Source organism: Saimiri boliviensis, chromosome 16, assembly GCF_048565385.1.
Source record: "Saimiri boliviensis isolate mSaiBol1 chromosome 16, mSaiBol1.pri, whole genome shotgun sequence".
Classification (NCBI taxonomy): domain Eukaryota; kingdom Metazoa; phylum Chordata; class Mammalia; order Primates; family Cebidae; genus Saimiri; species Saimiri boliviensis.
In genome coordinates, this window is record NC_133464.1 from 60,452,500 (window position 1) to 61,027,113 (window position 574,614).

Here is a 574,614-nt window from a genome sequence, read left to right on the forward strand (position 1 = left end):
TATCCTCCCTTCTCTGCTGACTCAGCCCAAGGACAGCTGCAGGGACCGACTTACAAAGGCCTCTGACCCCACAGCTCCCATGGTCACATGAGGCCTACAGTCATCCTGGTGTGTCACTCCGTGTCCTGTCTCAGGATCCATCCCTAACCAGCAAGGAGGTTAGGTTCAACAGATGTTAAATGAATGAATAAATGAGTACTTGAACAAATATTTTGGCTGTTTTATAGCGTCAAGTATCAGACCTAAAACTGAAAGTGATCCTATTTTTCCAACCTTCCCTAAAGGATAAATAATTAACTTATATTGCAACATGTTCTCCCAGAGGGGCCCCATGATCACAGCATTTTAAGGTAATACAGATGGCTCTCAATGGAGTGATTAAATTACATCTACATTACATTAGTCGGTGATAAAGGTGTTGTGACTTTGTGTGTTTTGATGATGACTTTATTTTAGGGTATTGTAACTATATATTCTCCTCCCTGAGGACGAAGTGGGGAGGAAAGGCGGGGATGCTGGCAGGTATTGGATGTGCATCGACCATGAACTTCAGCCTCTGTGGCCCACGGGTGCTGGGCCACTGGGAAACGGTTGAATAGTTGGCTGAGTGGCAATTGCTCCTGTCAGGAAATCTAAGCTAATATTATGTCCAACTGAAAAAGGAAGCCAAGAAAACAAAAGCAGATGCAGAATGTCAATCTGAAAAAAAAAATGGTTTTATATTTTATTATTTAATGTTATTTTGTACAGATGAAGTCTCACTATGTTGCCTAGGCTTGTCTTGGACTCCTGGGCTCAGGCAATCCCAACCTGCCATACCTGTGCCCCCATCCCCTGCCTCCACCTCCCAAAGTGCCCTGGGATTAGAGGCATGAGCCACTGCCCCCTGCTGCAATCTGAAATTAATGCCTATGTCAAGTTGAGGGACTGCTCAAAATATTGGAGAAGTCCAAGACTGAATGCCCCTACGCTACACAGAGGTCTAATGAGATCTTCCAAACATCAACCAACCGAGTGAAGTTACTCCCTCGAATGAATCTAACTTTCAAAATCTTTACACCAAGTTATCCTTTAGCACTGGCATCCAGGATTCCTTTTCCTGTGGGGGCCATGAGGAGATGAATTTATCTGTCCTGGGGCGGAGAGCTGAAGAACAGGCAGAGGGGCCTGGATTTGCAGCCTGGTTTCCAAAGACGTGGACCTTGGGTCATCCCTGGCTCTAAGTCCTGGCTCTGTGGCCAGCTGTCTGATCTGGAGGGCATTACTCACCCTCTCTGTGGTCCAAGTTTCCCTCCGTCAGGTGGAGGCTTGAGTGAGATGTCTGTATGGGCTTAGTGCAGACCAGGCCAAACACTCGGCTTTGCTCTGCTTTCATTATGGCAGCTACATAACAGCAGTCCCCATGCTTCAAAAATGAAATCACACCTTGTTCACATCCATCTTCAGTCTTTTCAGTCTTTTTAGGTAGACTGAGTCTAGCCTTTCAGGGTCTCCCAAGAGTATATATCTCAGACCTTTATCCAACTATAAGCCCCTAATCAAATATCCAAAACCTTCCTGAAAGAACACCCACTTGGAGATGGTTCTTGTTCGTGCCACATGTATATTCTTTTGGATAAAATGGTAAACAAGTAAAAGAAATAAAATCTTAATCTCCTCTAATATAACAGACCAGCAAGATTTGTAAATCTATTTTGAAACAACTATCTTTTCACATTAAAAATGATTCCAGGAATGTGTGTTTCATTTTCCTTCACATTATTACAATCACTTTCAAGTCTTGGGTAATTTCTAGACTGTGCTGTGGCTCCAGCAGCTGTGTCTCACGGGAAATGCAGACACGCCAGTCTGGCTGGTGAAGGGGGATGTGGAAAGCTCACAGCCCCTCCTTGGACAGCCACATTGCTCCCCCAGAGCCATCAAAGTAGGCCCACCCATGAGGCTGAGGGTCTGGGACATTTCCAAGGGGAGGGTGCTCCTGAGCATTTTCTCCAGGAGCAACCCTAACTTCTGGGCAGACGCCTGGCTCCAGCCAAAAGCCTCGTCCAAGAACATCATGATCTCAGTCCCTGCTGGCCTCACGCTAGGACCCTCCCAGCTGGGGAGCCTCCTAGGCAGCAGTGGGGGAGAGTTCCACATGGTGTCTGACGCCCTGGGCTGTCCCTGGTTCACAGCCTTGATAATAAAGGTGAGAGAGAGAACAGGAATTTGGCCTCGGGCCACTGTGGGTTTGTATCTAGGGTATCCTACACTAAATCTGGGATTGTTCAACCACTCAGAACTTCAATGTCCTCAATTATAAAACAGGAAAGATTCCTGGGTATGGGAAGCGTCAACAGTGGGATGTGTAGATTTCATGATCGGTAGGTGCTGCCTGGTCAGTGGTGGTTAGTGTCGCTTGGACGATGGGACGGGAGCAGGGTCACTGGTTGGTGGGGCATACAGGAAGGTATGCTGGGGCCCTGGGGCAGCAGAAAGCTTTCCCTGCTTGTAATGGTGCCAAGAACAAACACAGCCACACAACATGCAATGGAATGAAACCAACCAAGGAGTGTGTGGTACCTTTTATTTAGTCCGTCTTTATTTAAACGTGTGCTTTTGAAATTGCTTAATATGACCTTTTCAGAATTCAATTCTCACAGTATTTACAGTGAACTTTGTGCAAACAAATCTGACTGTGAGCTTCCTGCTCTCCCTTTCACACTAATAACTTACAAATTCAGATCACAACAAAACCCCAGACTCTAGTTGTCTGTTTGAAAGGTACCGAGCTGGATAATAGGTTGCTAGGAAAGAGCTAAGTAAGGCAAGCCCAAAGGAAATAAAATGTTTTCTTTATCAGAAAAGAATAATAACAAGGCTTTGCTCTCCAAAGGAAAACATATGTCCCAAGATGTTGTGGAGCAGTATTCAGCAACCAAACACATTTCCAATGCTATTTATTTCCCCTTCATTTTTTTATACTTACACTCATCTCTTAATTAAATAAGCAAAACCAGAAAAGTGCAATTCGAAGGGACTCTGGACTGTCAGGGAGTATTATAAAAATAATCCGGGCCAGGTGCAGTGGCTCACACTTGTAATCCCAGCACTTTGGGAGGCCAAGGCGGGCAGATCACCTAAGGTCAGGAGTTCGAGACTAGCCTAACCAACATGGAGAAGCCCCATCTCTACTAAAAATGCAAAAATAAGCCAGGCTTGGTGGTGGGTGCCTGTAGTCCCAGCTACTCAGGAGGCCAAGGCAGGAGAATTGCTTGAACCTGGGAGGCAGAGGTTGCAGTGAGCCGAGATCGCACCACGGCACTCCAGCCTGGGCAGCAAGAGTGAGACTCTGTCTCAAAAAAAAAAAAAAAAAAAAAAAAAAAAGTAATCTGACTTCAATGACTAAAGAGTATGGGTCATCAAGCTGCCAGCTGCCTCCCACATGGGCACTGGTCAGAGAGGCCATAGCTGCCGGAACGGGAGGTGTGGCAGACCCCACATCACCTGCCTCAGGGCCCATGCCTGGCAAGGAGGAAACACACACCTAGGCCTAGCCAAGGGCGGTGCCCTGCCTGGTAATTCTTTAGGTATAAAATCTACAAAGGGGACCAGTCCTGGAGAACGTATTTCTCTTCCCCTCTCTGGCAGAGAAATATCTGGCTGAAGAGAAAGTACACAACACACAAGTATTGTAAAAAGGAGAGTTCCTGTGGAAGGCAGTGACTCATGATTTAGAAACTGAAGTATAAGGAATACAGCTCAACAATTGTGCCTTGAATGTCTTGTAAAATATTGCTTTAAAATCCCGTTTAGATGCTTGATATCTGAAATGAAACCATGGTCTTTTAAAATATTTTTGATTCCATGCCTTTTTATAAGGAAGATGAATTAACACCTCCATCATACTAGTTATAAGAGACTATTCAGGACCGCAATTGTATAGGTTTTCTATGTTTTCACTGAAGACTGTGATAAGCAATGATAGAATGACAGCTTATTAGAAAACAAATTGAAAAAAATGTATGGATTGATTTGAGAATTTTTTCATGCATGAATCATTTCTCCTTCCTATGGTTATATACTCCTACTGATAAAAGTTCCCCACTGAGACTCCTGGACCCATGGTTTTGTGCCTGCTGGGCATCCCACTATGGTGATTCCTGCTCTAAAACACACTCACCGCAGGAAGCACTCACCCAGGACAATTATGAAGGAACTATTCTGTCCCTCACTCAACCTCTGGACGTCAATATGGAACAGCTGTGACTCTCTCCAGAGCCATGTGTTTGCAGTTCTCCAGTGAGCGGGTCATACCCCATGGGTCCCCTATTCCTCGGGACCCTTGTTGATCTATCTGTTCCCATTCAGTTGCTCCTTTGCTCAGCTGAACGTGGGAGGTGCGGGGGCCAGGCTGAGGAGCTGGGATGGAATTTGGGACAGGGAGTGAGGAGAGATCGAGCTGAGAGGGACCACTGGATCCCGAGAGGTGTGGACGCGATTTCAGTCCAGAGACACTGGGCAGAAATGAAGGACACACAATGACTAAAAACATTAATGTTACTTTCTGGGACCTCTTGGTGCCTGGAGCCATCTGTGTGTCTACCTACAGATGGGCAAAGCACTTCCACACTCTGGCCCCATTCCCGATTCTCCCCTGAGAACTCAGTCCTCCTTGAGGAGTTGGTGATGCCTGTCATTTGAGCTCCCATTTAGTGGCTCATGGTGACCAGAGGCTCATGTCTGCAAGTTAAAATTGCTTTTATCAACATCTACTACAATGGCTCTGATTTCACATAAATAATCACAGACTTGAATAAAATGAATATATTATTCTAGGTTAATTTTTTTCCATTCAAATGTTTATATTCGGTCTACCCAGAACAATTAAAACAGAAAAAATAGGCACCTCCAAAGTCTTCCCAGGAATGATGACTTTGAAATGACATGTTGTACAAACTGGACAAATGAGACGAATGACTGTGACGGGCGCCGGGGAGCTCGTTAAGGGGCCGTTTTCTTCAAGTCTCGGATCTGCTTAATCAAGTAGTTCTTCTCGTCAGCGAACTGCTCATCATCCGTCCTTTCTTTTTGGAAGCTGCTCAGAAACTCAATGAGTTTGGGCTGATTTTTTAACAGAATCTCCACAATAGGCTGTGTTTTGTGAGGACTGGCTACAAACACCTGAAACAAAAAGAAACAAATACGTACTTAGGACAGGAGTGCTGGCTAGAGAACTCACCCACACTGCTATTCGTGCTTCATGTGTGACTGATATTATTAATGTAGAGAAGCCCCTCACTTTAATTCTCAGTGAGGGTGATCAATACGGTCATGCGCCATATAATGACGTTTCAGTCAACTATGGACCACGTATACAACCGTGGTTCCATAGACCATAATGGAAATGAAAAATTCCCATCGCCGTGTGATGGCATAGCTCCACGCATTTACTCGTGTGTCTGGGGTGATGCTGGTGTAAACAAACATGCTGCCTGGCCAGTCACATAAAATTCAAGCCCATACAAGTATGCACAGTGCATAATACTTGATAACGACTACGGTACTGGTTTATATATTTATTATACCTCTAATTGTTATTTTAGAGTATACTCCTACTTATTAAACAAAAATTTAGCTATAAAACAGCCTCAGGCAGATCCTTCAGGAGGTATCCAGAAGAAGGCATTGTTATCAGGAGGTGACTGCTCCATGGGCGTTATGGCCCCTGCAGACCTTCCAGGGGGACGAGATGTGGAGGTGGAAGCAGTGGAGGCCGAGACTAATGTGTTTGTGTCTTAGTTTTTGACAAAACAGTTTAAAAAGTAAAAAGTAAAGAACTTTAAACCTAGAAAAAAGCTTATAGAATAAGAATGTAAAGAAAGAAAATATTTTTGGACAGCTGTATGATGTGTTTGTTTTAAGCTAAATGTTATTGCAAAAGAGTCAAAACATTTTTAAAAATTAAAAAAGAAACTTTTTATAAAAGTAAAAAGTTACAATAAGCTAAGGTTATTTTTATGTATGTATTTATTTGAGACAGGTCTCGCTCTATGGCCCAGGCTGAAGTGCAGTGGCACCATCATAGCTCACTGCTGCCTGGGATGCCTGGGCTCAAGTGATCCTCCTGCCTCAGCCTCCCCAGTAGGAAGGACTACAAGTGTATGCCACTGCACGTGGCTAATTAATTTTTTTTTTTTGTAGAGATAGGGTCTCACTATGATTGCCAAGGCTGGTCTCAAACTCCTGGTCTCAAGCAATCCTTCCAACCTCGGCCTCCTAAAGCTGTGGGACTACAGGCCTGAGCCACCATGTCTGGCCCTAAGGTCAACTTATTATTATTAAAAAAAAGAAAAAAATTTAAGAAATCAAATTAGTGTAGTCTAAGCAGTGTTTATGAAGTCTATAGTAGTGTTCACTAATGTCCTAGGCCTTCACATTCACTCACCACCCACTCACTCACTCTCCCAGAGCAACTTCTAGTCCTGCAAGCTCCATGCATGGTAAATGCCCTATATACGTGTACCATTTTTTCTCTTTTATACCATATTTTTACTGTATTTTTTCTATGTTTAGATACCCAAATACCATTGTGTTACAATTGCCTGCAGTATTTAGTACAGTAACATGGGGGACAGGTGAGTGCTCTAGGTGCAATATCCTGTATTACATAGCGCATATTACATAGCCTGTATTACATAGCTCATATTACAAAGCCTGTATTACATAGCCTAGGTGTGTGGGAGGCTCCACCATCCAGGTCTGTGTAAATGCGCTCTGTGATGTTCCTGCAAGGACGACATCACCTAGAGAGCGCGGTTCTCAGAACAACTCCCCGCTGCTAAGTGCCGCAGGCCTGCACTTCACCTTTCCTATCGGTCTCTTTAGTTACTAGCTAGGAGTACGTGGGAACTATATATAAACATTCAAACTTTTACTTTGTTTTACTTTTAAATATTTGTTAACTATAAAATAACATAACAAATACCAGTACACTCACCTCACAAATTGAATACATTTTGCCATTGTGCTTCAAGTGTCTCTTTTTAAAGAAAGAAAACGTTTTACAAATGGAACCAAACCCTCACCTTCCACCTTTTCCCTCCCCCGCAGCAGTGTGCCACCATCGCTGGGCATGTTTTAATGCCTTTCCTCCTACTACAGAGATATGTAAACATAAACAACATATAGTATTTCAGTAAGCTTATGGTTTTTAAAGTTTTTTTTTTAGATGGTGTTTCACTCTTGTTGCCCAGGCTGGAGTGCAATGGTGCATTCTCAGCTCACTACAACCTCCACCTCCTGGGTTCAAGTGATTCTCCTGCCTCAGCCTCCCAAGTAGCTGGGATTACAGGCATGCGCCACCATACCCAGCTAATTTTGTGGTTTTAGTAGAGATGAGGTTTCTCTATGTTGGTCAGGCTGGTTTTGAACTGACCTCAGGTGATCTGCCCACCTCTGTCTCCCAAAGTGTTGGGATTATAGGTGTGAGCCACCTTGCCTGGCCCCATAATTTATTTTTTGAACACATAATATCATCACCTGGTTCAAAATTCAAAAAGGACTGATATGAATAGTCCTCCTCTCACCTTCCCTCCCTGTAAGCCACCAGTGTCACTGTTTGTCATGATGTAAAACTTTAAAAATTACAACTGCCCAGGTCCTACCTTCCAGAGATTCTAACTCAGACTCAGCAGGTCTGCAGTGGATGCCTGGCATTCTGTATTTCTATGAAGTTCCACAGAGATTCTTATGAGATCTCTTGGTGGCAGCCATGATCTGATACTGACTGGTGCACTATTCTGTAATAGACACACTCCTTAGTTACTGCTACATATATGACTAAATGACCAGAATGGAGAGCCCTACAGAGCTCTCTGGTGTGATGCTCTGGCCTTTTGCCTCTGCCTGGCACTCTCTCTGCCCACCCCAGCCCTGTCACATAGCTGCACAGTGCCCAACTCTACAGGGAACACATTACGAAAGGTCTTTATGGTGCAGTGGGGGTTACATGGCTAAGCCCTTAAGGTTCCTCCACCCTAGCAAGTGTGGGGAAGGAGAAAACTACACTAGGATGTTGAATACCAATGCAGGGAATACAAGGCTGCGGAGGATCCCATCCCAGGAGATGGTGATGAGATTACATTTCCAGGTTTGGAACAGGAAGGCTGGTGGTGTAGGCGGCATGAGAGCTAGTCCATGAGTCAGGCAGGGAATGTTTACATGTGGTGGTGAGAAGAGCAGCATTCCAGGAATACCGAATTGTCCCAGTGCACCTCTGAAGTGGGCGGGACAGGACGTGGGAGCAACAGTAAGAATGAGTAAGGGAACGTGGTAGCTAAGGCGGCACCGGCTCTTGGACCTGGGTTCAAATTCCACATCTCCTACATGTTAGCGGTATATTCACCAGCAAAGTTTTGTTATCTAGAAATAAAAGGACCTCTTCCTGTCTGAGTGGAGAGACTATGCTGGAGAACATCAGCACATGTAAGTCTCCTGAAAGTCTTCTGTTGCCACTGTGTGTGTGGACTTAGGCTTGCTGGAGGCAAAGTGCCCAACCTGAATTCAAGGCCTTACCACTGCCCCATCACCCTAATTCTGGTCAACTGTACACACGACCATGGGCTGCCAGTTCATAGCCCTCCAAGCTGGTTGTCTTCACTCACAGGGCTGTTTCACACTCATTGAACACTCGACCCTCACGACAGCCCTGAAGTGTAAGAGTTTTAGCCTCATCTGTTAATAAGGAGACAGGCTTAGTCATGTTAATAAACTTGACTGCATAGTATTATGGTTAACAGCACAGACTCAGAAGCACACAGCTTGGGCCCAAATCCTAGTACCACCTCTTAATAGCTATATGATCCTACAAAACTTGTTTATCTCTCTGTACCTCAGTTTATTCATCTGGAAAATGGGGATGATGACAATACCTGCATGCCATTAGATAACTCTAAGGCTTACTGAGAACAGGATACGTATTCTACTCCATGCATTCGAATGGTGCATCATTTCTATGATATAAATATGATATATAAATTCTTCATGTTTCTGTTCTTTCCATCAAAGATCATGAGCTCACTTTCCCAGCAAGCGCTAAGGAGTACAGAGCCCTCTCTGGGAACACTGCACGTCCCTGTGGTCATGAGTGGCTCATGATGAGACAGTCTCTTGGCAGCCCACATGGCTTACTTAGAGTGAGCCCACCTTTCAGCCAGGCCAAGGGACCCACAACAGGGAAGGAAGAGGGTCTCCTAAGCTTCCAGTTGGTGGGTCTACAGCTGTGAGTTGACAAGAAGGAACTGATCTTTGACCTTCGGGACTGTAAAGTATCCTAGGCTCCTTTTAAACAGCCAATGGGAAAAAGAAATCACAAAGAAAATTAGACAACACTTTGGGACAAATGAAAACAAAAACAAAACATATCAAAACTCACGAGATGCACTGGAAGCAGTGCTCAGGGGAGATAAATGCCTACATTAAAAAAAGAAAGATCTCAGATTAGGAAACTAACTTTATAGCTTAAGGAACCAGGAAGAGAACAAACTAAACCAAAGAAACATAAGAAAGGAAATCATAAAACTTAGAGAAGAGATAAACAAAACAGAGGACGGGAAAATAATAAAATCAATGAAACCAAAAGTTTGTTCTTTGAAAAAAATCAATAAAATTGATAAACCTTTAGCTAGATTAAGAAAACAAAGAGAAGACTCAAACGGTAAATGAAAGTAGGAACATTACTAATGGCCTTAATAGAAATAAAAGGGGATTATGAGAGACTGCTATGAACAATTATGTACCAACAAACTAGACAACCTAGATGATGACATGGCCAGATTCCTAGAAACATGCAGACTACCCAACTGACTCAAGAAGAAACAGAGCCTGCAGACCTCTGACAGGAGATTGAATCAGTAATCAGAAACTTCCAACAACAACAACAACAACAACAACAACAACAACAACAACAACAGACCAGAACCAGATGGCTTCACTAATAACTTCTACCTAACATTTAAAGAAGAATTAACACAAATATCTCTCAAATTCTTCTGAAAAATAGAAGATATGGGAATACTTCCTAACTTATTCTATGAGGACAGTATTACCCAAATACCAAAGCCAGAGAAAACAACACAAAAACTACATATCAGTATTCCTTATGAATAAAAATACAAAAAATCATTAACAAAATGCTAGCAAGCCAAGTCCAGCTGTATATTAAAAGGATTCTATACCATGACCAAGTGGGATTTATTCCAGAAACACAAGGGTGGTTCAACACAAGAAAATCAATCAATGTAACATACCACATGTACTGGGTTAAATTGTGTTCCCCAAAAAGGTATGTTCAAGTCCTAAATCTCAGTGTCTGTGAATGTGATTTTATTTGGAAATACAGACTCTCTTTACAGATATACTCAAGATGAGGTCAAAACTGGCTTAGGGTGAGCTCTAATCCAATGACTGGTAAATTTTGGACACAGAGACACTTAGGGATATAGAGGAGAACCCCATGTGAAGATGGAGATAGGGACGCTTCTATAAGCCAAGGAGCACCAAGGATTTCTGGCAACCACCCACCAGAAGCTGGGAGAGAAGCAAGGAAAGATTCTCCCTCAGAGCCTTCAAAAGGAACCAATGCTGCCAGCACCTTATTTTAGATTTCTGGCCTCCAGAACTGTGTTTTCTGTTGTTTTAAGCCACTTAGTCTGTGGTTACTTTGCTATTACAGCCCTAGAAAACAAGTGTACCACGTTAGCAGAATGTAGGGAAACCACATGATCTTCTCAATTGATATAGAAAAAGAGTTTGATAAAATTCAATACCTTTTCATGATAAAAACATTGAACACAGAGGCTGGGTGTGGTGGCTCATGCCTCTAAATGCTTTGGGAAGCTGAGGTGGGTGTATTGCTTGTGCCCAGATGTTTAAGATCAGCCTGGGCAACGTGGTGAAACTTAGTCTCTACAAAAAATACAAAAATTAGCCAGGTGCAGTAGTGCACACCTGTAATCCCCACTACTCAGGAAGCTGAGGTGGGAGGAGCTATTGAGCCTTGGAAGTTGAGGCTGCAGTGAGCTGTGATGGTGCCACCACACTCCCGCCTGGGCAACAGAGTGAGATGCTGTCTCAAAAAACAAACAAACAAACCACCACCAACAAAAAACTCAACATAGGACAACTGGATATTCATATGCAAAAGATGAAGCTGAGCCCTTATCTTACTCTAAATAAAAAAAACCAAAACTCAAAGTTGATCAAAGACCTAAGTATAAGAGCTAATAAAAACGTCACAGGAAAATGTAGGATACATTTTCATGTTGAATTTGACAATGGTTTCTTAGATATGACATTAAAAAATGCAAGCAACAAAAGAATAAATAGGTAAATTGAACGTTACCAAAATTGAAAACTTTTGTTTATCAAAGGATACTACCAAGATAGTGAAAAAAACACATAGAATGGGAGAAAATATCTGCAAATCATGTATCTGATCAGTGTCTTGTATCCAGGATATATAAAAAAAATCTTACAACTTACAAAAACAACAACAAAACCCATTCTAAAAAGGTGAAAAGAACTTGAACAGACATTTCTCCAAAAAAGATACAAAAATGGCCAATAAGCACATTTTTTTAAATCCTCAAAAATCATTAGTCATTATGGAAATGCAAGTCAAAATCACAATGAGATACCACTTGGCACCCACTAGGATGGTTGCAAAAACAAAACAAAACAAAAACTTGACATTAACAAGTGTTGCTAAGATGGATGGAGAGAAATTGGAACCCTGGGCCAGGAATGATGGCTCATGCCTGTATTCCCAACACTTTGGGAGGGTAATGTGGGAGGACCACTTGAGCATAGGAGTTCAAGTTCAGGACCAGCCAGAGCAACATAGCAAAATCCTGTCTCTACAAAAAATTAAAACATTAGTTGGGTATGGTGGTGCACATCATAGTTCCAGCTGCTCAGGGGGCTGATGCAGCAGGGTTGCTTGAGCCGGGGAAGCTGAGGCTGCAGTGAACCATGATCACACCACTGCACTCCAGCCTAGGTGATTGTTGCTGGTGGGAATATAAAATGACACAGCCTCTGTGGAAAATTGGCTGCTTCTCAGTAAGTTCAACAATGAATTACCACATTACTGAGCAACTCCTTTTCTAAAAATGGAACATGTTCAAATAAAAACTTGTGTACCGGTGATCACAGCAGCATGATTTATAATAGCCAAAAGGTGCAAACAATCCAAATATCCATCAACTGATGAATGTATGAACAAGTATACCCATGCAATGGAATATTATGTGGCCAGTTAAACGAATGAAGTACTGGGCCAGGCGCAGTGGCTCACACCTGTAATCCTAGCACTCTGGGAGGTGGAGGCAGGTAGATCACTTGAGATCAGGAGTTCATGACCAGCCTGGCCAACATAGTGAAATGCTGTCTCTACTGAAAATACAAAAATTGGCTGGTGTGGTGGCAGATGACTGTAATCCCAGATACTCGGGAGGCTGAGGTAGAAGAATCCCTTGAACCTGGGAGGTGGAGATTGCAGTGAGCCAAGATCACACCACTGCACTCTAGCCTGGTGACACAGCGAGAACCTGCCTTAGAAAAATAAAAAATAAATAAAAGGATGAAGTGCTGATGGATCATGCTACAACATAAATGAACCTTGAAAACAGTATATGAACAAGACACCACACAAAAGGCCACACACAGTATGATTCCATTTATATAAAATATCCAGGCTGGGTCTGGTGGCTCATGCCTGGAATCTCAGCACTTTGGAAGGCCGAGGTGGGCGAATTGCCTGAGGTTAGGAGTTTGAGACCAGCCTGGCCAACATGGTGAAACACTGTCTCTACTAAAAACACAAAAATTAGCCAGGCATAGTAGCAGGTGCCTGTAATCTCAGCTACTCAGGAGGCTGAGGCAGGAGAACCACTTGAACCTGGGAGAGGAAGTTTGCAGTCAGCCGAGACTGTGCCACTGCACTCCAGCCTGGGTGATACAGTGAGACCCTGTCTAAAAAAATAAAAAAATAAAAAAAATAAAAAATCCACAGTAGGCAGATCCATGGAGCCAGAAAGCAGACTAATGACTGCCAGGGGATGGGGATGAAGGGCAATGGGAGTGACTGCTTACTCAGTACAGGGTTTCCCTTTGGGATGATAAAATGTTCTGGAACTAGATATTGGCGACAGTTGTACAAGATCATAAATATATTAAATGTCACTAAATTGTACACTTTAAAATGGTTAATGCTGAATTTTATGTTATGTGAATTTTACCACAAAAAACTAAAATTGTTACTTATATTTGAAAAAGGGACTCCAGGTTTATACAAACTGCCTGACATTTATGTAATACCTATCTGAAATGTGTGACTTCTCTGGTTACCATTTGTTTACAAGGAAGTTGCTGTGAAGTTTTAGCTAAAAATTGCCTGGCATTTTGTGGTGACTACATAAATAACTCATGACAGTCTAAAAAAAAAGGATTAAACATAATAGACAAACTGAGCTTATGTTGCTAACCAAAATAAATGTAAAATTTACAGAAATTTGCAGACAGGCATCATTGGTTCAATTCCACTGAATTCAACCACTGTACCATAAACCTAAGGAAAATGCTAAGTTTGTTACGTTTTAAATTTTGGCTTGTTTTTGTTTTTTATAGCTTCTGAACTCTGCCACCTCTAAAGGTAGTTGCTAATCAGAATCAGCTAATGCAATAGTGCATGATTCCCTTGGGGCAGCAGGGACACTGGTCAATGCACTGATCTTAAGAAACACACTTCTAATTCAAGATATGGGGAACCAAGTCTTTTGAATATTATGTTCAGGATAGAAATCTTTTTGGTTGTCTCTGTTGTCCCTATTTTTTAAAGAATGTAATTTTCAAACCACCCCCAAACAAATGACACTACCCATGACTTCTCCTTTTAGAATAATCCTTTATTGCCTGTATCCCTGAGTTTATATAACATTCCTGAGAGCTGTGATTTATGGAGTTCTCAGGCATGGTGAGAGGAAGGCAAATATCATGACCACAACTCAAATATTTTTACTTTAGAAGACTGAAAATACTGTGCTCTCTATTTTAAAATGAAATCCATTTCACGGAAAATAAAATATGTCTTACATACATATCCATTAATTTCATTCAAATTCTATTTTTCCAACAGGGATTGAGCCAGACAAGGTATGGGGAGGTTAGTCGTCTGTATCACTGACCTCACTGCCTTTGATGCATGCTGCAAGCCTGGAATGTTTTGTATACGCTCCTGTTGCAGTTACATGGAAGTTATTCCAAGCAAAATCCCTCCCTGTTGAAGTGTCAAATAAGGCAGCCGTATCGTTATTCATATGACTACACATCTCAGTAATAATTAAGAATATTTTGACACAATACTTGCTAGTACTGATCAGAGGCAACTAACTTTTTACTGTTTAAGAAAAGACTTGATCCTTAAATCTGGAAGCTGGTTGGGTGTCTCTGAGCATCACTGGGCTCACAACAGGATTAGACCAGACCCCACTACACATCAATGGAGGAAGAAAAACCCTGGGAAGGAAGTGAGGGTGGTGGAGGCCAGCAGCCTGAAAGTACAGGATGCTCTACAAACCTCTAGAATCTCTTGAAATCTTCCTCCTCACTGCCAGCATTCCTACCATCACTCTACATAAGTGATACATGTGGAAAACTAGGGAAATAAAGAAAAGCACAAAGAATAAAGTAAAAACAAACAAACAAACAAAAAACCAAAAAAACTGACATAATTCCTCCACCCAGAGATAACCACTGTGAATAGCTGATATATGTACTTACAGCATTTTTTCTTGTGCACATATCTATTTGTAGAAAAATTTTAAACAAAACTGGGCTGACATTCTGTACATAATAATTTGTAACCTACTTTTTCCCTTAATAATATGTTTTTAAAATTTATTTTTATTTTATTTTTTATTGCATTTTAGGTTTTGGGGTACATGTGAAGAACCTGTAAGATTGTTGCATAGGTACACACATGGCAGTGTGGTTTGCTGCCTTCCTCCCCATCACCTATATCTGGCATTTCTCCCCATGTTATCCCTCCCCAACTCCCCACACCCTGTTGTCCCTCCCCTACTTCCCCCCAACAGACCCCAGTGTGTTTTTAATGCGTGTAGATTCTTCTTACATTACATAGGATGATCATCATTTAAAAAATATAGATATCACTCTAGATTCCTCCTCTCTAGGCAGGGCATCTCTGAAAGAAAGGCAGAAGCCCCAGTCAGGGGCTTATAGATAAAACCCCCATCTCCCTGAGACAGAGCACCTGAAGGAAGGGGCGGCTGTGGGCACAGCTTCAGCAGACTTAAACCTTCCTCCCTACTGGCTCTAAAGAGAGCAGCAGATCTCCCAGCACAGTGCTCAAGCTCTGCTAAGGGACAGACTGCCTCCTCAGGTGGGTTCTTGACTCCTGTGCCTCCTGACTGGAGACACCTACCATCAGGGGTTGACAGACAACTCATACAGGAGAGCTCTGGCTGGAATCTAGCAGGTGCCCCTCTAGGATCAAGCTTCCAGAGGAAGGAACAGGCAGCAATCTGCTGTCCTGCAATGTCTGCTGGTGATAACCAGCCAAACAGGGTCTGGAGTGGACCCCCGGCAAACTCCAGCAGACCTGCAGCAGAGGGGCCTGCTTGTTAGAAGGAAAACCAGCAAACAGAAAGGAATAGCATCAACATCAACAAAAGGATGTCTACACAGAAACCCCATCTGAAGGTCACCAACATCAAAGATCAAAGGTAAATAAATCCACGAAGATGAGGAAAAACCAATGCCAAAAGGCTGAAAATTCCAGGAACCAGAACGCCTCTTCTCTTCCAAAGGACCACAACTCCTCACCAGCAAGGAAACAAAACTGGATGGAGAATGAATTTGACAAATTGACAGAAGTAGGCTTCAGAAGGCAGGTAATAACAAACTCCTCCAAGCGGAAGGAGCATGTTCTAACCCAATGCAAGGAAGTGAAGAACCTTGAAAAAAGGTTAGACAAATTGCTAACTAAAATAACCAGTTTAGAGAAGAACATAAATGACCTGTTAGAGCTGAAAAACACAGCATGAGAACTTTGTGAAGCATACACATGTATCAATAGCTGAATCGGTCAAGCGGAAGAAAGGATATCAGAGATTGAAGATCAACTTACCGAAATAAAGCATGAAGACAAGATTAGAAAAAAAGAATGAAAAGTTAACAAACAAAACCTCGAAGAAATATGGGATTATGTGAAAAGACCAAACCTGTGTTTGATTGGTGTACCTGAAAATGACAGGGAGAATGGAACCAAGCTGGAAAACCCTCTTCAGGATATTATCCAGGAGAACTTCCCTGACCTAGCAAGAAAAGCCAATATTCAAATTCAGGAAATATGGAGATCACCACAAAGATAGTCCTTGAGAAGAGCATCCCCAAGACACATAATTGTGAGATAACCAAAGTTGAAATGAAGGAAAAAATGTTAAGGTCAGTCAGAGAGAAAGGCCGGGTTACCCACAAAGGGAAGCCCTTCAGACTAATAGTGGATCTCTTGGTGGAAACCCTACAAGCCAGAAGAGAGTGGGGGCAAATATTCAACATTCTTAAAGAAAAGGATTTTTGGCCAGGTGTGGTGGCTCATAACTGTAATCTCAGCACTTTGGGAGACTGAGGCAAGCAGATCACGAGGTCAGAAGTTTAAGGCCAGCCTGACCAACATGGTGAAACCCTGTCTCTACTAAAAATGCAAAAATTATAGCTGGGCATGGTGGTGCGTGCCTGTAATCCCAGCTACTGAGGGGGCTGAGGCAGGAGAATAACTTCAACCTGGAAGGCAGAGGTTGCAGTGAGCTGAGACCATGCCACTGCACTCCAGTCTGGGTGACAGAGTGAGACTTTGTCTCAAAAAAAAAAAAAAAGAAAAGAAAAGAAAAGGATTTTCAACCCAGAATTTTATATTCAGCCAAAATAAGTGTTATAAGCAAAGGAGAAATAAAATCCTTTACAGGAAAGCAAATGCTGAGAGATTTTGTACAACCAGGTCTGCCTTACAAGAGCTCCTGAAGGAAGCACTAAATATGGAAAGAAAAAAACCAGTACCAGTCACTGCAAAAACGTACCAAATTGTAATGACCATTGACACTATGAAGAAACTGCATCAACTAATGGGCAACATAACCAGCTAGCATTATAATCACAGAATCAAATTCACACAGAACAGTATTAATCTTAAATACAAATTGGCTAAATGCCCCAGTTAAAAGACATAGACTGGCAAATTGGATACAGAGTCAAGACCCATCAGTGTGCTGTATTCAGGAGACTCATCTCATGTGCAGACACACATAGGCTCAAAATAAAAGGGATGGAGGAAGATTTACCAAGCAAATGAAAAGAAAAAAAAAATAAATAAATAAATAAAAAGCAGGGTTGCAATCCTAGTCTTTGATAAAACACACTTTAAACCAACAAAGATAAAAAAAAGACAAAGAAGGGCATTACACAATGATAAATGGATCAATGCAACAAGAAGAGCTAACTATCCTCAATATATAGATGCACCCAATACAGAAGCACCCAGATTCATAAAGCAAGTTCTCAGAGACCTACAAAGAGACTTAGACTCCCACACAATAACAGTGGGAGACTTTAACACCCCACTGTCAATATTAGATCAACGAGACAGAAAATTAACAAGGATATTCAGGACTTGAACTCAGCTCTGGACCAAGTGGAACTAATAGACATCTACAGAACTTTCCACCTGAAATCAACAGAATATACGTTCTTCTCAGCACCAAACCACACCTATTCTAAAACTGACCACATAAGTAAAATACTCCTCAGCAAATGAAAAAGAACAGAAATCATAGCAAACAGTCTCTCAGACCACAGCATAATCAAATTAGAACTCAGGATTAAGAAACTCAAAACTGCAAAACTACATGGAAACTGAACAACCTACTCCTGAATGACTACTGGGTAAATAACAAAATGAAGGCAGAAATAAATAAAGTTCTTCGAAACCAATCAGAACAAAGACACAAAGTACCAGAATCTCTGGGACACAGCTAAAGCAGTGTTTAGAGGAAAAATTTATAGCACTAAATGCCCACAAGAGAAAGCAGGAAAGATCTAAAATCGACCCCCTAACATCACAATTAAACGAACTAGAGATGCAAGAGCAAACAAATTCAAAAGCTAGCAGATGACAAGAAATAACCAAGATCACAGCAGAACTGAAGGAGATAGAGACACACACACACACACACACACACACACACACACACACACACACACAAAATTAAAAAAAATCAATGAATCCAGGAGCTGTTTTTTTTTTTAAAAGATCAACAAAATATATAGGCCACTAGCCAGACTAATAAAGAACAAAAGAGAGAAGAATCAACAGACACAATAAAAAATGATAAAGGGATATCACCACTGATCCCACAGAAATATAAACTACCATCAGAGAATACTGTGGACATCTCTATGCAAATAAACTAGAAAATCTAGAAGAAATGGATAAATTCCTGGTCACATACACCCTCCCAAGACTAAATCAGGAAGAAGTTGAATCCCTGAATAGACGAATAACAAGTTCTGAAATTGAGGCAGCAAATAATAGCCTACCAACCGGCCGGGCGCGGTGGCTCAAGCCTGTAATCCCAGCACTTTGGGAGGCCGAGGCGGGTGGATCACGAGGTCAAGAGATCGAGACCATCCTGGTCAACATGGTGAAACCCTGTCCCTACTAAAAATACTGAAAATTAGCTGGGCATGGTGGCGTGTGCCTGTAATCCCAGCTACTTGGGAGGCTGAGGCAGGAGAATTGCCTGAATCCAGGAGGCGGAGGTTGCGGTGAGCCGAGATCGTGCCATTGCACTCCAGCCTGGGCAACAAGAGCGAAACTCCGTCTCAAAAAAAAAAAAAAAAAAAAAAAAAAAAAAAATAGCCTACCAACCAAAAAAAGTCCAGGACCAGATGGATTCACAGCCGAATTCTACCAGAGGTACAAAGAGGAGCTGATACCATTCCTTCTAAAACTATTCCAAACAACAGAAAAAGAGAAAATCCTCCCTAAACTCATTTTATGAGGCCAGCATCATCCTGATAACAAAACCTAGCAAAGACACAACAAAAAAAGAAAATTTCAGGCCAATATCCCTGATGAACATTGATGAATCCTCAATAAAATACTGGCAAACCGAATCCAGCAGACATCAAAAAGCTTATCCACCAATATCAAGTCAGCTTTATCCCTGGAATGCAAGACTTGTTCAACATATGCAAATCAATAAATGTAATCCATTTATTATTATGTAATCACATAAACAGAACCAATGGCAAAAATCACATGATTATCTCAACAGATGCAGAAAAGACCTTTGATAAAACTCAACACTCCTTCATGTTAAAAACTCTCAATAAACCAGGTATCGATGGAATGTATCTCAAAATAATAAGAACTACTTATGACAAACCCACAGCCAGTGTCATACTGAATGGACAAAAGCTGAAAGCATTCTCTTTGAAAACTGGTACAAGACAGGATGCCCTCTCTCACCACTCCTATTCAACATAGTATTGCAAGTTCTGGCCAGGGCAATTAGGCAACAGAAAGAAATAAAGGGTATTCATACAGAAAGAGAGGATGTCAAATTGTCTCTGCAGATGACATGATTGTATATTTAGAAAACCCCATCATCTCAGCCCAAAATCTCCTTAAGCATAAACAACTTCAGCAAAGTCTGAGGATACAAAATCAATGTGCAAAAATCACAAGCATTTCTATACACCAATAATAGACAGAGATACAAATAATGAGTGAATTCCCATTCACAATTGCTACAAAGAGGAAAAAATACCTAGGAACACAACTTACAAAGAATGGAAGGACCTCTTCAAGGAGAGCTACAAACCACTGCTCAAGGAAATAAGAGAGGACACAAACAAATGGAAAAATATCATGGATAGGAAGAATCAATAGTGTGCAAATGGCCATACTGCCCAAAGCTATGTAGAGATTCAATGCTACCCCCCTCAAACTACCACTGACTTTCTTCACAGAATTATAAAAAACTTCTTTAAATTTCATATGGAACCAAAAAAGAGCCTGTATAGCCAAGGCAATCTTAAACAAAAATAACAAAGCTGGAGGCATCATGCTATCTGACTTCAAAGTATACAGCAAGGCTACAGGAATCAAAACAGCATGGTACTGGTACCAAAACAGATGTATGACTAATGGAACAGAACAGAGGCCTCAGAAATAATGCCACATATCTACAACCATCTGATCTTTGACAAACCTGACAAAACAAGCAATGGGGAAAGGATTCCCTATTTAATAAATGGTGTTGGAAAAACTGGGTAGCCACATAAAGAAAACTGAAACTGGACCCCTTCCTTACACCTTATACAAGATGGATTAAAGACTTAAATGTAAGACCTAAAACCATAAAAACCCTAGAAGAAAACCTAGGCAATATCATTCAGAACATAGGCATGGGCAAAGACTTCATGATTAAAACACCAAAAGCAATGGCAACAAAAGCCAAAGTTGACAAATGGGATATAATTAAACTAAAGAGCTTCTGCACAGCAAAAGAAACTATCCTCAGAGTGAACAGTCAACCTACAGAAGGGGGGAAAATTTTTGCAATCTATCCATCTGACAAAAGGCTAATATCCAGAATCTACAACTAACTTAAATTTACAAGAAAAAGCAACCCCATCAAAAAGTTGGCAAAAGATATGAACAGACACTTCTGAAAAGAAGACATTTATGTGTCCAACAAACATATGCAAAAAAAGCTCATCATCACTGGTCATTAGAGAAATGCAAATCAAAACCACAATGAGATACCACCTCATGCCAGTTAGAATGGTGATCATTAAAAAGTCAGGAAAAAACAGATGTTGGAGAGGATGTGGAAAAATAAGAATGCTTTTACACTGTTGATGGGAGTGTAAATTAGTTCAACCATTGTGGAAGATAGTGTGGCAATTCCTCAAGGATCTAGGACCAGAAATACCATTTGACCCAGCAATCCCTGTACTGGGTATATGCCCAAAGGATTATAAATCATTATACTATAAAGACACATACACACATATGTTTATTGCAGCGCTGTTCACAATAGCAAAGACTTGGAACCAACCCAAATGCTCATCAAATGATAGAATGGATAAAGAAAATGTGGCACATATACAGCATGGAATACTATGCAGCCATAAAAAATGATGAGTTCATGTCTTCTGGAGGGACATGGATGAAGCTGGAAACCATCATTCTCAGCAAACTAACACAGGAACAGAAAACCAAACACCACGTGTTCTCACTCGTAAGTGGGAGCTGAGCAATGAGGACACATGGACACAGGCAGGAAAACATCACACAATGGGGCCTGCCAGGGGGTGGGGGGTCTAGGGGAGGGACAGCAGTAGGAGAAATACCTAATGTAAATGAGAGGTTGACAGGTGCAGCAAACCACCAAGACACATGTATACCTATGTAATAAACCTGCACGTTCTGCACATGTATCCCAGAACTTAAAGTATAATAAAATATATATATATATTTTAATATACACACACACACACACACACACACACACACACACACACATATATATATATATAGAGAGAGAGATAGATAGAGATGAGAGAGAGAGAGAGAGAGAGAGAGAGAGAGAGAGAGAGAGATCCTCTGCTGAATCCTTGCTATGCACTAAGCATTATCCTAAACAGTTTATATAAATTGTATTCATTCTTTTATCCTGACAACAGCTCTGGGAGGAAGATACAATTTTTCCCCAATCTCCAGGTGAGGCTGAAAGAAGTTAAAGCAGCATCCCTGACCACTAGGCTGTGTGTGCAGTGTGTGCCTTCCAGGCTGTGCTGGGTGCTTCTGCCAGTGACTGCAGCACAGTATGGCTGCCAGCTCTGCCCTCTCCATATGTGGCTTGGATGGACTATTTGGTTCAAATGTTCTTAACTACTTATCTAAAGGTAGGGTCAAGGAGGGGAAAAGGGGGCTGGGGTTAAGCTATAATCACATATTTCTCATCTCTAAAACTGTTAAGTAAACTAGTGGGCCAAAGAAATGGGAACCTGTTTTTTGCCTTCTTTCCAAAGTTTTTTCAGTATTTTCATGTTGCCTTTAGACAGCCAAATATAAGGTGGATGTCTGGACACTTCCTTAGAGACCCAGAACATGTTGATTTGAATTGAACAATTCAAGCCTGTAGGCAGTTTTGTAAAAGAAATATAGCATGCTGATTACATAGATCTCATTGGGTTTTTATAAAGTGTTTTTAAAGCAGCTTTTTGAGATAAATTTCACATACCATATAGTTGACACATTTAAAGTTAACATTTCAATGGTTTATAGTATATTCATAGTTTTGCAATCATCACTAGAATCGATTTTAGAACATTTTTATCATCCCCAAAAGAAATCCTATACCCATTAGCCGTCATCCCCTTGGCCCCATGTTCTCCCAGCTCTAGGCAACACTAATCTACTTTCTGCCCCTAGAGATTTGCCTTATTCTAGACATTCATATAAATAGAATCATAAAAGATGTGGCTTCTATCACTAGTTTCTTTCATGTAGCACAATGTTTTTAAGGATAATCCATGCTGTCGCATGTTGTGAGTGCTACGTCCTTTCTATGGCCAAAACTTCATTGGGTTTTGCAAGTATTCAATGAGTATGTCTTGCAAAGTCTCTGGCCCGCAGCAAGTGCTGATTACAGTTGCTACTTCCTTCAACATGAAATCACTGCGGTGTCACATATAGCAGTAGTTGCTTTCCCAAATATTTACTCTTATGCAGATGCAAGTTATTAATATTCATATTTAAACCCAATCGCTCATTTAACTATTTTGAGTAAATTATTTTATCCTCTATTCAAAGAGTGAGTATACTAGTATTTCTTCTAGTAAAACTGTTAAAAGAGGAATTCATACTCCTAATATACTTTGTCACAGTCAATTGTAGAAAGAATAGACTCTTCTAAGTGGGAAGGACCTCACGAACTTAGCTAACACATCCTACCACTTCAGACATAGCCCAGTGGTAATTCTGGGCAAACAGGAATGTATTCCTATTAGATCCCCTGAAAAGGTGATTATTCTCAATGACCTATTCCAGTGTCTACAACTCCCCTTCTCAGGAAATTGGTTTTTATCTATAGTCACTCTCCACAGCCTATTGAGATAGCTGCTGTTGTCTTGCATTATGATATTCTACGAAACGTGTGCTGTGTCCTCAAGTACTACTGTTAAATTTCTCTGTCAGTCTTCTTTTTTGGTGCATTAGTGTTTTTAAATCTTTCACATAGGTCTTGTTTTTCAAATAGCTCAATCATCTCTGTGGCTTCTCTCTGTTGAGCCTCTCTGTATTCTGTATACCGTCCTTCAGGTAAGCACCTCAGAGGAACTGTGGAATCTCTTTTCCTAGGATCCTTAAGGAAAAGACATTTACCTGATGACAGGGCCAACCTTAAGATTCCCAGAGCTGTCAATATAAACTTCATCACAGTGCAATCTGACTAGAGTTGAAGAGAATACTGGCTTTGTGCATCAGGAGCCTGCACTCTGCTATCACTTGCTCACCCTGGATTTTTCCACTCCTTGTGCCATCTGTTTCTCTATTCATTTTATTTCCTTCCCTGGTCTGTGATACTGTACTTTTCATCGCTGAGCTTTTAGCCACTTATTCCTGGTTTCATCTAGAATGGACAAATACTGAAGCCATTCAGAATCCTTCTTCTAGAGGCCTTCAATTCCATTGGCAGATTTACCAGTGAGTGTGATGAGCACACATGCTGCTGCCTCATTCCCCAAGCCTCGGATGGAAACGTGGACCAGGACTTCCCAGTGGAAGGAAGCCGCCTGCAGAAAACATAGATTCCAGACCCACACGTTCTCACTTTCTGAATGGAATATGCCAAGAAGGAAGGATCTATATATATTCTCAAGTCAGAATAGTTGTATTTAACATGATGATGCTTGTCAAACATTTTGTCAGAAACATTTTTTTAAAGACACTGTATCACTACCCAGGAACCTGTTCTTGTCTCGATATTTGAGGATTGATATGAGTCCCTCCAGTTTAGCATTACCAGATTTAGCAAACAGAAAGAGAGGATGCCCTGTTAAATTCAATTTCAAATGAACAATGAGTAATTTTTTTAAAATAAGTATGTCCCGTGCAGTGCTATACATTGTTCATCTCAAATTCAAATTGAATGGGGCATCTTGTATTTTATCTGGCAATCCTTATCTGGTTCAGAAGCACAGAGGGTCTCAGTTTTCTTCCTTTAAGAATGTACATATTGGCTGGGTGCAGTGGCTCATGTCTGTAATCCCAGCACTTCAGGAAGCCAAGGCGGCAGATCACTTGAGGCCAGGAGTTCAAGACCAGCTTGGCCAACCTGGTGAAACCCCATCTCTACTAAAAATACAAAAAAAAATTAGCCAGGCGTGGCGGTCGACACCTATAATCCCAACTACTTGGGAGCCTGAGGCAGGAGAATCACTTGAACCTGGGAAGCAGAGGTTGCAGTGAGCTGGGATTGCACCACTGCACTCCAGCCTGGGTGACAGAGTGAGATTCTGTCTCAAATAAAAAATAAATAAATAAAAATAATTATTAAAAAGAACATACAGGCCGGGCGCAGTGGCTCAAGCCTGTAATCCCAGCACTTTGGGAGGCCGAGGCGGGTGGATCACGAGGTCAAGAGATCGAGACCGTCCTGGTCAACATGGTGAAACCCCGTCTCTACTAAAAATACAAAGAATGAGCTGGGCATGGTGGCGCGTGCCTGTAGTCCTAGCTACTAGGGAGGCTGAGGCAGGAGAATTGCTTGAACCCAGGAGGCGGAGGTTGCGGTGAGCCGAGACCGCGCCATTGCACTCCAGCCTGGGTAACAAGAGCGAAACTCCGTCTCAAAAAAAAAAAAAGAACATACATACTAATTTACTTACTCAGACATTAAATATTTAAATAACCACTATGTGCCCAAAACTCTTCTAGCTGTTAGGAAATAGAACAGAGAAAGAACAAATCAGAGGAAAATTCCTGCTCGCAAAGTGCTTCTAAGAAATATAAAGGTCAAGCAAAGAGGCACTTTGCCATTTCTAATTTACCAGCCTCAGTCCCCAACATGTAAGTGGAGCTATGTAGAAGAAAGACACAGGATTTGGAAGCAGAAGATCACCAGGTCTGTGCGAGTTCAGGCTCATCACTTAATCTCTCAGAGAGGCAATTTCCTCCCCAATGAAACAGGGACACCACACCAGCCTGACTTTGCAGATGGGGTGAGGATCACACGAATTTTGTCAGGGAAAATGCTCTATAAGCTACAAAGTGTTAAAATGTTACTAACATTGTTGTCAATGCAGTTGTTTTGGCATTTTGGAATTCAAATTTTTGGAATCTATGGATTTCATACAATTGTGGAAGTTATATAGGAAACTAGACATTTATCCCAAAATTATATGGAAAAGCAACTTAAACAGTTTTTTATCCTAGGTAACATTCACAAACAATAACTATAGGCTTCATTTTCTTAATATATTACTGCAAAACTATTACGTAAAGTAGGTAACAACATTATAAATATTCAGCAGCAAGATTATCAAACAGAGCTATAAGTAATATTTGTTTGATAATGTTGCTAAAGTTTGCCAGAAACATTTTTATAAACACTTCTATAAACAAACATAGAGTTGATTGTCTTATGAATTTTTAAAGAAAGTATTTTTAAAAATGGAAAGGAGAGGTGAGGCCTTAATTATGGCTTTTCATATTTTCTCCTTGGCTTCTTTGTTAAATATGCAAAAGGACAAAATAAGATCAAATGAGGATATCATAAAGCTGAATGTTTGACACTATTTAAAAGTAGTTATGAAGCATTAAGTCAGAGTCAGAGTTGGCACATTTTTCAATATACTGTTGAAATGCTGTGGGAAATTATCATTATCAAATTAGCTCATAGCAATTCCTAAATTCCCTTGGTCTCAACTGTTTTCTCCATGAGTAGTGTTAGATTTGGTACACTATAAACATAGTAGTTTGGTGTGCTAGAAAGTGGGTCTTTAGGCCAGGCACGGTGGCTCACACCTGTAATCCCAACACTTTGAGAGGCCAAGGCAGGTGGATCACCTGAGGTCAGGAGTTTGAGACCAGCCTGGCCAACATGGCAAAACCCCACCTCTACAAAAAATACAAAAATTAGCCAGGCATGGTGGGGGTGGGGGGCCCTGTAATCCCAGCTACTTGGGAGGCTGAGACAAGAGAATCACTTGAACCTGGGAAGTGGATGTTGCAGTGAGCTGAGATCATGCCATGCCATTGCACTTCACTCTGGGCAACAAAAGTGAAACTCCGTCAAAAAAGAAAGAGAAAAGGAAAGGGAGAAAGGAAGGAAGGGAGAGAGAGAAAGAGAAAGGAAGATGGTCCTTAAGGAAGTGAGTAATTCATGGTTAGTCCTTCACTAAATTAATCTGTAATTTTGCTTATTTTCAGTAAGACCACGTGGAAACTATTCTCATTCTTGTTCTACAAACCTTTTTAGCTGAACTTTGAAGCTGACTTATATTCTGGAATAAGCTTGGGATAGAACTTTTTGTTTTCATGGGAATAGCTATTGCAGCCATCTGCTAGGATCTGAGTGACAGACTAGTGTGCCATATTTGGCACTGGCCGTGCCTGAGTTTCAGCAGCTCTGAGTGAGTAAATGACACAGACCACTTTCTTATACCTTCTTACATGGTTTGGTGGGAAGGGGCAACACGGCCCTTTGCTATCGAGGTTAACAGGGAAAGGAAAGGGAGAAGATCACCTCATAATGGGTCCCTCAGTCCATACTGGGCACATCTCTGGGAGAGCCAGGACCAGAGACTAAAGTCTCATGACCTAGTACCTTAGAATTAGACTTTAACACTTTCATTTTGCAAGTGAAAAAATGGATTCAGATGGATTTGCCCAAAGTGGCTGCTGGCAACTGAGACAGAACACAGACTCTGCTCTCTTGACTTCCACCTGGGTTTCTCACCACACTATCCTGCTCACTAATGGTAGGAAGCATGTGTTGTACCTATTAGCAAGCTAATGAGAGTCAGCCATTAATAATCCAGCAAAGACATTTTCAGGACATTACAGAAGGTGCTTTGGGGAAAAAAAACCTATTAATTAAGCAATGTAAAAATAATCCTAGGACTTAGCTGTTACTCTTTTCTAAATAACAAAATATTTTTGGCAAGTAAACAATGTAGTTCATACTTCAGTAGAAGGAATGTAGCTGGGTTACAGGGCAGGCCAAGTTACACACATACAAATAAACAAGTGGTCAACTATTTCTAAATGTACCTACCCTGTCCAGTGATTAGGTGACCCAAATTTTGATCTTCTTAGAGGATGGAAATAGGTTATTTTTATTTTACAACCCACTGATTCCTTCTATATATAATACTGCATTTTTGAACAAAATTATATGAAGTTTATTCTCATCTAGGATAATATTTAAAGTTCTGTGGGAGCTGAATGACATGACACACAGCCTTCTACAATTCCTTCAGTCCAAGGGTCTTGAGAGGGCCTACCGTTTTACAATGCGTAGGCATTTTCCAAGCCTACAGCACTCTATTTTGGCTTCATGTATTTTTTTTTACACTTTTTATGAAATAATTCTAATACACAGAAGAGTACAGAAATAACATATCAGATTTCATATGTTCACCACTGGCTCTATCAAAATCTAATATTGCTTGCCATACTTTTCAGATTTTTTAAAAATAAAATATTACAGATATAATTGAAAGCTCTTGGACACTCCTGTATGATATCACTTATTCTCTTCTCTACTCCTTCTCCTGAGGTGATCACTATCTTGAATTTGGTATTTGTCATTCCCATGCATTTTGTTTGTTTGTTTGTTTGTTTGTTTTGAGACAGAGTCTTGCTCAGTTGCCCAGGCTGGAGTGCAGTGGCACAATCTTGGTTCAGTGCAACCTCTGCCTCCCAGGTTTGAGCGATTCTCCTGCCCTAGCCCCCTGAGTAGCTGGGACTACAGGTATGTGCCACCACACCTGGCTAATCTTTGTGTTTTTAGTAGAAACTGGGTTTTGTCATGTTGGCCAGACTGGTCTTGAACTCTGGCCTCAAGTGATCCGCCCACCTCAGCCTCCCAGAGTTCCAGGATTCCGGGTGTTGAGCCACCATGCTTGGCCTCCATGCATGTTTTTGCACTTTAACTGCATATATACTAATCCACACTTAGCATTGTTCTGCATGTTTTCAAACTTTAAATAAATGACATCTTTAAATATTTGTTCATTCTACTCAACAAAATGTTTCTAAGATTAGGCAAAGTGATCCACACAACTCTATTTTAACCCATTATTATATGCTATTGTATGTGTGTAGCACAATTTATCTTCCCAGTCTCCCCTTGGTGTCCACGTATGGTTTTTCCCATTTTAAACAATGTTGTAATAAACATCTTTATACAGTTAAGTCCTTATTTAGGGCTGTGGATAAGTTCTTAGAAACTGTAACTTTAAGCAAAACAACAGATAAGGTAAACAATTTTTTTTCCCTCATCAAGCTTACAACTAAACATTGTTATTAGAGGACCTGCTGTAACGTGCATGTTTTTGAAAGTCCGCTTCCAAGAATCTACCAACGACTTTAAGAGAGGACTTACTGTCCCGTGAGTCCTTATGCACATGTCCACGAGTGTCTCTAAAAAACTACCTAGAAATGGATTTCAAAGTTGAAGGGTATCCACAGCTTCGAGTCTTTACGTTGCTAAACTGCTCTTCAAAGTGATTATAGCAATTTATACGGTATATGACAGTTCCCATTGCTGTCCAATCCTACAAAAATTTGATATTGTTGGCTTAAACATTTTTGCCAAAACGAAGAACATAAAGTGGAATCTCACTGATATTTTAATGGCCATTTCACAATTCAAGTTATTCTCTTCTCTACTCCTTCTCCTGAGGTGATCACTATCTTGAATTTGGTATTTGTCATTCCCATGCATTTTGTTTGTAATGAACACCTATTTACCGGCCCATTAGGTTTCGTCATCTGTAAACTACCAACTTGTATCTTTTGCCAGTTTTTCTGTTATTTGTCTTTTTCTAAGTGATCTGTCAGTTATATACGTCATATTCTACCCTGTGTTTTCATTTTGTTTATGATTTCTTTTTTGAACAGCGTTTCAAATTTTAGTGTGGTCACATTTTTAAGTATTTTCTATTAGGGCTGGGTATGGTGGCTTATGTCCATTATCCCAGCACTTGAGAGGCCAAGTCAGGAGGATCATTTGAGCCCAGGAGTTTGAGATCAGCCTGGGCAAAACAGTGAGACCTCATCTATACAAATAATAAAAATAGAATTAGTTGGGCATGGTAGGGGCAGACCTATAGTCCCAACTACTCAAGAGGCTGAGGCAGGAGAACTGCTTGAGCCTGAGAGGTCAGTGCTGCAGCAAGCCATGATCACACTACTGCATTCCAGCCTGGGCAACATAGTGAGACCCTGCCTCAAGAAAAATTTCTATTATGCTTTGTGATTTTTATTTCTTTTTAAAGAAATTCTTCCTACCCCAACATTATATAGACAGCCTCTTATTTTCCCTTCTAAAAGTTAAAAAACATTGCTTTTCAAGTGCAGATCTTCATCTAGAACTTATTTTTGTGTATGGTACAGGTTAAGATTCTCTACATGGACAATCCATCATCCAAGAAACATTTATTGAACGCTTAACTCTTTCTTCACTGATTTATAATCCCTCCATGATCAAGTATCAAGTTTCAGATTGACATAGGTTTATTTCTGGGCCCTCTACTCTGTTTTGCTGTTCTTTTGATCAATTTGTAAGCCAATACAAAGCTGTTTTCATTTACTTTAAATCCATAGTAAGTTGTAATATCTGGTAGAGTAGATTCCTCTACTTCATTCTTCAAAAGTGCCATAGAAAATTCTAGGCTATTGCTCTACCATACAAATTTTAGAATCAGCTTGTCAAGTTCCAGAGAAAGTCCAGTTGAGATTTTGAATGGAACTGAATAGAATTTATAAATTAGTTCAGGATTTCAATTGCTGTAATGGGTTTTTGGACAAGAAATATCTGAGCTGGAGCTTCCAGATAGCTGAAAACATGGAGGTTCCTGGAGAGTGGCGTGCTCAGGAAAGGCATGGAAGCTCCATGCCCCTTCCTCATACCTCGCTCTGTACATCTCTTCAATTTAAATATATATAATATATATTATATATAATATATTATTTATATAATATATATGTCATATAATATATATATAACATATATATTATATATTATATATAAACATATATATACATATATATTTAGTCACCATATATATAATGAATTAATAAATATATGGTGGCTGAATGATCAATTAAAATGTCTTACCTCTCAAAGCAACAATTAACTTATAAACTGCCATGCCTCCCATTTATGGACTTAGAAATTCTATCACTTAACATACATTATAAAAACCAAAGCCAGGTGCCATTGCTCACACCTGTAATCCTGTAACTAGACAGCTTAACTTCAAAATGCATTTAAAAAATTTTTTTTCCTTTCTCTTGGGTTTCAAGATGTAAGCTTGAAGCAAACCAAAGAAGCCTTTGCCCTTAGTCTTAAAATAGACTCCATGTCCCCGCCTTTCTCACTGTCTCACTGTTACACTCCCTTCACATTTATCTAAGTGCATGCTGGTATCTAATTATCTGCCTGCTTAGAAGTTCCAGGTGCTAAACTTGAATTTTCAGTCAGACAGACCAAGCTTGGAGATCCAGCTGCAAAATTCCAGAGATAACCTCAAGGTGGCTAGTCAACACCCCAGCCATTGTTGAGATGATGCCAGCCTGCTTCCACCAGGACTGGGACCCAAGACAGCCACCAGAACAAGAAACACAGACATCGTGCTCCGTATAATTTTTGCATGCACTCTAGCCTGGGCAACAGAACAAGACCTTGTCTCTGAATTTAAAAAAAATGAATAAAATTTTAGAAGACTGAGAAAAAAAACCATTGGAGCAATTAAAATCCTGAACTAATTTATAAATTCTATTCAGTTCCATTCAAAACACCAACTGGCCTTTCTCTGGAACTTGACAAGCTGATTCTAAAATTTGTAGGGCAGAGCAATAGCCTAGGATAGAATGAAGTAGAGGAATCTACTCTACCAGATATTATGACTTATTATGGATTTAAGGTAAATGAAAACAGCATTGTATTGGCTTACAAATTGATCAATAGAACAGCAAAACAGAGTAGAGGGCCCAGAAATAAACCTATGTCAATCTGAAACTTGATATTTGATCTTGGAGGAATTATAAATCAGTGAAGAAAGAGTTTAGTATTCAATAAATGCTTCTTGGATGTTCTTTTTAAAACCTTGCCTTGCCCCTAAAATGCAAAGTAGTTGCATTGGATGGGAATCTAGACACTTTCCTATTACTAGTTTTGGCTAATAAAGTCACTTTCTTTCTACTAGACCTGCCTCTTGTTAAATGGACTCTGCATGTGGTGAGCAATCCGACTTGTGTACAGTTACAATCCCTGCACTTTGAGAGGCTGAGGCAGGAAGATAACTTGAGCCTAGGATTTTGAGACCAGCCTGGGCAACATAGTGAGACCCTTTTTCTCCAAAAAATAAAAAACTCAGCTGGGTGTGGTGGCAGATGTCTATAGTCCCAGCTACTTAGGAGGCTGAGGTGGGAGAGTTGCTTCAGCCTAGGAATTTGAGGCTGCAGTAAGCCATGAACACACCACTGCACTCTAGCCTGGGCAACAGAACAAGACTCTGTCTCTGAATTTAAAAAATAAATAAAATTTAAAAATATTTAAAAAAAAGAACAAAAAATTTCTGGAACTCTCTATACCCTTATTTCCATTCTACATATCTTATCATAAGATAAGAATCTTAACTATGAAAAAAATTAGCTGGATGCATAAAATGATCATTGGAGCATTACTTACAGTAGGAAAAAATGAAAATAACCTAAATATCAATGACAAAGGACTAGTTAATTAAATTAGAAGAAATATACCCAGTGATACACTATGATAGTGAGAAAACTACTGGCTCTAAAAACCATTTACAGCAATAATGAAAATGGTTACTTATGAAATATTATTAAGTAATAAAATTAGGATATCGATTTGTGAGTACAACGTGAATACGACTGTAGAAAAAAACTCTGGAATGCATGCACATGAAAATAAAATGTACTAAACTATTTACAATAGGGGAATATGGAATCACAAATAGAATTCTCTCACCTATCCCACCTGTTAAAAAAATCTATTGTCTAAAGGAGATAGTTTTCTATCATAACAAAATACATCTTAAAAAAAAAACATTAATAAAGTGAGTAGGACCCAGCTGTGTCGTCAGGGTGTCATTTAAAGTTCAAGAAGACAGTGCTTGTTGGAAGCAAAGCATTTAAGGCTGACACTCAGGGTTTTGGATCTAGCTCAATCACTGATTGTTTTAGAAGTTTTGGGAAAGATTATCACTCATTTTCTCCGTGAAAAAAATAAAAATATTTAGATGTGTAGATTAGTCAGGAAACCTTTATGAATGGGCATTCAATAAGACAACTGAAATTTCATCTAAATCATACAAAACACAAAGACTGCCTATCTCATTTTCTTTCAAGTATGAATGAGAGTAAAGAGCAGGGAGTTTGCCATTTGGAACTGGGAAAAAAAAATGCCAACAGCATCGTTTTCAGAGTTTGTACTTTACCTTAAAAACGTGAAAGGCTTCGAACTGGATGTTGGGACTTTTATCCCGAAGGAGGTTCATCATGAGTTTCAGGTTCTCCGGCTTGCTGATGTACTTTGTCATGATGGCAAAGTTGTGACGGTCCAGGATCAGCTCCCCTAGCAGCTACAGGGAAACACAAAACCAAAGCTGTAATCTCAGAGCCACCTGATTCAAAATATAGCTCACATCTTCTCACTGACAAAACACAAACATGAGTAAGAATGGTGTCATGAAAAAAATTAGGGGGTCCTTAATTGCATCTCAAAGAACAGGCATAAAAGCAGTAGTTATTGAGTAAGTTTTTCACACTGTTCTGCTGATGTCAGTGCTTAGTACCTTTTTTTAGTCAGTCTTCGCTGCAGCTCACCTAGAGCTAGGCAGAAATATTTATGATTTTCAATACTTACTTACTTTAATCATCTTGCTTTCTACTAATGTATTGCTCTGTAGGCATTCAGGTAGAAGGAATAACAAAACTGGCACCATAATGGTACCTTCTCTACCTGAATAAACGTATGCTAGGAGTTCATTATTAAGTCAGTTTGTTAAATGACTCCTACATTTCCCGACTTTTATTATAAAATCTGATATAAAGCCAAGAAAAATAGTTGACCCCAAATCCTTATCAAATTTAGTAAGTGCAGCAAGTTTTAATTAAAAAGCAAAGCAAAGGCTGGGTGCGGTGGCTCAAGCCTGTAATCCCAGCACTTTGGGAGGCCGAGGTGGGTGGATCACGAGGTCAAGAGATCGAGACCATCCTGGTCAACATGGTGAAACCCCGTCTCTATTAAAAAATACAAAAAATTAGCTGGGCATGGTGGCGTGTGCCTGTAATCCCAGCTACTCGGGAGGCTAAGGCAGGGGAATTGCCTGAACCCAGGAGGCAGAGGTTGTGGTGAGCCGAGATCACACCATTGTGCTCCAGCCTGGATAACAAGAGCGAAACTCCATCTCAAAAAAAAAAAAAAAAAAAAACCAAACAAAAAACCAAAACATTTTTGGTGACAAATTAATAGTTTCCCAAATACAGCATTACCCTAAAACAAAATAAAAATACCAAAAGTAAGAAAAGTTGAAGACCTTCTAGCAACATAGCTGAATGTATTGTTGCTCTATCTCAGAAACTTTTTTTCTCACTGTAATTCTGGAGACAGACTGACAGCCCCTGGCTGCTGTAGCAATTCCTAAACCTTCAGCAGCCAGGGGGCTGAAACATACCATAACATAATTTTATATAGAAGATATATTTAGTGTTCAATTGTTCTATTTACTAGACTTTTTCTGAAGGCCTCAGGAGAATAAAACATTGTTACATGGTTACAAAAATCCTGGATGGGAAGAAAAGCACATCAAACTGAGGGCCAGCTGTCTGTCACAAAGGAGTCCCAGATGTGTACAAGTGTCCGGCTGCCAGTAAACCACCACATTGCCTGTGATGTATCTTTTGTCTGCTTAACAAGTAAGAAGTACACAACTTGAGGTTATTTTAGTACATGAAAATAAGGTTTATTGAACCTGAAAAAAGGATGACCACTGTTAGAGGCTGGCTGGTGACTAGTTATTCTCACATACACGGAACAGCAACCATGTAGTCAGATTGTTAGTCTGCATCCTCCTTAATCTTTCTGCAGCTTCTAAAACTAACCCAATACCTTTTGAAAACCTTCTTTGCTCCTGGTTTCTTACTTTGTGCAGCTTGTTCCTTTGCTACCTCTTCCATGGCTCCCTTACCTTTTGCACTACTTATGCAATAATTTTCCAAATTGTTTACATTGAACTGCTGTCTTTTATCTCCCAAAAGTCCCATCTATACCCATGGGTTCAACTGTAACATCTAGGAAGATGTCTCCCAAATCTACATTTCTAGTCTTAGCTTCTTTCCTAAACTCTAGACTCACATTTCTAACTGCCCACTGGGGAGGTCCACATGAACACTGCTGGTCCTTCACACTTCACATCTCTAAAACCAAGTCCCTTTCTGCTCTTTGCTAATGGCATCAGGAGCTGCCCTCCTTCAGCTGAAAAGAGAGCTAAAGTCTTCCTTAGCATCTTTCTTTTCTTTACTCCTCACATCAAATCTCCATCCAAGATCTACCAATTTTCTGCTTTTAAGTGTTTCTTGAACACCTTTCATTCAATGTTCACAGCCGGTAATCTCTTTCAAAACCTCACTACCTTTCAGCTGACCTACTGCCACAGCATGCAAAATGGTCTCTCCTTCAGTCTTCACCTAATCCAACCTATTCTGCACATTTTGGCAGAGAAATCTTCCCCAAAATCAGCTGTATTTGTTACCAATTCCACTTAGAAAGTGAATGCTTAAAGCAGCAAATTCCTAGATTCCCATAGATTTAGAAAAAAGGTAAACTCATTAAGATGGCATTCCCAGCCTCTGTGATGCGGAATCATTTCTCCGGCTTCCTCGCCTTGGCTCCCTTTCTCCGTCTTCATCAATCTCCTTTCTGTAGCTTTACCTCCCCAGCTCCAAAATCTTTCCCATTTTCACCTCTTCTCTGCCTGTCCAAACCTGGACAGAACTAGCTCAGAACTAGCTCAGACGTCACCTTTGGGAAAGCCTTTCCTCTTCTCTACAGTTGACTTTGCTTTGCCTTGCAGTACAGTTATTTGTGAGACTCCATAGGGGCTTATTCTCTAAACCAGGCGTCTCCAAACTACGGCCCGCGGGCCGCATGTGGCCCCTTGAGGCCATTTATCCGTCCCCCCGCCGCACTTCAGGAAGGGGCACCTCTTTCATTGGTGGTCAGTGAGAGGAGCACAGTATGTGGCAGCCCTCCAATGGTCTGAGGGACAGTGAACTGGCCCCCTGTGTAAAAAGTTTGGGGACGCCTGCTCTAAACAGTCTCAAATCCCCTTACAACCTGTGTGATGTGCATGGGTATTGCTGGGAAAATAGAAGTCCTACCCACATATCCAGAGCACAATACAGTTACTAATCTCTGAAAAAGAGACCGCATAACAGACAAAACTCTGCCTTATTACAGCCATGCAGCTACAATCCATTACATACATACATCTTCAAGATGCAGCGTAACCTGTCCACTAGAGGAGGACCTGACTACCATTTCTGTGCACTCTTTCATAGTTTGCCCTAATTCACCTAGCAATTGAGGTGACCATTTGTTTTAGCTATTTATCTGAATAATAAAACTTCCCTTATCTCTCTGACAAGCAAATAGTTGCAGCTTGGAAAAGGGCACATAGGTTAAACTCCCCTGGTGACAGGGAGATAGTATCATCTTCCTAGATGCTTATATTTCAAAAGTATGGCTTCCAGATCTTCCAAAAAGAAAAAACAAAAACTAAAAGACTTCCAGGTTGTAAAGCTGTTAAGAGGCTTACTTATCTTCTAAAGATATATACAGAAAAAAATCAAATACTGAATAGACATATACACACGTTAAAAGGCTTCAGCAAAAAGAAAATTTCATTTTTGAAAATTTACACACATATATTCAATAAACGTTTGTTGAAGGTATATTTATGAGTTAAGTTTGGACTAGATCACTTCAACTTTTATTACCTGGGGATACCTATATATAAATTCTATCCAATCTACCCTCTGCTAATAGGATTTCATAATTTTTCTGAAACGATTGTGTTAATTCAACACTAAATTTTTTAGCCATTAAATGTTAGTCTATTTTAATATTGACAATGACAAAAATACTACATTCCAGAATAATACAAAGTACTATAAAGCAATACTATACTAAGTAAATGGAAAACACACATATTTTACTTCTTTAAATTTTTTATTTTGTATGCTTCATAGTACATAGCTAAGCCATGCAGCAAGTGGAAATAAGTTTTTAGAAACTTAAGCGTTTTAATGAAATTGACCAGAGCCCCAAAAATTCCCCAGTTTCCACCAAGCTTCTTTTGAATTATAATCCTTCTTGCTAGTAATTAAATGCCAGGCCTCTCTGCAGAAGATAAGAAAGAAATTCCTGAGCTCTGTCACATGATGGAAAGAAATTTCTCTGTTAATTATTTTTTTATTGACACCGGGAATTAAGCACCCCAAGACAGTGCAGGCAAATTTAGAATATGATTAACAAAAGGCAGGAGGTAGCAACTTCTTTGGAATCAGAAAATAGCCTAGTACTTAAGACAGTTTATTACTTACAAAGTCACTATATAATAATCTGACCTCTCTTGTTTCCTGCAATTATGAAACATCGATGTAAAACATTATAGAATCCATCTACATAGAAGTACAGTAGTGTAAAAATAGAATATATTGCTACTACAGATCTAATTCCCAAAAGGAAAAGCCAAAATCGCATCAGTGGAGCTTCCAGGATGTTTTTCTAGTTAAAAAAAAAAAGAAGCAAACAATATTTATTTAATGAGTAAACAATAGCAATTTAATGATCTTGATGTTTACATATGAACTTATTTCATGTCTACCTTTTGTTTGCTTGAACAAAGTGATACAAAACCATTTTAGCAACATCTCTTCCTACAATCTAACATTTAAAAAAAGCCATCTCTCCAGTAACAATTATTTTAATACTTTCTGCATTCTTAGGTAATTTATCTGCATTTTTTAAAGTGTCCCATCAGTGCTTGGTTTTACCATGCTATAAATCAGACATCCATGAGACACCTAACTGTAAAGATTTTAGGCAGGAATCACAGGAACCACAACCAGGAAAGATGTCTCGTGAGTAGGCTGGGGCATTTGTAAATAAGTAGGAAAGATAAATAGCTTTCTTCCTCCTAATTTGGTTCAATCACCTTAGTTCATGCAAATCTCTCAATTTTGATCCAGTATCTGACAGACTCCCACTGAAAAACAGGAAGGATTTGGAGAATTTTTGAGCAACTTCCTATATGCTGGCCCTTCAGAGCATCATCACCTCTGTTTACTACTCCAATTACCATCTTCTTTTCAGGGCCACTACTTGTTGTACCATGGACGAGCTTACCTCATTGTGGCTATCCCTGTGGAGCCCTACAAATAAAGAATTCTATTCTTTATGTATGCAGCTGTATAAACAGTATACATCCATATCTTCATCTGCTCTTAGCAAGCTTTCTGGACATGGGAGAACATAGCACAGAGGTCACTGTCTCTGCCCAAAGGTCAATTCCACACATAGTTTGGTCTCATCACTACTGGCTCCAGCCCAGACAGCAGCATATCTGTGGGCTTTTTTTTCTAGATAGGTCTCCTGGTATGAGTTTCTACACAAAGGGGAAACTCAATAAAAAGTGATGGATGGATGGCTAAAAATGGCCGTCCCATTAATACACAGTGAGGGCACAAATCCAAAAGAAACCAAGTCATGGCTGATGCAGGACTGTGGGCAAAGTAAATTGACAAAAATGTGACACAAAACAGATTGACTTTATTATCTAAGCTTAAAATTAGACCCCAAATTTAGAAGCAAACACATTGTTCTATGAATGCCATCATCTTGGCATGTAAAAATAATACAAGTGTGTGCCACTATATCCAAATCTAGAAAAAAAAGGAAAAAATGATTAATACAAGTGCGATATTCAGCAAACTGGACCATCACACCAGTTGCCACACTAAAAATAGTTTTATCATCTGCTGAAAACATTGTTTTTGTGGGATTCTGAGTGGGATCTGCAAGGCAGAGATGCAGCTCTCGTCCACATCTCCCTCCTCTCAGAGGCTCTTCCACCTCCCATAGGCCACTCCAGGCACCTTTCCACTGAGGGAGGGAGGGCCACTCATGGATGGATGTGATCTTACTCTGTCATTTTCACAGCCAGTTAATAGGTGCATAACCTCAAGTAGCAGAGGTAATTTGGTTACACACACACACACACACACACACACACACACACACACACCCTTATCAGAGTCATCTTAATTTTTCACAAATTTAGCCCTCTGTTCAAAGATCAACTTATCAAAGAGATTTCACTGATAGTCTAGCTACTCTGGTACACACCTCCCCACCATCCTCCGAGTCACCACTTTCTGCCTCCTTTCCCTACTTTTCTTTTTAGTACTTAAAACCATCTGAAAATTATGTATTTATTTTTCTTATTATCTGTTTTCCTCCAATAGAATGTGAGGTCCAAAGCTGTTCTTAGCTGTCATCATCTATCTGGAGAATAAGCACATAAATATTTGTTGACCAAATGGAATGTCTTATTACCTCCCTCACACCTCCTTCTCCAATAATTCATCAAACTATGCTATTTATGGGTAATTGAGAATTGACTTTATTTTTGTTTCCAGCTAGCTGCATTGTCTTTTAATCTCTTGCCAGATTCTGTTTCAGTGTAATCCTAGCAGTATTTTAGAAAAGCAAAGTTTCGTATATGGGATCATGTATCTGTTTGTTAGTTGATTTTTAAAAAACATTTCTCGGCCGGGTGTGGTGGCTCAAGCCTGTAATCCCAGCACTTTGGGAGGTCGAGACGGGTGGATCACGAGGTCAAAAGATCGAGACCATCCTGGTCAACATGGTGAAACCCCGTCTCTACTAAAAATACAAAAATTAGCTGGGCATGGTGGCACGTGCCTGTAATCCCAGCTACTCAGGAGGCTGAGGCAGGAGAATTGCCTGAACCCAGGAGGCGGAGGTTGCGGTGAGCCGAGATCGCGCCATTGCACTCCAGCCTGGGTAACGAGAGCGAAACTCCGTCTCAAATTTCTGTTCTAATTCTTTTTTTTTTCCTTTTCAAAGCGCTGTTTAATTTTTTTCTTTTTCTTCTCTTCTAATTCTTAAGGAACAATCATGTTTCATGTTTCCATCTCTTCTGTAAATATAATGTGAACAGGTCATGTTAGGAGGTGGAAGTATTTTAATCAACCTAGGTTGTTTAAAACACCTAGGTCGGAAAACACTGACTGACCTAAATGCTCAGGGAATGGAACCTGGCGATGAAATGTAGTATACAAAATTATTTAAGAAAATATGCTACAAATCTGGGAGATAAACGTCTTCCATAAAACAGAAGCCCATAACACTTCAACTATCTAATTTGATAGTAAAAAGTTATTTTATACTAAAAAAAATAAAGATATTAAGAATTTATTGGCCAGGTGCAGTGGCTTACGCCTGTAATCTCAGCACTTTGGGAGGCTGAGGTGGGAGGATCACGAGGTCAAGAGATCGAGACTATCCTGGACAACATGGTGAAACCCCGTCTCTACTAAAAATACAAAACTTACCTGGATAAGTTCCAGGCACTCAGAAGGCTGAGGCAGGAGAATTGCTTGAACCCAGGAGGCAGAGGTTGCAGTGAGTGGAGATCAATTTATTTATTAATTGATAAACAAGAATTTATCAATTGCTATGCTTAAAACTTAGAGAAAAAGTTTAATTTTTGCATTTTATACTTTTTTTTTTGAGACAGAGCTTCACTCTTGTTGCTTAGGCTAGAAAGCAATGGTGCAGTCTTGGCTCACTGCAACCTCCACCCGCTGGGTTCAAGCGATTCTACTGCCTCTGCCTCCTGAGTAGCTGGGATTACAGGTGCCTGCCACCACGCCCAGCTAATTTTTGTATTTTTGGTAGAGATGGGGTTTTGCCATGTTGGCCAGGCTGGTCTCAAACTCCTGACCTCAGGTGATCTGCCTGCCTTCGCCTCCCAAAGTAAGTGATCTGCCTGTCTCAGTCAAACAGGCATGAGCCAAGATGCCTGGCCTCAGCAGAAATATTCTAAATTTTACTTATCATGTACTTATGTATATTGTTACTTCCAAAGGTAAGACAGGACACTTATATTATTTTGCTATAAAATACAGTCATAACATAAAACATAGTAAACACCTCTCAAGTTATAAAAAAAGATATTTTAATTGTTCTGTGTTTACTCAAATGCTAACAGACCCATCATTTGCTAATGAGATATCAACTTACAGGGACACTGACTTAAAGGAATTTAATATTACCTTTAAAGATTGTCTCTTAGTCACATAATTCTCAGACTGAAGCAATTTCTCATAGTCTTCAAAAATCTAATGAAAAGAAAAATACATTAGAGTGTAAAAGCAGCAGTGCATTCTCTGTATGAGGCTTGCTTGCTCTCTTATTCAGGAGCAAGTTCCCACCTAGCCATTTTGCCATCCTCCTTTAAGGTGAAGACACAGGGACAGGGAGTTCAAGAGTTACAAAAGACATCCTCCCCTATTTTGTTTTAGTTCTGCAAATTAGAAATTGAGTAGAAAAACTGAGTAATTCTGAGTTCTTCCAATAAATCACTTTGAATAAAACTAGTAAAAGTTGCAAGATAACTCATTTTGTGCCATTTTAAAGAAATCTTTATGGAGGTAGCCTTGTTGGTGGCTATGGGTCCGCAATCTGGGAAAATATTAAATACATTTAAGGCTTCACTTGGCAAGCCATAAAGAGTCAGACTGTCCAATTCACTGCATGAACAGATGAAGAACGAGGCAACCTTTGCTGCATGACAGCCACATTAAGCCCAACTGGTTCCTCTGGAGCACATCACTCTCATTGGAAGCTGGGGACACTGGTGCATGGAGTCCTGTTTCCTAACGTGGTCACCAACCATGGCCTAGGCCTTTCAGTTTAACATAGAGTGCTGGCCTCTGGGGAGGCTCAGCATTCGCTGCCACCATGTGTGGGTACACAGCTCAGAGAGCAATGAAGTGGAAGGAACAACCGCAGCCAGGATGGAGGGTAAGAGATCAGGAACTGAATGAAGAGGGTGACAAACTCCCAGCCCTCGGAGAGTCAACAGCGAGGGGAGTGTGTGTGCAGCTGTGTAATGAGTGCAAGCTGTGCCCATTGACAATCGCCAACAGAGAATTAATGAAGTGAAAAGTAAAAATATAAAGGTGTAGCTCACATTAAAATCACAGTAATTATGCTCTTTTATATGAATGACTTATTTATTTTATCCTGAAACACAAGGAAAATTTTGTGGATCATTAAATGCATCAGACAAGCCTTGTGATAAATTTGAATAGTAACAATAAAATGTAAATACGTGTATATAGTACGATCTGTCCTCAGTCTACCAGGTTTATTACTTTAGAGTCATGCATCATGTGCTCCAGTTTCATGGTGTACTGCTGAAGAAATAAAAACTAGGCCTTTGGGAGGCTGAGGCGGGCAGATCACAAGGTCAGGAGTTCAAGACCAGCTTGGCCAACATGGTGAAACTCCGTCTCTACTAAAAATACAAAAGTTAGCCCGGTGTGGTGGTGGATGTGTATAGTCCCAGCTACTTGGGAGGCCGAGGCAGGAGAATCACTTGAACCCTTGAAGGAGAAGTTGCAGTGAGCCGAGATCGCACCACTGCACTCCAGCCTGGGCAACAGAGCGAGACTGTCACAAAGAAAAAGAAAAGAAAAGAAAGGACAGAAAGGAAAGAAAGGAAAAGAGTTTGAAGAGGCACAAGTTTTCAGGGCTCATATTCAGGCCAGTGCAGGAGCCTCAGCAACTGTGAAATTGCTAAATTACACAAGAAGTGACATATGGATATAAAAACAAAATTAGGTAAATAAGGAGTCAAAAAGAATGAATTTCTTAGTCTCTCAAACTGTTGTGCATTATCCCTGAATGCATAGCGTTATTGCACAACACATTTACCTCATTCATTCTATAGGAGAGATTAGTAATTAGTTGATACTGTAGATTTTTCCATGTTATCTTAGCCTTTTAAAATTTTCATTTCTTATAAATGTGATATCTAATGCATCTTTCCTTAACATTCCATCTAGCACATACAGTTACTGAACAATCAAGCTATATATTAACAGTTTGTTTCCTAAATTCAAAAATATACAATTTCCTTTCAGTCTTTATGTTTTGGGATTCCTCTGGCAATAAAAATTATTCTCCTTGCAGTAGAATGAGGTTATCAGAGGCCGAGGAAGGTAGGAGGGAGGGGACAAGAAGAGAGGTGGGTTAACAGATATAAAAATACAGTTAGAAGAAATAAGTTTTAGCATTCAACAGCACAGTAGGGTGACTATAGTTAATAATTTACTGTATATTTCAAAATAGCTAGAAGAGAAGATTTGGGAAGTTACCAACACAAAGAAAGGATAACTATTTGAGGCAATGGGCATCCTGATCACCTGATGTTATCATTACAAATTGTATGCATATATCAACATATCCAGTGTACTCCATAAACACGTATAATTATTATGTATCAATTTAAAAAATCATTCTTCCCTCACATTTTACACTTAAATACTCTAGTTGATTCTATGGATTTTAAAAAAAATAACCTGAGGACATAAAAATCACTTTTGATTTTATCATATTGCTAATACTTAAATTGAAGGACAACTGAAAAAATAAAATTTATTTTATTTATAATTAAAAGAGAAATAGTTAAATTTTTGTGATTTGGACTGTGAAGATATACTACTGATAGTTAGAGTAGGCCACACCTTCCCAGCATTTGGGAGTATGTTGCAAGTTTGTCTAGGGTATACATGGTTCAGAGACTCCTTGAGGATTATTATTAATACTTGTTGGCTATCACTGGTCCATATGCCTAATATTAGTTGAGAAGGCATAAAGTCACAGTTATCATCAAAAATGTATTTCTCTTTGTAAGCACATATAATTTAATTCAATACTAAAGATTTCAATCAATAAAGATACTTCATCTTAATTTACTTACTACCATAAATATCATATACACATGAAATTGTTTTTTACTTTTAATAGAGGAAGACAAAAAATCCACTCATCATACCATATATACATATATACACACAAACCTTTAGAACTTCTTGGTTTGGGCATCAATAATCAATCATATAAACAGTTAAATGCTCCTTTAAGACAGCAGATAACATTGCTGCTGTTATGTGTCAGGCACTAGACTGGGTGATGGGGATAGAGTAGCAACATTAACTAACACATGTAAAAATGCCAAAAATCCCAGCAAAAAATAACTCTGGCTGTTGCTAGCATGAGGATCAGAGAGTTCCCCTTCCCTAAGTCTTAGTTTAGATGCATGCTCTCCAACATAGGGCCATATGTGGCTGCTGAGCACTTGAAATGCGGCTAGTCCAATCTAAGTGTCAAATACACATCAGATCTCAAAGACTCAGTATAAAAAAAGGATGTAAAATAGCTCGACCATTTTTCACTTCATCTTAGCCAAAAGACCGAGAGGCGATTATCATTTTCCATATTGATTATACATTAAAATAACATTTTTGATATATTGGGTTAAATAAATACATATTATTCAAATTAATTTTACCTGTTTCTTTTTACCTTTTTGTGTGGCTAACTAGAAAATTTTAAGTTACACAGTGGCTCTCATTTCTGGCTTACACTGTATTTCTACTGCACAGCACTGAGCTAGAGTATCTGAACCAACACTAGAACAAAACCTGTGAAGTTCTGCTTCTAGGTTTGTGCTATATTATACTTTAATCATGCTGTTTCTATTGCTTATACATTTAGTCAAAGCGTAGTTAGTTGCTCTTCGATGGAACCGTCACCACCAAATGTATGACACTGAATTAGGTATTAGGAAAACAAGTAATAATGATAAACACTAATACCGAGTACTTACTGTGGTACTGTGCTAAAAATTTTAAAACTTGGCAAATTCCCTCCACAACACTATGATGCAGGTATTATTGCTATCTTCATTTTGCAGTAGGTGTAGTAACTTGCCCAGGGCCGCACAGTTAGTAAGGAGGCAGGTCTTGAAGGCAAGCAAGCATGCAGACTCTAAAGTCCACACTGTGCTCTAAACCCTGTGTCCAGCACATAAGATTCCTGCCTCTTAGGGCCAGCCAGAAAGATACAGACACACCGTAATAATACAACGTAAAAAATAAGAAGGAGCCAGAGAGAGAGAGGAAAGACAGAAGGGGAGAGGAGGGAGAGGGAGAGGGAGAGAGGAGAGAGGGAGAGAGGGAGAAAAGGGGGGCGAGAGAGAGGGAGATAGGGGAAGAGAGAGAGAGAGAGAGAGACACACACACACACACACACACACACACACACACACACACACGTGGTGGGGGGAGGGGTAAGCGGAGTGGGGTGGGGAGGGGTAAATGGGGTGGGGGGTGCAGTGGAGGTAGGATGCATGTTTTGGGAGGGGAGGGATTAGGGAAAGCTTCCTAAAGAGTGACATTTCAACCGAATCTCAAAAGGGTGAGTTGGATTCACTGTTTAAAGCTTCCTAAAGAGTGACATTTCAACCGAATCTCAAAAGGGTGAGTTGGATTCACTGTTTATTGTCAGGGAAGAGAGTTGTAAGATAAAAATATTTTTCGTGTTTTTTGCTACTAAGTAAGAGTAATTATCAACCAAGTAGACAGGAAAGGTGGGATTCTCTTCCTCTGGAGTTACCTACTGCCTCCTAAGAGCAACATCAAAGCAGGCAGGTGCCAGTCATTTCTTGGAGCTTCAGAGCACTACAGCAAGAGATGTGAAAAAGGCGAAGCTCTGACTTCCCACCATCCTCAATTTTCCGTAAAATTTCCTGATGACCTGGTTTCTAGGTAAACAGACAAACCAGGAGTATGGCTGAATACGACTGATTTCTCTTGTGGATAATTCATAGGGGCAAGTGCTCATAGATCTAAGAAGGAGGGAAAGAGAAAGCAGTAAAGTCTTTAAAAATGATTTCTACTTACCGTGTCATAATTTTGTTCTAAGAAGTCTGCTACCAACACTTTATGTCTGGTTAGTAAATCCTAGGAAAAGAAAAACCAAGTGAAACAAAATTGTTATAGCTATTAATATTATAAATGTCTCTTTTCTAAGGTTTAAGAACATATAGAAGTTGCAGAAGAACATTTTCATTTACACCACAAAATTATTTCCATTCCTACCTTAGCTTAAGATGTGAAACACAAGTTTGTTTCATGTTAGAAAAGAAAACCCTAGTGTTAAACCTAGTATTTCAAATCCATATTGTTAGATTTATGATAGAATTTATTTAACTGGTGAAACAAATGGAACTAGAGATTAGTTCATATTTCTTTAAGCCATGAACTCTACATTGTGATTATATCATAAATATTCAAGTAAAGTATATGATGATTGTTTTCAAATGTCGTTAATAACTAATCTTTTTAAAAAAATGAACTCTGAATGGCCTAAAACAATATCTCACAAGATAACACGTTTTTAAAGAATTTAAACCTTTTTTTTTTTTTTCTTAACCACTTTAAAAATGAAGGCACTTCAGATACTGGAAGCATAGGACTGCCATTTAGCAGTGTCAAACCAGTATTGTCCCTGCCCTTGGGTTAATGAGGTGTGAGGTGTTGTGCAAGTTACCAAGTAGCACAATGCATCCTTTCAAAGTTGAAGATGAGTAGCTCTACCTTATGGCAGACATAAACTTGCAGAAAACTGAACAAAAGCATGAAAAAACATTTGTCTTCAACTCACACCTAAATTATATCCTTAATTCACCTTAACGTTGCAGGAAAATAAGCATCACTTAATCCCTTTGATATGCTTAGAGGCTAAATACCCTGTCTAGGTGCCATAAAAAATTTAATTAAAAACATAATAAGAATTTTAAAGTTTTCCAAAATAAATTCTTATTCTTTAATACATATTTAATTAAAATTTCTGAAAAGTATATAAAAGATACAGAACCCCTCACAAAGAAAAGGCAGATAGCAACAGATACCCACTCATTTCTACTTTAATTTTTAGAAAAGTAAAATATTTAAAGCATTGTGTGCTATAATTTTCAAGCGCAAAAACAATTAAGAGTGGCTCTTAGTTCCCTATTGCTTGTTATCACACAACTGGATCAACTACTGGGCCTATCAGTGGAAACGTGGTAGTGTCTTGTTTTGAGTTGGAGCAGAGCACTCAGTACTGTTCTGGAACTGGAGTTCTAAAATAGGAAAACCATTTACAGGGGTTCCATTCCTGGCCTGTAGGAGTAAAAGAGTAAGGTAGTTCCACAGGGTCCTTTGAGGTCCTTACTCTTTTTTTTAAAAGGATAATATTGGTGTCATGTATTCAAGCACCCCTCCCCTAACGTCATAGAAACCCACGAGCTGTAATAGGAATTTTCTGAGCTGTAGGCAGAGCTCTTTCTATGGGCTGCAGCAGACACTGTGGATCGTGGGAGTTCTTCACCTGCTACAACTATCATCAGCCTTGAAAGTGAGGTCTGGGTTTCCTACACTGCAGGCCCGGTGCACACAGCCCCAGTGGCAAAAGAGCAGTTTGCAGACCAGTGCTGCTTAGAAAGGTTGCATCATACATTAGTGTAATCCCAATGAAAAAGGGATCAAGAGGGAGTTAAGTTAAAACCAACACTTTCAAATTCCAAGGGCAAAAAAACCTTGAAAGAGCTTAAAAATCCAGTATTAGAAAACCATAATAGGGCGGGGCTCCTGCAGCATACATATATATCATGGATACAGCCAAAAACAATGCACATGTTCCCTTTCTCACGCCCCCCATTTCCACTTGAGTGTGTAATAGGATTGATACATGGATATACCCTCAAATTGATCTACATAATAAGTGTATGTACAAACCATATATACATATACACAGGCTTATGTACACCTAATACATAGGTAAATATAATCGCTGCATTATAGATCACGTGAGTAAAACACACACACACACACACACACACACACACACACACACACCCAGCTAAGATCCTACCCAAGAAGGAAAAGACAGAAAATTGTGAAGAAAATTAAAGTTCAAACGCTAAAGAATTTAGAATTTAAAAACCTTATTTCAAATAGTGTACTCTTTCATCCTACCTCCTAAACATTCTGTTTTTAAGGCCTAAGTTTTGCATGGTATAACTATAATGCCAAAAATCGGATAGCGATATTTTTAGTGAATTCTGCTTGGAGAAACTTGGGTGAGGGCAGGGACATAAAAGGCTGAGGAACCAGCCACAGTTGCTGTTGAGAGGGCTGACTATGTGCTGGGGAGTGTGCTGAGCACTTTACAAATGTGGTTTCTCATCTTCACAAGTCCGTGATTCTTCATTTCACAGATGTGAAAAATTAAAACCCAAAGGTTAACTAAATTGCTCAAGGCTATCCAGCTTATCAGGTGGCAGAGAAAGACGGAATTCAAATCACTCCTATTATGGGACTTTTTAGAGGGAGGGATGAAAGAGATCATGGTTGTAAGGAATCACTTTTTGAGAAAGGACTATTGGTAGACAAATCTATGCCGAAAACATAAATAATGTTACAATATTAATAACTAAACAGGGCAATAGTCCCTTTAATAGCTCAAAACCAAAACGACTAGAGTAGGAGGTTATAAAAACCCAAAGCCAATGCCCAAATCAAGTCAATCAACCGACCAAACAAAACCCTTTGAAACCAGCTAATTGGCCAGGTGTGGTGGCTCAGCCTGTAATCCCAGCACTTTGGGAGGCTGAGGCAGGTGGATCACAAGGTCAGGAGTTTGAGACCACTCTGGCCAACATAGTGAAACTCAGTCTCTACTAAAAATACAAAAAATTAGCCAGGTGTGGTAGTGTGCGCCTGTAATCCCAGCTACTTGGGAGGCTGAGGCAGGAGAAATTTGTGAACCCAGTAGGCGGAGGTTGCAGTGAGTGGAGATCATGCCATTGCACTCCAGCCCTGGCGACAGCACGAGACTCTGCCTCAAAAAAGAAAGAAAGGAAAGAAAGAAAGAAACCAACTACTTAAAAAAAAAGTGATTTATGGTCGTTGTTACATTATATTAACCATACACATTTGGTAAAATATAGAAAATTGGTGTTTCCAATACCGGCAGCATACTAGAAAACTTTTTATGATTATTTAGATTTTAAAGGATTGACTTAAACTCAATGGAAAATTGGCTTAAATACAAATTAAAACATCATCATTTATTTTTGTGATTCAATATTGTTTCTGAAAATTAAATTGGGCTTAATATATGACAGCAAGAAATTACTATCAAGTACATTTTATTGTATTAAATGTTTAAAAACCTTTGGGGAAATTTTCAGAAATACATTTTCATTAAGTATTTGCTTTTTCCCTCCATTAGTGTTTGTTCTATGTTTGTAATTATGTGAAGTATTACTTGGTTTTTTTAAAAATGCATTTACTTGTTTCCATGACAGTGAAGAGCCATCTGATAGGAAAGAAAAAAAAATGGGACTATAATGTCTATTATTAGCAAACACCTCCTTAGCAGTTTAGACACAGACATTTTGGTAGAAAGAAATGGAATCATCCTTTGTATTTAATGTCATTCTTCATGGTTGATGTAACCAAGGCCTATCTCACCACATGCTCTATATCCACCTTTTTGGGGGCTCATCTCTAGCCGCTGTACAATTTTTGTCTTCTGGGGTGAGACATGGCTGCTCCTGGCATTTCCAGCACTCTGAGCCCAGAGCCATGCTGTTGCCCTCACCGGCCCTCCCTCCACCCAGCAGTCATTTCTTGGAGTCTGTTCCCAAGCCTTCCCTCCCTCCTTTCCTTCCTTCCTTCCCTCACTCAGCTATTCTCCTGAGATTTTGCTTTCCTTACCCCAAGCCTCCTACTCTTTATACTTCATCTCTCCTTAACTCTCCTTCTTCCCTTCTCCAGCAGGCTGAATTGAGGCCTGTGGACACCTGAGCAGGCTGCGAACACTATCCTTTCAAACCCAGATGCTAGAGGCCTTGTGTTTGTTGCAGGTTTCCCTGAGACTTTGGGGAAATGATGGCATTTCCTCTGTTGTCTCAGGCAATTCAGTGCTGGCCCAAAACCCAACACCCTCCTGCTATTACAACAAAAATGCCACAGTGGCCGGGTCCAGTGGCTCACACCGGTAATCTCGGGCACTTTGGGAAGGGCCAAGGCAAGTGGATCACTTGAGGTCAGGAGTTCAAGACCAACCTGGCCAACATGGTAAAACCCTATCTCTACTAAAAATATAAAAATTAGCTGGGCGTAGTGGTATGTGCCCGTGGTCTCAGCTACCTGGGAAGCTGAGGTGCGAGGATCACCTGAGCCTGAGAGGTCAAGGCTGCAATGAGCTGAGATTGCACCACTGGACTCAAGCCTAAGTGATGAAGTGAGACTTTGTCTCAAAAACTGCTGCAGTTAACTGGGCTCACCGTGCTCCTTTGGCAGCTGTGAACAACCAGCTGCTGTTGCTTAAGCCTGCCCTGGAATCTACCCCCCAGCCCACCCCAAGTGGCTTCCAAATATTCCCATCATTCTCAAACAGTATTCTGCCTGCAGAATTTTTGTCAATTCGATTTTCCTTAGCTCGTTGTATTTCCAGAGATGGCCTGGTTGCTTTTATAGATCATGTCCCAGGCAGCTGCCAGGACTTGCCTCTCCTTTAACCACTCACCACTGTTTGATCTTCTTCATCACAGCAAATCCCTCTGATGGCTGAGACTGCAGGCTCCACCTCCGCAGAGACCATGCCCTGTCCCTCACCCTCCGCCAGGAGCCAGGCGTTCTTCTCCCTAAGTCCCAGCTTCCTTCGACTCCACTGACATCTCCCACCCTTTACCGACTCTGACACTCTCTCACACTCTCTGTGACCATGTGAGCTAATACACCTTTCAACAAAGTTATGGCACCTTCTCAGAACAGGCTGGGTAACTTCCTAGTCTGCGGATAATAGGTAGTTTGCAGTACAGCAAACTACTGCTTTCCCCTTTTCCCACCACTGGAGAGCTATTTAAAAAGAACTATTTAGTATCTAAGTGATAGGCAACTTTCAAACACTGTTCATAAAGTAATAAGATTGGAGTATGTATTAATACTAGTATATGAACTCTATCAATATTATTGAAATATGTATGTAAGATAAAATATAAAAATAATAATTCATATATAGATTACAAATTAAGTAAAACTTGTAAAAAAAGTTATATATGTATATCCTGAAAAAAGTATAAATTAATTTGGAATTATGTAAATAGAACATTTAAATTGTTAAAATTCTTTTAAAGAAATGAATCTGAATATGTGTGTGTGTGTTTATGTATATATATATATGTGTATATATATATGTGTATATATATATATATATATACATATACATACTTAAATGAGTCTTATCTACTTTTTCAACCTGAAAGCCTATTTTTTTCAATGCTGCTATTACATTGTCAGCTTATAATATTTTTGGAATTCCTCTTCTAAAATGGCCTTCAGAGCTGATTTGGTAGACACTGAAGAAAATCGTGTCTATTTTATTTATATCTTAAAATTTATTTTTATGATAACCATTATCCCCTTATCCCCCTAAATAATTCTAGCTAACCTGATCACCCACCTTACACACTAACCGAAATGTCAAATAGGTTTTTGTTTCCAAAATTTTTATCTGCCCTTGAAAGATAAAAGTTTGCCATTATTGAAAAATGAACATGTCATACACATTGATACCAACTTCAAAATATGTTAAATAATAGCAGGATCATAAGTCTAAGTAAATGGTTTTCTAAAATAGAAATCTTAAATGTATCATCACTCATCTGATGGATAAGTTTTGGTATGTTTGTCTGCAAAGTAGCTGCACTCTTTTCTGATATATTCTCTGAACATCTTTTTGATGATAAAACACAGAAACCAAAAGTAAAATGGTTGTCAGGGTCTGGAGGGAGGAGGAAATGGGGAGTTATTGTTTAATAAGTATAGAGGTAGAGGGCTGGGCACTGTGGCTCATGCCTGTAATCCCAGCTCTTAGGGAGGCAGAGGTGGGAGGTTAGCTTGAGCCAAGGAGTTCAAGACCTGGCTGAGCAATATAGTGAGACCGCATTCTCCACAAAAAGGAAAAAAAACCCCAAAAAACAAAATAAGTATAGAGGTAGAGTTTGAATTTTTCAAAGTAAAAAAGTTCTGGTAGTCAGTTACCTAACAATGTGAATATACTTCATCCTACAAGTTCCTACATAGTGACAAAGTAGATAACACATGATCAAACTGTAGATGATTATGAAAAACTACAATATACTTTATTACTATTTTGTTTTACCATGTGGACATTTAAAAATTACATTCATAAAATAACACGATGTCCTTCACATTCAAAGATGAAATTCTCCATCTCCCTTCACTACCTAGTTCCTTTCCCCAGAAGTAATCACTGTTGCTGTTTTCTATGCATTCTTGCAGAGGTATTCAGTGTACATGTATCTTAAGTGGAAGCTTATGCCCTTTAACCTGTTTTTAACATAAATGACAGCATACCACACACAGAGCACTACATATGCCTTTTGTTACTTAACTGTATATACTGGAATTCATTCCATTTGAGCCTGTGACAGATATTTTGAGTTGCTTTTCTGCAATAGGACAGACTGGCCTCATAGACTGCATTCTATTTACAGATGCCTCTTATGAGCCACATCATACATGGTTGTCTACTCTGAGGTCTAAGAAATAAAATTTCTTGCTTTTTAAAATTAAATTGCCCCTTCAGTGGCCAAGTGACTATAAATGACCTAGCTGATTTAGAAAAAAAAAATTACCTTAAAAGTAGCAAAGGCATCTGAAGCAATATCAAATGTTGACAACTCCACATACTTAAAGAAATCTCTGAATTGATTAGAAAAGAGGATGATTTTGGCAAGCGGTTCATGTCGAATACATTCTCTCAGCATAATCCCACAACGTAATGCAATCTGTGGGGCTTCGTATCTAAAGTGTAAACAAGACAGAAATAGAGAACTCTGTTATACTATTAAAATAATATTAATGGCATCAAAAGAACCATTTCAATACTGCTGTTAATGGAAACACACATACTATTTGTCACAGTTCATTCAAATACCACTCATTCAATACCCACCGAAGCTCTACTATGGGCCTGGCACTATTCCAGATGCTGGGGAGACAACAGTAAACATGAGGTCACTGCTGTCAGCATGTTCATATCTGAGTGTATCCGGTGGGGGGACAAGGCAGAATGTAAACAATGAAAAGATAATTTCATATACTGAGAAGTGCTGTGAAAACTGATGACAATAAAATACGCCACATTATAAAGGTGACTACTTAATTTTGTGGGTGTGTGCATGTGAGTGACTACTTAAGTTACTTTACTTTAGACTAATGGAAAGGACAAAATGTTCCAGGCAAAGGAAAGTAACTGTGCAAAGTCTCCATGGCAAGAACAGGCTTGGGGAAATGGAGGAGAAATAAGCCTGTGTGATTCGATTGTAGGGAAGAACCATGAGTGGTATAAAACTGGAGAGAAGGCAGGGGCCAGATCAGATACAGTTTTGTCAGCCAAGGTAAGCAGTGGGGTTTTTATTTTAAGTGTAATGGGAGCCTTTGGAGAGTTTAAAGCAAGAAATTGACAAAGCTAACTCATGGTTTAAAAAGATCACTCTGGCTTCTTGTTGAGATTGTATGTAAAACATCAGAAGGCAAGATAGGAACAGCAGCAAAAGCCCAGGAGAGGGAACTGGGGCTTGGCCTGGGGTGGCAGGAGCGGAACAGAGGACTGTGGGCAGGTGGTGGATACTGCTCGGAGGAAGAGTCACCAGGACTTGCTGATAATGTAGCTGGAGTGAGGGAATAAATTTGGAAACTGAGAATTCAAGAATGATTCCTATGTTTTTGGCTCAAATCATTGGGTGGATGGTGGTGCTACTTATTAAGAGGAATAAACTAGCAGAGGAACAAGTTAAGTGAAGAAACTAAGAGTTTGTGGTTGACCACGTTAGTTTTGAGATGGCTGATACCTAAGTAAAAATCTCTCCTTGGCAGGAGTATACACCATTTGGAGTTTAGGAAAAAGATAGGGGAGAACTATATAAATATACAATTTTCATGCAATAGGTGACTAATACATAGCTGTGGATTAAGCCACTTAAATCCTAAGTGAAATCATGGCTCACAGCAAAAACTACACTAGACAAATAAAACATCTACTGGGAAAACAATTTAGGACTGGCATACTAGATCGGTTCCATTTCTAATATAACAATAATCTCTCAAAGTCAAATTCAGTATCTAAATAAACCTAAGTCTAAGATACATTCCAGACTGGGTGTGGTGGCTCACGCCTGTAATACCAGCACTTTGGGAGGCTGAGGCAGGTGGATCACGAGGTCAAGAGATCAAGACCATCCTGGCCACCATGGTGAAACCCTGTCTTTATTAAAATTCCAAAAATTAGCTGGGTGTGGTGGTGTGTGCCTGTAGTCTCAGCTACTTGGGAGGCTGAGTCAGGAGAATCACTTGGACAGGGGAGGTAGAGGATGCGGTGAGCCAAGATCGCGCCACTGCACTACAGCCTGGCAACAGAGCAAGATTCTGTCTCAAAAAAAAAAAAAAAAGGACACATTCCAGTATGTGATAAGATTTTAAGACAATGAATAATGCTTAGCCCAAGTATAATAAGCCCTGTATTGAAATAATGTAGTTGAAAATTGTGTGCTAAATATGTGAAGAATAGAACAAAGAAAGATATAGTTGTGAAACACTAGGAAGTGGGCAGAATATAGGGGGAAAAAAAATCTGGAGGGGCATGCCTGCTCACTTCTGTAATCCCAGCACTTTGGGAGGCTAAGGTGGATGGACTACTTGAGCCCAGGAGTTTGAGACTAGCCTGGGCAACATAGTGAGACCCTGACTTTACAAAAAATAAAAAAAATTATCTGGGCATGGTGGCACACGCCTGTAGTCCCAGTTACTCAGGAGGCTGAGGTAGGAGGATTGCTTGAGCCTGGGAGGTTAAGCGAGACCCTGTCTCCAAAAATAAAAAGTAAAAATAAAATAAAATCTGATCAAATTTTTAAAGAAATATCGACCATTTCAACTAAATACTAGTTTTTATGATACTTGTATGATATTATAAACCTTTAAGATATTTTATTACTCATCAATTACTAGCAACAACATTTTTTGAACAATAAATAATGTACTATTCTTTATAAGATTATGGAATTTTCATGAAAGACAGATTCAAGAATAAAGATTCAGTTCAAGAAACAGACTACTCTGCAATATCAAATTTACAAATATTAGTAGAGGAATCAGCAAACAAAGATACCAGGGTAGTATTTATTCATTTCTGTCCTGTTTATGCTGAATGATATTCACAAATATTATTTGAGTATTCCTTGAATAACTTAGAGTAACATTAAATGCCAATATATTCAGACAGTTATGATTCTTTGTAGAATATAAGGAATGACAATTTAGAGTGCTAGCAATTTCTCTTATTAGAAACTTGAAAATCAGCCTCCTGGTTCACAAGGAACAAATCAGGTGGGGTCTTATTAAAGATGTTGTAAAGAAGGGCATATGTTCTGAAATGTGAAGGAGAAAAACACTGTTATTTATTGATGTAGTACTCAAGAGAGTATAAAATAAAGGCTATTGGCCTACAGAAAGAATCTAAAGGAAGGACAATTAAAATCCAGACTTATTGATTAGTATGATATGCGTGGAGTTTTATAATTTGGCCCTAACCTTAACTTTTCAGTTTCATCTCCCAACACATTGGCCATTTCCCAGGAGCACCTCATTCCTTCAATTGGAATGCCTTTCTCCTTACATTCCTACCACTGAGATGTTTCTTATCTTCCAAGGCTTAGTTCAAATGCCACCTCCTCCTTGAAGACTTTCCTAATCACTACAGTTCAGAATTATTCTCTCTTTCCTTCACATTCACACAACAGCTTGTCTGTAATTTCACCTTAACACTTTTTAAATTCTGTATTATGCTATAATGCAATAAATTGCTACAAGTCTATTTTCTTGACTTCATTACAATCAATTTAATTGTTGGGGATATGCTTTTCTCCTCCCCTATCCCCATCTCCATTTAGTGTCTTTGTCTTATTTATTGCTACTTTCTTCTGTTCCTACCCCTGTCTCCAAAGAGTGCCTAGCATAATGTTTTTCACAAAGCATGCATATAAAGAATGTAATAAACCTCAAACTGAAGAAATGTCATAATACTAGAGTACTCTAATGAGAGTCAAACTCTAACTTATACAAAATATGCATCATCTCTGGCCAACATTTTCTCATTTCTTAATTCAATTTCCAAACTAAGACCATCTATAAAAAGTTTCCACTCCAACTTTTGGGTATAATTAGTTCTCTTTTTCCTTTCATTTTGTGAGGCTTATTGAAACCATCTGTGATGCACTGACAGTTTATTCTTAAGAAATAAAAGAATGTTTTCTAAAAACCAAGACTCCCCTGGGTCAGTACCCTTGTCATTGCATCCCAGCAGTTTGACATCTGTCATTCTGAGATTACAATTTCTATAAGTTAGAAATATACAGGAATATACAGAGATATATGGAGAATCCTAATTATACTCAGTACTCTTTAAGGGGTTTATAATTCACATAGACCATTTCCACCCGGCTACCTTCTAGGCTATTGACTTTTGATAGGTTATTGCTTACTATATAAAGAAGTGTTCCATAAATTAAGCTTATGTTAAGTTTCAAATCCCACTACTATTAATATCCTTAGATCTGGTAAAGAATCAATATTTGTCTCACCTAATTTATTATACTCATAGATAAGCTTCCTGTTGGCAAAGATCATGCCTAATTACTGTTTCTCACAATGGCTAACCCATGGCAGGTCCCCAATAAAGGTGAATCTGATGAGTGTTGAATCACTATTTTATAGAATTGAATCATATCTTCCCTCTTAATTTGTAGTTTGGATCATATGGTCTGGACTGCAATGAACTGTGTCAGTATGGAGAAGGCACACCACTATTATAGGCCTGCCCATTGAATAATGAGAGTATAATGAAAGTTCTCTCTCAAATTTAATGAAAGCCAAAATGTAGGAGCAATTGTCTCAGCTAGCAGTAGCTACAGTAATCATTACACAGACAATGGTTAGAAGAATGATCTTGGGCAAGAATATTTCAATTTAAGAACAAAGATTACATTATGTAAGGGGGAAAATGACTTTTGTGATTATTGCTGGAAGTAAACAATGCCAAGCAATACTTGGAAAACTTTTGTAAAATGCCATTCAACAAACACTTGGTTGCCTCAATATAGTCAAGAAGGTATGTTTCTAATCTAGAAACATTTGCTGACTAAAAATGAGTTAGGCCAGGCATAGTGGCTCATAATCCCAGCACTTTGGGAGGCCAAGGCAGGAGGATCACTTGAGCCTAGGAGTTTGAGACCAGCCTGGACAACATAGTTGGACCCTGTCTCTACAAAAAAAATTTTTTTAATTAGCTGAGTGTAATATCATGCACTTGTAGTCCCAGCTACTTGGAAGGCTGAATCAAGAGGATCACTTGAGCCTAGGAGGTTGAGACTGTAGTGAGCTGTGATCACAGCACTACATTCTAGTATGGGCAACAGAGCAGGATCCTGTCTCAATAAATAAATAAAATAATGAGTTAATTCTGTCCACCAAAAAGGCCTAGAAGCAACAACAATCCAATGTCAAGGAGCACCCCTAGCATCCAGATTGTAGTCTCTAAGAACCATTCCTCTCTAAAAAGAACCAACATCCTTCGTAGAAATGTCAGGTCTTTGTTAGCAAGTGTACCAGTTGGGTGGCATATCTTGTTACACCAGAAAGCAAGGAAGCTCTCACAAACTATTTTAGTGATGTTAAGAGATATCACCCAGAAGGGGCCACAGATGGTCAGTTGAGCATTTTAAAAAAATGTATAGAACTAAATAAGACATATAGAAAACATTAAATCCATTAGTTTCTCAGATACTAGAAGAGTGTGTGTGTGTGTGTGTGTCTGTATACAAATGTAAACATATATATTTACACACACACATATGTAAAGGGGAGGAGGGAGGAAAATAACTCATTAGATACCATTGAAAGTTCCTAGGATATTTTATTTTTCTCTAAAATGATAATTAAAAGAATTAAGCATTTCTTCTGCCTCTGTGGTATGATTTGTACTTCAGAGTATTCTAACACCTGAAGCTGTGGTGAGTGAATGACAGTATGCTCTATAAAACTACTCCAGCCAATAAAAAATACGAAAGGAATGACAGAATTCAAAATCACCTTTTTGTCATCTCTAGTGAAATGACTGAATCAGGCAATGTTCATCAATGGATGGTAAAACAATTAAGTTTAAGGTCGATGGGAAACTCTATAGTGGATCAGACTGTCACCATCTGAACCCATTGCTCAGTCTTAGCATTACTAAAAGTACATCTCCTGATGTGATAGAATATGAACTACATAGTACTATCTATAAAATAATTGCCAAAATGAAACTGCTTAAACTTTTTTGCAATAAATTTTTAAAAACAGGGTAATTGGGAGAAATTGATGATTTTAACATCAGCTTTCTGGAACATAGTCCACTGGCCACAGTTCTTTATGGATCACTAAGAGCAGTTCAGTGACCTCATTCTCAAGTTCTCTCAGTACCCTGGAATGTCATTTGCCCAAGCCAGAAGACAAATTCATTTAGAGTGAGTAAGTCCTTATTTATAATCTTTTCAGAACATTTGGGCTCCAGATCCTTTCTACCATGTTTAACACCACATATCCAGATAATTCTCTTTGATAGACAAGTATCAATTGCTTTTTGTCTTATATTCTTTATGGTTAGACTTAGGTTCTATATAGAATGTTACTATCATACTCTTGTATAATATTATTGTTTGATGTATAAATGTACCAGTCAAGTTATGTCCTAGGTTTTCAAGGGACTTCACAAGAGATAATTCAGTACAAATCCTGACTTTTAAGAAGAGCAAAATCTCTAACCTTCTAATGATAAATTAGAAAATGGTAACAGGGGGCCGGGTGTGGTGGCTCAAGCCTGTAATCCCAGCACTTTGGGCAGATCACGAGGTCAGGAGATTGAGACTATCCTTGCTAACACAATGAAACACCATGTCTACTAAAAATACAAAAAATTAAATGGGCGTGGCAGCACGTGGCTGTAGTCCTAGCTACTTGGGAGGTTGAGGCAGGAGAATTGCTTGAACCCAGGAGGTGGAGGTTGCAGTGAGCTGAGATTAGGCCACTGTACTCCAGCCTGTGTAACAGAGCAAGATTCCATCTCAAAAAAAAAAAAAAAAAAAAAAGAAAGAAAGAAAAAGAAAAAGAAAATGGTAGCAGGTCAAACAGATTATGGTACAACTGTTCCAATTAAAGCTTCTTGTTGTCTACCCCGTCCTCAGGAACATCAACAATTCCCTCCCCCTTTACATTTGTATGGGACTCAAACCTTCTTAAAAGTATGTTAACGGAAAGGAACATGGTATTTAGTGTCAGATACGGATGGAAAACTAGGGTCTGTCATATTAGCTGTATAACCTTGAGCAATATCCTTACTGTCTCTGAGTTTCAGTTTCCTCATCTGTAAAACGGTAAAAATTAATACATAGTCCTCATAGTGTTTGAAAAGTAAATAATATAACATAAGTAAAGACATTACAATTGCTGGCACATAGCAAACAATGAGTAAATGGTTTATACAAAACCGGATGTGAAGGAATAGTTAAAAGTTTGGGCTGAAAAACAGAAGAATAATCATTGTAACAGAGAATTAAAACCAGAGGTGTAGTCCCAAATTGTCAATAATGATTTCTTTTGGAGAGATTATGAGATGCACTTTCTTTTTATATCATACATTTCTAAAATGTTTGAGTTTTTAAATAATAACCATGCATTACCTTTGAATTGGAAGGAAATCAAAATGTTTTCAAATACCCATTCTCTTCATTCTCAGTATCTCCATTAAAGTTCTGCTGTTAATCTCTTCCCTAGACTCTACCAAGCTGGAATCTCAGTCTCCCACCCTGAAGCCATTTGCTACATTGCCACCAGAACTCCTCATGTCTAGTCCCTGGATGATTCCATGCTGCTTACAGAATGACATTCAAATTCCCTAGCAGGACTTGGAAAGCTCTTCATAAACTGGTCTCAATCTTTGCAACTTCATACCGCACCCTTTCCTCTGACTCACACAGAGCTCTCATCACACCAGAATTCTTGTCAGTCTCCAAACACATAAAATCTCTTAGATACTCTCACCTTCCTGTGGGCTGAAATGGCAATGAACAAAGTGATCTTAGATAGCATGTGCTGAAGATGACAGAACCCTCTAACGACCTAGAAATCTGCTCTGCACTATTATGTGAGAAATATACTTATCTTGTTGTGGGGCCACTTCACTTTGGGATCTATGTGTTACGGAGGCTTCGCATACCCTAACTAATACATGATACAAGGATATTTCCCTTTCCAGAACTGAAAGAAACAATTCTCCAGTAAAACAATTATTTTGTACCCAAAACCAAAATCATCATAGCATATTACTTTGTTCACTAAGGAATAATAACTATACAATCATAATAATCTAAATATGATTATTAAAACTTAAAGTTATGATAAAATTTATTAAGAGGAAAAGGGAAAGGAAATAGAATGGTGGCAGTAAAAAGACTATCATTTAGTTTATCTTGTCAAAGATACTGCTTAAAATGAACACAGAAGTAAATATATGATGAAAACAATGATGAACAAATTAACAAATGAACAAATAAAAAAGATGAAACTGGTTGTCTTTGGGTGGTAGGTCTGAAAAATGGAGAAGAGGCAAAGGGGCTGGCCTGGTGGGTCCCGGCTATAATCCTAGCACTTTGGGAGGCAGAGGCGGGTGGATCACTTGAAGTCAGGAGTTCAAGACCAGCTTGGCCAAATAGTGAAACCCTGCCTCTACTAAAAATATAAAAATTTGCCATGTGTGGTGGTGGGTGCATGTAATCCCAGCTACCCGGAGGCTGAGGCAGGAGAATTGCTTGAATCTGGGAGGTGGAGGTTGCAGTGAGCCAAGGTCATGCCACTGCACTCCAGCCTGGGCAACAGAGTAACAGAGTGAGACTCCATCTCAAAAAAAAAAAAAAAAAAAAAAAAAAGCAAAGAACTGCTACATATTGATAAATCTGATTTTTAAATTATGTATTATTTTGATATACTTAAATATTTTAAAATGTACAAGAGAGAAAATGAACATCAGTGAGACAGACTAGGTATGAAACAGTAGAATCGAAAACAGGAATACAATAAAATAAAGAGACGTGCTGATTTGAGATGGTGGAGTAGAAAGACAGATGAAGGGAAGAAGACGGTCTGCTGTCCTCAAGCCTTGCTACACCCAGATCTTCAGTCTTTATGATTCAGAGTAGCCCCCAAATGTCCAAGAAACATTTAAAAATAAGTATAGGTAAAAATAATAATCAGGGATTCTATTAGCTAGCTGGACTTTGGTTTTATGGCTTCCCTATAGCCCCATATACATTCTCCTTGGCAGATGCTAGCTACCGGAAAAACTCTCATACCTGTATTTGAGTTCCCAGAACCAGAATATATATATGTGTGCATGTGTGTATAGTGAGGGCATTCAGTCTAATGCAGCAGGAAAAGGGTAAGTGGGCAGCTAGCAATAGGGCAGATACGGAAGCACAAGCAATACTGTAATAGGAAGACACAGAGATAGCAGAAATGTGGAGGAAAGAAAGGCAGTAAGTGGAAACGTAACATTTAGAAACATTAAGGCGCAAAGAAAGGATTTTACTGCATCCTAAGTCATCACAGAGACAGATCTGGAGGGCTGACCTCATGCATGACAGATACCTTTACTGCACTTCCAAAAGGGAACTGATCCTATCTCAAATGAGACTAATGCTATGTACTTTTAACAACTTTTATAAACTCAGCCCTACTTGAAAGCAAGTCATGTACCTACCCTTTGAGGAGCATAAACAGGATGTGAGGATGAGCACTAATATACTCCACAGTAGGACTCCGAGTGCCTATCTGTCTTCTCAGGATGTTGTTAAATATCTGGGTCACATCTTTTTTTCCCTGTTAAAGAAACAAACAGCAATTAAATTGTACACTCTAAATGGATGAACTGTATAATATGTATAATATATACATACATACACACATACACCAACAGAAATGATACCATCCTTTTTAAAATATTAACATACTTTTCCCATATACTCCTAACAAGCTGTGCTTGCAAACACAGTCTACAAAATGGATGCACCTCCTTGCAACAGGATTTGTGCTGGGGGAAATTTGACCAACTGGAAGTACATTTCCCACAGGGCACAGAAGGACATAAAGTGAATATGACAGAACTGAATTTTTTGTTTTTTCACTGTCTACCTTTATTCGAGAAAAAAAAATGATGATTAACATTTGTAAACCTTCATGAATAAGCAAGGAAAACAGATGAAGAAAATAAGTTAATATTTTAGTATAATGTAGGTTAGAATCAAATTCCTTTTTCTTAGATCTACTTCCTTTTTTTCCCTTCATGTTATCACTTCATTCACTATTCTTCACTCTAGTGCCTTGACTTAAAAAAAAGAAAGTGGTTTTCCATTAGGTGGAAATATTTGATCTAGGTGATCATAACAAATATATCTAGTCTGGAGGAATAGAAGACATCACCAAATCAGTGAGACAGAGGAACTAGATATGCAATCATTAATAGGGCTTCTTAGAGTCCTCATGGACAAGACCTGCATTCTCATACACCTTATAATCTGTCTAGTCTCGTTTTCCAAAAGAAAGCTTGGACTGGACCTGAGTATATAATATGAAAAATAAGTACAAGAATTACTGATATGGTTTGACTCTGTGTCCTCACCCAAATCTCATCTCAAATTGTAACCCCTATAATCCCTGTGTGTGGAGTGCAGGACCTGGTGGGAGGTGATTGGATCATGGGGGCAGTTTCCTCCATGATGTTCTCTTGACAGTGAATGAGTTCTCTTGAGATCTGGTGGTTTTATAAGGGGCTCTTTTCCCTTTGCTCATTCACTCTTCTTTCTCCTGCTGTCATGTGAAGAAGGTCTGTGCCTGCTTCCCCTTCTGCCATGATTGTAAATTTCCTGGGGCCTCCCCAGCACTGTGCAACTGTGAGTCAATTAAACCTCTTTACTTTAAAAACTACCCAGTCTCAGATATTTCCTTTTAGCAGTGTGAGAACATACTAATACAATGACATTGCATTCTCAATCAGTATGGCCCCACTTCTGGCCTTCATCTCTCAATTGAACTATGAAAGAGCTTACTTCAGTTACTGTCTCCACTTCTAAGCATCCTCACCCTGCAGAGTGAGCCAGAAGTGCAAATCTGACCATGCCATCTCTCTGCTTAAATTCTTCAATGTCTCCCTTTTGCTTAGAAAAAGGTGCAATACTTTCAAAGACTTGACAGCGGCCAACTTCTCCAGTCTCATCAGCTAACTATGATTTCCAATTCCTACATCAAATTCTATTAGTATCAAATTGCTACACCACATATACACAATATTTTATGCTTCTATACCTTTGTTGATGCTCTTCCTTTTTTCATAAACTCTGTCATTCTTTAAGATTCAGTTTAGGAGTATTCTCCCCTGGGATGAGTGCCCCTCTCTGTACTACAACCATGTCCTTTGCTATATCAATCAGTACTTCCTCTTCCCCATGACCTTCACCTCTACCTCCACAGAAGCAAATACTTATTGAGTGTTTACTCTGTTCCAGGCACTTATGCTAAGAGCTTTACAGGTATTACCAAATTTTCACACCAACCTTATTTTTTAAAATTTCATATTCTTTTTGTTAATTTTTTTCTGGCATGCATACAACAACCTTAGGCATATTATAAACAAGAAATTAAGAATTTATAATATATGTTTTATAAACATGTACAAATATAAATATGTATATAAACATATTATAAATAAGGAAATAAGGATTTGTGAGATTGCCTAGATCTCACCATCCTGTCAGATACTCTAAAATATCTACAAGCACTAACATCATCCAAGAAAACATGACCTCAACAATTGAACTAAATAAGACACCAGGGACCAATCCTGGGAGAATAGACATATATGACCTTTCAGACACAGGATTCAAAATCACTATTTTGAGGAAGCTCAAAGAAATTCAAGACAACACAGAGAAGGAATTCAGACTTCTATCAGATAAATTTAACAAAGAGATTGAAATAATTAAAAACAATCAAGTAGAAATTGTAGGGTTGAAAATGCAATTGACATGCTGAAGAATGCATCAGAACCTCTTTATAACAGAATTGATCAAGCAGAAGAAAGAATTAGTGAGCTTCCAGGTTGGCTATTTGAAAATAAGCAATTAGAGGAGACAAAAGAAAAAAGAATAAAAAACAATGAGGAATGTCTATGAGATCTAGGAAATAGTCTAAAAAGGGCAAGTCTAAGACTTAACTGACCTTAAAGAGGAGGTAGAAAAAGAGATAAGAATAGAAAAAATTTTTAAGAGATAATATCAGAGAACTTCCCAAACCTAGAGAAAGACATGAATATTCAAGCATAAGCAGGTTATAGAACACCAAGCAGATTTAAACCAAAGACGACTACCTCAAAGCATTTAGTAATCAAACTCCCAATGTCAACAGCAACATAAAAATCCTCAAAGAAGCAGGTGAAAAGAAAAAAATAACATACAATGGAGCTGCAATACATCTGGCAGCAGTGGAAACCTTATAGCTAGGGGAGAGTGGAATGACATATTTAATGTGCTAAAGGAAAAAATCTTTACCCTAGAATAGTATGTTTGGCAAAAATGCCCTTCAGGCATGAAGAAGAATTAAAAACTTTCCCAGACAAACAAAAACTGAGGGATTTGATCAATACCAGACCCGTCCTACAAGAAATGCTAAGGGGAGTTCTTCAATCTGAAAGAAAAGCATATTAATGAGCAAGAAGAAATCATCTGAAGGTAATCCACTGGAAATAGGAAGCACATAGAAAAACATAGAATAGTATAACCCTGTAAAGGTGGTGTGCAAATTATTGTTGTCTTAAGGAGAAAGACTAAATGATGAACCAACCAAAAATAATAACAGCTTTTCAAGACATAAACAGTACAATAAAATATAAAGAAAAACAACAAAAAGTTAAAAAGCAGGGGGACGAAGTTAAGGTGTAGAGTTCTTATTAGTTTCCCTTTCGTGTGTTTCTTTATGTAATCAGTGTTGTCATCAGTTTAAAATAATAGTTTATAAGATAGTATATGCATGCCTTATAGTAACCTCAAATTAAAAACAAATACAATGAATTCACAAAACATAAAAAAAAAACAAGAAATTAAAGCATACCACCAGAGAAAATCACCTTCACTAAAAGGAAGACAGGAAAGAAGAAAAGAAGGAAAAGAAGACTAAAAAACAATTGGAAAACAAATAACAAAATGGCAGGAGTAAGCCTTTACTTGTCAATAACAACACTGTACGTAAATGGACTAAAGTCTGCAATCAAAAGACTTGGAGTGGCTACTTGGGAGGCTGAGGTGTGATAATCACCTCAGCCCAGGAAGTAAAGGCTGCAGTGAGCTGTAACTGTGCTACTGTACTCCAGCCTGGATGACAGAGTAAGACCCTGTCTCAAAAACACAAAAAACAAAAAACATAGAGTAGGTGAACGGATTAAAAAAACAAGACCCAAATGATCTGTTGCCTACAAGAAAAATACTTCACCTATGAAGATACACATGGACTGAAAATAAAGACATGGAAAAAGATATTCCATGCTAATGAAAACAAACAAACAAAAAGAGCAAGAGTAGCTATATTTATATCAGACAAACAGATTTCAAGACAAAAACTTCAAGAAGAGACAAAGAAAGTCATTATATAATAAATAAAGGGGTCAATTCAGCAAAAGGATATAACAACTGTAAATATATATGCACTAACCACTGGAGTACCCAGATATATAAAGCAAATATTATGAGAGCTAAAGTGACGGATAGATCCCAATATAACAGTAGCAGATCTTAGATCTGGAACATGACAACTTTACCACTGTTATTCAACATAACGTTGGGAGTATTAGCCAGAGAAATCAAACAAGAGAATGAAATGAAGGGCAAATATCATTAGAGCTAAAGTGAGAGACAGATCCCAATACAACAGTAGCAGATCTTAGATCTGGAACATGACAACTTTTACCACTGTTATTCAACATAATATTAGAAGTCTTAGCCAGAGCAATCAAACAAGAGAATGAAATGAAGGGCATCCAAATTGGAAGAGAATAAGTCAAATTATCCTTGTTTGAAGATGATATGACCTTATATTTGGAAAAAACTAAAAAGTCCACAAAATAACTATTAGAATAGATGAACAAATTAAATAAAGTTGCAGGATACAAAAATTAACATACAAAAATCAGTAGCATTTCTAGATGCTAACAGTGAACAATCTGAAAAAGAAACCAAAAAAGAAATCCCATTTACAACAGCAACAAATAAAACACCTAGAAATTAACCAAAGAAGTAAAAAATCTCCAAAATGAAAACTATTAAAAAAACCGATGAAAGAAATTAAAGAGGATACACAAAAAAGGAAAGATATTCCATGTCCATGGATTGAAAGAATCAATATTGCTAAAATGTTTGTGATCTACAGATTCAATGCAATCCCTAACAAAATGCCAATGACATTCTTCATAGAAGTAGAAAAAACCATCATAAAACTTACATGGAACCTCAAAAAACTGAGAAGAACCAAAACTATCCCAAGTAAAAAGAACAAAACTGACAAAATCACATGACCTGACTTCAAATTATACTACAGAGCTGTGTAGTAACCAAAACAGCATGGTAATGGCCAGAAAATAGACACATAGACCAATGGAACAGAATAGAGAACTGAGAAACAAATTTACACACCTACAGTGAACTCATTTTTTACAAAGGTGCTGAGAACACACATTGAGGGAAAAAGAGTCTTCAATAAATGGTGCAGAGAAAACTGGATATCCATATACAGAAGAATAAAATTAGACCCCTATCTCTTGTCACATACAAAAATCAAATCAAAATGGATTAAAGACTTATATCTAAGATCTATGTTAACTATGAAACTACTAAAAGAAAACATTGGGAAAACTCTCCAGGACATTGGTCTGGGCAATAACTTCTTTAGTAAAACACAGGCAATCAAAGCGAAAATGGACAAATGGGACCACATCAAGTTTAAAAGCTTCTGCACAGTGAAGGATACAATCACAATCAACACAATCAACAAAGTGAAGAGACAACCTACAGAATACAGGCCTTCTATGAAAAGGGGTTCAACATCACTGATTATCAGAGAAATGAACATCAAAACTACAGTGAGATCATCTCACCCCAGTTAAAATGGCTTTTATTTAAATGTCAGGTAACAACTAATGCTGATGAGGACGTGGGGAAAAGGAAACCCTCATATGCTGTTGGTAGGAATATATATTAGTACAATCACTATGGAGAACAATTTCGAGGTTCCACAACAAACTGCAAATAAAGCTATCATATGATTTAGCAATCCTACTTCTAGGTATATGCCCAAAAGAAAGGAAATCAGTAAATTAAAGAGATATCTATACTCCCATATTTGTTGTAGTATTGTTCACAATAGCCAAGATTTGGAAACAACTTAAGTGTCCAAAAACAGATGAAAAAATGAGAATAAAGAAAATGTGATACATATACACAATAAAGTACTATTCAGCCATAAAAAGGAATGATATTCTGTCATTTGCAACAACATGGATGGAACTGGAGGCCATTATGTTAAGTGAAATAAATCAGGCACAGAAAGACAAACATCAGATATTCTCAGCTATTTGTGGGATCTAAAAATCAAAACAAGTGAACTCATGAAGATCGAGAAAAGAAGCATGGTTACCAGAGGCTAGGAAGGGTATTAGAGGGGGGATGGGGGAGGAATAGGGATGGTTAATGGGCACAAAAAACAATAGAAACAGTGAACAAGATCTAGTAACACCAAAGATAAATGTGTGAGAGGATGGATATCCAATTTTCTATGATGTGATTATTACACATTACATGCCTGTACCAACATATCTCATATACACTACATACTATGTACCCACAAAAGTTAAAAAGGAAAAAAATAAATAAAAACACATGCTCTCCAAATGCTCCCCTTCCAAAACCCAACCACCCCCTCTACCAGCCCAAAAAACTTAATAATACAAAAAACAAACAATCTGCCAGGTGTGGTGGCTCACACCTGTAATTCCAGCACTTTGGGAGGCTGAGGCAGGTGGATTACCTGAGGTCAGGCATTCGAGACCAGCCTGATCAACGTAAACCCTGTCTCTACTAAAAATAGCTGGGCGTGGTGGTGCATGTCTGTAATTCCAGCTACTCAGGAGGCTGAGGCACGAGAATCGCTTGAGCCCTGGAGGCAGAGGCTACAGTGAGCTGAGGTTGTACCACTGCATTCCAGCCTGGGCAACAGAGGGAGATCCTTTCTCAAGCAATCTAATTAGAACATGGACAAAAGGCTGGGTGGGGGCTCATGCCTATAATCCCAGGCATGAAATTACTTTGGAAAGCTGAAGCAGGAAGATTGCTTGAGCCAGGAGTTTGAGAGTAGCCTGGGCAACATAGCAAGAGCCCATCTCTATTTTTTACTGTAAAAAATAAAATTAAAATAAACAAAAAAGAGAAAATGGGTAAAAGACATGAAGAGACATTTCACTAAAGAGGATATACAGATGGCAATAAGCACATAGAAGTTGTTCTACAACGTTAGCCATTAGGGAAATGCAAATCAAAACCACAATGAAATATTACTACATAACTATTGGAATGGCTAACATAAAAAACAGCGATATCAAATGCTGGCAAGAATGAAGAGAAACTGTACTCATACATTGTGGTGGAAATGTAAAACAGTACAGCCAATCTAGAAACACTTCAGCAGTTCCTGAAACAGCCAAACATGCAGCTAACCATAACAGCAATTGCGCTCTTGGCATCTATCACAGAGAAATGAAAACTTACGTTCACACAAAAACCAATTAGGAGGTGAATCTTCAATTTAAAAGGATACTTCAAAATCAGTTGCTCTCATAATTTTAGAACACTAAAAAATGTTTATAGACCAGGCACGGTGGCTCATGCCTATAATTCTAGCACTTTGAGAGGCCAAGGCTGGAGGATCAGTCGAACCCAGGAATTTGAGACCAGTCTAGGCAATATGGTGAAACCCCATCTCTATTAAAACAATACAAAAATTAGCTGGGTATACTGGCATGCACCTACAGTCCCAGCTACTTGGGAGGTTGAGGTGGGAGGATCACTTGAGCCTGGGAGGTGTATATTGCAGTGAGCTGAGATCATGCCACTGTACTCTAGCTTTGGTGACAGAGTGATATCCTATCTCAAAAAAAAAAAGTTATATTTTATAAATCATATTTATACTGATGTTAAAGACTATTTGTTATATAAAAAAGATACAGCTGTAAGCATAAATTGATTTTAAAATGAAAGAAAGCATCTTTTTTATTCAAATCTTTCTAGACTCTACAGTGTAATATTGCAGAATAAGTATCAACCCTCTTTGAAATGTCATAGGAACATGTTTTTCATACTTCCCAGTGAAATGCCACCAAGAACATTCCATACAGCATTCCAGTGAACAGTAGAAATGAAGCTCCACAGAACTCTATCCAACTTTTACACAGAGGAAAACATTCTTCTAGTTCATTAGCAAATGTGTGCAAAGGCAAAGGAAGCCCCCTGTGGATAACAAAAACAAGTTCTGCAACCAGGGACCACTTCCCAAAACAGAGGAAAGGATTAGAATAGAAAGGATTATAGAACACTGAAACAGGTACAAGCTGGTGAATAATGATCTCTACATTACACGTTAATCTTTATAGCTGTCAATTTGTTATGCCAATCTAACTGGAGTGAAACCTTAACTATTTCAAAACCAGTTTTTTGCAACCCACAGGCTGCCAGATCTCAAGCTCTGGACTCAGAAGTCGCAAGAGAAAAAGAAGGCAAAACCCTTAAAGTATCTTTGATAATAAATAAGCAACAACCAGAAATGATCCAAAATGCCAAAAATTAGCTGGCAATTCTAAGGTTACATATAATATAACCAATAAGATCTCAAACCTGAAGAAGCTCTTGTGTTTGCTGGCAAATTCCAAAAAGGTCAGCCTTAACATGGAATGCTCCACAATTATTTGCTGAATGAATGAATGAATGATATATATGGAAGTATTAACTAAAATCAAACAAGAAAAGAGAAAAGGAGGGAAGAAAGAGTTTGTGAACAGCAGTCACAGCAACCAGAATAATTGCTGAAAAAGAGCATCCCTTGTGGATAGCATAGATGAGAAAAGGCAAACAAGACAAAAAAAGGCAAAGACTAGAAAACGCCCACTTGAAACCACAAGCCATTGACTTGTATACAGCCTATATATAAAGAATTCTCAAAATTCAGCAACCAAATTCAAAAGAGGCAAAAGATCTGAATAGACACTTCATAAAAGAAGAGATATGCTGGCAAAAATGTACATGAAAAGATGCTCAACATCATTAGTCATTAGGGAAATCCAAATTAAAACCACAATGACATGCCATGAATCCTTATTAGAATGGCTAAAATAAAACAATAAGAGAAGACAAAAAGTTGACATTCCCCAACAGTCTTACTCCTAGTTATTTGTCTAAGTGAAATGAAAACCTATGTTCACACTAAATACTATACATAAATTATTACCGCAGCTTTAGTTGTAATTGCTAGAAACTGGAAAGATGTAAAATATCCCTCAAGTGGGAAATGGATAAATGATCTGTGGTCCAACCTTGCAATGGACTGCTACTCAGCAATAAAAAGCGACAGACTCCTAATATGTGGCAATGACATGGATGAATCTCAAATGCATTATGCTGACCAAAGCCAGGCTCAAAAGGCTACATACATATGATTCTATTTACCCAATCCTTTTGCAATGGTGAAAATATAAGGACTGAAAACTGATCAATTCAATGGTTGCCAGAGGCCAGGGACAGGCAAAGGAGCTGATTACAAAGAGGCATAGGAGAATTTTTTTAGGGTGATGGAACTGTTCTTCATTACAGAACTGTGCACTAAAAAGGGTGAATGTTACCATTTATAAACTGTATCATAATTTTAAAAAATGAAAATTATAGCCACTGAAGTAATGGACTTCTCTATTCTTGCTGGTGTGTTGGGGGGCAGTTGAGGTGGGTGGGAGCAGATGGTTGTGCTGAATTTCAGTAGCAGAACTAGATAGGCAGAATGGTCTGCAGGGTGAGGGGTGGCCACTGAATGGATTAGTGAGGAGTCTTGCTGGGAACTAAAACTCAAATTGAATACAGATAGTGGGAAAGATTTAGGGAACCAAAATATAAGCTAGCTCAAAGTTGCTCTCAAAAATATTTAAATATAATTAAATTGACATATTACATGAAATCCATCTGTGGGAATTTATGTGGCAGCTATCTCCCCCACTGCCCCAATATCGTTGCCATTCTATTTTCTGTGCAGTCTGGCTTCTTCCGTTTCTTCAGTCTACATGGTGAAAAATATGGCCACTGATGGAAAAATATCTGGCTAGATACTGGGGTTCTGTCTCAATTCTAGTTCCAGAATTTCTGCTGAAAGCCTCTGGCCCTCTTTTGGTCAGATATCCACCAGCAGATCAGTCAGCTGTGTGTCGTCCAGGGTATCATGCCACCCAGATGATTGTTTCCATGGTAACCATGTGAGTGGAGAAGGAGGGAGCATTCCCCAGGAAACAGAGGAAGTGGGCAGACAGAAGACTTTATACACAGCACAAGTAGGTTTCATCCTTATGCAGACTACATTCCTTAAAATGTCTGGTATGATCAAACAAATGGTCACTGTCTTAATTTTATTACAAACAATTACAGGTTTCATATCTAATTAAGAGCCTGATGCCAAATGCTGTTTTTAATCACCCAGAAATTATGTGCCTTTATAGGATAAGGGGTTTCTAAAGCGGGTGTTCATTAATTTTAGGCTAATAGGGTAACAACAAAATAAAATTACATTTTCTATGACAGTATTTCCCTACCTGAGATTGTAAATTCTTTAATTTGTCCAATAATGGGCACAAAATATATAAACAATCAAATAAAATCAAGACCAAATATAATTAAATAAAATCAATGGCTAACACACATAGTAAGCATTTCAAATTGTTAAATGTATGAAGTACAGTCAAAGCTGGTATTTTAAGGCTTTACAATTTCTGTTATGTTTTCACAGTAATAAAACCAAAGGTAAAAGACCATTTTAATCAGGTCCAGGGAAGAGAAAAAGATTTTTAGAGGATAAAAATTTACAAAACGTAGGACTACAAAGTGGCTTAATGAAAAGTGAAAAAACTGATCCTGGAGTGTTTGTTTTGCTATTTTTTTTTCTTTTGAGACAGGGTCTCATTCTGCTACCCAGGCTGGAGTGCACTGGCACAATCTTTGCTCACTTAACCACCCACGCCCAGGTGATTCTTCCACCTCAGCCTCCTTGAGTAGCTGGGACCACAAGCAGGCACCCCCTGCTAATTTTTTTGTAGAGACGAGCTTTTGCCATGTTGTCCAGGCTGGTCTCAAACTCCCAGGTTCAAGCAATCCTCCCACCTCAGCCTCCCAAAGCGCTGGGATTATAGGCGGGAGCCACTGCACCAGGCCTGTTTCGATAACTTTTTCTTAATGTAGCAAGAAATAATCACTAGGGATTAAGTTACCATAGAAGACAATTTTCTGCTTCTTTGAGCTGCCTATTCAGCCCGAACAGTTCACTTTGCATCCACCCTAGTTTTGCAAGCCACACCTGCCTTTAAAATAAATATATCAGACCTTATAGGCAATAGATTTTCCCTCCTTTGATCTCTTATCATTGTATTTCAAAACATCAAAGAGTCTAAAGCTGTGTCTTGAATAGTAGCCAAACCTCAAAAAACACAGCTGAGTTTGATCTTAAGCCCACAAAATCAGAAGCCTTGCAAACTCAGCCACAACTCATTTTTTGAACCTGATAATGGTATGCTGAAATGGTTCTTTTCTGTCTGCAATTTTAAGGCTTAAAGGATTAGATAAAAATGTATAGCTGAATAATGAGATTTTTATATAACCCAAAGGCCGACCTCCTAACTAGCCATTATTCACATGATGATAGCAGGATCCTCCAGTATTGTCCCTACCCCAATGGGCCACTTTCCTCTAGATTATGGACAGAGAAGTGGGTTTGTCACAGATTCCTGAGTCAGTCCCTGCCACCCAATCTAAGTCACTGCTGCCAGACACCATCACTGCTGTCAGCTCAGGGTTCCAAACCTCTGCTCCCAGCGCCCTTCAACCCCTATTCATTGTCTTGTTTCCTGCAACTGCTTATTTTTTCAACACGCAGTTTACTCCAAGTGTAAGAAAACCACCCCTTCTTCACCCAACATGTATTATTAGTACACAGTTTCTTTACAAAGGTTTAAGGTGAACAAAGGATAATTACAGCACGGTGCAGAAACACCTTCAAGTTGAAGTCTACATATCACTTTTATGAAAGGTTCCTCAGTCTTCCTGATCATCTTTCTCCACAAACACCTTCCTTCTGTCATGGTTCTGGATCCCTCTCTCTCTCTCTCCAAACCATTCTTCTATTTTTCTTATATTTCCTACTGCTATCAACTTCAGCCAAAGAGAGCATTTCTCAAATTTCTGTTACTTTATTCTGCCAAGGAAATCTAAGCTTTTTATTTCACTCTTTTCCTTCCAGACATTGCCTAGAGACTTCAGCCTTTCAAACTAACAAAAAAAGCCAATCAAGGTATCTTCTAAGCAAAAATTCACTTTTTTTCTGTGTAAGGAATGTGCCATTCTCCTAGGTATCTGGCAAAAGCTGTATGCATCCTTAAAATAATAATTTTTCCTTTCTGTTATTAAAACATACCAGAAATTTTACAGTCAAATGACTGTTGTGCTCTCCAAAGAAGCACCATGAGAGGGTATTCACTTACTGAAATCATATGATCATCACTCCAAATAGCTTCAATTATCTTCTAAGCAATGTACTAATTCCTCCAGAAACATGGCTCACTGGTATGTTCCAAGACACCTTCTTTTGGTCCAATTCTTTTATCTCTGCTTTGAGTTCTCATTCTCATTACTACATTCATTCAATCAACTCACAAATTAACATGCCACTAGGTATTGCAGACACAGTCCTAGCACTCAAGTAATACAGAAGTGGCTATCCCAGTGCAAGCCATGAACCAAGGCTTGCAGGGTGGGGGGTTCTGTGTCACTGAAGTAAGTCTGAAGTCAGAAGGAATTTTATCAAGCTGTCACTAGCTTATATAGATACTTTAGGCTTGAGAAGGACAGTTGTCACCTGCAGGCTGATCATCTATGCCTCTAGTTCATAGAGATAGCATGGTACATTTCTACAAGTAGGCTATTAATGCTGCCTCCCTCCTGAAAATATTGTATGTAGTTGGAATGCTTAAAATTGAACTGTATTAAACTCTCACTCCTTTTCACTCATTCATTTATTCATTCAACCAAGAAGTATATATTTTTCTATGGGCTAGAGGAGGAGGACGGTTGCATCTCTGGAGTGTCACACTCATTTATAATTATGTTCTAGGCATGTGTCACATCAACTGAATAAACAAAGTTAAGAATTGCCTGCTATCTTATCATCACAATAACACATCTTCACAATAGTTTTGAATCATCAGTTTAAAAACTTATTATATTTGGTATATTATTCCAGACAGAAGGCAAGAATATAATGCATTTTATTTTAAAAAGTAAAGTAATCTGTAAAAGTAATTGATTTAACTCTGCATTTGAAGTCTTAATCTTCAGCTATATGGAAAATTCCAATGTTCAGAAAGATACTTTTCTCCAAGGATTCCAGAGAATAAAATTTACTTGATAATAATTTACAAGTCTATTTTAGGCAATTAAATGTCTTAATTCCAAAATAATTTTTAAATGAACTTCTTTTAAGATTTTTAAAATTATATTTCATATGACATGTAAAAGAAGGAAAACTTGCATAACTGTTTCTTACGTTCCACTTTTGTTATTTGAGCCACTGCCAAAGAAAGTTGTGAGGTATCCAAAGTTTTTCTTTGGTATACTCCTCCCTAACTCCTCAATTCTTGGACAGCACTTTGAAGCTATGAGGTTCTGTGGCTGCTCAAGGCTTCTCCAGATCACTGAACCTGAAGACATCTCATCCCTGACTCTCTTCAAAACATAACCGTCCTTAGTCATATTCTTTCCAGCACTCCACTGCAAATTGGGTTAACCTCATAAACTAACTAAAGTGTACTTATGAATTAATGATGACAGTAGGTTAACATGCTGCTGTTCTCAGAGAAATGAGCCAAACAATAGTAAATTTATATAACTAACATACTATAAGAATAGGAAATCGTTTTCCTATTTATGGTCACTGACCAACTAAATATTTAAAAAATCAAGGGTTATGACAAAAAACAAAAAACAAAAAACAAAAAAAAACAAAGGTTACAACAAAAGCAAACCAGCTTACATTAAACTTTAGTTCTTTAGTTTGAGAAAAAGAGGAAATGGAAAAATACTACTACTTGACATGTGTATATCATTTGCATTTGTATTTAATGTCCCTATATAATACAATATATATGTATATATTTTTATTTAGTTTAATATTTAAAACAATGCTGTAAGTTCATATTATTCCTATTTTATAGATGAGGAAACATAGGTTCAAAGAGGTTAACTTACTGACCATCAAATAGCAGAGCTGGGACTCTAAATAATTCTAATTCCAAGTCAAGTGTTTTTTCACTATGCCACAGCTTCTACAGGTGTTCATAATACCTACTTTTAAACTAAATAAAAGAAACAGAAAAGTATGCTACATACAGTAAGACTATACTCTGATTTCACATGTAGCTGGTTTTCAAAGGAAATGGGACCTAAGATGGAGAGGGAGAGTGAGAAAGCCAGCAAGAGAAAAAGAAAAAGATTAAGTTAGGAAATACCAAACACAGAGAAAGAGAATAAGGAAGGGAAAGAAAGAAAAAGACAGCTGTAACTGAAAGAAAGGATGAGCTGAAGTCCAGGCTGTTCCAGGTCCCCACTCGGTCTTGCTTCTAGCCACATGCAGACTTCACGTCTCCTGGCTCTGCACTCTTCCTCCTCTGTTTCGGCTGCTAAAACTCTTCCCTGGTCTAACTTGCACAGAGAGCTGTGGGCTCCTATTTCCACAGATCCCCAGAGCCCTGACCTTATCTTGGTCTAATCATGGCAATCACCGTTATTAGTTTTCCTTCCACTTATTCAGTGAACAAAACTAAAAGCAATTCACTTTAGAAATCTGCTTATCTCCTCTATCTCTGAGAATTAATGGAGACCCAAGCACCTGCCTGATACTAAGGAAAGTATTATGGCAGAAACAAAGCAACAAAGCCAGACCAGGACTTCTGTCACCTCAACAGTCATGCCCAAAGTTGCCTATGTATCCATTTTTCACTGAAAAATCACTATCTCTGAGTCACACAATAGATAATAAAATGACTACACACAGTCACCACTTACATTTCTAAGTTTTTGTTTTAGTTAGTCAATTTATTATTTAGGTAAATTAGGTATAATTGCTTTCAAAAGGAGATAAACATCCTATATTACTAGCATTTAACACATTTCTTAAATAATTGGCATAATATGTTAATTAAAAGAACTGTCTGAATTTGAAGCTCTTAGTGAGTGACTTTGGGCAAATTACTTAATATTTTGAACTTTAGGTTCTTCATCTGTAACATGGGGCTAGTCAAGCAGTATTAAACACAATGGTAGTTTTTAAATAAGTTGAGTGCTTGAAACTGTACCTGGCATATAGCAAGGATTCAACAAATATTATTACTTCTATTAGCCATTAGCTTTGCCACTTAGCTGCATGAAACTTAACTATAGTATACGTTTTTGCTTTTTTAAAAAATAGATTAATTGTAGAAGTTTTAGAAAAAACTTTAAACCCTATCTCTACTAATAATACAAAAATTAGCCAGGTGTGGTGGCGCATGCCTGTAGTCCCAGCTACTCGGGAGACTGAGGCAGGAGAATAGCTTGAACCAAGGAGGTGGAGGTTGCAGTGAACCAAGATTGTGTCACTGCACTCCAGACTGGGTGACAGAGTGAGATTCCATCTAAGAGAGAGAGAGGGAGAGAGAGAGAGAGAGAAAGAAACAGAAATAAAGAACAAACTTTAAAAAATAACATGGAAAGCAACAATGAAAAGTAAAAGTTGAATAGTGATAAATATATATTAAAATTGAAAAGCAGCACTGGCATCCTTTTACAACTGTTTTACCTCAAAGTCTATCAGCTGCAGGTCAGCTATCAGTGTCACCAGCAGGCCACTGTTGTAGAGCTCCTGTGCCAGCTGAGCCACTGCTTCTGTCGGGGGTTCCTTTTCATTTGTACCACACAGAATTTCTTTCATTGCTTGCAGTGATTTTGACACTTCTTCTGAAGCCTAGTGAGCAAAACATATGCTAACAGTTAAAAGAATAAAAATTTTTAGGCCATTAACAAACAAGTAATCAAAAAAAAAGCTACTTCTTGGGCCCTGTTTATTTATAATCAATGGTACAGTTACAAACAAGCCAAAATAGTAACCACTGCCTTTTTTATTTTGGAAAACATTACTAAAATTTATTTATATAAAAAAGTTCTCTTGCATTTCTACTTAGGCAACATAAATTAAATAATCTTTTAAACCACATTCATTGTCTAATTTTGCTAGCAATTCGATATAAATTTTACTCTTGAAAACTGATTCCATTTTGAAGATTTATCAGTGGCTACTAATCTTTATTTAAAGCACTGTGTTAAGGTTTTTCAGCAAATCCCTACTCTTCTGATTTTTGAACGGTCCAAGTACAAAATTGTAGGTTTTCAAAACTCATAAACTTCTTTGTCAATCCATTTATTCCTCATATGTAATCACTGTTTTCTTTGCTCTCTATGAAACTTAAAAAAAAACTCACTATATTTTAAAGAATACTAGGCAAATCCATAGAGGCAGAAAGTGCATAGATTAGTGGGTGTTAGGGCCTGGGAGACAGGAAAATAAGGAATGACTGCTAGTGGCTACAGGGTTTCTTTTGGGGGTGATGAAATGTTCTAGAATTAGATAGTGGAGATGGTTGCACAACCTTGTGAATGTACTGAAAACCAGCAAATTATACACTTTAAATAGTGAATTATATGGTATGTTAACTATATCTCAATTTAAAAATCTTTTAAACTAATGTAGGTAGGAAAGAAGAGCAGACTAGTTAATAATTTCTCTGAAATTTGAAAAGAAATATACTTTTATTACTTTTAAGTATAATACTATAATCATTATAAATGAAGAAGGAAATGAGTAGAATAAGGTAGCTTACATAAAAATAACTCATGGTAGCATGACACTACTTTTATTCTTAGTTTTTAATTTTTCTCTGGCTCTGCTTCTTGGGTGACGCTACTTTTATTTATTTATTTATTTTTGAGACAGTTTTGCTCCTGTCACTCCAGGCTGGAGTACAATGGCACAATCTCAGCTCACAGCAACCTCCGGCTCCTAGGTTCAAGTGATTTCTCCAGCCTCATTTTCCCTAGGAGGTGGGATTACAGGCACTCACCACCATGCCTGGCTAATTTTTGTTGTAGTAGAGATGGCTTTTCACCATGTTGGCTAGGCTGGTCTCAAGCTCCGGACCTTAGGTGATCCGCCCACCTCGGCCTCCCAAAGTGCTGGGATTACAGGCATGAGCCACTGGGTCTGGCTGACACTACTTTATAAAGTAATTTTTCATATAGTTTAATAGCCTGACTGAAGCAATCCTTAATGTACTAAAGACTTGAAGCATCTTAAATTGTGAGGTATATCCATAGAAGAGTGCTTTAAACATACACAGAGGGTATGTTTAAGAGAGAGTTAAGAATAATCATAAAGGAAACATCTTTGTGACCATCACTCAGTCAAGAAACAACATTTTCAGCACCTAGGAGTCACCTGAAGACCCTTTCAGGTTAGATGTAAATACTTTTATATCTATTGTGACAAACACGTCTTTACAGTTTTCGTACCTATGTATGCATCCCAAAACGATATAGCTTAGTTCCACTGATTTTGAACTTTATGAACCAGTACATTACCCTTTCATGATTTGCTTCTTTCATTCAACATTACATTTGAGAAATTCATCTATGCTGTGGCATGTAGGCAGAAGTTCTTTAATTTTTATTGCTTTCTAGTGTTCCACCCTAATGCCTATGCCACAACTTTTTTACTGGTTCTACGGTTCATGGACATTGGGTTGTTCCCATTGAAGGGTTTTTGTAAACTACAATGGTATAAAAATTTGTGTACATTTTTCCTGGTGTAGATGTACAAGAATATCTCTAGAGTTTATACCTAGGAGTGGCACTACAGGATTTTAGTTCGTGCATATTTTCATATTTCACAGATAATACTAAACTGGTTTCCAAAGCAGTTATATTAATGTACACATCATCATCCACAGTTAACGAAAGTCCTCATTGGTCTCCATTCTTGACAACACTTAACATCATCGCACCTTTTCAGTTTTGCCAAGACAGGAGTCGTGTAATGTGAATTTACTGTGTTTTTAGTTGGCCTTTTCCTATTTAGTAAAGAAAATGTATAAAAGATTTTTTTTTCTTTTTTCTCTCTTTTACCACTTAGATTTATACTTGTAAAAAGTCCATTTTTCTTCTATTTAGGCCAAGATTTGGCTCAATATTACGAAGTATAATGTAATTAAATAAGCTATTTCTATACCCCTTATAGAATTCAAGATTGTATCATTTACTGAAGAATACTATGAACTTGAGTATTTATTTTATAGATATCTTGAATCTTGCCATAAACTAATCACTTTAGAGAGAAATCGAATATACAGGATTCAATATCCCTTTGAAGGAATAACCAACATTCCTGTGAGGAAGCCCCACTTAATAAGACCTTAAAACTGTATGAAAATGAGATTTACTGTAACAGAAACTATCAGTCAATCTTTAAATTAAAAACTTTTTACCTTTCATGTCAATGTAACATTATACACCATTATAACCTTTTAGATTTTTAAGCTGTGTAGTCTAGAGGGACCCAGTGTTGATCAGAATCTCTAGAGAGTAAACCTAAAGTTCATCACAACAGACTAAACAATAATCAGTTGCATATGACCTGAAATCAACTTAAATCTATTTATAGAGACACCATGTGCCCTCACAGACCATATTTTGAATTCCTCATTAAGCTTTTACACTGATGTTTGGCATTGCAATGCATGTGCTTTAATCATAATGTTACTGTTTTAGCTCATACCTTGTCTGTCTTTTTGTCTTGCTTTTCCAAAATGGCCAAATTGTCTTTCAGGATTTTCACAATTTCTGCTGGATTTTTGTGTGATTTACTAAACAAAGGCATTCTTTTCATGTGTAGAAATCTCTTCTTCCAGTATGGAATGCTAAAAAATAAGCCAACAAAAATTACAACTTTAACTCTTAATATGTTTAAATTTGGAACCAATATGTCTTATAAATTTTTAACAACATGAATCAGGTAATCTGAAACATTAAAAATGATCAAATTAAAATGAGTTCCAAGTTTTATGCCAAATGTAAATACATATAAAGTATTTTTTAAAAAATATTTTTAAAGTTTTGCTTGAAACTTTTTATACAAAGTTTAAAATCTTTTCTGCAATAGAAACATAAGGATTATGCAATAAATAATTTTAGAGTCTAAGCTGATAGGGAAAACTAGATATTTTGACCAAAGGAATAATAATAAATATATTCTATAATATTAAGCTGTATGTATTCTATAATGTTTAGCTACTATTATTACGAGAAGGTCTATGACATAGTTAATGAATTATTTCACTAAAGAGAAAGGCACAGTAGTTGGGAGATGATTCTATCTTAAATGCCCTAGACATTTCTGGCTCTTTGAGTTAATTATACTTATTTCCATTATTTAAAAAAAAATCCTCTGAATGCATAATACTCAATATTCAATTATTTTGCATTAAAGTGGAATTTTAAAAAGAAGCCAAGTGCATTAATGTATAGACATACCAAGGAGATACTGTAAGTTCAGTTCCAGACCATTGCAATAAAGCAAATTTCTCAATAAAGTGAGTCACAAAATGTATTTGGTTTCCTAGTACCTATGAAAGTTATATTTATTCTACACTGCAGTCTATAAAGTATGCAATAGTATTATATCTAAGAAAACAATATATATGACTTAATTTATAAAAATATTTATTGCTAAAAATGCAAATGATCATCTGACCCTTCCTTCAGTGAGTCCTAATATTTTTGCTGGTTGGAGAGTCTTGCATGAATGTTGATGGCTGCTGACTGATCAGGGTGTTGGTTGCTGAAGGCTGGAGTAGCTGTGGCGATTTCTTAAAAGAAGACAATGAAGTTTGCTACTTTTACTGACTCTTCCTTTCATGAAAGATTTCTCTGTATCATGTGATAGTTTGTTAGCATTTTACTCACAGTAGAACTGTTTTCAAAATTGAAGTCAATCCTCTCAAACCCTGCCACTGCTTTAAAAGCTACGTAATACGCTAAATCCATTGTTGTTATTTCATCTTCACCAGGAGTAGATTCCATCTCAAGAAAACACTTTGCTCATCCATAGAAGAAACACTCCTCACCTGTTGAAGTTTTATCGTGAAATTGCAGCAATTCAGTCACATCTTCAGGCTCTACTCCTAATTCTTGTTCTTTTGTTATTTCCACTACATTGGCAGTTACTTCCATCATTAAAGTCTTGAGCCCCTCAAAGTTATCCATGAGGGTAAGAATCAACTTCTTCTGAACTCCTGAAAATGTTGATATTTTGACCTCCTCCCATAAATCACATGTGTTCTTAATGGCATCTAGAATGGTGCATCTTTTACAGCAGGTTTTTCTCTTTAGTTTGCCCAGACTCATTAGAGGAATCACGATCTGTGGCAGCTTTCACCTTATGAAATGTAATTCTTCAGGGTTTTTAAAAAACTTTTATTAGAACAATATGAACATAAGAAATGTATTTAACAAGTCTGAAAAGTCAAAGTTACTCCTTTGTCCATGGGCTGCAGAATGGATGTGAACAGGCATGAAAACAACATTAATGTCCTTGTACACCTCCACCAGAGCTCCTGGATATAAGCAGTAATATTTTCAAAGGAATCTTTTATTCCGAGCAGTGGGTCTCAACAGAGAGCTTAAAATATTCAGAAAACCATGCTGTAAATAGATGTGCTGTCATTCAGGCTTTGTTAGTCCATTCATAGAGCACAGGCCGAATAGATTTAGCATAATTCTTAAGAGTCCTAGGGTTTGGGGGATGGGAAATGAGCATTAGCCTCTACTTCAAGTAACCAGCTGCATTAGCCCCTAACAAGGCAGTCATCAGCTTTTCCTTTAAAGCCAAGCACTGACTCCTCCTTTCTAGCTATGAAAGTCCTAGATGGCATCTTCTTCCAATACAAAGGTGTTCCATCTACGTTGAAAATCTGTTGTTTTGTGTGGCTACCCTCACCAATGATCTCCGCTAGCTCTTCTGGATAACTTGCTGCAGCTTCTACAACAGCATTTGCTGCTTTCCCTAGCACTTTTATGTTCTAGAGATGGCTTCTTTCCTTAAACCTCATGAAGTGAACCTCTTTTAGCTTCAAACTTTTCTTTTACATCTTCCTTACCTCTCTCAGTCTTCATAGAACTGAAGAGAGTTGGGGCCTTGCCCTGGACTAGGCTTAAGAGAATGTGTCTGGCTTGATCTTCTATCCAGAACACTTAAACTTTCTTCATATTAACAATTAGCTGTTTCGTTTTCTTATTATTAGTGTTTTCATTGGAGTAGCACTTTTCATTTTCTTCAAGAACATTTCCTTTGCATCCACAGCTTGGCGAACTTACTGGTGCAAAAGCCCTAGCTTTCAGCCTGTACCAGCTCTGGATACGCCTTCCTCACTAAGATTAATTATTTCCACCTTTTGATTTAAAGTGAGAGATATGTTACTCTTCCTTTTACTTGAACACTTAGAGGCCACTATAGGATTATGAGTCGGCCTAATTTCACTATTGTTGCATCTCAGGGAACAGGGAGGCCTGAGGACAGTTAAGACAGGGTAATGGCCAGTTGATGGAACAGTCATAATACAAGCAACATTTATTGATTACGGGCACAGTTTGTGGTGTCCTGAAACAATTACAATAGTAACATCAGAGATCACTGATCACAGATCACCCTAACAGATGTACTAATAAATGAAAACGTTTGAAATATTGTGAGAATTAACAAAATGTATCAAGAGATACAAAGTGAGCACATGCTGTTGAAAAAAATGGCACCAATAGACTTCCTTTATACAGGGTTGCCATAAACCTTCCATTTTTCAAAAACACAGTGTCTTCAAAGCACAATAAAGGTGAAACACAATAAAATAAGGTATACCTGTAATTGCTTTCTTTCTCCCTGTAGTTCTACAGCACTAAGGGAAAGATATATAATTGTAGGAATTTTAAATACTCCCCGACATCAAAACAGAGTACAAATTATTACATAGTATCACAGAGATAATATGATATGATTTTTGTCCATTATTAACTCTGCTTGGTTCTCACTATAACAAGCTAATGCTAATTTTCTTAAATTAAAAAATTTTCAGGGCTTCCCTGTCAATCTGGTGGTTAGCTAGCATTTTCTGATTCATTATCTCCCCTTTTCATCTGATGGTGGGTTTGTTTATTTATTCATTGAATAAATAATCTGAGTAATTACTGAGCAGAAGCACTTTGCTAAATATTAGGGATAGAGCCACGAACAAAAAAAAAATACAATCCCTGCTCTTTGGAGCTTATTATTAAGTGGCAAAAGCAAACACTTTAGGGGCAATGGTGTCACACAATGGGGAAATAACACATAGCAAACTGCCTCAATACAATTGCCTTTCAAAAATTATTTTCATATTTTACTACACCTACTTATGTAATAAATATAATACTAGTTTAACAATGTTTTAAAATTTCATCTAATCATTATTCTCCAATTTTGGGATCCATATTTTGAAAGAAATCAAAATTCATACACTTAAACTATACTTGAGTTCCAGCACCCAGACCTCCTGCAAATTCAGGCAGAACTCTCCTGCCTGCCCCAGTTCTTCTTAGACCATGGCCAGCCCCACTCCACTCCCAGACCAAATACCTCCCCCATCACCTGGAAACTTGGGGCTGTCCTTCTCACACCCTGAGCAACCATGCTGGTCACTGTATATGCATCTTCTCCAATCACATCATTTACCTCACTGGTGGTCATTTAAGCATTGAGCCAAGCAGCACTCAAACCTTCTACACAAACACAAGACATCTAAACTCCCTCTAGTTGATTGACAACTGATCTACTGTACTGTAGTTAGTCACTCCCATCTAGGTGTCATTTATTCTCTCTGTAAAATGAAGCTGTTCTTAGAGTAAGATTGTGTATCAGGGCTCTAGGTTATTCATCACTGTTCCACATCCATTCTGAGTTAACTCCCAATATCTTATCATGGCCAAAGATAAAGTGCTTAAGGTGGGAAAAAAAGAAATGAGAGGCCTAACAATGGTGCTTTGTGGGGATAAGGTAGTAGTAATTTTTTTCATAAAGTCTAGCTTGGAGTTTTAAGAACATACATTATATTTCAGCAAAGCAGGCACTGGGGACAGGAAAAGATGCATGTTAGTCCAAAAAACTGACACTAGATAAATGCATTGAAAAGTCCATTAGGCATTGAAAACTGTGTTGAGACCATGCACATCAACCTGCCTTCCGCGTTAATGCTGACAGCAGGCCATGCAGCACAGAAATGTTAGTGGCCTGACAATGGCCCTCTTATACTTTTCCTCTTCCAGGAGTTGGTAAGCAGAATAAACAAATAGTAGTTTGTTCTTTTTTAAATTATTATTAAATGAACACAAGAAAAGGAAATAAATGCCCTGCAGACTTGGGCAAGAAAGGTTGCTTCTGAAATTCTCTATAAAGCTAGAACAGATATAAATTTCAGAAAAAAAGACAAAAAGCTCTTTTAGACAAAAAGAGAGCTGGTCAAGGTAAAAGACTGAAAATACATACATACATGCACACATAAACACACACATGCCAGAAATGCAGACTGGGAATCCCAAACCACATAGAGCAGATGGACAATACAGAAAATGGATCTGGGGCAACTTCAAGGTACAAAATCAGTTCGTCTGCATGTATTCATTCAAAACATATTTACTGAGCACTTACAATATGCAAGGCACTGAACAAGGAAATACAAAACAAAGAAGCCTCAAAGGGCTCACAATGTTGTGAGAGGCACAGATACATCCAGAATTTTCCCAGGAGGCAAAAAAGGTCAAAAAAACAAAAATGAGAAAGAAAAGATATCTAAGTTGTTAGATACATACATTTATATCTATACAGGTATTTCATAGCAATATGAAGAAAATATAGTGTTATCCCTTAACAGAGAGATATTACAACAAGGGAGAGGGCAGGATAGGAAGCAAAAAACAATAAAGGAATTAAAAATGGAGCAGAATCAAAGATATAACAGCTTAAACAGAAAAACAATGTAAACTTCATCGTTTGAAAAGTTTTTCTAGTTGAGATTCATATTAAGACCCAACATTCAGTGTCTTGTGGCTTTTAAAATAAATAAACGTTTCTTTCTCAAACGACATTCCAACAAAATGACCTCAAAAAACAAACAAATGAAGGCATAAAAATCAGGTTGGTTTTGGACTTCCATGAACCAGATGCCCTAAGACCATGGAGAAAATCTAGAGTTCTGAGAAGAAAAATCTATAACCCCATAACTTATCTTTAGCCAATATATCATTTATGTGTGAACAGATAGTGTATACTTACTAAAAGTGGAACAAAAAGATGAGATGGAATGAGGCCCACAAAGAGCTCAACAAAATTAATGCTAAAAAATCAGAAATAGTTCTTGAAAAGGAGCCTTTATATTGTTAGCAGAACATGTGGGAGGGTGAGAATCTACAATTATAACTCATTCATATAGGAATAAAAATAAATAAGGATTCAACTAAAGAAGTTAAAAAGAAAACTGCCCCAAAAATCTTCAAGAAAAGATGGATGGGAATGATGGTAGAAGCAGAAATAATTGAGTCAGAGAAGTGAAAGAAAAGGAAGAAAACCTCTGGTAGCTGTTTGGTCTGGGTTTCTAATGATAGATCTCTCTTCCCTACTTCCCACCTCACCTCACCCCACCAAAAAGATGGGAACATGACCCAGATTGGGCCAGAGTCTTCCCTGTCCTGGATGCAGCAACTGGCTAGCAAATAGATTGTGACACAGCCAATCAAAATAAAAAAGAAGAAAGGAAAGTGTTGATGAGAATGCTAAGAAAAGGGAACTCTTGTATGTTGCTGGTGGGAAGGTGAATTAGTACAGCCACTATAAGAAACAGTATGAAGGATATGCAAAAAAATAAAAATAGAACTACCATATGATCTAGTAATCCCACTTCTGGGTATATATTCAAAGGAACTGAAATGAATATGTCAAGGAAATACCTGTTCTTCCATGTTCATTGCAGCCTTATTCACAATAGCCAAGACATGGAAGCAAACTAAGTGTCCATTAAAATATAAATGGATTAAAAAATGTAATGCAGCCTGGACACAGTGGCTCACACCTGTAATCCCAGCACTTTGGGAGGCCAAGGTGGGTGGATTACTTGAGTCCAGGAGTTCAAGACCAGCCTGGCCAACATGGGGAAACACCATCTCTACAAAAAATACAAAAATTAGCTGGGTGTGGTGGCAGGCGCCTATAATCCCAGCTACTCAGGAGACCGAGGCACAAGAATTGCTTGAAATGGGTTTGGGGGCAGAGGTTGCAGTGAGCCAAGATCACGACACTGCACTCCAGCCTGGGTGACAGAACAAGACTCTGTCTCAAAAAGCAAAATGTTGCTTTAAAACAGATTCCAAGCAGGGACAAAAGGTATGGTCATCTTCACTAGATATGGCCAAATTGCTTTCTCAAGTTTTTATGCCAGCGTATACTCTCACAGCTGTGTAGTGTGAGTCGCAGTTATTATCGCCCATCCTTCCCAACATTTGGGCCTGTCAGAATTTAAAAATTTTGCCAACATGACGGCTATAAAAGGTTGTTCCATTATGGCTGGAGTGCAGTGGTGCGATAACGGCTTGCTGCAGTCTTGACCTCTTGGATTCAAGCAGTCTTCCCACCTCAGCCTCCTGAGTAGCTGGGACCACAGACATATGCCACCACGTCCAGGTAACTTTTGTATTTTTAGTAGAGTTGAGGTTTTGCCATGTTACCCAGACTGGCCTTGAACTCCTGGCTGATTTTAGTTTTATGTAGAGAGAGGGTCTCTATATGTTGCCCAGGCTGGTCTCAAACTCCTGGGCTCAAGTGATCCTCTCACCTTGGCCTCCCAAAGTGTTGGGGTTAGAAGTGTAAGCCACCATACCTGGCCCATACTAGCTTAACTTTCTTATTCTGTACAATTCCTAATTCTACACTTTGCCCATTTCATATTAAAAAAAAAATTTTAGAGACAAGTTCTCGCTCTGTTACCCAGGTTGGAGTGCAGTGGGACAGGCACAGCTTACTGGAGCCTCAAACTCCTGGGCTTAAGTGATCCCCCTGCCTTAGCCTTCCAAAGTGCTGGGATAAGAGGCATGAGTCACTGTATCCAGGTACTTTGCCCAATTCTTTAAGGTGGCTGAAGAAAGTCATACCAGCTGCCAATACCAACTAATATAGTCCTTCACTATTAAATATAAATCACATGCAAGAATCATGAGGTGTTTGATGAAAATCAAGAATGTAAAAGAGAAATATAAAAATAAATAGAGCAAACCCTGGGGGGATGGTAAAAATTATATTTATAGCCCAAAAAGATATGCTATGCTATCACACCATAAAATAAGAATAGACTGCTATCAGTGAATGAGAAAACATTCTTGGAACTAAGAGCATGCAATGCAATAGAATAGCTGATTGGTAGAAGGGTATAGAATTGAAAAACAAATCTGCAATTTAAAGACCAAGCCATGGAAATCAGGAATGAAGAGTAAAATACAAGGGAAAGCAAAGAACTAATTCAGAGAAAAGTTGGAAATATACAGGATAGAGCTGGAGAGCCAATATTGATTGAATATAAATTCTTAAAGGAAAAGAAAAAAACAGAGATAACAGACAGGGGTGAGTAAAAAATACATCAACAAGTAAAAAGGAAGAAAAATTCCTAGAGCTGAACATGTCTTCAGATTTAATTAATGGTTATCATACAGAGGGAATGCAAAAAGGCCTACTCCAAGATACACTGTGAAATTTCTGAACTCTAAAGAGAAATCCCACAAATTTCCATAAAGGGGAAGAATCTACAGTGGCACCTAAGAACCAGACTGTCAGAACGGAATCAGGATTAGTAACTTGACACCAAATGATAGGAGGCAGTGAAACACGGTTTACATAGTTTCTAGGGAAAAAGATTTTTAACCTAGAATTCTATATTTAACCAATTATGCAGATGTGAAGGCAAAGTAAAATTACCTAAGAATGAAGACGGTAAAGGAGTAGGAGGAACAGAAAAGAAGATGGAGAAGAAACAGAAAAATGAGGAAACAGCTGAAAAGTAGGCAGTTGAGCAAAGAAACCAATAAAATGTACGGTTAAATCTAAGTAAAGGTGGATAATGTGTCTGTGATGCTTAATATGACTGCTAAAAACTTACTCCTGAAGTATTCTGATAGAGGCAAAATGTGTTTTAAAAAATCCAACAATCTGGAAAAATACAACTAAAATTCTTTTATAACTTTATTCAAGGAAAATGATAGAAATAATGATTAAATCATCATAAAATTTAAATGTTTTTGTCATGTCAAACTCATTTAAGTCTCTGGGTTTTCTAAAATCACATCACACACAAATTAAGATAAACCTGTCTCTTGTATTATTTATTAAACATTTAATGATGAATATTAGAATAATGGGAGTAGGATACAACCACTAGAAGGAGACAAAACAGGAACAACAATAATTTGACCAAATCAGCAAGAACCAGGAATGAAAAGGAAAGTATAAACTAGTAAACAGAAAATATAAAACAATATAGAAGGAATAAGAGCAACTAATGATTACAATATGTACAAATGTGTTAAATTTTATTACTAAAAAACCCAAGACTCTCAAATTGGGTACACACACACACACACACACACACACACACACACACACACTTCTCCTCTAAATTCTGCAAGAGCCATAATAAAAACAAAATGACATATGTTCAGAATAAAAGGATGCAAAAATATATATCAAGCAGTATTACAACATGAATATAAGAAATATGAGTTCAAGACAAATCATACACACATACACACATAGAGCATTTATGTATTTAGTTGTCACAAACAGAATATATGGAGGTTATTATACTACATATACACTGTATGTAACAGATATAATACATAGTCAATTACCTTTATAAATATAATACTATTTTATATGTATATTAGGTACAATAAAGGCTATATTAAATAATTTAATTTGGTGACCTTAATATTCTCTAGGTAGAACAAAGAAGTCATTGCTTGAAAGAGAAAACAGTGAAGTCTGGTAGGGAAAGAGATAAAAGATAGCTACTGACAGAAATGAGGACTGGAGCTACTAGGAAAGTAATCTAAATTATTTTCAGTTCAAATATGTTCAGTGTAGACCCTAAGTAAAATTCTGGCTAATAAAAATCAAAGGTTGTATTTATAAAATAATTTAGCAAATCAGATTTTTAATAATAGAAAACTGATGAAAATAAATTGTATCAGTAAGTCAAATAAAAATGACCTCAGTGGCCTATGAAAAAGGTATCCAATAAAATTAAAAGCAAGAGAGATATAAATCTTAGCTCAATTTATAAAATCATGGTTAGTGGAGGCATTCTTACTAAGAAAAGGTATAAAACAAAGATCATCATAATCATTATCATTACCATATGTTGTGGTCAATGCATTAAAATATAAAACATAAATGATAAAAAAGTTGGGAAGGATGTGACAAAATGGTAATTAACAGACAATATGATCATATACATAAAAATATGAACAACTGAAATTAGTAGATGTTAGGCAAAGTAGTTAAATACATGATAAATATACATATAGCTTTCACATATAAGCAATTGCCAGTCAGAAAACATAATGAAAAGCATATTCTGTTTATACTGGCAATTACCTATGTACAAAATCTATACCAGATGTGTATTTAAAAAAAATATAAAACCTTAATTTCAAAAATAGTATAATTATTATTCCTGAAATAGAAAACTAACAAAACAGAGAAACAGAGATGTAGAAATAGAAGATGTCTTTATCTATTCATCCCTTCAGCTAGCTATCTTTCTAATGTTATATTCACAGAATGATTCTAGAATGTGGCTTAGCTAATCTTAAGGATATTATCTAAATTATGAGATTTGTGATGGTTTAATTTTTTCATGTATGTACTTTTCTGCATTGCTATAATGAGCAAATTTCTTTTTTCTGAAATAATAGATTTGTGGAGAAAACCTACATAATTAAGATAGGAAAGATCTGAGGTTAAAAAAAAACCCTATTTTGTCTTGAATAGGCAGAATAAATTTTTAAATGTCAGTTATTCCTAAAGTCCATAGTTTGATACAGTACCAATCAAATGTGCAAAAACATTTTTTGGCATCTAAATTTAGTCAAGAATACTAAATAAGCAAGAATAACAAATTTTAACAATGAAGATGACTTAAGAGGAAACTGTAACACAGTAGTAGCACAAGAAACAAACACATCAATGAACAATACAGCCCAGATATAGATGCTAACATAAGTGACTTTCAGATTTCTGGATGTAAAATGATTTCTTTAATTTTAGAAGTGATGAAATAAATTTCAAAGTAAAAGACTAACAAATCAAAGTTAATACAAATATGCCACGAATATAAAAATTTGAATTTCTATAGATAAAACAATTAAAAATTACAGGAAAACAACAAACTAGAGAATTCTGTGATATGAATCTGAAAGCTGGAGGGCTAATATCACCACAACAGATCTCTTTAAGACAATTAAGATAACCATTAAGGAAATATACAGATAAGGGAAAACCATAAAAGAGGAATTATAGTTAATAAACTTAGTAAATGTTTAACCATTCTCTATAATAAAAAAAATGCAAACTCAAAGTGAAAGACTATTTAGTCCATTATGTTACAAAGTTTTTTGTTGTTTTGACAACTCAGTTCTAATGATGGTATTGTGTAACAGGCTCTCATTTCTTACTGGTGGAAATATAAATTGGGCAATAATTTGGCAGATATGAATCTAGAACCTTAAGATGTTCACAACCTCTGGCTTTGTAGTAATTCCACTTTTGGTAATCTGTCCTAGGAAAATAAACCAAAATAAGGGATTATCTTTATATGCAAAAACATTTACTGCAATGTTTATTATTATCATAAAAAACTGAGAAATATCTAATCTAACAGAGAGGAATAAACAAATTGTGATATACCCAGTTAATGGAACATCAGCATATTGCATAGATATTTTAAACTTTTAAACTTTAAAATTTTTTTCACATTTTAACATCTTCAAAGCTTAGGTGTGTCTTACAATGGTTGGTGCCTTACACTAATAGGCAAGTTCTTTTCTTTCTTGGTTGCACTAAAGTAACCATATGTCTTACAGCCAGAGACTTCTTAAATTTGATGAAATACCATCTTTGAAAATATTTCCAAAGAATGTGAAATAGAATGAAAATGTTAATGTTAAAAACAGCATTCCATATTACAGAGCATAACTACAACTATGTAAAGCAAACAAAAACACAAACACACAAAACCTATATATAGAAAAAATATTTTTGAAATGTTAACAGTGATTGCCTCTGAGTGGTATAGTTTGCTTGTGGATGCTTAATTTTCTTCTTCCTTCAAATGTTCTTGTTTTTTCCCAAGTTTGTATCATAGATTATGCAAATGCTTTTATAGTAGAAATGCCTCTCTTAAATGGTATTTTGAATGAATAAACAACCATTTTTTTAAAAGTTCAAACTGTGGAATATCTGATTGTCATGTCTTTTCAAAGCATTGTTCGAACATGATTCCTTTGGCTATAAAGTTTCATAAAGAGTAGTTGGCTCAGATTCTAGAGAGAAAGCCAAAAAAGATCATCTAACTCTGCTCCCAGGGAACTCATGCCCTGTAGATTTTGCAGTAGATTTTGGCAGCATTCTCTTTCCTGATACACAGTAAAATATTTCATATTTCTAACTTGTGTGTGAGCACCATTGAAGATGGTCCAAAGTCAACCACTCGAGTGAGTCATCTGAATATGTTCAGTGACATAAATGGAAAGAAGAGTTGGCAGTGAGGCAGTGGGAAAGGACCTAGGGCAAGAGCCACTGGGAGTATTAAACGCCCTTGCTGTTATCCTACTTAAAGGATTTCAAAGGGAATAAACATCTGTAGGTGGCTAATGAGTATTTCCAGGCCTTTATATCTAATCTCCAACTATGCTATTCAATAATAATTTGAGACCAGGTGCAGTAGCTCACACCTGTAATCCTAACACTTTGGGAGGTCAAGGCTGCAGTGAGCCATATTTGTGCCACTGCACTCCAGCCTGGGCAACACAGTGAGACTCTGTCTCAAAAAATATCTTTTTTTTTTTTTAAATAACGTTTTGAATGTCAAAGGTTTCCTAGCAAAACTGAAGGGAGTGAGAAATTTATCTCTGAAGCCAAAAGAGAAGTCTCAACATTTCCAGAGGTATAACCAAACTGCTAACTCATTTTAAGAAAAGCAACTTAAAAATGAACCTTCACATAAGTTTATTTTACAATCAACAATGAGTTAGAGAGGAACATTTCCAGATTTATTTCTGAGAGCTTGTTAATGTAACTTAAAGCATAGGAACCTTCTGTTAAACTAAAATAATTAAAATAAATCTACCACCACATTAAACAAAAATGTCAGGGCTGGGCGCAGTGGGTCACACCTGTAATCCCAGCACTTTGGGAGACTGAGGTGGGCAGATCACACTAGGTCAGGAGTTCGAGACCAGCCTGGCCAACATGTGAAACCTTGCCTCTACTAAAAATGCAAAAAGTAGCTAGGCATGGTGGTGCGCTTCTCTAATTCCAGCTACCCAGGAGTCTGAGGCAGGAACATCACTTAAACCAGGGAGGCGGAGGTTGTGCCACTGCACTCCAGCCTGGGTGAAAGAGAAGGTGGCCAAGATTGTGCCACTGCACTCGAGCCAGGGCGACAAGAGTAAGATTCTGTCTCAAAAAAAAAAAAAAAAAAAAAAAAATTCAGAAAAGTTCAAGGATACCATTATTTTATCTGTATTCCAAATAGGATTCACAGACAGAAGGAAATGAAATCAAATGTACATGGCAAATAATTGTGCCTGTAATATTCATTTTTGAAAACTCAGTGGGATGGAGGTTCCAGAGTACATACATATGTCAATGCTAAATGAACTGTTCTCTTAAAATGGGTGCATTTGATTATATGAAAAATTTAAAACAAAAATGTGCACCTTAAAGTTCTACTGTATTTGCTGTATCCAAGAAGACTCTCCCCAAAAAAGGTAATTTAGAATTGCCTTCACAAAGATGATTAAGTCACAAAGCATATCATTATATATGTAATAATACCATATCCATTTTGAAGTATATTACATATGTCAAAGGATCTTCCAACAGTATCTCTATGCTTCAATTTTTCCATTTGAAAATATATATCCTAAATGTAATTAGAAAGCACAACTGAATTTTGTGCTTGAAAACCTATAGACATGAAATAAAGTATAAATACTTTCACTGATAATCCTCTTCCTCAGTTCAAAATAACTAAGAATGACTTGTTTGTTTTTATAAGTTTCATTAACAGAATTTGAGGGAGAGGCATTATCTAAAAATGGGCAATTTACGCAGAAATGGAAAAAAGTTGTGAGGAGCTTTTTATGAGTCCCATTTATCTGGAAGCCTCACTCAGACTTACATCAGAATAAAAACTCTTTTATAAGAAAACTCATGTCCCTTGTTAATCACTCCTTATTTCTAATGAACAGTAACACTAAAATAAATTTTAAAAAAGAATTAACATATAAAGTTAGGAATATATATAACTACCAATACATTTATTATCTAAGGATCCTACTAGACTACTGTAATTCCAGAATAAAAAACCAATAACCTTATTTACTAGGTTCATACTAATATTTCTATTGACAGCTCCAGTCATTTCTACCTTCCAAAATTTTCTACCTTTATTAGCTATTAATAATTGTCAATGATGGATAATTTTATATTAGATTTTTACAATCTCAATTAATAGCAGAGATCTGAACCTAAGCCAGTATTTTCAAAAACTGGTAACTATCATTAAAGCATTAGATCTCACTGAAATTCACAAATGGTTACTCTTTAAAATATAGAATTATCAAGGGAAACTCATAATTCATTTTTCAGTCTTTCTTGTAAGCACATACATATTACACATAACAAATTCTGGTTAGATACTGTTATTGATATTAAGACATGGTTTACAAGAATAGTGTGAAATACAATGATTTCATGGCCACAGTAAGCCCTGTGTCTATTACGTGTCAATCTACAAAAACATGAGAGAGTAGAGATGAAAGTGAGTTTGCTGAAGTTATCTGTTATCCCAGAGCTGTTCAAAGTTGGTTTGGTTTTTCTGGCTGAGTAATTTAAAATAATCTTTCATCCTTCCGGAGTTGGAAGGGACTATATGAGTTTCTCCTAGAAATTTAAGACATTTAATTTACAAAACAGCAAAGTATATTATCTCATTATAAGCAGGAAAGATCTCTGCTTAATTAATTAGTGAAATACTTTGACTATAATTAATAGACATGCTAATATAGTTTTAATAGAATTTTTGGTTATGTGAATATCAGTTGAATATAATCTTTAAGCCACATTATAAATACATATGTGCATGTAAACGCAGACACATATATCCCAGAAATGGAAAATTGTGCAAATCTACCTTCATCCATTCAGTAAATATTTATTAAGAACCTATTATATACCATTTAAGACTACTCAAAATCTACTACATAAGATTTAAAATAGAGTAAAGAAAGTATTTCTTGATCAAATGGAAGAGTTTTTCTGCCACTACAAATCATCCAAGATAACTGAAACCTGCATCTACTATAGGGTTTAATTTCATTATTATTTCATACATATGCATATTGCATTACTGACTTTTAAATTTCATATACTGGCACTTCAGAGAGACTTTCAGGACCAATAAAGTTAATTTGCACAGATCCAATACGAGTTTTCCAAATAAGCCACATTTCTTCATATGGGGCTTAGTAAACATTTGCAAATATATAATCCTCTGAGTTAAAGTTGACATCTGACTTTAGAATGTCCCACGTACTCAAGATACCCACCTTGTAAATTGCCTCCCCTGGTCACCATTCCTACTCATTCAAGACAGCCACCAAATTATGCTATGGTCTTTTCTTGTTCTCTTGAGTCAGACCTATTCTGTCTTACTTTTGTCTTGTTCACATCTCACAATTCAATCAATTCTTGTCAGTCCATCTCTTTCTCATAATGAAAAACATATGCCCCTCTCTTTCCTTTCTTGGATATCTTGAAAAAATAACTCATTTCCATTTTTGTGAGCCAAAGAAATGGTTTAGTCCTCATGCAATAACTATTATCAGGTACCTATTATGTGCCACACACTGGGCTAGACCTTAGGAATGGCTAAGTATGAACTCAATGGCCAGAAATATTCTTGTAGCAAGAAAAACAGAAATCTGATTTCAATGTCAGATTAGGTCCCCAAAACAGTGCAATCAACCTTGAAAGCTCATGAAAGTACCCAAAAAAACCCATAAGCATCCTTCCAAATAACTATCCACCTATTAACCTTGCTTTTCTTCAAGCATTAACATTTAGAATAAAAAATAATATCTTATCCAACATCATTATTTTATACTTAGTTTCACCATTGGAATTGACTTTCTTATATTTTTCAAGGTAGCAATGGTTTTTCTATAGTGTGAGTAAAATATATTCTTAGACTGTAATAAACACCCAACAGTCACTTGATAAACTGTTTCCCAGGGAACATTGGTTCTAAATTTCCAACAATCCACTCACAAGTAAACTTCTGAAATACAAAGCATTTGTAAATTGGGAATGCATTATTCTTTATTTCTATATCTACATTCCTTTGAGCTTAGGAAATGGTACATCACTAAGGTAACACCAGTGAATGACTAGTTTAAAATAAAAAAAATTATTCTGCAAAGTGTAAAGCTGTAGGCAAGTAATTTTCCACCAGTCTAAGAAGGACTGAGCATGGGAAAATCTATTTAAAAAGTAAAAGTAAGTTTGTGATATTATCTCTCTGATATTTACTTTTAAGTGCAAGATACTCACTAGCCCAGAAAAGGTTTCCAAAGACCAGCTGAGCTGCTTCTTATACATAGGTCAACATTCTAAAAATAAATAAATAAATAAACAAAACCCCACAAAATCCCACAAAACAAAACCTGTTCTACAGGCTTCTGTACACATAGAGGAAATGTTAGAGAAAGTACAGCCATTTTATAGTCTATCTAGGGTACAAACCCCTTTAATATGCTTACTAATACTCTGCAGAAGTTTTCATTTCTGTTGTTTTGCCTTAAAGGACTCACTTGAGTTGATAACTAAAGACATATATATTTCTTGAGGCTAGCAGAGGGTAGATTAGAAACTCTGCTTAGAGTGGTGCATCTTCATGCAGTGACTCAGTTTCACAGTTAACAACATACACTTCCTTCCTCCTACAGAAGAATGATTACATGCCTCCATCCATTCCTTTAAAAAGATGTATATAATTAGTATACACTCTCCTGTTTTAAGATTATACAAAGAAGGTTTTATTGGAATGTGAACGGATATTTTAAGAGTTTATTTTTCCTTGCTTTATTGCTTATACATACACACACACACACACCAGGTTACAATTGCTCTTCAACAGAATAAGATTATATGAGAGGAAAGCTTAGTATAAACTGTGAGAGCAAAATAACTGCTTTACTCCTTACTTAGAAATCCAAATGCATTCATTCATTTTACATAAAGTAGGAAAACTCAGGTGTCACTTATTGGGTCTAACAGAAGCAGTCAACATTTAAATTATATATCCTTTTAATTAATAGTATCAACATTTTTATTTAAATTATAAGAGAATCCTATAATTTATAATACAAAACATCACAGTGATAATTTAAAATTTATTAACAAGAGACAGAAAGAGGTAACTTTTGAATTTTCATGCAGTTGAAAGAGAAACATGAGAAATGGTATACTGTACTGCCACTATTTTTGGAAACTCTTTGTAAATAAAAACCCATTTCCAAAATAAGATATTCCACGGACACAGAACAGTTGATAATGGTTCAAGTGCCTTAGGCAACAGAGAAGTATTGTTTTGTAGTTTTTTTAAACCTCTCCTAGTAACAGCAATTCATTATGCACAAAGAAACAAGGTAACAGTATGGTTTATAATGAATATACTGTATAAGTAATAACTACAGAACCTCAATTAAAACTAAAGTTTACCATATTCGTTCCATTTCTATAAACCAGTATGGATAACCTTGTTCATACTTACCAAATGTTACAGAAATGCCTTGGCTTGTCTAAGCAACAAAACGTAGACACATGGTGAGGTGCTGAAGACAGCTCTTTCTTGAGCTCAAAGCACTTTAGATGAAGTAGCCTTTATTGTCCATTTAATAGAGGTTGCCTCCTATTACCAAGTGTGGCAGAGAAAAGAGTTTCCACAATTCTGTCTTGACTTTCTGTCTCTCTCTTTGAAGAGTAACAGTTACCACCGGAAAACGTTACCAGAAAATGATCACTTGAACACTCACATAGAGCAGCTGTAAATTTCCACTCTCTTTGCTTGCTCTCAGATTCCAAGCCTTGCTTGTCTCTTAATCTGTCACAGGCAGTTCTGTTTCTGGTCAAACCAGCTTGCTTATGCGTCCTCCTCTCCCTCTTTAACACTTGCTTTCAGATACGTACCACAGTCACAGCTCCCTCTTTTACTTCCTCCCTCCCCAGTCCTGTAACGTCACAAGAATGCGTGTAAAGCTGAGGCCAAATAAACTCTTGAGCCAAAAAAGAAAAAAATCTAGAGATAAACACAATTTTTTCTCATTACTTTTTTCTGCCTTTAGTCTTATATTTGTTCGTGCATGGGTTTTTGTCAACTGATTAAACTGGCTTGACTATCTTGTTTAAAAATGCAAATAAAGGTTCTTTAAAAAAAAAGCTTGTTGATAGTAATAACAACAGATTCACCTGCTAATATGCTAGCTCCTCAGGGAAGATGCTATTCCCAATTATAAGAAAGTGGAGCAAGTAAACACATAAGTACCTGTATTAGAAATTTAATCTTAAGATTTAAAAAGCAAGGAAGATTTTAGAGTACTAATAATTTAATTTTAATAGTGTGATTTTATGAAAACCTAATGTATTTCTTAATATGGTATATTTTAAAACTTGGACCAAAATTTGCAGTTATAAAAGGGAAAGTTATAAAGAATACAGAAAAGTATTGACACCAAAAACAATAGATAGAGCAGCTTAATCACATATGTGCAAATCAAATGTAATTATTGCAGTTGGAAAGAAGGTTTTTCCCCCCTAAGCTTTATTGGTCAGAATGCATAATACCTCTTATAAGAATTACAAAGGCTAAAGGCAACAAAAAATTATTAAAGTTATTATACATATATAATTATAGAGTAAAATAACTTAAAATTATGAAACTCTCTTTAAGGTTTGGGGATGAGGAATTAGGTGGAAAGCTGAGTGGGCTGGTTGTTGGCAGGCTTAGATAGCATTTGTAGGATTCTTTGGAATTAGGAGGCAATGTATGCAGCTTGGAATACATGCTGGCTCTGTATGAATGCTAGTCAGATCCTGCTTTGGAGTTCTGTTCCAGCTTCCTAGCCCAAACCACTTTAGGTTCTCCATCTCCCACTATGTTCCCAATCAAAAGTCTTGGGCCCTTCTTCTACTGATGGATCTCCCAAGTACAGAAGGAACAAAGGTAGTTATTAGACCTGTTATTAAGTAACACATTCTTATTCTCCACAGAATTAAAATCTCTCTAATATAAGCTTACGTAAGGTGAAAGGTAAATATCTATAAATAGTTGTTTATACACCTTAAGAAAAATAAGTCAGTAAAACTCAGCCTTAAAATATAGATGGCTTGATCTGGTTCATTTAAAGTAGACTTAAAATTTAACTATATGGTACAGTTATTTGGTTATGTCTTAGCACCTATGAAATAGGTATCAAAGATGACTAGAGATTAGTCTTTCAATTAGTAGTTTTACACTTTTTAAAGTTTTATTCATGTTTTTAAAGAGATGTTAGATGGAAATAATTCTAAATCACTCAGGGTATGAAGTGCCTAGTATCTTGAGTTATACTCCAAAAGCTGCAGTATAATTTTAAAAATTTATATATAAAGGTGGTTCTTAGGGTAACTGCAAGGTTAATTTAAAATTGGGAGACTCTGTATCAATCTACAATTGATTCAAAGGTACAAAGTCAAGTCAAGAAATTTAAAACATAAAATTACTAAGATTATTTATGATTGTATATCTAATTCCTACTAAATATCATTCCATGTTTCCAACAGCAGGAGTGAAGAAATCTTACAATATACAGTAAATTGTGTTGAGTATTCAGAAGGATATTGCCTCAGTAGCAGAACCAAATTAGTTTTACATTAAAGGTCGTTCTGGTTCCTCCTCATAGAGATCAAAAGCAAGCCTTGAAAGGATCAAATTATTTCCAAATAACTGCAAGCCAGAGTAAAATTTAAAAATATTTATATAATTTTAAAAAAATCTAGCACACAATAATGTAAAATTCACAATGTGTGGCATCCAGTCAAAAATCACCAGGCATGCAAAGAAACAGAGGAAAATATAATATATAATAAGGAGATAATCAATCATTAGAAACAGACTCAGAAATGACACAAATAATAGAATTAGTACACAAACGCATCAAAACAACTATTAAAAATATCTTTCGGGCCGGGCGCGGTGGTTCATGCCTGTAATCCCAGCACTTTGGGAGGCTGAGGAGGGTGGATCACGAGATGAAGAGATCGAGACCATCCTGGTCAACGTGGTGAAACCCTGTCTCTACTAAAAATACAAACAAGTAGCTGGGCATGGTGGCACATGCCTGTAATCCGAGCTACTCAGGAGGCTGAGGCAGGAGAATTGCCTGCACCCAGGAGGCGGAGGTTGCGGTGAGCCGAGATCACGCCATTGCACTCCAGCCTGGGTAACAAGAGCGAAACTCCATCTCAAAAAAAAAAAAAAAATCTTTCATAGGTTAAAGAAGGTATTAGAAAGATAAGAATGCTAAGGAGAGACATGGCAGATATAAAAAAGACCCAGATCAAATTTCTAAAAATTAATACTACAATTTCTGAGAAAATGCTTATTCTGTTTTATGGAATGAAGTGTTGCCCAACTCTAGAATCACAAATAAGGCCAACTAAGATCTTTAAACAAAAAACAAATGAACAAAAAAAGCTCTATAAACTCTGGAATGAAAATTGCATCAAATGATATGAATGGCAGACTGCACAGTGCAGAAAAAATGATTAGTAAACTTGAAGACACAGTGACAGAACTTACTAAAATAAAGCATTGAGAGAAAAAAAGTTAAAAAAAACCTGTAAATTAACTCCAGATGGATTAAAGACTTAAACATAAGACCTAACACCATAAAAACCCTCAAAGAAAACCTAGGCAGAATCATTCAGGACACAGGCATAGGCAAGGACTTCATGACTAAAACACCCAAAGCATTGGCAACAAAAGCCAAAATAGACAAATGGGATCTAATTAAACTCTAGAGGTTCTGTACAGCAAAAGAAACAATTATTAGAGTGAACCGGCAACCAACACATTGGGAAAAAAGTTTTGCAATCTAACCATCTGACAAAGGGCTAATATCCAGAATCTACAAAGAACTAAAACAAATTTACAAGAAAAAAAACAAACCCATTCACAAGTGGGCAAAGAATATGAACAGACACTTTTCAGAAGAAGACATATATGAGGCCAAGAAACATATAAAAAAGTGCTCATCATCACTGGTCATTAGAACAATGCAAATCAAAACCACACTGAGTTACCACCTCACACCAGTTAGAATGGCAAGCATTAAAAAATCTGGAGACAACAGATGCTGGAGAGGATGTGGAGAAATAGGAACACTTTTACACTGTTGGTGGGAGGATAAATTAGTTCAACCATTGTAGAAGACAGTGTGGTGATTCTTCAAGGACAATTAGAAATTCCATTTGACCCAGCAATCCCATTACTGGGTATAGACCCAAAGGATTATAAATAATTCTATTATGAGGACACATGTACACCTATGCTCATTGCAGCACTGTTTACAAGAGCAAAGACCTAGAACCAACCCAGATGACCAGCAATGATAGACTGGGCAAGGAAAATGTGGCACATATATATCATGGAATGCTATGCAGCCATAAAAAATGATGAGTTTGGGTTCTTTGTAAGGACATGGATGAATCTGGAAACCATCATTCTCAGCAAACTGACATAAGAACAGAAAACAAAACACCACGTTTTCACTCATAGGCAGTTGTTGAACAATGAGGACATATGGACACAGGGAGGGGAACATCACACACTGGAGTCAGTTGGGGGGGCGTAGGGGAGGGACAGTGAGGGGTGGGGAGGTTGGGGAGAGACAACATGGGGAGAGATGCCAGATATATGTGATGGGGGGTTGGAGGCAGCAAATCACCTTGCCATGTACGTACCTATGCAACAATCCTGCATGATCTGCACATGTATCCCAGAACCTAAAGTACAATAAAAAATAAATTAAATTAAAAATAAAACAAAAAATGAACAGAGAATCCTTTAACTATGGGGAAACTTAAAAGAACCTAATGTATACTATATATACTATACATAGTCTTTGGGCCTTGAATAAACAATAGCAGCAGCCAAGAAATAGTTCTTACAGGCCTTGGGCATAACCCAGGACTGTGCTGGCTTCAGGTGTAACCCAGTATTGACCCAGCATAGTCCTAGCAACTGTGGTCACAAGAGGGCTTGCACCAGCCCTCCCCTAACCGTATGCAGCTCAGCAAGGAGAAAACTCTCTTTGTTTGAGGGAAAGTAAAGGAAGAGAATAAGAGACTGTCTGGTAATCCAGGAAATTCTCCTGGATCTTACCCAAGACCACCAAGGCAATATCTCCTCAAGTCTGCAAGTCACAACATTACTGGGTTCTGAGTGACCAAAGACTTAGATCACAAAACTTAATTAATTCCCTTTGAGTATTTGGAAACCCTTCTCAAGAAGGACAGATCCATTCATCCTTGAGAGGTCTAAGAAAAAAAAACAAAAAAAAGGACAAGTACAAAAAAGCCCAGAGTGTGAAGATTAGAATAAATACCTAACTCGTCAATGCCTAGGTACTGACAAACATCCAGAAGCATCAAGACCATCCAGGAAACCATGACCTCACCAAACCAACTACATAAGGAATCAGTGACCATTTCTGGAATGACAGAGATATGCAACCTTTCAGATAATTCAAAATAGCTGTTTTAAGGAAGCTCAAAGAAATTCAAGATAACACATAGAAGGAATTCAGAATGCTATCAGATAATATAACAAACAGACTGAAATATTTAAGAATCAAGCAGAAATTCTAAAGCAGAAAAATTTAATTGAAAAACTAAAAAATGCAACAGAGTTTCTCAAAAGCAGAATTGAACAAGCAGCAGAAAGAGTGAGCTTGAAGATAGGCTATCTAAAATACACAGAGCCATCAAAAGAAAAAAGAATAACACTAATGTAGCCTGCCCACTCTAGAAAAGAGCCTCAAGGGGACTCTCCAAGATGGCCGAATAGACACAACTCTGGTGCACAACACCCAGTGAAGAGAGACGCAGAAATCCAGAGATCTGGATTACAGATCCAAGATGGCCGATTAGACATTAGACACAACTCCAGCGCACAACACCCAGTGAGAGAGATGCAGAAATCCGGAGATATCCTAGCCCCAACTGAGGTCCCAGGTGCATTTCAACGGGTCTGGTCCAATGGTGAGCAAACAGGGCAGACTGAGGTGGGGAGGGGTGCTGCTTCACCCAGAAAGTGCATCTGACAGGGGAGTTGGAGGCTCCCTCTCTGGCACTCTGGTCCAGATACAGCACTTCCCCCAAAGCCTCAGCAATACACAGAACAGGGGATCTTTGCCAGTCAAGCACCGGGAATTATAAGTGCAGAGTTGAATAAGAGCCTGCAGACTGAGCTATTGCCACCTCCCCCCACCCGGAGAGAGAGGGAGCTGTAAGCGGGAGCAGCTGGGCGGGCCCCTACCCCATGACCGGAGAGAGAGGAAGTTGAAAGGGGGAGACAGCTGGGTGCAGCTGGGTGGGTCCCTGCCCTCCCCCACAAACCCCAGAGGGCTGAAGCTCTGACTCTAGTGGGTTGCGTAGCTGAGATCAAGCCCAGTGGAGAAAGGGCATGACCCACCACTAGAGGGGTGAGACTGGGCTGCATGTTTTAACAAAAAACACAGGAAGCCTCCATAGGAACGGGATAGTGTTCTTGACAACCCAGCAGTGCCTACAGGTCATCGGAAGAGGCTGGCCTAATCTCCCAGTATAAACAAAAAAGACACAGAGCTGGGCGCGGTGGCTCAAGCCTGTAATCCCAGCACTTTGGGAGGCCGAGGTGGGTGGATCATGAGGTCAAGAGATTGAGACCATCCTGGTCAACATGGTGAAACCCCGTCTCTACTAAAAATACAAAAAATTAGCTGGGCATGGTGGCACGTGCCTGTAATCTCAGCTACTCAGGAGGCTGAGGCAGGAGAATTGCCTGAACTCAGGAGGCGGAGGTTGCGGTGAGCCGAGATCGCGCCATTGCACTCCAGCCTGGGTAACGAGAGTGAAACTCCATCTCAAAAAAAAAAAAAGACACAGAAAGCTTCTCTAGTAACCTCAAAGAGTCCCTAGAAACCCAGTAGCGCCTCTACAGGCAGACAAGCGACCTCATCAAGCAGCTCCCTGACACCACAGCCAGGTAAATCCACAAAGATGGGGAAAAAACAGCGCAAAAAAGATGAAACCATCAAAGAAAAGAACACTGCTTCTCCTTCAAGGGATCACAACTCCTCAACAACACAGGATCACAGCTTAACCAAGGAGTGCGATGAATTGACAGAAACAGGCTTCAGCAGGTAGATAATAACAAACTTTTCTGAGCTAAAGGAACACGTTCTAACTCAATTCAAAGAAACCAAAAACCTTGAAAAAAGGTTAGACAATGCTAACTAGAATAACCAGCTTAGAGAAGAACATAAACGATTTGATGGAGTTGAAAAACACAGCATGAGAACTACACGAAGCAAATACACATTTTAATAGCTGAATTGATCAAGCAGAAGAAAGGATATCAGAGATTGAAGATCAACTTAATGAAATAAAAAGAGAAGGCAAGACAAGAGAAAAAAGAGTGAAAAGAAGTGAACAAAGCCTCCAAGAAATATGGTGTTATGTGAAAAGACCTAATCTAAGCTTGATTGGTGTACCTGAATATGATGGGAGAATGAATCCAAGCTGGAAAATATGCTCCAGGATATTATCCAGGAGAACTTCCCAAGCCTAGCAAGGCAGTCCAACATTCAAATTAAAGAAATACAGAGAACATCACAAAGACATTCCTCAAGAAGAACAACCCCAAAGCACATAATTGTCAGATTCACCAGGGTTGAAATGAAGGAAAAAATGCTACGGGCAGCCAGAGAGAAAGGTCAGGTCACCCACAGAGGGAAGCCAATCAGATTCACAGCAGATCTCTTGGCAGAAACCCTAAAAGCCAGAAGAGAGTGGGGGCCAATATTCAACATCCTTAAAGAAAAGAACTTTCAACCCAGAATCTCATTTCCAGCCAAACTAAGCTTTGTAAGTGAAGGAGAAATAAAATCCTTTACAGACAAGCAATTATTGAGACCTGCCCTACAAGAGCTCCTGAAAGAAACACTAAGCACAGAAAGGAACAAGTACCACTCACTGCAAAAGCAAACCAGTTGGCAAAGACCAAAAATGCAATGAAGAAAATGAGTCAACTAACAGGAAAGAAAACCAGCCAGTAACAAAATGGCAGGATCAAATTCACATATAACAATATTAACATTGAATGTAAACGGCCTAAACATCCCAATCAAAAGACACAGACTGGCAAACTGGATAAAAAGTCAGAACCTATCGGTGTCCTGTATTCAGGAAGCCCATCTCACATACAAAGACACACATAGACTCAAAATAAAAGGATGGAAGAAGATTTACCAAGCAAATGGAGAACACAAAAAAAGCAGGGGTTGCAATCCTAGTCTGATAAAACGGACTTCAAACCAACAAAGATCAAAAGAGACAAAGAAGGACACTACATAATGGTAAAAGGATCAATCCAACAGGAAGAGTTAACTATCCTAAATATATATGCCCCCAACACAGGAGCACCCAGATACGCAAAGCAAGTTCTTAACAATCTAAAATGAGATTTAGACTTCCACACAATAATACTGGGAGACTTCAACATTCCACTGTCAATATTAGACAGATCAATGGACAGAAAATTAACAAGGATATCCAGGACTTGAATGCAGAGCTTGACCAAGCAGATGTAATAGACATATACAGAACACTCCACCTCAAATCCACAGAATATACATTTTTCTCAGCACCACATTGTACTTACTCTAAAATTGAACACATCATTGGAAGCAAATCACTCCTCAGCAAATACAAAAGAACAGAAATCATAATAAACAGTCTATCAGACCATTGCGCAATCAGACTAGAACTAAGATCAAGAAACACACTCAAACCCGCACAACCACTTGGAAACTGAACAACTTGCTTCTGAGTGTCGACTGGATAAACAATGAAATGAAGGCAGAAATAAAGATGTTCTTCAAAACCAACCAGAATGAAGACACAACTTACCAGAATCTCTGGGGCACCTTTAAAGCAGTGCTGAGAGGGAAATTTATAGCAATAAATGCCCACCAGAGAAGAGAGGAAAGATCTAAAATCGACACCCTATCATCAAAATTTAAAGAGATAGAGGAGCAAGATTAAAAAAACTCAAAAGCTAGCAGAAGACAAGAAATAACTAAGATCAGAGCAGAACTGAAAGAGAGAGAGACACAAAAAACTCTTCAAAAAATCAATAAATCCAGGAGCTGGTTTTTTGAAAAGATCAACAAAATAGACAGACCACTTGCCAGATTAATAAAAAAGAAAAGGGAAAAGAATCAAATAGATTCAACAAAAAACGATAAAGGGGATATCGCCACTGATCCCACAGAAATCCAAACTACCATCAGACTTTACTACAAACAGCTCTACTCACATAAACCAGTAAACCAGGAAGAAATGGATAAATTCCTAGACACTTGTACTCTACCAAGACTAAACCAGGAGGAAGTTGAAACCCTGAAGAGACCAATAACAAGGGCTGAAGTAGAGGCAGCAATCAATAGACTACCAATCAAAAAAAGTCCAGGTCCAGATGGGTTCACAGCCAAATTCTACCCGATGTACAAAGAGGAACTGGTTCCATTCCTTCTGAAATGGTATCAAACAATACAAAAGGAGGGAATCCTCCCTAAGTCACTTTATGAAACCAATATCATCCTGATACCAAACCAGGCAGAGACTCAACTATAAAAGAAAACTTCAGGCCAATATCCATGATGAACATTGATGCAAAAATCTTCAATAAAACACTGGCAAACAGATTGCAACAGCACATCAAGAAGCTTATCCATCACGATCAAGTAGGCTTCATCCCAGGGATGCAAGGCTGGTTCAACATATGCAAATCCATAACTGCAATCCATCACATAAACAGAACCAAAGACAAAAACCGCATGATTATCTCAATAGATGCAGAGAAGGCCTTTGAAAAAATTAAACAGTTCTTCATGCTAAAAACTCTCCATAAACTAGGTATTGACAGAATGGATCATAAAATGATAAAAGCTATATATGAAAAACCTACAGCCAATATCATACTGAACGGGCAAAAGCTGGAAGAATTCCCTTTGAAATCAGGCACTAGACAAGGATGCCCTCTCCCACCACTCCTATTCAACATAGTATTGGAACATAGTTCTAGCCAGAGCAATCAGGCAAGAGAAAGAAATAAAGAGTATTCAATTAGGAAAGGAGGAATTCAAATTGTCTCTATTTGCAAAACAGAGACACAGACCAACGGAACAGAACAGAGGCTCCAGAAGCAACACCACACATCTACAACCAACTGATCTTTGACAAACGTGACAAAAACAAGCAATGGTGAAAGGACTCCATATTTGATAAATGATGTTGGGAAAAATGGCTAGCAATGTGCAGAAAGCAGAAACTGGACCCCTTCCTGTCATCTTACACTAAAATTTACTCCAGATGGATTAAAGATTTAAACATAAAACCTAACACCATAAAAACACTAGAAGAAAATGTAGGCAAAACCATCCAGGATGTAGGCATAGGCAAGGACTTCATGATTAAAACACCAAAAGCAATGGCAATAAAATCCAAGATAGACAAATGGGATCTAATTAAAATTCAGAGCTTCTGTACAGCAAAAGAAACCATCATTAGAGCAAACTGGCAACCAACAGAATGGAAAAAAAAATTTTGCAATCTACCAATCTGACAAAGGGCTAATATCCTGAATCTACAAAAAACTAAAACAGATATACAAGAAAAAAACAAACAACCCCATTCAAAAGTGGGCAAAGGATATGAACAGACAGTTTTCAAAAGAAGACGTATATGAGGTCAGTAAAGATAGGAAAAAATGCTCATCATCACTGTTCATTAGAGAGATGCAAATCAAAACCACATTGGGATACCATCTCAGGCCAGTTAGAATGGCGAGCATTAAAAAATCTGAAGACAACAGATGCTGGAAAGGATGTAGAGAAATAGGAACACTGTTACACAGTTGGTGGGAGTGTAAATTAGTTCAACCATTGTGGAAGACAGTGTGGCGATTTCTCAAGGATCTAGAAGTAGAAGTTCCATTTGACTTAGCAATCCCAATACTGGGTATATACCCAAAGAACTATAAATCGTTCTACTATAAAGACACATGCACATGTATGTTCACTGCAGCCCTGTGTACAATAGCAAAGACCTGGAACAAACCCAAATGCCCATCAATGTTAGACTGGACAAAGAATATGTGGTACACATATACCACGGAATACTATGCAGCCATAAAAAACAATGAGTTCATGTCCTTTGTAGGGACTTGGATGAATCTGGAAACCATCATTCTCAGTAAACTGACCAAGAACAGAAAACCAAACACCATATGTTCTCACTCATAGGTAGGTGTTGAACAATGAGAACATGCAGACTCAGGGAAAGCAGCATCACACACTGGGGGCAGTTGACAGGGGGTAGGAGACAGTAGGGGGTGGGGACAGTGGGGAGGGATAACATGGGGCGAAATGCCAGATATAGTATGCACCTAAAGTAAAATAAAATGAATAAATAAGTGAAAGAAAAGAATAAGAAAATAGCCTCAAAATGGCAAATCTAAAAGTTATTGTCCTTAAAGAGGAGGTAGAGAGAGAGATCAGGGTAGAGAGTTTATTCAAAGAGATAGCAGAGAACTTCCCAAACCTAGAGAAAGATATCAATATTCAAGTACAAGAAAGTTACAGAACACTAAGCAGATTTAACCCCCCAAAAAACTACCTTGGGACATTTAATATTCAAATAATGAAAGGTCAAGGATAAAGAAAGAATCCTAAAATCAGCAAAAGAAAAGAAAAGAATGATATATAAAGGAGCTCCAACATATCCAGCAACAGATTTCTCAGTGGAAATATTACAGGCCAGGAAAGAGAAGCAAGACATATTTAAAGGCCATAAAGAAAAAAAAACCCTTTTATCCTGAAATATTGTATCAGTGAAAATATCCTTCAGACATGAAGGAGCAATAAAGACATTCCCAGACAAACAAAAGCTGTGGGATTTCATCAACCCAGACCTGTCCTACAAGAAATGCTAAAGGGAGTTCTTCAGTCTGAAAGAAAAGGACATTAAGTTATAAGAATCATCTGGTTATCTGGGCCAGGCATGTTGGCTCACACCTGTAATCTAGCACTTTGGGAGGCTGAGGTAGGAGGACTGCTTGAGCAGATATTCAAGACCAGCCTGAATAACATGGCAAGACCTCATCTCTACAAAACATCAAAATTAGCCAGACTTGGTGGCGCATGATAGTACCACTGCACTGCAGCCTGGGTGACAGAGCAAGACCCTGTAAAAAAGAAAGGAGAGAGAAAGAGAGAGAGAGAGAGAAAGAGAGAGAGAGAGAGAGAGAGAGAGAGAGAGAGAGAGAGAGAGAAAATGTTGTACATGTACTCAGTGGAATACTATTCATCTTTAAAAAACAGTGAAATCCTGTCATTTGAAACACCATGGATAGAACTGGAGGACATTATGTTAAGTGAAATAAGCCAAACACAGAAAGACAAATTTCACATGTTCATTTGTGGGAGGTAAAAACTTAAACAATTGAACTCACAGAGATAGAGAGGAGAATGATGGTGGCAGGAAGCAGGGAAATGGGGATGGTTAATCCACTAATGGGGATGAGTATAAAAATATAGTTTGATACAATGAATAAGATCTAGTATTTGATGGCACAACAGGGTGACCACAGTTAGAAATAATTTGTTGTACATTTTAGAATAACTGAGGGAGTACAATTGGAATGTTCTAAACACAGATTGATGAATGCTTGAGGTGACGGATATCCTATTTACCCTGGGGTGATTATTATACATTGCATGCCTATATCAAAATATCTCATGTATCTCATAAATATATACACCTATTATGTACCCTAAAAGTTAAAAATTTGAAAATTAAAAAGACAACAGCTTAATTGAAAAAAATGTCATTCTGAAAATAGTTTGCATTTGATTTTAAATTCTAATCTATCATTATAGAATTTTAACTCTACTTCTTTGATCTTATATTCACTTTCACTTAAACCACAAATCTTTGTTCTAATAACACAGTAACATAATGATATATTTGCCTAATTTTTCAATATAACTAATATAGATTCAAAATAACAGCACCAAAATTACTAACAATTAAATCACTGAATGAAGTTTAAAAAATTCTTTGCCATTCACTAATGTATTGGTCAGCATATGACTGTCATTAAGGAGTCCTAATGTTAAAATGTAATTATTTTACCTGTTACAAAAACAAAACTTCTATTTTATATTGTTAGTTCACAATTGAAAGAATTTCACAAAATGAGACTTCAATTTTTTTAAATAGAGACTTAACTTATAAATGATGTAGTTCAACAGAGTTGTCTCAACTATTAAGAAAATCACAGAGGAAATAAAATGTAAATGATGTATATATCTCAAGTTACAGTCAAATGGCATCATGGCATGCTAAACAGGCAATCATTCTACAGTTATTTGAATACAAAAAATGGTAGGAAAATTATCTATCACTTATATTTGGTAGCTTAACTATACAGAATTCCAAGTTACTTCCTCCACCTAAGCAGTCGTATTTACATTATTGAGTGTTATAAGGCTTTGAATCCATCTTGGCATACTTGTACTATAACAATCACTAGCAAAAAGTATTACAGATAATGAATTTTTTAAGGCACATTATTGAATTGACTAGTCCACTAAATTAAAACATTAGTGGTTAAAAAAGAGTTAACTGTCAACAATAAAAAAAAATGACACAAAACCTGGTTTGTCATGATCCCCCTCCCAAAAAAAGTCAAGACTCTAATATGTAAAATACTAAGTATGCAAATATATAATTCTATGATTAAGTGCTACCTCTGCAATTTAGTGCTATATGTTGAATTAAATTAATATTAATTTTACTTTATTGGTTTTAGAGTTGTTTAATTAACACATTTATTTTTATTTAAATATATAACAGTTGCAAGAAAACGTGTATTAAGGCCAGGTCCAGTAGGTCATGTCTGTATTCCTAGGCCCTTATGGGAGGCTGAGGCAGGTGGATTGCTTGAGCCCAGGAGTTCCAGACCAGCCTGGGCAATATAGCAAGACCCCATCTCAAAAAAAATAGAAGAAACAAAAATTTAGTATGCCAGAAGCAAATGCTATGTGAATGATAATAGTACAAAAAACTAGAAATGCAGGTTGGGGTCAGATTATGGAGAGACTGAGTGCTAGGCTAATGAGCTAATTAATTTGTGGACAAAAGGGAGCCATGATGTGATCAGAACTTTCTGTAATGAATGTGAATTTAGCAGTGTATTAAGAAGAATCAAAAGGGCAGAGAAACAGTAGGTGATGAAATTAAAGGTAACTCAGTAGTCTAGGATGACAGTGAGAGTAACCAGGCAGTGGGAATAAAAGGCCTATAAGAGTATAAGAAGGAGTAGGTTTGGCAACTGAAAACATGTGGATAGTAATTGATAGACAAGTCAAGAACACAATGCATTTCCATGCCTATGTGAGAGTAAGCAGGTTATACCTTGAAAACATATAAGAACCACGGGAAGAAAAATAAATTTTATGAAATAGCCAGTTGCTTGATACATAACAAGTCTGAGATGCCAGCAAGACTTCTGGATATAAATGCCCACAGGCAGCTGAACTAGAACTTTGAGAGAAGACAGACTGGAGCAATATATCTGGGGGTCACCCATCCTGCCACTGCAGTATGAGGGAGTCCAAAAAGAGAGCCAAGGACAAAACTTCAGGAAACATCTACAGGTGTTGGTAGAAAATGGCGACTGGCTGGGTGTGGCAGCTCATCCCTATAATCTCAGCACTCTGGGAGGCGGATCACTTGAGCCCAGAAGTCCAAGACCAGCCTGGACAACATGGTAAGATCCCCATCTCTACCAAAAAATACATACAAAAATTATTTGGGTATGGTGGTGCACTACTGTGGTCCCAGCTACTTGGGAGGCTGAGGTCGGAGGATCATTTGAGCCCTGGAGCAGAGGTTGCAGTGAACTGAGAGAGATCACACCACCCCACTCCAGCCTTGGCAACAGAGAGAGACCCTGTCTCAAAAAAAAAAAAAAAAAAAAAAAAAGGCAGCTAATGAGACAGTGGTTAGAGAGGGAGAGGAGAAACTGAAAAGTATGCTATTGTATGACCAAAAAAAGAGACCTTCAAGAAAAAGAAGCACTGAAAAGTACTTACTACCTAACCCTGTAGTCTAATTTCTAAGTCCCACTTTCAAGTCTTACAAAGGTACTAGCAGGAAAGGGGCCTTCAGAGAACCGCTTGGTGCAGAGAAAGGGACTTTTAAGAATCTATATTCCCTAAATTCCTAAAGACATAGGCTGGTAGTTGGTGAGACCAAAGACAGGCAGGGATCAACAGAGTATACAGCGGAATAGCAAAGCATGAAGCAGGCAAGGATTCCAGGCCAGCTCTTCAGGGAAACTGGTTGCACTGCCTCTGATCCATGTAGCATACACAGCCCAATTGCCATGCCATGCCTAGAACAGTGTATGGAAGATTGGAGACTTAGTAGTACCTGATACAACAATGGCTAGGGCTAAATTAGGATTACAAGAGGTTAGGGATGAGGTCACAGAAAACTGAACATATATTACTGTTTCCAAGTGTTGGATGTAAAGAATAGAAGGACAGCTTGAAAGCATCAATAAAAAAGGTTTTCGTTTCCCTTTAAAAAACAAAAAAAACAAACAAAAAAAACCTTTGAACTCTTGGTAGATTGAGTGATGGAAGGTAAAAGATGAGAAAGGGATAATTAATGGGGCATGATTTTTGAGCTCACAATTGAAAGAATCAAGAACATAAGTGGAATAATACATAGTTTTCTAAAATGAGAAGGAAGAGAAAGCATGAGTAGAGATGTAGAAAAATGAATGAAGTTAGGAAGCACATGTTTACTTCAATTTTCTCAGAAAAGCAGGACTCACCATCATCTGAAGAGAACAAAGGTAGAATAAGAGAATGTGTGAGAAGAGTAAAAATTGGTCTTATCAGAAAACCCACATGTGGCCAGGCATGGTGGCTCATGCCTGTAATCCTAAGCACTTTGGCAGGAAGCATGATTCCTTGAGCCCAGGAGTTTGAGACCAGCCTAGGCAACATAAAGAGACCCTCTCTCTGTTTAAATTAAAACACACATACACCACCACACACACACACACACACACACACACACACACACACACACACACACACAATTAATACAGAAGAAAAGCTAAAAGGTGTGACTCATGTACACCAAATCCTAAGTTTAACAGTTAAAATTCCACTTATATTCACACAATTCCACTTATATCTAAACAATATAACAAGACTAAGTGAAACGCTGTACATGCTATGGTTTTCCACCAACTGCCCAATTTAAGGAATAACAAAGAATGAGGTTAAGAAACATCTTGGAGTCCCAAGATCCAATATATAGGTAGAATCATAACAACAAAATGGGCTTAGTGCCATAACCACAGGCAGATGGTGATACTAATAATTCTCATATTTCCCCGTCCTTCTTTGCTGGATATATGTTCTACTTTCTCCACAATTGGTACTTTTATGAAAAGTTCTTGCTTGAGTCAATTAAGAACACAAGATATCTTTCAGTAAAAGAACAATTTCCACACTGTTGAGAACTGACGCACATTCTCTTTTTATGAGGTGTGTCATACTCCAGTTTTCCAAGTTTTTACAAATTTTCACTTTTCTACAAATTATTGTAATCAGAACTATACAAGAATTTTATGTTGGAAAATCATATTGTTTCTGTTATAAATCTTTAAAGGTACAACTTGTAAGCTGGTGCTCTGGAGCCAAGAAGAAAAATAGGATCTGAAGAGAACACAGAAAGAAGGGACAAAGAAAGAAGCAGGCTGAGTGAAGGGACAGAAAACCTTGAGTTATAAATAACTTGGTTTAAAATGTCAAGAGAAACTAGTCTCAAAGCATCTCTCTCTACAGGGTTATAAAGCTTGTTAATAATGAAAGTACTTCAGATGACAATTTTCAGAGTCAAACAAAGCCATTTACGGCAAACAAACATACAAGCATTTGCAAAATAACATGTTCAGGTAATTTACTGAATGGAAAATCTCTATGGAATTCATCCAGTAATTACAGTGGATTCCATTTATAAAACATATTTTATCACAAATCTGAAGACTTACAAAACATGATCTAGCATAGAAGGATTGATTATAATCCTTTAATAACTAATTAATCATGGAAAAATATCTTTAATAACTGTAACCACAGAATGGCATCTTATTTTACAAATAACATACAAACCAGCATACTGTTCTAGCTATACTGATTATAAAAATGTCTTTTTACCTTTTAATTTTAAATTGTATCCATTAAAAGTATTTTTTATTTTCTATGCCTCCCTAATGTTTTAAAATCCCAGCCTGGTGTAGTGACTTGTGTCTGTAATCCCAGCACTTTGGGAGGCTGAGGCTGGAGGACTGCTTGAGTCCAGGAGTTTGAGACCAGCCTGGGCAACATAGTGAGACCCTGTCTCTACCAAAAATACAAAAAATTAGCCGGGCATGGTGACACATGCCTGTAATCCCAGATACTCAGGAGGTTGAGGCGGGAGAATTGCTTGAGCTTGGGAGGCTGAGGTTGCAATGAGCCAAGATCGCACCACTGCACTCCAGCCTGGGCAACAGAGAAAGACTATCTCAAGAAAAAAAAAAAAAAAAGAAAATCCCCTGCCTCCCTGTTCTCTAATTCCAGTCCCCAGGGTTAAGCACTATTCAAAAGTTAGTGCTATCCTTCTAGACCCTTTTTCCAGGCATACCTAGATATACGTATTTGTTTGAATACACATCAAGATAATTTTTAAAATGAGATTTTACACACTGTGTAATTATTATACACACTGTGTTATAATTTATTTTATTTATTTATAGATCTTGAATTTATCTACATTTGGTAGCTCTATTTCCTCTTTTTAAAGTGCTACATGGTTGCATAGTAGATGCACTTGGCAGCAATAACTTGACGTAAGCATATCCTGAGGATGACCCTGAATGTGGTTCACAGTTCTGAGCTAATGAATCCGGGATAATCCAGAGATCCATTCCTTATCTATGAGGAACATTTGAGCCTCCAGCATGGCTCATGGAACACAAGGTGTACAGGAGAACAAGGTCTTTTGTTTTGGGTTAAATGAAGGTTACCAGGTGGAGGTTGTTAGGGAGAAGGCGTTAAGTGAAAATGCTGTATAAACTGCATGCCTGTTGCAAGCAGTTAGTTCTCTTGCCCAGCCCACCGCCACCAGACTCTCTCCCCTGTATGTAAATCTCTCCAAAAACCATCTGTCTCCTTTGCTGGCTCTGGGTCTCTTGACCTCTAGAAACTTGTGCGATTCCCACTGGAGTTGAGAGGGGTTCAGCACAAATTGGAGTTCCTTAATATTGCTGTACACGTTTGTTTAGGTAGGTGAGGGTATTGGTTTTAGTGTTTTTTTTTTTTTTTTGCTTTTTGCTGTCTTATAATTTATTTTAAAATTAGTCACTGATAACATAAAAAATCAGAACTTAAAAACACAATGTTAATTCTCCTTGGAAAAAAGCTATGAAGTGATTATTTGATATTATTCTAATAATACAGATAAATAAAATGTACTTCTGTCATTTTAAAAAATGGCAAAAACCACAATTACTTTTGTACCAGCCTAATAATAAGCATGTTTTTCATTTTAAATAATTTGGTTTCTCACAGTTGGTAAACATGCAAAAGCTGCCAGTTTTCAATATAATGTTATCAATAATTCTGAAAATTTACACATGCAACTAATTTTCAAATTAACTGCACATTATGGCCTTTGGCTATGCACTGGATACCCAGTGTGATTTGAGGGCCGAATCTCACTAATTCTCCACCATTTCTCAATTACATTAGGTCAGGAGTCCCCAACCTTTTTAGCACCAGAGGCTGGTTTCGTGGAAAGCAATTCTTCTACGGACCTGGAGGTGCAGGGCTGGGATGGAGGAGACGGTTTCAGGATGAAACTGTTGCACATCAGATCATCAGACATTAGATTCTCATAAGGAGCCTGTAGCCTAGATCCCTCACATGCATGGTTCACAGCAGGGTTTGTGTTCTCTATGAGACTCCAGTCACACCAATGACTCCAGTGATCTGACAGGAGGCGGAATTCAAGTGGTAATGTTCACAGGCCAGCCGCTCACCTCCTGCTGTGCTGCCCTGTTCCTAACAGGCCACAGACAGGTACAGGTCTGCAGCTCAGGGGTTAGGGACCCCTGCATTAAGCAACTCTTGACTGGTGTTTTCAGAAGCCTAGTGTGGTATCAGGTTCTCTAAGGAACCCAAAAGAAGTCAGTAATAAAAGATTTGTCTTCAAGGAGCTTGTACAACTTTTGTGAAACAAACAAACAAACAAAAACCTTAGTTATGTAGATAAAATAGTTATACATGAATACAAAATTTAGACGAAAGTACAGAAGGAAGAAGGAATAAGCAAGGGACCAAGTATCATAACATAAAATATAGAGATTACCTAAGTGAGGAAAAAAAAGGAGTAAGTGAAAGAAATGAGACTTTTTTATGGTACAAAAATCATAGACTTTATAAATTCTTCTAACAACGTATTTCCTGAAGACTTGTTAGCAAATACCTGAGAAATGGGAATTTAAATGCATTTTGAAAAAGTACTATGATTTGGATATAGTGAGACAGAAAAAGGAACAATATTCCAATACAGGAAAATACTTCTATCGAAAATTCACAGACAAGAATGAAAGTAGAAAAGGGATAAGAAAGAGAGGTAGGAAAATGGGAGAAAAGAAAATTGTGGCTAAAAGGGAAACCCATAGGGAAGTTTTTAGGTAGAGTGGTGGACAGGGAGGACACATGTATTTGTTGTCAAAGGAAGAAGACTGGAGAGAGGTAAAAAGCTGTTCCTTGTACACCTGGCCCAACATGTGTTGGTCCCATTTCAACCAATACTCAGCCTCTTCACTGGCTTCTATAAGAAATCCGATACACCAACTATTTTCTGGCTTTCGTAAGTTTTTATTTGTGAGATTGTAGTGAAGTGTCACAATACACAACATAGCATTTCTCCAGAGTTCCTATTCCCTGGATTTTTCCTGTGCCTTTCAAATTTTTCTTCCCTTTTATAAACAGAAAATTTAAACTCTATCTCAGCTTCTAATTCCAAATGTGTATTCTGAACTCATCCTAAACCACAACAAAAGAGACTTCCAATGGCCAGGACGTACCTCCTTAAAAGGCAATTTAACAACTGTTTCCCAATACTTGAACAAATCCTTTGTGGATTCAACATTTATCACAAATGAATTATCCATGCATTTCTTCCAAACAAATTCTGCATTTTCTATACAATTCTTAATGCTAACTACTAAAAGATTAACATTTTCTCCATCGGGATAGAGTCAAAACTGCAGATGAAAGATTTGCCTTAGTAAAAAGAAGCATAACTGTTATAACAAACAGAATCATTATTTTCAAGAAATAGAGACAGCAACAGTTTTTAAAATTAAATAAGAACTAGAAGAATGTAATGAGACAGAATCTCACACACCATTGAGTAGAACAAAATCCCCAGGAACCTTTCTAGAAAATAATTTGCCAGAGTATTCATGCTTTTTAACATACTAATTCTACTAGAAAGCTATCCTAAGAAAATAGTCAGAGATGGCTAGATATTTAATGATGTTATTGCAATGTTATTTACAAAGGAAAGCCAAGAATATCTACAAAAGGGAAATAGTTGAATAAACTGTTATGCCATCATCTTAGAATATTATAGAGATATAAAAATACTTTAAGTGCCATATTCATATAATAAAATATGTTAGACAAAAATCAAGAAATAGGACTAATATACTTCAAATCCATTTTAAAAATACAAAAATATATATCTACAACGGTGTGTGTGTGTGTGTGTGTGTGTGTATGTGTACAGAGACATGCATAATTTTATATAGATAAAAGACTAGAAGGAAATACAACAAAATTTTAACAGTAATTTTCTCTGAGTAGTAAGATTACAGGTTACTTTTTTCTTTAACATTTTCTGTAACAAGTTTTCTACAACAGCATTTATAAGTGGAAAATTTGTTTTTTAAAAAGAAGCAGCTTTGTTTCTCTGTAAGTAGGCATTTTAAAAAAATGTGGGCTTGCTGGGCATGGTGGCTCATGTCTTTAATCCCAGCACTTTGGGAGACCAAGGTGGGTGGATTGCTTGAGGTTGGGAGTTCGAGACCAGCCTGGCCAACACAGCAAAACCCCGTCTCTACTAAAAATACAAAAATTTAGCTGGATGTGGTGGTCCCAGCTACTCAGAAGGCTGAGTTTGGAGGATCACTGAAGTGCATTCATCCCCCTTGAGCATGAACTAATAACCTCCTTCCCCATCTGTGCTAGTGAAGACCACCTTAGGAGCTCGGACTTGCACCCCATGCATCAGTCACAGGTGCTCCTCCCCCCACCTGCAGGAGTGGTGCCAGAGCGGACTTGCTGAGTGCAGGACTTTCACTGCCACTCAGCAGTACCAAGGCCTCCCCACCATATGGTGTCAGTGGAGGTGGGGCCGTTCTCCACTTCTTCCCTAAGGAGGAAAAGGAGGAGGATAGGAGGAGAAGTAGAGGAGAAGATGAAGGCAAAGAAGGAGGAGGAGGAGGAGGAGGAGAAGAAGGTGAAGAAGGCAAAGAAGAGAAGAAAGAAGAAGAAGAAGAAGAAGAAGAAGAAGAAGAAGAAGAAGAAGAAGAAGAAGAAGAAGAAGAAGAAGAAGAAGAAAAGTAATGAAATTCAAAATGTAAAATCTACAGTGTTTGAATCACAATTTTCAGATTCAGCTTTTGTACTGTCAATTGGCAAAACAACAACAACTTCTGTGAATTCTACTAGAAAGCTATCCTAAGAAAACAGTCAGAGATGGCTAGATATTTAATGATGTTATTGCAACGTTATTTACAAAGGAAAGCCAAGTATATCTACAAAAGGGAAATAGTTGAATAAACTTTGTTTTATTCGAATTGGTTCATACTTTGCAAGAGATGGTGAATCTAGAAAACTCGGGATTTTATGACCTTCCCCTCCTCAACCCCAACCAAATCTGAACAAAGAGCTCAAAACTACTTTTTTTTCCTTCTTTTATTCCACATCATATAGAAGAATGCCACCATTGCAAAAGAGCAAGCTATCTCTTAAATCCAGGGCCAAGGAGAGCAATACCAGCACTAAAGCCAAAAGAATCAATAAACATAAATAAAATTAATTAAATCCATTCTATGTTTCAATTTGCCCAGTTTTTAAATATATTATTCAATCACAACCATCATAAAATAAGAAATATTAAACACATTAACTTTAGATTAGAGGATGACAACTTTAAGGAAGCTGCAGGCATCCATTTAGATACCTGTGAAAGGTCAATTATTTTAATACTCTTTAATGTACAATATTTTATTAATATTTCTATAGCATTGTCAAGAAGAAAAGGAGGCCCCAATGAACTGACAAGTAGGGTAGCATATAGATTTAAGTATCTTGCCATATTTCTCTATGTAAATAAATTCAGTTCTGAAAAATATACTTTAATGATACAACTCCATTTATCCTCACGTTGTTGACTTTTTCATCTTATATTTCCCAAATCAAATCCTCTACTGGTTTATTAGCATTTTGCAGTTTCAGTTACATATTTTGTCAAAATAACTAAGCTGAGTAAAAGAAGCAAAACAAAAACATGAGTATTTATTTCTTGCCAATTCTTTTTTTAATGACCTAGTCATGGTTATAGCCTCTTACCCTTTACTTATTTTTTTTATAATCCCTATTTTATTTATTGAAACACATTAAACTATGTACATATGTATGTATTTATATATACATACAAACAAGGTCTCGATCTGTTGCCCAGACTGTAGTACAGTGGCATGGTGATGGCTCACTGCAGCCTTGACCCCTGAGGCTCCAGTGATACTCCCACCTTAGCCTCCTGAATAGCTGAGACTACAGGTGTGCACCACCACACCTAGATAATTCTATTTATTGTAGAAACAGGGTTTCGCTATATTGCCCAGGCTGGTCTTGAACTCCTGCGCTCAAGCAATCCTCTTGCCTCAGTCTCCCAAAGTGCTGAGATTATAACTGTGAGCTACTCCACCTGGCCATAAACATATTTATTTCATGTACTGTATATTTCTAATAGTTGAAATATCTACAGATCTCTTTCAGTTGTTTGCTGTTTCTGCTGACTCTTGCTTTTAGTGCTTTGAATTTGTCCCCCCTTGCTACATTTTGTAGTTTTAAAAAATGTGTATGAGCTTATTTGTTAGAATTTTAACTATAATTATTTGATGAACACATTGATAGTGCATTCCTCCATGGAGGATTTTCTATTGTTTTTATCAGGTAACCTAAGAGTATTACAGACTTAGGTCCATTTTGAATTAAAATCCTCCACTTGTGGAGTTTTAGAAACTATAAAAATTGTATAAATTAAGGCCTCAAATTCAAGCGAATGTGAGCTGATAACCAGGAATTATTAGGGAAGATTTTAAGTCTACCCAGAGCTGAATATTTCTGCAAGATGGTCTCTAATCAGGCTTCTTACCTTTATATTTGACCCAGGGATCTTTTTCTCTAGTCCTCATTCTGCTCCTTACACAAAGCTTCTATGCCAACAGAAATCTATGGATGTTCCCAAAGTATTCAGTGACTTCAGCACCTATTATCTCACAGGCTATATTAGACTTGTTTTGTTTCTAGCCCGAGAAAGTTTACCTTATTTTCTTAATAGGCTCATCCATTCATGTTAAAGGATATTTTTTATACTGAATCCAGTACTTTAAATGTTTGGTGGAGGGAGGAATTTAGGCTCTCTTGTCTATCATATTGCTACAAATCAGTCTATTATTTCTGCAACTGCTTTATAAAATTTAAATAGAATATTATATTTATTCCTGATACATTTTATTTTGGTATGTTGAGTATAGTCTACAAGTCTGCCAAGAACACTTAAAATCTTGATTGAGTCATCATAGTAGCTTACCTTAGAAGTTGTACATCATTTGCAAATTTGTTTCAACGTTCTTAGCCTTCACCAAAGTTACGGATCACCACGGCTTCTGACAAAAAGAAAAGCTTTAATAATAATCTTTAAAATCTTTATAGCAAATCCAACATAATTACTTATTGCTCTCAGGTATACAGAATCACAAAGTAAATTTCCATCATAATCACATACTAATAAATCAAATTAAAACAGGTAAATCTTCACATCCCAATTACTTCAAGAGGCAGACCTTTCTAACAGTAGTATTGAACTGAATGAAAAATATATTTATCATCAAGGGAAACCATTATAAGTATAAAGGGTTGGCTTGGGTAAAGGGGGCTCTAGTACCTCTGAAATCTCCAAAAGCCCCCATCTTCAAAAGGAAGAAACACAGTTTATTTAAACCAGTACCTTAAAGATCAGTGTTTACAAAAAGGCTGTGTGAGGCTTTCCTGAATGAAGCATGCTTTCTTCCCCTTAAACGTTCAGTAAAGTTTTAGTTCTTCTCATATTTCTATTGTTTCATAGTACAAAACATAGAAGAGCACTGAAGGACCATAAAGGGAAGCTTCGAAGGGTTTCTTGCTTTTAACAACATCATGAAAACCCATGCCTGCTAGATTTTTTTCTTTTCTACTTCACCACTTTTAGTTCATACCTTTTACTAATTTCAGTCACCGTGGCAACTTCTGTAAGATCTATCTCCAACATAAGAGCATGTATATGTGTGTGCTTATTTTCCCATCAGAAATAAGAGAAAACTTACACTTCTCTCCTTTAGTGCATTGCATGAAGAATGAATAAACCACTGATTTGTGGTCTGCATCTTCACATTCCGAGTAGCAACTTAACAGCCTCAAATAGAAAACTTTGCTCTTGATATTCTTTCTTCTCAATATTTGATGGATATCCTGCAATAAAGTAGGGGAAAAGAGCACAGGCTTTGGATTCACATCAATCTGGGTTTAAATCTCAATCTTCTACTTAGTTACTGGCTAATCTGAAGCAAATTTTTAATCTCTCTCAGCCTAGGGAAAATAAGATGGGTCTTAATATACATCTGCAAGAATCAAATGATACAGAGTATATATAGTGTCAGCAAAGTGCCTAACATATAACATACACTCTATTATGTTAGCTTTCCCGTGTAATTTTATGTTTCATTTTCACTTTACTAAATCTGTCAAAGGAATTTCCAGGCTAAATTTTCTTACGTTATAGCCTTGATTAATTCTGTAGTTCTGTCCAACAATTATCAACATTACAGGCCAGGTGTACGTGGCTCACAACTGTAATCCGAGCACTTTGGGAGGCTGAGGCAGGAGGATCGCTTGAGCCTGGGAGTTTGAGATCAGCCTGAGCAATACAGTGAGACCTCATCTCTACAAAAATAAAATAAAATAAATAAAAATAAAAAATAAAAAGATTTTGCAACACTTAATACTTTCAAAATAGCAGAATATCAATACTACTACTACTGAATATATCCCACCAAGAAAGTACATTTCAAAAGCTATATTCTAAAGTCACTAGAATTTGTTCCTTTTTGGGTGTGGTTATGTCACCAAAATGTGATATAGTTGTGTAAACTTGTTTCAGCTCCTTTTCAGATTTTTTTTTCATTCTACCTTTTTATCTAATCCCACTTTTGAATATGTGGAAATACATGACGATTCTAGGATCAAAACTATAGAAACAACTTCTATTGTTGTTTCTTATCTCTTCCATTGTTGGCACCTTTACCCTGCTCCTTCCTTCTGCAGATAGATCACGTAGTATTCCATGCCTTTGTTTTTTCCACTCCCTAATATATTCTGCAGATCATTCTTTATTGGTACATAGAGACTTTCTCCATTCTCTATTATGACCTCTATAGAAAGAGAGTGACTTGGAAGGGGCACCATCTATCTACCTGGAGAATGTTGCACTGTCTGGACACACTTAGTTTATGCAACCAGTTATCTATTAAGGGGCATTTTGGTTAATTTCCAACCTTTTGCAAATGCAAGAAATACGCTGCTGTGACTAACCTCCCTTTGACTATTCCCTCCCAGGCAATTTATGCTTTTGTAACTCTACCGGCAATGTATCAAAGTGCAAAGTGCCTGTTTCCCCAGTCTACACAGGGTATATTGTATAACTTTTGGGTTTTGTTGAGAAATGATTATCATAGCTTTAATTTGTGTTTTTCTTTGTATGATTGAAGGTGGAACATACATTTTATTTATCTTTTTGAGATGGAGTCTTGCTGTGTTGCCCAGGCTGGAGTGCAGTGGCACGATCTAGGCTCACTGCAATTGCTGCCTTCTGGGTTCAAGCAATTCTCCTGCCTCAGCCTCCTGAGTAGCTGGGATTATAGCCATCCACCACCATATCAGGCTAATTTTTGTATTTTTAGTAGAGATAGAGTTTCACCATGTTGGCCAGGCTGGTCTTGAAATCCTGACCTCAAGTGATCTATCCCCCTTGGCCTCCCAAAGTGCTGGGGTTACAGGTGTGAGCCACTGCACCCAGTCTGGAACATCTTTTATATGTCTGTGATGTGTATTTATTTTTTATATCTTTGGCCCATTTTCCTACTGGGTTGATGGTCTTATTTGCCTGGAATTTTAGGAAGTTGTTTTCACCAAGGAGGTTAGCTCTTTGTGATATAAGTCCAAATATTTTTCCTCGCTTTGTTGCTTGACTTTTGACTTTGCTCATGGCATTTTTCATCATTTAAATACTTCTTTTTATCAGTATAGTAGGGTTTATCATGGTTTTTATTTTTAGAATGAGTCATAGTTATAAAATCCTTGGCTCACACTTTCATAGACTTTAAACATGCTGTTCCATGGCTGTTTTGCTTTGTATGTTGCTGTTTAGAAGTCTGTTGCTAACCTCTCCTTTCTGTCAGGAAGCCCAGAGGAATTCTCCATCATTTTGAAAGTCCAATTGTTTTACTAGGACATGACTTGGAGCTGACCATTCTGGATCAATTTTCCCAGTACACAATGAGCCTTTTCAACATGTAAATTGGAGTCAGCTCTTATTTCCAGAACGTTTTCATGGATTGAAGCTTAAATACTAGCTTTGCTATTGTTTTTTCTTCTCTACTTTTATTTATCTTCTATATTAATCACTTTCTATTACTTTTTAACCTGTCTTCATTTAACCTTTTTTCATTCCCTTGGTTACTTGCATACCTTTTCTCAATGCTCCTTATATTCAGTCCAATATTGTATGTACCCTAGAATTCAGTTTCATTTCTTCTTTATGACTTCTTTTTTTGAGACAAGACTCTCTATATTGCCCAGACTGGCCTCAAACTACTGAGCTCAAGCCTCTCAAGTAGCTGAAACTACAGGCATGTACCACCTCACCTGGCTTTAACTTAATTTTAAAAGCTGACTTTTCTTTTGATTCCTTTTATTTCCTAAGTTCCGTAAATTCACTTTTCATATCTTCCTCTTTTTGTCCATTTGTTTTGCAGTTCTGAATTTGGATTTGAGAGTTTTTATCTCTACAAATGCTAGTTTAAGGATATTTTAAATTCTGGTAGTATTGTGTTGTAGTTTTCTTTAGTGCTATATAGCTGGATGTTTCAGGAAGAGTTTTCATCAGCTAAAGTTTTTTAAAATATTTTTTTCTTATTTTTTGTAGCGAATAGGTCTCACTATATTGCCCAGGCTGGTCTCAAACTCCTGGACTCAAGTGATCCACCCATCTTGGCCTCTCAAAGTGCTGGGATTATAGCTGTGAGCCACTATGCCTGGCCCTGTTGAAATGTTTTGACTATTATTTTGTTTTCTAGCTAAAGTAACTTTATATGGATGTTGCCTGCCATCTTCTGTTCATCTTGAAGTATTTTATTTTTCCTAAACCAGATATAGTTGTGTACAAGCAGGAGCAAAGAATTTAGGTAACTTAACTGGATTTCTTAGTTCAACAGTACCTAATAAAGTGTTGTTTTTTTTTTTTCCCAAAAAAATTAATGACTCCTTTTTGGGTCGGAGAAATGATTATCTATTTTCTATTCTGTTTCACCAAGATCCTTAATTTCTACTACCTCTTCTCTTTCTCACCATGCCTCCAGGTAGATGGTGACCCTTCCAAGGCAGCCTCTTTCCTTTCCCCAGAAGCAGTACTTTCCTGAGACTGCCTCTTTGGTCTCATTTTCTTTCAAGTCTCTTATTTTGTCTAATGAATCTCATACCTCTTCTCACTTCCCTATTCAGGGTGGGGCTTTCTCTCTCTGGGAATTATCCATATTCTGCTACCCTTAGGTCCTGCAACCTCTCCTCTTTTACAGTCTCCACCTCACTTGCCACCTCTCAATGGGTTCCAGTATTCTGCTAAACTGCAGTGTTGATTTCCCTGCATGCCCATAATTTGACATCGTGCTACCTATTAATGTATGCTTACATGTCAATAGATTTGTATGCTTTTTCTCTTGTTAATCTGTTAGTTTATTTCAGCCAGCTCGGTTATCAAACCTTCAGAAGGGAAATTTAAACTTCCTTGAAAATTGCTGGTTATTATTTAATATTGTTATTATTTCACCCAGGCTGGAGTGCAGTGGCACAATTACAGCTCACTGCAGCCTTGGCCTCCTGGGCTCAAGAGATCCTCTGACCTCTGAGCCTCTTGAGTAGCTGGGATTACAGGTGTGTGCCATTATGCCCAGCTTATTTTTTGCATTTATTTTTATTTTTTAGAGACAGGGTTCTGCCATGTTGCCCAAGCTAGTCTCGAACTTCTGGGCTCAAGCAATCCTCCCACCTCAGCTCCCCAAAGTGCTGGGATTACAGGCGTAAGCCACCACACCCAGTTGGTATTATTTTTATTAGTGTTTTATCTTGTACTTCTGAGTATAAGTTTCTATCGGTCAGCTTCAAGGGCTATCTTTTCGCTCCCAGCTAATTCCTAAGAGGCAAACAATCTTATTCTACTTATCCATCCTCTTCTCCTCCCATTTTTTGTGGGTTTTATTATTTCTACAATGTTGGACCATGTAATATTTACATACTATTCTATCATCATTATACCCATCTTTTAATCTTGATGCTACACACAACATATATTCAATTTACTCACCCCCGACCTTATGTTGAAGACTTTCCAATCATTTCTTGGTTGTCTGAATTTGTTCTCTAGTATACTCTTCAGAAGGATTCATGGGAACAATTATAGCCCTTTTCCTTGAATTATTTCATGTTTACAAAGGTTTGTCAATGCCCTGAATTCTTGAAGGGTAGTTTGGTGAGATAGGAATTATTTTATTTCTTTGAATAAATACTTTCTTAATATCTGGCATAAAATGCTGCTGGCCAGGCGTGGTGGCTCACACCTGTAATCCCAGCACTTTGGGAGACCGAGGCAGGCAGATCACGAGGTCAAGAGATCGAGACCATCCTAGCCAACATGGTGAAAACCTGTCTCTACTAAAAGTGCAAAAAATTAGCTGGGCGTGGTGGTGCGTGCCTGTTGTCCCAGCTACTCGGGAAGCTGAGGCAGGAGAATTGCTTGAAATCGGAAAACAGAAGTTGCAGTGAGCCAGGATCACGCCACAGCACTCCAGCCTGGTGATAGAGCAAGACTCTGTCTCAAAAAAAAAAAAAAAAAAATGTTGCTGCCAAAAAGTCTAATCCAATCTGATTTTCTTTCCAAGTGACCTGGTCTATTTCCCCCATCAATGCAAAAAAGGTTTTTATATTTTTAAAAATCCACCAATTTTACAAGATCACATCTCAGTATTTATTGTTGTGGGTTGATTTCTCCAGATTTACAGTGTGCCTTTCAACATATGTAGATTTGAACCTACTTTAATGTTAAGTATTCTTGAATTATAGACCTAATAGTTGCTCTGTTCCACTGCTTTGGATTACTTTTTTTTATTGTAGTAAAATAAGTAACATAAAATTTACCGTTTTCAATCCAGTGGCATTAAGTATATTCAGTGTTAACAAAAATGTCATCATTATCCTTTGGCTTACATTTGGGGAACTCATTTATATTTATTCTGACTCTTTGCCAGTCTTGTCGCCTCTTGACTCCTTTTTAAAAATCTTTTTGGCCAGGCGCAGTGGCTCATGTCTGTAATCCTAGCACTTTGGGAGGCAGAGGCGGGTGGATCACCCAAGGTCAGGAGTTCGAGACCAGCCTGGCCAACATGGTAAAACTCCATCTCTACTAAAAATACAGACATTAGCCAGGAGTCATGGCACATGCCTGTAATCCCAGCTACTGAGGAGGCTGAGCAGGAGAATCGCTTGAACCTGGGAGGTGGAGGTTGCAGTGAGCTGAGATCATGAGATTGCTCCATTGCACTCCAGCCTAGGCATCACAGTGAGACTCTGTCTCAAAAAAAAAAAAAAAAAAAAAAAAAAAAAAAAAAAAAAAAAACTTTTTGATTTTCTTCAATGCTCCTCCTTCTATGGTCTAGCCATTTCATTTCCGCCCCCCGAATACGTGGAAAAAGGTGAATTTTATTTACTTTTTTATAATTTCAAGCTTTCTTTTAGATTTGAGGGTATACTTACAAGTTTGTTACATGGATATACTGTGTAATGCTGAAGTCTGGAGTATGATGGATCCTGTCATCCAGGTAATGGACATTGTACTCAACAGTTTTTCAACCCTTATTGCATTCCTTCCCTGCATAGTATTTCACGGCTTATATGTAACCAGTCCACCCCTGATGGACATGTAGGTTGACTCCACATCTTTGCTATTGTAACGAGCACTATGATGAACATATGAGTGTATGTATCTTTTTGGTAGAACAATTTCTTTTGGATATACACCCAGTAATGGGATTGCTGGTCAAATGGTAGTTCTGAGTTTTTGAGAAATCTTCAAACTGATTTCCACAGTGGCTGAACTAATTTACATTCCCACCAACAGTTTATAAGGTTTCCCTTTTCTCCACCTCACCCACATCTGTTGTTTTTTGACTTTGTAATAAGAGCCATTCTGACTACTGTGAGATGATGTCTCATTGTGGTTTTGATTTGCATGTCTTTGATGATGAATGATGTGGAATATTTTTTCATCTGTTTACTGGCCACTTGTTCTGTTGAGAAGTGTGTCTGTTGATGTCTTTTGACAACTTTTTAATGGGGCTGATTTTTTTGCTTGATGAATTAACTTCCTTATGGATTCTGGATATTAGACCTTTGTCAGATGGATAGTTTGCAAATAATTTCTCCTATTCTGTAGGTTGTCTGTTTGCTCTGTTAAAAGTTTCTTTTGCTGTGCATAAGCTTTTTAGTTTAATTAGGTCCCACTTGTCAATTTTTGTTTATGTTGCAATTGCTTTCGGGAACTTGGTCATAAATTCTTTCCTAAGGCTGATGTCCAGAATGTTTCCTAGATTTTTTCCTAGGATTCTTACAGTTTGAATTTTTACATTTAAATATTTAATCCATCTTAAATTGATTTTTGTGTGTAATGTAAGGTAGAAGTCCAGTTTTAGTCTTCCACACATGGCTAGCTAGTTATCCCAGCACCATTTATTGAATAGGAAGTCCCGTCTCCATTGCTTACTTTTGTCAACTTTGTTGAAGATCAGATGACTGTGGGTGTACAGTTTTATTTCTGGGTTCTCTATTCTGTTCCATTGGCATATGTGTTTGTTTTTGTACCAGTACCGTGCTGTTTTGGTTAATGTAGCCTCATAGCATAGTTTGAAGCAATTTACACATTCAATAGCACTGAATATGTGATTGTTTTGGGCAGATTCTTCCAACCCACGAGCATGGAATGGAATGGTTTTCCATTTGTTTGTGTCATCAATGACTTCTTTCAGCAGTGTCTTGTAGTTCTTGTAGAGATCTTTCACCTCCTTGGTTAGATGTATTCCTAGGCATTGTATGTGTGTCTGTTGTAAATAGGATTGCATTCTTGATTTGGCTCTCAGCTTCAACATTATTGTAGAAATGCTACTGATTTTTGTAGAGTTTGCATCCTGAAATTTACTAAAGTTGTTTATCAGTTTCAAGAGCCTTTAGTGGAGTCTTTAGGGCTTTCCAGATATTCAATCAGATCATCAGCTAAGAGAGATAGTTTGACTTCTTTTCCTATGTGGATGCCTTTTGTTTCTCTTGTCTGATTACTTTGGCTAGAACTTCCTATCTCATGTCTGAGCTCTTATTTCTGATTTATGTGGTTCTTTCAAAGATTTCGACTTTTCCTTAAATTCTCTTAGCTTATTCTGAAATATTTAGATTGTCATTTTCACCTGCTTTGTGGCCACATTTTTGGGGTATGTTTTCATAATCTAAGGTAACGTTTTATGGCTTATTTTTAGGATTTTCTTACAATAATTTAGTATAGATTTATAATCCCCTTTCCCATATATTTATATGTTTTTGTGGACATACAAATATGTGGGGAAAGGGAATATAACTATATACTAAAAGGAGGTTCCAGGCTGGGTACAGTGGCTCATGTCTATAATGCTAGCACTTCGGGAGGCCAAGGCAGGAGGATCACTTGAGTCCAGGAGTTTGAGACCGGACTGGGCAACATAGCAAGACGCTATCTCTACAAAAAATTAAAAATTAGGTTGGGTGCAGTGGCTCATGCCTGTAATCCCAGCATTTTGGGAGGCCGAGGTGGGTGGATCACCTGAGGTCAGGAGTTCAAGACCAGCTTGGTCAACATGGTGAAACCCTGTCTCTACTAAATATACAAAAATTATCCAGGTGTGGGGGTGGGTGCCTATAATCTCAGCTACTTGGGAAGCTGAGGCAGGAGAATCCCTTGAACCCAGGATGGAGAGGTTGCAGTGAACTGAGATCGTGCCACTGCACTCCAGCCTAGGCAACAGTGCGAAATTCCATCTCAAAAAAAACAAAAACAAAAACAAAAAAAACAAACAGCCAGGGCATGGTGGCGCATGTCCATAGTTCCAGCTAATCTTGAGGCTGAGGTGGATCACTTGAGCCTGGGAGGTCAAGGCTGCAGCAAGCTGTGATCGTGCCACTATACTCCAGCCTGGGCAACATAGCAAGATCCCATCTCTAAAGAAAATAAAAAGGAGGTTCCTAGATTATACTGTACGGATATACTGGAGTTTTAAAACATCTATTTCCTAGTGGAATCTGGTTGTTTCCAGTTTGGGGCAACTGCAAATAAAATTGCTACAAATATTTGTGGAGCAGCCAGTATAGGTTTTCATTTCACTTTTCATCAGAGAAGCATACACTCATCAAAGGGGAAATTAAAACCACAATGAGATACTCATCCATACCTCATATAATGGCTAAAAATGTTTTAAACTGATAATGCCAAGTGCTGACAAGGATGAAAAACTACTGGAACTCTCATATCTTACTGATAAATTTCAGTCTGGAGTGGGCTTGCTAGATCATGTGATAAGAATATGTTTAATTCAGCCGGGCGCGGTGGCTCAAGCCTGTAATCCCAGCACTTTGGGAGGCCGAGGCGGGTGGATCACGAGGTCAAGAGATCGAGACCAGCCTGGTCAACATGGTGAAACCCCGTCTCTACTAAAAATACAAAAAATTAGCTGGGCATGGTGGTGTGTGCCTGTAATCCCAGCTACTCAGGAGGCTGAGGCAGGAGAATTGCCTGAACCCAGGAGGCGGAGGTTGCGGTGAGCCGAGATCGTGCCATTGCACTCCAGCCTGGGTTAACAAGAGCGAAACTCCATCTCAAAAAAAAAAAAAAAAAAAAAGAATATGTTTAATTTTATAACAAACTGTCATATTGTCTTCTAAGTGGTTATACTATTTGCAGTCTCACCAGCAAGACTAAGGTTTCTCCTTGTTGTGCATCCTCGCCAGGAAATGTACTGTTTGTTTCGACATTCTGAGTAAGAAGTTATGTAGTAGTATCTCACTGTGGTTTTAATTTGCATTTTCCCACTATTCTATACTTTTTTCATTTAACACAAAATGGTAACCACTTTCCTGTCATTCAATAGCCTATGCCACTAACTACCCTTTGAAAATATTCCTTTTAAAAGGTTGAAAATTTGTAATAATGGGATGTATCATAATTTATAAAACCATTCTACTGGTATCTGTTATTACCAATTTTTCACCAGTATAAAATTACACTGTGATTATAAAGCATTGATTCTATCTCTATTTCCTTAGAAGTTTCTTAAAAAAGGTCAAAAGCCATATGAACTTTTGTTTCTTGAGGCACAAGCTGTTTTGACAAACTGTTTTCTAAAAAAGTTATAGAAGTGTACTTTTGTACAAACAGTGACTAAGGATTTCTTCCTCCCTATATCACATACTATGTTATTTTGTAGAGGTTTAAACAATAATTTCATTATCTATTTCTTTAATTACAATTATTTTTCATGTAAGCCATTTGTTCTTGTTCTGTTATTATGAGCTTATTTATTAGTTTGCTCATTTTCTATCAGGGTATTGATGTTTTTATTTGTTGATTTATAAGAGCTGAGCACATTCTCCAAAGCTATAGATTATACTTTTCATGTAAAGCCTAATAGGCCTACTCTGGGATCTTCTCACTCAATTCTTTATTCAACTTGAAATATACTTCAAATGAGCAAACATTTATCAAATGTTATTTGCATACAAAATACTTTGCTAGAATCCAACAGAATGTGAGCCAGGCACAGTGGCTCACACCTGTAATCCCAGCACTTTGGGAAATCGGGTGGATGAATCACCTGAGGTCAGGAGTAGAGACCAGCCTGGCCAAGATGGTAAAACGCTGTCTCTACTAAAAATACAAAAATTAGCTGGGCGTAGTGGTGGGCATCTGAAATCCCAGTGACTTAGGAGGCAGAGGCAGGAGAATCGCTTGAACCTGGGAGGCAGAGGCTGCAGTGAGCTAAGATTACAGGGTTGCACTCCAGCCTGGGTGACAGAGTGAGACTCCATTTCCAAAAAAAAGAAAAAAAACAAAAGAATGTGATTTTTGGTGGTGTGAACCACTCCTACAGAGAGAAATGCAAAGTAAAAAGCAGGCCCCCCAGGTCTGCAAGGAAAAATATAGGCCACAAGCATAGTATCTGAAAGGCACAAGTTACCCTACACTCTCCCCAATACAACTGTCAGGAACCTGATAGAACAACCAAAAGTTCATGAAATCCTAACAGCAGTGATATAACTGTAACTTAAAATTTTTTCCTGTGACAACGCAAAAATGATGTTTAAAAAATTAAGGTAGTGAAATAAAATCCTACTCCTACTACCACTTGCAAACATAGTGTCCCCTTCCACAACACATTTTACCCTTCAACTTTAAGCATATAGTACATGGCTTTCCCTAGCACGTTGAAGATGAATCTTTAAACTTTCAGAATACCCACGTTTGTGCAGCAAACAGTTACCCAGAACCTCTCAGACCTGCCAACTGAAGTCTAAGATTGCAGGGTTGTGGATTTGGACAAATGCAACTTCTTTTTTTTTTTTTTTTTTTGAGACAGAGTCTCTCTCTGTTGCCCAGGCTGGAGTGCAATGGCACAATGTTTGCTCGCTGCAACCTCCAACTACCGGGTTCAAGCAATTCCCTGCCTCAGCCTTCAGAGTAGCTGAGATTACAGGCACCTGCCACCACAACTGGCCAGTTTTTGTAATTTTAGTAGAGACGGGGTTTCACCATGTTGGCCAGGCTGGTCTCAAACACCCAAAGTGATCCTCCCGCCTCAGCCACCCAAAGTGCTGGGATTACAGGCGTGAGCCATTGTGCCTGGCTAGACTGCAGCTTTTTAGGAAACACCATGAGCACTTCAATTTGAAGGTTCTCAGAATTGTCTGCAGTGACTGCTAGCATTGCCGTAATTGTGAGTGAGGGAGGTGAAAAGTTCCATGAGAAGTAATGGTCTTGGGGACAGAACTCTGCTCAGGAGCCAGAACATTGGGCTCCATTCCCAGTGGCATTCCCTTCAGTGATCTGCTCCATTCCTGTGGTGAATGTTACTTTCATGGTTCCTTGGGAACTAGACCTCCTGGTTCCATGTCCTGTGCAGGCCTCCACATGGACTCTGGGTGTGGCCATGAAACTGGCCTTGGCCAATGAGCCATGAGCAAGCATGATGCAGGAGACATGCTGGGCTTGTCCTTGTGGAGCACACACTTTCAGAGCCCTGTGCTACCTCATAGAGGTCTGGCCACCCTGCTGGAGAGCCCTGGCCAGCACCTAGCTGTTTTGCCATTCAAGGTGAGGTGCCGGAAACCTGAAAGAAGCCCCATGGATGGTCTAGCAGCCTCACTGTCCCTGGGCCAGCTGAGCCCCCCTCTCAGCTGACCTACCAGGGGCACACAATCATGAGTGACCTCAGCCAGCGCCACAGGGAGTGGAGCTATCCTGCTGAATCTTGCCCAAATTCCTGGCTCATAGAATCATGCAAAATAAAATAGTGGTTTGGGCCACTAAGTTTTGGGGGTAGTCTGTCATACAGCAATAGATAACTGAAATACTCCCCCACTTTGCCCTCTGTGGAACTTGTGCTTTTTCTGCAAAATAAAACACTTTCTACCAATACTACAACCAGCATAGGAGTTCTTCGTCAGATTACACTAAAGCACATTCCGCTCAGCAGAAACGGTGTCCTTTCATAAGCATCAAAAAGAACCAGGAATGGTAAAACTCCTGGTCAACAGAAACACTCATATCTGAGAGTAGAGTACTACTTGCATTTTTTATTTTTTTGCTTTTTGAGACAGGGTCTCACTCTGTCACCCAGGCTGGAGTGCAGTGGTGTAAGCATAGCTTACTGCAGCCTTGAACTCCTGGGCTCAAGTGATTATTCCACCTCAGCCTCTCTAGCAGCTTGGGACTGCAGGTGTGCACCACCACACTTGGCTAATTTTTTAGGTTTTTTTTTTTTTTTTTTTTTTTGCACAGACAGGGTCTTGCTATGTTGCCCAAGCTGGTCTTGAACTCTTGGCTTCAAGTGGTCTCCCTACCTTGGCCTCTCAAACACTATAAAATCTTAATTACATCCATAAAAGGAATTTCTGGTTACTAAAAACAATACTTTTAAGGCTTGGTACAGTTTCTCTAAATTTCCCTGCTTGTTATTAAAACTTATTTAATCACATCTATACTTATTTACATCATCTTTTTCCACCCTGACAAGTCACGGAATCTTGAGGTTAAGGGTCCTGGTCGTATTCCTCTTTTTGGGGCGGGGAGGGGCGGGGGGCGGTGTCTTGCTCTGTCTCCCAGGCTGGAGTAGAGTGCAGTGGCACGATCTCAGCTCACTGCAACCTTTGCCTCCTGGGTTCACATGATTCTCATGCCTCAGCCTCTGGAGAAGCTGAGATTACAAGTCCACGTCACCATGAATAAGGGAGTTAATAGTAAAACAAAACCATACAATTTGTAGTTGTATATAAAGTAAATTTTGCTGTGTTGTGTGCTGTTTAACATAAAACCTAATCCCCAGCTCTGCTTAAAATTAACTAATTCCCTGTAAAACCTACATTATCTATTCTCCCACATTCTCAGCAAAGTTCCCAGGCATCTCAAAACTTCTGTTTTTCTTGCTAACCAGCTGCAAAGTCACAGGGCATGATAACACCCAAAGAATGTACAGTGCTGTACATTCTTACATGTTACAAATTAATTAACTGTTCTTTGTACAGTGCTGTACATTCTTACATGCTACAAATTACAAGACATGTTACAAATTAATTAACTTTTCTTTGTTATGGCTTCTGTAAACCTGTTAACTGCTAGGTCACCCTGGCTGTATAAAAAGTATCCCATTTTCTTTCTTCTTTGCTCAGCCTTGGGATGCTAATCTGCTGACCAATCACCTGTTGGTCTCTCCAGTCTCCTGAATATTCTGCAACAACCACATTGGGCTAGGTTTTTTTTTTTTTTTTTTTTTTTTAAAGTAGAGACAGGGTTTTACCATGTTGGCTAGGTTGGTCTCAAACTCCTGACCTCAAATGATCTACCTGCCTTAGCCTCCCAAAGTGCTGGGATTATTGGTGTGCACCAGCGTGCCCAGCCGTATTTACATGTTTAATGCATTTTTAAAAAGATGTGGAAAATCTTTTGGAAACCTTCCAGAGTTTTCCAAGAGTGTTACACTCACCCTCCAGAGGTTTCCAAAAGATGCCCTGCTTAAGCGTGTAGGATATCTTAAAAAATAAAAATAAAAACACCTAAACTAGTAGAACTTTCTGGATCCACTAAGTGCAGCCCCATGGTGCCAACATGATTATCATAATACCAATCTCTGTGAAGTGGAAGAACTGAAAAAACATGTGCCTGTTATTTGTTGGGAGGCCAGTTCTTTTCATCGTATCGTACCTTTCATTCATTTTCACGAATATTTGATGTACGTCCATCTCCCCAACTAGACTATAAACTCCACGAGGGAAGGGTTTGTGTCTGGTTTTGCTCACCACTTGTAACTGTACTCCTCATAGCGCCTGGCTCACAGTAAGCTAAGCCCTCGCAAATATTTGTTAATGAATTGTGGCATGTTCAAGAAAAGAATCTGGAGAACCTCCTCTGGTTATCACCATGGGTGAAACAAAGTTGGTCAGGAGTTAGGATCTGCTACACAGAAGCCTCCTGGCTCATAAGCTTCCCTTTCTTGCAACTCAACAGCATCATGCACCACAGTATTTCAAAACTTCTGGCTTAGCCCTTGCTTTTGTTTTTTTTCTAATGTTGTGAATACACGCACACACTACACAAGGTACTTCAAGCTGTTCAAACCACCCCAGCCCCCTCCACACACATTAGGTAGAGCCAGGCTGTTTCCATTCACTCCACAAGAAGTGAATCCCACCAGCCTCCTCCCTCTACCTTCTGCTCTTGGGATACATCCCCGGCCAGGGCCTCTCTGGGTGTGGGTGTCAGCACTGGGATGAACTGTGGTTTCTCCCTCATTCATCCTGGACTGGCCCCCAATTTCTGACACGCATGGGGTGGTGGGAAGTATTCCAGGAAAGTCTGGCTCATGTCATTCTGGAAAGACATGTACTTTCCATAACAAATCACTTTGTGCTACACTCACCAAGGAGCTCCTGTCCCAAGATGGGATCACTTCTTTCCTTCTCCTTCCCAAGTGTTGTGTGGGTTTAGTTATAAGACATTCCAGGAGCAATAAGCTCATTTATGTATCATAGTGTCACTAAAGACAGAGTTCATGTTTATAGAGTGTTGGTACCATTCATTGATCCAGAAATAAAGCTAACTTGGCCAGGCACAGTGGCTCATGCCTGTAATCACAGCACTTTGGGAGGCAGAGGCAGAATGATTGCTTGAGGTCAGGAGTTCAAGACTATTCTGGGCAACATAGTGAGACCCTCTATCTACAAAACAAAACAAACCAAACAAAAACTAGCTGGGCGTGGTGGCGCATTCCTGTAGTCCCAGCTACTTGGGATGCTGAGATGGGAAGACTGCTTGGGCACAGACTGTCAAGGCTGCAGTGAGCTATGAAAGCAGCACTGCACTGCAGCCTGGGCAACAGAGGGAGTCCCTGCCTCAAAAAAGGGAAAGAAAAAGTTTCAGCAGCAATACAATGAAAATACATACACTTGCGTATGCTCTGCATGACCAGGATGAAGGAAACCAGGTGAATGCTTATGCTTAGCTCCCCTCACAGCAGCATATTCTGTGGTCACTTAGGCAGTAAACAAATGGCAGAGTTATTTTCTACAAATTATGAACTTACCATTATCCTCCCATTCTTTGAAATTTAGGAAGACATTGTATTTTTTAAGTTCTAATTTCTCAGGCTAAGAGAATTTACAGATCTGGGTGTGTGAATGCTGGGAATTTATAGATCTGGGTCAACAGTGCCCACAGAACTTCTCCATAGCCTCTCCCACAGGTAGGCTCCTGGGCGGCTCAGCAGTCCCTCGAGTACACCACAGTCACTCTCCTACCCCACCGTCTGTCTCCATCACTTTTCAGACGTTTGTCTCATTCCCACTGTTTGCCTGGTAAATCCCTGGATCCCCTCAGGCCCCACCTCATCACCTCTGCCTCCACAGGCCCCTATCCATGACTCCCCAGAGTGCTGGTAAGTCCTTGTGTGCTCCCAATGTTCCTATAGTTATATCCACAGCGGCAGTTCTCAGTGTTAAAGGTCATCAGAATCACCCAGAGGGTAGTAAAACCACAGCTTGCTGGGCTCATCCCCAGAGGTTCTGATTCAGTAAGTCTAGGGTGCATCCTAAGAATATGCATTTCTAACAAGTAGTCTACTGGTCCAGGGACATTTCTTTCCTTTTTTTTTTTTTTAAGACTAGACTAAGTCTCATTCTGTCACCCAGGCTGGAGCGCAGTGGCACAATCTCAGCTCACTGCAACCTCCACCTCACAGGATCATGCGATTCTCCTGCTTCAGTCTCCTGAATAGCTGGGATTACAGGCGTGGACCACCACACATGGCTAGTGTGTGTGTGTGTGTGTGTGTGTGTGTGTGTGTGTTTAGTTCAGTAGAGACGGAGTTTTACCAGGCTGGTCTTGAACTCCTGACCTCAAGTGATCCACCCCTGTCAGCCTCCCAAAGTGCTGGGATTACAGGTGTGAGCCATGACACCTGACTACTTGATTCCATGCTTGTATCTTCCACTTGACTCTGAGTGTCTTGAGATCAGAAAGCATTTCTCACACATCTCATCCCCAGGTTCTAGCAATATTCAGCAGTCATTCAATCAACAAATATTTATGGAATGCTTACTGTATGCCAGGTACTGTTCTAGACACTGGGGTTCAGCGGACACACACACACACACACACACACACACACACACGCACCTCCCTGCCCTCATGGACTTCACCTGAAGCTACACAGTAAACTATCAATGATTATTTATTGAAATCTGACCAGTTGTACAGAAGAAAAAAAATGACATTATCAGGACTCTCTTAATAGTACTATGGAAATATCAAATTTTCCCTTTCTAAACACAGGTTTTTCCCATTTGTATGCTTCTTCCTCTCATATCCCATCTCAACAACCAACACACAAATCCACAGACCTGGCAGTACGCCAGGCTTTTGGGTCTTACAAATTATTTGCTGATTGATTTATAAAATGTTTGGTGTACTTGACATGTTAGTAAGAAATAACAAATTCAAGAGCTGAAGCACAAGAGTTAATATAATAAAGCAATTTTGAGGTAAGCAATCTCAGTGTGTTTATACTGATAAGAATATCTCAATTTGGTTTTCAAACTAGCTTTAGTTACCTCTAAGTTTACCTCGCTTCCTCTCCTGCCCTACCCTGTGGCCTCCATCTATGTAGTGTTTACGGCATGATGTTTAGTGCCTGGTATGATGACTGAACTCCCCATAGACCGACACAGGCTGCAGTCACAGCCCTGGCATGAAACATCTGGATGGTCTTGTGTGTAATTCTGAGAAACTGGTATGAAGCCCAGTGAGGCCATGTGATATCATGGAAAGGCAGGGAACAAAAGCAGAGGCAAACCTGACCACACAGAACCAGCGAGCCGTTTCTCATGAAGTACCCCAGGCCACTCCCTCTCTAACCTAGGAGAGAACAGAACATGTACCTTCATTTTTGGTATTGATTTTCTGAAAGTTTTTTAGCAAATAAGAATGTGAGAAATCACAGAGAGCAATCTGGAATAGCTGAAATGACCACATTTTCAAGACTTTCAGTATTTATTCTTGAGGTTTGCAAATGTTTTTAAAAGGCTCTTCCCTTTTAAGATCACAGCCATGAGACAATCTGTGCTAATTATATGAAGGGGAAGATTATATGGGAAGAAGCATTTATTAATGGAATTCTAGGAAGATTAGTTTCAACATCTCAGACTCAAATATTTCTTCTCTGTTAACATCATAACCAAATTTGAGGTTCACTGTTAGTGATTTGAAGAGTCAGTGATATCAAGCGGCAGCACTGTCTCAGATAACACTCTCTTTCTATTGCTACCCAAACTCTGATAAACAGGACCATAGTCCAACACATCATTGTAATTCTACATATGAAAATATTTAAGAAAAACTAACATTTATAAAATATATTTTAAAAATGGTGACCGAGTCCACTAACTTTATTTTTATGAGTCAATCCTAATTAAGTAAATTCTGATTACTAGAAAGCTTTGGGTATAAATGTGACCTTTTGGTCTGCTATACACTGACTCTTAAAAGATGACACTTTTATTTCCCTGGAACAGTTTACTAACTGTCACTCTTGTAATTGAAAAGAATTAATATTTCTCAAAAGGTGTGTGATTCCCTGCAGAGGCATGACCTCCTGTGAAGCAGACCCTTTCAAATTGGCTAATATAAAGTCAAGATAAATAGAAACCAGTCCCTACTTGTGATTACATTTGTTTAAGTTATTGCTCCTTCATTTTGTGTAATAAAATAACACACTGCTAAATTATGGAAAATCCACACATAAATCTAAAATACAAATATTCTGATTAACACCATTTGTATCCTAGAAATAAATTAGCTTCCTTAAAAAATCTTTTCGATTGTTCACAAAATCCATCCTTATTTTCTGAATGAACAAGGCTGAATTTTAGAAGTGCAATGAAAGTTCTTGAGGCTCCCCTGAAGTGTAGACAGGCCTTCTTAGCGGATTCCGAGGCGCAGCTTCTTGTCCTGGTGCTGCTCTTCCTTCTGTGGGACGGATCTCAACACACCGTCTAGCATTGAGAATAACGCTAGGTCAGGACAGCTTCATTTCAAACCCATGGGCACTTGTTTCAGCCTTATAGGTTGTAAGAGCAAAACAATGCTTAAGTTAAAGGAACTTTTACTTTATTTTATCTTTGGATTCTTAATTGCAGAGAATTGAATCTCTCAGGCAATATGGAATCTGGCTTTCAAAAACTGGATTCACATTGGGCGGGTGCAATGGCTCATATCTGTAATTCCAACACTTTTGGAAGCAGAGGAGGGAGGATAACTTGAGCTCAGGAGTTTAAGACCAGCCTGGGCAGCATAGAGAGACTCCATCTCTACAATTTTTTTTTTTTTTTTTAAAAAACAGGTGTGGTGGCTCATGCTTGTAGGCCAACTACTTGGAAGGCTGAGGTGGGAGGATTGTTTGAGCCCAGAGAGGTGAAGGCTCCAGTAAGCTGTGATTGTGCCACTGCACTCCAGCCTGGGTGACCCAGCAAGACCCTGTCTCAAAAAAACAAACACAAAAACAAAAACTGAAACTAAATTCACTCAACAGTGTATGGCAAATAATTCATAACACTTTTTGTTTTATGTTTTGGGTGGGTGGAAGTCCTATTACTAGGCTGGAAGAAACAAAATGTACCTCCTAAGGGAGGAAGGGACTGTGTGTGGGATGGGGAGAATCTGCGGATTAGAAGGAAGGTGAACTTACATCTGATGGGGCAGGCTGGGAGAAGAGTCTGGCTTCAACCTCCTCCTGGGTTTTGTTTTTAATATCTTAATTTGTACAATTAATGATGCATGTTTAAAGTATACAATAAACTAAATATATTTAAAGTGTGTAGTTTGATGAATTCTTTTTATTTGCTTTTTAATTTGTAACATTTGTACAGATGGGGCCTCAGTCTGTTACCCAAACTGGTCATGAACTCCTGGCCTCAAGCAATCCTCCCATCTCAGCCTTCCAAAATGATGGGATCATAGGCAGGAGCCATTTTGCTCAGTCCAGTTTCTTGATTTCTGACATAAGTACACATTCATGAAACCATCTCCACAGTCAAGACAATGAACATATCTACCACCTGCAAAAGCTTCCTTCTGCCCTTTCTTCCCATCTTTTGAAGGATTTCCAGCCCCAGGCCTGTGTGTTTTCCCCTGCTGTCTCCTTGTCCTAAGGACACCTGAGCCAGGGCTCTGACTTGCCTTCCAGAGGTAGATCTGGAAAGCCATCCCTTTCTTTCTCTCTCTCTTCATATTATGTAATATTTGAAACATTCTCTCTCTACATATATTATGTAATATATAACAATATATACATAGTACAGATGGGAATTCTCAAGGCTAACAATAAATGAACACTCATGAACTTACTGCCCCCAAAAAGTTAAATCTTGTTTAAAACCACATGATGTGTGTGTATGGGGGAATGGAAAAGAAAGAAAACATATTGCTCAATCCAACAACTAGAACATTACCAATTCCCATGCACTCCCTCTCTCATCCCATCCCTTTTCACCCCATTCAGAGGCAACTCCTATCTTGATTTTTGTGTTATCAATCCATTGCTTCTTAACAATAATTTTACTATATATACTATACAGTAAAATATATACTATATATTAAAGTGTGTGCGTGCGTGTGTATATATGTGTGTGTGTGTGTGTGTGTATATATAGTTTTTGTTTTGCTTTTTTTTTTGAACAGGGTCTGTCTGTGTCACCCAGGCTGGAGTGCAGGGGTGTGATCTCAGCTCACTTCAGCCTCAACCTCCTGGGCTCAGGTGATCCTCCTATATCAACCCTGGGGTGGCTGGGACTACAGACACAGGCCACCATGCCCAACTAATTTTTTGTGTTTTTGTAGAGATGAGATTTTGCTGTGATGCCCAGGCTGGTCTTAAACTCCTGGGCTCAAGCGATTAGCCCACTTTAGTCTCCCAAAGTGCTGGGATTATAGGTGTGAGCCACCATGCCTGGCCTACCACATTTAACCAATATATAATTTGTCTTTTTGAACGTTACACAGAAATTATATCAAAATTCTGTAACTTGCTTTTTTATTCAACATTTATATTTCTAGGACTCATCCATGTTGAATAATGTAGCTCTAGTTCATTTATTTTCACTGCTATACAGTAGTCCATTTGGGAATACACCATAATATTTTTTATCTAATCACCCAAAACAAGCATTTATTTCCAGTTTTTGCCTTTAAGAACAACATAGCAACAAATTATTTGTCTCTCTGACTCTTATACAATATGCGAGAGTTTCTCTAGGGCATATACTTATCAAAAATGCTACTTCAGGCCGGGTGTGGTGGCTCATGCCTGTAATCCCAGCACTTTGGGGAGCTGAGGGAGGAAGATCACCTGAGGTTAGGAGTTCAAGACCAGCCTGGCCAACGTGGTGAAACCCCATCTCTACTAAAAGTACAAAATTAGCTGGATGTGGTGGTGCACACCTGTAATCCCAGCTACTTGGGAGGCTGAGGCAAGAGAATTGCTTGAATCCAGGAGGTGGAGGTTGCAGTGAGCTGGAATTGCGCCACTGAACTCGATCCTGGGAAACAGAGTGAGACTCTTGTCTCAAAACAAACAACAAACAAACTAAAAGCTACTTCAATGTGATCTTAATTTGCATTTCTCTGACTACTAATAAGCTTAATCATCTTTTCATGTGTTGATTGGATGAACTAAGTTTAGTTCACCTACCTTGCAAGAGACCCAGACCTGCTCTTAGGTCCCAGCTTACATGGAAATTTGTCTCCAGGGTAGCTCTAGCTATTGTGTTCACTTACTATTGCTCCTCAGATTCCAGCAAAATGTCTTCTTACCTCTGTTTTGTTGTTAGGATATTACTTCCTTTATTTTCTTGAAAGCCCTGTGACTCTTTAAAAATAATGCTTGTTATGGGTTACCTGGGTTCCATTTGTACGGAGTGAAAGGGCACTTGAGAGTTGTCAGTCACACTGCCTGCCTCCCTTCTCTTTTTGTCCCTGCTACTGGCACTGAGAGGGTATTCAGAAGGAAGTCCCCCTCCGGAGTAGGACAGATTGATTTAGCCAAAGGTCAAGCCCTAGTCCAGCAACAAAGCTGGTGTTGTAACTTTCATCTGTTGATTCTGGTGTCTATTTCTCAACAGAATAAAAAATTGGCAAGGAATTACATACTGTATGATTCCATTTATATGAAATGGCCAGACTAGACTAATCCATAAAAACTGAAAGAGTGGGTTGGCTAGGGCTGGGGGGAGAGGAGAATGGGGAGTGACTGCAAATGGGCATGAGACTTCTTTCTCAGATAATGAAAATGTTCTGAAATATGTTGTAGATGAATGCACAACTCTGTGAATATGCTAAAGAGCAAATTTCTGATACATGAATTACATCTTAATACAACTATTACATAATTAAAAGGAGATAGGGATATTGTTTATTGAGATAAAACACTTGTTAAAAATGCATAAACACAAACAGTTCAGTTGAACTGCCACAAAGCAAACATATGCAACCATCATCTGGGTCAATAAATAAAACATTGCCAGCAAACCAGAAGCCTTCCTTTTGTCCCCTCCTTTCAATCTTGGGACTTTAACCACGGCAATGTCCTCCTTTTCCTTAGTGATCAAGAAATAATAAATCCTAGATACAAGCCCTTTGTTGATTATAAGTGGCAAATATCTTCTCATATTCTATGGTTTACCTTTGTCCTCTTTTAGTTATATCTTTTTTTTTTAAGGCAGGGTCTCACTCTGTTGCCCAGGTTGGAGTAAAGTGATGCAAGCATGAATCGCTGCGGCCTCAACCTCTCCATGCTCAAGAGATCCTTCTACCTCAGCCTCCTGAGTAACTGGGACCAAAGGCATTTGCTGCCACACTTGGCTAATTTTTGTATTTTTTGCAGAGAGAGTGTTTCACCACATTGCCCAGGCTGGTCTCAAACTCCTGGGCTCATGCAATTCACCCACCTCAGCCTTCCAAACTGCTGGGATTATAGGTGTAAGCCACCACAACTGGCCTAGTTACATCTTTTAATGAACAGATGTTCTTCCTTGTAACATAGATAAATTAACCTTTTTATGATTTGTGCTTTTTGTATCCTTTCCCCTAACATAGGAAAGGATTTATTGGCCCCTTCAAATACTGCCATTGGATATACATTATTTAATCAGATGGATAGATAGATAGATAGACAGACAGGTACCTACAGCCTTTTTTCCCCAATTAATTTTTAAAAAGAAAGATGCAGTGGATATTTACTTTTTCCAAATGGCAAACAATACATTTTCTATTTGAATAAAATAAAGCTAATTCAGAACACTTAAAATCAATATATTCAGAGAAATTATTCTGAGGCCTTTATATTTCTTGATTTTTCAAGGTTAAAAAATAGTTATCAAAAAATTACAGTAAACTTCCATTTACCTAGAATCCAAATAATTAGATAATACTGTTTTATTTTTAATTTTTGAAACAGAGTTTCACTCTGTTGCCCAGCCTGCAGTGCAGTGGCACTATCTTAGCTCACTGCAACCTCCACCTCCTGGGTTCCAGCAAGTCTCTTGCCTCAAACTTCCAAGTAGCTGGGATTATAGGCATGTGCCATGATGCCTGGCTATTTTTTGTATTTCTAGTAGAGATGGGGTTTCGCCATGTAGGCCAGGCTGGTCTCAAACTCTTGACTTCAAATGATCCGCCTGCCTTGGCCTCCCAAAGTCTGAGATTATAGGTGTGAGCCACTGTGCCTGGCCTATAGTTACTATTTTAAAATAATATTGTATAGCACTCATGTCCAAAATTACATGCTTAAGAAACTGTAAGAATTCTCAAAGATTATATTACATTCAAAATATCTGTAGTAGTATACAAATAATAAAGCTTTGAAGATTAGTAATTAATTATGGTAGCTGTGATGATTCTTAGTTACTCAGATTATTCAAGTAACCAGAACATTTCCAATCTAGGCAAATGGGGCTTGACTCTAGAAGAATGCATATATCCTCATCACTTGGTCCCAGATCCATCTGTACTAATTATACATATTTTTCCTTTCTCACTCCCCAGCAAGCTTTTGTTTTGTTATAGAAGAGCACTGTTGCATACTGTTTCATATACATTTAATTTATAAAGTCAATTTGTATGTAATTGTTTGTATTAACTTGTAGATTCTATAGGAGCAAGTATTAATCGGCACTTTCCATAGCGCCTAGCATATGGTAGACACACAAATGTTTATGAACAAACTGAATGGCAAAAATCTAATCTGCAAAAATAAAATGCTCCATCTGTTAACACAATTTTCATCACCTGATCATTAAAATTCACTATATCTCCTTTCTCCTCAGCAACAAAGTTCACCTCAATACATAAATACTTACTTTCTCTCCTTTCAGGCTCATTTTGTTCAAGACCATAAGCTCCTGATGGATTCAGCTGCCACTGTAAGAGTGCACAAACATTTTACCTACTTGTTTAAAAAGGATGAATACATAGCATTTCAGCACATTGATTTTAAATATCAAAACAACTTCTTAAAACTGGAAGAAAAATGTCTAGGCGAGGTGGCTCATGTAATACCAACACTTTGGGAGGCCAACGCAAGTAGATCACCTGAGATGAGGAGCTCAAGACCAGTCTGGCCAACATGGTGAAACCCTGTCTCTAATAAAAATACAAAAATTAGCAGGGCATGGTAGTGCAGGCCTGTAGTTCCAGCTACTCGGGAGACTAAGGCAGAAGAGCAGCTCAAACCTGGCAGGCAGAAGTTGCAGTGAGCCGAGATCGCACCATTGCATTTCAACCGGGGCGATTAGTGAAACTCCATCTCAAAATAAATAAATAAATAAATAGATTTATATTTTTTCCTGATCTTTCTCATGAGAAATGTGTGTGTGTTTGCGTGTATGTGCACCTCCCTTTTGGGGGTGACGGGGTAACCTTTAAACTACTGAAGATGTTCCCAACCCCCAGGCAGCAACCAGTACTGGTCCATGGCTTGTTAGGAACTGGCCGTACAGCAGCAGGTGAGTGCAGGGGAGTGAGCATTACCACCTGAGCTCCACCTCCTATCAGATGAGCGGTGGCATTAGATTCTCATAGGAGCAGAACCCTACTGTGAACTGTTCACTTGAGGGATTTACGTTGCGTGCTCCTTATGAGAATCTATTGCCTGATGATCTGAGATGGAACAGTTTCATCCCCAAACCATCACCCCATCTGTGGAAAAACTGTCTTCCACAAAACCAGTCTCTGGTGCCAAAAAGGTTGGGGAAGGCTGAGTTATTTTCACCTCTATCCACCACTGGAAGCCAGAAAGGAAAGGGAAGAGGTGGGTCAGAGATTTTTCTTTTATCAGCCACCAGATGGCACCAAAGAATCCACTGGCTCAGTTACCTACAGAGATGTAAATTCATAGGGCAGGAATTCTTAGCTGAATAGTTGCAGTTAGGTAAAAGCTCGCACACATAAATAAACTCAATAATAATAATTTGTTGAAACTTGGCTGGGCGTGGTAGCTCACATCTGTAATCCCAGCACTTTGGGAGACTGAGGCTGACCGATCATCTGAGGTCAGGAGTTTGAGACCAGCCTGGACAACATGGCGAAACCCCGTCTCTACTAAAAACACAAAAATTGGCCAAGCATGGTGGCAGGCACCTGTAATCCCACTACTCGGGAGGCTAAAACAGGAGAATCACTTGAACCCGGGAGGAGGAGGTTGCGGTAAGCCGAGATCAGCTACTGCACTCCAGCCTGGGTGACAGAGAGAGGCTCTGTCTCAAATAATAATAATAAATTTAATAATAAGAATTATTATTGGAAACTCTTTAAAAGGGTGGGAATAACTAACTTAAAATATGCAGCAGGGTACCTAATAACATAATACAAAATACATCTGAAAAAAAAATGTGTATCTACTTACCGTAAATTTGCTAACACCTTCAAGTTCCCCGAATCTCATGTAAGAGATATCTGCCTTCTTTTTTCCAACATCTACATCTCCTGCATATATTTGTTTTATGCCTGCACCTTTAATTAAAGGTACACACTCATCACATGGGCACTTTGTCACAAAAATCATGCTTCTTTCTTCTGGTTTTATTTCTTGACACCTATAAAAAAATTATAAAATATTAGAAAGCTTCCTTCTGAAAGGGTAAGTTATTTTTTAGAAAAATCTTTAACTACTAAAATTGAGCTGTACAGATTTATGCCATTATTAATAATAATCATCAAGCCTTAGACTTGCTGAATTACTGAATGTTCAAAATATGTAAACCCATAAAAATTTTTTTTTTCATATTTTATTTTTTTTAAATTTTTTTGGTCATTTTTTTATTGCATTTTAGGTTTTGGGGTACATGTGAAGAACATGCAAGATTGTTGCATTGGTACACACGTGGCAGTGTGATTTGCTGCCTTCCTCCCCATCACCTATATCTGGCATTTCTCCTCATGCTATCTCACCTCAACTCCCCAACCCCGGCTGTCCCTCCCCTATTTCCACCCGACAAACCCCAGTGTGTAGTGCTCCCCTCCCTGTGTCCATGTGTTCTCATTGTTCAACACCCGCCTATGAGTGAGAACATGCGGTGTTTGATTTTCTGCTCTTGTGTCAGTTTGTTGAGAATGGTGGTTTCCAGGTTCATCCATGTCCCTACAAAGGACACGAACTTATCGTTTTTGATGGCTGCATAATATTCCATGGTATATATGTGCCACATTTTCCCTGTCCAGTCTACCATCGATGGGCATTTGGGTTGGTTCCAGGTCTTTGCTATTGTAAACAGTGAGGCAATGAACATTCGTGTGCATGTGTCCTTATAGCAGAACAATTTATAATCCTTTGGATATATACCCAGAATGGGATTGCTGGGTCAAATGGAATTTCTATTTCTAGGTCCTTAAGGAATCGCCACACTGTCTTCCACAATGGTTGAACTAATTTACACTCCTACCAATGTGTAAAAGTGTTTCTATTTCTCCACATCCTCTCCAGCATCTGTTGTCTCTAGATTTTTTGATGATCGCCATTCTAACAGGTGTGAGATGGTATCTCAATGTAGTTTTGATTTGCATTTCTCTAATGACCAGTGATGATGAGCATTTTTTCATATGTTCGTTGGCCACATGTATGTCTTCTTTTGTAAAGTGTCTGTTCATATCCTTTGCCCACTTTTGAATGGGCTTGTTTGTTTTTTTTCTTGTAAATCCATTTCAGTTCTTTGTAAATTCTGGTTATCAGCCCTTTGTCAGATGGGTAGACTGCAAAAATTTTTTTCCCATTCTGTTGGTTGCTGATTCACTCTAATGACTGTTTCTTTTGCCATGCAGAAGCTGTGGAGTTTGATTAGGTCCCATTTTTCTATTTTGGCTTCTGTTGCCAATGCTTTTGGTGTTTTAGTTATGAAGTCCTTGCCTATGCCTATGTCCTGAATGGTTTTGCCAAGATTTTCTTCTAGGGTTTTTATGGTGTTAGGTCTTATGCTTAAGTCTTTAATCCATCTGGAGTTAATTTTAGTATAAGGTGTCAGGAAGGGGTCCAGTTTCTGCTTTCTGCACATGGCTAGACAGTTTTCCCAACAGCATTTATTAAACAGGGAATCCTTTCCCCGTTGCTTGTTTTTGTCAGGTTTGTCAAAGTGCGGATGGTTGTAGATATGTTGTGTTGCCTCCAAGGCCTCTGTTCTGTTCCACTGGTCTATATCTCTGTTTTGGTACCAGTACCATGCTGTTTTGATTACTGTAGCCTTGTAGTATAGTTTGAAGTCTGGTAGTGCGATGCCTCCCGCTTTGTTCTTTCTGCTTAGAATTGACTTGGCTACGTGGGCTCTCTTTTGGTTCCATATGAAATTTAGGGTGTTTTTTTTTCCAGTTCTGTGAAGAAGGTAATTGGTAGCTTGATGGGAATAGCGTTGAATCTGTAAATTACTTTGGGCAGTATGGCCCTTTTCGCGATATTGATTCTTCCTAACCATGAACATGGAATGCTTCTCCATCTGTTTGTGTCCTCTCTTATTTCGTTGAGCAGTGGCTTGTAGTTCCTCTTGAAGAGGTCCTTTACATTCCTTGTTAGTTGTATTCCTAGGTATTTTATTCTTTTTGTAGCAATTGTGAATGGCAGTTTGTTCTTGATTTGGCTCTCTTTAAGTCTGTTATTGGTGTATAGTAATGCTTGTGATTTTTGCACAATGATTTTGTATCCTGAGACTGCTGAAGTTGCTTATCAGTTTCAGGAGATTTTGGGCTGAGATGATGGGGTCTTCTGGATATACAATCATGTCATCTGCAAATAGAGACAATTTGACTTCCTCCTTTCCTATTTGAATACCCTTTATTTCTTTTTCTTGCCTGATTGCTCTGGCTAGATCTTCCAGTACTATATTGAATAGGAGTGGTGAGAGAGGGCATCCTTGTCTAGTGCCAGATTTCAAAGGGAATGCTTCCAGCTTTTGCCCATTCAGTATGATATTGGCTGTTGGTTTGTCGTAAATAGTGTTTATTATTTTGAGATACGTTCCAACAATACCTAGTTTACTGAGAGTTTTTAGCATAAAGGGCTGTTGAATTTTGTCAAAGGCCTTCTCTGCATCATTTGAAATAATCATGTGGTTTTTGTCTTTGGTTCTGTTTATGTGGTGAATTACGTTTATAGACTTGCGTATGTTGAACCAGCCTTGCATCCCTGGGATGAAGCCTACTTGACCATGGTGGACAAGGTTTTTGATGTGCTGTTGCAATCAGCTTGCCAGTATTTTATTGAAGATTTTTGCTTCTATGTTCACCATGGAGATTGGGCTGAAGTTTTCTTTTCTTGTTGAATCTCTGCCGGGTTTTGCTATCAGGATGATGTTGGTCTCATAAAATGATTGGGGAAGGATTCCCTCTTTTTGGATTATTTGGAATAGTTTCAGAAGGAATGGTACCAGCTCCTCTTTGTATGTCTGGTAGAATTCAGCTGTGAACCCGTCTGGACCTGGGCTTTTTTTGAGTGGTAGCCTCTTAATTGCTGCCTCAACTTCAGACCTTGTTATTCGTCTATTCAGGGTTTTGACTTCTTCCTGGTTTAGGCTTGGGAGGAGGCAAGTGTCCAGGAATTTATCCATTTCTTCCAGGTTTACTAGTTTATGTGCATAGAGTTGTTTGTAATAATGTCTGATAATGGTTTGGATTTCTGTGGAATCTGTGGTGATATCCCCTTTATCGTTTTTTATTGCATCCTTTTCTTTTTTATTAATCCGGCTAGTGGTCTGTCTATTTTGTTGATCTTTTCGAAAAACCAGCTCCTGGATTTATTGATTTTTGAAGGGTTTTTTGTGTCTCTATTTCCTTCAGTTCTGCTCTGATCTTAGTTATTTCTTGTCTTCTGCTAGGTTTTGAGTTTTTTTGATCTTGCTCCTCTAGCTCTTTCAATTTTGACGATAGGGTGTCGATTTTAGATCTCTCCTTGCTTCTCATGTGGGTACTTATTGCTATACATTTTCCTCTAGAGACTGCTTTAAATGTGTCCCAGAGATTCTGGTATGTTGTGTCTTCATTCTCGTTGGTTTCGAAGAACGTCTTTATTTCTGCCTTCATTTCATTGTTTATCCAGTCAACATTCAAGAGCAAGTTGTTCAGTTTTCATGTAGCTGTGCAGTTTTGAGTTAGTTTCTGCATTCTGAGTTCTAACTCTATTGCACTGTGGTCTGAGAGACTGTTTGTTATGATTTCCGTTCTTTTGCATTTGCTGAGGAATGATTTCCTTCCAATTATGTAGTCAGTTTTAGAGTAGGTGTGATGTAGTGCTGAGAAGAATGTATATTCTGTGGATTTGGGGTGGAGAGTTCTGTAAATGTTTATTAGGTTTGCTTGTTCCAGGTCTGAGTTCAAGTCCTAGATATCCTTGTTAATTTTCTGTCTGGTTGATCTGTCTAATATTGACAATGGGGTGTTAAAATCTCCCACTATTACTGTGTGGGAGTCCAAGTCTCTTTGTACGTCATTAAGAACTTGCCTTATGTATCTGGGTGCTCCCTGGTGAATCTGATGATTACGTGCCTTGGGGTTGCTCTTCTTGAGGAATATCTTTGTGGTGTTCTCTGTATTTCATGGACTTGAATATTGGCCTGCCTTGCTCGGTTGGGTAAGTTTTCCTGGATAATATCCTGAAGAGTATTTTCCAGCTTGGATTCATTCTCTTCGTCACATTCAGGTACACCTATCAAATGTAGATTAGGTCTTTTCACATAGTCCCACATTTCTTGGAGACTTTGTTCATTCCTTTTCACCCTTTTTTCTATATTCTTGCCTTCTCGTTTTATTTCATTGAGTTGATCTTCGACCTCTGATATCCTTTCTTCTGCTTGGTCAATTTGGCTGTTGAAACTTGTGCATCTTTCGTGACGTTCTCGTGTTGTGTTTTTCAGCTCCATCAATTCACTTATATTCCCCTCTATGTTGTCCATTCTCGTTAGCATTTCGTCAAATCTTTTTTCAAGGTTCTTAGTTTATTTGCATTGGGTTAGAACATGTTCTTTTAGCTCACAGAAGTTTCTTATTATCCACCTTCTGAAGTCTGATTCTGTCATTTCATCACACTCATTCTCCATCCATCCTTGTTCCCTTGCTGGTGAGGAGTTGCGATCCCTTGCAGTAGGAGGGGCATTCTGGTTTTAGGTGTTTTCATTCTTTTTGCACTGGTTTCTTCCCATCTTTGTGGATTTATCCACCTGTTGTCTTTGTAGTTGCTAACTTTCAGATTGGGTCTCTGAGTGAACTTCCAGTTTGTGGATGATGAAGTTATTTCTGTTTCTTAGTTTTCCTTCTAACAGTCTGGCCCCTCTGCTTTAGGACTGCTGAGGTCCACTCCAGGCCTGCTTGCCTGGGGATCACCTGCAGCAGCTGCAGAACAGTAAGGGTTGCTACCAGTTTCTTCTTCTGCTATCTTTGTCCCAGAAGGATACCTGCCAAATGTCAGTCTGTTGTCTCCTTTATGAAGTGACTCTTTGGATATATGGGGGTCAGGGAGCTGCTTGAGGAGACAGTCTGTCCTTTATAGGAGCTCAAGTGCTGAGCTGTGAGCTCCATTGTTCATTCAGAGTTGCTGGGCAGGTACGTTTAGGTCTGCTGCAGCAGAACTCATAAACTCCCCCTTTTTTTTTTTTTTCCAGATGCTCTGTCCCAGAGAGTTAGGGCTTTATTTACGAGTTTCCATTGTGCTGTTGCCTTTTTTTTTCAGGGCTGCCCTGCCCAACAAGGAGGCAGCCTGTCACTGTCTGCCTGCAGAGGCTTTACTGAGCTGCTGTGGACTCCACCCAGCTGCCGTGTGATCTTCCTTGCACTCCTGTTTATATGGGTGTAGTTAGAACTGCCTCAGCAATGGTGGCCCACCTCTGTAATGGCGGAATCTCTCTGTAGTGGCAGGTTGCCTCGGCAACAGTGGGCTGCCTCGGCAACAGCAGGCTGCCTCAGCGATGGCAGATTGCCTGCGTAGTGGTGGAGTGTCTCAGTAATGGCGGAAGCCCCTCCCCCACAGAGCTGGACAGTCCTGGGTTCAGCTGTGTTTCCTGTGAAACTCTCAACCCAGAGCGTTTTCAATTACTGTTTGTGTGTGTGTGTGGGTTGGTGGGGGTGGGACCAGCCAAGCCTGATCACCTAGCTCCTTGACTCAGAGTGTTTTTTGTTTTTGTTTTTTTAGTTGAATGGTCGACTCTCTCCCAGGTGTTCCGGTCGCCTATTGAAAAGGCGCCGGGATCTGTGTGATTTCCCATGCGGTGACTCACCGCGCCAGCTGAAACAGCGACGCTCAGATTCCTGGTAGTTTTTTTGCCCAGGAATCTCCTGGCCTGGCTCCCTGTTCAGTCCCCTTTTAAATCAGATGAATGGGTTATCTGCCTTCCCAGGGCTCCAATCGCCAGCTAAGAGGGCACCCAGACCTATTTTGTATGGAGAACCGCCGTGCTAGGGTGCCAGCAAGCAGCCGAGCAGGCCAAAACAGCCGTGCTGGCAACCAGTGGGGCTCCTCCGCCTGGGAATCTCCTGGTCTGTGGGCAATAAAAATCCATCTGGAAATGTAGCAGCCACTCACCCTCTGCGCTTTCACTGGGAGCTGCAATCCTGAGCTGTTCCTAGTCGGCCACCTTTCCCCCCAAATCCCTAGCAACCCTTTAAAGCTCAGCTCAGATGCCAGTTCTTCCATAAAGCCTTTCCCTTGCACTCTCCCACTCGTCCACAGCAGCGCCTGAATGTCCACAGTGCTTTACATTTGCCCCTCTCACAGAATCCACAGTATGAGGTGGATGCTGTCTCATATCCCCTGCTGCATTAGAAGCTCTCCAAGGACAGGAGCCATGTCTTACACAGCTTTTTAATCCCTTAACCTTAATAGTAAAGGCTGAGAAGTGTCTGTAAATTAACAGCTATAACTTTTTTTTTTTTTTTTTTTTTTTTTTGAGATGGAGTTTCGCTCTTGTTGCCCAGGCTGAAGTGCAATGGCGCGATCTCGGCTCACCGCAACCTCTGCCTCCTGGGTGCAGGCAATTCTCCTGTCTCAGCCTCCTGAGTAGCTGGGATTACAGGCAGGTGCCACCATGCCCAGCTAATTTTTTGTATTTTTAGTAGAGACGGGGTTTCACCATGTTGACCAGGATGGTCTTGATCTCTTGGCCTCGTGATCCACCCGCCTCAGCCTCCCAAAGTGCTGGGATTACAGGCTTGAGCCACCGCGCCCGGCCAACAGCTATAACTTTAACAAAAGCCCTTTTAAAGCAATTTGGTTTATTATAAAGTCAATAGACAGTTCTATACTGAATACTGCAGGCCATTGTAATAAATGGTAAGTATCTATGTATCTAAACATAAAAAAGGTAATGTGTGATGTTATAATGGCTACTTCACTCAGTAACAGGAATTTTTCAGCTCCATTTTAATCTTGTGGGAACACTGTTGTGCATGTAGTCCATTGTTGGTCAAAATGTCTTTATGTGGCACGCAACTGTATTAACAAATATGTACTCCAGATTTAGAAAACAAAGGAGGTCTTAACATCTAGAGAAATATGAGAGCCTGAACAAAATCCCAAAGGACAAACTTCAAGCAGTTTCATATTGGAGAGAGGGAAGGAAAAAAAAAAAAACATGCTCAATAAATGGGAAGGCCTGCAGAGGCAATGATCTCAGGTCAGGATATAGCTTCAGGTCTCGCAGTGAAGACCAAGCTTTACCAAAGTTATACTTCTGAAAGGAAACTTTCTTGGAATTTGAAAAAGGAAATAAATTACAATTATAAGAAAATAAATTTCAACCAACCCTTGCTACATTTTAAAGAAAAGTACACCTAGAAGAATTTCATACCTAAACGTCAAGGCATTCTGTTCTGCATGTATGATGTATCTGAATTTTCTTATTTCTCTGTCTTTCTGCTTGTCATCCATGTGTGGGAAGTCAGCATACTCAGATCCAACAGGAAAAGCATTGTAACCACATCCTACGAAGTACATGGCACCTGTTCCATCACAACTTCTCTAGAGAGTGAGCAAACCAATGGTTAGTCTCAACATTCTGAAAAGGCACTTTGCAATGTATTTTTGAAGCTTGCTATCATACTTTGCATAATAAATACTTATTTAATTTTCTACAATAAACTGAGCTATCAAAAATACAATATCAGATCCTCCTACTGCAGTATGATCTTGTTAAAGCTAAGTTCCAAGAAGGCTGACCACCCACCTCTAATCTGTAATCTCAAGGAAGTCTTTGGTTTTTGCAATTCATTAAATACTATCTTAATTAACTCACAAATTATGTCACTTGATTCAGATATTACTTTCCAAATAAATTATAAGATTCTGGAGAGCAGAAACCATGTTTTATTTGTGCTCTGTGTGGTGCTACTGGTTAATAAGTCAAAAATTTTTAAATACTTTAAACAGAAAATTTCTGTTGTTAGGCTAAAAATGTGCCATTGTGATTTAGTTGAAAAATAAAAAAAGCACTTTCATCTTCAGTATTTATTAAGCCTCTATTATATGCATATTATTATAGAACTTCTTACTTCAGTGGCTCTTTCTTCTTTCTCTTGGTCAATGGCATAGTAGTTGTTAATATGAATGCTTTATCAATTATTAGCATGAAGTATTTTATCAATAATGTGTTTGTAATAGTTTGGAATATGCTATAAACCTTATTAAATTTCAATACATTATAATTACTCAAGTGATAATAACAGATTCAGTACTGTAGCAGCTTCATAAAAATCATGTAATAGCCAACAAAAGCCTGCAAACAAAATATTATCTCATTAATAAATCTGTTTGAACATTTACTGTCAAACATCATGCTGAGTTTTTAATTTATTTTTTTTATTTTTTGAGACAGGGTCTCACTCTATTGCCCAGGTTTGACTTCCTGGGCTCAAGTGATCCTCCCACCTCAACTTCCCAAGTAGCTGGCACCGCAGGTCCACATAACTATGTCTGGCTAATTTTTTCATTTTTTGTAGCGAGGGCGTTGTACCATGATGCTCAGGATTGTCTCGGACTCCTGGGCTCAAGCAATCCCCCCTCCCCAGTCTCCTGAAATGCTGGGATTACAGGTATGAGCCACTGCGCACGGTCATGTTGAGTTTTACAGTCATCATTTCATTTAATCAAATCTTAAAACAACCTAAAGAGTGATATTATTAATATTACTGTTTTACAGATAAGGAAACAGAGGACAGGAGTGATTCGTTAACTTGTCTAGGGTCACAAAACCAGTAAGTAACATAGCCAGAATTCAAGCCCAGGTTACTTGACTCTAAGCCATGTGTCTTTCCACTTCACGTGCTGCCTGCCAGCCTACTCCAGAGATAACTAGAAACTACATTCTCCACAAAGTCATTAAGAACCAGATGTTAAGCCAAAAGGCTACTTAGCATTCGCATAAACACAAATGAGAGTTCCAACCACCAGCTGGACCCGTGCTAGGTGCTGGAATACAGCTGCAAACAAGACACAGAGTCCCTACCCTCATGAGCTCTCTAGTCTGGGGGTAAGAAATTGGACAGATAACTTTAACTGTGATAAATGTCACAGACAAGTTGTACGAAGTGCTATGGAATTTCTGGCAGAGGAGACTAGTATTCTAGGAGGACTTAACAGTTTAAGTAGAAGTAAGTAGAGTCAAGAGGTATTTTGAAGGTGGAATCCATTGTGCTAGGTGATTGTATGTGTACAGTAACAGACAAGATGGTGACCACTGACAAAGGAGCAGGTTAGCAGGGAAGATACTGGATGGGTTGAACTTGAGGGTTTATGAGACATCAAAGCAAATTGTTGGATTAATTTCTGTGAAGTCATTGAGGCAAAAATGTAGGCTTACGTTTCAGTCAGCTATATAGTTACTAAATATCTCTTGATTCTAGCCCACCTAATCCATCCCCATAACTCCAAGTCATCTCTTTTTTATTAATCTCTCTTTCCTGTCTAGCTCTACTTCATTCTATTTATAATACAAATCTGATCAAATCATTTCCCCACCTACAATGTTCTTGGATTGCACTGTCCAATACAGTCACCACTAGCCACATGTGGTTAGTCTAGATTGAGAGGTGCTGCAGGTGTAAAATACACATAAAATTTTGAAGATTTAACAGCTTAAAATTTCAGGATATTTCATTAATAACTTTTTACTGATTATATGATTAAATAAAATATTTTCTTAAAATTAATTCATCTGTTTTACTTTAAAAATATGGCTCTTAGAAAATTTAAAATTTGGTTTGAGGCTTGCCTTTTCTCTCTACTAGTTAGTGCTGTGCTACAGTATGTCATTGTCAGGATAAAGTCCAGAATCTTTACATGGGATATAAAGTTCTTGGTAGTCCAGTCCAATTTGTTGCTTACTCTATGTGCCACATCAAATACATTTTCCCATATTCTCTCTCTCACCCCCATCTCTGCATGTTATCCTCCTGGTCCCATTAAATTGCTCTGTCTGATGATATCTTCCTAATCTTTAAGAATATTAACATTATTAAGAATATTCAGGTCAGGCATGGTGGCTCACACCTGTAATCACAGCACTTTGGGAGGCCGAGGAGGGTGGATTGCTTGAGGCCAGGAGTTCAAGACCAGCCTGGCCAACATGGCAAAATCCCATCTCTACTAAAAATCCAAAAATTAGCCAGGTGTAGTAGTACATGCCTGTAGTTCCAGCTATTCAAGAGGTTGAGGCATAAGAATTGCTTGAACCCAGGAGGCAGAGGTTGTAGTGAGCCAGGACTGCACCACTGTGCTCTAGCTTGGTTGACAGAGGGAGACTCTGTCTCAAAAAAAAAAAAAAAAAAAGAATATTCACCAAAAACAATCATGTTATCCTCCTGGTCCTATTAAATTGCTCTGTCTGATGAAATTTTCTTATTCTGCAAAAATATTATTAACATTAATAATATTCATCAAGAATATTTACTCATTTCTCTAAGGAGAATAAAGGTTCCTCCTCTATGTTCTCATGGTATCAGTTATAATTACACTTACGTATCAGTTATTTTTTACTTCTCTGTCTCTATCACTAAACTATGACGCCATAAAATATGATCTTTAATCCCCAACGTTCACTGTGGCACGGTGCCTAACCTGTAGAAAGTGTTTTAACAAATGTTTGCTGAATGAATGCGTCTATCTAGAAAATCGTTGAAGAAATCAGCAAATGTTTAAAAAACTTAATAAATACACCATTACAAAAAAATGTGTCTCAATGGGTCAATAACATGTAATGCACTGAAGACTAAACTATGCTTAAACAATCCAGGTTAAATATTTAAAGAATTGTTGTCATACTTACAGATTTTCCTTCTGCCCAAATGACTGCCCCAACTCCTGTTTTATGATCCTCTGAAAGATATATGGCATTTAACTCAGTAAAAATTATGTTAGTTTTAGAAATATTTTTTCCAAAAATAAAAACTTGTATTGAAACATACTTCATAAATGTAGGAGCAATTCTGGATATCTTCACTAATTATAGATAATTATTAAAATAAACCCTTTTATGTATGGAATATGGGAGCTAGGTACCAAATAACTAGAGAGTCACTACCAACCCAGTCACATGTGATACACGTGTGGAGGCCACTAAATGGCCGTGTCCACAGTCAGGTGTCTCAAAGCTGTAGCCAGAACTAAGTGCAACTTCGTTGATTCTCCATTAGCAAGCCGATTTCTAAATGACTACTTCTGATAGATGATAAAATTGAATAAAGGTTTCAGAACTAATGGATTTTGTGTAGTAACTGTTCACAACAACCAAATTTGTCTTTCCCCAGCATTATTTATACTCTAATCATGGAAAATACATCTTATAAAACTGTTCTTGCTAAGAAAAAAGTTCAAATTTCTCATATAAACATAAACAAATCTTTATGGATCTATCTATCTATCACTAGGAAGTAAATGAAGAGAATTCTGATTTAAACAAAATGTTGTCCTTTCCCTGACCTTCAGTTTACCTTGAGGGAAAAAGAATGCAAGTTAATGACATCTTGCCCATGTCTAAATCAAATAGCAGAAGTTATAAACAAACATAAGATTATAATTTCCCTGTTGAACTAAAATCTTTGCAACAAGCAAAGCTGTACTTCTTAAAACCATTAATCTGAAACAGAAAATAAAAAACCAAAATAGAAATTCTACATATTAAAGATTTAATTTTTCCCTGTATACAATGTTGAGTTTGAAATTTCCAAGACAAATCACACTAATTATGAAAACCACAGTATTTATCAAAATCTTAAGGTAGTTAAGTGGCACATTTACACAGAGAAAATAACAATTATCTGTGAACTTACCCTAGGGCATTTTCATTTTGGGGAGGATGAAGTGAAACTGTGGTTTCACCCTACAATTTCCTAAAAGAGAATCCTTCCAATGACAACATTTTAAAATACCTACTTTCCAGTAAAGGTACAAAGAAAATTTGTGCCACAATTGATTAGAATAAATGCCTTATTAAGAAGTTAACTTTAAAATAGTTGATACTCTAAAAAAATTTCCCATCTCAAATTCTAGCAAACGCTGGGTTTCAAAAATTACACCACAAAGCATTTGTATAATTTATATCAAACATCTCATTTTTACCCTTAAGGTAAAGCAGATAAAATTTCCATTTCTAGATGCAGAAACAGACAGAGAAGTAGACTAAAACTTAGCCCCCCAGAGCCAACGTGTTTCGCCTTTCCTCCACCTTGTCCTGTAACATAAAAAATTCCTTGACACAGCCTGGCCAATGTGGTGAAACCCCGTCTCTACTGAAAATACAAAAATTAGCTGGGTGTGGTGGCAGATGCCTGTAATCTCAGCTACTTAGGAAGCTGAGGCAAGAGAATTGCTTGAATCTGGGAGGTGGAGGTTGCAGTGAGTTGAGATGGTACCACTGCATTCTAGCCTGGGGGACAGAGAAGGACTCCTTGACAAAAATTTCCATTTATTGAATGCCTCTTATGTGCCAAGTACTGTGAGAACTGAGGATGCAGTTGTGAGGGAAACTGTAGTCCCTTCCTCTTACAACTTACGGTTGGATGGTGAAGGAGAACAGCAACAAGGAAATAAACAGTACTTTATGTGCTGTGCTCCAAAGGAAATGAACGAGGCTGAATGGCAGAGTGCATAGGATGACTTCCTTCTACAGAATAGAGGGAAAAGGGATGTTAGTGTAAACAAAATTGAGTCCTTCCCAGGCCAATAGAGTTTAACATGAGTGGGCAAGAATCAATAGCTTTATGCTCATTTCTAAGGTAAGTGGCAGAGGTTATAAACATAAGATTATATTTGCCTGCAAAACCAAAATCTTTAAAGTTTTACTTAGTTTATGCATAACTCTAAAATAATTAAAAACCAGAATAAAAATTCTCCATATTAAGAGCCCCCTTTTCTACCATCTATGCTGCGTATTTTTAATGTTATGTTTCTTGATCTCAGAAGCCACTTTTTCTGTTTCAGCCTGGGGACAGACTAAACCTTGTTAGGAGGGAAAAAAATGTGCTTTTTCCACCAGCATGCAGCTCTACTGCCTACCTAAGTTTGGTTACATCAATAGAACATTCTTTACTATTTTTCTTTTCAAATACGAATAAATTTTCATCGACATAAAACAAATTTGATATCATCCAGCACCAAAGCTGGTGATAGATGAGGAACTTTCTCAAAAATCTTTTCATATCTGTAATTTTTGCAGAAATTGCTCCCCATGATCTGGTCATTCACAGGGTTTTCTCTGCACAATTTTGAAGGAAAGGTCAAGTTACAATCACTGAGTCAAATTCCTGGGGCTCTTTGATCACTGAAACTCAAATGGAACTCTTTGTTCTGGAACACAGGTGTGGTTATTTTAGTTCCCAATCCTTGTGGTCAACTACTCTGAGAGAGGCAGGCAAGGCTTAGGAATCTGCATTTCTCCTGATCTCCCTGTTGATTCTCAGGCACATTCAAATCTGAGAACCACTGGTTCTGTTTTAAAAGGTAACTTTCTTGATTACGCCATCCTGCTTTTATCATTACTGTGGTCCAGGAGGAAGGCATAATCCTTAGCTTTGGAAAACACCTAATCTGATGAGAAAATAAGACACGAAAAGATCACAGCTCAGTACTTAAACCAGATAGATGTGACGCCTTCCTGCTCTTTTTCCCCCAAGAATCTAAACACATTTCTTTTTTTCACTTTTTTTGCTACCTCCAGGGATTTTAGAAACATACTTTTGGAACTCCTGGCCTCAAGCAGTCCTCCTGCCTCAGTCTCCCTGTCCTGGTGTTACAGGTAGGAGCCATCGCACCTGTCTAGAAACATACTTTTCATGACACCTCTATAGATCCTTTTTATTCATCATTCAAAAAGCAATTATAAGCAACTACTTCCATTTTAGAACTGCTGTTAGAAGTTTTGGAATTCATTTTAATCATATGTACATTTTTAAATGAAATGGTATCTTCATCTATTAATTATAGAGAAATGATGTCATTAAACCAAACTGAAAAATGTGAAATTAAAAGCTTGAATAATTGAAAGCACACTGCATCACAGGGATACTCACCTTGCTGGAGTACCCTCAGTGTTAAACGAGATACATATATAAATCACCAAGCTCAGTACCTGACACATAGTAGTGTTCCATAAACTGTCATTGTTATTATTTAGCAACAACGAAGAATTACAGGTCCAGAGTCTCTGATCCGAAATCTCTTACATCAAGTTTTTTTGAAGTTTGCTGCCCTTATTTATTGCCAAATCTGACTCAAATTTAGTTATAGACCAATTATTCTGCTTAGTGCAAATATTTCTACTTTTTTCACTCTGTATGTATTAATGTGTTTGATTACAGGGAACTGTCCTAGACCCCAGTGGGAATGCTATTTAACAGTATATGTACCATATTACCTTTTTAAAATCTGGATTGGGCATGGTGGCTCACGCCTGTAATCCCAGCACTTTGGGAGGCTGAGGCAGAAAGATTGCTTAAGCCAAGGAGTTTGAGATCAGCCTGGGCAACACAGTGAGACACCTCTACAAAAAATAAACTGACTGGACATGGTGGCCTTTGCCTGTAGGACCAACTACTCAGGAGGCCGATGTGGGAGGATTGCTTGAGCCTGAGAGGTTGAGGGCTGCAGTGAGCCATGAGTGCCACTGCACTCAGCCTGGGCAACAGAGTAAAACCCTGTCTCAAAAAAACACAATAGAATAAAATCTCAAAAATTCTGAATTCCTTTTCATCTGGCTCCAAAGGTTTTGCATAAGGGATAGTGGACACTTTATCTTTGCATATAAAAAGATTTATTTTATCCAGTCAACACAGTGTTTCATGCTAAGGAAAAATGATTAAGACATGGCTTCTTCCCTGGGAGAGTGCACAGTGGAGTGGAGTGAGTGACAGAGGAGTTGCATCCTATTCAAGAGTTGAGTTCCATGTAAAAAAAAAAAAAATCACCAACAATTAACCTTGAAAAATCTTTTAGATTGCCCATCAAGTGCATAAGGAGGGCTTTATGTACAAATTTCTGCACAATAATAGTGGATATATTTATAATATAAAATATAACTATACAGTAGAGTATCTAATAAAGACTATAAATGCAAATGTATACATACTGCATCTTTAAACACTGGAGTCACAGCTGGTATGATGAGGTGTTCTATGAGAAGCAAGAGGTACTAAGATCCAGTAAAACAGCAGATTCACATCTCCCTCTTACTCCGGAACACAGGCAGGGTTCTGCTGAATTCTAATTAGTGAAGGGTAATTAGTAAATTATAGCTACAACAGCTGTTCCCATTTATGTTTTCTGTTTTTGAATGGTTTACAGAAAAATTCTTTACAAAGCTGGAGTTGGCAAAGAAACTAATATATAAACCACAATAGGAGATAATTATATGAAACCAGACTTTTACACAATGCAATTGTTCGGGGTCATATAATGTGTGCCTACAGAATCAAAATCTTTAATAAGAACTGAGCAATTATTAACTCTGCTGAACATCAGAATACCTTGTGGAACTTTTAAAAACACAGACCTTGGCCATATTTGATTAGGGACTTGCTTTAATGGGTCTGGGTTAGGGTTTGAGCATCGGTAATTTTTATAGAAGTTTCAACAGAGATTCTAATTTGCTGCCAGCTGAGAACCTCCCTTCTGCTGACTGTATTTTGACCTGTGGTCTTTGTTTGGAACTACTGCAGACCAGCAGCATCTGCAGAGACCTTTTCCGATGACTTTCTCTTATTTCTTGGGATAATTTTAAAATTCTACTAAAGTACACTCCCCGAACAAATCTTACTCTACTGCTCCTCCTGCCTACATTTCCCCCCCTCTATTTCAAAGATGTATTTTAAAAAGTGATCATGATTCTACTTTGAGAAATCTTACATCAGGTAAGATGTGAAAATACTGTTCCATGTTTGGAAATACAGATGCCATATTTTATCATAACAAAAACCTCAACTAATAGTTTTCTTTTCCAAATAGACAACTTAATACAGTAAAAATGTTTGATTTCTCCACTTGCTGACTAAAGGCATACCAGCAACTGGAAGATGGCAATAATCACCACTCCTTTACCTTGATTCTATTAGTTATTTTGAAGTAATGTTACTGTAAAGCTTTTAATTGTTTTTGTTAATATTCAGTGCATCAAAATATTGAAGTTAACAAAAATAAATGATTCTGCCTTTTTTTTTTTTTTTTTTTTTTTTGGCAATAGTGTCTTACTGTCTCTGGAGCTGGAGTGCAGTGGTGCTATTGTAGCTTACTGCAGCCCCAAACTACCGAGCTCAAGCAATCTTTCTGCTTAGTCTCCCAAGTGGTCAGGACTACAGGCACGTACCACCCCACACCACCATGCCCAGCTAATTTTTTGTATTTTTTGTTAGTCAGGGTCTTGCTATGTTGCCTGCACTGGTCTTGAACTCCTGAGCTCAAGCAATGCTCCTGTCTCAGCCTCCTGAAGTGTTGGGAGTACAGGCATGAACCACTGCACTGGGCCTCTCCTTTCTCTTTTTGTCCTATCTTTAGTGGAGGGCTCAATGAACAGTGAAATCATAAAAGCAAGAAGCAGAAAGAAGGGCCTAGATTAATGCATTGTGTTGAAATGTGGTACCGAATATAAGGCCACAAGGAATCCCAAAATTGCTGGAAGAAAGAGTTGTCTACTAGTCTATATTGTATGAATAGCAAAACTTTAGTAACTATGAGTAAATGAACTCTACCATAAATGAGACAAACATTTCAGAGACAAATACAACCCAACCAGTCAGCCCCAATTTATGATCTATGTAACTCACCAGTTCGATATGCCAATAACCTGGCCTGAACCATGCAGTGCCTTGCAATTTCTTGTGGCAAACTTTGATTGTGAATTTCATTAACTTGTTCTGGATTGCTACAGTAAAATCCGAAGTGTTTAAAGTTCGGCACACTGGAAGCTACTGTGGCCAGAAGTAGGATAAGGTCTTTCATGTTTTGCCTTAGATTGCTAAAGTATGGATTTTCACACAGGTTCTCCAAACCTACAGTCATCAGTATTTGCTTATGCATTTCTTCATTTGAAACCAAAAATATCGTTTCATATTCTTTTATTCTTTCTTGTTTACATTCATAATAAAAGTCAGTGTTAGCATCCGGCAACGTTTTTGTAATTTTTTGAATAAAGTCACATTTGTAAGAGGTCTCCTCTACAAACTGCACCATATAACACACCAAAGGTTGAAGTAAGACACACACATGGGCCCGACTATTTGACTTCAATCTTTCCACTGCTTTTGCATCTAACTTTGCATCTTCAGAACTAGAAGCCTCAGTAAGCAAACTTATTTCTGGATCAGCAGGCCAATATGAAATTCGGTTAACTCCAGCTGAAATATAAAATAGGAAAGGTAATTATGTGATATATGTTGAATTTAGGATTTTCATGACAAAATCCATCCTATCATTGCAGTAGATCTAGAGGCCCCAATGTAATAAATGTTTATTACCAAGTCACCTATTTTTTTTTTTTTTTTTTTTTAGACAGGTTTCACCATGTTGGTCAGGCTGGTCTTGAACTCCTCACCTCAGGTGATCTGCCTGCCTTGGCCTCCAACGTGCTTGGATTACAGGTGTGAGCCACCACGCCCGGCCCTACAAAGTCACCTATTATATAGCCTGAGGGTTGGCAAAGTACCACTCACAGGCCAAATCCAGTCCACTGCCAGTCTTTGTACCACTCACAGGTTAGCAATGGGTTTTACATGTTAAAATAGTTGGACAAATCAAAAGAATATTTTATGACACATGAAACTGTGGGAAATTCAAATTTCAGTGTCCACAAATAAACCTTTATTGAAACACAGACACACATAGCTATTCATTTATATAGTCTTTGGCTGCTTTCATGTGGCAGAGTTGAGGAGCTGTGACAGACACCATACGGCCTGCAAAGCCTAAAATATTTACTGTCTGGCCTTTTCAAGAAGAAGTTACCCAGCCTCTAACAGAGCCTCTGGGAATGCCTTTGTGAAATTACTGGTGTTGTGGAGTATGATTCCAAAGCCCAGTGCCAAAACTATATATTCGAAGAGTCCTCCACGGTGCCAAGTCTGTTTTAAAAAATGTTACAGGAAATAACTAATATTGCCTAGAGTTTTCTATGTGGAATAAATACTTCTTCTATGCATTAAAAATGTTCCTGTCCACAGATTGAGAATTCTTCTGAGAATCTATTCTAGAAAAATATTCTAAATACAGAGAAGAAATCTCATGCATGCATGTTTAGTGCATCATTCTTTAAACTAGCAAGAAAAAATGTTAAACAAACAAACAACCAGAATCCAAAACCTAAATGACCAAAATAGGGGAATGGTTGAATTAATTATGGTCCTAATAATAAAAGTTATCAAAAATGTCACAAAGAATTTATAACATGAAAAAATCTTATGTGATATTGGGATGATGTTTGAAGGGCAATATTAACTTTTTAAAGCTCAGAAAATTAAAGACAAAACAACAAACTAAACAGAACATTTTTCAATCAGTGTGACAGAGGAAAGGTTAGTAATGTTTAATATACAGAAAACATTTCAATTCATTAGAACACATATGAATTGTCAATAATAAGGCCTAAAGAGAGACAAAAAGATATGAACAGACAATTTGTGAAAGAGAAAACATAACAGGATAACAAACATGAAAAATATTTTAATTTGTATTTGAAATTCAATGATGAGATGCCTTATACATAGTTAAGCACACAAATGTTTGTCAATTAATGAACAGTTTACAACAAAGAGATCCCTTTGCTACTATCCCACACAATTTCAAATAGGACAGACTTTTTTGTGATTGTATACGGAAGAAAGTAGACCGATAGCCCACAGAGTGTACCTTTCAAAATAACTGATGAACTAAAAAGTCTAACTTAAACAAATGAACATTCTATCCATTCCCTGGTATTCCTGACTCACTGTGGCTTCTGCTGCAAAGCAATTTTGAAGGTCTCAAAGCTTGTATCAGTGTTTCCTCTGGTTGCATTTCACTTTCCCTCTGATCAAGTTCTCCTAATCCATTTCCTAACCAGCAGTAATGGTAAAACTTTCATCCAGGCATCTTAGTTGCTCCCAGTAATCCTGATTTAAGAAGAGGGCACAAATCCTCTTTAGACAGACATTTGTGTATTAGAGGCAAATGGTAGGGCAGAATTTCTCCAATTTTTTAATCTCAGGATTCATTAACACTCTTAAAAATTATTGAGGACCCCAGAGAGGGTATATTTATGTGGAATATATCTACTAATATTTATTGCACTTAAAAATTAAAATAAAATTTAAAATATTAATTCATGAAAAACAATCTATTAATATAAGTAACAATAGCTTTATGAAAAAAATCTGTTTTCCAAAACAACAAAAAATTTTAAGAATGATATTGTTTTAAATGTTTACAAATATCTTTAATATTTGGCTTAATAGAAGATAGCTAGATGCTCAAATTTGCTTCTGTTTTCAATCTGCTGCAATACATTGTTGTCACTGAAGTACATAAAAATTATCTGGCCTCGGCCGGGCGCAGTGGCTCATGCCTGTAATCCCAGCACTTTGGGAGGCTGAGGCAGGTGGATCACGAGTTCAAGAGATTGAGACCATCCTGGGCAACATGGTGAAACCCCGTCTCTACTAAAAATACAAAACATTAGCTGGGCATGGTGGCGCGTGCCTGTAATCCCAGCTACTCAGGAGGCTGAGGCAGGAGAATTGCCTGAACCCAGGAGGTGGAGGTTGTGGTGAGCCGAGATTGCGCCATTGCACTCCAGCCTGGGTAACAAGAGCGAAACTCTGTCTCAAAAAAAAAAAAAAAAAAAAAAAAAAAAAAAAAAAAAAAAAATCTGGCCTCATGTAGATATGTGGTTGAAAAAGGAGTATTTTAACAGCCATTTCAGATAATTGTGAATATTCTTTGGCATTACATAAAAATTTGACAAGGGATAGTTTCTTAAAGGTTAGTTATAATGTAGAATCTGAAACCATATCAACAAATTGTTTGAACTGTTATGTTAAACTCCGTTGGTCTGTCTTGCACGTAGAATGGCTTTTACTCATGCATGATTTTGTAGCATTGTGCATTGGTCATCTGGAAAACAATGATTTACTGATTTTACAACATTAAAAAAAATCCCATTAATTAATATTGCCACCAATCCCATCAAAAGAGTCTAAGTGGTGAGATGCTGCCAAGCTCATAATGGAGAATATGAGTTTTCCAAAATTCTAAATTTCAGTTGATAGCTCCAATCTTATCACTGGCAACAAATACTGTCAGTTGTTTACCTGGAAGTGATAAGTTCACTATATTTTCTGCCAAATATCCAAGTCTAAATAACCATTGTCAGTTCATGATGTTCCATTAAAAAAGTATATAATTCAGTCTGTAACTCAAACAACCACATAAAGCCATCTTCACACCTTAGGTCTGTAGCAAAAGTGCTTTATTCCAACCTCCTGTTTCCTCACACGGAATATTAAAAAGATGCAGTCTCAAGTTGGGATTTTATAAAAAATTAATACTTTTTACTGTTTCATCAAGGACCTTCTTATGTAAAACTGGTTTTCTTATTTCCTTCTGAGTACAGTGAAAAGTACAATGACTACCAGTGCAGTTTGGCACCACTGTCTTGATTAATGATACAGCAATAGTAGTTTTACCTATCATTGTTTTGGTACCATAAGTATGAATATAGTGTTCTCATTTTTGCTTTTTGGGACAGGGTCTCGCTCTGTGGCAAGGCTGGAATGCACTGGTGAGGCGCATTCACGGCTCACTGCAACCATAGCATTCCAGACTCAGGTGATCCACTCAACTCAGCCTCCCGAGTAGCTGGGACTACAGGCGCACACCACCACGCCCAGTTAATTTTCCTATTTTTAGTGGAGACAGGGTTTCTCCATATTGCCCAGGCTGGTCTCAAACTCCTGGGCTCAAGCAATCCATTTGCCTCAGCCTCAGAAACTGTTGGGACTTCAGGCATGAGCCACCATGCCCAGCCTGAAAGTAGTGTTATTATGAAAATAACACTGATGTCATGGACCATCAGCAGTCCACAGACCACACTTGGAGAACCACTGTGCTACAACAATCTTTGCCTTGTAACTAAGGAAACAGCAATTCCAACTAAAGTAATTTAGCTATAGCATAGAGTTCAACCATATCCCACTCCCAAGATAACTAAATATAATATATAAGCCTAATATAACACAGCAATTTTGTTTATATGTTGGTCCAACATCAATATACAAGCATTTCCATTGTAGGTCCTTCCTGACTTTGCATACTTCATTATCTCTTTTGTCAGGATGAAATGTCTTAAGACATCAAGCAGTGATGAGTTACCTGTACTCTCCTATTCTTCCCTCTAATTTGTGCCTCTAATGCTATTAAGAGTGCTTGCAGCACAGTTAGCTCAGCACAAAGCACAACTATCTTTTATTCATTTTTCTCCCTTGACTCTAGAACAGATCAGCCAACAAATGCTTTTGTTCTTTCACATTCTTTCATTTCTGTATCAATGTCACCATCAATGTCACCTATTTTATACCTTACCTAATGCAATAGTCTACTAATCAAGCTCCCAATCTCTAATCTCTCCCTGCTCCAATTCGATAACAGCAACAACAAAAATTTCAATCATGTTACATCTTTCTCAAGAATCTTCAACGGCTCCACATTACCTACAAACAGGAACTGTAGGTCAGTTGAACATGAGTGTTAAAATACATGTCCAATCTGCCTGGTTAGTAGGGAAAAGGAGAAAAAAAATGCTATCACCACTTTCATACTTACCTTCTCAATTTACTGGCAACTGCAGTTGAGAATATAGAATCCAATCACTACCACAGATACCTACCTGCTCAAAATACTTGTTGCAGGCCAGGAGGTTTCTAGCCACATGACCTATTTTTTCCAAAAGTTCTGCCATTTATAGCTCAAGGCACTGACCTTGACATAGATCTGATCATTACTCTTAAGTCTTTGATATAAATAACAGCTCTTCCTCACAACAGGCCTAGGAACTCTGTTCTATAAGATAAAGTCCAAAGGCCCTACAGTTATTCCAAGTTCTGTAGTATCATTATAATTCATCTGCCACTATTCTCCAAAAATAATTCCCCATTTCAAATACTGACCCTAGAACCTTGCTTCTCACAACTTAATGACTCCACATGCACTGTTCCCCCTAACCAGAAATGTGTTCCTCTTCCTCTCCCTATGACACACCAAGATCAAGCTTAAGCCTCAGCCTTTCATAATATGGCAATCTGCAGGAATCACTATTTCTCCTCTGAGACCAAGTATCACTTAAAACCTGTATCATTGATTTGGTACTAGATAATGCATCATATTAAATTGTTATTTTGGCCCCCAAATAACACCTTGAGGGAAAATATTAGGAACCACATTAGTTTTTTTTTTTTTTTTTCATCACCATGATGCCTATGCACAAGATATATATGTTTTAAATGAAAGAATGGTTGGAATACATAGCTGGGTGCAAAACAGAATCATAAGCACTAAGAGGTTTAGTGAATTGCCTGGTGTGAATGGATAGCTATACACTAAAATTTTGTGTTCCTCCTTCCAAAGTGTAGAGTAGACACTGAAAGACAGCTGCCCAATAGGAACTACAGTTCCCACAATAGATGAGAACAGAAATGATATATATTACTTCCAGGTCAGAATTTTTAAGAAGCAGGTTCACCCTTTCTACTCATTCTTTCTCAGTCTGCCTCTGGATGCAGAGGACTCAAATCCCCAGAGATGACAACGGCAATGAGACAGAAGGATATCTAGTCCAGGAATCAACCACATGGAGAAAGCTGCCTGTTGTTTAGCAACACATGCACTGAACTATTATACAGGTGATAAATATCTAGTACATTAAGCCACTGAAATTATGTTTGTCATGATATAGCAGCTAGCATTAGTCTACTCATACACTGAGAAACATTTAATAGGTTAGTACACAGGGATGAGACCAGAATCCATGTTTTCTGACGCTTCTGCTTATAATGTATCCAACTGTCTTCAAATATATATTTATATATTTTTAATTTAATTTAATTTTTTAGAGACAGGATCTTGCTCTGTCACCCAGGCTGGAGTGCAATGGAGCCATCATAGCTCACTACAGCCTTGAACTCCCAGGCTTGAGCAATTTTCCTGCCTCAGCCTTCTGAGTAGCTGAGATTATAGGTGCAAGCCATAGCACCTGACTTTCAGATATATAGTTCTAAATTATCTCTGTAGTATCTAACAAATGAGTTCCACTGACTGCTCTTAAATAGTGCTCTTTTTTTCTTTTCTTTTTTGGAGACAGGGTCTTGTTCTGTCACCCAGGCTACAGTGCAGTGGTGCAATCATAGCTCATTGTATCCTTGACCTCCTGAGCTCAAGAAATCCTCCCACCTCAGTCTCTAAAGTAGTGGGGACTACAGGCATGCTCCGCTGTGCCTAGCTAATTTAGTTTTTGTAGTGATGGGGTCTCCCTATGTTGCACAGGCTATTCTTCAACTCCTGGGCTCAAGTGATCCTCCGGCCTTACCTGGCCAAAGTGCTGGGATGACATGACAGGCATAAACCACAACACCCATCCCAGATAAATGCTCTTAATCTTCAACAAAGCCTTATCTTCACTTACCATTTACAATCATTTTCAAACAAGCAGAACATGGTTTTCTGGAAAAATAAAGATCACAGTTTTTCAGCCTTGACCCGTGTTTAATAAGAGCAATCTGTCCGGCATGTAAATCTTCACTAGAACAGTGGAGACCAACAATTTTCATGTTTTTCACCACCACAAGACCAGTTCTCTTTACCTACATTAAGATATAAAATAACAACTTATTAGTTATAACACCTAATAATATTCTGGATTATACTTATTAGTAAAATGGAGGTTTTGTTTAGTTCTTTAGGCAGTTTATACAAAGCACATTTCTCATTAGATCCAAAAAACTTCTGAAACTTTAGTGCTGACTTTAGACCAGAAATTTTCTAAACCTAGGCGCTACTAATCAAACAATTAAGCATGTAATTATCATTAATTTGTTCTAGTGAAAGATGAATATATTATAACCAAGTAAAGGGTAAGAACTAGGTCAATTTGACTTGTTTCTTACAGCACTGAGTGTAGTACTATTTAGTATTAAGCTTCTAGATGGTAATAAAAAAAAATTTATAAAACCCTGATTTTACATATGGATACGTAAAGCCCAGAAAGTTTACATGACTTTCTGGAAGACATACAGATGGCAAAGGCAGAACTAAAGCAGAGGTCATCTTAAATTCTAAAATATTTTAAATATTGTCCAAAGTAAAGATAATTTTCAACTTCTTTCTAAAAACTACTGGCTGTATCAATTTACAGCACTATGGCAGTCTAGACTACTATAGTTGGGTCCCACCTACTATTACAGATAAATTATAAACATAAAAAGAAAAGAGACATACCATCAAGTGTCAAAAAGGATGAGAGAACTTGATGTCAGAGCAGTGAGCTTGAGCTATCTTAGCAGTATTCCACAGAGCAGGGGATGGCTGAGCCTGATGTAGGCCCTGAAGACGCGGGACTGACTGGGGTTCTAAGCATTTCTAGTGGATCTCTTTGAGTGAAGGTTTTGCGTTACTAAACCTAAAGTATCTCAACTTAAGCAAATACTAATCAATGCTGGTATAGCAATATCAGATAAATCAGATTAAGGTAAAATGTCAGTTCTGCATAAGGCACAAAATAGTCTATGCTGCTTTCACAGCAAAAGCCTCTGAAGTAAGGAATGTAAATCTGATCCCTGGGCTTGGGACTGACTGTTATATGAAGGGAGCTTGGGCTGAGGAGATGGTGTCCCTAACTTCCATCCCCTTCCAAAGTGATTTTACCCTATAATTATCTCCAATACTGTATATCTGAAATCATTTAAAGGATTAGACCAAAGCTATATTAACTAAAATAGTCAAGTTTCAGTTTCAGTTCTGAGTATAAATGTTTGAGATTATGAAGAATGATAATTTGTAAAATATCTAAAAAAGAAGGAACAGAAATTTTATGGAATTCCATTTCTTTTTTTATTTGAGACGAAGTCCCACTCTGTGGCCCAGGCTGGAGTGCAGTGGCACAATCTTGGCTCACTGCAACATCTACCTCCCAGGTTCAGGCAATTCTCTTGCCTCTGTCTCCCAAGTAGCTGGGATTATGGGTGTGTGCCACCACCATGCCCAGCTAATTTTTTGTATTTTTAGTAGGGGCAAGGTTTCACCATGTTGGTCAGGCTGGTCTCGAACTCCTGACCTCATGATCTACCCGACTCAGCCTCCCAAAGTGCTGGGATTACAGGCGTGAGCCACCATGCCCGGCCAAATTCTGAGTTAACCAACCATCTTCTAAACTAGGACATTTAAAAAAGAATACAAAAGTCTTTGCTTTACAAAATATATACCTAAGAATATATGTAAAATATTAAAAAACCTATCTATATTGGCTTTTAAAATAAGCTTTAAATTTACCTTGAATTTGTGAACACATTCCCCTCCCTACCAAAATTTCTTGGAGTTTTATGCTTCTCAAATGTGAAGTATATATTATTGATTTCTGAATATTTTCAATAAGTTTATTTTTTAAAAGAGATCATTTTGGAAAAAAAGTAATGTTGCCTCATCAAAAGATCTTGACAGAGTTCCTGTTGTTAAATTCAATCAACGTGACCAGTGGAAGTGGCTGCAAGGGAATGATTTCAGCTTTATATTTTCCTAGTTAAGCAGACAGAAATAAAGCCAGGAAAGAAAGCTTAAAGATTGTTCCTCATAAATGAGAAGAATACTCATCAACTTATTTGTTATTAGAACAATCTTTTGGGTAGAGTTTATCACTTTTTTGTCTAGTGTCCTTTTTACCTCAGAAAATACATATTTTTTTTCATTTTGCATCTAGGTAAGGCCAAAAATCGGGTTTGAGACAAATATTTTTCCACCCCAAACTCAACAGAATAAAAGCTCAAGTTGAATTCCATTTCCACACTTCCACTTACTGCAACTCCCAGAGGACAGAACCTTTTCAGTGAATCACTGCTATGAATCTGATGTTGCTTCACTTCAACATTTTGACAAGTAATCTATGTGATCCTAGTCACAGAGTTTTACATTAAAGCACGGGCAAAAGAGGACAGTCTGTTTTGTATATGGACTAGTACATTGACTTAAATGGTGATTCACCATTTTTTTTTCCCATGGCCTTTCTTATAATAAAAACTCATAAATATTCTGAGATAAATTATTTCTAGATTCTTGTTGGGCTCACTCTCAGAATGAATTAGGAAATCTCTAGGAAGATACATCAGAATCATCAAGGTAACTCTTCAAAACATACATTCTTAGTCTCCACTCTGTACCCAATGAATTGGAACCTCTGGAAAACTCAAAAGAATAAAGTAACAAGGAAATACTATACAGTATTTAAAAAAAACCAAGGTTCATTTTTCAAGTGCGCACTTTGATTTTACCCTGCATACCAACTAATAAGTTAACCTGTTACTGTTTCATGGATATTAGCAGAAAACATGAAACTTCTCGGTTAGAAACAATGAACTTTATTATTTGCAGCACAGCAGTCAGTATGACCATCATTTCTGTAACTGTTTCCTTGCCCTCAAGCCCCACAAAGGGTAAAACAGATGGACACAGATGTCTGCCTGGACATAGAGTGGGCAGTGTTACAGGAGTGGAACACTTAGCTTGAGAGCCCTACTGTTTCACAGCAGAAAGTAAGCCAGTTTGCCCTTTGTCCTGGAGGGAGACATTACCTCAACCCTCAGGGTTGATTACTGCAAACACAACTCTGAGAAATGACTCAGGTAAAAAAGTGGCTAGGGCCTTGCGTTCTTGGCATAAGCAGCAAGGTGTGTGAGAGTGTGAGAGAACTAAGAATATTTCTCAAAACATCTATATGAACTATCAAGAGTTAATTTTTTTTTAAGGCAAAATGTGGGATGTCATAGAATCCATCTGTACTTAAAAAAAGAGTGACATATAGTCTTGTAAACATGCAGAATATTTTTAGAAGAGTATTTTTAAAACTCCCTTGAAAGTAGGAAAGGAGGAACTTTTATTCGACTATTCCTTTTGCTTTGTTATTATGAGCATATATATATATATATATATATATATATATATATATATATATGTTAAATAATAAAAAAAAATTACCTGTTTTTTGTCAGTAGATACTCTGGCCATCTCTTCATTATCTCCTAAGGGTCCATGCTTTCCCTCTTCATTTTTCTAATAAAAATCAGATTACGAAAAAGAAGATTAGCACATAAGATATATGACTAATTCAATATTCCCATATTTAAAGGTTGGTTTCTTTGGCTTTGACCATTTTGTTTTCCATGATGAAACTCTACATTGACTTCCCACTTTGAATCAAGTTCATACTACTTTACTTAATAAATCAGACCTTTACAATCTATTCCCTATGTACTGTCCCAAAATATAGAAGGATTGGAAATTGTCATCAGAAAATAAGATTCTGAAGTTTATGGTTTCAGAATTGTGGCAGTTTTGAACAATGGAAAAGTCCAAAGTGTGGCCATGAATAACTAAAGTGGAATAGAGCTAAGTTAATTGGAATTGAGGCGATAAGGAATTATGGTAGCAAAGGTATTAGATCTGGATTATGATTATCTGGAATGGCACAAGGAGATCTCTGGTGGGGCATTATTCTGTTAATTATTCTGAATTCCCCCTTGCATTATTAACAGAATAATAATGCCCTACCAGAGATCTCCTTGTGCCATTCCCTGGAGCCTGTGACTGTGTTTTGTTACACAGCAAGGGGGAATTCAAGTTGCAGCTGGAACTGAGGCACTAACCACTTACCGTGAGAGGGGGAGATTATCCTTGATTATCTGATTGGCTCAATGGTATCACAAGGGTCATTATAAGTGAAAGAGGGATGTGGGAGAGTCAGTGATGCAACACGAAAGACTCGAATGGCCATCCCCGCCGGCTTTGAAGATGGAAGGGGCCCATGAGCCAAGGAAAACAGACAATCTCCACAGGTAGAAAAGGCGAGGAAACAGATTCTCCCCTAGAGCCTCTGAAGGGAATTTAGCTCTGCCAACACTTGATTTTAGCTCAGTAAGATCCACTTCAGACCTCTTATTTACAGAACTATATAATAAATTTGTGTTGTTTTAAGCCACCGACTTGCTGGCCATTTGTTATAGCAGCAATATAAAACTAATGCAGGTATATCCATGAGGGAAAAAGTGAAAACTTGAAGTAGGAAGTAAGTTTTGAGGTAGAGACTAAAGTCCTTTATTAGTTCAACAAATACTTATTGAACCCTTGCTATATGACAGCTTCATTGCTCAAGATGCAGCCCTCATAGAGCTTATGATTTATGAAAACAGGAAAGTGACTATGAAGTGGGTAAGTTGATTAAGACAAAGAAGGTGAGATAGAATTCTGTGAGCTCAAAAAGAGGTGGGATAGTTAATAACCTGATAAAGTTTTAAAGTAGGAATGGGAAACTTTGTAAATGTTGACCTGCTAGTCTTATGAAACAAGTGCTGGATGCTAGAAAAGAAACAACCTTCAAAAAGAAGTTTACAAGAAAACTCATGTTCTGGGAATGAGGTTTCTGTTCAAACAGAACAGGAAGTAGAGGAAGTGATGGTGTCAGTGGCAAAACGGTAAGGATGTGGGAGCTAGTAGTGATAATAATTATATGAGTGATGATAGTAACAGTACCTAACATCTACTGCATATTTATCATGTACCAAACCCTAAATTATCTCATTTAATCCTTATAACTTTATAAAGTAGCTCCTATTATTCCCATTTTACAAATGAGGAAATTGTGGCTGAGGGAGATTAAATAACTCAACCATGGTCACACCGATAATAAGTGGATATGCCAGATCCAGCCCAAGATCCATCATCTTAACAGTTACGCTACATTACTTCTGTTCTGGAAAAGTACAGTACGGGCCTTTAGCATGAGGTACCAGAAGACACAATGGAAAGAGTTAGGAGGCTGAATGCGGTGGCTCATGCCTGTAATCCTAGCACTTTGGGAGACTGAGGAGGGTGGATTACGTGAGCCCAGGAGTTTGTGACCAGTCTAGGCAACAGGGCAAGACCCCATCTCTATTATAATAAATAAATAAATAAGAGAAGGCAAGAACCATATGAGATATGTAGAGAAAAGTGAGGAACATTGCAGTTATTCTAAATCAGATTCAGTAATAAGTTACAGTCAAGCAATTTAGATTTAAATTCTAATTTAAATTAAAAGGAAAAACTATGAACAAGTAGAAAGATTTTTAAATGACAGCCATTTCCACAGTGCTTGATTTCTACTTCAAAACTTTTCACTGTGTTTGTTTTTTTCCTTGTAAGTCTCATAAACAACTTTCTCTCTTACTTATTTAGTTTTGAATTAGACTCTTAAAAATTCTTGGCTGGACATGGTGGCTCACATCTGTAATCCCAGCACTTTGTGTGAATGAGGTGGGTGGATCACCTGAGGTTGGGAGTTCAAGACCAGCCTGGCTAACGTGGTAAAACCCCATCTCTACTCAAAATACAAAAATTAGCCAGGCATAGTGGCACATGCATGTAATCCCAGGTATTAGGGAGGCTGAGGCAGGAGAATAGCTCAAACCTGGGAGGCAGAGGTTGCAGTGAGCCAAGATCAGGCCATTGCATTCCAGCCTGGGCAACAGAGTAACAGTCAGTCTCAAAAAAAAAAAATTCTTAGTTTTCAACACAGGAACAAAAAACCAAATTCTACATGTTCTCACTTATAAGTGGGAGCTAAATGATGAGAACACATAGACACATGGTAGGTAATAACACACACTAGGGCCTGTCAGAGGGGGAATGGTAGGAGGAAGAAAAGCATCAGGAATAATAGCTAATGGATGCTGGGCTAAATATCTAAGTGATGGGATGATCTGTGCAGCAAACCATCATGGCATACATTTACCTATGAAACAAAACTGCATGTGTACCCCTAAACTTAAAATAAAGGTTGAAGAAAAAATGCGAGACAATATATGTTAAGCACAGTGTCTGGCAGATAATAGTTACTCAATAAATCATAATTGTTATTATCATTAAAAAATTATTAGTTTTTAAACTCAATGTGTACCTTGCTGAACAATCTTTAAGGAATACCCATAGAGTGTAAATATTTGACAACATAGGAAAGCTTGTATCAGTTATATGTGGAAGTGGTTATATGTTAATAATACACTAAGTCTATCAAAAACTACAGACAGTTTAAATATCCAGGAACAGGGGAATAGACAGGTTTATCAATACAACTGATTGTTATGCAATTATTAAAATAATGATTAAAAAAACACATAGTACCTAACATGTGCCAGGCGCTAAGAGCTTCACAAATACTAACTCATTCATTTCTCATAAAAGTCTCATGTAGTTTATACTAGTAACATTTCATTTTACAGATGAGGAAGCTGACACAGGTAAAGTTGCCCAAAGTTACCCAACTAGTAAGAGGTGGAGCCAGAATCTGAACCCCAAGCAGGGTGGCTACAAAACCATTGGTTACTCTAAAGCACTAGACTAAGGTGATGCTCTAATGTTTATTTAGCATAAGTATTTTCTTATGTTAAGTGAAAAGGGCAGGATCCAGAGTTAATTGATCTCATATAAGTAAAGAAAAATAAGAGAAAAAAAGATTGAGAAACAATTAAAAAAAAGTAATTAGTTTCTAGGAGGTGGAATTATAAGAAATTTTTTTCTGTTCATTTAAAAATAACAAACATATTATTTTGGTAACTCATAAAAACACTTTTAGTATGACAAAAGGTTGATAAAGTATCAAAAGCAATATTTCCAGGACAATTACACGTCTAATTGCATCTTGGTGATTCTATGATTTACTCTGTACAGCAAAAACAGACTAAAGAATTTAAATGGCTGGGCGTGGTGGGTCACGCCTATAATCCCAGCAGGTTGGGAGGCCGAGGCAGGCAGATCATTGGGTCAGGAGATCGACACTACCCTGGCCAACATGGTGAAACCCCGTCTCTACTAAAAATACAAAAAAAATAGCTGGGTGTGGTGGCACATGCCTGTAGTCTCAGCTACTTGGGACGCTGAGGCAGGAGAATTGCTTGAACCCCGGTAGAGATTGTAGTGAGTTGAGATGGCACCACTGCATTACAGCGTGGGAGACAGTGTGAGACTATCTCAAAAAAAAAAAAAATTAAAAATTAAGAATTTAAGTGAAACAATCTTATTACTTAAAGAGATTTTTTTTTCGCTTAATAGGAAAAAGTTCTTACTCAACTCTATGAATACCATGTGCAATTAATATTGGAAAAAATATACTATAGTAAATGGTAAAGAAATATTAGGCACAAAAATTGGGCAATATTTCGAGGATTTAATATTTCCACAAGTATAAACACAATGGCAGTATATACTATATGTACATGAAATTTAGATGTATTCTTATTATATAATTTAAAATTAATAATTTATCAACTCTGTAACAGTACAAAACCTGGTAAATACAAAATTGTATTCCTGTGATGACTACAACTACCTGCAAAATTATGTGGATATTAACTAGTACAAAAAGGGAATCCAAGAGAAAAAAATATAGTTTGATTTTTGATTTTTAAAATGTTGTAGCTAAAGGCTGTCTTCAGTTTCAATGATAATGTTTGTACAATAAATAAATACACTATAAAAGTGGAGTACACTATACTCCCTTTCATTCTGTATTCTTTCCCCACACTATTATTGCTCTCACTTTTTTACAATAGCCATGATATCAGAAGAACTAATTAAATTATATACTCCTGCTTTATTGACATTAAATATACAAGTAATTAATAATCTACAATCATGTTCTAAATATTTGCTAAATCTGCTTTTTTGGAATTTAAACCACATTTTTCTCATATAAACAATGTTAAAAATGGTAGTCAAGTTCCCAAGCTAACATGCAAAAGCTTATTTCACTCATAAGATAACTGCTGGAATAATCCTGAGGCTTCCCCTCCCCAAGTGCCTGTGAGTCCCAAGGCCTATAGGTAAGAACAGAAGTGGAGGCCTACCCAAGACCAGGGTGAGAGGGTTGTAGTCCTAGGAGACATGGGTGTGGGAGCAGAGCTGGAAAGACACCAATGCAGTGAATAGGAGCTGGGCAAGTTCCAGGACCAGGAGCTAAGAGTGATAACCTTTCATACAGTCAAGTCAATCCTACTTTCAGGTTGCCTGGCTTTCTGAAGACATGAATGTTCTTTGTTTTGATACCTCTGTACTCATTTCTATGTGTTTTAACCTTCCATTTAAAAGCTCTAAATAAGCCATGTGGCGGTGGCTCACGCCTGGAATCCCAGCACTTTGGGAGGCTGAAGCGAGTGGATCATGAGGTCAGCAGTTCGCGACCAGCCCGGCTAATATGTTAAAACCCTGTCTCTACTAAAAATACAAAAATTAGCCAGACATGGTGGCGCACGCCTGTAGTCCCAGCAACTCGGAGGCTGAGGCAGAAGAACTGCTTCAACCCGGGCGGTGAAGGTTGCAGTGAGCCAAGATCATGCCACTGCACTCCAGCCTGGGCAACAAAGCGTGATTGCATTTCACAAAAACAAAAACAAAAACAAAACAAAATAAAAGCCTTAAATAGACATGAGTATAACTCAGATTCTAAATAAGATCCCAAATAAAATATTTGAAACAAAAGACTTCTTTCATTTAAAAAAATGTCCACGGTGCCCACCTGATGAAGGAATGAGATGCCAGGAAAACTAGGCGTCACTGGGTGACGCCTAGTCATAACCCTGATCATAACCCTGATCTTTTGTTAAACACGATATAAAGTTGTATAAAATCTTGTTGCTAATATAATTTTGAAATTTACTTGGTAGGATTTTTTTTACCAAAATGCTAACTGAAAGCTTTATCTCAGTTTTCTCAGATGCACAGTTTTTTCTGTAAAGTATGAGGAAACAGTAGGGTGTGTATTATTTGCAAACAAACTTCAACAATTAGTTGGGCAATCAATTCCTTCCTAATAGAAACATAAATATCATTTATCACTAATTAAATACAACTTGTGCCTATCTGTTAGAAAGCTTCTTCAAAATTTTTATTCAATCTCTAATATGTCCATTTTTAAAAAGTCTTAAATCTCTAAATATTTGCTTCTAAATCTGGCTCTTCAAAATAAATTTATCAGCAAAAAAAAAAAAAAAAACACAACAAAAAACCCAAAGTCTCTGACAGCTTAGAAATCCACTTTCATAAAATAATACTAAGTTGTTAACAAGTAGAAGGAATAAAGGAACTTCAAAATTCATGAAGGAAATAAAGAGCCTTTTCAAAGCCATTAGTTAAAATGTGGAGCCAGAGTAGGGGATGAGGGTGAGAAATATGGAATAACAGTGCATAACACTTTAAATAATGTTTTACTATCTATAAAACACTTCACATAGGAACTGGGGGAGGAAACTACGCCAAGAGATATCATTTTTTTTTTTTTTATGAGAAGTGAATATCTTCACATCCCATTAAAATTCCTCAATGTAATTCCTATATTGATAGGATAAAATCTAAACTCCTTTGCAAGGCATACAATGCTTTTTACAATATGATTCCTGTCTACATTTTCAAGCTTCTTTTCAGTCTCTTCTCTCCACCTAACTTCATTCTCTGGCCTGAGGACCACAAATTCTCTCACTCCTCCAAGCTTTCCCTGTAGAGTTCCTGGGCGTGGGCAAATGTCCACATATCCTTCCTGTCTCAGTGCAAATATGACCTTCTCTGAATCCTTCCTTCACTTCCCCACACAGAGCTTTGCTCCCAGTCTTGCCAGCATCTCTGCTTATATTGTGTACTCGCTCCACCATCTAATTCTATTTTAATTGTTTAAATGCCTAGTGTTTCTTCTCATTAGAAAATAAGAACCATGTTTTTTTCTGCTTTGTGTCTTCAATGCCAAGCACAAAACCTCATCCACAGTAAAATGGAAAGAAAATCTCCTAAGACTATTGTAGGAATTTAAGGATTTATAGTCTTTGGAAAATTTAAAACAACCTTTAGCAGAATTATTGGCAAGTTGGAAACCACAGTGAGTACATGCAGAATATAATCACAGCTTCGTAAAATAAAAAACCTCATGCTTAAGATTGGAAGTACCAAAATGTTAACAGCAATGTTACAGTGGTGAGAAACCACAGGTAATTTTCTGGCCTCTCTCTGCCCTTTTATCTCTGTTTTCAAAAATGTCTTAAATGCTCAACCTAACCTAATACTATTTTCCAATGGCCATGGCCCCCTATAAGCATTAATGCCAACACCATAAGCTTCCAAAATTACCAAACAGAAATGGTGAGAACCTAGCACCATGCCATTCCAAACACGGAGGAAAATGAGAACCTAGCACCTTGTTGCCCCAAGGGTAGAAGAAAGACAAGACGTAGGATGTCCATACTTCCAATTCCAATATATTGGCTTTTGTATTGTTACTATACATTTCTGATCTTGTGCTTGTTTATTTTCTGAGATGGAGTCTTGCTCTGTCACCCAGGCTGGAGTGCAGTGGCACAATCTCAGCTCACTGCAACCTCCATTTCCCGAGTTCAAGTGATTCTCATGCCTCAGTCTCCTGAGCAGCTGGGACTACAGGCGTGCACTACCAAGGCTGGCTATTTTTTTTTTTTTTGAGACTGAGTCTCGCTCTGTCGCTCTGTTGCCAGGCTGGAGTGCAATGGAGTGATCCTGGCTCACTGAAATCTCCACCTCCCAAGTCCAAGCAATTCTCCTTCTTCAGTCTCTTGAGCAGCGGGGACTACAGCCACGTGCCACCACACCCAGCTAATTTTTGTATTTTTAATAGAGATGGAGTTTCATCATGTTGCCCAGGCTGGTTTTGAACTCCTGACCTCAGGTGATCCGCCAGCCTCAGCCTCACAAAGAGCTAGGATTACAGGTGTGGTCCACTGCGCCCGGCCCATTTCTGATCTATTTTGATCATTTCAAGATCCAAAAAGAGACTTCTTTCATCCAACATACACCAATTAGCCTTCATATAATGGTAGACACTGAAGGGTATATGGGAGGTAAAATAAGACATGGTCTCTATCTCCAGGCAATTTATATATTTCTGTGGCAGTGGGGTAAACCTACCTAGATAAAACACGAACAGTATATATTATTGAGAGAAATTATATGGTATAGACAATAATCTTATTAGCCAAACTGACATATAAATACCATTAGTACCTGATAAACACAGCAGTCTTGGAAAGTATTTTTAGAATGGAAGATGACTTACTACAGCTAGGAGTTAGGAAGTGTCATGTTAAACGATAACGGTATTTTTTAAATCTTAGGGCTTCTAAGTTTGGTTTTAGGTATGACAGAAACTGGAGCAATAAACTCAGATTGTAAATCACTGTTTTTCTAAGCGGAAAAGCTATGAAACAAATTTTACCTGAGATTTTTGCTTCTGGGCTTCTACTTCTGGGAAGAGCTCCATCCAGAGGCTGAGCAGAGTGAAAAGGTTGACTTTAGAAAGCCTTGGTATCTGACCTACAAAAGAGAGGGCAAACACTTAAAAATGTGTTACTAATGATGAAAAAGGGAGCTAATCTCAATGCCACTTGGGTGCTGCAGCCTAAGCCCAACTGCTTTCGCATGAGGCATAGAAAAGGATTCGAGGAAAAGAGAGTCAGAGGTGTCTTAGCGGGAGACCTTCAGGCCTCAGTCGCGGCGACCTCCTTCTCCACTTAAAAAGTTGGGCCCTCTTTCTCCAGCCCTCACCCTGTAGGAAAAAAAAGATACAGCGAATACACGTAGCTGGGGAAACAACCCAAAGCAAGAAAGTCTTCGCATCTGACGTCGTCGTGGTGCAAGCTTTTCTTTGGACTGTGATGGGGCGTTGCTACAAGGGAAGTGATTAGAATATAGCCCGAAAAATGCGGTGACCCTCGACGGTAAAGCAGACGAAATACAGTAAAGCAGACGAAATACAGTAAAGCAGACGAAATACAGTAAAGCAGACGAAATACAGCAAAGCAGACGAAATACCGTCACGTGCGGTTAATTTGGAAATCAAGGCAAAAGCGCGGTTTGGAAATGTTCAGGCTCTTTGACCCCAGAAACCCCAGCTCTAGGTCCTATGAGGAACGGTAACGGGGGTAAAGAGAGAGACTTCAAAAGCCAGTGTGACCGAGCCAAGCGGTCCGGGTCGAGGAGGGGACACGCAGAGGGCGGGGAGGAGACTTCCAGAAGCAGCAGGGGAGCCAGAGAGGGGCAGGCGAGGAATCTGGAGTTCAATGACCGGAGACGCACAGGGCAGAGCGAAAGGTAGGGTGGCGGGAGCAGAGTCCCGGACACTCACCGGTCATGCTGCCAGTCTGGGTGCTGACTGACCGCCCGGTCCTCGCGCTCTCCAGATTTTGCATCTGCCCAGCTTCTTTCATCCCAAATCTAGCGTCCTCTGCTGCCAAGGAAACCTCTCCCAGTCAGACATGATCTTGGCCCCAGCGTCCCCGCCTCTCGCCTCGCAACAATTGTAAGGCAAAACGGCCCACTAGGCGCAGTCCGATGACGTCTCAAGCTTGACCGCCACTTCGAGGCGCCTCGTGTGACGTCATAGCGAGACGGTGCCGCGGCGCCACAGGGCTGCTCCGCGGCCGGTGACCGAGTGGGTGAGAAGTACCGAGCTGTAAATCGCTCGAGAACTGTATTTGGTTGTTTTGTTGGTTTTGCCAAATAAGGTCACTTGAGGATTTCTTGGCTCGAAGTCCCAGGTTGCGCAGACTCTGACTGCATCGAGTTGAGAATTGTGGTCAGAATGTGAAAGTGGAAACCTACCCCAAGTCATGGTCAGTGTTTTAGGGAACTTCGTGGGTGGGGTGTGGAACTGGGCAGTCCAGGATGTTCTGTCATCAGAGACTGGCGGGTTCTGGGGAACTTAGTGCCGTGGAACGCAGTAGGAACGTTCTGCTCATCAAGAACTTGAAGACATTAAGAGGTGGAATTGTAATGGGGAAAAAGGTGAGAGGAGGCAATAGTAGTTATTTGGTTTTTGATTTCTGATGGATAGTTTATTTCCACAAAACATCTGTATGATACCAGTTCTTTGAAATTTGTTAAGACTTGTTTTATGGCCTAGATCAGCACTGTCCAGTAGGACTTTTCTGTAATATTCTGTATCTGCACTGTTCAATATGGTAGCCACCAACCACATGTGGCTGTTGAGCATCTGAAATGTGGCCAGTACAACCAAGGAACTACATTTTTAACTTTATTTACTTTTACTTAATTTACATTTTAAGCAGTGACATGTGGCTACTGGCTACGACTCTATTGGACAACATCACTCTACACTTTCCTCCTGGAATTCCTATTAGATACAGTTTAAGCCTTCTGAGGTATTAAATTATTATTATTATTTTGACATTGAGTTTAGCTCTGTTACCCAGGCTCAAGTGCAGTGACTTGATCTTGGCTCACTGCATCTTCTGCCTCCTGGGTTCAAGCAATTGTCGTGTCTCAGCCTTCCAAGTAGCTGGGATTACAGACGCCCGCCACCACGCCTGGCTCATTTTTGTATTTTCAGTAGCGACAGAGTTTCATCATGTTGGCCAGGCTGGTCTTGAACTCCTGACCTTGTGATATACCCATCTCAGCCTCCCAAAGTGCTGGGATTACAAACGTGAGCCACCGTGCCTGGCCTTAAATTATTATTTTAAAAATATTCCATCTTTTTGTTACTCTGAGCCACATCTGGCTAATTTCTTCAGATCCATCTTTCAGCTTGCTATTTATTTCTTTGGCTGTGTAGAATTTTTTCTAGCTCTCCTCTCCTGAAGGTAAAGCTCTTCAGGTGACTTGACTATATCCAGAGGACCCCATTCTGCACCTTTCCTGAGGTCTAGACGTTCATGGTGCTTTCATGGCAATTAACACTAAGGCTTAAAGACAGACCATGGACTAGAAGAAAATATTTGCAAATCATGTATTCAACAAAGGACTCATATGCAGAATATATAAAGAACCATCTAAACTCACAGAGTAAGTAAGCAAACAGTCCAATTAGAAAATGGATCAAAGACTTGAATAGTCATTTCACCAAAGAAGGTATACAGATGGCAGATAAACATGTAAAAAGGTGTTCAGTGTCATTAGCCGTTAGGGAAATGCATATTAAAACCACAATGAGATTCTACTGCACACCTATTAAAATGGCTAAAATAGCAAGTACTGACAGCACTAAATGCTGGTGAGGAGGCAGAGCAACTGGATCTCTGATACATTGCTGGTAGGACTATAAAATGGCATAACCACTCTAGAAAACAGTTTGACAATTTCTTATAAATTTGCACATATGCTTATCATATCACCCAGTAATCACACTACTGGGTATTTATCCTAGAATTACCAAAACTTATGTTCAAACAAAATTCTGTACATGAATGTCATGGTGGCTTTAGTTTTAATAGTCAAAAACTGTAAGCAAGCCAAACAGTCCTTAGTGAGTGAATAGAAAGCAAACTTGGGTACATCCATGCCATGGGACACTACTCAGCCGTAAAAAGTAAAGAGTTATTGATACATACAACTTGAATGAATCTCAAGGGCATTGTGGTGAGTTTTAAAAAGTGAATCTTAAAGGGTTATATACTCTATGATTCAATCTAGATACCATTCTCAAAGCCCCCCAAAAAACTGTAGCAAAGAAGAACGAATCAAGGACATGACTCTTAAGAGGTAACACAACAGTTTCTTTGTGTTGACAGTTTCTCATATCTATACATGTGATAAAATTCATAGAGCTATACACCGAAAATGCAAAATGGTATATTCAAAACTAGTAAAACACTAATAAGATCTATACCTGTATTAACAGTATTGTACCAGTATCAAGTTTCCCGGTTTTACCAAAGTACTATGAATATGTAAGACATCATTGCAGAAGCTGGGTGAAGGGTAACACAGGAACTCTGTATTATTTTTGCAGCTTTAAGTCTTAAACTTTCAAAATAAATAGGTATATATACACCTATATATGTTATATGTGTGTGTATATATGTGTGCTTGTGTGTGTATGTGTGTGCATGTATGTGTCTGTGTGTGTATCTTTAATCCCCAGCAGTCTAGATCTGCCCTACCCTTCAAACAGTTAGTTAGCTTTATTGCTTACTAACCTTTCTTTGGATTCCTGGTCTCATTCCATTTTCAGTCCTTTAGTATTTCAGAGCAATTTAAATTACTTGGACTATTTCTCTTACTTTCTTGCTAGCTCAGCCATATTTTATCCTGCATTTTTAAGTATTTGTAGTTGAAATATTTTTCAGACTAGGCTACCTTATCCACAGTATTGGTGGAATAATCATTCTGCTGCAAATAGGAGTAAGAGGACTAAAAAGGATGACAAGATGAAAGTCTCCCTAAGTGCTAAGAAGTGGACAAGCTCGGAACAGCTGAATTCTAAAAAGACCATCAATAAAATGGTTTTTAAATCAATAAATAATTCTACATATCAAGTGGAAAGAGCATGAGCTTTGATATGACATAAACAGGCTGTATTCACACTCAAAGCACAGAAATTGTTTACCAGTTACTTTATTAGTCAGCTTAGACCCAGCTTGCTGTGGTTAACCAGTGTGAACCCCTAAAATCAAAGACAGGTCTTAGTTAAATTAGACAGTTAATTTTGTCAAAGTTAAGGACACACATCCATGACACAGCCTCAGGAGTTCCTGACAACATGTGCCCATGGTGGTCTGAGCACAGCTGGTTTTGTACGTTTTAGGGAGACATGAGACGTCAAACAACATATGTAAGATGAACATTGGTTTGATCTGGAAAGGTGGGACATCTCGAAGTAGGGAGGGGGCTTCCAAGTCATAGGTAGATAGACAAATGGTTGCATTCTTTCAAGTTTCTGATTACCATTTCAGCAGGAGGCAATCAGATATACATTTATCTCAGTGAGCAGAGGGGTGACTTTGAGTAGAATGGGAGGCACGTTCGCCCTAAGCAGTTCCCAGCTTGACTTTTCCCTTTAGCTTAGTGATTTTGAGGCCCCAAGATTTATTTTCCTTTCACACAAATGACCATATAATCTCAGTGGCTTGCCCCAGCAAAGGTTAATTTCCACTCATGTTATATGCTGCTGCTCCTGTGGTTGGCCCCTGGGATCCAGGTTAAAGGAGCAGCCTGTCCTTTTCTTTTTTCCGCCCTCAGTTCCCCTGTATGTGACTCATCTCCCTAGTATGCTAGTTGCTTCTTTGGCTTTCCAGCCTCTTCCTCTGCCTCTGCTGTAAAAGCCCCTTTTCCCTTGAAGGGGAGGGAAAGGGAAGTTGTCAGATGGCTTTTTGATTGACCTAGGGAAGAAGGGAGGGAGGAAAGAAGGAAGGTGCCAGGGAAGGAAGGAAGGAAAGGATGATGATAATACTTGTCACAAATTTTCATGAAGGTTACATGATCCCAAGTGGCACAGTGCCTGGCAAGGCACAGGTGCTCAATACTGTTAATGACTGTCCCTCCTTTTTTCGTCTTTCATTTGCCTATTCTCTATAGTAGCCTGAATTTTCTTTTACTCTAGGTCCTGTGGGTTTGGAATGTTAGTCTTAACAGTGTGTTTATTAGGACAGAATCTCCTCAACAAAGCAAGCTGATGGTCTGTGAAGTTGATTATAGGCACTGAATCTGTAGCTGGATCTGCTGATACCAGTGGTGCTTCTGGAATAAAACGTACCTCACACTCAATTTTGCTCTTGTATGTGAGAAGGCACTCCGTGACCAGTGCCAGAGACACTGACTTGTAGCAGATAAAGGATTTACCCATAAGGTCACCAAGGGAGAAAATGTGAGGGAACCTCAAATCTATCTGTCTGAGGAGTTTGGAGCTACAGTCTTTAGGATTTTGGAGTGGGCCTAAGTATGGAGAGTGTTGACTGGATGAAGAGTGCAGGGTGAAGTCATGGGACAGGGAGGTGAAGCAGCTGTGTTTTCATGGTGATCCAGTTCTTCTGTGGGGGCCTCCAAACTGGTGGCTGAAATTTGGGTCTGAAAAAACCTTAAGTGATCCTTAAACAAAGACCTTATGATTATAATGTCAGAGATCATCTCTATAGGAATAATAGGGCTGCAAATCAATTTTTAAACAGTTTTATTGACGCAGGATATTTCCCTGACCCCTTTTGCAGGACTTGCAACAGGTGTGCCCTGTTTACTCGGCCCACAACTCTCAACTCCTCACGGGAGGGTGCGCATGAGCGAATGTGGCAGAAAGTGGAGTACACAAGCCCTGGAATCAGCTGGCCACTTCATCACCAGCAGAGTGAACTCCACTCATTTGGACCCACTGTGCTCTACCCCTTATGGGAGGGAGCACCCAGGTGAGCAGGTGCAGGAGCCAGGGTGAGCACTTTTGGGCACCAGCAGGAGCAAACTCCTTGCGTGCCCCAGGACAGTGTCTGGTGGGGTGCCTGCAACCCCTGAAGCAGTGAGCAGAGGGAGTGTTAACAGTGTTCTTTTAGCTGTGCCATCTGCTGACAGCTTAAGTGTTAACAGCTCAGCAGACCCTCTGCCTTTTCATGTGAGGGAGCTGCCTTCCACCAGTGAGGGCAAAGGGCCAGGGTGACAGACTTTTGCTTCCACACTTGCAGCTCCTGAACTCTTTTTTTTGGTATCCAGGAGAAATTAATTTGGATGAATGAATCGAAGGATGGTAAAAACAGGATTTTATTGCTGATTAAAAGTGGTTCTCAGCTGGAAGAGGAGCTGAAAAGGGAATGGGAAAGAGGAGCTGAAAGGGGGATGGCTTGGCTTTGAGTTGCAGGGGGCTTCCAAGTCTTAGGTAAATAATTTTCCCCTGAAGTCCAGCTGTCTCTGGCCAGATTCTTCTCCAAAGTTATGCCATCAAGCTGTCTCTCTGAAGTCAAACTTCTCTCCAACGTCAAGCCATAGTCTCTGATGTCCAGTTGTTTCTCCTCTCTGCTGGCTGAGTCTGGGGTTTTATCAGCGCAGGATCAGGGACAGGGCAGGCCATGTGGCTGTGGAAAAGGCAACATTTGAGCAGTAAAACAGGGATGTAAGTTCTCACTTTCGGCTGCAGTCTTAGGCTTTTTGGCTTGAGGATGGGGCTTTGCCAGGGACCTGCCCCTCTCTGCCTAGAATTTCTCTGCCTCCTGTCTCCATCATGACCCTAACATCAGAAATCCTATCTCTAGGTACAGTGGGGATGAAAATGGTCAGGATCTAGTGGCTTTTAGCAGTAAGGAAGTGGGCTGAAGAATAGCCTGATTAGTTTTTTTTTTTTTTTTTTTTGAGACAGAGTCTAACTCTATTGCCCAGGCAGGCTGAAGTATAGTGGCATGATCTTGGCTCACTGTAACCTCTGCCTCCTGGGTTCAAGTGAATCTCGTGCCTCAGCCTCCTGAGTAGTGGGGATTACAGACACATGCCACCATACCTGGCTAATTTTTGTATTTTTAGTAAAGACCAGATTTCACCATGTTGGCCAGGCTAGTCTCGAACTCCTGAGCTCAAGCAATCTATCTGCCTTGGCCTCCCAAAGTGCTAGAATTACAGGTGTGAGCCACCACACTTGGCTGATTAGTTCTTAATTATAACTATATTTCTCTCCAGAACCCAGCATGCCATTATTGTCAACCCTGTGGGGATGGTTTCAATTTGGTCATTTTGGGCAAAAATGTGATTATTATCACCATCCTGAGTCCGGAAATTAAGGTTCCCTAAACAGTTCTCAGAAGGCCATTCCTAGCATCACTTAAACCCTGAGGAAGCAAAGAGAAAACTGAAACAAAATCCAGATGCCCTTCAGGAACATGTGCTTGATTATGGGAAGCAGTGCTGCCAAAGAGAAATGACTTCTCAGGTTTTCCATATATTGTCCCAAATGGTCTTCTTAGAAAAGTAAACTTGGTGTCATGGAGATTAATGTGCTATGGAGTATGAATGTTCAGGCAGCCCTGGAAATTGTGCTCCCATGAGGTGGGAAGGACTAGCAAGCCCATTTTCCCTTGTTCTCCCAAGCTCTCTACCAAAAGGCTGGCTGAGAGGAGGTGGGCAGAGGGGCCTGGGCAGCACAGCCAATGTCCTAGTTCATTTTGGGTCTCTTGTGTGGCACCTCTGGACTGTCAGATAGGGCCACCAGGGTTCGGATATTTCAGAATCAACATCCCTATGGAAGTTCTCTAATTAGACACATTAGAAATCAACAGAAGGAGGGCTGGGTACTCATGCTTATAGTCCCATCCCTTTGGGAGGCTGAAGCCAGAGAATCACTTGAGGCCAAAAGTTCAAGACCAGCCTAGGCAACATAATGACACTTCATCTCTACAAAACATTTAAAAAAAATTAGCCAGTTGTGGTAATGTACACCTGTAGTAATAGCCACTCCAGAGGCTAAGGTGTGATCTTGGCTCACCACAACCTCTGCCTCCTGAGTTCAAGTGATTCTCCTGTCTCAGCTTTTTGAGTAGCTAGGATTACAGGCATCCGTCACCATGCCAAGCTAATTTTGTATTTGTTTACTAGAGGCAATGTTTCTCCATGTTGGCCAGGCTGGTTTCGAACTCCTGACCTCAGGTGATTTGCCTGCCTCGGCCTCCCAAAGTGCTGGAATTACAGGCATGAGCCACCGCACCTGGCTGGAAAGTTATTGTTTCTAAACTGTGTTCAGCAGAGTTTGCATGGTTTGAGCCAAGAATCACTGTAACATCTTTATTTTATTATTATTATTTTTTGAGACAGGGTCTTACTTTGTCACCCAGGCTGGAGTGCAGTGGTGCAAGCGTAGCTCACTGCAGCCTTGAACTCCTGGTCTCAAGTGATTCTCCTCCCTCAGCCTCTCTAGCAGCTTGACTGCAGGTGTACACCACCACACTTGGCCAATTTTTTAGTTTTTTTGTAGAGACAGGGTCTTGCTGTGTTGACCAGGCTGCTCTTGAACTCTTGGTTTCAAGTGGTCTTCCTGCCTTGGCCTCCCAAACACTATAAAATCTTAACTACATCCATAGAAGGAATTTCTGGTTACTAAAAATAATACATTTAATGCTTGGTACAGTTTCTCTAAATTCCCCTGCTCTTTATTAAATCACATCTATACTTATTTACATACATTTTTTTTCCATCCTGAAAAGTCACAGAATCTTGAGGTTAAGGGTCCTGGTCTCATTATTTTTATTTTATTTATTTATTTATTTTTAAGACAATCTCACTCTGTTGCCAAGGCTGGAGTGCAATGTCACAATCTCAGAGGCTCACTGCAGCCTCCACCTCCTGGGTTCAAGTGATTCTTATGCCTCAGCCTCCCAAGTAGCTGGGATTACAGGGACGTGCCACCATGCCTGGCTAGTTTTTTTTTTTTTTTTTTGGTATTTTTAGTAGAGACAGGGTTTTACCATGTTGGCCAGGCTGTTCTCGAACTCCTGACCTCAACTGATCCACCCACCTTGGCCTCCCAAAGTGCTGGGATTACAGACCTATTCATTTTTATACATAGCCCAACAACTTAAACACAAAATATGCTCTGTATCTTTTCCTTGTGGAAGGAAATCAAAATATGTATGTAAATTAGTAAATGAACATTTAAAGAATTTGACTTAGGAATTGCTACTTGGAAATATGTTTATGAAATGCATTTTCCTTTTATTTATTTATTTTTAGAGGCAGGGGTCTTGCTCTGTTGCCCAGGCTGGAGTGCAGTGGTTTGATCATAGCTCACTGCAGGTTGAACCCCTGGGCTTAAGAAAGTAGCCCCCACCTCAGCTTCTTGAGTACCTGGGGCTTCAAGGCTCGAGCCAGTGCACCTGGCCATTTTCATCTTTACTTAAGGAAGGCAGACGCTTGCATTAGCTGCAGGAATCCAGTTTATAAAAATGCATGCTGGAGGAGAACTCAGAATCATATGAATGGGCTTATTATAAACACGAAAAAATAGCTGAAGATGTTTGGTGAAAGAAAGCATCATTTGGGAGTCAGATGCCAATGACGTCCCTTAAGAAGCTAAGTAATGAAGTGGCTACACCTCTTATGAATTGTTGGATTTTTAGAAAATAAATATTCAGTACTTTTGTTTCCTCTTTTTAAAAACAAAACAAACAAAAAGACCTAACAAGTGATAGTTAATATGATATGAACTGAGGACAAAAATGGTAGTTCACATTTATTGAGGATTACGGCATGCCAGATGGCGTACTAAGTACCTTATATTATTCTATGTTACATACATTGCAATAGTTATGTAACTAAACACTCCACTATAATGCATTATAATACTGCAATGAACTTAGTTTTTAAGAAATCAGTCTTTTTCCCTGTCCAAAATGTTGCTATATCCTCCATTTACATTTAAGTAGTAATTTATCAAATCTATTAATACCAGGCACAATGCTAGTTGCTTTACACAGATTTAAATATTACCTTATTATCCGTCATGGCCTCAGTCATTACATAGAGTTACTTTTTTTTAAGAATAAGAACCACCCAGTTGGGATCAGTGACTCATACCTATAATCCCAGCACTTTGGGAGGCCAAGGCAGGCATTTACTTGAGCCCAGAAGCTCAAGACTAGCCTGGGCAATATGGTGAAACTTGGTCTCTACAAAGAAATTCAAAAATTAGGCTGGGCATGGTGGCTCATGCCTGTAATCCCAGCACTTTGGGAGGCCGAGACAGTGGATCACAATGTCAGGAGTTCAAGACTAGCCTCTACTAAAAATACAAAAATTAGCCTGACGAAGTGGCGGGCACCTGTAATCCCAGCTACTCAGGAGGCTGAGGCAGGAGAATCGCATGAACCCAGGAGGCAGAGGTTGCAATGAGCTGAGATCACACCACTGCACTCTAGTCTGGGCAACAGAGCAAGACTCCATCTCAAAAAAAAAATTCAAAAATTAGCTGGGTGTAGTGGTGTGTGCCTATAGGTCATGCTACTTGGGAGGCTGAGATGGGAGGATCACATGACCCTGGGAGGTGGAGGCTGCAAGTGAGCTGTGATAGCACCACTGCTCTCCAGCCTGGGCAACAGAGTGAGACCCTGTCTTAAAAAAGGAAAAAAAGAACCATTCCCTCATTGTGAATTAATTAGTTATTTAACAAAATTTTATTTCATTCGACCCCTTTTGCAGAAAGAGAAGGTCTTTAAAAATTGCCTAAGTGTACATAAACACCTAGGAACAGGTTAGATACAAATGAAACTTGCTCAGTTTGACAAATTTTCATGACACATTATATTCTAGGAAGTTCTGAATCAGACACTTTCTTCAGTTTTGTGATTTTTTTTTTTTTAAATCCAAATAATTACCCACTGTGCAATACAGATGCTAGCACAAGGGTGGTAGGGCTTGGGACACAAGCCACAGCAGGAGAGGCTGGCTCTTGGGCAGGGGTAAAAGTCAGGACAGGACAGGGCTGGTGGCAAAGTCCCTTACCCAGCTGCTGAGCTCCCTGCACAAGGAGACCCCCAAGGCTGGGACCATCTAGCCCGCCATTGTTCGTGGCCGTTTCCTTTCAACTTACCATCTTTCGGCTCCTGGCCCAGCACTCTCTTGAAAGGAACTTGCTAGGTTCCTTTTGCCAAACCCTATGGTATTTCCATTGTCTGTATTCTAGGGTTACCAGATTTAAAAAATAAAAATAGAATGCCCATCTAAATTGTGGATTTTAGATAAGTAATAAATAACAAATAATTTAAAAACATAGGAAATAAGTATGCCATACTTTTTAGGTGCAGTAGCGTGATCAGAGCTCACTGCAGCCTCAAACTCCTGAGCTCAAACAATCCTCCTGCCTCAGCCTTTTGAGTAACTAGGACTACAGGTGCACACCACCATGCCTAGCTAATGAAGAAAAACATTTTTTGCTTTTTGTGTGGAGATGAGGTTTTGCTATATTGCCAGGCTGGTCTTGAATTCTTGGTCTCAAGTAATCCTCCTGCCTCGGCCTCCGAAGGTGCTGGGACTCCAGGCATTTGCCACCACGCCTGGCCCTTACTTTGTCCTGCCAATGCTATCTTAACTTATACTGAAAATATATGTTGTTTATCGGAAATTCAAATTTAGTTTCATGCTCTGAATTTCATCTGGCAACCCTACTTCTCTTTGTGTTTCCCATGGTGTGTGACCCCATGGCCTCCAATCTTCCACGAAACACTCTTCCTTCGGGTTTTATCACATGCATAATGTGCTTTTCCTTTTCTGCTCTTCTGCCTGCTTTGGTGACTTCTAGCCAGGGTGGGATCATTAAGAGTGCATCCCTCTGCCTCTGCTTTGATCTCGGTAAGCTTTCTCCTTGTCAGGGCCATCTATTTCTGTAACTTAAATCAGTGGTTCTCAAAATGTGATCCTGGAGTTGGCAGCAGCAGCAGCACCACCTGCAAACTACACAGCAATGCAAATTCTCAGGCCCCAACCTGGACCTACAGAATCAGAACTTCTGGAGCGGGCCCAGAAATCTGTGCTTTAAGAAGCCCTCTGGTGTTTCTGATGCAAGCGAAAGTTTTTGAGCCACTGGATAAAATGATCATTTCCATGCTGTTGCCACCCATATCTTTATGGCGACCCCTGACTTCATACCCAAACGTCTCCCTAGAATTTCAAGGAGGAGTAGTTTGGGCAATGTTAATACATGAGAGGGGAAAAGACTGTATGGTCAAGAAGAGTTTATATAGTATTGCAACATTTCTTAAAAGTATTTGAGTGGCTGGGCATGGTGGCTCATGTATATAACCCCAACATTTTGGGAAGCCAAGGAGGGCAGATTGCTTGAGCCTAGGAGCTTGAGGCCAGCCTGGGCAACATGGCGAAACCTCATCGCTACACAAAATTCAGAAATTATCCACATGTGGTGGTGTGCACCTGTAGTTCTAGCTACTCAGGCAGCTGAGGTGGGAGGATCACTTGAGTCCAGGAGGTTGAGGCTGCAGTGAGCCGTGATTGGGCCACTGCACTGCAACCGGGATGACAGAGTGAGACCCTGTCTCAACAACACACACACACACAAAAGAGTATTTGACCATCGGGACCTGTTAGCAGGAGCCTGCGGAAAGTGCAACAGAACCTTTCCAGCTGGATGGCTTCTTTGGAACTGCAAAGTACAGTACTCCCCCTTATCCGTAGTTTTACTTTCTGAGGGTTCAGTTACCTGTGGTCAACCGTGGTCCAAAAATATTAAATGGAAAATTCTAGAAATAAACAGTTGTTAGGTTTTCAGTTGAGCATGCCCTGAGTAGTGTGATGAAATCTTATGGCATCCTGCTCTGTCCCACCTGGGAAATAAACCAGCATCACCTGGGAATTTGATAGAAATACAGAATCTAGGGCCCCACCCCAGACCTACTAAATCCAAAACTCTCTGGGAAAAGCCCAGCAATCTGTGTTTCAACACGTCCTCCAGGTGATTCTGGTGCAGGCTGAAGTTTGAGAACCACTGGCCCAGAGAATTAGCATAGGGAATAAAAAGTCTTTTAGCCTTTAGTACACAGGTGTGCACTATTTCAAACGTGTGCGGTGTTTTCCTAAGAAGGCAGACAGTCGAGTCAGCCTCTCTCCCCTCCTTTAGCAGACACCACCAAGGGACAGGTTGAGTGATCACCACAGACCGTTCCTGTGGAGCCTGTGCATGCCCCGTGGGCTCAGAAAACACTGATTTTGAAGGCTCCTCACAGACTAGGAGCTCCGTAACAGTTAGAGTTCGGAATCCTTAGAAAATGGGCTCATAATTAAATATTGCATCCTATCTATGTTTAAATAATGCCACTTCTAAAACACTAAACGTAGGCTGCGCATGGTGGCTCACGCCTGTAATCCCAATACCCTGGAAGGCTGAGGTGGGAGGATCAATTGAGGCCAGGAGTTGGAAACCAGCCTGGGCAACATAATAAGACCCCATCTGTAAAAATAAAAAATAAAAAAGTTAGCTAGTGTGATGATGATGTGTGCCTTAGTCCCAGCTACTTGGGAGATTGAGGTGGGAGGATTGCTTGAGCCCAGCAGGTCAAGGCTGAAGTGAGCTATGATCAAGCCACCACACTCCAGCCTGGGTGACAGAAGGAGACCCTGTCTCTAAAACAAAACAAAACACAAAACACTAGATCTGTGCAACCACTGAAACTTGCTGCCATATACTGGTAAATGTCATTATGACATGAGTAGAAAGGGTCAGGAGAGGGCGTGTTTGAATTTTAAACACCATTAGCACGTTGCCTGTGTGTCTCTTTGAGAACCTGGCACAGGGAACTCTTGGATCCTAGCAGATGTTGTGCAATAGCTCTTTGAACATTTCCTTCAGAAGTGGAAATGTCTCACATAAAAAAGAGAAGGAACATCCAGACAGATAGTACAAATCTGATGTTCTGCGCTTCCATCTGATCTAAATGGTGAATCCATGTTAGTCTGGAAGACACAATACACATTTCAAACAGAGAATGCCGGTAGAGTTGTTTGATTTTGACATTGTCACATGGACTAATTTTTCTAGTGTATTTTGTTATACTTGTCACACTCAGCAGTTGCTTGGTAAATGTTTGCCATGGGAATGCATGAAATACAAACCCTCCCCCAAGACTGGCAGCTCACCTAACAAAAGTGGTTCCGTCTGCAGAAGGGAAAGGGGGCTCATAGAGAAGTGGCTGGAATGCCAGCACGGGGCTCTGTTGGGGTGGAGGGTGTGGCTGGCCCACAGCCTCCATGATTCCCACCCTGGGTCAGGTGGGTAGGGAGCCCAGGACTGGAAACCAGAGCTCAGTGATTCTCCCGCTCCAGTGATTCACTGACTTGGCCCCTGCTTTTCATAGCCAGTTGTCAGTGTAAGAATAGGCCGCTCTCTGCTGGGGTAGAGAAAAACTTTAGATTTTAGAACAACTTTTTAAACATTTTCCACCATGACCCTCAGCTAGAATACATTTTATTTTGTGAACCAGGAAAGACACCAACCAAAACATAATTGAAACACAAGTTTCACAGCACAACAGTTACCTTACTAAATGTGATGCACAATGGACTCTATTCTTGTCCATGCTGTTCCATTAAAGAAAAATGTGACACACTTACTGGTTCACAGTCCACTAATGGGCTGAGACCACACAAGAATCCTGTGGAAAGGGATGGCCTTCAGGCTCTCCATCTCAGGAACCATCTGGAAAGGGAAGGGCGATCCTCCCCATGCCCACACCTGGAAACATGCTTAAGTCCCAGCAAAGTGTCATGTAAATCCTTGTTTTCTAGAGTCTGAATAAGAAAGCTCAAAGGAGAGGTCTTTGCTTCTACATTTAGAATATTATACATCAGCCAGGTGTGGTGGCTCATGCCTGTAATCCCAGCACTTTGGGAGGCTGAGGTAGGAGGTTCCTTGAGGCCAGGAGTTTGAGATCAGCTTGGGCAATACAGCAAGACCTCATCTTTACAAAAAATTAAAACATTAGCCAGTCATGGTGGTGCGTGCCTGTAGTCCTGCCTACCAGGGAGGCTGAGGTGGGAGGAGGGTTCAAATCCAGGAATTTAAGATTACAGTGAGCTATGATTGTGCCACTGCATTTCACTAGGACAACAGGATGAGATCCTGACTCTAAAAAAATAAAATAAAATATTATATACATCTCAATAAGGTTCTTTGCTATGATCTTCCCTAGAGAGGTGGCCACTCTCGACTGCTCCAGAGAGGAGCTCCCGTGAGCAGGACTGCGGCAGTTGCTGTACTCAGTGCTACCAGGCAGAGAGGTCCGGAGGCCCAAGGCTGGCACCTCCACTGTCAGAAACCCTCCATCAGAGCTCCCCAAAGTACTCCTCACTCCATGAGATTTTACTAAGTGTTCTTAGGGAGGGAAGATGGGGAGTTGGCTCTGTGATAAAATCAGTCAAGGAAATGTTGGTCGAGACAACTTCTCAGAGCCTCTGACATGCTATGTTATGTGTGTTAAATGTTGAGGGTGTGGCAGGGGGAACACAATGTGTTATTTTTCTGCCATATTTAACCCCAGAACCATTTTTTTCCCAATAATCCCTGCAAATCTGCAGAACACAGTTTAGGGAATGCTACTTTAAGTGACTACAGTCTGCTTCTTCCACTGGCTGGGAGAAAAAGCAAATGAGAGACTTCATGCCTCCGCAAATTGTGAATGGGGCTGAGGACTAAGCTAGGGCTTCGGCTAAGAAAATGAGAATGCAACAGAACTTTGACTGCATGTCGGGCATACCCTTGCCATTTGTGTATTTGTCTTTTGTAGTTTTAACTATTCAAAACAGACTATGGTGGCCTGTGTTGTGAAGTAATTTAGATACTCACCGAGGCCACCGAAACTGTGGGCTGTGAAGCAGAGACATGAAGTCAGTGAATCAATGGAGCTGCCTCTCCAGCCTCCAAGTCTCAATGTGACTTTATGTCTGTTTGTCATTATAACTCTGAAGTTATAGCATTTGTCACTTTTCTGGTGTTTATAGATTTGAAGATTCATGAAGGTCTCAGGAAAAATTTCTCATAAAAATCAAGGTTCTATTGTAATTTAGGTTTGAATTTATTAATCTGAAAGCCCCCCCCAAAAGGTCCCAAGTACAACTGAGAAAGTCGTACCCTGCCCACATTTGCGGGGTGCCATTCATACAGAAAGGGCATGAGAGAAGCCCTCTGGAGCTGAGTGACAGCAGCAGCCCTCTAAAAATATTTGTGTTTTAAACTGTAAAAAACAAAACAAAGTTACAGAGTTGTTGATCAGAATGTCCAGCAAGTTCTCTTTCACTCTTGAGTGAATCCATTGACTGGCATTTTTCAGTAAGGACAGCATCTCGGTGTGGGAGTAGGTGAGCATCTTAAACACTGGATTCAGACTTTGGCTCACCTGTTCCTGTTCGGGCAATCCCAGACTCACTTCCATCGCTAGTAAAACAGGAATGTTGACGACAACACTCACCCCACGAAGCTGAGGTGAGATAAAGCATATATATATTGTTTGAGACGGAGTCTCGCACTGTCACTCAGGTTGTAGTGCAGTGGCATGATCTCAGGTCACTGCAATCTCCACCTCATGGGTTCAATCAGTTCTCCTGCCTCAGCCTCCAGAGTAGCTGGGACTACAGGCGTGCACCACCACGCCCAGCTAATTTTTTGTGTATTTTTAGTAGAGACGAGGTTTTACCATGTTGGCCAGGATGGTCTTGATCTACTGACCTCATGATCCACCCGCCTTGGCCTCCCAAAGTGCTGGCATTACAGGCATGAACCACTGTGCCCGGCCGAGATAAAGCATATTAAATAGCTCTTTGCAAATGTCATTTGTAATCACCGGAGAAAGCCACATCCTGCTGAGCTCTGCTCTCAAATGTTGATGCCCAAAGTTTGCTACCCCATGGCCAGTGGCACTGGGAAAATCCATGGGCAGTCAGTCTCAAGGAGAAGTGGGTTGCAACACAGTTGCTGAGTACTTCTGAAAGAGGGTATTCTTGTGCCTAAAGTTTATGATTTGCTCTGATCTGGAGAGAGGTGGGATCCCTGAACGCTGGAGTCTACCCAGAATTCCTTTTACGTCTAAAAGTTTTTGCAGCCATATACAGGTATTAAATAATTTCTTGGATCAAACTGTCATTATCCTGGTTCCTTGTAGATGCACTGTTAAATTGACATCAAAAATATGAAAGCAAAATATGCTCCTGATCACAGAGGTGGCAGTTTTGGGGCAGCATCTCTCTGTATCACTTAACTGTAAAATGAATAGTCATCTTTCTAAAGAGTAGGAGAATAAGAATAAGGACTGAGCCAGCACACAGAGGACACTTTGAGATGTGGGATTTCATGATGGTAAAATGGACATCCCTTAGGAGGTACGTGGGAAGGAAACTAGAAAGGTTGGCGCAGTTACATTTCATACCCTCGTTAAATAAATCCTGCAGTCTATCTCTTAACCAACTGGCACAACTGCAACCCCTTTCCATTCTTCCTATCAGCATCTGTTCCTCACTTTCAGTCTTTACTTCTCTACACGCCTGTTTCCCCCGAAGTCTTAGAACTACGGGAGGAGCCTGGCTTGGCCGTGCTGGTTACCCCATCATCTTCAGGTTAGCACTCGTCTCCGTGTAGCCCGCCGTGTCTCCTCCAGTGTCCCCTGCAACTTCGCCGGCAGTGTCCCTGCTTCTGTGGAAGCCTCTCGGCCCGGACTGCCTTGCAAGCAGCAGTTTACAGGCCGCAGCTCTGTACTTCTTTGAAATGAGGTTGTAGAGGATTGGGTTGATAGATGCGCTCAGATAGAAAAGTTGCAGAGCGACGATGTTAAAGTACTGAGAGAAGTACATCATCCGCGAATCTTTCGTGTTTATATAAATGATTCTGCCAACGTGGAAAGGCAACCAGCAAACTATAAATGCCAGAACCACCACCACTGCAACATAAGACACAGCACCGGGATTAGCAAAAGCATTGGGCAGCAAATAAGGGCGGCCCCCCCCCCCCCGCCCTAAGGAACCGTCTGCAATAATAAGAAACAGCCAAATAAATTAGAGAAAACTTCTGCCTAGCCAGATCCTTACCCCAGAACAAACGACCAGGTTGTAGGCTGCATGGATATTTGCTTTAAAACGGCATAGTAGGCTCATATATGTGTTATCAAGGCTGGACATAAACCAGAAGGAGCAATTTCTCTAAACAAGCCGCCTTGGCAGGCTTCCTTCCACAAACCCACTTCGGAGGCAAGTTTTCTGTTGAAAAGAATTCTGCAACAGGTCTGCACAATCTTTACTTTTTGATATGAGCACGGTTTACTTAGCCTTCAGCATCACTTAACATTCAATAAAAATGTTAGCTTAATGAAATCTCCCTCATCTTCTCAAGGGCACTGTGAGGGCTCCTCATCTGTGGCATCTAACAGGTGGTTGGATTAATCATTTCCAGTTCCTCCTCTCAGTCTCAGAGGCTCTGGAAAAGCGTTGCTAGCTACTGAATCCGGTCCAGGAATCCCACCCTTGAAGCGCCCTGGAGTCCCCCAGAGCTCCCGAGGGACAGGAGGTAGTTTTCTGGGGAGACAGAAAGTGCAGGCGGGTGGAGGCTGGAGTTGAAATACGAAAGGGAGCTGGAAGCGGCGCCCAGAGCTGGGCGAGCAGGGGAAGGGGACCCAGCGTTTGCGCGGTCCGCGGCCCTGCCAACCGCGGGCAGGTGTCTTTGGAACCGAGGTGGCACCACTTACGCAGGATGCGGATGGTCTGCCGGTGGCCTCTCTCCCTTCCTGAGGCGGCTGGGCCTCGCAGCGGCCCCTGGCTGCTCCACAGCTCCCGCCCGATGAGCCCGTAGAGGATGCTGAGGCACAGAAAGGGCAGGAAGAAGTAAGCGGTGGTGACCCACAGCATCACACGTAGCACGCCCAGCTGTGCTGGGTTCGGCCGGCACTCGCGGCTGAATAGTGCTGCGGCCTCTGCGGCCTCGGGCCCCGACGGCGGGGACAGCGGTGGCACCCACGAGGGCCAGGGGGGCGGCGACGAGGTGGGAGGCAAGGGGGTGAGCCGTGCGGTGACATTGAGACCTGGGACCACGGAGTTGCTGGGGTCCTGCTCTACACCCACCAGGAAGAAGAAGGGCCCGGCGGAGAGCAGCGCCACGGCCCAGAGCGCGGCGATGAGCGCGCGAACGCGGCGCCGGGTGACCAAGACGCGGGCGCGGAGCGGGCGGCAAATGGCCAGGTAGCGCTCTACGCTGAGTGCCGTCATGTGCAGCAGCGTGGCGTAGGTGCAGCCCTCGCCCACATAGAGCGACAGGCGGCAGAGCAGCGGCCCGAACACCCAGGGCCGCGAGCGCCAGAGGCGATACAGGTCGAAGGGCAGCCCGAGCAGGATGAGTAGGTCGGACACGGCCATGCTGCCCAGGTACAGGTTGGTGGTGGTCCGCATGTCCCGGTAGCGCCCGATCAGCAGCACTGTCACCACGTTGCCGCTCACCCCGACGGCGAACAGGCCCAGGCACACGGCGGTCACCGGCACCAGCGCCCCCAGGGGATAGGGCGAGCAGCGGCGCTCGTCGCAGGGTGGCAGCGCGGCCCACAGCGGCTCCCGCATACCCTCGGTGCCGTCGCTGCCATTCCAGGGGCTGCCCATAGCTTCCCCGCGCGGTCGCGCCCTGGGTCAGGCTGGGAGTCTGGTGCGTGGTCCGTCCCGGTGAGCGCCTCCTTTCCCAGCCAGCGCGCTGTAGGCGCGTCGGGTCAGACTGCGGAGCGCTGCGCTGCGGGGCGCGGGAATCAGCTCTGCTGGTGGGCTCTGAGGAGCTGCGGAGCTGGCTGCGCGCAGTCTCCGCCCACGGCCACTGCCCGCCCCAGCCCTGCTCCCGCGCCCTCTCCCGGGTCCGTGCAGTTCCAGGGCATTTCCTTCTTCACCAACTGGAATACCCGGCGCCCGTAGCGCACGAGCCCTGCCCGGTCCGATGAGCGATGTCTGCACCCTAGAGAGCGTTGGTTACTGGCCCCAGCACTGTGCGGGCGCTTTTGTTCGTCGGGTACACAGAAGACCTTCGAAGGGATGTGGGCTGGGTGCTGCCGCATGATGGTGAAGGAGGGCTTACAGTAATCCCCAGAAAGCCATAATGCTAAATAGTAGGAGGGGAGTCTAGACCAGAATCTAGAGCCTCTCCTGTCTAACCCTTGCTCTACAACCGAGTAACTGCGTGATCTTGGGCTAGTCCTGTGCTTGCCCAGCCTAGTTGTCCTCTTCTGTAAATTCGCGAGTGGCGGAGGGAGCTGACCACATAATTGACCAAATAATTTCTTTTCTTCTTTCTTTCTTTTTTTTCTTCTTGAGACAGGGTCTCGTTGTCCAGGCTGTAGTGTAACACGATCACAGCTTACTGCAGCCTCGACCTCCCAGGTTCAAACAGTCCTCCCATCTCAGCCTTCTGAGTAGCTGGGAGCACAGGAGCGCCCACGATCGGCTAATTTTTGTATTTTTTTGTAGAGTCGGGGTTACCCAGTGTTGGCCAGGCTGGTCTCGAACTCCTGACCTCAGGTGATCCACCTGCCTCGGCCTCCCAAAGTGCTGAGATTACAGGCGTGAGTCATTGTGCCCGCCGTGACCAAATAATTTCAGGGATCCGTGAGCATGTTTACTCATTATAAAGTACAAGACAAACATTTACGTGGACAGTAGAAGTACTTTCACATGTGATATGTTGTTCTTATGTACAACATATTTTATAAATGTAAAAAACTAGACTGTCAACACCAGAACCAAAATTGGGGAAAAGGGCTAAAACAAATGGAAGCGTCTGTTCAGTGTGGTCTTAATAACAATAGCTAACACTTACTGAGAATCTAGATGGATCTGGCCCTGTGCTCTCCCTTTAATCCTCATGGCCTGGGGCGCTCCTTTCGCCCCTCAACAAAGGGGTCTCACTTGAGATCAAACCGGTAGTAAGAGGCGTGACTGGGATGTGGGCTCTGGTCGGCCTAATCCCGGATCTTGCAAGCCTGACGTCCCACTCACTGCACAGCTCCAGCCCCTCAGTGGCTTAAATCCTTAACCTCTTCTCTCGAACCTCGTTTCTGGACCTGACACCTGGCTTTGCCTAGGGACAAGCATCTCCTGCAGTTCTCTCTCACTTGCAGGCTGTGGACTTGAAGGAGGGACACCTGTCGCCTCCCTCACCGCTGCTGTTTCAGCGGTCCCAAAATTTAGCTTTGAGTGTGACTTCACAGACCCCGCCCTCTCCAGTGCCTTCCCCCAGGGTCAGCCACAGTCCCTGAGGACTAGGTGCCTGCGCTCTCTTTAAAGCACTTCATCTGCGATGGTTCACATCTGTGGCGAGTCTTGCGATGCCTTGGCCCCTCAGTTTGTTGACCTCCTTTCTACCTGTCACCTTGCACTCCACCCGATCTCAGCCGCGCCTGTGGACGGACCTTACGCCTCGACGGTGGCCGGGGCCTGCCAGCCTTCCTCCACCTCCGCTTCGGTCAGCCCCCTTTCTGACCTCTTTTTAGGTCTCTTTTTAGCCCACTCTCTTTTTAGCTCCTTTCCCCTGGCACCTCAGTTCTGGTAAATCCTTCAACCCACTGCGACCTCCATCCGTGGAGGTCCCTTGCCTGCGAGCGTCGCCATCACTCCCACACAGACGCCCTCGCTTCCCTTGCTCTTTTCTCCATTGTCAGCCTCGTCCATCCGCCAAGAGCACCACAGCCCTGGTGAAGCTGAATTCCCTGCCTACTCCTTGCGCGTTATCAAATCGCGCTGTTTCACTTGAAAGCACCACCGCTAGCGGGGCGCTTGGTTCCTCCAGCCCGCCCGACTCTCATCTGACTTCATTCACTCCCCCACCCCCAGGCTACTGCTTTATACCCTCTCCTCTCTGCTTAGACTCCACCTCCACCCCCTGCTTTTCAGCTGGTGACCTTGCACCCTGTTTTCTCTGAAAAAAAGCAGCAGTTTGAAGGTAACTGCCACACCCACACCTCCGCTCATGCGCCCCGGGGACAGTTGGTGGTACTTGCAGCTGAAGTTGGCTCTGTCCCTCAAGCCGCCTTTGTCCTCCTCCATGCATCACTGTATCAATTCTCTCTTTCTCTCTCTCTCCATCGGTTTTTCTCTTCTGGATCATTTGCATGCAAAACTCTTCAAAATAGTTGCTGTGCCCACTGTTTCCACTTTTTCTTCCTCCCTGTCTCCTCCCCCTAGGCAGAGAAAATGTAATGTCTTCATTTATAGTTGATCTGATTTTCCCCTGTGCTCTCAACAAGAGAAATGGATGCTCTAGCCCGGGTAAGGCATGGTCCAGGGAAATCAGTTAACTGGCCTTTCTGGGCAGTGTTCAGTTCTCTCAGACATCATGCCTTTCCCTAGGGTGGCCCAGGTGTATGGGGAGAGGGGTCAGTGGCTTAAAGCTAGAGGGAGCGGTCCTTATGAAGCTTCATGCAGGCTCCTGGGGTGCCTTGGGCCAACATTCACTAGACTCCATTTCATGTCCCCTTCCTGCCTGGTCACCAGTGGCTCTGCTAGCCTTGGAGGCAGAGGCCTGTGGCTGGTGAAGAGGTGGCTGCTTTCTTTGACTCGGATGATGCTCCCAGGAGCACTTGACATCTTCCCCATGGCTCTTATGGGCTGCAGGTCCCTGAGTCTCTTTCACTTTTACCATTTGCTCATGGCCTGATGGGCTACCCCAGCCTCTGCTAAAAGTTCCCTTACTCCTTGACCCACCCACTGTGGTGGCGCTGAGGCAGGCTCACCGCGTCTGCAGTCACCGTCCTGGCTGCTGTGAATTACCTCCTTTCAGGCACTCCCTCTCTCTATTGTATTTTCTCCATATTGATTACTATCAACTGACATACTATTTAATTTACTTAGCTATTTGTTTAGTATCTATCTCTGCCTCCCCACATTGTGTGCACCAGAAAGCAGGGCTTTAATCTACTGTGTTCATTGCTCTTTCCTTAGTGTCTGGCACAAAGTGAGAATTTAATAAATATTTGTTAACTCAGGGAATGAATAAGCTTCTGCAGAACCAGGTACCATTGTTTTCTTTACAATTCCTAGCAGTTAAGAACAGTGCTCTGATTGTCGCGGGAGTTCAGTATATTCACTGATACTCCAGCTTAAGAGAGAATACTGATATGGAGAGGTGGAGACCCAGCGGGCTTTTTTGATAACATTGCTAAGCTGAGGTTCAAACGTAACTTGGCCCTTAGAACGTATCTGAGCCCTTATGATGAATTGGCATTCAATGTTTTAGGAAGGAATGGGACCAAATCTGTTTTCTACTTTGTGTTTCTGTAGACATTTGCCAGCTTCCTGACTTCATAGTTCCTCTAATGAGAGGAAGAGAAAGTTCTCAGGAGACCAGGAGCATGGGCATCTCTCTTCGCTATTCTGCCTGTGTAACTCAAGTGGGGCAAGAGTGGTTCTAAGTGTGGCCCATCTATGGCCTGCGTCCCCAGAGGCAAGAGTTTGGTGTCATCAATAGGCTCCCTGGCTGGAGGCCAACATAAAGCTAATGCTTGCTGTGTGCAGAACACTGTTCCAAGTACTTACATATCTGAATGCATTTAATCCTTCACAGCAGTCCAAGGCAGCAGGTCCTTTTAGTATCCCTATGTTAGAGATGAGAAGAGCAAAGCACAGAGAAGTGACTCCAGGTCACTGGGGTGGCCAATAAGGGCAGTGCTGTCCACTTCCAGAGTCCACAGGTGTAACCACTGTGCTGGGTGGCTTCTTGCTATATAAACCACATTCTTACTACACAGTGGCTGCCATTAGCAAACTGTGAAACTGAAAAGGTAATTTCTTCTCTAAGTCCTCTGTGTCACCTTAGAAGGATTAAGAATGAGATAGAGCTGATAACTTGGGTCTAGGCAGGCCAAACTGGTTCATCGTTCTCAAGGACATCCATAAAATATTCCGTTGTAAACCAGGCACATGCCACAGGCTGGAAGGAGTGGTAGCATCTGAGAAGGAATAGAGAAGTTGGCCTGTGTCCTTAGCAAAAGGAACTTATTGACTATGTCAGTTTTATGGACTTGATGCCCAGGATTTTCTAGTCTTATGTTACCTGTGTATCAGTTTGCAGGTTTTTATATTCCCTCTTTGAAGAATTCAGGTGAAATTCACATAAAATTAACCATTCTGAAGTGAAGAACCTGTTGGCATTTAGTGCCCTCGGTATTGTGCAATTACTTTCTCTGTCTAGCTCCTCAGCATTTCCATCAACTCAGTACCCACGGGGCAGTTCCTCCCCATTTCCTCCTCCCTCCAGCCCTGGCCTCCACTAATTTGTCACTATGAATTTACTCGTTTAATATAGTGTTTAATATAAATGGAATCATACAATATGTGACCTTCTATGTCTGGCTTCCTTGATCGTAGCATGTTTTTGAGGTTGGTCCACATGGTAGCGATATTCGTTTTTGAACATGTCAGCATGTCTCAGTTGTGGTAAGTGGCAAAAAACGGCATTTTCATCCTGGGATGCATATTTAAGATGGGTTATCCTTAGGGATTGAGTGTGGGCTCAAAATGGTGGTAAAAGTATCAGGGGATGAAATTCAAGAGGAAAGAAATTAGGATTTCTTATTTAGTCTGTTATTCTCGTACCAGATTCTTCTCATTTGATTTCTTTCTGTTCAGTCCTTAGAGGGCTGTGGTTTGTTTTGCATAAGTGCTTAGCACAATGTCTAGCAAACAGGTGGTACTCAATAAATGCTATCATAAATGTACTATTCAAGTCAATTAATATAAATTTTGATTTCCTAGAGTTTGCAAATTTTAGGGCAGACAGCAGAGAATAGTGGTCAAGTGTGGGAGCATGAGACCAATCACCTGGATCAAATCCCAGCTTCATCATTTATTAGCCACGAGACCTGTGGCAAAGAGCTCGACTTCTGTGTGCTGCAGATAATGCTTACTAGAGCAATTAAGAGGACTGTATGAGATGCCCAAGGTAAAGAACGAAACATATTGCATAGGACACATTAAGTGGTCAGCAGATCCTAGCCATAATGATTTGAATGGGCCACGTGGCTTCAGAATCTGTTCAGTTTTGAAACCCTTTTCTCTTGCCAAATTTCCCATAGCAAGTAGAAACAGCACAATCACCTTGTTTAGGAGACAAAAAATAGCCATTAGAGCATCTAAATATTTTAAGGCACCAATCTGGACACAGAATTTGATGACCACCTTATTGAAATCTTGGTTCTTTTGTTGATTTTCTTTTTTTTCTCCAACTTTTTTCTCCCTTTTAGGAGCATCAGAGAGAAAATCATAACAAAAGGGATACACAGTCTCAAGAGCATATACTTACAAAATATTTATGTAAATAGAACACTTAAAAACTCTCTAAAAACATGAGGCATCATCTTTTTTGATGATGGGAGTTAGGTTACAGAATCACTGCTTGTTTTAAATTTGGGGGAATTCTTTTCTTTTAAAGCCTGTTTGCCTCCTTGAGCCACTCTGGGATGGGATCTTCCTGCAGAAATAATCTTGTAATGGGGAGAAGCAAGGGATTTGTGTTGGAAAGCAACCCATGGAATGCTCAGACATGATGCCTAAAACTCCTATTTCCAGTCTACAGAAAAAAGAGGTAGGTGACATACAATAATACTGTCGATCAGTATTACACCCTACTCAAGGTTGGACTCATACTTAGCTGCTTCTGTGATGTTCCTGTTTTCAGACTCTCCTTCCCTAGCCCAAATTTTAAACTCTATTATACTACTCGCAGCTGTGGCAATTAAGAAATCTATGAGTTGGTGTGGCTCTGTACCTTGTGAGGAGATGAATGGGAAATGGCCAGCGTTGCCCGGCCCCGGGTGGGGAAAAAGGGAAAGGAGGTGATGGTAGGGTTTTTGGATGCTGTCATGGAGGAAACCTTGAAAAAGCAGGTGGCTGGGGCCTGGAGCTGCAGGACACTGTTCAGTCATTGTCATGGAGATGGACCCCTTTCTTCACTGCATGATCTCAAACTTCATCTAAAGCCTACTTCTTGGAAGGGCTTCAGAAGAAACTTAGGAACTTGGGACCTCCATGAGAAGTATAATGATTTATGTAAGTTGCAGCAGAAGAGGGCCTCACATCTCTGCTTTAAGGAAAATTCTGTTTGAGGATTTCCAGTCCTGGCTTTCTGTTATTTCTAAAATTTACCTGGAATCAACCACTGATGTGTCCTGTGCCAAATATGAATTCATTGATGCCCTGCTGTGCCATGATAATAAGCTGGAAGGGTGCTGGATTGCCTTTATCCTGTACCTGGTTCATTCCTGGAACAGGAGCCTGGGGGGTACCCTGGGCCAGTACAACACTGATCAACACTTTCACTCAAAGCAGACTGTCAAGTCTATTATCCCGTCATAGAACAAACTGGTTTTCTTTTAAGTATCTGCAGTGTCCTTTCACCAGGTTTCTGAAGTCCTGTCTGAAGAAAAGTCGTGTTTGTCTACAAGTGGCCAGTTTCATGGTCCTTCATTGACTAGGCCTCCCAGCTACATTGAACCCCTCATACCTTGGAGCCCTTATATCCCACAAGATCATGAAATCTTGTATGACTGGATCAACCTTATCTGGATATGGATTACCAAGTTCAAACTCAAGAAGAGTTTGAAGAAAGTTCTGAAATTCTCCTGAAGGAATTTCTTAAGCCTGATAAACTTGCAAAGGTCTGTGAGGCCTTGGAGAACGGAGATGTGGAACGGAGCAGCCGAGGCCCCCCTAACAAACAAAAGGGTTTTTATTTATTTTTTTAAATGATCTTGGCTCACTGCAACTACTGTCTCCCAGGTTCAAGTGATTCTCCTGTCTCAGCCTCCCGAGTAGCTGCAATTACAGGCACCACCATCATGCCGGGCTAATTTTTGTATTTTAGTAGAGACGGGGTTTTACCATGTTGGCCAGGCTGGTCTTGAACTCCTGATGTCAGGTGATCCTCCACGCCCGGCCAACAACAGGTTTTATGAGAAAGCTGAGGAAGTAAGCTTCCCAGTATACTGAAGGAGTGCATGACGTTATTTTGCTCTGAGGCACTGTTCTTGCTGCTCTCCAACTTCACAGGCCTGAAGCTTCACTTATTGGCCCCTTTGGAAGATGACAAAAAAGAGGAAGTAGCAACTCTGCTGCTGATAGAACTAAGGAAGGGACTGGCCGTAGCCCTCCTGAGCCAGAGAATAATCAGGTAGCCATCAGCAACAACAGTCAACAGTGATGACCAAGACAGACTCAGAGCCATAGGGAAATGAAACAAGAATCAACTGTTCCCACATGCCGAAGGGAACTGAGGCACTGTAAGACTAGTCACTTCACTTCAATTTGTGACCATAGCAAGGCTGATTTTGCCCTAGACTTAATTCTCCACTGTGGCTGTGAAAGCTGGGAGCCAGAATATGGTGGTTTTACTTCCTACACTGCCAAAGATGAAGATGAAGAGCTGCTAATGGTGAATTCAAAAAGCAATTCTTGGCATTGGTCTACAGCAGGCGTCCCCAAACTACGGCCCTCGGGCCGCATGCAGCCCCCTGAGGCCGTTTATCCAGCCCCCCGCCGCACTTCAGGAAGGGGCACCTCTTTCATTGGTGGTCAGTGAGAGGAGCTCAGTATGTGGCGGCCCTCCCAATGGTCTGAGGGACAGTGAACTGGCCCCCTGTGTAAAAAGTTTGGGGACGCCTGGTCTACAGAGATAGAAAGACTGCAATTTGTCAAGCATATTAACCATTGAAGCCTGGAACAGAAGAAAACATTCCCAAATATAACAGGCTTCTGGGACTTTCATCTGTTATGAATGACAGCAATGGGCAAAGCTGAACAAAAACATGATCCTTCATCACTACTGGGAAGGCTGCAAGAGCTAAGCATGGAGTAAAGGAGAGCTACACGGTAGCCTGCCTGACAGTGTTCTTTTTTTTTTTTTTTTGAGACAGTTTCGCTCTTGTTATCCAGGCTGGAGTGCAATGGCGCAATCTTGGCTCACCACAACCTCCGCCTCCTGGGTTCAGGCAATTCTCCTGCCTCAGCCTCCTGAGTAGCTGGGATTACAGGCACACGCCACCATGCCCAGCTAATTTTTTGTATTTTTAGTAGAGATGGGGATTCACCATGTTGACCAGGATGGTCTTGATCTCTTGACCTTGTGATCCACCCGCCTCGGCCTCCCAAAGTGCTGGGATTACAGGCTTGAGCCACTGCGCCCGGCTGACAGTGTTCGTAAAACTGGTTATCCTTTAATAGTACTCATAATGATTGTCCTCAACCTAGACCTTGAGTTTGGAGCTATGTACTTATCTCTTGATTTTTAAAAAAAGTTGGCTTTTTTAAACACTGAGTTCTTCTTCCATATTGGCTTCTTCAGTGAATTTTTCAATGATCTTTTTTTATTGTGGTAAAATATCTGCAACATCAAATTTGCTAGCTTACCTATTAAAAAAAAAAAAAAAAAAAAAAAAGGCACTGAGTCCCTGCCCCAAGGAGGAAGTCCTTGGGATGTAAATTTTCATGAGCGGCACAAAAATCAAGTCACTAGGATAAAACTTCTAATTTCATTCTTTACTGGACTTTATATAATAAATATGCATCCTCTCATGTTGAAGATTTGTATACTGTTGGGGAAAATGCTTTAAGCTCACTGAAAGAGGGAGGACAGTAACATTTCATTTTCTTAAACAGGCAGTAAATAATGAATGTATATGAATACAATAAACATATCTCAAAAAGAATGATACAACTTTTATTTTCCATGGATTTTAAAGATGCTTTTGCTACACGTTTATGTATTTTTATGAGATTTTTTTCATTTGTATGAAGTTCAGCCTTATACAATTTTAAGTTGATATGTTTGGTAGTGTATCTATAATCTTTAAAAAGTTTAGAGTTTTTGGAATGTACAGTATATGAGGTAAAATCAAGATTACATTAAAAATTGTTTTCTCCTCTGCACTAATTTTGCAGTGAGGCTCAAATGGCAAGTATACTATTAAATGACATTTACTATCAAAAATAGGAGGTTCATTTGAATTACTATGAAAAACATAAGCCACTGTAACTTGACACAGTGGCACATTTTACCTTTTTAGACATTCAACTATATATAAATCTCTGGGCTATTACACTCAGACTCATTTGTACTGCCAAATGTGGCAATTTAAAGAAGTTTCTAGAAAACAATCGCAATCACTGTTGTTTTGGGGGAAGGTTATCACCCTATACATAAGAGATTAAATTTAAATAAAATGTAAACATACAGTATATTATAGTGACAGGTCATTCTTACCACTTAGAAAGGCCAAGTTTATCCATTTCTTTTTTGAACAAGGGTTAATGTTTTTCTACAGCACAGATCATTTGACATAAAACAGTTACAATACATGCCCATTCTATTATAAAATAAATTCTTCAGAGATCTTCAAAGCACAAAACATACGTTCTTTTTTCAAAGACTGACAGAAGTGCTTAATAATCACTAAAATGCCAACTTCAGCAACTAAAAATTAGTGATTCACTATCCTAAAATTCGAATAATAAATTAAAAAACCTAGTTACAGGTGTTTTACAGATAACAGATGTGCTAAAACAAAGAATTGTAGATAGTTTCATTATAAACTGTATTATTACTGGCAGTCATGGACATCTAGGCAAGATGTACAATGTGACACTTGACAAAATTCAGTCTGATCATCCAAAAGCTCACAAATGCAAGCTCACAAAACATTAATGAATTATGCAATTGCAAAGTGCTCTAATGCAACATTAACCACATGCAACCAACAATTTGGAACAGTATCCAAACAGACATTATACATTAAACGTTAGTTTTCAAGAAAGAAAGCAGCTTGAAGTTTACTGGTGCAAATGAATTTTGTCTTCAGATTTGGTGCCCCAAACAAAAAGGTTAGGTTTGACTATGAATTCTGATGGTGGTGGCAGCAATTATGGGAGAAGCAGCAAAAACTTATGGGAGTTCTTCAAAATTAGCCTATACCAGACAAAGTGAGTGTATGTGTATAATACGTATCTCTACACTTGGTGTGTGTGTGTGTGTGTGTGTGTGTGTGTGTGTGTATATGCCATATATGTACATGTATACTCTTATACATGTACATATAGTTCAAAGGTTCACAAAACAGAGCCAGATAGGTTTGAAATTCAGTTTACTTTTATGATTACTTTTAAAAGAGTATTTAAAAGCCCTCGGTTCTTTTCTATGTTTTCAAGACCTGAAGAGGAACTTTCTCAGTAAAGATCAAAATATTTTTAGGCCAAGTAAACTGTCTGTGCTTTCTTTAAGTACTTATCTGTGAATTCTGAATATATATTTATAATGAAGAACTCCACATTTATCAAAGCTTTTCTTCATGCATACTCTTTCATCCAGTTTTTGTTTCTAAGCCCCTCCAGCTACTCATCATAATCCCACTTACCAAATAATTAAGACAAATGAGGAGGTAGAAATATAGCACTAGATTGCTTTCACAGCATCAGACTTTAACATTTTATATAGCATGTTAGTGTAAATTCTATTCATTCTGAATTTTTCACTTGGTAATAATCTTTAAAACAAACAGATCAGGTTATCACTGTTACACTCATGCCGATTGGTCAAAATATCCATTCCTAAATTGTTGCCTCTTAGAAAGTTTTTCTACAGAAGGCAGGTTAAAAGAAAAAAAAAGAGAGAGAGAGAGAAAGAAAAAAAGAAAAGGAAAAAGACCCACCCTAACAAAAAAACAAAAAATTGATATTTTTGTGGCTTGCATTCTAATAAAGTACCAGCCTCTACCTAACAATATAAGCACTGAAAATGGCAAAAATGATGTGCTATAGTCTCAATGCCAGTGCTAAATGCCACTGTTTTTTATAAAAGCAATACAGAAATAATTTTAGTACATGACAAAATAAAATGTAATAGAGTTAAAAAATAAAGTTATATTTTCACTTGATTACAAAGTACTGAATGATAAAGGCAATCAAAATGGAAAAGAAAGCAAACAGCACAAGGATGACAGCAGCACACTGCTCGTCACTTAGTACCCGTCGGGTCCTTGTGCTTTCCACAGTGTCTCTGTTGGTGCTGGCTGGTGGTTCAGTCCTCTGAGAGATGAAGAGCACTGTGGTGCTGTAGGGACCTACAAGGTCCTGGTGTCCCAGAGAGTCTTGGCACTGGCGAACGGCACATACACGGAAGCGATATTCACAGTTCAGCTGAAGGCTGGAATACCGGAAATAAGGGTCGGGACCTTTGTAAATCTGTTAATAAAATATTAGAAGGAAGAATTACATGTCAAGGCTGGACAGAAAATGTGTTAAAACTGGCTACTGTTAGAATTGTTTTTGATGTGAAAGCCAGTGAATGTCACTGATTTTATCTTTCAAATGACATGTTAAAAATACCTATCCATTAAAGTACTTATCCGTCTGTTGCATAGGGGCAGGAGAAATCTGAAAAGTGAAGATGTGAGATTTACCTTTATAGGATTCACAGACAAGTTAAGAAGTGCAGATGTGCCCCAGGGCAGCTAGAGAATAAGCAAAATCAGTCCTCAAGCATTTTCCTGTTTTCCTCAAATGTAAGAAGTCATTTTTTAATGAAATCATTCCATCAAAAAGGGATAGTGTCTACTTTTGCTTCCCCCATTATGTCTTTGTATAACTGATACATTTCCGTACAATTTCAAACATATCTGTTGAATGAAATGGCAAATGAATAAGGCGAGCTTTCTATAGGTGCCTATGGAAAATCACTGTATGAACTCCAGAGAGGGGCGATCACTTAGAATCAGAGAACAGGACCTCCTTTGCCATGCCTTACAAGGGGAATAAAAAGAATGAAATGCCATGTATTTTCAGGGGAACATGCTAGTAATTAACCCATTTGTGCCAGAGGTTGCAAATTCTTTTTGTGTGTGAAAAATCAGACCTTGGTGATAACCCTGAGGAGCTGGATAATAAATGACTCCCACAAGCTTAGCGTGCCAATAATGGAACACTAAGTAAATGGCTTAAGAAGATATAAACTGGAACTGTTCACCCCTGGCATCCAAGTTCTGCTCTACCACTTCAAACTCCAGATGTGATTTTAGACCAACTACCTTAATAGGCATATTAGTAGTTAACATGTATGATAATTATGAGAATGAAATGAACTAACACTTGTTAAAGCACATAGCACAGTGCTCAGCATGCAGTTACTGCTCAATCTGTAGAAGCTATCGTTTCCAATAATGAGCAGCCCCCACCATTCATTCTGTAATTGAGAAAATCAAGGCTCACAGGGTTAAATGACTTGTCAGTTGAGTTCCTCCAGCTATTTGTGGGGCTACAAGTCAGATGAACCAGCACTTGGGAGCTTTTAAGTACTTTTAGATGCCTCAATTGTACCTGTGTTGTCAATCTAAATTTTTACATATTTTTTTGCTCTCAAAGAAGCAAAGTAAGATCTCTGTCTCATTTTTCTATCTCCAGAATCCAGCATATAGTAGGTACTTAATAAAAGGCCATTAAACTAGTGAATTGTTGACAATAAATAAAAATGTGGATGCTGATACAATATATAAAGGAACTTATTGAAAGAAGCTTTAAGATAAATCTGAAAGAAAACAGTGACTATGCATTAGTTCTAAGGATGCATAATGTTTCAGGGAGTAGAATGTAGAAATGATCCATGTTTGGGAGACAGTAGAGGTTGGATATCCCTTCTGTGAAATGCTTGGAGCCAGAAGCATTTCAATTTTTTTGATTTTGGAATATTTGCATATTTACTAGTTGAACATCCCAAACCCCAAAATCTGAAATCTGAAATGCTCCAATGAGCATTTCCTTTGAGTGTCATGTCAATCCTCAAAAAGTTTCAGATTCTAGGTGGAACATTTTGAATTTTGGACTTTTTGATTTGGGATGTTTCAACCTGTAAAACAATTCACTTAAAACAGAATGCTGTATGAGACAGCAGTTTAAAACTGTATGCATACACTGAAGTAAATTTAGTAAAAATTAAAAATATGTATTTGTCTTATGGATATAGTGGATGATTTTTGTCTTAATATTTTCCATGTGTCTTCATATACCATTCCATGAGCATGGCAATATTAGGTTAAGGAAGAAAAACCTCAACAAATGGCATGAGAGTGATAAATGAAAAGATCTGGTACAGAGAGGAAGAATACATTAATTACACTACTTGAAAATTTACATTAATTCAAAAGGGGCCACTGTAGGTGTGTGACATTAAAACAGTGTTTACAGAATACTATTTCTGAGGCTGTGTGAAGGACTGAAGTGAGCTAAGCAGGACAGGGACTCTTGATGTTGATGTGAAAAGTGACGAGGTCCTGATGTAGTTTTTATGGATTTAAAAACAACTTCTGATTAAGAGTTGTCAGGAAAAAAAATTCATCGAAGAATTTAAAGCTTGGAGACCAAGATGATATTGGTGTCCATGACACTGATGAAGTAAAGATGACGGAGAGGAGAGATTGGGAGGGAAGATGATAGGATCAAGTTTTCAATTTTATATTTCAGATGTGGGAGGACATCTAATTAGGAAGAGACATAGGTAGCTGTAGATACAGGACTGATGAAAACAGATTAACCTCTTCAAGCTAATTTAAGAAGGTTTATATACCCAAGAAATGTCATTCAAACAAGCCTCAAGCTTATTCATATACTACTCACAAGTGGAGTCCCTATTTCCTTTAAACATGTAATACAATTATATTTTCTTTAATATTAATTTTGCTTCCTCCTTAGAAGGAAACCTACTTATCTGTAAATTACATTTCAAATCTAATTATCATGCCAATTTGCAGATGGCTTAATAAAGAAAAACAATACATGCCAAATGTAATCTGACTCTTTGGATCTTTTGTAATTTCAGTTAAGATATTACACAGAATAGTTATAATAGCACAACACTGGAATAAAACAAACGAATGATCAATTTTTTAGTGGAAGAGGAAAATGTAAGACACAATGAAAACAACCCAGCTTACAAGCCTTCAAAATTAAGATTATAGCCAAAAGGGAAAATCAGATGAAATGTATAGGTATTAGTCTTTACAGAGGTATAAAACCTTATTCTTTATAGAAGTTATAGCAAACACTGGCAACTCTCTACTCTGACTGCTACTCTTGCTCTACCAGAAAGCTATCTTTGAGACCTCTTAGGTAGGAAGGTGACACTTCCTCTAGGTTCCCATGATAACTTCATGCCTAATGTCATATTTACAGCACTGCATTATGACTATTATTAATACTATTATTGTAAAAGCCTTCTTATTAGTCTTTCTGGTTCTGCCCTTGTACTACTGTAGTTTCAACACTATAGTCAATATAACCTTATGTTTGACCACATGAATACCCTGGCTAAAATCCTTCATTGGCTTCACATTATACAAGGCGTAAAAGCCACAGTATGGCCTATTATGCCCTACATCACTCCATACCACCTATAGGCCCCTTAGCATTAACTACCCGACCTTACCAACTCTTCCCTTTGCTCTCTCCACCCCAGTCACACTGGCTCCTTTATGTTCATCAGATTTAACAGGCATACTCCTGCCACAGCACATCTTAGAACACTCTTCTCCCCACAGTCATCTACTTTGGGAAGCACTGAAATGTCAGCTGACTGCCCCAAATGAAGTAACACTTAATGTCCTTCCCTTCTACTACTCCCTATTCCTTTTATCCAATTTTGTTTTTCTCCTTTGCACTTATATTTGACAATATATTGACATGTTTATTTGCTTAAAGTGTCTCCTTTTCCACCAGAATGTAAGTTCCATGGAGGCAAAGTGCTTTTTGCTATATCCTGAGTGCCTGGCACAGAGTTCAATGAATACTTAAATGAATAATCTATTCAAGTGTAGTTCACACTGAAAAGATCTGGAATCTTGAGATCTCTGGAACATAATATATATTGAATAAATGTTTTTGAACTGGAAAGGGAAAGATGGCCAAATCTTACATTGAAAATACATAAAAATTTAAAAAGGGTAAAAATACGCATCCACAGATTATCTTAGTACATACCTGTTTGAATTCTGAATCTTTTCCTACCATAACTTGAAGACTGTAAATAATTGGATCACCTTTCATTGGCTGTAAACACTCCCATGTAATTTCACAAATGTGATCATTTATTTTCTCTATTTTGGGAGCTGTAAGAAATAAATGTAAACAAATGTTCTACTTGATTTTTAACTTGGTACATTATGCAGACACTTGTTTTAATCAAAATCAACAAATCTTTAAAATCCACTTGTAAACTTGAAATAAGTATCAATGAATTTTTGAAATTTGCACACAAATACAGCATTCTTGTATTCTAAGAGATGGGATCTCACTCTGTCACCCAGCCTGGAGTACAGTGGTGCGATCATAGCTCACTGCAGCCTCAGCCGCCTGTGTAGCTATAAATACAGGCACATGCTATCAATGCCCAGCTAATTAAAAAAATATTTTTTGTAGAGAGGCAGGTCTCACTATGTTATCCCGGTTGGTCTCAATGCTCCTGGCCTCAATCCTCCCACTTCATTCTCCCAAAGCAGTGGGATTACAGGTATGGCCCTGCCTACAGTCAGCATTCTTCCTAAAGCTAAGAGACACTAAACTTAATGAGGAAACAGAAAAATGACTCAGTCAAACTCACAATATTATTAGATTATTCAAGAAGAGTTCTGCTGCTTAACAAATGATATGTTTAGGTACATGATCCAGGATACGGCTCTAAAAGTCTCTGTGATTAGTCTTCAGAGGAATGAACTTTATAGAATTTTTAGCTAAAAATAAGAGTATAGCCCTTGCCAAAGTCACTTTAAAACAAGAATCCCTCTAAAATTAAAAGATAAATATATATACAAAAGTGTGTAAATATGTGTACATGTGTGTAAATTTGATTGAAAAATTCACATTAATAAAGAGTTTGTTTTGCCTAACAGATGACCAGGCTTTCCTTCCGAAATCCAAATTAATGTAATATCAACAACTCAAAACATTTAAACAACCAGAGTTTCTTTGATTTTTTTTCTTTAAGCAAATGACCTTATGAGAAAACCAGCTTACCTATTCAATTTAGTATTTTTATGTTAGATTATTAAAAACATCAGTGACAAAAGCCAGTACTTGTCTGAATATGAATGTGCCAGATAAAACAGCTTTTATTATTGAGTGGAACTCTCAGTAGGGCTGGGTTGCCTATATGACTTTGCGTAACTGTTGGACATACACTGGATGCTAAATTTTAGTATCAGTAAACAAAGCATTTATGAAAATACACTAAAAAGTAATTTATTATAAAAGAAAATAAGTTCAGGATGTGTAACTTACCTTTCAAGGCAGATGGGACAGATTTTGGAGTAGTGAAAATATATTCTTGGGAGAGGGGACCTTCCCCAGCTTCATTACAAGCTTGAATACAGAATTTATAGGATGTTGACTCATTAAGTCTTTGGACTTTGTATGTATGACATGGCCCTCTGTATAGGGATACAAACCTAAAACAGAAATAACTATTAGATAAACCTGATACTACCTTGTGAAAAATGTTTTAAAAACTAGTATAAAAACACAGTTAGGGACATTATTTAGGACTATTAAGTTCCTCCCAAAAGTTTGATGCCAGGAACTCTTTGTCACTTCAAATAAATCTCTGTTTTTCATCAGATAAAGAAAAACAGGTTATTTGGTAAATTTCCCAATTTGACATGATTTACTGAAAGTCTGTTGCTAAATTCTGTGTCCAACCATCATAGCTGTTTCTTTTCAGGCTTCTGGTTTAGCTTTGTTTCTGAATACTGTTTTTTAATGTACATTTTAAAAGATGCTAAGAACATCACAATTTTCATTATGAATTATTTCTAAGTAAAGTCATATTGATATAATTTGTCAAGTATGGCATTGACCTGAGCTATGAGATTGCTTCTATTTTAATCTTCCTTGTCTGTATCTGGAAAAAAGAGAATTCTCAATTCTCAGGCATAATTTTAGTTGACTTGGTGATGTTTTTCTAGAGATTTACAAAGGCAGTATGACAATATATAATTTCCAATACATTATCCACTTGAACTGTTCAGTGAAGTTGAATACCATATACATGTCTCCTACTGTGTTATCTGTAAGTTGAACGCATTCCAGTATTTTTGATGGGACGTTTCTAAAATTTTTGGAAATCAGAGAATGAATAATGAATGTTTATTCAATGCTAACAGTCTGAAAACTGTAGTGAAGTTAAAAACAACGAAATATTTAATGACAGGAAGAAACAGTACTGCCAAGAAGCAGTAATTGGATAAATCTTGTCTTTTCAATCATAATTTTTTTTTTTTAATGATAGGAAAAATATAGTGGTAAAACTGCTGTTTAAAAAAGCTGAACAATGACAAATCTGGATCAGGGAACAGCTACAGTATCATTATGATACTATGTCATGGCAAGTGTATACAGTTGTGAAAATCAAAGGTAATGAAAGTAATCAAAGATATTAAATTAATTTCTGAAATGTGTGCATTAAACTTAACAGTATCATAAAAGGTTTTAATTTATTTTCTACTACCAAAGGCCATGAGCCATAGTCATATCCTATAACAATCCTTTAGATACTAGCTGAATAATTAAGTTGGAAGCTCTGAAAAATTAAGTTGGAACAGAATATAATAGAATTTATATTTAATGGAATCTGTATTATCTTTCAACCAAACAGTAATTAGACCTGTTTCCAGTAAGCCTTCTTGCACTACCCCAAATGTATCGTAGAAAGGGGAAGAAAATAATTTAAACAATTAATTTGCCCAGTAATAATAACATATATTAAAGATAAATGGCTATACCAAAGATTTTTACAAGGCAAATGATCTCTTTGTAGAGATAAGACTATAAAGACTACATAAGATTCTGCCAAGAACAAAGGCTAACATTCATCAATACGTAGATTTTAGGAAATCATTAGTGTTTGTTCTGTGTTATGTTCTTACTGGTAATACAGTATATAAAACTCTTCCATATGTTATTTTAAATGTATTATGTATTTCTGATAGAGAGTACTTACGTACAAGCACCATGAATATTACATTGTTGAATACCTGGCTAAGATACAAACAACACAAAAAAGTAAATCTTGGCCAGTATTCTGAGTATTAGTATTCTGTACTAGTGCTAGTACTCTGAGTTCATCAGATATGGAAATTGTTTCTAATATATTCAGTGAAAAGCAGAAAAGCAAAATACAAAATTCTTAAAAGATTAACAGCTGCAGGAGGTATGTGGCATTGCTTATGTGGAATATAATGTGATAAATAGCCCCTAGTTGGCATTTGAATAATGTTACAAATATTGAGAGTTAACACTGTAACTCAAATACATGATTTAGTGAGGCAGTATATGGCACATTATACAGGAAATAGTACAACATGTACATGAAGATGTAAAAGAGGCACAGAAAAGAACCTGAATGAGACAGATTAGCAAAGGGACTCGTAGAATCTGAGATCACACAGTGAAAAACAACTGTATTCAATTAGTGTGCAGGCCCCATGTCAGGGGTATGGAAAAGACTGAAACATAATCTCCGCCCTCAAGGGTCTCAGAGGCCTGAAACCAATCACAATCATTTACTATAAAATTGTGTTGGTTAGGCAGGGTAGCTCATGCCTACAATCTCAGCACTTTGTGAGGCTGAGGTGGGAGGACCACTTGAGCCCAGGAGTTGAAGACCAGCCTGGGCAACATGGTGAAACCCCATCGCTACAAAATACAAAAATTAGCCAGGTGTGATGGCACACACCTGTGGTCACAGCTACTTGGGAGGCTGAGGTGGAAGGATGGCGTGAGCCCTGGAGGCAGAGGCTGCAGTGAGCCAAGATAGTGCTACTGCACTCCAACCTGGGTGACAGAGTGACACCTTGTCTCAAAAAAAAAAAAAAAAAAAAAAAAAAAAAAAATTGTGTCCTGCTAGAAATAAACATTGAAGAGTTAATTTTGTATCCAAGATTAGGTGTCTTTTACTACCAGAAAGACAGTAAACAGGTTAAACAACCAGAGCAGCCCACTTAATTTTTTTCTCTTGGTATTCTACTCACAAATTATAAACAGGAAATCTACATTGTGTTTTCTGATATTTTAAAAATAGCACACTTTTGTATGACCGTATTGACTGTTTTTGAAAACTTTAAAAAAAAATTTTTTTTCTGAGACAAGGTCTCACTATGTTGCCCAAGCTGGTCTTGCACTCCTGGGCTTAAGCAATTTGTCCGCCTCAGCCTCCCAAAGTGCTGGGATTACAGGTGTGAGCCACCACACCTGGTCTACTTATAACAGTTATAGAAATTATATACTTAAGACCTAACAAACTATATAAAGAAGCAATTAAAGAACCTACCGTCCATTCTTATCCTCCATCTGAAGGTGGTACTGAATAGAATCGGTTGACAATGTCTTTGGAGTTCCTTCTCCCCATTTCAGCTTAAGGTTTTGGTGGCTAAAGGCTACACATTCCAGACGAGGTGGATCAGGAGGGAGAGGCTTAGTTTTTAATTTTATCATATGGCTGAAAGGACCAGCTCCAAGGCTATTCAAGGCTTGAATTCGTATTCTAAGTGCCACATAAAAAAAAGAGTTTGGTTTATGATTGTTTTATATTTAAAGTGTCTCTCTGGTCTAGGCAAAAAAAAAAAAAACAACAACAACAACAACAACAACAACAACAACAACAACATAATTTTTAGAGTATACCTGTATGTTGTATCTGGCTGCAAATTGTTGATAATATAGCTTGTAACCTTTCCCACTGTTAAAGGTTGCTTATCTCCAAAGTCTATGCTGTAGGCAAGGATTTCTGAACCATGATCACAAGGCTTTTCCCAGCTTATTGCAAGGCATGTGGAAGGTGAATAATGGGGATTTTCTATCTCATCATCACTTATTTCTTGAAGACAGGTCACAATACCAGGAACTGATGGTGGAGTCACACAGGCCACTACTTCACTGAAAGGACCTGCACCCACAATACTCAGAGCCTATAAATTAACAGAGTCTCCAAGTTAACAAAGTCATGACCATGAATATGCCAATGAAATATAAAACTCTGGATTGAGTAAGTGACGAGGTACTGATCATCTTTACCTGGACTCTGCAATAATAGGCAGTTGCTGGTGAAAGTCCTTTTATTTCATAATTGAGACCAGGTCCACAGTAACATATCTGCATACTTCCTTCAACTCCTCCCCACTCTAATCTATATTCAGTGACATCTGTTCCATTACTCAAAGGAACCTTTAAATTCAGAAAAGAATAAAGGTCTTAGTCTTGATGTTGATTAAATAGCTTTGGGCCAAAAATGTTCTTTACCTGAGAACATGTAAAACTAGATTGCTTTTGAATTTCTTTAAAACATTTAACAATCGAAACTGTTCAATTTTATATTTCTTATTCATTAAGACTATCTGAATTTAAGATTGGTCAAAAATATAACTGTTTTGAATTAGAAGTAGAAATATGACTAAGTCACTTAGAAAGAGTATTTTAAGGTAAATACACTTCAAAATAATTCTATTAAGTAATATGAAATGTTAAAACCATACCGACATGTTCATTGTTGAATTTCAAGGGAAACTGAAAATACAATTATCATTACTGATTATTACTATCCACAATAAGTACACTGGAGATGTGTACCGGATAAATATAAGAGAAACAGTATTTACTAATTCCTATACATGTCTGTACTGAACATTAAACTTACCAGTGGCTGAAATATCTCAGTGCTGAGACATAGTCTTTCATAAAAATACAAAGCACATAATGAACAGGAGTCTAAATATTTGTAATGCAAATATACCTTACTCAAATTCTTCAAAGAGGAAAAAGAAGTCGCTGTTTCTCATGTGAATTAAACTAGGACTTACTCTGTATAATATAGGAGGTAAAAATGAACAGTATGTTTATTCTTTCATATGAACTATTCTAATCACTTAAGAAAGTAGACATAAGTCAATTGAAATTATAATACCTCCCAATTCACTTGTGCACAAGTTGCAGATCTGCATGTCACTTGAGGGGGCTTGCACTGATCTGGTGGCCCAGGGGCTGTTGTAACATCACATTTTTCTGAAAATGGTCCAAACTAGAAAAACAAATGTAACTAGTGTTTTTATTTTTCACCCTTAAATTCCCACTGGTTGCACAGAACTGCATAAAGATTCATTAATAATTAAAGTCTTTTTCCCTATGTTTCAAGATGAATTTGGTCATAATTCTGTTAGTATTCACATAAACTAAAAAGACTTAATAATCATGAAAGTAAAGGTGTGAGAAATTAAATTTAAAGTTTCATTTACCTGTACTTTATTCAGCCCTTATTTCCTCAGGAACTGGTTTTTGTAAGAAGGGCAGGCATTAGGGAATTAGGTGGGTGGAATAATTCAGAAGAAATATAAGGAGTGAAGAAACTGATACTAATTAAAAGCATGGGAGATGGTAGGTGTAAATTATTATTTTTAATTTTTTAATACTTCATGAATCTTTCTTAGGCATTATATTCCATATCAAATTTACCAACATACTGTTCTATAAATTTATTTTATACCATAATTAGATTTTTTCTGTTCCATGCTAAAAAGCTCACTCTCTCATAATTACTTTTAACATACATTACCCGGAATATAAAAAATTTTATTCAGTACTGGCAAATTCCTCCCCCTGATACACAGGAGAACAATTACAGAAATTTCTAGTCATCAGTTTTTTAAAGCTCATTAGCGAAAGAAAAGCCCTAATACGCTGGTATTTTAATTTAACAGGGGCGCATCTTATAATGATCATAAATAAACCTACTTGTCACTGCACAAGTTCAGGCAATTTGAACTAGGTCAACTTCTTTGTTTTTTTTTTTTTTTGAGACAAGGTCTGGCTCTGTTACCCAGGCTGCAGGAGTGCAGTGGTGCAATCATGGCCCAGTGTAGCCTCAACTTCCCAGGCTCAAGCCATCCTCCCATCTCAGCCTCCCAAATAGCTGGGACTACAGGTGTGCACCACCATGCTGGGCTAATTTTTCTATTTTTTACAGAGACTGGTGAAACCCTGTAAAAAACAGAAAAAAAAAGTTTTTTACAGGGTTTCACCATGTTGCCCAGGCTGGTCTCAGACTCCTGGGCACAAGTTGTCCTCTTGTCTCAGAGGGAGGACCGCTTGAGCCAAAGTGCTAGGATTACAGGCATGAGCCACTGCGCCCAGCCAGCTAAGAAAATTCTTTAAGAAACTCATCTTCTAAGAAAATTCTATGGAAACATTCAGTTGTTAACGAAGACTTAACATTAAAATTATTCCAAGTTATTTACATAATTTTTAATATAGGAAAAAACATGTATTCATCACCCATAAAAATGTTTATTTTAATAAGTAACAGTAGACTTACCAAACAGGAGGGATTTTAATATGTCAAGGTTCATGTATATTGGTAACAAACCTTAAGAAGGTGAAAGCAACTACTCAATGTAACCATTAGCCCTAAAAATAACAGTATAATACTTTAAAAATAAAATTTAAAAGAGTTTTTCCAAAAGAAAATAGTTCACCCCTTGACCACACTTATTGAGAGTATTAGTGACTTTGGTTAATGCTAAGTGCTTCCTTTTTCCTCCAAATCTGACTGCACAGGGAATATACACCATTTTGTATCATCACAAGTCATTAATAAATCAGGCTAAGATTGTGAATGTACTTTTTTATAGCAAAGTAAAAAATCAAGGCAAACAAAATACATGGCAAATAGAAACAAATGTAGATGTTTCCTTTTGTTTACAGCATTGATTTAAATGAAGGTCATCAACTCTCCTGAAATAACCTTCACCTCTGGCCATAAATCCACAGTATAAATACGGCGAATAAAATTAAACTATATACTCATCAGTTATAACAAATAATACTGCTCTTGAAGACCAATCTTATGAAAAAAAGTATCATTGAATATGGTGAGAAAGTACAGACAAATCTGCACAATCTAACATCTATAAAGGGTAAAATCAAAACTCCAACTTCCTTACAGAAACTATTTCATCTACATAATTATAAATGTTAAGGAATCTTGCATTTTATAAACACAAGATAGGTTCACTTTAATTATATCAACTTTAAAATTTTTACTAATAACACGTAAAAAATTACCGTTATACTTTATATAATTTAAAGCTATATACTAATCTATAAATCTCAGAAACAGGAAAAGAAAAAAAGAAACCTTTTATACTATCGAATGTATAAAACAAGGTGGACTGTGATTTTATTTAAGGCAATAATGGGCTATTTCACAAATCACCACTTCAAATATTTGCACTGCTCAACACTACTGGTTTGTATCATATTCACATTTTTCTTTAAAATCAAATGTTTAAAGTCTTCTGTGTAGTAAATTCTTTATTCACATTTCCATTATATTTAATGTACTCATAGTAACTATATCCTGTTAGAAGCAATGGCAAAAAACAAAACAAAACAAAAACCTCTGGTTATAGAAGAAACTACTAGAGAATATGCTTTCATCTCACATAAATACCACCCCAAAATCCTAGATGGCAAATTTACAAAGCAGAGCAAATGGTGATATAATGTATCTGCTTTGTTAAAAGTAATCTTGAGATCACCTTGAAAATAAATATTTCACGTAAAAATCAGTGAACTATGGAAGACAGTTTTATTAGTAGTTCAAAAGTTACTAATTTAAAACAATAAATTTGAAAACCTGATCAATTAGTTGAAAATTAAAATTCCAAATATGTTATTCTTATTTTTTGAGAAAGAGCCTGTTACTCAGGCTGGAGTTCAGTGGCACGATCTCAGCTCACTGCAACCTCCACCTCCCGGGTTCAAGTGATTCTTGTTCTTCAGCCTCTTGAGTAGCTGGGACTACAGGCTTAGGCACCACCAAACCCAGCTATTTTTGAATTTTTAGTAGAGATAAGAGTTTCCGCATGTTGGCCAGGCTTGTCTTGAACTCCCGGCCGGATGTGATCTGCCAGCTTTGGCCTCCCAAAGTGTTGGGATTACAGGCGTGAGCTACTATGCCTGGCCATAATTCCAAACATAAATGTGTCACTTAATAGTTTATTATTATTTTTTGAGACAGAGTCTCATTGTGCCACCCAAGCTGGATGCAGTGGCATGATCTCAGCTCACTGTAACCTCTGCCTCTCAGGTTTGAGAGATTTTCCTGCCTCAGCCTCCAGAGCAGCTGGGATTACAGGCATGTGCTACCATGCCCAGCTAATTTTTGTATTTTTAGTAGAGACGGGGTTTAACCGTGTTGGCCAGGCTGGTCTCAAACTCCTAACCTCAAGTGACCCACCTGGCTTGGCCTCCCAAAGTGCTGGGATTACAGGCGTGAGCCACCATGTCTGCCCAATATGTCATTTAATAGTTTAGACTTACAGACTGCCAGTGGCAGCAAATGATTTATAATAATAAGTAATATAAAAGGCTAGGTGCAGAGGTTCATGCCTGTAATCCCACCACTTTGGGAAGCCAAGGTGGGGGAATCACTTGAGCTCAAGAGTTTAAGACCAACCTGGGAAACATAAGGGGACCCTGTCTCTACAAAAAAGTAAAAAACAATCCTGGCATGGTGGTGGTGCACCTATAGTCCCTGCTTCTTGGGAGGCTGAGGCAGGAGGATCACTTAAGTCTGGGAGGTGGAGGTTGCAATGAGCCATGATCATACCACTGCACTCCAGCCTGGATGACAGAGACCCTGTCTCAAAAAAAAAAAAAAAAAAAAAATCTGTCTATCTCTCTATATACACATATACACACAAAGGTATCTACAAATAAAGAGTACTGTTATACATGTTATAAGGTGACCTAGTAAAACATGTCAGTCACACAGATAATTCAGTTTAATTCATGAAGAGCATGGAAAGGCCAAATAGATGATAGACATTTGAGGTTTAGCGTTAACTGTTTATAAAAACTGAAGGATTCTGTTCCTCAAGTCCTGTAGGGATTAAAAAAAGTTTTTCATGATGTATGTCATTTTTTTGGCCCCCTTTTTTGAGCAAGGTCAATTCATATCAACAACAAAATAATGACAAAGTTTCACCATTCTAGCATGCTGAATGGCTTTTATTTAAAATAAAATTGCAAATAATGTATTTACAGTACATTATTTATCAGTACTGCTCCCTGAGAGGCATAATTTTTTTTCTTTTGAAAAGGAATCTCACTCCGTCACCCAGGCTGGAGTGCAGTGGCATGATCTCAGCTCACGCAACCTCCACCTCCCAGGTTCAAGTGATTCTCCTGCCTCAGCCTCCCAAATTGCTGGAATAATAGGTGCCCGCCACCACACCAAGCTAATTTTTGTATTTTTAGTAGAGACAGGGTTTCACCATATTAGCCAGGCTAGTCTCAAATTCCTGACCTTAGGTGATCTGCCTGCCTTGGCCTCCCGAAAAGTGCTGAGATTACAGGCATGAGCTACTGCTTTTTTATCTTAAAATCTGGAATAGCTTTAGAAAGGTCTAAAATGTGTATTTTCTGGAAATATGGAAAGCAAATATTTATTTAAGGTGATTTTGACAAATTATCACAAACCTGAAAATATAAATTAAGGCATAAGTATTAAAGATGGGATCTAGTATGTTGCAGCCTTGTGAGGCTGACAAGATGACTTCTTATAGAAAGGAATGACTTGCGTAAGAGCTGCCAAAGTATATAAATTTGACATACAAGAAATTTAGGCTGGGCATAGTGGCTCATGCCTATAATCCCACCACTTTGGGAGCCCAAGGTGGACGGATCTCTTGAGCCCAGGAGTTTTAGACCAACATGGGCAACATGATAAAACCCCACTTTCTACTAAAAATATGAAAAAATTAGCCAGGTGTGGTGGTGTACACCTGTGGTCCCAGCTACTTGGGAGGCTGAGGTGGGAGGGTCACCTGAGCCTAGGAGGTGGAGGTTGCAGCCAAGATCACATCACTGCATTCCACCCTAGGCGACAGGGTGAGACCCTGTTTCAAAAAGACAAACAGAAATAAATTTAAAAATAAGTTTACAGATGTAAATATAAAAACTGTTGGACAAGATATGAAATATAGTATAGTTCACTAAAATAAGGGTAAATGAGAACTGTCAGTTTAATTTTATAAAATTTTAGTTATAGAATAATTCAAAGAAACTGATTTGCTGAGGTAGGAAATTACTGCCTTGTCCTCAGGGAACCTGCTTTACTGCAGAGAGATGAGAGGTGTCATACATAGCTGAGTGAAAAGAGCTTTGGCTCTGGAGTCTGACAAACTCAGGTTTGTAGCTTACCTCTATCAGTTACTAGTTTTGTGTCACTGTGGGCAAAATATTTAGCTTTCCTGAGCCCTAGTTTCCTTAGTTGTGAAATGGAGATATTACCTACTTTGTTCATTTTCTGGAGTTATATATTAAATACATAAATAGTATCTCAAACGATACATTCAAAACCAGAATAGTTTAAAGCATAAGTTTTTTTTTTTCACTTGGGCAAAAAATGAATCACAATTAGTTGCCAACTGAAAGTAAATCTACTTTAGCCTTAAAAAACTTCAGTCAGCCTCAAAAAACTCAAAAACCTCAAAAACTTCAATCAGCCTCAGAAAACTTTAGTACTTATGATCTTACTTCTACTCTTAAATTGACTAAGTAAACTCTATTAACACTGCCTAAAAGGTAAACTCTAGCCCAGCTGAAGTCCAAAGTGTCACTAACTGTAAGTGGGACCTAAAAATACTGAGATTTCGTTAACAGTTAAGTTACAGAATATACTGACTTTTCTTGTACATATCAATGTAGACTTATTAAAAATTATAAAATTTGGAATCATGTTGAAAGCTAAATGGCCAAATAATGGATATGATGATATATGTTAAAATGAAATATATATCACCACTGTGATTATTATTGTACCAGCAGAGTCTTCTTACCCCTATTTTGTTAGCTGCACGCAGTCTGAAACTGTATGTCTTTCCAGGAAGAAGGCTGCTCACTGTACATTCTACTTCAGAACCTTGGTAAACTTCTCTAGGTTCATCTTTTTCTACAGGAGACATTTCCACACTGTAACAGGCAATGGGTGATCCACCATCAACCAGAGGAGGTCCTAAAGGTGGAAAGATGTATGCACTTGAACAAGGCAAATACTTTTCGTTCTAAGTTAATTATAATTTATTACCAAAATGGAAATTACCCCATCGCAACTGTATTTCTTTTGCTTTGGGTCTACCCTGTAATCTGGGAGGGAGGCACGGGCCAGGAGGCACAGCTGGAGTCTGCACAAGTAAAGATTCAGAGACCTGCCAAAACAAAAGCAAAAAGAAAACAAAAATGCCCCCAAACCAAATAATCAGATTGTCTGTGGTAAAGAAAAATAATATAAACACAAATATTGCACCGATAATTTGAAACTGTACTTGATTATCAACTAAAAAGGAATAAAGTTGTGAAAAAAATCAAAATCCAATTAAATAAAAACAAAATTTTCATAGACAAAGAAGGACATGTACTGTGCAACTACTATATACAAAGCAAGTTACTGAAAAAGAACTTCAATGGACCCTTCCTTTCCTTTTCTTTCCATAACTAAAGAAAAAAACAACTTCCAATACAACTTAATGGGCAATATTTTTGATCTTCTCCAAAGGGATCCATAAATTTCTTCTAAGGAGGGATGTTTTAATATATCGTGTATGCTGTTTGTCTTGTTGTCAGGAGGTTTAGAATATTTTGGCTACTTTACTACTGTAGACTGTATTTTTAACCTAAACACTAATTTATTTAATTTATTTTTAGAGATGAGGTCTTGGTATGTTGCCCAAACTGGAATGCAGTGGCTATTCACAGGTATGACTACAGCCTCAAATTCTTGGGCTCAAGCAGTCCTTCCACTTCCACAGTAGCTGAGACTATTCACATTCCTCACTGCACCAAGCTTAACTTATATATTAAAAAATTATCTTTCCTTCATCCTTTCCACCTAAAAATAATTCTAAAATCAGTGAAATTTTCCAGGTATTTGGCATCTTTCTAGGTATTTGGTATTGCTTTTAGTTTCTATGCTATATTTATGTTTTTAAAAACCTTTATTTTCAAAGACACTGTTAAAAACAATGCCACAAACTCAGTTCCATATTCCCTACTTGCAACATATTACATTCTTTTGAAATACAAAATATTTGATCATCTTTTTATCAGAAAGCTATCCTATAAAAAAATGCTGTAAAATGCTGTAGTAGAACAGGATTGTGTGCATGTGTATGTGTGGCTGTTTTTCTTAAATCCAGGAAGATTTTCATACTGGATAAAATGAAGCAATTGGAGCACAAGTCAGTCGGGCAGGACTCACACTGAGTTTCACATTACTTGTATTTTCAACAAAATGCCTATATTTCATTTTTAAAAAAGAATACTTTCATTGCATTAAATTCCATTTTGAAAAAGAATAGCAATTATGAATGATCTAAGAAAAGTATTCTTGGTTTAATTCATTTAAAAAGAATCACTTGGTCGGGTACGGTGGCTCAGGCCTGTAATCCCAGCACTTTGGGAGGCCAAGATGGGAGGATCACAAGGTCAGGAGTTCGAGACCAGCCTGGCCAATATGCTGAAACCCTGTCTCTACCAAAAATACAAAAATTAGCCAGGTGCCTGTAGTCCTAGCTACTCGGGAGGCTGAGGCAGGAGAACTGCTTGAACCTGAGAGGTGGAGGTTGCAGTAAGCCAAGGCTGTGCCACTACACTCTCCAGCCTGGGCAACAGAGTAAGCCTCCTTCTGGGAAAAAAAAAAAAAAAAAAATCACTGTTATTAATAAACATACATCCCTAGAACATTATGTCTTTATATCAATGGTACACTTTAAGTTCATTTTGGTTACTGAGTCTACTAAAATAATGGCCAACTTTTTTGAATTAATATTAGAAACTAGATTTAAATAGTAAATGCTATTTCATGATTTGTCCTCACATACATAATTTATGGAGCAGTAAATCAGCCTATAATTATTTGTTTCTGCATAGTATGATTATCGAGCATGATTCCCAAGTTTATCTTTATAAAATTTTCCCCAATATTTTCATGTATTTGTTTTTCCAAAGCTGAATACCAACCAGCCAATAGATATATACTGAATACTTACTGCGAGCTAAGTAGCATATTAGAATATTCTGTTCACTACAAAATTAACCACCCAGGTTATAGAAGTTACTTTTCTTCATTTGTGGATATGTTTCAATATTTGAAGTGGCATCTGGTGACCCTAGTCCATTTGGCCAAACTTAACAACAACAAAAAAGAATCTACATAGAAGCATTACCGCACTCTGTCCTCCATCACTGATGCAGTAAACTCGTAAACGATAGAAAGAGCCTGGATTTAGTCGATCACAAAGATGTTCCCTGGTAGCGCCACTGTATATCATATCCCATTTGTTTCCTGTAAGGTGAGGAATTGTGTTCAATCAGATACTAGGTAATGTTTAACATTTTGGAATCATGGACACATCACGTATTCTAGTTTCACAAAGTAAGTATTTAAGTAATTTGTCAGCAACAATTTAGGCTTCTTTCAGTTTCCTGGAAATGATTTAATTTTCTTTATGTGTGCAGTTTCCTAGACAAGTCTGCATGGCTTTGTGGAAGTGAAATATCTCTATAACTCTGCACAGACTTTGGCCTAGATTGATAATTTACTTTTAATTAAGCATTTTAAATGTGTTTACTGGTCCAGTAATAACATTATAGCACACAAAGAGTACAAAAAACCCGTATCACAGGAAGTCTAGTCCTAATTAAAAGACATCTTTTTTTTTTTTTGGGGGGGGGGCAGGAAATAGGTCATTTCATAGAAATAAAACTGCTAAACGTGTGATTCAAGAATAAAGTTCACTAGTCATAAAATCTACTACTGAAACTAGTATGATGTGAGCTAAATTTTGGAAATTAATCTTTCTCTAATACATCTGTATATAAATCTAACTGAATAAATAACCTTCAGAAGACTTCATGGTATCTAATGACTTGGTCTAGGTGTACAGAGGCTGAGCAATGTAAACAAATGAAAACAAAAAGAACATGTAAATGTAATGATATAGGTGTATAGCACTTTTACATTTGATTCACTGTATTTCTGGAAATTACAATTTAAAGTTGGGTCATAAAAGGCAAAATCCTAAGTGCTACAAACAAAGAAAAAAAAATAGGACAGCCCAAAGTGAAGTAAACATCTTTTTACGGTACCTTATGAAAAGCAAGAAGGAAGAGAATATAATACATAAAATATAAAGCCATAAAGAATAGACGGAGACTGCCTGGAATAAATCTATCAGTGTTTAATATCCATTCATACCGTTAGAACCTTCTGCCATCTCCACTACATATTTATTGATGGCTGCTCCGCCATTGTCTTTTGGTGGATCTATCCGAAGAAGCAAAGTGGTTTTAGGCAAGGTATATAACAACATCAAAATGATTAAAAAATCCTAATAAACAGGGTTACCAAACTAGGACTGCTTTTTTTTTTTTTAAAGAATCACCTGTAATGACTTAATACCATTACCCAATTAACTCCATGCTGTTGTCATCTGCTTTTCACTTAATTTATCATATTTTTCCATATTTAAAATATGGCTCTCTATAACAATTTTTAATGGGTGCATGATATTCCATCTACTTTATTTTTTTTGAGATGGAGACTTGCTCTGTTGCCTGGGCTCGATGGAATGCAACTCACTGCAACTTCTACCTCCTGGTTTCAAGTGATTCTCCTGAGTAGCTGGGATTACAGGCAAGCACCACCATGTCCAGATAATTTTTGTATTTTTAATAGAGTCAGGGTTTCATCATGTTGGCCAGGCTGGTCTCGAACTCCTGACCTCAGATGATCTGCCTGCCTTGGCCTCCCAAAGTGTTGGGATTACAGGTGTGGACCACCATGCTAGGCCTCCATTTACTTTAGATGTTAAGGTTGTTTGAAATTTTTAATATTAGAAATATCACTGAAGTATTTTTATTGGTCTGAATTTTTCAGGCAAGGATCAAGTTTATAGGATCTTTGTTTATCCATTATGTATGTATGCAGGTGCTTGATAAATGTTTGTTTCAAATGAATGGATTTCATTTCTCATGAGAGCCAGATGACCCAGGTGACTTTAACTGCAAGTTCAGTGATCTTCATTTCACACAGTGCTACCCCTGCTCATAATCTTACAGTGGATCGCAAATTCCTCTGTATGAGTATAAGGTTTTCCACAAAAAAAGATCTCTAATGAATAATGCTCCCATTTTTTTTTGGACTGGCTTGAGATAACAAATTTACTCAAATATTTTAAAAATTATCTTCATATTCAAATTAATCAAACGCAAAATTAATCATGTATAAATATGCATAATATCTTACCCCAAGTTATTTTAAAACTGTGTGAATGTATCTTTCCTTTCACTGAAGGCTTTGCCGGTGTGCCTGGTTTATCAGGGCAAGTAGTAAATTCTACTACTTCACTTGGATTACTTTTACCTTCTGAGTTGTAAGCAATAACCTGTGATGAGAGCACAAAGACATAAAAGAATACATTTGAAACCTAATAATACTGGCTTAACGAACAAAGTGATAAGAACAAACAGCTTCAACCAAATGATAAAATACATTTTTAGCTTGGAATGTCTTATTCTTTGAGAATTTCTTGTCTTCAATAGAGACTTGGCATATATGAAGAGTATCCAACTGTACTTCCCCTTTTAGAATCAGTCCTGGGAATATAAGTGTGGGAATATAAGTGTAAAACCTAACATTTTGATACTAAATAGGAATCAAACGAACAAGCTATAATCTGGTGATTATTGATGGGCTTTAGGCTTCCTTTGTTTATTCTTTCAATATTCTTTGTGAGTTTAGAAAGATGTCCATACATTATTTGAATCTCCTTTTTTCAAAAGGTGAAGTCTACTCCCCCTTCCCTTGTGTGTTATACTTAATGACTCACCCTAACAAATAGAATATAGCAGAAATGATGGTGTGTGTAACTTCCCTATGCAAACTCATGTGGTGAGGAACTGAGGGTTCCTGGTGACAACTGTGTGAGTGAATCTGAAAGCAAACTCCAGTCCCAGTAGAGCCCTGAGATGATTGCAACTCCAGTTGACATCTTGATTACAACCTCATAGAGACCCTGCATCAGAATTACCCAGTTAAGCTGGTTCTCAATTGCTGACCCACAGAAACTATAAGATAAGTTTGTTTATTCAAGCTGCTAAATTTTGGGATAATTTGTTATGAAGTAATAGAGAAATATAATTCCAATCTAGGGCTTATTCTATTATAGAAATGTATACCTGTATTTTTACCTTGTCTCCTCTACTGAACTTAAAGATCCTCAAGTCCAGTATCAAATTATATTTTTTTCCTCTCTAAACCTGCCCCTCTTTTCCTCTTCCCACAGTAAAAAGCTCTACCATCTACCTAGTTGCTCAAGCCAAAAGGAGACATCCTTGATTATTCTCTGAACTGCCACGTCAAATCTCTTACTATATCCCATTAACTCCACCTCCACTTCACTGTTCTTTACAACTACATCAACCTTAGTGAAAGCCTCCTTTTTCCTATCTTTTCTGGGTGACTATAATTATACCACTAACTAGTTTCCAGGTATACATTCCTGCTCTTGACCCCACTTACACCAAAGCCAGAGGGACTTTATTACTGCTCAGCTCAGAACCCTCTAATGGCTTCCCGTCTTAATCAAAATCTAAATTCCATACCATGCTTACAGGGCCTTATGTGATTGAAGCTCTACTGTAGGGTCTTTGTGGTAGCAGTTATTTCCTACGATTGGAATGTTTTTCTGATTTTGACATGCTATCTCCTTGTTACTCAGATCTGTTTAAATGCTATTTCCAAGAAAATTTCCTTAACTACCCAGTCATTCTCTCTTACCCATTCTATTTTAATTAACCTTCACTGCACTTACCACAGTCTATTTGTTCGGTTATTTATTGTCCATTCCCCTCATCAGAATGTCAGCTGTTTTAATCACTGCTGGAGTCTTAGTGTTTATAACAGTGCTTAGCAGAGAGTAGATGCTCAACAATTATCGGCTGAAAGAATGACTCATAGATGAGGACTATGATGTGATGTAACACCAAACACAAGGATCTGAGTAAATCTACTAACCCAAAAAACTCATACAACCCATTAGAATTCAGTAAAATTTAGCCCAATTGTTCAATTTTGCTCAGGCTTCCTCAGTCCTCTCACACAGTTGCATGAATTTCCAAGATATGTTTTTTCACTCTGCTGCTTTACAAATGAGACTACAAATTGGTTTAAAACACTTCTTAATGTTGTGCACAGAATCTACTTAAACGTTTTAACCAGAAGAGTAATCTTCCTAAAAACTATGAAGATTCACTTAATTATGTTTTTAAGGCTCTGTATTTCAACATTGTCTACCATAAAGCACCTTCTAGTCATAAAGGTAATCTCTCCCCACCCAATTTTACAAATAATCACAATGTTCATTTAGTTCCTATCACATAAGGAGCACTGTGCTAGGAACTCTAGGTGTAAGCAGTCATTACCTTCAGGGAGTTTACAATCTTCATGCAGAAGATAAGCAATATGCATATCAAAAGAATTAGGCAAGAGAAGACAGATTGCTAAGTCCTAAAATGGTTCAGGAAGGCTTTGAAAAGGGAAATGGGAATGTGTAGTCTTCAGGGAGGCTTGGGTAAGAGAAAAAACAGAAAGTCTTGCACATAAGAGCAGGAGTGAATAGTAAACAGTGAGCTCTGCTCAGGGAAAGATGAGTAGGTAATCTGGTGAGGTAACTGGTTCAAGTATGGACTGGAAGGTAGTACATCTTAAAAACTGAAAGTAAATATAAAGAACCTTGTATCAACTAAGGAAATTGTTTCTAAGAGGGAAAGCTGTTTTTCAGAAAGATTAATTATAGAAGAGAACTTGGATTGGAAGGTGAAAAAAGAGCCTGAAAGCAGTTATATACAGAATGTTTGGAGATTTAGTATTCTTCAAGACAGAAATGGCAGCTATAAGGCAAAAACATGGTATATCCAAGCTAAAGAGGGATATACCAAGAAGACCTAAGGACTTAGCTAGGGCACACTTAGGGCAGAAAAGATAGACAGATCATAAAATGACACCAAATAACATGAGAGGAAGAAAACATGACTACATACTATGTAGTGTAATAGATGCTGACATAAGTGAATTTCAAAGATGGAACATAAAAGTAGTTGATGGAGCCAGATACAAGCTGTTTTGGTTTCTCTTTACCTATCAAAAGACCTCAAAAACAAGGAATAAGCTAAAAGTGAAAGTATCTAAAAGTTGTTGGCTCAAGATGCTCAGAACTTGACCTTTAGTAGCCTTGCTATATCCAAAGTGGAGACTGGAAAGAAAAAAAGAAAAAGGGAAAAAAAAAATCCCAGAAAGTTTGCTGCTTGAAAACTTTTTTTTGTTTTCTAGTGGCCTAGGGTTATAGGGCTGACAACTAGGCTCTGATGTCTTCGATCCTTTAAAAAAAAAAATTAGACACCAGGTCCTAGCCCAGTCTTCAGTAAACCACTTGATGAAATTAGAATTGCTTATCACTTTTTTTTTTTGAGATTGAGTCTTGCTCTGTCGCCCCACGCTAGACTGTAGTGGTATGATCTTGGCTCACTGCAACCTCCACTTCCTGGGTTTCAGTGATTCTCCTGCCTCATCGTCCTGAGTAGCTGGGATTAACAAAATATAAATTTTTGTATTTTTAGTAGAGATGGAGTTTCACCATGTTCACCAGGCTGGTCTTGAACTCGTGACCTCATGATCCACCCGCCCTAGCCTCCCAAAGTGCTGGGATTACAGGTGTGAGCCACTGCGTCTGGCCTATCACTCTTAATTTTAAATAATTTTAAAGAATTCTGACTGCTTTGCTATGCATTAAAATTTTATTTTTGGCTGGGCATGGTGGCTCATGCCTGTAATCCCAGCACTTTGGGAGGCTGAGGTGAAAGGATTGAGTCCAGGAATTCAAGACCATCCAGAGCAACATAGAAGACCCTATTTCAATAATAATAATAATAATAATAATAATAATAATAATAATAAAGCCAGGTGTAGTGGCACGTGCCTGTAGTCCCAGATGCTCAGGAGGCTGAGGTGGGAGGATCCCTTGAGCCCGGGAGTTTGAGGCTGAAATGAACTATGATTGTGCCAACGCACTCCAGCCCGGGCAGTGGTGTGAGTCCCTGTCTCAAAATAAATAAATTTATTTTCATTCCTCTTTATCATCTAATTTTTTTTCACTGTTCTAATTTTGTTTTAGTCTTTTGATTATCTCAGAATTGTCCTTAGTGTAGACCCTAGTATTTGGTAAACTTGGTCATATTAGTAGTTCATTTTATGTTAATATTCTTATTGTTTCTTCAGAATAATAATATGCTATCTAGTCATTACTTCCTGGATTGTATTTTAAATATTTTAAAAATATTTTATTTTTTTTATAGTTTTTCTCAAAGTGTTCTAAGATCTCTCTAAAATATTAAGATTTTATTTTGATATGATTGTTTTAAAGAGTCTGCAGTATCTAGCTAGAAAAGACAGAGTGAGACAAAACAATAGGATTTAATGATTCAAAATGCCCTCAGCTGGGTTCCCAGCACATGGCAGATTTAAAACAAGTGTCTGAGCTCCTAGAACTTCATACAGGCATCATTTTCTACTTCCTGTTTTTTTTCCCCCTCCTCCAGATCAGTTGTTTCCAAATTTTGGCAAGCATCAGAATTAGTTTGAAGTATACCACAACAGATTGCTAGGCCTCAGCCCCCCAAGTTTCTGATTTAGTAGATAGATGGGGGTAGGTAGGGGCAGGGCCAGATAATTTATATTTCTAACAAGTTATCAGGTGTTAGTGACAAAATGGCCTGCTGACCACTTTGAGAACTACTGCTCTACATCTTAATAAGCTAGAATATAGCCCCTTTCCTATTATCCAGTGATGTGTAAAGAGGTAGCTTTTAGACATATTGTTTTCCCATTCCCAACCTTATTATTGGGAAGTATTTTGTGCAACAGCCTACTGTCTCCTTGGAGATTCTGACTGTATATTTCTCCCTCCCCTGAAATTTGAAAGTGACTACCATAGTGAAACACAGTTTAATTAATCAATTAATATTATTAAGAGATGGGGTCTTGCTCTGCTTCCTAGGCTAGAGTACAGTAGCACAATCATAGCTCACTACAGCCTCAACCTCCTGGGCTCAAGTGATCCTCCTGCCTCAGCCTCCCAAAGTGTTGGGATTATTACAAGTGTGAGCTACCATGCCTGGATGCTTTTTTTTTTTAAAGAAGCAAGTCTCGCTCTATTGCCCAGTATGGTGTGCAGTGGCATAATCTTGGCTCACTGCAACAATCTTGCCTCCCAGGTTGAAGCAGTTCTTGTGCCTCAGCCTCCAGAGTAGTTGGGATTATAGGCGTGAGCCACCATGCCTGGCCTATATAGAAATTTGATTTGTATACAGTAGAATGCTAAGGAATTTAACAGATATGTATACTTGTATGCATTTCAGCCCCTATATTACCATGGTGTTACATGGTAGTAGAATTCTAGGATTTTCATAAACTTAAATTACTAAGACATTAACAACTTCCTCTTTAGAGGACCTGTTGGTATGCTTCATTAATGAAGCAAAAATACAATCCAGTATCATCACAAAACCGGGATGGATCTGCCTATTTCTTAGGTATTTTATAAATCTTGTAAATATGAAAACCATATTTAGAAATTAAAATGACCTAGCATTATTATAAGTTTTTAAAATGAAGCTAATAGCATAAAATAAAGCATAACAATTATTATGTACTATATAATCAAATTTCCCATTGTTAAAGATTTAAGGTTCTCAAGGAGTAATACAATCTATCTTTGCTTTTTAAGAGTGAAAACGATTTATAGTGGCTCTTATCATTAATTTGAAATGGTTTGATAAAATAAACACTGGCAGGAAAATTTAAATGTTGAATATGTCAACCAATAAGCATCCTGTTATATTCTTGGGAAAACTTCTGTGCAAATGCAGTCTGGCTTATATTAACTGGTATATTAACTAATTCAAGCACTGTCTGCCAAGAAATAGCAATGTAAATAATGACCAACTCAAAAAGCAAAAAGGTATCCTAGAATAATACCATACTAGGAAAAGTAAGAATTTCAGGAGTCTCCACACTAGAACAATCTTCAAAGCTTGCCTCAAGTGAGCAAGAATGATGTGTTGTTTCCCCATCCTTCCCATGAAATAATTCAGTCCAAAGGCCAATAGGTGAGCTGAGTAAGGCAAGCCTTTGTGCTGGGGACAGGGATGTCTTGGGTGGCGGCAGCAGCATGTACCCAGTAGGAACTCAAGCACCCTAATCCTCAATAGGACTTTAGGAAAGAGCACGGGGGATGAGGGAGGAGTTTGATCCAATAAGTAAATATACTGAACTGGGTCAGTTTCTCACTGATGATGAAGGAAGTTAGAAATAAGGAATGGGGGAAAACTAAAATTAACCAGTGGCATTGGATTAGAATTGAAGGTATCTGGTGTAAACTCATGATTAAAAAAAAAAAAAATACAGAGATACCGAAACACAGATACGTACCTGTGTTGTAACTGTATATATATGTATGTATATACATATCTATATAAATATTTATATATAAACTAAACATATACACACATATAGTTCCTAGCTCTGTCCATTGGGAGGATGCCCAGGAGCAGTAAAAACCTCTATAACAATTAAGTATGCTTAGTATCTAGATCTTGATTTCTAAGTATCACTGTCCATTAAAAGGATCCTGGTGCTTTGAGAAATGGCCAATTCCAGAGTTGAAGTACATAAAGTTTAAGATGAGACTAGAATATCTCGTGCCAGAAAGGAAGGGCTCAAAGAATGATGAGAGATATGTCAAAAGGATTCAGAAGCCAGCATGTAGGGGATCCCAAATCTGGGACAATTTAAACCTCGCAATAATCAAAGTAACAAAATATAACGTATTGAACAGACTTCCATGAGTACCTACTGATATAAATGGGAAGAAGAGAAAGTCCTTCTTTCCTTACAGTATAATGCCAACTTATGAATATAGAAAAAATGACAAAATTTTAAAAATCACCATTTGGCATCGTCAATCATAGTAATAATTTAGGCAAGAATCATTAATGGGTGTTAAAACTATGGATAAAAGTTTGATGAGGAACAAGATGCTCATAGAGTACATGGTATTTACAAAATACTAATTACAAAGAAAAAAGAATAACTTTATAGTTAACTATAAATATGAGAGGAATATGGTAGATACAGGCTTTATCAAGTGACTACCAGTAATAAGACAAATTGAAATTATATACCACTTGATATGATACATTGAGAAAAATGCATTATTTTCTGTGATATCCCTGCCAACAAAGCATATACTTAGTATGTTCTAACATTCATATTTTAAAAGAAGTTTGTTCACATTATGCAAATAAGTCATATAAATTACTTATTTTAAATATATAAAGTTTGAGAAGTACCGCTATATAATAAGAAAGTAAAACAAAAAAGCTCACTAGAAAAGGTCAAGGTTATTTAAGATCTAAATCCAAAGGAGTGAAGTATATGTTTGGCTTTAAAACAGTAAGAATAGAGGCTAGAGGCTGGGTGCAGTGGCACATGTCTGTAATCCCAGAACTCTGGGAGGCAGGAAGATCGCTTGAGCCCAGTAGTTTAAGACCAGCCTGGGCAACATGGTAAAACCTTGTCTCTATAAAGTAAGTTAGCCAGGTGTGGTGGCACACACCTGTGGTCCCAGCTGCTTTGGAAGCTGAGGCAGGAAGATGACTTGAGCCTAGGAGGTCATGGCTGCAGTGAGTCGTGATCATGCCATTGTAGGAGCCTGGGTGACAGAGTAAGACCCTGTCTCAAAAACCAAACCAACAACAAATAACAAACAGAAAACAAAAAACCCAACCACACCAGTAAGAATAGGAACAAGAAACAAATCTTTTAAGGGTTTTCAAAGCTTACCTTAAATTTATACTTAGTACTACGTCTGAGATTTTTCACTGTGTAAGCAAGATCTTCTCCATCATATTTAGGTTTAAAACCATATCCCTGGAAAAGGAAAACAAAGTCTTCATTTGATGTCTAACGATAGAAATATGAGCAATAATGAATATGTGAAAATACCCAGGTTTCTCCTAGTCTTCTACTATGTGCAATGAGACTAATGCTCTGTTGAGTGGAATCCTCACCTTGACACTTCTGTATTCAGTGGGTAGACCTGGAAATGCTTATTGAATATTTGGTAGAAGATGAAGCAGACCACTTAGTCTCAGTAAATATAGTAGCCAAGAGAAGATCTTTGTGTTGAGGGAAGAGATGTCAGAGTTGGAGCCAATGATAACTTTACCATCAATAAGCTATCCCAAGAACAGGGATTTCCCAGAGATATTGTGCAAGAGCTGAACAGAACTGTAAGTAGTTAACATATTTAACTTGCCCTAAACACATAGTTGTTTAAGTAAGTAAGTTAAGAGTTAGTTGTGCTGGTAGGTGAGGATGTTGTCACTTAGGTTTGGGATTGCTATTTAAAGCACCAGTGACAATGCTTTACAAACTTCCCAAATGTAATCATTTTTTAAATTAAAAAAATTGAGATACAATTCATATAATGTAAAATTCACCATTTCAAAGTATAAAATCTAATGGCTTATAGTATATTCACAAAGTTGTGCAATCCTCACCTAATTTCAGAAAAAGCTCGTCCTGTTTTGGGTAGCAGTCATATCCCACCTCCTTCTATCTACTAACATATTTTCTGTCTCTATGGATTTGTCTATATCCACATAAATGGAATCATATAATATGTGGTCTTTTATAACTGGGTTCTTTATTTAGCATAATGTTTTTAAAGTTAACTCATGTTGTGGCATATATTGGTACTCTTTTTATGGCTGAAGAATATTCCATTGTATGGATATACCACATTTTGTTTTTCTGTCTATCTGCTGCTGATGAACATTTGGGTTGTTTCCACTTTTTGACTATTATGATTAAGGCTGCTGTGCACATTTGTGTACAATTTTTGTATGAACATGTGCTTTCAATTCTCTTAGGTATATACTTAGGGGGTGAACCGATGCTATATTTGACCCTATTCCTTCAAAGTAGCACTGAAAATCTATGAACTATACATAGATCTAATAATAGAATACACCTTAACTCCTAGTCAGCTAGGCTCTAGCAAATAGGATGTGAGTGATGGGTAACTAGATTCAGGCTGCACTACACGGGAGACTTTTAAAAAACATTTTCTGTGACACTTTGGGAAGCAGTGTGTAAATACGGTTGGAGAAAGGCAGACACAATATTTTGTCCTCTTTTAAAGCTTCTTAGTCAAGAAGGCTGTGGTGATCTTCCCCTCTCCCTAGTTCCCCTAAAACAGATTTAGTTAAAGTATAGCCTATGTGTTTCCAAAGCACAGACAGACATACACTTACACACACACAAACAAAACAAAACCCCTTTCACATCAAAACAAAAGACTGAGTTTTCAGGCTGGGCACAGTGGCTTATGTTTGTAATCTCAGCACTTTGGGAGGTTGAGGTGGGAGGACCACTTGAGCCCAGGAGTTTGAGACCAGCCTAGGCAACACAGCGAAACTCTGTCTCTACAAAAAATAAAATTAGCCAGGCATGGTGGCACGTGCCTGTAGTACCAGCTACTTGGGAGGCTGAGGTGAAAGGATTGCCTGAGTCCCAAGGCTGAACTGAAACAAGATTGTGCCAGTGCACTCCAGCCTGGGCTACAGAGCAAGACCCTGTCTCAAAAAAAAAAAAAAAAAAAAAAAAAGACTGCGTTCTCCATCATGCCCAACCTCTCCCAAACAATAACAAACCAAGGCTTCAAAGGACTGGGAAATGAGCTAACTACTGTGGCAATGTTTACTGTATTAGGATTAATGCCATACTAAAATACTATTTTTCTAATTTTTAAAAAATTATACTTCAAGTTCTGGAATACACGTGAAGAATGTGCAGGTTTGTTACATAGGTATACACGTGCCATGGTGGTTTGCTGCACCCATCAACCAATCATTTACATTAGGTATTTTTCCTAATGCTATCCCTCCCCTATACCACCCACTCAACAGGCCCCAGTGTGTGATGTTCCCTTCTCTGTGTCCATGTGTTCTCACTTCAACTCTTACTTAAGAGTGAGAACATGCAGTGTTTGGTTTCCTGTTCCTGTGTTAGTTTGCTGAGAATGATGGTTTCCAGTATAGCCTACCAACCAAAAAACAGCCCAGGATCAGACAGATTCACAGCCGAATAATACCAGAGGTACAAAGAGGAGCTGGTACCACTCCTTCTGAAACTATTCCAAACAATAGAAAAAGAGGAAATCTTCCCTAACTCATTTTATGAGGCCAGCATCATCCTGATACCAAAACCTGGCAGAGACACAAGAAAAAAAGAATTTCAGGCCAATATCCCTGATGAACATCAATGTGAAAATCCTCAATAAAATACTGGCAAACTGAATCCAGCAGCACATCAAAAAGCTTATCCACCAAGATCAAGTAGGCTTCATCCCTGGGATGCAAGGCTGGTTCAACATTCGCAAATCAATAAACGTAATCTATCACATAAACAGAATCAGTGACAAAAACCACGATTATCTCAATAGATGCAGAAAAGGCCTTTGATAAAATTCAACACCCCTTCATGCTAAAAACTCTAAAACTAGTTATTGGTGAAATGTATCTCAAAATAGTAAGAGCTATTTTTGATGAACCCACAGCCAATATCATACTGAATGGCCAAAAGCTGGAAGCATTCCCTTTGAAAATCAGTACAAGACAAGAATGTCCTCTCTGACCACTCCTATTCAACATAGTATTCGAAGTTCTGGCCAGGGCAATCAGGTAAGAGAAATAAATAAAGGGTAATCAAATAGGAAGAGAGGAAGTCAAACTGTCTCTGTTTACAGATAACATGATTGTATATTTAGAAAACCCCATCATCTCAGTCCCAAATCTCCTTAAGCTGAAAATGTTTTAAATACACTATTTAAAATCTGTATTTGTACTTACTGAAGTTTCTTCCTCCATCTCTAAAATGTAAGAAATTCCTTCATCTGATGGTGTCCCTGAGGGTTTACTCCATTGTAAGGATAACCAAGTAACTCCAGCCTTAGTTAATACAGGACTTGCTGGCATAGAAGGAGCACAGCCTGAGGTGTAATATAAGACTTCTTCACTAAAACCACTGTTGAAACAAATGGTTTTATTAAAGGCATGAAAAAGTTATTTTTAAAGTGAAAGAATAAGTTTGTGACAGATGTAATTTTTTTTGAAAATGACAATTTTTGATAACTAATTATAATACAAATAATATATCTTGGGTTTGATCTCTTTATGAAAGATACCAAACAGTGAATTAGTGTTCTTTTAACAATGCAGTTTTGGGTGCGTTGGCTCATGTCTGTAATCCCAGCACTTTGGGAGGCCGAGGTGGGCGGATCATGAGGTCAAGAGATTGAGACCACCGTGGCCAACAACATAAAACCCCGTCCTCACTAAAAATGCAAAAATTAGCTGAGCGTGGTGGCCCGTGCCTATAGTCCCAGCTACTTAGGAGGCTGAGACAGGAGAATCACTTGACCTGGGAGGTGAAGATTGCAGTTAGCTGAGATTGCACTACTGCCCACTAGCCTGTGTGACAGAGCGAGCCTGTCTTAAAAAAAAAAAGGCAGTTTTGTTCAGATTTTTAAGCCTTTATATCATAATTTATCCAGTCAATGAAAAAATATATACATTTCCTTATGGAAGCAATAACACTCGTATTGGTGTGTAAATGTTTTAACTTTTAAACACACTTTCAAATAATGTCATTTATATAAAATAGAAAATGTAAGTTCCTACTTGTATAATTAAACCAACCTGCCCCTCTGAAGCTGAGCAAAGCTATCTCTAGAACAAAAATAATTTCAATACGACTCTTGAAAGACACTTGGCTTTCTATTTAAATTAGGTATTTTAGATGTTCTTAAAATTCACCTGATTTTAAACAAAATATTGAAATCACATCTGTTGAGGAAAAAAAAAATCTCTTGGTCACATATAAAAATCTAACATATATTTTAAAACCTTGGTAAAGTTGAAAGTTTAATCTTTCCTATAGTTCCTATGTAAGATATTCTCTTACAGCTTTTGCTAGACTGGTAACACATCTTAACTATATCAACAGAGATAAACTAAGTAGAATTTTTAATAGATAATTTGGACAGTGAATAGTTATACAATTGAAGTTGATTCGATAATCTAAAAGTATTTACACTCTTTTATAAAATACACCTTACCTTGTACCATAGTCATTTCTGGCCGATAGTCTGAATTTACAGCCCATTGCTGGTGACAGTTTAGTAATTTTAAATTGTTTCTGTGAGCCCATGTAACACTGATAAAATTCTCCATTTCCTTTTCCCTATAAGAAATGGCTGATTATTACATATCATGTACATTACTGTAAAAAAATAAATCCACATCAATTCCTTCTTGATAGTTACATATTAGCAAGTATATACTGAAGGTCATGGATCTCAAGAGAAGGCTGAGATACAGCACATCTTTTATATACTATAGTTCATCAAATGCACAATTCAAACACCAGAGAGCAAGTATCTTTGCATAGCTTCTTGAATTAAGTACCATCTTTTAGCCAATGTTAAATCTCTGGCTTTAACAAAAGAAACTGGTCAGGTGTGGATTCTATAATCTCCACGGAAGACTACCATTGGTAGAAATGGGGTGATGATCTTTGATAGGGTTGACTGGCGGCTTTGTTCAACCTACGGAAAGCTCTAAGCAAACGGTTTTAAGAAAAGGTCCCTACCCATTCCCAAACTTCCAATTAGATACATGATAAGTTTATTTAAAATAAAACTCTTAGAGCTTCTACTGCTTAGATTAACAATGAAAAAGTTCTAGCAGAGAGCACAGCCCAATTACAGGTAATAAGAAGGAGAGAGAAAAGTTAGGACAGCTAAAAAGTTTTAGAAATTTAGGGTGCTAAATAAAATAGGTGAGTTTCTCATTCGCCACCCATCTTTCTTTATTGTGTTGCTAGAGATAAAGGGTGGTTAGGGTGACTTCTGCTTCAAAGAAAACTGTAGACGGTGCTTGACTGCTTTACTGAATGCTCTTTTTAGTTCTAATGCCGTTTAGTTGATTCTACTGAGTTGTCTAAATAGAAAATCATATCATCTCTAAATAATGACAGTTTGCCCCCCAGCCCAGACACCATGACTGTACTTTTTGTTTTGGTTTCAAGTCATACTGCCTTAAGTGTAAGTTCTGAAATAAGGTTAAATAAAGGCAAGGATAATTGGCAATCTTGACTTATTTCAGCTTTGCATAGAAATTCCTTTATTTGTTTAGTGATGGTACAAAAATAACTATCAACTAAGAAATTACCTTTCTATTCCTAATCTGCTTTGAGTTTTAACTAAAATGAATGCTAATTTTTATCAAATACCCTCCCTTAATTTCCCAAAATAATATAGTTTTTCTTCTAAATTAATGTGGTATGTTAATAGATTTTCTAATTCTAAATTACCTTAGAATTTCTGGAATAAACTCTACTTGGTTGTGCTTTGTTATTCTTTTAATATACTGCGAATTCCAAACTTATCAATGGAATTTCTTCCACTCCCTCTGGCCCCTCTTCTTAGCTTGGTACAAGCCATAGGGCAAGAGAGACCATGGTAACTGATTATAAAAACAATATACTAAATCAAGCTTGTCCAACCTGCGGCCCAAGGGCCACATGTGGCCCAGGACAGCTTCGAATGTGTCCCAACACAAATTTGTTAAGTTTCTTAAAACATTGAGATATTTTTGCGATTTTTAAAAAGCTTATTAGCTATTGTCAGTGTTAGCATTAGTTGGTGCAAAAGTAACTGCTGTTTTTGCCATTACTTTCAAAGGCAAAAACAGCAACTACTTTTGCACCAATCTAGTACTTTGTGTGGCCCAAAGAAGCCAAAAGATTGTACTAATGAAGCCCAGCATGCTTGCTGTGGTTGGCTGAAGAATGGCCCCCAAGGATATCAAGGTCCTAGTCCCCTGAACCTATGAATATCACCTTATATGGTAGAAGGGGCTGTACAATGTGACCAAGAATCTTGAGATGGGAGATTATCCTGGATTATATGAATAGAACCCAAATGGAATCATAAGTGTTCTTAGAAAAGGAAGCAATGTGAGATTTGAAGACAGAGGAGGAAGAAGGTGATGTGATGATGGAAGCAAGGGGAGAAAAGGCAATGTGATATAGCCACAAACCAAATAATGAGAACAGCCTACAGAACCTGGTCAAGGCAAGGAAATAGATTCTCCTCTGTTTCCCTAGAGAAAGCCTGGCCATGCTGACACCTTCATTTTGTCCCAGAGAAACTCATTTTGGATTTCTCGCCTCAAGAACAGTAAGAGGATAATGTGTTGTTTTAATATCAGGCTTGGGGTAATTTGCTATAGCAGCCATAGGAAAAGAATATTTGCCTTTAAGGCTGATGTGGAAAAAAAAAGTTCCTTCATCAAGGTTGTTAACCTAAGTAATAGTTTTGATGGTGATTCAGTTCAAAATAGGGAAGTTAAGTTAGGAGTGTTTTCTAAAAACATCATCAATCCACTCATGCACCACACAAAATCATTCATATACTTAATGATTAAAACAAAGAATATACTTAATGATTAAAACAAACAAAAATGTTATTTCTGCCTGAAGATATGCACATAATGTTAACCATTTAAAAAGATTAAATTTTACTTACTTCATCCCATTCTAATACAAAGTTTTGGATTTTAGAACCATTGTCACTAGGTGCCTAAAACCAACACCAAAAAACAAAATGAAAACAAATTAGTACATTCATAAATGATACTGTGATGATCTAATCTAAGGATCTAGTTTATGTGGCAGATGTTCTCTGTGACTTGGTCCTCGGAAAATGTTCATGAAAAAATACAAAAATATATGTATTGTATACCCTATATATCTTTTCAAACTTAAGGAAAGAAAACAAAGAAGCTACTTAAGTCTTTCTGAACACTGAACAATCCCTTCTAGCAAGAACCATTAATATCTTGACTTTAAGAAGTCTTTAAGAAAGGCATTTTGCTTTTCTTCCAGAAGGTTTATCAGCTTTAAGTTTGTAGGATTGAGCCTGTCATTGTTATTAAAACTCACCTTACAAAATAAATGGGATATTGTATAAAATACCAATACTACCAAGGTGGAGTGAAGATGAGGGTGCTGAAAGGAGCTCTGGGAGGGCAGTCTGGGTCCTTGTTTCCAGACTCATTGTGCTGGTACCTGAGACTGCTGGCTCAGCAATCTGTTAATATTTTAGGTGTAAAAGAATGGAGTCTTCCTTGGCATTTTATTTCAGTATTTAATCACTCTAAAAATAAAAAATTTCAACCTTACTTCCACTTGAATTTTCTTTCTACAAATCCAGCCCATTTCCTCTTTGCAGAACAAATGATCACCCCTATTCTTATTATAACTCCATATATTTGCAGACAATTGACTTTAAGACTCCTCTGGTCAAAATTAAACAATTTTAATTTTTGAAATGATGTTTTTTGTACTCTATCCAGTTTTTATATAATATTGTTACCTATGTAAATGGCAATCAAGGATCATTAAGTTTTTAATACAGAGGAACATGGAGGTCTAAATTATTTGTTAAACACTAATACAGATCTTACATTAATTTTTTTTTAAAATCATAATCTTAAACTGGCTAGCATGGCCAGAATTTGCTTGTAAGGTAGAGTAATATCTCACTGACTGAGAAAGCAGTGGCAGTTAAAATAAATAAAATGTGAAGGGGGAGAGAAAGAATCTTTGAGAAACTCCAACTCTTACGCTGTGGAGGAAGAGAATCCAAAGCAAAGAGAGAGATCAAAAGTCTCAGCAGGAAGTGAGGAGTATAAAAAGATATTTTCCAAGTGTTAATGACTCCCGATTGCTCTAGTCTAGTTGCTGAGTCTCTCACATTTACTTAATTTTTCTTTTCTTTTTTTACTAGTGAGGTTATTAAAATGTCTATCTTAACCTGAGAGTTATCCTCAGATCAACTCTATGAAGTACTATTATCTGAACTTTACAAAAGGGGAAATGTGGGCTCCAAATAACCAAATAAATCATCCTAGATCACACAGTCGTTAAAAGTAGAGCAGAACTGAATTCATTCTATACACCCGCAAAATCAGTGTTCCTACCCAGCAGTATTATAGGGGCTCGGATCGTCTGTCTGGGGACTGGCAATAAGACAGAAAAAGACAAATTTTCGTCAGCTTTTTGTCATCACTATGCACTGGCAATTATAAATGATGTCAGTTAATAAGATACCTCTCTCAACTGCTACCTCCCACGTTAACCCCCATAGGAATGCTTTTATAGATTAGGTGAGGTAGCAGAGTCAAAAAACCAATATTCAAGTCACTAAACTACTCATAGTGACTTTTCATTTTTAATATTAAATAACAATAGTTGTTATGCTTACTATTTTCCGGGCATTATACAATGAGCTATTCAGATGTTACCTGTTTAATCCTTCCGACTCTGAGGTATATAAAACTAACCTTCAAAAGCAGTGACAAGGATATCTTTTTCCAACCATATTGATTATTGTGTGTGTGTATAGGGCCATTTCTAGAAAGGTTCAAGCCTGGGCAACCTGTGTGGGCAATATGAGGTACCACCGCCTACATCTTATATAGGGATGTTAGAATATTATTAAAGGTAGACATTTCAAAATTGTATTTTAATTATTTTAGAATTCCTAACCTATATAAAGAATGGGCTGCTACTCCAACTGTGCTACCAAAGGAAAGGGTCTGAGCATATTCACAAATAAAATACTACTGTAAGTGACATAAAATAAAATTAGTCATACTTTTTAAATCACATATGAATGTGTGTGTGTGTGTATATATATATATATATATATATATATATATATACATATAAAGCTTTTTGACTTACACATGTGTTAATAGTGCTTTTTGACTACAAAAGTATCCAATATCCCCACCAGAACTAGAAACTAACAAGCTACAGAGCAAGTAGTAGGTCTTACATTTTTAAAAGCTTTCAGAAGGAAAGCTCGCCCTGAGCTTGCTCTGGAAGCAAGGACAGATAATTAAATCAAGGCAAAGAGTTACATCTCACTACAATCAAAAGCTAACAGGAGTGGTACCCCATTCTAGGGGATGTTTCGAAATTTTGTGGGGGATATTTCTGACCGGATCACAACAATGCAGGAGCGGGGAGGGTCTGGTGGTTACGGGGTGAAGATCAAGGGCACTAATAGCCCTGCAGAATAGGGACAATCAGTACAATGAGGAATTGTTTTCTTCCTCTAGGACTTCTGAGTATCTATCAGAGTTGAAAAACAAAATCCCGTTTTATAAATTATTTTTTGTATGGTTTTAACAGATACTGAGTTAAATGCAGTAACTGTGCAATTTGGGAAAGACTGCATTTAATTTTTTCAGAAGTTCACCAATCACACTATTTCAGAAATCACATAATGACAAAGTTGTCTGTGGTATTTGAACGACTAATTCTATGTATGGTATCTGTCTACTTCATTGTATCTTCTTGTGTAGCTGGGACCAAACATTTATGAATTGAAATATATACTTTTCTATTGAGAATAACTTGATTCCTCCTTTTGGGAAGCATATTGATTTATGAGTCTAGTTCTTATAAATCTGATTTTAGAATAAAACTCAGAATATAAAGGCATCATGACAAAATCTTACAAAAAGGAAAAATGGGTTAAAAATTACTGTGGTGAATCTCAATGTCATCACACGTGCAATATAATAAGGACTGTTAATTATAAATCCATCCTTTTTTACTATATTTACATTTAGTAAGAAAAAACACTAAAAGTGTTTTCACATACATTAAATAGGCATTTGTGTCCTATACATAAAGAGGAGGAACAAATTAGAGCTCTGTCTCCAGAAACAACTGAAACTTAATACTACTAGGGGAAACAAAGAAATACACATCCAGTTGGAAACACCCTACAGAATATTCTTACCTTCCACTGCAAAGTGAGGGAATTTTTGGTCCGATTGGCTATCCTTGGTGGATTAGGTATATCAGGTTCACAGCTCAAGGTGGTGAAGATTTCAGCTTCTGAAGGGGTTCCCTTTATAGAATTATATTCTGCCTGGACTCTATGGCAATAAAATGAATAATTTTAACTTTCAGAATCACTGTATCCTATTTTCAAAAGTATCACCTTTAAGTACTTACAAATTAGGAAGGTGTCCACTAAAAGTTCTACCAAGAAAATAAGAAGTAAAAGGTGACCCTCAAAAAAAAAAAAAAAAAAAAAGGATAAACAAGTGTTTTTTTTCTTATTTTTTTTTCTGCAACCCAAAGAAATAATTAAAAATTGTGATATGTGAATGTGCATATATGTATTTACACACACATATGCAAAAAAATTTCCTGAAACAATAGTTTCCTGAAACAACATTCTCAACTACGGGGAATACACTGATGCTTTCTATCCTATTTGATTCTATTTCTTTTTTTAAAAAACAATGCTGAATATAACCCACAGAATTAAATTAATAATTCAATATGACTGCAGTCTACAGTCTGAAAAAGATTAGGTTAGACAAAACTTTGAGTTTATCCATAGGAAGTACACTGGAACACTTAGTAGTTTAACAACCACATATGCTTTTTTTTTAAAATGGGGATAATTAACTAAATGTGTTATATTAGGCTTCAGCTGGGTAAGCCCTAGAATGTATGAAATTTTAGTAAATTACACTAGAAAAACTCCATAGAGTAAAACATTATCTAAGTTCTTCCTATTAAATGTTGTGAAATTCTAGTCTTAATATCCTGAACTCTTCTTAAAACTGGATGTAGTAAAAGTAAATGTGTAAACCAAATATTATTTATAATTATTTTATAAAAATTCCAAAAGCTGTGACAAGTTTCCAGTGCCAAACTAGATTCTACAGACATATTCTACAGATTCATTCCAAACTCAAAATTCTACAAACAGATGATTGGTCCTTCACTGTAACATGAGTTAAATGTTTTTGTTTTTTGAAAATTTTTGATAATTTTCCCAATAGAAAAATTGAAGGCTGCAGTTTTTTTGTTTTTTGAGACAAGGGCTCACTCTGCAGCCAGGCTGGAATACAATGGCATGATCATGGCTCACTGCAGTCTTAACTTCCTGGGCTCAAGCAATCCTCCTACCTCAGCCTTCCAAGTAGCTGATTCCACAGGCCTGCATCACCATGCCTGGCTACATTTTGGATTTTTTGTAGAGATGGGGTCTCACTATGTCACTCAGACTGGTTTCTAACTCCCAGGCTTAAGAAATCCTCCTGTCTTGGCCACCCAAAGTGCTGGGATTACAGGTGTGAGCCACTGCGCCCAGCCTACAAACTCAGTTTTTAATCTGAAATCAGTGTTTAAATTATGTTGTAGATTTTTAAGACAATAATTATTTTTAAAAAATACTATGCTGTATCATATAAAAGCAATCTGTAGGAAGTCCTTACTTTGCATGGTAATCCGTGGCTGGCTTGAGATCATTTAAAGTGATAGTTGTTTCTTCTCCTCTGGGGAAAAAAGGGTAATATTTCAATGTTGGGTAAATAAAGCATTTTCAAAAGACGTATATTACATAAACTATGAAGTATTTTATGAAACTACTTCTTTCTTTACCAACTGTAACCATATTCAGATTCCACTAATATGGGGTTTGGCAGTTAGGATATGTGCCAAACTTACGTGTGTACCTGCATATTACTTTAAAACAGAAAGTGGTGCTAAGTGAATCAGCTGTGTAAACCAGACTCTTTTTTTTTGAAGTGCAGTTAAGGAAGGCATTTAACTTACTGAAGAAAAACTATTATCAATTATTTAAAAATACGTTTTACACATGGTTAAAATAATGAATAAAACATTATTGCCAAAAGCAAAATTGCCAAATTTTTATAAAGAGTCTACCACTATTTTATTTTAATAGAAAATAATGTGGAACTTCATTTAAAATGTTACACTCCGAACAGATCACCTATGAGAGAACACTGGAATTAACAGGAGTGACTGAAAACATGTAAAACAAGGAAGGAGAGGGAAGTAAACCTATTTGGCTACAGTCATCTGGGAGCCTAGAAAGGTTCTCCAGTGTGGGGAAAGGGTAAGTGAGTGACCTCCAGTGGTCCACATTCCCACCTGTATTCTAGTCATAGAAAACACCCTAGACCCTTGTGGGCTGCAGCTAACATAGGGAGCTTCACGGATTTGTGCAAGGCATTGCTCAGGAGAGGGAGCTCACGTTGGGTCCTATACACCTCTCAAGCCCTAAGAAGCTAGAGTAAGGTATCTTAATTGAGAGCACAACCCCCAACATACGGCATCCTGACCATGGGCCCTACAGCCCCCACATCTCCACTTCTCTGGAGCCCCACTGACATTTCCTACCCACAGGCCACCACTGTGACTGGCTGCTGCTTTCAGGACTAAAGCTTGAGCCACTGGCAAAGATCCTGGTGCCCCCAGCAGTGAAGCTGCTGCACATCTTCATGCACTGCAAGGACAAACTTCCTGCCGGTAGCAACTGCAGCTGTGGGCTGCTGCAGCTGTGGTTAAAGCACTAAAGTGGGTATTCCCCAGCTGCCTGCATACAGCTGCTGCTACTAAAAGCCCTCCCTGGTAGCAGGTCTGCAGCAGAGCCACTGTGGCTCCACCTGAGCATTGTTCCTTGGGCTCTGGGGTCATACCCACCCTGCCAACACAGTAAACACCACAAGAACCACTGGAGGGCCTGAAGAGAGGTCCTGGCTCTGTACCCCACCCCCGTGTTTGAGCACACTGTCTGGGAGGTCTGGGGACTACCCAGCCCAGTCCATCACCTGTGCCACCTAAGCACTACTCCTGATGGCCTGAGACTGAGCCCACCCAACCTGCCTTTAACCACCACAGCAGGCATCCATCTGCATCCATCCACCTGTGGGCCTGGGGACTGGCTTGTCCAGCCTGTCACAGTCACCACCACCATCAGCATGGGCTGCTTGGAACCCAGAGGTTAGTCCTGCCATGGCTAATGCCATCACTCAACCCACATCTGCCTAAGAATCCACCTGCCTGAGCCACAGGTGCCACTACTAGCACCTGAGCAAACTGCCTGGCAGCCCAAGAATCAGCCTGTCTGGATCTGCTAACACTGGTGCTCATGTACACCATTTGGGGGCCCAAGAGCAGGCACGCTTGAGCCTACTCCTGCCACCACTGAGGCCCAAGGACAGACCTACTTCATATCCTCATCCCCAGCAAAACTTCACTACAGCCTCCACTAATAACTGCACTTTAAGCCACTGTGGAAATCACAGACACCACTAACACTGCTTATAGCAGAAGGAGTTATATGACTACTAAACTCCTATATGCATCCTGAATCAAAGCCAAAGTGCTCTACCTAACCAATACTATAGATGCATCTTCAGGAAAAAGTCCTCCCCTATGAAAACAAACTCAAAAAATGGAAAGAAGTGACTGTTATACCAGATGCATGAATAATGACATAAGGACACAAGAAATATGAAAAAGCAAGGCAATATGATACCTCCAAAAAAACAAAATAATCTTCCAGCAACAGATCCCAATAAAAAAGAAAAATTTATGAAATCCCAGATAATAAATTTGAATAATGATACTAAAGAAGCTCAGCTGAAATATAAGAAAAAACAGAAAAGCAATAGAAATAAATCCAAAAAACAATTTAGAATATGAATAAGAAATATCCCAAAGAAACATATAATCATAAGAAAGAACCAAACAAAAATTCTGGAATGAAGAATTCATTAAATGAAATACAAAACACATTTGAAAGCATCAACAAGAGGCTAGATATAGGTGAAAAAAGAATTTCAGAACGTGAAGACAGGTCTTTTGAAATAACCCAGTGAGACAAAGATAAACTTTGGGAGACTGAGGTGGGAGGATCTCCTGAGGTCAGGGGTTCAAGACCAGCCTGCCCAACATGGTGAAACCCTGCCTCTACTAAAAATACAAAAAATTAGCTGGGTGTGGTGGTGGGCACCTGTAATCCCAGCTACTTGGGAGGCTCAGGCCAGAGAATCGCTTGAACCTGGGAGGCAGAGGTTGCAGTAAGCCAAGATTGTGCCACTGCATTCCAGTCTGGGGAACAAGAGTGAAACTCCATATTGAAAGAAAGAAAGAGAAAGAGAGAATGAAAGAGAAAGAGAGAGAGAGAAAAAAAGAAAGAAGGAAGAAAGAAAGAGAAAGAAAGAAACAAATGAAGAAACAAAGAACAAAGCCTATGTAACATATGGGACACTATAAAGCAACCAGATATTTGAATTTTTCGTATCCTAAATGGTGAAGATAAAAATAAAAGGGTTAGAAAACACATTTAACATAATAGCTGAAAACTTTCCAAGTCTAGCAAGAGATTTAGATATCCAGACACAGGAAGCTCAGATAGTCAGATATAAAACTGATACAGATACAAAACAGATACAATACAAAAAGGTCTTCTGCATAAAATTATAGTCAAACTGTTAAAAGTAAAAAACAAAATTCTAAAGATAGTAAGAGAAAAGCATCTAGTCACCCATAAGGGAAGTAGTATCAGACTAATGGGATTTCTCAGCAGAAATCTTCCAAACCAGCAGAGAATGGGATGATATATTCAAAGTGCTGAAAGAAAACCAACTGTCAGCCAAGGATACTATACCTAACAAAGTTATGTTTCATAAAGGAAGGAGAAATAAGGTGTTTTCCAGAAAAGCAAAAGCTGAAGGAATGTATCACCACTAGACCAGTTCTACAAGAAATGCTTAAGGGAGTCCACCTAGAAAAAAGGGACAATAGCTGCTGTCATGAAAACACATGAAAGCATAAAACTTACTGATAGAGCAAACACACAAATGAGGAAGAAAAAGTACTCAAATGCTATCATTATAGAAAGCCACCAAACCACAAGGAGAGACAGTAAGAAAGAATAAAACAAAGAACATCAAAACAACTAGATGTCAATTAATAAAATGACAGAAATACACCCTCACATATGAACAGTAACTTTAATGTAAATAGATTAAACTTTCTACTTAAAAGACACAAACTCACTGAATGAATTAAAAAATGTGACCCAATTACATGCTGTCTACAAGAAAGTCATCTCGCTGTAAAGACACATACAGACTGAAAGTAAAGGGATGGAAAATGAAAATCCATGCAAACAGAAGCCAAAAGTGAGCAGGAGTAGCTATACTCAGATAAAACAGATTTTAAGTCAAAAACAATAAAAATAGACAAAGTTATTACATAATGATTAAGTGATCAACTCAGCAAGAGGATACAACAATTTTAAACATATATGTACCCAACACTGGAGTACCCAGAAATATAAAGGAATTATTGTTAGATCTAAAGGGGGAGGGGGAAATAGACTCCAAGAAAATAATAGCTGGGGACTTCAACACCCCACTGTCAGCATTAGACAGAACATCTACACAGAAAATTAACAAAGAAACACTGGATTTAAATGACACATTACATCAAATGGACATAACAGACCTTTGTAATACATTTCATCCAACAGCTACAGAAAACACACTCTTCTTATCAACAAATGAAACATGAAACATTCTTTAGGGTAGACCATATGTCAGCATACAATACAGATCTCAACAAATTTTTAAAAACTAAAATTATACCATTTATTTCCTAATAACACAATAGAATAAAACTAGAAAGCAGTAACAAGATGAACTTTGGAAACTGCCAGTACCTGGAAACAAAACAACATGCTCCTGAATGACCACTGGTAGAGGGACAAATTAAGGAGGAAATAAAAAAAATTTTTTGAAACAAATTAAAATGGAAACACAAAATATTAAAACCTATGGGATACAGCAAAAGCAGTGCCAAGACAGAAGTTTAAAGCAATAAATGTCTACATAAAAAAAGCTGAAACTCTAAATAATCTAGCAAAGCACATCTCAAGGAACTACAAAATCAAGAACAAATCAAATCCAAAATTAGTGGAAGAAATAATAAAGATCAGGGCAGACAGCCAGGTGCAGTAGTGCACACCTGTAGCACCAGTTACTTGGGAGGCTGAGGCGCAAGAATCACTTGAGCCAAGGAGTTTGAGTCCAGCTTGGACAACCCTTGCAAGACCCTTTCTCCAAAAAAAGAGACGATCAGAGTAGAACGAAACCACTACCTAATCAGGAGAAGAACAAAGGAGACCCAAATAAACAAAATCAGATGTAAAAATGGAGATACTACAACTGATACCACAGTTATGAAAATCTATTGTGGACAACCTACAATAACAAACTGAAAAATCTGAGGAAGTGGATAAATTCCTGGATACATACCACCTACCAAGATTGAATCAGGAAGAAACAGAAAACATGAACAGACTGATAGCGAGTAATAAGATTGAATTAGTAACAAAGAGTCTTCAAACAAAGAAAAGTCCAGGACCAATGGCTTCACTGACAAATTCTACCAAATTTTCAAGGAACACCAATTCTATTCAAACTATTACAAAAACATTGAAGAGGAGGGAATTCTAACTCATTCTACAAAGACAGCATCATTCTGGTACCAAAACCAGATAAGGACACAACAAAAAAAAGAAAACTACAGAGCAATCCCTGATAAACACAGACACAAAAATCCTCATCAAAGTACTAGCAAACTGAATTCAATATACACCATGATCAGGTGGGATTTATACCAGGAACACAAGGATGGTTCAACACAGACAAATCAATAAATGTGATAACACCATACCAACAGAATGAAGGACAAAAACCGTATGATCATCTCCATAGATGCAAAATTTTTTTTTTAAATTCAGCATCACTTCATGATCAAAACTTTCAACAAACTAGGCACTAAAGGAACATATCTCAATATAATAAAGACCACCTATTACAGAGCCACAGCTAACATCAGGCATAAAGGGGAAAGTATGAAAACCTTTCCTCCAAGAACCTGAACTAACAAGCATGCCTACTTTCCCTGCTCCTATTCAATATGGTCCTGGAAATCCCAGCCAGAGCAACCAACCAAAAGAAAGAAATAAAAGGTATTCAAATTAGAAAACAAACAAAAAAACAAACAAAACAGAAACAAAGTCAAATTGTCCCTCTTTGCAGATGACATGATCTTACATGTAGGAAAATCTAAAGACTCCACCAGAAAACTCTTGGATCTGATAAATAAATTCAGTAAGTTGCAGGATACAAAATCAATGTACAAAAATCAACATCACTTCTATACACTAATAATGAACTAGCTGAGAAAGAAGCTCAAAAGGCAATCACATTTACAATAGCTACGAAAGAAAAAAAAACCCTAGGAATAAATCTAACCTAACAGATAAAAGAGCTCTGTAAGATAAAACTACAAAACACTGATGAAAGAAAGCGAAGAAAACACAAACATATGAAAAGACATCCAATGCTCATGCAGTCAAAAAATAGCATTAAAATGAACATACTGTCCAAAACAATTTATATTCAATGCAATCTCTATCAAAATACTGATGTCATTTTTCACAGAAATAGAAAAAGTGATCCAAAACTTCATATGAAACCAGAAAATAGCCTTCAGAGCCAAAGCAATCCTAAGCAAAAAGAACAAAGCTGGAGGCATCACACAATCAGACTTCGAAATATACTGCAAGACTATAGTAACCAAAACAGCATGGTATTGGTATAAAAACAGACACTAGACCTAAGGAACACAATAGAGAAGCCAGAAATAAATTTACAGCCAAATGATTTTTTTTAAATGGTGCCAAGAACATACATTTGGGGAAAAGATACCCTTTTCAATAAATGCTGCTAGGAAAACTGGATATCCACATGCAGAAGAATGAAACTGGACTGTATCTCTCATCTTATATTAAAATAAACTCGAGATGGCTTAAGACTTAAATGTTTATGACCTGAAACTATGAAACTACTGGAAGAAAATATAGAAGAAACACTTGAGGACACTGGTCTAGACAAAGATTTTATGCTAAGACCCCGAAAGCACAGGCAACAACAACAATGAAAAAGAAAAGGAGAGAAATAAACTAAAAAGCTTCTGCACAGCAGAGGAAACAACCAACACAGTGAAGAGTCAACCCTCAGAAAGGGAGAAAATATTTTCAAACTATTCATCTGACAAAAGACCAATAGCCAGAATATACAAGGAACTCAAACAACTCAACAGTAAAAAAACAAATAATCCCATTAAAAGTGGACACAGGACATGAATAGATATTTCTCAAAAGAAGAAATATAAATGGCCAACAGGTATATGAAAAAATGCTTTATATCATTGGTCGGGGAAATCCAAGTCCAAATTACAATGAGATCATTTTACTGTAGTTTGAATGGCTATTATTAAAAAGACAAAAACAAAAAAATGATGCTGGTGAGGATGCAGAGAAAAAAAAGCCCTTATACACTGTTGGTGGAAATGTTAATTAGTATAGCCACTACGGACAACCATGTGGAAATTTCTCAAAAAACTAAAAATAGAAATATCATACAAACGAGCAATCCCGCTACTCGGTGTTTTTCCAAACGGAAGAAAAATCAGTATATTGAAGAGATGTGCTTTTCCCACATTTACTGTAGCACTACTGATAATAGTAAAAATATAGATCAACGTAAGTGTCCATCAGTGGATGAATGGATAAAGGAAATGTGGTATATATACACAACAGAATATTATTTTCTACTTTTTTTTTAACTTAAAATCACAATTCCCTATTTAATTTCCTTCCACCAAGTCTCTCTTCTCTCTACTTTAGGGACTTCTTTCTGCTCCCCACCCCTTACCTCCCAGCTATCCTGTTTCTCGAATGAAGGCCAGTAAATATGAGAAAGAAATATGTTTCAAGGATGAAAGTATATTTAATGAACTGGGCAGTTGCAGCAGCATCCTTAGAGATAGATCTTATAGGAGATGACTAATGCCCACCTTGTGCTCCCTGGTCAGGCTCCAAATGGAAATAAATCATTCCTCTTAGTAAGCAGCCATATCTAACTAGAAAACAGTCATTAACATAATAAGAAACCTTTATGTTGATAGTCCTTTATCCCCTACTTACCCCTTAAGTAGTTTTACTTAAGGGGTAAAATCTCAATAGAGAGGAAACAGGAAATTTTTATAACCTTACGTGACTAAGTGAGAGGCACTGGGGCAGTTTCACTTTCCTTTCTTCTCCTTACCAGCTAGGTTTTGAAAAAAGCAAGAAGACTGATGGAGCCAGTGTTCTGTGCTAATTATAATCATTCGAATGATTAACCATCACCTTTACAGTCTTCTTGGTGATTAAATAATAACTAACCAGCAACATTACTCTTTTTCATTAGAATAATTAACTTTTATATAAATATGGACAGAAAATTTATTTTAAAACTGTCAATAATAAATGTCACAATTTTAGCTATTGAATCTTTCTAAGGCTTCGTGGTATGTAATATACTTCTGTTTTGTTTTGTTTGTTTTTTTCTCCCCCGAGACAGAGTCTTGCTCTGTCATTCAGGCTGGAGTGCAATCGATCTTGGCTCACTGCAACTGCCGCCTCCCAGGTTCAAGCAATTCTCCTGCCTTAGCCTCCTAAATAGCTGGGACTATAGGCATGTGCCACCGCACCTGGCTAATTTTTGTATTTTTAGTAGAGACAGGGTTTCATCATGTTGGCCAGGCTGGTCTTGCTGACCTCAGGTGATACACCTGTCTCGGCCTCCCAGTGTGCTGAGATTATAGGTGTGAGCCATTGTGGCTGGCCATGTGTAATATACTTTTAAATCAAGGAAAGAACTATGGTAAGTTTTCAAAATATGATTAAAAATATGTGAATACTGAACCATCTATTAGGGAGCCTACTGGGGGAAAAAAAAAGCTGAATGTGTCCAATGAAAGTGATTATTCTGAAGGAGGGTAGACAGAAATGTGCACCAAGCTACACTTGGACCATTTATATTGAAATCACTATTATTAGCCAACTTAAAGATTGAGAATAAAAGCATGAAGAAGAAAAAATAGAGCAAAATTTGTAATAAGCTGTTTATGATAAACTATTAATTTACACAATGGGAGAAAGCAAAACAACAAATACCTACACATATACACTTTTGTATTTCCCATCTTTTCCAGTACTTGAGATCAGAACTTCGTAACCATAGATCTCTGGTACAGTACTTTCATCTGTTTCACCATTAATGAGGCTGGAAGGTGGTGACCAGGTAAGTACTACCGTCCTTGCCTGGATGTCAGAGGCCTGTAAAAATAGAATATTTAAAAGTTCTTTGAAACAACTGTAATGTATACAATGAGCAGTGAACTAGCTAATGAGGTTTCAAGATTAAGTAAAATGTATCTGTATATACTTAGATAAATGTGGCTCACAAATATAAACCTACCCACTGTCAATGAGATATTTGTTGTGGGCTCCAGAACAAATGAGATGTGTTTCACAAAAGTTTAAAAACCAGTTCAGGCCATTCAAAAGTATTAGCATAGACCCCATATATAGTCAAAATTTTAAAAAAGGGGGATTAAAAAGATCATTGCAACTTATTTAAAAGAGTTCATTTCCTCAGCTTAGAAAATGTTTTTACAACAGGAAGATGACAAAACCTCAAGAGAAAAAGGAGCAAAGGATATCAACATCCAAAGAAGCCATAAATATAAATGGACAACATATAAAATGATGTATATGTGAAATTGCATTCATAAATATATGTAAATTAAAACAAAATCCCACTTTTCATCTATTGGATAGGGGAAGATTAAAAAGTTAATAATATCTAATGTTAAAAACTTGGAGAAATGGCACTCTCTAAGTGTGGTACCAGTATACATAAGTTTAATCCTTGTGTACAACAACTAGAGAATCATTATAAAAATGTAAGACATGTTTACTTTTTGATTGAGAGATTCTATATCCAGGATTTCTTTTTTCAGGGCAATATCCTATAAACTTAACATATGAATACAAACATATGCACCTAATGTTCATTGCGGCATTATTAATGGCAAAAAACAAGAACTATAGGGCACTGACTACCTAAATGGTGGAACATAATACAGCCTCTGAACACATTTTTATGCAAGTGTTCAAAAAAGAATGAGGTGGACATACATGTGCTAATATCTGAAGATTTCCTCAATATACAGGTGCTATGTAATAGGAGAAAAAAGTGAAGCTGGAAAGCAATACGTATATTATGATTGCAGTTAACTTTTATAAAACTGCACAAAAATGTCTGAACATGTACTGTACAAATGTACCAATTGTTATTTTGGGGGATTTTGTGTATGTGTGGTGAGATGCAGAGAAAGTTGTGACAGAAAAAAACAGGTGGTTTCTATTATGTTTTGTGTATTTTTATATTACTGGAATAATTTTATCAGTACATGTTACTTTTATAAGACAAGCCTAATAAAGCAAAAAAAAAAAATCTAGAGATTAGATAATGTTTAAAGATTGTTAAGAAGGGTACAAGATTATATGCAGGCATTTATATAAAAGTTTGCTTTAAAATTATACACGTTTGACGACTACTTTAGTATTTCTAAAATCAAACCAATAACCACCAGGATGATAATTACTCCTATCTTGAATTAAAATAAAATAAGTAATCTCCATATAATCGTAACAGTCTATCCTTCTCAAAGTTCTTAAAGTCTGAATAAATTTAAAAAACTATTACTGTAGGCTGGGCATGGTGGCTCATGCCTGTTAGCTCAGCACTCTGGGAGGCCTAGGGGGGCGGATCACGAGGTCAAGAGATCGAGACTATGGTGAAACTCCGTGTCTACTAAAAAATACAAAAATTAGCTGGGCGTGGTGGCGCATGCCTGTGGTCCTACTTACTCGGGAGGCTGAGGCAGGAGAATTGCTTGAAACTGGGAGGTGGAGGTTGCAGTGAGCCAAGATCGCGCCACTGCACTCCAGCCTGGTGCCGGGCAACAGAGCAAGACTCTGTCTCAAAAAAAAAAATTACTGTATTTATTTTGCTTCTGTGAAGTCATAGGAACTGTAATGTTGTATTCACTGTAATACCGTCTTAAAGTCTTGGTACTGGGTGTTTCATTTACAATGGACTTAAAAATAATTCCTTGTTTATCCAGTATTAATCTGAAACTGAGCAGGTTTTTTTTTTTCTTTTTTTAAAACAAACTGTTACTACATGTGTATGTATACCTTAAGTGTCTCTTGATTTTATGGGATGATAATAGTTGTGTAAAAGTCTGACAACATGAAGTTGTGGACTATGAAGGTGGGTCAGTAAACAGCATTAACTGGCATCTACTTTATTATTAGTAGTAGTAAAGATGGGGTCTTCTATGTTGCCCCGGATGGTCTCGAGCTCCTGGCCTCAAGCAATCTTCCTGCCTCAGCCTCCCAAAGTGTTGGAATTACAGGTGTGAGTCACTATGCCCAACCTGGCACCTACTTTATGAAGCTTACTTTATCAGGATTTGTGGGAAGTATATGCAGTAGAGAAAATATTAAATAGGGAAGCTTGATGTGTCACTAATTTGCCTGGTGCTACTCAACTCTCAACCTTTTAGGATTCTAGGCCTCATCTACAAAATGAGTGGCTGAGTGAGAAGAACTGTTTACTACAGTTACACAAATAAAGTATTTTTAAAAGCCTTTTATTTGGAAATAAATTTAGATTTAAAGAAAAGCTGGGAAGACAGTATAGAATCCCTGTCTATCCTTTACCCAGCTTTCCCTAATGTTAACATCTTATATAACCATGTACTTTTTGTCAAAATTAAGAAATTAATATTGGTAAATACTGTTAACTAAGCTTTTAACTAGACTACACTTTTAATTATTAACTAAACAGACTTCCAGGATACTATGTTGAATTTAGCAAACATAGTTTCAAAAATAAATTTAAAAACATTATAATGCTAATTTCAACTTAAAAAATTATTATTAATTTTTTATTGAAATGGGGTCTTACTATTGTTGCCTAGGCTGGTTGCGAGCTCCCAGGCGCAAGCAATCCTCCTGCCTCAGCCTCTTAAAGAATTGGGATTACAGGCATGAGCAATTGCACTGGGCCAATTTCAACTTTTTCAATTTGCTTTTCCAGAAAATCTTTTTGTCCTAATTTATTCTATTAAAAAGATATTTTATGGCCAGGCACAGGAGCTCATGCCTGTACTTGTAGGACTCTGGGAGGCTGAGGCAGGCAGATCACTTAAGGTCAGGAGTTCAAGACCAGCCTGTCCAACACGGTGGAATCCCATCTTTACTAAAAATACAAAAATTAGCTGGGCGTGGTGGTACATGCCTATAATCCCAGCTGCTCAGGAGACTGAGACCAGAGAATCACTTGAACCCAGGAGGCAGAGGTTGCAGTGAGCCCATATCGCACTAATGCACTCCAGCAAAAAGCAAGACTCTGTCTCAAGAAAAAAAAAAAAAAAGATATTATTACTTGCACATAAATGTTAAGACACAACAAAAAGAGTGATTACATTGGGGTAAGATGTGGAAAACTTCATAAGTGAACGCTGAATTAAACTTTTAAAGGACTTGGATGAGATAAAATTTGGTAGAAAGAGGTAGGTTATTAATACAGGAATGAGTAATTTATATTCCTAGGCTTGTAATGGAAATCTGGTAGTCCAAGGCATGTGCATATGTATTTTAAAAATCTTCTAAAAATGCTGTTTTCTATTGTGGGTTTCAGGTGAATCATAGAGTTGCATAGAAGAAAAAGAGGTGGACTTCCATATAGATACCATAAAATTCCCGTGTGAAGACTGAGGTATTAATTGTGTGTGGATGTGCAGTGGTAAGGGAGAGTGAGAAGAGTGGATCCTATAAATGTACAGTGAAATAATAAAGCTTGGAGTATTAATCTGGTATGGAGAGAATGAAAGGTAAAGAAAAAATAAAAATGATACTATAACCCAGGAAAACCTGGATGGATAAGTGTTTACTGATGGAAACAATGAAAGGAAATAGAAACAATAGAGATCTAACCTAATTCCTTTTTCATTCTAGAGGAATGAAGAACATGATAAAAGTATAGACAAGAAGATCAGGAATTTGGTTTTCTAAAGTTGCTAATGATACATTCAAACTTGGGTATTGTTTTTTTCTTTTTTTAAAACAGAGCCTTGCTCTGTTCTACCAGGCTAGAGTGCGGTAGCACAATCTCTGTTCACTGCAACCTCTGCCTCCCAGGTGCAAGCAATTCTCCTGTCTCAGCCTCCCAAATTGCTGGGACAACAGGTGCATACAGCTATGCCGGGCTAATTTTTTGTATTTTAGTAGGGACAGGGTTTCATCGTGTTGCCCAGGCTGGTCTCGAACTCCTGAGCTCAGGCAATCCATCCGCCTTGGCCTCCCAAAGTGCTAGGATTACAGGCGTGAGCCACCATGCCCAGCCCCAACTTGGGTATTCTTTAGCATGTCTCAGGGGTTATAGTTCTACAGAAACAGATGAGCAATTAGGATTGAAAATACAGATTTGGAAATAATCTGAACTCTGTCTTCTATTTGTATGCTAACTTTAGAAGTAAAATTCGTCTTTATATCCATCTCACTTGATTCTTACAACTACCACCTAAAGTAGGCAAAATAGGCTAAACTATCTTCATTTTATGAAAGGAGCATATTCAGAAGGGTCAAATAACTTGTCTGAGGTCACAGAACTGTTGACTAGGACCTGAATTGCTCAGTTCTTTTCCTTCTACACAATGATCCCACCCTGAATCCACTTTCAGGTGGTAGCTGAAAATAGACATGATTGTGTAAAAAGATGTCTAAGAACTGATAAAGATGGTAATAGGAAAAAATAAAAAAAGCTGTTTTAGGAAGTGGCTGAATTATATACAATGTATTTTAATTTCTGAGGCAGATTGTGCTCTTTGTCGGGTAGTGATCAAAACTACCCTTGAGAAAAACTGTCCATTAGGTTAAATTAAATATATATCTAGGAAGCTAAACTGTTAAAAGAGTTCAAAACCATATACAGTTGTATGAATTTTGACAAAGATTGCAGAAGAAAGAAATGAGAGTATCTAATTTCCAGATTTCCAAAAATATTAAAGCAGAATAAATATCAATGTTTGATCCTTATCTCTCAGGAGGTGAGAGAATAACTCTGAAGATAACTCAAAGGCTGAGCCTAAGGAAACTTGGAGTTAGATAGTACTTCTAGTAACCATAAAAGGTAAAGGGAAGGGGTAATGATTCTGAAAGTAAGAAGGTAATCAGTAAAAGGCATGACACATTTAATTTCAAGCACTACTGAAATACATGGAAATAAATGTCAGATTTTCACAGAAATGAGACTAAGAACAATTTCAAAAAGTACAAATAAGAAGACAACACTTTCAACATAGTTAATTATTTCATGCATGTGAGGGTATACAATAATATTATTCTCCATTTTTTGATTGAAAAAAGATTCAGAAAGGTCAGGTGACTTGTCATGGGTCACTCAACTCTTTTTTTTTTTGAGACGGAGTTTCGCTCTTGTTACCCAGGCTGGAGTGCAATGGCGCAATCTTGGCTCACTGCAACCTCCGCCTCCTGGGTTCAGGCAATTCTCCTGCCTCAGCCTCCTGAGTAGCTGGGATTACAGGCACGCACCACCATGCCCAGCTAATGTGTTGTATTTTTAGTAGAGATGGGGTTTCACCATTTTGACCAGGATGGTCTCGATCTCTTGACCTCGTGATCCACCCGCCTCAGCCTCCCAAAGCACTGGGATTACAGGCTTGAGCTGCAGCGCCTGGCCCACTCAACTCTTAAGTACACAGCTGAGACTGTGAGACTAGTGCATGTACCACATTCTCCCCTACACACTGCACTCTGGTCACATGAGTGAGCTTATCTCTTTTTCTTTCCTTTTTTTTTTCCCCCTCAAATGTGCCATGTCCAGTGCTTTTCAAATGCTGCTCACTGTGCACTACTGTTCCCATACTTTCTTCCTCTGTCCATAATGCCCAACCACTACTTTTCTTTCAAATATCAGTACAATAATCCTTCCTTAGAAAAATCTCCCTGATTCCATGTCAAGGTTTAGTTCTCCTATTATACACTGACTGCTCTCTATCTTTTTGTTCTGGCACTTAACAGTTACAATTTAACATTCAGAGGGCTGGGCGTGGTGGCTCATGCCTGTTATCCCAGCACTTTGCTCCCAAAAGTGGGGGAGGTAGGGGATCATCTGAGGTCAGGAGTTCAAGAACAGCCTGACTAACATGGAGAAACCCATCTTTACTAAAAAGTACAAAATTAGCCAGGTGTGGTGGCACAGGCCTGTAATCCAAGCTACTCAGGAAGCTGAGGCAGGAGAATAGCTTGATCCCAGGAGGCCAAGGTTGAAGTGAGCTGAGATTGTGCCATTGCACTCCAGACTGGGCAACAAGAGTGAAACTCAGTCTTAAAAAAAAATAAAAGATAAAAAATGAAATAAAAAAGAAACAAAACATTCATTGTGTGATGCTTAGTTTATTAAACTAAGATTTGGGGCGAGAGCCTGTGTGTATCCTTTGCTTTCCATTCTATCTCCAGCTTTAGTATAGCATCTGTCACTTTGTAAGTGGTCCAATATTTATGGAATGAAAAAATGAATGAACACATTTAATTTATTGCTCTAAATGAACCAGAGCATGCAAAAACAACCAAACACACAAAAACAAGCAAACAAAAACCCTGACCTGCACTTTGCAGCTCACAAATAATTTAGTCAAAGAGGAATAGGCATTCAAGCTATAAACATAAACCAAAACAAAGCAAACAAAACCATCAGCATGACTTTAACTTTTATGATACAGGGCTTACTATCTTACTAAATTATGTTTTTCCTAATGTTATGCAAATTATTTGAATTGCTTCAAGATTTACTTTTTGTGTATGTAAATTATACTTCCATTTATTTATTTATTTTTGAGTCAGTTTCTTGCTCTGTCACCCAGGCTGGAGTGAAAAGGCACAATCTTAGTTCACTGCAGCAATGAACTTCTAGGCTCAAGGGATCTTCCCACCTCAGCCTCCCAAGTAGCTGTGACTGCAGGTGTGTGGCCCCATGTCTATAGTATCTGTATTTGTTTTTTGTTGAGACAAGGTCTCATTATATTGCTCAGGTTGGTCTCAAACTCCTGGCCTCAAGTGGTCCAACCTGTCTTGGTTTTCCAAAGGACTGGGAAAGTGGGAACCACTGCACCTGTCCTGAAAATTATACTTTTAATATAGTATCTTACTAAGGCTACTAAATTCTTTTCTAGTAAACCTAGTGATACACACTTGGGCACAGAGAGCTCTTGGAAAGATACTGCCTGAATTTCAGTTGTAGCTCTACTACTACTACTACTAATTGAAACTCACTGTTGCTCCAGTTTTCTCATTTGTAAAATAGGGAAAATAGTACATATATGGTTGTTACAGGTATTAAAAATGCACATGTGCATTCCAAGCACTCTGAACAGAGACTGTTGCTAATGAGTTTGTGTTAGCCATTACTATGAAATAATTCTGTGTACATTTACATTTATTTACATATATATGCTCTATTCTTAAAACAAATTAGAATAAAGAAAGCTAGAGCAACCAAATCTATTATTTGGGAATCACCAGAAAAAAACAGGACCATAGTGGCCTATTAGAAGAGGGACTGGCTTACTCAAACTTCCTGAAAGCCTTTGCGGAGATGGTATTAAGAATAAAAACTTTCCTAATTTGTTTTCTTAAACAAAATATTTTGGGGGTTACTTAGCATAAAACATTTTACCATGGATGCTTCTGAAAGTTGGGGAGGGAGTTGTTTGTTTTATGAACCAAAGAATATTCCTACCAATCTTAAATTCCTTTATTCTGGCTGAAAAAGCCCTATGGCCTTTTATTTCCTTTGCTATACTCCAGTGATAATGGTTCTTTCTACCTGTCCAACTCCCCATGCTTACTTACGCCTGTTCTCCCTCTCCCATTCCTTCTACTTTTGTACTTTTTCTCACTCCTCAGAGAAAGCTTACCTCATTGCTCTATTTAACCTAACAACCTCTCCTAGTAGTCTCGTCATATCATTCCTATTTCTATAACAGCAATCTTTACTATCACACAGAATTCTGTTTGGGCATTTTTTTTTATTTATTGGCATATAGTAAGGGCTCAATAAATATCAGCTGAATAAATAACAAAACTATGTAGCTCTTAAAAGAATCATGTAATGACACAGAAAGACTGTTAAGGCATACCATAGTGAGTAAAAAAAAGCTTGCCACAGAAAACAGTATGATTCTATTTTCATAAAAAGTTAAAAGAAAAAAACTACACTTTGGTGAATGAACATCCCATATGAATATACAAAATATAAATGTCAAGAAAATATGTAACATACTTACCACTGGTTTGACAATATTGGAAAGAAGTGCTTCAAATGCTTTAGTTTCTTCATCTTTTTCTAAAAAAAAATTAAAAATCTAAATATTAAAACACAGAACTTAGATACAATACGTTCTTCTCCCTAAATATGTCTTCTGAAACTAGGTTGGTATTTGAGACTTTTATTTTCAAGCTTTTATTCCTTTGTTCATACTCAGCAGTTTGTGGCCCTTCAGCATTCATCTGCTTCAATTTTTATTTCTATCTTAACTGTGACTACTAATTATAATACCACTATATATAGCTATATCTATATATATTTAGACATAGCTATATCTATCTGAACCAAATTTTTCTTATAGAAAGTATATTTTTACTAATGGTTGTAAAAATATCCTCTCTGGAAAGTTCTCATTTGTCAATCTCACACCTCTTAAAGTTAACTATTATATTTTTTTTAATTTATTTTTTTTATTGCATTTTAGGTTTTGGGGTACATGTGAAGAACATGCAAGACTGTTGCATAGGTACACACATGGCAGTGTGATTTGCTGCCTTCCTCCCCTTCACCTATATCTGGCGTTTCTCCCCATGCTCTCTCTCTCCAACTCCCCACCCGCCGCTGTCCCTCCCCTATTTCCCCCCAACAGACCCTAGTGTGTAGTGCTCCCGTCCCTGTGTCCATGTGTTCTCATTGTTCAACATCCACCTATGAGTGAGAACATGCAGTGTTTGATTTTCTGCTATTGTGTCAGTTTGTTGAGAATGATGGTTTCCAGGTTCATCCATGTCCCTATAAAGCACACAAACTCATCGTTTTTGATGGCTGCATAATATTCCATGGTGTATATGTGCCACATTTTCCCTGTCCAGTCTATCATCGATGGGCATTTGGGTTGGTTCCAGGTCTTTGCTATTGTAAACAGTGAGGCAATGAACATTCGTGTGCATGTATCCTTATAGTAGAACGATTTATAAACATCCTTAGGATATATACCCAGTAATGGAATTGCTGGGTAAAATGGAATTTCTATTTCTACATCCTTGAGGAATCGCCACACTGCCTTCCACAATGGTTGAACTAATTTACACTCCCACCAACAGTGTAAAAGTGTTCCTATTTCTCCACATCCTCTCCAGTATCTGTTGTCTCCAGATTTTTTAATGATTGCCATTCTAACTGGCGTGAGATGGTATCTCAATGTAGTTTTGACTTGCATTTCTCTAATGACCAGTGATGATGAGCATTTTTTCGTATGTTTGTTGGCCTAATATATGTCTTCTTTTGTAAAGTGTCTGCTCATATCCTTTGCCCACTTTCGAATGGGCTTGTTTGTTTTTTTCTTGTAAATCTGTTGTAGCTCTTTGTAAATTCTGGATATCAGCCCTTTGTCAGATGGGTAAATTGCAAAAATTTTTTCCCATTCTGTTGGTTGCTGATTAACTCTAATGACTGTTTCTTTTGCCGTGCAGAAGCTGTGGAGTTTGATGAGGTCCCATTTTTCTATTTTGGCTTCTGTTGCCAATGCTTTCGGTGTTTTGGTCATGAAGTCCTTGCCTTGTCCTGAATGGTTTTGCCTAGATTTTCTTCTAGGGTTTTTATGGTGTTAGGTCTTATGTTTAAGTCTTTAATACATCTGGAGTTAATTTTAGTGTAAGGTGTCAGGAAGGGGTCCGGTTTCTGCTTTCTGCACATGGCTAGCCAGTTTTCCCAACAGCATTTATTAAACAGGGAATCCTTTCCCCGTTGCTTGTTTTTGTCAGGTTTGTCAAAGATCGGATGGTTGTAGATATGTTGTGTTGCCTCCAAGGCCTCTGTTCTGTTCTATTGGTCTACATCTCTGTTTTGGTACCAGTACCATGCTGTTTTGATTACTGTAGAATTGTAGTAAAGTTTGAAGTCCGGTAGTGTGATGCCTCCCACTATGTTCTTTTTGCTTAGAATTGACTTGGCTATGCAGGCTCTCTTTTGGTTCCAAATGAAGTTTAAGGTGGTTTTTTCCAGTTCTGTGAAGAAGGTCATTGGTAGCTTGATGGGGATAGCGCTGAATCTGTAAATTACTTTGGGCAGTATGGCCATTTTCATGATATTGATTCTTCCTAACCATGAACATGGAATGTTTCTCCATCTGTTTGTGTCCTCTCTTATTTCATTAAGCAGTGGTTTGTAGTTTTCCTTGAAGAGGTCCTTTATGTTCCTTGTTAGTCGTATTCCTAGGTATTGTATTCTCTTTGTATCAATTGTGAATGGCAGTTCATTCTTGATTTGGATCTTTTTAAGTCTGTTATTGGTGTATAGAAATGCTTGTGATTTTTGCACAATGATTTTGTATCCTGAGACTTTGCTGAAGGTGCTTATCAGTTTCAGGAGATTTTGGGCTGAGACGATGGGGTCTTCTAGATATACAATCATGTCATCTGCAAATAGAGACAATTTGACTTCCTCCTTTCCTATTTGAATACCCTTTATTTCTTTTTCTTGCCTGATTGCTCTGGCTAGATCTTCCAGTACTATATTGAATAGGAGTGAGAGAGGGCATCCTTGTCTAGTGCCAGATTTCAAAGGGAATGCTTCCAGTTTTTGCCCATTCAGTATGACATTGGCTGTTGGTTTGTCGTAAATAGCGTTTATTATTTTGAGATATATTCCGACAATACCTAGTTTACTGAGGGTTTTTAGCATAAAGGGCTGCTGAATTTTGTCAAAGGCCTTTTCTGCATCAATTGAGATAATTATGTGGATTTTGTCTTTGGTTCTGTTTATGTGGTGAATTACGTTTATAGACTTGCATATGTTGAACCAGCCTTGCATCTTGCATCCCTGGGATGAAGCCTACTTGATGATGGTGGATAGGCTTTTTGATGTGCTGTTGCAATCAGCTTGCCAGTATTTTATTGAAGATTTTTGCAACTATGGTCATCACAGATATTGGCCTGAAGTTTTCTTTTCTTGTTGAGTCTCTGCCGGGTTTTGGTATCAGGATGATGTTGGTCTCATAAAATGATTTGGGAAGGATTACCTCTTTTTGGATTATTTGGAACAGTTTCAGAAGGAATGGTACCAGCTCCTCTTTGTATGTCTGGTAGAATTCGGCTGTGAACCGTCTGGGCTTTTTTTTGAGTGGTAGGCTCTTAATTGCTGCCTCAACTTCAGACCTTGTTATTCGTCTATTCAGGGTTTTGACTTCTTCCTGGTTTAGGCTTGGGAGGATGCAAGTGTCCAGGAATTTATCCATTTCTTCCAGGTTTACTGGTTTATGTGCACAGAGTTGTTTGTAATAATGTCTGATGATGGTTTGAATTTCTGTGGAATCTGTGGTGATATCCCCTTTATCGTTTTTTATTGCATCTATCTGGTTATTCTCTTTTCTTGTTTATTAATCTGGCTAGTGGTCTGTCTATTTTGTTGATCTTTTTGAAAAACCAGCTCCTGGATTTATTGATTTTTTGAAGGGTTTTTTGTGTCTCTATCTCCTTCGGTTCTGCTCTGATCTTTGTTATTTCTTGTCTTCTGCTAGCTTTTGAGTTTTCTTGATCTTGCTCCTCTAGCTCTTTCAATTTTGATGCTAGGATGTCAATTTTAGATCTTGTCTTGCTTTTCATGTGGGCACTTATTGCTATATATTTTCTTCTAGAGACTGCTTTAAATGTGTCCAAAAGATTCTGGTATGTTGTGTCTTCATTCTTGTTGGTTTCGAAGAACATCTTTATTTCTGCCTTCATTTCATTGTTTATCCAGTCTACATTCAAGAGCAAGTTGTTCAGTTTCCATGAAGCTGTGCGGTTCTGAGTTAGTTTTTGAATTCTGAGTTCTAACTTGATTGCACTGTGGTCTGAGAGACTGTTAAGATTTCCGTTCTTTTGCATTTGCTGAGGAGTGATTTACTTCCAATTACGTGGCAGTTTCAGAGTAGGTGTGATGTGGTGCTCAGAAGAATGTATATTCTGTGGATCTCGGGTGGAGAGTTCTGTAAATGTTTATTAGGTTTGCTTGTTCCAGGTCAGAGTTCAAGTCCTGGATGTCCTTGTTAATTTTCTGTCTGGTTGATCTAATATTGACAATGGGGTGTTAAAAGTCTCCCACTATTATTGTGTGGGAGTCTAAGTCTCTTTGTAAATCATAAGAACTTGCCTTACGTATCTGGGTGCTCCTGTATTGGGTGCATATATATTTAGGATCGTTAGCACTTCTTGTTGCATTGATCCTTTTACCATTACGTAATGTCCTTCTTTGTCTCTTTTGATCTTTGTTGCTTTAAAGTCTATTTTATCAGAGACGAGAATTGCAACTCCTGCTTTTTTATGCTCTCCATTTGCTTGGTAAATCTTCCTCCATCCTTTTATTTTGAGCCTTTGTGTATCCTTGCATGTGAGATGGGTTTCCTAGATACAGCACACTGATGGGTTTTGGCTTTTTATCCAATTTGCCAGTCTGTGTCTTTTGATTGGGGCATTTAGTCCATTTACATTTAGGGCTAATATTATTATGTGTGAATTTGACACTGCCATTTTGATTCTAGCTGACTGTTTTGCCCGTTAGTTGACATAGATTTTTCATTGTGTTGATGCTCTTTACCATTTGGAATGTTTTTGGAGTGGCTGGTACTGGTTGTTCCTTTCTATATGCAGTACTTCTTTCAGGAGCTCTTGTAAAGCAGGCCTGGTGGTGATGAAATCTGAGTACCTGCCTGTTCACAAAGGATTTTATTTTTCCTTCATTTATGAAGCTTATTTTGGCTGGATATGAAATTCTGCATTGAAAGTTCTTTTCTTTAAGGTTGTTGAATATTGGCCCCCACTCTCTTCTGGCTTGCAGGGTTTCTGCTGAGAGATCTGCTGTGAGTCTGATGGGCTTCCCTTTGTTGGTAACCCGACCTTTCTCTCTGGCTGCCCTTAGCATTTTCTCCTTCATTTCAACCTTGGTGAATCTTACGATTATGTGCCTTGGGGTTGCTCTTCTTGAGGAATATCTTTGTGGTGTTCTCTGTATTTCCTGGACTTGAATATTGGCCTGCCTTGCCAGGTTGGGGAAGTTTTCCTGGATAATATCCTGAAGAGTATTTTCCAGCTTGGATTCATTCTCTTCGTCACATTCAGGTACACCTATCAAATGTAGATTAGGTCTTTTCACATAGTCCCACATTTCTTGGAGACTTTCTTCATTCCTTTTTACCCTTTTTTCTCTAATCCTGCCTTCTCGTTTTATTTCATTGAGTTGATTTTTGACCTCTGATATCCTTTCTTCTGCTTCGTCAATTCAGCTGTTGAAACCTGTGCATGCTTTGTGAAGTTCTCGTGTTGTGTTTTTCAGCTCCATCAATTCACTTATATTCCTTTCTAAGCCGTCCATTCTCATTAGCATTTTGTCAAATATTTTCTCGAGGTTCTTATTTGCTTTGCATTGTGTTAGAACATGTTCTTTTAGCTCACAGAAGTTTCTTATTATCCCCCTTCTGAAGCCTGATTCTGTCATTTCATCACACTCATTCTCCATCCAGCCTTGTTCCCTTGCTGGTGAGGAGTTGTGATCCCTTGTAGGAGAAGAGGTGTTCTGGTTTCGGGTGTTTTCATCCTTTTTGTGCTGGTTTCTTTCCATCTTTGTGGATTTATCCACCTGTCATCTTTGTGGTTGCTGACTTTCAGATTGGGTCTCTGAGTGGACATTCTGTTTGTGGATGATGAAGTTATTTCTGTTTCTTAGCTTTCCTTCTAATAGTCTGGCCCCTCTGCTTTAGGACTGCTGAAGTCCACTCCAGGCCCTGCTTGCCGGGGGATCACCTGCAGCAGCTGCAGAACAGTAAGGGTTACTACCAGTTTCTTCTGCTACCTTTGTCACAGAAGGATACACACCAAATGTCAGTCTGTTTTCTCCTTTATGAAGTGACTCTTTGGATATACGGGGGTCAGGGAGCTGCTTGAAGAGACAGTCTGTCCTTTATAGGATCTCAAGTGCTGAGCTGTGCGCTCCATTGTTCATTCAGAGCTGCTTGGCAGGTATATTTAGGTCTGCTGCAGCAGAACTCATAAACCACTTTTTGTTCCCAGGTGCTGTGTCCCAGGGAGTTAGGGCTTTATTTATGAGTTTCTGTTGTGCTGCTACCTTTTTTTTCGGAGCTGCCCTGCCCAGCAAGGAGGAAGCCTAGTCACTGTCTGCCTGCAAGGGCTTTGCTGAGCTGCTGTGGGCTCTGCCCAGCTGGTGTGTGAACTTCCCTGCAGTCCTGTTTATATGGGTGTAGTTAGAACAGCCTCGGCAATGGTGGCCCACCTCTGTATTGGTGGACTCTCTCTGTAATGGCAGGTTGCCTTGGCAATGGCGGATTGTCCTGGCAATGGCAGGCTGCCTCAGCAATGGCGGACTACCTCCGTAGAGGTGGAGTGCCTCGGTAATGGAGGACGCCCCTCCCCCACAGAGCTGGACCATCCCAGGTTCAGCTGTGCTTGCTGTGAAACTCTCAACCCAGAGTTTCTGACTGCTGTTCTTTTGTGGAGGTGGGATCAGTCGAGCCTGATCACCGGGCTTCCTGCCTCTGAGTCTTTTTCTTTTTTTTAGTTGAAGGTTCTACTCTCTCCCAGGTGTTTCAGTCGCCTGTTGAAAAGGCACCGGGATCTGTGTGATTTCCCGTGCGGAGACTCACTGTGCCCGCTTAAACAGTGGCGCTGAGATTCGTGGCATTTTCTTTTGCCCAGGAATCTCCTGGCCTGGCTCCCTGTTCAGTCCCCTTTCTAATCAGATGAATGGGCCACTTCCCGCGGCTCCAATTGCCAGCTAAAAGGGCACCAGAATCAATGTATTTTGTACGGAGAACTGCCGCACCGGGGCGCCAGCAAAGCAGCTGCGCTGGCCGAAACAGCTGCTCTGGCGACCTATGGGGCTCCTCCGTCTGGGAATCTCTGGGTCTGTGGGCAATAAAAATCCGTCTGGAAATGCAGCGTCCACTCACCCTCTGCGCTTTCACTGGGAGCTGCAATCCTGAGCCGTTCCTTAACTGCCATCTTGGATCTTCCCCCCACCTGAGTATTTTTTCATGACATGCCTTAGTTATGGTTTCCCAAAATAGAAATATGATTGGCTTGACTGTAACTTATAGCCACACTGACAGGCAAAAAACTTAACTTTAATTCTTCTGAAACATCAGTGCTAAAAGGGATGATCAGGAGGTCTCAAATATATGGGAGAATATTTATGTAAATGTTGTTAATATACAAGTCATGAACAGTTAAGGCATTATTTGAAATTTGTTGGTGGGGAATACAAATTTTAAAGAAACGGAAGGTAGAAAGAGTTCACATGGCTTACATTTTCATATTTCCCTCAAAGTTGGAAGCATTTTAGTTCTTACTCATATATTAATTGCCTACACTATTTAATAATAAAAATCAATTTAGATAAGCATATTCAAGGACTAATAGAGTTGTGGTTATTGATGTCTGTAAAACATATTAGTGTGCTTCATAGTCATTTCTGATGAAACCTTTAGAACCTGACATGGTCTACCATGCATATCTTTGTATTTCTACATATGCATATCCATGTCAAACAGATAATAGTCAATACTAAGGAAACCTAAAAGAACATACATTAGTCAAAGTAAGCAGTAGTTAGAAGCTTAACATTAAAATCAAAAGTACTGGCTACTAACTCCACAATGTAGGCATATGAAAGACAGGCTGTTAAACCAGCTATATTGTACCTTACAGAGATTGATTCAAATATATACTCATAGTAGTACTCAAAGTTCATAAAGTAGGCTCATGCCTGCAATTTCAGCATAGTGGAAGGTTGAGATGGATGGATCACTTGAGCCTAGGAGTTGGAGACCAGCCTGGCCAACGCGGTGAAACCCCATCTCTACTAAAAATACAAAAATTAGTTGGTTGTGGTAGTGCACGTCCGTAGTCTCAGCTACTCAGGAGGCTGAGGCACCAGAATGGTTTGAACACAGAAGGTGGAGGTTGCAGTGAGTTGAGATAGTACCACCGCACTCCAGCCTGGGCGACATAGCAAGACTTGGTCTCAAAAATAAACAAACGACAAACAATAAAACAAAGTTCATATAGTGGAAGTCAGAGGTTAGGGGAAGGATCCAATAGTAATAAGGAGAGTTTAGGTGAATAGAACTTTTGAAGAAAGAAATGGAAAATACTTTATCCTAATTATAGAGTACATAGAGAGACTGGTGAATGATATAACTAAATAATCAAAAGTTTACTAAAAAAGAATGCGGGAGAAATAAAAAGTTTTGCTAGGCTGGGGACGGTGCCTCAGGCCTGTAATCTCAGCACTCTGAGAGGCCAAGATGGGAGGACAGCTTGAGCCCAGGAGTTCAATACCAGTATGGGCAAAACAGCCAGCCCCTGTCTCTAGTAAAACTTAAAAAATTAGCCAGGGGTGGTGGTGCATGCCTATAGTTTCCAGAATCAGAAAAAAGGAATCTGGATTAATGTTATCTGAGTTCCTACCAAATAGAAATTTCAATCAGTAAAATTTATGATATAGATGAAATTACTAAAAAATTGAGTTTTTCCAAATTGTCAAAAGCAGTAGCCTATAACAGTTTACTTGGACCATGACAAAATGACTGAAAGGTTAGAATATACTTTTAGTAGGTTAAATCATGATAAATAGCATCAATGAGAAGAGTTCCGTACTTCAAACAGTTACCTTCGATTTCTATATCAACTTGTGCACCACCTTTCCCCTTCCCAGACTTGCTTTTTGCTGATCCTGTGTTTATACCACTAGCATTTTGTCCTTTTATAAGTCCATTATGTTCATTAACAGGAGAAGGGCATTTCTGGGGTGATGATGGTGGACTGCTCATTTTATCTTTCTGTGTTCCTTGGCGATCCTTCAATTTCTTTTGCAAACGTTCGTATGTTTTACTAGATCTTTCATCTCTAAAGTTGGATCTTCCATGTGTAGAGTGAGCATCTAGGAGGAAATAAAAACCAAATGTTAAAAACATCACTTTCTCTAAATAAGTTTATGCCATGAAAAAAGAACAGAAAATATATCTATCATATAAAACTTTAGAATTTTGTACAACAAGGCAACCTTTGTGTCTCCATAAACTATCAGAACCAAGCTTTGTAATTTATTATAATTATATATATGTGTGTGTGTATATATATATGTATATCTCAAGTAAATTTACAGACCTATTTCTTTCCTTCTTTTCTCGGATAGTTATTAATCTCCATTGAAAAGAAAGTTAGCCAAAAGAAATGAGTTAGACTAACAATAACAATCTACATATAATGTATCTTCAGATACTATAAACTCAAGGTTGTGATTTAGAAGAATCTACTCATTCTAATAAAAGTCACATAAAAACATAATTAAGTCAATATGCTCAATAAATATTAAATCAACTGTCCCCAGAGCTTTTTAAATTTAAAATTTGTGAGAAGAAAAATATTTTTAAAAGCCTCAGTAAAGTTTTAATTAAGCAATCGTTTAAGAAAATTAGTACACTATTTTTGAAATGAGTATTATAAGGATATGCACAATAACAGTAGAATGAATGTGGACCTCTACCTCACACCATATACAAAAACTAATTCAAATGAATCAAAGACCCAAATCTAAGAGCTTAAACCATGGAAGTCTTAGAAGAAAACACATCTGTATGACCCTGGATTAGGCAAGTTTCTTAGACAAGACACCAAAAGCACAAGAGCAATCAAAGAAAATATTAGATTTCATCAGAATTTAAAACTTTTCTGCATCAAAGAAGACCACAAGCAAAGTGAAAAACAACATGGGAGGAAATCATATATCTGATAAAGGAATTTGTATCGAGAACCTGTTTGAAGCAGTGCTTTAAGAAAATATATGAATGGGCCGGGTACAGTGACTCATGCCTGAAATCCCAGTACTTTGGGAGGCCAAGGTAGGTGGATCACCTGAGGTGAAATGAGTATTATAAGGATATGTACAGTAACATTAAAATAATGTGGACCTGTACCTCACACCATATACAAAAATTAATTCAAATGAATCAAAGACCCAAAAGTAAGAGCTTAAACTATAGAACTCTTAGAAGAAAACACATCTGTATGACCTAGGATTAAGCAGTAGTTTCTTAGACAAGACACCAAAAGCACAAGCAATCAAAGAAAAAATTAGATTTCATCAGAATTAAAAACTTTTCTGTATCAAAGGATACAAGTAAGGTGAAAAGACAACAAGAGAGAAAATCATGTATCTGATAAAGAACTTACATCCAGAACTTGTATCCAGAATATATACACTCTTACCATTCAACAATAAAAAGACAAATAACTCAATTTTAAAAATGGGTGAAGAATTCATATAGATATTTCTCCAAAGAAAATATATGTAGATCACATCTACGTATTCTAATATATATCCCTACAGAATAATAAGGGGTTTTAACAATGCAAAATAGTAGAATTGTAATACTAGTTTTTTCTTATAATTTTCTGAGATTATAAGAAAAATTAGTATTTTAAAAACTAAGTCATAATTAGCAGTAAACAAAAATAGGATGAGATTAATCGGCAGTATAAACTTTTGTTACGCAAAAGTGCATTCCTTGGAGCACATGATGAACATCTCCTAGAAGCTTGTTAGAAATGCAGAATCTCAAACACTACCCAGAGCTACTGAACCAATTTGTATTACTTGGGCAACAGAAATAAGTTTGACAAATATATATGACATGTACAATATATCCACTACTTACAGGCTATGCTGTGTAGTTTCAATTTTGTAATTGAAGTTATTTCTTCTGTAAATTTACTGAGCTTAAGTGACAGGCACTGCTAAGTGCAGGGAAACAATAGTGATTAAAACAGATTCAGTTCTTAGGGAGTTTATAGTCAAAAAAGGAAGACAGACATATAAAATAAACAATGACAAAAAAAAACTGAATTAAGTTCTGTGGAAGATACAAACAAGGTTCAGTGCTAGACACTGACAAAGTAAGATCAGGAAGATCTCTCTGAGAGCTGAAATCTAACAGAAAAAGGAAATCTACAGAAAAGAGAGAACATTCCTGGCAGAGAGAACACCATGTACAGAGGGACCAAGCCAAGAAAGAACCTGGAGGTTTTGAGAAGCTGAAGGAATAGGGGGACTAAGGGGAAGTAGTGGAACAAGAAGTCAGGAGCCACAGGGCAGAACACTGCAAGGGCAGTCTGTAACCAGAGCTTATTCTGGCTCCTAGGGATCATTTGGAAATGTCTGGAGATATTGTTAAATCTAACAATAGATTTAACAGAATATTTACAATGTCGTACTGGAGTTGTATATTGTGACTGTGCTACACACTGGCAGTTAGTGGGTAGAGTCCAGGGATGCCATTAAACATCCTACAATGCAGAGTTTTGTCCTCTACAACAGACTTATCTGTCCTAAGTCATCAATAGTGGCATGTTTGGAAACCTTAGTCTAGTGGAAAGGTTTAGGATTTTATTCTAATTACAATGGGAAGTCACTGAAATAGTTTATAAAATTTAAAAATGATTACTGGGTGGCTGGGAATTGATTATTGGGGACAAGAAAGAAAACAAAACCAACTGGAAGGCCACTGTTGCAGTTGTTCTGGCAAGAGCTGATGGTTGATTGGATTTGAGTACCAGTGGGGAAGTAGTAGAAAAAAATCAGAAACTTCTGAAAATAAAACTGATACTAATTGATGTAAGGGTTAAAAAAGGAGAAATCAAATTTGACCCTCTGGCTTTCATTTGACCAAACTGAGTGGCTTATGGACCACCTACTGAGATGAAGAGACAGGAAAAAAAGCAAATTGTGGGGGTCCACAATTGACATTTCTATTTAGAAATGTTCTGAAATGCATGAGACTTCCATGTGGAGTTATCGAGAAGACAGAAGTACGTCTGAGGCTTAGAGGAGAGACATAAATGTGAGAGCTGTCAGTATACAGGCGGTGTTTAAAACTATGAGAAATAATAAGACATTATTTTGTGTTTATGCATGGTAGCCTACTATTTCCTCAGATTTATTAACTCCCTGGGGGCAGAAGTTATGGCTTATCCTGTTTTTTAATACCTCACAGAGCCTAACAACTTTGTGTAGTGGCATCACAGCTGATAGGATTTAACAATGATATGGTTATTCCTGGCTGAAAATTTTCTCATAGCCTTGATTGCAGGCCAGAGGAAAAGACGTCCTGTTTGAATGTAGCACCACTAAATAGTGCTGCATGTTATAAGTATAAGTATATACTTCCCCTCTTTGATTTTCTGTTTACTTATCTGCCTTGAAGGGTGATCATGAGGATGAAGTACCTAATATAGTACTTGGGTAACAGAAAAATGCCTGTTATATCATTACCATTTGCTGTTTCTTTTATGTGATATGATAATGACATGTATTATATCCAAGCAAAGAATATCCAATTCAATAAAAGTGAAATATTTTTAGATATCTTACCTACATCTCCATAGACTTGTGAAGACTGATACTGTGGCATATACTGTGTTGTCATGTCTCCAGCTCCAGTCACTGGTGAGTACATATGACGTGGTGGAGGGGGCATCATGGTTGGGACAGGAATAAAACCAGGCAGAGGAGGATGTGGAGAACGGTGGAGAACTGTGTGACCACCAGGGTGAAACTCTGGTGCCTGAGGAACCACGACAACTCTTCGAACACCATTGTCTTCAATAACCTACAAAATGAACAATAAATTAAAATTTCTTCCATAGAATATAAGCCATTCTTTTAAAAATATTAAGAGTAGGCTGCGCATGGTGGCTCATACCTATAATCCCAGCACTTTGGGAGGCCGAGGCAGGTGGATTACTTGAGGTCAGGAGTTTGAGACGAGCCTGGCCACATGGCAAAACCCTGTCTCTACTAAAAATGCAAAACTTAGCTGTGCGTTGTGGCCCATGCCTGTAGTCCCAGTTACTTGAGAGGCTAAGGCAAGAGAACTGCCTGAACCCAAGAGGTGGAGGTTGCAGTGAGCCAAGAAAGCACCATTGCATTCCAGCCTGGGTGACAGAATAAGACTCTGTCTCAAAATAATAATAATAGTAATCATCATCATCATCATCATAATGTTAGAGTAAGAATTTTTATACCATTAGAAATTTAAAAATTTTAGAGAATCAACATGAAAAGAACTTATTAGATATACTGCTAATTATCAATCAGCACTAAACAAAATGAAAATTAGTTTTTGTTATAAAATTCAACATAAATCTTAAAACACTCATCAGACAAGCTAAATAGTAACACAGTAAGATCTGTACTAGGTATTTATCCTATGTATTATGTACATTTCCTGATGAAGTAATTTTGGTTTAAAGAGAGTCAGGAATCAATTTCCTTTTCTATGTTATGTCTGGGAGTGGGGGAAAACAAACTGTGGAAAGACCAAATGGAAAACAAAACAACTGGATCCAGACTCAAATCGGACAATCAACGACATGTTAAAATTCAGATGCAAAATTCTTCTGACCATGACCAGGACAATTTTAACAGTTGATCATTTCAAGGGACACAAATATCAAATATTATTATATTTACTCCCAGTTAGGAAAATATCTGTGGCTTTGAGGCTTAGAAATCACAAACTGGGCCAGATGCAGTGGCTCATGCCTGTAATCCAGCACTTTGGGAAGTGGAGGTGGGCAGATCACCTCAGGTCAGGAGTTCGAGACCAGCCTGGCCAACATGGTGAAACCCCATCTCTACTAAACATAAAGAATTAGCCAGGTGTGGTGGCCAGTGCCTGTAATCCCAGCTACTTAGGAGGCTGAGACAGGAGAATCACTTGAACCACGGAGACGGAGGTTGCAGTGAGCTGAGACTGAGCCACTGCACGCCAGCCCAGGCGACAGAATGAGATTCCATCTCAAAAAAACAAAAAAAGAAATCACAAACTAAAAAAAAGAAAAAAGCAGGAATTACACTGTGGGGATAATTCTTTTTTTAATGATAAGACTCCCTTTGAATCTTACTAGAGATGCGAAGACATACAAGAAACCCTAAAAAATTAAAGGACTTTATCTCAAAAATTAGAAATCCCTCCACTAAAATAAGCCCTTATTCTTTTAGATTTAAATGATAACTATTAAGGTACAACAAATGGCTAATACCTTCTTAAGGAAACAAAAAATGATCATAATGTTAAGTGCTAATTTAAAGGCAAATCCTGATTTTCAGGAAGGCAAAGTTTTCTTATGCTTAAGTATAGTAAATTATTTTATAAATATATATGTGCTTCCTAGGTATAAGTATACTAGAAAACACACTTATTTTGGTATAGATAAGCCTAAACTACAAACATTTAATAGATTATTAAACTATCCTTACCTACTGGAGTGTGACATGACTCGTCTAACAGGGAGCTAGAAGACCAAACGAATTACCTGTTTTTAATATGCTGGGTCTAGAACCATAATGTCTTGTTTTCAGCAAAATGGATGCCTCACACCCCTTTCTCCCTATTTAATCAGTTCTCAATTTAAGTCTCAAGCAAACACATATGATTGATGGGAACTAAATAATATCTAGAACTCTACCTGAAGGGAATCTGGGAGCTGTTGATACCTTTTTTAGCCTCTCCTCTATAGGAAGGAACCTTAGAAGAACTTTGAAATGGATTTTAAGTGAGCCAAATCACAGTATCTGTCACAATACCCCTTTCACCTTTATCACTCTCCAATTCACAAATCTTAAAAAACTCTCCATTTCCAATAGGCTTGTACTTCATATTCATTCAACGTGGTTCCAACCTATCTTCTGAGTCATATCATTCATTTTCAACAAATCCTGAACCACTAACTGCAGTCAGGTTGGTATAATAAAAAAAAACCTGTCTTCACAGTGACTATATATTTCTATACCCTGTACTTTGGTTTATGCAATTTTTCTTCTTCACTTTGCTTCCCTTTAATCTATAATAATCCTATCCTTCCAATTCTAGCTCTAACTTTACCTCCTCTACTCATTTAAAACAATATTTTTCAGCAAAACAAACTGATAATTTAAAGAGAAGAAAAACCTTAGAATGATGCATTAAATATTTGTGGGGAACCCATACTAACAGGGACAGACAAATACAAGTAAATTATTTAGCATGTTGCAAGGTGATAAATACTATGGAAAAAGCAGAGCCGGTAAGGGCTGTCAGAAATGTTACGAGAAGGGATAGGTTACAGAATAAATACAGTGATCAGAATAGGCCTTACTAGCAAAGTAAAGCTTAAACAGAAACTTTAAGGAAGTGGAGGAATTAACCCTGCAGAAATATATAAGATTTGATCAAGGCAGAGGGAATACTTAGAATAAAGCCCCTACGGTAGAACTAAGGCTGATTATACCCAAGGAATGAAAGGAAATGGTGTGACAGCATTTGTGTAAAGGAGAAAAGGTGGAAGCAGATGAAGTCAAAGAAATGAAGGGGTGACAGGGTAGCAGGGTCAGGCACCACAACACAGGCTACTATTAAGGAGTTGGAGCTCATCATTTACTCTTAGTGGAATGGGAAATCATTATAGAGTTCTGGGCAGAAGAGTGATAAAATCTAGTGTTTCTGATTCTTAGAGGACATTTGGTAGGGTCTAGACATTTACGGTCATCACAACTCAGGGGGGTACTATTAACATCTAGAGGGTAGAGAGACCAGAAATGCTAAATACTCTACAACACAGAGGACAACAAAAACATTATCCCATCTCAAATGTTAGTACTATGGTTGAGAATTCCTGATGTAACCTTGTATTTGACAGAATTATTCTGGCTGCTGAGTTGAGAACAGATTGCAGGGAGGAAAAGACAATAGCAGGGAAACCATTCAGAAAGCTACTACAGTAATTTTGGCAAGAGATGATCATGGCTAAGACCAGGGAGGTTGCAGTGGAGATGATAAGTGACTCACATTCTGCATATTTAAAAGCAGAGGCCAGGTGCGGTGGCTCACACCTGGTCTCGAACTCCTGACCTTGTGATCTACCCACCTCACAGAGGCTGAGGTGGGTGGATCATGAGGTCAGGAGTTCGAGACCAGGCTGGCCAATATGGTGAAACCCCATCTCTCCTAAAAATAGAATAGTTAGCTGGGTGTGGGTGGTGTGCTCCTGTAGTCTCAGCTGTTTGGGAGGCTGAAGCAGGAGAATCACTTGAACATGGGAGGTGGAAGTTGCAGTGAGCCAAGATCACACCACTGCACTCCAGCTTGGGTGACAGAACAAGACTCTGTCTCAAAACAAAAACAAAACAAAACAAAACAATAACAACAACAAAAAAAACGTAGAAAAAGATTAGCTGATGATTCCATGTGGAAGTGAGAAAAAGAAGTCAGGGAAGAATAATCTTCTGTCAATGTGATGAGGAAGACTGGAGTACAACAAGTTCTTTTTTTCAGGGGAAAAGATTTGGAGTTCCTAGTTTTGCACTTGTGAGTTTGAAGAGTTTGTAAGACAACTTAGTGGAAATGTTGAGTAGACTGTTAAGATATATAGTCTGCAATTCTGTAAAGAGTGGGAAGGGATGACCAAATGAGGCAGAAGGAAAACCAAGAGTTTAGAGTCTGGAAGTTTGGTGAAGTATATCAAGGAGGAAGGACTAACTGTGTCAAATGCTGCTGACAGGTCAAGTTAAGAGGAAGGCTAAGAATCAGACCGCTGGATTTAACAATGTAGACACTACTGTGACCCTGATGAGAGCAGTTTTTGTATAGTCATAGGGTCAAGGCCTAACTGCAATGAGCTTAAGAGAGAAAGTAAGGAGAAGAATTAGAGCTAATTGCACAATTTTAAAAAGTTTTGCTGCAAAGGGGAATACAAAAATAGAGTGGTGGGTCGTAGGACTAGTGAAGTCAAGAAACTCATTTTGTTGTTTTTAGTGAGGAAAATTACAAAAAGCTCAAGATACTCATGAAAGTAATCCAGCAGAGAATAAGAAATTGATAATGCAGAAGAGAGAAAAGAAAAATGCTAGAGTAATGTCCATACACAGGCAAAAAGGGATGGGTTTCAGTATCTTGGTGGGGGAACCGGGTCTGGACAAGAGCAGGGAAGTCTGTCTGTGTTACAGATAAAGAAGCAGAGTTTGTGGGCATGGATGAGAAGGCAGAGCACATAACAGCAGATGTGCAAATGCTGATGGAGGTGTGGGGTTAAGAGTCTGTGAAAGGTACCACCTGACTGCTCCTCCATGAACTCTTTCCTAGGTACTACAATCTCAGTGATCTTTTTCTCCTATAATTTCTATTGCATTTATGCTGTATCACTTATCTGATATTTCTAACACTGAAATGTTAATTTTCCAGATGCATATGTCTTACTCTGAAGTTTAACTGTTAAATTTCTCAAGGGACATATATGAACTATTTGATCCTTGGAACAATGATACAAGTACATACTATTATTATCTCAATTTTTTGGATGGAGAAACTGAGGCATAGAGATGTTAAATAACTTTCCAGGGTCATATAGGTAGAAAGTAAAGGGGGAGCTAGTACTTGAACTCAGGAAACTTGGCTTCGGATTCCATGTTCTTATTTATTTGTGGGCATAGAATCCATAGATCTTCTAGTGTCTTTTTTGTTGTTGTTTACAACAAGAGATTTATTTCATTAAAAATAAATGGCTAAATTATTTATGAAATTAAAACCACTTTTCTGCTGAGAAAGAACATTTAAAATTCAAAGATAAGTTTAGGGGAGAGGAGAGTGGAGAGCTATTGTTTAACAGGTTCAGAGCTTCAGTTTTCAGCAAGATAATGAATTCTGTGGAGGGAGGGTGGTGATGGTTGTGCAATGCTGTAAATGCACCTAATGCCATTAAACTGTACACTTAAAAACGGGTAAGATGGTAATTTTATGTTATGTGTGTTTTACCACAATTAAAAATAAAAAAAACCCAACAACTCTAAACCTAAGATGTAGACAGAGGAGGGGAAAAGAAAAGGCCAGATAAGAACCAAGAGAGCATGGTGAACTCCACTACCTCAAGCAGCCAGTTAACTTCAGAGGAAGGCAATAGACTTCAAAACTACTTGCTAAGTCTCCAGAGGCTTAGGTGCTAAGAAATGGCCACCATGTAGATATCGATTTCACACCAACAGAGTATACTGATTGTGATGTACAATAAAATCAGTAAGATATGACAAGAAAAAAAAAGATAAAATATAATTCAAATTTGTCAGTATTAATAAAGATTAAAATACAAGGCAATAAAATATAATTACATGAGGCATTAGCATAGTCTGACCACTTAATCACAGATGCCATGTAATTTCTAAGTAGGCAAAGGCATGTTTGCTTTTTTTTTCCTTTATTGAACAGAGACATAATTGAGAAGGGCTGCAGAGAAAGAACACTGTGTATATTATCTGACATTTTATATTATGTATCTTCCTTACCAGAATATAAAGCCCATAATAAATGTTTTGGTTACTGTTTTTTTCCCCAAGGAGATGGAATACTATCTGGCACATAGGTTGATGCTCTAAAAGTATTTGTTAAATGAATGATATGATCAGAAATATATGTGTTCTTTTAGCTCTAACAGAATGCTACATTTCTTTCTCCCTCTCTTAACACCACCAAGCTATTAGGGTTCTGTTGCTCTCTCAATTCCTACAAGCTTTGCTTCCTCTCTACTTTTTGCAATCTACTTCTATGAACTCACCTTGAACCCAGAACTATTCCAACCTTAAGCTCTTAAACAATAATAAAAATAAAAATAAATGGTACTGTAAGATGAAAGAACAGCAGAATACCTGTAAGTGCAGTGAAAGAACACATCTTAATCATTTTTATATCACTAGTTCCCAATACAGAGCTTAGTACATGGTAACAATGAATAAGTGATAAACTGAACTATGACAGAGAACAGTCTTCACCTAAGAGAAGGAAGACTGAGAAGGTGGAACAGAGGAGGAGGAAAAAAAAAATCAGGGCAGCATGATGTCAAGGAAATCTGCAGTAAATCTAATCAGTGGTGCCAAATTTTTAGAGGTCAAAAAAGATCGGGCTAGAAAGCAGGCCTTTGGATTGGGTACAAAATGGAGAGCAGTTTTAGTAGAATAATATAGGCAGAACGCAGACTATATCAAGGAGTCAGTGTGCTAAACAAAAGTAGAGATAGTTAGTAGAGACCATTCTGAAAAGCTTACAAGGTAATTTCAATATGTGATCTCATCTCATAATGAAGGCACTGAGACTTAAGGAAGTTGATTTGCCCAAGACCATGCAGCCAGCAAAGGTTTGAAATAAGATACGGACTCAGCTTTTCTGACTCTAAATCTCATTCCATTCTCTCCTTCCCAACATGCTTTTCTTTTGCTGTCTTTCATGTGATGGTGTACTTCATAGAGTGGGCAGAAAATCCACCCCAATATCCCACCACCACTACTCTGGCATAATTAGGGAGGAAATAAGAGAGGGCCTGAAGAAAACTTCAAGAGCAAATTCAATGCTAGGGAGAGAAATTCACTATTTCCCAAAACAGACTGAGGCAATGAGTACAGACGATATAGAATCTCAGTAGCGGAAGATATTGAACACCTGCAGATTTCACAGTATAATTCAGTTTGCCTGTGTACATTAATTAGCTATACTTTAAGGTCAGAGCTTCCCAGCCATTGGGCATAAAAGGTTACAGGTGTATGGTGATACTGATCCCTCATCCCTTAGGGTTGCAGATCTAAACTCTTTTCTATTGAACACAATATGCCATACAATTATCATCAGTGCCTGAGATTCATGGTATGAATAAAGTTGGAAGCATTGTCTTGGGCTACGTCTAAGCAACTGACTAAATTTAAAAATGTTAGTGTAGGCACCTTTACAACCTAAAATATTATTTTTATTTAGTCACATATTTAGGGAGATAAAACTCTAGAATAAATTCTCTTTTGTGACTTAATACCCAAAGACAAGGCCAAATGATGGAAGTGCTGCCAATACAATTTTTTCTTCCTTTCCAAATGTACTAAAATAATTGAAATAAATAGATTTATCATAGATACACAACACTGAGTAAGCCTCAGTAATTAAATGGTATTTTTCACCAAAATCAAAGTCAAAGAGAATAACATTATCACTATTATTTAAATATGAAAAGAAAAATAACATAAAAACGTACCTGTGGGGCATATCCAGGAGGCACATAGATAGGAGGCACAGAACCATTTGGGGACATCATTGGAACCTGAGCAGGACCTGAATGGGTCACAGAAATGATTTATTATTGCTTATCGAGCTAAAGTTGAAAACAATTTGAATTACACTTTGAATACTTCATCTAAACACTCGAGCCAACAGTAACATTTTTTATTTAAAAAAATTCAGATCATTGACCTGCTATAAAAATTTGTCTTGTAAAGTGCACAAATTACCCTTTATCTACATTTGTGTTTCTTAAACTTGCCAGGTAATAATAATATTAATAATAATAATCGTTGCTGGGGGACTTTTTAAAAGATTAACAGGCTTTCCTAGAGATTTTTATTTAGTCAATGGGGTCTTGAATCATTATATTCACTTTACAAATATCCCAGGTGACTCTTATGATAGTTTTAAGTTTAGAAACATTGACTGGAGAAAAATCAAACTCAACTCCACATACAAAATCAACGAAAAATATGAAAGGCAAAAATGTCAAAAGTAATAGGTACATAATGTAAAAGCTTAGAAGCAACAAGAGGAACAATAGTTAGACATTTGGAACTTGCTTTGTTAGGGTTAAAATACTTGTGTAATGTGTGTGTCACATCTATGGGGGCTTAAGAACAAAGAGAAATGCCACATGTGTATTTATCCAAAGGAAAAAAAATTTTTTTGTTTCTCCCACTAAAAAGGTCTAAAAAAAGAAAATTCAGCTTCTCTCATTCTACACTTCCTTTCACTTTTATAGTGTTAGGTTTTCCAATTAACTTTTGTTAACTATTATCTCTAGTTTACCTTCTCTTTTAACCTTTCTGGGAACAAAAGCACTTGGAGAAGGTGTTTTATTCTTTCTAAAAACTAAAATCTTTGTTGCTTTATGTAACTTAAAAAAAAAGTATCTTGCCCCCTTCAGTTCCTTTCTTCCTGTAACTTTACATTGCAGTATCCCCTCGTGCCCATTGGTTTTTAATAACTTGAAATGAAACCTTTTCAAAGAAATTACTTATTTCTAAAAGCAGATAGTACAAAAGTCTGATAAGGAATGTAAAGAGGGAAGGATCTCTTTTATACGCAGAATTATAATCTACCATTATACAATGACTCTCAGCTATAAAATAAATGGAGGAGGAAAAAACGTAATTGTAGGGTAGAAAAGTTAACTTTGTTAAGATACATACTTCAGAAAACCAGAATAAAGGGCATGGAGGTCACAGCAAATCCGGATTACAGCCATTCTGCCCTTTCTAGGGAAGGCAAGGGGTGAGGGCAGAACCACACAGTGGTGATGGGATTAGGGCCAGGGAGATGAGAGAGCTAGGGAAAAGAAAAGAGAATATTTTTAAAAATGGGGGATGTAAGAGGGAAAATACTAAACAGGGGTAAAGTGGGAAAAGTGGAGAAAAAAGGGGGACGCAAGGAGAGGAGAAAGGCAAGAGGAGAGAGAAGGGGAGAGGCGAGAGGTGAGAGAGGAAAAGGGAGGGATAAGGAAGGAGACAAGAGGCAGTAAAGGAAAGAGTGAAGAGAAAGGCAAGAAAAGAGGAGAGGAGGAGAAAACAGGGTAAGGGGGAGGATGAACAGTGTGGAGAAATGGGAGAAAGGCGGAGGGGAGAGAAAAAAACTGAAGGGGTGGGGAGGGGAAAACAAAGTAGGGATAAGACTGAAGTGGTGGAGGGAAAGTAAGAAGTGTTTGTGTAGACTACTAAATTACACTATTTAATATCTCGCTGTGTAAAGAACTTTCAACAAGATACCCTTCCCATCCAAAACAAGCCCACCAAATACATGAAGTTGTCCAGAATATTATCTTAATTATGTATAGCTAATACTAACTTACTATGTGCCAGGCCTCTGACATACTTTTTCTCCTCATAATCACAATCACTCTAACAGGCAAATATTATCATCATCATCTCCATTTTCTAGATGTGGAAATTGACGCACAGAGGTTAAACTCCCCAAGTGGCAGAAGTGGGATTTGAAACCAGGTCGTTTTATTTCTAAGAATATATCCTTACCACATTTTTAGTAAACATGATAATACTACGCATTATTGGCAACTGATGTAATTTGAGGCTTAAGAACTATGCTCTAAAGCAGGCGTCCCCAAACTTTTTACACAGGGGGCCAGTTCACTGTCCCTCAGACCGATGGAGGGCCACTACATACTGTGCTCCTCTCACTGACCACCAATTAAAGAGGTGCCCCTTCCTGAAGTGCGGCGGGGGGCTGGATAAATGGCCTCAGGGGGCCGCATGGGGGCCGCGGGCCATAGTTTGGGGACGCCTGTTCTAGACTCAAGAGAAATCAGAACTGTTTTAAACTAATGCTGGTTTACCTTAATTAGCTAATTTATATAAAATTACAGTAAACTAACTTCCTAAATCCTTACAGGTGGCTTAGATACTATTTATAATATGCGAAATTCAGCTGAGAACCTGACAGAGAATTCACTGAAAATCGTATTTGTAATCTTCATAAAGGCCATTAACATTGCACTTTTACTGTGGGTCCCTTCATAAGCTGTCAAATTTAATCCTTAAATCCAATCATTAGAACAGGTGTTTTTGTTTTGTCATCAGAGTAATAAGTTACTGCTAATTAAATTTAAAACAAAATAAAGTAAAACCGAACACTTGCTTCAAGTTGCCTTCCTTTTATCAGAAATATGAATATGTATGTAGTTAGAATTCAAACCATATTATACTTTGATAGCTGCTACAATAGTTTATAATTTGGCAAGTCAAAATTCTACTTTGTTCTTTAATTACATCTAAGTGTGATGCTGAAAACAGAACAAATGTAACCTAAACTATCAGTAAATACAGGTGTAGTCTAGGAAAAACACTTATAAACTTACTTCTTTATGAAGTAATTGTTTTACTCTAGCAAGTACATTTTTCTTTTTAATCCTGAGGCAGAAATAGTACATGGTTAGATTTTTTTTTTTTTTTTTTTTTTTTGAGACGGAGTTTCACTCTCTCACCCAGGCTGAAGTGCAGTGGCCCAACCTCAGCTCACTACAATCTCTTCCTCCTGGGTTCAAGGGATTCTCCTGCCTCAGCCTCCCGAGTAGCTGGGATTACAGACACGTACCACCATGCCCAGCTAATTTTTGTATTTTCAATAGAGACAGGGTTTCGCCATGTTGGCCAGCCTGGTTTAAACTCCTGACCTCAGGTGATCCACCTGCCTCGGCCTCCCAAATTGCTAGGATTACAGGCATGAGTCACCATGGCCAGCCAGATTTTTTTTAAAAAGACAATTTATCGGTACCATATTTAATGCCTAAAATATTGTTGTGAAGTGACACTCAACACTGAAGAGCGCGAACTCCTAATGTATACACATAATAATTACAAGTATAAATGTTTAGAATTACAATGTTTACAGCATCTCATGTCTGTTGTTATTCCTGAGTCTGTAGCAGCAAAACCTTAAAGTCTTGCATATTTAATGATGTAAATGTTTGATTAGCTCCTCAGTTCCAACAATACTGTTTAATTTAGGAAGTAACAAGATTAACTACAAACTGACTTAAATTTTTATGCAATGACGGAGATTTTGTCCCAAGGAAGAAACTAAGTATGTTTCAGATCATATTGCCAAATGTATACCTGGCACAAGAGTAGCAATACCTGAATAACCCTGGATACACCTAGCAGCCTAGCAGCTCCTTTATAATCTATGTGATTTGAGCATAATTTACCTCAATCATGGAGCTATTAAGGGTACATTTCCTACTTCATAAATCTGCAGAAGATTAAACAATTCTAACCAATTGTCTTAAAAAATTTGAGAAGCTCCCCACCCCGGTTACTTAAAAGTGCCATCACTGACTTAAAATAGATATTTCATCTAGTATAACTTAAATCCTTCTTTATTTTTTCTTATTAATATATATTCATATTTAAGAGTTTTTTAAAAAATAAAATTACAAATTTATCCAGGAGTTTTAATTCTTAAAATGCAACATGCTCCTGCCGTACTACACATTCTCTTTATAAGCCAGCTTTCACAATGGCTTCCAAATAATCTGATGCCAATTTTCAGATTTTAGCTCTAAAAGAAAAACCTAGTAAAGTAAGATCCTAGAATGGAATATTCTGTGGAATATAAAATTACGAAGTAACTCTACATAATCTAACCTTTCTGTAATTACATGGCAACAATTTAAAATAGTTTTATTGCGATTATATTTGGCATCTATTTTAAAAAACAAACGGCACGACTTTAGAGTAATACAATGCTGTCTTAAAATAAAAACAGAATGTTCAAAAACAGCAAATCTTACCACTCATTTTGTTTTTACAGTAGCAGCAGAGAACAAGAAAATCCAACAAGGAAACAGCGTAGTTACACGTTAACAGCTTTAATTGGAAAACGGTCTTTTTTTTTTTTTTTGCAAAGCTGTAAGAGGAAAAGATCCTTTGACCGAGTCACGTGATACTTATCACGTGACCTGCAGTGGCCCGGGAAAAGCGGAAGAGAAATAGAAAGCAAACGTTCCTGCTTGCAGCGTTTCCGATACAAAAAAAAAAAAAAAAATTACATGATTTCTACTGCTGCTGCCCCGAATTTGACCATCTTTCAGACTTCCTTATGAACCAATTCAAAAGTTCATCAAAGTATACCTTTCAAAAATACGTATTTGATGTAAAATGATTCTGTGTTCCCTTTACTTCAACAGCACCACAAATGCTTTCTAATTTTTTATTCATGCAGCCTACCGCTAATTTTCATTTAGAAAATTTGACAATAATATTTATTAATTTAAAAGATTCAGTCTGAAATATCAGAGACATGTATAAATGTCAGAGACAATTATATATATAACATAATTCTCCATACTCAATCCTTAAGGAATATCCACAATACACAAATAACTGTACAGAATATAGGTGTGATATATTGTCTCAACGGTGGGATTTATGTTTCAGGCTATCTGCCTCTCAAGAGAATAAAGGCTACCACTTTCATTGTTGGTTTTCTTTCTGATTTTAAGATTTCACCTGAACATCAGTGCACATGCTCAGCAGATGGCTTTTTTTTTTTTTTTGGAGACAGAGTCTCACTTTGTCACCCAGGCAGGAGTGCAGTGGCGTGATCTCGGCTTACTGCAACCTCCACCTCCCAGGTTTAAGAAATTCTCCTGAGTAGATGGCACTCTTACTCATATCCGTGAACCTGAAAAGACAGCCCCAGGTGCAGGTTCAGAGTTCTTTATCCAAAAACAAGTAGAGACCAGAAAAGAGGCCAGAGATGTCCAGTTACAACACGGAAAGAAGAAAAAGAACTTTTGGAGCTCTTTCATTACTTTATGGTGCTATGTAACTTCAGAGGAAATCTATCAACAGCTAACACAAAAATACAGGTAATGATAATGATAGTGGTTTGTAGCAAGTTGTACAGTGGCAAGAAAGTTAATTTTGGTATTAAAAGATAAAGTAACAGCTTCAATATTTATTAGCAAGGCAATTTACTGCTCTTCTCCTTTCCGTGACAAGGTTAATCAAAATCATAGCATTGTTGTGAGAATGAAATTAAATAAATTTAAAGTACCAAGTATACTGGTTGATGATAATAAATAATGGTTATAATATGTAAAAATATGATCAGTGTAAGTTTTCAAAAAATAATCACATAGTGCAGAGTATGTACTAGGCAGCATTTGGAGTGTTTTATTTGGATTAACTCACCTAATCCTAGTAAGTGAAGTGGGCATCATTTCCAGGTAAGAAAACTGAAGCAGAGTAACTTGCCAAGGGCACACAGTGAGGCAAAAGCAGGATTATCTAATAATAAAGCTATACTTTTCAAAAATTGTAAACTATGCTCAAAGGCCCCATCTCACACAAAGGTGGAAAAGAACTGACAAAGAATAACCTAGAGAAACAGGTCTTAATAAACACATGTAAGACACCCCAGAGGAGATAAGACAGTAAGGGCCTATTCTTACAAGTGGGGAAGGGTAATTGTTAACTTCAAAATTTCCATGAAAAGGCAGGGTTGCCCTGAAAAACAAGACCAAAGAGCAAAGAGTCTCCTGCTCTCAACAGAACCTTCTCATAGATGCTAGACCCAGCCCCTCTGTAAATCCAACCATGCCTCTGATCTTAAGCCTCCAAACAAAAAGCAAGCCTCTGCAGCCCACCTTCTCATTTTGGCTCACATTTGCAGTAGAGTACACAGCTGTATTTCCATTTCTTGACTGATTATTTAACTTATCATCTCTTTTCAATCCTTTCAATTGTGCCCATTAGAAAGTTTTTTCCAGTATAAATAAATTCCCCTATATCCTCAACCTTTTTACGGAACACTTGTTCCTGTGTTGCCTTGAAATGAAGCCTGGATGTCCTTTATAACAGTTTCCCCAGCAGCCCCCAGGAGCAGAGAATTCCTGTCCTCTCTTGAAGCAGTGTTGGTAGTCTCCGTACACTCCAAGGCTGCTTCCCATCACCACTGTTGTTCCCGTTTCATGCTAAAATTCCTTCTTCCTTGAGATCACAGCATATGTTCACACAACCCTCTATCCCTTCTCAATGCTGTAAGGCTGAGTCCTCATTTACTAAAAACTTGGGCGTTGTGTTCAATTTTGTTCTCCATCCCAACTCTTTCCCACCAGCATGACTTTGATGTCCAAAATCTAGGCTTAAAGTTCCTTGAATCCGTGTCTTTCATTCTGTTTTTAGTAACCCGTGTTCAAAGATACATCCTGGAACTTATTACTTAGAACTCCACTATCTCATCTTTGAAATCTCAAATTTTCATGTGGCCACCATATCCTTCTTTCATCCTTTCATCTCTCCAGTTTTCTTTTTTCTACATTTGTTCTTCACAGTGATCTTCCTTTTCTCCTGATCCAACACTGCCTTCATAGCCTTATTTCCTTTCCCACCATGTCTTCCTTTGACTTCCCCATTCCCTGAAAATCTCCAATTTCAATTAATTTTCTCTTCTCTTCCACCTAAACTGTAGGAATAAAGTGGTACTCAGGCTCGCATGTTTTACAAATTTAGTATCTTCAATCTTAACTCAGCTGTCAGCACTGCTCATGCATCTATCCCTGGTCATTCGCCTATCCTGTTTTCTAAGGTGATTAGAAGAGATTCTCATTACCCTTCAAGAGCCCTCCTCAACCTTCAACCATATCTTGAAATTCTACTCTGAATGTTATTTGACATGGAACTGAACTCTTGAAGTTAAGAAATTGAGCTCAGTGTCACAAACTTTTCTCATTCCTTTCCTCTATTTGCAGAAGCAGCATTGTTCCTTCACTAGATCAAAGGTATCTTTCCTAGTTTGCTCTTGATCTGATCTTCCACTTGGAGTTGGCTTCACTGGTCATTTCTGTCCTGTGTGGTATTTTTATCTTTGCCTTTGTTCAACCTCTTTGAACGATTCCATCTTTGCCCATAAACATGGTAAAGTTTCACACATAAACCACACATTCCATCTCTCACACCTCTTTTCTGCCCCATACCACCTAGTTACCACTCTTTTCTCAGCCAAACTTCTAAAAATTAACATTAACAGACTCTATTTTCTGACCTTACATTCACTTTCACATTTTAAATAAAATTTTGGTTATGTAGTATTTGATAAATACAAAAGAAAACAGTGCAAGTCATTAAAGCGACTACTTTAAACCTACCATCAAAGCCAAGAAACAGGCCATACCAACACTGTTGCATCCATGTGCTCCTTCACCACCTAATTCATCACTTTGTGCCACTCATGCTGTCTCCATTATTTGAATTTTAAGTTTACTGTTACCTTTCTTTTAAAAATAATTTTCTACAAAAAAATCACCTATATCCCTAAACAATACTGATTAGCTTGCTTGAGTTTTACAAAAATTATACAGTGTATAATTTTCCATAACTTGCCTTGTGCAATATTTATAGGACTTATCTATGTAGTTTCATATAGCTGTAATTTCCTCATTTTCATTTACGCTTTTGTGTAAATAACTATAATTTGTTTCTTCTGTCATTAGCTTTTAGGCTCTTTGGAATTTCTGTTGCTGTTTGGTTTTTTTGCTTTCATTCACTTACCATTCACTTAACAAACATGTATTGATTATCTACAATGTGCCAGATACTGTTCTGGACACTGGAGGAAGAAAATAATAACATGGTAAATAAGTAAATCGTATTCAAGTAAATCACAAGGTATGTTTGAAAGTGATAAATGCTATAAAATAAAAAACAGGCTCGGTGTGCTTCTTCATGCCTGTAATGCCGGCACTTTGGGAGGCCGAAGTGAATCACTTGAGCCCAGGAGTTCAAGACTAGACCTGGCAACAAAGTGAGAACCCGTTTCTCCAAAAAATCTCAAAAACTGAGTTGGGTACGGTGGCACATGCCTGTGGTCCCAGCTATTCAGGAGGCTGAGGCAGGAAGCTTGCTTGAGGCTAGAAAGCTGAGAAACAGCAAGCTGTGATCCTGCCACTGCACTCCAGCCTGGATGACAGAGTGAGAGTCCTTCCCAAAACAAAACAGTGGAGTAAAAGGATTTTAAGGGGTGAGATTGAAGATTGCAATTTAAAATACAGAGATCAGTTTAGGTTTCAATGAGAAGGTGACATTTGAACAAAGACTTGAAAGAAGCGTAGGAGTGGGCCATATGGATATCTGAGAGAAGAACATTCTACAGAGAAGGAGCAACTAGTGTAAAAGCCCTGAGGGGGAACATGACTGGCATGTTTAAGACTTAACAAGGACACCACTGTCAACAGAGCAGCAGAAGGAGTGAGGTTACAGTGGTTAAGAGGGAAATGAGTTACATTTTTGGGGGGCCTCATAGGTCACCGTATGCTTTACTCTGAGTAAAATAGGAGCCATTGCTGGATTTTAAAACATGATCTAGGCCAGGCACAGTGGCTCACACCTGTAATCCCAACACTTTGGGAGGCTGAGGCGGGTAGATCATGAGGTCAAGAGATCGAGACCATCCCCGGCCAACATGGTAAAATCCGGTCTCTACTAAAATTACAAAAATTAGCTGGGCATGGTGGTGTGCACCTGTAGTCCCAGCTACTTGGAAGGCGGAATCAAGAGAATTGCTTGTAACCAGGAGGCCAAGGTTGCAGTGAGCCAAGATCACACCACTGCATTTCAGCCTGGCAACAGAGCAAGACTCAGTCTCAAAAAAAAAAAAAAAAAAAAAAAAAAAATCATGATCTAAATTATATTTTAAAAATTCATCATCTTAAATATATTTCTGATAAGACTATAGTACAACCATTTTACAAAACTGTCAATATCTACTAAAGTTGAACATATGCATACTCTATGATCTAGTAATTTTACTTTTAAGTATATGGGCAATGGAAATGCTTACATATAACACCAACCAAAGGATATAATTTAAAACATCCATAGCACTATTAATTTTAATAGCACAAAAGCAGATGAAGCATATTTGGAGATCATTAGGTATTCAAATTTGGACATGTTACATTATAAATGTCTATTAGTCATCCAAATGGAGATTTCACCTAGCAAGCAATTCATTTTACTATTCTGGAGTTCAAGGAAATACCTACCTAGTCCAGAGATTTAACTTCCAGAGTCTTTGGTAGACAGGCTTTAAATCCATAAGACTGGATGACATCAGCAAAGGAATTAAAGTAGGTAAAGAAGACAATCTAATGCTTTAGATAGGAGCATGGATCAGAACACTGCTGCCATCTGTATGTCTCTCAGCCCACATGTGTAAATGTTTATTTAAGGTATGTACCTAAGAGAGGAAATGCTAGGTCTTAGGATTTTGTGACTGTTAATTTTTATAGGATAGTGCCACATAGTTTTCCTGGGAATATTAATTTATATTCCTTTCAGCCAGGCATGTATAAGAGGTTCCACTGATTCACATTCTCACCATTATTTGGTATTTAGATTTTAAAATTTTTGCCAATCTTACTTTGATATTATTTTGCCTTCCCCAGTCCATGTTTTCCACATATTCTTCTACGGGGTAGTCTTTTTTAAAAAATAGATTGGGAAGTTTTTGTGTATGCTAGATACTAATTCTTTATGATTGTATTGGTTACAAATATCCTCTTCCTAGTTTATGATTTATTTTTCATATATTTAATGATACACCAAAGTTCTTAATTGTAATGGAGTCAAATTTACTCATCTTTTGATAGTTAGCATTTTGTGTGTTTGTATCCTATGAAATCTTTCTCTACTCTGTAGTCATGAAGATACTCTCTATTATTATTTTTAAGAGATAATGTTTATCCTTTCACATTAAGTCTTTAAGTCTTCAGGCATTAATTTTGGGGTGAGGTATGAGGAAAGGATCTGATTCCATTTTAATTGAAATGGATAACCAATATCCCAGCAACTGTTTCTTGCTCCCTAGGACATGTCTCTTACTTTTTGTGGGCAGGAAAATGCAATTAAAATTGTCTTATAGAAGATCTTTTTTTTTTTTTTTTTTTTTTTTTTTTTTTTTAAATAAGAGGATGGTACCCAGAGCGTCCATTCTATCAAATGACTTGAAATGGAAGTCTCCAAAATCACATTTTAATCTACTATAATCGGGCTTTTGTCCGGGCCACTCTACTGAGACTGTACTGGCACAAAAGTCACTGAGATCAAACTTTTACTTACCAAATTCAACATTGCTGACAACTCTTAAATATTCTTTCTTAACATCTGAAATACTAGTTTCTCCTATTTTCCTTTGTACCCCCTGGTCACACTTTTTCAATTTCTTTAATGGCTTCTTGTCTTCTGTTCTTGTTTGTTTTCCTGGGAGTTTTGCTCTTGGTCCACTTCTCTTATTCTACATGATCTCTCAAGATGATCTTATTTACTCTCATGAAAGAGTATCATTCTTGCAATGTTGGGATTCAGTTCCCCTGAGAGGACATTTCTCCAGGTTCATGGTCTATCACTTCCCAAAAAATGGGACAGGAGACCACGGCACTGTGCGCAGTAAATGCTGGACTCAAAAGTGTTTGTAGAAAGTAATTTATTTAGGTAGAGAGAGAAAAAGGAGAAGGAGAGAGAAAGAAACAGCTAACTCTCACATGGAGTGAGAGAATCCAGACAGATGGAATCCAGGAGAGGAAAGCAGCTTCCAAACTGAGTGGAAGGGAACAGAGAGAGAGATGGAGTTTAGGAGGGGAAGAAAGGCTTCCACAAGAGTGTGGAACGGGACTCCAGTGAGGAAAACCAAGAGACAGAAAGACGGCTTCTACAAAGGGAATGTCAGTGGAAGGGGACCCAAATGTGGAGTCCAAAGGGGTGTGGAAGAAGGGGACTTTTAACCTGGGAGGAACCCCTACCTTCTCCAAGACTTCTGGCCAGTGAAAGGAGTTCCTCAGAACTTCCGCTGGAGTAATTGACTTTTTGATTCTTCCCATGCCCACGAAAATTAAAACAGAGACCATTAAATCTCCCTGATGGAGAGAGATGGGAGGGGGGACATGGTGCTGGGAAGTTCTTGCCCTTAAAACTACGCTCCCTCGTGGACCCGGAAAGAGAACACCTTCCCTCAATTCTGTAGCTCATCCAGAACTTTTTCTTGAGCTCTAGATCTATAATACTTAATTTACATAAAACTCAAAACCAATTATTTTTTCCATTTATCACTCTGCCTCTGTGTTTCTCATGATAAGTTAATCTCAAGACAGAAATGTGAGCATAATCCTAGACTCTATTTTCCCCTTCATCTCAACTTCCACATCATCTATTTGGAAGTTCTGACAGTTTTATCTCCTAAATATCTCTCAAATCCATGTTCTTGTCTACTCCACTGCTATTGCCTTACCAGCACTAGGTTCTTTCTAGAACTATTCTGTATTCTCCTAATGGGTCTCCTTCCCCCAACAAGTCCCTAGCAATCAATATATCTCTCACACTAATGCTAAGCCGATCTAAAAAACAAATTTCATTGTATCTTCATCTGCTTATAACCCACAGACAATTCTTTATTGCCTATGAGATAAAGTCCAAATTCTATACTGTGGCCTACCATGCTTCTGCATGAACTGGGTGATGCCACTCAAGCTGGTAAAATATCAGTCTATCCTTGTCAATTCTGTGTGAACCACATTTGTTTTCACTGGGATCAAAATATCTTCAGGTGGAATTTTGTTATTATTGGGCTATTTTATCATTCATTTTATTATAATTTGTCATATCCTAAACATAAGGCAGCATAAGGTTGTGATGAAGAACATGAACTCTGAGCTAGCCCATCTAATTCTAATGACATCTTATAGGCACGAGACCTTGCAAGTTACTTAACCTCTTTGTATCTTAGTTTTCTCACATGCAAAATGGAAATAATTACTCTACTTCATAGATATTATGCAGATTAAATGAGTTCATATTTGTACAGCACTTAGAACAGTGTTTGGTACACAGTAAATGCTTAAGCAGTGTCACCTAAGCACAGTGCTAGTGCTTGTTATTGACAAGCCTACTTGAAAATCAGTGGTTCAGGAATGGTAGTTAATTTGTTACAATGTTATGAAGAAATCCAAGCAAGTGCTATGACATGCCATACTATTAATTTAAGATAGCTCTCTGCAAAATACTTCAGACAATATTATAAAAATAAGCAGGTATATTTTTAAGTTTGCTAAAACTGTCATATAATTAGACAAGAATGGGAAAATGAAAAATATGCTGGTCACTGCATAATGCATTCCTATAAACTGTAATCTTCTCAATGCGTCCTCTGTGTTTATTCCTGTAGAAAAATTGTTTGATTGACGCATATACTCAAATTAACAAGTTTTTAGTAACATTGTTTTTTTCCTCACTATAACCAAAAGATCCTTGAATGTAGTGACCATGTCACTAATGCACCCTGAGTTTATTTTTCTCACTATAACCAAAAAGTCCTTGAATGTAGTGACCTCGTCACTAACACTGAGCATAAGAACTCTGTTGCAACTGTGAAAATAGTAAGGGTATGAAGTTAAGTCTTGTTAAGTTTTGTTAGAAGGATATTGAAGGTAGGAGTCAATATGGCCTAAAGCACACAAAAAGCACTGACATTTGGATGGAAAACCCAACATGACAGGCCTTAAATTATCTGCTAGTTACATATAACAAAGCAAAATGTACCTAAATTTATCTCACTGATACTGTTGAAAATAAAGATCTTAAACTGTTTCTAGTAAGTAAGGGATATTATATGGAAAACAATCAGTGAATTACTTAGTAGCTAAACCCATTCCAAAAGACAATTTAAGGTAATTTAACATATACATAGCACCAAAACCAACACAATCATGACAAACTGAGGAAAAGGAGAAATTAATACAGAAAAAAACAATATAAATAAGGACTGAGCTTTAAAAAAAATCTTAGGGAAGATAGGGAAGTGAATACTGAGAAACTATAACTTTGCTCTTGGGCACAAATCAAGCCTTGTTTCTTCTCCTTTTAATTCTTTCTCATTTGCTCACCCAGGTTTTTCCTCTTTTCCCTTTCAGAGACCTTAGTCAACCTGCATATCTCACCACATAGTCACCATTTTCTTTCTCTATAATTTTCCCCTTTATTTATACTAAGATGTGGATTTAACAAAAGTTTTAACTATGTATTATACTTGCTAATAGGAAAGCAATGTGAGGATCGTTCTAAGGCCAAATATGTTTTGGATTGATATGAGGGGTGAGGATGCCTGGATAAGGTTGGGAGGCTAGATATTAACCAGAATATGATCAATACAGACAGTTATCTGTGTTCTAAGTTAGTATTTCCCAAACATTTAGATTTATGTGCCAGCAAACTTTCAAAACAAATTCTGGGGACTCATTAACCAGCTTTTCACTAGGACAAGTAAAGACATTAAAAGTTAAGAAGAAATTAGTAACAGACAGAATAAAGTCTATCCTATGTTGTCACATCAATTCATAAAGAGAGGATACTGTAACTTCCAACATATTATAAAAGATTTTTCAGAATTTTAAAAGTCTTAAGTGAACAAATCCAACAATGAAAAATCACTACATTATCTTTATTACTCCCACTTCCTAGACTGATGAAATTTCCCTACATCTAGGGATAAGGGTTTGGGAATAACTCTTAGTGGTAAGAAGGACAGGGATTTACATTTCATGCTGACTGAGCTCTGGTGATGGGAAGAAGGAGGAAACAGAGCAGAGGTAGAATAATTATCATCATCCATAATTTGGTATATTTCTTTATTGACTGATATATTTTAATTACATTGAGGGAGATAAAGTTCTAACAAAATCTATCTAAAAATAAAATATTTTATTAAAAAACACATATGGAAGTACACATTAAAGAGCATTTAAAGGTATTACTTATATTGAGTATCTGAATATTAGAGTAATATAAACAGAAAAATTATTCTTAGTACACATGTATTTTAATTTCTTAGCTATATCTGTCTTTAATTCCTTATCACTGGTATTTAATTGAAAAATTTCTTCTTTCAAATAATCTTAATTTTTTAAATAAAATTGCTTATAATGTTGTATTTTATGGTTTATAAACTTAAGGCTGCTGATACCATCAATTGACTCTTTTCTGCAATATTTTAAGACTACGATATTTATATTAAGAAAAACTGTTTCTAAGGTGCTATCTGGTAAGCTGGGAGCATATCTACCAAGTGGAGGATATTCTCAGTTCTATTTTTTGTTTCTTACTGAAATGTGTAAATACTTCAAATATTTTTACAATATATAGTACTATAAAAACTTTAAATATTTTTACAAATCTCACTGTATTGTCTTTATTTTTCTTTTGCATGTTTCACCAAATTTAGACCTTGTTTTTGAGTTCATTTATTGCTGAAAGGGTTTGTTTACTGCAAAATAAAAAAGGATTACCAAAAAAGTTATAGATTTATACAATACAATAAATGATAAAAATCATTCAAACAATTTTTTTTATATATCCGGTGGCAGAAATATTTATATTTAATCTGCAGCATATTTATTTATATAACTTATATGCTTCCCACCGGTCCTTCCAATTGGTGCCCTGGTGACACCAAGTGGCCAGCAAAGACAGCAGCATCAAATACTTCTGCCACTACCACCAGGAAACTTAAAGGAATTAGTCCCCAGTCCTTTAAATCTAAGCACACTTTCACTGATTTTTTTTTTTTTTTTTTGAGACGGAGTCTCACTCTGTTACCCAGGCTGGAGTGCAGTGGTGCGGTCTTGGCTCACAGCAACCTCTGCCTCCTGGGTTCAAGCGATTTTCCTGCCTCAGCCTCCCGAGTAGCTGGGATTACAGGCATGCACCACCATGCCCAGCTAATTTTTGTATTTTTAGTAGAGACGGGGTTTCACCATGTTGGCCAGGCTGGTCTCGAACTCCTGACCTTGTGATCCACCTGCCTCGGCCTCCCAAAGTGCTGGGATTACAGGTGTGAGCCACCGCACCTGGCTCACAATTAAGACTTGCTTCTGTCAAGGGTCAAGAAGAGAGAATGATTTATTTTGGTTGTCTAAGATTTAACCTCAAGTTAAAGTGAAAACTCAAGATGGATGAACTGCTTACTAGAAATCAGGCAGAAGCTGGAAATTCAAAATGGTGGTCAACCAAATCTATCACAACTTATTTTAATGAACTACTAATAATATTGTTTTAAAAGTGATAAATCTTAGGCAAAAGTTAAACCAGTTACATATCAAGATGAGAGGCAAAGACCAGAACTATCTAGACCATTTGGGATATAAGGTCTCCCTACTAATAGGGGGTGCTTATTTATTAAGGCTATCAAACACCTGGCAAGATTTATTCATATGAGGCAGGCAATTAGTGCAGGTGTTGATCTAGGAACTCACCAAGCTGGTGAGTCAGAACTTGGGAACAAAATAAGGCAAGTTACAGAACAAAGAAAAAAGATCAAGGTGATTATTTATGCTTAGATGTTTTAGAGACCTTCCTTTTCCTTGGAAATTATTCTTTTTAAAGTTTGGTCTAAGAATAATGCTTAAATTAGGGGCCTGAGTATGATTCAGAATTGTGGATAACTTTATTTATCTGTGTATAGGTAACTGAAGATTTCTGATTAGATCTGCAGCACAATTAGATGTATTAGTGATAAACACTAAGTAGAATAAGTTTGAAGAATGACTTATGGTTAGAATCTACCTTTAGCAATAAATTGAACTGCATATAAATAAAAAACTTGAAGATGTGTTTACCAAGCACCTGTTTCTAAACAAATTATTTTTAGTGCACTTGTTTAGAAAGCTGCAGAGGCTGTGATTTTAATGTGCATGAATGCAGCAGGTTGTGAACATTACTATTTTTAGTATCAGCCTAATGTGAACAATGATGAATCATTGTTATTCAAGCAGGAAAGAGTACTTAGGATTTACTGCAGCACATTAGGTTAACTATGTCTCAAAAACTGAACACCCACACTTTGACATCACACAGGCAGTGATACGGATCAGTGACGCAAATCCTGTCAGGATCAAACATTAAGGCCACAGAGATTGAAAAAAAGTGCTCAAGTGACAAAGCAAGCTAGTCATCTGTCATGTAAACTGCATTAAATCAGTACTGCTAATGTCAAAACGAGCTGCGCTAGCTTCTCTTTTTATATAATAGCTAAACGTTTTTATTTTAACTATAGATTGCCCCTACGACACTCTATATTTATAAAGTTTCTTCACAGCTTCTGTGGTTTGAGGTCTGAAGCCTTAGAAACATGTCTTAAGGTTCTACTGGCCATATGAATTATCTGTAAAATGGCTTCTGTATCTAGGCTTTTTAGACAATCTTCTGCAGATATGTTGCCATTTATTAAGCATTTTATGTAATATGCTGTGCATTATAAAGTATCATTTTGATTCCGATTTGGAGCACTACACTATGGCCTTACAATTCACTGCAATTTCAGGGTCTTCTTCCCACTAGTCATTTCTTCTTTGGGCCTATAATTTTTTTTAACTGTGTTAGTATTTTGGGGCATCAAAATATTGATTTTTTTAATGATTACATCTGGATTGGAGAAGATGGCTTATGAGTAAGCATATGTATAAGGTTTCAAAATATAGTATCTTTGAATTAAACATAACCACATCTAGTTGGAAATCTTCTTTACTATAACAGGAACTGAACTTGCTCCTGGAGGCTCGACGCAGAATGTTCACATTCTGCTGTAGTTTCTTCTGAAAAGAAACTGGGTGTGTACACTTAAAGCATTACCCTTCCTGCTAGTTTGTGTTCTAAGACTGGCACTTCCCAGGGGAACTGGAAAGCCAACGGGAGATCAAAGCTGGAGGTGTCTAATAACCTTTCATTCTATCATTACTCTGACACAGACTAACACGAAAACATGCCAAGGGCCTTTTCCCATACCCTCAGGCCCTTGCTTTGGTGGTGTTTTCTCAACCAATGTTGTTTCTTAATAAAAACTGTTTTAAAAAACTGTGAAAAAGCAAGGGTTTTCCCTCATTCTTTTTTTATTTTTTAATTGCTAACCAACTAAAATATCTGGAAAATATAAAAACTGCTGAGACAGTTGTTCTCACAGTTCTTTTTGAATGTGAAATTTGTAAATCATCCTAGTTTCTTTTCACCCTCCACACTGAGCCCCCAAGTCTCATTCTTATTACTACAGTTTTGGTTATCCTGCATACAATTCTTCAGTGGTTCCCTGTTTCTTTCAAGACAAAATGTGAAATCTTTAGTGTGGCATATAATGATATTTGTAAAGTAGCATGTATTTTTAGTCTCATTTTCAGACTCACCCATGTGAGCACATGGGAGGTGAGTACATGAAAGAGGAGCTTCACCAAGCTACCTCTCTCATCACAGCTTTTCTATTTCTTCTAATCTCTCTGGGCTTGGGCTTTGCACATGTTTTTCCTTCGAGACAGAAAATTATCTGTCTCGAAGATAATTTTTCTATTTTTTTTTTCCTTCTGGCTAACCTACTTCTTCAAGCATCATCTTTTCCTAAGCACTCAATGACTTCCCTATGCTTGCTCAGGTATTCCTACTCTGGCCTCCCACATAAATTCCATCATAGCACTTAGCATTGCCTTCCTTGTTTATCTGTGGGTTACTTTTCCGTCTGTCCTTCCAGACTGTGAGGCAAGGCCTAAATCTTTCAAGTAACTGTCAAGAATTAGTTGTCCCTCAGGACAGGAAAAGGCATTTAGAATCAATTTTCTCTCCAGGGAAACGAGCATACATACATTCAGTGGCTGTGTTTTCTGTGTTCTAGCAAGCGGCTGAACACAGAAGACTAGGCATAAAGAAGCGAGAAATTTCAAGACATTAAGACTAAAAATAATATTAAAATGTTGAAATACGATGCTATTTACTGCAATGATAAAATAATTTTCCAAAAATATTGAAGGATTACATGAGAAAGTGGAAAGGGATGTCAAAGACAGAACTCTGTTAACTCAGAGTGGAAACTGGATTTGATTAAAATTCATTCTTTAAAAGTGAATGAACATCTTCAAATAATGGTATCACATGGGTTTTGGGATCAAAGAGTCCAATGCTAAAATTATGACTCTAGTAGAGTCATACTTTCAACCTCTGGAGCCACAGAGAAAATAACATACCTGTAAAGAAATCCCATCCTGCAACCATTATATTATTTTGTGATTCTTATGGGTAATAGTGACATATTTGGATGCACTCTAATCAAAGACCATAACCACAATCAGGAGTACATGTCACACTTCTCTAGATATAGGAAGAAACTTTCTGAAAAATGAAATTATGCCTAGTGTTTGTTGCCATAACGGAGAAAAACTTTGAGAATGAATCCTAGATAAGTTGGAGAAGAATCCTTTTTCTAGGTCTATATATCTAGGTAGCGTCTAAAACTCACATCCGACATATTGCCAAACAAACAAAGGACCCAGGAAAGATCTTTTCTGTTTCCTAGAACATTCTCTGGAGATAGTACAAAAGCATGTAAATGAGATTATATAAATTCACGGCAGTTTATAACGTTATATAAGTATTCTCTGGACATCCTAGCCTCATCCCAGCTATGCTTCCGGAAAAAAATTACAAAGGTTTGCCCCTGGGTTAGAATGCTTACTTCGTACTTCCCTGAATCAAAAAATTGGCATAAGTTACTACAAGGCTAAACCAAGGTAAATCTCTATGTTTGTAATTCAGTTGTCCTTCTCACCAGGATATCCTTCTAATGAAGCTTACTTAGGAGAGTCTGGTTTTTATTTTTAATAAGGAAGGTGTCCTTTCTAGACATTCTTTCAACAGTATTAATAAAATAAATCCTCAAGGAATAAAAGATTCTCTGCCTTGAGTTTCTTTTATATTTTATTTTATTTTATTTTATTTTCTTAGGCTAGGCAAGTGACGTCGTAAGAGTGGAAAGGAAATAAAGAAATCTGTAACTGGATGTGATACATTAGTTGTAAACACCACTGCATTTGGACCACAGGGTTTCTTATGTATCCCGAGTGTCAGAATTCTTTAAGCTAGTTCTATGTTATAATATCAAATTTAGAGATTTATTTTCTTCCACTCCCTTGATTTTCAGAAAACTGACCGACTATAATGATGTACTGAGAAGCTTGGTATCAATATATCATTATAGTATGTCTGATTTTTTAGTTTTTACTACTTTAAAAATCCACTTATTGGCTGGGCATGGTGGCTCACGCCTGTAATCCCAGCACTTTGGGAGGCTGAGGCAGGGATCATGAGGTCATGAGTTTGAGACCAGTCTGGCCAAGATGGTGAAACCCAGTATCTACTAAAAATACAAAAATTAGCTGGGTGCGGTGGCAGGAGCCTGTAATCCCAGCTGCTGAGGAGGCTGAGGCAGGAGAATCACCTGAACCCAGGAGGTAGAGGTTGCAGTGAGCTGAGATCGTGCCATCGCACTGTAGCCTGGCCCACAGAGCGAGACTTTGTCTGGGGTTGGGGAGGGAGAATCCACTTATCTGCACCAAAAACATTATGGCATATCATTTTCCTGAGTCTGGGGTGAGGGAGGGAGAATCCATTTATCTGCACCAAAAACATTAAGGTATATCATTTTCCTGAATGAGCTTAGGGTCTTAATTAAAAAACAAACAAACAAAAAAAAAACTATACATTTTATAAAGTTGGACTAAAACAATTTAAAAGGGATTAAAACATCACTTATATAATTATTTATGAAATTTATGTTGACATTATCAAATTATATGGAAAGTATAAAGAAAAACCTCTTATAATCCTACTATACACTTGGAGGAAATGTGCGAAAATTATTTTCCTTGCATCTGTATTTTTCATGCAAAAGTAATGTTTTTTCTTATTACAAAATAGTTAATTCTATTGATATCCTTAATAATATATAATCAAATAAATGGTCCTGATTAAACCAAATCCCTAATCAAGAAAACTTTTTAATCTTCCATTTTTGAGAGAAAAAGAATAGAGCAGACTCATTCTCTAAGTGCTCTCTTGGCAGTATTTTTCAGTCTCTGGATTGGTTTGGATGTTCCTGATATATGCTTCCATAGTGCCTGTTCTTTTTCTTTCTCAATCACAATACTTCTCTCACTTCACTGAATTCCTTAATCTTCTATCTTTCCTAGGAGACTGTAAACTTCATGGAGGTCAGGGATACATTCTATATTGCTTATCATTAAATTTCCAGTGTTTTAGAACAGTGATTGCACTTACTAGGTTAAGAATTATTTACGTAAAGTAATTGGTTTAAAAAGTAACCCCCAGGCCATATTCTAATCTAGATTCAACTCTATCTTCTACATAATCTTCAACTATATAGTATAATCAATATTAGTAATACTTAATGATTTAGGGTCCTGAAAGACTAAATTATTTTCAGTAAGTTCTGCTTACCATGGCTGAATTTCTTATTCTGTAAATATTTTTAGTAAAATAAGTTGGAAAAAGGCTTCTGGTTTTCAGTTAATCAGAAAGGTATTTCACAAAGACACTCCATGCTTAGGTGAAGCCTTAAAGCACACACTTTTTATGCCTATAGTTATTAACTCTAATAATATCATCTTTAGCAAAAATATTTTAAAACAAGTTGATGAAGATTTCTTTCCAAAAACCATTTAGGGTAATAAAATTAAGGTATTTCTTAAGTATAAATGAAGAAAGAGCCTTTTTCAAACTCTCGTATTCAGTGTTTTTTAAAAATATAAAATCTGGTATCATTCACTCCTTAAAATTCTTTTAGTGGAATCACTCCTCAAAAAAAAATAGTAATAATAATAAAGAGAAATAAAATGTTATCCCAATGCTCTGAGGAAAAATAACATCTCGGAATTAAAAGCAAAAGAGATTGTTTGCCCCAGCATCATGCAATATAAATCATATAAAGCTAAATGGCACTTTTTGATAGGGATAGTCTTGAGGCTCAGTGATAAATTTATGAGTAGAGTTCTTGGTAGAGTAATTTGGTTTCAGCTCTTTAGAAGTTGACATTAGTTTCAGCATTCAATTTTAAATGGCTTTGCGATAAGCATATTAAATATTTCAGAAAGCAAGTACATGGTTTAGAGGAACTAATGACTGTTGAACTATGAGCAGAGTACCATCTTAGGTACTTTATGTTTGAGAAGTCACTATAAGGTAATGGTTAAAAGTATGCAATCTGCAGTTCAGGTCTCAGCTGAGTCATTCAGTAACTGGTAACTACCGGCAAATTATTAACCTGTGTCTCAATTTCTTAGTATATAAAATGAAGATAATAGCTATCTGAAAGAGTTTCTGGGAGGATTAAATAGGTTAATTACATGTAGAGTGTTAACCACACTAGTATAGGAATTGCTCAATAACCATTAGCTAATATATATGCTAATTAAATAACAAAGTCACTTTCTCTCCCTTTTTTCATTACTTGAGGATCTATAAGGCAATGTCTTCACAATTAGAAATAACTAAGTGCCAAAATGAAGGCAATTCTATTGTTACATGCCTAAAATAAGTAAATTAGTATTTAACGAATTTCTATATGTAAGGGGCAGTTCTACGTGCTGAGAGTTGAGTGGAATGTACCCTACAAAGAGTATACTACCATTGTATCATGATTTTATATCATAATCAGTTGAGAAAGGCTGATGTGGGCCTAGATATCTATATATTTAAACTCCCCTGTTGACTTTAAGGTATCTTAGCGCAGGTAAAAATTATCCTTTAGAAATCAAAAAGACTTTCATTTGAGTACTAGATCCACCAATAACTAGATATGAAGCTTTTTATGAATCACAGGTTCCTCTCTTAAGATTTAAAGTTGATTAATGCAATCAATGCACACAATACAATCTTGGCAGACAATGAGCACATAATTACATTATTAAAGATGGACTCTAAGGAAAAAAAAGGCAAATAACAATATAGACCAATAAATAACATGCCAGATTAGATATATAGACCTGACAATATATAGAACAGGAAATTAAAGAGCACTTTTTTTTTTAAAACACTGGAGTGGTCAGAAAGAGTCTCAAAATAAATGTAACTAATACTGGGTTTTGAAGGACTGGAAAGATTGAGAAAGCTCTCACCTGTATGTGTGCATGCTCCTGTGTGATTTTTGTAAGAAGGAGCAAAGTGAACAAAGGTATAAAGCAGGTGTGATGGGTAATATGGAGTATCAAGTTGACTGGATTGAAGGATACAAAGTATTGATCTTGGGTATGTCTGTGAGGGTAGGACATTAACATTTGAGTCAGTGAGCTGGGAAAGGCAGACCCAACCTAAATCTGGATGGGCACAATCTAATCAGCTGCCAGTACGGCAAGAATATAAGAAGGCAGAAAAATGGAAAAAGACAGACTGGCTTAGCCTCCCAATCTACATCTTTTTCCCACACTGGATGCTTCCTGCCCTCGAACATTGGACTCCAAGTTCTTCAGGTCTGGAACTTGAACTGGCTCTCCTTGCTCCTCAGCCTGCAGATGGCCTATTGTGGGACCTTTTGATCATGTGAGTTAATACTTAATAAACTCCCCTTTATACATATTATCTATTCCATTAGTTCTGTTCCTCTAGAGAACCCTGACTAATATAGATTTTAGTACCAGGAGTGCTTCTAGAGGAACAGGATATTAAGGATGGAGTTCTTTCATTGGTTTTGGGGTTTCTGGAATTAGCTGCTTAATATGGTTACACCCAAAATGATAAGGACTCTACTTCGAATAGTATGGACAACACTGATAGTCCTTAGCATAAACTGTTTAGAGAGTTATACAGAATAAATACATTTCACACTCCTGATTTATTGCTCATGAGAAGCAAAGAGCTTAATGACTCTATACATAATTCCTTTGACAGTACGTGGAGAACCAAGGAACATAATGAAGCTGGCTGGTTGCTCCTAAGTTCAGTGGACAAAGTGATGAAAGGGATTCTGTCTCCTGGCTTCAGAAGCAGATACTAAGCCTCTAATTTGCTAAGATTGCCCTGAGTGAGAGTCTTATTTTCTGTAGAGAAAGAGCTGAAATTGTGGAAAAACAGACAAGCTCTTATCATGTCAGTGGCTGACCTGCAATAAAGGTGCATGCACAGTCTCACCAAGTATCTACTGTTAAAGTGAGGGCACTGAATGGAGAAGAATGGGTCCCTGCAACTTGTGTAAACTGATAAACAGAAGAAAGGGCTTCCCCATCCCCAGTAGTGGCAACATCCCCTCCTGGACATCAGCCTTTCTCCACCTTTGTCTGAGCAGATAAACCCTGGGCTGCCTGAGGCAACAGTGATGGCCTCCCCTGAGGCAGTTGACAGGTAAGATAAAGTTGATTCTCCTCAGGAGCCACCCCCAACATCCCTGTTTGCTTCTAGACCTATAACTAAAGTCCCCGAAGGCCCCTAGAGATTAGAGAATGTGACCCATGAGGAGATGCACTACACTCAAAAAGAACTGCTTGAGTTTTCTAATTTATATAAACAGAAACCTGGAGAACAGGCAAGGACTGGATATTAAGGGTATGGGATAATGATAAAAGGAACACAGAGTTTGATCAGGCTGAATTTATTGATTTGGGGCCACTAAGTAGGGACTCTGCATTTAGTGTTGCAGCTTAGGGAGTTAAAAAAGGTCCTAATAGTTTATTTGCCTATTTGGCTAAAATACTGATTAAAAGATGGCCCACTGTGAGTGAGCTGGAAATGTCTGATTTCCCTTGGTTTAATGTAGAGGAAGGGATCCAAAGGCTTAGGGAGATTGAAATGCTGGAGTGGATTGGTTACTTTAGACCTACTCATCCCAGCTGGGAGGGTCCAGAAGACATATCCTTGACCAATGCCTTCTGAAACAGATTTGTGAGGGCAGCACCTGCATCTTGGAAGAGCCCTTTAATTGCTCTTTCCTGTATGTCTGGGGAAACCACAGTCACTCAACTACAAACTCTAAATACAATGGGAATAATTGGAGCCCGAAGTGGCAGGGGCCAAATGGCATCACTCAACCATCAAAGTCAAGGTGGGCATCACGAGTGTAATGGACAGCACAGGCAAAGCGGCAATCAGAACAGTCTATCTTGTGTAGAGCTCTGGCACTGGCTAATTAATTATGGTGTTCCTAGAAATGAAAATGATAGAAAGCCTACTGCGTCCTACTTAATTTACAGAAAACTTCTAGGTCATATAGACAACAGACTAATTTAAATTATAAAAACAGAGAATCATGGCCCCTCAATCAATTTCTTAACTTGAGCCAGTTTAAAGACCCAGAACCCCTTGAACGAAGAGGAGGCCAGGTCCCCTGGAGGAAGGACCCTACTACATTACCGACAACTTATGCAGTAAATCTTTCTCCCATCTTTCCCCAAGGAGATCTCTGGCTTTTTACCAGGGTAAGTGTGCACTGGAGCCAGCAAACTATGCAGTAAATCTTCCTCCCATCCTTTCCCAAGGAGACTTTGGCTTTTACTGGGGTAACTGCATTGGGGAAAGGGAAATGAGCAGATATTTCAGGGACTACTGGACACTAGCTCTGAGCTTGACATTGATTCCAGGATACCCAAAACATCATTGTGGTCCTCCAGTTAAAGCAGGGGCTTATGGAGGTCAAGTAATTAATGAAGTTTTAGCTCAGGTCTGACTTATAGTGGCTCCAGTGGGTCCCCGGACTCATCCTGTGGTCATTTCCCCAATGCCAGAATGCATAATTGGCACAGACATACTTAGCAGCTGGCAGAACCCCCACATTGGCTCCCTGACTAGTAAGGTGAGGGCTACTATGGTGGTAAAGGCCAAATGGAAGCCATCAGAGCTGCCTCTACTTAGAAAAATAGAAAATAAAAAATATAATCCAATCACGAAAGTAAAATTCATCATATTCACTGTCCTGGAAATTATGTAGCTTATGTACAACAGAAGGTAACAATTGTGGGGCCATCCTAGAATTTTACCCAATACGTTATTTAAGTTCTGGCTTTAGGTCTCTGCTGCTTTAAAAATGGTTTTTGGTAAATATAAAAATTTACTAAATTTATTTTTTTAATTGTGGTAAAATACAGATAAAACTTACCATTTTAACACATTTTAAGTGTATGGTTCAATATTAGGTACATTCACATTGTTGTACAACTATCACCACTATCCAACTCCAGAACATTTTTCATCTTCCAAAACTAAAATTCTGTACCCATTAAATAATAACTCCCCACGTTTCCCTCCATCTATTTAGTCCCTAGCAACCACTATTCTATTTTCTGTCTCTATGAATTTGACTATTTTAGATGCCTCATGTAAGTGAGATCATACAATATTTATCTTTTGTGACTGATTTTATTTCACTTAACTGCTACACACTTTTAAATATTAATACACATCAAAAAAACACTACTGTGTGCAGTGCCTCATGCCTGTAATCCTAGCACTTTGGGAGGCCAAGGCAGGAGATCTGCTTGAGGCCGGGAGTTCAAGACCAGCCTGGGCAACATAGTGAGACCCTGTCTTTACTTAAAAAAGAAAAAAAGAAAAGAAAAAAGAAAAGACTGAGAAAGAGGTGCTAGTGTAAATGTAGAAGGACAGTCAAGAGAATACTGTCCAAGAAGGAGGAAATAGACACTGGGTTAAATATACTGGGTTGAATGCTGTAGAATACATAAACTGTAAAAGGGCAGTCAAAAGAATAGTGTCCAAGAAGGAGGAAACAGACACTGGGTTAAATATACCAGGTCGAATGCTGCCAGTTCAAATAATACACTGAGGTCAAGCATGATGAGAAGTGAGAACTGACCACTGATTCTGGCCACAGAGAGGTTACTGGTGACCTTGACAAGAGTGCAATGACCATTCAATCTAGAAGTAGTACTAGTATATGATCACAATCGTTACTATTATTATGAATTATTTTCCCATAGCATGGGAATTTTGGAGTGAAGCGGAGTGAAATAAAACTGTGTCCAAACATGATTTCTTTGATGGTAGTTTCCAAGTAATTTTATGATAAGGTAGAACTTAAAAAATATTTTGTGAAAAAACACAGGTAGTAAACAAAACAAGACATTCCCTATATGCTGTATCTAACAACTGAGATCATTTATTCAATTATCAAATATTTATTAAGTACCTACATAGTGCCAGGAATAAATTCTATTACAATTGAATGTTTCCTTAATTGTTCATATATATAAGCTAAAAATGTTTAGATATTCGAAAAATTTGCAGTGGTCCATAAAGATAGTATGTCTATTGGGCTAACCTTAACCTAAGCAAATAAGCAATGAAGCTAACTCCAATCAAGGCCTTTAGAAAATTTGATTCTAATAAAAATCTGATCACAGCACTCTAAGGAGAAGAAAATGTCTGAGAAATCAAGAGCAGATAGTAACACCTTTGTCTACAGAAAAATAGCTTTCTAAATCATTATCTATTACCTAGAATATAACAATTACTTTTACATAAAGATAACTGACCACATATATGGTCCTCTAATTAATAAAACCAACCAATGTCCCCCCTCATAAAAAAACATGTTTCCACAGATGCTGGAGAGGATGTGCAGAAATAGGAATGCTTTTACACTCTTGGTGGGACTGTAAACTAGTTAAAACATTGTGGAAGACAGTGTGGCAATTCCTCAAGGATCTAGAACTAGAAATGCATTTGACCCAGCACCCCATTACTGGGTATATACCCAAAGAATTATAAATCATTCTATTATAAAGACACATGCACATGTATGTTTACTGCAGCACTGTTCACAATAGGAAAGACTTGGAACCAACCCAAATGACCACCAATGATAGACTAGATAAAGAAAATGTAGTACATATATACCATGGAATACTATGCAGCCTTAAAAAAAGGCTGAGCTCATGTCCTTTGCAGGGACACAGATGACACTGAAAACCATCATTCTCAGCAAACTAACACAAGAACAGAAAACCAAACACCACATGTTCTCACTCATAAGTAGGAGTTGAACAATGAGAACACATGGACATAGGGAGGGGAACATCACACACTGGGGCCTGTTGGGGGGTGGAGGTGCTAGGGAAAGAACAGCATTAGGAGAAATATCTAATGTAGCTAATAGGGTGATGGATGCAGCCAACCACTATGGCATGTGTATACTTATGTAACAAGCTTACATGTTCTGCACATGTATCCCAGAACTTAAAAGTACAATTAAAAAAAAAGTTTTAAAAAAATTTGCTCGGTAATTACCAAGACAAGGCAGTCCACTGAATGGAAGAACTAGTGCAACTGATTTTTGAAAAGTAAGTTGAAATGGTCTTTCAGTGGAACTAACTGCTCAGTTCAGTCAGAGTGGGAGAGCCTAGGTTCAGCCTAGCTAGGTTCAGCCTCGGTACAGACAGCTGCAGGTTAAAGCTATGTTTAGAAAAGCAGAGGTACAGTTATTAAGGATAAGAGATGCGGGAGAGTAATGGGGTTAAGAATGGAGTAAGTAAGAAACAACAACAAAAAAATTGCCATCTTATTCTACTTACTCATGATTATCTTACAATTGCTTAGTATTAGATATTCAAAAGGCAGCTTTTAAAATCAAACTAAGTGGAAACTGCCTGAGATATGCAGTTCTTAAGAATTAGCTTAAAATCTGCTTAAAATGAAAATCTTCTCTAGCTCTTTTGACTGTAAACTTTTGACTCTTGTAAAACATCCAAATTCAGATTTCTTGTCTTTAAAACTATCTAATCTTTCAATTTTTTACCTATTTCAAGTCAATTTACTTTTCTAGCCTCCTCATTTTCTAGCTCTTATCTACTTTTAGTAAGTGGCTCTTTTCTAAAAGGGAAAATTTAAAAGGAAGAAAGAATGGCACAAAACATAAACATTTTATATTCATATTTCTACCCATGTAATAAAATAGCATTTTGTCAGGCCAGTTCAAAAGAAGGCTTAGATCCTTTTATGTGCATTTTAGTCACTAAATGATATCAAAAGTCCCAGAATGCAAAAGGTGTGTGAACATTTATTGAAAAGCTAATATAAGACATTTCACATACTCATCTTTTTGGATCTTAATTTCCTTTTGTCATCAGTCATTAAAAAGAAATTTTATTCAATATTTTTGTTGCTTATTGTAATAGAATTCACTAAACTGGCTTAGATTTTATATTTCCAAGAGAATAACTTAACAGTGATATTTTATTTATTAGGAACATGAAGAACTGATGACAATTCAATTTCCCTATATTTCCCTATATTTTCCTTTCAAACATAAATATTACAATTTTCTCTTAACTAAGTTTTAAATAAAATACTTTCTCTTAAAAAGTAACCTTTAATAGCTTTCTGGGACAGACTGGGACTATTACACAATGTACTCAGAATGAATCATAGTAATCCACTTAAATTGAAATGGGCTGAATTTATGAATGGATGATCTGCTACAATTCATTTTTACAAACATGACTCATTAATGTTTCAAAGCTAGTATTTTGAGTGACTCTAATGAAACTGATGTTTTCATATTAAAAGGGGAAGTATAAAGAGGAAATTTTTAAATATAATCATGATTTCCACCAGTATGAAAAATAGTTACCTATGCTTTAAAGAATTTTCCAACAGAAGTTAAGGTTGTTAAAGTAACGTATAAAGGACAAACTTCTCCAAGGTTTAGTTTGCTAATTCAGAAAAAAGTAAATAGTCATGGAAATAAAAATCTATCACATACGGTTTTGACTTGAGTTACTTATAATTTCAGTAGAACTTAGTCCAGTCTGATTTGTTGTAATGCAAAATCAGTGGGCAAAAGATAACCTGTAGTATTATAAAAAATTCTTATATCAATTTTCATATTATTAAAATAATTAAGGCATGGTATATAATTAATATAGTTATGAATATGTAACTCCTTGAGAGCTGGTAGGAACTTGTAGAATCTAAATTGCCCTAGCCCACCCTTATTTCAGCATTTGCACATCATCAGCCAGAATTTAAGTAAACTACCTAAGGCTATAAATTAATAGCATTTTAGGCTTGTGATGAACCTTAAAAGGCATTAACTTAATCCCCTCAAAAGAAATGAACCACATTCTATAATACCACCATTAAGTGAAGAGCCAGCAGATGCATTACCACCTACAAAGATTGATGGGAGAGGCTGGGCGTGGTGGCTTACACCTGTAATCGCAGCATTTTGGGAGACCAAGGCAAGCGGATCACCTGAGATCAGGTGTTCAAGACCAGGCGGGCCAATATGGTAAAATCTCATCTCTACAAAAATTAGCCAGGCATGATGGTGAGTGCCTGTAATCCCAGCTACTTGGGAGGCTGAGGCAGGAGAATTGTTTGAAACAGGGAGGTAGAGGCTGCAGTGAGCCAAGACTGGGCCATTGTACTCCAACCTAGGTGACAGAGTGAGACTTCATCTCAAAAAAAAAAAAAAAAAGAAAGGATGGATGGGAAATTCATCACTCCTAACCCTCCTTTGACATCTCTACTACAAAGTTCTTCTTCATGCTAAGCTAAACTCTGTCTTCTTTTCATTTCCACCCATTGGTTCTAGAATCCAGGTCAATTTACTCCCAGACGTGTGCCTTTAACAATGCACCACTAATTCTGTCACATAGTCTATTATTTCTTTAAAGTTTTATTGTGAATTTAGGAAGAAATGTTATATGTGTAAATAGTTCATGCCTATTGTTATAGTAAAAGTTGTAGTGATTATAACATACAAAGCAATAGACACAACTTCTGATAAATTTCAGAAGTATTTCTAATATCAAAGCCCTGAAGTATCAAGAGTCATGAGGCTGAAGTGCCTCAGAGATACCAGGATATCAGAGCAGTTTACTAGAAGTCTTACTTGCACGAGGATTCTACATTCTTCTCCCCTCCCCAACAAAGACATTCTGAGAGAAGAGGGCTTTGCTTATGGGCATAAGGATTTACACTAGAACATGAGAGAAGGACAAGGCCAGGAGATCCAACTTTTGTAGGGCAAATAATTTACTATGAGGTAACAGAATTGCGATTCATGGGATAGAAGCTCAGGGGTTATAACTACTTAACAAAACACTAGCTCAAATCTACTTAACAAAACAAGTCTAGGGACTTGGTAAAAATGCTCTGCAAAGGAGATGACAAGTATTTGAAAAAGTTGGCTAATTGCAGGACTGAGGATTGTGTGGTTATAATCACCACAGCACAGAAAGGGAGAAAATGGTTACTTATTCCTTGGGACATACCTTCCCTTATATTAAAAAAGCCTTGTAATGGCAGGAAGAATTAGGATCAGGTCCTTGAGGAGACCAGGTGAGAGCAGCAAAGCAATGAACAGCAGCAGCGATGAAAAGAAAAATGGGATAAAGGAGCTGACAATACTGCCCAGAAGCAACGATGATGGTTACTTCTTGAATGAGGGGACATTAGAAGCAAGAAAGGATAAATAAACACTTCTGGCAGAAAAAGCCATACCAGCAACAACAATGAGGAGAAAACATCAATAACTTCCGAGAAGCTGGTCTGAGCCACTTGAAACCAAAAGGTTAGCAATAGGACATCTAGGTGGAGTCTGAGCAAACTAACTCTAGCAGGTGAAAAGATTCATAATCAACACACTGTAGTATTGTTAATTAGGTTCTAGTCTTCCCTAAGTAGGGTGAGGTATGAGAAAAGAAAGGTTGGCTAAGATCAAGTGTAGTATCTGTTCTAAATAAAAAAAAAATTCATGCATTAAAAAAAAAAAAAAGAAAGGTGACACCTCTCAGAAAACTTGAATTCACCTTGATACTTTTTCTACATGTAAGAGTCAAAAAAAAAAAAAAAAATCATAAACCCAGAATTTTTGGTCAAATGATCATCAAGCCAGGTGATATCTGTGGCTCACCATTTACATATTTAAATAAATATTTTCATATAATTACACAATCTTAAATATTACTCATATTGAAGACTCTGAGCCACTAAAATATCCCCAAGTATGAAAAGTATGTTTTTTGTATGTAACAGTTGCCAAGTAAGCAAGTACTATATACAAATAAAAATATTTTAGCAGTTCATTTTAACATATTGACAGAATACCCACTAAGCAAAAGGCATTATTTTAGTACAGATGATCAGAGATGAAAGAGAAAATTTCTGTTGTTAAGAAACAAAATGGAAGATAATATTCCACTCCACTTAAATATGGTTTTTGTACCAAAATAAAGACAGTATCGTTATTTCTGCCCCGATAAGATTCAGAAATGTAGTGGAAATTTCTCTCTCAAGTATGTATTTCATCAGTAGTGGGCATTAATAAATTAACTAGTTGGTATACTATTACTAGGTCTACTACGAGCAATAACCATTCACTAGCTCAATTATTTTATGAAATGTGCCTGTGCACAGACAGACTTGTTAAATTTAAGATTCTCATTCAGAGTCCTCATTCCCAGAATTAACTAAAGAGAACTCAGTTTAATTAACAGATTATTCTGGAATCAAAGCGTCTTTCATTACAGTAACTGTTGGAATTCATCTAATCAAAGTTATCTTTCTATGCTGGAATTAATTTTATAATATCATCCAACCAGTGTATGAACACATACAAAGATGGGATGCTGGTATAACAAACAACTCCATTTTTATACAGCCATAGGTGTTCTTCCCTGTGTCAAAATCTGCTTCCTTGGTGGGGTGTGGTGGTGCATGTGTCTGTAATCCCAGCACTTTGGGAGGCCAAGGTGGGTGGATCATGAGATTAGGAGTTTGAGACCAGCCTGGCCAATATGGTAAAACTCTGTCTCTACTAAAAATACCAAAATTATCTGGGTGTGGTGGTGCGCGCCTGAGTCCCAGCTACTCAGGAGGCAAAGGCAGAAGAATCACTTGAACCTGGGAGGCAGAGGTTGAAATGAGCCGAGATCATGCCACTGCACTCCAGCCTGGATGACAGAGACTCCATCTCAAAAAAAAAAAAAAAAAAAATTCTGCTTCTTTATAACTCTCACTTGTTTATGTCTAAATTCTGCTCTCTAAGGTGCAGTAACGTATTTCAAGTCACTGCCCTCTTTTCTAAGTGAAACATCCATCAAGCATTTCTATAGTGTTTTATAAAGCATGCTTCTATTGCTTGGCTATCTTTCTTGGGACAATCCCAGTTTGTCAATTCTTCTTTTAACGGTGGCTCACACCTGTAATCCCAGCACTTTGGGAGGCTGAGGCAGGTAGATCACCTGAGTTCAGGAGTTTGAGACAAGTCTGACCAACGTGGAGAAACCCCATCTCTACTAAAAATACAAAATTGCCGAAGCATGGTGGTGCATGCCTGTAATCCCAGCTACTCGGGAGGCTGAGGCAGAAGAATTGCTTGAACCTGGGAGGCAGAGATTGAGGTGAGCTGAGATAGCACCATTGCACTCCAGCCTGGGCAACAAGAGTGAAACTGTCTCAAAAACAACAACAACAACAACAACAAATAAACATGTTAAAAGGATACTATCTAAACCAGCATATATCACCATCCTTTTCAAACTTGCATTTCTATTTTTGTAGTCCAAGATTTCATTTGTTTTCTCTTTGCAAATGTGGTTCAATAGATGACTCATATTTAGCTCCAGTTCTACTTCTGTTAAAATAAGCAAGTTCTATTCATAAAGTTGTCTTCTCTTGCACTGTAGTGGACACTGTCATTTATTTTAGTGCATAGAATCTGACGCTCCTTTGTGTGTTTGAGGAGTCTCCTTGGTATGAGGTAAAGACATCACTCCTACAGGTGCTGATAGTTCGGCAGGCAGTGGTGGGTGGCTATGCCATTCCTATTGCAGAAATGGTATCTGTGCTAGAAGCAAGTAATACTGAGTTCCTAGTGGAGAAGGGGCAGGGGTACAATCATGGCATTGATGATGACTTCCTAATTAGACCAACTCTGTGTGGATGCCCTTTTTATCCTAGTTAAGTCTCTGACTTTTCACTCTAATACATCCCCAGATTGTATATTGTCTGACCATGCTGGGAATCCTACAACCCAGGTCAGGCTACCACTCCACACAGATCACTCTTATTTTAGCTCTGATTCCCCATGCTGGATACCCAAGCATCGTATCAACGACTGCCTCATCCTGCTCAAGTTCTTATATGCCACACTATATGCCTTCTTGAGGATACCCTCCTCAGCTTTATACGTTGACTCCCTATACCAGGCTGCCTTCTTGTGTGAATTCTCTCTTCATGCTGCTTGGACTCTAACTCCCTACACTAGGCTATTCTCTGATGTGCTACGGTCCTCACTCAATTAGGGCTCTGACATCTTACTCTGGAACTGCAGCTCACCTCTCCCAGTCCCAATAGTGCAGACATCCCCAAACTTTTTACACAGGGGGCCAGTTCACTGTCCCTCAGACCGTTGGAGGGCTGCATACTGTGCTCCTCTCACTGACCACCAATGAAAGAGGTGTCCCTTCCTGAAGTGTGGCAGGGAGTGGGGCAGGGGAGGGGGGAGGATAAATGGCCTCAGGGGGCCGCATGCGGCCCACAGTTCAGGGATGCCTGCAGTAGTGCATTGTCTAAATTGTTCTGCCTTACCTAACGGCTTCAGGAATAGCTATTAGGAAGGAAAAGGAATGGGGACAGGAGTCTCAACATCATCTTAAACTCTTTGGTGTTTTACAGACAAGATTAAGTTTCAAAAAAGGAACCCCAACATATACACAGTATTACAGTACCTATGCAGTTAATTTTAAAAATCAAGATGTAGAACTTAATATTTACTTCTATTAAATTTTACCCTATCGGATTTTTGTTTTTGAAATGGAGTCTCCTTCTGTCACCCAGGCTGGAGTGCAGTGGTGTGATCTCAGCTCACTGCAACCTCCACTTCCAGGGTTTAAGCAATTCTCCTGCCTCAGCCTCCCAAGTAGCTGGGATTTCTATGTGTCAAGCAAGTAGATCTGTTATAGACAACACATCATTTCTGATTGTTTGACACATAGGCATTACAGAAGAAAAGAGAAAGAGCATTGCTTGACACATAGGCATTACAGAAGAAAAGAGAAAAAGCCGTACATGCCTCTTATAAGGAGGGTTTTTAGCTACAACTGTTGTCTGTAACAGATCCACTTGCTTGACACACAGAAATGTTCCACTATGCCCAGCTAATTTTTGTAGCTTTAGTACAGACAGGGCTTCATCATGTTGGTCAGGTTGGTCTCAAACTCCTGACCTCAGGTGTTCCACCCACCTGCCTCCCAAAGTGCTGGAATTATAAGAGTGAGCCACCACGCTGGGCCTATCCTTTGTTTTTGACCTACCATTTTTTTTTTATAGGTCAAAATGTTGACAAATGTTGACATTTATCAACATTAACAACTGTCTGACACTTAAGCATTTCATAAACATGTTATTTATTTCTGTTTTTTTTTTTTTAAAAAAAAGGTACTGATTTAAAATGCTCAGAAAGAAAGCCCTAGAGAAGAAAATCCTGAATAACACAACATGAGACAAAGTTGTAGACTGGCAACAGTCTGATGACCAAATTTTATTTCATCTCCCCATAAAGGTATATAAGAAAGTCTGATAAATAAGTGTGAGGAAATAGAGTGCTTGTTTATTCATTTTTGCCCCTCACTGAATACTGAATAAGTGAATGGATGAAGAATATAAGGTCTTTGTTTTTGCTGAAATGCAACTGTAGAAGCCATATTGCAGAAAAATTATAATGTAGACGTGATTAAACCATCATCAGTGTAATTAGAGACTGTGTATCTGATGTGGGCCTTGGGTTCTATGGTTTCACAGATATAAATAATATATCTAAAAAGGTACAGCCTAATAATCTCTATGACAAAATTATGTTCTAAGTCCTAAATGATGTGTATACACACATACACTATTTACATAAACAAGCGTAAGACACGATATATAGCGAATATAATCTGACTGATAGAATAAGTGGCAAAGTCTGAACTTAAACCCAAGTACCCTTGTGCTTAACTACTGCCCTATTAGATTAAAAGCATTAAATAATGAACAATATTTTTGCTTGTCTTTCTAAAACATAATATTTGAAGGGACCAGAGCATAGAAAAATTATTAAAGCATAAATGGTCTTTATATTTTTCACTTTTTATAATTTTCTCTCTTATATGTTGTGGGATGGAATCACACCAAAATAGAAGTGCTGAAACAATGCAAAACACCTAGATAGCTAATAAATTCTTACTCATCAGCCCCATTTATTCATTTTGAGGCATTACAGAAGAAAAGAGAAAAAGCCATATCTGTCTCTTATAAGGAGGGTTTTTAGCTACAACTGTTGTCTATAACAGATCTACTTGCTTGACATAGAAACGCTCAAGAAACATCTGTTTTTTTCTCTTCTTCACTCACCTTAAACATTTATTGAGAGTCTCTATGTGCTGGGTGCTATGCAAAGCATTAGGGCTACAAACATGTTAAAAATATCTGCCTTCAATGGTTTCTGTAGGTGTGCCTATGGCTAAAAGAGAAGAGAAACTGAAGCAAGGGCTTCACAGAACAGATGATATCTAAAGGAGAATATCAATTTGTCATCAGGAGAGCTAGCTCTACACAGGATTCTTAGTGCTTACCATATATGCTCTATGAAATATGTTTCTATGACCTTCCCAGTAACCCAAATTTAGAAACTTATCTAATTCCCTATTTTTCATAACTCTCCACAAAATAAAACTAAGAAAGGTAGTCTTTAGCACATGCTACAAAGATCTATTAATATAAAACCTAAAATTTTCCCCATTCAATAAATTTTTACATTTATGCATACAAGTTACTAGGCAAAAATACTTAATTTTCATGGAATCTCTCATCATACAAGACAATGTGTTGAGGTGCTATCAAAGCACTTCACTGTAAAAACATAACAAGGTAGATCATTTCAAAACACCTCTCAATAGAGAAAACCTGAGGCAGACTCAAGATAGTACTCTCATTTCAAAAGTAATCAAATATTTACGTTAAAGCCAGTGAATAGTGGTTAAAGAAGAAAAAAAATGAGGTATGGGTTCATACCAGGCAACATAAACAGACCTAACCAATGACCAGAATAGAAAAGTAGCAAAACAGAAGACTACACACTTTTAGATATTTAAGAGTGGTGCATTATCCAAAAGGACATGAAATAAGGTAAAGAACTAAGGGCACACAGACATCAAATTCTGAAGAGGACCCAGAAAGAATGATACGAGACAATTAAAAAATAATTAAATCAAAAGAACAATGTAGATTTTTTTTTTTTTTTTGAGACGGAGTTTCGCTCTTGTTACCCAGGCTGGAGTGCAATGGCGCGATCTCGGCTCACCGCAACCTCCGCCTCCTGGGTTCAGGCAGTTCTCCTGCCTCAGCCTCCTGAGTAGCTGGGATTACAGGCACGCGCCACCATGTCCAGCTAATGTTTTGTATTTTTAGTAGAGACGGGGTTTCACCATGTTGACCAGGATGGTCTCGATCTCTTGACCTCGTGATCCACCCGCCCCGGCCTCCCAAAGTGCTGGGATTACAGGCTTGAGCCACTGCGCCCGGCCACAATGTAGATATTTTTACTTTTTTTGTTAAAAATATGAAAACTGCATTTTTTGAAACAAATATTGGGCCAGGTGCAATTGTCCATCCCTGTAATCACAGTGCTTTGGGAGGCTGAGATGGGAGGACTGCTTAGTCCAGGAGTTTGAGAATATCTTGGGTAACATAGTGAGAACTCAACTCTATGAAAAATTAGCCAGGCATTGTGGCATGCACCTGTAGTCTACACATCTACAGATGTGTACACATCTATAACCATCTGGTCTTTGATAAACCTGACAGAAACAAGCAATGGGAAAAGGATTCCCTATTTAATAAATGTTTTTTGGATAAACATGCAAGAATACACAGATGCAAAACAATGCTATTCTCATATGAATGGGTTTGGTGGAAAGGCAAAAAGGAATAGTCATTAAGAATATATGCTTTGAGGGTGGTCGGGGGCAAGGGGAGAGATAGCATTAGGAGAAATATCTAATGTAGATGATGGGTTGATGGATGTAGCAAACCACCATGGCACATGTATACCTATGTAACAAACTTGTACATTCTGCACGTGTATCCCAGAACTTAAAATATAATTTTAAAAAAGAGGGAAAAAATTAATTTTAATTACTGAACTAATTACTTTTCTGAAAAGAGTTAGGTCTATTTCTTCTTTGATTAAACAGATTGGACAACCTAGGTAAAATGGGGGAAAGACAGGAGGTTTGCCTGGCCGAGACAGTCTTGCTTTACATCAGTTGTCCTAAAATAAGTGCTAGAGTCCTTTCACTCTAAAAAGTATTCCAGTTTGAAAGATAACAAAGTATATGAACACCTTACGTCTAATGCTCTTTTTAAATTTAATTTTATTTTGAGACAGGGTCTCACTTTGTCACCCAGGTTGGAGTGCACTGGTATGACCATAGCTCACTGCAGCCTCAAATTCTTGGGCTCAAGCAATCCTCCAACCTTAAGTCTCTTGAGTAGCTAGGACAGCAGGTGTGTGCCAGTATGCCTAATTTTTAAATTTTTGGTAGAGACAGGGTCTTGTTCTGCTGCCCAGGCTAGTCTCATATTAATGGTCTCAAGAGGTCCTTCTGCCTTATTCTCTCAAAGCACTGGGATTACAAGCATGACCCACTGCACCTTGTCTTCCCTTTTTAAACTAAAGCTGTAACTATCAGTTAGGTACCCAATATGTAGAAGGCCAAGAATTGAAGGGGATACAAAGAAATATAAGAAATGATATGTGTCCTCAAAATGCTTAGACCTTACTTAGAGAGGCTGAATAAATATTTTATGTTAAACAATACAAAATTTAAATAACTTTAAAAATACAACCAAAAGAAGTATTACAAGATGGCATAGTTATCTGGTAAATGAATAGTGTAATAATTGGTATGATGGGGTTTCACAAGTGATCGGGATCACTTTGTATTAACAATAACACTACGGCACTCACTCCATTTATTGAGTGACTTATATGTGCCAGGATGGTTTAGAGTACGTTACATGCGTATTAGGAACCCTCACAATTATCCTATAAGGTGTATTATTGAAAGGGATGAGAATTTTACTGATGAGAAATGTACTTACAGAGGGCTAGGTACAGTGGCTCATGCCTGTGATCCCAGCATTTTGGGAGGCTGAGGTGGGAGGATCATCCAAGGTCAGGAGTTCAAGACCAGCCTGGCCAACATGGTGAAACTCTGACTCTACTAAAAGTGAAAAAATTAGCCAGGCGTGGTGGTGGGCGCCTGTAATCCCACATACTCAGGAGGCTGAGGCAGGAGAAATGCTTGAACCCAGAAGGTAGCGAGCCGAGATTGAGCCACTGCATTCCAATCTGGGTGACAGAGTGAGATCCTATCTCAAAAAAAAAAAAAAATAGTATTTACAGAGGTTAAGTAACACATGCAAGGTCATGTAGCTAGTAAGCAGCAGAGCTGGGGTTCAAGCCTAGGTTCTTTCTCTAATTCCAAAGCCGTCACCTTTTTGTTGCTCTCATCTTCACATAAAAAGGTGGTTCTCAACTGGGGGCAATTTTGCCCCTCAGGGAATATTTGGGGATACCTAGAGACTTTTCTATTTGTCATAAATGAATGAGTGAAGGTAAGGGCTAGTGGGTAGAGGCCAGGAATTCCACTAAACATCCTACTATTCCCAAAACAGTCTCTTTGACCAAAGAACTGCCTGACCCAAAAGTCAACAGTACTAAGGAGATGCTCACTAAACAAAGACTTTATAAAAAACCTGTTAAAGGTAGGACTAGAGCTCAGTCTTGAAGCACTGGTAGGATCAGGATAGTCTGGGGATACGGGATAAGGGTCAATTCTACATAAGGGAAAAAAAACACAGCACAAGATAGATGCAAAAGACAACGAATAAGCCAATTAGAAAAACCGAAGAAAAGCAATTTGAAGGGGAAGTAGGAATAAGACTGAAAAGTTGAAATAATCATTTTGAAAAACTAAGGAGCCTGGCCTAGATTGGATAAAGATTCTGAACTGGGAAGAGACATGAACAATGTAATATATCAAGAATAATCAATATAATCAGAAAACCAGGGCAAAAAGACTAGTAAGAAAGATACTGCAATACTTAAATGCTAAGATATCTTAGAGTTTGAGCTTTTGTGTGGTGGTAGTGAGAAAGAAGGAAGAAACCATAGGCATATATACTATTATGTATCATAAATTTTTGTGGTTTTTGGTCTCAAATGATTATTCTCAATTACCATTCTTACCTGTAATGCACTGAAACTGTCCATCTTCTCTTCTTATTGTAAATGCTTCCCCCGGATTAACTTGTACCAGAATAACCTTAAAAATGAGGGAAAGAAGTATTAATCAAAACAAAAAAAAAGCAAATCAGAATATAAAAATAGTAACAGAGCAGATGTGAGCTATTTAACCTTATGTAACTGGGAAGGAAAATGGGAATTATACGTTTATGATGTGGGTTTGCTAAAAAAAATATTTTATCACTTTTCTGGAGGTTAGATTTAAGCCAAAAGTAAAGGGAATAAAAAAACAAAGTGATACACTTTCATTGGAAAGAAAAAGTCAACAAATTTCACTCTGAAACAAAGATGGAGTCAAACCACAGAATATTTAGATCATCTAAGCAAGTTTATCAGTTGCTAAGTATCATGAGCCACTGTGCCCGGCCTACAATTTATTACATCTTTACCCATTTCATTATGTATGTTATAAGCCACTCTGGTCTAGCCAAACATACCTTCCTGCCTCTACACTTCTGCCCATAAAGTTGTCACTGAGGTAATTAAAAAACAGTGACACTTTTTTTGGATAAACATGCAAGAATACACAGATGCAAAACAATGCTATTCTCATATGAATGGGTTTGGGGAAAAGCAAATAAACATTCATTTAGCATAAACTTGAATGTTCTTAAGAATGCTATCATACTGGCCAGGCAACTTTATATTATGTTTACAAGCTGCTTAGCCTTGTACTCTAATTGTAGTATTTCTTATAAGTGTCTGAGAAAATAATTTTTTTTACATTATGTATTTTTTAAGTTACTGAGATAGTCATGGAAATACACAATGTAAATGAAATACACAGAGTAAAAGGTCCCCTCTGCCCCCTCATTCCTTTTCAAGTCCAGAAACCATCATGTTTAATCATAAAACCATTATGTTTATCTTTCCAGAAGCTTATTATGTACACAGAAATACCTCCCTCCCCTAATAAACACCATTTTATTTTATTTTATTTTTGAGACAGCGTATTGCTCTTGTTGCCCAGGCTAGAGTGCAATGGTGCGCTCTCACCTCACCGCAACCTCCGCCTCCCACTTCCTGGGTTCAAGCGAGTCTCCTGCTTCAGCATCCTGAGTAGCTAGGACTACAAGCACATGTCACCACACCTGGCTAATTTTTATACACACCATTTTCTTTAAACACAAGTTCTTACTAGACATACATATTCAGCAAGAATTTACTGAAATCCAACAATGTAGTATATCTTGTTCTAGGTTGATATAAGTGAACAAGATAGGCAGAACCCATCCCCTTGTAGATGATACATTTTAATGGAAAAGTGGCAATAAACAGATAAATAGGTATGTAACATAAATTAGGAAGTGTGGTTATACTGGTGGTCCCAGTGAATCACACCTCTCAGTATTACATATTGCATAGTCCTGAATACTAACTCTGGGCTTGGCCATGTGACTTGGTTTTCTTAAGCACTTAGATACTGGTCCCTGTGACTCTTGGAAAGTGCCCTCTTGGGTTGTGAGCTACCATGTAAAGAAGGTCCAGATCCTCTGCTGAAGAGCCCACAAAGATGGGGAGAGCTGCCTGACCAGCCCATTGCAGGTTTACAGCTCCAGTTGACTCTATATGTCTTTAAGTAGGTGATTCTAGGCAAGACCATTGGAAAGATTGCTCAGTTGAGCTCTGCCCAGAGAGCAGAAATAGAGCAAAAAAATGGTTGTTGATTTGAGGCACTAAGTCTTCAGTTGGTTTGTTACACAACAATAAATAACTTGAATCAGGAATTGAAAAGTATGATGAATTTTTTCACTCAGAAAAATTTTCCACAGCAGTATACAGACCTACTCATTCGTTATACTGCAAGCAGATGTGGAAGATCTCCACAGGACTATAGGAATTTAATCAACATGAACAGTCAGCTTGCTTCATAGCCTCCTGCCTTGCTACCTGCTTTTTCCTGAACCCTGTGTTATGTGGTCATCCAGTTGGTTGGAAGCAGCTATTGACAGACCCCAGCAACTTATACAGATGAACCTAAGTGAACTTTCCATATTACCATGCTATAAAGTCTCCACTCCAGGAGAAGCTATAGCTTCATTATCGTTACATGTGACCTATGTGCTGGCATAATGACTGACTGTGTCGGCACCACCGGGACCCCTCCTCTACATGTGATGACGTATCTTCTCCCTTCCCCACTGACCTTCCTGTCACTTTCCCTCAGGAAGACATTGCTTTGAACACTATTGTGTTCTCTTTCCTTGTGATAGATAATACAACTTCTATTGATCAAAACCTGTGTTTTTGTGGACACTTGTTTGTTGCTTGCTAGGTCAACAAACCCCTTGTTATTTTTTGGGGGGCAATATTTCTATATTTGTCGGCAATCTTAACTTCTTTTTCCACAAACTATTTATTGATGTCCTTTACCTGTTTTTCAACTGGGTTGTTTGAATTTCTTCCACTGATTTACGAGAGTCCTTGGTATGTCAAGGAAATGAGCCCTTTGCCATAGTAACACAGATATTTTCTCCAGTTTTTCAAATTAAAAAATCTGTTTTGCTTCACTAGAGTTTTACATTTTTATGCAGAAGAATTATTTTATTGATATGTTTTCCTTTATAGCTTCTGGGTTTCATTTTATGCTACTAAGAAAAGAGAAACAGCTCAGAGCAGTCTGAGCTATGTGAGGCATGTAAAATTTATCAGGCCCAGAGAGATGTGAGTATGGGACTTCAGTCACACGCTATGCACCCATGCCCAAGGGAAATTGTTTAAAGATACTTTGTTCCTGACTAACTGACTCACCCATTATCTTCATTTTCCTGGAATCTGTGATACAAGGAATAATGCATACCCAATCAATAGCTTATGTTATATTAACGTAATTTCTTGGAAACAATTTAGGAATTGCTTCTCTTCCTTTCAAAACGTACTTGTAACTGCTGCTAACTGGAGTCTACATTCAGGGCAACTTGAATTCATCATGCTCCTGGGTTACAATCCTCAATCCTGGCCCAAATAAGCTCCACTTACATGAATTTTTGCCTCAGCTTCTTCCTTTGAGGTCAACACTATAAAGGACTTTATATTTCATAATCATTTTTAAAAACATTGAGTTTCTTTTCTTTTTAAAAAAATATTACATCTCTGCTAAATCCAGAAGTTTTATTTGTATAAAAATGAGTTCTGGATTTGGCTTTAATGTGAGAAAACATGAGCTCATTGTCTAAATTGCCAGAACTTTACATCCATTATATTATCCCACAGTGTTTAGCAATGTAGTATAGTTAAGCAAGAAATGTTTATACTTATCAGATCAGATCCTATCATGTACTAGTTCTACTGTGGAATTCCATAAAATACTAATAATTCCTGTAACAAAATCATTCACTATATAAAGTTGAGAAAAAGAAATAAAACTAAGAAAACCAAACACAACATATTTAAAACTGATATTAAGTAAAAATGAAGACAAACAGACCTATTTTAAGTTAAAATGTACAGGGAAATAAATAGTAGGAGGTGAACTTTATTCTTTTATGTAAAAATTTATTAAATAGCTACTGTGTGGTACACACTCTTACAGGTACTGTGGACACCAAAAGAAGAAAAATAAACCACAGTCCAAGGCCTTAAGGAGTTCCCAGTCTAGGAAGAAAACAGACAAGTACTTAGCCAATTAACTTAAAGTGTAACAAGTGTTGTAATAGGAATATGAGCAATGCATTATAAGCATCCACTCAACCTAGGATGATCAGGGAAGATTCCTGCAGGAGATTATAAACTACACAGAATTCAGAGGGACAAACAGAAGTTTACAAGATAAAGGCAGGAAAAGGAAACTTCAAGGAGAGGCCACACGTAGTGTGTATGGAGGGTGAAAGACAACCTGAACAATCTGAATAAGAGGAAGTAGTGTGGCACAGCTGACAAATAAACTAGTTTGAGAAACGTGATGGGAGAAGGTAAGATTGGAAAGGTAAAAGGGCTGAATCATAAAGATCCTTAACTAGTAGGCTAAGGAGTTCAGTTGTTAACTTTCTGGCAAGGCTATTAAACAGGAAAGGGTCATATCCAAATTTCATCTTTATCCCAACTTACTTTAAAAAATTTTAAACCTACAGAAAAATTGCAAGAATACCTCAATAAACACCCATGTAACCTTCCCCTAGATTCACCAATTAACATGTTGCCATATTTGCTCACTCTCACTCTTTTTGCTGAACGGTTTTAGAGTACACCTTGGTGGTGTAAGGTTTGATCACTTGGTTAAGACAGTAACTGTCAGATTGTCGCTATTAGAAAGGCACAGTTTCCCTTTGATAGTAATAATCAATATGGTGATACTTTCAGGCTTTGTGAATATTCTCATCCCTGGCAACCCTTCACATGCATTCAGCAATTACTAAATCAGTTATTACTATTGTGACTGTAAAATGGTGACTTAAAAAAATAATTTTAAACATATTAGTCAGTATTCTTCTCCAAGAGCCTTCCATTGGGTGTGGCAGCTCATGCCTGTAATCTCAGCCACCTGGGAGGCTGAGGCAGAAGGATCACTTGGGGGGCTTAAGGTCAGGAGTTTGAGACCAGCCTAGGCAACACAACACAACCCTGTGAGAGAAAAAGAAAGAAGGGAGGGAAGGGGAAGGGAGAGGAGCCAGGCATTGTGGTGCAAGCTTGTAGTCTCAGCTACTTAGGAGGCTGAGGCAGCGGAATTACTTGAGTCCAGGAGTTTGAGGCTGCAGTGAGCTAGGTGACAGTGAGATCTCGTGTCTAAAACACAAGCCCCCTCTTTCAATTTTAATATTTTTTAAGTCTCAATATGGACTCATGGACTCTTTTAAAAAAATCAATGTTATAATCAATTTCTGTAACTATTAACATTTTTATTGAGGTGAAATTCATATAACATAAAATTAACCATATTAAAGCGTAACCTTCAGTGCCTTTGGTACATTCACAATGTTGTGCAACCACCACCTCCAGATATAGTTCCAAAATACTTTCATCACTCAAAAGAAAATACTATGCCTATTAAGTAGTCACCTACATTCTTCCCTATTCCAAGCCCCTGGTAATTACCAATGCTTTCTATTTGTATGGATTTACCTATTTTGAATGTTTAATGTAAAAAAAATCATACAATATGTGATCTTTTGTGACCTGGCTTCTTTTACTCAGCACAAGGTTCAACCGAGTTGTAGCATGCAACAGTACTTTTTTTTTTTTTTTTGAGATGGGAGTCTCGCTCTAACTCCCTGGCTGGAGTACAGTGGCACAATCTTAGTTCACTGCAACCTCCGCCTCCTGGGTTCAAGCAATTCTCCTGCTTCAGCCTACCAAGGGAGGAGCTGGGACTACTGGCATATGAGACTACACCTAGCTAATACTTTTTTTTTTTTTGAGACAGAGTTTTACTCTTGTTGCCCAGGCTGGAGTGCAATGGTGCAATCTTGGCTCACTATAACCTCCACCTCCTGGGTTCAAATGATTCTCCTGTCTCAGCCTCTGGAGTAGCTGAGATAACAGGCTTGTGCCACCACATCGGGCTAATTTTTGTATTTTTAGTAGAGATGGGGTTTTGCCATGTTGACCAGGCTGGTCTCAAACACCCAACCTCAGGTGATCTGCCTGCTTCGGCCTCCCAAAGTGCAAGGATTACAGACTGAGCCACCATGCCCAGCCTAATTTTTGTATTTCTAATGGAGATGGGGTTTCACCATGTTGGCCAGTCTGGTCTGAAACTCTAGACCTCAGGTGATGCGCCCACCTCAGCCTTCCAAAGTGCTGAGATTACAGGCCTGAGCCACCATGCCTAGCCTCAGCACTTCTTTTATGGCTAAATAACATTCCATTGTATGAATATGCCACAACTTATCCATGTAAATGATGATGAGCATTTAGGCTATTTCCACCTTTTGATTATTTAGAATAGTGCTGCTATAAACATTCATGCACAAAAGTATGTCTTGTTTTCAATTCTTTTGGATATACCTGTAGCAGTGGAAGAGTTGGGTCACATGGTAATCTTATGTTTAACTTTCTGAAGAACCACCAAACTTTTCTACTGTGGCTGCACCATTTTATGTGCCTAAAAAAAAATGTATAAGGATTCCACTTACTCTCATTCTTGCCAGTCTGTTATTCCACTTTTTAATTATATCTATCCTAGTGGGTATAAAGTATCTTTTGGTTTTGATTTGCATTTCCCTAATGACTAATGAGGTTGAGCATCTTTTCATGTGTTTGCTGGCCACTCCATCTTCTTTGGAGAAAAGTTTTTTTCAAGTCATTTGCCCAATTTTTATTGGACTCACTTTTTCTGAGTAACAGTTCCTTACATATTGTGGATACTAGACCCTTAAGAGATACATGATTCAAAATAGTTTCTATCAGCCAGTGTGGTAGCTCATGCCTGTAATTCCAGCACTTTGGGAGGCCGAGGTGGGAGGATCACTTGAGGTCAGAAGTTTGAGACCAGCCTGGCCAACATGGTGAAAACCTGTCTCTACTAAAAATACAAAAATTAGCAAGCCACCTGTAATCCCCGCTACTCAGGAGGCTGAGGTACCTGTAATCCCCGCTACTCAGGAGGCTGAGGCAGAAGAATCACTTGAACCCAGGAGGCAGAGGTTGCAGTGAGCCATGATCACACCACTGCACCCCAGCCTGAGCAACAAAGCTAGAGCTCTATCTCAAAACAAACAAACAAACAAACAACAACAAAACGGTTTCTAGCATTCTCTACACTGTCTTTCACATCTTTGACAATGTTCTTTGATGCATAAAAATTTCCAATTTTTCTAATTTTGTTTTTTGTGCTTTTGGTGTCATATTTAAGAATCCACTGTCAAATCCAAGGTCATGAAGATGTACCCCTATGTTGTCTTCTAAGAATTCTCAGGTTTAGGTTTTATATTTAGGTTGCTGATCCATTTCAGTTAATTTTTTTGTATATGATATGAGGTAGAGGCTCAACTTCATTCTTTTGCATGTGGATATCCAGTTGTCCTGCATCATCATTTCTTGAAGACGATTCTTTTTCCGTGGAGTCATCTACAGGCACTTGTATCCTTACATGTATCTATCAGTTTGTGAGTACTTTTTTAACTTTCTGACATGACAAATTGTTCTGAGCTCATTTTGTAGCTTACCTTGGGTCCCGTTATGGGGCACAGTATTTAGAAACCGGGAAGTGAAAGCTAGATGCAAATTTCATTTTTGAAAGATGGCTCTGACAGCAGTACTGAAAAAATTAAGAGTGACCATTTCAAAAGCAAAGCTACCAATTACAAGACTGTTCATCTGAATGGTATGAAATAAGTATTAGCTTGAGGAAAAGAGTAAAGCCATAGACAATATACTAAAAGATGACTAGTTAAACTAGTTTGCTAGGGATGATGGAACAAAATACCAGAGGTTAGGTGACTTAAACAACATAAATTCGTTTTCTCATAGTTCTGAATGCTAGAAATCTAAGATCAAGGTGTCAGCAGGTTTGGTTTCTTCTGGGTTCTTTCTCTTTGTCTTACGGAAGACCGCCATCTTGCTGTGTCCTTACCTGAGTATTTCCCTTGTGCGGGAATTCCTAGTGTCTCTGTGTGTCCAAATTTCCTCTTCTTACAAGGATATTAGTTAGATTGCATTATGGCCCACCCATATGACCTAATTTTACACCTTAAATACTTCTCTAAAGATCTCATCTCTAAACACAGGCACAGTCTCAGGTACTGGCGGTTAAGAATTCAACATACAAATTTTGGGGGGATACAATTCAGTCCATAGTACTTGTGTTTTGGAAAAATATTATTTTACCAAAATCCTGTTTCTTTTTATTTTGCAGAGAATGGAGAGAACTGCTTAATCAGAAAGTGTACTAGTTAACTAAAACCAAATGGAATTGACTAGTCACCAGATTTTCAATAAGTAGTTCTAATTCTTAAACCCAGGATACCATATATGCTTAGTTTGATATTGGTTAAGAACAAAAATTCTATTTAAAATCCTATTATTAGTATATTAAATAAAGTAGAAACTAATCCATTAAAAATATGTTAGAACATGTTAGTGTGCTTTTGGGGAACTTCTATTAATGGCAACATGAATACTGGATATCCTAAAAATCATCCCTCACAAGACAACCAAAAATGCAAGGTATAAGATAACAAACTTATAAATTTGAAAAAAAAAAAAAAAAAAAAAAAAAGAGCTAAGAACAAAGAAGAAATGAAAAATCTGAGCAGCAAGTAGAAGTTGAGAATTTATCTGGCATAAGAGGGGTGGCTGATGGCTTTGGTAACTAAATGGACACGTTTCAAAACCTGTTAAGAAATAGGAGATAAAGCCAGTAGTTCAAAACAAAGCAGTGAGTTTACATTAATATGTTCTGTGTAAACCCAGTTCCCCTAAAGACTACACATTCAGTAAAAGAATAATTAGAACCCTTCTACCTTCAGCAGAACATAAGAAAACACCTATGCCATACCGTGGGCAAAAGTCTCTTCCAGGAATTCAAGATCACTGATTTACCTTCGAATGAATCTGGGGACTAAATCTATATTAGCTACATAATCTAGAAACCCCTAGATATAAATTAACCCCCAAGTTAGTTTCTGGTTCATCAAGCCTGAGTACTTGGAAAAATCCAACACAAATGTCTTTGAAAATACATCCTTAAACCAAGTTATTGAGAATTCCTACACAAAGAGATCACATGATGATGAATACATGTGATCTAAAATACAAATCATGAAGAATTAGTCCACTGTAAATCAATAAAAGACAAAACAAACTGTAGGTTTTAACCTCCTGAAATCCGATAACAAAGGTTTTAGGAAAGAGACAACATTAAAATGTTTAAATATCTGAAGACATAAAAAAAATTTAAATATAATAATGAAGTATAAAAAGATGGCAGATATAAGAACAATAAGAACTGCTTGATACTTGAAAATGTGGTCACTGATGCTAAAAGACACAAAACAATGAAATAGTTAAAACAGTATACTGAATCCTAGTAGAAAACAGGTGAACTGGAAAAACAAAATATGTAAAATACAGAAAGGAAGTTGAAATATAGGAGATAAAATGAGAAAGTCAAAAATACATTTTAATAGGAGTTGCGGAAGAACAGAGAATGAGGAAAAGGCATTTAAAGACAAAGTAGCCAAGAATTTTTCCACAGTGACTAGTGATATAAATTTTCAAAATCAGGAAGCACAAGCCTCTAGAAGAATAACGAAATCAAAATCCACTCCTAGACATCCTATAGTACAACACCAAAAACAAAGAGATCTTAAAAGCTTCCAGGCCAGGCACAGTGGCTCACACCTGTAATCCCAGCACTTTGGGAGACTGAGGCAGGTGGATTACCTGAGGTAGGGAGTTCAAGACCACCCTGACCAACATGGAGAAAGCCTGTCTCTACTAAAAATGTAAAATTAGCCGGGTGTGGTGGTGCATGCCTATAATCCCAGTTACTCAGGAGGCTGAGGCAGGAGAATCACTTGAACCCAGGAGGCAGAGACTGCAGTGAGCTGAGATCGCACCATTGTACTCCAGCCTGGGTAAGAAGAGCAAAACTCTGTCTCAAAAAAAAAAAAACTTCCGGACAGAAAAAATACATGTTACTTATAAAGAAATAACAATTAGAACAGCAAATTTCTTTGAGGCGGGAAGACTGCTTCAGCCCAGGAGTTTTTTCTTGGTAGAGTCTCCCATCTCTACAAAGAAATAAAATTAGCTGGGTGTACTGTATTCCCAACTACTTGGAAGGCTGAGGCAAGAGGATTCCTTGAGCCCAGGAAGCCAAGGCTGCAGTGAGTCATCATCACGCCACTGCACTCCAGCCTGGGCAACAGAGTGAGACTCTGTCTCTAAAAAAGAAAAAAGAAAAGAAGAACAGCAAATTTCTCAACTGCAACAGTGAAATACAATGTACTAGTATATTCAGAGTTTTAAGAAAACTATCAACCTAGGAAGATCATATTAAATGAGAAATTAATCATATTTCCAAACTGTAATTCAAAAAGAAAATGAAATAAAGGTATCTCAGGTAAAAATTAAGATGTTTAGCACTAAAAGACCCTCACCTCAAATGAAGTAGGAAAAGAGAAAAATCTAGGACAGAAAAGTAGAGTGAATAGAAAAAATAAAACTAGAAATAAATCCACATATTAATATAAAATATAAATAGGGTCCCTGGGAAGCAGGACCTCCAAGGGGCTCAGCATTGAGCCTGGGTAGTAGCTGCCCTTCCACCTGAAGCAGGGCTTGAGCTACTCTCCACCCATAAGTAAATGCTGCTATGGGAAAATAAGGCTACCTTGACCATGTCTAAGTTGTATATACGTCATAGAGATGTGAGTCCATCTCTGTCTTCATGTCTTCCTGGGCTTTTATTGTTCTTCCTCCCAGCCTGCCCATTCCATCTGGGGATAAGAAAGATGAAAGTACAGAAACATGCACTATGAGAACATATACCCAAGGTTGTTTGGTCACAGGCTGGAGTAGGGACATGCATGCTCAGTATGGCTCAATACTGATTACAAGATTATGTTGAATGAAGTTTGAGTTTAATGTACTCTGTGCAATATGTGGGGTGGTAGTGGGTCTGACAGGAATAGTCCTGAATATATCTTCTACCTCTGAAGCCTCCTTTCAGGAATCTGGCATTAACCATTACATGCTTTTTAATGGAGGTGAATTATACTTTAATATACACTGCAGATGAACTATTAAAGTTTATAATGTCAAAACTTTCTTAGACAAAGGCATCTTTCTGTTAACTAAAAATAAAATTCTAAGTGTCCTACCTGACTAAGGACTCTCTTTTAGGCCAAGGGGACCCAATTAAACCTGAAAAACTAGTTCAGACCATGCCAGGCTGGGAAAGGAGTGGCTAGACATAACCTCATTATACTCTCTTCCCTTTGGAGTTCAGGCACACAACTGACCAGGATTAACATTAAAATAGAGATCCTAAGACTGACAGACTCTTTGCAGAAGTAAGATACCAAATTCCAACCTCACTCTAGTGTAGCATCACATGACAGAGAGTAGAGCCCTGAAAGAAACCAAAGTCTCAAAGTATATTTCTTTGATATATTTTGCAATGCCCTGCAAAGCTGTCTGTTGTGGGGGTAATTTACAATCTAGAGAATCTTATTCCCCTTCCAGGACTTTTTCTGACTCTGAAAAGACTGGTTGAGGGTCTAGCACCTATTAACGGTCTGAACAGGGAATATCTGCTATCTGTTGCCTCTGGGCGTAGCTATGTATGAAATGTCACCTACATAATAAGAATGTTGGTCTCCACAACCCCTTATCTTAACCCAGACACTCCTTTCTTTTGATTCCAGGTCTTATAATAACTCTTTCAACCAATAAGAAAATATTTGAATCCACCTATGACTATAAGCCACCCGCCAACACCCCTTGAGTTACTCCACCTTTCCAGACCAAACCAACGTATGCTTCACATGAACTGGCTGATGTCTTATGTCTCCCTAAAACATATCAAACCATGCTATAACCAAACTCAGGACATCCTGAGTCTGTCATGAGTCATGATTTGTAAATGAAATAAACTTCTAAACTGACTGAGACCTGTCTCAGGATTAACATGGCAGATAGGAGGCAGTACTAGCTTGCAGCTCCCACTCAGACACAGCAATATATTTTACAAATATATTTCTATTAATGTATAAGTTTTATTTAGGGGAATATTAAAATTATGGCTCTTCTTCCAAGATCTTCATAAGGCTGGTTCCTCATTACTCCAGTATCTGATGTCATTTCCTCAGAAAGATGCTCCCTGATGACCAAATTTTAGGGTATATACACCCCTTACACATATTTTATTTTTTAACTAGTACTTACCACTATCTGAAATTATTTTGTGCAATTATTTGGTTAGTTTTATATTGAGTAGTTTCCATTCCACTACAATAAAGCTCACTATGAAAGCAAACACTTCATCTTGTCTTATAAAATTTCATACCCTAGAGCCTGGCTGATAATAGGGTTCCTTTTTTTTTTTTTTTCCTGAGACATAGTCTTGCTCTGTTGCCCAGGCTGGAGTGCAGTGGCATGATCTTGGCTTACTGCCCTGGTTCAAGCAATTCTCCTGCCTTAGCCTCCCAAGTAGCTGGGATTACAGGTGCCTACCACCACATCCAGCTAATTTTTGTAGTTTTAGTAGAGATGGGGTTTTGCCACATTGGCTAGGCTGGTCTTAAACTCCTGACCTCAGGTGATCTGCCTGCCTCAGCCTCCCAAAGGGCTGGGATTACAGGCGTGAGCCACAGTGCCCAGCCAATAATAGATTTTCAATAAACTTTAATGAATAAACAACTGAAGAGTAAGGACTAGGAGGTATGAGGAATTGATTAATTCATTCAACAATCAATTACTAAGGTCTTGTGCTAGATAACAGGGATAGGGTAGTAAACAAAACAGAAAACTAATTGCCTTCATGGCATGGCAGAGAAAGAGTCAAGTTATGCCACTGAGTAATACCAGCTGAAATAGTTATTTTTAAAAGACTAAATTGAAAACATGTGATTAGAAGAAATTAACATACATATATGTATGTGTAGCATGCACTGTTGTCAACATCCCAGATTAAACCAGTACTACTTTGGAACAAAGGTACCTGTCTAAATGCTAAGCCCACTCACAGGATTCTGGCAAATAACCAACAAACTTTTGGCCAACTCCAAAATGCAGGACTCATATTATCTTCAAATTCTCTGGGCTTCTATGGTATTTTAAATTCATCTGCCACAAATGCAGTGAAATTTTCCCATAATCTCATTATAATAGTACAATATGATGAGCAGAGAAAAGAGAGGAGAACTACAACTTATAAACTAGTTATTTTTACCTGACATAAAACATGCCCAAAAAACTGTTTCCAGCATCATCATAAATAAATGACTACAAAAATCCTGTAAACCAAGTAACTCTGAAAAGTGTGATAGGTAAGGAACCCTGGTAAATTATCCATCATTCTGTGATTCATATCACTGATGTTTCTATTTGTACAGGGGTATATTATAAAGCACATTTTATAAATGTAATATCAAAAAATGATTATGAAGTACTTTATTAGATTTTTTAAAAAACTAAATCCTTTAATATCTTATTCATAGAAACAAATAACCATATTTCAAGTTTGCACTTATCTCAAAGGCACTCCTGCCTTCAATATCTTATTCATAGAAACAAATAACCATAGTCTTAAGTTTGCACTTATCTCAAAGGCACTCCTGATCTTCTAACTCACAATCATTTTAAAGAATCAGAGTTCAGATCTGAAAGTTTCATTACACCATTTGTAAAAATTCTGCAGTACGTTTCTATCTTCAGTTTCTTTCACTTCTTTCATTTCTAGCAATAGATTTAGTGGCATTTTCAAGACCTTGCTCTACTGGTGTGATACTTCAGCCCAGCAGTTTTCCTTTGCCATTCACAGTGCAAATGGTGGGAACTTCTAATATCTGGGTTATTAGTGTCAATAATGGGTAATTAGGCAATTGATAATAGTTATTGGCTGAATATATGCCAATAGTCCAACTTTAAGCATCTTAAACAGAGATATGTAGAATCAGTGAGCATTTTTAGTGTACCCTGAATTTAGTTATTCAGTACTACTAATATTTATATTACTTCTTGAAGAACAGATAAACATACGCTTAGAACATGTTCTGGCAGGGCAGCTACCACCAAAGGGAAGAAAAGAATTTGTCATGACTGTAAATAATGCCATACCATGTAGACTTAATTTTAAGTTTTTCTTACAAGTGTGCTATGATGATAAATGAAAACACGTATACAAAACTGTTACATTAAAAAATAACAGAGCTGGGCACGGTGGCTCACACCTGTAATCCCAGCACTTTTGGAGGCTGAGGCAGGCGGATCACCTGAGACCAGGAGCTTAAGAGTAGCCTGGTCAACACGGTGAAACCCCATCTCTACTAAAAATACAAAATTAGCCAGGGTGGTAGCATGCACCTGGCTACATATGAGGCTGAGGCAGGAGAATCGCTTGAACCCAGGAGGTGGAGGTTGCAGTGAGCCGAGATTGTGTCATTGCACCCCAGCCTCAGCAAAAAGAGTAAAACTCCATCTCAAAAATAAATAAATAAATAAATAACAGAAAAAAGTATGATGATAAAAATGTCACTGATTAAAGTTATAAATATTCCCAGTATATGTTAGTGAAGACTACAAAAATATAGAAAAATATGATTAAAATTTAATGCTTACTACAGTTCTTAATAAAAAAGATACAATGGCTTTGAGAAGTTACAGAAGAGGATAGGTAAGATTTAAGAGGTTCATATATAAAATTACTTAGGGGAGAAACTAAGTTTTGAAAAAGATGCCTCTGGAGTGAGGAAGGACAAGGGGGTATGATACCAGAGATCAGTAAGCCTGATAGAAACCTCTAAACAAACAGAGCATATAGCTTGGGAAAAGTTAGAGCTAAGTGAGGTCTGAGATATCATTTAGTCCAATCCAGATTTTTTAAAAAATAGATAATTATTGGTATTATTCAAATGATTGGTATTATACAAAAGATTACACCTATGTATAAATTACATCTCACTATCTAACTTTGAAAAATATTCTTTTACATTCCAATGGTAATGCATCATTCCTTGGTCCCCTAATTCAATTATACGTAGTTTCTGTCAGTCTAAGTTTCTTACATATAAAAGAGAATAAGAAAAATAACAATCTTACATCTGACCCACAGCACCATCAAAATCTATCAGATGAGACCATGTGCACCAGAGGGAAGAAATGATGTCTTAGAATTATCCTGGGACTTTTTCAAAATATGTATATGTATTTAGGTCCCTCTCTGAAGGGTGAAGAGTCTGTATTTTCCCCGTAACTTCTTGTTTGCCTATATTTTTGCCCCCCCCCCCAAAATCTATAAAACCAAATTATAGAAAACAAATTAAAGAAAAATGTATATGAATGTCATCAGTTTTACAGATAAAAGTTAACTTTCTCTCCTCATCCCAAAATGAACATGACTTGCATTCTTCACAAACATTGTTAGGCCTGAGGACAACAAAATGAACACCTCACATCTATCTGTATTTCTGAAACTTGGTAAAGGGTTTAGTAGGTAGTTTAAAAAAAAAAAATCAACTCAGAATATTCATGTTTCCAATATTTACAAATAAATTATCTTGGTTACCATATTAATTTGCTAGGGTTGCCATAAAAAAGAACCACAGAAATTTATTTTCTTCCAATTTTGAAGGCTAAAAGTCTCAGATCGAGGTATTGGCAAGATTGGTTTCTTCTGTGGTCTTTCTCCTTGACTTGTAAATGGCATCTTCTCCCTGTGTCTTCCCATGGTCTTCCTTCTATATGTGTCTATGTCCTAATTTCCTGTTCTTATAAGGAAACCAGTCATATCAGATTAGGGCTCACCCTCTCTTTACAGGGGGAAAATGACATGAACAGGAGATAGGGAAATACTAGGTAGAAGAGGGCAGTTTCCTGGAGAAGGCCCCACCCTCTAGCCTGGATACGTGTGGCCCTAAGTGAGAACAGGATTTCTGTTTTCATGGCCAAAAAGTTGTCTTTTGACCCACCACACCCCCTATCCTGTACCCATACAAAACCCCAAACCCCAGCCTCCAGTAGATGAGCAGGCAAAAGGCTGAGTGGTGTGGCAGAGAAGGAGAGAAGAGAGGGAGCGCCTGAACATCAAGAGTTCAGTTGGGGACAATTAAAGAAGAGATTGGCCGCTGGATGGCCAAACTCCAGGAAAAGATAATCTTCCCAGTCTGTCCCCCTTCCAGCTCCCCATCCATCCTGCTGAGAGCCACCTCCACCACTCAATAAAATCCCCATATTCACTCTTCAAGTCCTCATTCTTCCTGGACTTCACAGAAGAACCTGGGTGCCTAGAAGGTACTTAAGCCATCTGTGGACAGCCAAGCTAAAAGAACGCACCAAAGCATGCCCACTTGGGCTTTGGGAGTCACAGGTACCCACCCCTAGACATTACCACGGGACCCCAGCCCAAAGTGCTTGCCCTGGCTCCTGCACCTGCCCATCTGGGTGCTCCCCCTCCCATAAGGAGTTTGAGCTTTCAGTGGCTGAACAGACAGCCACACCCCTTTTGTATGTCCTGTAAGGGGCGGACCAGGGAACTCTCCTGTCTCACAAAGGACCTCATTTTAACTTTTAAACAACCCTATGAGGACTACTGACATCAATTTTGGGTTGGAGGGGGGGAAACATTACAGTTCTACCCATAACAATCCCCAAGTTATAGAAAGCAGATAATTATTTGGAATGCCTAATCCTTTTACCTCCTCCTTATCCAACTGCTCCTTTATGTTTGCTGGTGGTTGATAGTAATAATAAAGGAGAAAATCCTCTGCACCTGTATCCTTGAATGACAGTTAATAACACACATTTAGCAATAGTTAGCCAAGCCAAACCATTCATTCCTCCAACCCATGGTTGAAGGCCTTCAAATTACTTCAGCATTCATGGAGTTGTTGTGATGATTAAATGAGTTAGCATACAGTAAATGCATATGACAGTGACTGGCATATAGTAAGCACTAACTATGCTCATATTAGTTGTTATTGTAAGTGCTGTATGAGTAGCCCTTAGTATTATTATTTTTTATCAATATAGATCTTTCAATTTAAGGACTTGCCTCTAGCCTAGCTAACATGAAAGAGAATATACTTAGAACACAATGCTTATGAGATTTCTCTTGAACTGGTCCAGGATCTGCATATTCCTTACTTTTCATATCTTTCCATACTGATCCTTTAGCTTTCCAGATATCCATCTGTTCTACTCCTTTCAATCTAGTGTTCTAAAGGTCAACTGCTTCACCTTCATTTTCTGGTCTGTGACTGACTATTCTCTAGCATAACAATTAGTATGGACTTGATTTCTGCTAATATTTTCCTAAACAGGGCTTCTCAACCACTATTATTGTGAACATAGAATCTCTTCTTCAGAAAATTCTACTCATCCTTCAAAATTCTGACATCCTAAAGCAAAGTTAGATTATTCCCATTCTAAGGTTCAAAGTATTCTGTACATCCTTCTATTATTACATTTAGCACTAAATTGTATTTAGTTGCTTACATGATGTCACCTCTACTGTAACACAAGTCTTTCGTAAGACTTCAATCTGTTTTTACAGTCACAGAGACTAGAGTGGTATATTTAGACCTCAATCTATTTTTGTAGTTACAGAGACTACAGTGGTACATTCACAAAATCATAAGTTGAATAGATGTTTGCTGAATTAACTACTGTCCATCTCCAAATGACTCCTAAATCTTTTCCTTCAGCTTCCCTTTCTGTGATGACAGAAATGTTCTATAGCATTTGTGCTGTCTGATATAATAGCCTCAAGTTGCATGTGGCTATTGAGCATTTGAAAAGTGACTAGTAGGATGAGAAACTGAATTTGCAATTTTATTTAACTCTAACAGTTGAAATAGCCACATGCTGTTAATGGCTACTATATTAGACAATGTATCTTGGGATGCCCCAAGCTTGAAAATTCCTTTTTCAACTATTTTCTGGATTTATTCACCTTGATAAATTGCAGGTACCTCCATCTCACTATGTCTAAATCTGAATTAATTATCCAAGTTTCCTGAGAAATTAGGCTAGGAAATTTATTTCATTTCAACCTATCAATTTATAAATATGTCTAAATTATTTATATATTAAAGTGCTATTAAATTAATTTGATCACATGAACTTTGAATTAAGCTTTATCTATACTTGGCTAGATCTTGTCAATCTGTAGACTGACTGACTGATAAAACGTATTTCAGCTAAAGTCGAAACAGAGATTAAGATTTGCAAATAAAAAATAAGAAAATTATCAAACTAATAAATTTGAATTTGGATTTTAGTTCCATGATGAATAATAACTAAATCTAAGTAAGAATGTATGCTTGATACCAGCATATAGACAAACAATTGAGAACAATCAACCAATCGCCCATTTAATTCATCTATTTAGCAAACAATTAATGGGTAACCACTATATGTTAGGCACTCTTTGAGGAGGTGGGGATACAAGGATGAATCAGTAAGGAAGATAGTTACAGCAATTACAATACTAAGCAGAATACAGGGTATAATATGCAGTAATTAGAAAATGTTTTTTCTTATTTAGGCTCATTTGTCTTCATAATTGTTTCTACAGAAATAGTCATTTTAATAGAAAAGAAACGAATTTTGAGTCAGACTATGCTATATTCAAATTCTACTCTATAACTTTTAATAGGTATGCAGCTTTTAATTTAACTGTGAACTTTAGTGTCTTTTTAAAAAGGAAAATTCTGTACATTCTATATGTCAGCATACTGCCTGACATACAAGAGACTCTTAAAATATTATAATGAGGTATTATCCCATACATACACATTTATAGACAATGTCTGCATAAATGTGTATACAGTATGTAAATATGCAACTAAGAATTTCTGTTCTCATTTATTGCAGAATGGCTTATAAGTAGATCTGTTTTTCATTCTCTTACTAATCCTACTAAAAAGTGTCATTACCTGCACACGTGTGCCATGTATCTTATTGAACATATATACATGTGTCGGTTGTCAACAATTAAATCTATCTTTCTAAAGCCAGTTCTACTAAAGAGTTAGACTTAAAATATTTTCCATTTAAAGAAAAAAATATAAGGACTTTATAGTAATTAGAATATCAGCATCAATTCCAAGTTTCAGGTGTCATTTGGATTTGCATGTTTTTTAACCATTCTACCATTCTTTAAAAACTGATATTCAGAATAAGTCCAGGGTATCAAGATTACCCAAGTGGATAATTACAGTATCACCAGCTTAAAATTGTGTTTTACTTTATTGCTAACAAAGCACGTTCACACTCATTTACTTTGTTCATTTTAGGATTTAGTTTGAGTTTAAAATATGAATTCACTGTTCACACAGCTTATATTTGAGCAATAACACGTACCCCTTTAACATGTAATGCTCCCAGTGTAAACTGCCTGCATTTGAAAATAAACAAATTTATCTTTTTAATAAAAGTTCTGCCTTATCTTAATAAAGTAAAAGTTTTATGTTTTATCTTAAATGATGATAGTCTCTTCACAGAAGTTTTCTTATATAAACTGTATCGCTATATCAAAAGCAATTCATTATGCTCATTAATACTCAAAAACTCAAATTTTTATATTGCAATTTAGAATTAAAACAATGAGGACAGTACCTTACAATGTAATAGGATCAAGTCAAAATAAGTTAATGAAGTAATTCTAAGTTTCAGAAGTTTTGTGATGAAAGTTATATGGATAACAAATACTGTTATTTTGAACTCTGCAACAAATTATCCAAATGACAAGTGTGTATACCTGTATGAAATAGTAATTTCAACCATATTAACAAATTAAATAAAATGATTCTTTAAAGGTGAATGATAATTAGTGTCTGTAAAAGAGTTATGTTTCTTTCAGGTGTCTTACAGCAGTCTGCAATAGCTTTCTTCATAATACAGCTTCTAAAAATTTCCACATTTATAATTTCACAAAGAACGCAGCTGGACTAATTGTTCTTAATAGATTCATAAACTCTGAAATTCTATATTCAAATTATAAAAACTCTAAATATATTTAAAAACAGCATATTAAAGACTCCATAAATTTTAACTTCATGGTAATATGCTAAAATATAATTATTTTAGCAGTAAATGTAAGCTATAAGCTAAAATAACTTCATTTATAAATAATTTACATAAAGTATTAATATCGCAACAGTTTTAACTACAAAGTGGTTTTTACAATTTTTTTCCTTTAAATCACAGTATTTTCTAGAAATTAATCTGTAACTATTGATTTAGTACAATTATTCTATGGTAAAAGGTTAATAGTTTTAAGTTCACCCTGCAACTGGTAAATCTGTAGCTCTTATCTCTATCAGCACTTACATTAAAAAACAGTAATATGATCTCACTCCTTGACCCATAAATACACAAGATTTACGTATAAATTATAAAATTTCATTGAAGTATTAAATCATAAACTTGCTTATCTAGTAAAGCCACTTCTAAAACCTACTTTACTTACTGTTGGTTGCATTCTCTTTTTTTTTTTTTTCATTTTTTCCATTCAACTGCTGCTTCTACAGGTATCAACAGCTGCTGTAAGATTAAAGTTTCTGCTCCAGCAATCTGTTCCAATTTGTTTCAATTCACTGAATACTAAGGTAATTTTCATTGGGAAGTTTGACCTCATATTGTCCTTAGTCTGACAAGTCACCCTTTACAAACTCCATTCTGGTGGCTTCTTATGTCATTTCACACTTGCCCAGTGAAAATATACGTAGACAAAGGATATTAAAGGTACAACTGATTACCAATACACTCATCAATACTTACCTCAAACCTCATTTTCTATCAAATTATCCAATGTACAGCAGTCTTCCTGTTGTATATGACTGTATCCAGTCACCTTAGCAAACAAATCAACAAAGAACTGCAGTAGCATATGCTTCTAGATAATCCAATGTCAGTTAACAAGTTAGAATTTAAGAGTATACTGCTTACAAATATGTTTTATTTTAAAGCTATATTTTTAGTTATCTTGTTTATGCTCTGATCTTGGAATATGTCAATTTGTAGTTTATATATACTATATGTGTGTATATATATATAAAAGAAACAAGCAACAGTGTGCAAACACCATACACCTAGAAATAATCTATTAATGCTTTAATTCTAAAACTGACTCCACAAACTTAACCCATTTATCAAAGAAAGGTTGATAATACTCAGTCTTATAATAACTTATTTCTGGATTATTAATAATCACGTTTAAATTATATAAACACACACAATTTTGTGATTTTTTGATAGTAACACAAAATTTGTAACACGAAATTATTCAATTTTGATGAAGTATACTACATGTCATTTTTCTTCTCTTTCCTGTGCTTTTTAAGTTTTTTATCTAGGAAATCATTCCATAATTCAAGATCATGGAGATTTACGCATATATGTTATTCTAAGAGTCTTAAAATTTAGCTCTTATTTTAGGATTTTAATTGATTTTGAATTAGCTTTGTAGATGGAATGAAGTATAGGTCCAATTTCATACTTTTACATGTGGATAGTCCAGCTGTGAATTTGGTAGGCAATGTATTGGATATGCATAATTTGGCAGTATTGCACCTTAACAATATTAAGTCTTCTGATCTATGATCATGAGATGTTTTTCCAATTTAAGTCTTCCTTAATTTCTTTCAATGAATTTTATGGTTTTCAGTGTACACATCTCATATTTCATTAAACCTATTCCTATTTTATTATTTTTTATGCTGTTGTAAATGGAAAAGTTTTCTTAATTTCATTTTCAGATTGTTCATTGCTAGTATATAGAAATACAATTTATTATTCTATATTGAACACAATATATATTCTATGTATTGGATTATCTAGAAGCAAATACTACTGCAGTTCTTTGATTTGCTTGCTATGGTGACTGGATACAGTCATGTGCAAGAGGAAGCCTACTGTACACAGAATATATATTGTGTTCACATAGAATATATATTGTATTCAATATATTGTGTTCTATATTGAATCCCACAACCTTGCTGAACTAATTATTAGTTCCATAGTTTTTTAATGAATTCTTTAAGATTTTCTTTTTACAAGATCATATTCTCTTTGAATAGAGTTTTATTCCTTTTCCAACCTGGAGGCCTTTAATTCCTTTAGTTTTTTATTTGCCTTGACTGGAATGTCCAGTACAATGTCGAATACAAGTGGTGAGAGCAAGACACCCATATCTTGTTTTTCATCTTAGAGGAAAAGCATACAGTTTTTTACCATTCCATACAATGCTAACTGTGGGTTTTTTTTGCAGATGCCTTTTATGAGGTTGAGGAAGTTACTTTCTATTGTTTGTATACTGAGTGTTTTTATTAAGAAAGGGTGTTGAATTTTGACAAGTGCTTTTCAGTCTACTGAGATGACCATGTGGTTATTACAATGATTGTTTTATGTATGTTGAACCAACTTCACATTCCTAGTATAAACCCCACTTAGTTGATGGACAAAATATAATTTCATATGTTGATGGACTTTATTTGCTAGTATTTTGTTGAGGATTTTATATCTATATTCATAAGGGATATTGGTCTGTAGTTTTCTTATGATGTCTCTGTCTGGTTTATATTTAGATTTGGTGTTAATTCTCCCTTAAACATTGGGTGGAATTCACCAAAAAAGCCATGTGGGTCTCAGCTTTACTTTGGGGAGAGTTTTTCTTTGTAGTACAAATTTAATCTCTTTATTTCTTATACCTCTATTCAGATTTTATATTTTTTCTTGATTCAGTTTTGGCTGGTTATGTCTTTCTAGATATTTTTCTAGTTTACTTAGACTATCTACTTGTTAGAATGCAACTGTTCATAGTATTCATTAATAATCCTCTCTTTTCTGTAAGATCTGTAGGAATGTCTACTCTCTCATTTTTCACCATTCTTGATTTTAGTCATTTGAATCTTTTTTTCTTGAAGAGCAGCTATGCTCACCACTATACTACCAACACTTTTTATTTCTTGATTTGTCTACTTAAAAGGGTTGGCAATTTGGCTAATCTTTTCAAAGAGCCAACTTTTTCTACTTTTGATTTTCTATTTTTTTCTGTTCTCTATTTCATTTATTTTGACCCTAAGCTTTACTATTTTCTTCTTTCTGCTAGCTCTAGGTTTAGTTTGATCTTTTACAGCTTTCTAAAATAAAAGGTTAGATAACTGATTTCAGAGCTTTGTTTTTAAACACAGGCTTTTAAAGGCATACATATTCCTTTAACCCTTACTTTAGAAGTATACCATAAATTTTAGTATGTTGTATAACTGGTTGCATTCATACCAAAGTATTTTCTAATTTCCTTAGTGATTTATTCTTTGGCCTACTGGCTTTGTAAAAATATATTCTTTATATATATTTGTGATTTTCCCAAATTTCCCTGTTATTGATTTCTAATTTCATTTCATTGTGTTTGAAAAAAATACTTCATATTATTTCTATCTCTTTAAATTTACTGAAGCCTGGGCAACACAGGGAGAACCTGGCTCTAAAAAAAAAAAAAGAAATTTAGCCTGGCATCGTGGTACACATCTGTGGTCCTAGGTATTTGGGAAGTTAAGGTTTATGACCTAGTATATAACCTATAATGGACAATGATCCATGTATACTTGAAAAGATTATACATGCTGCTGTTGTTGGGTGGAATGTTCCACAGCTATTTATTAAGTTTAAAGGGTCACTCATACCTTCTATTTCCTTGTTAATATTCTACCTATTGAAGTCTCCAACTATTATTGTTCAAGTTGTCTACTTCTCCCATCAATTCTGTCAATCTTTATTTCAGATACTTACTTGGGGGCTCGACTGTTAGAGGCAGATTGACCCTTTTATCATTGTAAGACATCCTTCTTTGTCTCTAGTAACATTTTTCTGACTTAAAGTCAATTATTAGTATAGTCATTTCATTTCTGATTGGGTTACAATCTGTCTTACTCTTATCTTTTAAATTTCAACCTATTTGTGTCTTTGATTTAAAGAGTGTCCTGGGCTGGGCATTATGTGGCTCATTTCTGTAATCTGGCATTTGGGAAGATGAGGTTGGAGGATACCTTGAAGTCAGGAGTTTGAGTCCAGCCTGGGCAACAAGCGAGACTCAGTTTCTACAAGAAATTTTAAAAATTAGCTGGGTGTAGTTGGATACACCTGGAGTTTCAGTTTCTTAGGAGGCTGAGGCAGAAGAATCACTTGAGCTCAGGGCTATGATGGCAACACTGAACTTCAGCCTGGCAACAGAGCAAGACCCTGTCTCTTAAAAAATAAAAGGAGTGTCTCTTAGACTGCACACAGTTGCATCATGAATTTTTTTTAAGATGGAGTCTCACTCTGTTACCCAGGTTGGAGTGCACTGGTGTGATCTTGGCTGGCTGCAATCTCTACCTCCTGGGTTCATGCAATTCTCCCACCTCAGCCTCCCAAGTTGCTGGGATTACAGGCGCATGACACTACATCTGGCTAATTTTTGTATTTTTAGTAGAGATGGGGTTTCACCATGTTAGCTAGGCTGGTTTCAAACTCCTGACCTCAGGTGATCCACCTACCTTGGCCTTCCAAACTGCTGGGATTACAGGTGTGAGCCACCATGCCTGGCCTGAATTTTTATCCGTTCTGTCAAATTGTCTTTTCACTGTCATGTTTGATCCATTTAGATGCAATGTACTTAATGATAATGTAGGACTTACCTTATCAGTTTGCTACTTTGCTGTTTTCTGTATGATATTATATCTTTTTTGTTCCTCAATTCCTCCATTTTTGCCCTTTTTATGTTAAACATATTCTGATGTTCTATTTTAATTCTCCTCTTGTTTCTTTTACTACATTCTTTCGAGTTTTTTTTTTTTCCTAGATGCCCTGGGGATTATAATTAACTCATAATGTTGATCCAATTAATTCCAATTGTTTGTAAAAAAAAAAAAAAAACACCACTCCTCTAAACCTCAGTTCCCTCTCCCATCCTCTGTGCTATAACATTAATTACATTTTTATACCTTATAAGCCAATCAACAGTGCATAATTACTGCTTTCTGCAAATTAAATCAGACAGAAAAAAATTTAATACGTTTACACTGTCTTTTATATTTACCTGGTTAGTTTACTGGTCCTCTTTATTTCTTCGTATCTATTCAACTGTCTTGTAAGCATTCCTACTGGATGTAAGGAGACAGTGTTGGAGAAGCATTCACTAACCATTCCTATCAGTCAGGTGCCACCATTTCTGAACAGTTTTATTAGTATCAACTGGATCACTACTTACGTAGAACCAAGTGTTTTCAAATTTTGAATTTAAACTCAATGTCCTCTTACTCCAAAGTGACTGAGATTGAGGGATCAGATGATATTGAGTCTAGTCTCAAATCTGCCACTCAGTGTGTAAGCTAGGTAACTATGGGACTTTTATGAGTTTGTCCATCTGTAAAAATGTGAATTGGACTATTTTTTTTTCTGTACATGCTTTCAGTTTTGAATTTCCAAAATTTCATCATACTCATTCTTTCTCTGAAAAAAAAAAAAACATGATCAGGTTTCCCCCTTTATTTTCAATTTCACAGCTGGTATCCTCTAGACCTACATCATGTTATGCTTGGTAGGGTGGATATATAAGCCAATCAGTCCTTCCTCTGTTGTCTCCCCACTCCATTGCATTTAACTACGTAGTTAACCAAATAATTGTCCTCAAGGGTTATTCTCATCTCTTCACTGATCTATTTTTGAAACCTTATTTACTACCTATATCTTACTACCTCAGATCTAAAACTTAGAATATAACATTCAAAACCTTCTATTGAGGCAGGAAGATCACTTGACCCCAAGAGTTCAAGGCCATCCTGGGTAACATAGTGAGACTCTGTTTCTATAAAAAATAACAGAATTAGCTGGGTATGGTAGCATATGTCTGTAGTTCCAGCGAGGCAGAAGGCTCACTTGAGCCCAGAAGACTAGTAGGCTGCAGTGAGCCAGGATCATACCAATGCACTCTGGCATAGATGACAGAGCAGGACCCTGTCTAAAAAAACAACAGAACAAAACAAAATGAAACAAAACTTCTTAGCAACTACCCTAGCCATAATGCCTAATCTTATGTCTTTAATTTTCTTATTATAAAATATTTCAAACACACAGAAAAGTAGACAGTATTGTATCCATTACTTTCCAGAATCAACTAGAATTATGTTGATGAATTTTCCTCAAATGTTCTTTTGCATCATTCTCATCGTTTTATTATTTTTCATATGCATGCTGTATACATCCTGTATTTGTATATACTGCCATTTTTGAAATTATTTTTATTCATTTAGATCAATGACATCACATCTTATAAATCCCTTTCTAATCTGCTTTTACTCAATGTTGCATTTTTGAGATTTACCCATAGTATAGATTCATACAATAAAATACTGGTATATACACAGTATTCTAGTATTCCATTATATAAATCCTCTCAAATCTTCTCCATTTCCCTACTAGTAAACATTTATATTATTTCTAGTTCTATCATTATTACAAAATGATGCAGAGAACAGTTTTGCACATGTGCCCTTGTATATATGTATAAGATTTTTTGTAAGATAAATATTTAAAGGTATTATGTTAAAGATTTGGGGTATACACTTTTTCAGCTTTATTAAATACTGCCACATCACTCCTCAAAATGACTATGCCATCAGTGTCTGAGGGATCCTATTGCTCCACAAGCCTTACTGTACTGTCGGGTTTCTTAACATCTACAACCTCATTAAGGTTTTAATTTGCAATTTTCTCCTTTAGAACGTAACTCCAATCTCCTTTCTTCCCCCAAACTTTTGGTAAGTCCAATTAATCACCTCAAGATAGAGTATTTCATATACAGGCACTTTGTGGCCAATTTTGTGGCTAATGTTAAATTCTTTCCTTAAACAGTCGGCACTCATTAATGTATCAGTTAAGTTTACCAGATGTTTTAGCTGTAAATGCCAGTTTCTGTATTATATAGGTATACAGACTATTAAGTGGTCAATAACATGTTTGCAGACATATATAAGACACTGAAATTGATGCTTACTATGCTTACTAGTTAAAGAACAGGTGTTTTATTTCAGTAATAGATTACTCAAATTATTCAGACATTTTAAAGGGTTACTTTAGAATGTAATAGCTTGCTTAAAGCCATGGCGAAAACTTGAAAAAAGAAAGTGTTAGAATATACATTTTCAAGTATATTCAAGTATTACCAAGGCAATAGTGATGAGAAAAGCTATCTAAATCACTTTTGTTCAAATTTCCATATATTGGTTTATAATGTCATAAACCAGTGTGCATAAGCACACTCATACGATACATTACAAATCTTCAGGAACATAAATTATATCTAACAGTGGTTACCTTGGTAAATACTTATGAAATGGAATTATATTTCAATTCCAAAAAAGCACTATTTCAAAATTAACCAATTTTAAATCTAATTATTTATGATTTGTCCCACAGCCATAATTTCTCTATCTATCTATGTGGAGCAAGTACATGAAAGCTATTTAGGAGACCATTTAAGACACTGAAGAAAATATCAGTAGTGACAACAAAATATTTTTTGTAATCACATTTAAAAGCAAAGAGAAAAATGGAAAAAACATGAACTACTACTAATTAAAAATGATCACTGAAAGACAAAACAACAGTATAAGTGGGTTGGCTAACTTGGGGCTCATCAAAACCCATTATTTTTCAGTTCCTAGAGAAAACAGCTTTCAGCTTTCCCCCATTCAGTGTATTAGTTGTGGGTTTGTCATACACAGCCTTTATTGTGTTGAGGTACTTTTCTTCTGTAACTAATTTATTGAGGGTTTTAAATCACGAAGGGATGCTGAATTTATCAAATGCTTTTTCTTCATCTATTGATAGGTTTTACGGCTTTTGTCCTTCATTATGTTAGTGTGATGCATCACGTTTACTGAATTACGTATGTTGAACCATTCCTACATTCCTGCAATAAATCTAACTTTATCGTGGTGCATCATCTTTCTGATTAATTGTTGTATTCAGTTTGCTATATGGCATTTTGCTGAAGATTTTTGTGTCTATGTTCGTCAGGTATATTGGTCTTTAGTTTTCTGCTTCTGCTGTGTCCTTGTTCTGTTTTGATTATAATAGAGTTTGTTGGCCTCGTGGAATTGGTTAGAAGAGTTCTCTCTGGTTTAACATTTTGGAATAATTTGAGGGAAACTAGTATTAATTCTTCTTTAAAGGTTCAGTAGAATTCAGCTGTGAGGCCATCTGGTTCTGGACTTTTCTTTCTTGGGAGACTTTTTATTACTAATTCAATCTCATTACTTGTTATTGGTCTGTTTAGGTTTTCTATTTCTTCCTGTTCCAATTTTGGTTGGTTGAATGTGTCCAGTAATTTATCCATTTCCTCTAGGTTTTCAAATTTGTTGGCATATAGTTGTTCACAGTAGTCTCTAATAATCCTATGTATTTCTATGGTATCCATGGTGATGTCTCCTTTTCATCTATCTATCTATCTATCTATCTATCTATCTATCTATCTATCTATCTATCTTCTTAGCCTAGCTAATGGCTAGTCAATTTCGTTTATCTTTTCAAGAAACTCACTTTTGGGTTTGTTAATCTTTTGTATTTTTATATGAAAGGAGAATGTTATAAGCTGAAAAAGCAGAACTCAATTTCTACTTCAACATCTGTACAATTTGGACAAAAATCATCTTGCTTTATATTAATCTAATGTAAAGACACATGCAAAAGTGGGAAACATTATCTTTGTTTTTTAGTTGAATCCATTTCCATGTTTATACAGTGCTACTTTCAAGTCATTCTTTATTTTCACCTCACTTTAGCCCAAACTATTTTACTTAAAAGTCAACAATTTCTACAGGATTCTGGGGCACAGGAGCTGACTAACTCTTGAGTCACTTAATCAGAGAGTTTGAAATTTAACTGTAGAATATGTAGAAGTTTAATAGAACATCAATGCTTTTAGACTAGGAATCCATCAAAATTCCAGGACTATTAAGTTTCACTTCTTTAAGATGTTTATTTTAGAGTCTGGTGATTTTCTTTCATAACAGTTTTAAAAACATGTTAAATATATAAAAATATATATTAAAATAGTTATTAAAATGCTACAAAATATTTCAGCTTCATCATATTAGCTTGAATTACATGAAAGTACCTCATGGTCCACTTTTCAAATGAAATAATTTTTCTACTTTTTTTAAAAATTTTTTTAAATTGCATTTTAGGTTTGGGGGTACATGTGAAGAACATGCAAGATTGTTGCATAGGTAGAAATAATTTTTCAACTAAATAAAATAATTTGCCAATTTTTTTTTTTTTGGAGTCAGAGTTTCACTCTTGTTGCCCAGGATGGAGTACAGTGGTGTGATCTCGGCTCACAGCCACCTCCGCCTCCCAGGTTCAAGTGATTCTCCTGTCTCAGCCTCCTGAGTAGCTGGGATTACAGGCATGTGCCACCATGCCCAGCTAATTTTGTATTTTTAGTAGTAATGGGGTTTCTCCACGTTGGTCAGGCTGGTCTCAAACTTCCAACTTCAAGTGATCTACCTGCCTCAGCCTCCCAAAGTGCTAGGATTATAGGTGTGAGCCACCATGTCTGGATGCCAATTTTTATTTTCTTAGAAACATATATAGTTTAACAACAAGCAAATGAAATGGTATTGGTCTGAAATCATTCAATAAGAATATATTATTATTTTGTGCAAAATATAAAAACTAAATTCTAGTTTCCCTTCTTTGTAACTCTGTTCCTGACTGGTATTTTACAAACCTTTTTTCCCTTTAGACTGTCTTGATATTTACATCCAATTTGTAGGTCTAATTTTTTATCATCTCTTAGAATAAGAACCAGTGCAATATTTTAAACACAGGCAGAACCTGAAGTTAACTTTTTTCCGGAACAGCCTAGTTGAATCTTTATCATCAATTTTAATAAATATGTGCTTATAAAAATGTGATAAATAAGCAGATTTTCAGATCTGAATCTTGAGCATAAGCCTTTTTATGTCTAAAGAAAAGTTAATGGGTAATAGCACTAGAATTTTTCAAAAGTATTTGATTTTCTAATGAAATGTCATAGAAAGTGGCATGGTGCAGGCATGTGAGAGAAAAAAGCTAACTGAAAGAAGAGAGAGTGGTTTAATGTTTAAATTCTAGCTTTTCTAAAGCTAAGAATGTGAAATTTAGCAAACCACTATTTATTTGCTAGACAAAGCTGCATAGTAGTTAGAAGATGACTAATTTGGGCTCTAACATCTATGATTGAGAGTTTGGATTAGAATTCTGAGGCACGAAATTATTGTCACAAAAGTATAAGCTTTATTTCAGTCTCTAATCTCACTGCTAAGGTTTATGTGTATAGCTTAGCGTATAAGCTATCAGATTTTTTAATGCATACATCTACAAATTTACAACTTTTGAAACTTAAAAATGTGATCATTTTTTAAAGATTTTATATTTGGTTTTTGGTTATTAGTGAAAGTTTTTCCTTCTTATTCTCATTTAAGCCAAACACAACTTTCATGGAAATAAAGTTTAATTCAAAGTAACATTTATAAAAGCTAATCTCAGAAACAGACATTTAGAGCTTTGTTTTTAGGTTCATTTTAGGTAGAGTAGAAAGGGAGAAGTACCTTTATTACCCTACCCTGCTCTGCTTTTTTTGGTTTGTCTCTATAGTTTCCTCTGGACAAAAGGCTCTGAGTGTTTTTGAGACAATTCTCTACCAAGGGTCCAACTAAACAGGCTGCTATGCATGAAAGCTTAACATGTATCAACAAAAATGATGAGGGCCCTCAACTAAGGAAACTTACTGACCTGTGAGATGGTTTATTCATTGCAAATTTCTGAAGTGAGGATCTGAGTCACATTTTTTAAAAAAAACCTTCTTTTTACAATTATTCACCCAGCAGGCTTTCAACAGTTTTATTCTATACATACAGTCATATGATGAAGAAATTATTTCATTGTACCTGTTGGTAATAAACACTGTTTTCCAAAGTTTAGATGCAATACAGAAATATAAAATGACACTAGAAAAATGTTATATTACACAGAGAATTGGCCCTACTCTAATCATATTGCATTTTTATTTCATAAAAACTCCATTTTGGATGATATCATTAAGAATGACACAGTGTTAACCTCCAAAAATCCACTCCTCCATAACAGCAGTGAGAACACAGGCGCAGACTGTCAAAACTTAACTTTTTTTCAGAACTCTAGAAATTAACCAAAGGCTCGCAACAGTATGTTCAGGGAAAACAGCTAGTTCATGATATGGACAGTGAACTGTGTGTCATTTTAATTTGCTCTATTCCCTACTCCGCCTCTCCAGCTTCACAGAAGTTTGGAAAGTCTCAGGCAAGTCTCAGAATCACAGCAGCAGTGAAAGCCAGCAGATTAGCAGCCACTGGAAGGGAAAGAATGGTTTGGAACACCATAAAAGTCTCATCTCCACAAAACTGTCATATTTGACCTGTCTGGCAGTTCCCCTGGAAACACCCAGTCCCAAGGCTTGTCTCAATTTGTCCTAACTCAGAGCTCCCTTATCACAAATAGTTTTCTCCCTGGGGAGCATGACTAAAACAACCAGTGGCAGTTGGTTAACATCACAGTTGCTTTGTGGTGATGATAACAATTGGGAAAACAAGAAGCTAACCAAAAACTTGGAAAGGAAAAGCTGCTGAATAAGATGTTCATGTCGGGGGTGGGGGAATGGGGTGGAGTGGGGTGGGGTGCGGTGGGGTGGGATGGGATGGGGGGCGGGTTGAAAAGCTCTAGTGTGTTCAAGTTAAGGTGTAGTATTATATAAACCTTCTTTGATTTTGGCAGTATGCACCTACTCACTATTAGTTATATCAGAAATTACTAATATTTCCCCCCCCCACATCAAATCGAAATTCCCTTGGTATGAATAAACTCATTATTACTACCTCTACTATTCTGATAATTTCTGTATGCCTGGTTCAAATCACATCTTTTTCCTGAAATTTAATCCATTAATTTGCTATTTTTATAGTGATTAAGACCAAAATTAATGATTAGGAGTTTTAAAGACTTAGCTTTGAATCATGGTTTTTGCCCTTCAGAAGTTATGTTACTCAACCTAGTAACAAATTAACGACTTTCTGATTCTTAGTTTCTATACAATGAAAATATTAAAGCTACTTCTAAGGACTGTTATGATGATTAAATGTAATAATGGATGACTTGCCTCAGTGTCCGAACACATGGTAAGGGCTCAAACAGTAGCTGCTCTTATAAACCCCCAACACTGATGGCAAGTTTGGCCATATGCTTTGTGTTGGTCAATAAAATGGAATGGAGATCAGCAATGTATACCAGCAACCAGGATACCAGCAACATTCTATATAGAGGCTGTGTCTCAAGTGAAAATGACGTGACACACAGCCGTAACTAATCTGTGACAGACATGCAGCATGAGCAATAAACCTTTTGGTAAACTACTGAGATTAAGAGGTTGTTACCATAAAATAATCTTGCCTATTCTGACTGATAAGACTTCTCTTGCTATCCACTCACATTTTCAAAACAAGCCTGGGGAAATTTTTATCCTCTCTCTTAGTTTTGTTCTATGACTTGTTTGCAAATTTTACCTCCTTAATATTTCTCAAATTATGTATCATTAATATAACCTTAATTCAGGTTTTTTCATCTATTATATTTTCTTTCCCTGGCTTCACTCTTCTTAAACATTTTAATCTGCATTAATAACATTAATAAATTTTATTTTAAATGCATTAAATGCCTGATGATAAGTGCTTGAATAGTTATTATTAAATGTATTTAAAAACTCAGATTTTCTTAATCATTTTCATACCACTTACGTAACAAATATACACAGATCACCTCAGTATTATAAAAATGTGCTTCCAAACTTAGGATGAAAGCATTCAGAGTATACATCTGATTTGTTTCTTCATTTCCATACTTCAGTTAAAGAAACTTAGGCTCAGAAGATTTTACTGAATAAGTTATACCAAATAAGGAAGAAACAATTTTAAACAGATGCAAATTTAACCAAAGAATAAGAAACAAAAGGGCAACCTCCACAGTTTGGTTTATGAAGTTAGTACATCTTAGATACCAACTCAGGATACTAGGGAAAAGCCTATTATAGGACAATCTCACTCATGAACATAGACTAAAAATAAAATCCTAGAAAAAATATAAGCATACTCCAATCCAGCAATATATTAAAAGAATAACATATCACAATGAAGTTAGGTTTAGCCAGAAATATACAATCAGTTAAACATTCAAAGATCAATGTAAGTTATGATATCAAAATTTGAAGAAAAAAATATCATTATCTTAGAAATGTAGAAAATACGAAACAGGGTCTCACTCTATTGCCCAAACTAGAGCACATCGGCACAATCACCGCTTACTGCAGCCTCCCAGGCTCAAGTGATCCTTCCATCTCAGCCTCCTGAGTATCTGGTACTATAGGCGTGTGTGCTACCACATCCAGCTAATTTTATTTTTAGTATAAATGAGGTCTTACTATGTTGCACAGGCTGGTCTCCAACCCCTGGGTTGAAGTGATCTGCCCCAGCCTCCCAAAATGCTGGGAACACCGGCATCAGCCACTGCACCTGGCTTACCCTTTTAATCACTGGCATCAGCCAATGCACTTGGCTTACCCTTTTAGATCTTATAAAGAATTATCTATAAAAAATACAATAAACATCATGCTTAATAATAATATGCTGAAAACATTCTCTTTGAGACTAAAAACAAGTCTCAAAATGAGTAAGAGTATACCAAGGTTGCTGGATATTGAAGCAATATACAAAAATAAACTGTATTTCTAACTCACAACAGAAAATGATTCACACACTCACAAACGCAGACACACACACACACACACACACACACACACACACACAATGTACAATAGCATATAAAAACCCAAGGGCCCAGGAATAAATTTAACAAAAGATATTGAAGACCTTTGAGGGAAAAATTATGAAATTTCATTATGACCTAAATAAATGGATGAATACACCAACTTCAACAAATGAAAAATTCAATATTGTAAAGATGTCAATTCTAAATCAATCTATAGATTCAAGGCAATCTAAATCAAAATCTCAGCAGGTGTTGTGTGTGTCTATCTATAAGCTAATTCTAACATTTATATGTAAATATAAAGGCCCCAAAATACCAAGACCTTCTCAAAAAATAAGGTGGGATGGTTTGCTTAGCAGATACCAAGACTTGGTGTATTCTTGGCACAGGGATAATAAAACAGATCAATGAAAGACAATTAAAAATCCAGAAACAACCCTACAAATATATGGTGACAGATATTTGATCAGATCTGTAACAATGTATCATAGATACATGACAAAAGTATCATTGTGGAGCAACAGGTAAATAATAGTCTTTTAAATAAACAGTGCTGAAATAATTGGGTGTATGTATATATTTTAAATATAGTCAAATTGGACCCATGCTTGATACAGTTTACAAAAATCAACTCCAGTGGATTTTAGCATAAAATGTTCAAGGCAAAAGTATAGATTTTAGAATAATTTTAGAATATGTTTTTAAGAAATATTTTCATTGCCTTAGTATAGGGAAGTCCTGTTCATAAACACCTTAAATTTTTTTTGTTTGAGACAAGGTCTTGCTCTGCCGCCCCGGCCGGAGTACAGTGGCATAATCATGGCTCGCTGCAGTCCTGACTCCTGGGCTTAAGTAATTCTCCCACCTCAGCCTCCTGAGTAGCTGGGACTATAGGCATACACTACCACACACAGCTAAATTTAAAAAATTTTTTTGTAGACAAAGAAGAAACACAACACTAACTCTAGAAGAAAATAATTGGTAAATACGACCACATTAAAGGCAGTTCATCAAAAGACACCAAAGAGGCCAGCCACTGGTAGCTCACGCTTGTAATCCCAATACTTTGGGAGATCAAGGCGGGTAGATCACTTGAGGTAAGGAGTTTGAGATCAGCTTGGCCAACATGGTGAAACCCCGTCTCTACTGAAAACACAAAAATAAGCCTGGCGAGGTGACGCATGCCTGTAGTCACAGCTATTTTGGAGGCTGAAACAGGAGAATTGCTTGAACCTAGGAGACAGAGGTTGCAGTGAGCTGAGATTATGCCACTGCACTTCCAGCCTGGGTGACAGAGCAAATTCTGTCTTAAAAAAAAAAAAAGACATCAAAGAGAGTGAAAAGACAATCAGAACAGGAGAAAAGGAGAGAATATTCACTACACTTATGACTGACAAAGAATTTGTGGCCAGAATATACATTGACAGTTTGATAAATCAAAGAAAAAATAGCATTGTTCATAATAATTCCAAACTAGAAACCCCTGAGACAGAAACCAAGAAGAGAACAGTTATGAATACATTGAGTTATATTCATACATAATAGAATCTTATACAGCAAAATATAAAGAACAAATTTCAACAACAGTGAAAAGGAATCTTTAAAAAAAATATTGAATAAGATCAGCAGGTCACAAAAGAATAAAGTTTATGTAAATATCAAGAATTGGCAAGGGCCGGGCGCGGTGGCTCAAGCCTCTAATCCCAGCACTTTGGGAGGCCGAGGCGGGTGGATCATGAGGTCGAGAGATTGAGACTATCCTGGTCAATATGGTGAAACCCCATCTCTACTAAAAATACAAAAAAATTAGCTGGGCATGGTGGCGCCTCCCTGTAATCCCAGCTACTCAGGAGGCTGAGGCAGGAGAATTGCTTGAACCCAGGAGGCGGAGGTTGAGGTGAGCCGAGATCGCGCCATTGCACTCCAGCCTGGGTAACAAGAGCGAAAACTCCATTTCAAAAAAAAAAAAAAAAGAATTGGCAAAACTACACTATTATTGTATAGTGAAGTATATATAGATAAAACTGTAAAGAAAAGTCAGTAAGCGATTACCATACAAGTCAGGACATTGGTAACCTTGAAGAAGACAGGGTGTTGTGATGTAGAAGAAACACACAAGCAATTTCTAGGGTATTGGCAGAATTACATCTCTTGGCTTGGCTTGTAGTTACAAGATTTATGCTTTATAATCATATGCTATACTTCATGCTTATTTTATATACTTTTCTATAAATATATGTTATACCTCATTATTTAAAACAGGTTTTTAAAAGGTGAGGGTATGTTCTGTGTTTTTTTAGATTCTTTATTTGTCCACTGGCATCCATTCATCACAGGACCAATCACATTAACCCTATTTTCTTATTTTCTGTATTCTTGATGTTCTGGCACCTGTGGCCTCACTTGCAGGGAGAGATGGCCCCTCATATGGATAGCCAATTCTTACAGATAACAAAAGGCTTGGCTGGGGCATACTTACTATATGCAAACCATCCAATCCCGTCTATAGTGCTATCCACCTTATGTAACTTTTACACACCAAGGCAATATTTACCCTACCCTAAATCATTCCAGGGCCAGGTACTGGGCAACCAGAGATCACCCTTATAGCCCAAAGATTGTTAGAATTATTAAAAATATCCAACCCAACACTATTTATTTCGCCTTGCCTTGCCTTTCCTGTGGAAACCCCAGCAAAGGATTAAGTCCAGGCTTTCTTCTCACGTCTTCTGCCTCCTGACCAAAATGTGACGCTTCTCCTTTGGCCCTGCCTGTGTCACATGACATGTCTCCTTCTTTGGGAAACTGAAGTAATAAAAATCTTCTTTCGATGACATTAGCCTCTCTGTGCCATCTCTTTAACTTACTTCCATAAATTAAAATCCCATGAGTAAAAATGAGAGAGGACAAGTTATAAAAATAATTTTAAAAGATTAATGCAATGGAGAAGATACTGATAAAGAAGCATAATAGGCAGACTAAGTTTTTTAAGATCTTAAGAAAAACTTTAAATGCATTCAATCCTTTTGGAAGTTAAATAAGCAGAAATTAAGAGAAGATAAATTAGTAAAATGCTGAACCACCTAAGAAACTAAAACACTGAAATGTTCTTCTGATGGTGTCAATAGAGAATAGAACTGAGCATTCCACTGGTACTTGAAACTCATGTTCTGTAAAACTGATTTGGAGGTTCTAATAGGGCACAAACATTCATACAGGCTTTTCTTCTGCTATCAGGAAAAGATCTCAAGTCAATCATATGATAAAGAATGTACAATGGTACAGCCACCTTAGAAGACAATTTGGTAGTAGTTTCTTACAAAGCTAAACACAGTCCTACCACACAATCCAGCAATCATGTTTCTAGGTATTTATCCACATGAGTTAACACTTAACGTACATTTAAAAATCTGCACATGAATGTTTAAAGCAGCTTTATATAGCCTAAAGCTGGAAGTGACCAAGATTTCCTTCAACAGATGAATGAATAAACAAACTGGTCCATCTATACAATGAAGTATTATTCAATAATAAAAAAGAAATGAGCTACTAAACCGTGAAAAGAAATTATTTAGACCATACTGCTAAGTGGGAGAAGCCGGTCTGAAAAGGCTACGTACTGTATTGCATTCTAAAAAACACACAAAACTACAGAGAGAGAGTAAAAGATCAGTGCTTGCCAAGGATTTGTGGGGAGTGAAAGAAGAATGAAAAGGTGAGGCACAGGGGATGCTTAGGTCAGTGTTTATTGAAAGAAATGTCTGCTGTCAAGCTTATTGCCCTCTCACTTCTAATCATTACCTACTTTGTATGTAGTCCCTTAGATTCTACCATAGCTACTGGTTCACTCTATATACTTCTTCATATGCATCCTTCATAACTATATCCACATTTTCTGATCCACTGCTTATTATAACTATCTCTATTGATTTAAATCCTGACTGGGATATCTAAAATTTCTTCAGTCTTTTAAACATTTATTGAGTGCTTTACTTAGGATTCAGCAAATTTAAGGAGCTCCTTCAGGTTCATTTCACCCTCATAGCTTTAACTACTTTAAGATATTATTACCTCCATTTTCTAGAGAAGCAAACATACTCAGAGAAGTTAAATAACTTGTCTTTGGCAACCAAAATCAAATCTAAATCTATCATGCCAGTTCAGTGTGTTTTCCACTGTGTTTAGCTCACTCCCTACAGAACTACATGGCAACCTGCTAGTTAGAATTCAAAGCTTTACTCTACAGTTCCTGAATTGTTTGATTTTTTTTTTTTAACTCCACAAAAAAACCTGATCCTAGACCTCCTAACTCCACCTGCTCCTCTAAATCTTGCTAGTAGGTTCTTCTATTCCCAGGTCCTTTCTCTATAGCCATCTACACCATTACTATTACATGACAGCCATGGTGCCTTCAAGATTTCAAGAAAATTCTGCTAATCAGACTTCCTTCTAGGGGAAGGAGAGTAAAGTCCTGGGATGACATCATGGTGTTATTTCAGCCTGCTGTCTTCCTCTTAACAGAATATACAACTATAGCAACTTTTTCAATGTACTGCAATTAACAGCTTAATAGATTCTTTTATACATTAGATTATCAGCACCTTGAAACCAGTGACTGGTCTGAGACTCAAAGAAACCTCATAAAGTAAATGAATACCTGCCACATCTATTATTTTTGTAAACAGAAAATCAACAGACTTCAATTTGACCATTAAAAGTAAGTTTGTGGAATTAAATTGCTGGGATCAGAGCATGTATAAAAATTAAAACCAGGACACAACACTTTTTGCCATGTTTACACAGAGTACAAAAATTTAGAACCTACGTCAAATTGCTACTAATTTTTCAATTGTAACCCTTTATCTTGTAAGCAAATCATAATTGCCTACTATAGACACCAAGTTTAAAAAGTAGGAAAACCTTTCTTTTTTCCCAGGGAGGTAGTATAAGTAACGGTTAGGAGCACAAACTTTGTGTGATGAACAAGTTATTTAAGCCTTTCTGAAACTCATTTTGTTTCATCTGCAAAACGAGGGCAGGTGTACCTGCCTCATGGAATTGTTGAAAGCATTAAATGAGATCAGAAAGCTTTTAGCACAATGTTTATTACATAATGGGCACCTAAACTGTTCTTTCTCCTCCTCATTATCATTTATTATGTTCTTACTCTTTGTTTCCTCACCTACTGTTAAAATATCTACCATAAAAGATAGTTGTGAAAATTAAGCACATTGCCTGGCACATAATAAGTTCTTGTGAAAGCTTATTATTCTTATCCCTTTTAGGATTACTGGGGGAATAGTGAATCAGTGTAACCACATTTTAAATAAAGCCCTGGTCTGGGGAAAAACAATCTATCAGCTTTTCAGGAATTGTGTATTTACTTTTGGGAGGGTCTGGTGAGGAGAGGAGAATGGGAAGGAAAAGAAAATGATGTTTTATTTTTATATAATATAGGCAAAAATAATTCCGTAATGATTTGAAATGATTTATAATAATCGTTATGGTACAAGTCTAAACTTAGTTAACACTCAGGAACTAGCACATTATTCGTCTAAAGGAAAACAAAACAACTTGAATGGAAACTAAATATATACATAAAAAATTTGACCACTAATTAGCAAGACATTTTAGAAGAGACTTTAAGAACAGTCTCATTATTTTTATCATCTCATAAAACTGAAACAACATTTTGAATGGGAATTTAAAACATGAATTAACAGGAACTCACTATTGTGATTTTAAATTTTGCATAAATATTTGTGTATTAGACATAAAGAAACATTTCAGTTTTCTTACCTGTTGTGTTCCATCTGCACTTACAATAGGGGCAGACAAAAGAGAAATATCACTACTTAAGATCTGAGTTGTATCCAGTAGTGGTGGATGTTCTGCCATTATCAATAAGACATTAATATACTGAATAACGCTCCAACTCTGAAAAACAAACATATATAGTCAGTTGTACATACATGCTTAAAATATAGTAAAACACTGTACATACAAGATGTCTCATTCTTTAACCTAAAAAGATATTCTTGTCAAAAGAAATTCTAGAATACTCAGTTGACTACTTATTTTTTTCCCAATCAATAGGCCAGCTAAGGAAATACATTTCTTACAATTCAAATTATTTTGTCTGTCAAAGTAGTAAGTTTACATGATATGTTAAAGCAAATTATCAGCAGGCTCTATTTAAATTCCATGTCTGTTTATCTCTACCCCTTCCATCTCTATATAATATTTTATTTAATTTAACCACACTACTTAATCTAAACACTGGGATAGGCACTAAAATACAGTGGCTGAGTGAGGCAACTGTCACTAATTTTTTTCTATGGGCAGACAAGGTAATTATGAAGACCCGATCTGACAATAGGAACTCCATAAGAATAATTATAAACCGCAAGAATAACAATAATTAGAATCACTGATTCCTTAGACAAAATACAATGGCAGAAAAATTTGCTCAGGATTAGGATAAGAACCTTCAAGTGTGAAGTTTCAAGCTCTTATATTACTTATTTATTCTGGTTTTATTTCTCTTTTCTAAGTGACACCTATTTTACAATAAATCAATTTCAGTGAAAAAAATATATACATTTAGGATTCTTTAACCATAGACACAGTATCATACAAAAAGACAAAAAATAAAAATAGACAATGTGAGCAATATTAGTGTATCATATACAATGTTAATAAAACATCAGCAAATTACATTTCAAGATGAGAAAACTGAGTATAATCATAAATTAAATGAATCTATATTGAAAAGTAAAATAAACATTTTGGAGGCCGGGCACAGTGGCTCAAGCCTGTAATCCCAGCACTTTGGGAGGCCGAGGCAGGTGGATCACGAGGTCAAGAGATCGAGACCATCCTGGTCAACATGGTGAAACCCTGTCTCTACTAAAAATACAAAAAATTAGCTGGGCATGGTGGCACGTGCCTGTAATCCCAGCTACTCAGGAGGCTGAGGCAGGAGAATTGCCTGAACCCAGGAGGTGGAGGTTGCAGTGAGCCGAGATCGCGCCATTGCACTCCAGCCTGGGTAACAAGAGCGAAACTCCGCCTCAAAAAAAAAAAAAAAAAAAACCATTTCGGAATGTTTACAACATTCTACAATTCAGTAGTGTCAAGAGAGTTAACTTTTGTAAGAGATTAAATTCATATTTATTTTAAAGTCTTGAATCTTTGCAGAAACTCACAACTTGATTTAGCTTGAAAATGATTTTTCATGTAGATATATAACAACTACTATAAGGTTTTAAAAATTATTCAGTATAGGTATCTACTTGAAGATTTCATAATTAAGACCATGATAATAAAAAATGAGACAGTTTATATTATTTAACTGTCTCATGAAAATGCACATTCTTTAAACACAATATTTATATATAAACTAATGCAAATCTAACTCTGGCATAATCTATATTGCTATATTAGAGTCCAATAAAATCACTAAGTACTTTAAGTCTTGTCAAATAATGTTGCTCTGTGGAATATACAAACAATTAGGAGAAAGAGCAAATGTATTAGTTCTCCCACTTGCATTCACAACAGTTAGTGTAAGAACCATTTCTAGAAAACTAATTTTGGATTAATAGGAGAGATTTTGTAGGTAATTCAATTTTCTTAATAAATTTTTAAAAAACACCACTGAGCCATTTAAATTTTGTCATTTTATTCTAATTGCAATAGTCTATATACTGTGCCTAGCTAAAACTTCAGGCCACCATTATTATTTAAACTTAAAAATGTAACAATGAAGATACAACCACAGTTTGGTTTCAAGAGATGTACTGGTAGCTTTACAAATAGAAATACAGATTTTCTTCCAAATCTTCAAGTTAATTCCAATACTAGTGCTATTAGAGATTGGGTATAGAGCCACATGCTATATTTCAATATTACCATTTCACTTAAGGTATTACCTTTTTAAAATTTTCAACCCATTGGTCCATGTGTCTAAGGTATTATCTTTAATTTTAGTCATTTCAAAACTAGAACACACTAAAGTTTCATTTATAAATTGGTTTCTTGAATGGCCATATCTATCACACTATATGCAAAGTAATTGGTTTTATTTAAGCTTGCAAATTCAAAACTTTTACTCTGCAACTCACATGCTGGCATTTAGAAACCCAGACATTCCTTTCATTCCTTGTGTAGAGAATACTGTCAGCCTCTTCCTTCAATAAATTAGTTCTAATTTTGTTACTACTCACTTTCTACATTCTAGTCTTATCTTGTGACCCCAGTCTCTTAGTTTTATACACTTATTTTTATTTTTATAACGTAGTATTTGATGTGTTTTTAAAAAGAATAACTTACAGCATGTGTTAATGTCTGCAGAGTAAATACTTCCCTGCTACAGCCCACTTCAAACTACCAATCATTTAGAAATTGACCTGCAAATTCCTGAATTTTAACAACGATCTTTTGTACACAAGTTAAGATAGTTCTAGCATATCACTGTTGATATATCAACATTTATTTATGTAGTAATAATGCGAAATATTAATGTTTGGATCAGTGCTGCATGTGGAAGCTTGCAAAATAAATAAACATTTGCAGACTCTGGGTGAGAAAAACCTAGACACCTTTGTACTATTCTTGTAACTTTTTTTATAAATCTGATATTTTAATTACTGTCAAATTAAACAATATTGTTTTAAAATGTCAGAGAGGTTGCAGATCTGACTATAAAAGGTTAAACCAAAGAAAAGGTTCTAAAAGATAACGCAGAGGAATCTCTTCATAACCTTGGGACAGAGAAAGATTTTTTAAATGGGATACAAAATATATTTCTTATAAAGGAAAAAACCGATATACTGAAGTTTATTAGAATTAAAGACTATAATTTATTTTAAAAAGCTTTAAGAGAATGAAAAGGTAAGTCACAAACTGAAAAAAAGATATTTACAACATATACAACTAACAAAGAGCACATATTTTGAATATATACCAGCCTCCTACAAATTGATTTTTAAAAAAAACAATAGAAACATGACAAGAGACTTGGATATATTCTTCACAAAAGTAGAAAGGTGGCCAGGTGCAATGGTTCATGCACTTTGGGAGGCCACGGCAGCCAGATCACTTGAGGTCAGAAGATCAAGACCAGCATGGCCAATGTGGTGAAACTGTCTCTACTAAATATATAAAAATTAGCTGAATGTGGTGGCAGGCACCTATAAGCTCAGCTACTTGGGAGGCTGAGGCAGGAGAATCACTTGAACCTGGGAGGTTGAGGTTGCAGTGAGCTGAGATCACGTCACTGCACTCCAACCTGGGCGACAGAGTAAGACTCAATCTCAAAAAAAAAACAAAAAAAAAAAAAAACGTGGAAATGCAAGAGGCCAACAAAAGGCAATGAAAAAGACTCACCATACCAAGTGGTAATGAGGCTGTGAAGGCAAATTCATTTGGAACAGAAATGAAAATTCAGAAACATCACTTAGGAAAAGTTTGACATTATCTACCAAAGTTGAACATATGCATCTTCTATGATCTAGTTATGATCCAGCTATTAGGCAAAACCATTCAGGACACAGGTGTAGGCAAGGACTTCATGACCAAAACACCAAAAAGTATTGGCAACAAAAGCCAAAATAGAAAAATGGGACCTCATCAAACTCCATAGCTTCTGCACGGCAAAAGAAACAGTCATTAGACTGAATTGGCAACCAACAGAATGAGAAAAAAATTATTGCAGTTTAACCATCTGACAAAAGGTTCACATCCAGAATTTACAAAGAACTAATACAGATTTACAAGAAAAAAACAAACAAGCCCATTCAAAAGTGGGCAAAGGATATGAACAGACACTTTACAAAAGAAGACATATATGAGGCCAACAAACATGAAAAAATGCTAATCATCACTGGTCATCAGAGAAATGCAAATCAAAACTACATTGAGATACCATCTCACGCCCGTTAGAATGTTGATCATTAAAAAATCTGGAGACAACAGATGCTGGAGAGGATGTGGAGAAATAGGAAAACTCTTACGCTGTTGGTGGGAATGTAAGTTAGTTCAACCATTGTGGAAGACAGTGTGGCAATTCCTCAAAGACCTAGAAATAGAAATTCCATTTGACCCAGCAATCCCATTACTGGTTATATATCCAAAGGATTATAAATCATTCTACTATAAGGACACATGCACACGAATGTTCATTGCAGCACTGCTTACAATAGCAAAGATCTGGAACCAACCCAAATGCCCATCAATGATAGACTGGACAGGGAAAATGTGGCACATATACACCATGGAATATTATGCAGCCATCAAAAATGATGAGTTCGTGTCCTTTGTAGGGACATGGATGAACCTGGAAACCATCATTCTCAACAAACTGACACAAGAACAGAAAATCAAACACCGCATGTTCTCACTCATAGGCGGGTGTTGAACAATGAGAACACATGGACACAGCAAGGGGAGTACTACACACTGGGATCTGTTGGGGGGAAATAGGGGAGGGACAGCAGGGGGCAGGGAGTTGCAGAGAGAGAGCATGGGGAGAAATGCCAGATATAGGTGAAGGGGAGGAAGGCAGCAAATCACACTGCCACATGTGTACCTATGCAACAATCTTGCATGTTCTTCACATGTACCCCAAAACCTAAAATGCAATTAAAGAAAAAGAATAAAAAAAGATCCAGCTATTAGATTCCTGACAGATACAAGAAGGCTCACAGAAGCCATTACTTGTTAACAGCCATAAATGTCCCTTGTAAATAAACTGTGGTTGTTTCATTCAATGGACTATATACAGCAATGAAATTTAATGAACTAGTGATACAGGAAACAACATGGATAAATCTTACAAAAACTACGTGAGTGAAAAACACAGAAGAATACATGCTGCATAATTTTGCTTACAGGAGGTACAAAAACAGATAAAACCAATTTATCATGTTAAAGTCAGGACAGTAGTTGCCTCTGAAAAGAAAGAAAGGATGAGAACATGGGCAAAGCATGAAGGCATTTCCTGGGGTCATGCTACTGTTCTATGTATTGATCTGGGGGTCTATTATGTCATGATTGCCATTAAGTTATTCACTAAGCTGTATACTGTTTATGTATGCACTTCTTTATGTATATTATCCTTCAAAAAATTATTTTTAAAAGTTAAAGTTACCACATGATCATCTCAATTGATGCAGAAAAAGCGTTTGACAAATTCAACACCCTTTCATAATAAAAAACACTCAATAAATTAGTACTAGAAGAAGTCTACCTCAACATAATAAAGATCACGTAAGAAAAACCTACAGGAAAGATCACACTCGATGGTGGAAGACTGAAAGCTCTTCCTTTAAGACCAGGAAAAGGCAAGGATGCCACTTTTGCTACTTCTATTCAACATGGTACTGGAAGTTCTACCCAGAGCAACTGAGCGAGAAAAAGAAAGAAAAGGCATCTAAACTGGACAGGAAGAATTAAAATTACCTCTGTTGACAGATAATATAATCTTATATGTAGAAAATCCTATAATATTTACCTCTGTTCACAGATAATATAATCTTATAGGTAGCATGTGCACGCGCACGCACACACACAAACACACACACATGAAATTGTTAGAATAAGTGAATTCAGCAAAGTTGCAGAATACAAAATCAGCACATAAAAATCCATTGTTTCTATATATAACAATGAACAATTTGAAAAAGAAATTTTAAAAATTCCATTTACAATAGCAACCAAAAGAATAAAATACTTAGAAATAAACCTAATCAAGGAGGTGAAAGCCATTCACTGAAAATTACAAAACACCGCTGAAATTAAAGACACAAATAAATTCAGAAATACCCTATGTTCATGAAGTAAAAGATTTCATATTGTTAAAGATGTCCACACTATCCAAAGCAATCTGAAGATTCAATGCAATCCCTATCAAAATCCCAGTAGCTTATTTTGCAGGGAAAGAAAAATCCAATCTAAAATTCTAGTATCTCGGGGGACCCCAAATAGCAAAAACAATTTTGAAAGAAAGTTGAAGGACTCACACTTCCTAATTTCAAAATATATTACAAAGCCACAGGAATCAAAACTGTGTGGTACTGTCATAAAGGAAGACAACAAACTAGTGAAATAGAGAGCCTAGAAATAAATCTTCAACAAGGGTGCCAATATCATTCAATGAGGAAAGAATAGTCTCTTCAACAAACGATGAATGAAAAACTAGATAGCCACATGCAAAGGATGAATTTGGATTATCTTACACTATATACAAAAATTAACTCAAAATGGATTAAAGATCCAAATGTTAAGAACCAAACTGTAGATCTTCTAGAAGAAAACATGGGAAAAAGCTTCATGACTTTGGATTTGGCAATGATTTCTTGGAAATGACAGCAAAAATACACATAACAAAGGCAAAAACAGACAAATGGGACTTAAAGTTTTGTGCATCAGAAGACACAATCGACAGAGTAAAGAAGCAATCTATGGAATGGGAGAAAACATTTACAAACTGTCTTAGCTTGGTCTGCTATTTAAAAAAGAAACAGAGTGTATAACTGAAACAACAGACATTTATTTGTCACACTTCTGGAGGCTGGGAAGTTTAAGATCTAGGTGCTGGCAGATTTGGTTCTTGGTAAGGATTCTCTTCCTGGCTTTCAGATGGCATCTTCTTGCTGTTGCCTCATATGAGGAAGAGGGGAAGCTCTATGTCTCTTACTCTTCTTATATAAGAACACTCATCACATCATGGGAGCTCCACCCTCATGATCTCCTCTAAGCCTATTTTCAACAATTATCTCCCAAAGTCTCCACCTCTTAATACTATCATTTTGGGGATTAGGGGTTCCACATATGAATTCTGGATACACACAAATATTCAGTCTCTAATATTCAGCCTCTGACTTTCCAAAATTCATGTCCTTTGCATTCTATCCCAACAACTCCCAAAGTCTTAACTCAATGAAGTATCAACTCTAAAGTCCTAAGTCTCATCTAAATATCAACTAAATCAGATATGGGTGAAGGTAGAGGTATGATTCACCCTGAGGCAAAATTCCTCTCCAGCTTCTGCAAAACCAGTTATGTTAAGTGTTTGCAAAAGGCAATGGTGGAACAGGCACAGGACAGACAGTCACACTCCGAAAGAAAGAAATCAGAAGAAAAAAATGTGTGACATATCTGAAACAAGTCCAAAATCTACCAAGGCAAATGCTGTTAGATCTTTAGGCTTGAGATCATCATCTTTGATTCACTGTTTTGCCTTCCATAGCCACTGGGGTGATGGTCCTGCCTTCCAGACACTGATATGGCAGCATAACTCCCATGACTCAGTGAGGTGACCCATACCTTCTGCTTGGTGGCCCTGCCCATGTAGTGCTCTCATTGGGACCTTCTCATGAAGCTCTGCTGCAGGGCAGTCCTGCCCTTTAAAACTGAGATGGAAGTCGCCTTGCCCTCCGAGCCCATGCACTTTGGATCTGTAGTGGGAGGAGCAGCCCTGATGACCTCTGAATTGCCTTTGGAGTCCTCCCTTTTCTGAAATGATTTTGTGTGATCACAGCCTTCCTTCATTCCATCCTGTGTTCTCTATTTCCTTTCATCTCAGCTGGCAGTGTTTCTGCTAATATAATCCGTCTCTATTCCTGGCTTCAGTTGACATGGCTGATTAGGTCCATGGTTCACACCCACACTAATCTCCTTAGCAAATGGTCAGCCAGCCACACCTTTGATGTTCTCTTCCAAGTGTTCTTTCTCATTTCTACAATATGGACATGCCGAGAATTTTCCAAATCTTTAAGTTCTTTTTTCAATTCATTTCTCTCTTCTTACATTTTACTAGAGGTTGAGTATCCTTTATCCAAAATGCTTGGGCCCAAAAGTGTTTAAGATTTCACATTTTTTTAAGATTTTGGAATATTTGCCTACTCATAATGTAGTATTTTAGGAATGAAACTCAAGTTTAAACATGAAATTCATTTATGTTTTGTATACATCTTATATATCCAGAAGGTAATTTTACATAATATTTTAAATAATTTTGTGCATGAAACAAAGTTTTGACTATTTTAACTGCAATCTGTCACATCATGGAATTGTCCACTTGTGGCATCGTGTTAAAACTCAGAATTCTGTTTCAGATTTTGGAGCTTTTTAGGTTTCAGATTTTTAAACTAGTGATGCTGAACCTGCATAAGCAGTGAAGAGAAATCAAATTGCTCCTTTAACACTTGGCTTAGAAATCTCTTTACCTAAATACCCGATTTAATAATTCAGAAGTTCTGTCTTCTAGAAAACACTGGAATATAAACAGAATTCAAATTCTTTGCCACTTTATTAGAAGGATTGCCTCTTCTCCATTGTCCAAAACATGCTCCCCATTTCCATCGGAGACCTCATCAAAATGGCCTATTATCACCCATGTTTCAAACAACATTCTGTTCATGATTATTTTTATGTGTCCTCCTTGAAGATGGAGGCTTTCTCTCCAGCTCTCCTCTTTTCTCTGTAAGCCCTCACTGGAACTGCCCTCGGCAGTCTGGCTGCAGCAGTCTTGGCTTTTTTTTTTTTTTTTTTTAATGGATGCACCTGAAAACTTTTCCAGCCTCTACCCATTATGCAGTTCCAAAGCTACTTCCACATTTTTAGATACTTGCTATAGCAGTTCCCCATTTCTCAGTACCAATTACTGTCTTACTCAACTTAGGCTACTATAGCAAAATACCATAGTCTGGGTGCTTTAAACAAGAGACATGATTTTTAAGTTATGGAGGCCAAGATGTCCAAGATCAGCATGCTAGCATGGTTGGCTTTTTCGTGAGAGCCCTCTTTCTGGCTCTCACATGGCTACCTTCTCCTCCTATCCATAAGGTAGACAGCATTCGAGCTTGGGTCTCTTCTTCTTATAAGGACACTAATCCAATCATGGGGACTCCACTCTCAGGACCTCATCTAAGTCAAATTATCTCCAAAGGGTCCACCTCCAAATACTGTCACATTGGTGGTTAGGGCTCAACATGTGAATTTTGAGAGGTACACAAACATTCCGTTCATAACACTATTAGGTGCTTTCTCATTCAGTTGCTGCCATAATTCTTAATCTGTTCTTGTTTCCTTACACATGTATTCTGCTAGTTTTCTTCCTTAACCTTATTATTCATATCCGTCAATTCCACCTAGATTTGTTACATATGTGATAACGACAGCTTAGACCTAGAAACTAAGGTAAATAGCTCATGAGAATAAACTTGACCTGGGATTTGAAACTTCAGCTATTTTTGTCTAAAAAAACATGTAGGAAAATGCAAAGCAGGATTACATTTTGGATTACAGCAATAGCATAACTGAAGTACTGATAGAAAAAATATGCACATTTAGACTGAAAATCCAATATCTTTTTTTTTTTTTTTTTTTTTTTTTTTTTGAGACAGAGTCTCATTCTTGTTGCCCAGGCTGGAGTGCAATGGCATGAACTCACCTCACTGCAACCTCTACCTCCTGGCTTCAAGCAATTCTCCTGTCTCAGCCTCCTGAGTAGCTGGGGTTATAGTCACCTGCCACCACACCAGGCTAATTTTTTGGATTTTTAGTAGAGATGGGGTTTTGCCATGTTGGCCAGGCTGGTCTGGAACTCCTGACCTCAAGTGATCCACCCACCTAGGCCTCCCAAAGTGCTGGGATTACAGGTGTGAGCCACTGCCGCACGGCCAAAATCTAATGTCTTTTGATGCAGTTTTACTGACGTGTCTACTCAAACTACAGGTCTCCAGAGCCATATCTGAAACCACAAGCCTATCATATGCAGTTGTTCCTTGGTTTCTACAGGGGATTGGTTCCAGGATCCCCAAAGATGCCAAAATCCACAAAACTTTAAGCTCCTTATATAAATGGCGTAGTATTTGCATATAACCTGTGTACATTCTCCTGTATAATTTAAATCATCTCTTCTATATGACTTATAATACCTAATACAATATAAATGCTATGTAAATAGTGTTACTGTATTGTTTAGGAAATGAGAAGAAAAGGTCTGTACATATTTAGTACAGATGCAACAATCCATTTTTTTCTAAATATTTTCGATCCATGGTTGATTAACTCCATGGATGTGGAACTCCAGAAATGGAAGGCTGACTGTACTCCAGAGTTTTAGTCATTTAACTCTAGAATTTAGGAGTATTTAAAAATATACATATGAACAAATGTTAGGTAAAATTATTAAAATTACAGGAACAACTGTAAGAAGACAGTGAGATTATGGTAACCAATTTTCTCTATGTCTCAAGGTAATATGGATATGATTTATACTACCGTCAATTTAAAAAATTTTTTTAAGTACATATTTTATTGCGTTTTAGGTTTTGGGGTACATGTGAAGAACATGCAAGATTATTGCATAGGTACGTACATGACAATGTGGTTTGCTGCCTTCCTCCCCATCACCTATATCTGGCATTTCTCCCCAAGTTATCCCTCCCCAAATCCCCACCCCCAACTGTCCCTCTCCTAGTTTGCCCCCACAGACCCCAGAGTGTAGTGCTCCCCTCCCTGTGTCCATGTGTTCTCCTTGTTCAACACCCTCCTATGAGGGAGAACATCTGGTGTTTGATTTTCTGTTCCTGTGTCAGTTTGTTGAGAATGATGGTTTCCAGGTTCATCCATGTCCCTACAAAGGACATGAACTCATCATTTTCTATGGCTGCATAGTCTTCCCTAGTGTATACGTGCCACATTTTCCCTGTCCAGTCTATCATCGATGGGCATTTACCACCATCAAAATTTCGATTTAAAAATTAATAGTCTTGAAGAGCCACAAGCAATCACACATATTTGGCTTCGCAACCATCTAAGTATCCTTTCGGAATAATTTAAATAAATTTTGCTTGAACTTGGACATTATCCAAATTACTAATTTATTTCATGAACTGATATCCTAAAATGTACTTTTCCAATTTAGACTTCTATTTCATTTTTAAGTCTTGGATTTTTTATCTTCTAAACTTGACTATATTAGACTAAAAAAAAGTATTTGAAATAATTTGTGGTGAAATTTCCTAAGATGAAAGTCATGGGAATCCCTCTGCGAAATTATCCTATCATTTCTTATCAGAAACCTAAAACAAGTATTTCATAGACTATATTTAACAATAAGAACAGGATATTAGGTTATTTTATATTTTTGCCAAGACTAATTCTTTGAATTACCCTCTTTGATATCAACTGTACTGCAGAAAAATGGCTCTTAAAAATATAATTATATGCATTATTTCAGTTCACCTTAAATTTCCATATGTTAATGTGAAATTTTATGAAGACATAATAGGCAATCTTGCTTTTTTCTTCTAGATTTATAAAAGAAATGTTTATTGGTAGAGAAAGTAAGAAGGGGGAAGGATGGGAAGAAGACAGTGCTATGAATCATTTTCAATGACAGATATTAAAGGATTTAGTTGATAACAATGTAAGGTATAGACCTCATTCTTGAAGGTCTCATCCCAGATGTGAATACATTCTTATCCTTGAACTAGAAACAGATAAAAATACTGACCTAAGGATAAAAGTATTTGTAAAGGAATCGAGTTTAACGAAGAATTTTTAATTGCTTTTGGATATTACGGTCAAATCAATATACTAGGAGAGTATGACATACTATCCTCAGATTGAAACTGCTATTTCCTATAGATTAAAAAAAGTTGAAACTGTCAAATACTCTTGGGAAATGGCAGAGTAATGAGTTAAAGCTATTAAACAAAAATGCACCAAGTAGTTATCATAAATACTTGGTTGGTGCCAAAGTAATTGCAGTTTTTGCCATTACTCTTAATGGTGCAAATGGTACTTTTAATTGAAAGCAATGGCAAAAACCACAATTACTTTTGCACCAACCTAATACAATGTGTCAACTACTCATGGTTTTTGAAATAGCTTTACTGAGGGATAACTGATATATATCAAATTGTACATGTTTAAAGTGTACAATTTGATAAATTTTGACACATAAATACACTTGTGAAACTATAACCATAATCAAGATAATGAACTTACCCGTCATCCCTCAAATTTTCCTACTAACCATTTGTAAACTGGAGCCTTTGTGTTTCCATGACTAATGATGTTGTTTTCATGTGCTGATTTGCCAATCAGGTATATTTCTGGTTGAATATTTGTTGGATTATTTTGCCCATTTAGTTACTAGACTGTTTTCTTATTACTGCATTTTGATAGTGCTTTATATATTCTGGATAGCAGTCCTTTACCAGAAAAGTGATTTATAAATATTTTTCTCCCAGCCTGTGGCTTGCTTTTATATTCTCTTACCAATGTCTTTCCAAGAGAAGTTTTAAATTATGATAAAGTACAATTTATGAATTTGTCATTTTGTGAATGGTACTTTCGATGCTATACCTAAGAAATCTTCACCTAATGAAAGGTTAGAGAGATTTTCTCCTATGTTTTATTTAACAAATTTCAATGTTTTAGGCTTTACATTCTTTCTACTTGTTTTACTAATTATTGAGAAGGGTACTAATATCTCGGCTAAAATTACATACTTGTATACAGACAATCCCCAACTTACGATGGTTCAACTTACAATTTTTGGACTTTACTATGAAGCAAAAGAGATATACATTCAGTAGAAACCATATATCATGTATCCATACAACCATTCAGTTTTCCACTTTCAGTAGAGTTCGATAAATTACATGAGACATTCAACACTTTATTATAAAATAGGCTTTGTGTTAGATGATTTTTTTCATCAATGGTATGATAACGTAAGTGTTCTGAACACATTTAAGATAGGCTAGGCTAAGCTACAATGTTCAGTAGATTAGGTGAATTAAATGCATTTTTGATATATTATTAACTTACTATGGGTTTATCAAGATATAACTCCATGAATTAAAGAGCATTTGTATTTCTCTTTAAAGTTCTAGCATACATTAAGAAATATTCTCTTCTTTGTTTTTTTTGAGACAGGGTCTTGCTGTGTCACCAAGCTTGAGTGCAGTGGTGTGAGCATAGCTCACTGCAGCCTCAACCTCCCAGGTTCAAGGAATCCTCCCACCTCACCCTTCCTAGTAGCTGGGACTACAGGTGTGTGTGCCACCACACCCAGCTAACTTTTGTATTTTTTGTAGAGACAGAGTTTCACCACATTGCCCAGGCTGGTCTTGAACTCCTGGACTCAAGTGATTCACCCCCTCAGTCCCCAAAGAGCTGAGATTACAAGCGTGAGCCACTGTGCCCAGGCAAGTTCCTGTATTAGGTGCATAAATATTTAGAATTGTATGCTCTCTTAATTAATCCCATTGTTATTATGAAATAATCCTCTTTATCCCTGGTAATAATTATTTGTTCTGTAACCTAACTTCTGGTTTAACTTAGTGATCTCAGTTTTATTTTGGATAGCATCAGCATGGTATTATCTTTTTCCTTTCTTTTATCTTACTTAAATTGGATTTCTTGTAGATGTGATATATTTAGGTCTTAATTTTAAACAACAATCCCTGACTTTCAACTGTGGTGTTTAGGCCATTTATGTTAATGTGATTGTTGATATGATTGGATTTACATCACTATCTTGCTATATGTCTGAAATGTTCTTTGTCCCCTTTTTCCTCTTCATCTGCTTCATTTTGAATTATTTCTTATTATACCATCTCCTCTCTCATTGATTTATAGACTACAACTCTTTGTTACTTGAGCTGTTTCTTTAGAGTTTACAATGTGTCTTTTCTTACTGTCTACCTTTAAGTAATATACTAGTTCAGAAATATGTATTAGAACCTTATAACCATAAATCTGCAATTTCTCTGGGATTTTTGCTATTATTATTGTATATTTTACCTTTACATGTTTTAAACCTCACAATAATTGTCATCACTTTTTAGAGGGTTGGAGGGGAGGACAGGGTCTCTAATGCCCAGGCTGGAATGCAGTCAGGTGATCTCAGCTCACTGTAATCTCTGCCTCCTGGGTTCAAGTGATCCTCCCAACTCAGTCTCCTAAGTAGCTGTGACTACAAGCACGTACCACCACGCCTGGCTAATTTTTGTTTGTTTGTTTTTTGGAGAGATGGGTTTTACCATGTTGCCCAGGCTGGTCTCAAACTCCTGAGCTCAAGCAATCTGCCTTTCTTGGCCTCCCAAAGTGCTGGGATTGCAGGCTACCACACATGGCAAATGTTAACATTTTTAGGTTAAATAGTCATTTGTCTTTTAATCTGTAACTATTACCCACTACTAATGCAAAACCCTCCAGAGTACTCTACTGAATGCCTTGTGAATTATCAGGCTTTCTGTTCTCACTAGTGGAAAAAGGCTCTTGTTCTGACCCTGTGTGAGCTTGGATACTGTTCTATACAATCTTTTTAGTTGGCTCTTTCCCAGCCCTGGGTACTTTCTTTAAATGTATATGTTTATCAGTACTTTGCTGAACACTTAGGGTTTTCAAGTCTGACAGCTTTAAGTTATAAATTACTCACTCACCCAGACTGGAGTGCAGTGGCACAATCACGGCCCACTGCAGGCTCCTGGGCTTAAGTGATTCTCCCACCTCAGCCTCCAAAGTAGCTGGGACTACAGCTGTGTGTCACCATGACTGGCTGGCTTGCTTACTTACTTATTATTTAGTAAAAATAAGTTCTTGCTATGTTACCCAGGCTGGTCTCAAATTCCTGAGATCAAGCAATCTTCCCACCTCGGCCTCCCAAAGTCCTGGGATTATTAGGTGGGAGCCACACAGCACCTAGCCATACTATAAGCTTTTAAATTACAAATTACTACATTTTGGTTTGTATCATTCTCATATGCAACTTAGTTTCTGAATAAAGTTGTTTAACCCTTTAGTGTATAATGATGCATATTTGCAATAACAAAATTTTTAGCTTTAACTGTTGCTAAAGGTATTCATAAACATTCCAATTTTGCTTGGATGTTGTACATTTCATCAGTGATGTACTGTTCATGAATTTATGCTCTGGGGTGGAGAATTCTGTAAATGTCTATTAAGTCCACTTGGTCCAGAGCTGAGTTCAAGTCCTTAATATCCTTGTTAGGGGCCGGATGCGGTGGCTCACACCTGTAATCCCAGCACTTTGAGAGGCCGAGGCAGGTGGATCACGAGGTCAAGAGATCGAGACCATCCTGGTCAACATGGTGAAACCCTGTCTCTACTAAAAAATACAAAAAAATTAGCTGGGCATGGTGGCACGTGCCTGTAACCCCAGCTACTCAGGAGGCTGAGGCAGGAGAATTGCCTGAACCCAGGAGGCAGAGGTTGCAGTGAGCCGAGATCACACCACTGCACTCCAGCCTGGGTAACAAGAGCAAAACTCCGTCTCAAAAAATAAATAAATAAATAAATAAATAAATCCTTGTTAATTTTCTATCTCGTTGATCTAATATTGACAGTGGGTGTTAAAGTCTCCCACTATTATTGTGTGGGAGTCTAAGTCTCTTTGTAGGTCTCTAAGAACTTGTTTTATGAATCTGGGTGCTCCTGCATTGGGTGCATCAGTTAGCTCTTCTTATTGCATTGATCCCTTTACCATTATGTAATGCCCTTCTTTGTCTTTTTTGATCTTTGTTGGTTTAAAGTCTGAAAAATGTGGAACTCTTCATGAATTCGCATGTCATCTTTGCGCAGGGGCCACGCTAATCTTCTCTGCATCATTCCAACTTTAGCATATGTGCTGCCAAAGCAAGCACAAATTTATTCTATTTAAATGTTATAGTATATTTTGGTGTAAGTTCAATAACATTTTTATATATAGGGCAGTGATTATAGCCATAGTTTTATAGTATAATAGGTCAAACCACATGAAATTGCCACTGAGGTAAAAACCTTTAAAATATCAACAATTTAACCTAATGAAAGTATTCATATACTTACAAAGAAATTAATAATTTACACAGACTGTTAACAACAAATGTACTATAACTTATTTATCTTAGTCTTCTCCAATCCCATATCCACTGGGAAGAAGGAAAGGGTAGTGTGGGTAGGATGGATGGGCCTCACTCTTTTATGCCCGCTAAGTGAAAAAAGATTTAAAAGGGAAGCGAGCATTCAGAGCCACTGTCCTTAACCTTCTTAGTCAGATATACTAAATTTAAATTTAATTCAGCATTTAGGAGATACAGTCCCCATTCTTCCACTAACAAATTATACCTTAATACTAACATGAAAATCTTGTTAAAATAGACTTCAAAAGAAATCTTGATCAAGAAGATACTTCCAGTCAGGAAACTATGGAAACGAGAGAGAAAGAATTGCTTCCAAGAAACCAACCCCAATCCCTTAAAGGACTGATAGTGTGCACATAGATCAGATTTTCTCTTTCTTTTTTGAGACAGTTGCCCTCCTGTTGCCCAGGCTGGAGTGCAATGACAAGATCTCGGCTCACTGTAACCTCTGCCTCCCAAGTTCAAGCAATTCTCTGACCTCAGCCTCTAGAGTAGCTGGGATTACAGACATCCACCACCATGCCTGGCTAATTTTGTATTTTTAGTTGAGACGGGGTTTCTCCATGTTGGTCAGGCTGGTCTTGAACTCCCAACCTCAGGTGATCTGCCCGCCTCAGCCTTCCAAACTGCTGGGATTACAGACATGAGCCAGCCTTTTCTTTTTAAGTAACATCTCCTTAAGTTCCACATATAGCTTTAGGTGTCTAGTGTCTGTGGAGCACAAAGGCTACCCTTTAGAGCCAAAAGGCAACTACACCTGGGACAATCCTGTTTTCACCTCCAACTATTTTACAGTTTTTTTTTTAAGAAGTATTATATAAAACTTTAGTTTTTGTATTAGAGATTAACTTTGCTCTTATAGAACTTCAAATTCTTGGTTATATCTACCAGTGTGAATTTGAACTGAAGACTAAACCTGCAGTTTCTGTATTTTTTCTGGCCACAGTAACACACTGGCAACTAAATTCACAACAGAAAGCCTCTAAACATACTCATCTTCCCTCACCTTCTTTTAAAAAAAATCTTCCCAAAAGAAAGAAAAAACAAAAAACAAACAAACAAACAAAAACTTCCTTCTCTTTATTTTCCTCTCAAGCTTCTGATTTCTCTCTTGACCTCTATCATTAACTGTCTTAAAATATTAAGTTCTTAAGATAAGTATCAAAACATCCATATATACGGGTCTTGAAAACAATTATATTCAATATCATAACTTGAAAAGGGTTTTTATAACAGAAACTCTAAAATAAAAAGCACTTTGTTTTGTTTGAGTTATGGTTATAGAGGTTACAAATCACTAGTACAATTCTCACTTTTTTCACCTACTCGAACACAGCTTCAGATCTCATACTATTCTGAAATTGCTATTTCTAAAAACACCAATGACTTCAGACACCAACTGGGAAGCGTCTGCAAGTGCTATTAAAAATTACACAGGGAAAACAGACATAAATCAAAGCTGTCCACCTAGAGGAAATGGTCCTAATCAGGACCAATCACAACAAAGCCTCACATGTGTTGTTGTGTTTGTTACATCACAAAGGCTGTACTTGCTTATATCTGAAAATATACATACAAACATTATTTTTAACTCTTTCCTGATCCCTAATCCAACTTCTATTTCTAGAGCTAATGACTGTGGTGCACCCTTCCAGTCTTTTTCTCTGCACTTACCTGTATATTAGGTTTTCTGGTACTGGGTGCTACATAAAGTACATATACTACTTTTCTGTACTGTATTTGTGTGTGTGTGTGTGTGTGTGTATGTGTGTCTCTGTGTGTGTGTGTGTGTGTGTATGAATTGTGTCTTTGTATATGTATTATATTGTATCTTGCCCTTTCGTGTAAAATATCTTGAGAAGTACATCTATATCTATTTCATGTTTTTTCATTAGGTTTCCTGGGATTGGGTGTTACATAAACAAAATTACATACCCTGCTTTTGTATAATTGTATTTGTGTGTATGCATGTGTATGAATTGTGTCTTTGTGTATGTATTATACTGATCTTGCCCTTTTGTGTAAAATATCTTGAGAATTTCATCTATACCTATTACATGTTTTTTCATAAGTATCTAATATTGTAGTGTAACAGCACACCATAATTTAACTGTTCTAATGATGACCTTATTATTTCCAGTTTTCCTTCATACATTTCCTCCGCTGCATGGAATAATCATGTAATACTTTATTTATTTATTTATTTTTTGAGACAGAGTCTCACTGTGTTGCCCAGACTGAAGTGCAGTGGCACAATCTCAGCTCACCATAACCTCAGCCTCCCAAGTAGTTGGGACTACAGGCGCCCGTTACCACACCCTGCTGATGTTTTTTGTATTTTTAGTAGAGATGGGTTTCATGTTGGCAAGGCTGGTCTTGAACTTCTGACCTCGTGATCTGCCTGCCTCAGCCTCCCAAAGTGCTGGGATTACAGGCATGAGCCACGGCACCCAGCTCTGCATGGAATAATCATGTAATACTCTCCATGAACATATGATAGTATTTCTGTATTACAGACATAGAAATAAGACTTCTGGTTCAGGAGAATGTACATTTAAAATGGACAGATACTGCTAAAATTTTCTCCTACAAAGATGATACTATTTATACTCAGCTCAATAGTATCTATTCAAAACGTAACAGGCTACTAATATTTCTACCTCTATAAATTTCCTGCTTACATCCTTTCCCATTTTCTATCAGTTATCTTTTTCATATTGTATACTTTGAATGTTAATTTTGTCTATTACATGTGGAATATTTTATCCCAGTCAATTGCTTGCCTTCCTTATTAAATGGCATCTAAGTTTGATGTCTCACTTAAAAGGCCTTCTCTACTCAAAAATTTTTTATTTATCGACATTTAGTCCACCTGGAACTTAGTTTTGAGAGTGTCATGAAGTGGGTACCTATCTTTACTTCAATTAGACAGTCAATTGTCCCACACATTTTATAGACTAGTACTTCCATTAATCACTCATTTATCCTACAAATCTTTATCCATGAATCGTCTCCTGAATTTATTCTATCTGTTTGATCAGGATGCCTGTTCCTACTCCAAATTCTTATTTTAATTGTCGTTTTATAACGTTTTGATCTTTGATGGGGATATTCCCATTTATTATACTTCTTTTTGAAATTTACTTAGCCATTCTTGTGCATGCTCCCTTCTCAAAACTTGAACCATCAGTTTAACAAATTCCATTTTTAAAATCCTGTTGAATTTTTTATTGGAACTATATTGACTTTACAGAATAATTTAGTAAAAGCTGACATTTTTATAGCATTAAATTGACACATTCAGGAATATTCCTCCATTCAGTCACATCTTTTTGTAGTTTCCTTCACATAGCTATTACACATTTTAAAATCTTAAGTATTTATAATTTAGGCTGCTACTTCTTATTGCTGTATTTCATAGTTGGTTATTGTTGATATATAAGAAGGCTAATAAATTTTCTAAGTTTATCTTAGAGCCAATCAGCTTACTGAAAATTTTTTAACTCAAATCATTTTTGGTTGATTATCTGTATTTTTTCGTTATTTGTATTTATTTGTATTACATTTATTTGTATTTGTAAGCAGTCACATTAACTCTAAATAATAATAGTGATACATTTTCCCCCGTTATTTATACGTTAAATTATTTTTCTTGTTCTTAATGTATTGCCTAAACTTCTGGACCAATGTCCTGTTCCTGTCTTTTAATGAAAGTGCTTCTACTATTACTCTATGACATTTGGTGATAATAGTATCTACCGTAAAGAGTTGTTGCAAGGCTTAAGTAAAGTGATACATCTGAAGTTTTTTGCAACAGCACCCAGAACATAGAAAGTGTTTAATACCTAGTAATCATACTATTTACTGAGTGCCTTTTACTTGTCAAGCACAGGGTACACATGCATCATTGCGGAGGTCAGCAAACTAAGGCCTGTGGGCCAAATTTGGTCTGCTGCCTATTTTCATAAATGAAGTTCAATAGGAACAAGGTCATACCCATTGTTTATCATCTATCCATGGCTGTTTTTGTGCTTCTACAGCACAGTTTAAGTAGCTGCAACTGAGCCCATATGGCCCATAATACCTAAAATATTTACTATCTTCTCCTATATTAAAAAAGTTGCTGACTCCAGCAGTACTGGTCAAACTCAAGAAGTTCATAGTTGAATGGCTGACTCAGACGTAAAAAACATATATACACTACAGTATGATATATACAATCCAGATACTCTGCGGGTATTATGGAAACACTTGACAGTTAAGTACTAAAAGACAGGAAGGACTCACACAAGTGGAAAGACACAAGACATATTTTAATTATTTAAAAATAGGTATTTATTTACATATTATCTCTTATCCCATTCTGTAAATTTCTAAAGGGAAGGGAGTGTGACATTCATATTCTAAGTAGGACATTTTAAATGTTCAACAAATGACCAACAGATGAATAAATGAATGGTATGCAGAACGCCTGAGTGACTTAGGCATGTCTGTCAAAGTTCTAGATATAAATGTCCTATGGCAAGCATCTTACTTGTCATGATAAATAGGATCTATCTTTTAATTCTTACATAGCCTATATTAGGAGACAGCTACTATTACTACTACACTGTAAAATGAAAGAACCCAGGCTCATACAGGTAAAGTAGCACACTCATGTTTCTATGCAGCCAGTATAAGCAGAAGTCAAGAAACAATCCTATGGCTGCCTAATGTGAAACATATTTTCTACACTATACTACGAAGTTGTAAAGAGGTAGGAAATGATGACACAATCAACACAGTATGGACTCTCACAGACAAAGGAGATTATAATTAATGCAGCATGAATTGTGCTGTGATTTTAATTTCTGAATCTGGAGAATGATTTGAATAATTCATGTTTTTTAAATATCCTGGAAGCAGCCTAAAAGATGGTTAGAAGGGCAGTTGCCCTTACATTTTCCCAAAGGCTACTCTGTCACATACATTAGGCCAGTTTTAGTAAGATTCAAGCGATTAAAAAAATTTGCTAACATACTATGGCATTTAAGGAATACCAATTTGAAGCATCAGGAAAAGCTGGTCCTAACAGTTACTAAAGAAACAAAACAGTACTTCCTAAACTATGAAGGTATTATGTTAAAATGGCCTTTCTAAGTATATACTGCAAATGAAAATATTACATGGAAAAAAATCAAGTCATAAGAACAAAGACATAATGGAGAATATCTGTCTTCAGAAAACAAAAATAAATTAGAAAATTTAAACATAACGAAATTACAAATTATGAACTGTTTTCACTTTTTATTTAAGCAAATCTTAAGAACTGATTTTAAAGTAAATGAAATGACTAACCTTCAAGTTATGGCTCAACAAAAGCAGTTGTTGTATATGACATACACTTCTATGAAGCAAAGCATGTAATTACTTTCTAATAGAAGTCCAAACTGTGATTTGAAATGTATTTAAATATCTGTTTAGAACCCATAGAGAAGTAGGAAGATTTTTTTTTTTTGCCTCCCAAATTATATGTCTGTAGGTTTAGAAGACAATATACGTAAACCAATTAAAGTAATCCCTCACCGAAGAAGTAGATAGTGAAGAGAAATTATTTAACGTTTAAAAAGTTAAAATATATATTAAAATATGGATTCTGAAGAAAGGAAACAGATAAAACACCTTTTTCCCAAACATTTCTGATAGAGGCTAATTAACATACACAATCTAATTTACCAAACTTAGGTAACTTTTTACACCAAAGCTTACTTCAAAGTATACATCATACTTTATATTTCTAGCAACTAGCATGTAAGAGATCTCAAGAAGTGAGGGAGGAAGCAATATGGAAGTCAATCAGAAGTATAGTTCATCTGTAAAATGAGAATACTGCCACATACCTGGTAGGTTTGTATAGGATTTTAAAAATAAGCAAGTATAGGCCTAAAATTCAATGAGCTCAACAAGTGGATCTTATTGCTACTGATACATAAATAGTCTTCCCCTTGAAAAAAAGAAAACCATAAGGAATGTACTTTTTGCATATTTTTGCCCCACTATGGAAAGAACAGCTGAAGTTGTTTGAAACAGATCAGTCTCCCTTGCAAAAAGGGACAGAGGCACTGGATATGGACTGTACTGAAAGATAAATAAGAATGGAAAGTTTTCATATGCATTCTTTTGCCAAGAAAGATGTTAAAACTTTTGAGTAAACTCAATGTTTACTGGAAACATACTATGTTTACAGAACTTCGAAGGATAAAGCTTGAACTCTGGTCCCTTTTTAAAAAACAACAACAACAAAAAGGCTGCATTGCTTCCAATACAGTAGTATTAATGTAAGCACTTTTGTGATATGTACTTTAATGCTTTTATGGTTTCCAGCATCTCTGTGGGTCCTCACAATATCTGTGAGGAAAACAGAATAGGTATTACTCTCTATTTTAATGATTAGAAAGCCAAGATTGCAAGAAACTAACCCAAAATCATATAGCTAATAAGTGGTGAAGCTGGAACTAAGAACTAGACTTTTGAGTCACCATCCAAGGTACTTTATCTCTTGTTTAGCAAACGGGAACAGCTGGAATGGTGAAGCTGTTTCAAGCATTTACAAAAAACAAAAACAAAAACGAAAAGAGGGAGAGCATGAATTTCTTCTTAAAATAAAATTTAAAAAGTAAAAATTGTATTAAGTAGCAATTTATACAGGCTGTTACTTAGTACAAAGGATTTATATTGCCTTAAAAATTACGGTAGTGTATGTACTTACTAAGTATGAAAAATGCTAATCACAAATAAAAGTACAAAAGTTAAGTTTCATGATTTTGTTTGCTTGGTCTTAATGTTTTTAACAAGAAGAAAGAAACATAATTGATTCTATCCAGGTAGAGTCCCATCTTATACATCTGTACTTTTTCCAGCACCTAATACTAACCCTGATAAACAGAACATACTTACTAATGCCTGCTTAATGAAAAAATGCTCTAATGCTGTATTTTTGCTCTTTGGATGCCACAAAAAATAGAGTAGCCCCAGCCAATTGATTTGTGCAGCCACAGTCTGAGGCATCACTATTCATCTGGTAGTGGCACATGAAACATAGTATATTCAAGGAAACTGAACTGCCTTAGAAATACATATCTACATGTTTAGAAACTTCAGAGAGATGTTTCATGTAAATTACTTTTCAAAATAGCCCATACTTATCCTTTAAATCACCATAGCTTATCTTAAAATAATCTTAATCGAAATATTTGTAAAGAGATTTTTAGGTCTTTCTTCCATGTAATGTGCATATGATAAAATCTTTTCTTGATGACCCAAGCTCATCAATGTGAATATCAATTATCAGACTGTTTCATAACACAGTGATTTTTCCTGGAATAGTGCAGAATGTCCAACTGTTTATCCCTTTATTAACTCATTCTAGGCTACTTCTAAAAACAAAGTTCCCTACAGCTTGCTCCCCTGTTGTCACTTACAGACCACCAGCACCCTAGACAAAGTTTTTAAACTGCCAGCTGTGTTTTAAAAAAATGTAAAACCAGCACAGGCAGTTGATATACCTAACCTTATACAAATTCTAAATCAAGCCACTGTGTAGCTATTTTCACTGTAGTAAGGCCTGACTCAAAGGCTTTTCATCTTTCACTTCCTAATTCTGAGACCTATTCTAGGCTCTTGTTAGAAGTCTGGCCACAAAACAATTACAGTAGCACTTATTTCTGCCTATTTTCTTTTAGTATAACGTAAGGAAAAACAGATACATGATAGGCCTACAATGCACCAAACAACCATATAGACAAGATGACAGAAGACATTTCACAGTATGTGCTATATGGACAATTACTTTGCCAATTATACCTAGGAATCAACAAACTAGGCCCCCTGGACAAATCCAGTCCACAGGTGGCTTGTTTTTGTTTGGCTCTTGAGTTAACAATGTAAAATTTTACATTTTTAAAAGATTATTCAAAAAAGAACATTCAACAGAGACTGTAAATGGCCTGCAAGACCTAAATATTTAATTATCTAGCACTCTACAGAGAAAGTTGGGCGACCCCTGATCTAAGCCATATAAGCAAACACATTTAAGCGATCCATTATACATAAAGCTTAAGCTATTAATATGACAAAGCTGAGGTATAGTTCTTTTAGTGATAGGTTCCTAATGATACAAACTGTCTAATGTTTCTAATGATACAAAATAGCTCTGCATATTTTCCTCTTCTGATGCCCTGGTGTTTAAGCTAACATCTGGACCTAACTTTCTTTCTTTCTTCCTCCCAATTTCTGTGTTTGGATGCTATCCGACTACTTATTCTACTACTACTTCCAACTCTGCCTGTGAATCTCTTTTGGAAAGCCTTTCCCTTTGTTATCTAAATCCATTCTAGTTTCCTCTGACTTCCTCCAGATGCCTTCCAAGATTGTTCTAGCCCTCACTGGCTTCACTTCCCTTTAAATTCCAGTTGGTATCACACAACTTAATAATACCATATTAGATTTTCTGCTAATGATACTATTAGTTTAGTACCCCCAACTAGTTTGTAAACTACCTGAAGGAAGACATCACACTATGTTTGTATCCCCACTTTAATAACATCATAACACCTTGTAAACACATGCCATCTCCCAGGTGTGTTTCTCAAATCTTGGAGGAAAAAACAGCCCAAGGACTGGTAATGGGTGATAATTGATTGGAAACATCGAAAGACGACACCCGGAAAGGAACTTGATGGAAGTCCATAGGCTATAGGGCAAACTTGAAAGTATATATTAAAGACAAGCAAAATCATGATAGTGGGAGGACAGAAAGGTAAAAATAAAAATACAGAAAGAGAGCACTGGATAATTCTCTGAAATAAGACCAAAATATTAAGAAAATTATAAAAGCTCACAATACACGTAAAAGTCCAAAATTTGCCTTTCAATACTAATGGCCACTAATTTTCTTTTAACGAGTAGCTCTTGAAATTAATACACATGGGGGCCATATTTCTTGTTTTGCAATGTGATAAACTGAAGCAGTAAAAGGCTCAATGGGATAAACATGCACCATATTCTAAACCTTTGGAATTACAATATTGTGAATTTCTCTGACGTCTACTAGCCATTGCTTAAAAACAAAAAATGAGAATCACCAATCACTCAGTTATCTGGTTAATAAAATTGGAAATAATGTGCATATCCCTACATCATTCTCAAAGACACGATCTAGATTCATTTTCATTCAAACATGAACTAAGAATGTTCAAAAAAAAAAACCCTTTTGAATACTTCATTAAATTGTATTTTAAAAATACAAGCAAACTGAAAGATGCACAAACCTTGGATGTTATGAACATTAAAAAAATACAAATGTTTTAAAACAGTAAATATTACTAAAAATGGATAAAGTATAAATTAAATGCTCTTTGCCTAAGTAAAAGTATAAAAAAACAAAGAGAATATGAATCATGCATTCCCTCTTTTTTTATGGGGTTTTATAGGATCTCTCAGCCTGTAGCTATATCTGGCTGGTCAGAGAAGAGGAAGAAATTTTTAAATTAGTAATAAAATATGCTTATTATATTGCAGAAATGTGACTAGTAAAGAGTAATTATTAAATGTGTGTTAAAATAAATCAGGTCTCAATTACTCACACGGAGAAGTGAAGACACTGACATCACCAAAAGAAGGTAAGCCTAGAATCAGTTTTTTTTTAATGCTTATCATTAATTTGGGAGACACTAATCATCTTTATAACTATGCTTAACTGAGACCAGTGTTAAACAGGATTTTATTTTTCCTGAGCATTCAATAATTTGGAGGATTCAGACAAAAGGGAAAAAGGGAGTTAATTCAGAAGCATACAGGTGGCTAACGATAGCCAGTCTAGAATAAAAAAATTTCCAGTTAACGTACACATAGAAAACAGATGATCTATGAAATAAAACAAGACAATATAGTGAAATTAATTGTGGTAGTGCTGAAAAATTTAAATATAAGATTTAATATTAACATTTTAACAAGATGTTTCTCCTGTCATCATCCCTTTTTCCCACTAACTGGTCTTATTAGATAGCAAGAACTACCAGTGGGCTACAAAGCTAAAAGCAACATTTTAGGTTATATTTTACAAAAGATAGAGTAAAAATCCTTCATCACTGTTTTCTGTTAGGCCCACCATCTGTCTCAGTGAGCACCTTATCTCATCACTTAAGAAAAATTAATTCAACCAAGAAAATAACCAAAAGGCAGGGGATTCAACTCACTTGAACATTTTTGTAGGTGATACAAGATGACAGGAATCACAGAGTTAGTAAATACACAAAAACTAAGCATTTATCCAAACGTAAGATCAGAACCAGCAAACTCAATTCGTTTCTGCCTAACATATGGCTCAAACTCCTGAGTGGCATATGTTTAGTACTGGAGCTGGTAACAGCATGGTGATAAAATGTTATAGTAAGAGTTCAACTGTTATTTCATTCCTACAATACAAAAACACACTTTGGTTTCAAGAACTAAAAGCACAGACCACAGTAAGTAGCAAAATACGTTGTTCAGGTTTTAAAACCCATAGAGAACACATGAGGATTATATTGTAAAAAGAAAAAAAAAAAAAATCTCATCAGCCTGTGGCTCTTATTTAATAGATGGTCAGACACAAAGGTGTCCAGAGAAACTTACCCAAAATCTCACAAAAAACCTCGAATTCACAATCCCTAGCACCGCCAGCAAACCACATTCCTCCTCTAAAATATCCCAAGGCTTGTAACTCCAACAGTTGAATAAAAGAACAATTAACGACCACATCCACTAAAACAGCCCCTCTTCTGCTCGCAATTTGACAAAGAAATTATCTGTTCATTTTCCTTTACCTAACACATGACGTCGTTTCCAAAGCCGTGTCAAAAGTTCGAAGATCCAAGCTGTTAACCCGGGCGAGGACTGCAGCCCGGAGTCCACCTCCCGACCGAACAGGTGGTTAACTCGCCCGGGGAGAGGAACTGCCAGGTACTGGCAGCAGCCACGCAGGAGCAAACACAGAGGGCGGGTTTTCGAGGTTTTAACCCCACGATGAGCGGGGAAAACTCTCTTCAGAAAAGCATTCAACTTCGGCCGATGCCGGGCGGCCAAAGCCGAAGGCGCGGCGGGTGCTGGGCGATCCCAGCGGGAGGATTCCGCCCCCGCCCCCGAGCCCTCTAGAGCTACGCGGCGTGCGGCGGGGAGGAGGCGGGGGACAGAGAGGAGTGGCGCCCGCGCACCCGCGCCGCCTCCCTCGTGTTGGATGCCGCCTCCTTTCGGGCGGGATGGCGCCCCCAGCCGCGCCCCCGTAAGCGCGTCCCGGCGAGGCTCGGCCCCAGCAGGTGCCCGACAAGTTGACGGGTCTTGTCCCCGGCCCCACTGCCCCTGTGCCCAACGGCGCGCCCACATAAGGGAGTGGGCCGGGCCCCTCGACGGGGCCGAGCCTGGGAGGGTGCCCGCGCCCTCAGTCCCAACCTAACGGTTTCCGCAGCGCCTGATCCGGGGCGGGACGGGGTTGGGACGGTTCGGCGTCCCCCGCCTTTCGCGCGGAGGGAGTGCCCGCGCTCTCACCTCCGAGTCACGCCGTTCTGAGGCAGAAGGCGGCACCTCCGGCGCCTCTCCTCAGGGTTCCCGATCGTTTTGTCTCTACCTCAGCTGCAGCGTCAGCTCTCGGGGCCGCCGCGGCCGCCGGCGCGCTGACTGTTGGGGTTGTTTCCCGGCAGTGACGGCGCCGCCTCAGCCCCGCTCTTCGCTCCCTCTCCGCGTAGCTCCCGCTTTCTGTTTCACCCGAGGGACCACGAACGCCGCAGCCGCCATGCTTACTACGGAGTCGAGAGGAGGAGCCCGCAATCCGCGCGCCGAGTGCGGCTGCGCGGGCCCTGCGCCCTCGGCCGGCCAGTACTCCGAACTCCAGCCTCGCGCCCGCCACGCCGGGGCTCCCTCACCGGAACGCTGGTCCCCGCTGAGCCGCCGGCGCGTGGCGGCCAAGTGGCCGCGTTCGGTTCCCGGAGCGCCCACACTCTCTCGGGCTTCCGGCTTTCTCCCGCGGCCCGGCTGCGCCTGGCTCGTGGTAGCGTCCGCCGCGGCCAGGCTCGGAGCCACACTCAGTAAGTGGAAGTTCATGAACGTTCCTAGAGCCACTAACACGATTCTCAATTCCCCTTTCCAAAGGCTCCCCTGAGACTCACCCTGTCAGCCCCTTTCCGAACTTAAGGCGGGCAGGTGCTTTAAAAGACACTCCCCCCAAGGACTAGGAAACCTCTGAAGTGGCCTCAGAGGTTTCTAATCCCAGATACTTAGAACCCGGGATCTGGATAGCAAGCAAAGATATTTAGCTATTTACTCCGTTGAAACGTTGGAGGGTGGCTTCGTCGTCTCTTCGCCAGCCAAATCGCGTGGAAAACCACGACCCCAGTTTTTACAACCGCGCCAAGACTTACAAGTGAGCGCAGCAGCGACTTCCTGGAACCTCAGGCCGTGGAGGGTGCTGCAATAAGGCCTGAGGGCGCTGACTTAAGGTCGCCCCCGGAAGACCTGGGGCGGGGGTAGTCCTTGGACCGGGGAGTCCTATCCCAGCAACTGTCCTTTCAGAAATGGTGATGGCTGTAACCAAGCTGCATGTCTGGGCTTTATTTCAGTCTATTAATTATGTGATCTTTAAAAATAGCTATATTTAAAAAGGAAAACTTTCACAGAGATCTCTTTTAAATGTGCTTATTCTTTATATTCTTAAAGAATACAGTGGTTAATGAAATCCTTTGTTGATGACTGACCCTCAAACCGATACTCTGGCCATATGTTTAAGTCCCAAAGGATTGCTGAGATGTATAGAATCCGTACTTTGGTGCTTTCCCTTTTTTCCTCTTTGGAATGTTCTCGTCACTTCTTCTAAAATCTGTCACTGCTTCTCGTCTCCTCATCTGCCTCTGTCCACTCTGATTCTTCCTTTTATTCTTTCTGCTTTACTGTTTATTTTTTTACTCTTTTCTCCTTGGCTGGTTTTCTCCGTGGCTCGAGGTGAAGATTGATGGGATCGTTTATATCCACATCCATCTAATGGGAGGTTTCTTTTCTTCTGGCTGTAAATAGGGCAGTGTGACTCTATATCAAGTGGTAACTTGAGATACTTTAATTGCTCTTCACTATCAGAAGTTCTTTCACTGTGAGAGATGTTTCCTTTTCTTGCTTTTCTTTCTTTCTTTCTTTCTTTTTTTTTTTTTTTTTTTTTTTTTTTTTTTTTGAGACGGAGTCTCAGTATATCACCCAGGCTGGAGTGCAGTAGCGCGATCTCGGCTCACCGTAACCTCCCTCCCGGGTTCAAGTGATTCTCCTGCCTCAGCCTCCCGAGTAGCTGGGATTACAGGCATGCACCACCACGCCCGACTAATTTTTGTGTTTTTAGTAAAGATAGGGTTTCATCATGTTGGTCAGGCTGGTCAAAGATAGGGTTTCATCATGTTGGTCAGGCTGGTCTCGAACTCCCAATCTCAGGTGATCCGCCCACCTTGGCCTCCCAAAGTGCTGGGATTACAGGCGTGAGCCACTGTGCCCAGCCTCCTTTTCTTAACTTTTGGATTTGGCCCTCTTCCAGACAGCTGGCAAGTTGATCTTGGATTAATTGAAGTATGACTGTATATTATTTAAAAGTATGAGGATTTTATAAGAGGTGGGTGGATGGGGTGGCTTCCCCGTATTGCTGCCCAGCTATGTTTGATCTGAGTCTAAGCTAGTGGTTTCCAAACTTATCGCCAACCTCATATTTTCCTACTCTGCTTACTACTCAGGAGCTTTTTGAAATTATAGAATCCTGCAATTACTCCCTCAAGATTCTGATTCCTTTGTTCAGGGAGAGGCCAAGAAATGGCACTTTTAAAAACTATATTAAAAGTGGTATTGGGAGATGCCTACATGTAAAAGCAGAGTGAAGACCAACTGTTTCTGAAGGAGACTAACACATAATTTCAGAATGTTTGTGAAGACCTAGAGATTGTAGTCAATAATATGCAATGCAGCAAGGTGAAGTGAAGTGAAGACTGAGGAATTTATGCCCTTTGGAGAGAATAAAACCCACACATAAATGACCCTAGCATATACACCAGTATGAGTTCTCTGGGAACACAGAGAGGGTCAAGAATTTATGTTGGCTTAGAACAAGTTCTCTTCTCAATGCTTCATTTTTTTTTTTAATTAATAAAATAAGAGCCATTTTCAATCCTCATCTTTCTTGGGCTGTCAACAATACTCAACACTTTGACCACTATTCTGTGTAAAACGTTTCTTCTTCCTTTGGCACTGCATTTTCTTGGTTTTCTTCCTTACTTTCCTAGGCACTGCTTCTCTGATTCCTTTGTAGATTCCTGCTCCTCTCCCTAATTACGAAATATAAAAGTACCTCACAATTCAGTTTTAGATTCTTTTCTGTTTTCATTATAATCTCTCGGCCTAAGCAACATCACCCACACCAGTGGCTTTAGTTATCATCTATATGCCCGTGATCTCCACATATGTGCCTCTAGCCCAGACCTTTCCTCTAAATTCCAAATCTGATCCACTAATCCAAAGTTAGACTCTTCCTCCAAATTCCAAGTGCTTCACTGACATGACTACTTAGTATCTCAAAGTTGCAAAGTTTAGTCCAACTGAGTTCATGAACTCTTGCTTTCCTTATCCCTTATCCCCCCAGTTATTCAAATCAAACATCTAGTAGTAGTCATCCCTGATGTCTCCCTCACTGCCATTCTTCCATTCTCCATATTTGTTGCAGCACTAGCTCCCGGCAATTTTATTTCTAAAATCTAATTGATCCACTTCTTTCCAATAGCCACAAATCCAATTTGGTCTCCCTGTATACAGAGTGGGCTCCTCCAGTCAGTCTCCATTTTGCAGCAAAAATGATCTTTTCTAAAAGCAAATAAGACTATGTCACTTCTCCAAAAAACTTCTTAAACAGTTTCTCATTGCTCTAGGATAAGTCTAGAGTTCTTAAGGTGACCTACAAGACCATGCGAGGTGTGGACTTACCTGCCTTTTCCAGTCTCATTTTCACCTTGTTTCCCAGGCAGACTTCCTGGTCTTCTTTTAGTTTCTCAAAAATGCTGTGATCCCAACAGCCAAAGGCTCTATGCACATGCCATTCTCTCCTTTAGCTATCCTATCTCTTACTCATCCTTCAGCTCTCAGCTTGAAAGGGACATCCTTGAAAAACATTTCTGACCTCCCAGATACGTTCAAGATCCCTTATTATGTCAGCTTTCTTACCACCATGTACCCTCCCTTCTTAGGACTTACTGCAGCTTGTAAATACGTTTTGGTATGTGTAACTACTAGGTTAATGTCTGTGGCTCCCCATGTTAGGACAAAGACCATGTCTATTTGGGCCTGCACAGTGCCTGGCACATAGGAGCTACCAAATACATATTTCTTGAATGATTATTGTTCTATGAGTTTATTTTCCAGGATTCTAGAAGGTTATTGGGTCGTGAAATTAGATTACTGATCATTTTCAAGAGAGCAATCTTCTGTATGACTATATTACTGATCATTTTCAAGAGACTGATCTTCTGTATGACAACTGAGAAGAAAAGCACAAATGTGTTGGGAGACAATTCTCTGTGGGAATCTAGTATTTCTGTATGTCTTGTGAGCAGAGGCACTAACAGCTTTTGTTTTGTTTTGTAATTGTTTTAGACCATATATTCAAGGATTTTCATTTTTTTTTGGCAAGCAGCCTTGGAAAATATACATAGTGTCCCCCACCCCACCCAGAGCAGGGGCACATTTGTTTACCATCCAATATAGTAAAGATAATGTCTTTGCAGGTAAGGGTCAAGCAGGTTTTCTTGCAGCCTATTATAAAAAGATTGGGGATTTCCTAAGCTTAGAGTTACTCAGCTATGAGGCAAACCCACTGCAGGTGCATCACTCACCTGAACCACACCATGTAGCTCCAGGTGAGACCTCGGGGCAAGGGCACTGACTGAACATGACACTGGTGCTGCTTGCTGTGCCATGAGTAATACACCCCTTTCACCCCCAAATCCCACATCTTCTGCCAGCTTCCATGAAACTGTAGCAGGTTAAATGATCAGCTTGCAAGGAGGATAAAATATCAGACCCTTCACAGTTCTTGACAAAGTACAGCTGGTTAAAGAGAAAGACAAAGATGAAGTCAAACAGCAAGTGGAGACTATTTAAAAAGCTTGGGAAAAAGTTTGGTGGTGAAGAGGAGAGATGGCACAGCAGATTGTGGTGGGAGGAGTGTGCTGATTGAATTCTCTGAACAATATTGGGGCCTTAACTCTGAACAGAGCCAGGCAGAACACTATTGCTGTTGTTCCTTTCTTTATTTAGGCAGCAGGTGCAAGTCTGAAAGAGGAGAAGGAGGTGGAAGTGGTTAACCTGGAGGTACACCACTTAAAGTGGCTAGAGCTTTTTTTTTTTTTTTTTTTTTTTTTTTAAATCTCCAAGAAGGGGTGTAGTATAATTTAGGGCAGGAGAGACAAGCTTTGGAGTCAGGTAGATCTGGGCTTCAGTTGCAGCTCTATTATTAACTGATTGATCGATCTTGGGCTTGTTATCCAACATTTCTGGCCTCAGTTCCTCATCTATAAACTAAGGATAAAATGCCTACTTTGCAAGTTTAAATTGCATAATGCATGAAGATGCCTGTTATATGCTTGATGTTCAATAAATAAATGTGAACTACATGATTAGGATGTCCTGGCTAATTGTGATTTGGTGAGGTTTAGAAAATCTAGAACCTTCCTCCACATTTCCAAGGATTCTTGGAAAGGAGCTTGGCCAGGGTCCACACTTGCTCTGAATTCTTGATCCTGTTGCCATCTCCATCCCTCGCTGTGCTTTCCTATGGATGGAACAGCTCCTTCCCTAAAAGCAAAGGAAACAAGGCACAGAATAGGAAGCAACTTCACATTGAATGTTGGCCGTTTCCACCACAGGGAATTTCTCACTAGTCATCATCATCTTCAGACCACACACTACCGCTGTATTGCTATGGTCCCTCACTCTAACAAGAACCTTCTCTATATTTTTTTCTGAATTTCTAGGACTCCTAAAGCCACCTCTCTTTAAAACCACCAAGGACAATTCCCAAATTCTTGTTAATTTATTCTTACTCAAAGCAATTTGACTCTTTGTTTTCTCAAATTTATCCAGAATAGCCTTGGAACCTTAGCTTTATTTAAAAACCAACATGTTTCATTAAAGTGTTTTCCTAAACTAAAGAGTAATTGTCCTTGAGAAGTAGTTCTTAAACTTTGCCGTGAATAAAAATCACCTGTGGCCCTTGTTTAAGCTACAGTGGCTCCACTGCATACTCCCTTCTCACCCCAAAATTTGGATTCAAGAATCTGCATTTTATAAGCACTCCAGGAGACTCTGATGAGGGTAGTCCATGGGCCATATTTTGAGCATCTTAGAGCAACCAGCTCAAACAAGAGTCAACTTTCACAAATAAGAATTGTTTTCCCTCTGTAACATAGTGTTAAACTAGGGTTGACTCAAGTGTTCAGGAAAACTGCACATCTATGGTCCATGTCTTTTATATTGTGTATTCTTTGTAGAGAAACCAATTAGGAAAGACCAAGGAATTCCCTAATCACAAAATGATAATCCTAATAGTCTAAATTTGTCAATATTAATAATATGGTTTCAAAGCAGTGCTATTGGAGACAGTTACTTCCAAAGGGGAAAGACTTCTCTGGTTACTGGCCAGGACTTCTTGAATAGCTTCTGGATCTGAAGGGGCTATACAATAGTAGACAGATTATAACGATTTTCTGTAGGCTGAAAAAATTAAGTTTCTATATTTGTCTTTTGGACCGTCAACAGCTCTTTGATGTTTTTTTTTAACCACTTTAGGATGCTTTGATAATAGCCCTGGGGTTGAACACACCACGATCATTATCCAGCATAACCAGATGACATATGAATCAATTTTGAAGACAGAAGAAGGAGATAGGCATCTATAAGAATAATGAGGCACAGGATGACTTGGAATTTTAAAAACTCTCCCCAACTGCCCGGCTTTTATTTTCCCTCAAAAAATCAAATTTCAAAACCAGAGCACTGCTTTACCAAGATAACAATAAGACTTTAATCTGGACAAAATTAAAAATAAAATTTAAATGAGTTAGGAAATGAAAATTCAGATTTCTAAATCCAGTTACAATTCACCAAACTTGAGAAAGGTCTTCCTCATATTACAGAGGTAAATATTTAAACAAATCACATTTTAAAGCTACTAGACAAAACAAAAATCTATTCATGGCAGGTAAAGATCAAATTGCCTTTATTATTTAAAAATATTATGTAAAATTGAAACAGGCATCTCTGAAATAAAGACAATGACATATAGTAATGGGAGAAACTAGGAAAATCACTTATAAATTGAAGGCTTTTAATGAAATAAAATACAAATTTTACTGATTTCAAATTTTTATCTATAAAGTTTTTAAAAATCAAGGGACATCTGTATTTTGCTTTTATTTTTTCTTTACACCGTACATATGACATAAATTCAGAGTTATACCAAAAAGAATGAAAGCTAAAATTAATTGCTAATAATACTTAGCATTACTAAAAGAAGGTAAAATAGAGACTCTTTAAAAATAATGAACTAAGACTTTACTGAATAAATATTCAGATTCAAATCAAGAAGCTAATAGCTTAAAACATTAGAAATTTGCCAGGCTTGGTGGTTCATGCCTGTAATCCCAGCACTTTGAGAGGCCAAGGCAAGAGGATCACTTTGGGCCAAGAGTTTGAGACCAGCCCAGCCAATATGATGAAACCCTGTCTCTACTAAAAATACAAAAATTACTGGATGTGGTGGCACCTTTCTGTAACCTCAGCTACTCAGGAAACTGAAGCACAAGAATCACTTGAACCCAAGAGGCAGAGGTTGCAGTGAGCCAAGATCGTGCCACTGCACTTCAGCCTGGGTAGTAGAGAGACCCTGTCTCCAAAAAGCAAAAAATAAAATAAAGAAAAAAAGGGAAAAAAATCAAGGAAAAAAACCCCAAAACAAACACAGGAAGAAATTCAAATATAGCCCAGCTTCCCAACCTACAGAAGACTAAGAGCAAAAATATGGTTGTAGTAAAAGTCTCAAAGAATTTTGATACTTTTCCTCACCCACATTCAGATTTCTTCCAGAAGATCCTAAGAACTCCAAGGGATTTGCTTGGTATTCTATGCCTTATTTCTTTTGCTTTTAGGGAGCACTTTAAGAAACAGTCCTCTAATTCATTCACCATCTTCCTCCTCTGGCTCATTGAATTGTTTTCTCTTATTGCTTCCAAAGCCAACAAAGCTCCCCAACTGCAATGCTGTTTGTGCTGAGGCTACCAACCTATGATTTTTTTTTTTTTTTTTGAATCGAAGTCTTGCTGTTGTTGGCTGGGGCTGGAGTGCAATGGTGCGATCTCAGCTCACTGCAACCTCCACCTCCCAGGTTCCAGCAATTCTCCTGCCTCAGCCTCCCAAGAAGCTGAGATTACAGGCGCCCGCCACCACGCCCAGCTAACTTTTGTGTTTTCAGTAGAGATGGGGTTTCACTATGTTGGCCAGGCTGGTCTCGAACTCCTGACCTCAGGTGAACCACCCACCTTGGCCTCCCAAAGTGCCGGGATTACAGGCATGAGCCACTGTACCCCGCCACCAAACCCTAATTTTAATGGCACAAATACCTGTACCAAGATACAGTTTTTCACAGGCATCATCTCCTGTTGATACTGTCTTCAGTTCCAAAATTCCCGGGTACATCACAGTGAAGCATTTAGTTATATAATTTGTTTGCCACTGTAGGACTCAGGCATCATGAGTTCATGGAATTAACATATTCCATGAAGCCCTTTCCTCTAACTTTAGGCAATTGATCTTGAAGGAAACTTTTCATAGCTTTCTTCACTTTGGATAAGTTTTTTTCTTCCTCTGCTCTGCCAGTTCTACAGATATGCTGAAACATGCTCAAATTATAGGGCAAAAAACAGTGCCAGCTGGGTGTGGTGGCTTATGCCTGTAATCCTGGCACTTTAAGAGGCAGAAGCAGGTGGATCATGAGGTTAGGAGTTCAAGGCCAGCCTGGCAAAGAAAGAAAAAAAAAAAAAAAAAAAAAAAAAACAAGACCAGCCTGGCCAATATGGTGAAACCCTGTCTCTACTAAAAATGTAAAAAAGTTAGCTGGGCTGTGGTGGCGGGCACCTGTAATCCCAGCTACTTGGGAGGCTGAGGCAGAGAATTGCTTGAACCCAGGAGGCAGAGGTTGTGGTGAGCCGAGATGACACCACTGCATGCCAGCCTGAGCACAAAGCAAGACTCTTTCTCAAAATTTAAAAAAAAACAAAACAAAACACCAGTGCCACATTTCTTCAAGACTAACAGGACCAGTCAGCTGTGGCTCCTTGTCAGCATAAACAGCAACCATATGACATGGTTTCTAATTTCTGAAGTCCTAGCCAGGACTTTGAGTAATACATTATAACCAGAGAGATTTAAAATACCTATTCATGGAGACAAAATACATTCATGCAAAAATATATTCAGAGAGATAACATTTGACCTGAATAGCTCGGCTAACATTTGCTATAGAGCTCAAAAGGACAAGCAATCAGTTGCTATGAGATGATCAAAGATAGGCATTGTGCTTTTAAATTTTAACTGATTTTATTTAATGTTCAAAACAACATTGTGATCAAAGTACTATTAGTCTCACTCTGTAGACAAGAAACATTGCTGTGAGTGGTTAAATTTACATACACATATGTACAGCTAAGAAAGTGACAGAGCTGGGATTCATACCTAGGCCTGTATGACTCTCACAAAGATTCATTGCTGGCCAAGCCTTAGACTTCTAGATCTTCTGGTAGGCCCATCTGTGCACTTCCTTGTAAAATTCTATTTTAGCAAAGAACCCTGCTAAGTAAGTTTTGCAAGAATTCCTATTCTCAATAGCTGATTATCCTTCATATCTGATCAAGTTTCTCATCTTCCACTATCTCTTCGGTGACATCTAAACACCCTGGCCTGTCTTCAGCAAGAATCCTGTTAGGTCAGTTTAGCAGGAATCACTCTTACCCCTGATTGTTATCTATAAAGTTTTTAAAAGTCAAGGCACACCTGCTGACCCCCACACTGCTCTTTGGCTCCAAATTCTTACTTGCCCATACTTTACTGGGAATTGTGCCCTATCTCTCTCCCCCGCTGCAAGACCCCATTGCAGCAGTCCCTTTTTCTTTAACAACTCTTAACACACTCTTTCCATTATTTCATGTTAGGTCAGAAGAGTTGAAATTTATAGTGAACCTTGAAGAATAGGCTTCAAATAGAATGACCAGAGTACAGCACTCTTGTAGGAAGGACACCTAAAAAGGTATGAGAGTGGGAAAATGCCAAGTATGCCTGGGGGTAAGAAATGAGCCAGGACAAACGTTTGTGATGTGTAGATACAGGGCAGAAAAAGAAGTTTGGCCTAGATTGAGAAATATTTTGATTGGCACATGATACATTTAGGAACTACTTATTTTTAATCAAGGGTCAAAGGAGTAAAATGGCAAAAGTGAAAAAGCTATTTGATATTGTTGTTTAATGTCCCTTTTCATTATTACTTGTCAAGCCATGGTTGTTATCAAAGGCATTTTAAATAAGCAACACATTAAAAAAAAAAAAAACAGGAAAAAAAATCTTTATAGATTACTGCCATTAGAAAAGGAATTTTAATGTTGTATAAATTAAAAAAAAAAAACAGACATCAAACAAACAAAAATCTTATAAGAAAATTGATTTTTTTTTTTTTTTTTGAGATGGAGTCGCTCTGTCACCCAGACTGGAGTGCAGTGGCGTGATCTCTGCTCACTGAACCTCTGCCTCCTGGATTCAAGCGACTCTCCTGCCTCAGCCTCCTAAGTAGCTGGGATTACAGGCTCCTGCCACCATGCCAGGCTAATTTTTGTATTTTTAGTAGAGACAGGGTTTTGCCATGTTGGCCAGGCTGGTCTCAAACTCTTGACCTCAGGTGATCCACCCACCTTGGCCTCCCATGGTGCTGGGATTACAGGTGTGAGCCGCTATGCCCAGCCAGGAAATTGATTTTTATCATAGGGGAAAAAAGGATATTTATTTATTCCTTGCTTTAAGATAAATCAAAGACCTAAAATAATTTACATACCTATGAGAAATGAAATAAGTACTTTTTAAAGAAAGGTATTATTATTTGACTAATATATCTTTAGGGAATAAAATGAAGAAATAGTAAAACAACAAGACAACAATGCTAAATTGAGAAACACTGATAAAATGGGACACCACTCAGCTTGTCAGTGAACTATTATGTTCTATTACAAACCTCTCCTTGAAGCAATTGGATTCAGACACATTAGGGGTTAGACAGACTTTTGTGGGCTAGTCTAGAAATTCAACTGTCATTTATAACTTTGTTTCCATGGCAAAATGCTTCTACAAGTTCTAAACAGCAGACTTTCAAATTAACTTTTAGAATATAACCCATTTGCGACTTGGGGACTGCCTGTGCTTTGAATGTAGATTGTCTATAGTAACTAGGGCTTTAACTCCACTGAATCTCAGAGGATTTCAAACTAGTTAATAACTTTCTTTCAAATCCAATAATTTAGTTGGGAAAGGGGCATTTAAAAAAGTAACCCATCTGGTGTGAAGAAAAGGCAAATCCAATAACTTTTTTCCAATAAGGGCCTAATTAATTATAAGAAAGAAAACATTTTGTTTGTAAGAAGAAACATTTTAGCTATAAGAATTAGAAAATATTTAAGTATTTATAACATTATGTAATGGAAGACAGGATTTGTTTATACTCTTTTTGCATATAGTTTGTCTCTACAATGCAGAGGTAACAAAAAGTAAACATTTGAGTCAATTATCCTTAGAATGACTGCCTAGTACTCATCTTAATAATGACATTTGAAGCCAGGAGTGGTGGCTCACTCCTGTAATCGCAGCACTTTGGGAGGCCAAGGCGGCAGATCACCTGAGGTCAGGAGTTCAAGACCATCCTGGCCAACATGGTGAAACCCTGTCTCAACTAAAAATATGAAAATTAGCTGGGCATAATGATGCATGCCTGTAATCCCAGCTACTTAGGAGGCTGAGGTGGGAGAATTGCTTGAACCAGGGAAGTGGAGGTTACAGTGAACCAGTGAACCAAGATCATGTCATTGCACTCCACACTGGGCAACAAAGCAAGACTTCATCTCAAAAAAAAGACATTTGCATATTGTAGGTAAAATTTTTCTAGAACTGTAAAAATTGTTTCAGTAATTTTCCGTTGAACAGTACATGAAAAGTTGCAGGGAAAGACCTATAAATGATGCCTCATATTAGAAATGGTCTATTTTCAAGAGATGAAATGCTTATTGATCAGGAAAAGAATATAAAACACTTTACTGGACTTCCAGTTAATTTTATGATTTCAAGTAACTTCTTTCCTCTTTAACAAGAGAATGATTGAGATAAATTCAGCATAATAAGAAATATCTATCTCTTCCATCAACTCATGCTTTATTGAAGACTTTAGTTAAGCTGATTAAATTCAGAGCTGATGGATTTGAAAGGTACTCTACACATCACGGCCTCTAATGGCCAATAGCATCTCCTCAGTTATTTTGATTATCAAAATTACCCCCTTGCATTTCTCAAATGCACCACAGGGGACAGCACTGCACCATTTGCAGACCACTCTATTAAATGGTCTTCTTGTTGGGGCTCTTAATGTGGGGTCAGCAGAGACCCATATGCTTTCAGAAGCCCTATGAACTTGGAAGGAAAAAACAAAACTTGTGGCTTCGTGTTCAATATGGCATACTTGCTACTTTGTCAAAGACTGTTATGTAATACTCTTATTCAAGTTAAGCAACAATAACCCTCACATTAATATTTCTTTGCCTATAATTTATATGTATTTGCTTGCTATTTAGAGAATTAGTAAAGAAGTACATTTTTTTAAAAAAAAAACGGTATTTCAATATAATTGTTTTATATTGTTTTATGTATTTTATTTTATGCACATAAAAAAATTATTTTTCGAAGTGGAGTCCATAGGCTTTACTAGATAGCTAAAGGGGTTTATCATAATAAAAAAAAATAAATCTATAACTCTAGACCTAGGTATTGTTCTTGGTATTGTTCTGCCCAAGTTAGCTCCTTAGGATAGCGTTAAATTAAGGGGTATGATCATGGATCAGAACCAGGACCCCAGTGAGGGAGTGTTCAAGAGGAGCATCTGAGGGAAAAAAAAAAACAACATAACTCAGAAATATAGTTAGAACATATTTGTAGCAGTATCGTTAGACCAGCATGAGACAGGAATGAAAGAAGGTATTGATAAAGTGCTGGATACAGTCTCTTTGAACCATTTTCTCTTTTCACCAGGTTAAGCCTTGGGTTCTCAAACTTTGGCGTGCATGCCAATTCTGAAGAGTTTGTTTGGTATTATTGCTTCAATTGATTTCAAATCACTGGGGGTGGAGCATCAAACTCGTAGTGTATATGATTCATAGACCAAACTCTGAGAAACCTGGGCTACACATGTACCTCTTATACAACGTTTTAAAGGAACCAGTCAGCACCAGATTGCATTTTACTGCTCCATTGCTCTGAAAAGTCCTTTTCTTATTTCATTCCCTTGATACATTTTTTCTTGTCTGTTAAGCCTAGAACACAGGTAGACTCCTCCACATTTATTCCTTCCCAAAGCCTTCCCACTCTTTCCATAGTCCTTTATACATTTCTCAATGCAATAGAGGGTTTTTTTGTATGAAATTATAATTATTTGTTTAAATGTTGATGTCACTATAGTGAGATCCTCAAGGTTGGGGCTACTTCTATCCATTGTGGTTTTCTTCCCACCTACATCTTAGGTACTTAACTTGAATTGAAATTAAAGAAATTTGCTAGGCTTGGTGACTCACACCTGTAATCCCAGTACGTTGGGAGGCTGAGGTGGGCAGATCACAAGGTCAGGAGTTCGAGACCAGCCTGGCCAATATGGTGAAACCCTGTCTTTACTAAAAATACAAGAAAAATTAGCTGGGCACGGTGGTGCATGTCTGTAATCCCAGCTACTCAGGAGGCTGAGGCAGAAGAATGGCTTGAACCAGGGAGGCAGAGGTTGCGGTGAGCCGAGGTCGTGCCACTGCACTCCAGCCTGGGCAACAGAGAGACTCTGTCTCAAAAAAAGAAAATAGAGAAATTCTCTTTTCATTGAGAATTCTCACAGACTTATTTTAAAATCAGTCTCTTGTAGATTCAAACTTAGTTAAATAAGAGTGTTACTCATTTTACCTTTTCTTCTCTTAGGTCAAGTTTCTTGGGAATATATACATGTACATACACTTACATATTATAAGAAATACCCTACATTAATTATTGTGGAAGAGATAGTTGCCTCCCAATGTCAATTTTCTACTTCTTACATAGAAGCCATAAAAACAAAACAAACTAAAAACCTGTATTTCCCAGTCTTTCTTGCAAATAATAGCAATCATATTACCCAGAGGTGAACTGTGAACAGAAATTATTGAATAGGACTTCCAAAAAGACCCCTTAGAAGGAGTACTGATTTAGCTGGTTTGCACATTTTTGTCCTTTTCTCTTTCACCTTCCCCTTCCTATTTGGAACATGGACACAATGTTGGGAGGTGAAGCAGCCACATTGGGGCCACAAGGTGATACGGACCATATGATGGTTGAGTGAAAGGATACAAGGAGGCTGGGTCCTGACTGCATTGTGAGTTGCTGACCAACCCTGGCTTTTAAATTTCCCTATTTCTTGTAACTAAATGAAAATGAAACACTGATTCATTTAAGTTACCCTTTCTTTCTTTTTTTTTTTTTTTTTTTGAGACGGAGTTTTCGCTCTTGTTACCCAGGCTGGAGTGCAATGGCGCGATCTTGGCTCACCACAACCTCCACCTCCTGGGTTCAGGCAATTCTCCTGCCTCAGCCTCCTGAGTAGCTGGGATTACAGGCGTGCGCCACCATGCCCAGCTAATTTTTGTATTTTTAGTAGAGATGGGGTTTCACCATGTTGACCAGGATGGTCTCGATCTCTTGACCTCGTGATCCACCCGCCTCGGCCTCCCAAAGTGCTGGGATTACAGGCTTGAGCCACTGCGCCCGACCCTCTTTCTTTTTTTTAATTAAAAAAAATTTAGCACTCAAACAGATTCTGACAGATCTTCCTTTCTTTCTTCCTCCCTCCCTCCTTTCTTTCCTTTTCTCCTCTTCTTCCTTCTTCTCCTTGTTATCGTCCTCCTCTCCCTCCTCTCATTCCCTCTGTCAGGTTTCTGCACTGTAGTGCAAAGCTGGACTGATAGTTATTTTGCCTCATCAATGTCTAGGGTATTAATTAACCTATGTTAGTATAGCAGAAAACAAACTAAAGAACTGCCTATTATTTAGTTACCTTTTTGACTAAAACAGAGACTATTCTATCTGGCTTCTCCACCCCTAAACTTACTTAAAACCTCCTCACACTTTAGCCATGTAACTTATTTGATGAAATAAAATGAATGGCTGTATTTTGACTGGGTTTTCTCTGAAATACGTGAGGCTCGAAAATATTTCATTAAAAGAAATTGTGTCTTATATCTGCAAATAGGAGATTGATTAGCTAAATTATTTTATATTACATAGTAATATATGAATATTAAAAAGAATGCTGTTTGTCTATGTTGATTGGCACCAAAAGAGCACCATGACATATTAAGTGAAAAACTGTTATAAAAAAGCATATAAATTAATCTCACATATAAAAGTCATTCATATGTGTATGTGTGTATGTATATATATGAGAGAGATATATATTTATACACATATGCAGCTACCTAAACAATATTTACTATAGCCTCCAGTAACTAACTGTGGTAGGATTTAAGATGATTTTTACTTTATGTCATTTAATTTTACATGTTGCTTGCATTTCCAAATGACTGTGATTGTATGATCTTTACAATAACAAAAATAAAAACAATTCTTCTTTTTAACAATAGTAAGAATATTCTTATTAAACATAAAACATTTTCTCTAAGAATCTTATTTAATTAAATAACACTTTGAAAGGATAAAGTAGAGGACAAGATTTTAAGTCATCAGAAAGCACTTGAGCTCTTGGACTACTCCCTGGGAGCTCTAAGTTGCTATGGTATAGACTTACTGGACCACAGTGCTGTGAAGGCCACATATAGATGTTCACCATACCTGTGTCTAGCCTTCCAGCCATCCCCACCAAAGTACAAGTCAGTAGTGGAAGCTATCTTAGACCCTCTAAACCAGCCTTTTGGCCAGCAGAATGCCACCAAATGATTTCTGTCAACTCTACGTGGGACAGATGAATGACCCACCTAAATCCTGACATATAACATCATGATATACAATAAAGTGGTTGTTGTTAGGGTAAAAAGACTTGAATTCTCATCATTCTCCTGTTTTGGTACAGTGGTTCTATCTACCCAGGTACCCTCTTTAGAAGAGATTTAGAGGCTAGAGATTTAGGGTAACGCTCTTGCTTGGTGGCTAGAGCCTGCCTGAAATTGAGGGCTCCCTGGCAGAATTTCTCTCTCTTGTTCCATCTGTTTTACAAGTGTCTATCTTAAAACCTTTCTGTTGTTAAACACGGAAAGCCTCAACATTATCAATGTGTTTAAGAAGAAAGGCACACTGATTAAAAGAATCAATGACAATGTAGTTCTAATGAAAACATATACTGAAATGTACAGTCATCACTGTGAAGATCAGCGGGCTACTGCACTGCAGTGTCTTTGGGTTTTCGGGAAATGGAACTCCCTGAAGCTACTTAACAACAGTGGCTTGGGAGACACTTTGGGAAAATTCAGTGAAATAAATTTAAGGGATACAGGCTTCCCTCGAAGGGAAATAATCTAGCTTGTGAGGGCAAATATAGTCAGACAGCAAGATAAAGATAACCAAGAAAACTTCTGTTTTTTTTGGGTTTTTTTTTTTTTTTTTTTTTTGAGATGGTGGCTCACTCTGTCCCCCAGGATGGAGTGCAGTGGCATGATCCCGATTCACTGCAACCTCCACCTCCCGGGTTCAAGCGATTCTCTTGCCTCAGCCTCCTGAGTAGCTGGGATCACAGGCACGCACTACCACATCCAGCTAATTTTTGTATTTTTAGTAGAGATGGGGTTTTGCCATGTTGGCCAGGCTGGTCTCAAACTCCTGACCTTAAGTGATCCTTCTGCCTCAGCCTCCCAAAGTGCTGGGATTACAGACATGAGCCACCATGCCTGGTCTAAAACTTCAGTCTTGTATGCATGTCTCATACACAATACATGTACAAATGCCATAGGATTTAAAAAATGGAAGAGATTCATTGTAGGCCAGCATGACCTAGAAAGTTCCTAGAAAGGGTGATATCCATTTGACCCTTGCAGGTAAAGAGGGATCTTACTGGCACACAAGAGGGAAAAATGCCTTCCCTGTTTCAAAGGGGGTCACTGAACTAGAACATCTTTACTCATTATGCCCTTTAATAATTTTTTTTCCTACCTAATCATTTAAACACTTTCTCTTAGAGGCAAAACTTACATTATACAAAGTATTATATATGAGGTATTATAACTGGCTTCTCAAGAGAGTAGAAAGGCTCTCAAGTAGTATGAAAAACAAATCCTTAAATTAACTCAATGTGGAATCTGTTGTGACATGTTACATTTATAAATGAAACGAGAAATATGAGATCCTTAACGGTTTTTATTTTCTGAGTACTTATTTGAGTCTTTCACATATTAGTATTAGTTTCTTATAATGTTACAAATTAGGTGAATCCAACTCAGGGAAAGTAAGCTGCATAATTTAAATATCTCTTGCCCGTTCTCATTTCTTGATAGATTCCCTGCATTTCTCTAGTTATGGTAGAACTGATTTTGGGTTTAACTTCCAATATTTCACTGTGACTCACTTTACTCTAAAAACAAAGAACTGATTAAAGTTAAGAGGTTGAACTGGTAGAAGTTATGAGGTCACTGTCACAACCTTTAAAGTTGATTCGTAATTCAGTAAATGTTTTCTTTGTCTTCATTTTTGAGGTTTGTTTGTTTGTTTGTTTGTTTGCAATGAACACATATTTGTTTTGTAATAAGGGGAAAAGAACGTTAAATTTTATTGAAAAATATAGTAGATCTTAAAGGATATAAAAAGGCTCAAGTTTTTAACCAGTTACTCACCACTGTCCATGGTTCAGGGTGATTGTAGATCAATTATTTTCTCTCTATTTTCCACTGTCACTGTACTGTAACATGTGACATTCAACAATTTAATTGGATTTGAGTTAAGGGGCTCTCCTGATCTGCTTGGAGCAGATCCTAATAGGTAGTTACTGTATTTAAAACTTTTTGAAGAAGAAGGGTGTTATTTAAGTATTAAGCATTGTTATGAACATCCTGCCTTTTAAAAGCTCAAAGGGAAAGACAAAAGGACCTGTCTTTGTTAGTATTTCAAATTAAACTGGGAAGAATAAATTATATTCAAACCATTTAATCTTTTCTACATGCCCCCACCACCTCTACCATCGATTTGATTTCAGTCCAACCTACAGTAGGAGAGAGATGTAAATCCAACCTGTAATTTTCCTTTTAGTGCTAGTAAAAATGTTTATTACAGGTTTTTCCTGAATGTCTGTTTGTATGCACAACTTTGGAGGGATCAGTTTCTGCTAATGAGGTTTAACAATATTCTCATAAGCAGCTCTACTTGCCCCCCAAAGTAAGTGGGTAATACAGGACATGTGGCATTCAGTTTGGGTCTCACAAAGCATTTGCCAAGTCCTTTAACTATGATATGGTAGTGTAGATTTGTGTGAGTATAATAATCATTCCTGGAAGAGTCATCAAAGATACCTTTAGAGATGAGTTACTGGGAAGTTTTTTATTCTTTTTCAGGGAATAGGCAATAGTCTTAATACAATTGCCAATTAAATTAATTGAATGATCATACCCTTTTCATGAAGTCAGTTTTTATGACTGGTACACGTGTGATACTCATGGGGATCCAGCCATCACCCATAGTTTTTCAACCTTCTGAGTTACAATTCCAAAGGCATCCAGCTTTAAGCTGACCAAAGAGCTCATGATTTGATATAACTGATACTTGGAGGGGTTCAAGTTAAATTTTAAAATGATGTTGAAGTCCCAAATAGCAACTTCAAATAACTGTCAAAAGTACAATGATTCAAAAAAGAGTATGTCTAAACAGATTAGAGACTCAACTGAAATGACCATAAATTTAGACTGGATAATTAGAGGATATAATTTTTGGCTCAGTGGGATGTGTTTTGAAGTCAACACCAATTATTTTTGGTGGAAGATAGGGTCCTAATATTTCAAATGAAACAGCACCATGTTAAATTACCTGTTCTAAAATGAAGACTTCTTTCTCTTCATGATATTCCCATTTAGAAGTGTAGTGTGATAAATTAAAATTTAGACTGTGTACCAAATTGAAAGTATGAAATTCCATCTTCAATCATTTGAGGAATTAAGGGCTTGCAAAATCATGGTTTTTCAGAGGGCTATTTTCCCTCCATTTGTGTAAATGTATAGATTTCATAAAACCAACTCATTACAAGAGTAGAATTTCAGTTCAAAATATGATTTCCTTCTGAACACGAGAGCTGACAAAGCAGAAATTTAAGTTAAAAGCCTTAACTTATTGTATGTTGATATTCTTGCAGTTATAACACAGCAGCCTCAAATTAAATGTTTTCTATGTCCCTCAAGAGGGATGATCCAGAACCTGATGACATCATTTGGGCTATCTAGAGAGTTCATTGTGTGATGTTAATATCAGCTAGGAGCCCTATTAAGAGGTTTGGGACAATCATCTTCAGTAAGTGCGCTTAGTGGAATATAAATGGAATATAAACTTACATGGAATATAAATGTAAGCTAAATTATAAAAGAATAATATCAGTGTCCTCTCTGTCAGTGTGGGAAGCCTAGTCTTGAAAATAACTTTAGCCAGGCATGGTGGCTTACACCTGTAATCTCAGGACTTAGAGAGGCTGAGGTGGGCAGATTATTTGAGATCAGGAGTTCGAGACCAGCCTGGATAACATGGTGAAACCCTGTCTCTATTAAAATTACAAAAATTAGCTGGGCATGGTTGTGCACACCTGTAATCCCAACTACTTGAAAGGCTGAGGCAGGAGAATTGCTTGAACCTAGAAGACAGAGGTTGCAGTGAGAAGAGATCACGACACTGCACTCCAGCCTGGGTGACAGAGCGAGACTCTATCTCAAAAAAAAAAAGAAAAACCAAAAAAGAAACTTGAGAGTTCAATGTTCACCTTCATATTAACAGGTGCTCTCCTGATCTCTCACCTGTACTTTGGTCACTTTCAGATTCTCTCTTCTCTTGAAATAACACCTCGCCATTCCTCAGCTGCTGGGCATATTGGCTGCTTTCAGCTCACAGTATTTCTCACTGGAAATTATGCGCTGCCACAGAGAGCCGCTTTGTTCAAAGAACCACTCCCTCTAACGCAGCTTATGGTCAATGACTGGCTGGTATGGGAAAAAGAGGCCTCTTGAGGGGTCATCCCAGCCCCTGAGCTCCTTGTAGGATTGGATGAGGTCTCAATTGCAACAGCTTTGAGGGTCAGCTCTTCTGCTCCCAACTGCATTCCTCACTTCCTTACAGGTGTATCTTCTGAGAGCATTCTCCATGTGAATGTTTTGCAATCAACACCTCATCTATTCCAGTCAACACCTCTTCTCTTCCCATTCTCAGGGAAGCCAATTTAAGACAGAGGCTGTCATCATGCACTGACCTGTTGTATTGGCAGAACATGTGGATTCATAGATTGAACTTCCAGTCAAAAATATTACTACCACCACCCTGCCTAAGGGGTTTTCAGTATTATCATCACCAAACCATCTCTTTGAATTAGTCCTGAAAGTATATGATATGTCAGAAATTTATACCTTTAATTAATATATGAGTTTCCTAGCAGAAAACTGGATAGAAGTTATTCTGCTGTCCAGGTGAAATTGGATGAGCTATAGAAAAAGGAAAGGAGAGAAAAAGGCTTTATGAGGCCTAATTGGGAAGACAAGTTCATAGTGGGGTTCCCTGGTGCCTTATTTATCTGTGACTCAGGGAGGGATGGGAGAAAGATCACATCAGAATAGTGAGTACCTGGAGTCAGGGATGCTGAAAAGGAGGCTGTGGCAGGGAACTAACTGACAATTTTTGCTTTAAGATGACTCTAAAATGAAGCTACTTTAAACCATACTGCCCACACAGATACATTTCTCTTTTGAACTCCTTTTCCCACTTATTTTGGTGCTCAATCTTATTTTGTCACGTGTCATTCAAATATTTGATAGGATATAGGAATATACCTTTTCTCTTACTTCTTTTGAATGTTTATAGTATTAATGTAAAACTATGCAGGGAATAGGGGTTCAATAAGTACTTGTTGAATGAATGAATGAATAAATGTAAGATGGAAGGAATACCAAGTTAGAAAAGATAAAAGCATTAGTGATCCAAAGGTCCTAAAATGTGAATTTAACACAGTATTTTTTGTAAGAATCAATGCATAGATATGTTTTGATGTTGACTGAATCCAAATTATATTTTTGAGATGGCACTTATGATCCTAAATTGCAGGTGATCTGTCTTGTGATAAGAGATAATGGGCTTCATATAATTTCAGTATATATTACAGCTCAGTGAGAGTGAAGAGACCTACTGGATAGTTACATGCATTATGTAAACTCTGAGCCATAAACAGCTTCTTTTTGTTCTGGGGAGCCAAGTTACAGAAGCACCTTCACCTTCTGCTGAACACAGGGTTCTGCCCTGTCACTGAGAACAAAGATGCAGGCTGCAGAGCACTTTTGTGTCTAGGGGCCTAAATGGCTGTAAAATGACTCAATTTCCAGATGAATAACCAGGCTCCTATTTCTCTTGGACAAAGTCTCAGTACATTCTTTTTTTCCCCTTAATCCCACTGACCAAAATATTCAGGTAAAACATTTCTAGGAATAGTTTGAAATGAGGATAATAACCATCCCCTTTTACCACACTCCATTTTTCCAGGAAAGATAATTTCTTTTTTAATTGATGCTTATTAAGAACACTCTGCAGTTACTCCTTCCTCCAAATCAAATATCAAACTAAAAATATTAAAATCAGTCTGCATGTATTCATAAAGTAAAACCTGTGAGTGTAATCCTTTGCATATGATTACCCAAAACAGATGTAAATGTGAGTGGGTGTAATATTGAACCAAATAAGGATCTCTTTCTAAAAGATTAAAGCATTTATGTTCATCAGACCAAAATAACCAAAGCGCCCTCCTTGCTTTGGTCTTGCCATAATCCTTAAGGTGGTCTGCTGTGACATTATTCATTTGAAATGGGACAAGCTATTTTAAAAATGACACATGTAAAGCCACATTCAATAAATGGAATCTATGCTGAAAGTTATTAATAATTTACAGTAGAAAGAACTTAATTACTTAGAAACAGCAGTTAACCTGAAATGCATTTGTTGCAGTCCATAATTAGGAAAAACAGGAAAGTTACAGAAAGAGCTGGGGATGGCAATGACTTAATATCAAAAGCAATTTCTAGAGAAAAAGGTTTTCCTTAAGAAAGAGTGAGTCCTGTTGAGCCCATGAACAAATATGGCTGAATGATTGAATTCCCTAAGTTTTTCCACATCAAACATTGCTGAAATATTTTGGCCAAGAGAAACCTCAATAATGCTTCCATGGAATATATTTTTTTAAGACAAAATGGCTTTCTGATGAACTCACAATATAATTCAAGTTACTAAATGGATTAATGTTTTGTTTGGAATTAAAAAATATGAGCCAATTGTCTTTTGGAAGACATTTTAAAGATAATTTTAGTTTCAAAGACTTACATGAAGACTTTTTTCTCTGAAGATAATTATATACTGGAACATATAAGTAAAATAAATAAGTAAACAGAATAAAATAAAACAAAACAAAAATATCATTAGTAGTGGAGGATAATTTTGTCTTACAACATGAAAGATAGAGAGAAAGTAGAGGCCACACATCCAAATAACTGAAATAGAAATTGGATACTTTCATCTGAACTGAGAGGGGACTTTGAATTTGACTGGTAGTATTAAAATGCACATTGCATATGGGGATCAATAACTGGAATTGTGTCGATGTTTCATTGTCCCTAACGAGCCTTTGTTCTCAAGCTTATTCAAAGTAAAGTCAACAAAAAGGTTTACAATTTGTGCTATTCTTCACAGATTTCACAGCAAGGTAAGTAATATGACAGTAATCAGTGAATGTCTAATTGTACCTGAACACTTTTGCTCCTTGAACAAAATCATGAATTGAGAAGCCCAGGTCTGCAAATGGGAAATTAAAAAAAAAAAAAAAATGTAAAGTGCCTCCCCATTTGGCCCACTCTCCATGCAGAGTTGTCTTTTCAAAGCACAAATGTGACTGTGTCCCTTCCCTGTTTTAGATCCTTCCTTAATTCCTCATTAGTGATAGAATGTAGCCCTTCACAAGCGCATCTCATTCTGTCTTTTCATTTTTATTTCACATCTGTACTCGATGTACCCAGGACATGTAATATCCTCTTTGTACTTCTCTGCCTTAGATGTATGACTCTATCTGTGTGAAATGCCTTTCACCTTGTTTTGCTTAAAGATGTTGCTCAGATTTTACATCATCTAATGATTGAGCTGTTTTCTCCAGGCAAAGCACATTGCAATCTTCTCTTTGCTACCAAGGTACTTTGTATGTGTTTCTAATTTAATTAATCATTTTGTCTTTTAATTATTTGGTTGCACTTTTTTTTTCTCTTCTACATACTAAACTACTGGAATGTAGGGACTATCTTATTTGTTATTATATATCCAGGCTTAGCACATTGACTGATCCAGAATTGTCATTCAATAGATGTTTACTGAATGATGAAACCAGAGTTGATACGTTCCTGAAATTTATTTATTAGGTTTGTATGAGATACGGCATCATCAGAAATGTGCTGATTATGCACAATATTGACAACAATAACATAACCAGAATTTTCTTAGTGCTTTGTACTCTGCATAGGAAAGCCATGGGTATACATCTAATTTGCTTGAATTCTGGAGATGAAGTAGTATAATTCCCCAAAATACTGGATGAGAAAATTGTACATGGCTCAGGAGGACAATGTATTCTTTGACATGAGCCATGAAAGCTTTCAAAACAAAAATATAAATTCTCCTCACCTCTAGGCTATTCTCCCTAGTATCTTTCCTACAAGAGATTACATTTTTTCCTTCTGTACACATATTTTTAGAGTACTCTGTTGTTAGGAAGTAGTCTGCAACCTCTAGTTAACCTATTTAGATCTCAGTGTTCTTATCTGTATAATGAGGCTAATGGTACTAAGCTGTTCTCCCAGGGATGTTTGATTAAATATGTTTCTTTACATTGCACAGGCTCTGCATACATCAGCAAGTATTTTCAAAATAAAATGTTCTATATGCACAGAAAATAGTTTCATTTGGCATTGTTTTAAAAGCAAGCACATTTCCAAAAGGGAACGTTTGCACCATCAGCAAACATTTCAAAATGGATCTGAGGTAAAAATTGTTATGACTGCAGTGAATGTTTTGTTTGGGATTGATAAGATAGGCAAGTATTTCAAAACATCTCCACCCAAAATTTTTAATGGGAAAAGCAAGGCTTGGTGGAATAAGCTAATTTTTTCTATGCTCAGAACGCTAGGTATTATAGATTTTCTAATATTTTTTATTCCCAGGCAGTCCTCTGTCATACTGTATATTCTTGGAATGCCTTTTTTGCCACTTCAGGTAGAAATAAAGCCCCAAATTCCTGATGTAATGCTTTGCCCGGTGTACTTTCCTGCCATTTCTTTTTTTAAAAATTTTTTTGGAGATAGAGTCTCCCTTTGTCACCCGGGCTGGAGTGCAGTGGCACAATCTTGGCTCACTGCAACCTCTACCTCCCAGGTTCAAATGATTCTACTACCTCAGCCCCCTGAGTAGCTGGGATTACAGGCGCACACTGCCACACCTGGCTACTTTTTTGTATTTTAGTAGAGACGGGGTTTCACCGTGTAGCCCAGACTGGTCTCGAACTCCTGAGTTCAGGCAATCCACCTGCCTCGGCCTCCCAAAGTGCTGGGATTACATGTGTAAGCCACCGTGCCTGGCTCTTTCCTGTAATTTCATACACCGACAAGGACTGCATCAATCTCCCTCATAGGCACAGCTACACTTGCTTGGGTAGACAGAATCTCCTTTTCCATAACTTGAATTTTTTTCTCCATCTGACCTTTGCATCACTTCCACCACTTTTTATGACAACCACAAGTTTCTTTCTCAGCAATACGTGGACTCAGACAGGCAGAGGGGAGAAACCAGTAAAGAAGGAGAAATAAATGAAAACCAAAGAAATTTAAACAAAATATATCCTGAAATGCTTCTGAGATGCTGAAAATGGTAGAATAAATTTAGACTTTTTTTTTTTAGACAGAGTTTTGCTCTTGTTGCCCAGGCTTGAGTGCAATGATGTGATCTCGGGTCGCTGCAACCTCTGCCTCTCAGGTTCAAGCGATTCTCCGTCTCCCGAGTAGCTGGGATTACAGGCATGTGCTACCATGCCTAGCTAATTTTGTGTTTTTAGTAAAGATGGGGTTTTTCCATGTTGGTCAGCCTCATCTTGAACTCTTGACCTCAGGTGATTTGCCTGCCTTGGCCTCCCAAAGTGCTAGGATTACAGGCGAAATTTAAACTTTTTAAAAAGAAATCATCAGATAATATTTTATCTCACACCTTCTTATTATCTTTTCTACACCTGGATTTAGTTGTTAGTGGGTGAATAGATGAATACTTCCTTCAGTAAAGTTGATGTTAAAAATAACTGCAGTCTAGTTAATAGCACATGCAAAAGTTCTGACTGCAGGAACTAGAGTTTAGATTCCTTATGGGATTTCATACTTGCACTATAAGACCAATTCTGAACTTTTAACAGAATAGCATATTTTGTGTTTTGGCCACTGTTAATTTGAGCGTTCTAATTTTACAGTTGAACTGAATCCTAACTGATACAGGGAAGTTTTTTCTTCTCTATATTTATGTCTGGGCTAGGTGTGGTACCTCACTGTTGTAATCCCAGCATGTTGTTAGGCTGAGGTGGGAGGACTGCTTGAGGCCAGGAGTTTGAGGCTGTAGTGTGCTGTGATTGTGCCACTGCACTCCTGCCTGAGCAACAGAGTGGGGCCTCTTCTCTAAACACACACACACACACACACACACACACACATATATGTCTGAAGGATCCCAATAAGAGGTAGTGATCTCTCAAGAACATGGTGTTCTGTTATTTACTTGCTTTTTCTTTTCCTATCAAATGAGTGAGAGCAAGTTTACATTCTGATAATCAACTCTTTTTTTTGTTTGTTTTTTGTTTTTTGAGACGGAGTTTAGCTCTTGCTACCCAGGCTGGAGTGCAATGGCATGATCTCGGCTCACCGCAACCTCCGCCTCCTGGGTTCAAGCAATTCTCCTGCCTCAGCCTCCCGAGTAGCTGGGACTACAGGTGTGCGCCACCATGCCCAACTAATTTTTGTATTTTTAGTAGAGAGGGGTTTCACCATGCTGACCAGGATGGTCTCGATCTCTTGACCTCGTGATCCACCCACCTCAGCCTCCCAAAGTGCTGGGATTATAGGCGTGAGCCACCGCGCCCGGTCGATAATCAACTCTTAAACAAGATCAACTTCTTCAGCATTGTACAGGAGGAGCTTGCTCTCTGAGAGGTATTTATGTGTTTGGCCTCTTTCCATAGGTTTCATCTGGACCAGGTCTAATATGGTATCTGGAGCACTTTGGTAGGATTCTCTAGAGAATGCCTTCTCTGGGCAGGTGAGTGTCAGCCTCATCATGTCATAATTGTAAGAGGATTTTGTGGGTTAGGGAGCAAGTTCCCAGCTAGCACTTTGAGTACTGGGCTTAGCTCCTACAGAGATAAAGCTGGCCTGGGCTGTGTGTGTTGTCAGGTCTTAAGCCAAGATAAGCAGAAGTGGGCTGTCATTACAGCTCCCATGCCAGAGGGAGAACTAAGACATAAACCAGTTATTGGGACAGGACTGAGGCAGAGGTTAAGGAAGAGCAGCAGATCAAAGGGCATCAGAATGTCGGGGCTAAACAATTCAGGTCTGCAGCAAGACCAACTCCAAGGCCCTAATGCATGTATACTGCCTACCTGGGGTTCCTAATGCATATATACTGTCTACCTTGGTCAGAAACCTGACAGGGATGAAGCTACTGGCAAAAGCTCATCACTTTCTGAAGCAAAAATGGGTAAAAGAAAGTCTTCTGTACCTCAATTTTTTCATCTGTAAAACTGGGATTAATAATAACTAGCTTATTGGTATTCCATCATGAATTAAAGTTTAAAATTTTATGTGCAAGGAATTTCAAACTGTGGTGAGTTATACAAATGTAAATTGTTGTGACTGGGGTGAAGCATGGCAGCAATTTAACTGTGCAGTGCAAATCTCCATAGCATTTAAGATGAGATGAATATAATTCATTCACTTGAAATGAAAAGGGGTAGATTTATGAAATCAAGAAATAATTAGTAGATTTGTAATCTGGTCAGGAAACTTGTGTCAGAGAGATCCTGTGTTCTTATCTGAGAAAAATGCAAGTCTTTCTAAAGAGATCATGTTGTCATAGCTTTGTTTAGTTTTTAATCATTTCGTGGGTAATATGGTTTATCTTCGGGAAGCCACAATTAATAAAAGCACAGTTTATGACCCACCAGAATCCAGAATCAAGTGTGGCCAAATTGGGAATTATTGAACATTGTGTATTGTTCAAGACAACCATTAGCAATCAAATACAAGAGTCAGGGGTGCTTGCTTTTCTGCCATAAAAGCAGCATTGGGGCATATAGGTTTACAATTGTGTTTGTTGTAATAAACTGCATTTTATAGGCAACAGGTGTAGCTGACATATTCTAGATTGTGTGAGGCTGTGCTCTAAGGCTGGCTCTAAAGGGATTTGGAAAGATTTATGAGATTGAGTGACAGCCAAGGTGATTCTTGAAATTGACTTTTTAAGATGTCATTTTGGTGAATGACAGGTTATAGTTACTAAAAAAATTTCTCACAACAGTAAGGAGCTTGTCTTTAACTGACAGCGAGGCTGTTTAGTGGGGGGAAAGTGCATTATTTAATTAGAGATTGCTAAATTTTGGACATTCAGTGAATCTAATTGGCTCTGAACATGTGGCCTGACTTTCTCAGCCATTCAGAATCACTTCTTCCCCTAGCCAAAGGCCACAGGTTTCTTCAAACAGGGTTGCAATCTACTCATACTGTTTAAAACAGAATGTGTTCTTAATTAATGTCTTTTCTAACAATTACTTTGAAGACAAAGAAATCAGCTATGCTTCAAAGGAAATGAGAGAGGTGGGGAAAAAAAAAAAAAGCAAGAGAATTTATTCCACGCTCTTGGCAAGTGAGCTTCTTTTTCTCTGGCCTCCCCTTTACCAGTCATTCTACCCAGGGGCCCCCATAGCGGCTCCTCTCCCCTAGGTAAATCATTTAATCTCTGCCCTCCTCTCATGTTTCAGACCAGTCAGCTACACTTACAAAGGCTGTCAACATTCAAATTAAGCATTTTCAGGAGGAATAAGGAGCATTGTTTTCTTTGATTTTTGTTTGCTAGGTACAATAGTGTAATAACTTTAAAAAATTTGGAGGAAAATGGCCTATAATTCTTCTTAAAATAATCGTTTATTTTATTTCATTGTTATTCATTCATTTATTCATTTGACAAATATTAGTATGTATTGAGAGGCTCCTATAGAATAGTCTGTATTCTAAACACTGGGGATAGAGCAGGGAACAAACAACCCTGACCTCATGGAGTTTTCCTTTGAATGTGGGGAGAGAGAAAATAAAGAAATAAGTAAATATGTCAGATGATATCAGGTTCTAAAGAGAAGAATACAACAGGGTAAACGTTGAAATGTGGGGGTTGGGTGAGGAAGCTGTAATTTCCTTTCTGTCTTTTCCCAAACACACATGTCCTTACTCTGTACATTGTAAGATCATGCATTCTTCCCCCTGAAAAAAAATGTAAAAATAAACACAAAACAAAACAAAACCTCAGCAAAACCCAATAAGTAAAAAACCCAACTCATAAATGTATATTTGGTGATACGGTCTGAACGTAGTATTTTTTCATTGCATTCATGTGATATTTAATGCAACTAACACTAGCAAGAGGCTTGTGCTAACTCTTCAAGCAGGAAATTGTAGAGCCAGGCGCGGTGGCTCACGCCTGTAATCCTAGCACTTTGGGAGGCTGGAGTGGGTGGATCACCTGAGATCAGGAGTTCAAGACCAGCCTGGCTGTCATGGTGAAACCCCATCTTAAAAAAAAAAAAAAAAAAGAGAAAGAAAAAGAAAATTGGAGGAAACAGGGATAGAATTGATAAGAAAGCATCAAATAAGAGAGGAAACTGGGAAGGAACAGAGGAGAAAAAATTCTAGTTATTAAAATGTTTGCACTTATACATCCAACTCAGAATTTTTGGCAAGACCAGATTAGGGTAGAGAAACCCTGAGATAAAATCAGAAACAAATCAAGTAAGATTAAAAGCAGTTTGTTATTTCAAAGTTAACAGTCTTAGCTAACTTGTGCATTATTGATTGTTTGTTACTTCCTGGGCTTCCTCTTTCATTCTCTTGTCATGAAAAACGAGCAAGGATTTATAAATGGGAAGTCCTGGCTATCTAGAGATGACGGGACTATTAGCAACGTGAGAGATAGAGAAACATCTAGATTAAAGTCTAAAATAGAGGATACTAACCTCTGATCTTAGCTCTGCCAAGAATCCATTTCAGGTTGGAAATGGGTGGTCCAATTCTCCCTTCCCTTTTTGAATGGAAGTATACTTGTATATAGATACTTTAAGTGAAAATAATGGCCATAATTGCTGCATGAGAAATTCAAGAGCCTCATTTACTATGGGAGCCCATGTGGACAAACAGAATGAGCTCAGCCTTTACAGTAGGCAGATTTGGATTTGAATTCCATTTCTACCGGGTACTCACTGTGCAACCTTAGGCAATTTAATCTCCTTGGGCCTGGCTACTAGCTGGTGGGACATTTCTGTTGTTTTAAATTATATACATTCAAGGGCTTAATCTTGAATTAGATTAAACTATGAAATTGCCATTTTGAGGCTTAAAGATTTTCAAATACCAGCAATTTCATGTGGTACAGCTTGGTGTATGGTGGATGCTCAATTAATAGTAGCCATATTATTGCCATGTTCATTCAATATTTTAATGATTCATCTACTTGAAAGTACAAAAACATTTTTAACTTCAAAAATTTTTTTAGAGACAGGGTCTTGCTCTCTCACCCAGGCTGGAGTGCAGTGGTAAGATCACAGCTCACTACAGCCTCAGATTTCTGGGAATCAAATGATTCTCCTGCCTTAGCCTCCTAAGTAGCAATTGGCAGGGACTGCAATTGTGTACCACCACACCTGGCTGATTTTTTGTTTTTGTAGAGTTAGGGTCTCACTTTGTTGCCTAGGCTGGTCTTGAAATCCTGGCCTCAAGCAATCCTGCTGCCCTAGCCTCCCAAGGCTCTGGAATAACAGGCATGAACCACCATACTCAGCCATAAAAACATATATATATATATATATATATATATATATATTTTTTTTTTTTTTTGAGATGGAGTCTCGCTCTGTTGCCCAGGCTGGAGTACAGTGGCATGATCTCAGCTCACTGCAATCTCTGCCTCCCAGGTTCAAGTGACTCTCCTGCTTCAGCCTCCTGAGTAGCTGGGATTACAGAATGAACCATTATGCCCAGCTAATTTTTTAATTTTTAGTAGAGATGGGATTTCATTATGTTGGCCAGGCTGGTCTAGAACTCCTGACCTCAGGTGACCCATCCATCAGTCTCCCAAAGTGCTGGGATTACAGACAAGAGCCACTGCAGCCAACCAAAACATTTTATATTGATGAAGACCTTTAGACATCCAAAGAACAATTACATAACATACTTTATTATTTTTTAAAATAACAGCTTTATTGAGATATAATTCACATTTTGTGAAGTATGCAATGCAGTGCTATATTTACAGAGTTGTGCTACTATCTAATTTTATAATATTTTTATCACCCCAAAAGAAACTCTATACCTATTAGCAGTCACTCCCTCCTCCCTTCTCCTAGTTCCTAGAAATTACTGATCTACTTTCTGCATCTATGGATTTGCCTATTCTAGACTTTTAATATAAATGGAATTAGACAATATGTGAACTTTATGATAGACTTCTTTCACTTAGCATAATGTTTTCAAGGTTTGTACATGTTGCAGCTTGTATTGGTGCTTCACTCCTTTTTATGGTAAAATACTATTCCATTATATAAGTATACCACATTTTGTTTATTTGGTAGTTGATGGTCATTTGGACTGTTTCCACTTCTGGCTATTATAATAATGCTTCTGTGAACATTCATATACAAATTTTTGTGTAGAAGTATATTTTCAATTCTTTTGAGAATGGAATTGCTGGGTCATATGATAACTATACATTTAACATTTTCTTTATTTTAAACAGCAAAACTATTTTCTTTATTTTAAACAGCAAAAAAGAGGGTAATTCCTGGGAAAAAATGTAAGAAGTGCTTGAGGCATGTTCCTTGTGTGTGTGTGTGTGTGTGTGTGTGTGTGTGTGTGTGTGTGTGTTTTCTTGCCAGAAAGCAAGAAAACATCCCTTAGTTTGCACTGTTTTTTCATGCAGTGATAATGACCATTATTTTCATGAAAAGTAGCCATATAAAAGTATACTTGTTTTCAAAAGAGGGAGGGAGAATTGGACTACCCATTTCCATCCTGTAGTAGATTCCTGACACAGCTGAAATCAGAGTTTAGTATCCTCTATTTTAGACTTCAATTAAGATGTTTTTCCATCTGTCATGTTTCTAATACACACACACACACACACACACACACACAGTGCAACTGAAAGAACTACCACTGGTCAAACCTATAATAATTAGAACAGCAAAGGAAATAGCCTAGTAATAGATTGCAACTCAAAACAGAAAACAAATATATATTGACCCATAGTAATTTAGATAAATGATTAAATTAACAAATACAAGGAAAAGAAGACACAAATCTTCTTTAAAGAATTCCCTCTAAAGAATTCCCTTCTTAATTGATATTGTGTATCCTTTGATATAAAGTGATGAAAAGGGACCCATGTGGTATTCTTCCCCAAGACCCATTACCCCAATTTAATAATGAGAAAATATAAATTCAAATTGAAGTATATTCTGCAAAATATCCCACCAATACTCTTCAAAACTGTTTAGGTTATGAAAAATAAGGAAAGACTGAGAAACTGAGGAGACTAAGGACACTCTGACTAAATGCATGGTGGTATCTTGGGTGGGCATCCTGAAGTAGAAAATGGTCGATAGTGGAAAACCTGATAAAATCTAAATAAAATCTGGAGTGTTAGTTAATAGTAATGCACCAGTGTTAATTTCTAAATTTTGACGAATGTACTACTGTAATATAAGGTGTTAACGTTAGTGCAAACTGAGGGATATTCACTCTCTGTACTATCTTTGCAATTTTACTGTAAATCTAAAATTATTCCAAAATAGTTTATTTAATAAATAAACCAATTACATATAATGTAAACATTACATCTTAATTGAACAATATTTGCCAAAATACAATTATTTAGTGAAAAAAATGTAGTGAGGATAAGAATGGTTATTCAGGTAATTCGGATAAAAGAATTTGTTACTGAGAAAGAATGTTGAGATTTATCTAAACTGGTAGTCTACATGGATTAAATTCATCAAAGAATTACTTATCTTTTTATCAAACCATCTAAAGTTATAAGATTGATTGGCTAAAACAACAGCCACTACTGCAGCAAGGAAGATTTTTAGCATTTGATCCCTAGCACTGAGCACTTAGGGCACAGGTTCTCTTGTCTTTTTCTGCAGATTATCTTATCTCTTATCTTAAGCCGTATTGTATTCACCAAATTAGTAGTTAGTGTTACATCCAGGAAGATATTAATTTACCCTGGCCTCTTTTACCTGGAGTTGCTAAAATATACTTTACACATGTTTACTGGTTGATCTCTCATTCCTAGTCTAGGACTCAGCTAACACAGGAACAGTGATCATTCCCAAATATCTATCCTTACCTTCCTCTTGAGTTTCAGCTTTGTATATCTGACTCTTTTCCGGACATAAATTGGCTGTCCCATTGGTACCACAATGGAAACATTCCCAAAGTCAAGCATTACCCTTTCTACCTTTCATTCCTGTTAAAATTATTTCCCCACCTATATTCTTTTCTTTAGTTTTAACAATTATTCACCATTCAGGGCCAAAAAGAAACCTAGGAATCTTCCAAGTGACTTCCAGTGGCATCTTGCTGTAGACACTTGCTGCTCAAGCTCAACCTTGATTTTTAGGTCAAGGACTGAACTCATTGCCTGCTAATTGATTTTTCACCTTGATCTTACCTTTCATTTCTGCCCAGTCTCCCATCCAGCTAGGTGCAATTATTGAAGTTGAAATCATCTATATAGAAGTGATTGCTTAAGCCAAGGGTCAACAAATGTTTTCTATAATGGGCCAGATAGTAAGTAGTCTAGGCTTTGCAGACCATATGGTCTTTCTAACTACTCAACTCTACTGTGGGTGAGTAGTAGAAACAGCTTTAGACAATATGTAAATAAATGAGTGTAGCTGTGTTTCAATAAAACTTTACAAAAACAGGCAGTGAATGGATCACATTTGGCCAGGGGGCTATCCTTTACCAATGCCTGATTTAAGCCTTTGGATTGGATGAGATTGCTTGTGACAGGAGCCTGAGAAAGCCAGGGGCTCCTGACAGAATCCAGAGGAATATCAGCACTAAAGGAGTTGTCTAGGGAAGAGAATTCAATGAAGGAGAATGCATAGACAAAGAGGTTAGGAGAAAATTAGAGTGTAGATTTCTCGCTTTTTTTCAATACTCATACTTCTGGGACACAGACTTGAAAGACTAGAAATCAAAGTAGCAATGTACATCTATCATCATTAGAAGCTATAGAGAGATGAAGTAGGATAAGCTGAAATTTGAGTGACTTTGGACATCAGCCATCCTGAGACCATGGTACTTTGTGATGAGGATGAACAGGAAGCTGGAACTAGGGTAACTAAAACTGAAGCCCAATCCCAGGATCCAGGTCATTCAAAGACAATTAGAGCCAGGACAATGACCTTATTTTCTAATTCCAAAAATGTGAACACAGTGCTAAAAATCATACAGGTCTTGGCTTCCTCGTAAGTCTTGACATCTTCAGACATGAAGTGGCAAGTTAGTGACATCTTTGTAGAAGGAATAGTAGCTATACAAATTGTGATTACTCAGAAGTAGTCTTCTGAGAAGTGATGGGCTGGGCACAGTGGCAAACACCTATAATCTCAGCATTTAGGAAGCAAGGCAGGAAGATTTCGTGAGTCCAGGAGTTCAAGACCAGCCTGGAAAACATAGTGAAAACCTATCTCTACAAAAAATATTTTTTAAAAATTAGCTGGATATGGTGGCTTGTGCCTGTAGTCCTTGCTACTTGGGAGGCTGAGGTGGGAGGATCACCTGAGCCCTGGATGTTGAGGCTGCAGTGAGCCAAGATCATACCACTGCACTCCAGCCTGAGTGACAGAGTAAGACCTTGTCTCAAAAAAAAACAAAAGAGTGATTATAAAATAAATCCCAATAAAAAGACTTTCAAATATTGTATTTATTCTTTAATTCTCATTCAGTAAGTTAGATATCACTATTTACTTTCCAATGAGAAAATTGGAAATAGAAAGTTTCTGGAAAGTTTGACATAATAGATAAAACCAATCAACCCACACCTAACTCTGCCCTCCACTTCCTTCCCCAGCCCTGCTTTTATGGGAGTGAATAGGGTAATCAGACAATTTTTAAGAATTTAATTCCATGTAATATATAGGAAAAAATCCTTTTCTGTTGTCATTATTTAAGAATAAGATCATATTTAGCATATTACAATTAGATAGTTTACAGTAATATATATAGTCACTAAATTTACTTTTAAATGGTCTTACTTTTTTGACTATGAAAATACACTGTTCATCATCAAGGTATAGAAACTAAAGTAATCTCACCTGATTAATGGTTTTGTATATAAGTCTCTCATCATCGATTTCAGAAATAATTTTTAAAAGAAAGAGCCGATAGCATTTACTGAAAGTCTTATCCAAATATTTTATTCACCATTCATATCACCACATTTTTCAATTAAAAAAATACTTGAGATGGAAAACTCGTTTTTTCCTTCCCCTTCTTTTCCATACCCTTATACTTCTGGGACACAGACTTGAAAGACTAGTCACCTCAGAAACATCCTGGAGGTCAAATCATGTTAAATGACAAAAAAAAAAAAAAAAAAAAAAAGAAAAAGAAAAAAAAAAAACCATAAAAACTAAAAACAACTCATGACCCTGCTATCTTCTTGTTCTAGGAATTCTACAAGTAGAGTTCTTAGAAAACATGAGAGGCAGATTAGCATTGCAGTCCAAGATTTACTTAAGATTTAAGAACAGAGACACTGAGAGAGGCCTGTGACTGCTAATTTTGCCTTTTGATCAAGGAGAGTAAGCCTGGTACTAACTGATTTCACATCATTAGTGGGGCTCTCTGACCACACATCATTAGTGGGGCTCTCTCTCTCTAATTCTTTCCTGAGTGAATTTGTAATTTGCCTTTGATTTCTGCTGCTAAAACAACAGATTGTGAGGGATCAAAGAGGATAATGACAAGGAGGAAGTGGCAAGTTAGTGACATCTTTGTAGAAGGAATAGTAACTATATACAGTGTGATTACTCAGAAGTAGTTTTCTGAGAAGTGACTATAAAATAAATTCCAGTATAACACAATCCAAGAGACTGTCCAAATATTGTATTTACTCTTTAATTCTCATTTAGCCATTAATCTTTTATTGAGTATTTACTATTCATGAGATTTGGTAAATAGAGAAGTCTAGAATGATGAATGAGATTGAGATCTGGAAGTCAAACAGACGTGTGTTTGTTTCCCTGGTCCTACTACTCACCAGCTATAGTGGGTTAAATTGTGGCACCCAAAAGATTGTCCATCTGACACCTCAGAATGTGTGATCTTACCAGGAATAAGTGTTTCTAGATGTAATTAAGGTCAGGCTCTTGAGATAAGACCATCCTGTATTAGGGTGGGTCCTAAATCCAAGGACAAATGACCTTATAAGAGACGAAAAAGGGTCAGACAGAGGCATAGAACAAAGCCATATGAACGTCAAGGCAGAGACTGGATTTACATACCCTCAAGCCAAGAAAAGCCAAGGGCTGAGGCAGCTGCCAGAAGCTAGAAGAGAGGTGTGGAGCCGATTAGCCCTCAGACCCTCAGACCCTCCAGAGAAAACCAAATCTGCCAATATTTTGATTCTGGATTTCTAACCTCCAAGACTGTGAGAGAATAAATTTTTTGTTTGTTTCTTTTAAGCTCCCAAGGTTGTGGTAAGATAGCCCTGAGAGACTAATACACTGGTTGTGTAACTTTGAGTTAACTAGCTCTTTCTTTTTTAAATTTTTATTTATTTTATTTTTCCCTAACCCTTGTGTTGTTCACATTAACCAGTTCTTTCTCTATCTCCGTTTCCACCCTCTGTTACTTACAGAGTTGTTGTAAAGATTCAATGAGATAATACATGTAAAGTGCTTAGCACAAGATCTGTCCCATGGTAAGAGCTCAATAAATGTTAGCAATTATTATTAAGGTAGTATGTATGGTACTTACGGGTCAGATTGAATTTCTAACTTATTAATACTATCATTACTTGAATAATTACCTCCCCCGACTTTTTTTTGTTTGTTTCAGAGATCTTTTTACCTTCAAAGGGGACAAAGAAATAAAGAGAAGGGACATCATGCATATTAATTGCTCCTCCAATATGTCTCATTACAAAAACCATATAGGCCCCAGAATCTCTGCTCCTGTGGCAAGAGCATAGTATACATTCCTTAAGGGGCTACTAAAGACTTGGTTAGAGCAGTAAGGGCTTGTAAAATGTTGTTTACAGACGCTAATGCACTTTTACCAAACTGGGTCATTTGTGCCTCTCCAAGTTTATGGGAATGTCAACAGACCTCCAGGGTGAAAATATATGCTGGGGAAGAAGAAGAAAAAAAAAACTTCAACATATTTAGTCTTAAGATTGTGTTTGGCTGGGTGCGGTGGCTCACGCCTGTAATCCCAGCACTTTGGGAGGCCGAGACGGGTGGATCACGATGTCAAGAGATCGAGACCATCCTGGTCAACATGGTGAAACCTCGTCTCTACTAAAAATACAAAAATTAGCTGGGCATGGTGGTGCACGCCTGTAGTCCCAGCTTCTCGGGAGGCTGAGGCAGGAGAATTGCCTCAACCCAGGAGGCAGAGGTTGTGGTGAGCCGAGATCGTGCCATTGCACTCCAGCCTGGGTAACAAGAGCGAAACTCCGTCTCAAAAAAAAAAAAAAGATTGTGCTTGAGAAACTACTTCTTCCTTTACTTAGGTCTTTTGTATTATTGTAAATAATAAGTTACAATTTTCTCCTTAAAGTTCTTACACATTTTTGTTAGATATATTCCTAAACATTTTATTCTTCATCATTGTAGGTCGTTTCTATTTTCAAATTGTTTTCTAGTTTGCTAAGAAGTTTTTTTTTTTAATTGATGGGTAATGGATTTTGTCAAATGCTTTTACTCTATCTATTAATGTATTAATAAAGAATACATATGTGTATTCTTTAATCAATTAATGTGGCAAAATAATTTTTAGATTTACTATGGTTAAACCCCCCTTGAATTCCTGGATATACTGAATTTGGTCATTCAGTCATTCAGATAATAATATTGGATGCCTATGATGTTTCAGACAGTGTTTAAGTGTTGGGATATAGTAATAACCTTAGAAATTACTATCTTCATGGAGCTTACATGTAGCTTTTTACACATACTGAGTTCAGTTTGCTCAATTTTATTTATAATTTCTGCATCCAGACTCTTGAATAAAGTTGGCCTGTAACTTCATTGTCTTATATTTCCCCTGCCTATAGGGTGGAATACTACACCTATATGTAAATGCTGGGTGATAAAACCCACTGGAAGAGCAATTTGCATGCCAGTCCAGATCTGCTTTAGAGCTTTTTCTCCTCTGCTCTCCACTCAAAGCAGACAGACTTACATGTATTTGGTAAATGAATTGAAGTAGCACACTGAAAAGTGAGAAATAGTTCCCTCTAAAGATCTGAAAAAAAAAAAAAAAAAGGCACATCCAGTGTTATGCCACATTTTTAGTTTAGGTGATAAAAGATACAACAACTTGTTTTTCTCCTCAGAGGATGACATGTTCTAGATCAGAAATTTCATGGGGCTTATCTTCCATTTTTTAGTTTGCATTCTCACACATTTGCTCCAGGTTTATGTTAATATAGTTAGCAAGTCTTCGCTGGGCACAGTGGGTCACAACTGTAATCCTAGCATTTTGGGAGGTTGAGGTGGGCAGATTACTTGAGCCCAGGAATTCAAGATCAGCCTGGGCAACATGATAAAACCCTGCTCCTACAAAAAATACAAATATTAGCTGGACGTGGTGGCAGGTGCCTATATTCCTAGCTACTCAGGAGGCTGAGGTCAGAGAATTACCTGACCCTAGGAGGTTGAGGCTGTGGTGAGCCATGATTGTGTTACTATACTCCAGCCTGGGTGATAGAGTGAGATCCTGTCTCAAAAAAAAGAGCAAATCTCTCAGGTCAGACTATTTCCTTTACCCCTTTAAGCATGATAATATCTGATCTTCATTATGAACCTGGTGGCAACAAGGAGTGTTAAGGTAACTCTTCAGGACAGTGAATGTCCCCTTATAAGGCACTGGCTCAGATGAGATTATTACAGGGTAGTTAAGCAAGGAACATGTAGTCTAATTAGACATGCAGAATGCAAGCTCCTCCCACTGGCAAGAGAATCTCAGAATGATGACAGGGGTGGCAGGAAAGGTGTAAAATTCTCAAGGTCTTCTGAACCCAAGCAGATGTTCCTATTCTAAGTTTTGAGACTCACTCCTATCTGATCAATGGCCCAATTTACCTGAGAGACTTAGAGAGGGATGAATTAAATTTATGTTGTATTTCTGCAGCCTGTACAGTTAAATTTTGAGTTTGGCTTTCAACAATATTGGTCCTGTGGCTGTAAGAAATAGGAGATTATCTTAGGGCTATGATGGAAATTCTTTGAAATCTGTTGCTTAAGCTCAGCATGTAAAGCTCTGAGCTTGTAATTTTCATTCTATGAGTGTCCGGGGCACTCAGAAGAATCTATTCAATGCCGTAGTCCTTGTAATTAACGTTATTTCATTAACAGTTAAGGGAAGCCTCTGAGAACTGGAACAAGACAAGGATGCCTACTCTTACCACTCCTCTTCAACATAGTACAGGAAGTCCTAGCCAGAGCAATCAGACAAGAGAAAGAAATAAAGGGCATCCAAATCAGTAAAGAGGAAGTCAAACTGTCACTGTTTGCTGACGGTATGATTGTTTTCCTTGAAAACCCTAAAGACTTCTCCAGAAAGCTCCTAGAACTAATAACAGAATCCAGCAGTTTCCAGATACAAGATTAATGTACACAAATAAATAGTTCTTCTATACACTAACAGCAACCGAGTGGAAAACCAAATCGAAAATTCAACCCCTTTTACAATAGCTGCAAAAACAAAACAAAACAAAACAAAACAAAACAAAAACCTTAGGAATATACCTAACCAAGGAAGCAAAAGACCTCTACAAGGAAAACTACAAAACACTGCTGAATGAAATCATAGACAGCACAAACAAATGGAAACACATTCCATACTTATGGACAGGTAGAATCAATATTGTAAAAATGACCATATCTCCAAAAACAGTCTACAGATTCAATGCAGTCCCTGTCAAAATACCACCAACATTCTTCACAGAATTAAAAAATTCTAAAATTCATATGAAACTAAAAAAGAGCCTGCATAGCCAAAGAAAGACTAAGCAAAAAGAACAAATCTGGAGGTATCACACTACCTGATTTCAAACTATGCTATAAGGCCATAGTCACCAAATCAGCATGGTACTGGTATAAAAATAGCACATAGACCAATGGAACGGAATAGAGAACCCAGAAGTAAATCCAAATACTTACAGCCAACTGATCTTCAACAAAGCAAACAAAAACATAAAGTGGGGAAAGGACACCCTTTTCAACAAATGGTGCTGTAGAAGAATTAAAAAATCAACTCAAGATGGATTAAGGACTTAAATCTAAGACCTGAAACTATAAAAATTCTGGAAGATAACATTGGAAAAACGCTTCTAGACATTGGCTTAGGCAAGGATTTCATAACCAAGAACCCAAAATAAAATGCAATAAAAACAAAGGTTAAATAGTTGGGACTTAATTAAACTAAAGAGGTTTTGAACCACAAAAGGAACAGTCGCACAGTAAACAGACAACCCACAGAGTAGGAGAAAATCTTCACAATCTCTGCGTCCAATAAAGGACTAATATCCAGAATCTACAATGAACTTAAAGGAATCAGTAAGGAAAAAACAGAAATCCCATCTAAAAGTGGGCTAAGGACAGGAACAGACAATTCTCCAATTAAGACACACAAATGGTCAACAAACATATGAAAAAATGCTCAACGTCACTAATGATCAGGGAAATGCAAATCAAAACCACAGTGCAATACCACCTTACTCCTGCAAGAATGGCCATAATCAAAAAATCAAAAAACAGTAGATATTGGCATGGATGTCATGAACAGGGAACACTTATACTGCTGGTGGAAATGTAAACTATCACAACCACTATGGAAAATAGTGTGGAGATTCCTCACTACTGGGTATCTACCCTGAGGAAATGAAGTCATTGCATGAAAAAGATACTTGCACACACATGTTTATAGCAGCAAACTCGTAGAACCAACCCAAATGCCTATCAATCAATGAGTTGATAAAGAAACTGGTATATTTATACAATGGAAAACTACTCAGCCATAAAAAGGAATAAATTAATTTGCAGTAATCTGGATGAGATTGGAGACTGTTATTCTAAGTGAAGTAACTCAGGAATGGAAAACCAAACATCATATGTTCTCACTGATATGTGGGAGCTAAGCTATGAGGACACAAAGGCATAGGAATGATACAATGGACTTTGGAGGCTTGTGGGAAGGGAGGTGAGAGATAAAACACTACAAATGGTGTAGTGTATACTGCTTGGCTGATGGGTGCACCAAAATCTTACAAATCACCGCTAAAGAACTTACTCATGTAACCAAATACCACCTGTGCCCCAATAACTTATGGAAAAATAAAAAATAATAATAATGGGAAACCATAGATGTTTCTTTAAAGACAGCTGGCTGCAATGATTACAGGACAAGCCAAAATAATAAAAGAAAACTAAACAATGAAAATAAAAACAACTAAGGGAAGCAATCCCTTGTTTCCCCCAAAGTACTTAATTCATTAAGAACGTCATTATAACCAACCACAGGTGTAATCTGATGAATTGTAATGCCAGTGTACGGATCACTAGTTCCCATGCTCCATTGTTAGGGAGTTTACCATCGCATTCAAGCCCTAGGACATAACCAAACCCATCTCCAAATCACAGTTTTAAATGTTTTTTTGTTCCTGGAACTATTCCTGGGATAAATTCACATATAGTTGGTGTCCACTCAGGAGATGGAAGTCACATCAGTTATTTTAACAGAAACAATTTAACAGAAAGAATTATTAACCATGTCTTAAATTGCTAATTAGATAACTGAAGAGATAACAAAGAAACAATGATCGATCATGAAGGTACCAATTGCAGCAACAGCTACCGTCCCTATGGCCAGGGCATCAAACAGAAGAAGCTGGAATTATTAAAACATAAATTTGGAGGAAAAGCCCCCCTGCCCCCTTACCCCCTGAGCTGCAATTCAGTCCTTTGAGATGGGGCCATAGCTTGACTCATGATGATGTCTCTGAACTTGAAGGAGAAGCTCTGTGTGTTTGAGACCCACACCTCTGAGGAGGGGACACCAAGACTAGTGTCTCTGAGGGGCTATAATGAGGATGGTTCTGCAAATTTTGGAAGAATTGCAAACTGGGTTCAACTGCTGCTAAAAGAAGGGACCTATGTTACCAAGGTGCTAGAGTGAGGCTCACAGGAACAGGAAGTAAACAAGAAGCAAGGAAGAAGTGAACAGAAAATGCAAGTCCTTTCTTCATCTCCAGCCTTGCATTCTCCTTTGAGTGCAAAATCTTATGGCAAAATCTGACAGAGAGGCAGCTGGAAAAGCAGAAATGTTGTTTGCGGGGTCCCAGCATCAGCACTGCAATGCAGAGAATGGAAGGGTGGGTTTGGAGCCATGGAACAATCACACAGGCCCCTCTTTGACTCTTTTCTTCAATTTTCTTATGAAGAATAATAAGAAAAAGAAAAATAAGTCTATGAGAAAGCAAAGAAACATTTATTTGCAAACCATTAAAAATAAGTATTACCTTGTTAGGGGTAGATATTTGTTTAGGAGTTCAATATTAATAAAATTCTTTAAAGAATTGTGTTTACTACTTGTGAGAACTGGAATTCATGTTCCAATGATAGAAATAATGAAATCTGAAAAAAATGTGGGATTGAATGGTTTAATTAAAAGGGAAAATAATAGACAAAAATGTAAGCTGGAATTTCATTTCAATGTAGAATTTTTGTCCTTATTCTATACTTTGCAAGCATTTGACAAGCTACTGATTCCATATAAAATCTTACTTGATGAAACTCTTTTAAAAGGCAAAATTCAAATTTAATTGATACCTTATTAGTTACAAGAGGCTTTCTTTCTTTTTACTTAGGATACATTTGTTCCAATGCAGTGGTTCATAATAGATTCATAGCTGATGAAGTCGACCTTAAAAATAAAGAGCAAAATATGGAAACATTTCATTCAGGGTAAGTTTTCTGCAGGGTCTAATTGCAAGAATTCTCTGTAATTAAACTGTTCTGAATGTTGGTTGAAGTTTTTAATAAGCTGATGTCTAACTTTTCCATGAATGTTCTCATTCAAAACAAATCAGATTTAAGGAAAAATTTTTTCCCCCAACTGCAGTGCATTTCAGAGGAAGATATACTTAATATGAATTCAAATAATAAAATGCAATACCAAATGTTGCATTTAGCCCTTAATGTATTTAGTATTTAGCAAAACAGTCTAACAGCCTCTTTCTTTAGCATTGTCATAAATCATAACACAGATGGTGTGTCTTGATATCTTTTAGTCAGATTTCAGGCCTGTGCCACAGAGGCATCCTGCATCAATATGGCTTTTTGGTAAATGGCTTCATTTTGCTGTTGACAAAGCTGATATAAACAAGTTGTATAATTTACTCTGCTACCAAATAAATCACACGTGAACATTTAAGTTTAACTGTGCTAGCCTGATAGTCTGGCAAGTGTTTTTGTCTAAACCAAGAATATTTGACATTTAAATTCAACTCAGAAAAACAAAAACAAAAGCCCAGGTTCATTATCCTGTGTCTGAGAAGAGACTTTGTGCAAGCAAAAAGTAGTTTATGCCAACTAAGAGGGTTAAAAAAAGCATCCTTTCTAAGGGCTTTCTAAGCAAGCTGTTTTTAAAGAAATCCTGAGACTTCTGTTAACCAGTAAAGTAAATGAAATTATAGGGAGATTTTGATATAAGCCAGAGCCTGTGACTGAAACCTGAGAATGTTTGTTCCATATTGGTAAACGTATCAGTTTTGAACTTCTGTTAGGAATTAAGCACCTTGTTGGTGTAGAAGAGACACAGAACTCTGTATGCACAAAATTTCCTACGTAATTGAGGAGATGCTTTTATCTCCCTCATTTCTTTAGATTCCAAGATGATGGGTGGTGGTGAGTAGTTCAGGGCACATGGAAAGATGCTCAGCATTATTAGTCATTAGGAAAATGCAAATTAAAACTGTGATGTGATAACACTTCACACCAACTAGGTTGGCTATAATGAAAAAAGGAAAATAACAAGTGTTGATGAGGAAGTGGAGAAATTAGAACCCTCATACATTGCTGGTGGTAAAGTGAAATGGGGCAGCTCCTTTGCAAAATCATTTGGCAGTTCTTCAAAAAGCTAAACACAGAGTTACTGTATGACGCAGCGGTTCTAGGTATATATACAAGAGAGCTATTTAGGTTGGTGCAAAAGTAATTGCTGTTTTTTTTTTGCCACTAAAAGTAATGGCAGAAACTGCAATTACTTTTGCATCAAACTAATAAAAACAAACGTCCATGTGAAAACATGTCCATAATGTTCGTGTAGCAGTATTCATAATAGCCACAAGTAGAAACAACCTGAACATCTACTAATGGATGAGTGGATAAGCAAAACGTATATCTATACAGTGGAACATTATTCAGCATAAAGAGGAAGGAAGAATTGATACATGCTACAACATGGATGAACCTTGAAAACATTTTGCTAAGTGAAAGAAGCCAGACAGACATATTGTCTGAATCCATTTATATGAAATGTCCACATAGGCAAATCCATAGGGACAGAAAATAGATTAGTGGTTGTCAGAGATTTTGGGGGAGTATGGGAGGGGTAATGGAAATGTTCTGAAGTTATCTAGTGGTGATGGATGTGAATATATCAAAAATTGAAATCACGTTTTAAAAGGATGAATTGTATGGCATATGAATTATATCTTAATAAAACGATTATTTAAAAGAAAACTGAGGCTGGGCCCGTTGGCTCACACTTGTAATCCCAGCATTTTGAGAGGCTGAGACAAGCAGATTGCTTGAGTCCAGGAGTTTGAAACCAGCTTGGCCAAGATGGCAAAACCTTGTCTCTACAAAAAATACAGAAATTAGCCAGGTATGGTGGCACATGCCTCCGACTACCTGGGAGGCTGAGATGAAAGAATCACTTGAGCCTGGGAGGTAGAGGCTGCAGTGAGCTGTGATGGTGCCACTGCACTCTCTCCTGGGCAACAGAGTGAGATGCTGTCTCTAAAATAAAAATTAAAATTAAAAAAAGAAAAATATAAGGAGGTACTCATTCTCAGGCATCAATCCTGAACTTGCATGAGCCTAAGGTAAGTGCTTCATTGTATTTCGACCCCTGGTTACCTTGCTTGCCTTACCCTAGTCCAAGCCCTGCTGATACACTGTGGAGCTCTGCCCCTGGTTGAGCCTTGTGCTTCTTTTACTTACATGGCTTCATTTTTGTAACCCTCTGTTCCCCCACATTAGCATCTACTGATTGGCCCTACTCCAAAACCTATGTCTCCCACTTGCCAATCCCGATGGAAGCAGGAAGTTAGGGTCTGTGTCTGTCTTGTTCTGAGGTAGCCACAGAGTGCCTGAGATGTTGTATATGCTCTGATACTTGTTGAATAAATGTTTTCTTAGAAGCTATCAGTCAATGACGTCCCACAGCTTTCAGTGCTTTCAGGTTAAAATCCAAACTCTTTCTTGGATGGCATGCAAGGCCTTTTGTAACAGTGCCCTTACTGACCTGTTCAATCTCCTTCTACCTTGCTATTTAGAGCTCCCTGCATGATGCTCTTGCAATACTGAAACCTTTGCATGTCTTGAAATGTTTCATAAGCCCTCTCTCCTCTCTGGCTTTGTATTTGCTCCTTTTTGTCCTGGAACATTCTCCCTAAATAATAGTTTGGATCCCACTCGGTCCCTCCTTCCCCCTTTTCACAGATGTCAGCCTGCATCATAGGTTTAAGGTTCTCCTAATTTTCTGAGACTCCCTCCCTTTTACCCTTCCCTGGCATTTTCTCCAACGGGGAGGATTGCATTTCTAGCCCTGTCTTGGCATCTTCTTCTCTGTGGACTTGAACTAACAGTTACACAATCATTTCTATGCTTTCAGTGTTTTTCACTCCAGAAAGCACGTCATGAATCCTAACATATTTAAATCTAAAGTTAACAACGTCTTTTCTCAACTATATGAAGACTAGATTTTTAAACTGCGTTAATTAACTCTCCTTACCAATATGTTACTGGTGACCAATATTTTAATTCTTTTTTCATTTTTCTTAAAACATCATATGATAATATCACTATAGTTTTATACGATATTCTTTTAAATTTACCACATATTTACCATTTTTCTTGGTCTTCATTTCTTTCATTGGCAATCACTTTCCTTTGACATGAAGTTTAAACTTTGGAATTTCCTTTAATGAGGCCCCTGGCGGCTGACTCTCCCAGTTTTTGTTTGTGTGACAATGTCTTCACTTTGACTTCATTCTTGATGGATAATTTTGCTGGGTGTAGAATTCTAAGATGGTAGTTATTTTCAGTGACACAAGTGTGGTAGCAATTGGAAAGCTAGTGTTTTAGGGTTCTCCAGAGGGACAGAACTAGTAGGCTATATTATGTGTATATATACAAATGCTTATATTTATATAGAAGTTTATCAGGGAGAAATGGCTCACATGATAAAGGTAAAGCCCCACAATAGGCCATCTGCAAACTGGGGAAGAGAGAAGCCCATAATGGCTCAGTCAGAGTTCAAAAGCCTCACACCAGGGAAACTGATGACAGTGCAGCCTTCAGTCTGTGGCCAAAGGCCTGAGAACCCTCAGCAAGCCACTGGTTCAAGTCCCAGAGTCAAATGACTGAAGAACTGAAGTCTAATGTCCATGGGCAGGAGAAATGGAAGGGAACATCCAGCACCAGAGAGAGATGAAAGCCAGAAGACCCAGTAAGCCAACTTATCCCACCGTCTTCCCTCTGTTTTCTTCTAGCTGCACTGACAGCTGACTGGATGGCTCCCACCCACATTGAAGGTGAGTTTTTTTTCTCTCCTGGCCCACAGATTTAAATGCGAATCTCTTCTGGCAACACCCTCATAGACACACCCAGAAACAATACTTTAACAGCCATCTTCACATCCTTCTATCCAAGCAAGTTGACACCTAATATTAACCATCACAGCTAGAAATGTGCATGTGTAGATATGCTTCAAGTTCTGTTTTGACCTTCTTGAACCCCTAGTTTATCTAATAGACATAAGTGTTATTCAACTAGATTAAAGAGGTAAAAGGCAAATTTGTTAACTTAATAAAAAGTACATGTAGGAGAATACCCTTGTGATTCAAAAACAGCCAAACCATGAAGTAAAAATCAGATAGATTTGACTAGGTAAAAATTAGAAATTTCTGTTTAACACAGTACACTGTGATAGAGTTAATGAACTCATGCCAAACCAGGAGAAAGAAGTTGCAATGTTCAAAATCGTCAATGTGTTATTATTTGCTAGTCAGAAAGAAAGACAATTAAAAAATGAACAAAGGATATAAATAGAAGTAGGAATGCAAGTGGATGAGAACTACATGAAGAAGGGCTCAATTTCACCAGTAATCATGAAAGTGCAAGTTAAAACAATAAAATAACACTTTTTATTTGATATTTTGGCAAAAATTAAAAACAGTTGAGTGAACAAATTTCAGTAAGAGATTCCTGTCTATTCTTAGGGTGGGAAGATAAGCACCCCAATGGAACTCCTGTCTAAGGCCAACCTACCACCTGCACACAGGCCTCCTCCACTCAATCCTAGTCAGGGACATTGACCAGAAATTTTCCTTCTCCTTTCATGCATCATCAATGTTCTCATCTCCACTGGATCATTCTTATTAGTGTGCAAGGAAATTACAGTATCTTCCATCTGAAATGATCCTCCCAGAACCTCCAGACCCCTCTTCAACTACTAGTACCCTTTTCTACTTTCATTTTCAGCAAAACTGTTTGACAGAGTTATCTCTACCCATGGACTCTTCTTCTATCTCACACATTCAGCTGTCTGCTACAGTATTACATTGTTAGACAGAGCTTTAGTCCTAACCATTTCTGAAGTAGCATCTCCTCCTTCATTCTCACACATTGCTCCATATTTGTTTGTAGCATTATCATTGCATGTTATCTGACTCCCCACTTCTGCTATGACTTTTTGTTATTCATTGTTGTGCTTTCAAAGCCTAAAAGAGCTCAAGGTACACACTGAAGGCTCTAAAACTCATTGCTGAATACATAAATGATTCCCTCATTTATGAGGAAATCAACATTGCAGAGTGTTGAGGTTCCTCTGGATTCACTATCCATGGAAACATCTTTGGTGAGAGCTTTTTCAACAGTGGCCAGGGACTTAGAATCTAGCAAGAACTGGGGGCCAAAAAGTAGTGGGCTGGACAAGTGGTCGTTAAATAGGTTAAAACTAAACCAGATGAGCCTCATGGCAGCCTGCCTATCTGTGTTCTGTGTACTAGATGTGACTCCGAGATTCTTCCCTGCAGAATCATGTTGCTATAACTGTGACCCAGGAGTGTTTGATTGCTGGTAGTTTTTTGTGGAGAACTTGGGAGTGCAGCATAGTGGGATGGAGTTGAGTTGGTCCCAAGAACAGACTCTTCAATATTTTTCTGGTGATGAGATAAAGGACGAACCAGTAAGGAGAGTGAAAAAGGTAGTTCCTTCTTTTTTTTTTTGAAATGGAGTTTCGCTCTTGTTACCCAGGCTGGAGTGCAATGGCCCGATCTCAGCTCACTGCAACCTCCGCCTCCTGGGTTCAGGCAATTCTCCTGCCTCAGCCTGCTGGGTAGCTGGGATTACAGGCACGTGCCACCATGCCCAGCTAATTTTTTGTATTTTTAGTAGAGACGGGGTTTCACCATGTTGACCAGGATGGTCTCGATCTCTTGACCTCGTGATCCACCCGCCTCGGCCTCCCAAAGTGCTGGGATTACAGTCTTAAGCCACTGCGCCCGGCCGTAGTTCCTTCTTATAGAATAAAGATATTGAGCCATATGTCTTTGTTTTTAAACCATTCAATGCCATATCTGGGTGCCCTTTAGAATGATAAAATGTTGTTATTCAATAGCTTAAGCAATTAATATTTATGGAGCAGAATAATTAAGCTTATATTGGATATTATGGGAGAAGGGATCCAATCAATCAAAATCAATAAATATTGTCTTGAACAAAGCAATATGGCAAGTGTCTTCAAAAAACTAAAACAGGACCTGTGTCATTGATTCACACAGCACCCAGCCATTGGGAGTTCATTGTGGAGATCTTTGAAAGGCAGACTGTTGCATTTTTGTGTTCCTTATGTTAAGTACAGAGCCTTGAATATAGCAGAAGCTCTGTAATTGTGGAATTGTTTTTCTGGTCTCCCCTGCTGTTAAGGAGTCTGTTAAACACTGAAGCAGATTTGTGCAGCAGAGAATGGCTATCTCTCTGGAATTTTGTAATCTTGAGAAGACAAGTCATTACACAAACACTTCTATTGTTTTTTTTTAATTGATGAGCCATTCTTCTAGAACCTTCTTTGTGAGTTTCTTTAAAAGTAAGTTTATATCCTTCCTATATGGTTTTGTCTCAGAATCTTCTCTTGACATTGTATGATAATGAAGAGTAGCCAGGGGACGGAGAAGAAACCAAGAGGAAACTGAGAATATTGCTACAAACAAATATGGAGCAATGTATGAGAATGAAGGAGATGCATTAGGACTAAGGAATTTTTTACTTGGTCAAATGTACTTATTATATTTGAGCTGGGCTTGTTATGGCACTTGTTCCCATAATGCCATCAGCATCATGAGGGAAAGGTACTCCCCTAAAGACCTCTGAGCTGAACAAACTGTTCTTCACTCTATCCCAAGACTCAAGAGGCTGTAGGGCAGAAGGGGCTCCTGGTAAACATGTGTTTATGCCCAGCTTATTCTAAAGAGGATGTGAGGAGGGGATGAAATCTTCAGAATATGAATTAACTATAAATTAAAAATGGCCTGCAAATGTAAGGTTTCATGGACAATCAGTTTAAAATTGTGCCCTTACAGAATGGCAAATTCAGCGAGGAGGCTGATAGAAACACAGCCTGGGGGAAAACAGAGGGAGGGAATGGTCTCTCCTGCCTCTAGCACATTCTCTACAGGTAAGACATACCCTTCCTTTTATAACCTCACTGTACTTTGAAGATAACCTTGTAGCTTAGGTGCTGAGTATACATTTACCCAGTTGAGCTCTGTAGACAAGCTCCTCTTTTAAAATGCTGACCTTAAAATCAGGGAGAGACTTCAGAGGAAATAGTAAAGTACACAGTGATACATCAGAAAACAGATCAGGAAACAAATAGAAAAGAGGTTAAAGGGTTAGGTTTTACTGGTGACTTCCCCATCAACTACCAACACAGCCTTTTCCCCTTCCCTTACGTTTCAGGATCCAGGGGTAACTGGAGAATGAGATAAGCCAGGTTAGGGATGGGGGAGAATGGGAAAAGCAGCAAAAGAGGTGAATGGAGAGACAATAGTCCAGATATTCAAAGTCATTAGGATGGGAGATGGTGAAAAAGGATATAGAAAAAGAGATTAAGAAAATGAGGGGGGTGGAGAGAAAAAAAGAAATGCTAACTTGACAGTTTTACCTTTGCTCTTATTTGCCACAAACTCTTCTCACATCTTAAAATATTCCTCTGCATGTCACTCCTGTCCCACTTGGACAGCACCACTTGGGCACTTCATCTTTATTGGTAAAACAGACAAAATAGAAGAGAACACAACAGTGTCAGTCAGGGTCCAACCAGGAAACACAGAATTAAAAGTAGAGGGAATTTAATGCATCAAACTGGTTAACAAGTAATGAAGGAGGCTGAGAATCAAATGAGAGAACAGTGAAACTACAACCAGAGATTAGCATCAACAGTAAGCTGCCACCACCCCTAGGTTGGAAGGACAAAGAGACAGTGCTCCTAGAGCTTGGAGCCAGTGAAGCTAGGACCATTCAAGACCTGTCCTATGAAGGTGGACAGATGCAGCCACTGGTGGAAACACTGTCAAGACAAAGAGGGAAACGAGAAATATCACTGCTTCTCCCTCTTGCTCTTCTGTCTCTCCAAAGCCTTCCAATGGCCAGACCCAGCCAGAAACCAGCTGACAAAAATACTCAGGAAATGCAGACTTCAGACTCAAGCCACTTGTTCTGCCCAACTCCCAAGAGACATCTGTGATGGTTAATTTTATGTGTCAACCTCACTGGGCTAAAGGATGCCCAGATAGCTGTTCAAACATTATTTCTGGGTGTGTCCGTGAAGTTGTTTACAGAAGAGATTAGCAGCTGCATCAGGAGACTAAATGAGAAGAACTGCCCACATCAACGTGAGTGGGCACCGTCCAGCCTACTGATGGCCTAAATAGAACAAAAGTACAGAGGAAGGATAAATTCACCCTTTCTTCTTGAGCTCAGACATTCGTCTTACCCTGCTTTCAGACACCAGAGCTCCTGGTTCTCCGGCTCCCCTGAATCTCAGGCCTTCAAACAGACTGAATTACACCATCGACTTTCCCTATTCTCCAGCTTGAAGGATGATCATGGAACTTCTCAGCCACCATAGTTGACGAGCCAATTCCCCTAATAAATCTCCTCTTACGTATTTACATATATTGTATCCTGTTTCTCAGGAAAAACCCCGACAAATATACCATATAAATAGCTTATAAGGGAAGGACATGGTTTGTGAAAGAAGGGATTGTCCAATAGATAAACAAGGAGACCCAGGTGGGAACTTTCTTCCTCCTGTGGCAAAGCTGCATTTTCAATAAACTGGCTTCAGGTAGCTGTGAGAGGACATATATAAACGGTTCATCTGCTCTATATGAACAGATTGTATATATTTTTTGAGGTCAGATCTTGCTCTATTGCCCAGGCTGGAGTGTAATGGTGTGATCATGGTTCACTGTGACTTCTAACTCCTGGGATCATGCAGCCCTCCTGCCTCAGCCTCCCAAGTAGCTAGAACTACAGGTGCACACCACCACACACTGATCTTTTTTAAAGTTTTTTCTTGAGATGAGGTCTCACTATGTTGCCCAGGCTGGTCTCAAACTTCTGGCCTCAAGTGATCCTCCCATCTTGGCCTCCCAAAGTGCTGGAATTATAGGCATGAGCCACAGTGCCTAGCCTGAATAGATTGTCTTTACAATGCTTCTTTGAAAGTCAGTAGCTCATGACTTTGCAATCATTCTTTCCAAGAAACGATATTATGTAATGCTTCATTGCTAAATCAACATTCAGAAGCCCTTTTGAATCATATTATATGCTAACTATATTTTCCAAAGCATGAGGTCTTTCAAAGGAATTTTATACATCTTCAGGATTTAAAACAAGATGAAATACTAAAAATATAGAACTCTCGAGGACAATGAGAATAAATATTTGAAATTTTACAGTTCTTATTTTATTTTTTAAAAATTTACTCATAAGGATGCAGCTCTTAAAATTTTTAAATTTCGGATTCTTGCACCAATGTTACACTTACTCCTGATGTCTAAGTAGAGCATGTGTCTATAGGAAAATACATTGCAGTCCAACTCAATACACCAATAAAACACATCTCTAGATCATAGGAAATTCACTGTGGATTTCTTCATCAGGTACAGATTTTCCCTTTGGAACCAAGAATCTGGACAGATAAAAAAATGCTTGCTTTAGGTAAACACTAGCTTCATCTGTGTCAGAGAAAATGGGTTAAAACGAATACAGTCCTGCCTCATGTTGTAGAGCCTTAGGAGGCTGCTCAGAAACCACGTCAGAAGACAGACAATATCTATCTTCAAGTCAAATCACAACTTAAGACACTGTTAGGAGGATTCACTTTGGTGTCACCATCCTTGGATCACCATTCCTGGGCTTTTTATTTTTGTTTTTTGAGATGGAGTTTTGCTCTGTCACCCAGGTTGGAGTGCAGTGGCATAATCTCAGCTCACTGCAACCTCTGCTTCCTGGGTTCAAGTGATTCTCCTGTCTCAACCTCCCAAGTAGCTGGGACTACAGGTGCATACTGCCATGCCTGGTTTTTTTTTTTTGTTTTTTGGTTTTTTTTTTTTTTTGTATTTTAGTAGAGACCAGGTTTTACCATGTTGCCCAGGCTGGTTGTGAACTCCTGAGCTCAGGCAATCTGCCCACCTCAGCCTCCCAAAGTGCTGGGATTATAGGTGTGAGCCAACGCGTCTGGCCTCCTGGGCTTCTTTATCTGGATTTCATCCTGCTTCTTTTCCCCTGGGCCTAGATTCAACTCCAGACATTCAGGTTCCTCTAGGTCACAGAATGTTTTGAACTCCTTTCTGGCTTTCCTTTGCTGATTCCGTTTCCTCTGGTTTGAGTCCTGATCATGGCTTCACACTCCTGATTCATATGACTGACTTCATCTCCTCCTGCTCATCCCAATGGACTTCCCTGCCCTAGAGCAGGCTCTGACCCCTCCTGGCTTGCCCACCCCTATCCCACTGTCCCTACGACATGTCTTATATTTGCGTAAGTGCAGCTAACTCTCCAAGCCAAGGATGACAATGGGAGCACTGTCATGTGACAATGCCATCCACTTAATAGTGGCCACTTGAAACCCAGTTTGGGAAAGTATTCTGAGGGAAGGGTGCAGTGCATACTCTGACTGATAGGCAAGACTTGCTATGATCTTGTCTATCAGTTCTTAGATTGGTTTAAAAGTAATTGTAATTTTTGCCATTGAAAGTAATGGCAAAAACCACAATTACTTTGGCACCAACCTAGTAATTATAATGCCAGTAAGAGCTTTTTAATGTTTGCATGCCTGCTGTGCACAAAGCCCTGGGCTAAAAATTTGTCTGCGTTTTTATTTAATCCTCAGGATAAAGGAAGTGATGTTTCAATAGTTAAGCAACTTCCTAAGGTGATAAGGAGAAAACCTGACACTTGAACTCAGGTCTGTCTCATAAACAACTCAGGCTCCTGGGTCAAACAGTTCTTAATATTCTCCATAAGACACCCAAGGACACCTGTTTTTGTGGATTGGATTGGGAAGAACCTCCTCATTCAGTAGGTGTGCAATCATCAGTAAACCATTGTTAAGAGCAAATTCTGATGTGTGTGAAAAATCCTATTGTTTGCTGAGATATCACATTGAGAGTAGCGGCAAGGAAAACCTAGTTGGCCCCACAAAGTGGAAAACTGCCCCCAAAGCAGAAAACTGCTCAAAGCATTATAAAACAGTAACCAGTATGAATATGTCTCACACCAGATGAATTAGTTCTTTGAACACAGGATGTGTGACTCTTTTCTTTGTTCTCTCTAAAGAGTGCTTTCTAGTTTGTCTTTAACCTATAGTAAACACACACTAGCTGCCTGGTTAGTTTACCTTTAACCAATGAAAGAACACAGAGCATCCGCTTGCAAAACTTGTCACTGGAAGGTAAAGAATAAATACGTGGATGCTTTTGTACTACAAGAGCAGAGTTGCGTAGTTGTGACACAGATTTTGGTCCTCAAAGTCTAAATTATTCACTCTCTTACCCTTTATGAAAAAAAGTTTGTAGGCCCCTGCAATAGGATAATAACCTACTTCATGCCATTAAATTTTTTTTTTTTTAAAGACACGGTCTTGCTATGTTTCCCAGGCTAAATTTGAACTTTCAGGCTCAAGCGATACCCCAGCCTCAGTCTCACCAGTAGCTGGGACTACAAATGTGCACTACCATTCCCAGCTTCATGGCATATAATCATAAGCAAAGTGCTCAGATATGAGATTAGCACATAGCAAGGACTTAATAAATGTTAGTGTTATTATCATTAGTATGTAATTTGCTATTATCATTATTATTATTAGTCAATTAATCACCAACTATATACCAGGCACTGTGGGCACCCATTACCTCCGCTGTCACTTCCAGGAGACACCTTGACTCTCTTTGAGCCTAAACTACAGATCTTCCCCTGGAGCCTCTCTGCTCATACCAATGCCTATTTCTGGATTTTGGGCAGCCTTGAGTCCAGGCCAGGGAAAACTCTTCCCCCTTACGGGGGAAAGATTAGCAAACTCACTGAAGGTATGAGAGTACTTTGAATGTAGTCCTCAAACAGTTGCCCATTCATTCTGTAGCTGCATTCATTGGAAGAGATAGGTGGAGTGTGCTTACTCCATCTTACCTGAAACTGGAACCTCTCAATCTGCTTGAATATTATAAATTTCAAGGCAGGATGCTAAGTACTGTGGAAAAAAAAATAATATGAATTGGTCTTTGCCTTAAGTAAGCTTGGTAGAAAGTATGGGCTGTCAGGATGATCTCCGCATGTCAGGATTTGATCTTGTTTCCTGTGTATATGTTGGAAGGGCAAATGGTAGACAAACACTCCAGGCATATTGACATCTCAGTAAAATGGTGCTGGCAGGGAGGAGCTTGAAGCAGGATGTTCCTCAGTGTGATGCCTGAAGGTCTTACTTCTGTGGTATTCTTACCAGAAAGTATAACCTCAACTTAATCATTAGAAAATGCAAACTGAGGTACATTTAACAAAAGATTGGCTTATAGTCTTCTTAGAAAACTGAATAACTGTTCCAAATTGGAGAGACTAGGAGATGTGACAATTCAATGCAATGTAGGATGCTGGATTGAATCCCGGACCAGAAAAGGAACACCAGTAGAACAACTAATGAAATTCAAACAAGGATTACAAATTAGTTAATTTTATAGTATGAAGTTAAATTTTCCAGTTTTAATAATTGTGCTATGGTGATGTAAGATGTTAATATTAAAGGAAACCAGATGAGGGCATATGGAACTCCAGACAGTATTTCTGCAACTTTTTTGTAAGTCTCAGATGGCTTCTAAATAAAAAGTTAGGAAAGAAGAGTCCTTCTGAATTCTGTGAAGGTATCCCTTCATATTCAGAATTCTGCAATAAACTAAGGCAGAAATTATGCAGAAGATAAAAACTGGGCATATGGGATTAAATGTTTGTAGCGTATATTAGGTATATAATTCATAATCAACTAAATATAGTCTTCAAGCACATTTTAATAAGAAGTTGGACATTGAACATTTGATCAGGAACTTAATGCCCTAATAGAACTTTAAATCTGTGGGAAAATAATTTTCTACTTACATAATTTTGATATATGGTACCTTTTTTGGGAAAGTAATTCTCCACAAAAATAAGAATGGACCACAAACGAATCACACTTATCAGAGAGACTGACTGACTAGATTGATATAATATGACATTCAGACAGGTGTTCTTACTATTTTTCTTTTTTTCTGATTACAAGTTATCATTGATTTAAATGGATACATTTAATTGCTGCTAAAATGTAGCCATTGTAATGATGGGCTTTTTGGCACATATCATTATTCAAGAACACATTGATTAAAAATAATAGAAAAAAAAGACATGACCTAATTCAATTCTGGATCCTGAGAATAGCTTTCAATCCTAAAGTCTGAGAATCAACAGGACATTTTTAGGCAAGTTCATTACCTGAAAGGACACTTTTGTTCCTTCAGAAACCTGTATTACAGAACCAGGGAAGATGTATGGGAACATGCATGGCAATCCAAAAGGAAATGAAATTGGGCACAGATGCAATTCCTGTCCAATTTGAGTGATGAATGTATTCCCACCTCCCATGTTATAGAATACCAATCTATTGGTGTTGGAAAGCACGGAAGCCTTTGTACTGGGGAATAGGAACAAAAATGGCATGATATTTAGAGTGATTGTCAATGTGTGTGCAGGTGTAATGTCACTTGCAAAGACTCAGGTGAATATATTGATTTCGTAGAAATACTGGTTAATTTTTTTTGGCAACACACCTTTAAGATGGGTAGAAATTAACACTTAGATAGTGCTTGCTATGTGCTAGGCTCTGTGCTACACACTTTTTATGTTAAGTCATGCAATCATCCTAGCAACTCTAGAGGTAGATATTAATTATAATCCCCACTTTCCAGATGAGGAAACTGAGACACAGAGGTAACCTAACGTGCCAAAGTGGTTAGTAAGTGGTAGGGTCAGAATCCAAATCTGAGCAGTCTGGCTGCAGGATTATATTTCTAACCAGCAGGCTATATTTTGTGTCATTTAAGATTTGCTTCTAAAAAAAAAAAAAAAAAAAAACATTTGCTTCTTAGTGTATTATGGGTACTTTTCTCTGTTGGTTCTGGATATATAATAATTACAGTAAACATTTTAATGTAAACAACTTACATTTATAAATTATATACAGTAAGTTAATTTCCGTAACAACTGTGTGAATTTTAATGTCTCCATTTTGCAAGCTGAGACTAAGTCATGGTCCTAGATCAGACAGCTCATACTTGGCCAAGGTGGGAGTTGATATTAGAGAGCCATTAGAGTGGAACACCTGTTTTTCTGCATTGCATTCTATGCTAACTTGGGAGGATGAGGCAGACTGCTATTTTCTCTCCAAATCACTTCTCTCTTTCCTGCATATCATGGAATTTTTGGTAAATACAAGGCTACTGTTTGGATTTCATTTCCCAGGTGCTCTTGAAGCTAGGTTTGGCCAGGCAACTAAGCTCTAAGGGAATAAGAGAAGTCTGCAACTTTTACCAAAAATTTTGCTTACCCTGGACTCCTCTTCTTTCTGTGGACTAAAGCAGAACTGCCAACCTGGCCTAGACGCACTATATTGTGACACCAATTTTCTTCTGATTGAGAAGTCACAGTCTATAAACAGCTGCTCTCCTCTACCCCATCTGAAGTCTTCTAATGATAGGAATGTTTCCTACATTCTGACAAAGATTTTTCAGAAAATTATAGCAGCTTGACTTCTACCATAATATCAACTGGTTCACGCATCAGAACCAATTATAATTTTCCAAGTAGTCACCTGTGCTATTAGTCCAGCATCTAATCATTCTGAGTACAACTGTTGCCTAGCAATATTCTGATTCATTAGTTTATGAACAGAAATATTGCTATTCATTCAACGGTGGTTTCCCAGTGATCTGTGTAACTTTTATAATGCATCACTAAAAATTATGTGGCAGAACAGTTATTTAATGATACAGAAGGAAAGATGGTCATGATATTTTTTAAGTGAAAAAGTGCCTTATGAAATGATAATGTGTGAGCCCTGTCTTATGATTGTACATCTTATTATGTTGAGTAATTATGGGAAATTTTTATTTCCTCTTTTTTGTTGTTTCTCTGCATTTATAATATTTTCCCCAGTTAATATATATTTATTTTATTTAAACTTTTCAAAAATAAAATAAAAGTGAAATAGGTAGATAATGTAGGCTGCTCAAACAACTAAAACTCCAGAATAAAGAACCAGATTTAGTTCTTACTCACATAACAGAAAACAGTGTAGGTTCCAGGTTGGTTGGTAGTGGCTCTATTCCATGCAGTCATTCAGGGGTCCAGGCAACAAAGGACTTGCCATGTTGAACAAGTAACTTCCAAGTCACCATGGTAATCTTCATTTCCACTAGCAGAAATGAAGAAAGATCATGGGATAATATGCATGTCAGGTATTTTAGGTCCAGGCCTGAAAGTGGTACATACAACTCATATTTCACTGGCAAGAACTCAATATTGCCACAGTTAATGACACACCAACATGATTAACCTATGGAGTAATATCATGGTTCCCAGCTATTCATTCAAGCTAAACAAATGATTGAAATATATGACATTTTACTTTTAATTCTTAGACTATTTTTAGTTCACTCTTTGTGCTTCTAAGGAAAATTTATCAGTTTCCCTGTCAAGCATTTTTTTCTCCATAAAGAGCAGGGAGTTGAAAATTTCCTTTCCCCACAGATCCAGGACTTAGCCTGTTATTTTTTTTAGCTTTGTAACAATCATTGATTTACTTTGTTATTATGCTCTGTTTCATTTCTAAGCAAGTGGCACCTATTATTTATAGGTCAGGAAATGAGTTGACATTCAGTCTTGTCTCTGGGGTGAAGCTAATGAATTGCAAGATTGGTTCATGGTGAATAAATTAGTTTTGAAACCATGGAATTCAGAAGTTGGTATTTTCTTTCTTTAAATCCCGTATTGCTATCTGTGACTCCCTGCTGTTTGCCTTTTGTTTGCCTTTTGGTTTTGTAGATCATATGAAATAAGCTCTTTGCATCCTCTTCTCCACCCTTTTTCTTTCTGTCCTTTGTTAACTAAAGGAGTAGTAACTTGTTAAATAGTGGGTACAGTCCAAAGAATTATGTGAGATTTATTTCCTCTGGTGATGATGACAACATATTTCTTCTCATCAAGGATAAACCATAAGCCCTTAAACAACAGCTCCCTCCCATTTAATGTAAAATATTCTGATGATGGAAGTGTTTCCTGCATTTTGACTATATTATTCTGATGATAAGGGAGCAGCCTAAGAAACTTGAAGTTCTAAAATCAAGACAGTAGGAGTGATGGGTGAATAACCTTGACGTTTTAAGGTTTAAGGTTAAGAAAAATGAAAGATTACGAGCCAATATTTTGAAAGCTAATTAGCCTCTCAGAGGAAGGAGGTAAGAAAGGAAACCAGAGTCTGAAATGTATGGCTTAAACAGAAAAGTTGGCAGAGTGGGTAATCCAACATTCCAGAGCCTATCAAATCTCACTCTCCTCAACATGTCTGCTATTCACATATTCTCTTTCTCTTCCCCTACTTTCCTTTCCCCTTCTCTTTCACTTTCCTGTCTGTTGTTTATTATCTGTTTTTCTCTGGTACTGCACTCAACTATTTTTATACCTTTCCCACTCCATGAGATGGCCACAAATACTCTAAAATATATACGTTTATTTACAAATATTTTAAGCACCAAATGTCAGTCCCAGTGTTAGGTCCTGAATATGCAAGAATGAACAAGAAGCTCATAGTCTATTTGGTGAGACACTTCCACTCTTTGGGAGTGTAAAAGGTAGAAAAGATAATTTTGCTAGGGAGGGTCAGGGATGATATCCCAAGAAGGGAGCACGGGGCTTAAGTCTTCAAAGGTAAGTAGGATTTGCCAGGTAGAGAAAGAGGAAAGAGACTTTTGGGCAGAGGAAACAGTGTGTAAACTTTTTTTTTTTAATGAAGATTTCTTGGTACTAAGTGGACATGCTCAAGAATTACAAATGAGAATGTTTCTTCTTCCTTATGTATCATGAGATATGCTAAACTAAGATATCAACATAAGCTTTTTCTAGCTAGAATCCAGTTAGCTAAAAATCTAATTATTTGAGAACATAGCTGAGCACCAAGTAATAATCTGTCAAAGGTCTCTGAGTAAAAAGTTTTGTTGCAAAGTTCCTCTGCTTATCGAAGACCCATTCAGCCTCTCAGTCAGAGCCTCTTTCTGTGTACTGTAGACATCATTCTATTAAAGCAAATCAAAGGCAGCCATGGGGCACAGCAGTAGGGAAGACTTTAGAATTTGGAGCTATGTCAGACAGGCTTGCTTGGAGTAGTAAGAAGTAATGGCTAGAAACCTAAGGGTATGGAAGGAATCAGAAAAACTAAAAGTGGGCTTAGAAGCTCCAGTCATAGCAGCCTGGGAACATTGAGAGAAAAGGCAAAGAGTTTGGTACATTTTGGTCAGCTCCACACAGTAAACTAATTGTACTGATGTCTATAATGATGAGAATGGGTCATTTACAAAGAGGATTACATTCAGTTTGGTGTACTCTGACTTAGAAGGTGGTTTGTAATTAATTTTAGAAAGATTGCCACCTAAAGTAGTTGCAATTTTCTTTTGGAAGGTACTGTCATAACCCAAAATAGCCTGCTATCCTGCTCTGTTAATTCCTTGCAAGGTTTTATGGTTTTACTAAATGTCACTTAAAAAATTACTACTTACATTTTGTCCTTTTTTAAAACTTAAAAAAAAAAATCCAACACTCCTTTAACTGCCTTTACTTCTTAACACAAGCAGTTAGCTGGCAGGACTAGGAAAAGATACAGACACTCAAACCTTGTTCCTGCCCATCTGAGCCATTGCCAAGCTTGGGGCGATGGTGAACACAGCAGTGACCTAGGTATGCTGCCCAGGAGTGGGACTTTGTTCAAGGGGATGGATCCCATTAAAACAGACAATTCTACATTTACCTTCAAATAAAAATTTAAAGCATCCTGTTTACTCTGTACCCAACTATCATTTGCTTGTATAAAAAAATCATTGCTAATGTGAGATATCACACTGGCAAGTAGCATCTTAAATCAAAGTGAGTCACTGAAGCCTTGGCATGGTCAACTGAACAAGTTGCAGTAAAACCTGATTTTTACAGAGTTACATTTTATAAAGTGCTTTCAGCTGGATAATGCCAAGTGCGTATATAAAAACCTTGCTGATGAGAGAGTAGATTGGTAAAGACTGTTCTCGTGGAACAGTGGGTGCCTGTTAGGATTTTCCAGAGCTTTTAAAATCCTGTTGCCCAAGCCACACTAAGACCAATTACATCAGAGTCTCTGGGAGTGGAACCTAGGCAGCAGTATTTTTTTAAAGCTCCCCAAATGATTCTGACATGCAAAGCTGATAACTATTGCTGAAGGGAAGCTGGCAGTACTTACTCCAATTAGGTAGCATGTCCTTTGCCTAAGATGACTCAGCAATGAGTGTTATTAACAAGTCATGGGGCATCCTGGGTAAATTGGGGTGTACAACCCCCCTACCTAAAATTCGGATGCTATGTTTCCATGTATATCTCAGAGAAATTTCTACGTAAGTTCACCCAGGAACATAAATAGTAATGTTCTCTGTAGCAATATTTTTGATAAATTGCAAGCCATCTAGCATCTATACCTATATGGATATAGGAAAATGATGGGTAAGGTGAATCAAATGCATACAAAACAATATGGATTGATGTTAAAGTAGGGTGCTAAGTGAGAAAAAGTAAGAAATATAATGCACTATTTAGCACACTACCACTTGAGTAAATTAAAAATACATGAATATAATACAATACAGATTTCATAAGGAGGTACACAAAATATGGGGACAAAGAGAGGAGTGACAATAGGAAATGGGGATACATGAGAATGAATAAATAATTAATAAATATGGGAGTGGCCTGGCAGCAACCAAGGATAATAGCATGCTATGAACTAAGAAGTGTGGTGAGGTCAACACCTCTGCCCCTACAGTCTAGAACAAACACCTCCCTGCCCTAAATAAGAAAGTTCTGAATAACACTCATTTAACAAACATCCCCCAAGTTGTAGGCAACTCAAAAGGCACATGAACCAACCCCACCGGCCCACCTAGAATCGTAGATGACAAAGGTTCGCACTTGGGCTAGTTCCCCTAGACTCTGTGCTTCATCTTGGCTCTCCAACACTCAGAGAGGTGCTGCTATGTCTATTTCACAAGGAAGAAACTGAGATCCAAAAACTTTAAACAATTTGATCAAAATAACAGAGCTGGGAAGCAGCACAGCTGACTCTAGCCTGAGACTTCCACCTCCAGGCCTGTGGGATTTCCCTGCCATTTTCATTGTTGATTACTGAGCCCAGAGCCACCTTTGTCACCTCTTTCTGGATGGTCCTCCATTGCTCAGTGTCTTACCTTGACTAATTTAGGGCCACACAACAAATATTTACTTAGTACTTTTTGGTAGAAATATGCTAGGAAATTAAGGGCAGGGATGTGAAAGGCATTTTCTGATCCCTCGAAGAATTTGGTGGGGAGAAAGGGACATTCATAGAGAATTCAGTATAGAGTATAATGTGAAGAGTTACATAAGCTACAAACAAAGTGCTATTGGGGTAAATTGGTGGAGTGATATTACTTTCAGCCAGGAAGCCAGTGGTTTAGGGGTTGGGTCAGGGAAGATTTTGTAAAGATAGAATATCGAAGGTGGGATTTGAGGATGAGTGTGGCTTCCACAGGGAAAGATGACAAGGAAGGCTTTTCTGGGTAGAGGATAGTGACAGTGAAAGCATAGGGTGGAGAAAGCACAGGGCAGGTTTTAAGGATCTGGTTTTGAAGTACACAAGCATCGGGAGGCATGTTGTTGAGAAGAATATCTGGACAGGCAGATGAGGGGCAAGGCCACTGAGGCTCTTCAGTGCTGTGTTTAGAGAATCAAGTGTGGGCAGAGAGGTCCAAGGGAGAACCAACTTGTCACTTCTGAATTGGATCATGTGTTGTAATCTAAAGCAGGAAAGCAACTGGTAACTCTTTCCACGTGAAAGAAGAAAGGAGAGTCAGGAGAAAGGGGCCCTGCAGCAAATTCCCTCCTGTTTCTGGAGATGGTGGGCCAGGACCTGTAGCTGTAGGCCCTGGTGGTCTCAGTGACCCAGCATGGCCTGTGCTCAGCTGCCATGATGCCCCTTCTTCATCACAATCTCCCCTCCTGCTCCATCAGACATGTCACCTTCATTCTTAAGCCCCAGTGGCACTGACCACCAGAACCACTCCTTTGGGGTATTTTGCTTAATGAATGACTGTTTCCAGCTCCTGACCTAGGCTATAAATATCTAGAAGGCATGAATCAGCTCTTACTCTCCTTTTGATTACCCTCCTGTACAGTGATAGACACATAATAGGCTTGCAAAGAAAAAGCCTTCCTTAATAACTATACCAGTCTACTTTCTTCTCCACAAAATGGCTGAAGAAAGAAAATTAATACCGCAAGCTACTTAATCCTTTAAAGATTCCCAAGGAGAAAGTGCTAAGTACTCAAATACTTAGATGTTTTCTTGAAATTAACATAATTGGTTACATAAGTATTTTTAGCTGCTAACAATGTACAGAAATCTCCAGAGTGCTAGTGGTTGCTTACACACCCACTTCTTGGCCAATATTTTACCAAGCCCTGAGTCATAGCCCTGAAATCAATTCTGTCCTTTATTGCAAAATCATTACAGGGTCAGGGAAAATGATCCTTGTTGTTTAACCAGTGGAGGTGCTGGAAAATCAGGGGACATTATACTGAGCTTGTGTGATAAGGGTCTGATTGAAGTACGCCAAGCAGAGATGTGGAGACTGATCACGTTCAAGTCCAGCCTGGCTCAGAAATAATCTCAAGGGGAAGAATGCTCTCTATAGTTCACAGAACTATATGCACACTGTATAATTCAGACTCGAATATTTTCACACATTCAGTTTCTCATAGAGTCTTTTCAATCTTTCTTCCAAAATGAGCATTCTAAAGATAAAACATGTATGATATGAGAAACTGAATCTGGGTATAAAATGATGTTAATCTATTGTCAAGGTTTTTGTGTCATCCTCCTTTCTTGAAAAAACAAAGTCTGAGTTCAAGAAAATGATGAGAGAAAATATTTGTCATGTAATTAGAAAAAGCACAGAACTGAGGCCACTCCAGCGGGAAGATGTCGTTATTCTTCTTGCCATATCACGTATTCCAAAAAATGTTAAGCCTGTGGCAACCAGGAGGAAGGGAATTCAAGAGCTTTGGGGGTGGAACTGTGTCTTTTCTCCCCATCTACAGATCTTAAAAGTGGTGCCTTTAGTGGAGGCTCCAATGAAGGGCTCACTTCCTTGCTCATTTGTAAATCCTCAGAGTTGGTCATGAATTCCCAGGTCTGGTCTGGTATGTCTGAGCTAACACTGCATGATCCAAAACCTGATGATTTAAATAGGTTGCCTTTTTTTTTTGTGGGCAGTCTGGAGGTGCTAGAATACACAGAACCTCTGTGGCCATGGTCAGACCATGACTCCTTCAGGCTTACAGGATTCCCATGTCACTTTCATTGTGAGTTACTGAGTCCAGAGCCTGCTTTACTACCTCATTCTGGATTGTTCCCCATGGTTTGGTCTCTTGCCTTGACTAATTTAGGGCCATGCAAGCAATATTCATTTAGTACTCTATGGGCCACCCATGCTAGGGAGCTAGGGACTATGGAAGAACAGAGGTCAGTCACGGCCCCTGGATATGTTGAAGAGGTAGAGAAGAATGTTCACAAAAAATTCAGTACAGGACCTCTGTAACTCACTTTCCTACCATCTGGATGTTCTCTTGCTGGCCAGTTGCTTAACAGGTATCCTGGAAGGAAAATTTGGCCCAAGAGGGAAACTTTGTTAGATGAGTTTGTGCATGGAGCACATGGAGAGGGACACAGAGTAAGGTGGCCCAGCAGCTTGATTATGTCCCCTACTGGACTGTGAGCTCCTTGCTTTGCTTATCTTTTTTGACCTTGTTTTGCTTATTTTGTTTGCTTTTCTTTTCTGCAGACAGTGACTGCATATAATGGTCACTCAGTAACAGGAGTTGCACATTGATGAGGAGGAGGATGACAATAATAATAATAGCCCTTTAGTGAAAATGTACCATGTGCTGAGAGCTTTGCATATATTATTTCAGTAAGTTACTTTCACAACTCTCTGAGGTAGATGCTGTTACTTTAACTTTTCAGATGAGTCTCTGAGGAGGCATGCATACAATACAGTATATTCTCTGGAGAATAGTATGTTCTCTGTAAGTATCTGTTAGTTGCTGGTTGTGATTATTGTGTATATGTTAAACTTGCCCAAGATTACACAGACTCTAAGTAGGAGAATGGGATTTGAACCCACCTGCATTGGAGGCTATAGCCCATGTTCATGAAAGATCTCAAGTAAGGACAGACCACACCGTTGTTCTCCTATCCAAAGTGCTCATGTGGACAATTTTATCGAGGGGTCAGTTTCCTCCCCTATTGTTACATGGTAGCAGAGGAAAGTCGGCTGAGACAGTCCCAGACTTTTATTGCACATTATGGACAAACCAAGGGCTTGCTTTACAGAATAAAGAATAATTTTTTCTGTGTTATTTCATTCATTCATCTGTCCATCCATTTAGCAAAACTTCATTGAGCACCTACTACGTGCTACGAGGCTCTGAGGTAGGCACTAGAGAGAGAACAAAATGTTAGACATGGTTTTTTTTTGTTTCTAGAAACTGAGAAAGTTCCTTTCTTGCAAAGGAGACAGAGGAATGAATCAACAATTTTATTTCAAAGTTCTAACAAGACTATTGATTAGAACTATCTGTCTAATTAAGAAGTTATGAGGATACAGTATTTCTAAAACGTGGGATGCTAATTATGTGACTGTTTACAAAAGTCTCTGAAAATGGTTTCAGATGTAAGAATGTGATAAGTTTACATTTTAACAAGAAATGTTTTTGTTATGTCATTTCCTAAGATGATGGTACCACCATTGCTGTTTAGTTCCTCACAATGTTTTTGGTTTGGAGAAAGAATTTTATGGGAACCCAATATTCTACCTCGACACCTTATTATTTAAAATTTCTTGTTGTCATTTTTCCAAATTCTTTCTCTCAGCACATTTATTCCTTTAGATATCTTACAGTCAGCATTTTGGAAACAGCTTCCTTTTCAATTTGGATCTTGGCACCTTGGAAAGAGTGGCTTGATCAAGAAAAGCGCTACATTCCTTCCCCCTATTTTGAACTGCCTATGACTGCCCTCTTAATAATGCTTCACATATATCTTGGCACTTAAGAGTTTTCAGAGTGCCTTCCTGTACATTATCTTAATTAATTCTCTTAATTACCTGATGAGATAGGTTGAAAAGTATTCTCATTGCCATTTTTATTAGTTCTACTAAACTAATACATGTGGAAGACAGAAAAAAATCCCATAGTAAGAATTTAAAAAATTAAAAAGAAAAGTTTACTGTTTCCTCACTCCTCTCTACACCACTTCTCAGAGGTAGTCATTTTCAGCTGTCTCTATCTTTACCTCTTTTGGCATTTATATCTCCATAACATTGAATAATATCATTATGTGTCACACTTCTTGACTTATCAGCCTTAGGTAGAATGTATTGATTACTTTCCATGAAAGATGAGAAATTTAGCTTATTTATATTTTCTTTCTCTCTCATTCTAATTCTTGTTGGCTTTATATTTATTTTACAGTTCTTTCATTAAAAATATTGATAATATTAACATAGAACTTAACTCTGTATTTCTTGATGTCTCAACTTTAGAAAATATATATATTAACACCATTTATGGAAGATAGATAAGTTTTACTCTTATACTTTCCTCCATCTCATATCTCCCCTTTTTCTTTCCAACTTCTTTCAGCTCTACTATTACTTTGATATTAAGGTAAATTTTGCCTTCTGTCCTATAACTATGATTAATTCTTACATGCTTTTTTAACAAGTTGATTTTACAAACTTAAAACATGCTTATGTTAATGTAACTATGAAATTATTATTTACCATAAGTCTAATTAGTGATTCATGGAGGAAATGTATGTTATAACTGAACGTATGAAATTCCAAGGAGAATATTTAACCATCAAAATCAAATGAGATAAACTTGCTCATGTAATATTGATTGTTTGAAATTATGCTATAATTTGGACCTCTCAATATCTCATACAGCTTTTTGTTTTTCCTGGAATTTTAAATTGCCTGCCTTTTCTTTTTTATTATAATGAATGCTGTTGTTTCACTTTGCAGGCATGCCTCACTGCAGTAAGTATTGGCATCTGATAGCTTACAGATGACTAGTTTTCCAAAGAATTACCTTTGGCTTAATGGAAGCTGCCCCGCTAGAGAAGTTAATCCTTCCCATACAAACCTGCTGCTGGCTGACTGACTGACACGGTGTGCAACAGAGCAGCTTGCCTCAAGATGAGACATATTCTCTGGTGCAATTTGTGATCCCTAGTGCCCTGTGAAGTCAGAGTACAGCTAATATTCATTTGAGCCATGTTCCCACTTAGCTTTTTCCCTGCTCTTTATTGTTTCCATCATCCCCTTTTTCCAAAAAGCACTTCCTCAATAAGTCACTTGTAAAAGAATCTTCTTCTCAAACTGCTAGGGAACCCAACCTAAGGTACTTGTTGACAGATAGACTATTGTGTCTTCATCAAAACACTAATGATTATATTAAATATATGTGTATTATATTTAATAATATATAGATATATTTAATATAGTATTAGTATTAGTACATACATATTAGTATATATGTGTGTATATGTATATATATATATATAAAATTATTATTTTTACCTTCCTGTGTTTTAAAAAGGAATTTGCTTTTTTTTTTGAAACCTGTGATTTCCTGATGAAATGTGTATCACTTGCTCTCTAGGTATACTATGCATCTAAAATACTGCGATTTCCTTAATTATCTCACTCCTGGGTTAGATTGACATACATATTACATGTCTTCCCTTTTTGGGGTTCCTTTTTGTATCAACAATAGGTAAGTGAAATTTCAAGCAATTTTCACAAAAGATTGTGAAATGGGGCAGATTTTCTGAGTCATAATGAGTCCGAAAATCTGTTTACACTAACTTTATGATTTGATAACTCGATCAAACATGTAATTATAGCCTCAAAATAATTTACCCTCATTCCTCAAAAGCAATGCTCTGTTGTATTTTAGTTTCTAAGATTGCTGATGGCAAATCAGATATCAGTCTGATTCTTTTGAGAGGTGAAATAATCAGATTTTTTTGAGCAGTAAGGTAAGTAGGGAATCTGTTATTTTTCCCTAGATGATTTTAGCTTTTTTTACTTTTTTGTTTTCTGAAATTTCATCCATAGGGGCAGTCAGTAACCTCTTTCAATCTGACAGCTCCATGTTTTCTTCAGCTCTAGGACATTTTCTTCAATTATATCTTTAATTGTTAATGCTCCTGTGTTCTCCTTCCAGAATTCATATTAGATACACAAAATTTATCTTTCATGTTCCTTAACTTCTGTTCTCTTGGTTTTCTTTAAACATGAAAAAAAATGCTCAACTTTCTGAAAGGTTTTTACAATTTTACCTCTATTTTGGTCCCCCTCTTTTGAGCTGTTGCTGTATTTTTACACAAATGGAAGAAATCCTTGACTTTCCATTTATGTTTATGAATACAGTGCCAGGTCATTATTATGGGGAGCTAGTGTGACTTTCCTCTGCCAACTCCGTTTTTGCCAGCCTCTCTGGGCATGGTTCATAAAGAGGGAGAAAATCTGGTATAGTCATTTCAATAGAGAATGTTTAATTAATTGTGCTTACTGTCATCCCCAGCCCACTACTGCTCTCATAATATGCTAACTCTGGGCTTGCATCAATCCTCAGTCCCGGAGGGAAGAATGATTCCAACTCTTATCTCTACTGCAGTCTTCTGTAAGGGTCCTGGGTTATGACTTTCTGCCTAAACATGAAGTCATTTTAAAGATTTCAGTGCTCACTACTATTATGGATGTGTCCCCTGTTACACACCTTTATTGTTAACCCATGTGATGTTAGTCAGCTCTCCTGAACCAAAGCTCTATCATTACCATTTTATGATTCCTGAAATTTGGGCACAGCTTTGTCAAATGACTGTTAAGTGGTGGAACAAGAATACTGGTTTTCTGCTTTCTACTCTAATGGTCTTATCATTTCTCCCCACTTCTTCATCACCTCGTGTCCTCTCAGTCCTATCAGTGGAATTCAATGCAGCTGAACAGAAATGTTTACAAGCAGAATTTTGAGCATGTACATTTATCATTAGAGTCAGAGGTAAGGAAGGACAATGCGTTTGTATTTGCATTGAATATTTTCCATAACTCAATGTCACTTTTATCTTTGGTTTTCATGGAAATGTCAGAGGTAAAAATATTTTGAAACGTTTTTAGTTTAAAACCTATTGTAAATCATTTTCAGGAAGAGCTTTAAAATAAATTGGTTGAGTGGAGAATGAAGCATTTTTTAAAAAATGTCATTGTGACCTATGAACATTGCATTTATTAGTTCCTAGTTTGGTTCCAATTTCTGAAACCTAGTGTTGGGTGGGATGAAGGAAAGACATATAAATGACTTTCATCTGCTGTGGAGTCAAAACATGTACTTTCTTTAACCTCATTTACACCCACCTATATTTTCCTTCTCTTTGCCAGTTTTTGTACCCACGAATAATTTTTTAAAAGAGAAGCTGAAGCATGGATTTATGGCTGTTGTTTATACACATAGAACTTGTTAAACAAAGTGGCTTAAAATTTCTCACTTTTATTTTCAGAAAACCATAGTTAATATTGCCAGAAAGAAATAGGTGTAAAGAAGGAGTCCCTTTTTACCTGGGAAATCTAAGGGCAGAGAATAACAATTCACTCCTTCAATGAGCAAATATCTATTGAATAGCTTTTACTATGTTCAGACATTGTTGGAAACTTGGAATAAAAGCTTAGACAAAATGACGAGCATATCAGAGACTGCCTTTTTCTTCATGGAACATTTAATCTACTGGGGGAGACAGACATGAATCAAGTAATAGAAATATATAGTAAAATACTGATGGTCCCTAATTTATGATGATTAAACTTATGAATTTTTTACTTTACAATGGTGCTAAAGTGGTAGCCATTCAGTAGACATTATACTTAGACTACCAATATAATAATTTTATTTATTAGTATCAGTATTCAACAAATTACATGAGATATTCAATATTTTATTTTAACATTGGCTTTCTGTTAGATAATTTTGTAATATAGTATACATTTTCAGAGCACCTTTAAGGCAGGCTAGGCAAAGCTTTGAAGTTCAGGAAGTTAGATGTATTCAGTGCATTTTCAACATACAGTATTTTCAACTTAGGATGGGTTTATTGGGACATAAGCCCACTGTAAGTCTCTAGCTATCATCTGTAATAAACTGGGAGAATTGCCATGAAGGGAAAGTACACGCACAGTACCATTGACAGCTGGGGGAAGATAGGCATGGAAGGCTTTTCAAGAGGAGGGACATTTGAGATGTATTCTGAAGGCTAAGGGAGCAGGGTGGAAGGAGGAGAGAACTTTAGGCAGAGAGAACAGAAGATTTAAGTGTCCCATGGTAAGAATGGGCATGGTGCTGACTGAAAAAAAGCTGAGGCTGGGCTTGGTGGCTCAAGTCTGTAATACCAGTGCTCTGGGAGGCATAGGAAGGAGGATCACCTGAGGCCAGGAGTTCAAGACAAGCCTGCACTACATAGTGAGACCCCATCTCTACTGAAAATAATAATAATAATAAAATAGCTGGACATGGCGTGTGCCTGAAGTCTTAGCTACTCAGGAGGCTGAGGTGAGATGATCACTTGAGCCCAAAATTTGAGGCTGCAATAAGCTATGATCCCACCACCAGCACACTACAGCCTGGGTGACAGAGAAAGATGCTGTCTTTAAGAAAAATGATGAAGAGGCTGCAGATGCAGGCAGAATCCAATGTACCAAGGGCTTGAGGGTTTGGGCACTGTGGGGAGGCTCTGAAGGAGAAGCCTGACTTAAGTCATGTTCTAATGACATACATTGTGTGGCGCAAACTGGAGGCTGGCAAGAGAGGAGAACAGGAGGTCAGCCAGAAGGCCATGTTAGCAGCCTAGGTGAAAACGGTAGTAACTTGGACAAAAGTTTCGTAAAGATATAAAGGAAAATGGATGGATTTAAGAAGCAATAAGGAAGTAGAATTTCCAGGGCAGGTGGTAGATTAACTTGGAGAGTAAGAAAGAAGGCATTTGATCATCAAAGACATCCTCTCTCACAGGTGGCTGCACACTGGAGGAAACTTACCATTTGTGGGCAAATGGTACTTGAGATGGGTCTGAGAATGGGTCCCATCTTATCAATTAGAGACGAGAAGCGCTCTTTAAGGGGAAGGGAAAGATAATGGAATGAAAGAGATAGGAGTAATATAATCCAAGGTACAAAACAAAAGTAGAAGAGTAGGATGAAAGGATTAGGGTAGGAGGGAAGAGAAAAATGTGAGCAGTGAGGCAAGAAAGAGAGATTGGGACTGGATTAGGTGTAAAGATAGAGGTAGGAAAGATAGATGTAGAGCTGTGAATTTATCTGAGAAGCTGATGCTCTTCTCTACACAGTGAACTCAGGAGATTAAGATTAAAAGGAATGGTGCCATGGCTCTAAGGTTTCAAGTCTAGATAGATAGAAAGGTGATAGTCTGTTACCAACAATAAAGAAGCCATGTTTTTAAGTTAGAGGGGCTGGCAGGACTTTTAAGTAGAAATATTTATCAGGCATTAGAAAATGTGTGACTTGAAGTTCAGGACTGACGATGAAGATTTGGAAGTCATCTTCAAATAGTTAAAGCTGGGTTGGGGCAGGGGCGAAATTGATAAGATCACCAAGGAATTAAGTGTAAGAATTTGAGAAAGCAGGCCCAACACAACAACCTTAGAAAATGTCGTATACAAAGGGCATGAAGAAAGGTTGTTGGTGACAGGGGCAGAGAAGAGCCAACAGAAAGGCAGGAAATGAGAAAGAGGAATGTAGTGTCAGAGAAAGTGGGGTGGCTGAGAGTTGCAGGAGACACAAAGGTGTTAACAGTGATAAATTCCTCACCCTTTGGGTCTTAGGTTAATCTTGAAAGGTCTGGGGAAAAGTTCTTTAGGCTTGAAGCAAAGAAACAGAAAAGATAGTACCAAAAGACCATAGGGCGGAGCTGGGCACAGTGGCTCACACCTATAATCCCAACACTTTGGGAGGCTGAGGCAGGCGGATCACGAGGTCAAGAGATAGAGACCATCCTGGCCAACACGGTGAAACCCCGTCTCTACCAAAAATGCAGAAAAATTAGCCAGGCGGTGGCACGCGCCTGTGGTCCCAGCTACTTGGGAGGCTGAGGCAGAAGAACTGCTTTAATCCAGGAGGCAGAGGTTGCAGTGAGCCAAGATTGCGCCATGGCACTCCAGCCTGGTGACAGATCAAGACTCCGTCTCAAAAAAAAAAAAAAAAAAAAAAAAAAGACTGTAGGGAGGGAGGGCAAGGATCAGAGAAGATGCTTTTTGAACAAGGAAGGGTGAACAGTGGACCAACCATTACATACCTGGGAAGTTCTTGGCAGTACCACCAGAGTTTTAATTAATAGCTGTGGACCTTCCATTGTTTCCATTGTATCCTAAACTAATAATGCAGCTGAAATGATTATTTCACTCTTAAGTCTTTTCTGGTCCTTGTTTGATACTCAGTATAGAGTTATCTTAGAAGCCTTCAATCCATTTGCACAGGAACTTCAGAAATTGCTGCAGAAATAACTGGTTGGGCTTCTAGTCTTGGTGCAATGGACACACTGATGTCTCCTCCTTCCTTCCACACAGTCTCCTTGGGCAGCACAGTCAGGAGTCACCAGGTTTCTATGAGAGAAGTCATCATTCCAGAGCTAAAGATGGGGCCAATTACAGTACCTGGCAGGCACCTTTCACTCTTTTGGATGGATTACAGGACCCAAAAGGGACTATCTGGAAGACATTATGAGATTTCTCTCAGCTTTACAGAGTTTCTTGTTGGAATCATATCCAAAGGACAAGGGTGAGTGGCTGGTGGCAATTTGGTGGTTGTATAAGCTTCAAAATGTATATAGCCACCCACATTAGACATATTTATATTTAGCTATATATTATAAATAGAAATATGCAATTGAAATTAAAAGAGTATGGCTCTCTGTAACACAACCTTCCCACCACTCCTCATCAGAGCACATAGTTACATCAGCAAGCTGTCTTGGAAGGGGCACAGATATAGGAATCAGGAAGACTAAGGTCTAAGTCCCTGTTCTGTACCTAATATGGCCCCAATCAAGTTACATCATATTTCTGGGTCTCAGATTCATCATGCAAAAACAGGAAGTACTGTAATTGGACCTATCTTCAGCTGTATACTGATGACTCATGAATCCATGTTTTTGCCCAGATCTCTTTCCTAAGTTCTCTACCCTATGTCCAGTTGCTTCCTGGGCCATCTCTATGTAGGTGTTTCACAGGCAACTCAAACTCAATTTTTCTACAGATTACAGCATTTTACCTGCGGAGAGTGGGAAGTAGTGGTGGAGCATTCCCTGAATTCAGGATGGAGACGTCCTTGTTCACCTTATATAAAGCTGAGGCTGTACGGGAAGTAAGGGAGCATCCCTGCCACCCATTCTCCCTATTAGTGTCTGAAGGGGCTGCTTAGTTATTGACTGTGTACTTTTGAGAAGTTGCTTAATTTCTTTGAGCCTTGGTTTGCACATTTATAAGCTCAGGAGGTTGGACAGGACCATCTCTAAGGTCTCTTCCAACACTAATGTAATTTTATTTTTTAAAAATTGAGACAGAGTCTCAGTCTGTTGCCCAAGGTGGAATGCAGTGGGACCTCATCATGGCTCACTACAGCCTCTACTTCCCAGGCTCAAGTTATCCTCCCATCTCCGCCTCCCAAACAGCTGTGACTCCAGGTGCATGCCACCACACTTGGCTAATTTTTTGTAGAAAGGGGGTTTTGCTATGTTGCCCAAGCTTGTACTTAACTCCTGAGCTTAAGCAATTCGCTTGTCTCGGCCTCCCAGATTTGATTTTACTTTGTAGTTACTCCTTTCCTCTTCAAGACTTTTTTTTTTTTTCTTTGAGATGGAGTTTCACTCTTGTTACCCAGGATGGAGTGCAATGGCACGATCTCGGCTCACCGCAACCTCCACCTCCTGGGTTTAGGCAATTCTCCTGCCTCAGCCTCCTGAGTAGCTGGGATTACAGGCACACACCACTATGCCAAGCTAATTTTTTCGGATTTTTAGTAGAGACGGGGTTTCACCATGTTGGCCAGGATGGTCTCGATCTCTTGACCTCGTGATCCACCCGCCTCAGCCTCCCAAAGTGCTGGGATTACAGGCTTGAGCCACCGCGCCTGGCCCACTCCTCCTCAAGACTTTTGAGTTTCATTTACTTCTCTCTCTTGACACCCTTTCCCCTCCTTTCTAAATGTATAGGTTGGTGGCCAAAAGAAGGTTGAAAATCTTAGGGAAGCCAGACAAGAATGCATATGTTACCCATATACATGGGTCCTTTATGTAATCACTTCTGTTTTCAACTTAAGCCCATGAAAAATAGGCTTAAGTTGATCCTTCAGATATTCTAGGATATTTTCAAAGTGGCCCAGATTGAACTGGTTTTTAATTTGTAGGCATTGGTCTCAGTCACATCATTTATTGGCAGTTCAATTGTTTTTCTGTCAGAAATATTGGCTCTGATCAGCAACTTTAGCCAAATGTCTTTATGAAGATGCAACATCAAAGGGAAAGAAGTCTATTCAGAGTATCTTTCAAACCAAATTTCAACAACTTTAGTAAACAGTAAGATTTCCATTGGAAAGTGGTCACCCGATGGCTCAATCTTCCCAAGGTGCCATGTTAGTACATATCTAGGAATTCCTCTGTCAATTGCTGATATGGTGGATTCCTTGTCATTGTTCAAAATTCAGCTCAAATATCATCTTCTCGTAGGACACTGCCTTGATCATCCTAGTTAACCCAGTCCTCCAGTTCTTTGGTCACTTTACCACATCACTGTGTTTCATCATTATAGCATTTATCACTGCCTGAAATTACAATGCTCACTTATTTGTTTATTCCATGTCTTTTCCTTTACAAAATGAAAGCTCAATGGAAACTGGAAGTTTATTCATCTTTTTCATTAATATATACCCAGCAATTAGACAAGTGCACACACAAAGTAGGTGCTTAAGTACATACATACCATAGTGAATGAATGAACTTTTGGGATGTACAAGAGTTTACTTAATACATTCATCCAACAACGTCAAATGTTAGGTTTTCCATCTGACTGCTGTGGAAAATGAATGGTTTAATAGCCCTAAGGATACTAACACTGAACTAGGTGGTCTCTTAGGCAATCTGATATTCTCTGCTTTCCAGCCACAGTACATCGCTATTAGCTAGGAAATGCTATCTACATGGAAATTATATAGATATATACACACATTTATCTTTTCTAAAATTCTTACTGCTTGATATAAATAATAGTCAATAACACTTTTTTTTTTTTTTTTTTGAGATGGAGTTTCGCTCTTGTTACCCAGGCTGGAGTGCAATGGCGCGATCTCAGCTCACCGCAACCTCCGCCTCCTGGGTTCAAGCAATTCTCCTGCCTCAGCCTCCTGAGTAGCTGGGATTACAGGCACGTGCCACCATGCCCAGCTAAATTTTTGTATTTTTAGTAGAGACGGGGTTTCACCATGTTGACCAGGATGGTCTCGATCTCTTGACCTCGTGATCTACCCACCTCGGCCTCCCAAAGTGCTGGGATTACAGGCTTGAGCCACCGCGCCCGGCCTCACTTTTTTTTTTTTTAAGTAGTTTACTTTTTTAAAAACCGGAATAATCCTTTCTTCAAATGAAAATCTTATGACGAAGCCTAATAGATGAAAATCTTATGAGGAAGCCCAATACATATGAGACAAAATGAAGTCAACTGAAAGAAGTAAGAATGAGCCAGAAAATGGGGAGGATTTACAGTTTTATCTGCTCCCTGGGAGTAAAATCTTTTTCCTCATGGCAGCCCCTGGAATAGTTTGATTATTACTGGATTATAATAATACATAGAGGACCCAAGTATAGAACAGGTAACATATGCATTCTTGCCTAGTTTCCCTAAGATTTTTCAACTTTCTTTTCACCACCAATCTATACACTTAGAAAGGAGGGGGAGGGGTATCAAGGGAGAGAAATAAATGACACTCAAATATTACTTATTATTATATAAGTAATATTTTTGGGTAATTAGTTGGTACTAAGGATTTTACGTGTATCATCTTGTCAATTCTCATAACAACCCTATGAAATACACATATTGTTATTGTCTGTATTTGGCAAATAAGGAGACTAAGGTTTAAAGAGCTACTAAAAATAGCACACTCAATGTCTTTGTGTAGTCATTTTCCAAGAGAGCTGCCAATGATTTTCTCCTTCTGGTGTTAGTACCTTGAGTAGTCCCCTCTCACATTAAATCTGGGGTGGACAGTGTGACCAGTAGAACATGGCAGAGTCGATGGTACATAAATTGCAAAGTGAAGCCATAAAAGCATTGGAGCTTCTGCTTTGCTTTCTTGGGTCACTCTGGGGTAAGCCAGTTGCCATGTCATCAGAACACTCAAGTAGCCTGTGGAGAGGCCCATGTGAAAGGAAATTAATCTTCCTGCTTCTAACCTCCACCAACTTGTTGTGTGAGTAAACTGCCTTGAATGTAGATCTTCCAACCCCAGTCTAATTTTCAGATGACTGCAGCCCTAGCCAGCATGTGACTGCAACCTCATGAGAGACCTCGTGCCCAAGACCACCCAGCCAAGCTGCTCCCCAAATCTGACCTACAGAAACTGTGGAAGATTAAAAAAAAATGATTGTTGCTGTCATAAGCCAGAAAGTTTTGGGGGTGATTTGCTATACAGAATTAGGTAACTAGTTCAGTCTTGCAGACAGTTAAGTGGAAGAATCAACATTTTTAACCCCAAATGTCATTCTAGAACCTATTCTCTTAACCATGAATGCTCTGTTTGCTTACATTCTCATTTTTAACACAAAGTTAAAAGTTATTCAAGCATCTCACAAACTCCATGTCACAGATGAGAAGACTGAGTCATGGAGAGGTTAAAAATATAATTGGTGTGGTGGCTCATGCCTATAATCCCAGTACTTTGGAAGACTGAGGTGGGCAGATCACCTGAGTTTAGGAGTTTGAGACCAGCCTGGCCAACATGGTGAAACCCCGTCTCTACTAAAAAGACAAAAATTAGCTGGATGTAGTGGCAAGTGCCTGTAGTCCCAGCTACTCGGGAGGCTGAGGCAGGAGAATCACTTGAACCCAGTGGTGGAGGTTACAGTGAGCCAAGATAGTATCACTGCATTCCAGCCTGGGGGACAGAGCAAGACTTCCTCTTAAAAAAAAAAATTAATTGTGGTTAGGTGGCCTAAATCCAAGACCTGTGCTCTTAGTCACTATACCATGCTGATGTCATTATCAGAATTATCCTTCAATAAAATTAATCTGGAGATAGAATGCCAAGAATAGAATGAAAAGGAAAGAGCCAAGAAGTGTGCACTTTCACTGCGAGGCTTTTGCAGTTATTGAGGAAAACAGTTATTTGAAAGAAATAAGGCCTCTGTCATGGAGAGTAACTACTAAAATATTCTGAAAATATCCTTGATACCACTATCAGCTACCGAAAATTTGGATGAGCAGGCTCTTGGTGTGACACATGTGATATTTCTTATATTCCAACAACCTCTTCTCATTAGTCAATATTCCAGAAAAAAACTTAACCATGATCATTGCCCAACCCAGTGTCCCAAATGGTGAGAGTTGAACCAATTGAAGATTGCTTTCAGCATTTGCTATTATGCTTAGTCTCTATTTTCCTGTAGCACCCTAATAATTGTCTTTGTATTAAAATATACATGACTGTTTTTGAAAGAGGAAAGAGAATGGACCAAGATTTTCTGTCTTTGAAGTAAGCTAACGAATCAGTATAATTGGAACGAGAAATCCTGGCACAGGAAGAGAGAACTGATTGTGCTCTGTCCTTGGTAGAATTTTGAGTCATTCATGCAGTATAGTGTCTGGAGAGTTCTAGTGAGTCATGCATTGCTAACTATGGAAGAAAAATGTATTTTCTAAAGCTGTCTGTTATTACTCATGTCTTTCAGTCAGGATCAGCAGATGCTCGTATCCTATTGACTGGTGATCTAATAGAAAGTTTCTCATAGACAGGTCTGACACAATTTTCCTCCAACTCTGATAAATTTGGCACAAGTTTTTTATTTGGCTTGCAAGATGTTTGCATTAACATTATGACTTATTTTTGGCTTGGTGTTAAAAGGAGTGTTTAGTAACAAAATGGAGCATTTGGATTTTGTGGCAGCCGGGAGGAATGCTCTTATTTTATAATGAAACAACTGAACAAATGTTCTTTACAGTGATTCATTCCTCATGTGGGAAAAATTTCTTTTTATATATACTTTTTCTCTCTATTGGATACATAAAACTGTTTTACCTTCAATATTTAGGCAGAATTTTCAGTGAGCAATTTGGGAGCAATATCTTTAAATTACAAAGATAGGCTCCTCTGCAAAAGTAACCATAGGATTGAATGTTAGGAACCACTTGGGTTGTATTCCTAACTGGGCCAGAGTTTGCATATAACCTTGAGCTATTCACTCAATCTTTTTTAAACTTAGGTTTTCTGTCTGAAATGGGCAGAAAATTGCCTACCTATTTAGCTAAGGCAGAAACAGTTTCCTGATAGGAAGATGACTCAGCGGCCCAGGGCGCTATGTAGCCTCTTGTCTTGGGCATCTTCAGGGAGATAGAGACAGCCATAAGACTGAAGATTGACCACACAAATGAATCCTGACATTCAGGAAGCATAAAGAGGCCGAGTCGTCATGGGCTTGCTATTTGTCAGGCACTGTGCTAAGACCTGAGAGATGATGGCAAACCAGACACACCCAAAGTCTTTGCCCTCATGAAGTTTACTGCCTAGTTTGCTTTGTGCATGTTTGAAGTTATTTAGCAAGAGCTTCTATCATTTCGTTGCCTGGATCTGAGTCTTTTTTTTAAGTACAAGATTATTCAGAATCACTGCTCAAAAAATACAACCCTAGGAGTCTTGTGAGAGAGGAGTTTGATATTGTATGGGGTATTGTTAAGATGGGCATGAAGAGAAGTGCAATGTTTGACAGTGTTATTCCAAAGTTTGACTCACTAGTCTTAATGGGAGCAATAGGTTCATCTTGACATCATCTATTACCTGAGATGAGAATGTGGGGAGAGTTTTTTTAAATGTCTTGCATGGACATTCACATAGAGTTAATGCCCTTCCCTTCCACTGCCTGCAGAGAAACTTCTTATCAATCTGATGATGTCCAACTTGGATGATGGGTTCTAAACAGGAGAGCTGATCATGATCTGTGGTCAGGGTCACACCCAATGATGGTGACATGGCATCCTTGGTCTTGCACCATGTTTTTGTTTTCAGCTAATGTTCTAAGCAAAAAGTGGTTCTTCCCACAAAAAGAAGTTTGAAATGCCCCTCCTCTTGCCACTGTGAGTGTTGCTCCCCAGTGAGAAATGCAGCCACAGGTGCTGAGATTAGAGAGGTGGGGAGACAGCTGCACCATCACACAGTGGGTCCATCTGCTTCAGCTGGTGCCAACTGTCTGGGAGTTCCTAAGTCCTCCAGCATCAGTGGTTCATCTGTTTCATTATAATTTTCAAATTTAAATGATTCAAAATCCTCTTGTACTTATGGAAGAGGTGGGTGATGGGTGTCCCAGAAGCCTTGAGATATCTCTCGTGGTTTGGGGAGTTTATACTTCAAGTCATTTCTGAATCAAAACTTCTGCTTCATCTGAATTCTTTTTCACCTCTCTTATACCCTGCATAGTTGCCCATCTCCTCTCCTTAGCATTATACCCTGTTAGGAGCTGCCCAATTCCTTCATCCTCTGAAGCCCCACTGATCCAAGTCAGAGGAGAGGGGCTACATCACAGCAAGCAACTTAAAACCAATGTTGAGTGCTCCTTATCTTACAAGTTCTTTGGGCATTCCTGCTCAAGTAAATTTCTCAGTGGCTCTGTCCTCCATGGGTCTCTTTTTCACTATCTTATTCAACTCTCTTCTTATTCCTAAAGCTCAACTTCCCTCTCACTATATTATTCTAGGGAATTTGGTTCTTTCTTGCCTCTGTCCCAAAACACAGCTCTGGGCTTCATAACAGAGAGATGGGAGAAATAACTCATTAAGTTACTCAGCTAAACTCATCTGTCTTGGTACACAAAGCGCCACTGCAGTCTTCCCTTTCATAGGATCAAAGACTTAGGTGTGGTTTCCTTTCTCATGAGTCTCTGTATGTGGAAGGCAGCAGGAATTAAGACTTTATCTCCCCTCTGGGTCGATTATGCTACCTTAATGGCCCTAAGGAAGCAGAAGTGGTTTTTCATTTTTTTGCCACACAAGAATAAAGGCTGCTAGAATTTTGTAAAGCATTTCGGTAAGAGACTAAAAGTTCCCCAGAAATCAACTGTCAAGGATTCACAACTTCAAGTTGCTATCTTGGCCAACTGCATAAGTGAAGACTAAAAACTGAGGATCATAATCTCTGAAATGAAAGGTGGGCATTCGGTCAGCATGTATGGCACAAGACAGAGTGGTATGGGCAAGATAAACAGGGGATCTCTGGGATTGGAGCAAGAGGGATCCAATCTGAACTAAAACTAGCCAAGCCCTGGAGGAACTGGAGAGCAGCATCAGAATCTCTTCCCTAGTCTTCGTTATTCATAGACATACACATACACATACACATATTCAGCGTGAAATGTACCTCATTCGGATTTCTGAATGTTGCTTCAGTTATCAACAAATACTCTGTCTTCAGAAAATCTCTTGTTTCTGTATAGGTATTACTTGTCTAAAGGGGCAATACCAGATAGCTGTATCCTTTATAGAATGTTGTCTTAACTAGGTTTATTTATAGAGACACAACCCTATAGTAGGGCCTGAACTTTTTCTGCATCTAGCAGTTTTTGGAAGGAAATATAACAAAGTACAACATTTTAAAAAATGTTTTCAGAACAACCATATATTCAGTGTTCTCTTTCCAATGACGTATAAAAACTTTTACTATTTTTCTTGTGTCATGTAGAGTTTAAGTTCTTTGGAGGAATGGACAGAAATGAAATATGAGAGGGCATAAATATTGGAGTAATGGTGTTTCATGACCCTTTCCATAGGCAGTTCAGTTCACAGCATGGTTGCTTATTTTCTTCCAGGCCAATAGTAGAGCATCTCTCTGCTGCTTCACCTTTTAAAGGGCTCACCAGATAGGTAGGCCCACCTAGGTTAATTTCCTTTTTAATTAACTCAAAGTCAACTGAATAGGATCTGATTGTGGGAGTGATAGCTCATCATAGTCACTGGTCCTGCCCACATTCAAGAGGATGGGACTACGGCAGGGCCTATATATTAGGGGGTGGGAATCTTGGAGGCCATCTTCGAATCCTGCCTATCATAAATGTTGACTGTCTTCCATCTTTCAGAACATATTAGGATATGATACTAAATATTAAAAATAAAATGGATACTAGGGATCCAATATCAAACTGGTATTAAGTCTTTTCTCTATGTCTTCTGATTTTCTTTCTAAAATATGAAACATTGAACTGTTTTCTGTATTTGCTATAGGCTTCCCCAAAATGGAACATAAGGCTACAGTAGGAAAAGTCAATCTGACACCAGTCATCTGCAGAACCAACACATTCTAAGCAATGATTTATAAATGGGAGCCTGGGAAGTTTGAGGAATACCTAAAGCTAAATTAAAGTATTCGAGCTGTAAACTCAGAAGAGTATGGCTATGTTAGTCAAGATAGCTGACTTAGTTGGTTTTTGTCCTAATGCAAGATGGTTTACACAGGGAAATGTACTATAGTGAACTTAGAAAATGGTAAAGTGGCCGGGTGTGGTGGCTCATGCCTGTAATCCCAGCACTTTGGGAGGCCAAAGCGGCCAATCACCTGAGGTCAGGAGTTTGAGACCAGCCTGGCTAACATGGTAAAACCTCGTCTCTATTAAAAATACAAAAATTAGCTGGGCGTAGTGGCAGGCACCTGTAATCCCAGCTACCTGGGGACGCTGAGGCAGGAGAATCGCTTGAACCCAGGTGGTGGAGGTTGCGGTGAGCCAAGATCGCACCATGGCACTCCAGGCTGGGGGACAAGAGAGAGACTTCATCTCAAAAACAACAACAAAAGAAAATGATGAGGCGGAGTTGTTGGCTTTCATGATAACAACCACCAAAATAGTCTTGTTTATCACTCTGGCTTTGGTTTCCAGATAACTAAGCAACCTTCTCATTCAAGTTTGGTTTTGTAAGTATCATGCAGAGAGAATTTACTGACATATGAGCATGGGAATTCTGGTACTCTTGATTGTATTTTGTGATTCTTGATTACATTTTACATATGAATATGTTTTATAACAAAAATAATAAACATTCTAGTTTATGTATTATTCTTGCATGAATTTGATTAATGTTGATCAGCACCCTAGGGCCCAGCTCTCCCTATGTAGATCCACAGAACTGACCTTCTGGCCGTGCAGTTGAGAATTAGACTTTAAATGAGATGACCAAGGATGTTGTCATCCCCTGAGACCCTGACTGGTTCCTGACCTAGACAACAACTCTGTCTCAACTTTCTCTTACTGCAGCAGGTTCGATTGATAACGTGCTTTGAGAAGGCAATGTCAGTGACCTTAATGTTCTGAGCCAAAATCAGTTGGTGGCACAGGCTGACAACCTGAGTATGTTTTTTAGCTGAAATGAGCAAATGGTTGCAGCAGTCACCACAGCAACGGTGTGCCTGGAACCCTTGGGAGCTTTCAGCAGAGGAATAAGGGCAGCTGTGAGGATGGCTTCAACCAGAATTAATAGCAACTAACTTTTAGTACTAGCCTTCTGGGAATCCTTTAGATTTTTCCTAGTAAACAAAAGTATGCACTGTGATTGTTCTTCAACGTGAAACCCTTCTCTTGGTTTTTATGCAATTCTTCTACTCTTATTGCTCTTCTGGATTTTATAAATGCTAAGTAAATCTTCATAACAGCCTGCAATTTAGTGGGAGAAACGGAAAAAAAGAAATTGGAGAATTTGTTTTAGGCTACAGAAAACTGTAGCTTTTGTCTAATTTTCAATTCTGCATTTCTGAACTTTTCATTTATAATCTTACTCACCAGGCTGTACTCATGTCCAAATGAAAAGAAACACAAAGTAAAATGCTAAGGAGAGAAGAACAGTGAACTCAGAGAGTTGTTTTGAGTCTATTCTACAAAGTCACAGTTTTGACCACTTGCTTAGTGATTGCATTTAGAAGTCAATCACAGCTTCACCTGCTTGGTCATTATGATGGGGTAATATTGCTATTATTACTTTGGTAAATGTGAATAAAATATGCTTGACTGGTACTCTGGGAATTGTGCACTGATTTCTTTGCATCAGACCTTCTCTGAGTCTTCCCTGTGTGTTGCGGACTAAATGTTTGTGTCACTCTAAAATTCATATGTTGAGGTTCTCACTCTCCATATGATGGTATTTGGAAGTGGAGCCTTTGAGAGGTGATCAAGTTTAGGGGCAGTCACGAGGGTGGGGCCCCCATGATGAGTTTAGTGTTCTTATAAGAAGAGAAAGAGAAACCAGAGCTCTCTCTCTGCCATGTGAAGACACAGTGAAAAGGTGGGCCATCTGCAAGCCAGGAAGAGAGTCCTCATCAGGAACCAAATCAGCCAGCACCTTCCTAGCCCCCAGGTTGGTGAGAAATAAATGTCTGTTCTTCAAGCCACCCAGTTGATGATATTTTGTTATGGCAGCCCGAGCTAAGACACCACACTAATGTTAACTATAAATTTCCAAGAAGGCTGTGCAATATCCAGTGTTTCTCAAACTTATTTGAATAGGAATTGTTTTTCTCAGTGCATCTGGGGGAGGGTGGGGACAAAACTATCCTTAGGTACAGCAAGAAAGGCACCTGCCCTGGGATCCATGCTTTAGAGGCCCCAGTAAGACCCTCCTCTGGCTATGCCCCTTCCCACACGACCACAGAAATATTCTCACTCAGAATCATAGTGCCCCTTTAAACATCATGCTCTGGGCCTGCATGAATTTCTATTCTAGTTTATCCTCCAAAGAGTGGACTCCCCTTTCATCCAAGCCTTGGGGGGTAACCAAGGGCCAGTTGTTTGCAGGGGTTTGGAGACAGCTGGATATAAACTGTCATATCCACACATGAACACATGAAGCTCTCTTGGTGGGGTCTGGGGCCAAGGATAGAAAGAGAAATGAAATGGCTGGGAATAATTTCACCTGGAAATAAGTTCCAAAGCAGAATTCTATGGAGTCTAAGAATCCTACATTTGAACCTGGACTTCCAAGTTGTTATGAAGGTGCATTTACAAAGGTGGGAGGTTACTTTAAAAGTTTGCTAATTTGCTCAATAATTTTAAAATATTTAGACATATAAAATGTGGACCTCTATTGGTACTGTATATAACTTCAAGATTTTTAAACATTAGGAGGGAGGCTGGACTGGTGTGTCTGAGGACCCAGGTCTGAAGAACTTGCTTTAAAGTTTACTCTGCTGTTATTTTCATACACCACTCTACACGCTACTGCCAAGTGTGTCTTGGGTGGCAGGTGAGAAGAAGGCTCAGCCTGGAGCCACCATGCCTCCAGCTTCCTTAGGTGGCTACCACCTGAAGTCCAAGTGATTAGCTCTGCAACTGAGGGAAAGCATCATGCTGCTACTTCATGCAGCCTGGGGTACAGTAAAAGCACAGGCTTGAAACCTGCATTTCTAACAAGTCCTCAGATGGCTGAGGCTGCTGATTTGTGACTACACTTTGAGAACCACTGATCTGGAGCACTGGGCATTGCTTTGAAAGGCTACACTTGTACCACAGGTCATTGATGTAGGGAAGTGAGTAGAGGGACAGCCAGTTGGCAGGATAAAGGTGCTATGCTTCAGGGGTGGCACTAAAGATGAATGTGTGGGCTTCCCAGCTTAGCCTAGGAATATGGCTTTCAAGTCTCTTGTGTATTGGATGTTTGATGATTGCTGCTCCAGACACATAGTAGGTGCTCAATTAACCTTTGCTGAATCAAGTATTGCTCAAACAAGATTTCCAGAGATCACAAGGTTTACACAACTGCAAAATGAATGGGCATATCCACCAAAAAGTTAATTTATCTGGCACGTCCAGAGAGTGCGATGGTTTTCCTAAATAACTAAAGTCAGGGTCTTTCTAAAGCGTGAGAGGTCTTGGGCAACACTGTGCAGGCTCCTAAGATCATCACACTTGAAAGGAATCACCCTGTCAGCATCTTTTATAGGCTCCCTTGGGTTATCTTTATTTAAGAGAGAAATTCAAAAATTGAATTTTAATAATGCTCCAAATTAGAAGTATAAGGTACAGCAACACCATCACCATGGGGCCTAGAGCACTGCCTTCCCCAAAGCATAGCTCTAACTACAAGTTACCATTCAAAATATCAACCTCATTTTACTTTAGCCATTTTAGGGCTTCACATAATAGACATTTATTTTATGCTCACTTAAGAGTACAGCACAGTTTTAGGTCAAGCGGAGGTGGTGGTGGTGGTAGTGCATAAGTGTGTGTCTGTATGTGAGTTTGCTGTGGGAGCAGGGGAAGTACTCTACAATCATTCAGAGACGCAATGGATGGAGGCTTTGCCGTCTTCATTGAGAGGCTTCCAAGGTTGCCCTGAATGTCAGCATTCACGTAGCAGAGGAATAAAGAACACTAAGGATTGTGGCAGGGACCTCATGCTGGTGAACATTCCTTCCTTTGCTAAGATTTAATTGCATGACTGTATCAAGCTGCAACGGTGGGCGAGGGGTGGGCAGAAATAGAGTCCCTGGTGGCTCACTCACTTTTCAGCAATAACTCCACCCCACCCCATATAAAAGAGGAGCACAGACTTTTGGCATACAGCCAGGTATGCATAAGGATGGAAGCCTTCCTGATGGAAGCCTTCCTGAAATGTGTGAGTCCTGTTCCTGAATAATGCAGAGAACATAATCCTTTCTTGAAAACTCAGTGCAGTGTTTCCCAGTGTGTGTTCCTAGTTAACCTAACCTTATGAGGTGCTCCCAAAACACAACTAAACAAGACAAAAGTCTTGTGGTCAGAACTCCGTAATTCCAGTTTCCACAAAGGGAACGTTTTTAGATAGGAATTACATTTTAACATGTGTGACTCTTTCAATTTATTTCAGATTACTTAAATGGATGGATTACTTTTTTTACTGTCACTCTTCTACCTGTTTCTCTTCATCTTTCCCAGGTGTCTTCACAGCCATTATGTAAGAGAATGGAACATTTTGTGGGTGATGACTTTCTAGTTCTGTGCTTCCTTTTTATCTGGCCAAAGTTTTCAATCAAAGAATCAAAAAACGAGCTTCAAGGGAAAGAGGAAACTGTGTTTGTTTTAGGTACTTAATAGTTTTTTGTTGTTTTGCATTCCACAGGATATCTAACCACTGCTATATTTTTCTAGGGAAAATTTCTTCAGAGTTAGAGAAACTACTTGATACTGAGAAAAAAAAAAAAAAAAGACAAACCCTGCTATGGCAGGTGCTTCTGAGCTCTGAGCTCGATATCAAATAATGTATTTTAGTTTCCTACACATTGTACTGTCTATGATTTGAGTTTCAGATGACAGGAAGAGAAAGAAAAACTTCTGTCCTTTTCTATCAGGTATTCTTAGAAATGCCAACTCATTTTTCTGGAATATATATAGCACAAGTTAACAAGAAAATGAATCACTTCCAGTACTATGTGGGAACTGTGGCACTGTAGTAACACAGCTTACTTTCAAACAAGTGGCTTGAAAGCAACATTCTCTATTTTTAGTTACAATTGGATTACCAAAGTGGGTGAGCAAGACTATGAAGAGGGTTCTCACTTCAACTGAATTTAGGGTTGTCCTGAAAGTTAATTGAATACATTTAATAGTACTATATGTAACTGTCACTGTGCTGTGTATTAGTCCATTTTCATGCTCTTGATAAAAACATACCCGAGATTGAGTAATTTATAAAGAAAAAGATGTTTAATGAACTCATAGTTCCATATGGCTGGTGCAGCCTGACAATCATGACAGAGGCAAAAGGCACATTTTACATGGTGGCAGACAAGAGAGAAAATGAGAGCCAAATGAAAGGAGTTTCCCCTTATAAAACCGTCAGATCTCATGAGACTTATTCACTACCACAAGAGTAGTATGGGGGAAACCACTGCCACGTTCAAATATCTCCTAACGGGTCCCTCCCACAACACGTTGAAATTATGGGAGCTACAATTCAAGATGAGATTTGGGTGGGGACACAGCCAAATCATATCATGCTGGATGATAATTGGGTATAAATGGTATTCAGTTCCACGCATGAACCTGTTTTGTCATAGCCAAACCAAGCATTTCTGAAATTCTGGTGGGTATCAGTTCCTGCCTGATACTTGTTAAAGAGAAACAGCTCTGGGCTCTAATTAAAGATAAATTTTTATTTTTAAAAAAACCAAATATTGCAATAGAGGGAAAAAAGACTCACTATTGAACTGAGCTCAATTCCAAAAACAGTGTGGACAAGTAGGGGTTTATAGCCAAGGACAAGGGTAGGGATCAGTGGATGGAAAATTACTAAGAGGAAATATCAGGGGTAAGAGGGTTCTGGCTAAACTCACCTAACAGAATTTTCTTGCTAACTCTTGGCATTGTAAAGATGGACACAGGAGTCTGAAGGTTGGGGCGTGTTGAGAAGTAGCCTCAGAGGAGCCTGACCAAAGCTGGTCAAGGAGAGTCTTTGTCATCCCTGAATTCCATCTTTCCCCTGCCACAGTTCTCTTTTCTCCAAGCCTTATAACCTATACCTGCTTGCAGTTCCCAGGCTTTGCAACAATCCCAGCTTTTGGCAAAAGGAATTGGAAAGGTGACAAATAGATTTCAGTGGATGCCTGCTCTGTTTGATTGGTAGTGGCTGCTAGGAGCTCAGCGTGAACAGGGCCTAGGTCTGGGCTCACTCAGCAGGACAGAATGGCATGGGGAAGGAAAAGGGGCTGCAGCTAGCAGCATCTGGGAAGGAACCAGGATTTAGGAAGCCTAAGATTTCTGCAATTTATACAAATGTATTACCATATGAACAGATTGCCAGGGCCTTGGAAAACACCTGTGGAAAGGAGAGGCCCTAAAGCTTGAGCTTTTTTAGCTTCCCAGTAAATTTGCCTTTGATCAAGCCACAAGCATATTGTTCCTACTCTGGTCCATTCTGGTCATGTGTTTTATGCACAGAAAAAGGACTGGCTGATCATATAAAAATATGTTTATCGTGATCCCAAGAATTGATTCCCAAGAACTGTAATTACAGATAATTATTGTTTTCATTTTATTTTATTTTTTTACAATAAGCATATGTAAGTTTCAGAACTATAAAAAAATGGAATCATCTTTCTACTGTACACAAGTAGTCAAGGGGCTGTTGGGGCAAGAGCAGACAGCAGCACCTTTTTGATTTGAGTCTCAGCAATTGTAATTCTGCTCCTAGTGGGTAAATCCTTGCCTATGTTTATCTCATCTAGATGCTTTCATGTGGAATTCTGAAAGATGTAAGGGGCACATAGACACACAAAAGCCTTTTTGGGATATTTTTAACTTTTAGGATTTTGGAGATGTTTAGAAAAGTTGACAGCCAGACTTCTGTGTCATTGATAGTTACCATGTCCCTTCTTTATTCATGGATATCCCAACATCATTTGTGTCATCTTTGGGAACCAGTTCAAATGAAAAAGTCCCAAGATAGAACTCTCAATCATCCATGCATGAAATAATATGTAATTAAAATTGATAATTGAAATATATGAATAATTCCATATTTTATCCAACTATTGTCATATATTTCCCTACTTACCATTTACTAGAACTGGAATTTTCCAAGGAGGGGAAAAAAATCATAATAACAGTTAACATTCACTGAGCACTTAAATTCAGTGCCAGCCACAATTCTAAGCACTCAGCTGAACGTCATAGAACCTTATGCCATCAATAATATTGTCCCCATTTTATGGATGGGGGCAACTGAGGTACACAGGATCAGGAATTTGGCCATGGTTAAACAACTAGTAAGTGCAGAGCCTGGATTTGAAATCAGGGAGTCCAGGGCTACCCTCTTTAATACTGAATTATGCCACAGTGTAGTGATACATAGAAAGCCAGAATTCTAGAGTTGGCAAGTCAGATCTTGGATTGAGTATTCTGGGAAAGACATGGCCTAAGACTCATGTGGGGACTTCAGGCTAGGGCAGGAATCCCTGAGGGGCTGTAAGTGGGCCAGAAAAGGGCTGATGGGTCTAGTAGAAGCTTCAGAATGTGCTGGTCTGTTCTGGTGACAGAGGCAGAGTGACTGGGCTGTTTGTTAATATCATCATTGCCTGGTGGGGAAACTTATACTTGCCTCGTAAACCATCATACTTCAGGTATCCAGCCTTACTGCCTTTTAAGGAACCTCAGTGCTCTACCCTCATCTTCCTAACCTTTTTTTTCCCAATTTGCTGCAGATTCCTTTATTTCTAGCTGGAATCTGCAAGATATGAATTAAGTAAAAATTCTCTTAAGCCCCCATCACCCAAGTTCTTCCCTTCCTTCTCTTCATTCTCCTTTCTCTTCTCTAATAATCAAGGTATTTAGTCATCATCAGCAGCAACATCATCATCATGCCAATGTTAATTGAGCCCTTGCTGTACACCTGGTGAGGTATTAAACACTTTGTACACATCTTCTCATGTAGCCCTCACAGTCACCTTAAATGGCAAATACTTTTGTTACCATTCTCCCTGGACAAAGGAATGCACTGGATCTTAATGTGGCTCAAGGTCACCTTGCTCTATCTCAAAAAGCTAGTAACAGGCAGAGACAGGTTTTAAACTCAGAACTGTGTGACCTAAAGCCCAAGTTCTTAACCTCATATCTTGTACTGTCAAAAGAATTAGTCTGTAGTTAAAGAGTTTAAGGCAAGAACTGGAAAAGAGAAGACATGATAAGTCTAAAGTCTTTTCTCACCACTACACAAGTTGCTGCTTCCTTAAAAAACAGTTTGGCCCCACTTGAAGTCCAGAGTGCCTTCCTACCATTTGCCATAGTTATTGCTTCATCATTTAGGATTGTAGCCTCAATTTCTGTCTGTCCCCCTTGAAAGGTCTTGAATTCCTTGGAAAAAAAAAAAAAAAAAGATCTATGCCTTTTTTTTCCCCAATCCTCTTTTAGCTAGTGGAAGTTCTGGCCCACAGTAATACTGAATAAAATTTTGTTGTAAGCAAGTAATGTGAAAGTTCATAAGTGTTAAAAAAAAAAAAAAAAGTCAGCCAAATTAAACTTAAAGGAGTTTAATAGAGCAATGAACCATTACGAATCCAGCAGCCCCCACAATCACAGCAGATTCAGAGAGATTTCAGGGATGCCTCATGGTCAGAACAAATTTATAGACAAAAAAAGAAAGTGACATACAGAAATTGGAGGTGAGGTATGGAAACAGCTGGATTGGTTACAGCTCAGCGTTTGCCCTATTTGAAACAGTTTGAACACTCAGCAGGGTGAGAGTGATTAAAATATGGCTGCTGGGATAGGCCAAGACTCAGCGATTGTTGCAGGAGCATACCTCTAAGTTAGGGTTTCAATCTTGTCTACCTGTTAAGTTAGGTTGCATTACGTCCACAAGGACTCAAATATAGAAGTACAGAGCCAGGCTGGGCACAGTGGCTCACGCCTGTAATCCCAACACTTTGGGAGGCTGAGGCAGGAGGATCACTTAAGGTCAGGAGTTCAAGACCAGCCTGGCCAACATGGAAACCCGACTCTACTAAAAAGACAAAAATTAGCTGAGTGTGGTGGTGCATGCCTGTGATCCCAGCTACTCAGGAGGCTGAGGCAGGAGAATTGCTTGAACCTGGGAAGCAGAGGTTGCAGTGAGCTCAGACCATGCCATTGTACTCCAGCCTGGGTGACAGAGTGAGGCTCTATCTCTTAAAAAAGAAAAAGTTCAGAGTCATTCTCAGGCCGTATTTAGTATGCTTTAACACAAGTATTGCAATTAGAATATCTGGCTTTGACAGTTCATCTTGTAGCTCTCAGGCTTTGCGATACTGGGCAAAGCATTAAACCGCTCTAGGGTCTATGCCCCCATGTGTGGAACATGGGTGATTTTATCTTTATAGTGTTTGGAGGTTTAAATAATCACAGGGATGTAAAGGCACTTTGAAATTTGTAGAATACACGACCTAAATGTGAGGTATATTGTGAATATCGTCACCGTTTCCCATGTTTTCACAGCATCCTAGGCCCAGTTAGCAGCTGTCTCCGTCAACTGGTCTCTGCAGCATCCAGCTGTGTTCCTTCAGGGGAGTAGGTGCTACTCATCAGTATTGCCCATGTCGTACAGATAATCTGCTCCATTTAGGGTTGACTGTAACAAAATCGATAGATCTGAGGTTGATATTCTTTCATGTCGTCTGCCCACATTTGCACTAGGACCTAAGGAGATGTTCAATGATAATAAATCTGGGTAACTATTAAGAAGAGGAAAGAAAGTGTCTACACAGGTTAGGGAGCAGATAATTGGCTCCTCACCATTGAAGGTTAAGTGTAGTGACTCATCAAAGCACCGTGTTCTTCCTGACAGTCTGTACCATCCACAATTAACCTGGTCTGCTAAACGCAGCAAAAAACATAAAAGCATCTTTAAAGGCTTTTAGAAAGCAATGAATCAAGCATTCAAGAATCTCTTCGAGTTTCACATTCACTTCAAATTCAACATTCTCTTGCTTTCATTTTTTCTTGTTACAAAATGCCTCATTTTAGGGAAAAATCTTTCTTTTTCTATTCCTGAAGACCTTATCTTCAATCATAACAAATTCTCTCAAGGTTTTCTGAAGCCTTCAAACACCTAATACTAGCTAAAGGTGGAAATGACTTTCAGCTGTTTTCTTTTTACCCTTTCTTCTTTCTTTCTTCTCTCTCTTTTCTTTTTTTTTTTTTTTTTTTTTTTTTTTTTTTTTTTTTAAGGTTTGTTCATCAGCCTCACTGTGATAATTTTACCAAGGAGGCTTTAGCCATAAGAAGGTAACAAGCTCAACATTTTCTTTAGCCAGTCATATAAAGAACTATACCTATATGTAGAACCATTGTATTGCATATAGGGAAAAATGGTTTTACAATTTTTAAAGGGTTATTTATGTTAGACAGTCTCACTCCGTTACCCAGGCTACAGTGCAGTGGCACGATCTCATCTCACTGCAACCTCTGCCTCCCAGGTTCAAGCAGTTCTCCTGCCTCAGCCTCTCAAAGTGTTGAGATTGCAGGCATGAGCCACCGTGCCTGGTCTCTACTAAATTTAAAGAATTAAAAGAAAGGAACTGAGCAGCAGCGCTCCACAGTCTGTAACCTGCCCTGGACCACTTCATAGCCATTTTTATTTCCTTGATTTTGTAGGTCCATACAATCACTAGATTAGGTAGATGACAGAACTTTCTAGAAGAGTTTCCTAAATCCTTCAGACTAGTAAAATGCCTTTGATGTCCCTCATCATTGGGTCCTGCTTAATTCCAAATAGAATAGCCTGGGATTTGAGGCAGGGAGGGCGGGGAGGATTAGTGACCTGTTTAGGGCAGAATTAGTCTGGGCATGGTTATGGGTCAGGCACTGGTGTCAATCACATCTGCTACCTCTCTGCTCCTTAGTTTCCATATGAGGACTAACTGACATAACTGAAGTTAGCACCCTGCCTGACACTGTAGTCCCACTCAATAAAAGTTAGCTCTTATTGAACTTCAAAAGGAGTAGAACCCTTTCATCAACTCTGCAGGCATAAGTTAGAACAATGTCAGCAGGTGTAGCCAACTAGCTACCATCTTGGTAGGAAGGAAGCAATTAACAGGCTGAGTCTTGTGTTTTGTTATTGGTGAGGGTAGAGCGGGGGTGGGGGCTCAGAAAGCCCCAGAGGGCTGTGCCAGGGAAACAGAGCTGGAGGCACCAAGTCAAGGGTTGTGAGACAGGGAGGGTCAATGGTGGAGGGGCAATTTGAGGACAGAGGTGGACAGAGCCAGGTGATAACTGTCTTGGGGCAGTTGATTGGGGTGTTGTGGGAGCTGCTGCTGACAGACAAGGAGAGGAGGCCACTGCTCTTCCTGTCGCCGGGCACCTCTTCTCCAGCCCAGCAATCAAATGCCCCCTTCTCCTGAAGTACCACCCAGGGAATGGTGAGGAATGGACAGTTCTGGCAATACTGATGAACTTAACTGCAGGAAAAAGTAGGACCCCCACCACCTCTCCCACGGGGTGGGGTGCCAGAGGCACACAGTGGAAAGAGACTCTGCCTACTCTCCCGAGTCCTCCATTTTTTGCTGCCAAGGATGACAGATGTTACCATGTACGTTCAAACAAGTGCTCACATACACTCTGGGGAAATGAAACAGAGAAACGTGTCCAGGACGACAGAAGAAAAATCAAGAGTTCGACATTTTGGGCTTTGAATGGCTTAGAAAGAAATTAGTTCCCTGAGTGGCCTATAAAAGAGAATCCTTGTCCTGTCAGATGGGGAAATTTGAATTAAAAAGAAAATCGAGGTGCTTTGGTATTACAAGATCGGAGAGGAGTTTTTAAAGAAACGCAGGAGAGAATATCCATTTCAAAGATCAGACGGTTCGTTTCCTGGTTATCAGCAAGATGTGACTGGCAAAATGAAGCTAAAATCAGTTCTAATCCTCTGGCACCTGATTGGCAAATGAACAGGAGAGGAAAAAGTTGGTAGGTCAAGGCCAGCATTTGGTTTGGTCCATATGGGGTGGGGTAGAAACAGATTTTAGTCTGGGTTAACTTTAAATAGCCCCTATTCCAGCTGCTGGGCACTAATTCACTCCACTCTCATTTTCCAAGCTGAATTTAAATGTAGTACCCTTCTGCCTCTGTCTGTCAACACCAATTGTTTTTCCAATAAGAATCCAATATCATGGGCCAGGATTTTAATCCAGGCAAAGCCTGTGATGGAAACGGTGGGTAAACAGCAGAGGAGAGTGCCTCTACTTAAAATGCATACCCTCCTTTCAGAGGTTTGCAAATTTAGAGACAGGTAAAGTCTTACTCCCGGCCTCCCAGCTCTCCTGCTAGCCTTCCCTTTCATCTAGAACTCCCCCTCTGGCTTGCAATAAAATACTTTGCATTTGAAAAAAAAGATGCATCCTGTTAGAGACAAACTTCTTTGGGCCTTAAAGGCTTTTTCCAGCTTTAAGAATCCTCTATTAAAATGCAAACATTCAAGGAGGGAGTACAATCTGCAGCTTTGACAGCCAGCTACCTTATCACTACCCATCACTATCACTTGAGCAAACATTTACTGAGCCCTTACTACCTGCTTAGAAATTTGTTTCTTCATTTAAAAAAAAAATTTAAAGTCAGGCTTATTGAGACGTAATTTACATACAGACAAATTTATGCTTTTTTCGTGTAGTTTCATGCCTTTTGAAAAGAAGTATGGCAGTCTAGTAACCAACCTGACAATCAACTTCTAGAACATTTCCATCACCCCCACGAAGTTCCCTTGGGTCGTCTTCCCTCCACCCTTAGTCCCTAGCAACAGTGAATCTTTTTCCTGTCCCAGTAGTTTTGCCTTTTCCAGCCCTCACTACTTAAACAAATAAAATGTTTCTTCCTCAAAAAATGACTCCAAACTTTATTCAGCTTGGTTTAACATCTGGTTAACCATTTCCCTTGAGGAGGGAACGGACTTTTCTGACATATTTTAAGTTTCAGACACTAGCCAAGCACCTGATAATTTAGAAGCCAGAATGGAGCTGGGAAATTGGGAAGAGAACCAGCTGGATGGGGAAGGAGCTGGCATTGCAGTGGGCGGGGCCAGAGTTTACCTAGCATTTAACCCTATGCAAGCCCCGAAGGTGGGCAAGCCACAAAACACCTTGAACCTGGGCTCCCGTTTGCCCATTCCTTCAAGAAACAAACAATCAACAAACACTCAGGCCAGAGGAAACTGAACTCCTGAGGACTTTTCCCTGTTTTTAGCCTCTGTCTTCCCCTCACCTGGTTCAGTGCCATCAGCTCTGGGTGTGGAGGATAAAGGGCAGAGGATACTAGAATTACTGCCACATTTCTGGCCTCAGTTACTGAGTAGGTGATGGTGCCAGTAATAAGAGAGAACAGGGAGGGGAAAGAATATACTTTGAGCATCTACCATATACCAGGCATATATTATTTCATTTTGTCTTAATAATTGAATGGGCCTCTGAGCCACAGACCCAGAAGTCCTGTTCTCAACTTCCTCTTGGCTTTCATCAGTCACACCCATCAGAATTACCCTTTAGCACCCTCCCAAAACTTTCCCTTTCTTTCCTTCTCACTCCTCTGTCTTAATTACCTCATTGTTTCTAGTTGGAAAGCTCACAGTCATTTATTAGGATTCTCTCCACCTCTAATCTGATCTTAATTTATCCCCCTTGTGGCTACCGAAGTTATGTTTCTCAAATGCAAATCTGATCATAATATTCCCCTGCTTAAGATCTCTGTGTCTCGCTTGTAGCCTCAGGATAAATTTTGGCTCCGGGTAAGCAAGGTCCTCCATTATTCCTGATCAGATGCAAGCCCCTTTCCCAGTTTCCTCTGTTGTCTTCAGAAATCTGTTGGTGGTCCCAGGTGACCACACTAATTCACGCTGTTTTCTCTCTCCCTCTTCTAGCTAAGCCCTGGGCTGCTTAAGTCATTTTTGTTCTAGACAAAGCTCTACTATTACTCTCTGTGAGAAGTCTCTCCAGTTCCCCAACCAAATACCTTCTTGACCTCTCCTTGCCTTGCTCCTCACTATATCCTGACGAGCTTCTTTTACAGCCCTTACCAGAGTTTACTGCCTTCAAGTGCTTACATCTCTAGCTGGTAAGTACTCTTTTCCTTGCCTTCCTGAAATGCAATTCTTAGTAAATGACAAAGACCCATTTAAAAGTCGTTTCTTACAAAATATCTAACTCAAAGAATTGAAATTTGAACCTAAAAAACTGACTGATGCTCAAGATCATGCTATTTTTACTGCATAAACTCCAGCAGGACATTTGAGAAGAAAGACAATTATATTTAGGGATGTGTTGTGTTTGAGATTCCTGTGGTCATTGAGGTGACTATGTGTAGTAGGCGATTAGAAAGAAGAGTATGGAGCTCAGGAAGAAGTTTTAGCTTGTATTTTCAGTGAATAACTGTTTGATAGGCCCTAATCACTGTTACTTTTGGAAGCTCTTCCCTATGTCATATAAAAATATACTTAAATATGTAATGTACAATATAGCAGATAATCATACATGAGTTAAGCAGACTTTTGACATAATTGTAGGCAGTTGATTAAAATTGTATTAATTTCATTGTGTAGTTTTCCTTTCTCCTCCTTCCTTGTCTTTGTCTTTCTTTTCCTCCTTTCTTTCTTTTCTTATTTTCTTTGACTTTGAAAAGATACTATGCCTTTAGTGTTTATTGGGTAAAACATCCCCACATGTAGGCGTCAGTTGAAGCTTTGGCAGCAGAGAAACAAGGGGTAATGAGATGGGGGAGGATTAAGTTACCCTTTAATCTACATCTCCACTTGACAAACTACCCCAAACACATGGAGAATGCAGGTAGAAGAAGTTAGCCTACTCTGCAGACTCAGCATCAAGACAAATCACCTAGCTCTTCCTGTATGAAAATTCTGGAGTCCCCGCTGGGATTAGATAAGTGATACTTTTTTGTCAAATGAGAAGATGTCTGTGAAAAACCAATAAACACCAACAATTGAAGTGTCAGGCAGAGGAACAGGAGTCCAGGGAATGGGGCAGAAGGCCAGCCCATGGATAGAGGTACACAATATAGCAAAGGGTGACAGGTTTCTAGAAAGGGAAGCAGTCAATAATTTAGAGCAGTTCAGTAAGGAAAAAAATAAAAAAACCAGTTCCTTGAAATATGCAATTCCAGAGCTACTGGGTTGCAGAAGTCGGGCTATCTCAAGCCAACAAAGGGAACCACAGGAGCAGAGCAAACGTGGGCAATGTTTTAAAGACAATAGACTATAAAGAGAAGGAAGCAAAGATACAGAACATAGCTAGATGCAACTGAAGATTGCTTACTAACCTAGTGTGTTCACATCGCTCTGATAGAGTACCATTGGCTTGTAAACAACAGATGCTTATTTCTCACAGTTTTGGGGGCTAGGAAGTCCAAGATCAAGGTGGCTATAGATTTGGTGTCTGGTGAGGGCTCACTTCCTCATTCATACATGGCCACTTTTTGCTGTGTTCTCACATGGTGGAGGGTGCAAGGGAATCTCTCTGGGATCTCCTTTGTAAGGGCACTAATCCCATTCATGAAGGCTTCATCCTAATTACCTCCCTAAGGCCCCACCTCCAAGTGCCATCAAATTAGGATTAGATTTCAAGATATGAATTTTGAGGGATGCAAACATTCTGTCTATTGCTCTTAGTTTAGCAACGGGGAAGACAAAAGATGCTAAAAAAAAGGCTGAGAGGAAGGATTAGTAGAAAAGATGGGTCATTATCCATATTCCTAAGACCAATCCCTTCCCCCACCTTTTTTTTTTTTTTTTAAGACAGACTCTCTCTTCCCTTTCATTCAATCCCATCACTTCTGTCTGCTCAATACCACTGCTTCAGAATTCTCTTTTCTCTTGTCTTAACAGTTATTTTTCCATTTGCATCAGCCACTAAGGTTTCTTTTATCTTAAAGAAAAACCATCTTGAACTGCCATTTTACTCTCAAGCCGTTGTCTGTTTCTCCCCTTTCACTCTCAGAAAAACACCTCGAAGGAAGTTTCTTTATTAGCTGCCTCTTATTTTTCATCTTTCTTCTTCTCATGAATTAACTTCAATGAGCAGTGGTGGAGTGTAGGAATGTCTCCATCATTCTATTGTATCTTCCCTGTCAAAGTCATCAAAGAATTTCAGATGGTGAAATTCCATGGTCAATGAATAGTCCTCATTCTCCATGACCCATCTGTGGCATTTGACCCATGTGATCAGTCCCTTCTCATGACATAATCTCTTCCCTTGGCCTCCAGTACACCACATTTGCCCAGTTTTTCTACTTCTTTGGCTGTTCTTTCTCCTCTTTTGCAGGTTCCTCTCTATGTCCACAACTGCTAAAGGTTGGATTGTGCCAGAGACCAGTTCGTCCTCCTGTCCTTTTAAATCTATACTTCCTCTCATGGTGGTTTTCCCCTAGCATCAGGACTTTAAATACCAGGCTGAACCTCTCCCCAAAACTACAGACTACATATCCAGCTGCCTCTCTTAACATCGCACTTGGATGTCTAGTTAGCATTTAAAATTGAGCTCCTGATATTCTACCCCTGTGCCTAATCCTTCCCCAGATCTTCCCCATCCCAGGAAACAGGAGCTCCATTTTTCCTGTTGCTCAGGTCCAAAGCCTCCAAGTTATCCTTCACTCTTCTCTTATTCTCATACTTTACATCTGATTTCTTAGCAAATACTGTTGACCGCACCTTTAAAATACATCCAGAATCTGATCACTTTATACCACCTCCACTGCTAACTCCCTAAGGCCCCGTTCAGGCCACTTTCTTTTTTCTTATCTGGATTTGTCGCATCCACTTCCTAAAAGGACTCGCTGCTTTCATCCTTTTGCCCTTCAGTGTGTTCTCAACACAGCAGCTGAACGATCCTATTAAAATATAATTCAGATCATATCATTCCTCTGCTCAGAATCCTCCAGTAGTTTCCCATCTCACTCAGAGTAAAAGCCAACTGTCATGACCTTTAAGATCTCGGTGACTTCATTTCACTGGCCTCCTTGGTTACCATCTCTTGAGTATGCACATTCTGTCCCAGGGATGTTAGACCTCAGGGCCTTTGCACTTGTGTCTCCTGCCTGGAATGCATGCTCCCTTACCTCCTTTAAGTTTTTGCTTAAATACCACCTTCTTATTGAAGCTTTGCCTGATCGCCCTATTTAAAATTTCAGCATTCTCCCCTTGAACCCTAATTCTCTCTTTACTGCTTTATCTTTTCCCTTAGGGAAAGGATTTTTGTCTGTTTTGTCCACTGCAGTATCCCAAGTGTCTAGGATAGTGTTTAGCAATTAGGATGCTGAATGAATGAGCTTTGTAATATTGGAGGGCAGAGGAATCATTGATGGTCCAAGGTTCAGAGGAGGGTGGAATCCAGGAAGCATGAGCAAGGACAGATGTAAAAATTACTAAATTCTTGTTTTAAGAATCCAAGCAGAGGAGGGAGTTGAGAAAGTTTCTGATACCATCATTTGCAGGTTGACTGAAGCAAATCAATACCAATGTGTCACCTTTTCTACACATTTGCATTTTTAAGGCTTTTATCTCTAATTGTGAAGGGGAAAACTTTGTCCCTGTGTTAAAGGAATTGCATGCACTGTCAAGAAGCTCAGTGGAGATTTATTCAGAAAGCCTTCTTATTGACCTTAACATCATCTTACACCTGAGGCAAACCTGATTTACTCTTGAACACATATCATTTCTGAAGCATCAAACAGATATTATTGTTGTTTTTGTTGTTAGTATTATTATAATTATTATTGGCTTTCCTGGCGGTGAGGCTGGACTAGCAGCACTGGTCCCATCGCGTCCTATTCCATCCCTTAGATTAAAGACTCTTCATATCCTAAGGATCCAGAGCCAACATTGTTGAGCCCTTTTTCCTTCCTGAGTATACCTTTGTCCCCCTTCAACATGAGAATCCTGCTGAGAATACCAGTAAATAATTCCAAACCCCAAATCACAGATTCTCCTTGGCCTTGGGTCTTTAACCAAGGGAAGGGAGCAATTACATAACTGCTCAAGGACAAGTACAGGGGAGAAGGGGCAAAGATGGAAGAACAGAGGATCAGGAAGAGGGCTGGATGCCTTGGGGTATGGGCAGGAACACGAGAAGCTCAGCTGTGCTTGGGGCAAGTGCACTTACTGGTCTCGGTGCTACGGATTCCATGGTGTAAAGGTCAGGACTGCATGCTGCATATTGATCCTGAATTCTGGAAAAAAAATAGTAGGAGGAAGAAATCAAAATGTGGCTTGGTCATGTGGAACTCAGGTTATGAAGGCACTACATCTTGTTCATGGTTCTCTTTAATAGTCAATATATTGTGATTTAACTGTTTATTTGAATGTCTCTCTCTTCATTCATTAGACTGAAAATTCCTCAAGGTCGGGGATTTCTTCTTACCATCCCCGAGGCCTGGCACATTACATTTATGAAATGAATAAATGAATAATTCGTAGCAATTTATGAGTATTACTTAACCAATTATGCCTTATTACCATACTGTACATCAGTAATTATGTAAATTATTAGATATTGGAAGATCTTGTATGCCCTTTCCTTATGGCAAATATGAATTTTGTAAGTGATCATGTTTCTCTTTCTGCTTTGGTTTCCAGGAGACTCAGGGCCATTTTCTGAACAAATTTTAATAACTGTGTAGGTCCCTATTGCTTCCATATATATACTAATCTTCCTCCATCATATATAATAGACACACACGTATATATTAATATAGTTTATAAGAATATATATATATTCAAATATTTCAAATATTTTCTGGAACAGGATTGGATATAAATATACTAATGTTTCAAATACTATTTGTTAGATTAATTTTGTTTAAAGTTTTACATAGGTGTAGACATGAACCTTGACAGGAGCTAAGTACACGTGAGCCACACATGACAGTTGGTTTTATTATTTTGTGGTCATTTTTCATTTACTCAAGTCTGCATAGTTTTTGGAACTTGAAAATAAAGAGGAAACATTTGCAGGAAACCAAAGACAAGTAAGCATGTGTTTGCCATGGATAAGGTCAATTCAAGAAGTTCCAGGGGCTTTTAGACCCCATCCTGAATTCCTCAATAGGTTACTGGGCATTTAGCAGGCTTCTGCTGTGGATGACTTGCTTTGTCACATAAGGTAGATCGCCTGGATCATTTCATGCTTCAATTTGTTTGAATATAGGGGTAACAAACAAGAATAATCTGGATGTGCAAAGAAATGGTGGTAGAATAAAACTATAGATACTAATAGGCACTCAAGTTGAGGTTAGAGAGGATTGAGATAATATAACAACAAAGTTCTGATGTTTTCACTGGGTTTTGTTGATGTGCCATAGGGATCTAAATCAAATGACTTTTTAATGGATCTGGTTTGGAGTCCAGTGATATGGTTTGGCTCTCTGTCCCTATCCAAATCTCAGCTCTAATTGTAATCCCTATGTGTTGAGGGAAAGACCTGTAATCCCCAGGTGTGCAGGGGAGGAGGTGGGGAGGGCAGTATCCCCCATGCTGTTCTTGTGATAGTGGGTGAGTTTTCACAAGATCTAATGTTTTACAGGGCAATTTTCCCTGCTCTTGATCATTTCTCTGTCCTGCTGCCTTCTGAAGAAGGTGCCTTTTTCTCCTTCCCCTTCTGCTATGATTATAAGTTTCCTGAGGCCTCCCCAATCATGTGGAACGAGTCAATTAAATCACTTTTCTCTTCAAATTACCCAGTCTCAAGGAGGCTTTTTTAGCAGTGTGAAAACTAACTAATACATCTACCATAGTAGCTTTTGATGCCAAGTAGATTTTGACCTTGAGGACTATCCGTTTCAGAGAAGATACTTCTTAGGGTAAGAAGAGATGCCCTTGAAGAGGTCATTCAGACAACTTAGGCTACACAGAGCTTTCTATGGATGTCACTGGGACATCTGTGATGGCTACTGCTTATCTAAAATCTGCCCAGCGGACCTAAGAAGATTGTATACCTATAGTAAATAAATGTTCTCTGATGTGGCCATCCTAATCAAATCCCTTGGAAACATAACAGATAGGGTTTTTATGTAACTGACCATTTATTACTCCATGCTGCTTCTTTTATGAAAAATAAATTTATCTAAACATCTCCTGTGTATAAACAATTATAGTCTCTGTTTCAATTTTGAACACTTGGATTTTATTCTGTAAAGATGGAACCCAGAACGATGGTCTAAAATCCATAATTACACAAAATAGAGACTTATAAAACGCTAATCTCGTTTTCATTGCATCTTGTGACTCCTATTTTATTTCTAATATTCTCTCCTATTTAGATGTGCTGAAAATATTAGATGAGTCCATTCTACAGGATGTAGCTATAAGACCCAAGTATCATTTGTGCTGGTTGTGGGTGGCTGTGCATTGCTTCATACTTATGTGTAAACTGTATTGTTAATGTAAGGAAGGTTTGGGGTCAAACATTCACATTTAGAGTTGGATTTGGATCTTGGAGTCTTCACAAAAATTGAAATATGAAATTTAATCTTTTAGTATTCTACAAAGAAAAAACAATATTGTTTTTAGTAAAAATACAGCCTGAATAAAATTTGAAACCTCAGCTCCTCACCATAAAGTTTACTCCCTCCATTAAAACATGGTTTCTTATCAAAAGAAATAAACTTTGAGAAGTCAGTTTAGCTCTAGAGATATCCTGTGGTTTCTTCTTATATTGTATACATGTTGAATAAGGGCACTTGTCGAAAGGTATTAGACCTAAAATAATAAAAGAAAAATGAAAGAATTTATTATCTCTAATATTATCTTTAGCTTTTCTTTCCAAAAGAGTTGGAGAAAGAAGCAGTATCTCTGTATTACACAGAAAACCAAATAGGTGAGTTAATTGCAACTGCTTGCTACATTAAAGTAGCCCTAAAGTCCAGATTTCCCTGGAGCAATTCCTAAGTGAGTGTGTATTCCAGAGAATATGCTAGAATTCTAGAGACTCTTCAGATAAAATAACCTGGGAATGTCTTTCTAATGGTTTCCGCTGCAGGATACTCAGAAACAAAATGAGAAGCCACCTTTTATCCCATTTTCCTAGTGGCTAAATGAAGGCTTAATTATTTCTTATTTCTAGCTCTGTGTATAACACTAGCATTGAAATGGTAGCTTCACTTTGCAGTTTGCTTTCTCTCTCCCTGAGGCTGGGGCCCTAGGCTTGGTACCTAGCCTTAAATAAATGTTGGAGGAGTCAGTGTATCAAAGAAATCGACTTTCCAGTGAAAAGGCAGGGATGTCTCCTTACAAATGAATTTGGATTTCCTTTCTTCTCCCTGTCACCTACCCTGCCCCATCATTAACTGTTTAGAAATATGTTTAATTTATTGTAAGAAACTAATAGTTATATGCCACTAACAAGGACTTCTCTTTTTAAGCTTGAGAAATGCTTGTGTCCTATATTTTAAGGAAAAATTAGAGTCAATTCTCAATTATTCTGGGAATAACAATTTAGTGCAGTGGTTCTCAGCCTTCTCAGGCCCAAAGCCTCCCTTTATGTAACACATATTTTGAGATATCCCTTTTCTATTCTAAAATGAAATTTGTGGGTAATATAACCTAATTATCCACATAAATCACACAAAAAATATGAAATACAAATTCTAATATTAAATAGAAAGTTAAAAAATGTCATGGAAAATAATGTGTTTCAATATGTAAATGACAAAACTGAAGAGAAATTCTATAAATTTCCAAAACATTTCATAGGGAGTGGAATGAATCTGGGTAAGAACCACTTAGTACTCTGCCTTCCCTGGTGTTAGGTGGTGCAGTAAGTGAGTTTAGAAGTGAGTTTAGAAGTAAGCTCTTGTGAGTTAGGGCAGTTACTTCTCTTTTCTGAGCGTTAGCTTCCTCATATTTAATGAGGACACGGTTTCCCAGGGATGCAATTTGTATAAATAGAATATTACCACTAAAGCACCTATTACAATGTCTAGATCATAGTAGGGTTTCAATGAACGCTAATTCTCAACATTTTCTCTATGAGAGAAGTCAAAGTTACTGTGAGTCTTTGCAAGGTTTACCCATTTAGAGGTACTGTCTTTCTACCAGGGGAAATGAGAAGTGGGAGTAATTCAGAGCTGTTAAAGAAATGACTGATCTTTATTGCTTTCTTCCTCCTCCCCCTTCCCAAGCAGATAAAATAAATAGGGTCAAATTTCCATTTCTTCTCTTAGGCTGAGTCTTTTCATGCTAGTGGCCTTGTAGATATTCTGACTACCTGTCACTGGAGAAAAGGGCACTTTGCAAGCTGTTGCGAGGTGTGTTGAGAGCAAGATTGTGATTTGGAAAAGCAAAACCTTGTGCCCAGCAATGTTTATGTTTATCAGAGACAATGGTTTATGAGGGTTAGGGGAGGCGATGCGCAGAAAGGTGACGCATTTGTAGAGGTAGGTGGAGCTTAGGGGGAAGGACAGCCTGGCAAATTGTCCTTCATTCTATGCTAATTGTGAAGTGGAGACCAAGGAGATTTTTCTTTTTTCTTCCCCCCGCCCCCACCTTTCCTGATTTTTCTTCTTAATCTCTAAAAAGAATTTATCAGTTTTTCTTTTAAACTGGTAACCTCCAAATAAAATCCTCTAACATTTTTTGGAGGAGATAAATTCAGCTTTCTTAAGAAAGCAACTCATCCTATATGCTAAATTTGTACTTTGGGAAAAGATTTCTTATTTTTATTGCATTGGGGGGAAATTTTAAACGTACCTTTTTTCCCCCTGTTCATTTAGATTCTCATGAACAATGATGGGTTAGCCATCTTGTTTTCATGTTTTGGAAAGAGCAGCAGAATGAAGTACTTACTCTGCATAGCAAAAGAAGCTCCTTTAAAAATTATCTATAGCAGCAAAATGTCATCTCTTATTTTATACCCTCATAAATAACCTCAATTGGATGAAAAGCCCATGTGGAAGTGCAGGCCTCTCTGGTTACTGCCTCTTCCAGGTTTCCCTTCCCTGCTTGATTCTCCTTTTTGATAAGAGATCAGGTAACCATGACAACACTGCACGGTGGAAGTCCTTTCATTTTTGTGCTTTACATAATCCTGAAAATAAGTCTGCTATCTGTTTGACACTTGCTTCCTTTCCTTACAAACTTTTTTTCTTTAATCTTAGCACAGTATCTCCTGAAAGTAACTTGCCACTTCAGAGGATTTGCTGCCACCGATGTGACTTCCTATTAGTAGCGAGTTGACTTTGCATTCTCTGAGGCTCAGATTCCCACCGTGAATTCTCCCCATACACACTTCAAACTAAATTATAGCTCTATTCTCCAGTTATTGAAGACTAGCAAGACTGTGATGGTTCACTGGAGTCTTTTCCGGTTTGAGATTTATACAGTCCAAGTCTTTGTCACCTAAAATGGCAGCCATTGTTATTATGCGGGTCTCTGAGGTTGGGCCTCAAAAGGGCTGGTTTCATAGCAGTCATGCTGGCAGAAAACTTGCTATGGTTTACGGTAGATGTAATGCACTGATTTTGCAATTAGCCAAATTTTGGTGTTGTAATAAGATAGCTTAACTTACTACTTCTTGAAAAAAATCAAGACCCTAATATAATATATGAATATTTACAATCTGCTTTAGAATTGAGAATATGTTTTGTATCCACCTGGAAATGTTAGCATTTTGAGTCATACCAAATGATTAGCAGCTGCTTCTTTTTTTCTTTTTCCTTTTCTTTTTCTTTTTTTTTTTTTTTTCCCTCTCAGTAAAATATTTGATTCCCTGCTGTAAATTCTAGAGACTTCCACAGTGACAAAGTGTTCTGAGGGCTTCCCTTACAACAAAGGAAACAACTCATTTTTCCTATATTAATGGCTACATGAAGGTTCAGACAAGTTGAACAGAGCATAGTTCTTGAATAGGAAGAAAGTTATCAACAGGGTTAGAATCAGACCATTGTTTTGAAAGCAGACCTAGTTCTTATCTTACCCACTGGCTTGCACTGTGTTTGGGCAAACTGTTGTTGATTCAATTTATTTTCATAATGGCTGCATTCCGCTTCCTCTCAGGAACGCTAATATATAAGACACATGGAGCTTCCTCCTGCGTTTCTGCCAATTAAGGGCTATTGAGTTTAATGAGTCTATTCAACAGCACCCAAGTCTCTAGGCTTTATTCAGTCTCCTGGGAGTTAAGGCTCAGAGAGAGAGAGAACTATAAATTATTATTATTATTATTACTTTTTGAGGCAGAGTCTCACACTGTCACCTGGGCTGGTGTGCAGTGGCGCTATTTCAGCTTGCTGCAACCTCCACCTCCCGGGTTTAAGCAATTCTCCTTCCTCAGACTCCCAAGTAGCTAGGATTACTGGCATCTGCCACCATACCCAGCTAATTTTTTGTATTTTTAGTAGAGTCTGGGCTTCACCATGTTGGCAGGGCTGGTCTCGAACTCCTGACCTTGTGATCCACCTGCCTCAGCCTCCCAAAGTGCTGTGATTACAGGTGTGAGCCATTGCGCCCGGCCCCTTTTGCATATTTACAAGGACGTATTTGTCTTCTCTAGACCACATGATAGTCCACATGTAATCACTTGAAGTGTCATCATATCACTGTTATTTAAAATTATTGGATATTCAAATGACCATTATTCAAAATGACTACAGTAAGCTCAGGACTTTGGTGTATACTGCAGAGGTTGTGCCTCTCCAAAGGTGTCCAGCAAAGAGTGGGAGCAAATCTACCCTGTTCTGCATCAGCTCAAAGGAGAGTGCTTTTTTTCTATAATAATTCCCACAAAGCCCCTGGTCAATGGTGGCCTTGGATAAAGTTCTTTGCATACATCACCATCCATACTCGAACACCTGAATGAACAATGTCTCTGCATCAGGATGCTATAAGGATGGGCAATATGGGGAAAATAAGAAGATACAGGGTGGAGGTAAAGAGAAAAACAAATGCACAGACATCTCATTATCTGATGCCAGATAGGCTTTGAATTTCAGATTTGGTGTGACCTAGGGGGCAGATTTTTACCTCTCTGGGATTTTGTATTCTCATGTTGAAATGGGATAATCTTCATAGAACTGTTGTGAAGAATCATTAAGATAATGAACATAAAGCACATGGCAAAGTGCCCAGCAAATAGGAAGGGCTCAACACAATGTTAGCTATAATTTTCATGTTTGTCACTCCCTTCTCCCAACCCTTGGCTCTAATCCTTAGTGTTTACTTTACCTGCCACACTGTAGGAGCTGGTGATGGGTTCCGTGGCACTGCAGGCGGAGAGGGTTGGGCGTCCCCAAACTTTTTACACAGGGGGCCAGTTCACTGTCCCTCAGACCGTTGGAGGGCCGCCACATACTGTGCTCCTCTCACTGACCACCAATGAAAGAGGTGCCCCTTCCTGAAGTGCGGTGGGGGGCCGGATAAATGGCCTTAGGGGGTCGCATGCGGCCTGCGGGCAGTAGTTTCGGGACGCCTGGTAGAGGAAGGGAAACTAGAGAGTGGGTAATGAATAAGCCACATTGGGATGGGACTCAAAGCATTACGGGCTACATGGAGATTTAATCAGTGGCACACATTTCACCAAAAAGATTCTTTTTAACCCAAACCAGATTGACTTAGGTTTTTATTTTATTTGTTTTTGCGTATCACATCTTGTGTTTTTAAAGACAGATTTTTCTGAAGGTAGTTTAGAGCTTGTTTACAATAATTACTACTGTGAATTCAAAAATTAGAGGGCAAGTTGTATTTACTTCCTGTCAATAATTACCAAGATTGTTGTTCACATCAAAGGAGGAGCAAGACTTCTGACTTCTGTCCAGTGTGGTCATCTGATTCCTGTATCCATTATGAGCACAGAACTTTAAACACTCAGGAAAGAGGCAGGACCTAGGCCTTTCTCTGTTCATACTTGAATAAAGTATATTATTTTTCTTCTCTTTTACAAACTTTTAACTGGAAACCAGCTGGCTTTACAAATAGACATTTAGCTGCAATGGTTTTGCATGAATACTCTCTATGCTGTATTTATAATCTATTTAAGCTCTCTAGTGATCGGGGAAAATTCTAGGCTCAGAAAATATGTTTACTTGCTTAAAACAAAATGCCATTTGCTGCAAATGTGTCTAATTTGGTCATTCTTTGAACTTGCTGACCTAAAGTTGTTTTTTTTTTTGTTTGTTTTTTGTTTTTTTTCAGTTGGAGTCTCACTCTAACCCAGGCTAGAGTACAGTGGTGTGATCTCAGCTCACTACAACCTCTGACTTTCAGGTTCAGATGATTCTCCTGCATCAGCCTCCTGAGCAGCTGGGATTACAGGTGCCTGCCACCATGCCTGGCTAAGTTTTGTATATTTAGTAGAGACAGGGTTTTACCATGTTGGTTAGGCTAGTCTTGAACACCTGACCTCATGTGACTTGCCCACCTTGGCCTCTCAAAGTGCTGGGATTGCAGGTATGAGCCACTGTGCCAGGCCTTGAAATATTATTCTTACAGAAATCCCTAGTTTTAAATCAACTTCTTGTTTTGGACTACAAGAATGGTGGAAGGACCACTGGCCTAGGAGTAGGACCTGGGCTATAGAGCCGGGCCTGCTTCTAACTGTGATCTTGGGCAAGTCATGAAATCTCTTTCAGCCTCATTTTTGTCATGTCAAGTGAGGAGGTTGAACACTTAATTGTTTTTTTTTTTTTTTTTTAGATGGAGTCTTTCTCTGTCGCTTAGGCTGGAGTACAGTGATGCGATCTCGGCTCACTGCAACCTCTGCTTCCCCAACCCAAGCAATTCTCCTGTCTCAGCCTCTTGAGTAGCTGGGACTACAGGCACACGCCACCACAGCAGGCTAACTTTTGTATTTTTAGTAGAGATGGGGTTTCACCATATTGGTCAGGCTGGTCTTGAACTCCTGACCTCAGGTGATCCACCCACCTCAGTCTCCCAAAGTGCTGGGATTACAAGTGTGAGCCACTGCGCCCGGCCAAACACTTATCTTTAAAAGGGCTGCTTCAGAATTTGTGAAGCCTGGTGCAAAATGAGAGCATGGGACCCCTTGTTTGAAATGCAGGAACAAAGTGCTGTTACAGGGACTATAACACCTTTTCCTTTCTTCTGTAGTCTCTCAACTTGTGTTTTAAAGAATATGCTATTTAATGCCATTCTAAGTAAAGAAAAAAATAAAATTTTAAATTCACATGGGTTTTAGCATTCATCTTTATATTCTGTAATGACAGCCTTAATGCTAATGTAATTTAATTCCCATCGAATTACTGACATAAGATTTGTATTTCATAGCTCTTTGCATATGTATGCAATTCAATCTTAGAACAGTGGAAATGCTGCACAAACCAGACTCAACTGTTTTCATTCAGTTTTTGATATGGGCACATTCTACCAATGCTCTCCACCTTCAGTTTACTGATAAGTAAGGAAAGGCTTGCAGGAAAAGGAAGTATGAGCTGCTCTATCTTTCCTTTCCTCCAATGTCATCATTTTCAGAGTGAATGGTTGGCTCATGCAGGGAATTAATGAGTTAGGAAGGAAATGTTATGGTTCTGGGTCATTTGTCTTTCTTAGAAAGCCTTCTGTCTGCATTTGAAGGATGTTCCACCTCAAACAGAAAGTGTGGCCTCTTGGGGGGCTGTCCTTCCCCTGTTTGCTCATGCTTAGTCATAGAAGTAATCTGCTTGTTTTGACTGGCTTTAAATCTCACGGTCCTCCCACACGTTGTGGGTCACTAAAATTCTGTGTTCATAGGACACGTTGAGTGCTGTATGCCATAAGCCAAAGGAGTGGCAAGGTGTGGACACATGTTGCAGGGATCTCCTCTGCACATCCATGTGCATCAGTGTCCTGTTGGTCTTCACTTATAAAACACAAGTTCAAAAATGAAATCATTAAGAATATCAAGATGGATGGAAACCACATGTCTTTAAGCCTAGGGCAGAGTCTTTCTGAGCTTAGAACTCTGTGTGATTGTGTAGGTCTCCTAAACCCCAGAAGCCCTGGTCTTTGAGTCTCTAGATCCCACACATTTAGCTTATCTTATCATGACCTTATCCATTCTTGGACATGTTTTATCTTTATAGAGTGATTTTATAGAATGACTCCAACTTAAGGAGTTGCTGATCTGATCATAGTATTTAAAAAATCAGCTTTATTGAAGTATAATTTACATACAATTCACTCACTGTAAGTGGATAGTTGGATTTTTACTAAATTTCACCACATTCTAGTTTTAGACACTTGCATAGAACCTCAATAACTTACTTCATGCCCACTCGCAGTTACTTCCCACTCCCATCCCAGCCCAGGGAATGCTACTGACCGTGACACATTCTACAGCAACCCCTATAGACGAAATGCATGAGCTATAGTATTTCTGGTTCTGTTAGGTAACTAGCCATTCAGACACAGGACAAAATTCCAAGAACGTTGACTCCTCCTAGTTAGGATTCCCAAGGCGTGGGAACTAGTTGGGAAAGGAGTTAGGCCACCATTGGCTCATAAAAGTGTCTGTGTGGATTTTAAAAGATTGTCTCCTCCAGTATAAGGCAGGCCCATAAGTTGGTAAGCAAACCATGGGCCACATTTCAGGCTTCGTATTTCCCTACCCTCTCTACCCACAGCCTGGGGCCCCTTTGCAGATTCAACCTATAGAAACATATCCAGTGATCTTGGGAGAAGGATTAGTATTGAGAGCTGGGAGGACAGCCTAGATCCATTCCACATATGAACCTGTGAACTTAATTAATCTCTCTAAGTCTCTGTTTCCACATCTACACAATGAGGAGATCTGTAGAATTTACCTTGCAGAGTTGTCATGGGGACAAAGTGTGGAATAAAGAAAAGGGCATTTAGTCTCCAGTGCGTAGTGCTCACAATGTTGGTAATCGTTATTGACTGAAAAGTACCCCAAGTGCTATTGCTCCCAACACTGGAGCCCAATAGCAGCAACATTCCAGGGGTGTTTGGCTCCCTCTTTGATGTTTAAATTAGCAAATGTTTTCAACTGAGTCCATCGATAGACTACAGCTCTATCTGTATTTCCAGTTTTAGAACAAAAATCAACAGATACATATAATTTTATTTAAAAATTTCACTGTATGGGCAACTTTCCTGAAAGCAGCTCTTCTGTGAGTTAATCCTCTTTCCCGCACTTCTTTACTTTCTTATTTTTGTTTCACTAGGAAGTAGGTAAGTTTCTGCCAGTAGCTAGTTTTTACACTCTGGCCATGTCATCTGACTTCCCTGGATATTGGTTTCCTCATTTGGTAAGTGGATGGAACAGATCTTAGAGATTCTGATGATTTCTTCTGGTTCTAAAATGCAGTGATCAGTGGTTGCCTCATGGGGAGGAGGAAACACCTTCATACAAAGAAAAGCCACTGTCTATTTAGATACAATTTCTTCTCATTACATCTCTCTTTTCCCTTTTTGAGCATTTGTAATTATCAGTGGAAAGAGATAAACTCTGTAAAATATTTGAAGAGATATATTCTGAGCCAAATATGAGTGACCATGGCCCATGACACAGCCCTCAGGAGGTCCTGAGAACATGTGTCCAGGGTGGTTGGGGTGCAGTTTGGTTTTATACATTTAAGTGAGGCATGAGATCAATTAAATACATTTGAGAAGTACATTGGTTTGGTCCAGAAGGGGAGGACAATTCTAAGAGGGGTGGGGATGGGGGTGGCTCCCTATAGTTTGGTTTACAATTAGTTTTGTCTAAAGACCTGGGATTAATAGCTAGGAAATGTTCTGGTTAAGATAAAAGATTGTGGAGACTGAGGTTCTTTTGAAGTCTCAGAGTGTCTGCCCTTAGAGACAAGAGATGACAAATATTTCCTGTTCAGATCTATAAAAGGTGCTAGACTGTCAGTTAATTTCCAGGATTGGGAGGTCCTGGAAGAAGAAGATCTAGCTATGTTAATAGAGTTTCTTTACAGATGCAATTTTTTCCCCACCAAGGATGGCTTTGCAGGGACATTTCAAAATATAGCACAGAAATATGTTTTAGGGTAAAATACTTTGATTTTCTTCTTTGTCACGGAATATTATGTCAGAGTGAGATTGGAAAGTAAGTCACAATATATAGGGTTAAATAAAACCCATCTGGGCCGGGCGCGGTGGCTCAAGCCTGTAATCCCAGCACTTTGGGAGGCCGAGGCGGGTGGATCACAAGGTCGAGAGATCGAGACCATCCTGGTCAACATGGTGAAACCCCGTCTCTACTAAAAATACAAAAAAATTAGCTGGGCATGGTGGCACGTGCCTGTAATCCCAGCTACTCAGGAGGCTGAGGCAGGAGAATTGCCTGAGCCCAGGAGGCGGAGGTTGCGGTGAGCCGAGATCGCGCCATTGCACTCCAGCCTGGGTAACAAGAGTGAAACTCCGTCTCAAAAAAAAAAAAAAAAAACCCATCTGATGAGAATTTATGGTTTGTAGAGCATGACTCCCCAGACCCCTTAGATAGGAATTTGAACCAGATAAAAAATTAGAGCTTAGTCCTCATAATAAATGTGTAGGTATTTGTAACTCTGACTAAATCCAAACTTTGATGATTTAGATTTATTATTATTATTATTATTAGTTTTTGAGATGGAGTCTTACTCTTTTGCTCAGGCTACAGTGCAGTAGCACAATCTCAGCTCACTGCAACCTCTGCCTCCCCGGTTCAAGTGATTTTCTTGCCTCAGCCTCGCGAATAGCTGGGATTACAGGTGCCCACCACCATACCCTGCTAATTTTTGTATTTTTAGTAGAGATGGGTTTTCACCATGTTGGCCAGGCTGGTCTTGAACTTCTGACCTCAAGTGATCTGCTGGCCTCAGCCTTCTGAAGTGCTGAGATTACAGGCATGAGCCACTGTGCCCAGTTTTGATGATTTTTTAGAAGGGAGCATGAGAATTGTATCTGGGGCTCCTTTGCAGATACAATCTATAGAAACGTATCCAGCGATCTTGGGAGATGTATTAGTAATGAGAGCTGGGGAGGATAGTCTCCCCTATCCCAGTCTTTGAAAACTGATGGGAAGCCACCTTCTGGGTCTATTTGGCTTCTAGGTGTTATTGAATAGGATAGGTTTGCCGTGGAGGAAAAAAAAAAGGTGAAGAAGAGAAAGGGCAATGTCTGTACTGGACAGGTGACTCTCCCACATGCATACTGGCAGGTGGAAGTGCTGGAACCATTTGTTATCCTTGACATCTGAGTTACAACGGTATTGATTGAATTTACAGCATTTTCTGGTTAAAATAATAATTAATGAAAGCTTTGCCCTTTTTATGAATGATGTCTCTGCCTTTCTTTTTATAATGAGAAGTGATTAAATAAGAAAGATGACTTGTTTCTACAAGTGTGAAGGGGACATTTAAAAGAATTTAGGTTTATGTAATGCCAGCACTTTGGGAGGCCGAGGTGGGTGGATCATGAGGTCAAGAGATCGAGACCATCCTGGTCAACATGGTGAAACCCTGTCTCTACTAAAAATACAAAAAATTAGCTGGGCATGGTGATGCGTGCCTGTAATCCCAGCTACCCAGGAGACTGAGGCAGGAGAATTGCCTGAACCCAGGAGGTGGAGGTTGCTGTGAGCCAAGATTGCACTCCAGCCTGGGTAACAAGAGCGAAACTCCGTCTCAAAAAGAAAAAAGAATTTAGGTTTAATTCTTCCTTTTTAACACTTTTAAATATGGAATACACAAAAGTAGAAGAACATAAGAAGGCCTCTTGTACCCATCACCCATATTGAATTATCACTCTGCCCAATCTCATTTCATTTGCAGTATTCCCACTACTCACCACCACACTGCAGATGATTTTGCAATAAATTACAGATATTGTATCATTTTATCTATAATGTCTTAGAATATATCTTTAAAAATGTATTAGTGCATTCTCACATTGCTACAAAGAAATACCTGAGACTGGGTAATTTACAAAGAAAAGAGGTTTAATTAGCTTATGGTTCTGCAGGGTGTATAAGAAGCATGTTGGCTTTGGCTTCTGGGGAGGCCTCAGGAAATTTAGAATCACCGTGGGAGGTGAAGGGGAAGCAGGCATGTCTTACAAGGCCAGAGCAGGTAGAAGCCAGCGAGGGGGGATGTGCCACATATTTTCAAACAACCAGATCTCCTGAGAACTCTAGCATAAGAGCAGCACTGGGGGGATGGTGCTAAACCATGAAAACCACCCTCATGATCCAGTCACCTTTCACCAGGTCCCACCTCCAACACTGGGGATAGTAATTTGACATGAGATTTGGGCTGGGCCCAAATCTCACAGATCCAGCCCATATAAAAAATATATGGGCACAGATCCAGCCCATATAAAAAATGTAAATGCCTTTGAACAAAAACACAGCTAAAATACAATTATGAGCAGCAGTATCACCTGGGAACTTATTCCTAAATGCAAATTATCTGGCATTAGCACAACCAACTGTTTCAAAAAATCTGGGGGTAGGACTCCACATGCAACCTCCTGGTGATTCTGATGTGTAATAAAGTTTGGAAAATACTGCTTTAATCTTTAGGTTCATCTCCTCCTTCCACCTCTCTCTTTCTCTGTCACCCTGGAAATGTATTTGTTGAAGGAATTGATCATATGTCCTGTACAGTTTCCTGTAGTCTGGATCTTGCTGATTGCATTCCTATTTTTTTTTTTCTTTTCTTTTTTTTTTGAGACAGAGTCTTGCTCTGTTGCCCACGCTGGAGTACAGTGGCATGACTTCAGCTCACTGTAACCTCTGCCTCCCGGGTACAAGCGATTCTCCTGCCTCAGCCTACTGCCTCCCGGGTACAAGCAATTCTCCTGCTTCAGCCTACTGAGTAGCTGAAATTACAGATGTGCACTACCACACATGGCTAATTTTTGTACGTAAAGATGACATTTCACCATGGTGGCCAGGCTGGTCTTGAACTCCTGACCTCAAGGGATCCGCCTGCCTCGGACTCCCAAAATGCTGGGATTACAGGTGTGAGTCACTGCACCCAGCCACATTCCTATAATAATATGACAATTATTTCTAAAAGAAAATAAATAGTATGTATGCTCATTCTGTGTAGATCAATTAGATAAGGAAAAGTCAGTATGATGGACTATCATCAATTGACAGTATTGGTTACTGTTTTTTCTGTTCTTTTGAAAATGTAATTAAGAAACTTATGTATGTTTTTGCTTCATACTGGGTACAATGTACACTACTTGGGTGATGGGGGCACTAAAATCTCAGATTTCACCACTATTCAATCCATCCATGTAACCAAAAACCACTTATGCCCCTAAACCTATTGAAATTTAAAAAAGAGAAACTTATGTATGTTTTGAAACTTTTAAAACTTTATTTTTGTTACTAAAATTAGAAGTATTCAATTTTCAGACTTGACTTCATGCCTACTAAATGGAATTATAGACTTTTTGACATGTTGGTGAAAGGCTGACAGGTCCAATGGTGTGATGGTAAGCCAGCTCTTCGAGGGCCCTCACCCCTGATTTATAGCATTTTTGTGGTGTAAGCACTCCCCCATGGCCAATTTCTGGGCACAAATGTGATTCCCGTTGAACGCAGACTTGGGAAGAGTCAGGCACAATTTGCAGTCATCAGCTAGAAGGAGCCAGTGCCAGCACAACACTAACATCACCTGTTTAGAATGTGGTCTGGATGGCCACAGTAACTTCAGTAGTGTAGGCAAAACCCGTATTTTTCTCTGGCTCTGTGAATCTAAATTAAGGGGCATGTGAGGGTTCATATTATGTGTCAACTTGGCTGGGCCACAGGACCAGATTTGATCAAACATTATTCTGGATGTGTCTGTGCAGGTGTTTTTTGGATGAGATTAACATTTCCTTGTTTATTTATTTGCTAGCAGTTTCCAAGGCTGGAAGGAATTGTCCAGTCAGTCCCCTTTCTGCAATGCTGCTTAAATAGGGAATATTACCATTAAAATCACTGGACTGTGAATAAAGCATATACCTGCCGTAGTAGGAGTGGGCCTCAGTCAGTTGAAAGCCTTAGACCGACTCTGATGACGGGGAAAGGATTCTGCCTGTAGTCTGCCTTTGGACTGGAACTGCAGCTCTTTCCTGGGTCTCCAGTCTGCCAGCTTATTCTGCAGATTTTGGACTTGCCAAGTCTCCACAACTGTGTGAGCCAATTCCTTAAAGGAAATCTCAATTTCTCTACCTCTCTCACCTTGAGACATTAATTGGCATTTGCTTCCTTGAGACAAAAACATTAGTAAGTTTTTTTTGCACCATATTAGTCAGGGTTTTCTAGAGAAACAGAACCAATAGGATTGTGTGTGTGTGTGTATACACACATGTATATACAAACACACATAGATTGCATATATACAATCTCTCTCCCTCTCTCTCTGGAGATGTTTGTGTGTGCGTATATATATGTGTGTGTATATATATGCACACCCACACAAATGCTATTGGTTTGGTTTCTCTAGAAAACCATGACTAATATAGTACAAAAAAAATTATTCATGAGAAGTCATCACTCATAAAACATTCTTCTGGGAAAGTGATTATTTGCTCTGTGGAATTTTGTTTGTGTGGTACAGTTTCTGACCAAGGATTGAGTCTGACCATTTGCCGTATTAGTCCATTCTCAAATTGCTATGAAGAAATATCCAAGACCGAGTAATTTATAAAGAAAAGAGGTTTAATTGATTCACAGTTCACATGGCTAGGGAGTCCTCAGGAAACTTATAGTCATGGCAGAACTTCACAGGGCAGCAGGAGAGAGAATGAGTGCCAGCAGGGGAAATGCCACACACTTATAAAACCATCAGATCTCGTGAGACTCATTCACTATCACAAGAACAACATGGCGGAAACTGCCCCCATGATCCAATCACCTCCACCCGGTCCTGCCCTTGACATATGGAGATTATCACAATTCAAAGTGAGATTTGGATGCGGACACAAAGCCAAACCATATCGGGGCCCAAGGCTTGATGTATAGATAGAATAGGCACATCCTTTACATGATATTATTTAAGGCAATTTTCATAACCCATAGTAAGAAATATGTTCTTCATTGTGACCCAACAGACACACACACCAAAATTTTATTAATAAATCCTTACCCTCACTCCATGCAATGCACTCTGTTGTTTATGTTATATTCACTTTCCATAAAACTACATTTCAAAAAAACCTTGACATTTTTCACAAAAAAATGTTAGTTATAGCCCTAATTTTATAATTCTCTAATAGGTTTGGGATCTGTAGTTGGACAAACCCTAATGTAATGGCCCTTCTCCCCTAAGTACCTTTCTCCTGGCTTTGCTATGGCACTTGAAATTCTCACCTAACTCATATAAGGTGAGGTCTTGATAGCTCCTGTTAAAGTACAGAGCAGGACAAAAGTCAGGCCATATCAGTGGCTAGCATCTTAATGGGATATGTAATGCCAATTTTCTTTCCAGTCAGCACCAGGAAATCTGTGCAGATGAGTCCTAAATATGTGAGTGGCCCCCTGGGCAGCGAGGGTCCTCATGAAGCTATATCTAGATTACAGGTGGGCCTCCATTGACCGATTCACATATGTAAGTACATCCCTGCTGGCACTGGAAAACATTTAAGATAACTTACAAAAAAGTATGTAATACAACAAGGTAAAACAGGTAAAATAAAATAAAATAAGGCAAAGGGAAAATGATAGAAGCACAGGATGGAGCCAGGAGCATGGTGAATACACAAATCACATTTCTTGAAGTTTTATGTGCATATTAGAGATAAGCCATGCAACTGAGTTAAAAATTTCAAGGAGATTGTTTGAAGAGAATGGGCAAAATGATTCATATAATAAAGAAATAAAATACAAATTAACTGCTTAGACAAGTCCAAATGCTTCTGCTACTGAAACCAGAGTGGAATTTCTCCACTAGGTCTTCTAAGAGAGAATGCCAGGTAATGTAAAAAATAATGTCTTTGTGACAGCTTTGAACTAAATGAAGTGACAAGCTTCAAAGGCCATTTCTATAACACTTATCATTTAGTTAAGGTCACACCGAAGCGTGTGATTTGGTAGAAGTCCTTCTGCAGCTACTCTCAATGATGCGTCCCAGGTGTGAAGTCACTAGTGATTGGGTTTCATCTAGGGATAAGTTATAAATTATCTCTGTGTTTTCAAGTGTCAGTCTGGTAGTCAGAGATAAAATTTTCATGGGTTTGGCCAGGCACTGTGGCTCACACCTGTAATTCCAGCACTTTGGAAGGCCCACGACGATGGATCATGAGGTCAGGAGATCGAGACCATCCTGGCCAACATGGTGAAACCCTGTCTCTGCTAAAAATAAAAAAAAATTACCTGGGCATGGTGGTGCGTTCCTGTAGTCCCAGCTACTCAGGAGGCTGAGCCAGGAGAATTGCTTGAACATGAGAGGAAGAGGTTGCCACTGCATTCCAGCCTGGTGACAAAGTGAAACTCCATCTCAAAAAAAAAAAAAAAATTTCATGGGTTCATGGTGAAAAGAAAAACGAAATCAGTGTGTAGTGAATTTTCCGTAACATTAAATTTCCATAAAACTCAATTTAAAAGACTCACTTTTTGTTACATTCTTACTGGTAAAATAAGTTAGAAGCCTATATCAGTAACATCATTAAAGCACTTTTTAAAAACTGGTCTGTGAAATATAAAGATCTGGGAAATCACTGACTTAGGAGAATGGAAACATAACAATCCTTCACGAATATTATTGTTCTCAGCAGGACTTTTGGTATCTTTAGAGCTTGCTGCAATATGCTAGAGATTATACTCTTTGACAAATATCTGAAGTGCAGCTCTTTTATATTATAAATTCAATACAAAACCATCTTTTTTTTTTTTTTTTTTTTTTTTTTTGAGACGGAGTTTCGCTCTTGTTAACCAGGCTGGAGTGCAATGGCGCGATCTCGGCTCACCGCAACCTCTGCCTCCTGGGCTCAGGCAATTCTCCTGTCTCGGCCTCCTGAGTAGCTGGGATTACAGGCACGTGCCACCATGCCCAGCTAATTTTTTGTATTTTTAGTAGAGACGGGGTTTCACTATGTTGACCAGGATGGTCTCGATCTCTTGACCTCGTGATCCACCTGCCTCGGCCTCCCAAAGTGCTGGGATTACAGGCTTGAGCCACCGCACCCGGCCAAAAAAACCATCTTTTAAAAAAATCAGTGACTCTTGGGTAGAATTGATATATTGTTATAAAAATTTAGCAACAAGACAAGGACAATACAGACATAGAAGTCACCCCACTGTCCCTCTGAGTTGAGACAAGGGAAGACAGGACAGTCCTCAGAAAATTGTCCACTAACACACAGATAGATGGATGAGATATTCCCAAGTTTTACACTATTAAGCACTGCCACAATAATTCTTACCTGGAAGCATTTTAAACAGCTATAATTAAGTGTTCATCTTGAACATTAAACAGTCATGACATTCCAAAATATTCAAGCAAAAACAATACAGTAAAAATGCCTACAGAATGCTCAACATTGAGTAATTGAAATGTCTTGGATTTCTTGAAAGATTACCAACTACATCTTGGGAATAGGTGACATCATCTGGTGGACAGGATTAGTAACCATGTATGACTAGGTAACATTTATTGGGCATTGTTCTAAGCATTTTACATGTAAACACATTCGTTCTTCACAACAACCTTATGAGGTAAAAATTATTATACTATTAACCCATTTTACAGATCAAAAACTGAGGACAGGAATTGTTAAATAAATGTCACCCAACTGCTAAGAGTTGGAACCAAACTTCATGTCATGGCAGAGCCACCCAGAAACCATACTCATGACAAGAAGCTCCACTGACTCAATACCTGGGCATACTCCTGGACAAAGTTGGAAGGTGGCTGCCAGAAATGGTGCCCTTGGTAATAGAGTAGTCAATTTGTGATCACTCTTTCCTAAGAAGATCACAAAGACCATTTTCTTGGAAGGCCACTTTCAGCCTGTAAGAAGAAAATCATACCATCTTCAGATAAGAAAGTGCTTATTGTTTTGTTTTCCACAGTCCTTGGCCTCTAACTCATCTAGAAGTGGCATCAAGTTGTTTCAGTATGAGTGAAAACAAGGGGAACGGGATGTGGCGTAACTGGTGCTCGGAACACATTCTCATTCTATATACTAAATTTATTGGGTTGGCCTGGAGGTCAATCCTGAATCCCTGACTCATAGAAGGCAGTGTATCTATGGTGTCTCTATTGAATTCTGGTGTCTTGGTCCGTATGTCTCTATTCCACTGAGTCAGAGACCCAGAAAGAGAAAACAAGAGAAAAGAGAAAGAGAAAACAAGAGAGAAAAGAAATAGAAAACAAGCTGCAAACTGTCTTTTATTTTGCCTACCAGATTTCTTCCAGGGCAATAGGAGCATAAGAATGGTCAACTGTGTTAGCTGTGCCAAAAGCCAGCCTTCTGGGCTGTAGGTAGAAGCAGCAGTTGGCTAATCATTAATCTCCTCCTTCAAGCTTAGGACTCTGGGTTGGGCTTTCAGCTTAGAAGCCCTCCAGTCTCTCACTCAACCCCCGACTCTAATTTGTGTCACTTTCATGGTTAAATTGTCACCATGGTGATACCCCATAGCCTTTTGGGTCTCTGGTTTGTAGTAATGTGAGTTTCCTCCAGCAGTGAATCAACAGAAGTTCAAAGTATTTACAAGTTAGGAAATCACAGGTGTCCAGAGCTGATAAGGGTCCAGCTTTGGAGACTATTCTCACCAATTTCCCTGAGCCCAAATATTGCACTTCTATTCCCCAACCTGCAGGGCAGAGTTTAATCTCTTGGCTTTAGGCTGTTCGGAAAAAAAAAAAAAATCCGTTCTTTTCTACTTTCAGATACTTCTTTCTGAACTCAAAGTCTTCTCTGATTGTCTAGCCTTTCCTTCTTTCTAACCTTCAGTCTGCAGTCTTTGTTCTTTTTGTACTGCAAATCTTTTGAAGTCTCTTAATTTCTCCTGGGGACAACAACCTTGTTTATATACAATTACCTGTCCCATCATCGACATTTTTACATGCAATAGATTACTCACAAGAGGCCAGTGAAGGCCTCTCACCACGGGGGGCAGACAGAGCTACAGGGCACAGAGGACAAAATTGTCAGACATCATTTTTCCTGCTCCAAAAAATTGTTGCTCTTTACTTGGCAGAGGAACATTAAAAACTCATGCATAGACTCATTCAACAAATAGTTATTGGTAAAGCACTGTGCTAAATTAAAGCAAGTTATAGAGTTACTTGGGTCCTGCCTTAAGTACTTTTTGAACTAGTAGGAAAGCTGTGGGATGCGTGATACAATAGAAATGATTGTATTATAGCTGCAAGAGTGACACAGCTATAAGAGATGTATAAATAAAGTGTTGTGGGAGTTCAGATTGTTTTTCTACTGAGAAATCAGACGTGAATCAAAATAAAATAAGCAGAAATAAGAATTTAAAGTAGGAGTGAATTTAAAGGTCAACCAGTCCATCTGATTCATCTTACAGATGAAACAAACAGATCCAGTAAGTTTTAAAAAATAAACAAGAAGTTATATAGTTCAATTGTGACAAAATTGGGTTTAAAACACAGGTCTCTGGATTTCTAGCCTGAAGCTATTTTCTCTATGAGAGTAATTTTTCCCAATAATCCAAGAACATGGGGACCACTTACTGAGAATACATTAGCAATCGCCAGCAAAGCTGTTTTTAAAAAACTAGATTGGTCATTTTAATTGAAGACACAGAGAAAACAGGAAAGAACTCTAGTTATATTTGGCATTGATTCATTTCTTACTGAAGAGCTACATCCAAAGAAGAGCTATGAAAACAAAGGACTAAGAAATGAGACCACAAAAAGGGGTTATGGAAATCAGAGTTACTTTGTCTGGAAAAAAATGTTAATGGGGGAATTCTTTAGCTTCAGGGATCAGGAGGTCCCCAAGCAGCTGTTCTCCATCTCCCCAGACAGCAGAAAGCTGGGGAAATAGACCTGAATATTAAACAGAAAAGATGAAGTAGGATGTAAGGAAAAGGTCTTTGAGTTGAAGGTCTGATCACACAGACGAAAGAAGCTGGAGAGTGCTTTAGATTGCCTCTCTCTTAGGCCTGGTCCTGAGAAACTAGTTACTGTCCCAGAAGTTCCATTTCTCTTCCTGGAAGTGAGGATGAAGCCCAAGCCCTTTTGAGTATTTCTCCCAGAAATTCAGAAGATTATTCCAACCCCCATACCCATGCTCTATTGATCTTGTAAATTAGGGCAAAACAAAAAGATACAAATAAAATGTGACATAATATTTCCTGATGATTAGAAAGAGAATGAGATCAGACATTCTCATAAGGCAAGTATAATGAAATATTGTATATTGTTTTACAAATGGCCATTTATTAGGCAAGGCTAAACAAGACTGAGAAGGAATCATGCTTGTCTTTTGAGACTTTCCATGAAGTTTCCAGAGCATTCTCATTCCTGCTCTCTCCTTTTCTCTCTCCCAAATTGTCATCCCTCAAAACAACTCTCAGTTGCTGAAGAATCTCCAAACTAACTGAGAACATCCTAAGTCCCGGGTTCCCAAGCCCAGGCGTGGAATCAATCATCTAGAAAGCTGAAAATAAAATAGAACATCCCAGGTCCCATTTCAGAGATTCTGACTTAGTACACAGAGAGAGTGAGGCCCAAGCGTTTGTTGTTTTGAAAAATCTCTCCAGATGATTCCAATGCCCAGGTTTGAGGATAATTAGCTTGTGATTATTTTTCTCTTAGAGGTATTTTCACCTTAACGGGGACATCTCGAAGACTTTGGAAACTTCAAAATCCCCAGACACTGCAACTGAGATGGTGAAATTTCTGAAGCAGGTGGTCAGGTAAATAATTTTGGGGTTTTACCCCCCAGCTTGTTCCATATGAACTTGAGCTACGCTGCAGACTTGAGAGTGTCCTTGACTTTGCAAAGGGAAGTGTTGCCATTGCATGGAAATGACTCTAAGGAAAGGAACAGAACCTCAAACATCTAGGGCCTGTGGCAGCATCCCTAGGAAAGGATGAAGAGTGAAATGCAGGGCTGGTAACCAGCACATCTGCTTTCAGGGCCCTCTGTTCGGTTGTATATATATAATCTGCTTAACCTGCTTTTGATTGAGTTCCTACCTCAAAAATTAGAAAGAGATTTTGAGTTGCCTATTTCCTATCTGAAGATTGGTTTCCTACTAAGGCTACTTTTTGTTTGTTTGTTTTTTGCTGTACCCCATGGACTTGTCTCCGTAGCACGCACTAATGCAGTTGAGGTCGCATAAAATTGAGAGCTGCCAGTTCCAACCATTTAATCATTTTAAAAAAATTAGTGAAGGAACATGAAAGACAATAAGTGAGCCTGCAGAGGATATTGACTATGAATTGTTTGCTGAGCCCTGCACCTCCCCTACTTGCCGCACTGATCCTCTAGCCCTGACAGATAACCAGAGCCCTTCTAAGAACTTCCATGCATCATAAATTGGAGTACTTGAGTATCACACTGACAGGAAGCCAATATTTTTCTAGAAAGGATTTGGTCAGTCTGAATTGACTGTTCATTAGTAAATGTTATGAAAGCCCAAGTTAGTTCATTAGTAAATGTTATTAATGCCCAACTGGTATTTGTCCCAACAACAGTGTGGCAGAGTCTTAGTTGTTCTTCCAAAATCTTTTCTCCCCTTTTCCTTGTGCACATAGCTGCCTGGCTAGAGAATGGACTTCCCAACCAACGCTGTAGCTAGGTTTGGCCATGTTATTAAATCGTCCCCAGTGAAATGTGAGCAAATTGAAGTAAGTGATTTCAGCCTAATTAAAAGAAAAATTTGCTTGCCTGGGACTCCCTTTTACTGTGAAGTGGAAAGCAGACACACCAGTACACACAAAATAGTTACACGATGCCACTTGTAGGAATAGGAATTGTCTTCTTCTACACAGCCAGCTGCCCTGCATAGAAGAAGACAATGCACTGGGCAGCAGAGCAAGGAAGCGAAGGGAACCTGGGACCCTGGTAGATCTCACAGAGGGGAGAGAAGCCAACCTGCTGACCTGAAGTGCCCACCTGGGGAATTTTGCATAAGAAATAAACTTCCATTTTATTTAAGTCATTGTATTATGTGTCTCTTTGTTATGACTGCTGAGACTTTACCTAATTAATATATGTAGTTACAAGATGCCACTTGTATGAAATAGGACAAAAACAACTGAACAAACTGGCTATTTTCTTCTACTACAGTCTCAACACAAACCATGTATGGGGTTGTTTCCCCAGACACCAAGTAATTCTCCAGTGGACACTGACAGAATGTCCTACAATTTAGCTCAATTCTGATATTAACTGGAGGTAGTGCAGATTCCATAGGTTAGCAGCCGTCCCCAGACTTTTTACACAGGGGGCCAGTTCACTGTCCCTCAGACCATTGGAGGGCCGCCACATACTGTGCTCCTCTCACTGACCACCAATGAAAGAGATGCCCCTTCCTGAAGTGCGGCGGGGGGCCGGATAAATGGCCTCAGGGGGCCGCATGCGGCCCGTGGGCCGTAGTTTGGGGATGCCTGGGTTAAAGTCTCAGTCTGATGACACTGCCCCCCCCGGTCACCTGGCCCATTTCAGATGCCAATCAAAAGCCACTGGTTGTCACCTGTGCTCCTGACCAACCAGCTATAAATTGGAGATTTCCACTACCCTGTCTTTGGGTTCAGTCATTTGCTAGAATGGCTCACAGAACTCAGGGAAACACTTACCTTTACTGGCATAATATAAAGGATACAGATTAACAGCCAGATTGAAGAGGTTCATAGGGCAAGGTGTGGGGGAAGGGGTTGTGGAGCTTCTATGCCCTCCCCAGCTGTGCCACCCTCCTAGCACCTCTGCATGTTTAGCAACCTGGAAGCTCTCTGAACTCTCATCCTTCTGGTTTTGTATGGAGGCTTTGTTTTATAGGTATGATTGATTGAATCAATGGCCATTGGTTATTGATTTAACCCTTAGCTCCTCTCCTCTCCCAGAGGTCTGGGGATGGGACTTAAAGTTCCAAGATTCTAATCACATGGTTGGCTTCCCTGGCAACCAGCTCCCTCCTCCTGAGGCTATCCAGGACCCTCCAGCCACCAGTCATCTCTCATTAGCCTACAACAGACAGGTTACTTTGGAGATTCCAAGGGTTCTAGGAGCTTGTGTAAGACAACAGGACAAAGACTGAATATACGTTTCTTATTATAAGACACAGTATCACCACTTTTTGTTTATTTGCTTTTCTAAAAGGGATATAGCTTTGATAGAAATGAAGAATCTTAGCATGTGAAAAAGGTTAAGGATCATCTTGTCCAACTTCTTTTCCATGTAGGAATCTCCTCTACAATATGCCTTTAGGAAGTCCCACAGCCTCTGTGCCAAATCTTTTGTGATGGGGTCTACACTGATTCACTAGGAGGGTTGGTCCATGAGCCTGCTTTGATTACACTTTTATGTCTTTCCCCTTATGACTAATGATGTAGTGTTTTGCTATAAAACAAATTGGCCTATAAAGCATCTAATTCATCCTTTCCCAAAACATGGCCTAAATAACACCCATTCTAGAAGATGATCCTCAGTGTTCTGAAGCCAAAATAAGTGTGGAAAATACTTATACCTCCCCTTGAAGATCCACATTACATAGTAAATATTTTAAGGTTAAAAAAGTTTAAAACTAGAAATTTATTTCACTCGGTTTAATCCACAGTTTACTAAGCGTATTTTACCATGAGCCACCCACAGATACTTTTTTTTTTTCCTGAATATCTTCTAGTATGTAAAACTAGTATGTTCTGGGAAACACATTTAGGAAATGAAGATCTAACCCATGACTTGGCCCTAACTGCACTATTTTGTAAACCACTGAGCAGGTCAACCAGAGATATACAGACTCTAACCCTACACAAGCTAGAAAAATGTTGAAACTTGCTTATATTGCTTGGTTATTGGATGTTAGCCCAGTCAGTAGTAAACAGGAAATATTTTTATTTGAGAATATACCAGGAATTCCAGAGACAAAGGAAATACACACCCAAAATAAAATCCTTACCCAACAAATCATAAGCGTGTAACCAAATTCATGCTTCTTCAGCACCTCTTTTGCAGGGCTTCCTAATAGAGAATCTAGTCTTTACTGGTAAGAACACCGGGTTTCTCCTCTGTTTAATATCAGCCTGGTTTGCTAGAAAGAATGTGGGTTCTAGCATCAAACAGACCTAAATTTGAATCCCACTTACCATCTGTATGATGTATGGGAAGTCATTATTTTTTTACTGAGCCTCAGTTTCCTCTTATAAAATTGAAGATAAGAATACCTTATTGTTTTTGCAGGGATTAAGTGAGATAATACCAGCAAAGCCCCAAGCAAAGCACTTAACAAATGGCAGTGTTATCTCAACCTCTCTGCTCTCACCTCATCTCTCCTTGTTTTTACTGTTGGTACCAATTTCAGGTTGACCTTACCATATATGTTATTATTATTGGATGCATTCTCCTATTTTTTAGACAGATGCAAGAAATTTATTTAACAACCACTTAAAATTAATGGGTATAATTTGGCCATCTTTTTGCCCAGATAATATCTTCCTTTTACTGAGAATTGTCAGATATGAATAGTGAAATCCTCCTTCTTTTCATCCAGTGAAATTTTTGAGTCCCATCATTGAGAATGCTATAGTGTCCCTTACTGCAATTATATTATAATTAATTAACATATTACTAATTAATTAATATAGTAATTAATTAGCATTTGAAAAATATCACAGACTTGGCCATGTTAACATTTTTTAACTAAATTTCTTTTTTTTCTTCATTTTAAAGGGATAAAATATTATAATTGCAATTAAATTGCATTTATTTTCCCACAACTGTTTTAACATATTAGGACACTAATTGGCACTGAAAGTCAAAACTATACTTTTGGTAACTCAATAATTTTTCAGGGACTGACCAGGTCAGAAAATTAACTAAAGGTTCCTTTTTTTTTTAAGAAGGAATTTTTTTTAAGAAGGAATTTCACTCTTGTTGCCCAGGCTGGAGTGCAATGGCGGGATCTCAGGTCACTGTAATCTCCACCTCCCAGGTTCAAGCGATTCTGCTGCCTCAACCTCCCAAGTAGCTGGGATTACAGGCATGTGCCACACACCCAGCTCATTTTTGTATTTTTAGTAGAGATGGGGTTTCTCCATGTTGGTCAGGCTGGTCTTGAACTTCTGACCTCAGGAGATCTCCTCGACTCAGCCTCACAAAGTGTTGGGATTACAGGTGTTAGCCACTGCTCCCAGCCTAGATATTTGTTTGAAGTTTCATTTGCTCATCAGGTTAGTAAAGGCAAAAGTTTTGCTTCTGGCTATGAATGATTAGCTTGTATCACACAAAACACTACCCTGAGAATAATTATAAAACTTGATAGCACTAAAAAAAAAAAAAAAAAAAAATCTAGCTATCAGAGAGCAACCAAAGTGGCTAGGACTTTCAGGGCCAAGCTTCCAGAGATATCCCTTGATACAAAAACCTGATACAATTTGGACAAGAAAGGACTATTACAGTTTATTCACATTCATACTAACAGATGCAAAAACAATATGCAAAATATTTACAAACAGAATTCACCACTGGAATTAGCAGTTTTACTACTGGGTATATGCATAAATGCATACACATGTCTTTTAAAATGTTGGGTTGGGCATTGGCTCATGCCTGTAATCCCAGCACTTTGAGAGGCCGAGGGGAGTGGATCACAAGGTCAGGAGTTCGAGACCAGCCTGGCCAACATGGTGAAACTCTGTCTCTAATAAAAATACAAAAATTATCTGGGCGTGGTGGTGGTGGTGGATGCCTGTAATCCCAGCTACTCAGGAGGCTGAGGCAGGAGATTCATTTGAACCTGGGAGATGGAGGTTGTAGTCAACCGAGATAGCACCATAGCACTGCAGCCTAGGCGACAGGGCGAGACTCCATCTCAAAAAAAAAAAAAAAAAAAAAAAAAAGGTTAGATATTGGTACAAAAATGTTCATTTTAGGAATATTTATAATAATCCCATACTGGAAACAGCCACAACATCCTCAGCAGTACAACGGACAAAGAACTTTTATTTATTAAGTGGATACTATGCAGCAATAAAAATAACTTACTGGTACAAACAATACAGATAAATCTCACAAACATAATGTTAAGCAAAGAAGCCAGAAATAAAAGGGGGTAGTGGATAGGAAGTTATTGATTACTGGTTCGATTTCTTATTGAAGATTCACTCGCTTTCTATTTCTTCTTATGTAAATTTTATTAATTGATATTTTTCTTAAAAAGTCTTTGTTTTCAAGTTTATCAGTGTAAAGTTAACTATAATGATCTCTTAAGGTTGTACTGTATTTGCAGTTTTCACCTTATTTCTCACCTCCAAGAATTTCTTTATACTCTGAGCCACTGTTGGTAGTCTCCTTTTGTCCTCCAGTGACTTTATAATTTATTCCTCTTTTGTCCTTAAAAAAATTTTTTTTTGTCATTTTAAGGGATTTGGGGAGAAAGGAAAATAGATATTTGCCTTTTTCTTCAGTTCTCTTAACAAGCATCTTTTTTGGGTATGTGATATTTACATATATTAAAACAATGTAAAGGGCTATAACCAATAGTATTTTAGTGTTATGAATACATCCTCAATGAAAACTCTTATTGGAAAATTGTTACCATTGGTTATTTGTTACTTTATTATTAAAGTTCTTGTGGAAGAAACCAGTGGGAATTAGGGAAAAAAATTCTGTCATATTTTTGTGAGAGTCCAAAATGATTCATCAAGCAAATACTATTTATCAAGCAAAAGCCTCAGGGCATGCTTGTTATTTCATTCACATTCATATCACTGTGAAAGTAGTAAGTCTATGTGGCAATCATGTTTTTATTGTAAATGAATCTGAAGAAAAATAGGAACCAAGAGCCCGATGACAAATAAGCAGCCAATGGCAGTTACAGGAAAAGTTGCAAATGAGTCAAGGTGACACATGCAAAAGATCCTAGTGATCTCTAAGAGGCTCTGTGAATCTCTGCATCAAGTCAGAGAGCATTTCTTCAGAAATAATTGAAGAGTAATAGCCATCTCAACAGCATCACAGGATCATATTAACAGACACAAGTGCTTTCACAATTCTGTGGGCAAAAAATAATTTTCTATCTAGAACTCTATACCCAGAAAAACTATGAACCATCTGTGAGGATAAAATAAAAACATTTCAGACATGCAAGACTTCAGAAAATTTATCCCCCCATGTATATTTTCTTAGGGTTCAATCAAGAAAGAAAAAGGCGTAGGCTCCAACAAACTGAACACAAATAGCATAAGAGGAAGGCGAAAGGTACTCCCAGGGAAATAATCACCAGAGAGCTCATGTTGACCACTGTAGAATAAACTTGGAGAACACTGATCCAGCCTGTAACAGATCAGAAGGTTCTGGGAGATACAACTTCAAGAAGATAAAGCTTGTACCACACTTAGGTGTTTAAACATACAGGCATACCTCGAAGATATTGTGGGTTTGGTTCCAGACGACTCCAATAAAGCAAATACTGCAATAACATGAGTCAGACAAGTTTTTTTGTTTCCCAGTACATACACTTATACCATATTATAGTCTATTAAGTGTGCAATAACATTATGTCTAAAAAAGTACATAGCTTAATTAAAAATACTTTATTGCTAGAAAAAGCTAACAACAATCTGAGCCTTCAGTGAGTTACAATTTTGCTGATGGAGGGCCTTGCCTTGATGTTGATGGATACTGACTGATCAAGGTAGTGGTTGCTGAGGTTGGGTTGACTATGGCAATTTCTTAAAGTACAACAATAATTACATTTGCTGCATCAATTGACTCTTCCTTTCATGAAAGGTATGAATACTACTCTAGCATGTAGTGCTGTGCGACAGCATTTTACCCACAGTAGAACTTCTTTCAATATTGGAGTCAAATCTTCTCAAACTCTGCCACTGCTTTATCAGCTAAGTTTGTGTAATATTCTAAATTTTTTGTTATCATTTCAACAATGTTCACAGCATCTTCACCAGAAGTAGATGTCATCTCAAGAAACGGCTTTCTTTGCTCATCCATAAGAAGTAACTCCTCATCTGTTCAAGTTTTATCCTGAGATTGGAGCAATTCAGTCACATCTTCAGGTTCCACTTCTAATTCTAATTCTCTTGTTATTTCTATCATATCTGCAGTTACTTCCGCCACTGAAGTCTTGAACTTCTCAGAGTCATCCATAAGAGTTGGAATCAACTTCTTCTGGACTTCTGTTAATGTTGATATTTTGACCTCCTCTTACGAATCAAAAGTGTTCTTAGTGGGATCTAGAATGGTGAATCCTTTCCAGAAGGTTTTCAGTTTACTTTGCTCAGATCCATCAGAGGAATCACTATTTATGGCAGCTGCAGCCTTATGAAATGTATTCCTTCAATAGTAAGACTTGAATATCAAAAGTACCCCTTGATCCATGGGCTGTAGAATAAATATTGTGTTAACAAGCATGAAAAAGAATTAATCTTTTTATACATCTCTATCAGAGCTGTTTGGTAATCAGGTGTGTATTATCAAAGGAATCTTTTTTTATTCTGGAGAGTAGGTCTCAACATGGCTTAAAACAACGAGCTTCCTCACTCTCTCAGCCTGTAAGCAGATGTGCTGTCATTCAGGCTTTTTTGTTCTATTTATAGAGCATGGGCAGATTCAATTTAGCATAATTCTTAAGGGCCCTAAAATTTTCGGAATAGTAAATGAGCCATGACTTCCCATTAAAATCACCAGCTGCATTATCCCCCAAGGAGAGAATTTGCCTGTTCTTTCAAGCTTTGAAGCTAGGCATTGACTTCTCCTCTCTGGCTATGAAAATCCTAGATTGCATCTTCTTCCAGTAGAAAACTATTTCAACTACATTGGAAATATGTTGTTTAGCGTAGCCATAGCCACTTCATTAATTCTCTTAGCTAGATCTTCTGAAAAACCTGCTGCAGCTTCTCAGTCAGCACTTGCTGCTTCCCCTTGCACTTTCATGTTACAGAGAAAGCTTCTTTCCTTAAACCTCATGAATCAACCTCTTCTAGCTTCAAGCTTTTCTTCAGCAGCTTCCTCACCTCTCTCAGCCTTCACAGAACTGAAAAGAGTTAGACTTTACTCTGGATTAGCCTTTGGCTTAAGGGAGCGTTGTGGCTGGTTTGATCTTCTATCCAGATCACTGGAACTTTCTCCATATCAGCAGCAAGGCTGTTTTGCTTTTTAATTATTTGTGTGGTCACTGGAGGGGTACTTTTAATTTCCTTCAAAAATGTTTCCTTTGCATTCATAACTTGGCTGACTGGCGCAAGAGGCCTAGCTTTCAGCCTGTGTCAGTTTTCAACATGCCTTCCTCACTAAGCTTAATCATTAATAGCTCTTGATTTACAGTGAAAGGCATGCAACTCTTCCTTTCACTTGAACACTTGAGTCTGGCCTAATTTCAATATTTTTATGTCTCTTAAAATACGGAGGTCTGGGCAGTCATGGTGGCTCATGCCTGTAATCCTAGCACTTTGGGAGGCTGAGGCGGGCAGATCACTTGAGGTTAGGAGTTTGAAACCAGCCTGGCCAACATGGTTAAACCCCATCTTTACTAAAAATACAAAAAAATTAGCTGGGTATGGTGGTGGGCACTTGTAATCCTAGCTACTTGGGAAGCCAAGGCAAGAGAATTGCTTGAACCCGGGAGACAAAGTTTGCAGTGAGCCAATATCACGCCACTGCACTGTAGCCTGGGAAACAGAGCAAGACTCTGTCTAAAAAAAAAAAAAAAAAGGGAGGCCCAAAGAGGAGAGGGAGAGAGACAGGAAAATGGCCAGTCAGTGGAGTAGTCAGTACACATGCAACATTTATTGATTAAATTCACTGTCATTTGTGGGTCCCTAGAAAAATTACAATAGTAATACCAAAGACCACTGATCACTTATCACCGTAACACATACAAAAATAACAAAAAACTTTGCAATATTGTGAAAATTACCAAAATGTGACACAGAGACACAAAACAAGAACATGCTATTCGAAAAATGATACCAATAGACTTGTTCAATGTAGGTTACCACAACTTTCTATTTGCAGAAAGCACAATCTCTGTGAAACACAACAAAAATGAAAAGCAATAAAATGAGGTAAGCCTTTATAAGATACAACTATAGGGAGTTTGCATTGAATTCATGATTATTCATAGAAAATTAAGCAAAATAAAAACATTAACTCCAGAGAAAAAACAGGGAAATTAATCATAATATTCTACATAGCTCAACTGTGAATAATATTTATGTCATCAAATAAGTACCAGTTATTGAACTAAACAAAATTATGATACAGCTACACAGGGAGAAGAGGGGGGATAAAACTTTATGTTTGGTGGTTGAGGTAATTCGTAAAGTTGAAACAATATAATGTTTAGAGATATTGAGGTAAATAACCAAAAGAATCAACTAAAACCTGCTTCAAAGTAGCTGCCTTTGGGACATAAGAGCAGATTGGGAGCCACTATTTTTCATAACATGTCTGGTAGAGCTATTTGACTGCAACAATAGCATGTTGCATTATAATAAAAATAGAAACCAAATAAATAAGCGTCTGAAAACACTTGACTTTTATGTGATCTTGGGCAACTAACTTCATCTCTCTGGACATCATTTGTAAAATAAAGAGAAGAACAGTAACTTTTCATTTTGGATGATCTCTGACCCAGTAAGTTTAAGTGTTGAGCTACCTTAAGCTACTCAGAAAACAGAGTTCTAGTTTCACAATTAAAAGGGATAATATTGTCATGTAGTTGGATCTCTTCGTTTCTAGAAGGAAATACAGAGAAGTTAAGTGATTCATTCATAGGTACTAGCTTGTTTGTGGCTGAGAACATACTGAGACATGGATCTCCAGCTCTTGATCCAAATATCTTTTAAAAATTTTACCACAATGCCAACAAGAGAGGGCACTGTGAAAAGGACAGATAAAACACACAGAACCACATAAAACCAACTTTTGAAATATTATTTCCTGTGGAAAAGCCAGATAAGTGGTTTAATTGAACTTCTTTTTCTATCCTCCTCACCTCTGTCTTGATAGAGTTGTGTGCCTACCTTCTATTGCAGCAAAGGTTTAAGCCAAGAAAGACACATTTTTAATATAGAGATGATACAGAATATCACCAGTATCCATTTCTATTGTGTGTCATCAAACCTTCCCTGAGGCCATTAGTAATTTTACAGACTTATCTCTGCACTCTGAGTTTGCGAAGGAATCAATGCTGGGGTTATAAGAGAAACACAAAGTGAGTACATAAAGCACGAGATGGTTGGCAAACAGCGTTACAGGTGACATTCTGCCCAGAGCACATTCAGTATGCTGTGAACCTCTTCCCTTCCCCCAGTCAATTTGCTGTGCTGGCCTGCATGCAAATACAAGAGGGAAATCTAAGAGACCAGTTACTAAGGAGACAAAACAGGTGCTCATGTGAGTCATCCTCTTTATGGAAGAAATCTGGGCAAATTTTCTATGATGGAAGCTTTGGTGATGATTAATTCACTTATGACATCCATTTCAATGCAAAAGGGCTTAAGAATTAATTTCAAATTAAACCTTCCCCCTCCCCCCCCACCTCCCCACAACACTCAGAACTAGGATGGAAAAGGTTTAGGCAACAGACTGGCAGATAACAGCAGAAAATGATTCACTGCCTTATTATGTGGGCTGAGGTTACAGGAGAATGCAGGGATTCTTCTTAGGGAAGGAATGAGAGAGGCAGAAGCTTCCAAATGAATAGGCAACTCTGCCTCTGGACCAAGAAAAGCGTGGGTGACAAATCAGTCATTTGTCCGAGTAGAAAGAACTAGAAAAGGGACTGGATGCTTAAGTGATCCTATCTTGTTGCACTAAATCCTGCAGAACAGCCAGTCCTGTTCAGGCAGTCAGCTCTGATAAATTAAAGGACTCGGGGAGTATGAGGGGGAATGATAAAACAAGAAGGAATGTTTAATTTATTCTTGAGCTTCTTTCTGGGAGGCAGCAACATGGTAGAAACATCATGGATTTAGCAGTCAGACTGATGTTGATTATCCCAGCAATGTCACTTAATATCTCTGAAGTCTTAGACAATTACCATCGGCCCTTCTGAGCATCAGCAATATGTGAATAATGCCTATCTCCCAAGGTTGTTGTGAGTACTTGTACACAGCAGGCACCTAAGAAATTTTAGGATTTCCTTTTCTTACCCTATGACCTAAAAACACAAGTTTAGATAGAATTATATAATCTCTGTCCTGGAAGACAGCATTAGTGATCTAACTTGGCCATTCAGAATGCTTGAAGAAATGCTAAAACCCCTAAAGGAAGTACAAAGGTCTTTCAGCTTCTGCTAAAAATCTAGTAAGAGGAAATTTCCGCTCTAGAAGGGGGTCCTTTTATATTCTGCTATTAATATTTTAGAAAGCCCTTTATCTATTTGTCTTAGTTCAATCCCCTAGAGCCAAACAGAACTAGTCTAATCATTTCCATGGCAAACACAATACTTATTTTCTTCTGTGATACTTTCTTAACATGAAATACATCTTTCCTGCATCATTCTGACTGCTGTTTCTCCAAGAAGTTATGCCAAAGACTGTGCTCTAGCTACCCACATCATCCATTCCTTTGTTGTTGTTGTTATTATAGTTAGGTAGACTCATCTTTAGTAAAGATAGCTGAACTACCTTTCCCAGCCTTCCATGCAGTTAGGTATGAGTACATTGTGGGTTACAGTGGAATGTGAGCAGAAATTATGATTGCCAGTTTCTGGCCAACATCTAAAGTAGTAGATGTATTCTACATGCTCTTCCTTCATCCTGTCCACAGTAACCTGGTCACAGTGGTGCCTCTGCTTCACCCATATGGTAGGTGACAATGATGTGTTGAATGATGAGGCAATGGTGATGAAAAGAACCTGGTTCCCTGAAAGATTTCATGAAACAGAGCTGCCTAGGACATCAACTGGGACTGTTATACAAAAGAGAAAGCAAACTTATTTGTACTTTAAGCCATTGAATCAATGAGTCTCATTGTATCAGCAGCTTAGACTTACCCTAACTGATATGGTTCGGCTCTGTGTCCTCTCCCAAATCTCATGTTGAATTTTAATTGCCAATGTTAGGGGAGGGACCTGGTGGGAGGTGATTGAATCATGGGGCAGATTTCCCCCATGTAGTGCAGGCAGGAGTTACAGGGTTGCCGCTCACATTGATGCTGTGGGAAGAACAGTGTGAAAAGGGCAGAGTTAACACCAACATACCAGGAACCATATTTAGTCCAATGCCTGTCTTCTTTATCCTGCATCCCATGTCAAAGCCTTGTCCACTTACAAGATTGCATTGCTTATCACTAAAGAAAAACAGAACAGTCCTTCTGCTTCTCAGTGAATGAGTTTATTTTATTTCTTCTCATTTGCAGACATATATATGTAAACACAAAGATAGTAACAAATGTGTTACTGTTTTCATGATCTGTCATCTGTAAATAGGCACACTAATGTTGCAAACCAATTAAAAATTAATGATGCAGCATTACTCTGAAGGCAAAAGCCAAGTGTTACCTTCTAGTAACTATTTGAAATTGGAGTGCAATCACTCAATAAAAAGAGCTCAACTCTGATTAATTTTAGTAAAAATGAAGGGGCTGATAATATAATACTTGCTAGAAATAGTTGGAACCGGTGCCCCCCAAATTACCTTCAATTTCTGTATGTTTCTGCTGCCAGACATAGCATCAGTGCTGACAGAATGACCGGAGTGGGAGAGCAGAGTCTTAGGCTGGGACCTGTGGCACAGCCTCTGCTGTGTGCTGTATTGCTGCAGCACCCCTTCCTTCTCTTCCCCTTTCCCTCAGTTTCACTAGGACGTTTCCATCTGCATATACCCAGGGCTCCAATTTTACACCAACTTAAGCATGTGGCCTTAAGAAGGAAGATGTGATATACACCTGCTAGATCAAAAATGTACCAAGCCCTCAGAGACATTCTGATGGCCTGTGTTTTGAGTCCTGTTTGGAGTAAATTCAGTGTCATCAAATTTCAAGAATGGAACAGACCTCAGAGACACTGAAGGGGGTTTGGTGCATTCCCACAAAATAAGAATTAACCATCCCTGGGGCAATGCTGATGTTCTGTGGATCCTGACCTCTGAACAGCAACTGTTGTCATCTGTTAGAGTCCCCTAGTTTCTCTGCCTTACCTGGCTTCTGAGCAAAAACTTTAAAAATTGATCAATAGCTGGGTATAGTGGCTCACACCTGTAATCTCAGCACTCGGGGAGGCTGAGTTGGGAGGATTGCTTGAGCTCAGGAATTTGAGACCAGCCTGAGCAATACAGTGGGATCCTGCATTTGTTTTTTATTTAAATAAATAAATAAATAAATAAAGCGATCAATGATGAATACATGGGAATTCCATTTAGCACCTCTTATTTTTTTTTTTTTTTGAGACTGAGTCTCACTCTGTTGCCCAGGCTGGCATGCAGTGACATGATTACAGCTCACTGCAGCTTTGACTTCCCCAGCTCAGCTGATCCTCCCACCTCTGCCTCCTGAGTAGCTGGGACTACAGGCACACCCCACCATACCTGGCTAATTTTTGTGGTTTTGTAGAGATGGGATTTGCTCAGGCTGGTCTTGAACTCCTGGGCTCCAAGTGATCCACCTGCTTCAGCCTCCCAAGGTGCTGGGATTATAGGTGTGAGGCACCATGAGCAGCCTGCAGAGCTTCTTTATGTGTGTTACTCTGTAGTTGTAATAAAGTTGTGTTTTAATACGATTTATTCAATATCATTAAGTTATTAAATAAACAATTATTAATAACTAACTACCTGTGCTTCTATCGCAGCTGTGTCTTTCCTCACCGGCTCAGCCTCTTCCCACTCAGCTTCTACATACTTCTCTCTACTGATGACACAGCTGCCATGGTTACTTACTAGCATGAAGAACATTTTACCTTGAAAAGATATTCCTTTTAGTGATGCATATACCCAGGACCTAATCGTGTCCTCTTCCCATGTCCGCTGTCTTCGAGAATAACACTATTATGAGTTTTTAATGAGTTTGGGGACTTCATCTAGTTGTGTGAATCATAAGCCTAGAATGTCATTTCTATATCAGCTGCCAAGCTCTGTTTACATTTATCTCCTAAATGTCCCTTGACTCTGTGCACTTCATCTCTTTCATCTCCGTGCTGATTTAAGCCATGATCACCTCCTAAATGGTTTCCCCAGCCCCCTGGTCCCCATTGTGAGTCCCTTCTAATCCATCCTACACACTGGAGCCAGAATGGAGGTTTCAATATAAAAATCTTTTTATATTACCTAACCCTTTTTCTAAATCCTTGTGCTTCTGCAGTCAGCCAGCCTGCCCACCAGCAACAGCCAGGCCTGGTGATAGAAAGCCCCTAAAAGGATATAAACAGAGAAATCCTAGGTTCTGCAACAGAGACTCAGAGAATCCTTGATATAATCCAGCAACAATTTCACCATTCAGATATTGGACTTCAGGCCTGGGTCAGGTGGGCTGCTGAGAGGCAGAACTGTTGCCTCAGGTGGGGTGGGAGAAGAAATCCTGGAAACCTCATGGTACAGTATCTTTCACTATTAAAGGCTTGGTCACTCTGATGAGCACTGGCCATGGCTGACACCCCAAGACTCAGGAGAATCAGAAGGGACACCTGGAAGACCTTGCAGCCCCTACGGTACCTTTTCATCTATGCTATTCCCATGTCTACTCTAAGGCTCCAAAAAGCTTGTTTGTGAAAATGACTAGGACCCACAGTTTTCATGCTTCCCATTCTCAAAACCAGTTCTGGACTTCTTGCTTCAAGGCCTAAGAGATCTTTCAATCCACTGCTCTTAGGAGAAGAAAAACTCCTTGGAGAGATGTCTGGCTAGGTTTTCAGGTTCTGGTTCAGCCCACTTCCCCTCACTTTTTCTGTGTAGACACAAACACCTTCCAGTTCTTTGTACTTGCCATCAAAGCTCACTCCTACCCCAAGCCTATTTTCTTAGCCTTGGGTGCTCTTTTCTCCTCTGTTCAGCTAAATATCCTCTCTTCATTTTTCTGATCTCATTTCAAGTATCATTTCTTCAGGGAGACTCTCCTGACCTGCCTAACTAATCAGCTCCCATTTGTAGTCTTTTATGGCCTTTTGCATCTCCTCCTAACATTGGTCACCATTGCAGTTTATGTTACCTGCATAGTTCTTATTAACATTTGTTGTTCTAGGAGGGCAGGGGGAATGAGTTGTATATTATTATTTCTCCTGTGTCTAGTCCAGTGCCCAGCATGGTGGCACTCAATACATTTACTGAGTGAATTAATGAATGCCCTTGTATTTGTTATAAAGAGGAATCATTGCGTAATTGGCATTTCTTCTGTTTTTGGATAGAGTTTGGCAGTCTGTCAACAAGTATTTATTGAGCTTGTATGAGGCAGAGTATAGTTTGTTTTTATATTTTTAAGAGTCCCATGGTATGTAATTTGTTAATGCTGTGCTGTGATTCTAAGGAAGACAAATAAGGCACAAGAAATAGAATCCGATCTCCTTTATTTCCAAATGAAAGGTGCTACAGTAAGATAAGTAGCCAGAGACAAACAAGCAAGGAATACAACCATTTCCAAAAAATAATACAGGACAAGTTATGTGATGTTGCTTTGAAAGATGGAAAGAAACTTATCAACAGCTTCCTTTTCCATCAGAGACTTTGTGCATTTTTGTTAAGGATTGTTCTGGTATAGACAGGTGCAAAATGACATGGTGACTCATCACAGGTAATACAAAGTAAGCATTACATAATACATCCCAGACCGTCAGCAGGAGCTGATAAGTTTCTGTCTCCAGGAGACAGAAAAGCTATACCTATTCTGGAGCAGGGCTCTGGAGAGGGAGGGTCGGTGTTTGTAGACCTGCAGTGCAAAAGAAGTGAGAGTCCCATTCCTGTTCTTCAGGCTAATGCTGGCTTAGAGAAACGCCACTGTTTTCACCACTCATCTGTGTGATCTCCATGACCAAATAATTATATAACAGGAAAAGTGAATCAAGGGGAATTTAAGACAGCAGACTCATTTACCAAATGTTAACTTTGGCCCTAACACCAAGTCACTGATAGGTGCCATGTGCCATGATGTGGCTTCCTTGCCACAGCAGGCACTGTGAAGATTAACCTCAGTGAAGACTCTTGGCAAGGTTTGCCTGGCATGGAAGAGCCAGGAATGAAAGCTTGACCTTGAATCCTTTCCTGATCAGTAATGGGGCAACAGTGAAGTGAATGAATTGTCACTTTGTAAATATCTGATGACTGTTGAATGGCATGTTTGTCTCACTAGAGAAATACCATGCATCTTAAGAGCATTTTTGTGGAGAACATGCTGTTTTGTTGACCTGTAAATCAGAAGCTCAAGAAAAAAACAAAACCCTTATTTGTCCCAGATGTGTACTAGAAACTCAATGTCCTAACCTGAGGAACCAGCTCAGTGCCTGGAAAGGTAATGTCTCATTTGGACTTCTTCTTCAGGGGATGGTGATAGACTGTCTTCACATTTCACATCCATGAAATATTTTGCAGATTATAAAACTGATTCGAAAAATAGTTTAAAAAATCCCAAACCATTGGTGATTCAGCCAAAGATTAATATCCTTTCAAAAGATGTGGATTAAAGGTGAATAAAGGTAAGCTGGGGATTTATGAGATACAGTAAAAATGTGGGGTTACGAGAATGGTGATATTGAAAGGATTAGTCATGTTTTGAAACACAAGATAATGGGTAGAAAACAGTGGTCATCTGTTGTGTTTGGCAGTCCGACATCCATCTCCTTTCCATAGCATACTGATTTCATTTAAGGGGATTAGCTTTCTCCCACATGTGTAATCCTAATGGCAGAGGGAGCACATCCTTGCCTCTAAGAAAATGGAAAGGAATCCATGCTCCTTTTCCCTGGGGGATGGGCACATGATCTGGGCTCAACCAGTTGGATTCACTATCTCAGGAACTTGAGTCTTGAGCAAGTGCTGGAAGGATGGAAGAAACAGGGCATTTGTATCGGGGTAGGAGCAGTATTTGACTAGTATACTCTGCTGTGTGGCTGTAGCAGTGTTCGTACTGCCTGGTCCTCCCAATGCCATTACTTCCAGCTGGTTTTAGTTGCTTGATGCCTGTTCCTCTAGCCTCCTGTTGATTCTCTGAGCCCTTATGTTTCTCCAACAAATTCCTTTGGTGTCAGACAGCTAGAGTTGGTGACTAATATAGAGATGATAAATTTGCATAAAGGAGGCTGTTAAAATAGTAAGAAAATAAAAACTTTGTCCTTCAACGACTCAGAAATAAGCCCCTTGGATTTGTCCATGCCTCAGGCCTGCATTCTGGCCTCAGATCTCTGCCCAATAAGCAGTCTCTGGCTGCCTGAGATAATGATTCTATTGTGGTCACCATTAAGATGGTAACCTCAAAACACCTAAGATATGAAATATAAGATAGAAAGAACTGAAGATAGAGATGATAAAGTATAACCAACCCATAGTATCGATACTTGTGTGCCAAATGTGGAAATATTTAATAAATGCTTGGTAGTAAAAGGTCATGTCATGTTCACAGAGAATTTGGTATATTGGAGAAACTGACATATCAGTCTTATGCATTTGATTTAAAGTGTATATTTGAATTTAGGCTTCTCATATAAGCAAAAACAGCAGAAGAAAAATGGACTTGGCCTATAACCAGTATTAGACTGTTTAAAAGAGCTTAATATTTTAATTCATTCGCTTTACAAAAGCTTCTAAGTATTTGAGGAAGATATTGCTTCTTCTGGTTGTAAGCTACCCATTTAGGCATTTGAAGGGCTTAAAAAATTAAATGCATTATTTTTATTAATGCAACTTAAAACGTTAAAAGGTATTTGAATAATTTTGTAAAGGGAGTTTCTTGTTACCGATGCTTAGAATTGTTCAACGTGAATAGATCAGGCACAATAGCCCAATAAAAATTTTAAGTTAAACCTCAAGCCTTAAAGTAAACAAGGTTTAAAATTTGTTATTTAATCAACTAATTTGATTTCTATCTGATAACTATAGTGTTTTCTGTGTACACATCCCTGCTGATACCAGAATACTGATGTTGACAGCTCACATCAGTAAAAGCTCTGGACTGGATTAGGCTAGAGTTCTCCCCAAGAAAAATCAGTTTAGGATCACATAGACAGAGGCTTAGAGGAGGCTGCCCAAAACATAACTTTTCATGTAGGAGACATTTGGCATACTGAAAGTTGTGTATTTACTCCTAAGCTTGGCCTTTGTCCTGACCATTGTCACCTCTGCCTCAAGTTGCATACCTCTCTCTTCCAAATCAATTTGTTTCGTTGGTTTTCTGGCTACTCCAAAAACGAGGCTCTGAAATTTTCCACTTGCTCAATGAAATAGCCTGTGATTTCTTTCACCACACATGCACTCCACTTTGCAGGTTTGGAATCATTGTTTGCAGCTCAGGTTTGCTCTGAAATAGAGATGGTTTTACTTTCACTTCTGTATCTTCAATTTTGTAGCTTGCTCCTGGTTCTCTTCTTAGCATCTATTATGGTGGTGTCTCTTTTTCTCATCTCCTCTCCAAACCTTGACATTTTGCTGAGTTCTGGAATCAATTTCTTCAGCAGTACTTTGTGAGATTGTGTATTGATGGCGTTAGATAAAAGAGCACTGCATTTTGTGTTGCATAGCAAGAAAACGATGGCATTTGTGTATTTTGGAATATTGTGAGATGAATGAGCTTCCACATGATTGCCGAACTGAAGTGACAGGGTCTCCTCTAATTTTTAAGGCGGCGGGGAAGACAAATTTGGGCTAAAATAAGCAGAAATAGAGCTGAAACACATCCTATTACCTGAGCATTAAGGCAGCCAACTAATCAATCTCAGACAGTCCTGCCAGCTCACATCTTCCAGGTCATCACTGTCTTATCACTCCATTGTGTAACTCAGGACAATTTATAGCCTGCCTGTGGTTGCTCTGTGTTTATGTTTGTCAGACTGTGTGCTGAAAGGCTCTAATTCAGCCCATTTTGTTGAGTTTCTTATGTGTGCATTTGTTTTTTGTTTTTTGCTTTGATTATTTTGCTAGAGGAAATTTACTCTGACCTTATAGCAATGTATCATAGGCAGATTATAGTTGCACTTTCATTTGAAATTGATACATATATGCAAATGAAGAGTGAATGAGGCAGTGTTAGATGTATTTGCTTCATCCTGCTTCTCCACCTAGGGAAAATCAATCCATGTTATTTCCACACATTCACGATACTCTAACACATATTACAGTACATTTCAAAATGAACTGCCTTTTCGCTGAGAGCTTTTGTTTACATAGGGAACATGAATAGTTCAAAAGCCATACTAATAAAATTACCACTCCAAGGACTTATGACAATATATTCTTTGGGAAAATTATATAATTTTGGTATAATATTTAAGAATTATAACCAGCAAATTATTTACAATCTTGACAGTGGAAATCTGTATTTTAAAAAAAATCGGCCAAGAGGGGTGGCTCATGCCTGTTATCCCAGTACTTTGGGAGGACAAGGCAAGTGGATCAACTGGGGTCAGGAGTTCAAGACCAGCCTGGCCAATATGATGAAACCTTGTCTCTACTAAATATACAAAAAACTAGCTGGGCATGGTGGTGGGTGCCTGTAATCTCAGCTACTCCAAAGGCTGAGGCAGGAGAATCACTTGAACCTGGGAGGCGGAGGTTGCAGTGAGTTGAGATTGCGCCAGTGCAACTCCAGCCTGGGCGACAGAGTGAGACTCCATCTAAAAAAAAATCTTCTGACACCTGAAATGTTCTTTTTCTCTGACTTCATTTTATTAGCTATGGCTAAGACTGTAACTTTTCACTAAAGAGAATGTGTTTCACACTCTCTTTTCTTCAACAGCAGGCTGCTGGTAGAGGATCCAAAGGTGGACTCCAAGGCTTCCCTAAAATGGCAGAACCACTAGTCAGAAGGAGCCTGGATCCCTAAATGGCTGTATGGAGCAGAGCTCCATGCTGACACTCACTGGATTGTGATGTGAACAGTAATAACACCTATTATTCAACCACTAAGATTTTAGTGTCATTACTGTAGTTAGTTTGACTTAGTTAGACATTAGATAAGCATTAATACCTGCTCAGGAAAATGACTGCAAATGCTGATTATTAACTGGCTGGCAATTCTATGCATTCTTAAAGGTTTTGATGATTTTATTCCTTGTTTTCTTTTTTATCTCATAACTAAGACTACAAGTCAACATATAAATATTTAAGACTTCATGGAAGAAACCATACAGAGATAGAAATAAAATTAATCTTAAGTAATTATATAATTTAAAAATGTTTCTTCTTGGCCAATAATGATGTGAAAAAATTCTTAGTATCACTAATCAAAAGGGAAATGCAAATGAAAACCACAATACCACTTTGCATCCATTAGGATGTCTACTATTTTAAAAGAGCAAATTGGAAATAACCTGTGTTGGTGAAGATGTGGAGAAATTAGAACCCTTGTGCATTGCTGGTGTGGATATAAAATGGTACAGCTACTGGAGCTAACAGTATGAACAGTTCCTTGAAAAATTAAGCATAGAATTACCATATGATCTATTCACTTCATTTTTGGATATATCTTGAAAAGAATTAAAAGCAGAGACTCAAAAAGACATTCGAACACCCATTTTCATAGCAGCATTATTCACAATAGTCAAAAGGTGGGAGTAACCCAAATGTCCACTGATGGATGAATGGAAAAGCAAAATGTGGCCTAGATATACAGAAGAATATTATTCAATCTTAAAAAGGAAGGAAACTCTGACACATGCTATAACATGGATGAACCCTGAAGACATTATGCTAAGTGAAATAAAGTGGACGTAAAACAACAAATATCCTATAAGCCTACTCATACGAGCTATCTACAGTAGTGAAATTCATAGAGAAGAAAGCAAAACTGTGGTTGCCAGGGGCTGGGAGGAGAAGGGAATGAGGAGTTATTATTTAATGGGTATGAAGTTTTGGTTTATGACGATGAAATGAGTTCTGGAAATGGATGGTGGTGATGGTTGCACAACAATGTAAATGTACTTAATGTCACTGAGCTAGAGGACATTATGTTAAGTAAAAGCCTGGAACAGAAAGTTAAGCACTACATGTTCTCACTCATATGTGGGTTAGAAAAATAAAAAGGTTGATCTCATAGAAGTAAAGAATAGAATAGGGGATACTAGAGATTAGGTAGGGAAGGGGGAGGGGAGATAGAGATTTGTTAAGGATACAAAATTACAGCTAGACAGAAGGAATAAGTTCTCATGTTCTACAGCACTGTAGGATGACTTCTTAACAATAATACATTATATAGTTTCAAATAGCTAGAAGGAGGACAATAGTGTTCCCAACACAAAGAAATGATAAATGTTTGAGATGATGGTTATGCTAATGATTCTGATCTGATTACTGTGCATCATGTGTATTACATCACTATGCATCCTACAAATATGTACAATTGATATGTTTCAATTTAGAGATTAATCAAATTTTAAGAAAAGTTTTTATTGTGTATATTTTACCACAATAAAACATTATCTTATTAATATGTTCAAACTAAGTTGTTTTCTACTGGTTTCTGATCAACAGAGCCATGTGGAGGAAAAGGACACAAGCTCAAGTTAATTTCTCTGTTTGACACAGGGTGAATCTTGGGGAAAGTAGAATAATAACAGGCATCCACAGTGATATAACCAATACATTTACTTTAACATCAGTGGCCAAGAGTTAAGTTGATTGCACTTTCTGTTCATGACACAATGACATTATTCATCTCTTTTTTAAATTATTTTTCCCCTTTATTTATGATATCCCACCATTGTGCTTAATATGTATATCCATATAAATATATATATATGTTTTAAGTTTTATAATTGACATTATGCTATAGATCTCGCTGTCTACAGTGAGATTAGAATTTTACTTTTTTTTTGAGATGGAGTTTTGCTATTGTTGCCCAGGTGGGAGTGCAATGGTGTGATCTCAGCTCACTGCAACCTCTGCCTCCCGGATTCAAGTGATTCTCTTGCATGCACCACCATATCCGGCTAATTTTGTATTTTTAGTAGAGATGGAGTTTCTCTATGTTGGCCAGGCTAGTCTTGAACTCCTGACCTCAGGTGACCCAGCTGCCTTGGCCTCCCAATGTGCTGAGATTACAGGCGTGAGCCACCAAACCCGGCCCAGAATTTTACTTTTTTTACTTAACACTATTTTCAGGAGCTCTATTTATGTTGCCTTATGTACCACCAGTTTATTGGTTCTGGCTGCTGTATAGTATTCCATATGAGCTTCAGCTGTATTTTATTCATTCATCCCGTTAGTGATGAGCAGCTGTTTTGCCTCCCAGTACTCCTTCCCTACCACGAAATAAAACGCTGTGATGAACTTCTTTGTACCTTTCATCTTTGGATCTATGGATACTTTTCTCTGGGCTTATACTCAAGAGTGAGCTTAGATGTACTGTTTTGCCAATTTTTTCTCCAGAGTGGTTGCACTGGTCTTATGCTTTCACAAGCAGTGTATGAGAAAAACCATTTTCCTACATGCTTACTAACATTGGCTATTATCTAATTTTAAAAATACTTGCCAACCTATGCATAGTATAAAGGGTTATTTCACTTTTCTTTCAATTTGCCTTCCTATAATTGCTAACACAGTTAAACATATTTGTAGCCATTCTGATTTTCCCTTTATACATTGCTTATTGGCATCATTTGCCTGTATTTTTTTAGAGTTCCAGTATTTTTCTTATTAATCGACAATATTTCCTTGAAATATTAATCTTTTATGGTTTTTGACATTGCAAATATTTTCTCCCAATCTTTTATGCAATTAAGTTTTTCTGTCATGCTATTTGTTGAACAGAAATTCATAATATTGATATAGTCAAATCCATAATTTTTGCCTCATGCTTAATTCTTTTGGAATCTTGCTTGGGAATATATTCATACTCCAAGGTCACAGAAATAGTCTCTGGTACTTTTTCTATTTATGTCTTAAAGCAATTTGGAGTGTTTCTTTATATAGTAGGGATAAACTTTATTATTCTCTCTATATATAAAAAAAGGTCAGAATTTTCCAAAGTATTTTCTATAAAAAACTATGTGAGATATGAAATGGGTAAGAGAAAAAAGAGTTTCCTGGTCAAATAAGTTTGGGATAAATCTGGTTAAACAGATTTTTGTCTTACAGATTTTTTCAGAGTCTTTACTATGCTAATACATATTTTGAATATTCAGAAGTGGGCAAACTACCAGTCCCTGGGCCAAACGTGACCCACAGCCTGTTTTTGTTCAACCTCCAAGCTAAGAGTATTTATTACATTTTTAAAGGGTTGTTGAGGAAGTGGAAGGAGTAGCAGGAAGGGGAGAAGGGGGAGGGTGAAGAGGAAGAGGAGACGAGGAGAAGGAGACCCTATATAACACACAAAGCCTGAAATACTTGCTATCTGGTCCTTCACAGAACAAGTTTGCTGATCCCTAATCTATAGCATGCTAAATGGCCAAAAATATATTTATCCCAGAATCCTTTGGTTGAGGAAGTTCTCATAGTCTTCGGGTTTTTTTTTTTTTTATGGAGTTGTACTCTGTCACCCAGGCTAGAGTGCAGTGGCACAATCTCAGCTCACTGCAACCTCCACATACCAAGCAATGCTCCTGCCTCAGCCTCCCAAGTAGCTGAGATTACAGGCATGCACCACCATGCCCAGGTAATTTTTGTATTTTTAGTAGAGATAGGGTTTTGCCATGTTGGCCGGGCTGGTGTCAAACTCCTCACCTCAGGTGATCCGCCCTCCTCGGCCTCCTTAAAGTGCTGGGATCATAGGTGTGAGCCATCGCGCATGGCCAGTCTTTGTGTTCTGCAGCGTAAATACCAGGAAACATTAGTCTGGGCTAGATGGACACAGTATTAACAAAAGCATGAATCTGGTAAATTTCCAATTAATTTGAAAGCTGTAGAATGATGAAATTATTAAGATTAGATTAATTGATCTTAGGTTTAATTGATTTTAGTGGCCATTCAGTTCTAACCTTCTACCCAATGCCAATCCAATCGTGACAACATCTGATGTTTCTTTTTACTTACACAAGCATAGAAAAGAAACTTCTTTGGAAACAGGGCTTCACATGCTGCATTTCTCTCCGGGTGACTATTCTGCCACCTACACAAACACTTCAGTATGTTTGTGCCCCTGCTTCAACCCATTCATTCGGAACTTTAAACTCCATTTTAATTTTTCATTGTATCAGTGTTGCTAAAAATACTTCATTGATACATCTTATATTTCATAGCCTTTGTCTCCTATTTTTCTTTCTGAAACTGTTTTTTAAAAGATATAAGATCATTTTTTTCATATGTTTTAAAATATACTTTGAGAAAAAGAGATCAGAAAATATTTACCATGTGAATTTCTAAGCTACAAAAGAATAATAGAGTGAAGTAGCCTAAGAAGAAAAAGAACAATTGACCAGGGTATAATATGCAGAAGTTTAAAAAATGTGTATTCTGAAAAAGCTTCTGCACAGCAAACAATGAACAAAGTGAAGAAACAACCTACAGAATGGGAGAAATTATTTGCAAATTTTCTGTCCTATAAGAGATTAGTAACAGAATGTATAAAAACCTCAAACAATTCAACAGCAAAAACCCAAATAATTCAACTTAAAAAATGGGCAAAAGCCCTGACTAGACATTTCTCAAAGAGATACAAATGGCCAACAAGTATATGAAAAAATGCTCAACATCACTAATCATCAGAGAAATGCAAATCAAAACAACAATGAGATATTATCTCACCCCAGTCAGAATGACTATTATAAAAAAGTCAAAAAAATAACAAATGTTGGTGAGGAGGTGGAAGAAGAGAAACACTGCTATGCTGTTGGTGAGAATGTAAATTAGTACAGCCACTATGGAAAATAGTATGAAGATTCCTCAAGAAACGAAAAACAGAACTACCATATGATCCAGCAATCCCACTGCTGGGTATATATCCAAAAGAAAGGAAATCAGTATATTGAAGAGATATCTTCACTCCTATGTTTACTGCAGCACTATTCACAATAACCAATACAGAGTCAACCTAAGTGCCCATCAGTGGATGAATGGATAAAGAAAATGTGGCATATATACACAATGGAATATTATTCAGCCATTAAAAAAATGAAATCTTGTTATTTCCAGCAAAATGGATGGAACTGGAGGTTGTTATGTTAAATGAAATAAGCTAGGCACAGAAAGATGAATATTGCACACTCTCACTCATATGCTAAAAATGTGGATCTTGTAGCAGTAGAGAGTAGAATGGTGGTTACCAGAGGCTGGGAAAGGAAAGAGGGGAGGGGAAGAAGAAAACTTGGTTAATGGGCATGAAAATAGTTAGATAGAAGGAATAAGTTCTAGTATTCAGTGGTATAGTAGGAAAATTACAGTTGATCATAATTTATTGTATATTTCAAAATAGCTAGGAGAATTGTAATCATTCCACACAAAGAAAAACATTTTTGAGGTGATGGATATTCCAGTTACCCTGATTTGATCATTACACATTGTATACATGTATCACAGTATCACTTGTACCCCAGACTATGTACAACTATAATATAGCAATTTAAAAATTTAAAAATAATAAAAATATGTATTCTGTTGATCAAATCCCTGTTATGGATTGAATGTTTGTGTCCCCCCCAAAAATTAATAGGTTGCAGTCCTAATCTGCAATGTGATGCTATTAGGAGGTGAGGCCTTTGGGAGGTGAGTAGGTCATGAGGGTGGAGCCCTCATGAAAGGAATTAGTGCCCTTATAAAAGAAACCTTAAGAGCTCTCTTGCTCTCTTGTCATCATGTGAGAATACTATGAGAAGACAATAGTCTGCAACCTGGAAGAGTGGCCTCAGTAGAACCTAACCCTGCTGACATCCTGATCTCAGGCTTCTAGCCCCCAGAACTCTAAGAAATACTTTTCTGTTGTTAATAAATCATCTGTTTGTAGCACTTTGTAATAGCAGCCTGAACTGACTAAGGCACCGTATGAAAGTATTATATTCCTTTTAGAGACAAACTTTGGGAAAAGAAATGGGAAATTGAGGAAGGTCCCCCCAAAATTGCCGCCAAACTAATTAGATTGTTAAAAAGAAGTATGTGTGTTGTGGGGGATAAGGAGTGGATTTGAGTATGGGCTAGACATAGTGACTTGCTTTCAAAGAATAGCATATGGAAAGTCAAAAATAGAAACTTTACAATGAAGAAACCAGGCGAACATCACCTTAACCAGGTGATCAAGGTTAAGGTGAGGTGAAGGTAATCGGTGATAACATGTGGCTGCTATGTACTCCAGAAATGATGTGATTGGAAGGGTACTTCACCTTCATGGTATTCTTTCTTAAGACCTGTAACCTCAGCCTTATAAGAAAAGCAACAGATCAGCCTGGGTTAGGGGACATAGTACAAAATACCTGACTAATACTCCTCACAATTGTCAAGGTCAAGGTGATGAATACACAAAGAAAAGCTGAGAAACTCTCACTGGAAGTTTCTTAGTTTCTTAATAAGAAGATACTAAGGGAACATGCTGCATGCAGTTCATAACATATGGATTTGATCAGCAGAAAAAATTTCTAAAACTTCTGCACATTATAACCTGGCCAATTGTTCTTTGTCTTGCTACTGCAGCTGTTATTGGATTGTTCTTTTTCTTATTTGATTAAGGTAAGGAAGGCTTAAATTAGACATGATGCAGTGCCTTTTGATTGAGAAGCCATTAAGACTTAGAATATCCCACGAAGGCAGTTGTAGAATATCTTCCAATAAAGAGACTATAAAACCAGGCAAGAGGGTTGGCGTGCTTTCTCTGTTGGATAAACTTCTACACTAGGTTTCTAACAGATCTATGGCTCTATGATTTGAAAAATTTTTTTAAGCCTGAGGTCATGGATGCCTCCAAAAAATCAATGACTGTACAAGACTCTCCCACTTAGCTTTTTATTTTTACATTCTTAGGTCAAGCAAGTGAGTATAACATTCAGAAAAATGATAGACTGCTCTTCTCAGAGCCATGGGGAAGTAAAAGAGAAAAATGATTCACGTTCTCTTTTTTTGGCTGACCCCTTGTGCTTGAGCTTGACCTGCAATACTCTTGCTAACCTGTAACAGCCTCACCATCTGCCAATGCCATCAGAGTCCCATGATTCTAAATCAGAAAGTGTTCTTTGTTGTAGTTACTCTCAGCAATGTGCAGCCTGTTACAAAGCAAGATCAGGCTCTTCGGCAGAAGGGTAGAGAGGTTTCCACTTGAAACTCAGGTCATTGGCTGAGTCTCATGGGCTTCCTTTCCATGATGATGGGCATCATAGCTAAATCACAGCCTCTGTGATGATTTGTATTCATCATGTACAATCAACAACTGTCCTGGGAGCTTATTCCCCTGGTACATTTTCAAGAGAGATGGATAGAATTCTTTCATTGTCTTGACTTATTTTCTGTTAAAAACATGTTTCTTCTGAGAATGTGCAATAGCCTGGGTTCCTACGGATGGAGAAGGCCCTTGATAACACTGGAGCACTCTGGGTAAGAGTGGATGTGTGTTTACATAATGTGTGTTTACATAATGGGGGCGTTGGACTGTTAGGGGCTTGTGGCTATAGGTGAAACATCCTGACATTTTTACGTTGCACTGAGATCTCCTCTCCTGCCAAAACAGCATCCCCTGACCATGATGGAAGGCTGATTACAATGCTACTTTGCTTCTAATCAGAGTGTTTTCCCACGGGTTCCCTGGGAAGCAAGATCTATCTTTACGTTTTGTCTTGGTGGCTGAGGGGCGTGTCTAGGAGCTAGAAATGGGGTCAGCATGCTCTGCTGCTTCCACATACTCCAATTTGGAAGAGAGGCTGGGGCTCACCATTTCTTGTGGGTCTTAATAGCCAAAAACAAAGTGGAAGCTAAAATCAGCACCTACCCTCCCATCACTGCATCTGATTCATAGCATTATTTTACTTAGAATTGACTGAGAACAGTACAGACACACCAATTACTTAAATGGAGGGTGGCATTTCAGGGTTTGGTTTCATCTCTGAATTTTCCACCACACTCACTCCAGCCACATTTCCCAGTGATGTTCTTCCCCTCCCCCTTCCTTTTTAAAAAAATCACACGTTCTCATGAAGTCTGTGGACATTTGTGGCCCCCAGAGACTGAACTTACCACACAACATTGATAATGAATGAGGCAATTTGGTGTCTCTGCTTCTTTTTATAGCCATATATGCTGAATTCATTCTAGCTTAAACATTTATACCATTCATTGAAGACCTACTATATGACAGACACTTTCCAAATGTTACCTCTAATCCTCACAGTAGCCTTGCAAGGTAGGTGCTCTTTTTCTCTTGTTGAAGATAAAAAAAGAAAAAGTCTCCAAGAAGTGAATCAAGGTCCATCACCTGTAAGTGTTAGAGCCATGACTCCCACTCACATGTCTGCTCCTTTTCCCTTACATCCATCTCGCATGTAGCTCGAGGATGGCAAACGTGTTGTGAAACATGCAGATGTGAGTGGCCTTCCAAAGTGAACCAGCTGGGACGGAGAGATACCAGCAGCATAACTGTGTCTTCCTGGTAAGGAGTAGGCCAGAACACAGTCTGCTGGTCAGCAATGCTGCAAGGTTAGTTTTCTGTCGGTCAGAGGTTTCTGACAAATCCTCACAGGTTATTTACCAAGCCTCTTCAAGACCTCAAGACTCCAGAGCAAAACTAATCTTAAATATAATGTTCACGTCATTAAATATAGATTCATTAAATCCAGTCTTCATTTCATCATTCAATAATGCTGGTAGATAATGAGGTGGAAATAAAACATGAAGGAAGTGAAAATGTCCAGTATTTTGTTTCTAGGCTTTGAGTCTTTGGGGAGAGTCACACACACACAAAAAATCTCTTAAGACAAAGATAAAATGTACAACTATTTGGATGAATCCTAATAAAATAGCATTCTGGTTTCATGTATTGATATTTTGTTTCATTTACTTCAAGATAAGGTATCATTTTGCTTGCCAGTGATGATCATTGGTAATGGCTCTCCAGGCCACTGTACTGAGAAGGATCCTGAGGCCTTATTTGGGCTTCATGGACAAAGTGCAATGAAGAAGAGCAGTGTCTCTCATGGCCACAGGATTGGTTGATTAGGACACAGGAATGTGCCCTTGTGCTCTGCACAGTGTCTGAGACATTGCTCGATATATTGAATAAAATGAACTCTCCATGAGAAAAGAGATCTTTTAAAGATGCAGCCATAAACTCAAAATCTTGAAGTAAATGAAACAAAATACCAACACAGGAAACCAGAATGCTATTACATTAGGATTCATCCAAATATCTGTACATTTTATCTTTGTTTTAAGAGATATTTTTGTTGTGACTCTCCCCAAAGACTCACAGCCTGGAAGCAAAATAAAGGACATTTTTACTACCTTTATGGTTTTTTTTCTGCCTCATTATCTACCAGCATTATTGAATATTAAAATAGGAAATAGAAGTTCTGCAAGCAGAGTCTAATGAGTTAAATTAAAAGGGCACCACCAGTTGCCAAAATCAGTGTCAAAGTATACAGGTTTGAGAGGCAGCAACAAGAAGTAAACTCATGTAACTAGAACCTGGAGGACTCAACCCTCTTAATGTGGGTCTGTGTTCCACATTTTTTAATTTACTCAATAAATGTATATGAGTTTGTTCTATATTGTCTCCTAGGCACCAGGGATACAGCTGTGGACAAAGCCAGCAATGTCCCTTCTTTTGGAGCTTAAACTCTAGTGAAAGGGGACGGGTAATAGACAAAGTAGTTGATATAAGAAATAGAAGGGTGACTATCAAATATTTATTAACTATTATTACTATTTTTTGAGACAAACTCTCACTCTGTTGCCCAGGCTGGAGTGCAATGGCATGATCTTGGCTTACTGCAACCTTCACCTCCTGGGTTCAAGCAATTCTTTTGCCTCAGCCTCCCAAGTACCTGGGATTACAGGCATGCACCACCACACCTGGCTAATTTTCATGTTTTTAGTAGAGATGGGTTTTCTCCATGTTGGCCAGCCTGGTCTCGAACTGCTGACCTCAGGTAGTCCATCTGCCTTGATCTTCCAAAGTGTTGGGATTATAAGCGTGAGCCACCATGTCTGGCTTAATATTTAATAATTTTATATTATTTAAGGTATGTAATATTTTGTAATAGTAAGTAAATAAATATTTTATAATTTTAAAATAGAGTGATAGACAAAAAATATCTGGGTGACAACTTTGGATAGGGTGTTCATGATGACTCCTCTAAGGAGGTGACATTTAATTTGAGATCTGAGTGATAAGGAAGCAGCCAGGCGAAAAGAAGAGGGATGAACATTACACACAGAGGAAGCTGCCTGTGCAAAGGTGGAGATGAGTCTGTACATCTGAGAATGGAACAAAGGCCAGTGTGGCTGGAGAGAAGCGGGAGGGGGAGATGAGGTCAAAGAAGACATAGCACTCGGGGCAGATTCGGGATGGGTTTTTGGGGATAGAGTCAATAAGACTCACTGATGGGCTGGGTGGGAGGAGAAAGTACAAGAGGAGAAGAAAGGAAAATCCTAGTTTCTGGCTTGACTATCAAGACAGGGAACCTAGAGCAGGCGCAGGCTTCAGTTGTGGGGTGGAGGTGGTGGTCAGGAGGTCTATTTTGGCCATGTTAAATTTGATATGCTTGTAACTCATTTGAGTGGAGTGGCTCACACCTGTAATCCCAATACTTTGGGAGGCCAAGGCAAAAGTATTACTTGAGCTGGAGTTCTAGACCAGCCTGGTAGCATAGTGAGACTCTCCGTATCTACAAAAATAAAAATAAAATAAAAATTAACTGGGCTTGGTGGTGTGTGCCTGTTGTTCTAGCTATTCAAGAGGCTGAGGTGGGAGGATCACCTGAGCCTAGAGGTCAAGCCTGCAGTGAGCCATAATTAGACCACTGCACTCCAGCCTGAGTGACAGAGTAAGACCCTGTCTCAAAAAAAAAAAAAGAACAAAAGGAAACGAAAAGTAAATGGCAGTTGGATGTTGAATACATGGTTCTGGAGTACAGAAGAAAGTCAGTGTTGGTGATATGTAATCACTAGATGTAGTTATGGAGAGGGAGAGAGAGAGAGAGAGAGAGAGAGAACCAAATATAGTGTAACCAGATAATTACAGCCATGACACAGGATGAAGTCACTCAAGAAGAGCATTTAGGTAGAGAAGTGAGCCTAAGACAGACACCAGGGCCATGCCTGCATTAAAGGTTTACAAGAGGATGAGAAACCAGCAAACAAGACTGCAGTGGCCAGACAGAAAATTAAGAGATCATGGTGTTAGGGAAGTTAACGAAAATAAACCAACCTCCTTTCTAGAAAGAGAGAGTGGTCAATTATTTCAAATGATTATGAGATAAGAACAGAGATGTCACTGGTTAATTTGGCAAAGTGAAGGACACTGCGTCCCGGCCAAGAGTTTCAAAACGGTGGTGGGGAGAGAATCTCAGCCAAATCGGTTTGAGGAGGGGCAAGTGTGATGAGGAAATGGAGGCAGTGACCACAGGCAAGTGTTGTAAAAAGTTTAGCTGCAAAAGGGAATAGGCTTAAGGGAGGGTTTATGATGGGCGCTATTAAAGCACTTCTAAATGTGTGCTGATGTTGATGATGTGTGCTGATCCAAGAGAAAGAATTGATGTGACTCATTTATCTCTTCACCTTGCTCCTAAAAGCAGAGTCCTCTGAAAACGATTCTATTTTATTTTAGGGCCACTTCCTTTGCTACTAGTTTATAACTACTTCATGGTGGAAAATATATCTGGTTCATTCTTTGATTGCAAAACATGCTCTGATGTAAGATCCACAGGGCAGGAATTTCAGGACTGCCTTTATCTGTATGGTATCCACAGTGGCTAGCACAGTGATTAGAGCACAGCATGTGCTCAAGAAACAGTTGTGGAATTGAACAACTGCTTCTTGAGTGAGTGCAGAAACATGTGAATGAATGAATCCAAGTTAATGTAGGAAAATTAGAATCATAAGCTCTTTCCTCTTTTTTCCTTTCTAATTCTAAAAACTTGTTCTTGAAACACAGAAGCATACTCCAGAAATGCTAAATTTAATGTTTGCCTAGAAAAACAGATTTGTTGCAAAGGAGCCCACCTGCTCCCTTCTAGTTCCTGGTAGGAGTGATTTGGGTTTTTTTCACTGTCTTGGAATACCTTTCAGTTTACAGTTTTCTTTAGAGTTTTAGAGGGCTTTTACACTTATCATCTTATCCTTGTATCTGTCCTGGAAAGACAGTAGGGCAGAAATTATTATTCCCATTTTAGAGGTGAGGAAACAGAGGCCCGGATTTCATGATCTGCTCAAGTTCATGCAGCTCATTGGTGAGATCAGGACCTTGACCTCACATTTCCTGGCTTTCAGGTCAATGAATTAGTACTTAGGCTCTTAATTTAATTTAAGCTCTTCACCCACATCCTGTGACTCATATGATCCAGTCCTGTTTTTATTCCACTTGTTTCATTTCTGTGCAAAGCAATAACAGATCTGTATTTCTTAAGGCAGGACATGGTTCATTAAGCTTCGGCAAAACTTTAACATTTTCCAAGACTACGGGCAGATGGAATGAACCATAATAAGGTTGACTTTGCTTGGTGGGAATTGCCGAGTTGGTCAGGATAAAGAGTATCCAGTCTGGAAGCTGAATCCTCAAGTGGCATTTAGGGTTTTGTCATATGCAGCCTCCTGCAACGGGCAGGCAGGGTATAAGCATTGCTGTTTACCAAATCATAGCAGACGTTCTACTCTTTGAAAGGTGAGCAGGAGGCCCTGCCTGCCTTAGAAGGATTGTTGAAATTGAGTTCTGTTTCAAAGTGCATAGAACTGGGAAGTGTTGGCACCAGTCACATACGCCTTATGGTCATGTTATGAGGCAGTCTTGACAAGCAGAGGCCATGCTCCCAAACCAAAAGTGGACACTAAAGGTTATTGTATTTCCTTGTAAATGAAATAAACATAAGGATAAACTGATGACTTAAATAATGCATATTACAGATGTTAAGATTGGATTCATTTGTATACATGTCCAGAAGGTACCCTCAGTCGTGTGCTGGGCTTGGCAGGACCACCATATGAGCATAGCAAATTCAATTGCACAAGCCATATGTGTTTACAGACCAGCAGATTAATTAGAAGACTCAAAATGTGAACGACTGGGTTCTATTGCTGCGTTGTATCAACTCTGGAAGGGATATGCATTTCCGTTTTTAATCTTTAAATAGAACATTATAATATACAGTAAGCCCAAATATTTGACTTTGAGTTGACTGTTTAAATGGACTATTTCAGTGAAATAGTGATATTGTTTTATCGTGAATTAGAAAAATGTGTATACATTTCATTCTATATTTTGTTCTTTAAATAGAATAGCTGATTATTACTGAATTTTGATGGACTGACTGACTCCTCCCTCCCCTCCCCTCCCCTCCCCTCCCCTCCGCTTCCCTTCCCTTCCCTTCCTCCCTCTCTCACTGAGCACATACTGTACTCTGTGTCAGACACAGTAGTGAACAAGGCAGGCATGGTTCTTGGACTTATGGAGATTACAACTGAGATGAAGGGATTGTGGTGGATGGGATAATTTGAGAGACAGGTAGTAAATAACTATGTAAACAATTAGTTAATTATAATGTTTATAAATGATGTGTAGAAAAATAAGGTGCTTGGGCATGAAAGGCAGAAAGGTAGATATATTCAAAAAACATTTATGATAGGAGCTATTAAAGCAAGTTGAATCAAGTGGTTTATTAGATAAGAGATGAGTGAGGAGTCAAGGACAAGGGACAGGTGGACAAATAGTAACCTATCTGGTTGGGGAAGACAGAGGAGGAACAAGTTTGTATGTTAAATCCAAGTGAAATGTCTAAGGGAAATTATTATAAATTGATCTCTCTTTGTCTTTCTCCCACCCTGACAAAGAAAAGGAAATATCTGAAAGTCCTTTGGGCTCCCCAAAAGATAATTATCATCTTACTGAGCTGTGCAGCCAGGCTTCCCCACACCTGACTGTGATGAGCATTCTGATCTCACCCTTTTAGGAGCTGTGGAGGTGATCCACTTTGACAGTGAAGTGCATGCTATCTGCATGTTTGTTTTTTCCTTGTTATATCTTATACAGTGAGATTCCAGAGAGTGAGAGTAGTTTTGTATTCATTTCTTGTCTCTCTAAGTCTAGTATTGTTTATGGCATATAGTAGGTAACAGCCATTATTTGTTGAATCAAATTATAAGACAGTTGTATGAATGCTGGCTATCACAAACTTGTGCTTTTTCACACTTGCCTAGTCTTCACGTACTCTTCCTTAGCAGTGTTTATTTCTATCTGTGACTCCTTTTAGGGAAGGGGCTGTGTTTGTCTCACCAACATCAATGTCAGTGTCAAAGCAAAGTGGATCATCTCCACAGCTCCTGCAGGAGGTGAGATTAGAATGTTCATCACAATCAGCTGTGGAGAAGCCTGAGTGCCAGCTCAGCAAGATGATAATTATCTTTTGGGGAACCCAAAGGACTTTCAGATATTTCCTTCTCTTTGTTGGGCGGGGGGTGTGGAAGAAGAGAAAAGAGAGAGAGAGAAAGAGAGATAAATTTATGATAATTTCACTCAGATATTTCACTTGGTTTTAACTTATAAAGCTGCTTCTCCTCTGTCTTCCTCACTGCATCTCCAGTCTAGATAGATGGTGACGGTCCAAAATATTTGTTTGGTTTTTGAGAAGAGGAGAGTAAAAAACTCAACATTTTTGAAAGCATTCTGGCATATCACACAGATGAAGAAACAAGAATAACAAAATAACACTGGTGATAAACCTGCAGAGCCATGGAAGTCTTGCTGAGGCATATATTTATAGAATATTCTTACTTACCCACAAGTGGATCATTTTTAGATCAGTCTGATTTGATTCAGTTTTAAGTTAATGTTCACAGTTAACAAAATTTGACCAGTTTGACACACTGATGCTTGACCTTGAAAGAATGGCGACTCTTCTTTATCGGTTTTCAATGGTGTTACAAGGAGCCTTAGAAGTTGTGTGGAAGCCCCAGCAAGCCAATCAGATGGGGCTCTAATCTATTACATCTGTTTTCATTTATACTTCTTTTGTTTACATGTCTGTAAGATTTCCTTTGACAGATTGAGACTGGTGATGGCATGATGGTTGTCTTTGGAAAACAACAGTTTCATCTTATAGAAAGTGCTAAAACCTTTATCAGTTCAAATATTAAGAAGCTGCAGATGTGTTTGCAAAACACAACATATTTCTAATCATTGCATGCATTATTCTTTTTAAAACGTCAGCCATTTTTCTTGTATTTGTCAACCAAACTGTGACCTCTCTGAAAGCAGGAACATTAATTGTGTGTCTTTATTGCGTTTAGCACAGTGCCTAGAATGATACCGAATGAGTAAATGGATGGATGGATAACATGGACAATTAGAAGAGTGACTGTCATACACCACTAAGACCTGGCACTTAGTAATTGTGTTCTAGTCTTGTTTCAGTAATTCTGTTTTGTAAGACCCTGAATAAATTAATTTTGTATCTCATTATATTAAATATAAAATTAAAAAATAAAGTGTGTTTTGCAAATTAAAAATAATGAGTCACTGTTTCTTGGGAATAGAGGGTGCATGAGTAAAATTAATTACAAAGTCTTATGTTATTATAATTATAGTGTTAATTATAAGATATTGCTGCTGTAGATGAAAGTAGTCCAGAAAAGGAATTTAATATGAGTTGCTGGTTCAAATGTTAGGCCAGTATTCTGGGTAGACAAAACTATTATTCATTACTCAGAGGACCGTGGACCAAAGGTTGATACAATATTGGCTGTGTTAGATTTCTGCAAATTCAGTAAGAGTGATGCCTTAGTAGCCAAAGGCGACATTGAAAACCAAGGCAAGTCTGAAGAGGAAAAGCAAACACAATTGTAAAAAAGGTTTATGCCCTCATCCATTGCCATGCTAGATGAATGAATATGTAAATACGTTCAGTAAAATTTATTGAGTTGTTTTTCAAGCTCTGGTACTGAAGGAAATTAGAAATGAGTTACCAAATCAAGGGGGATAGGACCTATACATAGAACAAAGAAAGTATTAAGGACCACATGAAAACTAGTGTTCAAGTGACATGAGAATTCATGGGGAAGAGAATCATCTTCCCCAAAATATTGCTCATTACTTGAATTACTTCTGCCTTGGCTTTTCAAATAATACAGCCTTTAGTATACATACATATGCAGAGAGCATTTCTGGCAAAAGTATGTGTTCCCTGAAGAAGGAAGACATTTCCATAAACATAATTTTCTCCTGTTTTTGGCCGTCAGCTCCATTTTGTTTTCATCCTGGGGCATGAGGACACTGGAAGATGCTTAACTGTCTCTGATTCAGGCCAGAGCCAAACTATGTTTTGCACTAAGTGTGTGTGTGTGTGTGTGTGTGTGTGTGTGTGTGTGTTTGGTAATAAGGATTCCTCAGGTCCTCCATTCTTTATTATCCCTGTAACTACATTTCACAGCATTTTGCAGTACTGAGAATACAATGTATCTCTGATATATTAAAAGTACCACATTAAAAAATGTAGGATATTAATATAATCTAGAAAAGGTTAAGAATAAAGTTGGTATGTATATCCCACCTTAAAAATAATGTTTAGCCTTCATGTAAATCTTTTAAAAATGTGGACATGTTAGTTCAATTTTCCTTAAACATCTCTGTATATGATATGTCTATTTTATACATGTAATTTACATATAAGATGTTTATGTATACATATATACATAATGTCATCTAACTTAGTATACAACTTTATATTTTTATGTATTTCTTTCATGAGTTTTTATATTGATCTCTTTACCTCTGCTCTTTCCTAACCCACCCTAGTCTGGGTTCTGCTCTTGCCATGCCACTGAAATTGCTCATGTTAAGGTCACCAATGACCTCAGGTATTTTGTCTGTTTGCTCTGCCACCACAGATACGGACACAGCTGACGCCTGTGGCTCCCTCCTCTTCATTCTTCATCTTCCAGGCACACTGGACTGGACTTATCTTTTGTGCACACTGTGTTATTTCCTTCCTCGGGCCTTTTATATGTTTTGTACCTCCTCCTTGGCATGCTTTTCTTCCCAGTTCCTTCCCTGCTCCTTCCCCCAGTTAACTCTTTCTCTTCTTTTTTAGATGGAGTTTCACTCTTGTTCCCCAGGCTGGAGAGCAATGGCATGATCTCGGCTCACTGCAACCTCTGCCTCCTGAGTTCAAGCAATTCTCCCGCCTCAGCCTCCCAAGTAGCTGGGATTACCGGCAGGCGCCACCACACCCAGCTAATTTTTGTACTTTTAGTAGAGACATGGTTTCACCATGTTGGTCAGACTGGTCTTGAACTTCTAATGTCAGGTGATCCACCCACCTCGGCCTCCGAAAATGCTGGGATTACAGGCATGAGCCACTGTGCCCGGCCTCCTTCTCTTCTTTTAAGTCTTAATACAAATATTGCAGACAAAGTTGCATTAGATTATTGCCGCTCTGCACTAAAATATTTATCAGGCATGTAATCACTAGCCTTTTCTTTCTTTTCCCCCCTCTCTCCTTCCCTCTAAGTCCCTTAAATGCAGAGAAATAATTGTCTTCACCATTGAAACTCAGTACCTAGAACAGTGCCTGGCATGTAGGAGATGCTGCAAGTTCTTTTTGTTGAATAAATTTATTAATAGTGGCAGTCATGGCATATATACAATTTCATACGCTGCCTCTTCATATCAACTGCATATCTCCATGTTGATGCATTGTAATTTTAAATTTCATCATAATTATACATGCACATGTGTACAAGAATGTTCAAATTAGAAATAACCTAAAGGTCTACAAATGGGAGAATAAATTGCAGTGTTTTCATTAAATGGAATGCTGCAGAGTAATACTGTAAATCCTGCTACACACAACAACCTGGATGAATCTCACAAAGGTGCTAGTAAATGAAGCCAGAAACAAAAAGTGTTTGCATGTGTGCATGTGTGTATATATATGAAGTATATAATATATATTAGTATAGTATTAGGTTAGTGAAAAAATAATTGTGTTTTTTCCCATTACTTTTAAAGACAAAAGCAGAAATTACTTTTGCACTGACCTAATATATTTTGTATTGTATTTATTGTATTATTGTTGCAATTACTGTTGTATATAATTATTAGTATTACATACGTATAATTCCATTTATGCACATTGCAAAATTTATGTCACAAATTTAAGTCAGAAACTAGTTATCCTTAGTGGGACATTGGTGACTGGAAGAGGTTACAAAGGAGCCTTTCTGGGTTTGGGTAAAGTTTTATTTCTTGGCCAGGCATGGTGGCTATAATCCCAGCAAGTTGGGAAGCTGAAGCAGGTGGATCACTTGAGGCCAAGAGTTCAAGACAGCCTGACCAGCACGGCGAAACCCCATCTCTACTAAAAATACGAAAATTAACTGGCATGGTGGCAGGAGCTGTAATCCTAACTACTCAGGAGATTGAGGTGGAAGGATTGCTTGAAACCAGGAGGCAGAGGTTGCAGTGAGCCAAGATTGTGCCACTGGACTCCAGCCTGGGCGATAAAGTGAGACCCTGTCTCAAACAAAAAAGGTTTTATTTATTGATTTGGGTGCTGTTTTATTATGTGTTCACCTTGTACATATGATTTGTACACTTTTTCTATTTACATAATACTTCAACCGAAAGTTTACTTAAAAATAAAACAATCAATATTTGTATATGTTTCAAAGAGTGATATACATATACATACACAACATACATTTAAAACATGTACATTTAAAACATATACAATATTTGTATATGTTTTAAAACAGGATTTCTCCGCTTTCCATTCCTTCACCCACCCTCACCCTGTAATAACTGTCTCCCCAGAGATAATCTCTTTCAACTTTAAAATAGTCAGTTCTCTTGCTTTTGAGCCCTGTATCTCTGAATAACATCCTTGATTTCACGTCTTAATTTTTCAGTTTTAAGAATTCTTTATTGACTTCCAACATGGAAGCTGAAAATGTAGCTCTCTCTCCTTTGCCCATATCCTCCCTATGTAAATTATTTGTAATTTTGGTTTTATTTGTGTTCAGTGTGTATATGATATTTTTTATATCAGAGCTATTTACAGCTGAACCATGAAACACTTTATGATCACTTTTATTTTTCTGAACGACTTTTTGTTTTAGCTTTTAACTTTTGTTTGTTTGCTTTTCAGAGAATTTCAATCCCAAATGATCTGCTGGTTGCTTAAATCTTCTTTCAAGACAATCAGATTTATTTGTTAAACTAGCAATTTCATCTTGAAGAAATCTCTTCCAGAATCTTGTGAGCCACTCTAGTCTGGGATGGTTGCTCTCTAGATCTGAATCATAGCTCTTATCCTGAGACCACCTTTCAAAATTACACTGGGAATTCACATCCAGTTAATTCCTTCTTCTATGTTTGATTTCTGTTTTCTGTATTTAATGTTATCTTTCTTTTCTTGGTTTATTTCCCTGGTTTTAGTAGAGAACATCCTTCAGCAGCTTTCTGAGAAAATGATACAGGATAAGTGAAAATGTTAGAGCCTTGCATGCGTAAAAATGTTCTAATTCTACACTTGATTAATGCTTTGGCTTGGTAAAGAATTCCATGTCTAATATAATTTTCTTCAGAATTTTGAAAGTATTTATCCATTGTCATAGCACTTTCTGAATAACTATCTAGAAGTCTTTGGCCATTCTTACTTCTTTTTTAGTGTGTATGTGACTTGATTTTTCTTTCTTTCTTGTAGGAGCTTCTCTATGTACCTAACAATCTGAAATTTCATATTGCTGTATTTTGTTATGTGTGTATCTAATTTCACCTGTTATACTGGTTCACTGAGTGGGTTCTTTTAGAAAAATTTAACTCTTTCAGCTTTAAAAAATGTTCTTGAATTATTTCAATAATGAATCATCTCTTCTGTGTTCTCTGTTCTCTCTTACTAGGACTCCTACCACTAAATCTCCTAGATTAATTCTCTAATTGTTTTACCTTTAATCTCCAATTTCCTGTTCCTTTTCATGTTTATAACATTCTCTTATCTCTCTGAGGATATCAGTGATCTTTTTCCCTCTCCTTATATAGTCTTTGTTTTCTGCAAGTAGTTTTTTACTGGGTATTTGTTTCAGTCTCAGCCTTTCAAGCTAATGACTTTACTCAGATGTCTGGTAATCTTAATCATATCTGAGTAAGTTTCATTGATTCATCATAGCTGATGTGGGAACTCTGAACATGTGGGTGGGGCTTATTGATTGTGACCAACAACACTGGTTTGCCTGAGACTATTCCACTTTTAGCCTGAAAGTCCCATGCACAAGGAAATCCTTTAGTCCTGGATTGCAGTCACCCTGGTTGTGATCATCGTTAGGGCAAACTGCTTGGAAATTTTCACTGGGAGCCCAGTATGACTGCCTTTAATTTTTTTCCCTTGAGCTGACAGATTTCATTCCCAGAGAATGCAATTCCCTTTTCCTGCGTGGAAGTCAAAGCCTTGCTTGTGAACATTTCTGTGCTAGTATTGAGCAATGTGGCACAATTGTCATCTTCTAGTTCTACTTTAATTATAACTGGTTTTCCTCATTCACTCATTATTTGCTGAATGCCTGTCATGCATCAAGTACTGTTTTAAACACTTTGGAGGCAGGAGTGAATGAAACATAAACAATTCTGCCTTTGTGAAGCACGTAGGAAAGCCTACAAAAATATTTTAGGCTGGGAGTGGTGGCTCATGCCTGTAATCTCTGCACTCTCGGAGGCCAAGGTGGGCAGATCACCTGAGATCAGGGGTTTGAGACCAGCCTGGCCAACATGGTGAAACTCTACTTCTACTAAAAATACAAAAAAATTAGCTGAGTGTGGTGGTAGGCACCTGTAATCCCAGCTACTTGGTAGGCTGAGGCAGAAGAATCACTTAAACCTGGGAAGTGGAGGTTGCAGTGAGCTGAGATGGTGCCATTGCACTCCAGCTTGTATGACAAGAGTGAAACTCCATCTCAAATAAACAAATAAACCAAAAACAAACAAGCAAAATATTTTAAATAGAGTGGTCCAGGAAGCCTTTCTGACAAGGTTGAATTAGACAAAGACCTGATGGACTTAGGAGGGCTAGTGAGTCTTCCAAAGCAAAGGGAACAGGTAAAGTCCCTGAGGCACAAAGGTGCCTGATATTTTTGGAGACGATCAAAAAGGGTATGGATGTAGCTTAGTGATCTAGGGAGTGCAGGAGAGAAGAGCCATTCAAATTGCTTTGTAAAGAAAAGACTGTAGGGGAAGGAAGAAAGCTGGGAGTCCATTTAGGAGGTGATTGCAGCAGTCCATTCAAGTCATGGTGGTGTCTTACACAGGGTGGAGCCAAACTGGTACTGATATGTGATTACATTCTGGATGTATTTTCTGGATTTGCTAATACATTAGTTATGAGGTGATAGAGACAGAGAGGAATCAAAGATGACTCCAAGGCTTTTGAAGAATAGAATTGCCATTTCACAAGATGGAGAAGATTGTGGCAGTAGCAGGTTTGATTTTGCACACATTTAGTGTGAGACACCCATGGAATGTATGGGTAAAGTGGTGGGTGGATATATGAGAGTGGTATTTAGGGAAGAGACTGGAGATATAAATGCAAGAGATACTGCTTATGGTCATGAGGTTAGAGAGATTGTCTAGGGAATAATGTAGATGGAGAAGTGACCCAAGAATGGGATTCTGTGATACTCCAACATCTAGAGGTTGAGGAGATGGGGAAGAACCAGCAAAGGGAACTGCAAAGGAGACCTTGGTGAAGAAGGCAGAGAAGCAGAGGGAGAACTATGTGGAAACTAACCAGGAAAATGTTTCAAGAAAGAGAGAGTAATCAAATACATCAAGTGCTAGTAAAAGACCTTTCTACTCACACAGCACAGAGTATGAATTAATGAGTCTGGAGAGCATCTGTCTTAACCTCTCCATGAGTGAACCCCTTGTCTTTTGTTAGGATTGGGCAAAAAGGCAAAAAATAGACTCCTGGTTGTGCAGAATAGGAGAGGAGATAATGGAGTATCCAATTGCTTTTTGGACTTTCAGTCTCTTCCCCTTATTTTTGTCCCCCTCCCTTCATTCTTCTTTGACACCACTCATTTTTGAGTCTTTAAAGAATCCTATGATATGAATTAGATTGATTCATGCCTTTTCCCACTGCCAGGTTAGGAGTCAGCCTTCTCAAACCTGTTAAGTTACATATTATTTGAGAATCTATACACTGTTCAAGCTTTGAAATTAAAACTGCTTTTGTCTCTTATTCCAGTCCTTGTGGCTTTAAGCCTTAGAAGAAAACAATAATCTCACTGTCATTTAGAGAGGGAGTAATCATAGATGCAAGTACCCAATCTACTTCCTTTACCCGGAAGCTATGACCATCATTTTTAATGGCACAAAGTTGTCAACTGCTTGAATATAGAGTATTTTTCTATCTGTTCCCTAATGTTTGGACATTTGGGTTGGTTCCAATGTCATATAATATTAAGATATAAATCTTCTTGCACATAGCATTGTCCATGATTGGGATTTTGTTGTGGATTGATCTCCAGAAGTGCAATAACTGTGTTGAAAAGTATTAGCATTTGGTACAATGAAAGGCAGTGTAGCATATGGTTCAGAGCATAGTCTTTGGCAACAGAGGCAGAGAGCTTTTGTTTAGATTCCTGCTTTGCCATTTCCTAGTTGTTTAAGAAAACTTGAGGAAGTTTTCTTAAGCTCTCTGTGTTCTAGTTTCCTCACCTGTCAAATAGAAATACTAATCGTAGTGTTACTGAGGGGAGGAGTGTGGATTAATAGAAGCACAGTCATTGAAGCACAATAAATTAGCAGTCAATAAATATTGTCATTATTATTATCACCATCATGATTGCCAAGTTGCTTTTTAAAAGGTGCTCAAGTTCACCGTCATCAGCAACTCATGAGGGTGCCCATGTAAACACTGCTTTGCCAATCAAACCCAGCCACTTGTTTTAAAAGGCTCTTAAACAATTAAAAACATGGAATACAGGACTCCTTGTTAATGCTCCAGCCTATATGAAGAAAATCTTTGCAAATTATTAGCAAATTATGATATAAGAATTTCAAATGGGAGAGTCACATCATACAGGTATTCTGTTTGAGCAAAATCAGTTATAACCTTTGGAAGGTGGGAAGGGGAGAAATGAGAGGGAAAAATAGCTATATTTAAACCTACAGTGCCTTCTTTCCTCACCATCCCACTCAATGAATGCATGTGTGATGGAGATGGAAAATTGAACTGCTTTTCTTCAGCTGGTCTGAGTTTTAGTGTGACTTTTCTTATGTGAATGTCTCATGCTGGTTGTGGTGCTAGATTTTAGCATGATTTCCTTCGTTCTTTCTTTCTTTCTTTCTCTTTCTTTCTTTCTTTCCTTCTTTCTTTCTTTCTTTCCTTCCTTCCTTCCTTCTTTCTTTCTTTTTTCTTTCCTTCTTTCTTTTTCTTTCTTTCTTTGTCTCTCTCTTTCTCTCCTCTTCTCTTCTCTTCCCTTCCCTTCTCTTTTTTTGAGACGGAGTCGTGCTCTGTTGCCCAGGCTACAGTTCCGTGGTGCAATCTTGGCTCACTGCAACCTCTGCCTCCCAGATCCAAGCAATTCTCCTGCCTCAGCTTCTTACAGGCTCGCTACACCACACCCAGCTAATTTTTGTATTTTTAGTAAAGAAGGGATTTTAACATGTGGGCTAGTTTGGTCTCAAACTCCCAACCATAGGCGATCTTCCCTCCTTGGTCTCCCAAAGTGCTGGGATTGCAAGTATGAGCCACAGCAACTGTCTTGTCATACCTCATGTTTCCTAGACCCTGATACTGTGGGCCATTAGGAGAGCTGTTACATCTGCATTTATAAGTGATGTTCAAGGATGATTTCAATCACGTGTGAGATCACCTTCCTATACAAAAGTTTGTGGGCAAAAATGACCACTTCACATTTGGTCAGAGACAGCATCAAATGATACTGCCCAACATTTTTTTTCTGTTGAGGCTGTGGTGTTGCTATTAGTTACATAGTTTTCACTGATACTGCACATGGTGCTCTCTCTGATTAGGACAACTTCTCTGTTTGCCTGGGAATTGTAGACCCCTACTTTAATGCTGAGCTCAAACCTGAAGCCTTCCCAGATTCTTGTTGGCATATTACACCATTGTGTCCAAACCACAGTTCTATAGGTCTCTACTGCAGCAGTTATTGAGGTTTGTATGTCTGTCTCCCTACTAGACTGTGAGCTCCTGTAAGTAGATGCTGTCATTATTAATTTTTGTAAGCCCAGTGCCTAGTAAAATGCCTGGCACACAGTCAGCACTTCTTAAATACTGTTGAGTGGATAAATGAAGGATGGAAAATGAGATAGAAAGATTAGTATGGTATAGATGTGTCACAATAGTTAAAAAAAAATAGTTTAAGACTGAAAACTGGCCAGGCACAGTGGCTCATGCCTGTAATCCCAGGACTTTGGGAGGCCAAGTGCTGGGATTGGCCCAACCTGGCCAACATGGTAAAACTTCATCTCTACTTGGCTGACTGGTACAAGAGGCCTAGCTTATGGCCTCAAACTTTCAACATGCCTTCTTCACTAAGCTTAATCATTTCTAGCTCTTGATTTAAAGTGAAAGTCATGCAACTCTTCCTTTCACTTGAACACTTAGAGGCCATTAACTGGCCTAATTTCAGTATTTTTGTGTCTCTTAAGATAGTGAGTTCTGGCCAGGCACGGTGGCTCATGCCTTTAATCCTAGCACTTTGGGAACCTGAGGTGGGCAGATCACCTTGAGGTCAAGAGTTTGAAACCCTGCCTCTACTAAAAATACAAAAAAAATTAGCTGACTGTGGTGGTGGGTGCCTGTAACCATAGCTACTCAGGAGGCTGAGACAGGAAAATCACTTGAACCCAGGAGGCAGGTTGCAATGAGCCAAGATTGCACCACTTCACTCCAGCCTGGGTGACAGAGCAAGACTCCACCTCAAAAAAAAGAATGAACACTGGTCAATAAGAATAATATAACTATTAGTTATTGAAGACCCACTATATTCCAAAAGCTTTGTATACATTATAATCCTCAGAAATACATAAGAAATCTTATGCATCATTTTACCTATTTTTTTTTTTTTTTGAGACCGAGTTTCATTCTTGTTACCCAGGCTGGAGTGCAATGGCACAATCTCGGCTCACTGCAACCTCCACCTCCTGGGCTCAGGCAATTCTCCTGCCTCAGCCTCCTGAGTAGCTGGGTTTACAGGCACGCGCTACCATGCCCAGCTAATTTTTTGTATTTTTAGTAGAGACGGGGTTTCACCATGTTGACCGGGATGGTCTCGACTCTTGATGTCGTAATCCACCCACTTCGGCCTCCCAAAGTGTTGGGATTACAGGCGTGAGCCACCACGCCTGGCATTTTACCTAATTTAATAAAGAAGTCAGGCTCAGTGAAGTTAAATAACTTGCCTAGGGACTTGTGGCAAGTAAAATGAGAACAAAAGTTTGAACTCGGAGGATCCAAGATGGCTGAATAGAAACAGCTCTGGAGTGCAGTTCCCAGCAAGAACAACACAAAGGGTGAGTACTCAATGCATTTCCAAACAAGTTTTCACTGTCCACAGACCAGGAGATTCCTAGGCCGAAAAGCACCATGAGTTTTCAACATGGCTGGTGCCGTGGGTTGACGCACTGAAACTCACAGAAATCTGGGTGACTGTTTCAACTGGTGCCTGGAATGCCTGGGAGACAGAGCCACCCTATTCAACTGAACGGGAGGGGGCTGAGACAGAGAGCCAGGCAATCTGGCTCAGCGGGTAACACCCCAACAAAACAAGCAATCTGAAATGCTCTGGATTGAGAGTTTTGTAGCAAGCACAGCTGGACACGGGATGGTCCAGTTCAGCAGAGGGAAGGGCATCAGCCACTACCGAGGCAGTCCAACAATACCGAGACAATTCACACAGCAGCTGGGCAGAGTCTGTGGCAGCTCAGCAATGCCTCTGCTGGTAGACTGTGACTAGACTACTCTGTGCGGGGCAGGACATCTCTGAAAAAAGGCAGCAGCCCATCAGGAACTTATAAATAAAGCTGAACTTCCTGGGTCAGAGCACTTGGGAAAAGAGGTGGTTATGAGTTCCACTGCAGCAGATGTAAAGGTACATGTCAGCAGCTCTGCATGGAACAAGGGAGCTTCCAGCACAGCACTTGAGCTCCTATAAGGGATAGATGTCTCCTCAGGCAGCTCCCTGACCCCCATATACCTAAAAAGACACCTCATAAAGGAGAGCTCAGGCCAACATCTGGAGGGTACTCTTCTGGGATGAAAATAACAGAAGAAGAAATCAGCAGCAACACTTACTGTTCTGCAGCCCCCAAGGGTGATCCCGGGTGATCCCCAGGCAAGCAGGGTCTGGAGCAGACCTCCAACAGTCTTTCAGCAGAGGGGCCTGTTAGAAGGAAAACTAAGAAACAGAAAGAAATAGCTTCAACATCAACAAAAAGGACATCCACTCAGAGACCCCATCCAAAAGTCCCCAACTACAAAGACCACAGGTAGATAAACCCACTAAGATAGGAAGAAACCAGTGCAAAAAGGATGAAAACACCAAAAACCAGAACACCTCTCCTCCTCCAAGGGATCACAACTCCTCACCAGGTAGGGATCAAAGATGGATGGAGAATGAATCTGATGAATTGACAGAAACAGGCTTCAGAAGGTGAGTAATAACGAACTTCTCAGAGCTAAAAGAACATGTGCTAACGCAATGCAAAGAAACTAAGAACGTAGAAAAAAGGTTAGATGAGATGCTAACTAGAATAAACAGCCTAGAGAAGAATATAATGACTTGATGGAGCTGAAAAACACAACACGAGAACTTCACGAAGCATACACAAGTTTCAATAGCCAAATCGACCAAGCAGAAGAAAGGATATCAGAGATTGGAGATCAACTCGATGAAATAAAATGAGAAGGCAAGAATAGAGAAAAAACAGTGAAAAGAAATGAACAAAGCCTCCAAGAAACATGGGATTATGTGAAAAGACCTAATCTATGTTTGATAGGTGTACCTGAATGTGACAGAGAGAATGAATCCAAACTGGAAAACACTCTTCAGGATATTATGCAGGAGAACTTCCCCAACCTAGCAAGGCAGGCCACCATACAAGTCCAGGAAATACAGAGAACACCACAGAGATATTCCTCAAGAAGAGCAACCCCAAGGCACATAATCGTCAGATTCACCAGGGTTGAAATGAAGGAGAAAATGCTAAGAGCAGCCAGAGAGAAAGTTCAGGTTACTCACAAAGGGAAGCCCATCAGACCCACAGCAGATCTCTCAGCAGAAACCCTATAAGCCAGAAGAGAGTGGGAGCCAATATTCAACATCCTTAAAGAAAAGAGCTTTCAACCTAGAATTTCGTATCCAGCCAAACTAAGCTTCATAAGTAAGTGAAGGAGAAATAAAATCCTATATGGACAAGCAATTGCTGAGAGATTTTGTCACCATCAGGCCTGCCTTACAAGACCTCCTGAAAGAAGCACTAAACAAGGAAAGGAACAACCAGTACCAGCCATTCGAAAAACATACCAAATGGTAAAGACCATCAACATAATAAAGAAAATGTGTCAACTAATGGGCAAAACAACAATTAAAATGGCAGGATCAAATTTACACATGACAAAAAAAAAGACCATCGACATAATAAAGAAAATGTGTCAACTAATGGGCAAAACAACTATCAAAATGGCAGGATCAAATTCACACATAACAATATTAACCTTAAATGTAAATGGGCTAAATGCCCCAATCAAAAGACACAGACTAGCAAATTGGATAAAAAGTCAAGACCCATTGCTGTGCTGTGCTCAGGATACCCATCTCACATGCAAGGACACACATAGGCTAAAAATAGAGGGATGGAGGAAGATTTATCAAGCAAATGGAGAGAGAAAAAAAAAAAAAAAAGCAGAAGTTGCAATCCTAGTCTCTAATAAAATGGACTTTAAACCAACAAAGATCAAAAGAGACAAAGAAGGGCGAATGGTGAAAGGATCAATGCATCAAGAAGAGCTAACGATCCTAAATATATACACCCCCAATACAAGAGCAGCCAGATACATAAAGCAAGTTCTTAATGACCTACAAAGAGACTTAGACTCCCACACAATAGTAGTGGGAGACTTTAACACTCCACCGTCAATATTAGACAGATCAACGAGACAGAAAATTAACAAGGATATCCAGGACTTGAACTTGGACTTGGACCAAGTGGACCTAATAGACATCTACAGAAATCTTCACCTGAAATCCATAGAATATACATTCTTCTCAGCACCACATTGCACGTACTCTAAAATTGACCACATAATTGGAAGTAAATTACTCCTTAGCAAATGCAAAAGAATGGAAATCATAACAAACAGTCTCTCAGACCATAGGGCAATCAAATTAGAACTCAGAATTAAGAAACTAACTCAGAACTGCACAACTTCTTGGAAACTGAACAATCTGCTCTTGAATGTTGCCTGGATAAACAATGAAATGAAGGCAGAAATAAAGATGTTCTTTGAAACCAGTTAGAATGAAGACACAATGTACCAGAATCTCTGGGACACATTTAAAGCAATGTCTAGAGTGAAATTTATAGCAATAAATGCCCACCAGAAAAGCGAGGAAAGATCTAAAATTGACGCCCTATTGTCAAAATTGAAAGAGCTAAAGGAGCAAGATCAAAAAAACTCAAAACCTAACGGAAGACAAGAAATAACTAAGATCAGAGCAGAACTGAAAGAGATAGAGACACAAAAACCCTTCAAAAAAATCAATAAATCCAGGAGCTGTTTTTTTTTAAAAAAAGATCAATAAAATAGGCCACTAGTTAGATTAATAAAAAAGAAAAGGGAGAAGAATCAAAGAGATGCAATAAAAAATGAAAAATGGGATATCACCACTGATTCCACAGAAATACAAACTACCATCAGAGATTACTACAAACAACTCTATGCACATAAACCAGTAAACCTGGAAGAAATGGATAAACTTCTGGACACTTGCACCCTGCCACACCTAAACCAGGAAGAAATCAAAACCTTGAACAGACCAATAACAAGGGCTGAAGTTGAGGCAGCAATTAATAGCCTACCAACCAAAAAAAAACCCGGGTCCAGATGGGTTCACAGCTGAATTCTTCCAGACATACAAAGAACAGCTGGTACCATTCCTTCTGAAATGATTCCAAACAATCCAAAAAGTGGGAATCCTTCCAAAATCATTTTATGAGACCAACATCATCCTGATACCAAAATCCAGCAGAGACTCAAAAAAAGAGAAAACTTCAGGCCAATATCCATGATGAACATCGATGCAAAAATTTTCAATAAAATACTGGCAAACCAATTGCAACAGCACATCAAAAGCTTATCCATCATGATCAAGTAGGCTTTATCCTGGGGATGCAAGACCGGTTTAACATATACAAGTCTATAAATGTAATCCACCACATAAACAGAAGCAAAGACAAAAACCACATGATTATCCCAATAGATGCAGAAAAGGCCTTCAACAAAATTCAACAGCCCTTTATGCTAAAAACTCTCAATAAACTAAGTATTGAAGAAACATATCTCAAAATAATAAAAGCTATTTACGACAGACCTACAGCCAACATCATACTGAATGGGCAAAAACTGGAAGCATTCCCTTTGAAATCCCACACTAGACAAGGATGTCCTCTCTCACCACTCCTATTCAATATAGTATTGGAAGTTCTAGCAAGAGCAATTAGGCAGGAAAAAAAAAAGGGGTATTAAATTAGGAAAGGAGGAAGTCAAATTGTCTCTATTTGTAGACATTATTGTATATTTAGAAGACCCTATCATCTCAGCCCAAAATCTCCTTAAACTGATAAGCAACTTCAGCAAAGTCTCAGGATATAAAATCAATGTGCAGAAATCACAAGCATTTCTATACACCAATAACAGACTAACAGAGAGCCAAATCATGAGCAAACTCCCATTCATAATTGCTACAAACAGAATAAAATACCTAGGAATACAACTAACAAGGAACGTGAAGGACTTCTTCAAGGAGAACTACAAACCACTGCTCAAGGAAATAAGAGAGGACACAAACAGTTGGAAAAACAATCCATGCTCATGATTAGGAAGAATCAATATTGTGGAAATGCCCATACTGCCCAAAATAATTTATAGATTTAATACTATCCCCATCAAGCTACCAATGACCTTCTTCACAGAACTGGAAAAAACCACATTAAACTTCCTATGGAACCAAAACAGAGTCTGCAGAGCCAAGACAATCCTAAGCAAAAAGAATAAAGCTGGAGGCATCACGCTACCTGATTTTAAACTATACTACAAGGCTATAGTAATCAAAACAGCATGATACTGGTACCAAATCAGAGATATAGACCAATAGAACAGAACAGAGGTCCTTGAGGCAATGCCACACATCTACACATCTACAACCATCTGATCTTTGACAAATCTGACAAAAACAAGCAATGAGGAAAGTATTCCCTGTTTAATAAATGATGTTGGGAAAATTGGTTAGCAGTGTGCAGAAAGCAGAAACTGGACCCCTTCCTGACACCTTACACTAAAATTAACTTCAGATGGATTAAAGACTTAAACCTAAGACCTAACACCATAAAAACCCTAGAAGAAAACCTAGGTAAAACTATTCAGGACATAGGCATAGGCAAGGACTTCATGACTAAAACACCGAAAGCATTGGCAACAAAAGCCAAAATAGACAAATAGAACCTAATTAAACTCCACAGCTTCTGCACAGCAAAAGAAACAATCATTAGAGTAAACTGGCAACCAACAGAATGGGAAAAAATTTTTGCAATCTACTCATGTGACAAAGGGCTAATATCCAGAATCTACAAAGAACTAAAACAGATTTACAAGAAAAAAACAAACAAACTCATCCTAAAGTGGGCGAAGGATATGAGGCCAACAAACATATGAAAAAATGTTCATCATCACCGATTATTAGAGAAGTGGAAATCAAAACCACATCAAGATACCATCTCATGCAAGTTAGAATGGCTATCATTAAAAAATTGGAGACAACAGATGCTGGAGAGGAGTTGGAGAAATAGGAACACTTTTACACGGTTGGTGGGAGTGTAAACTAGTTCAAATGTTGTGGAAGACAGTGTTGTGCTTCCTCAAGGACCTAGAAATAGAAATTCGATTTGACCCAGCAATATCATTACTGAGTATATACCCAAAGGATTATAAATCATTCTACTATAAAGATACATGCACATGTATGTTCATAGTGGCACTGTTTACAATAGCAAAGACCTAGAACCAACCCAAATGCCCATCGACGATAGACTGAACAAGGAAAACGTGGCACATATACACCATGGAATACTATACAGCCATAAAAAACGATGAGTTTGGGTCCTTTTTAGGGACATGGATGAATCTGGGAACCATCATTCTCAGCAAACTGACACAAGAACAGAAAATCAGACACCACGTATTCTCACTCATACACAGGTGTTGAACAATGAGAACACAGGGACACAGGGAGAGGAGCATCACACACTGGGGTCTGTTGTGAGGGCAAGGGAGGGACAGTGTTGTGGGGGAAGGTCGGGGAGGGATAACATGGGAAGAAATGCCAGATGTAGGTGACAGGGGGATGGAGGCAGCAAACCACATTGCCATGTGGGTATCTATGCAAGAATCCTGCATGATCTGCACATGTACCCCAGAACCTAAAGTACAATTTTTAAAAAAGTTGGAACTCATTTTTTGCATATTTCCACTAGTCTCTCCTGCTTCCCTGATTCGACCCTGCCAGAGGTAGAAGAGAGATCGAGTGGGAAATTAAAAAGCATTCACTGAATTTGGCTCTTAGGAGGTTATTGTGAACCATGCAGATTTCAAGGGGGTGCATCCCTGTGTGTCCAGCTTTATCTCTAACCCTGGTGGCAAAATTCCTGATCACAAAGTGTTTTGTTAGAACATATCTCTTCATTAACAGAAATGCTAGTGAGTATTCTTCAGAAGAATACCAGGAGCCCTAAAGAAAGTCCATGTTCACTATGGAGAAATGGGTCACAGTGTTATTAAGGGCACTCAGGCCTGGGACTCATTACTGGGGAAAGCCTGAGGACATGTCCTCACATCACACTGGATATGAACCTCTAGAGCCAGGCCCCCAACAGAACTTTTGGTGTGTGGGGGAGATGTGGAGGAAGAATGTGTGTGTCATCTTTTGAGATGAGCTCCCAAGGATTGATGAGGGCAGGAAAAACTGATCTCTGAGCTAGCAAGGATGCGTCTATTTACGTAGCATTGGAACAATGACTAAAGTCCACTTCCTTGCTAGATTAAGATATTATGCTGATGCGGTGCTAAATGGAGGCTTGCTAAGTGTGAGTCATGATGACAAACCACTGTAACAAGATATATTAAAATACCTTCCCATCCTCAAAGTCATTGTTGACTACATTGGTTCCAAAATTTAAACCTCTCCAGTTCCTTTATTTATAACTTCACTAAATCAAATGTGGCAGGTGGCCTTGGCCAAACCTAATTGAACCTGTGGAAACAGAGAGTGCCTCCCCAGATACCCACCCAGCCATAGAATGATAAGATGAAGACTTCTTTCCTGGCTGAGGAGGAAAAGGAAAGGCCAGGGATGGGCAAGGACATGGGGAAAGAAATGGAGAGAAGGGACCACAAAAGGTAGTCAGTGTTCGGGTCCCAGACCAGCCCACTCCAGGGACCATGCTTGATCCTCTGAAAGAGGGTCTCCAGGCAGAAACCAAGGAGGCTTGAGCAAAGGCACTTTACGAAACATGGGGCCCTTACAGGGTCCAGATGATAAAGAACAACACATAGCTGGGGTCTCTTTCAGGGTCCAGATGATAAAGTACAGTGCAGCGGGGGAGAGGGGTGCCAATGCCACAAAGCTCAGTTATCCTGAGACTCTGTGCAGCCTCCGTGGAGAGGTGCAGTGCCCAGGGAGGCAGAGGGAGGTGCCAGGGCACTGAGTCCTTTTCTCCTGAAGACCCGGCAGCTGTGACGAAGGAAGGAGGCCCCATTGCATGCAGCAGCTTCTGATGAGGAGGCTGGATGGAACAGCATAAAGGGCTGTCACTGAGCACATGTGAGATACACTGGAAGAACCTCAAATAGCTGGGAAGGCTGCGTGGGACACACCGGGGGCGGGAAAGACAGCCTCCTGTTATGCAATACATTTAACGTAACTTCATATGAAGGCGTAAGCTAGTGAGATCTGGAAACAGTGGTGGCATCGATATGGAAAGGAGGGCTTCAGAATATTTGTGAGCCCTTCAGTGAACACTGGAGCTGTGCTGGTAGATAAAAATAATAGTAAGACCCTATATTTCTATAGTGCTATATATTTTAGAATGAACTTGCACATGCTTTCTCTTATTTGAGCCCCTTACGAGAGGTAGATGAGATTTTCGTTTTGCAGATGAAGAAACTGAGGCACAAGGTAATGAAAGGGTGTGTCTAGCTCCACCCCGGTTGCATGCACCAGTGCCTGGGCTCCAACCTCAGTCTGTATCCCTCCACATCCGGTGCTCTTTCCACTAGAGGAAGCCATTGCACTGCATAACTGAAATGGCGCCCCCGGAGTTGTGCAGCGCAGAGCTGCTGGGCCTAAATGAGAAAGCCCTGCCGCCAGCTCGCATGATGAGACAAGTCTGGAATAACTAGAGTGTGCTTTGAGAAAGGCCTCCCACTGAGGTGGACTTCATAAATGTAGGGTGAAGCCCTTTACCTTTTCATGTTAGAATTTACATTTATTGAAGTAGGAAAACCAGTGATTCCTTTTGGCTTATATCAGTTTCCCAGCTGCAAACTATCACCTCATCTGATATAGTTTGGATATTTATCCCTGCCAAATCTTATGTTGAAATGTAACATCCAGTGTTGGAGGTGGGGCCTGGTGGGAGGTGTTTGGGTCATGGGGGCAGATCCTTCACGGCTTGATGTCCTCACACTGGGTGAGATGCTGGCTTCTCCCTTCATCCTCTGCCATGATTGAGAGCTCCCTGATGTTTCAGCAGAAGCCAAGCAGATGTCAGCACCATGCTTCCTGTAAAGCCTGCAGAATCATAAGCCAACTACACCTCTCATCTTTATAAATTAACCCAGCCTCCGGTATTTCTTTACAGCAAGCTTTTCCAGCCTATGGTTCATGTGCTGCCTGCAGCCCAGGATGGATTTGAACGTGGCATGACACAAATTCGTAAACTTTCTTACAACATTATGAGATTTGTTTTGCCATCTTTTTCTTTGGTCCATCAGCTGTTGTTAGCTATTGTTAGTGTTAGTGTATTTTTTTGTATGGCCCAAGATTCTCCAATGCGGCCTAGGGCAGCTGAAAGATTGGACATCCCTGCTTTACAGAATGCAAGAACGGCCTAACATATCATCTTATTTTCAGAGCAGAAGAATGTATGTTTCAGAAGACAAGCTTGGCCACTGGTTCTTTAACCTGAGTGCTTAGCATGCAGCCCTTGCCCTTCCTAGCAGAATTCTGCCTTTCAGCCTATCCTAGATTAAAATACATTCCTTCCTCCTTCTTCCTGCCCTCCTCGGTGCTCCTATGGAGATTTGTGCCCTTGGGGTGATGCTTTCTGTTGTATCTGAGAAGCATCTGCGTGCTTGCCCTCTCTCTTCTTCTGGATCCCAACTTTTTGGGGATGCATCTCATTCATCTCTGAATCTCCCCCAGTCTGTGCAACCCCCATAGCAGGTGCTCATTCAGTCAGTCTGAGTTGACCTGAACAGGAATATGGAATCCACAGCACAGATATCACTTCAGCCTGACCCTCGTCACTGAGAGGCAGGTGACAGCAACTGAGTTTCCTGCCCTGCCAGGGGAAGAGCTGAGCCTCTACTGAACCCTACCTCTCCCACACTTCCGTGCAGCCCACTGCTCTCCATGCTGGGGAAAATGACTGGGCTCGTGAAGATTGACTTCTGCTCTCCTGCCCACTTTAGGACTCTTGAAGTTTTTGTATTGCTGCCTTTTCCTCCCTTTCAGTCCCCTGCAGTTTATAGCTCTCTGGGACCTTGTGAGGATACCCTCTGCGGGCCCAGGTCTGTTCTTCCCTTCTGGTACCTGTAGTGAATTTTGGGACCCTGGTTCTCTGTTTCCCGTTCCCCCTTAACATGCAGAATCTCTGCCTGGTTGCACCTCAGCAAGGCTAGACGGGGGCTTCTCAATCTTGGCACCACTGACATTTTGGGCTAGATGATTCTTTATTATGGGGTTGCGCCGTGCATTGTAGGATGCTTGACAGCATCTCTGGCTTCTACCCAGTAGGGTCTGCACCACACCCCAGCCCCCTGCCACGTTAAGACATTGACAACTTTCCCCTTGGCAGCAATATTGTACTCAGTTGAGAACTGCTGGACCAGATAACCCTCTTGGACTTTTAAGATGACAGTTTCCTACTCTGTTGAACTAATCTGT

At 38.3% G+C, this 574,614-nt stretch overlaps 4 protein-coding genes, 1 non-coding gene and 2 pseudogenes across 21 annotated transcripts; 2 read left to right on the plus strand and 5 right to left on the minus strand.

Annotated features, from left to right (window-relative positions):
• Positions 1 to 2,552: 2,552 nt before the first annotated feature.
• Positions 2,553 to 120,964, minus strand: CAB39L (calcium binding protein 39 like). Of its 2 annotated transcripts, XM_010330084.2 has the most exons (10): positions 120,923 to 120,964; positions 101,600 to 101,641; positions 79,967 to 80,108; positions 76,940 to 77,104; positions 61,476 to 61,594; positions 52,264 to 52,432; positions 45,452 to 45,511; positions 40,754 to 40,819; positions 32,827 to 32,970; positions 2,553 to 5,163 (listed from the first exon to the last, which is right to left on the minus strand). In XM_010330084.2, exons 3-10 carry the CDS (start codon positions 80,075 to 80,077, stop codon positions 4,984 to 4,986), a joined length of 1,014 nt encoding a protein of 337 aa, XP_010328386.1. In that variant the 5' UTR covers positions 80,078 to 80,108; positions 101,600 to 101,641; positions 120,923 to 120,964; the 3' UTR covers positions 2,553 to 4,983. The 2 variants fall into 2 exon arrangements, with proteins under 2 accessions (XP_010328386.1, XP_003942279.1); XM_003942230.3 differs by lacking the exons at positions 101,600 to 101,641; positions 120,923 to 120,964 and adding an exon at positions 97,371 to 97,455.
• Positions 120,921 to 183,144, minus strand: CDADC1 (cytidine and dCMP deaminase domain containing 1). 4 transcript variants are annotated; one of them, XR_012514376.1, is made up of 12 exons: positions 182,929 to 183,144; positions 182,020 to 182,117; positions 173,736 to 173,810; positions 170,179 to 170,356; positions 163,298 to 163,867; positions 157,312 to 157,361; positions 153,841 to 154,010; positions 146,430 to 146,619; positions 144,886 to 144,946; positions 138,330 to 139,527; positions 122,143 to 122,310; positions 121,751 to 121,839 (listed from the first exon to the last, which is right to left on the minus strand). XR_012514376.1 is itself a non-coding variant. In XM_003942228.4 (10 exons), the coding sequence occupies exons 1-10, from the start codon at positions 183,008 to 183,010 to the stop codon at positions 139,454 to 139,456; spliced, it is 1,548 nt and encodes a 515-aa protein (XP_003942277.1). In that variant the 5' UTR covers positions 183,011 to 183,144; the 3' UTR covers positions 137,691 to 139,453. The 4 variants fall into 4 exon arrangements, 2 of the variants coding, with proteins under 2 accessions (XP_003942277.1, XP_010328383.1); XR_012514375.1 differs by lacking the exons at positions 122,143 to 122,310; positions 138,330 to 139,527 and adding an exon at positions 120,921 to 120,995 and having other exon boundaries at positions 121,695 to 121,839; XM_003942228.4 differs by lacking the exons at positions 121,751 to 121,839; positions 122,143 to 122,310 and having other exon boundaries at positions 137,691 to 139,527.
• Positions 183,145 to 183,198: 54 nt separating this feature from the next.
• On the plus strand, positions 183,199 to 221,674 carry LOC101041512 (prolyl 3-hydroxylase OGFOD1 pseudogene; annotated as a pseudogene).
• On the minus strand, positions 199,149 to 201,666 carry MLNR (motilin receptor). Its single transcript, XM_003942226.3, has 2 exons — positions 200,735 to 201,666; positions 199,149 to 199,933 (listed from the first exon to the last, which is right to left on the minus strand). Exons 1-2 carry the CDS (start codon positions 201,633 to 201,635, stop codon positions 199,596 to 199,598), a joined length of 1,239 nt encoding a protein of 412 aa, XP_003942275.1. The 5' UTR covers positions 201,636 to 201,666; the 3' UTR covers positions 199,149 to 199,595.
• LOC141581531 (prolyl 3-hydroxylase OGFOD1 pseudogene) lies at positions 208,920 to 221,674 on the plus strand (annotated as a pseudogene).
• FNDC3A (fibronectin type III domain containing 3A) lies at positions 210,703 to 396,372 on the minus strand. Of its 13 annotated transcripts, none has more exons than XM_074387677.1 (28): positions 368,575 to 368,664; positions 353,975 to 354,035; positions 349,367 to 349,440; positions 345,591 to 345,671; positions 329,236 to 329,311; positions 289,592 to 289,668; positions 281,922 to 282,159; positions 278,163 to 278,432; positions 269,521 to 269,579; positions 261,258 to 261,415; positions 252,645 to 252,704; positions 251,150 to 251,288; positions 247,859 to 247,912; positions 245,387 to 245,511; positions 244,119 to 244,293; positions 241,048 to 241,134; positions 233,395 to 233,533; positions 232,345 to 232,413; positions 231,314 to 231,432; positions 229,192 to 229,297; positions 228,929 to 229,104; positions 222,994 to 223,107; positions 222,108 to 222,257; positions 221,718 to 222,001; positions 221,365 to 221,577; positions 218,319 to 218,485; positions 217,023 to 217,150; positions 210,703 to 213,239 (listed from the first exon to the last, which is right to left on the minus strand). In XM_074387677.1, exons 3-28 carry the CDS (start codon positions 349,406 to 349,408, stop codon positions 212,925 to 212,927), a joined length of 3,621 nt encoding a protein of 1,206 aa, XP_074243778.1. In that variant the 5' UTR covers positions 349,409 to 349,440; positions 353,975 to 354,035; positions 368,575 to 368,664; the 3' UTR covers positions 210,703 to 212,924. The 13 variants fall into 13 exon arrangements, with proteins under 13 accessions (XP_074243778.1, XP_074243777.1, XP_074243780.1 ...); XM_074387676.1 differs by having other exon boundaries at positions 353,975 to 354,038; positions 368,575 to 368,663; XM_074387679.1 differs by lacking the exon at positions 345,591 to 345,671 and having other exon boundaries at positions 353,975 to 354,038; positions 368,575 to 368,663.
• LOC120365786 (U6 spliceosomal RNA) lies at positions 384,361 to 384,467 on the minus strand. Its single transcript, XR_005580637.1, has one exon. It is a non-coding gene; the product is annotated as a U6 spliceosomal RNA (small nuclear RNA).
• Positions 396,373 to 574,614: the final 178,242 nt, after the last annotated feature.

Excerpts from the sequence above, each read along its gene's own strand:
- MLNR (XM_003942226.3), bottom strand. The coding sequence starts at position 201,635 with ATGGGCAGCCCCTGGAATGGCAGCGACGGCACCGAGGGTATGCGGGAG. Across the intron at positions 199,934-200,734 it reads GCAGACCATCCGCATCCTGC|TGGTGGTGGTTCTGGCATTT; the intron begins GTAAGTGGTGCC and ends CTTATGTTGCAG.
- CDADC1 (XM_003942228.4), bottom strand. The coding sequence starts at position 183,010 with ATGAAAGAAGCTGGGCAGATGCAAAATCTGGAGAGCGCGAGGACCGGG. Across the intron at positions 157,362-163,297 it reads GTTATTGGCATATCGAACTG|AGGATCATAAAACAGGAGTT; the intron begins GTGAGTTACATA and ends TATATCTTTCAG. Across the intron at positions 144,947-146,429 it reads AAGGTGTTAGCAAATTTACG|TGGCAGCTGAATCCATCAGG; the intron begins GTAAGTAGATAC and ends GCACTCTTACAG.
- FNDC3A (XM_074387675.1), bottom strand. The coding sequence starts at position 395,504 with ATGTGGTCGTTAATTGTTCTTTTATTCAACTGTTGGAGTTACAAGCCT. Across the intron at positions 329,312-368,574 it reads GTGCAGATGGAACACAACAG|GTTATTCTGGTACAAGTTAA; the intron begins GTAAGAAAACTG and ends CTCATTTTTAAG. Across the intron at positions 244,294-245,386 it reads AGAAATGACTATGGTACAAG|TGGTTTTAGTGAAGAAGTCT; the intron begins GTAAGGTGTATT and ends TTGTTTCAACAG.
- CAB39L (XM_010330084.2), bottom strand. The coding sequence starts at position 80,077 with ATGAAAAGAATGCCTTTGTTTAGTAAATCACACAAAAATCCAGCAGAA. Across the intron at positions 77,105-79,966 it reads AAGACAAAAAGACAGACAAG|GCTTCAGAAGAAGTGTCAAA; the intron begins GTATGAGCTAAA and ends TTTGCTCACTAG. Across the intron at positions 32,971-40,753 it reads CTAAGAGACAATCTTTAAAG|CTGCTAGGGGAGCTGATCCT; the intron begins GTAATATTAAAT and ends GTTTCCCTGTAG.